The following is a 502,215-nucleotide window of genomic DNA, read 5'->3' as shown; positions in this document are numbered from 1 at the left end:
CTGGAGCTCTGCAGCGGCCGTCGCTTCCCGGGCCCGGGGGAGGTGTTTCCCCCTGTCCTCCCAGGCTCTTCTGCGGCTGGCTTGAACTATCCCTGAGCGTCTGGCCCAGGGAGCTGCAGCAAGGTAATTACCCCAGGCAACCCCTAGCACCCTGGTATAGTACGGCATGCACCCATGCACTGTAGACAGGGAAGAGGAGAGCCGCAGCGGTCGGCATTTCTGTGGGGAGAGGTGTCTCTGCGTGGTAGCTAGAGGCTAGTGCAAACATTCCCAGAATTATAGAAACAGGCCTGGGCTCTAAATACTCTGATGCCCTGTTTACCTCCTCCCAGAGCTCTGAGACCTGTTTGCATCTTGATTTCACAAATGCTGTAGCAGAGTAGCAGCAGTCAGCTGTCCCCAGGTTACCCATGAGAGTGATTTTTTTTAAAGAGAGTTTTATTATATTGCTTACTAGTTTAACCAATATAACTTCCTGGACTTTGGATATACCCATTTTTATGCATTTGGGAGAAATTACAAAAGAGATGGAGATCATTGCCGAGATAAAGGAAGAAGGAACCATGTGTCAGGACCCTAATTGGGCCCCAGATGATTGCTACTTCCCACCATCCAACACAGATGTAATGAGATTGAGTAGTGCCCATATAAGAAAAATTAAAATTACTGATTATTCCTCAAGAAAGGTTTTTAATGACTTATGGCTATAAATGCAGCACAGACAGAATAGGAAAAGAAAAATTAAAGACCAGCATTGAATAAGGATTTATGTAAATGGCAAGTTATACTGACGACAAGCACAAGAACAGGTAATATTATGCATTAGTTACATTGGCCTAGAGCAGTGAACCATGGCCAGTGGGAGCCGCGATCAACTGAACCTGCGGACGTGGAGTAAACAAACCAGCCCGGCCTGCCAGGGGCTTCCCTGAACAAGCGGTGGACCAGCTTTGAGAACCACTGATCTAGGGGACATTAATCAAAGCCCTCAAATAAGTAACAGATTGAAAAGCTGCATTTCTTTAAAACTGGAAACAAAGTTCCATCCAACCCTATTATGTTGGTATTACACAGAGATTAACATAACTAAACCTAGCAAAATAATCTGAGACAAATCTATCTGCCCACATTTCAAATGATGAAAAAACTAACAGGCAAGTGAGGAAAAAGTAGAATTTTGCAAGGCTCATAACTGTTATGCTGTCACACGTTGCATGCTAAATAATTGGTCCTAGATGAGACCATTTCAGGAATGGAAGACTCTGCTGAGGAAACTGAATTAGGCCAGTTCTATGCTACAGACATATAGCAGTATAACTATGTTGCTCAGGGGTGTGAGAAGTCCATACCTCTAAGCAATATAGTTATACTGACCTTAACCCCTGTGTAGACAGCGCTATGTTGGGGGAAAGCTTCTCCCACCAACATAGCTACCACCTCTTGGGAAGGTGAATTAACTACACAGATAGGAGAGCTTTCCTGTCAACATAGGATTGTCTTCACTTAAGCGCTGCATCAGTGTAGCTGCGCTGATGGAGCATTTTAAGTGCAGACCTGCCCTTAGTTTAACATCTAACTAAACTATCGAGCCAAATGATCAGAGGAGGAGGATGTCTACTTTTTATGTTCTGGCTGAAGTATATGTGAAAGTATACTAAATATGTTTATAAATTTGCACAGTGGAGTCTGTACATGCTTATGGGTTAAATATTGCTCACATTAGTTAATGGGAGTCGTATTGTCTTAAATGGAAGCAAGAGTTAGGCCAGGGGTTCTCAAATGGGGGGTCAGGACCCTCAGGGGGTCACAAGGTCATTACATAGGGGGTCGCGAGCTGTCAACCTCCACCGCAAACTCTGCTTGCTTCCAGCATTTATAAGGGTGTTAAATATATTAAACGGTGTGTTCAATTTATTGGGGGTGGGTCACACTCAGAGGCTTGCGATGTGAAAGGGGTCACCAGTAAAAAAAAAAAAAAAGTTTGAGACCCACTGAGTTAGGCCCTACAGGTCACGGGCAATAAACAAAAATTCATGGAAGCCTGTGACCTGTCCCTAACTTTTACTAAAAATATCCATGACAAAAATATAGCCTTACTTAGAAGGTGTGCTTAAGCTACTGAAAAGTCTAAAAATATCCATGACAAAAGGGGGAGGCGAGTTCAGCACCCACAGCTGCTGGGGGTTCCAGGTCCCCCCACTGCTGCAAGGAGTGGAAGCTCTGGGGTCCCCCTGTCCAGGAGGGCTGGGCTGCTGCAGGGTCCCCTCATCCACTGAGGCAGCTGGGTGCTCAGGGGGGTCCCCTGCCACCCATTGCGGCTGGGCAGCTGCAGGGTCACCCCACCAAGGCGGGGGCTGGGAGCTGCAGAGAGGTGGGCTGGGAGCTTCAGCCCCATGGCAGAAAATGTCACGGAGTCTATGGATGTTATGGATTCTGTGACTTCCGTGACGTAATCATAGCTTTATTTCTAAAACAACTCCAACTCTTGGTTTACAGTTTAGCTGTTCAGAGACAAAAGCAAAGTCGCCAAAGCGAGTCTACATTTGTTCCCTCTGTCAACAGATCGTGCCCACATTCGGGGCACCATTGTCAATATTGTGAGCAATGCACTATGGGTATGTATCCCACAGTGCCTGGCAACACCATCTGTCACTAGGTGTTGTGGGAATGTGGAAACGGAGCGCGGCACATTCTGGGACATGCAAAATGTCCCGTCATGCACTGCTTTCTGTCCCAGCCCTCCAATGGTTTCTGGCTTCCTTTCGCGCTGTTCTGGCTTTCCTTTCATACCATTATTTCCAACTGTCAGTCTTTGTAGTGCAAGCCAGAATCTGCAGTGAAGGAGGATGGATTCCACATTTCTCTCCTATGCACTGTTAACTATCATGAGGACATCACACATGGCAGCAGAGTTACTTGTGAAGTTACTGACAGAGGATGAATCGCAGGCACCCGAGTGTGACATGGACAGCAGCAACTTATCAGAACTTTTGGCATTCACAGAGCAGCTGCATATGGTAGACTGTCGCTTTTGGGCTAGGGAAACAAGTACTGATTGGTGGGATCGCACTGTCATGCAGGTGTGGGATGAAGACCAGTGGGTACAGAATTTTAGGATGCGTAAAGCAACCTTCCTGGAGCAAGGACACCAGAATGAGAGCTGCCCTTTTGGTAGAGAAGCATGTTGCAATTGCTGTGTGAAAGCTGGCGAATCCAGACTGCTGCTGGTCAGTTGCAAATCAGTTTGGAGTGGGGAAGTCCACTGTTGGGGCTGTATTACTCCAAGTGTGCAGGGCAATAAATCGCATCCTGCTGCGGAGGACCGTGGCTCTGGGAAATGTGCATGAAATAGTGAATGGCTTTGCAGAGATGGGTTCCCTAACTCTGGCGGGGCAACTGATGGCACACATATTCCAATTTTAGCGCCAGACCACCTTGCCTCAGAATACATCAATAGAAAGGAATACTTCTCCATGGTGTTGCAGGCACTTGTGGATCACTGGGGGAATTTCACAGACATCAGTGCAGGCTGGTCTGGAAAGGTGCATGATGCATGCATCTTTAGGAACAGTGACCTGTACAGAAAGCTGCAGGTGGGGACTTTCTTTCCAGACCACAAGATCACAATGGGGGAATGTGGAAATGCCCATAGTAATCCTGGGAGACCCATCTTACCCCTTGCAGCCCTGGCTCATGAAATCTTATACAGGGCACCTGGACAGCAGCAAGGAGCATTTTAACAACAGGCTGAGCAGGTGCCACGTGGTAGTCGAATGTGCCTTTGTCTGTTTGAAAGCTCGCTGGAGGCAGGGCCAGTTTCAGGACGTGTGCGGCCCGATTTGAAAGAGATGCTGCCAAAATGCCGCCGAAGACAGCGGCAGCGATTGAGCTGCCGCCGAAGATAGCAACGGCAATTCGGCAGCAGCTCAATCAGTTGCTGCTGTTTCCGGTGGCACTTCGGCGGAGTATGCGGGGCCCCTCTTCCAGACGCTGCGGGGCCCTCTTAGGCACAGTACCTGATTCCCGGGAATCAGGGGAATTGCCCTAAAGCCGGCCCTGGCTGGAGGTGTCTCAATGGCAGGCTAGACCTTACCAAGAATAATATTCCTGTGGTCATAGCCGCATGCTGCACTTTGCATAATCTGTGTGAATCTAAGGGTGAATGTTTGCTCAGATGTGGAGCACTGAGGCAGAGTGCTTGGCTGCACAGTTTGAACAGCGAAATGCTAGGGCTGTCAGAGTTGCTCAGAGGGCTGCTATTAACATCAGAGAGGCTTTGAGGAACCACTTTGACAATGAGGGGAACTAACACATGGCTGCTTTGGAGTTGCTTCCCTGGTGCATCGATGAACAATTTTGACGCCCAAGATCCATGCAACAAAATGCTTTAGAAGCCTGTTCCAGAGAGTGAATTGATTGTGATATGCTTTTGTAGAACACAGAATAAAAACACTGTACCATTAAATACCTTAGCTTTTATTTATTGTTAAAAAGGGTAAAACCTCACAATGGTGTGTAGCTCCAGCTATCTCTGTCCAAGCTGTGAAAGGGGGTGGAGTGATGGGGAAACTCAGGAGTTCTGTGAAGTGAAAAGGAATGTCTGGGCATACAGGGAGGTGGGGTTGGCAAAGAACTGTGCATGTGCCGCAGTGGAGGTCAACCACTGATCTGCTCAGTCTGAAGCTCTATCAAAGACTTGAGCATCTCTGTCTGATCCTCCATAACTTTTATCATCCGCTCTGTCACTTGCCTAGCAAATGCTGCATTCTCTTTTCTGTCCTGACTTTTGGCTTCCCAGCACTCTTTGTGTTCCCTGGTCTGTCTCTCATCATGCTGCAGCACCTCCCTGAACATGTCTTCTTTGCTGCATCTCGGCTTCTTCCTTATCTGCCGAAGCCAGTCGTCAGGGGTGCATGGTGTGTTTCTCAAGGTCTCCGCTGCTGTGGACAATGCACAGAAGAGGGATTGTTACATTCCAGCAAACTATTGAAACATTTCAGTAACAAGGGCCTTTTGCAACTAGTAGCAATCACTTTCTCAGTGACTCTAGGCAGGCACACAGCTCCACGAGAACCCCAATCATGGTGAGTGTTGGAAGTGGGGGGGGGGGGAAGGTGGTTGTGCGTAGGACAGGGAACTCTTCTAAAATTATCACACACTTTTTTTCATAGGCGGCCAACCTGCTGGCTGACATAGCACTGCTGTGGGTAAGCAGGGAAACCAGGGCACAACTTGCAGCACATGCTTGCAGCTTTCACCCCGGTCTATATGCAGCTCAGCTATGTGCCACTTTGGTCCCAGCTCCAGTGATTGCTAGTTTCCTACAATGGGGGAACTAACAAGGCTGAGATCCCTTGGAATCTGTGGCAGGAAATTAACAAGTACCTCTTGGAAACTTTCCAGAGCCTCTCTGGAGGATTCCCTGCATGTCTCAATGTCCATCAACACCCTGCTTGGCCACACGGATTAGCTACACAGGGCAATGTCCAGCTCACAGAAGACACTACCTGCCTCCCACTTTTCGATTCCCTACACAAGCCCCAGCAACTTACCTGGCGTCTCATCTGCTTCCTGCTCCCCATAGAGCACTTCTGGAGTGGAGAAAAGTTCCTAGCTGCCTGCCCCAATGGACAATACTGCTGGGAGCTCCACATCCTTTTCTAGCTCCACTTCTTCATCCAGAATTTCAGCTTCCGGGTTACCCCCTCTTTCTGCTGCCTCTGATGTATCCACGGAGCTATTGGCAACGGAGGTGGGGTCACCACCGAGGATACCATTCAGCTCCTTATAGAAGTGGCAGGTCTTAAGTGCACCACTGGAGCGATGGTTTGCCTCCTGCGCCTTATGGTAAATCTGCCTCAGCTCCTTTATCTTCGCTGTGCACTGCTGTGTCCCGATCATAGCCCTTTTCGCACAATGATTGAGAAATTTGCCCATATGTGTCCCGATTCCTACGGGTCAATTGCAGCTGCAACTGAATAGACTCCTTTCCCCATATACTGATCAGATCCAACAGTGGTCCCAGTGGGAGCGCATTTGGTGCGACAGCCAGCCATCCTCACCTAGGAAGCCAGCAAGCAGGAAATTAGATTTAAAATTCCCGGGGCTTGCAAGGGGGAGGGGCAAGTTCAAACTGCTGACCAGAGCGGTAGCATGGGAATTGTGGGACACTTTCTGGAGGCCAATAAAATCGGGGAAAAAAAGGCGTGGTGTCTACACTGGCTGTTTGTCGACAATAAAGGGAGAGGAAAAGACAAGTCTCTCACGGGGTGGAAGTTTTTTGTCACCAAAACTGTGTGTTTTGGGTTTTTTGGGTTTTTTTTTACAAAAGTCCCATTGCAGTGTGTACGCTATCGCTGTTTTGTCGCCAAAAGGCAGTTTTTGATGAAAAAACTTGCCAGTGTAGACAAGCCCTGAAAGAGGTTGGCTGCTCTCTATTGGGACTGACTGAGGAGTCAGAGAGACAGAATCTGAAATGGAATCCACTACAGCTTGGCCAGTGAATTGTTCTGGTTTGACCAGAATTGACTATGCTTTAACATTTATGTCTTTATGCGAACCTAAGGACTTCCAGTGCTTTGTTAGTGGAGGCTAACAGAGGGAGTTTGCCTGGGATCTGTCCGAGAGGAGGTACGCTAAGTGCTGCATTAGGGGGGCTGTGTTGGTGAGTATCTGAGTGTCTGTTGCGGGGACAGTTTGTCAGTTTGACTATGTGCTTGATTATTTGTTTGAAAAGTGTAAATTGGGAGTGCTTTGTTCCAGGTGGGCCTTGAGTAGGCCTGACTGTTATAAAAAGGCAGTCAGCAGTGAACCAGCTGAGCGGCGAACAGCAGAGGCTAACAGAGGGAGTTTGCCTGGGGAGAGTGCACTGAGGCTTTCATCTTGCGGGCTTTTCTGTGTAGTTACTGCAACATCTGAGGAAGCTCTTAGAAGGAAGGTAATATGGAAGGTGAGCATTCAGCTGTTGTAACTTGCACAGGTTGTGTCATGTTTCTCTTTCTTCCACAGGACAGAAGCAACTTTGTCTGCACAAAGTGCAAGCTGGTCTCCATATTGGAAGAGAAGTTTCGAGGTCTGGAGAAACAAGTGTTGACCCTGCGTTGCATAAGAGAAAATGAAGATTTCCTGGACAGACGCCTGGATATGCTTCTACGGGCACAACATTTGCTTTGACTAGCATTGTTTCATTCTCTGTTCTTGCGAACTTTGAAACCCTATAAAATAGATGGCGCCCTGTGATCACTGCAAATGGCCTATGCCCGTCAGCGATCCACATACCAGCTGCCTAAGGTGCTTAGGCGAAGGGCACATAAATGACAAGTGCCATATCTGCAAGTCCTTCAAACCTACGACAAAGGAAGAGCGTGATATCCATCTAAGAGCACTCCTAATGGAGTCAGCATTCACTGCGGCAGCGGTCCGACTCCGCACCGAGCACCGTGGCCTCCATGCGCAGTGCTTCCCTGGTGCTGTCCACGAGCTGGCACTGGTCTCCCTCCACAGCTCCGGTCAAGAAGCTGAAAAAGACTGTGAGAAGAACATCTCCTCAAGGGAAGGGAAAGGAAAGGACAGGGGAGAGCCAAGATCCGTGTCGGGCAGCTCAGCATCCCCCTTAGGAAGTTGGGCCTCAGCTCAAGTCAAGTGGTGCAGCCCATCCCATGCTTTGCCTGCGACTCCAGATAGCAATGCAGGCCCCAGCCAGCTTCAGGTGCCGTCAGTGCCCAAAGCCCTTCAAGCAGCTCAGGAGATCCTGATGTTCCCGGTGCCACTCTCACTAGCTCCTGCGGTACCCCAGTCTCAGGGAAAACCCACATTGGGACCTATGCATGTGTCCCCACCTCAACGGTACCATTCCCCATCATGAGGGACGTCCTGCCAATGTTCACCCCCCACAGCCACCACACCTCAGGACTGGAAAGGCAGACTCAGCAGAGCCCTCTTCAGTCCCTGCACCGGGGGCACCGATTGAAGGACTCGAGGCATACTTCACCGGTAGATTGGGGCAGACCCTCTGAGGCATGCGCCACCTGGCAAGAACTCCAGGATCTGCCCCGACCATCTCCGAGGGCCTGGCACTGATCCTGAGCCCACTCGGACACCAGAGACTGCTGATCGCCAGGCCGTCATCGTCCATCTCTGAAAGATGATACTCCCAGCAACTGGCCCATAGTAGCTCCCGGTCGTGTTCAGCATCCTGCTACCAGTTGAGTAGCATGAGGCGTGGATTGCTGGGTATCTGACGCAGATCCACTGAATGCCATCAGTCCCCAAGAGCCCTACCAACACAGTCTCGCTTGGACAGGTCAACTTCGGGATGCAGCAACCAGCACCAGTCAGACAAGAGCCACCACTCAGCCCAATCCTGGTCGCCTGATACTTACCGCTCTGCTGGTAGCTCCGGCTCGGAGCGAGGTTCCTTGACTGTGGGACAAGTCCCATTACTGGCAGTGCCAACTATATTATCAGCACCGAAACCTGTCCCATGGCCCCAAGTGCAGTGGCCAGCACCATGGTGCCTGTGGAACCCTTGGGAGTTCATCCAACCTTCCCAGGCTGCCCAATCGGTATCAGGAGCCTCGGAGAGGCCAGCGGCCTCAGTATTCCATCCCCCTCAGGTGCTTGAGACTTTTGCGGGGGTAAGACCTGCACAATGGCTTCCATTATCTCTTCAACCCTAATATTCTGTGATTCTGTTATTCTATCTCCATGCGGTGAGGCCCTTTGCTGGGCCTCAGTGGACAACCCAGAGAGGAGCAGCCATCTATGCAAGACCTGCCCTTCGATGGCCGGCCCCTATTTGCGGAGCAAACAGACAGCAAATTGCATTGCCTCAAGGACTCCTGTACCACCCTGAAGACCCTGGTTCTCTATGTCCCAGCCCTGGCGCATAAGCAGTTCAAACCACAGCAGCCGCAGGGCCAGGGGAGCCAGCATAGGGAGGACCAGCCCCATAAACGAGCCAAGGGCTACGAGCGCCGTCTGAGCCACCCGCCTCCACCCTCTTCCTCGTCGGGCTTGACCTAGAATAAGCAGGGGACCAAATGGTCATTTTGAGGGTGCGCCTAAGGGTGACCTACCAGACTATTTCCCGGATCCATCTTTCCCAGTGTTCTCCAACCACCATTCCCTCTTCCTCCCTTCCTGGTCGACTATAACCTTGGACCAATGAGTCCTCAGCACAGTGGAACAGGGTTATACCCTCCAGTTCCTTTCTACCCCCCATTCCCACCCACCTTCCCCATCCCTCTCACAAGAGTCTCCTTGTGCAGGAAGTAAAGGGGTTGCTACAGCTGGATTCGGTGGAAGAAGTTCTTCTCGAGTACAGGAACAAGGGGTTCTATTCCCAGTACTTTTTAATCCCAGAGGCCAAGGACGGTCTACGGCCCATCCTGGACCTGCAAGACCTCAACAAGTACCTAAAGAAGCTAAAGTTCTGCATGGTTTCCCTGGCTTCTGTTATCCCCTCCCTGGATCTGAGAGACTGGTATGCTGCCCTCAACTTGAAGGATGCATACTTCCACATAGCGATCTTTCAAGGACACAGACGCTTCCTCAGGTTTATGATGGGGCCCCACTACTACCAGTTTGCGGTCCTCCTGTTCGGCCCAGCAACAGCACCAAAAGTGTTTAGTAAGTGCATGTCGGTGGTAGTGGCTTACCTCAGGTGCCGGGGTATCCAGATCTACCTGTACCTCGATGACTGGCTCATCAAGGGCAGCTCCAGATCTCAAGTCCAAAAGGATGTTTTGGTGCTTCAGGGAACATGCCGTGTTCCGGTCCTACTGGTAAATGACAAAAAGTCAATGTTAGTGCCAGTGCAGAGGATAGAGTTCATCGGAGCAGTTCTCGACTTGACCTGCTTCAGGGCATTCCTGGCGCTGGAAAGGTTCCACATATTGATAGAACCGCAATGCCATTGATGAACCTCATCGCGGAAGTCTCCATGTTCCTTCTGACTACAGCCAGGGTCTATCTGCACCTGCTGGGCCACATGGCAGCATGCACTTATGTGGTCTGCCATACCAGGCTCTGGGTGCGGCTCCTGCAACAATGGTTGCTGATGGTCTATTCACTGTCCCAAGACCCCCTGGAAGAGATTGTTACCATTCCCCAGGCGATACTTACCTCGCTGCGGTGGTGGGCCGACTGCAGAACTGTCCTGGAAGGGGTTCCGTTCGATAGCCCTCCCCACTCCATCAAGTTGTTTGTTGGATGCCTCGGACTTTGGCTGAGTGGCACATATCAGCGTCTTCCAGACTAGGGATATGGTCCTCATACAAAGCGCGGCTGCACATAAACGTCAAAAAGCTCTGAGCAGTGCAGCTGGCATGTGGAGTCTTCTTGCCCCACCGGTCAGGCAAGGTGGTACGAGTCCTGACCGACAACACGGCATCGATTTTCTACATCAACAGGCAAGGGGAGCACGCTCATCGGCTCTCTGTCAGGAGGCGCTCTGTCTATGAGACTTCTGCATCAGCCGCAAGATCCACCTGGAAGCTTGTCACCTTCCCAGCATCAGGAATATGCTGCTGGACCAGCTCAGCAGGGACTTCTCCTCTCACCACGAGTGGTCACTCCATCCAGAGGTAGCCTGCATGATCTTCCAAAGGTGGACAACTCCCCAAGTGGACCTGTTTGCTACCAGACAGAACAGGAAATGCCACCAATTTTGTTCTCGGCAAGGTCTGAGCAAGGGCTCCCTCTCTGATGCCTTCCTCCTGTAATGGTCAAGGAGCCTGATGTATGCATTCCCTCTTATTCTGCTCATCAGCAGGGCCCTGGCAAAGATCAAGAGAGACAAGGAGCAGTTTGTCATGATTGCCCTGACGTGGCCTTGCCAGCACTGGTTCAGCACGCTCATGAGCCTGTCAGCGGCTCCCACGGCCCCTGGCCTCCTGACAGACCTCCTGTCACAGGACCACAGTTGACTGCTACACCCCAACCTCGGGTCCCTCCACCTCTCAGCATGGATGCTGCATGGCTGAATCTGGAGGAGCAGACCTGTTCAGAAGGAGTCCAACAGGTCCTCCTGGAAAGTAGGAAGTCCTCAACTAGACTGACTTACCTGGTCAAGTGAATGAGGTTTTCCCACTGGGTGTCCGAACGGGGCATCTCTCCCACACATTCCTCCATACAGGCTGTCCTGGACTACCTGCTCCATTTGAGGAACCAGGGCCTGGCACACTCTTCCATTAGAGTGCATCTCACGGCCATCTCCGCTTTTCCCCCACCGATCCAAGGACAGACAGTGTTTTCCCATGACATGAAGGTCAGATTCCTGAGGGGGCTTGAGAGACTTTTCCTGCAGGTACAGGCTCCTATCCTCCAATGGGATCTTAACTTGGTCCTCACTAGGCTCACCGGCCCGCCCTTTGAGCCGCAGGGTTCCTGCTTCTTTTCCCATCTGTCGTGGAAGGTTGTTTCTCCTGGTGGCAGTGACATTGGCGAGACGGGTCTCTGAAATTAAAGCCTTGACCTCAGAACTTGTGCACACAATCTTCTACAAAGATAAGGTGGTGTCCTGCCACCTTCCATATGAACCAGGGCATCTTCCTCACGGTGTTCTGTCCCAAACCGCACAAGACCAGTGAAGAGAGGCATCTTCACGCCCTGGACATCCGGAGGGCCTTGGCTTTCTACTTAGAATGTACCAAGCCTTTCCATAAATCGACTCAACTCTTCATCGCTACAGTGGATAGGCTGAAGGGTCACCCAGTGTCCTCACAGAGGATTTCCAATTGGATTATCTTGTGCATAAGGACCTGTTACAACCTGTCAGGTGTTCCGTCGCCGCCGATTGTCAGAGCCCACTTGATGAGAGTGCAGGCATCTTTGGCAGCCTTCCCAGTGCACATTCCTATCCAGGACATCTGTAGAGCCGCAATGTGGTCCTCTGTTCACAAGTTTACTGCTCAATGTGCTGTCACTCAGCAGGCCAGGGACGATGCTGGGTTCAGCAGAGCTGTGCTGCAGTGTATGCGTCCGTGAACTCCTACCCACCTCCAGGGGTACTGCTTGGGAGTCATCTAATATGGAATGGACATGAGCAAGCCCTCGAAGAAGAAAAGACAGTTACATTTTCCATAACTGGTGTTCTTCGAGATGTGTTGCTCATGTCCATTCCGTGACCCGCCCTCCTTCCCCAGTGTCTGAGTTTTCCTGCAAGAAGGAACTGAGGGTGGGGGGATCCGGTTGTTCCCTTTTACCGTGACATCCAGGCCCCACTCCAGCGGGCGCCAGAGCCGGTCCCCTACGGATACTGCTGTGGGAAAAACTTCCGGCACTGGTGCATGTGGTGAGCACACACACCTAATATGGAATGGACATGAGCAACAAATCTCGAAGAACACCAGTTACGGAAAAGGTAACTGTCTTATTTTTATAACGTGAGGACAAAATGAAACATAAGAGAAAAAATTAGAGTCTGATGCACTGAAAATGAGAATAAAAGTAAAATATCATGACTCAGTTAGTCCCAAGCAGAATCCACAGAAATGTCTTTAAAGAACCACAACAGCCCCTATATTGCAATTCATTTGAGAGATTGGGACTATACCCTGAAAACATAGTCAAGAATGTTTTCTTGTCAGGCAATTACATTTTAAGTGACCAGAATTATTTTCTCCCAGTTTGGTAAGAATACAAAAATACCATTAGAATAATTTAAGAACATTCTAACAAATTATAGTATATATTGTTAACTAAGTTCTTCTGTCTATTTTTCGCCTATATAACAATAAAGGGGCGGAGGATGTTCTTGTGTGATAGATAAATTATTACTTGCCGAGTTCCGTGCTTTGCGCCATGCTGAATGCCCTTTCAGCACTTAGCAAGTAAATAAGAAGAAGAAGAATACTCAAACATTATTATTATTATTTATTATTATTAACTAGATGTTGTAGCATATATGACACTGAGTTTCTTGATTTGTAATATATTAAATGCTTTCTGATTTTTCAAGCCTTAATGAGAACACGGGGACCTAAGCTCATTTATCACCTACTAATTTTGTAGTACATGTTAAACTATGAAAAATTTAGAAAAATAACTTGTCAAAATGTATTTGTTTACATTAAAATTTATTTCCTTGGGCACACACTCTTAGAGTAGATGTTTGTGGATTTATTGTTTTTCTGCTGAAAAACAAAGTAATTTCAGTAATTTCCCTCACTTACTTCAATGCGGAAAGTAGTATTTTTAATGTTTATATTCATTCCCTTCAAATAATCTTGATTATAAGACCGTTTGTTTTACTTGTGTGTACTTAATAGAAAAATCCAATTATTATTTAAAATGTATTTACACATTATTTTTAATTGATTATTTTGGCTCTTATAGAAGTGAGGAACCAGCAGTTCAGGTACAGCTATTCTATTTAACTAAGGGGCTGATGCTACTGCCCTTACTCAAGCCATTCTCCTGCTGATAGTGAGATTTTTGCCTGATGAAAGGGTATAGTATCAGGCATAAAAAAATGATTCCAGTTAATTTAAATCCCTCTCAAACATTTTAAAGTTATTTTCGTCAGCATTCCCTCCGGGTTGGGGATGATCTCTTTCACAGGTTTCATTTTTCATCGGTCCCTTGATGACTGCAGAATCTGATCCTTGAGCCACAGGCTCAGTGGAAGACATTGCAGATAGTGTTGGAAGACGTGGTTGAGCTGCAATTGCTGTGTTACAGTTGTCTTTCCTTTCTTTTCTGGCATTTTTCTGTGACCAGGGCAAGGCGAATTTCCTCAAAAGTGGACGTTCCCTCTCTGACAATTCTTCACAAAGTTATCCCTCTCCTGGGCTGCTGTCTCCCAGTGTGTGGTGTTGATGCCACATCTCTTGATGTTTATCTTGAGGGTGTCTTTAAAGCACTTCTTTTGGCCTCCCCATTTCCTTTCTCCTTTGGTGAGTTGGGCATACAGCAGTTGTTTTAGTAAGCATACATCAGGCATGTGCACACAGTGCCCTCCCCACCTCACCTCAGGCACCTCAGGGCCTGAAGATGTTGGCCTCTGTAAGGACACTGACATTAATGTGACGATCCTCCCATTTTATGTTGAGGATCTTCTGAAGAAAGTGCTGGTGCTGGTGTTCCAGGTTTTTCAGGGGTTTTCTATAGGTCAGCCAAGTCTCACAGCTGTAGAGGAGAGTTGGGATTACCACCACTTTATAAACTAAAAGGCAAGGCTGGCACAGTGAATTCTGTGCTGTATCTTGATGTCTATGGCTGTGGCTACACTTAGCACTTCAAAGCGCTGCCGCGGTAGCGCTGCTGCGGTAGCGCTGCCGCAGCAGCGCTTTGAAGCGCTAAGTGTAGTCAAAGTGCCAGCGCTGGGAGAGAGCTCTCCCAGCGCTGTCCGTACTCCACCTCCCTGTGGGGAATAACGGACAGCGCTGGGAGCCGTGCTCCCAGCGCTGGGGCTTTGACCACACTGGCGCTTTGCAGCGCCGCAATTTGCAGCATTGGAGAGGGTGTGTTTTCACACCCTGCTGCAGCGCTGCAAATTTGTAAGTGTAGCCAAGCCCTATGTCAACCCTCTGTGAGAGATGGCTGCCAAGATAGGCAAAGTATTCTACATTTTCCAGTTCTTCTTTGTCAATGTAGATCTTCCTCGCTGGGTCTGATGATTGACTGGTGGAGAACTTTTGTTTGTTTTTGTTTGCCGATGTTCAGAGTTAGTCCTAGGCTTTAGTAAGTTTCAGAGAAGCAATTAAGGGCTGTTTGTAGATCCTCTTTGAGTGTGCAACTACAACACAATTATCTGGGTACTGGAGTTCAGTTATTGTTGCTGATATTACTTTAGTTCTGGCACGGAGACAAGAAATGTTGATGACATTGCCATCAATCCGATATTGGTTGCCAGTGTCCTGTGGTAGATGGTCTTGGATGGATTATTTGTTAAGCCACTACTGCTTGTTGCCCTCATCAGAGGGGATCTGCTTTTGAAGAGCATAATTGATAACTTCCATTTTAAAACTTCTAGCAGTAATGTCCTATTGTGATGGTTTGAATATTTCTCATCATTCAAATCTGTCAATGTGTGACAAATGACTGAAATGTGGATTACAGTGTTGTTGTAGCCATGTTTGTCCCAGGATATAGAGAGACAAGGTGGGTGGGGTAATATTTTTTATTGGACCAACTATATGGAAGACCTGTATTTTGTTACGTCACACCATACTTGATAGAATAGAGATTTTTTTAACTATAAAATTTGTTTTAAAGGATGTTTAATCACTATATTAAATAAACATTTTTTCAGATAACCCCTACAAGAGAACAAATTATCCCCTGAAGCATGAAATTTAATTACTATAATCTTAGCTCTGCTCCAACTCTCTTTTAAAACTTGTCACAGTATTTAGCTCAGTGACCTTTTCTTGCAGTGAATTCTGGAGGTTGAGTATACTCTGAATAAAGCAGCATTTCATTTTATGGAGAAGAAAATAGAACAGTGAAGTTTCCTGTTCACTCTGATTTATAGAGGTTTGTGGAACTCTCAGACAGGTAAACATTTTGAGGGGATTAGACAAAGGATATGAAATCTGTTTCTTTCTGTTTGTTCTTCCTTTGATTGGAAGTTGCTTGAGGGCTGGGCTTTTGTCTTATTTTTCCCCTTCAGGGCTAAGTTAGATGATAAGCAGCAGCAGGATTTAAGAGTAGAGCTGGACGAATTTTTTTTGCAAATAGACATTTTGCGAAAACCTGCATTTTTCAGGGCTTCAAAACTATTTTGCTAATTTGGGTTGAATTCAACACATCATTTCAGCCAGGAAAAATGATTTTTTTTAAGTCAAAACATTTAATTTCAATTCTCTCAAAAGGTTTTGTTTCAACTTTTTGTTTCAAAAAGAGCATTTTATTCTCAAATTTGGCCAGTTTGAAAGAATAACCCCAAAACCAGCCAAGCCAAATTAAAAACTTGAAAAGAATTTCATTTGTAGTCAACCCAAAATGTTTTGGTTGATTTCAAGCATATTTTTCAATCAAACAAAAAAAATTTTGTATTTGTTTTCGATTTGAATCAACACAGATTTTTTTAATGTTGTTTAGGATTCTAAGTCATGATTGGTTTAATGACCCAGCTTCAAAATTTTCACTAAGAAAAAAATGAGAGCATGTGAGCCTGCCTATGGCAGGAGAGGATAGCCATCCCAAAAGAATCAATATATGGAAGCAACACATCAAAAAGAGAGACTTCCAGACACTGTCTTCTCAGATGTATTATGATATGCTGTGCAGACATTATAGTCAAGTTAGATAAAGAACCTTGCCCTATTTATCATATATTTTTAAACTTGACTGGAATTCCAAGATACTGCCTGCCAGTTCCTTGCACACATTACTCCTGAGGGAATTCTGTGCCACCGCGCATGCACAGAATTCATCTCTGGAGCAGAATTTTTTTTCTGCAGAAAATATATTCTGCCCAAGAAGTGCTTCAGTTCTACCTTTTGCCCATCAGTGGCTGCTGTGAATCATAGAATCATGGAATATCAGGGTTGGAAGGGACCTCACGAGAACATCTAGTCTAACCTCCTGCTCAAAGCAGGACCAATTCCCAACTAAATCATCCCAGCCAGGGCTTTGTCAAGCCTGACCTTAAAAACCTCTAAGGAAGGAGATTCCACCACCTCCCTAGGTAACCCATTCCAGTGCTTCACCACTCTCCAAGTGAAAAAGTTTTTCCTAATATCCAACCTAAACCTCCCCCACTGCAACTTGAGACCATTACTCCTTGTTCTGTCATCAGGTACCACTGAGAACAGTCTAGATCCATCCTCTTTGGAACCCCCTTTCAGGTAGTTGAAAGCAGCTATCAAATCCCCCCTCATTCTTCTCTTCTGCAGACTAAACAATCCCAGTTCCCTCAGCCTCTTCTCATAAGTCATGTGCTCCAGCCCCCTAATCATTTTTGTTGCCCTCGGCTGGACTCTTTCCAATTTTTCCACATCCTCCTTGTAGTGTGGGGCCCAAAACTGGACACAGTACTCCAGATGAGGCCTCACCAATGTCGAATAGAGGGGAATGATCACGTCTCTCCATCTGCTGGCAGTGCCCCTACTTATACAGCCCAAAATGCCGTTAGCCTTCTTGGCAACAAGGGCACACTGTTGACGTCCTTTTCTGCAGAACTGCTTCCTAGCCATTCGGTCCCTAGTCTGTAACAGTGAATGGGATTCTTCCGTCCTAAGTGCAGGACTCTGCACTTGTCCCTGTTGAACCCCATCAGGTTTCTCTTGGCCCAGTCCTCTCACTTGTCCAGGTCCCTCTGTATCCTATCCCTGCCCTCCAGTGTATCTACCACTCCTCCAAGATTAGTGTCATCTGCAAACTTGCTGAGGGTGCAGTCCACGCCATCCTCCAGATCATGAATGAAGATATTGAACAAAACTGGCCCCAGGACCAACCCCTGGGGCACTCCGCTTGAAACCGGCTGCCAACTAGACATGGAGCCATTGATCACCACCCGTTGAGCCCAACGATCTAGCCAGCTTTCTATCCACCTTGTAGTCCATTCATCCAGCCCACACTTCTTTAACTTGCTGGCCAGAATACTGTGGGAGACCGTATCAAAAGCCTTGCTAAAGTCAAGGAATAACATATCCACTGCTTTCCCCTCATCCACAGACCCAGTGATCTCCTCATAGAAGGCAATTAGGTTAGTCAGGCATAACTTGCCCTTGGTGAATCCATGCTGACTGTTCCTGATCACTTTCCTCTCCTCTAAGTGCTTCAGAATTGATTCCTTGAGGACCTGCTCCATGATTTTTCCAGGGACTGAGGTGAGGCTGACTGGCCTGTAGTTCCCCGGATCCTCCTCCTTCCCTTTTTTAAAGATGGGCACTACATTAGCCTTTTTCCAGTCATCCAAGACCTCCCCCGTTCGCCATGAGTTTTCAAAGATAATGGCCAATGGCTCTGCAATCACATCCGCCAACTCCTTTAGCACCCTCGGATGCAGCGCATCTGGCCCCATGGACTTGTGCTTGTCCAGTTTTTCTAAATAGTCCCGAACCACTTCTTTCTCCACAGAGGGCTGGTCACCTTCTCCCCATACTGTGCTGCCCAGTGCAGCAGTCTAGGAGCTGACCTTGTTTGTGAAGACAGAGGCAAAAGAAGCATTGAGTACATTAGCTTTTTCCACATCCTCTGTCACTAGGTTGCCTCCCCCATTCACTAAGGGGCCCATCCTTGACTTTCTTCTTGTTGCTAACATACCCGAAGAAACCCTTCTTGTTACTCTTAACATCTCTTGCTAGCTGCAACTCCAAGTGTGATTTGGCCTTCCTGATTTCACTCCTGCATGCCTGAGCAATATTTTTAGACTCCTCCCTGGTCATTTGTCCAATCTTCCACTTCTTGTAAGCTGCTTTTTTGCGTTTAAGATCAGCAAGGATTTCACTGTTTAAGCCAAGCTCGTCGCCTGCCATATTTACTATTCTTTCTACACATCAGGATGTTTTTTTCCTGCAACCTCAATAAGGATTCTTTAAAATACAACCAGCTCTCCTGTACTCCTTTCCCCCTCATGTTGTTTTCCCAGGGGATCCTGCCCATCAGTTCCCTGAGGGAGTCAAAGTCTGCTTTTCTGAAGTCCAGGGTCCGTATTCTGCTGCTCTCCTTTCTTTCTTGTGTCAGGATCCTGAACTCGACCATCTCATGGTCACTGCCTCCCAGGTTCCCATCCACTTTTGCTTCCCCTACTAACTCTTCTCCGTTTGTGAGCAGCAGGTCAAGAAGAGCTCTGTCCGTAGTTGGTTCCTCCAGCACTTGCACCAGGAAATTGTCCCCTACACTTTCCAAAAACTTCCTGGATTGTCGGTGCACCGCTGTATTGCTCTCCCAGCAGATATCAGGGTGAGTAAAGTCTCCCATGAGAACCAGGGCCTGTGATCTAATAACTTCTGCTAGTTGCCTGAAGAAAGCCTCGTCCACCTCATCCCCTTGGTCTGGTGGTCTATAGCGGACTCCCACCACGATATCACCCTTGTTGCTCACACTTCTAAACTTAATCCAGAGACTCTCAGGTTTTTCTGCAGTTTCATACCGGAGCTCTGAGCAGTCATACTGCTCTCCTACATACAGTGCAACTCCCCCACCTTTTCTGCCCTGCCTGTCTTTCCTGAACAGTTTATATCCATCCATGACAGTACTCCAATCACATGACTGATCCCACCAAGTCTCTGTTATTCCAATCACATCATAGTTCCTTGACTGTGCCAGGACTTCCAGTTCTCCCTGCTTATTTCCCATGCTTCTTGCATTTGTGCATAGGCACTTAAGATAACTCGCTGATTGTCCCGCTTTCTCAGTCTGAGACAGGAGTCCTCCCCTCTTCCACTCTCCTGCTCGTGCTTCCTCCCGGTATCCCATTTCCCCACTCACCTCAGGGCTTTGGTCTCCTTCCCCCGGTGAACCTAGTTTAAAGCCCTCCTCACTAGGTTAGCCAGTCTGCTTGCAAAGATGCTCTTCCCTCTCTTTGTTAGATGGAGCCCGTCTCTGCCTAGCACTCCTCCTTCTTGGAACACCATCCCATGGTCGAAGAATCCAAAGCCTTCTCTCTGACACTACCTGCTTAGCCATTCGTTGACTTCCACAATTTGACGATCCTTACCCAAGCCTTTTCCCTGCACAAGGAGCATGGACGAGAACACCACTTGCACCTCAAACTCCTTTATCCTTCTTCCCAGAGCCATGTTGTCTGCAGTGATCCGCTTAAGGTCATTCTTTGCAGTATCATTGGTGCCCACGTGGAGAAGCAGGAAGGGGTAGCGATCTGAGGGCTTGATGAGTCTCAGAAGTCCCTCCATCACATCGTGAATCCTAGCTCCTGGCAAGCAGCAGACCTCTCAGTTTTCTTGGTCAGGGCGGCAGATAGATGGCTCAGTCCCCCTGAGGAAGGAGTCCCCAACCACCACCACCCTCCTCCTTCTCTTGGGAGCGGTGGTCGTGGAACCCCCATCCCTAGGACAGTGCTTCTCATGCCTTCCAATCAGTGGAGTCTCCTTCTGCTCCCTTCTCTCAGATGTACCATCTAGTCCACTCTCCGCATTAGTACCTGTGGAAAGAACATGAAAACGGTTGCTCATCTGTATCTCCATTGCTGGTACATGGACGCTCCTCTTTCTTCTTCTGGAGATCACATGCTGCCAAATTTCTTCACCGTCCCTCTCTCCCCTCTGCACAGCCTGCTGCGATTCTTCAGGACATTGTGCCCGTAGAAGCATATCCTGACGTCTGTCCAGGAAATCTTCATTTTCTCTTATGCAACGCAGGGTCGATACTTGTTGCTCCAGACCACAAACCTTCTCTTCCAGTATGGAGACCAGCTTGCACTTCATACAGACAAAGTCGCTTCTGTCCTGTGGAAGGAAGACAAACATGGCACAACTTGTGCAGGTTACAACAGCTTAATGCTCACCTTCCATAATTTCCTCCTTCTAAGAGCTTCCTCAGCTCTTGCAGTGACTCACAGAAGCCCGTGAGATGAAAGCCTCAGTGGGCTCTCCCCAGGCAAACTCCCTCTGTTAGCCTCTGCTGTTTGCCGCTCAGCTGGTTCGCTGCTGACTGCCTTTTTATAACAGTCAGGCCCACTCAAGGCCCACCTGGAACAAAGCACTCCCAATTCACACTTTTCAAACAAACAATCAAACAGTCAAGCACACAGTCAAACTTACAAACTGTCCCCTGCAACAGACACTCAGACACTCACCAACACAGCCTCCCTAATGCAGCACTTAGCATACCTCCTCTCGGACAGATCCCAGGCAAACTCCCTCTGTTAGCCTCTGCTGTTTGCCGCTCAGCTGGTTCGCTGCTGACTGCCTTTTTATAACTCCATCAATTCTGGGGCAGAATGTATTTTCTGTGGGGAAAAAATTCTGTGTGCACAGTGGCACAGAATTTCACCAGAAGCAGAGGTTCATCACAGCACCCTGCCCTCAAAGTCAGGTTAGGACAGACAGAGTGGGGCACACAGGGCTGCTGGGGGGGCACAGACCGAGGTTCAGAATGGCTAGTGGGGGGGGGGGACAGACGGGTGTGGACTCAGGAGCTAGTAGGGTGACAGTGTTGAGCCAGGCACTGAATGCCACATGGGGATGGGGAGGGGGTTGCAGGGACACATGGGGATAGGGGAGAAGGCTGCAGAGACCAATGGGGATGGGGGGGTGTCAGGACAGGGGCAGCTGTGCCTGACTGAATGGGAAAGGCTTGGGGTCAGCCAGGGTCTGCATGGAGGAGGCCTCCAACTCCCTAAAAATATCACTACTCCCCGCCGCGATCTGTTCCATACCTGTCCCATCCACACCCAACAACCCTCCAGATTCACTCCAGGCTCCTTCGCTCTCTCTCAGCTCTTCTGTTACCCCTGACTCCCCCAAGCCTTTGCACTGCTTCTGACAGGAGTAAGAAATATAGTTCTGTATTGTAATTTAAATGAAGTACTCAAAGTTCTGTATTAATATGCCTAGTAATTAATCTATTTGTCAAAAAAAACAGAATTTTTTTTGATCCGTATTGTTACACACATACTTGCTGACAGGTATTTTGAAACAAATTACCAAAATAATTGAAACTGTCATGATTATATTGTGTTATTTTGTGACAAATAAAATATGCAGAATTTTGCAGAATTTTAAAATACTGTGCACAGAATTTTTAATTTTTTGGCTCAGAATTCCCCCAGGAGTAATGACATATACTTTATTCTCCTTTTATATAGAACTGTTCACTTGAACATGCAAAAATATTAATAGTTTTGGATTTAATAAATATCCATTCAGAATGTGAATCTGTTCTTTTCCTTGCTCAGTAGAGATTGAACATTCTATAGTAAACCGAGTCTAATTTTTTTCTTGTATATATTGCTTAGTATGTACTAAAGAATGCACTTGCACTCTGCAGTACTTATAAAGTGTTTAATTAAGCTGTTTTGCCAATATCAGTAAGTTTATATTACATTAGTAGGACAGTGTGGTCTGCCTTTGTTAGCTAATTTAACACATGAACATTCTAATTATTTCCGCTAATGATTCTGTATTCCCCAAGAGACACTGTATAATATAACTTTGGTAGAAAAGGCTGGAAGTTAAAATCCTGTTAATGTAAATTTTACTGAAAGCAGTCTTATTGACACATTTTCTTCTAGTTCAATATGAAGGACATATATTAGTGACTTGATTTTTTTTCATCAGTGCTAAAAAAGGATGTAATATCTGGTAAAAAACACAGACAAGTTAAAGATCCTAATTAAAAAAGATTAGTTATTAAAATTTCCATGTTAAATAAATGCTATTGGGAACTGTAGCAGGGTGGTTACCCGCTCCTGCCCTGAGGGGTTTAAAACAGCCCTGGAGGATGACTGTGGAAGGGCAAGACGCCTGGGCTGATTGGGAGGAAGCAGGCTCAGCTGGGAGGGGGAGACCAAGAACTGTGGGGGTACTGCCAGGGGACAGCACCCAGTTAAAGGGGCACTGAGGTCCTGGGAGGGACATGGGGGCCAGCAGTGGTGGCAAGACACCAGCCGGAAGAGGGCGCTCCGGAGGCTGGATGCTAATTCCTGAGGACAACCATCAGGTGGTGTCACCAGGTGAGTCTGCACTCGCCTACAACATCCATATACTCACACCATCCTTTGTAGAAATACCTGAAATTTTAGCCATCATCTTTCTCATTGCTATCACCTTCCCGCTCATCACCAGTGGCCATCACCCAAGGATGACATCTTTTCTTACTGCCCCTAGGCTCAAATGCAACTTTTATAATATGATACGCTGATACCACTATGTTTGATGCATATTTAGTAGGAGTATGTCCCCTTTTTCTTATTTGTATCGCCTCACCTTATTATTGTTGGAGTGTTCTCTCCTGTAGGCTAGTATATCAATGATTTCAACTTATTATCATGTACATCAGTTCATTACCATGGCCCTCTTGTGGTTAGATATCTGCAGATGTAGCTCATGTATCTAGTATGTATGTCAATTCATTGCCATGACACTTTTATGGTTGGACTCTTGGACATTCTTGTGGTTGGTTGTTCCTGGGGTCAGAAATTCCCCTTAAACACTCTGTTTTTCAGCTCTCCAATACTTGGGGTTTTACATTGGGCTGTATATCTGTTCAAAGTTTACCTGTTCAAAGTTTGTAGGCCTCAAGCCTTATGCAACTTTCTGAAGCTAATGTCTTACTGTGTCCTATCACTACAGGATACAGACCTGTAGGTTCTTTGCATTACTTCTGAATATATACTCCTGGGGGAATGCTGCACCAAAAAATTAAAAATTCTGTGCCAAAAATTAAAAATTCTGCAAATTTTATTTGTCAAAAAAACACTATATAATCATGCCAGTTTCAATTATTTTGGTAATTTATTTCAAAATACCTGTCACAAGTATGTCTGTAAAAATACAGACACACATAAAATTTTCCCCAGGAGTAGAGTGTTAAACCCCTATGAAAACCCAGTTCCTGCTTCTCTGCCTCCTCTCCGCCCCACCACCAGAGCCCAGCTGGAGGGCCAAACTATTGCACTCCCTTCCCCCCAGAGCCCAGCTGTGTCCCCCCCCACCCCGTCCCAGACACTCTCAGTCCCTACCATCCTAGAGCCCATGGGTCCAGAGGGGTAGGGTGACCAGATGTCCCGATTTTATAGGGACAGTCCCGATTTTGGGGTCTTTTTCTATATAGGCTCCTAATACCCCACCCCTCCCACCCTATCCCTCTGGTATGTGAAAAATTGGGAGAAACAGCCTGATGCTGGGTCCTGGGCTTGCATGGTGATTCCTGCTCACCACTGTCTCCTTCCATCTCCTCCCCCCGCCTTGTCTTCTGTTTGCAAGCTGGGCTCTTTTGGGTCCAGCAACCCCTTGTGGTAGCCAATATCTCTGCAGCCAATTTCTGTGGGGGTGGGGGGTTCGGAAGTTCTGTGTGCTCAACATTAGAAGGGCTGAGCTTTTGATACTTTGTGGTAAGGTTTTTTTCTTTTGATACTTCTTATTTAACCATCTCTTTAAATTACTATGTAATTTAGTTTCCTGAGTTGTTAATGCCCTACTTTGGTGGATTTTGGGCTTATACTTACAGCTGCCGTTAGACAGTCTTGTTCCTTTTCACTTCTCCATTCCTTCTCATTGCCCCCTCCTGACAAGCATTAGCTGTCTCTGATGCTTGTAAATACAGTATTCTGAACCCCCCCCAACTATACCATACCACATATTAAACATATGGTCGTATGATCAAACCCCACAGGTTAGAGCAGGGATGGGCAAACTATGGCCCGCGGGCTGGATCCGGCCCGCGGGATTACCCCTGGTGGTGCTGCGGGCCCGGCGCTGCTCTCAGAAGCAGCCCCCGGGCCGGGAGGCAAAGGGCTCCATGTGCGCACGCAGAGCCCTCTGCCCCCCCTCCCCAGGGGCCGCAGCACTTCCTGGAGTGGCGTGGGGACAGGGCAGGCATGCAGGGAGCCTGCCCTGGCCCTGGTGTGCGCCACTGCCACCCCGGAGCCACTTTAGGTAAGTGGCACCGGGCTGGAGCTCAAACCCCTCCTGCCCCCCGCCCCCCAACTTCCTGCCCTAAGCCCTCTGCCTGTACCTCGCACCCCTCCTGCACCCAACTCCCTGCCCTGAGCCCCTTTCTGCACTCCTGTGCATTCCAACCACCTGCCCTGAGCTCCCTGCTGCACCCTGCACCCCGTGCACCCCAACTCCCTGCCCTGAGCCCCATCCTGCACTCTGTACCCCTCCTGTACCCCAACCCCCTTCCCTGAGCCCCCTCTTACACTCTGCACCCCTTCTCTGCCCCAATCCCTTGTCCTGAGCCCCTTCCTCCACATCCTGCACTCCACCCCCCCTGCCCCGGCCCTGCATACAATTTCCTCACCCAGATGTGGCCCTCGCCCCAAAAAGTTTGCCCACCCCTGGGTTAGAGTGATGAAAATAGCCTGGCTATGTTGCATTCATACAAAACCTCCTCCATGATCTTTAATATATTTTCATGCTGTATTCTGGCTGACCACAACTGGGTTCCCAGAAATCTTCGCTAACTCTACTTCATGCATCTCCAACTCAATTAAATGAGCTCAATTAAATTCTACTAGCTATCCCAATATCTAATTTCTAACACTACACAATAAGCACTTAACACTACACATTTGAAGATGTGTCCTTCCATAAATAATTAACTCCTGTTTCAAGAATTACTTAAGTCCCAAAAAAAAAGCAGAGGCGGGGGAGGGTTGCTCCCTCCCTCTTCCCTTGATGGCTAATGTGCTCTTAGCTGATTGAGAGGTAACTACCCAGTTGGGACCTACCGAGCAGCAAGGGGAAAGCTGGCAATAGACAGATCTGAGCACAGCGTAGGAGAACCAAAAGGACTAAACTACTTTGGCCTTTGAGGTGGCGGGAGAGTTGTGTGTGTGTGTGGTTTTTTGGGGTTTTTTTGTGGGTTTTTTTTTAATTAAGCCGCCAAAAAGTATGGGTCACCAGGTCCTGATGCAACTGCAATTTCAACTTCAGGTGCCTCAATATTACAAAACAATTCTACTTACAAAGCCCCCTTAATATGTGTATAAAGATTCTAAACCCCAAAGACTAGTCAATAATACCCAGTGAAGATGCCCTTGGAGTGCAATGAGGGATCCTTACACAGTTACAATTTCTATCGAGACCTAATGGTGGGAGACGGGGTCACCCATGAGCCATATTAGTCTGGTCAAGACCACGAGCACTTCTTTGTGTGATGGGTGTGAGAGAGTTTGTGTCTGTCTACTATTTCCCCCTCTGGCATATCCCTCCCTCTGTTGCGAAGTTAACAGAAAAGAGGAACAGCTGAGGAAAAAGAGAGTCCCTGGTGAGTTGTATTGTTTCTGACAGGCATCAAATTCTGGCTGCAACATTAGTTGGATTTCAACTTAGGAACTAATTTTTTATAAAAATCTGTCCCAAGTAGGGAGGTTATCCCTGTGCACCTCTCAAGGTTCCATCTGGGGTGCCAATCTGTAGCCTGATCTATAGATTATATTATATTGATTACTTAAGAATCCCCAGTTATCACTTTGAGGGTTGACAGGTTCTTGTCTGAAGATCAAGCCCAATATTATTCAAATTATTATATAGTTGAAAACCCCAATGTGCACAGTTGCAACAGCCACACTATAGGAACTCTTCTATATTTACAAATAGTTTATTAATACATTTAGCACAGTCACAAACACCCCAACTCAGTAAGGTAGATAGAGATACTACAGAATGTACATCTGCACATCCATGTACTCACCCCATCCCATCCTCATCATCATCACCTTCCCCCTCATCACCAGTGGCCAACATTCTGGACATCTTCTACAGCCCATAGACTGGGATGCAATTTTTATAATATGTTTGATGCATATTCAGTAAGGGTATTTCCCCTTTTCCTTATTTGTATATCCTCACCTTACTAGTGTTGGAGTGTCCTTTTCCTACAGGCATGCCAGGTGAAAGTATGACCCTCTGATGGTATGTCTACACTATGAAATTAGGTCGAATTTATAGAAGTTGTTTTTTTTAGAGATCGTTTTTATACAGTCGGTTGTATGTGTCACCACACAAAATGCTCTAAGTGCATTAAGTCAGCGGACTGTGTCCACAGTACCAAGGTTAGCGTCAACTTCCGGAGCGTTGCGCTGTGGGTAGCTATCCCACAGTCTCCACTACCTATTGGAATTCTGGGTTGAGATCCCAATCCCTGATGGGGCAAAAACAGTGTTGCAGGTGGTTCTGGGTACATGTCGTCAGGCCCTGCTCTCCCTCCCTCCATGAAAGCAACAGCAGACAATCATTTCATGCCTTTTTTCCTGGGTTACCCGAGCAGACGCTATACCACGGCAAGCATGGGGCCTGCTCAGCTCACAATCACCGTACATCTCCTTGGTGCTGGCAGACATGGGACTGCATTGCAGCTCATTGCCTTTTGGCAGCAGACAGTTCATTACAGTTGGTAGCCATCGTCATCGTATTCCTGGGTGCTCTTTTAGCTGACTTCAGTGAGGTCGGTCGGGGTACCTGGGCAGACGTGGGAATGACTCAGCCAGGTCATTCCCATCTTCTGCCAAGCACCCAGGAGATGACAATGGCTAGCAGTCGTACTGCACCATCTGCTAGCAGCCTAAGATGTAAAAGACAGATGGATCAAAACAAGAGATTGACCTGATTTGTTTTGTGAAATCAATGGCCTACTAAACCCAGGGTTTGAGTTCAATCCTTGAGGGGGCCATTCTGTGTGACAGTTGTTTGTTTCTCCTTGATGCAAAGCCACCCCTTTTGTTGATTTTAATTCCCTGTAAGCCATGTCGTCAGTCGCCCCTCCCTCCTTCAGAGCAACGGCAGACAATTGTTTTGCGTAAAACCAGGCGAGGAGGCGACGGCAGCCTGGTGATGAGAAAGACATGGTCATAGACTTCTCACAAAGTACGGGCCAGGCAATGTGCCCCGGCAATGTGCACATCATGCTGATGAGCTCTGCATGAGCTCTGCAAACACGCTGGCCAAACAGGAAATTAAATTGAAAAGTTTGCGGGCCTTTTCCTCTCTACCTGGCCAGTGCATCTGAGCTGAGAGCGCTGTCCAGAGCAGTCACAATGGACCACTCCGGGATAGCTCCCGGAGGCCAATACCGTCGAATTGCATCCACACTATCCCAAATTCAACCCAGCAAGGCTGATTTCAGTGCTAATCCCCTCGTCAGAGGTGGAGTAAAGAAATCAATTTAAAGAGCCCTTTAAGTAGAGAAAAAAAGGGCTCCGTTGTGTGGATGGTTCCAGGGTTAAATTGAGGTAACGCTGCTAAATTCGACCTAAAGTCATAGTGTAGTCCAGGCCTGAGCAAATAAATGCAACCATGTCACCTTAAGTAACCTGGAAAAAAGTCTGTCTTCTAATCAATAACTCCAGAGTAGCTACATCTATACCAGAAGTAGCAATGGGTTCAGTATGGCATAAATCAGTTCTGCATACAGTATACACATATAGCACCACCCTCTTATTTATGTCAGTTCTTTGCTATGATACTCTTATGGTTGGAGTCTTGGACGTTCTTGTTGTTGGCTGTCCCTGGGGTCAGAAATTCCCTTTAAACACTATTTTCAGCTCCCCAATACTTGGGGTTTTCCACTGGGCTGTATATCTGTTCAAAGTTTACCTGTTCAAAGTTTGTAGGCCTCAAGCCTTATGCTAACTTGCTGAAGATAATGTCTTACAAGATACAGGCCTGTAGGTTCTTTGTATTACTACAGAATATAGTGCAAAGCAGTGCATATAATAAAGGCAAGCTAGCCCTGTGGGCTACATGGTATACATATGACCTTTTGCTTTTATGACTTGGCTATTCTGTACAAATTAAGGGTTGGTTCTATAAGATCCAGTCTGAGTAAGGGACCATACATAGTTCTGCTGCTCTAGGAGCAGGGCAGGAACCAGACCATGAATCTGAGTGTCACAATCTGAACTCTGGTTTCCCCTTGCTCCTGGGAGATGTAAACTGCACCAGCAAGAGAGCATTTTTGTTGATATAGCTTACTTCTCCCTCCATGCTGTCACATCCACATTGGCAAGCATTTTGGGGGGGAGGGGTTGGTTGGGTGTGTGCATGTGAAGGCACATCTGTACAAGTGCATGGGAGACTGAGTAGCCATGGGGTCCCTATAAGTATCTAAGGGCACATCTACACTGCAATGTAAGCCCAGGATTAGTGGGAATCAAATCAGCTGATTTGTGTCAGGGAAACCTTTGTATATTAACCCTATGTTAAGAGTTTTCTAACCCAGGCTCGATCCTGAGGCTCTGATGTCCACACTGCAGTGTGCAGACCTGAACCAAAGTAACCATATCCTAGAGTCCCTAGCTTCCCCCCTCTTCCCCCCCAGCTCCAAAATGTGACCACTCTAGCCCTAGGACCGTGGTGTACTATGAGAAAACTTTACTGCCCACCCTGCATGTTACAGAAAGTTTAAACAGCTTGCCAACACAGCCTGCCGAGCAGTCATTTTGGTCTGTGCTCTCTCAGCTACTGGAGTTAACAACACGGAGGAGGTGGTTTTAGATGAACTTCTATTGCCTGTGCCCTCACACCTGTGTCAGGAAACTGGAAGAGCATCCACGAGGTGGTGGAGGACATTTCTGACCCACCAAAGATACCTGACAGATATTCTGATGGAGCTGCAGGAGGAGGAGGAGCCAGCAGCAGCAGAGGAGGAGTACTCTGGCATCTCAGACTTGCACTGGCAGATGCTGCTTAGTATAATTGTCATAGTTGCTGATGCCCTCTATGTAGACTGCTGCTTCTAGCACAGAGCCACAAGCACAGACTGGTGGAACCACAGGTGCTGACTCCATGGCTTAGCACCCACTGGCAGCCAAGCTTCTCCCTTTCCCTCCAGTGCCTCTTGCCCACTGGCGGCCCTGCTGATCAACTCTTCCCCCTCCCTCCCAGCACCTCCCCCGTGCCATGGATCAGCTGTTCCGTGGCATGCAGGAGAAGCTGGGAGGGAGGGAAGAAGCAGGGATGGGGTGCACTCGGGGGAGGGGGTGGAACTGGACAGGAAGAGAGGAGGAAGGGTGAGGTGGGGGCAGGGTGGGGGTGGGATGAGGTGGGTCAGGGGTGAGGGAAGGGGTGGAGTGGGGGCGGGGCCTTGGACTGAGCAGGGGTTGAACACCCCTAGGGAAAATTGGAAGCCGGCATCTGTGGGTCAGCCACGCTGTCATGCATAGAATCATAGAATCTTAGGGTTGGAAGGGACCTCAGGAGGTCATCTAGTCCAACCCCCTGCTCAAAGCAGGACCAAACCCAACTAAATCATCCCAGCCAGGGCTTTGTCAAGCCTGACCTTAAAAACCTCTAAGGAAGGAGATTCCACCACCTCCCTAAGTAACCCATTCCAGTTCTTCACCACCCTACTAGTGAAAAAGTTTTTCCTAATGTCCAACCTAAACCTCCCCCTCTGCAACTTGAGACCATTACTCCTTGTTCTGTCATCTTCTACCACTGAGAACAGTCTAGATCCATCCTCTTTGGAACCCCCTTTCAGGTAGTTGAAAGCAGCTATCAAATCCCCCCTCATTCTTCTCTTTTGCAGGCTAAACAATCCCAGTTCCCTCAGCCTCTCCTCATAAGTCATGTGCTCCAGCCCCCTAATCATTTTTGTTGCCCTCCGCTGGACTCTCTCCAATTTATCCACATCCTTCTTGTAGTGTGGGGCCCAAAACTGGACACAGTACTCCAAATGAGGCCTCACCAGTGCTGAGTAGAGGGGAATGATCACATCCCTCAATCTGCTGGAAATGCCCCTACTTATACAACCCAAAATGCCATTAGCCTTCTTGGCAACAAGGGCACACTGTTGACTCATATTCAGCTTTTCGTCCACCGTAACCCCTAGGTCCTTTTCTGCAGAACTGCTGCCCAGCCATTCGGTCCCTACTCTGTAGCAGTGCATGGGATTCTTCCGTCCTAAGTGCAGGACTCTGCACTTGACTTGTTGAACCTCATCATATTTCTTTTGGCCCAATCCTCTAATTTGTCTAGGTCCCTCTGTATCCTATCCCTACCCTCCAGCGTATCAACCACTCCTCCCAGACCTGGGTTGACCAGCAGGGGGTCCACAACTTTCACCTCATGAAAGCCACATTGCTAGAGCTTTGTGAGCAGCTTGCCCCACCCTCCAGCATCAACAGCCACGTCTGAGGTTACCCTTGCCGGTCCAGAAGTGGGTTTCTATAACCATGTGGAAGCTGGCTATCCCAAACTGCTACAGGTTGTTGCCAAACAGTTTAGGGTTGGACAGTCTACTGTGGGTAAAGTGGTGGCAGAGGTTACTGAGGCAATCAAGTTTGTGGTTTACCCCAAGATGCACTAAATAGCACTAAAGCTATTCTGGAGGTAATTGCTGGCTTTGAGAGAATGGGGTTTCCTAACTGTGCCAGGGCCACTGATGGGACTCATGTACCTATAGTTTGCCCTTCTCAAAGAGTATATGAGTACATAAATCGCCAAGGGTACTACTCCATATTACGCAGGCACTAGTGGACCACAGAAGCAGATTTATGAATGTCAACTTGGACTGTGCTGGAAAAGTTCACAATGCCAGAGTGTTTTGCCCTCGAGAGTCGACATTCATGGAGAGGCTGGGATACTATTCCCACCTAATGACATTGACATAAATGGTGTTACGGTCCCAAATGTTATTCTGCCCCCCACCCGCATACTCAATTTTTTGCCTCGGTTTATGAAACCGAACCCTGATTTCACAGGCCCTGGCAAAAGAAGGTTTAATTACAATCTCGGCGGGTACAGAATGTGCTCTTGGCAGATTAAAACCATATTGGAGGTGTCATCAAACCTGTTTGGAGGCCAGTTTCACCAATACTGTCTGCATTACTGTGGCTTGCTGTGCTCTTCACCTTTGTGAAACCAGAGGTGAGCCATTTCCCTCTGAATGGACCTATGACCATGAGGGGACACTAGATTGGCACCCTCAGCCAGAAAGTGAAGCTACCAGTGCGGGAGCTGGTTGCACAGAAGTCGGGAGTGCTTGGTGTTTTCATATTATGGTCTGTAGCCTGATCTATGAATCATATATTGATTACTTAAGAATTCCCAGTTATCACTCTGTCTCAAGATCAGGCACAGTATTATTAAAATTACTGATTAGTTGGGAAACCCAGTGTGCACAGTTGCAACACTCACACTTTAGGAACCCTTCTGCATTTGTAATAATTTATTAATACATTTATCAAAGTCACAAACACTCTAACCCAGCAAGGTGGAGATAATACAGAATGTATATCTGAACATCCATATACTCGCTCAATCCCTTGCAAAACAGCTTGACATGTTAGCCATTATCTTCCTCATCATCACCAGTGGCCATCCTGGCATCTCCCAAAGGCTACATCTCTCTCTCCTCCTACCCACAGGCTGGGATACAACTTTTATATGTTACACTGATGCCACTATGTCTAATGCATATTCAGTAGGGGTTTCTCCGTTCTTCCTGATTTGCATTTCCTCACCCTTCTAATATTGGGATGCCCTTCTTCTATATGTTAGTATACCAAGGATCTCAACTTATCATATATGTCAATTCATTGCCATGGCACCCTTGTCAAACATCTGCAGCTGTTCCTATCCTAAAATATCCAAAAGCTGGAGTTAGCTCATATTCCTGTGGTTGGCTGGTGTTATGGACAAACTCCCCCTTAAACACTCTATTTCCCCAATACTTAGGGGTGACCATTGGGTTGTTTGTGCCTAAGTTCATGGGCCTAAAGCCTTATGCTAACTGCTTCAGGCTTCAGATAAGGCTCACAAGTGAAAAAACAGGCTCAAATATCACAGTGAAATGTAAGTACAATATTTATATTCCAGTCAGTTTATTTTATATGGTAAAAAATGAGAAAGTAAACAATTTTTCAATAATAGTGTGCTGTGACACTTTTGTATTTTTATATTTGATTTTGTAAGCAAGTAGTTTTTAAGTGAGATGAAACTTATTCCTGAAAGGGGTACAGTAGCCTGGAAACTTTGAAAACCACTGCAGGATACAGGTTTCTTACATTACTGCTGAATAAAATAAATGCTAAAGCTAATTCTATAGCTACAGATGTGCATGGCCCAATGGAAGAAGGGGAACATTACCTATAGGAATGTACTTATGGGAGAAAAGCGGCTTATTAATTTGGGGGGAGCAGTTGGGGAAGCAGTGCTTTAGAGGGTGTGGGCTTGATTACCATGCAATATATGTGCAAATGACATGATGAATAATGAATTTGGCAAGGGTTAGGGGCAGAATGGGTGTACAGATAGAATTTATTTAAATGTTACTTGCTGTACCTAGCTAAATAGGGGAATGCGGTTTGCTTACTAATGCTTAATTTCTCCTGAACATATTTTTTGCTTTATTATTTCAAATCATGGTATAATATGATGTAATGATGGCAATAAACTTTCTTGAAAACAACACTACTTTATTTATAAACATGTCTTAAAATAGTGAAAAACGCAGTGTTGGGCAGGCCAGCTGCCATTACAAAACCACACACACACGCAGAGGCAGGAAATAACTTATACCTGACACAATCCCTCTACTGCTACATGTCCTTGGCCCCATTGTTATACCAATATAATAAAAACCAGCAGGATCTTATTAAGAGGGATAAGGCAAAGATGCCACATTTATTGTAAATAAAATAGTAAAGCAAAAGACAAAAGCAAACAACGTTGTTTTACTACTTATTTCTATCACTACTTATTTCTTATACACACACACACACATATATATATATATTCATTCACATAATCATTCATTCAAGTTCTGTATAGGTGTTATAGTTACCAGCCTAGACGTTGCTCATGCCAAGTTACTGGCCAGGTATCTTGGTCATGAGGATGGAGCCGAGTCTGTGTCAGATGCACCTGATGCTCCTGGAGACTGGCAGCAGAACCATAGACTCAAAGTCCTTAGTCTTCAGAGTCCAGTTTTATAGGAATTTATTCCTATGTCAGTCCATGAGAGTTGCTTCATTCTGCTGTTGCTAAATCAATCAGCAGGTGGCTGGCTCCATGTTGTTAGATGTTTGTTTTTCCTTCCTTTGAGGTGGTGGGGTGGATTCCAGTTTGCCCTCCGGGGGTTATCTGGTTGATCCCACTTGACACCTTCTTCGGCAGACACTGAATTCTTCAGGCTGGTAACTCCCTAACCATTCATTCATTATTTAAACTAGGCACTTATCCACATATATTCTCTATCTTAATCACATCTATTTCACTGTCTGTTTACCTTTTGGGGTGTTACCAATTTATGTGAGACTCCCTGTCTTTTAACATTCAAAAATAAAGTGAGATGAAAACTTACAGAGGGTGGGGGTCTTTATCTATATACTATAACAGCTACTGTTTTGGCTTACTTAGAGTTAATTAATGTTTAACAAGTTTTATACAAAGTATTTCTTTGAGCAGGCTTCACATAGACACAGCTGGTGGCTTGCAGGTTAGAGGCTAAATGTTGGGAATCACATTTACTTCTAATATAAACCTTCAGTTATAAAGTATCATTTAACAATAAATCATTTTTCATATAAACCATGTCTAATATAAACCTTCTTTAATATCCCTACACCATGTTCTCTTTTCCCTTTTTACATGTTGGCAGCAGGGAGAGGGGGTGGAGTTTTCCATTGGAGTGGAGTTGAAGAAGGAAGGCTGCCTGGGTTTTAGTTGCCCTGCCAGCCATTCATGAGTCCTGAATCTGAATGCATGGTTTGTGCTGACATGAACTTATCTATGTCATGGAGTGAGGGTACATTGCAGGGTGATCGTGCCATGGTGTTGGGGAAGGCAGTAGGAGATAATACTCTTGCAGCCATATGGACAGGAGTCGCTGAAACAGTTCTCTCTGTTGATCTCTCTGTCCTCCTCCCTTAGCTGCCATTTCTGTTCCAGGAACTGCTTTGCAAGTGCCTGCTCCCTTGCTGAAACCCTGTCCTCTACCTGGGCAGTGAGCCTCAGTCTTTCCTCCTCCCTGTCAGCATACTATTGTTCCAGTCTTTTGTCCCTCTTTTTCTGATACTGGACCTACTGGTCTGCCCTCTCAAGAACATCAACCGTAACTACTTCATGGAAATGCTTCCTTCTGGAACTGTCCATGAAGGTATATTGGGCCAAGGATCAAGTTCCTGAAGATTATCAGGCAGTATAGATTGAGGATCCTGAAATAGGACAAGAAAGAGGGTTACCGTCTAAACTAGCTCAGTGAGCACAGAATTAATTTTTGTGGAATCTCAACATAAAATATTGAGAAGTGAACCAATAAGTATTGTGAAGGGGTGCTTCAGTCCTCATACTGTCTCTGGACACAGTCTTGTTAATTGCAGTTACAGAAGTGCAGAGACAATGGTAAGTTTAAAATTGTAACCATTTTCTTGTTTTACAAAAATTTCATAACTAATTGCCAGATGGGGGTGGGGGGAGGTAGGTGTGTATAGTGTCCTTGCTGCAGAAGGCTTTTTCTGTTTCAGGCCTTTTCATATTTTGGAAGACATAACTGTTATTCCAAGCTGCTGGAGGGAAACCTGCAATCTATGCAGTTGAAGTATTCAAACCTATAATGATCAACAGCACATTGGTGAGTGGAGTAGAATAGTCAGCTATACAGGGGGCCTGGAAAATATGCCCTTCCCCACTTTGTGACTATCTAGAGTTCCTGCTTCAGGAAAATTTTGCCACTATCAGCAGCCAGGATTGGGTCAGAATTAATACGATGATGTGTTAGCTCACAGGTGATTTCCCCTGTTAATGGTGTATTCAAATACCCTGAAATCTTAAGCTTTCCTCCACCCAGCACAGTTATGGGGAAAAACTGACACCCCACTCATACTTTGCAGAAATGATTTTTTGACCTACAGACTGCATGGATTAGCTCTAACTGAAATGACTAGATTTGAAAATAGAATATTGTTTCCCAAACATGCACACTCTTTTCACTGTTTACAGGTGGCTCCATAGACCCAGCAGGAGTGATTACAGAGTGGCAAATTTCTTATTAATGAAAGAAACATGAATGACCATAGTAAACATGTGACTTAACAGTTTAAATAACCTCTACAGCTGTTTATGAATGTTTGACATTCCAAGTTGCCATCTTGAACTCCATATGATACCTGGCATGGTGATACAATCCTTCTTTAGTGGCTACACTGGTGTCCCGCAGGGATCTGTATTGGGACCAGTCCTATTCAACATATTCATAAACAATCTGGAAAAAAGGGGTAAACAATGAGGTGGCAAAATTTGCAGAGGATACAAAACTTCACAAGATAGTTAAGTCCCAGGCAGACTGCGAAGAGCTACAAAAGGATCTCTCAGAATTGGGTGACTGGGTAACAAAATGGCAGATGAAATTCAATGTTGATAAATGCAAAGTAGTGCACACTGGAAAACATAATGCCAACTATACATATAAAATGATGGGGTCTAAATTAGCTGTTACCACTCAAGAAAGGGATCTTGGAGTCATTGTGGATAGTTCTCTGAAAACATCCATTTGATGTGCAGTGGCAGTCAAAAAAGCGCACAGAATGTTGGGAATCAGTAAGTAAAGGATAGATAAGACAGAAAATATCATATTGCCTCTCTATAAATCTATGGTATGCCCACATCTTGAGTAGTATGTGCAGATGTGGTTGCCCCATCTCAAAAAAGATATATTGGAAAAGGTTTAGAAAAGGGCAACAAAAATTATTAGGGGGCATGAAATAATTTCCCTATGAGGAGAAATTAATAAGACGGGGACTTTTCAGCTTGGAAAAGAGATGACTAAGGGGGATATGATTGGAGTCTATAAAATCATGAATGGTGTGGAGAAAGTAAATAAGGAAGTGTTATTTACTCCTTCTCATAACACAACAACTAGGGGTCACCAAATGAAATTAATAGGCAGCAGGTTTAAAACAAACAAAAGGAAGTATTTCTTCGCACAATCAACCTGTGGAATTCTTTGCCAGAGGATGTTGTGAAGGCCAAGACTAAAGAAGCATTCAAAAAAAGAACTAGATAACTTCATGGAAGATAGGTTCATCAATGGCTATTAACCAAGATGGGCAGGGATGGTGTCCCTAGCTGTCTGCCAGAAACTGGGAAGGGGCGACAAGGGATGGATCACTTCATGATTACATGTTCTATTCATTCCCTCTGGGGCACCTGGCATTGTCCACTGTTGGAAGATAGGATACTGGGCTAGATGGACATTTAGTCTGACCCAGTATGGCCATTCTTATCATCTTATGATTTTTGCATTACTTCTTACAGCAGAAATCTCTCCCATCATTGTAATAATAAACTGTAAATTTGAGTCATATACTTACTGGGCTCCGGGGCAGCTTCTGTCTCCACTGGGTTTTCTGCAGGCTCATCCACAACTGTTCCTTGTGCATGGTGGTATTGGGGGGCAAGGAGTGTTCAAACTGCCCTTCTGAGTAGGGACTGAGAATTTGCTGTTGATCCTGATCACAGCCTGTTCTGGGACTGGTTTCATTAAGAGTCACTTCATGCTCCTCACGGGGAGCCTGCTGCTGGTTCCCATCAGTTCCCATGCTTGATTCAGGTGCTAACAGCGCATCATGTCAGCTGAACAGATCAGTTGGCTCCATGCTAAGTGCAGTGCACAAAACCCAGTCAAAGTCGTCATAAAATGGGCATGTTATGAGTGAGTTGCCCCTGGTATGGTTCTTGTCCCTGGTCTTCAGGTACTTGCTCTTCAGCCTCTTAATATGCTCCCTGCACTGATCACCAGTCCAGAAAATCTGCAGAGTTGCCAGCTTTTTAGCTCTCTTCTGGTATGGATGGTCATTCCCGGTGCTTTTGCTGAAATACAGTTTTACCAGAGATCACCAAAATTTGCCTGTGCTCCTGTGACCATGAAGCATCTTGCTTTGTAAAAAGCTTGACCAGTTCGCTCTTCATTGCAAACCAAGGGGGCTCTCTGAAAGTGTGCTTGCAGATCAGTGATCAAAAGAGAATGGGTTAACGTTGACCTGAGCTGCTGCCATTCACGGGTGGGTGGGGAGGGGCGGGGGTTGGGTTCCATTTTCAATAGAGTGTATCGTTGGGATAGAGAGAAAAGACGGTCACTCACCTTTGTAACTGTTGTTCTTCGAGATGTGTTGCTCATATCCATTCCAGTTAGGTGTGCGCACGCCGTGTGCACAATCGTCGGAAGACTTTTACCCTAGCAACATTCGGTGGGTCGGCTGGGCGCCCCTGGAGTGGCACCACTATGGCACCGGATATATATCCCAGCCGACCCATCCACCCCTCAGTTCCTTCTTGCCGGCTACTCCGACAGTGGGGAAGGAGGGTGGGTTTGGAATGGATATGAGCAACACATCTCGAAGAACAACAGTTACAAAGGTGAGTAACCGTCTTTTCTTCTTCGAGTGATTGCGCATATCCATTCCAGTTAGGTGATTCCCAAGCCTTACCTAGGCGGTGGGGTCGGAGTGAGATGTGGCAGAGTACAGAACCGCTGAGCCAAAGGCTGCATCATCTCTAGATTGTTGGACCAGAGCATAGTGCGAAGCAAAGGTGTGGACCGATGACCAGGTAGCTGCGCAACATATCTCCTGGATTGGTACATGGGCCAGGAAGGCGGCTGATGAAGCCTGAGCTCTGGTAGAATGGGCGGTGAGATGGCCCGAGGGAACATGAGCCAAGGCATAGCACGTGCATATGCACGCCGTTACCCAAGAGGAGATCCTCTGTGCGGAGACGGGCAGGCCTTTCATCTGGTCAGCCACTGCAACGAAGAGTTGGGGGGATTTTCGGAAGGGCTTTGTCCGATCAATATAAAAAGCAAGCGCCCTACGGACATCTAAGGAGTGTAACTGCTGCTCCTGTGGGGATGAATGAGGCTTCGGGAAGAAGACGGGAAGGAAGATGTCCTGATTGGTATGGAAGGCCGATACCACCTTAGGGAGGAATGCCGGATGTGGTCGCAACTGTACCTTGTCCTTGTGAAAAACAGTATACGGTGGGTCTACCGTAAGCGCTCTAAGTTCGGAGACCCACCTGGCCGATGTAATGGCTACTAGGAAAACTGTCTTCCAGGACAGGTATAGCAGTGAGCACGTTGCCAACGGCTCAAAGGGTGGACTCATAAGCCTGTTTAGGACTAGGTTGAGGTCCCAGGTAGGGGTAGGGTGGCGTACTTGGGGGTAGAGGCATTCCAGGACTTTACGGAATCGAGTAACTAAGGGGTGGGAAAACACGGAGTGGTCACTCTCTCCTGGATGGAATGTGGAGATGGCCGCCAAGTGCACCCGCAGAGAAGATATCGCCAGGCCCTGCTGCTTGAGGGACCAGAGGTAGTCCAAGATAGTAGGGAGGGGGACCTCTGAGGGAGTAGCATTCTGCGTCTCACACCAGCAGGAGAAGCGCTTCCACTTGGCCAGGTATGTGGACCGTGTGGAAGGTTTTCTGCTACTCAGGAGAATATGCTGTACCAGAGCGGAGCAGCGTAACTCTGATTCGACTAGCCATGCAGGAGCCACGCCGTGAGGTGGAGGGCCCGCAGGTCCGGGTGGCAAAGATTGCCGTGATCCTGGGTTATAAGGTCCGGGTGGAGTGGCAGGGTAATTGGGCTGGCTATGGAGAGGTTGAGCAGTGTGGTGTACCAGTGCTGTCTGGGCCACGCTGGTGCGATCATGATTAGATGCGCTCTGTCCTGGCGGAGTTTTAACAGGACCCTGTGAACCAGCGGGAACGGTGGGAAGGCATAGAGTAGTCGGTGCTTCCACGACATGAGGAATGTGTCCGAGATCGACCCCGGTGAAAGACCCTGGAAGGAGCAGAACACTTGGCATTTCCTGTTCTCGCGAGACGCGAACAGGTCTATGTGGGGAAAGCCCCACTTCTGGAAGATTGAATGAATAATGTCTGGTCTTATTGACCATTCGTGACACAGGAAGGATCTGCTCAGCCGATCCGCCAGAGTGTTCCGAACCCCTGGGAGAAAAGACGCTACCAAGTCCATTGAGTGGGCTATGCAGAATTCCCAGAGTCGGATGGACTCCTGACAGAGGGGGGAAGATCAAGTCCCTCCTTGCTTGTTTATATAATACATGGCCGCTGTGTTGTCCATAAACACTGAGACACAACGGCTGTGCAGATGCTTCTGGAATGCCTGGCATGCCAGGCGGACCACTCTCAGCTCTCGGACGTTTATGTGAAGCGCCAGTTCCTCCAGTGACCAAAGGCCCTGGGTGTGAAGGTGTCCAAGGTGAGCCCCCCATCCGAGGGATGACGCATCTGTCGTCAGGGATAGTGAGGGTTGAGGCGGATGGAACGGTAACCCTGCACATACCAGGGAGGGGGTTAGCCACCAGTCAAGGGAGTGTAGGGTGCTCGGTGGAATGGTGACTAATGTGTCTATTGGATTCCTGCCCGGGCGATACACTGAATTGAGCCACGTTTGGAGGGTCGAAGGCGGAGCCTGGCATATTTGGTCACATAAGTGCAGGCAGCCATGTGACCTAGGAGGCTGAGACAGGTGCGAGCCGAGGTCGTGGGGAAGTTCTGCAGACCTCGGATGATTGCTGCCATTGCCTGGAATCGCGGCTGAGGTAGGTAGGCCTTGGCTAGAGTGGCGTCCAGGGTAGCTCCGATGAAGTCTAGCCGTTGAGTGGGGACCAGTGTGGATTTCTCCATATTGAGCATCAGGCCTAAACTTGTAAATAGGTCCCTGACGATGCCTACGTGCTGCACGATTTGCGCCTCGGAGGTCCCCCTGATGAGCCAGTCATCCAGATACGGGAACACATGAATCCCCCATCGGCGGAGGTGTGCGGCGACTACGGCCATACACTTTGTGAACACCCTTGGGGCTGTGGAGAGGCCAAAGGGAAGGACCGCAAACTGGAAATGTCGATGGTTGGCTACAAAACAAAGATACCTCCTGTGCGGAGGAAAAATGGCGATGTGAAAGTATGCGTCCTTTATATCGAGGGCAGCATACCAGTCTCCAGGATCCAAGGACGGGATAATGGTCCCCAGGGAGACAATGCAGAACTTCAACTTTTATCATGGACCTGTTGAGGCCTCGCAGGTCTAGGATAGGCCTGAGGCCTCCCTTCGACTTGGGGATCAGGAAGTAACGCGAGTAAAAACCTTTGCCCCTTTCCTCTTTTGGTACCTCCTCTATCACTCCGATGGTGAGGAGCGTCTGAACCTCTTATAAAAGGAATTGCTCGTGAGAGGGGTCCCTGAAGAGGGACTGGGATGGAGGGTGGAAAGGCAGGGTTGAAACAAATTGGAGATGGTATCCTTGTTCCATGGTGCGTAGGACCCAGATGTCTGAGGTCAGTTGGGACCATGCCGGGAGGAAGTAGGAGAGGCGGTTGGGGAAGGGAGGAAAAGGATCCTGTCCAGAAACTGGTACGCCATCCTCGGGCGAACCTTCAAAAGGCAGACTTAGGTCCCGCCGGTGGTTTGGAGGGACCGTGGTTTTGGCCTGCCTGGGGTCACGACTGACGTCTACGCCCACCTCGTCCGCGCCGCCTGCTGAAGTCTTGCCTGTGCCTGGGCACAAAGTACGGGCGGTAAGGTTGGGGACGGAAAGGTCTGCGTTGGGTCACGGGTGTATGTGTGCCCAAGGAATGTATGATGACTCTATTGTCCTTTAAGCTCTGTAGCCTGGGGTCAGTTTTCTTGGAGAACAGACCCTTACCATCAAAGGGTAAGTCTTGGATGGTATATTGTAACTCCGGCGGGAAGTTGGATACCTGCAGCCATGAGATGTGTCTCATGGTGATACCGGAGGCCAGAGTTCTGGCTGCCGAGTCGGCCGCATCTAGAGAGGCCTGAAGGGAGGTTCTAGCTACCTTCTTCCCTTCCTCCAGGAAAGCAGCGAATTCCTGGCGGGAGTCCGGGGGGAGCAGTTCTTGAAATCTACTCAGCTCCGCCCAGGTGTTGTGACTATATCAGCTCAGTAGAGCCCGCTGGTTTGCTACCCGGAGCTGTAGGGCGCCTGCCGAGTACACCTTGCGACCGAGTAGGTCCATCCGCCTAGCCTCCTTGGACTTCGGGGCTGGCGCTTGTTGGCCATGGCACTCCCTCTCATTGACCGACTGGACAACTAAGGAGGAGGGAGGACATACAGGTATTCGTACCCCCGAGAGGGTACCATGTATTTACGCTCGACCCCTTTTGCTGTAGGGGGGATGGAGGCCGGGAACTGCCATAAGGTGTCGGCATTGGCTTGGATTGTCCTGATGAAGGGCAAAGCCACCCTAGTGGGGGTATCCGCTGACAGGATGCTGATCACTGGGTCTTCGACCTCCGGGACCTCCTCTACCTGGAGGTTCATATTGAGCGCAACCCTCCTAAGGAGGTCCTGATGGGCTCTTAGGTCTATTGGTGGTGGCCCCGAGGAGGAGGTCCCTGCCACTGCCTCATCTGGCGAGGAAGAGGATGAGACTCTGGGGACGAGCGGGTCCTGTATGACCTCCTGCTCTCGCGCCGGTTCCTGCTCTAGCGGTACCGGGGAACCCGGTGGATGGACCAGCGGGTCATCTGTCCTGGTTGGAGGGGGACGGCTAACTGCGGCCTCTGGTGCTCAGTGTTCCGACGAAGCAGAACGTGCCGGAGGTAACAGAGCACCTTGGGTCTGGTGGTACGCCCAAGGTGTCCAAAAGGGCCACTGTTAAGGACCTTGGTCTTTAGGCCGGGCTTCTTGAAAAACTCCAGCGGGCACATCCGAATCGCGGTCTTGGGAATAGTAGCTGTCCGCGTGAGACGACACCGACGGATGTCTGGATGGCCATGGAGGAGCAGAGAAGCCTTGGGCAGATGTCCCGACAGACCTGGTTCCCCTACGCACCGGGGACCGGTGCCGTGAAGCATCCCAGTACCGAGAGTGAGATCGGGACCTGCGACCGGACCGGTGCCGGGAGGTCGACCGAGATCTCAAATCCCGGTGTCGTGAGTGGCTTCGGGAGGTATGGTGCCGGGAGCGGTGCCGGGAGCGGGAGCGGTGCCAAGAGTAGTGAGCCGGTGAACGGGATACTGACCGGTGCCGCGAGTCTGACCGGTATCGTGTAGCAGAACGATGCCGGGACTGCGAGCGGCGTCGAGAGCGGGAGTGCCGTCTGGACCTGGAGCGTCTGCGGGACCGCGATCGTGAGCAGTGCTGGTCCGCTGCACCAACAGAGGATGGTCGAATCAAGGCTGGCTTGCCAATCGATTGAATTACCCTCACCGGCGGTGCCGGGGGTGGAGGCAGTGCCGAGTCTATCAAGGCGATCAGGTCTCTCGCCACTGAGAACACCTCCGGCGTGGAAGGCATGGTGAGCTCTACGGTGGCAGGCGCCGGGGAGGTCACAGGCGCCAGACTCGACGGCCTTTGCGGGACCGGAATCGGCAGTGCCGGCTTAGTCGGTGCCATGGCGGGTGTCGGCGCTAGGCGGTCCAACCTAGGCACACTCTCTGGCCGCACAGTGGGCAGTGCCGAGGCGGCAGGAGTTTTGGCTTTCTTTACCCTTGGGGAGAGGGAGCGCCTCGGGGCTGACTTTGGTGCCGGTGATGTCCGGTGCCGAGAGGCCTTGGGCATACCGGTCCGGTCTGGTGCCGAGGAGGTGCTTCTGGTCTCTGACTGAGCAGCACTCGGTGCCGAAGATGGAGGGGTGAGAGCCGCCTCCATGAGGAGCTGTTTAAGTCTTATGATCTGCTCCTTTTTAGTGCATGGCTTGAAAGCTCTGCAAATGGGGCACTTAGCTGTTAAGTGCGATTCACCGAGGCACTTCAAACAGAAGTCGTGCAGATCTCCTGTCGGCATCGGCCTGTGGCAGGCCGAGCACGGCTTGAAACCCAGTGAGCCGGGCATGTGCTCCGGCACCAGGTGCAGGGAAGGGGCTAATCCCCGAACTCCTCTAACTATTACTACACTAACTATACTGTTAAACAAGTGAATATAACTATCTATCTATCTATCAATCTATATAAAGAATTATAACTATGTACACAATAACGAACGAGAAACTACGAGTAAGCTAGGGAAGTGGAGGTCTGCTAAGCCGCGCTCCACTGTTCCAACGACCGACACGGGCGGTAAGAAGGAACTGAGGGGCGGTTGGGTCAGCTGGGGTATATATCCGGTGCCATAGTGGCGCCACTCCAGGGGGCGCCCAGCCGACCCACCGAGTGTTGCTAGGGTAAAAGTCTTCCGACGAACGTGCACGCAGCGCGCGCACACCTAACTGGAATGGATATAAGCAATCACTCGAAGAAGAACTAAGGAAGTTGTCCCATGGAATTATGGGATACTTCTGGTGAACTACTGTGACAAGAGTCAAGCGGGGCTGCGTCTACACTGCAAAGTAATAGGGCTTGAACCCTGGGTCCCTGCTTGACTCATGCTTGGACTCTCCAGCACAGAAGGGTCCTGGGACCTTGGGTCCGAGCCTTGGGTTAACACAATTGTGGTGTAGACACAAGGGGGGCTAGGCTTGAGTCCAAGCTCAAGCATGGGGATACGTTATAGTGTAGTCAGACCCCTAAGAGATAACTCTGAGATAATATTAACTGTATTATCTCCCTGAGTCCCTTGTGCAGCTGTGTGGAGACCCGTCCAGTGGCAGCACAGCTCCTATTTTGGTGCAGAAAAAGGTTTCCTTCCTTTTGGATCCCCAAGTTCTTCAGCGATGAGGGGATGCAGCTACCAATATCTGCAACTCTCCAAACCCTTCATACCAATTTGTGCACTTCAAGGGAAAACTCAAGAGAACCTTGCAGAGTTTGTCCCCTAGGTTTCTACACACCTCGTGATTTGGCCCTAAAGTAATTGTGGTGACTAAAATCATATTATCTACCCTGGTTTCTACATAATAATGGATCCAGTTAGCGCATATGGATATATGTAGCATTTATATCTAATACTTTGACATTAAATTTTTGCCAATAATTACTTTTCACTTAAACTATACCTAATATTTCATAACTAAAACAAAATGAGAACTAAAATATCATTGCTTATATGTTTCAGCAAGCTACGTATTGAATTCACCTTTAAAGCTGTTAAAAGTTACTAAGAACAAATATATCTCTGAGCAACATATATTTCAAGATCAAAATCCATTCTGGGTTATATGAGCATATTGCCCACTTAATGGGTGCTGCACCCCTGTGACTGAGGGTATGTCTACACTACAAGACTATTTCGAATCAACTTAATTCGAATTTGTGGAATCGACCTTATGAAGTCGAAGTTGTGTATCCACACTAAATACACTAATTCGACTGTGTGAGTCCACAGTAACGGGGCCAGCGTCGACTTTGGAAGCGGTGCACTGTGGGAAGCTATCCCACAGTTCCCGCTCTCCCTGCTGCCCATTGGAATTCTGGGATTTCCCCCAATGCATGCTGGGGGAAAAAATGTGTCGAGGGTGGTTTTGGGTAACTGTCATCATTGAACCGTCAATCACGCCCTCCCTCCCTCCCCCCCCCCGAAAGCGCCTGCGGGCAATCTGTTCGTGTACTTTTCTGCTCAGTGACAGCGCGGGCGCCACAGCACTGCGAGCACGGAGCCCGCTGCAGTTATGGCCGTTGTCAACTCCTCGCACCTTATCATTCACCTCTTCCACAGTCAGCTGCTGAGAAATAGGGCTACTTTTCAATGGTGCTGCGAGCACTGGTGGACCATGGGGGACATTTTACCAACATCAACGTCGGGTGGCCAGGCAAAGTTCATGACGCGCGTGTTTTCAGGAACTCTGCTCTGTTTAGACGCCTGCAGGAAGGTAGTTTCTTCCCAGACCACAAAATAACTCTTGGGGATGTGCAGATGCCTACAGTGATCCTCGGGGACCCAGCCTACCCGCTAATGCCCTGGCTCGTGAAGCCCTATGCAGGCGCCTTGCACAGCGACAAGGAACTCTTCAAGTACCAGCGAGCAGCGTGACCTGTGACTGTTCAGTTTCTTTACAGAGAAGCTGAACCTGCCCCTGTTTCTTTACCAAGTTACTGTTGACTAGCATCTGCAGTTACATACCCCATCCACCCCGCTTCCCCCACTTCCAACACACGTTTAAAAATAAAATACATGTTCCACTGTAACTTTACAAAGGTTTCTTTATTGATGACTTTGCATTAAAGGGTTGAAACTGGGACGCAGACTGTGCTGGGTAGGGTGTGCGGTGATGTAAAGACCACCTCTAAACTTGAGGAATGACAGGCTCCTGCTCCCAGAGCGGTCTGCAGTGCCGGACTGGTTGTTTCAACGGAGCCTGCCATCCTTCCTTTTTGGGACTCTGTGTGTGGGGGCTATGTGGCCTTGTGGCGGGGGAGGACGGATACAGATTCCTCTGCTGCGTGGCTCTGTGGTCCAGGACAGGGACCGTTGCATGAGATCTGTAACCACCCTCCCCCGCTACAAAGTCACGTACCCCCCCACCCACACAGAACCTGCAAACCACCTCCCATACCGACCAGGGTGCCTACTGACTGCACTGTGTGTGTGACCTGCTGCTGATCCTGCCCCCGTCTCCGTACCCTGCTAAAGGTGACTGTCCTATGCAATACCCTACCCCCTTCCCCACCCACCCATCCCTTCAAACGCAGCATTGTGTAAAAAACCATGACGGAAACAGTAATTAACAGCAAAGTATTTTTAATAATTAACCAGACAGTCAGGGGATGAAACTGGGATTGGGGCTAGGGTGAGTCAGGAAGGGAAGGAATTCTCAAAAATTAGGGTATGAGAGCTTTTGGGTACTTGAGCGCTCTGCTGGGGTGCAGTGACAGTTTTCACGGCCCCTGGCGCCACTCCTTCTGGTTACTTTGGGTGACGGGAGGTATGGGACTTTGTGGCGGGGGAGGGCAGTTGCAGATACACTGCGGGAGGGGGGCTCTGTCCTCCTGGCTGCGGTCCTGCAGAACATCCACAAGGCGCCGGAGCATGTCCGTTTGCTCCCTCATTAGTCCAAGCAGCGTTTGAGTTGCCTGCTTGTCTTCCTCACGCCACCTCTCCTCCCGTTCGCTTTGTGAGCGCTGGTACAGAGAGAGGGTCTCCCTCCACTGGCTCTGCTGGTCCGCCTCGGCTCGGGAGCACCCCATAACTTCAGCAATCATCTCGTCCCGTGTCTTTCTCTTTCGCCACCTAATCTTTGCCAGCCTCTGTGAGGGGGATGATGTGGCAGGTCTGGAGACAGTCGAAGCTGTGTGATGGGAAAAAGGTAGAGAATTCCTTGCAAAGATACATTTTTCCGAACAATGAACACAGTCTAGTCTGTGTCTGTGAACAACACCATGCACAGCACCTATCTTGTCCGCACTCCTGCAGCAGGCAATCTTGAAAGCATAAACTCTGCCCCTGTTCCACCCCATCGCAGTGTCCCCTGACCCTTGCACTTCTGGGTTGAGATCCCAGTGCCTGATGGTGCAAATTTCATTGTCGCGGGTGGTTCTGGGTAAATGTAGTCAGTCATTCCTTCCTCTGGGAAAGCAACGCCAGACAATCATTTCGAGCCCGTTTTCCCTGGATTGCCCTGGCATACGCCATAGCGTGGCAACCATGGAGCCTGTTTTGCCTCTTGTCACTGTCACCGTATGTGTACTAGATGCCGCGGACAGAGGCGATTCAGCAGTGCTACACAGCAGCATTCATTTGCTTTTGCATGACAGCAGAGATGGTTATCAGCCATATTGCACCATCAACCACACCAATGTAAATTGGCAAAGTGATGACGGGTAGCTGTCCTATTGCACTACACCTTCTGCTGCTGTCATAGGTGCCCCTGGCCGAGATCAGCCGGGGGCGCAAAAGACAAAACTGGGAATGACTCCCCGAGTCAATCCCTTCTTTATGGTATCTAAAAATAGAAACAGTCCCGTCTAGAATATGGGGCAACTGTACTAGGGTTGCAGTGTATCAGAGAACTACAGAGCACAGCCGCTCTGTGTCAGATCCCGCAGGAATGACGAGCTGCGTGCCATTCACAGGGGCTGCCCCTGCAACAACCCTACCTGTTGCTTCCCTCCTCCTCCAGCCTTCCTGGGCTACCGTTGTAGTGTCCCCCCATTTGTATGCTGAAGTAATAAGGAATGCAGGAATAAGAAACAGTGACTTGTTAGGGAAATGAAATGGGGGTAAGGCAGCCTCCAGCTGCTATGATAGTCCAGGCAGTACAGAATCTTTTCTTTACACATGAAGGGCGGGGGCTGATGGAGCTCAGCCCCCTGTTGCTATGATGAAGACGGTTAGCAGGCCGTCTGCTTATGGGCTGATGACGAGGACAGGTAGCAGTCCTATTGCACTACACCATCTACCGCAAGGCTGATGATGAGGACGGGTACCAGTCATTTTGCACCATCAGTCACCCATGAGGATGCTACCGTAGCGTGCCGCAGCATCGCATCTACCAGCAGCATTCAGTACACATAGGGTGACATTTACAAGAGTCAAGAGACGATTTCTTTCCCTTTTCCTTCTGGGGGTGGGGGGTGGCTGTACATTGACGAGCTATGCCCTGAACCAACGCGGACACTGTGTTTGACCCTAGAAGCATTTGGAGCTCAGCCAAGAATGCAAATGATTTTCGGACACAGCGGGAACTGTGGGATAGCTTGCGTCCTCATTCCCCCCCCCCCCCTCCATGAGCGTCCATTTGATTCTTTGGCTTTCCGTTACGCTTGTCACGCAGCAGCGTGCCGACTCTCTGCTACGCCGTCTGTCCGGAGATTTTTTTTAAAATACTTTGGACCAGGTGTAACATTACGGTAATTTTCCTAATTAGATGCAGGAGTCGCCGAGCGAGATCGCCCTGAGGAGGGTCACTGAAGGAGATAGAGAGTGCATGCTGCGTGAAAGCCAGCACAAACCAGGGGCCTATGCAGCCGTGCTCGGGGAGGCAATGCTCCCTGAGTACCTCATGAAAGCCTGGCGCGGAAAGGTGTGCTACCACGGAGCACCCAATAAGGCAGCTTTCCCCAGGAACCTCCTGCGGAGGCTTTTCGATTACCTCCAGGAGAGCTTCGTGGAGATCTCCCAGGAGGATTTCTGTTCTATCCCCATATATATAGAGACCTCCTTTTCACATACTTCAGATTCCTGTTCCATTAATAATAAAAGTTTACATGTTTAAAGCACTTACCGACTGCTCCTTCCCCTGATTCAGGGTCCGGGTTAACGGCCGGGGAGGGTTGGTGGGGGATCTCCGTGAGGGTGCTGAAGAGATCCTGGCTGTCGGGGAAACCAGCGTTGTAAGTGCTGTCGCCTGCCTCATCTTCCACAAACCCTTCCTCATCTTCCCCGTCCGTGAACATCGCCAAGGAACTGGCCGTCAACACTGTCCCATCGTCAGAGTCCACGGTCACTGGTGGGGCAGTGGTGGCAGGCTCCGTAGCGTCCGTTTGCCGCTTTGATTTTTTGGTAGCCTTGTCTGGGGTCCTTGATTTTCACACGGCACTGCGTTGCATCCCGCCTGTATCTTCTGTCTCTCATGGCTTTGGAGACATTCCCGTAGTTCTTTGCATTCCATTTGTTGGAGCGCAGCTCCGAAAGCACAGACTCCTCGCCCCACACACTGATCAGATCCAAGACTTCCCAGTCAGTCTATGCTGGGTCCCTCTTTCTATTCAGAGATTACATGAACTCCTCTGCTGGAGAGCTCTGCATTGCTGCTGGTGCTGCTGAGCTCGCCCCGATGTCCAACCACGAAATGAGATTCTAACTGTCCAGACAGGAAAAGGAATTCAAATTTTCCCAGGACTTTTCCTGTGTGGCTGGTCAGAGCATCCAAGCTCGGACTGCTGTCCAGAGCGTCAACAGAGTGGTGCAGTGTGGGATAGCTCCCGGAGCTACTAAGTTCGATTTGCATCCACACCTAGCCTAATTCGACATAGCCATGTCGAATTTAGCGCTACTCCCCTTGTCGGGGAGGAGTACCGAATTCGAACTAAAGAGCCCTCTATGTCGAATTAAATGGCTTCCTGGTGCGGACGGGTGCGCGGTTAATTCGAATTAACGCTGCTAAATTTGAATTAAAGTCCTAGTGTAGACCAGGCCTGAGAAAAAAGTTTGATTCATCAGGCTCAGGCCAGATAAAAGAAGCCTCTACAATTGTCATGGGCTCAGCAGCTAGAGGGGAATATTCCTTTGCTAGCAGGCCAAGAGTATGCAGCCTCTCCATCATGTGGTAGTCATGGTACTGGGAACAATGTTGAAAGGCTGCCAGACCCCACCATCCTTTACAGTTTTGAGTTCTACCTTGGTTGACTGAAGGTCAGTCAACTGGAGAATTTTTTTTAAAAGGCTGCAGCCCAAAATTATCAGGCTTTCTCTGGATGACAGCAGCATTCTGGAGATCAGTTAAGGAAAAGAGAATATGGGTTACATATAGGGTGACCAGATGTCCTGTTTTTAAAGGGACAGTCCAGTATTTAAGCCCTCCTGCAAGTGTCCCAACTTTTTCTTAAAAATGGGCAAATTATTCCCTATTTTCTGTCTCCCCCCCCATCAGTACTGGGTAGGTGCTACTGCTGGCTGGATCCCTGCTTGCCAGCTGCCTTCCCACCAGTGGTGACTGTGGGGGGTCCAGTGGCTGACGATGGGGGGGGTGTGTGTAAGGCTGGTGGCGGGTTGAAGATACAGCACGTGGGGCTGGTCACTCCCCCTGATGGTCCAGCAGCACAGCCTCCGCTGCATGCCAGCTCTCGACTAGCAGGGCCCCACCCCGTGTCCCATTTCTGGTCAGTGCTGGCTGCACACTGTGAGCTGCAGTGGCTGGTGAGTGCAGGCAGGCGCCAAGCAGTTACGTGTTGCCTCTGCTACCCACCCATCGGCCCTCTATGTGCTCCTCCTCTCACTGTCCTCTCCCTGCTTGGCCTCTTTGCCCCCACCCCCAGCCCCACTGCTCCTCCATATCCCACCCCTGGTGGGACACGTCCCACTCCCAGCACTATGCGGAGAACCAGTCCCTGGTCAGAGCGCTCAGCCCACCAACAGCCTGGCTGTCAGGCTCCTTCCTTCTCCCACTGCCTCTAGCCCAGGGTGCTGGCCAGGAGAAGCTGAGCCCTGCATGTGCCAAAGCCCTGCACAGTTGTGGCTTGGGGAAGCTTCTCTGCCCCTCAAGTAAGCTCTGGAGTGGGAGAGGGAAGCCATTTCCAGCCTGTTTATGCCCCGAACCTGCAAGCTTCACAGCAGCCCCTAGGGCAGGCGTTTAGCAACCCTTTTCACTTCCCCCATCCCCCCGCCCGGGTCCTGCTCCCAGAGAGTGTGGGGCTGTTCCGTCCCCTAGACACCCTTCCCTGCTGAGTCACCTCTCTGGCTGGGTTTGCTGAATCCCCTGCAATCAGCTTTCCTGGGCCCTGATGCACAATGCATCCTTTGGGCTTAACCCCTTCCTTCCTGGTGGCCAGCAGCAGCCTGGAGATGTTAGCTGCCTTTTGACACTACGTGGGCAGGAAGGGACAAGCTGCTTCCAACCACACTGGGCCAGGCAGGGAAGAGATTAGCCCTGCAAAGACACGGGCCAGGTCATCCCTTCCCCTGCCCTCCTCCCCTGCAGCTGGAAGAAGCTCCCATCTCTTCCCTCCCGCACAGTGCCAAAAGGCTGCTGCTGGCCACATTCTGGTGTGAACTCTGGCAGAAATCTGGGGAGAGGGGGGGTATGTGACTCTGTGTGCCCTCCCCCTGAAGTGTTGCCTCGGGAAAACATGGCGCTAGGTACCAGGAGAGGTAGGTCCATTCCAGGGGCCCAGCCAGGAATGGAGGGCGGAGAGTGCTGGGCAGGGAGGGTCTGGTCGGTCGGTCACCCCTCCACCCCCTGTGTGAGAGAGGTGTATGTGAGTGTGTGTGTGTGACCTCTCCCAGTGTGAACCCTAAAGTCTTAGGCCCCATCTACACAGGCAAGTTTCTGCGCAGTAAAGCAGCTTTCTGCACTGTAACTCCCGAGGTGTACACACTGCCAAGCCACTTAGTGCACAGAAACTGCGCAGCTGCAGTGCTTTAAAAAACCACCCCAACAAGAGGCAGAGAGCTTTCTGCGGTGCCAGTTGTGGAAGTGGGGAAAAAAAGCGCAGACATCTTAGTCTTCTAGGAAGAGCAAGAGTCAGGCTAACTCTAACAGCTAATAATGCGAGACTCCCAGGCAGGGCCTGGGTGAGTGGAAAAGAACTGTAAGAGAGGTTGTTTAGACATTGTGTTAGATAAGAATGGAACGCAGACTATAGCAAGAACTGTTGAGAAAAGTAAGATATCAGGAAGGAATATGTATAAACAAAATGCAGTTGTTGATCATTACTATATGTAACAAAAGGTACAAATGCTTGCCTTAATTGTTTATCTTTTGGGAGACCTGCCATTGTGCACTCTCCCCCTTGCAATATTGCTTGAGCATAAACTGCCTCTGACATGTTGCAACTAACCTAAGAGCGAAGTCTATGTTATTCTTCCACAATTTGGTGCCATGACTCAGAGGCAAACGTGTGGCTGAGACAGCCACAAACTACTCCAGACTGTTCCCCTGCAAACCTCATAGTGCCATAATAGAGGTAAGAGACCTTTTGAAATCTCTATTGGGGTGTTGCAGGAGGACTTCCCATGGGCCGTCTGTCCCTTTTGGGCTCACGCCATGTGAACTTATTGAATCTGCAACAAGGTCAGATGCAAAGCGGTGCTGAGGAACTTTTTGCCGCCTTCGTATAAGCTTAGTCATATGCGGTGCTGAAGAATAGTTTTGCCACCCTCAAGTAAGGTTAGTTGATGTGGTGATAGGGACTTAGTTTGCCACCCCCAAGAAGGTTAAGGTTAATGCGCCGGTGCTGAGGGGTTTTCACCGCCTCAAAAATAAGGGAAATGTTGTATTGAGTCCGAACATAATGAATTAAGGTTATTGTTAAATGAGATGCATGGAGATATGGGGAATGAATGTGTGTGAGAGAATGAAAAAAGGGTGGGGGATATGAGCCGCTGACCAAGTCTAAGACTAAGCTGACTCCAGCTGCCCCAGGGCTGCCCCATGTGGGAGTTCTGAAAGCAAGGAGGGTCAGCTAAACCTTGTGACCCAGCAGATAGGAATTTGCACCTTACTTATGAGCAACTGACCCCAGTGGAACCTTTCCTGGGGAGGTGAGAAAGTGAGAATTTTCTTTAGCTCATGAGCTGCTGTGCAGTCAGGGCCTTTCCCAGAGTGCGTGGGAAGTCCTTTTTAACTTATGAGCTACTGACCTAGCAGACAGGGTGCTCGCTGCAGAGCGTGTGAGACCTTTCTTTACCTTATGAGCCGCTAGCAGACAGGATGCCCTCCCTGGCGTGTGTGATTGGAAAATGGGTGGGGGACAGTCTAAGACTTCCCCCACACTATCGAAGGGCACCCCTTATGTGCACTATGGCCCAAGAACCTGCAGGTATTTAGAGAATTGGAACTGTTAATCCATCTAAACAATTCCCAATAGAAGGTACCTTTGATTTAGCTAAACTCACATACCTCAGAGGAACACTTACATCACCAAAAGTCTCTGATACACAGTGGGAGCAATTTGTCTATTGGTGGGAGGAAGCTACAAAGAGACTCCATGAGTCTCGAATGTGGAATCTAAAGGACTCCCAGGACAAATTAAAGACAGAAGCGCGGGATTTAAAAATGAAATGTAAAGCATCCGGATGCCTCCCGACCCAAACCACTTCTTCAACCCCCTTGGCAACTTTATATCCCCAATTAGTTAAGGCTGAAAGCGAAGAGGGAAAGGAACAGGTTAATTTGAAAATTCAGCTTGGCCCAGAGATAAAGAGAAAGCTGCTCTGTGTTCAAGGTCAAGAATCAACATAGACCATGCCAAATACAAAGAAAAAACTGCTTTCAGCCCCAATTGGCTGTGGAAATATAGACAGAGGCAAATAAAGGCAACACAAGTTGCAGAACTGAGATTACATTTGCAAAGGTTGGCTGCCCAGTGCGACCCTGGAGCCGGTGTGGTTTGCAGACACTGAAGAAGCCACAGGCAGCCGGCCTGGATTGGAATACTGAGCAAAGGTCTCTGAAAGGGATGCCCCAAGAGACCCCAGGGTGGGAAAAACCCAAGAGCAGAAGCAAGTTGGAGATTTTTGCAGCGTACCTCTGGACCACCTGTGCACAGGATAACCTCCCGTCCACCTCTCTCTCTCTCTCTCTCTCCTACCTCTGGGCCTGGCCAGCCAGGCAGCATGTTTGTGAGTATGAAAGAAGAAGGTTGCAGGTGGGTCTACTCCCGGTCGTAGCAATAAGAGGAGCTGGGGAAAAGGGAAGAATTGTGTACCTGACAGAGAAAATGATAAACAATTAAAACACCAATTGGCTGTGCATTCTGTCCAGGTGGCAAGCCTCATGGGGGATGATTTGAGTGACCCTTGTGAGTTAAGGAAAGGGACCAGGAGGGGTGGGGGTTAGTCGAGAAGCCCACCCACCTTGCTAGATTGGTAGCGAAACAAAGCCTGTGCCCATGGAAAAGAATGATGCAGTGAGGGGAAAAAAGAATCGGGCCCAGACAAGCAAACAGGCAGGCAGAGAAGAAAAAAAATGAAAAACCGGTTGGAAGCCTGAGGGGCATGGTGGCAGGACTAAGGGAAAACAGTAAATATAGGCATGGGGAATTTAAACCCTTGGAACAATAATTTGAATGGTAAAATCTGAGTTGATCGGGGTGTTGTTTTGGGAAAATAAGCAGTGATTTAAGGAAAGAGAGTGAGAAGTTAACTCTGTAGTTACTGGAGGGAATTAAGCAGTGAAACTTTGTACAAATGTTAAAAGAAGGTGTTATGAAAAGAAATTTCTTGGTTTCTTTGCAGCCATTCTGAAGGAGAAATGGGCCCTTTTCCAAAGGAATTTCTGTAAATAATCCAAGCAAGAGGTTATTTAAGTGTAATCATTTGACTATGAATAAGTTAGTCGAATTTGCTAAAGAACACTTCTGGTGTGTACAATCTATGTTTTATAAGTTTGAGATAAATTGGTGTTGTTTTAAAGTTGCAAAACCGAGAATACTTTTGCCAGACACAGGCAAAGGAAACTAGGCAAAGGAAACTAGTGTTTAATTTTGGTATTTAGCATTTAACCCTTAAGGTAGCTTAATGCTTTACAAGATTTAAAATGTTTTTAAATAAGACCAAAGTTGTGGCTGCAGCAGGGCAGTCAAAGCCAGGAGAATGGGAAAAGATTTTAAATCTGTTTTTGGTAACAAATAGCAGATAAAAGCTGTAGTGAAAGAAAGAAAGAAAGAAAGAAAGAAAGAAAGAAAGAAAGAAAGAAAGAAAGAAAGAAAGGGACTATTTAGGAAAGCTGGACGAGCACAAGTCCATGGGGCCAGATGCGCTGCATCCGAGGGTGCTAAAGGAATTGGCCGATGAGATTGCAGAGCCATTAGCCATTATCTCTGAAAAATCATGGCGATCAGGGAAGGTCCCGGACGACTGGAAAAAAGCTAATGTAGTGCCCATCTTTAAAAAAGGGAAGAAGGAAGATCCAGGGAACTACAGGCCAGTCAGTCTCACCTCAGTCCCTGGAAAAATCATGGAACAGGTCCTCAAGGAATCAATCCTGAACCACTTAAAGGAGGGGAAAGTGATCAGGAACAGTCAGCATGGATTCACCAAGGGCAAGTCATGCCTGACTAACCTAATTGCCTTCTATGATGAGATAACCGGCTCTGTGGATGAGGGGAAAGCAGTGGATGTGCTATTTCTGGACTTTAGCAAAGCTTTTGATACAGTCTCCCACAGTATTCTTGCCAGCAAGTTAAAGAAGTATGGGCTGGATGAATGGACGGTAAGGTGGATAGAAAACTGGCTAGATGGTCGGGCTCAACGGGTAGTGATCAATGGTTCCATGTCTAGTTGGCAGCCGGTATCAAGTGGAGTGCCCCAAGGGTTGGTGCTGGGGCCGGTTTTATTCAATATCTTCATTAACGATCTGGAGGATGGTGTGGACTGCACCCTTAGCAAGTTTGCAGATGACACTAAACTGGGAGGAGTGGTTGATACGCTGGAGGGTAGGGATAGGATACAGAGGGACCTAGACAAATTAGAGGATTGGGCCAAAAGAAATATGATGAGGTTCAACAAGGACAAGTGCAGAGTCCTGCACTTAGGACGGAAGAATCCCATGCACTGCTACAGACTAGGGACCGAATGGCTGGGCAGCAGTTCTGCAGAAAAGGACCTAGGGGTTACGGTGGACGAAAAGCTGAATATGAGTCAACAGTGTGCCCTTGTTGCCAAGAAGGCTAATGGCATTTTGGGTTGTATAAGTAGGGGCATTTCCAGCAGATTGAGGGATGTGATCATTCCTCTCTACTCAGCACTGGTGAGGCCTCATTTGGAGTACTGTGTCCAGTTTTGGGTCCCACACTACAAGAAGGATGTGGATAAATTGGAGAGAGTCCAGCGGAGGGCAACAAAAATGATTAGGGGGCTGGAGCACATGACTTATGAGGGGAGGCTGAGGGAACTGGGATTGTTTAGTCTGCAGAAGAGAAGAATGAAGGGGGATTTGATAGCTGCTTTCAACTACCTGAAAGGGGGTTCCAAAGAGGATGGATCTAGACTGTTCTCAGTGGTAGAAGATGACAGAACAAGGAGTAATGGTCTCAAGTTGCAGAGGGGGAGGTTTAGGTTGGACATTAGGAAAAACTTTTTCACTAGTAGGGTGGTGAAGAACTGGAATGGGTTACCAAGAGAGGTAGTGGAATCTCCTTCCTTAGAGGTTTTTAAGGTCAGGCTTGACAAAGCCCTGGCTGGGATGATTTAGTTGGGTTTGGTCCTGCTTTGAGCAGGGGGTTGGACTAGATGACCTCCTGAGGTCCCTTCCAACCCTGAGATTCTATGATTCTATGATTCTATGAAAGAAAGAGACCATGCCCCACACTAAGCCTTAAGGTGGCTCTGTGTAATCAATGGTCACTTTGCCAAAGGGGAGCCAAAATGGGTTGTGTTTTCCTTTTCAAATCACTGTGTGTTTGAAAGCAGGAGTTAAAAGTTAATTGTGTTCTTTTGAGACAGAATCTCTAAGTGGCTGATAACTTTGAATCCAAAAGCAAGCTGAGAATGTCTGTGTTAATGCAAATCACCTAAATGGTAAAGATTGAAGCCATTGAAGCCTGATCTGTCTATAAAACAAATTCAGGAAGATATGGGGGGTAATTCCTTTGTTCTCCTGCAATCAGCAAGAGTATTTGTATAAGAAAGAAATATTTTAAACAATGACTGATCGCCCCAGAAGGGGTAGGAATATGTTTTTGTCTTTTAGAAAATTAGAGAAAGCTAATGCCAGCTAAAGAGCAATCCAACATACCATGCATTTACTGCCACAATAGAGATTGTGTTCTGTGTCCTATGTCCTTGTGGTGTTTTGTCTTGTGGCCAGGGGCGGCTCCAGGCCCCAGCACACCAAGCGTGTGCTTGGGGCGGCAAGCCGCGGGGGGCGCTCTGCCGGTTGCCGTGAGGGCGGTAGGCAGGCTGTCTTCACAGCTTGCCTGCAGAGGGTCTGCTGGTCCCGCGGCTTCGGTGGACCTCCTGCAGTCCGTCGAAGCCGCGGGACCAGCGGACCCTCCGCAGGCAAGCCGCCGAAGGCAGCCTGCCTGCCATGCTTGGGGCGGCAAAATGCCTAGAGCTGCCCCTGCTTGTGGCTAGAATTGTTATATTTAATTTTCTACAGGACAGCCTAATTCAAAACCAAATGGAAAGGTTAGAGCTAAATGCAGATACTTGTTTTATCCAACTTGGAATACAAAGTGGTTTGGATACTATCAGGAAATACTAAGATTTTAAGATATGTGACAGAGGCTGCACCAAGCTGAGAAATGTTCTTGGAGTGCTGCTGGGTTCACTTTACACCCTGATCACCTTTGGTGTTCCCCGGACGGCCGCCTGGTTGCGCCTCAGGTGCTCTTGCCCTATTTCGAGAAAAGGGGGGGATGATTGCTGCAGTTAACGAGATTGGTATGCACCTAATTTTAATTTGCCTGGTAGTTGGTGTTTTTCCATTTTTGTAGTCTTAGATCTGTTGTTTTCCTTTTCCAAAACATCCCGGCTCTGGAGACTGTTTTTTTTTCTGCCTTGGCCTTCACTGTTCTTGCTGTTATCTTTGCAGCCCTGTGTCTCACTAAGTTCTTTTTTCTCACAGCTGGTTGAGGGGGCATATCAATGAGGGCATAATTTGAAGATAATGAGGTCATGCAGGCATCATTGAGAGTTCAGCTTGAGTTAGGGGGCATATTACCTGGTAAAGAACTGCAGAATTTGGCCTTAATGGGGCAAAATAGCCTTATATATATGTGTGTATTTCACTCCGATACAGCCAACACAGATAGGCTGTAGACAATACTTGTTTGAAACAAAAAGGCTCATTCTTAAGAATATTATCTAACAAAATCTGTAGAAAGGTCCTAAATTTGAGCAGCCTGCTGATTTGAGTGACCCTACATATAGGTACTGTACAAGTAATAAACATACTTGGTTTAATTTGTGGTTGAAACAGTCATATTAATCTCTTTTTTAAAAAGCTGTCCTCATGGGGTCACTATTGATCTAAATATATTATATAATAAGTGTAATCTTTTCATCTAGATTTTTCTTTGTTGTGCATTGACATAAAAGTTTACCATAAGAGCTCTTAGAAATTGTCATAGTTCAAACCATTATATAGCCAAAGTACCTCAGTCAAAAGGTAAAAGAATCTTCATTTCCATAACTAAGCCTTGCACAAAGCTGTATTTATACTCAGACTATGATTTTTGCTACGGATCAAGCCTCGTTATATGATGACTGGAGTCAGGATTTTAGCTTGCAGTTAGGAATAGGAAAATAGTAGACAAGGAGTTTTATTGTAATATTCAGAAGTTTGGTATGTACTTTGATTTTCCAGTGTCATTTTACTGTTCTTTTTCTGTCCTGCTGCTATTAAATAAATGTATATTAGCAAAATAGTGATAGATTAGAATTTGATGCAGACAGAATCAGATGTCACTATATGCAATACTTTGATTTTCTTGCTGCTAGTGACTAGGATTCATAAGTTAGCCAGATCCACGATGACAATGAAAGGGGTGTCAAAGTCCTGAGAACAATTTATTTGGTAATTTGGAGAAAGCTTCCTGCTTGGAGTCTCAGTAACTGAACTCCATGATAATTAATTGAACTGCAGTTTACTAGTAAGATTCCATACCATTAGTGTGCTCCTGCTAATAGTTAAGGACTAGCTGGATTTCTTGATTTATTAATTATTACAATTACAATTATTATTAATAATAAGCACTTGGCTAATGATTTACATGTTCAAACTTTAAAATGTTAAATAATTAATCCTAATTATGTTGTGAGATAGTTATAATAATATTATTTGTTTGACAGATCAGGAAATTGAGAGTTTAAGTCTTCTCACTGAAGGCAAGAGAAGGAGTTGCTTTCAGACCTAGGGTTAAAACTCAGTAGTTTCTGGCTCCCAGTTTCAAAATCAGTCCACTAAACCATATTGCCTCTTTGCACATTTATTTATTTATACAGTGATTTACAGTACATGTATAAATATCTCCTGATGGGTATAAAAACTAAAACAGTAATTTAATAAGAATGTTAAAACAGTTTGTAAAGCCAAAATTCATATGTATTAGAATTATGTAGCTTTGCACTGATTCTTTGGGAAGAGAAGGTTACTCACCTGTGCAGTAACTGAGGTTCTTTGAGATGGCTGTCCCTGTGGATGCTCCACTTTTAGGTGTTTGAGAGCCCCTGCACTTCTAGTTGGAGATTTAAGGTAGCAGTGCCCTGGTTGGCCACACATGCGCTGCAGCCAGCTCATGCTGCTCTGAGTGGGTATTGCACATGCGTAGCCAACCATCCCCCAATTCCTTCTCTGCCACAGAGGATTGAAGAGGAACTCCAAAGCAGAGGCGAGGAGGGAGAGTGGTAGAGAACCCACAGGGACAACCATCTCGAAGAACCTCAGTTACTGCACAGGTGAGTAACCTTCTTTTCTTCTTCAAGGAGTGTCCCTGTGGGTGCTCCACTTTTAGGTGACTATGGAGCAAGTACCCTTCAGTGAAAGGAGGGGCTTCGGAAATGTTTACTGAGCGGTGGATAACACTGATTCTCCAAAATGAGCATCAGCAGCTGATTGCTTCTCTATGGCATAATGTCTGGTGAAGGTGTGGGGTGATGCCCAGGTAGCTGCTTTACATATATCAATGATGGATATATCTTTAAGAAAGCCTATTGATGTGAATATAGCCCTGGTGCGTGCGAAGACCAGAGAGGAGTTCTAGGTTGTGTTCGTGGTAGTATAATTGGATACACTCTGATATCCATTTTGAAAGTCGTTTGGAAATGGTTAGTCCTTGAGATTGTTCCATTGTGGAAACGAACAATCTGGTGGATTTTCTGAATGCCTTTGTTCTATCTATATAGAACGTGAGTGTTCTACAAACGTCCAATGTGTAAAGAGATGCTTCCCTGCTGTCAGTGTGCAGCTTTGGGAGGAATACAGGTAAGTAGATGGGCTGGTTGAGATGGAAGGATGAGGCCACTTTAGGTATGAATTTCGGATGTGGGCAAAGGATTACCTTGTCCTTGAGGAATATGGTGTAAGGTGAAGTTACCATCAGGGCACCAAGCTCTCCAACCCATCATGCTGACGTAATTGCGACTAAGAAGGCAACTTTCATGGACAAGTGTAATAGTGAGCAGGTAGCTGGAGGCTCAAAAGGTTTGCCCATGAGGGTACGGAGGACTAAGTTAAGGTCCCACATAGGGGCAGGATCTCTGACTGTAGGGTAAATATTCTGTATACTCTTGAGGAAGCGTTTAGTGAGAGGATGCACAAATATAGTGAAGCCATCTACTTTGGAATGGAAAGCTGTGATTGCAGATAAGTGTACCTGGAGTGAACTGATAGAAAGACACGATTTTTTTAGGGTCAGCATATATTCAAGTATTGCTGGTAATGGAGCCGTTCGAGGGCAGAGTTGTTTGTCTCCGCACCATATGGAGAAATGACGCCACTTTTGAGCATATGTTTTTCGTGTGGTTAATCGTCTGCTGTTCATCAAAATATCCCAGACTTCTGTGGAACAGCTTGCCTCCAGAGGTGTCAGCCACAGATTAGCCATGCCTTGAGATGGAGGATCAGGATGTTGGGGTGATGGAGATGACCTGAGTCCTGTGTGAGTGGGTGAGGTATGAGTGGGAGAGGCCATGGTGGTGTTGTGATCATCTGATTAAGGTAGGGAAACTAGTCTGGGCCACGTTGGTGCGATCAGGATCACTCAGGATCTTTCCTGTTTTATCTTGTAAAGGACATGAGATATCAGAGGAATCGGGGGAAAAGCTTACATTAGAGGTGCTTCCCATTTCATGAGGAAGGCGTCCCTGAGGGAGTTTTCCCTGAGTCCTTCTCGGGAGCAGTATTGAGGGCATTTGGTATTGTGGGACGTTGCAGAAAGGTCTATTGTGGGGAAAGCCCAGTGTTGGAAGATAGTGGTGAGGATTTTCAGGTCCACTTCCCATTCATGTGTCTGGGAGAAGTTTCTGCTTAGCTCATCTGCTGTGCTGTTTTCGGTTCCTGGTAGGTAGGTTGCTTTGAGGTCTATGTTGGTCAGGGCCGGTGCAAGGATATTTTGCGACCTAGGTGAAACTTCCACCTTGCTCCCCCCCGTAACATCAGTTCATTGAGGGGCAAATCCCAACGAGCCTTTATTGACCCCAGGGGCCAGCCTACCCAAGGGCTGCTCCCCAAACCAGATTCCCCGCTTCCTACCTCCTGAACTCCCCTGGAGGGTGCACAGCCTCCCCCCTATGTACTCTTAAGCCTTCATTAAGTAATCATGACACTAAACTTGGAGGAGTGGTAGATATGCTGGAGGGTAGGGATAGGATACAGAGGGACCTAGACAAATTAAAGGATTGGGCCAAAAGAAACCTGATGAGGTTCAACAAGGACAAGTGCAGAGTCCCATTCACTGTTACAGACTAGGGACCGAACGACTAGGAAGCAGTTCTGCAGAAAAGGACCTAGGGGTTACAGTGGACAAGAAGCTGGATATGAGTCAACAGTGTGCCCTTGTTGCCAAGAAGGCTAATGGCATTTTGGGCTGTATAAGTAGGGGCATTGCCAGCGGATCGAGGGATGTAATCATTCCTCTCTATTCGACATTGGTGAGGCCTCATCTGGAGTACTGTGTCCAGTTTTGGGCCCCCCACTACAAGAAGGATGTGGAAAAATTGGAAAGAGTCCAGCGGAGGGCAACAAAAATGATTAGGGGGCTGGAGCACATGACTTATGAGGAGAGGCTGAGGGAACTGGGATTGTTTAGTCTGCAGAAGAGAAGAATGGGGGGGGGATTTGATAGCTGCTTTCAACTACCTGAAAGGGGGTTCCAAAGAGGATGGATCTAGACTGTTCTCAGTGGTACCTGATGACAGAACAAGGCGTAATGGTCTCAAGTTGCAGTGGGGGACGTTTAGGTTGGATATTAGGAAAAACTTTTTCACTCAGAGAGTGGTGAAACACTGGAATGGGTTACCTAGGGAGGTGGTGGAATCTCCTTCCTTAGAGGTTTTTAAGGTCAGGCTTGACAAAGCCCTGGCTGGGATGATTTAGTTGGGTTTGGTCCTGCTTTGAGCAGGGGGTTGGACTAGATGACCTCCTGAGGTCCCTTCCAACCCTGATATGCTATGATTCATTCCAGATTACTACATCTTTAACTCACTGAAACAGACATTATTTTAAATTAATCAGTCACAGAGGTTTAGTGTGTTCACAACAATGTTCATTGCTTTTAGAAAAAGGGAACACTAATTTACCATGTGTGATCTCCATAACAATACACATGTTTATGAAATTTCACCAACTTTAAAAAAAATGTTTCCAAAGATTTTAGGCATAAGAAAGTAAGATATAAAAGCCTAAGGTACTGATTTTGCTTAAAACTAGTTCATCAGATAGTCAGAAGTAGAGAAAGGGAAACAGTTTGTCCAGCTATCGGGAAGCAAAGGGCTGTTGCTTCCTTCAATTGGGGAGGAGGGGACGGGAGGGGGGTGAAGGGAGAAATGGATGGAGAGAAAGGACAGGAGGACTTTGGACGAAAGTTATTTTACTATAGTAATTAAAATGTGTATTTTAGATAAGGGTGGTCTTTTGAAGAATTTATTTAAAAAAACATATGTCAGAAGATCCAAGCATTTAAGGCTAAAGATGATTGTGCATCAAAAATCTATGCAAGGATTTTTTAGAGATGTGATTTTATAATCTTCACCAACTCATTAATGAAATATTTTTAAAGCAAATTTTAAACTAAGGTCCTGTAGACTGACACAACTGTTTTTGTCAGTACATTCAGAAACTGACAGTACATACCTGGGGGTTGGCAAATGCCTGTTAAATATCTTCATTACCCCTTGAATGGCTCTTTAACAGTTTCAGTGTTGTGCTAATAGGTCTGGCAGGCTGGAGACTTTTTCTCTTTTAACTACTAGATCCCCTTCCCAGGAAGACTCGGAGCCTGCAGGAAGGGTCAGAACAGGGATAGGAAAACCAGTAGGGTGGACACTAAGACCCAGTGGTGCCCCAAATTTTCAGATGCCCTACCCAGCTGCCTGTGCCTGAGGACAGCCCTGGGCGCCCCCAACCACTTGCTGCCCTAGGCAACTGCCTAGTTCACCTAGTGGTTGCACCGGCCCTGATGTTGGCCTATGTAAAATCGAGCCCCACCTTGGCGATTGATATAAAACATGGTGGCCAAATTGTCCGTAAGGATCTGCATTGTCTTGTTGCAAATGAGGGGCAGAAAATGGTGGAATGCATTGCGGACCACCTGGAGCTCCAGTAGATTTATGTGGAGCATGGACTCCATGGATGAACATCTGCCCTGGATGGAATGTTCAGACAGGTGTGCCCCCAGCCCAGGAGAGACGCATCTGTGGTTATCAAGTATCAGAGGGGTAGCCGTGTTAGTCTGGATCTGTAAAAAGTGACAAAGAGTCCTGTGGCACCTTATAGACTAATAGACATATCTGTGGTTATCGTGACTGATGGGGTGTGTTGTTGGAACTGGACTCCCGTGCAGACATTGGAATAGTTTGTCCACCAGGATAACGAGTTCTTTATTGTGGTGGGCCTGGTCAGTCGCTTGTGAAAGGAATGTCTGTATACTGTACGGAACCATGCCTGAAGGTGCCTCATATGAAGTCGTGCGTGTTTCACGACAAACATGGTTGCTGACATGTGTCCTAGAAGTTGGAGGCATAACCTGACGGATGTCTGCGGGCTGTTTTTTATTGTTGTTATGAGGTTTGTTAATGTGAGGAAGTGTTGTTGGGGTAGACTTGGCAATGCCAGGGTGCAGTCCAGGTGGGCACCTATGAATTCCAGCTGTTGGGTCAGAATTAGGGTGGATTTTATGGCATTGATTTGTAGGCCTAGTTTTATGAACAGATTTGCAGTGAGTGACAAAGCGTCCACCGCCTGTTAGTATGTAGAAGCTTTCAAGAGGCAACCATCCAGGTAGGGGAATATAATTACGAAGATGGGCTGTGACCACAGTGAGGACTTCGGCAAAAACTCGTGTTGCTGTGGAAAAGTCCAAATGGGAGCACTTTCTACTGAAAATGTAGGTTGCCTACTGTGAAACGAAGGAAACTTCTGTGTACAAGATGTATGGTAACATGGAAATAAGCATCCTGGAGGTCGAGGGCCAAGAGACAATCTCCCTTCTCCAATGCCAGGATTATGGTTGCAAGGGTAACCATCTTGAAATGCTGAGTTCTGATAAACTTATTTAGCTTGTGCAAGTCCAATATGGGCCTCCAGCTGCTGGTTTTCTTTTGGATGAGGAACTAGTATGAATAAAACCTGGTCCTTCTGTGTTTGGGAGGTACAGGTTCTACAGCACCGAGTTGCATGAGGTGATTTATTTCCTGCTGTAGTAGGTGTTCGTGAGAAGGGTCCCTGAAGAGGGATGAGGGAGGGGTGTGGGTTGGTGGAATAGAGGTGAAGGGTATGGAATAGCCTTTGCATATAATTTCCAGAACCCATTTATCCAATGTAATGGTTGCCCAGACTGGATAGAAAGGTGTTAGGCGGTCTCCAAATGGACTGGAATCGGGAGATGGTTGTGGCAATGGAATTTGAGAGGCTCTCATGTCCTCAACCAACACTTCAAAATGCCTGTCTAGAAGTAGATGGTTGGGTCATGGTGGATTGCCCTGGTATCTGTTGTCTTGGCTGATGTTGTTTGCCACAGTGGTAGTACTGTCTCTGCAGCTGGATATACAGAGCAGTACGGAAGCGCTAGATGTAAAATGCGCCCTGTTTCTTTTTGTTATCAGGTACATGAATTCCCAAGGTTTTCAGCGTGGCACGGGAGTCCTTGAGTGTATGCAAGGCTGCATCTGTGGTGTCTGCAAAGAGTTTCTGTCCCTCAAAAGGTATGTCAACTCCACCAGAGCGGTCCTTTGGGGCCATCTGTCTGTCCCAAGTCAGGGTAAAGGAGGAGGGTTGGGCATGGGGCTAGCAACCCCACCCCGTAAAAATCAATTTGCTGAAGAAACGCCAACAATAGAGATAACAGAGACTTTTATCCTGGAAAAAGAAGGGTCTTCAACTCAAAGATGCATGACGCTGGGTGGTGAAAGCCACGAGGAAGCCACTAAGCCGATTACCCTTCTTGCAACCAGAAGGATTACCATCGGCACATGGAACGTGAGGACCATGTATGAGTCAGGAAAGACGGCGCAGGTTGCAGTAGAAATGAGGAGCAACAACCTGACCCTACTAGGTATTAGTGAGACAAGATGGGTACAAGCTGGACAGAGGCGACTGTTGACAGGAGAGCTGTTGCTGTATTCCGGACATGGAGAGAGTCCATGGACACAGGGAGTAGGCTTCATGTTGTCTAAGCAGGCACAGAGAGCACTGATTGGTTGGGAGGCACATGGCCCCAGGATCATCACAGCATCCTTCAGAACTAAAATGAAGAGGATTAAGATGAATGTTGTTCAGTGCTATGCCCCAACCAATGACAGCGAAGAGGAGGACAAAGACCACTTTTACAATAGACTTCAGAAAATATTAGAGACTCTCCCAGACAAAGATATCACCATTCTTATGGGAGACTTCAATGCCAAAATTGGACCTGACAATACAGGATACGAACAAGTCATGGGGATCCACGCTCTGGGAGAGATGAGTGAGAATGGAGAGAGATTTGTGGATCTGTGTGCATTTAACAACCTAGTCATAGGAGGCAGCATCTTTCCTCACAAGCGGATCCACAAGAGTACCTGGGTATCACCAACAGGCACGACAGAAAACCAGATCGAACATGTCTGCATTAGCAAGAAGTTCAGAAGATCTCTACAGGACGTTAGAGTTAGAAGAGGAGCAGATGCAGCGTCCGACCATCACTTAGGGTACGTCTATACTACCCGCCCGGGTCGGCGGGTAGCGTTCGACTTCTCGGAGTTCGATATATCGCGTCTCATCTAGACGCGATATATCGAACTCCGAACGCGCTCCCGTTGACTCCGGAACTCCACCACCGCGAACGGCGGTGGCGGAGTCAACGGGGGAGCCGCGGATTTCGATTCCGCAGCGTCTGGACGGGTGAGTAGTTCGAACTAAGGTAGTTCGAGTTCAGCTACGCTATTCGCGTAGCTGAACTTGCGTAACTTAGTTCGACCCCCCCCCCAGTGTAGACCAGGCCTTAGTGGTGGCCAGATTGAAGCTGAAGCTGAAGAAGAACTGAATAGATGCGTCAGATAGAAGAACGAAGTACAACGTCAGCCTTCTGAAGGACCACAAGATCAAGGAAGATTTTGGACTGACGCTAAAGAATAAGTTTTCAGTACTACAGGATCGTTCTGAGGAAGAGGAAGACAGTGTACTCAACAGATGGCAGAAAGTGAGAGAGACACTTAGGTTAGCATGCCAGGAAGTGCTTGGAATTAAGAAATACCAGCAGAAAGAGTGGATTACAACAGAGACCTTGACTAAGATAGAAGACAGAAAGAAGAAGGCAGCAGTTAACAACAGCAGGACTAGAGCAGCAAAAGCTAAAGCTCAAAAAGAGTATGCTGAAGCTCACAGAGTAGTGAAGAGGAGTATTAGGAAGGATAAGCGAGATTATGTGGATGGACTGGCAGCAGAAGCGGCGCAGGCAGCATACAGCAGCAATATGAAACAGCTGTATGATACCACCAAGCGACTGTCTGGAAAGCTCAGCAAGCCAGAATGTCCTGTTAAAGACAAGCAGGGAAAGTCTATAACAAGAATAGAACAACAAATGAATAGATGGGCAGAGCACTTTGAGGAACTCCTGAATAGACCAGCACCACCAAATCCACCAGACATTGACCCAGCCAACGAGGACCTTCCAATCAATTGCGACAAACCAACCAGAGACGAGATCAGAAAAGCCATCACCATGATGAAGAACAGGAAGGCGGTTGGACCTGACGATATTCCAGCAGAGGCCCTGAAAGTAGACCTGGATGCTTCAGTGGAAATGCTGTACCCCCTTTTTGAGAAGATATGGGAAGAAGAAGCGATTCCGGCAGACTGGAAAGAGGGATATCTCATCAAAATCCCTAAGAAAGGAGACCTTAGCAACTGTGCCAGCTATAGAGGAATCACACTTCTGTCGGTGCCTGGGAAGGTCTTCAATCGAGTCCTCTTAGAGAGAATGAAGGATGTAGTCGATCCACAGCTACGAGATGAGCAGGCAGGTTTCCGGCAGAATAGATCATGCACGGACCAGATAGCAACGCTCTGCATCATAGTCGAGCAGTCTATGGAGTGGAACTCCTCGTTGTATATCAACTTTGTTGACTATGAGAAAGCGTCCGATAGCGTGGATCGAGAGACCCTCTGGAAGCTCCTTCGGCACTATGGCATCCCAGCAAAGGTGGTTAACTTGATTAAGAACTCATACGATGGCATACACTGTAGAGTGATCCATGGAGGGCAGCTCACAAACAGCTTCCAGGTGCGAACCAGAGTCAGACAAGGATGCTTGTTGTCACCATTTCTCTTTCTTCTCGTCATTGATTGGATTATGAAGACATCCACTTACGAGCATAGGAACGGAATTCAGTGGACGTTGTGGACCCAGCTTGATGACCTGGACTTTGCCAATGATCTTGCACTTCTTTCACACAGCAAACAGCAGATGCAAGAGAAGATCAACGTAGTGGCAGCCATGTCATCACAGGTTGGCCTCAACATCCACAAGGACAAGACCAAGATCCTCAAGATTAATTCCATCAGCAACGACCCAGTCACACTGAATGGAACCCCCCTGGAAGAAGTGCAGTCCTTCACCTACCTAGGCAGCATCATCGACCAGCAGGGTGGTACAGATGCAGACATCAAAGCAAGGATTGGTAAGGCAAGAGCAGCCTTCCTACAGCTCAAGAACATCTGGAGCTCCAGAGAGCTATCTTTGGCAATAAAGATTTGACTGTTCAATTCCAATGTGAAACCAGTCCTACTGTATGGAGCTGATACCTGGAGGACAACTAAAACAACCACTAGGAAGATCCAGACCTTCATTAATAGCTGCCTTAGAAGGATTCTTCAGATCCGCTGGCCAGACATCATCGGTAACATCCACCTCTTGGAGAGGACTCGTCAACCTCCAGCAGAGGAAGAAATTAGAAGAAGGTGGGGCTGGATAGGACACGTAAGCAGCCAACCAACATCACCAGACAGGCATTGCGGTGGAACCCCCAAGGCAAGCGGAAAAGAGGCCATTCAAGAAACATCTGGCGACGCGACCTTCAGGCTGATTGCACAAAAATGGGCTATACCTGGAACCAGTTAGAGCAAATGGCCCAGGATAGAGGACTCTGGAGATCTGTGGTTGGCGGCCCATACCCCGACTGGGGTGATGGGCATGAGTGAGTGAAAAGGTATGTCCTCGATCGTGGCCTGGATTTCCTTGGGGAAGCTGGAAAGGTGGAGTCAAGAGGCCCTCTGCATGACCGATGTGGCAATGGAGTGAGCCACTATGTCTGCAGAATCCAGTGATGCCTGCAAGGCCGTCCTGGCAATCAGGGAACCTTCTGAGATGCTCACTTTGTATTGTTCTTTTTTTGTCTGTGGGGAGATGCTCAATAAACGTAGACATCTGTGCAAAAATGTTGTGAGTGTATTTGGCTAATAGCACGGAATAGTTAGCGATGCATAACTGAAGAGTCGCTGAGGCCTTTCTACCAAACAGGTCAAGGTGTTTCCAGTCTTTGTCGTAAGGAGTGCTAAGAGCCAGGTGTTGTTTTCCCTTTTGATTAACAGCTTCCACAACCAGTGAGTTTGGACAAGGGTGAGTGAAGAGGAACTCAGCCCTTTTGCTGGCACATAATACTTCTTATCTGAACGTTTACAAGAAGGTGGGGCCGTGGCCGGTGTCTGCCAGACCATTTTTGCCAGGTCTATAGTGGCAGAATTAATAGGCAATTCAATCTTGGCCATAGGAGAGGCATGGAGAATGTCAGTGAGCTTATGCTGTGTGTCTCTGGTAGCTCTTCTAAGCAGATACCTAGGGAATCAGCCACACGCTTCAATAGATCTTGGAAAGATTTAAAGTCATCCCCCTGTGTGTGGGGAGGCATGATTGTGTCTTCTTGGGACGATGAAGAAATATGGGTAGGATGTCACCCTCTATTAAGTCCTCATTGCCCTCTTGCTCCTCCATGGCGACTTCAGGGGAAGCTGGGGCAACCAGTGAAGTAGATCTAGCTGATCTTGGTGTTCTGGACCTGGATTGGTTAGAGGGCTGAATATTATGAGCCCTATACAGTGCCCATCAGTCCCAGTAGGGCCAGTTTGGTGGGAGGGCCACTGTTGAGGCATCCATTAAGGGGGTTGCCACACTATGGGTTGTAGCCCTGAGGTTCCAGATTTGGGTGATGAATGGCGTGGGGTGCCCATCCCCACGGCTAGTTCATCCTCCTCATTGCTTGAGAGAGGAGGGGCTGAGCCAGCAGGTGTAGCCATGAGACTCATGGCTGGTCTGGCTAGGGTGCCGTCTGTGACAGGGAGAGGCATGCCTGGGGTGGAGGCAATGAAAAGGTCTGCCTGGCTAATGAAATGCTGAGGCACCGGGAAGTTAGGTGCAGGCATGGCAGGCACACAGAGGTTAGTCAGTTTCTGTGCTGCCGGTGCTGTGGGCTTGCTGTAATCATAGAATAAGAGAATTTTAGGGTTGGAAGAGACCTCAGGAGGTCATCTAGTCCAATCACCTGCTCAAAGCAGGACTAACAATATATAGGAACAGCAGGTGGCGCCATAGCACTGCTCGGTCCCAAGGGCTTCAGCTCTCTAGCCTCTGAAGGAACAGGCTTAGTTTTCGCTCCTCGGGTTGCCTCTGCACTGGACGAACCCACTGCCACACGGTCTGAGGCTCTGCGTGCTGACAGTATCGGGGCGGATTTAGCGGTTGGAGATCGCTTTTTGCATGGCAATTCTCCCTGGGGGGAGGAGTGAGACTGCTTCTTTGTTTTCATGGGGGCTGGCTCCTTTGTGCTCATCTTAGAGGATCCCATGTCCGACACGCAGTTGATGAGTGAGTGAGCTGGTTGGGAGGAGTCCCCTGCTCAAGATCAGAGGCAGGACACAGGGATTTCTCCATAAGCATCAGTTTGAGCTGGAGTTCCCTAGCCTTTCTGGTCCTTGCCGTTAACTTTTTGCAGTAGTGGCACTTCTGCGGAACGTGAGTCTCCCCCAGGCAGTGAACATACTGGTGTAAGCGGGGGATGGTCCCGCTATTGTGGGGAACTCTCCTGGCTTCTGCACTACACCCTGGTGAGATGGGCTAGTGAAAGGATCTGAGTCCTCGTTCCCACTTCCTTTACCCAGAGGCCTCCCTGCCCTCGAGGACTCCCCTTCCACTCTCCTGTCTGGCAGAGTCCTCGTAACCCCAACAAGGCTCGACCCAGGATTCCTGGGGGCTCAACCCCCAACCCTGCTGTAGTCACATGGGACAGGGGCTAGGGTGTCCCCACTCCAGGGTACTCTCTCTGCACTGGGCACCTCCCTGACCCACTGCTCATTTCATACAATTTAAAGCAAATACAAGTTGTTTAATTAACAATTAATTTAAAAAAAGAATAAGGAAAAATGGGAAAGGTTAAAGAAAAACACATCACCCTGCTCTGTGGCAGGGAACATTACAAACAGTGTCTCTGGACATCAGGGCACTTCACAAGCTATTCCTTGTAGGTCCCAGGTCTTCTTCTCAGGCCCTGGCTGTTGGACAGGGATGTTGCGGGTTGGACACTTGCAATGGTGGTGGCCACACACCTCCGAGCTTTGGGTGGTGGGACCCTTCTTCCCAGCATCAGCCCCCCGTCGGGTTACGATCCCCCTCCCAGTCTGGCCTGAAAGGGCCTTTGGCTGGGGGTGTCTTTCTGCGCTGGGCCCTTTGCCCAAGGTCCCCCCTTGGCTGGCCCCAGTTGCTCACCACACCTGGCTCTGTGGCTGCAGCTCTGCTCCCAGCACAGGATCTGCTCTCTCCCTGGGCTGTCTCTCTGGCTCTGTGGCTGCAGCTCTGCTTCCAGCACAGGATCTGCTCTCTCCCTGGGCTGTCTCTCTGGCTCTGCTCCCAGCTCTGACCTGCTTCCTGAGCTGCTTCTCTGGCCACTCTGGCTGGCATGGCTCTGCTCCCCAGCTCAGCTTGACCCCCTGCTTTCTCCTTAGCTCGGCCCCACTCTGTCTGACCCAGGCAATTCCAGCTTACACGGAGGACGGGACCACCCTGGCCTCCTGACTCCCTGATTAGCCTGCCCGCCCTGTCAATCAGGCTCAGAGGCTGAGGCTGACCTGGAGCATTGGCCTCTCCCCTATCTTTTAGTGCTGGGAGTTAGCCAACCAAAACACCCCCACTGAATGTTAGTAAGGGCAAGAGTCCCCTTACACTGGGAATGACTACCAGAGACTGGTACTGACGGTCTACAGGTGAGGCATGGCCATTTGAAGAGAGTCTCTAGGTTTTTTGTTTGTTGTTGTTTTTAGATGGAAAGGGAAGAAACAGGAACCCCGCAGGGAACAGGAAGGGGTAATTTCAGGCTAAAAGGAAAGGAAAAAGTATTCTGAGGAAGATTATTCTGAGGTGCTGCTGTTGTTCCGACTGATGCCAACAGCAGCAAAGAAGGAACTGGGGGACGGTTGGCTACGTGCGCGCAATACCCACTCAGAGCAGCAAGAGCTGACTGCAGCTCATGCGTGGCCAACCAGCGCACTTCTACCTTAAATCTCTGAGTAGAAGTGCAGGGGCGCTCAAACACCTAAAAGTGGAGCACCCACAGGGACACTCCTTGAAGAAGAACTTACCATGCCTTGAATAGTCAGCCCTAAAAGTCTATCAAACAAATTATGGGAAAGCAGAAGCCATTTAAAATCTGTTTTTCTAAGGAAGAATTTAATAAAGAAGAGGTTGTTGTTGACCTGCATCTGGGTGTGTTCCCTTGTTTATTTAAGCCTAGTTATATTTAATATTTTCACTAGTTATAAGGACAATGACTCCACTATGACACCAGGCCCAGGAAAAAAGCAACAGGAAAATTTGCCCGGAATTAAAAAATTTGCATTGTTAAAACCCAATTTTTTTAGCAGCAAGAGCATTTAGTAGGCAAAACCAACCTACTTGTGGACTATGTATTTCCAAGGAATCAAAGACTGGTGTGTGGAAGAGAAATTTCCTTAATGAAACAAGTTTTGTGTTCTGCACAAGGAGGATTATCTGTTCCTAAATGCCTAACTAATTTCTTAAACATAGCTCATATGCCACTACAAAGGAGTCTCTAGAACTTCTAACATTTGGCTGGCAGCTGCTTGTTTCCACTTACTGCAATCATCCTTGACACAGGCTGCATAGAATAAGAGCTAGACAAAGGGGAGATATAAACCAAAAGCAGAATCATTATATGAGGACAAATCATTTCTAACTTTTTACTCTGCTAAAGAGGATATAAGAGTTCCTTCAGTAGTCAGTGCAGAAACAGGATCAGCATCTACTGTGGGGTACATAAAATTGTCTCACAAGATGGAGATATATCAATGATCATTTTGCAAGAACTATGACACCTTCAGTAGATGAATCAGCTGAAATGGCAAGTTTTTTTTTAGATCCAGAACACCTCTGAATCATAAATTCTATCCCAAGTTCTTTTTCCATGCTAGTCACTGACTCTGTCTCATTGTCTTTTTCATATACATCATGCTATGATAAAAGCTCGTATTCCAGTACACCACAATCCAGACATCATTTGACAAGAAAACCTCCCATTACCCTGAATTATTAATTATTAGTGGCAACATCTTTATTTTTGAACAGAATAATCACTAGGCTAAGCTAGAATTCAACATAACTACCCTCATTTTCTAATTGAGTTTGTTTATAGACTATTCCATTGAGGGATAGGGAAAAAATAGTTACTCACCTTTGTAACTGTTGTTCTTCGAGATATGTTGCTCATATCCATTCTAATAAGGTGTGTGCACACCACATGCATGGCTGTCAGAGAATTTTTACCCTAGCAACACCTGGTGGGTCAGCTGTGGGGCCCCCTAGAGTGGTGCCTTCATGGCGCTGGATATATACCCCGGCTGACCCAGCGCCCCCTCAGTTCCTTTTTGCTGGCTACTCCGACAGAGGGAAAGGGGGGCCCGGTTTGGAATGGCTATGAGCAACTCATCTCGAAGAACAACAGTTACAAAGCTGAGTAACCGTCTTTTCTTCTTCGAGTGCTTGCTCATATCGATTCCAATTAGGTGACTCCCAAGCCTTACCTAGGTGGTGGGGTCGGAGTGAAGTATCATGGATTGTACGCTCACCCTACCAAATGCTGCATCGTCTCTGGCCTGTCTAACGATGGCACAGTGTGAGGCAAACGTATGCACTGAAGACCAAGTAGCAGCTCTGTAGATTTCCTGGATTGGCATCTGGGCCAGGAAGGCTGCCGACGAGGCCTGAGGCCTCGTGGAGTGAGCAGTGAGATGAGGGGTTGAGACCCTGGCCAGATCGTAGCAAGCATGAATACATGACGTAATCCAAGAAGAGATCTGCTGGGAGGAGACCAGAAGACCCTTCATCCAGTCTGCTACTGTGATGAAGAGCTGTGTTGTTTTCCGGAATGGCTTTGTACATTTAAAGTAGAACTTAAGAGCCCTACGAACATCGAGGGACTGAAGCCGTTGTTCCTGACTATTGGTGTGAAGTTCTGGGTAGAAAACTGGGAGGAAGATGTCCTGGTTGATATGAAAAGTCGATACAACCTTGGGAAGAAAGGCACGGTGAGGTCGTAGCTGCACCTTATCTTCATGGAAGATTGTGTAAGGTGGTTCCGATGTAAGAGCCTTGAGCTCAGAGACACGCCTCGCCGAACTGATAGCCACAAGGAAAGCGGTTTTCCAAGAGAGGTACAAAAGAGAACATGTGGCCAAGGCTCAAACGGGGATCTCATTAGTCTGGAGAGGACCAGGATAAGGTCCCACATGGGTACAGGCTGTCGTACCTGCAGATATAGACAGTCCAGGCCCTTGAGGAACCTACCAACCATGGGGTTGGCAAAGACAGATGGGCCATTCACTCCTGGGTGGAAAGCTGAGACGGCCACCAGGTGAACTCTGATGGATGATATCACCAGGCCCTGCTGTTTCAGGTTCAGGAGATAGACCAGAATGAGAGGCACAGACGCTTGGAGGGGAAGCGCGTCGTGGTGAGAGCACCAGCATGAGAATCGTTTCCATTTAGCCATATACGTAGCCTGAGTGGAAGGTTTCCTGCTGCCCAACAGGACCTGTTGCACCAAACGAGAACAGAGGAGTTCAGAGTGGCTCAGCCATGCAGCATCCATGCCGTGAGGTGGAGGCACCACAGGTCAGGGTGACAGAGGCAGCCACGATCCTGAATGATCAGGTCCGGAAAGAGAGGCAGCGGAATTGGGGCATTCACCAAGATCTCCAACAGCGTGGTGTACCGATTCTATCTGGGCCACGCTGGGACCACCAGAATCAGTCGTGATTTGTCCCTGTACACCTTGAGCAGGACGGACCTTGTGTACAAGGGGAAATGGCAGGAAGGCATAGAACAATCGGCTTGTCCATGAGTGTAGGAAGGCATCTGTGAGAGAGCCTGGGGAGCGACCCTGGAGGGAGAAAAATGCCTGGCATTTCCAATTGGTGCATGAGGCAAACAGGTTGACCTGGGGAAACCCCCACTTTAGGAAGATGGAGTGGATAACCTCTGGATGGAGCGACCACTTGTGGGTGTGGAAGTATCCTCTGAGGCAGTCCGCCAACGTGTTCTGGACCCCTGGGAGAAAAAATCGCCACCAGGTGAATGGAGTCGGCTATGCAGAATTCCCACAGTCGAATGGCCTCTTGACAGAGAGGGGGAGGAATGAGCCCCCCCCCTTGCTTGTTGATGTAGAACATGGTGTTGTCTGTGAGGACCGTCACACAACAACCGTGCAGCCGCTCTTGAAAGGCTTGACAAGCTAGACGTACTGCCATCGGTTCCCGTACGTTGATGTGGAGAGAGAGTTCGGATGGGGCCCACAGACCCTGTGTCTGAGTGTCCCAGAGATGGGCGCCCCATCCCAGGGCTGATGCATCCGTAACAAGGGACAAGGAGGGCTGAGGGGTGTGGAAGGGAACTCCTTCGCATACCGCCCCTGGGTCTAGCCACCAGTGGAGTGTGGTCAGGACCCTCTCCAGGACGGTGACCACCAGGTTCAGGCTGTCTCGACCTGGGCAATAGACTGATGCCAGCCAGGCTTGAAGTGGAAAGAGCCTTAGTCTGGCATGCCTGGTGACATATGTGCAGGAAGCCATGTGTCCTAGAAGACTCAAGCACATTCTTGCCATCGAGCTTGGGAAGCTCTGAAGGGTCTGGATGAGGCCCGACAAAGCTTGGAAACGAGCCTCCGGCAGGAGGGCTTGAGCACGCATGGAGTCCAGGACCACCCCGATGAATTCTATCGTCTGGGTCAGTTCTAGCATCAACTTTGCCATGAGAAGGAGGCCTAATCGACCAAACGTGTCCGTGACCAACTGAAGGTGGGACTGCACCTGCTCTTTGGTGCGCCCTTGGATGAGCCAGTCATCAAGATATGGGTATACCTGAATTCGTCAACGACAGAGGAAGGCTGCCACTACTGCCATACATTTGATGAACACCCAGGGGGACGTAGAAAGGACCGTAAACTGCATGGATTGCTATGTGGAAATACGCATCATTCATGTCGAGGGCGGCATACCAGTCTCCAGGATCCAGGGAAGATATAATGGTGCCCAAGGAGACCATGCGGAACTTCAACTTTACCATGAATTTGTTGAGTCTACGCAGGTCCAGGATAGGCCAAAGCCCGCCTTTTGCCTTGGGGATTAGGAAGTAACAGGAATAAACCCCCCCTGCCCCTTAATTCCCTTGGAACCTCCTTGATCACCCCCATGGCAAGGAGCAACTGCACCTCCCGGATAAGGAGTTGCTCATGAGTGGGGTCCCTGAAGAGGGATGGGGAGGGAGGGTGGGAGGATGAAAATTAGAGAGAGTATCCCCTTTCCATCGTGCGAAGAACCCAACAGTCCGTGGTTATGAGGGACCAGGCACGGTGGAAATGGGATAAATGATTCAAGAATGGGATAGGATCCTGAGTGACCTCAGGCGACCCTTCAAAATTTTTGTTTGGGACTCGCCGAGGGCTTGAAAGGACCTTAGGCCTGGCTGGATCGGTGGTTGGAGGGTTTTCTCTTGCCACCGCACCCCCATCTCCTGTAGAAGTCCTGTCTCGGCTGAGGAGGAGGGTAGGAGCATTGAGGCTGCAGTCTAAATGGTTTCCACAGGGTAGATGGTGTGTGCATCTCCAGCGAACACATTATAGCCCTAGAGTCTTTGAGGCTTTGAAGCCTCGAGTCTGTCTTGTTTGAGAACAGGCCCACTCCATCAAAGGGGAGATCCTGCAAAGTTTGCTGAAGCTCTGGTAGTAGACTAGAAACTTGCAGCCAAGAAATGCACCTCATTGCTATCCCTGAGGAGAGGGTCCGAGCGGCAGAGTCCGCGGTGTCCAATGAGGCCTGCAAAGCAGTTCGTGCGACCATTTTGCCCTCTTCGACCAGAGCCCCAAACTCTACTCTGGACTCTGGAGGAACCAGTTCCTTGAACTTCATCATGGAGTTCCAAGAGTTAAAATTGTGTTGGCTCAGGAGAGCCTGCTGGTTCGCAATCCGGAGTTGGAGCTCCTCTGAGTAGACTTTGCGCCCAAATAAATCGAGGCACTTGGACTCTTTCAATTTGGGTGCCGGGACTTGCTGACCATGACGCTTCTTCTCATTCACTGAGACCACCACCAATGAACAGGGCTGTGGGTGAGTGTACAGATAGTCATATCCCTTGGACGGGACGAAATACTTCCGTTCCACCCCCTTAGCAGTTGGGGGAATGGAAGTGGGTGTTTGCCAGATTGTACTAGCCATGGTTTGAATGGTCCGGATAAGTGGTAAGGCCACCCTGGAAGGAGCCTCTGTGGACAAAATGTCAACCACAGGGTCCTCCACCTCGACTATCTCCTCTGCTTGCAGGTTCATATTCCGCGCCACTCTTCGCAAGAGTTCCTGGTGGGCGCGGAGGTTTACTGTGGGGGGGGATCCGATATAGCGGTCCCTGCCACAGCCTCATTGGACGAAGATGAGGAGGATGCCACAGGAGGTAAAGGATCATACAGGGCCTCTTGCTGAGCTGTGTCCTTCTGCTCTGGTCCTGTGACCTCAGTGTCCTGGCCAGGAGCTGGAGTTGGAGGAAGAGGAGCTGGCGCCTGTGAGGACAATGCCACCATCTCCATGCCTCTGGGAGCAGGAGAGGCCTCAGGCACTCGTGGCTCAGATGGGGCCGAGCAAGAAGTCCCAGAGGGAGCACCCTGGGCATGGAGGTACGCCCAGGGTGTCCAAAAGGGCCACTGGGTGGACCCTTGAGCGGGGCCTTGTTCCTGTGCCTGCCACTGATCCGCCCCTGAGCCCAGGTGGCCATGATCCAAGTGGTGGCGGTCTGAGGAGCATGACCCTGCCTCAGACCCTGAAGAGTGAGAGGCAGAACGTGATGGCCATGGTGGTGCCGAGTGGGTCTGTGCCGAGTCACATCGACGAGACAAGTTGATTGGTACCATGAAGCTGAAAATTGGTGCTGAGATGCAGAAGAACGGTCCCACGACACTGGGGAACGGTGTCTGGACCTAGATTGGTGTCAGGACCTGGACTGGCATCTGGATCTGGACCTGAGTCTCAAAGACAATGACCGGTGTCGGGACTGGGATCTACTCCTGGATGGCGACCGGCAGACAGAGCGGTGTCAAGACTGGTGCCAGGAGTCAGAGCAGTGCCATGAGTATGACTGGCGCCACAATGGAGAGCGGTGCCGGGACTGCGAACGGCATCAGGAGTGGGAACGGCGCCAAAAATGTGAATGGTGCCGAGAGCGGGAACGGTGCCGCAGCTCAACCGACAGTGCCGGCGGGTGAATAAGAGCTGGTTTGACCCTGGATGGTGCCACATGGATAGGTGGCAGTGCCTTGGTCTGTTGTGGGGATGACGATACAGTCATGGCAATCAGATTCCTTGTCGCCGCAAACGTATCTGGTGTAGATGGCAACTGGACCTCAACCACGCTGTGAGACAGGGAGACCAGTCTCACCGGACTCAACGGCTCCATCCTTGGTGCTGGAGTCAACGGCGCTGAGGCCATTACCTGTGTCCTCAGGCTTTCTGCTGGAGGACAAGTTTCTACAGGCGGATCCAGAAGGGGTGGAGGTGGGCCAGCCTTTTCCAGCTTCCAGTGCCGCTTCGGGCCAGGCGAGTGAGAGCGGTGCGAGACTGCAGAAATTGGTTGCGTTGCTAGGGAACGTCGGTGCCACAGCTCTCTATCAGAGTCTGAACACGGTACCGTTCCTGAAGCTGAAGCCAGGGTGCTGCATACCAAAGTGCTTGGCACCAGGTCTTGCCAGGCCGCTGGAGGCTGAGGACTAAGAGCCACCTCCATAAGGAGCTGTCTCAAACGTAGTCCGGGGGTGAAAGCTCTTGCAAATCCTGCACTTCTTTGCCTGGTGAGATTCCCCCAGGCAAGAGTTGTGGAGGCTGCTTGTTGGCATGGGTTTGGAACAGGATCCGCAGGACTTAAAGCCCGGAGTTTTGAGCATGAGCCCAATCAAATACAGGAAGGAGGGGAAAGCCCCTTCTCCCCCACTAATACAAACTACTATACTATAACTAGAACTACACTATTAATCTATAACAATACTATAACAACAAACTATTAATAAACTGTAGGGAAAATGTTAGGGAGAGTGGAGAGTAGCAAAGCCAAGCTCCACAGTTCCAACGACCATCACAGGCAGTAAGAAGGAACTGAGGGGCCGCTGGGTCAGCCAGGGTATATATCCAGAGCCATGAAAGTGCCACTCCAGGGGGCTCCACAGTCATCCACCTGGTGTTGCTAGGGTAAAAATTCTCCGACAGCATGCACACGGTGCCCGCACACCTAATTGGAATCGATATGAGCAAGCACTCGAAGAAGAATAACTGTTAAGGGTAACAAGAAGGGTTTCTACAGGTATGTTAGCAAGAAGGTCAGGGAAAGTGTGAGACCCTTACTGAATGGGGGCGGCAACCTAGTGTCACATGATGTGGGAAAAGCTGAGGTACTCAATGCTTTTTTTTGCCTCGGTCTTCACAGACAAAGTCAGCTCCCAGACTGCTGCACTGGACAACACAGTATGGGGAGGAGGTGAGCAGCCCTCAGTGGTGAAAGAACAAGTTAAGGACTATTTAGAAAAGCTAGACATGCACAAGTCCATGGGTACAGATCTAATGCATCCAAGGGTGCTGAGGGAGTTGTCTGATGTGATTGCAGAGCCATTGGCCATTATCTTTGAAAATTCGTGGTGATTGGGTAAGGTCCCGGATGACTGGAAAAAGGCAAATATAGTGCCCATATTTAAAAAAGGGAAGAAAGAAAACCTGGGAAACTACAGACTGGTCAACCTCACTTCAGTCCCTGGCAAAATCATGGAGCAGGTCCTCAAGGAATCCATTTTGAAGCACTTAGAGGAGAGGAAGGTGATCAGGAACAGTCAACATGGATTCACCAAGGACAAGTCATGCCTGACCAACCTGATTGCCTTCTATGATGAGATAACTGGCTCTGTGGATATGGGCAAAGCAGTGGATGTGATATATCTTGACTTTAGCAAAGCTTTTGATATGGTCTCCCACAGTATTCTTGTCAGAAAGTTAAAGTATGTATTGGATGAATGGACTATAAGGTAGATAGAAAGCTGGCTAAATTGTCGGGCTCAATAGGTAGTGATCAACAGCTTGATGTCTAGTTGGCAGCCGGTATCATTCAGAGTGCCCCAGGGGTCGGTCCTAGGGCCAGTTTTGTTCAACATCTTTATTAATGGTCTTAGAATTTCAGATTTTACATAGAGATATTTTCTACTAAGAAGTTTCATATTTAAAATGATGATTTAGTTGGTGTTGGTCGTGCTTTGAGCAGGGGATTGGACTGGATTACCTCCTGAGGTCTGTGACAGGGTCAGGCCAGATGGCTACAGGAGAGTGATCTGATTGGGATCAAGGAAGTGGGTGGGCAGAAGTCCGCTCACTGCTAAAGGACCTCCCCACAGCCTAAGGGGAGGATCCACAGGACCTGGAAGCCAAGTGATTCTGGGGGTACAGGAGAGTAGTAGAAGGCAGATATATTAGTCCCAGATTAAGCAGGTCCCTTTTCCCTGGGTAAGGTAACAGGGGCAGTTCCAGAACAAGCAGGAACTTGCTGGAACCAATTAAGGTAGGCAGGCTAATTAGGACATCTGGAGCAAATTAAGAAGCTCCTAGACTCAATTAGGACCGACTGGCTAATCAGGGCAACTGGGTTTAAAAAGGACCTCACCTCAGTCAGTGAGGTGTGCGTGTGAGGAGTTGGGAGCAAGAGGCACAAGAAGCTGAGAGTGATAAGGCGTACTGTTGGAGGACTATGAAGTACAAGCATTACAGACATCAGGAGGAAGGTCCTGTGGTGAGGATAAAGAAGGAGTTGGGAGGAGGCCATGGGGAAGTAGCCCAGGGAATTGTAACTGTCACACAGCTGTTACAAGAGACACTGTAGACAGTTGCAATCCACAGGGCCCTGGGCTGGAAGGAGTAGAGGGTGGGCCCAGGTTCCCCACATCTGCCTCAACTCCCTATTTGAGACCAGAGGAGGTGACCTGGACTGTGGGTCCCACCAGAGGGGAAGGTCCCTGGCCTATCCCCCGATCCACTAGGTGGGTCAGCAGAGACTACGGGGATTGTTCTCCTCCCTTTTCCCATGCTGGCTAGTGATGAGGTTAGCTGAGTGAACAGTAGATTTGAGCCACTAGCAAAAGTGGCCAAACTGAGGGCTGCCGTGAATCTCTGAGGCAAGCAAATCCGCCAATAAGCACAGGACCCACCAAGCCAGAGGAGGAACTTTGTCACAGGTCTCTTCCAACCCTAATATTCTATTATTCTATGTATGGGGATACCATGGATTTATATAATAGCATTATTATACTTTGTCTTATTATTTATCCCTTTCCTAATGTTTCCTAACATTGTTAGCTTTTTTGACTGCCACTGCACATTGAGTAGATGCTTTCAGAGAACTATTCATGATGACTCCAAGATCTCTTTCTTGAATAGTAACAGCTAATTTAATACTCATCATTTTGTATGTATACTTGGAATTGTTTCCAATGTGCATTACTTTGAACTTATCAACACTGAATTTCACCTGCCATTTTGTTACCCAGTCACCCAGTTTCGTGAGATCCCTTTGTAACTCTTTGTAGTCAGCTTTGGACTTAACTATCTTGATTAATTTAGTATTCTCTGCAAATGCTCACTGTTTACCCTGTTTTCCAGATCATTTATGAATATGTTGAACAGCACTGGTCCCAGTACAGATCCTTGGGGGACCCTGACGTCTACCTCTTTCCACTATGAAAACTGACCATTTACTCTTCCGTTTATTTCCTATCTTTTAACCAATTACTGATTCATGAGAGGACCTTCACTCTTATCCCATGACTGCCTAGTTTGGTTAAGAGTCTTTGCTGTCAAAGGCCTTCTGGAAGGCCAAGTACACTACTATCAACTGGCTCACCATTGTCCACATGCTTGTTGACACACTCAGAGAACTCTAATAGATTGGTTAGGCATTATTTCACTTTACAAAAACTATGTTGACTATTCCCCACATATTGTGTTTATCTATGTGTCTGATCATTCTGTTCTTTACTATAGTTGCAGCCAATTAGCCTGGTACTGAAGTTAGGCTTACCAGCCTGTAACTGCCAGGATCACCTCTGGAGCCTTTTTAAAAAATCAGGGTTATATTAGCTATCCTCCAGTCATCTATAGGGCCCTACCAAATCTATGGTCCATTTTGGTCAATTTTATGGTCATAGGATTTTAAAAATAGGCAATTTCACGATTTCAGATATTTACATCTGAAATTTCACAGTGTTGTAACTGTGAGAGTTTCAACCCAAAAGAGGGTCAGAAAGCTGTTGTAGGGGGGTTACGAGATTGCCACACTCATTTCTGTGTTGCCTTCAGAGCTGGGCTTAGAAGGTGGCACCTGGGGGGCTTCCTGAAGCCAGGGGAGGTACCCACAATTGGGTCTGATCTCCCCCCAAAAGCAGCTATGCAGGGGAAGTGGAAGTTCCGTCCCTCCCGAGCCCGGCTGGGACTAGCAGCTGGAGCCTGGTGCACAGTAGGACTCCCTGGCAGAGACACTCCCAGCCCTTCTCCTCCAATAGCTAGATTTCACAAGGGATGTCTGATTTCACAGTCCGTGACACGTTTTTCATGCCATGAATTTGGTAGGGCCCTTGTCATGTGATACAGAGGTTTATTTAAGTGATCTCTACAGAGATACAGACTTAAAATGGTTGAAGCCATCTCATTTTAAGGTAGACTGTTAAAGTTGACTGTTTTATATAAAGCTATGAAGAATATTAATACATTAAGAAATTGACTATGGTTAGTAGCTTCTGCAACCCACAGAATATTAAAATCTGAAGAGCTATTGTATTATTTGAATTGATCAATGTAACCTTTGCTAAAAAGCCCTGTGAAACAGGGTTTTCCCTTATTTATTTATTTTTTGGTTAATATTATTGTGCATTTACCACCAGCATGACCTTACTTACTTTCTTAAAATATAGTTTAAAATTTATAGTTATACAGTATTTAAAATTAATAAAATAAGTAAAAAATAAATAACCCCTTTCCCTGCCAAACATAAGAATTTAAGATTACCAGCCTGGAGTCAGAACCTAACTACATGGAGACAGGAAATCTAATCATGTTCAGAAAAATAATTAAAAAAAATAAAAATAAAACCTTTTACCTTTTTTTAGAGGATTGTTTGCAAGTTTTATAACATGAGACAGAAAATCAGTAGCATGTGAAATGGTGTAGAATAGATTCACGGTGCAGGCATCTAACTATAAATCCAAAACTGTGAAGAACCTTAAAATTCTTCCAAAGTCAGCCTTTTTACTCAGTCATTTCCATCCTCTTCTATTCCCTGAGGTCATGATGAATCTTTAAGACAAGTTTTGGAAGCACTGCAGAACACACACACACAAAAAAGTCTTCATTGTAGCATGATCTCCTTAGAAGAAAAAGTCATATTTTGTATTTTCTACACAAATAAGCGGTAAGGATTGCCACATGGACAAGATGGAAAAACATTTAGACGATGTGGAAAGGAACATACAGAAAAACAGCTGTTGAAATGACAGTGGTTAAGAAAACTCAGACAAAGTGAACAGTGATATATGACTGTAGGGTTGAAGCCTAAAAAAATCATCTGTGAGGGAAAAATAATTTAATATAGTGGAGGGAATGGAAAATCATGATTCAATAAGTTTTGCTAAATTAATTATCCTATCACTGCTGAATCTGAATAAAAAAGGTGAAAGAAGCATGAGCCTGAAAGCCTAAAAAATGAGATCTACAGGAATCGAGGACCCCTTCATTGCTGGGGAGAAAAATGATTTTTGACTATTTTTGAAATTCTTTTATTGTTGCATAAACAAAGTATCATTAATACAGCAAGAGAAAAATAAAATTGTGACTTGAACACAACGTTTACATAATATAATGTAGTCACACTATAGACCAGGGATTGGCAACCTTTGGCACGCTATCTGCCAGGGTAAGCACCCTGGCAGGTCAGGCCGGTGTGTTTACCTGCCACATCCGCAGGTTCAGCCGATTGCGGGTCCCTTTGGCCGCGGTTTGCCACTCCAGGCTAATGAGGGTCGTGGGAAGCAGGGCAGGCCGAGGGATGTGCTGGCCGCCGCTTCCTGCAGCCCCCATTGGCCTGGAGCAGCGAACTGCTTTCTATCCTTCTTTCTAATATCATAGGCTTAGCTTGCATTTTTGTTTATTTACTAGGTAATCTGCTTTGATCCATTTTCTATCATTTATAATAACTTAAAATCTATCTTTTGTAATTAATAAACCTGTTTTATGTTTTAAATTAAACCCAATGTGCCTTTAAGTGAAAGGTGAGGACAAATCTCAGCTTGGTTTAACACAGGTTCATTGTATTTCCTCTTCACATTGAGGGAGGGGCAAACTCTATGAGAGCTTATGCCATACTGTTCCCTGTGCACCGGAAGACGCTATAATTTTGGGTTTATGCTCCAGAGGAGGTCCATGCCTGGGGAGCTGAGAGTTACTTTGGCTGTAACCTTTTTACTGTTGGTTCATGCAGTGTCTGGTCAGAAAGCCTACATGTAACTGCAGCTGGGTGTGTCCCTACCTGTGGCTAGGTGTGGGGTAGAGAGATTATGGGTCTGGGTGCAGTGGGAGAGCTTTGAGCTGAGTGAGGAACAATATGCAGGGGGAAAAGCATGGGACTGGATGTGTGGCAGCAGAAGAGGGTGTGTGGGGCTGGGTGCAGGGCAGGGAAGGAAGAACTCTGAGCCCACTCCTTTGGAAAATTCTGGTGGCGTCTTGTCTGGGACAAACAATTGGACAAATGACTTTGTGATACAATTAGAAATGAAAACAAAATGGAAGATCCTGAGGCAGAGAAATCGAAGAACTAGGATGGTTTGAACAGTGTTTGAACTCTATTACTTATGTTCTTATAACTTTGTATATTTTTTTATTACTATTGTTGGTATAACCATGTCCATGTATAGGAATAATGCATCAAAGTAATCCAGAAACATATCCTTTCTGATTGTGCTGAGGGTTATTTAATGAACTTTGGTGGATACTAGAAGTCCATATGGAGAACGTCTATTGAAGACAAAAAATTTGTATGCAGAGAGACTACAGAATCAGTCTTAGGCTTATCATTATTACTGATATTTATTACTCTTCTGTGCTTTAGACAGTTGAAAACAATAAGCTTCATCTAAGCCCTCTGAAGTTGATGGGAGACTTTCTGTTGACTTTTGTGGACATTGGATCAGGGCTTAGGGCACAAATCTTTCTACTTTCTTCTCAGTTCCCCAAATAACTGGACAGAAAGATGTTATCTGCTCTGAATTGGTTTAGGAAACAAATAAAAAGCTTAACAATTACAAGCCACTCAAGATTAACATAAAGGGATACATCCTGCCCTGTGCGGTAGTGTAAGACAAGTATAATGGAAAGTACTCCCTTTAAAGGCAGGCCCAAGGTCCAGCTCAGCCCTGTTCCAAATTCCAACCAATAGCAATAAGACATTCTGAGAGTTATAGTTCCCAAAGGAATATGGGAACTGTAGGCTGGTAAAGCAGCAAGCTGGAAAGAGAGATAGTAAAAAAGTTGCTTGCTTTCCTCAGTATAGGAAGGAGCACTGAATACAAAAGAAGGGGGCGGGGATGACTGCTTCTGAGTATAAGGCCCAAGGCTGGAGCTCACAGCAGAGAGGAAAGGGGAAGAGATCTCTCCTACACCTCTGAGGGACCATCAGGAGGTAAGACTGACATAGACACGTGAAAGAGGATCTATAATCCAGAAACAAGACTGGGTAACCCTGCAGCCAACAGGAAAATGTTATATGGAGCCTGGGAAAGGACTGTGCCTGGGGAACATGAAGAACTGTGATGCTTTTTGTTGTGTATTTGGTTGTCATGGGTTTTGTTACTATGGCAACTGAGTTAGACTATTAAGGGATAGCTCAGCCGGTTTCAACCGGCTGAGTGAGCTCTCTGTTTCTGTAAATAAAATGGAGGTTTTGGTTAGCTGTCTGCTCTCTGGCCTCAAGTGATTGCTTCCTACACCGGCTGCCCCTAGGACATAACACTGGCGACGAGGGTGAGACTCCGGTGCTGCTCCAGTAACAGAAGGAAGTAGAAGTCAAGGTAAAGACCAAACAAAAAAAAAAGCTGCTTGTTTGCACTGACTGTGAAAGTGAAACTAAAAATCATGGCTACTCTGACCAGGCCCCTGGAGCCTTTTGATGAGAATACAGAGCAGTGGCATGTGTATACTGAGCGTTTTGAGCTTTTTGGTATTGCAAATGACATTACAGAAGCGAAGAAGGTGCCAATATTCTTAACTGTTGTAGGGGCTAAAACCTACTCTCTGCTACGCAGCTTACTACACCCTGTTAAGCCTGAGACTAAATCTTACAGTGACATTGTGGAAATCCTGGGGTCTCATTTCTCCCCAAAACCACTGGTAATTGTTGAAAGATATAGGTTCCACAAAAGAGACCAAAAGGAAGATGAAACAGTTGTACAATTTGTAGCCATTTAAAAAAAGCTAGCAGAACACTGTGAATTTAAAGAGATGTTAAATGATGCCCTGCGTGACAGGTTAGTGTGTGGCCTCTGCAGTGAAGCTATACGGAAGCGCCTACTGACAGAGGCTCAGCTTACATTACAGAAGGCTGTTGATATTGCTGTCTCCATGGAACTGGCTACAAGGGAGGCACAATACATCGGTGCATCCCCTAGGGTGCAAAAAGTGTCACAAGAACTGACCCACAAAATGGTGCAGAGTCAAGAATGTTACCGCTGTGGTAAGCTGGGTCACCAGGCATCAGAATGCTGGTGTAAGGACCTGGTGTGTCGACACTGTGGCAAAAAGGGACACATTGAGTATGCCTGTAAACAAAAGAAAAAGAGGCCTGTGGTCTGGCCGACAAAAAGAGGAACCTTGCATACCCTAGAGCAGACCCAGGATGATCAAGGTGACACCTCCTCACAAGAGGAAGTGCCACTGCATGTTTTGTCTTTGGCAGCGGGCTCACATGAATACTGGGTAACCCCCTTATTGGAGGGCAAACCTATACGCATGGAACTAGACACCGGTGCAGCTGTCTTGCTGGTTCCTGAGACTGTGTATAAGGAAAAGCTACAGCATCTTCCGCTTAAGGCAACAAAAACTGTTCTGAAGATGTATACAGGTGAAGCTGTACCCATGTTGGGCACTATTGATGTTAAGGTGGAGCTCAATGGACAGGCGGCTAAATTGCCACTGTTTGTGGTGAGAGGTGACTACCCAGCCTTAATGGGTAGGTCTTGGCTTGGGAAGATTCAGCTGAACTGGGCAGAAGTGCACCGGATGACTAAAGAAGAAACCAGTCTAACCCCTATACTAAGGAAACATGCTGCTGTTTTTGGAGATGATTTGGGAAGTATGAAGGGAATCACTGTGACATTGAACATTAAACCTGGCAGTCCACCAAAATATCTGAAAGCCCGAACTGTGCCATATGCCATCAGGCCAAAAGTTGAAGCAGACCTGGAGCGCCTGGTCACCAATGGAGTCCTAATACCAGTTACCCATAGCTCATGGGCCACTCCTATCGTTCCAATAGTGAAGAAAGATGGCTCTCTCCGGATTTGCGGTGATTTTAAAGTCACTGTCAACCCAGTGTTGTGTGCAGAGCAATACCCGCTTCCCCGCATCGATGACCTCTTCGCAGGCCTGGCTGGGGGACAAAAGTTCAGTAAGATTGATCTGAGTCAAGCATATTTACAGATGCACGTTGATGAGAAGTCCCAAGAGCTGTTGACTATTGTGACTCATAAGGGGCTTTATCGATACTGTCGCCTACCCTTTGGAATCACATCGACTCCCGCCCTGTTCCAGAGGGCTATGGTCCAGATCTTGTGTGGCTTGTCAGGAGTTCAGTGCTATCTGGATGATATCCTGGTCACTGGAAGAAATGAAGAGGATCACTTAAAGAATTTAGAGGCTACCCTACAAAGACTGGAAGAGTATGGCCTACGAGTTCGCAAAGACAAGTGTGAATTCTTCAAGCCCTCTGTTGAATATTTGGGACACATCATCGATTCTGCAGGTCTTCATAAGGCCCCTGCAAAAGTTAAAGCTATTGTGGAGGCTCCCCCACCTCGAAATGTAAGCCAGCTACGCTCATTTCTAGGACTACTGAACTATTATGGAAAGTTCATCTCACAGTTAGCCACACTGCTAAAACCACTTCATGAGCTCCTTGGGCAGAACAAGGCCTGGAAGTGGACTGAAGCCTGTGATGTTGCATTTAACAAAGCTAAGGATGCATTGTTAAATTCTGAAGTTCTAACGCACTTTGATCCATCCTTACCCCTGCAATTGGCCTGCGATGCTTCCCGTTATGGAGTGGGAGCGGTTGTGTCACACATTATGCCTTCGGGAGAAGAAAGACCTATTGCTTTTGCTTCACGCACTCTAAGCAAAGCAGAAACTAACTACGCCCAAATCGAACGTGAGGCATTAGGAATTGTTTTTGGAATTAGGAAGTTTCATCAGTACCTGTTTGGGTGAAAGTTTACTCTTCTTACAGACCATCGACCTCTGACATCAATTTTTGGACCCTACACAGGCATTCCCCCATTAGCTGCTAGTCGTATGCAACGTTGGGCATTGATACTTTCTGCACACACATATGAAATCAAATATCGGAAATCCACTCTGCACGGCAATGCAGATGGCCTCTCAAGGTTGCCTTTACCGGTCAAACATCAAGATAGTGCCCAAAAGGAAATCTTCTACTTTGAACAGGTAGAGAATACACCCATCACTGCTACTCAGATAAAGAAGGCAACCCGCGTTGACCCAGTATTATCCTAAGTTATGGACCTGGTGATGCATGGAAAATCTCGACAAACCTCTCTGGTCTCACCCGACCTTGTTCCCTACATGTCCAGGTGGACGGAGTTATCGGTCCAATCTGGTTGTTTGTTGTGGGGGAGGCGTGTCATTATTCCACCACCCCTGAGATCACAGATGTTAGAACAGCTACATTCCGGTCACTGTGGAATAGTGCGCATGAAGGAAATTGCACGAAGCTATTTTGGTGGCCTAGATTGGACAGTGCTATTGAAGAGAAGGCAAAAGCTTGTATGTCATGTCAGAGTGTAAGAAATGCACCCCAGTGGGCACCCCTACACCCATGGGACTGGCCTGAAAACCCGTGGCAACGTATTCACGTTGACTTTGCTGGCCCCCTTGAAGGAAGCATGTTCTTGGTGGCAGTAGATGCCCATTCTAAATGGCCAGAAGTCACTATAATGCAGTCCACTACTGCAGAGAGTACTATCAAAAAACTACGAGGACTCTTTAGTCGTTTTGGTCTGCCAGAACAACTTGTGAGCGACAACGGACCGCAGTTCGTCTCTCAGGAGTTTCAAAATTTTATGAAGGCAAATGGGATACACCACATCACGTCAGCACCATATCATCCGTCCACCAACGGATTAGCTGAAAGATTTGTGCAGACAATGAAAAACGCTATGAAATCAGCAAAGGGACAACACTCCATTCAAAAGCGTCTGGATACCTTCTTACTTTCCTATAGAAACACACCTCATGCTACGACCCAGGCTTCCCCAGCCTTTCTAATGATGGGACGACAGCTGCGCACTTGCTTTGATCTGCTGAAACCTTCTGAACCCAGACAAACTGTGCAACATCAGCAGCAATATCAAGTAATCAGACGGGCACCCAGAGCAAAAGACCGAACCTTTAGCCCAGGGCAGCCAGTTTTGGCTCGGAATTATACTTCCAGAGCTAAATGGGTTCCGGCCACAGTCATCACTCAAACAGGACCTGTTTCCTATACAGTCCGGACTGCAGAGAATCTTACCTGGCGGCGACATGTAGATCAGCTGTTGCCAGGTCATGCCAGTCTTCAGGACCCATCTGCAGTTGAGGGGTCTGACTTCACCCCTCCTGGTGAGACACCGAATCATGAGTCACCTGTTCCTGACTGTTCTCCTCCATTACTGCCGGCAGCTGAGATACCCCTTTGCCCAGCACGAGCTGATACCACCTCCTCACCTATTCGTGCTGCGGACCCTGAGCCCCTAGTACTTTTGGGTGCAACAACACCAGAAGTTCGCCGTAATCCACCTAGAGACAGAAGGCCTCCTCATCGACTGGATCTTTAGTTAGGGCGAACCCACGGTTATGGGGCAAAATAATCCCCAGGGTTTAGCCGGGAATGGAGGCAGTCTACCCTCCTTCTCTAGTTTAGTGTGTGTTTTATTTAGGGGATGTTCTTATTAGGGGGGGAGGAATATGTTGTGTATTTGGTTGTCATGGGTTTTGTTACTATGGCAACTGAGTTAGACTATTAAGGGATAGCTCAGCCGGTTTCAACCGGCTGAGTGAGCTCTCTGTTTCTGTAAATAAAATGGAGGTTTTGGTTAGCTGTCTGCTCTCTGGCCTCAAGTGATTGCTTCCTACACCGGCTGCCCCTAGGACATAACACTTTTTGTTTGGCTGATTAGTTGGTTTGGACTTTTCATTATCCTGCAAGGGTTGAACTTTTATTTTTGGCTGACAGAGAAGTTTGAATGCAGTAGAGATGAAAGCCAGCTCATACAACACCCTCTGTCTGTGTCATGTCTCCAGCTGATTGAGGTCTGTGGATCCAAGGATATAAGAACATTAAAATGGCCATACTGGGTCAGACCAATGGTCCATGTAGCTCAGTATCCTGTCTTCTGACAGTGGCTGATGTCAGATGCTTCAGAGAGAATGAACAGAACAGGGCAATTATTGAGTGATCCACCCCTTGTTGTTAGTGTTTCCAGTTTTGGTTGGATGTATTCCTGGAGGTTTTATCACATGACATAATCTTTAATTAAAGATTAATCTTTAATTCCTAAAGACTCCAGGACAATCCTGGAGGGTTGGCAACCATACAGAGTCCCAGGATCTAGCAGTCAGAAGCTTAGGGAAGTGGTTCTCAACCTATTTAGCATTGTGGGCCACATCCAATACTACCTGTATGGCCCTGAGTATGTCATATGGGCTGCAGCTGTGTGCTGACTGGGCCACAAGCAGCCCATGGGCCACAGGTTGAGAACCACTGGCTTAGTACACTTTAATTCATCTCCCTGACCCATTACAAGAAAAACTGCCCAAAAACTGGCAAGAATTCTTTGACAGAAGACGTACAAGGGAATGCCTCTTCTCTGCCTCACTCTGCTGGCCAGGGTAGGATTTAGTGCAAAAGCTGTTGTCCTAGAAAACTACTGTTATTAATGTATTGTTTTGATGGTTACAATTATTTTTCTATTTATGAGCAAATAATGAATAAAAGGATATTAAAAGAAATAAATATTAGCAGCCAGTCTTGTAGTTTAACTAGAATCATAAAAAGGACAGGACTAAAGCAATATTAGATAGTTTGAATTAAAAGACCAAAGTAGTAAGTTTAAGTAAAACTTATTTGTGAGGCATTATTTGTCTTCATAATAACATAGTTGACATTCTTAGTAATCTAAACCTATTTAAACACCTTTAAAAAATAATCTGTAGTTAAATTTAACTAGCAAGAGAGAAATCTCACTATTTACTCTTGGTCAGATCAGCAGACTTTCTACAATGACATCACATAGTTTCCTGCCAAGGAAAACCGAAACACTTGTGGCAACAGGCTGACTGAAAAGAAATGGAACAAATTTACTTATGTCTTTTCAGGTTAAATGCTAATTTAGATTTAAAACTTCCACAGACTGTTTTACAGGTTAGGTAGCACACACACAATTATTAAAGTTAGTATTAGTTAATACTTAGAATTTATGAAAAAAGTAGGTAAACATCATTATTCCCATTATTTAGAGACAGAAAAACTCAGAGGTAGACCAACTTGCCTAAGGTCACACAGCAACTCAGTAAGAAAGCCAGAACTTGAACCCTGGGGTCTCTTGCCCCAGTCCTGTGTCATATCCTCTAGAATACCCTGCTTCCCCTTGAATTAATTTTAAAATGTCAATTTACACCTTCTCAAAATTCACATGTTGTCATAGTTTATTGTAGACAGAGTTCACCATTACAAAATAAAAAATAATGAATTAGAGTCAATATTAGAGAATATTGGAGATGTGTGTTTCATTCTATTATACTTTAGTTCAGAAGCTAAAGGATTCGGTGTCCACATGGACTAAATCAGAGTCATATGGCTTGATGAGTACCAGTTAGCAAGCTATGTCTGGAAACAAAAAGTATAGTATGTTGTTGCAACTGATATTCTATCCTGTATCAAAGTTTAATGCATTTGTTTAGAGACAGTAGTGCAGAAAAGCAGTTTTGGAGCTGCAGATAGCAACATAGACATCTTTGTGTGTCCTGCCTCTTTCCCGTCTCCTCTCACTGTCTTCAGGTCTCCCTCTGCTCGTTACAGCTTGACATAGGCAGTCAGATGCCAGTAGTGATTAACAACATTTAGGGGTTGAAAGCTGCCCCTCTGTGCCCAACCCCTCTTGTCCACTAAAAATATTCTCCCCATGCCACTGTCTCATTCATCATTTTTTCCTGAAACTACTCTGATATTAGGATCAAACCCTACAGTTTCTACTCACGCAACACCCCCTTGAAGTCAGTGGACTTTTGCCAAGTTAGAACAGAGGGATATGCAGAGAAGAAATCTCTGAGAATATTTTGTGGAATTTTTCCTACATTATTCAGTTGTCATGGAGGTTTTGCCCCATCTACAGGAAGCCAGAGCATCCTCAATAACTCTGGACCCCCAGTATACTGCCTCTGGTTGTCCATAGGGCCCTACTGTGATGGGAAAATGTAACTTGGGTATCTATGCAGGGCCAGTGAGATGACAACAATGTGCATGTTTCCCTGTCCTCACCCCACCCAATGTGGACCAGCATAGTCTGTACAGGCCACTCTTCTTCCAAGAGTCAGGGCCAGATTAGGCATTCTTCTTTGAGTGCTTAGAATCATAGAATATCAGGGTTGGAAGGGACCTCAGGAGGTCATCTAGTCCAACCCTCTGCTCAAAGCAGGACCAATTCCCTACTAAATCATCCCAGCCAGGGCTTTGTCAAGCCTGACCTTAAAAACCTCTAAGCAAGGAGATTCCACCACCTCCCTAGGTAACCCATTCCAGTGCTTCACCACTCTCCGAGTGAAATTTTTTTTCCTGATATCCAACCTAAACCTCCCCCACTGCAACTTGAGACCATTACTCCTTGTTTTGTCATCAGGTACCACTGAGAACAGTCTAGATCCATGTTCACATTGATTCCAATCAGGTGTGCGCACGCTGCGTGCACAGTCGTCAGAACATTTTCCCTTAGCAGCTCCCGTCGGGTCGGCTATGGAGCCCCTTGGAGTGACACCTTCATGGCGCTCAATATATGACCCTGCTGACCTGACCCCCCTTCATTTTCTTCTTACTGTCCATGACAGCCATTGGAACAGCACTTGCTCAGCAAGGGCTTTCCTTAGCGTTTCTCCCTAGTTAGTCTAGTTTACGTAGTAGATAGTTTAGGTAGTAAGGTTTGGGAGCGGGATCTCTCCCCAATCCCTAACCCATCCTCGGGATCCGGGACATGCCGCAAGCCCAGGGTTTTAAGCCTTGCGTTGCTAGCAACAAGCCTGTGCCCATTAGTGACCCCCATGACTCCTGCTTGAAGTGTCTGGGGGAGACGTACCAGACTGAGAGGTACAAAATTTGCAGGGCTTTTCATCCAGGAACCAAAAAGGAGCGAGATTTCCGCCTCAAGCAACTTCTCATGGAATCTGCTCTGCATCCCCAGGCTACTGTGGACTGCCAGGACCTGGCACCAAGCACATATGTACAGAGTGCTCCGGCATCTGTACGTGACATGGTGCTGAGGAAGGATTCTAGTACAAGAGACCCTTAGTACCAGCGTTCCCCTGCACCACAGCCAGGAGCAGTGGCCCGGCCCCACTTGACTTTGCCGGTGCCACACAAGCGGCACAGGAAGACTGAAAGGGGGTGCTCACTGGCTCCAAAAGCCATGGGACTGTTAGGGTATGCACAGGCGCACCCCAGAATGGACTCGGCACCAAAACAGCATGAGTCGGTGCCGTTGACTTTGGTGCTCTAGGGGGGACTGTTGAGTCTGGCACACAGTGACGCTCCACAAAAGCAGTGCCAAGTGGAGGAGTTAGAACTACCCTCCATCCTGGACACTTTTGAAGCCATCAGAGACTTAATCGAAATGACAGCTTCACAGCCCCGGTTGTGAGGGACAAGCCTCTGGTACTGTCTAAAGGCAAGCTGGCTATGATGCGGCGCTTACCATCCCCAGCTTGGAACCACTCCCAGTCATGCTCGCCATGGCAGCACTCCCCGGCATTGAGCTCCATAAGAGCATCTCTGGCACTGGCATGATGCTCCCCCTTTCTGGCACCGAGGGCGGACTGGCACCGATCCCCGGCTCTGAGAGAGATAAAGCACCAATACATGGCACCGGGCCCTCGTCCTCGATTGCCAGCACCAGGCCCTCGTCCTTGATTGCCAGCACCGGATACTTTGCACCCGTCTCCAACGCTGGATTCCTGCACCAGTCTCCAGCAAGGTCGACTTGGCACCAGTTCCCCACCTCATTGGCTTGACATGGCCCTTTGGTGCTGCCTTGGCCATTGTGATCAGGATCCACTTCCTCGGACTCCAGCAGTGACATATTCTTTCTGGCACAGTTGGCACAGGTCTGAGAGGCAGCAAAGGGAAGTGCAGTTGACCTGGCAGCTGCAGTGGCAGCCCGCAGTGCAGTGGCTCTTTTGGATTCCCTGGACTTACCATCAGGCCCAGGGCTCCCTTTCACGGGGTTCACAGTCGGTTACCTCAGAACACCGACCACCTGATGCTACCAGGGTTAGGCCTACACCTCAGGAATCCGAGACCACCCTTACCCTGCCACCCCCTCAGGCTCAGGCCACTGCCGAGGTGACTCTGGCACAGGACCAGCTACAGGGGCAGGCTACAGCCACCTCAGCTATAGCTGCCACAGGGGCAGGCATTGACCAAAAGCAGGTCAGGAAGCCGGAGGGACAGGATGACCTGGTACCTCCTCTGACCACCTTGTATTCATCCCCTGATGAGGGTGTGGCAGGGGCTTCAGCTTTGGGCCCTCCTCCGGCTGACCACAGGGCGCATCAGGACCTTCTGAGGCGGATTGCCCACAACAGGGGGTTGCAACCGGAGGAAGTTGTTGAGACTAAGGACCCCATCGTGGACATTCTTACTCCTGAAGGTCCATCGCAGGTAGCTCTGCCATTAATCAAGACAATTCAGATCAACATCAAGACTCTGTGGCAGACTCCGGCCTCAATTCCGCCAACCACCAGGGGTGTGGAACACAAATACTTTGTCCCTTCCAAGGGCTACGAATATCTGTTCTTCTTCGAGTGGTTGTTCACATCAATTCCAATAGGTATGCGTGTGCCACGTGCACAGTTATCAGAAACTTTTTCCCTTAGCCCTTTCATCTAGGGAACCCCTTGGAGTGGCGCCCTCATGGCACTCAATATATGACCATGCCAACCCAACCCCCCATTCAGTTCCTTCTTACCATCCATGGTGACGTTGGAACTGCATTTTGCTTGCTTGCAAGTGTTCCCTTAGCCTATTACCTAGCCCTACCCAGTTTCTTGTTTAAGTAGTTAGTGTATTGCTGTTTATAGTTAGTATAGAAATTGGTGAGTGGAATCATTCCTATCCCCTTACCCTGCCTTGGACTTCGTGGCATGCCTCAAGCCCAAGGGTTTAAGTCTTGCGGTGTATGCTGAAAGCCTATGCCTAATAGAAATCCCATGACTCGTGCCTGAGGTGTCTAGGGGAGGTGCATCAGTCTGAGCGCTGCAAGATTTGTAAGACTTTCAAGCCTAGAACTAGAAAGGAGCATGACTTCTGTTTAAAACAATTACTGATGGAGGCCGCACTCTGTCCAGCAGCACCTGACTGCCAAGGCCCGGGCCTTGGTGCGGGGCGCCCTGGCATTGGTCTGCAAATTGATGCCAAGGAAGGACTCTGGTGTGAGATATCCTTGGCACCGAAAATCCCTGGCACTGCACTGTGTCTCCGGTGCACTACAAGTGCCATAAGAAGCTGAACAGAGGGCACTCCTCAGAGAGCTGTGAGACCATCAGTGGAGGCATTGCTGCTTCAGAGGAAAGACTCAGCTCCCAAGTAGCAAGAGCTTGTGCCGTTGACTCTGGCACCCCAGACAGCACCGTTGAGCCTGGCACTTAGTGACTCTCCAGCAGGGCAGTGCCTGGTGGAGGCGTTGGAGCCCCCCTAGACCCCAGACACTTTTGAGGCTGCTAAGGAGCTCATTGAAATAACTGCACCTCAGCCCCCAGCCATTAGAGAGAAGCCTCCGGCACCGCCTAGATGGGTACTGTCTAGAAGCAAGCCCACAATTATGAGGCTCTCCTTGTTGTTGGACTGGCACAATTCCCAGCACCATTCCAGGTCTCCATCGCCACAACACTCCCCGGCACCGGCCTCGGTACAAGATCGCACGGCACCAGGAGCACGACGATCTATGTCTCCTCCACTGAGGGGTTGGCACCGATCTAGAACACCCTTGCAGGGCCAGCACCAACACCGGGCACTGGAGCACAGCAGCCGTTCCCCAGCACCAGACACTGGTCTCAGTAAGGGAACAGCCGGCACCGATCCTTGACGTGATCATTGCAGCACCGATTCCCTGACCTCCTCTTCACAGCACTGACTGCCGGCGCAGGGGTCGTCAACATCACTGTGTTCATCGCCCTTGGGATCTTCAGACTCGGAGGCCAACTCATATTACTCAAGGTGCAGTAGACATAGGTCTGGTAAGCGCCGAAGAGAAGTACAAGCAGCCTGGCAGCCTCAGCGGCCACCCTTCTGGACCCCCCTGGGCTTACCATAAGGCCCAGAGTACCCGTTCAAGGGCTTCTAGGTCAGTAGCCTCGAGATGTCACCCTTCCCAGTCACCGATGGATAGACCTGTCCCTTGGGTTATGGAAGTGGCCCTCTCTAGATCGCCCCCTCATACTACAGAAGAGTCAGAGGAACTGGCTCCAGAATCATCCATAGCCCAGGGCACATCCGACCGGGACGGATCAATGGAGAAGTCCAGTGCAACCCAGGAGCAACTCATGGATAAATTCATGGTGGCTAAGTCCATAAATGGCTATTAGCCAGGATGGGTAAGAATGGTGTCCCTAGCCTCTGTTCGTCAGAGGATGGAGATGGATGGCAGGAGAGAGATCACTTGATCATTGCCTGTTAGGTTCACTCCCTCAGGGGCACCTGGCATTGGCCACTGTCGGTAGACAGATACTGGGCTAGATGGACCTTTGGTCTGACCCGGTACGGCCTTTCTTATGTTCTTATGTTCTTATGTAACTCAGGCATGAAGACCCTTGTACCCTCACTTGCTTTTTCATCATCCTCACCTGATGAGGTGGTGGCAGGAGTGTCAGCTTCAGGTCCTTTGCCCATTGACCACAGGGCACACCAGGACCTGCTCCGACACATTGCCCGTAACATGGGCCTACAGACGGAGGAAGTATCCGAGTCGGAGGACCCAATGGTGGACATTATCACCCTAGAAGGTCCTTCCAGAATGGTGTTTCCTATAATAAAGACTATTCAAAATAACAAACAACCCTGTGGCAGACTCCAGCCGCTATTCTACCCACCGCCAGAGGAGTGGAAAGGAAATACTTTGTTCCCTCCAAGGGATATGAGTTTTTATTCTACCACCCACACCGTTGCTCCTTGGTGGTCTCGGTGATCAATGAAAAGGAGAGCCAGGGGCAACAGGTGCCAGCACCCAAGGCTAAGGAGGCCAAACGTATGGACCTCTTTGGCAGGAAAGTATATGCCGCGGGGGGCCTATAGTTGAAGATAGACAACCAGCAGGCCAACAGACCAGTCAGCTTAACTTCTGTACCTGGAAAGATAATGGAGCAAATAATTAAGAAATCAATTTGCAAACACCTAAAAGATAATGAGGTGATAAGTAACAGTCAGCATGGATTTATCAAGGACAAATTGTGTCAAACCAACCTGATAGCTTTCTTTGACAGGATAACAAGCCTTGTAGATGCGGGGAAGTGGTAGATGTGGTATATTGAAGAGCCAAAATGCATTAATGTGCCTACAGTTTCTGTTAAGAACTTTTCATATACAGGGGCGGCTCTAGACATTTTGCCGCCCCAAGCACGGAGGGTCCGCTGAAGCCACCGGACCAGTGGACCCTCCGCAGGCACACCTGCGGGAGGTCCACTGAAGCCGCGGGACCAGTGGACCCTCCGTAGGCAAGCCGCCGAAGGCACCCTGCCTGCCGCCCTAGCGGCGACCGGCAGAGCGCCCCCCGCGGCTTGCCGCCCCAGGCACGCAGTTGGAGCTCTGGTGCCTGGAGCCGCCCCTGTTCATATAGGCCCGGAATCCACAGCTTGGTCTGGGGCATGAGGGCTAGCTAACAAAGAACAATACTTGGCTAAGAGAAAGCTGGGGTAGACAGACAACCTTGTGTGTTTCAAGTCAATGAGCAGAGTCAGCATAACTCCAGATGGTGAGCCGTAATTGGGTGTCCTTATTGTGAGTTACAGACACATGAAGTGCTGAGAAGGGCCTCAAAGTTAACTCCCTGGTGCAGGGAGAAGATACAATACCACTCAGATGCCAGACAGAGTTCAGAGAGAGGCCTAACATGATTGACATGAGTTATGACATCCTCCCCTCACAGATGTATGCCAATCCCAATTCACAAAAATGCCAGGGTAAAACTATAAACAATTGTTATTGTTAAATATGAATTACTGCTTCTTTGCTTTAAATCTCCAGGAATGTACCTGTTGGTCAACCAGGAGAGCAGCTACCTCATTCCCCTGGATCCCAAAATTGGGATTTAACCTATATACTTTAATAGGAATAGTTTGAGGGTAATTACCTGCATATTAGCAATATGTTAATCTGAGCCATGGGCAGAGCCATTATGTAATCTTTTAGACCACTGGCTTATTGTGCTTATCGTGTCTTGCTGCTAGAACCTATCCAGGGGCTTGGGACCTCCCATCCCGTCACTTCTCTCCGCCCAATAAGCACCCTATATAATCTATTGTAATCAATTGTTTTGCAGTGTCTCTGAGCCTAATAAGCAAAGTGACACTCCACCAGTGCTGTGCGTAATAAACCCTTGTGCTTGACTCTACACGGTGTCCATTTCTGTTCCTTCACATATCTTGACTTTAATAAGCCTTTTGATACTGTCTCACATGACCTTCTCATAAACAAACTAGGGAAATACAATCTAGCTACTAAAAAGATGGGTGCATAACTACTCTCTGGGAACGATTTTCCAATCAGTTATCAGTGGTTCACAGTCATGCTGGAAGGGCATAATGAGTGGGGTCCTGCAGGGATCAGTTCTGATTCTGTTCAATATCTTCATCAATGATTTAGATAATGGCATAGAGAGTACATTTATAAAGTTTACAGACGATACCAAGCTGGGAGGGGTTGCAAGTGCTTTGGAAGATAGGATTCAAAATGATCTGGAGAAATGGTATGAAGTAAATAGTATGAAAGTCAATAAGGACAAATGCAAAGTACACCACTTAGGAAGGAACAATCAGTTGCACACATACAAAATGGGAAATGACTGCTTAGGAAGGAGTACTGTGGAAAGGGATCTGGGGGTCATAGTGGATCATAAGGTAAATATGAGTCAACAGCGTAACGCTGTTACAAAAAAAGCAAACATCATTCTGGGATGTATTAGCAAGAGTATTGTAAGCAAGACACAAGAAGTCATTCTTCTGCTCCACTCTGCGCTGATTAGGCTTCAACTGGAGTATTGTGTCCACTTCTGGGCACCACATTTCAGGAAAGATGTGGACAAATTGGAGACAGTCCAGAGAAGAGCAACAAAAATGATTAAAGGTCTAGAAAACATGACCTATGAAGGAAGATTGAAAAAATTGAGTTTGTTTAGTCTGGAGAAGAGAAGACTGAAAGGGGACATGATAAAAGTTTTCAAGTACATAAAAGGTTGTTACAAGGAGGAGAGAGAAAAATTGTTCTTCTTAACCTCTGAGGATAGGACAAGAAGCAATGGGCTTAAATTGCAGCAAGAGAGGTTTAGGTTGGATATTAGGAAAAACTGTCAGAGTGGTTAAGCACTGGAATAAATTGCATAGGGAGGTTGTGTAACCTCCATCATTATGGATTTTTAAGAGCAGGTTGAACAAACACCTGTCAAGGAATTGTCTAGCTAATACTTAGTTCTGCCTTGAGTGCAGGGGACTGGACTAGATGACCTCTCAAGGTGCCTTCTAGTTCTCTGATTTTAACCCACCCTCAGGCCAAGGGTAGAGCCTGACCAAGCCATCATTGGGATCCAAACAAGGGTTTTGAAGTCACTATTCCGGATCCTTCCCCCTGTTTTCTGAACCATCTATCCCACTTCTACTCTGCGTGGTCCCATATAACATCAGACCACTGCGTTCTTCGCACGGTAGAAGTGGGATATTCACTCCAATTCTGCTCCTCCCCACCCCCCTTCCCCATCCCTCTTCAGGGACACTTCTCACGAGCAACTCCTTATCCAGGAGGTGCAATTGCTCCTCGCCATAGGGGCAGTGGAGGAAGTTCCTCAGGAGCTAAGGGGCAAGGGAGTCTATTCCTGTTATTTCCTAATCCTCAAGGCAAAGGGGGGGTCTCAGACCCATCTTAGACCTGCGAGGATTCAATCAGTTCATGGCAAAGTTGAAGTTCCGCATGGTCTCCTTGAGCACGATTATCCCTTCCCTGGATCCGGGAGACTAGTACACCGCCCTTGAAATGAAAGACGTGTACTTTCATATAGCCATTTGGCCAGCTCACAGACATTTCCTGAGGTTTGTTGTCAATCGCAAACACTATCAGTTCATGGTGCTCCCATTCGGTTTATCGATGGTCCCTGGTGTGTTCATCAAGTGCATGTCAGTGGTTGCGTTTTTTCTCCGTAAGAGCCAGGTACAGGTGTATCCTTCCCTCAACAACTGGCTGCTGTGGGGGTGCTCCAGGGAGCAGGTGGAGTCCCAAGTCTGGTTAGTCAGAGATACCTTCCAGAGTCTGGCTTCAGAGTAGCAGCCGTGTTAGTCTGTATCCGCAAAAAGAACAGGAGTACTTGTGGCACCTTAGAGACTAACAAATTTATTTCAGCATAAGCTTTCGTGGGCTACAGCTCACTTCTTCGGATGCATAGAATGGAACAGACAGACAGGAGATATTTATACATACAGAGAACATGAAAAGGTGGAAGTATGCATACCAACAAGAAGAGTCTAATCAATTGAAATGAGCTATCCTGTTGGTATGCATTCTTCTACCTTTTCATGTACTCTGTATGTATAAATATCTCCTGTCTGTCTGTTCCATTCTATGCATCCGAAGAAGTGAGCTGTAGCCCACGAAAGCTTATGCTGAAATAAATTTGTTAGTCTCTAAGGTGCCACAAGTACTCCTGTTCTTCTTCCAGAGACTAGCACTCCTCCTCCTCAATGTGGACAAGTCGACGCTGTCACCGACTCAACGAATGTAATTCATTGGGGTGGTGCTGGACTCGGTTCAGGCAAGCACGATACTACCAAAGTCCAGATTTCAAGCACTGACAGGCATCAATCAGACTCTCAGGCGATATCTCATCATAACCACAGGGATAGGCCTCAATCTCCTTGGACACATGGTGGCATGCACCTAAGTGGTCAGGCATGCCAGGCTAAGGCTCAAACCACTCCAGGCATGGCTTGCCTCAACTTATCACCCAGGTCAAGACACTTTTGACTCGGTAGTAACAGTGCCGGGGCGAGTCATAGATATCCTATATGCTGGTGGCTGAACCCTCGCATGGTTCACAAATAAGTCCCATCAGCACCCCTCAACCATCCATGACCTTAGTAACGGACGCATTAGACCTGAGTTGGGGATCCCACTTAGGAGACCTACAGACACAGGGCCAATGGTCGCAGTCTGAGATCCCACTCCACATCAATATGAAGGAGCTCAAAGCAGTGAGACTAGCCTTCCATCCTTCCAGACCAGAATACAAGCTCTATGCATGGCGGTGCTGACCGACAACACCACTGCCATGTTTTACATAAAGAAACAGGGCAGAGCCTGCTCCTCCCCTCTCTTTCGGGAAGCTCTCCGGCTGTGGGATTTTTGTATAGCCCACTCCATTCACCTGGAGGTGTCTTATCTCCCTGGAGTATGGAATGAGCTTGCAGAACACCTCAGCAGGTAGTTTTGCAATCATGAGTGGTCCATCCATCCGGACGTCATACATTCCATATTCCAAATGTGGGTGTTTCCCCGGGTAGACTTATTTGCCACCAGGAGCAACAGGAAGTGTCCAACATTTTGCTTCTTCCAAAAGCACAGTCTGGGCTCTATCTCGGATGTGTTCATGCTACCCTGGAGAGACTGTCTACTGTATGCCTTCCCTCAGATACCACTCGTCCAAAAGGTGCTGCTCAAGATCCGCAGGGACAAGGCGGAGGTAATTCTGCTGGCCCCTATGTGGCCATGTCAACATTGGGACACCATACTTCTAGAGCTGTCAGTGGACACCCCAATCCCACTGCCGCTCTACCCCGATCTGATCACACAGGACCATGGTCACCTCCTTCACCCGGACCTCCAGTCCCTCCATCTTATGTCTTGGAAGCTTCATGGTTAACCCCAACGGAGCTCAACCCCAACACAGAATCAGTGATGGACGTGCTGCTTGGTAGCAGGAAACCTTCCACCTGAGCCAATTACCTAGCTAAGTGGAAAAGGTTCTCATGCTGGTGTGAGCAGAGTCACGTACCTCCACTTCAGGCATCTATACTGTGAAGCCCGTAATACCTGACCCCATAAATCTGTCTAAGGATGTACGGGCAGAAAGGTTTGGCGGGATCTTCCATCAAAGTATACCTCGTGGCCATCTCGGTGTCCCACCTGGGAGAGTTGGGGCGCTTGGTATTCGCCAGCCCTATGGTGGGCCATTTCCTGAAAGGCATGGAAAGGCTATACCCACAGTCCTGACCGCCGGTACCTGCTTGGGAACTCAATCTGGTCCTCTCTAGGCTAATGGGGGCCCTGTTCAAACCTCTGGCTACATGCTCCCTTAGGTATTTCTCATGGAAGGTGGCATTCCTGGTTGCCATCACATCAGCCGGGTGTCAGAGTTAAAAGTGTTAACCTCTGACCCTGAAATTGCGAAGATCTCAAAGAGTTAAATTAAATAAATAAAGCCAAGAACAGTTCAATCAAAAAGAGATTGAATTCCAAACCTATGTCTCAGAACTTTCAAAATTCTAACTACCTGATCCTGTGCCAAGTGAAATCACTGGCAAAACTTCCATTTACTTCAAGAGTGCAGGGTGAAGCCCGTAATACCTGACCCCATAAATCTGTCTAACTTGTACATCCCATGAAGCTGGTACCAACACTTTTCACATAAGGTAAGATGGTGAAAATAAGGTATGTATGAAGAGGCAGGTTGTTAATTCTACTTTATGTGAATGGAGGGTCCCTGAACTGGTATATGGGGGAGGGGAAGGATTGCAGAAGAATGGTGGAAAAGTGTCAGCTCCACAACTCTACCCTTTCCCTAACCAGACAGAAGCCTCTCCCACTGCATGCTACCTGACACTGGGCTCCATGAATAAGTAGGTACCAAATGAAGAAGAACAGTAGATAAGCTAAAAAATAATTAAGAGATACAAGTAAGTGGGCTTATGTGCCTTATAATTATTTTTACCTTACCTAATATAACAGTGGATATACTCATCCGTAAAAACATACACTCCTGGTATGAATTCTGCTAACTCTTTGACCCACTGATATTGTGTGGCAACAAGTTCCAAAGGCCATGTTATGTTTTTTTTTTAAATTCCTTCTAGCAGTTTTAAATTTATTGCCTTTTAATTTCATTAAATGTCCTTTTTTTAACTTGTTTTGAGGGTAAATAGGAGCATCTAACTGAACTTGATACTATTTTATATACCCTTCACATGTTCCTTCTTCATCTTTTCTCTAAATTAAACAGTTCCTACTATTTTGTCCTCACATGAAAATATTGCCATATCTGAAATTATTTTAATCAGCTTTCTTTGCACCCTCTCTAATTCTGTTATATAGCTTTGAAATGGGGTGATCAGATTGGAGCACAAATTATTTATACAGAACCATAGGTATAAAACTACCAAGTAAATAAAGTTTTGACTCTTGTCCAAAAGGATGCCAGAGTATACTTAGGCAAACAGTGAGAAGAGCATCCCACGGATCCTGGACAGAGAAAGTACCTTCCATCATTCCTACATCATGTATAGAGGTGAACAGCAGTTCCAACCACATTACATCTGATGTAGCAAGATGTAGAGTAGAAAACAGTTCCTAAAGTAAATCATAGATTTCATGGCTTGAAATGCTAAGACTTAGAACTGCATTCACTCAATAGGCAGTGAACACAGATTGCCAAACTCCTCAGATATTACTGAAGCCTATTGGCAAAGGTCATGGAGCAATTCTACAGCTTATTTATACAATAACCAGTCATGTAGCCCCAAATAAAAAGCATTATTGAAATCCATCCTACAGGTTGCAAGACATGGATTTCAGTGATGTGGTTCTGTGCCATAAAAGAAAAGTCACAACTTCTAAATGTTTCAGAGGTGAACAAAACCCTCTTGAAACTGCTAAAAATTGGATTGCCATATTTCAGTATGTGGTCAAAAAACCTCCACATTTTGTATCTTTACAAACCCTGGGCAGGGCAAACCCTGTTAGTAGATAGATTTGCCATCACACACAATTCCCCATCCCACCACCAATACCTTTCCTATAGAGTGGTTTAGTTTCAACTAACTGTTTTATGTCACTCTTCAATCTTGATGAAGCAATGAAAGAGTGCCAAGACGGAGTGGCCATGATTGGCTGAGACAGAAGTACATATCTGGGTACCATCAGTGTATTTGTACCTAACACCATGCTGTCTTATCAGTTATTATATTCATACTGAGCAACACTGTCAATAAAACAACCCCTACTAGTCCCTATTTTTGCAGCCACTTCTGCAACGATAAATGACCAACCCATCAGTAATTAATTCTGAAGCTAATCTGAGGATGTATAACAGAAATCAAGGTAAATTTTCTTGAATTTGCAGTTTCACAACTACTGCAATTATAACAGCTTGGCAATTTTACTGTGTGGTTATTCTAAAAAAAGAATACATTACTATTTTCCCATTTTGTTTATGTGTTGGTTTTCCCTTGCCTACACCTCCAGCCTTTGTAATTAACTATGAATCATTTGTTGAGATGCACCAATTTGCAATGGACTTCTTAAATAAATTATAAAATGGATACCATAAATTCAGTGGCCTGACTGTTGGTATACTGAGAAACAATGTGGATGAGGTAATATCTTTTATTGGATCAACTTCTGTTGATGAAAGAGACAAACTTTCGAGCTTCATAGAGCTCTTCTTCATGTTTGTGTAGCTCAAAAGCTTGTCTCTTTCATTAACAGAAGTTGGTCCAATAAAAGATATTACCTCACTCTAATATCCTGGGACCAAAAGGGCTACAACAACACTGCAAACTATACTCATCATCTAGAAATGCCCAGAACATGCATAAAGTGAGTGCTCCTGCTGTCAGTGATGTCATACAACACACAGGCTGGAAAAAATCCAAACAAAACATACTTTTAAAACTGTTTCATCAAATGTTCATCTCATAATAACAACAACACAGAGGTCAGCACAAAGCATTTTCCAGGAATCGAAGACCAAGTGGTGTTACTAACCTGTAGCTGAGACTTGGATCAGCAATTCCTCCTAGCCAGCCTTTAATTCCCAGGAAATGCTTTATAGTTCACAGAGAGCTTACTGGTTAGCTATTCAGGCTTTTACAAAAATGCTTTTGTAGTTGTCTTTAAGGGCTAGTAGTTTATTGGCTGTTATTTCACTCATGTATCACCAGACCTTTACTCTGGTCCAAGACTTCACAACTTTTTTTTCATGGCAAAACTAATAATAAAACCTCCCTACTCATCTGGTTTTGGGAGGGAAGGAGAGAAGGAAGGAAGACCTTGCTTTGTATACATCCATGACTGATTTGCAGAGAGATGAAATCTCATCATTGCAAAGCAAAGCTACCCAAATCTACAACTTTTGTTGTGTGTTAATAATTTACCAGTAAATCTCTTTTATTTGAAATCTGATTTAAAGACTATTTTCCCCACAACCAATAATTTATTCTTCTATTCTTTTACAGAGTGATCCTCTCTAGTATAGAAGAGAAGAGGTCATTAAGGGAGATTTCCTTCCTAATCTTAGAGAATTAGGACAGATACAGCATCCAGACATTTGGGTTAAAAAAACACAATCTGTTTCCCTATTTGGAATTTTTTCAAACATTTAATTTCAACCGTATTAGGGAATTGATTTTTTTAAATGAAAGTGTACATACACACGTTGGAGTGCTGGAAAAACAAGATAAAGTTATCTGGAAAATATGCAGCTAAAATTTCTCTCCTGTCACAAGAGTGGTCGGATTTAGTCTGAGATTTTGCATACTGCTCTGTCAATACAATACAGTCTGAGTATATTAAGTACATAAAATCCCCTATATTAATATAATGCTTGAGGTGAGAATTGAATGCGCAAGAAAGAGGAGACAGCACAAGGACAATAGCGTTGGTGAACCAATTGCTTGTCATCATTAACAAGATCGTCCTCCTTCCCCTCTTTGTCCCAAGTTCAAGCGGACTGGTTTCGTCTATATCTCAATTTCACCTTTACATTAAATAAAAAAAAAAGAGGACCCCTCCCTCAAAAAAACCCCTATGATCCACGTTTATGAGCGTGGCTGAACCACCTCATCCACAAGGGGCAGAAATGGGAGAAATCAGCGCCTCTCTTTCGCCTCAAGGGGAGCTGGAGTTTCACCCCCCTCTTCCCTCGCACACCTTTTCCCCACAGAGAGTCAAATTGAATCAGTCTCCTTCTGCAGGGGGACAGGCAGAGCAGTCCACCCCCTGAGGAGCCGCAGGGCAAAGGTACCCTCCGCTCACTCTCAGTCTATTGAAGCTTCTCCGCGCTCCCGCGTCCCGTCCCGCCCCTCCGTGGACGCGCGCCTCCGCTGCCGCAGCTGCACTGCGCGAGCCGAAATCGTGTGCGCGGGCGCGAGCCATGCAGCGGTTTCCCCCATCCCCCTCCTCAATTCCACCGCCATCCAGAGGCAGAGGCGGAGGGAAGAACAGGCTGGCGGAGGGTTACTCTTCGCTTTTGCAGAGAGCAGCTAGCGATCCATGCGCTCTTGCTTTCCTTGGAGCAGTGCGTATAGGGAGTGTGATGCGGCTGTGCTGGGGCTGATTGGGGCTGGCTGGCCGTTACTTGGAGAAGGGAAGAGTGGCGGTTCCTGCAAAGGAAATTAGTTTTCAGGGACAGCGGGACGTTGAGGAGCCAAGGAAGCAGGGGGGATTGAGGAGTCTGTTGGGAGGTAGGGGGGCTCAGGAGCAGTAAGGCAGCAAGGAGGGGTGTGGGGCGCTGAGGAGCCACGGGAAGGGGGGAGACTGCGAGAGCAGCGGGCGTGGGGGAGGGCGAGATCACGGGGCGAGGCAGGGTGCGTGTGGGGAGGGGTCTTGTCCCTTCTCTGTCGCAGTTCAGTTGATGACAGCGGGGGCTAAAAAGGGGAACTGATTAGCAATAGCTTCCCTTCGCTGCTGAGGGGGCTGGTTCCCTATCCCTGGGCTGCCTGTGACACTGGTGGGGGTGGGAGCGCGGTCAGAGGCTGTACCTCTCGTCGGCCCAACCTTTAATCTGAGGTGGAGGCTGCTGAGTGGTATTTGCCCCTCACTTCCTCCTTTCCTTGCTCTGGGGGCCGATTAGCCTGGAGAGTTTAACTGGGGCTTCCCCTCCTCGCTGAATGAGGAGTTGCTGTGGTAGCCTGGAGGGGTTTTTTTGGGTCTGATGTAGACTCCAGCAGCCTTCCTCCTTTCTTTCCTTCCATCCTTCCTTCTTCCCCTTCACTATGTAGAGCGGGAGAGACCCGTCAATGGGAAGGCTGACATTAATTTAGATGGACTTTCGATTGCTTTTTTTTTTTTTTAAAAGAAGAGGATAAATCCCAGTTGCCAATGCACTGTTTTTTATATTGCTTTGGAGAAATGGGGGTCATTTGCTGCTGCTAAATCCTTGGAGCATTTTAGAGAGTTGCTACAAAGAAGGCAAATCTGTATTTTTTGAAGCAAAGGAGCCACATTGATTTTAGCCTTTTTTTATAAAATGGAGAATGAGATATTCACACCCCTGTTGGAGCAGTTTATGTCTAGCCCTCTTGTCACCTGGGTAAGCATTAATTTTCACAAATGGCATTTCTTTAAGGGTAAATATCTAGCTGCAGTGATTGAAGTGGAGTTAGTGTCATGGCGATGATTATATTTTAGGTTAAGACATTTGGACCCTTAGCTGGAGGAAATGGGAGCAACCTGGAGGAATATGTGGCTCTGGTGGATGGCATATTCTTGAACGAAGTCATGCTCCAAATGTAAGTGTCCATGTATGTGTTTTTTCTTGTCATTGTATATTTTATTTTTTGTCAAGTCCTTTGTTTCTTCAACATGTCATTTGACTTCTAGGCATCACTTTGTAAATATGTCTGATCATAAAATTGTGTTTTGGCTAAAAGTATTCACGTGGTCAGCTATGAGGAGTATCTAACTTATACTATATTTAGTTTAATTTATTTCCACTGGAATTTTTTTTCTAATATAGAAAACATATTTTTAAAATTTACTATTCAAAATCTGGAACTGTATTGTTAATTATATGATACTGCCACTAGAGTTTGCAAGTCTGAGACAGTATGGCAAAAATGACATAATTGCAAAGTATGTGGTGCAATACCCACAGGATCATGAAATGTAAGATTTAATAGAAATTGTATTTTTTATAAACATCTGTAAATACAGTTTCATTTTTACATAAGTGGTTTAAAATAAGATATAAATTAAATTAAAATTAAATTAAAGACCAGAATGACTAATAATTTGCCTGTTGATGAGGTTCTAATGTTTGTTTTAGTTCATGTGGTATAGGATTTTTTTGAAATTGTGTGATACACTGTTATATATTGCATGCATGCTAAGAGGGACAGACTTGTTTTTTACTTTGTTTTTACAGGATCAGAAACTTTAGTAAGCACTGGTTGTGCATTGTAGTATGGCTACATTTTTATTCATGCTATAGAAGCTAAAATGATCAGTGAAGTGTTTTGTTTATTGCCACAACCCATACACAGCACAGTTTTTTCTGTTTGGTATCAGAAACTAATTATTGAAAATTTTGATTGTTTGAAAGGCATATATAATTATATAAGAGCTACAGAAAGTGATATGAATGAATGAATTAGATTAATATATTAGTCACAATTTAGAAAATATGTATGTTGGAGAAAATAAGTCCTCCACTTATTGAAGTTTCAATAAAAACAGAACTGCAGTATACATCAGTTTATTAAGAAGTATTGTGATTTCTACCACAATTGTGACTATGGAACATTGCTTACTAGTATATTGCCCAGATATTGACATCTTTCTGTTAGTCCAGTGGTCCCCAACCTTTTCGTCTGGCGGGCGCCAGATGAAGGACCACTGCGGCGGTGGAGCACCCGCCGAAATGCTGCTGAATTTCGGCGGCATTTCGGCAGCGACGCCTCTCGATGACGCTACTTGCCGTCAACAAGCAACGTCATCGAGAGGCGTCCCTGCCGAAATGCCGCTGAAATTCGGCGGCATTTCGGCGGGTGCTCTCCCGGGGGCCAGGACGCGAGTGCATTGGGGACCACTGTGTTAGTCTTTAAGGTGCCACCGGACTCCCTGTTATCTGTCACATATACATTTCTGTAGTACTGTACTTCACTAATAAGAAGCAAGATGGTACTGGTGGAAAGAACTTCTCATTTAAAGCAGCCCCTTGATTTTTTTCTCCCCACAATATTTTAAAGTCTTCCTATATAAATTTAACCTATGCTTGGATATCTAGATAGGAATAACTGTACACATAAGTAGAGATATACCAGTGTGTAAGCAGCTTGCAATGACAGCTGTTCACCAAGAATACTGCCCAGTGATGGCCAGGCACATTCGTGTACTCTATTTATACTGTTTTCACTTGTGGTAAAAATATTGTAAAATTACTAATTTTATGTACAGTATTGTAAATATGTATACTGGATGTACTGAGCAACTTTAAAGCCAAGTTTTCGGCCTACTGAAGCCAAGCCTCACTTTTGCCATTAACTTCAGTAGAACCAATATTTAAAATGTATTTTTGTAATATAGATCCTGCAGAGAAATGTGAAAAGTATGGTGAAATCTTTTTAAAAATGTTTATCTTCTTGTAGAAAGCTTTTATTGTTGCATAAATGTGTAAGTGATTGAAAAGTACAGTGTCTTCTACTGATGAATGTATTGAAACACTGTTGTTACTGCATAATTGAATTTGACATAATCCAAATCAGAAAAGTTAAAGTAATTTGGCAGCTACGTGAATGTATATGCTGGCAACAGAACTTTTATTAATTATAAAAATGTTTAATTTTAAATTGGAGGCTGATCACTAACTTTGGTCAAAAACTTAATAGTTTAATCTTGAAAATATCAGGAATGAAATTCTGAGAACTTTCTCAAGTCTTTGGAATTTTTTCTGAGAAAATATACTGGTAGAAATATGCTGGTAGTCTTCCTCCGAATTATTAAAAATAATACAAACTCGACAGATACAGTTGTCATGAGGATCTCTGCCCAAGCTCCAGGCCCTGGTGTTTTTTTGTCTTGTCTTTGTGTATAAATCTTGGACCACATCCTGAAGAATGTCGTCCACTTAGAAAAGTGGTCATTGTGTGTATAGATAAAATTCAAAAATATACAATTTTTTTTTAAATTTTAAAATCCATTAAAGATAATTTTAAAAAAAAGAAGATGATTTGATAGTCTGGCCAATAAATTGTGCATCACATTAGAAATAGAGATGAGGGAGTTGGTGGTGTCCAATATTACTATATTTGTAAAAATAATTTCATTTATAACCTTCTGTTTTCATGTTTGTAACTTTTTTCCATAATATTAATCTTTTGGGTTGAAATTTGCTGTGCTTGCTCTCTGTCTAAACTTGAAGTTTTTTGGACGTTTGAGCAAAATCTTTCCAACAGCTCTTTTTAAAAATTTATATTTGGCAAGGGTGAAAAAAAATGTTTCCTGTTTGAGGCTTGACTGTATTCCAACTGAAAGGCTCATTTTTAGCCTTTGTGTTGACTTTTAGGGCCCAATCCAACTTCCACTGACAACCAGATAATCTTGTCTGTAAGTAGGTAAAGTATGGCAAAAATGTCAGTTTTGGAATTTTGCAGTTTTTCATCAAAGGCTTACTTTTCTTCGTTTGAAAAGGATATGCAAGTTTGAAAAACTGTATGCTGAGCATACATTGTAGATAATCCATACATGTTCTTTTCACTATAGCAAGAATTACACTCATAATGTTGAATCTCCACCCATCTTCCCAAACACCCACTGAAACAAACAACTCAAGAAACAAAGCTGTGCCTCCAGCAGAAATGTTACCTCAAAAATGGAGGAGAGCCAAAGGCTCCAAGAAGTCCACTGGGCACTTTGCTGTTGCTACTGATTTTACCTGGAAAGTGCTCAGATATTACAGCAACGGGCAGCAGTTTAAAACCCTTACAGAGCTATGCACTTACAGATAGATGCAGTTTTAAAATGAATCTTAACATTTATTGGTATTATTACCTATACTCTTCCTTTAAAACTTTGGTTACCATGTACAAGAGAAGTGTGACCGAAAAATTAGTACTAATGCATTTTGAGACACTCTAGCTTTTGAAAAGTTTTCTAAAAATCATAATGTGATAATTGTCTAGATCTCTCGTCATAGGGTTAGAAAGAAACATTATTTACACCTCCATACTTTTGTACTCCAGTGGAGAGCATGAACTGTTCCAGCGAGTATCATTAGGAGTGATAGTTGCGTTAGATGTGAGAAGTGCTACCAGAAGTAGGTGTCTAATACATTAAGTGCATCAGCTTCTTAACATTCTACACTAGTTTGCTTCAATTGTCAAATGCTATTAATGTTAGTATTTTAGTGCCAGAGTACAGCTAGCAATATGTATTGGCTGAAACCTTTTTATAGGATGACATTGTTTCTGCTGTCAGTATTGGAGGTGGGTGTGAGTGTGTGCGTGTGTTGGTTAATATGTGAGTAGAGAAACCATTACATGAACAATTGGACACTGTTTCAACTGTTGAAGCCCTGCTGCTTTTCTGCTTTGGTACATATTTCATTTTTGCCAAATGTTTTAAAACAAATGTTATATGAATTTATGAAGGGGAGTATTAATCTCAGATTAGAGATGGTTTATGTTAAAACAAGTCTAAGTTATGCAGTCTAAAAGGAGGTTTTGTTTGTTAGAGAAAACATTTGTGTGATTTAAAGTAGGGACATTGGTTCTGTCCTGGATTAGCCAGCCATCAGGAGTTTTAGTCTGGCATTTACTGTGCCCTACTCCTAGCTGGACAAACTTTACTTCCAAGACTTAAGATGTTTCATGACTATGGAAGCAGATGTCAGTCAGAATAATTTGTTCCCAAAAGGAATATAGTGGGTTCTGAGACTTTTATTTGTATCTAGATTGATTTCACCAGTTCAGTCGAAAAGAGAAATTTCTATGCTTTGTAATTTTGCATGTATCTTTGGTTCCTTTTGAATGCAGATGAAACTAAAACAGGTACTATATAGCAGGGGTTCCCAAATTGTGGGCCTGGGTGGTCTGCTGGTGCAATTTAAAATGAAAAGGAAACATGTACATTGTTTATTTACAGTATTATAGTTTATATGTATGTAAAAATTAAAATAATTTTCCTCAAGAAGTGTTAATAGTGGGCTGCAGTGCCTATCGCAGCTACACAGATGGGACTCAGGGAAAAAAGTTTGAGAGCCCCTGCCATATGGCAGAAATTCTCAAACTGGAGAGGAGGCGGGCTGCCCTGGGGGCCATGTAATGTATTCTCTGTGTGTGGTGTGTGTGTGTGTGTGTGACTGCACACATTTTACCCACAACAATGAATTAGCAAAGCTGATTATTTGAGACATATCAGGCCCTCAGATGGCACTATGCATTTGACTCTAGATGGCGCTGTGCATGTCGTTGGATTTCTGGTAAGATTACATATCATTATACAAAGTCATTGCCAACTGTAGGTTAATCTGTTTGCTTACAATTAATTGTGTACACCGTGTCATAGCATCGACCACAATTGCAGTTTTGCTTTTGCTCTTATTACAGTTCATCGTTGGTTCTGTTTTGAATCAATGCCTTACTGTTTTTAATATTTAGTGAGAGTTGCATTTTTTTTTTAATCTGTATATGTACCTGTGTGGTGGTGGGGATGTAAACTACTACAGACACATAGGGGGAGCGCAATTAAATAAGTTTGAGAACTACTGCCATATGGTACACAAACTTCAGAGGATCTCTTCCTTTACTGGGAACTTCAAAGACAGCTTCCAAACTAATACTCTTTAAGGGAGGAAGGATAGTCCAGTGATTAGAAAGGTAGCTAGGGACTTGGGAATGATGGATGTGATTTCCTGCTTCCACACAGACTTCCTGTATGACTCAAGTCAAGTCTTTCTCTGCCTCAGTTCCCCACCTGTAAAATAAAGTTAATAGTATTCTCTGTGAAGATAAATGGATTGAAGATTGTGAAGTGCTCAGATATTACTATGTGTCACCATATAAGTACCTAAAATAGATTAAATGGTATTTAAAACTGTATTTTAGTTAATTTTTTTCAATGTATATAGTGCTCCTATTGCACATATACATGCACTTACACAATAACACATTGTTAGCTCTTAGATATTTTCATCCATAGATCACAAAGGCCCTGACTATTAATCTTCTATTTTTTAATCTTAAAATATTTCTTGCTATATAAATGTGTTATGTTTATGATGCATAGAAGACTTGTAACTTAAATATTTACATATTTAAAGTACCATTTACTAAAAGAAATACAAAGTAAAGAGAGAAATTATATTTTGAATTGAAAAAAGTTGTCTAAAGTTACATTGATAAATTTCTCAGATATACTCAGATTAGTACTGTTTTATCAAAATAAACTAAACTATTTAAAAACTTGTACAAATGGAAAATTCCTTTATGACTCAGTAGTGACTACTACATTTTTTAATGTTATGAGTACTAACTCTTATGTGAGAATTCATAAATTTTCACATTTGTCTATATTTGAGAAAATAAATTTATCTTTTTGCAGTAGATAGGAATATATCACATAATACAATTTCAGCAGCACATTATATCATTCAAATATTTTATTGTATGCGGGAATGTCAAGACCGCAGGACTTTGTACAAAAGGAGAAACTCAAATGTTTGTTAATTCTCATGTGGAAACAGCTAACATCAAATGCTATTTACATAACACTATCAGTGGAATAACCTGCATACTCAGTAAATCCTTAAACCTGTTGATTAACAAAGATAATTGTAATCGGTGCATAAATTTACGTTTACATACTATTAAAGTATGAAAGCGACAAGACAGTCGTAACCAGTCTCTTATGGAAAGTTTGTTTTTGTTTTAGCTTTAATAGATGGCATTCTATATTATGTAGGCATCTTTTGTGTTTTATGGAAATCTAACAGTAGTATAGTTTGTGGCCTGGATCTTTCAAAGTTTAGTCCCATTAAATAAAGTTCAGCATGTAAATATTTGCAGGATTTGGGACTATCATTACATTTACACCATCCATGAGCTTTCAGCCATATAATAGTGTCCTGCAGCTATATTATGGTCTTATGGAAGAGTTCCTTTGATTGTGCTTTATGTCTATTATGGAAATAGTGCCACTATTGGGATATAAACCTCTTGGTAATGATGGGGGAAAAAGAGCATGCAGCACAGGCAAATTACAAGTATCACTTTCAAAGAGCTGAATTTAGGTCTTGAAAACTAATGGTAGCTAAATCAAGCATATTTAAAAATAAATTAGAAATTCACCATTTAGAGTTAAAATTTTCAGCTTTAGTAATACTAAGTATGAGCAGGTACCATTCTCATCCTGCTCTAAAACAGTCCATACACTGTGTGGAGTCAAAACTCTCTTCCTTCCTGGAGTTTGGTTTTTTTATTGGAGAAAATAAACAACAAATAACAATGTTCAGCTAAAGTTCAAGTTTGGCTTCTGCTCTTTGGGTTCCTTTTTCAGGACTGTACAATCAGTACCGTAGGTGGTCTTGCTCTTGATCAGCATGGAGTAACACAATGGTGCATCAGGAGGGGCTACTTAGCATCTCCCAGCAGGATCATCTCCACCTGTTAATGAAGTATTTTTACATGAGAACACTGGCTGTTCTGTTACATTAAGGAATCCAACTAATTCCCCATTGCTGTATAATCTTTATCAGTCACTAGCCCCATGTGTGACTTACATTCCCTTCAACTAAAGTTTGCAAAAATATATACAAAACTCAAATTAAAAAGTAACTAGATTATTATTGGGGTCTGGTGAACTCTGATGCACAAGACCAAATTCTGTAGCACCAGACCCTACATTATTTTATTGTATTGCATTCTCATTCCTGCTATCCATGCCCAAACTGTCTTTTGGTTGAAAATATGAATATTACATCAATTAGTAAGTTATAATTCTCAACAATATTTTTACAGTGATTATTTTAGAGGGTATTTATTTTCACTCTGCTTTTTCTATTGGCTGACTGCACTCAGGGGTCTCTCAACTCCCATGATATTGTGCAGGCGGCCTACTCAACAGCCTCCTCCCAATTTCCGTGCCATGTGTGTAGAACATGCACTGTAATCCAACTAACTCCTCCTTGTGAAGAAAGCTGGAGGCAAGAGGCAGCTGCAGGCAAGTCCTGCCAGGGTAGGGAGATGGAAAACAAAATGTTAGGTGAATTTAGAAGCAGAATGCTGAATTCTGTAGCACCTTGGAAAAATGTCAAATTTTGCAGCTGCAGAGTCCATGCCCTCTTCCCTCAATTAAGATGAATGGGGCAGGTTCACACCTCTCAGACCTATTGTTACAGACACAAGCGTCACTGTTTGTTTTATAGCATTTTTAACTCTTTGCTATCAGAAGTGCTAGAATTTTTTAAAATGAAATTTAAGATTGTGGAGCGCAATTGTGCAACGAGGAGGAAGTTCCACAACAAATTCCATTGCTGCCATGTACACAGGGCCCTAAATATTATTTTTGGAGAAGGATCCTGTCAATAAGAAATGGGATTTTATAAATGCCTAATGATTTATTTTATCTAAAGTAGGGCTTCCGTCTTGCATGTTAGCAAGTCCATAGGAGGTGTATGGTGGTAGGATCTGTACTTGCGTGATATATTGGGGTAATGGATGGATGAAAGGAATAGAGGACATGGAGAGACATATCCGCATGGAAATTTTCCAACAGTTGGTCTTTCCCTGTCCTTCTTTTCTCCCCTATATCCCCTTCGCATGCATACGCACACACCCCTATATGTCCTCCCCCAGTTCCATGCCCCCTTTCCTTTGTCCTTACTCCATGTCCTCTCTGTGGCACCCCATCACCTCTCTATATTGGCGGTTAAGTAAACTGTCCTTCATTCCCCCTCATACTTCCTTAATATCCTGGTCCTATCCTGCCTACGACCTCTGCTCTAAGATATTTCTGAGATTGGGGAGCACAACTCCATGACACCTGTGCATATGTATCTTCATTTTCCTGCCTCCATCTCCAGGCATTCACCTTCATATCTTTCCTGGGACTCCTGCTCCACCAAATTTCCTTTTGGCCTCCTACTTCCCCAACTCTGGTTCAGTCTAGCAGCTGGAGCCAGAAGGTCTGTGTTTGTTTATAACATTTATACTATAAATGTTTTATAAGTGTTGCCCCTTATACATTTTTTTTATAGAGGCCCTCTTTATATATTAAATGCCCTATTGAAAAATACTAAAAGGCACTTCTCAGCAAAGCCAACAAAACTAAACAAATCTGGAGTTTCTAGGCCAATCCATTTTGGAGATATGTTGAAGCAAAAAAGTACACCTCTACCTTGATATAACGCTGTCCTTGGGAGCCAAAAAATCTTACCGTGTTGTAGGTGAAACCGCGTTATATCGAACTTGATTTGATCCGCCGGAGCGCGCAGCCCTGCCCTCCCGGAGCGCTGCTTTACCGCGTTATATCTGAATTCATGTTATATCAGGTGGCGTTATATCGGGGTACAGGTGTATAAGAATAAGTTTAAAAAAGGTAAACTTCAGTTAAAATTTCAAAATACGGTAATTTAGAACGTTGACAATTTTCCAGTAAAAAATTGGCTTCAGATGAGATGTGTGCAAAACTTAAGGAAGACTGAGGAATTTTGTGTGGTAGTTGAGGAAAGTTTTAAAAATTGGATTTAAAATAGGGTGCTATCTTAATTCCTAATCTGAAAAGCAACTACTGCCATAACACAGTTGATGTCTGGCAATGAAATTATCAGTTTGTTCATAAACAGTAGTTACAACTGGCTCTTAAATACTTCATCATGCATAAAACCCACATATTTAATGTTCTAATAACTCCCTTTGGCGTACCCAGTGTTGAGCGAAAAGTCGAGTGGAAGTGAAACACTCCTTTGATTCAGAAGGGTTACTTAAGGGGGAGAACTGACTTTTATTGATATAAATAAGGCCAGATCTACATTGTGAAATTTTGCTGCTATGTCTGTCAGGGGTGTGAATAATTACGAGATTGGACTGACATAGCTGTGCAGGCAAAAATTTGTAGTGTAGGTGGAGTTTTACTGCCAAAACTGTGCTTTTGCCAGTGTAGTTTATTTTGCTCCAGAGGTACGGGTGGGGACTGTAATGGAATAAGGTATACTTGCAAAATGGCAGTTTTACAGACAAACGCTACACTAAGGGTACGTCTACACTACGGGATTATTCCGAATGTACATAAACTGGTTTAGCAAAACAGATTGTATAAAATCGAGTGTGCGCGGCCACACTAAACACATTAAATCGGTGGTGTGCGTCCACGGTCCGAGGCTAGTGTCGATTTCTGGAGCATTGCACTGTGGGTAGCTATTCCGTAGCTATCCCATAGTTCCCGCAGCCTCCCCCGCCCCTTGGAATTTCCGGGTTGAGATCCCAGTGCCTGATGGGGCAAAAATCATTGTCGCGGGTGGTTCTGGGTAAATGTCGTCAGTCACTCCTTCCTCTGGGAAAGCAACGGCAGACAAGCATTTCGTGCCTTTTTTCCCTGGATTGCCCTGGCAGACGCCATTAGCATGGCAACCACGGAGCCTGTTTTGCCTTTTGTCACTGTCACCGTATGTGTGCTAGATGCCGCTCACAGAGGCGATTCAGCAGCGCTACACAGCAGCATGCTTTTGCTTTTGCATGACAGCAGAGATGGTTACCAGCCATATTGCACCATCTACCATACCATAAATTGGTAATAAGATGATCGTGGCTACCAGTCCTTTGCACTGCACCATCTGTTGCTGTCATAAGTGCCCCTGGCTGCTCTTAGCCAGGGGCGCAAAAGCCAAAATTGGGAATGACTCCCTGAGTCAATCCCTCCTTTTTGGTATCTAAAAATAGAATCAGTCCTGCCTAGAATATGGGCAAGTGTACTAGAGAACCACTGTATATCATAACCAGAGAGCACAGCTGCTCTGTGTCAGATCCTGCAGAAATTATGAGCTGTATGCTATTCACAGGGGGTGCTCCTGCAACAACCCCACCTGTTCATTCTGTTCTTCCCCCAGCCTTCCTGGGCTATCATAGCATTGTCCCCCCACTTGTGTGATGACACAGTGACTTGTTAGTTAGAAATGAGTGGAAGGCAGCCTCCAGCTGCTATGATAGTCCAGACAGGACATTAAGCAGTGTGTAGGAGAGGAGCCCAGCATCCCACTGCTAGTCCAGGGGCAACTGAATCTTTTCTTTACACATGAAGGGTGGGGGCTGATGGAGCTCAGCCCCCTGTTGCTATGATGAAGACAGTTACCAGCCATATTGCACCATCTACCAGGAAAAATTAGGGGCAGGCACCCTTGATCGACCTAACTGATGCTAGTCAGCATGGTTACCAGTCCTTTTGCACTGCCCCATGTGCCAATAGTCTGATGATGACGATGGGTATCAGTCTTATTGTACCATCAGCCACCCATGGCAGGGGGGGAGCAAGGATGTTGGCGTTGAGTGCTGCAGCATCGTGTCTATCTGCAGCATTCAGTAAAGATAGGGTGACATGTAAAAGAGTCAAGAGAGGATTGTTTTCCCTTTCACTTCTGGGGGTGGGTGGGGGGGTGCGTAAATTGCCGAGCTATGCCCTGACCCACCGCGGACACTGTGTTTGACCCTAGAAGCATTTGGAGCTCAGCCAAGAATGCAAATACTTTTCGGAGACTGCAAGAACTGTGGGATAGCTTGAGTCCTCCAGGCCATGAGTGTCCATTTGATTCTTTGGCTTTCCGTTACGCTTGTCACGCAGCAGTGAACTGAGTCCTTGCTATGGTGTCTGTCTGGAGATTTTTTAAAAATGATTTTGAATTTTGTCTTCTGTAACGGAGCGCTGATAGAACAGATTTGCCTGCCCTTACAGCAATCACATCCGCATGGTCCATGATGGAGCTCTTTCTTTATTTTGATTTTTAACTGCCTCGCCACACGTGCTGATCGGAGCTCCACGCTGGGCAAACAGGAAATATTCAAAAGTTCGCGGGGCTTTTCCTGTCTACCTGGCCACTGCATCCGAGTTCAGATTGCTGTCCAGAGCGGTCAGTGGTGCACTGTGGGATACCACCCGGAGGCCAATACCGTCGATCTGCGGCCACACTAACCCTAATCCGATATGGTAATACCGATACTAGCGCTACTCCTCTCGTTAGGGAGGAGTACAGAAACCAGTTTAAAGAGCCCTTTATATCGATATAAAGGGCCTCTTAGTGTGGACTGGTGTGGCGTTAAATCGGTTTTACGCTCCTAAAACCGCTTTAAACGCCTAGTGTAGACCAGGCCATAGATCGCTTAGCTGGGCTAGTGTACTGGTCTAGTTGTATCGGCTAAGTGCTCCTATTGTAGATCTAGCATAAGTGTCAGAAGTCAATTTCCCATCTTGCTAGCTTTGTCCTTATCACCAATTTATACCACAGATGGGAGGGGATTTTAGTTACCAAAACTTGATTGAAAATTAGTTTAAAAAAAAAAAAAAGACTTGCCATCTTAATATGTGTCTGTATGCACACTTAGTTTGTGGCAAGCTGGAGTGTAAATCTGTGGTGTACTAAGTCTTCCTCTTCACTCTAGAGCTGAGGGTGTGAGTCCAAGCTTGAGCAGATGTATTCACACTGTCTCTCATGGAGCTAAAAATAGTAGTGTAACTGCAGTAGCATGGACTGTGGTGAACAGTGGCATGGAATAGCCACCCTAAGTATGTTTCCGTGGGTTCTAAGCAGGTTTGTACTTGAGGCGGCTAGCCTGTGCCATGGCAGCCACACCGCTGTTTTTAATGCGCTAGGTTGATGAGAGCTAGTGTGAGTGTGGGTACTCAAGCTGGTCATCACACCCCAAGTTCCAAGTATAGATGTAGCCATAGTGTCAGTGTCGCCTGTATATGTATATATATCTCCTCAATATATGTTCCATTCTATGCATCCGAAGAAGTGAGCTGTAGCCCACAAAAGCTTATGCTCAAATAAATTTGTTAGTCTCTAAGGTGCCACAAGTACTCTTGTTCTTTTTGCGGATACAGACAAACTCGGCTGCTACTCTGAAAAGTGTAGCCATAGGATACTACTGCTGCACTAGAAGTTTCCTAGTGTGCTTTAATCATCTTGTGTGTTAAAGTAGAGTAGATTGCAACAGCCTGTGAAGTGTGTATTTTATCTCAGTTTTACTGCTAGAAAGAAAAACTGAGTAAGAGTGCAGTAATATATTGTCCCAGGTCACGCAGCTTGTGCTTTAGTTGGGGTGGGGATGCTTTGTTTTTATTTTTTTCTGCTAGAATCCAGTTAATTGATAGTTAATTGGGTTGGTAGCCAAATAACAGATATAATCCCCCATTTTGAAAGTAAAAGATTTGTTTCTATATTTTTCCTGTTTCTCACTCCCAATTTGGGATTATGTTCTCTGTATGTGTATATGTATCTCCTTACTATATGTTCCATTCTATGCATCTGATGAAGTGGGCTGTAGCCCACGACGGCTTATTCTCAAATAAATTTGTTAGTCTCTAAGGTGCTATAAGTACTCCTGTTCCTCTTTGAGTGGAGGCAGTGTCAAAGGCTACTGCTTAGCCAGACCCTACTGATCCAGTTTCCCTCATTAGATTTTCCCCCTTTCATGTAAATGCTAGACTTTAGGGGGAGAATTTGGAAAGGGGAGGGGGTCTTTTAAAAGCTGTATGATGATTCAGTAAATTTAAAACTGTAAATATGCTATATTTTTGGGATGGGGGAGCGGCAGAAACAAGTTGATAAATAATTCATATTTATTGAATTTATACTGTTGAATATGCACAAAAATATATCTTAGGGAACCTAGTTATTAGGACTCTGTTTACAATTAAATTTTTATTACTGTTTCTTTGGTGTAAGACACTTTGGGCTATGACCTTTCTAAAATTTGGTTCCATGTTTCTTATCATTCTTATCACTATTTACATTATGTGTAAAAATTCTAAAATAAATCCCACTGGCAGCTATAGGGAGACATTTGCTGCTCGAGGTTTTTTTTTGTTTGTTTTTTTCCTTTTAAACAAGGCCTGTAGCGGGGTGGTCACCCGCTCCTGCCTTAAAAGGCTTAAAACAGCCCTGGGAGTGGGCTGTGGCAGGGGAAAGGGTAGGCTGATTGGACAGCAGCCACATCTGTGCTGGCTTAATGGGGGCCCAGCTGGCCCTTAGGAGAGGGCTGGGGCCAGAAGCCAGACACAGACTCTCTCTAGCTTTGAGAAGGAGGGACCTGGCTGCAGGGAGCTGAGAGAAGGTACCTGGAATGGAGCAGGGCTGGGGGAAGGCCAAGGGAGCTGGGGGAGCTCCGGCCTGGAAACCCCCCAGGCTGCGGCCTAGTGGAAGGCCAGTTAGGTACCTGAGTTGCAGGGGGCAGCCCACGGGTAGGCGGAGGCAGCAGGTCCAAACCCCCCTTGCTTATGATGAGTGGCTTTTACACTGCAGTCTGCCCCAGTGATTGGGGGCTAGATGGTGACTGGCAGTAGATCATGACTGAGGCAACGTGAGGATAGAGCAGTGATCCTCAACCTTTTCCGTGGGGTAGGCGCTGGACGACTAGCCGCCGAGGACTCTGGCCGCCAGATAAGCAGCCGTCAAAATGCCACGTGAAGCAGCAACGTCGAGGCATCGCTGCTGTGAAGGAGCGTCATCAAGAGGCGTCGCGGCGGGATTTTGGCAGTAGCGCTTCTTGACCTTGCCACTTCTTGGCGGCATTTCAGCGGCTGCTTGTCCGGCAGCTAGTAGATGGGTGCCTGTGGATGCCTTGGCGGGCGCCATGGCACCCGCAGGCACCGTGTCGGGGACCCCTGGGATAGAGGGTTAGGGGTTCCCCTGGGTGGGGAGACCCTGAGACTGCAGGGGTATTGCCAGGGGACAGCACCCCAAAGACAAGGGGCACTGGGTCCTGGGAGGGACATGGGAGCCAGTGGCAGTGGGACACTGGCCTGCAGAGGGCACTCTGGAGGCTGGAAACACTAATTCCCTGAGATGACCAGCAGGAGACGCCACAGTGGCGAGTCACGCACCGCGACAAGGCCCTTCAGGAAAAAAATATGAAGTAATTTTGTGGTGGCTTTGGAAGATTGTGGCTGTATATTTATAATACTTTGTGTACCAAAACAGTACAGAAATGTTTAACCTAGGCTAAAACATGACCAGTTAACATGGCTTAATATGTTAGTCTGTGTATTAACAAGCATTAAGAAGGCTTTTCGTTCATTATTCAGGTAACTTTATTGAGCTACCAAGTGAAAAAACACACCTTTTTTGCATGTCAAGACAGGGCCTTCAGTATGTGCTTAATTCTATCCATGTGAGTAGTTCCATTTTACCAGGATCAGGCCCTTAATGTTCTGCTCTACATATGTCTAAATTGTAGGGCTGTCGATTAATTGCAGTTAACTCATGTGATTAACTCAAAAAAATTAATCACACTGTTAAACAATAGAATACCAATTGAAATGTATTAAATATTTTTGGATGTTTTTCTTCATTTTCAAATATATTGATTTCATTTACAACACAGAATACAAATTGTACAGTACGCTCTTTATATTATTTTTGGTTACAAATATTTGCATTGTAAAAATGATAAAAGAAATAGTATTTTTAATTCACCTTGTACAAGTACTGTAGTGCAGTCTCTTTATGATTAAAGTGTAACTTACAATGTAGATTTTTTTTGTTGTTTTTGCATAACTGCACTCAAAAACAAAACAGTGTAAAACTTTAGAGCCTACAAGTCCACTCAGTCATACTGCTGCCCGCTTCTTGTTTACAATGTTACCTGAAAGTGAGAACAGGCATTCACATGGCACTTTTGTAGCCGATGGTGCAAGGTGTTTACATGCCAGATATGCTAAACATTTGTATGCCCCTTCATACGTCCCTTCGTGCTTTAATCACCATTCCAGAGGACATGCTTCCATGCTGCTGATGCTCGTTAAAAAAGTGATGTGTTAATTACAATTCTCTCAGTCACAAATTTGTCTCCTGCTCTGTTTTACCTGCATTCTGCCATATATTTCATGTTATAGCAGTCTCGAATGATGACCCAGCACATGTTCATTTTAAGAATACTTTCACTGAAGATTTGATAAAATGCAAAGAAGGTACCATTGTGAGATTTCTAAAAATATCTACAGCACTCAACCCCAGGTTTAAGAATCTGAAGTGCCATCCAAAATCAGAGGGACAAGGTGTGGAGCATGCTTTCAGAAGTCTTAAAAGAGCAACACTCTGATGCGGAAACTACAGAACCTGAACCACCAAAAAATAATAATAAAAAAAATCAACCTGCTGGTGGCATGTGACTCAGATGATGTAAATGAACATGTGTCGGTCCACATTGCTTTGGATCGTTATCAAGCAGAACCCATCATCATCTTGGACGCATGTCCTCTGGAATGGTGATTAAAGCACGAAGGGACGTATGAATCTTTAGTGCATTTGGCATGTAAATACCTTGTGATGGTGGCTACAACAGTGCCATGCGAATGCCTGTTCTCACTTTCAGGTAAAATTGTATATAAGAAGCAGGCAGCATTATCTCCTGCAAATTGTAACCAAACTTCTTTGTCTGAGTGATTGGCTGAAGTAGGACATAGTGAAGTTGTACATTTTTATTTTTGAATGCAGTTTCTTTTGTACATAATTCTACATTTGTCAGTTCAACTTTTATGATTGAGATTGCACTACAGTACTTATATTAGGTGAATTGAAAAATACTATTTCTTTTGTTTTTTACAGAGCAAATATTTGTGATAAAAAATAAATATAAAGTGAGCACTGTACACTTTGTATTCTGTGTTGTAACTGAAATCAATATATTTGAAAATGTGGAAAACATCCAAAAATATTTAAATAAATGGCATTCTATTGTTTAACAGAGCAATTAATTTTTTTAATTGCTTGACAGCCATTCTAAATTGGTTGGGAATTTACCTCTTAAGCATATGTTGTAAGCATTTGCAGGTTTAGATCTTAACTTTATGCTTGTGAGTAGTCCCATTCACTTATATTGAACTATTCAAGTATGTAAAGTTAAACACGCAAAATACATGTTGATTTCCATTGACCCTCTTTGCCAATAACATTTTTTCCCTAAAACCCCCTGTAGAGGAGTGGACTCACCCCTGCAGCGCCTCCTGCTAGTCTCTCAGGGAATTAGCTCGATTTCCAGCCTGGAGCACCCCCTGCAGGCCGGTGATCCACTAATGCTTGGCTCCCATGTCCTGCTCTGGACTCTGGTGCCCTGTTAGCTGGGGTGCTGCCCCCTGGCAGTAGCCCTTTCTTTCAGGGTCTCCCCTCCCCAGGAAACCCCCACCCACTATCCCCACCTCACCTCAGTATAAGGCTACTGCCAGTCATCATCTAGCCCCCATGTCCTGGGGCATACTGCAGTATCAGCCTACTCATCACTGGCAAGGTGGGTTTGGACCTGCTGCTTTTGCCTACCCCTGGGCTGCCCTCTGCAACCCGCAGTACCTGTTGGCCTTGTGCTAGGCTGCAGCCTGGGGCTTTCGAGGCAGGAGCTCCCCAGCTCCTCTGCCTTTCCCCAGCCCTGCTCCACTCAGCTCCCTGCAGCCAGGCCCTTCTCCTGCTACAGGCAGAGGGAGACTCTTTGGGCTCCTGGCTCACAGCCTTTTTATACAGGCCAGCTGTGGCCTGACTGGGGTGTGGCCCAGCTGTGGCTACTTCCCCAGTCAGCCCAGCTTTTAGAGCTGCAGCCCTCTTTGGGGCTGCTTTTTAAACCCCTCAGGGCAGGAGCGGGTAACCACCCCGCTACACTCCCTATTTCTGATTTTCAGTGGAAATTCTCTGTAATGTGAATCAAAGTGAAAAGTTCTCATGTTGGTCTTTAGAACAAGTTTTATGAAAGGTTCTGATCCTGTCAACTTGGAGTTAAAAAAAAGAATTGATCTGGAGGAAGATAGTGTAGTTGGGAAAGTACTGTACTCTGCAAATCTCTGCAGACTTTTTTTTTTTTGACTGGAGGAATTGAAATTCCAAATTCTGATTTGTGTGGTAGAATATAGTAGAACAAAATACTTTTGCTCTTTTTGATAGGTTATAAATTTAAAAAGTGATTAATTTAATACAGGATGCATATATCTGGTTAATCTTTTCCCATGTAAAGCTAAAGGTAGTTTTGTCATTGACTTCAGGGGAGCCAGGATTTCGATCATGGTAATTTTATCTGGACCCAGTATTAGAAAGTTAATTGATCTGAGACCTACCTCCCTTACAACTTATATTTTCTAGTTTTAAAAATCTATTTACAAAAGATGCATTACATTTTTGCACAGCATAGTCATTGGAGGGTGCTACGGAATATTCACATCCCGTCCCTCTGTTGCGGCAGGGCAGGGTTGTGATACCGCCACCGTTATCGTCTCCCCGACAGTCTTTAGGCTGAAAGCAGTGTGGCCCAGAGGCCAGAGACGGTATAACGTCCCTTGGGGTCAGGACAGCGCAGCTTAGTGGCGAGTCAATCACAGTGGCCCTTGCGCTCAGGGCAGCGCTGCCTAGCAGCCAGAGCCAGTATAACTGCCCTCAGTTGCAAGGCAATATGGCGTAGTGGCCAGTGTCCATATAACGGCCTCTGGGTACAGGGCAGTGCAACCCAATGGCTAGAGTCAATAGTGCAGCCCCTAAATGCAGGGCAGTGTGGCCCAATGGCCGGTACCCAGGGGCGAGAGGAAGGAGCTGCCACCAGGGAGATGGAGGCCCGGGCCCATCCGACTCCACTGGGCCTCGACCCAGGGCCCTGAGAGTAGTGGAGTGGTCCGCCACTGGGTCAGCGTGGAATCCCACTGAAACACGTTGACCTCACTTGGGTGGGAGAGACCACTTGCTCACTCTACCTGGGTCACTTCCTACTGCGCTTCCAGAAGCTGCAATCCATTGAGCATTGGCATTTCTGGGCTCCCCAGCGCGGGTGATTCCCTGTGGCTCTGTTGGCTGCAGACCTCTCGTCCGGCTTTCAGAGTCCCTGGTTCCTGCAGGCAAAGGCTGGGATGGGTCTTCAGCTGGAACCTCCGCCAAAGGTCCTTCCCCTCTAGTGTTCAGCCTAGAATGAGCTGGGCTGCTCCCTTTTATGGTGAGGTAGTAGTTGGAGCATGTCTAGCATAGTCTGAGTGGTGGGACTTCCGCCGCCCATAGTGTGGGATTAATCCTCTCTTGTCTAGTGCGGGATATGCACACCCCATCACATGCACCCTTCCCTTAAGAGGGACCTCAGCGAGTGGTCCATCTCCCTTTCCTCCCCTCCCAGCCTGGAGAAGAAGTCCGCATTGGCTTTCCTGCGTGAGCCTTACCTGGCCAATGACAGACGCGGAAATCATATGGTTGGAGGGAGAGGTACCAACGCATAATCCTGGGATTGGTGTCCTTCATGCTGTGCAGCTATTGGAGGGGTGCATGATTGGTAATTAGTGTGAAGGAGCTGCTGAGCAGATAGTAGCGTCGGGCATTGATAGCCCACTTTACTTCCAAGGCCTCCTTTTTTATTGTCAAATAATGTGTTTCCCTGGGGAACAGCTTACGGCTTAGATATAAAATGAGGCGTTCTTCTCCATTGATTTCCTGTGATAGGACGGCTCCTAATCCCACTTCCGAGGCATCTGTTTGCAATATGAAGTCCTTTGAGAAGTCTGGGTGTATGAGGACTGGTTCCTGTGCTAGCTGTTTCTTCAGGGTCTGGAATGCTTCCTCACGCCACTTGACCACCACATCTGCCAGGGGTGGGAACTTTTGGTTAGGTCAGAGAGGGGAGCTGGTATTGTTGCAAAGCCCAGTACAAAACGCCGATAGTATCCGGCCAATCCCAGGAATTGGCATACTTGCTTTTTCATTATCAGCATATCGGCTAAAGCTTGCACTTTATGAATCAGATGCCGTAACTTGCCTCCTCCCACTATATACCCCAGGTATAGTCACCTCTTCCTGCCTGAGACAGCATTTCACAGGGTTGGCTGTGATAGCTCTGATTCCCACAGACTCTGAGATGGAAACCACAGCTTAAAATAGATAAAAAATCTATTCAAATAGATTCAAATCCCTACTCCTCTGTATTTAGTACCAGTTACTGTTGCAGTCTGAGGGTTCTGTGCACTGATCCTCCTCTTCTTCCAACTTCCTCGTATATGTGTTTGTGCAGCATGATCTATTCTGTTTTTTTCTCACTTCTTCCACTGGCTTCTCCTCAGTGAGTCAGCAGAGTGGTGTCAGGAAGTCTTCTGTTCTGCATGCTCCCTCAAGCTTGGTCTAAACCAGTGTTCTATTCTACCACTGCCTTGTCTGTTCTCTTTTTTTGCAGGATGCAGCAGACTAAACTAGCCCATACTGCTATCAGTACCAGTAAACCCTCTCTTTGGCCTGCCTTTGGTCAGCGTGGTCTAACACAGACTGCCTTTTTGCCACACCTACTGGTTGTTTTATTACAAGTGCAACAGACCAGCCTAGTCCATATTTCTAGCCTGCATGTTTCAATAGGCCATTGAAATAGCTGGAAACTGCAGGTAAAGGTGCAGTTAAGCGTTTGTTTTCAGGTGCCCTTCATGTATGTCAGTTGGCCTACCTGGTCATTTTATTGAGTTTGACAGCCGGTCACTTTCATTCAAGTGACATTCCTGAGAGCTTCTATTTGCTAGTTCCAATGGATAATCTGAACAGCTGTGATGCTACACTGAAAGTCAGCATTAAGTAGATGAATACACCATTTTGTTGCATAAGTGTAAAACCAGTTCAACCAGGTTTTAAAGACTCAAAGAGCATTACTGCATAAACCAGGGGCTTTAAGCATGAGTGCTTGTGCCAAGTTTTTCTCTCTTTCCTCCCCCATTCCTTATCATCCTCTGCTCCTAAAATATGTTTAAAAATAAAAAATAAAATATAATAAAATAAAAAATTAAAAAGGCATTATCATGCCCATTCAAGGGGCAGGCTGTAGACTGGGGCATCAGCAAAGTGCTAGTTGCAAAAGGAGCAGTCTTTATACCTGTGAGACTGGGTAGCCCAATAGATTGGGAGTTGCTCTACTCTTCTGACATGGTTACTTCAAGCCTTCAGTAAGATGCTTTTCTGTACCATGACCAAAAAAAGGCGGGGGAAGAGAGAATTAGACATTAATTGTTCATAGACCATCCTCCTCCTTCAGTGGGAACTCACTCTATTAGGCATATGACCATTTTCTGTGCAGAGAAGTTCAGTGTTTTGGCATATGACTACTTGGTCTTAATATATTGTTTTATCCATCATTGTAAAATAGATGGGTTGTCTTTGTCTGATATGGCTCTTAGATGAAAGGTTATGCAGTCTCTTGGTTTTCCTTCATTAAAACCCTTTTATGGTGGAGGAAGGCAGAAGAAGAAATGCAAAAAAAATAGACAAAAAAGGGCTGTTTTTCCTCTTGGTTCAGTTTTCTTGATGTTTTAAGTTTCCAGTTTGTGGACATTAGTTTTACTGTTGGCTATTTCCCAGTTGTATTGGTTAATGGTGCAGCAAGTATCTGTGAGGGGGAGAGGTAAAATTTACATATCCATGTGTAATTTGTCTTTCTCTGAAGTGGTGCTTGGTGATCCATGAGCCCCCCTCCCCCTCTACAATTTCACCACATTTTACATTACATTTCAGTTGGAGATGAAATATCTCAGTTCTTCCTTTGTCTCTTATGGAGCTTTTCTGTAGAGAGAGGGAGAAATTTTAGGATTACCTTATAGTGAGATCTTGCTTTGCCATACGTTTTCATTTCCATTTCCATTTTTTTGTATAATAAATGAATAAGTAGATAGAGTATCCTACCTGGATGTCCTTTGTAATGTTTATTAATCAGAAATTATAGTTTGTCTTCTCAGCTTTGGGAGTTGGGAGTTAAAGAGGCACGAAGTTCTCTGAACAACTCCACCTGCTGGCAGTACATTTTTGGTGTGGGGGGAGAGAGAGAGAGGGGTTTATATAAGAGCAGCCTCCGTGTTTGGAAGATGAGGAGGAATAACTTAGTCACAATGGATCATGGAGAACTAGGTATCCATTTCAGCAGAGGAAAAGTTATGGGTGCTTAAGTATATTTTATCTTTCTAGTGGCAAGTACTGTTAAAAACTATTATCCAGTACAATGACCCTTTTAAAGTTTTATATTTTATCTTATAGACTTATAGACTTTAAGGTCAGAAGGGACCATTATGGTCATCTAGTCCGACTCCCTGCACAACGCAGGCCACAGAATCTCACCCACCCACTCCTGGAACAAATCCCTAACCTATGTCTGAGTTATTGAAGCCCTCAAATTGTGGTTTGAAGACCTCAAGCTGCAGAGAATCCCCCAGCAAATGACCCATGCCCCATGCTGCAGAGGAAGGCGAAAAACCTCCAGGGCCTCTGCCAATCTCCCGTGGAGGAAAATTCCTTCCCGACCCCAAATATGGCGATCAGTTAAACCCTGAGCATGTGGGCAACACTCATCAGCCAGCACCCAGGAAAGAATTTTCTGTAGTAACTCAGATTCCACCCCATCTAACATCCCATTACAGACCACTGGGCATACTTACCGGCTGCTAGCTATTATGGAATCACTGCAGTGGTTCCATAATGAAGTTTGAAGAGTTATTTTATTTTGACATCTTTTCTTCACTACTTTCCAACTCCCCCCATTCATCCTATTCCCTTTTTTGCTTACACTGTTCAATTTTAGTCTTATCCTACAAGTGAACACTCAGACAAATTATGGGGCTGTGAAAAGTTACCTTTTTTAAAAATTGCCGCCTTCTATTTCTTGTATTGCACAGCTAATATGAATTAGACATTAATTGGTTTTACTATGTTCTGGAATTCACAGTTAACTGTAAGAGAACATATTTCTTTTTAAGAAAGTAGCTGGTTTTGGGAGGAGAATTTATTTGATTTTTGGAGCTTTTATAATAAGACATTGCAGTTACATTGTCTTTACACATATAGGTACATATCTTAAAACAGAATTAACAATTTTAAGCTACATATTGTTTTACACTTCCAGTTTTTCAGAAGTATTTAAACACAGGCTTAACATGGTGTGTGTAATTAATGATTCATATTAACTTTTTTGGGGGGGGGGGAGCATATCAAAGTCTCTCCGTAACAGCTGTTGAAAGTCCAAATGCTATCAGTAATACTTCTGCTGACAGCTAATGGAGAATTTTCAGTAGCCAGAGCTACCAATTTGTAGCCCAAAGTTTCCTTGTACAAAGGTTCCAGTGTTGGAATATTCCTCCTATATGAAGGAGTTAAAAAGTAGGAGTTTTAAAAAGTAAAATAGGAGATAATGGACAAATAATAGCTATGGAGACAGCTTCAAGAACCATGTTAACTTCAGTTACGGAAAACAGCAAAAAATCAGTGCTTGTTAAATGTAAATATTGGAAAGGAAAATGCAGTTTTCACTCTAAGGATATGCAGGGTAGAAAAGTAGTAGTAATAGCTAATCACACTATCCTTTTATGTAAGAGAACAAAGAAAGTCAGTGTTAGTTTTTCGGTTCATTCAAGGAGGATATGATCTTGAACAGGATTATCTAAAAATTCTAGTGGTATTAACTGTTTTAAATGTTTACCATTTTTTTTGAAGTATGTAGATCTCCTAAATGTGTGTTTTAATGAGCCATCCCTTCTTGGTGAGTAAAATATATACTTTCTTAAATTGTATTAGTAAAAAAGGAGGTAAAGTACACTACATCATCATTTCAGTGAATAATTAGTCTTTACTGAACTCTTTGTTGCTATTTATCTACTCTCCTTGCATTGGATAAATTGTAGGCAAGTAGAGATAATAGGCAGAAGAAGACAAGAGTTTGGAAAGAGAAGGTAAAGATACTCTCATTAGCTTGACAGTCTAGTTCATTTTATAAACTACTTTTAAAGTTATTTTATAAAAAGCTGAATGAAACAAAATTATATTTTATTCTGCACATTTCTTTTGACCTCTGGTTTTCTCCGTCACCCTTGATTCTCTGATTTCACTGTATTTCCTTTTGTTTTGGATTTATGTGCAGTTTAGTTTTTCTTGGTTATCCAGACAGTTCCAGCTAGTAAACACATTATATCCATTCTGGAGATTCTACCATTCTTTCCCTACTATGTGTAATCAGAACACTTTTCCGGGTGAGAGGAGATTCTTCTCTTAACTGTGTAGCTGTGAACCTTCACATTTAAAATATGGGCTCCAACACTCAAAACATGCTCAAAGATTGCAGTTGTCACATTGAGGACAAAGGAAAAGATAGCCTCAGAAAAAGCAGCATTCTAGTCCATTTAGTACATTGAAGATGCAGAACAGTACCTTGAATGTGACCTGGAACTGTACTGAGAATTAAATGACACCCCATCACACTAGTGATTTGCAATTAGTTCACTAAATTAAGAAAGAAAGCTGTTGCATGCTATACTATATGTAGTTTCTCGGTGACTTTCAGTGTTGTCACCGGGTTGTACATATTGAAATAGTCTAGTCTGAGCCCAAATGTCTACACCACAGCTAAACAGCCCCTTAGCCAGAGCCCTGTAACCCCAGGTCATTTGACATGGGTCAGCCCTGGGTGTTTAATTGCAGCGTAGATATACCCTAATAGGCTTCAGCTGTTTCCTGGCAATGATGACTAACCCCTGCCTGCTTGGACTGGAAATCTATAGCTTTCTGTTCAAGTTGCTTTCCTGCCTTCCTTGGGACCCAGATGAATAATACACCCTGTCACAAGGTCACCCTTTTATCCTTCTTTATTATTTAAAAGAAAAGTTTGATTTTATTTCTGAATAAAGACTGGGAGTGGTTGGGTCATTACAAAACCTAAACTTAATTTCCCCAATACTAATTTCTCCCAAGTTTAGGTTTTGTAATGACCCAATCACTCCCATTCTTTATTCAGGCCTAATCTGATGGCCCCTCTGCCATATACATTGGCCAAACCGGTCAGTCTCTACGCAAAAGAATAAACAGACACAAATCTGACATCAGGAATCATAACGTTCAGGAACCAGTAGGAGAACACTTCAGTCTCTCTGCTCACTCAATAACAGACCTCAAAGTGGCAATCCTTCAAAAAAACAACAACAAAAAAATAAACTTCAAAAACAAACTCCAACGTGAAGCTGCAGAACCTGGAATTAATTTGCAAACTAGATACCATCAGATTAGGCCTGAATAAAGACTGGGAGTGGTTGGTCATTACAAAACCTAAACTTAATTTCCCCGTTACTAAGTTCTCCCTACTGTTACTCACACCTTTTTGTCAACTGTCTGTAATGGGCCACTCTCTTACCACTTCAGAAGTTATTTTTCCTCCCTTGGTATCCTGCTGTTAATTGATTTATCTCATTAGACTGACCTAACACTTGGTAAAGCACTCCCATCCTTTCATGTACACCTCTACCCCAATATAATGTGACCCAATATAACACAAATTTGGATATAACGAGGCAAAGCAGAGCTCCGGGGGGGGCAAGTACAATATGACACGGTTTCACCTATAACGCGGTAAGATTTTTTGGCTCCCGAGGACAGCATTATATCGGGGTAGAGGTGTAGTTATATCTGCTCCTGTATTTTTTACTTTATACATCTGATGAAGTGGGTTCTAGCCCACAAAAACTTATGCCCAAATAAATTCATTAGTCTCTAAGGTGCCACAAGGACTCCTTGTTTTTTTTTAGCTTATAGTTGGTTGATGTTGCCTGAAAATATGTTGTGTGAGAGCTTATTGTGGAGAATTGATAGTGATTATCTAGTATCATTGACAGAACATGTTTGTTTTGTTTTAACATAGTTAATAATACATGTTTGTGTATTACAGAAAGCAGCACATGTGGCAGTCAGATTGAAAAAGAGCAATAGGAAAGTTGTTTTCATGTTCTATGCTGGTCATAGCTGGGAGACAGCTGTTTAAGTTGATATGAAATTAAATTCCTGCAAGCAATTTTTTTGTCTCTCTCTCAAAGAAGGACTTTCAAATAGAAGAGAATTCCAAAATGGTAAAAGGAGGTTTTATTTTGTATTTTGAGATTTTGGTTTCTAGTTTATCCTTCAATTGTATTTGAGTTTCTTTTGAATACCACTAAAATTAAGAAATTATTTTATTCCCCTCCTTCCTCTTTTTACTTTTTTTCTCTCACTTTTAGATTTTATGGATTTCTCCTTCCCCACTATCTTCATTTCTGTCAGTCTCCCTACATTTATTTTCTTTCCTTACTCTTCTAAGTTTGTCTGTTCCCCTTCCTTGGTTGGAGAAGGGGATTTGCAGGATACCTGTTTTACCTTACCATTTTTGTGTAGATATTTTTCTCTTTACAAAGGATCATATATTTGTTGTTTTTGGATATATTACTGCAAATGCTATTAAGAAAGTAACAGAATGGAAATATATAAGGAAGATACTAGATTCACTCTGCTCCTTCTGAGTGTTATGTACAATAATAGCAGCACCATAAGAACATTCCTCTGTGGTTCGTCAGGAGGTGTATTGGTTATGGGGAAATAAATTCCTTTGTTATTGGATTAAATTTTAAACTCCTATGGCCAGATTGTGGTCTGTTATGATAGTATTACTGTAACTATCAATAGTTATTTGTACAAAGAATAGGTGAATAAATGCATGGAAAATTTGAATATGTAGTATACAAATGAGCATGTCTGAATGATAGTCATCCTGGAATATTAAGCAAATTAGCCAACAAACTTACTGTAGTAGGACAGTTATTTTTGAAAAATCATGGATAACTGGGGAAAGAATCAGAAAATTGAAGAAAAGCAATTGTAATATTTATAGTAAGTTTTCAAAAAACAGAGTGAGTGGTTTTGGCAGCTAATTTCTATCACTCGTAAATCGGTCAGTGTTTGAAAAAATCTGCTTGACATTTGTTAACTCCACAGACTGTACTAGCCAGGTTAAAGTATACTGATCCAGTCATATTCTCCTGTAATTTTAAGGCATGAAACTGTTGTATGCAGCTGCTGTAACTGTAACATTGTCAGTATTTTACCAATTTCATGTATATAATTTACTATTTTTTTTGTTATTTTTCTTATACAAGCTCCCTGAGTTCACTCCACTTTTTCTTCCATATCAAAGATCATTGTATATCTTTTCCTATGCTATTTTCTGTGTCTGTTGTTTCCTTTTCCCCTCTCTCCTTTTCTGCCTTCCTCTTTACTTTCCCCACCAAAATTTCTCTCCTTTTTTTCATTAACACTTGCTAACCTACACACATGCTCCTTATTTGTTCCTTTCTCTTCCCTTTAGGAAAAAAGAGCATTAATTTAGACTGCATTGTTCATTGTCCTAGTCTCTCTGCACACTTAGAAGGAGCTGCTCCACAGGTGGTCAGCAGACATATCAATTTAACTTTTCCACTCTCCGTGGATGAGTGGGATTTTCAAGTGCTGAAAACAGTGGAACACGTATTAAAAGGGTAATGGAATCATGGTCAATAAGCAATACGGGTTTATGTAATAAAAATATTTCCAGACATGCTTGACTTCTTTTATCATAGAATTAGAAAGTGAGTAGATGAGGGGGGAACATGTTAAGTTTACTAAAATATTTGGTAATGTCTCATGAATTCTTATTGGAAAATTAATTCAAATTGTCTTGAACAGGAATATTGTCATGTAGATTGAAAACAGCTGAAGAACTGTAAATCAAGAAAATTTACTGTACTTAGTTGTGGTGTGTGTTGGGTCCTGCTTTATTTAACATCTTCATTAATGATCTGGAAATAGGTTACTGAGCATATTATGAAAGTGCGTATTGCAGCACCACAGTTAAAATTTGAGATGAGGTTTTTACTTTTAAAGCAGAGGTTCTCTCTTTCTTGTGTATTAATTATACAGCATATCATCCTCAGAATTGCAGGTTGAACTTTGAAGGGAACCAAACATATAAGGTATAGAAAAGCATAGTTGAGGCACCCAGACAACATTAACTCTGCCTTGAAGTGATACCATGGGGGGTGGGGGGAACCCTAATATTTCTTTAAAAATCAGTTTAATCAAATGTGGTACCATAAACACTGAAATGCATTAGTTATAACTTTTATGGTTATTACATCGTGACACTGGAGTTGGGTTCTCTAACCTTTTACTTCATCAATCTCAGGCCCCAATCCAGAAGTATTATATGCATAAGTAGACCCCTTTACCTGAGTGAAGCTACATTGATGTGGTGAAGTGGTCCTCATTAAGCATGTATCAGAGGGGTAGCCGTGTTAGTCTGGTTCTGTAGAAGCAGCAAAGAGTCCTGTGGCACCTTATAGACTAACAGATGTTTTGCAGCATGAGCTTTCGTGGGTGAATACAAGACATCTGAAGAAGTGGGTATTCACCCACGAAAGCTCATGCTGCAAAACATCTGTTAGTCTATAAGGTGCCACAGGACTCTTAGCTGCCTCATTAAGCATCACATTGCAGGTTCACGCCTAAGATTTTTTTAAAAAGTAGTTACAAATTTGCAGTTGGAATTGTGACACTGTCACTTTGATTAAACTTAGGGGTGATACTGTATTTGGAGAGTTTGCAAATTTCCCAAAGAAAATTGAAAAATATTACAGTAATTCCTACGGAGGTTAGAAAAAATAATCAAATGATTTTCATTTAGATAAGTGCGAAGTGGGTCTTCGCAACCAACCACCACCAAACAACAGTTTTGAAGTTTTGGTTGAGGGCCTGAATGACCTCCCCTGGAATACGGCACTATCAGCAACTTCCAGCCACCTTTTTGGCCACCGGCTGTGCCCATTCTAAGATGCCTGGACAGCAATAACAATGGACTGATGGGTACTGGAGATCATAAGATCAGGCTACACCATTCCCTTTCTCTCCCACCCTTCTACCATACCCCTTTCCCTGTCCCTCTTCAGGGACCCTTCTCACTAACACTTCTTACAACAAGAAGTGAACTATCTTCTACAATTGGGTGCCATGGAGCAAGTTCCTATTCAATACAGAGGGAAGGGTTTTTACTTCCATTATTTTCTCACCAAAACGAAAAGTGGTAGATGGAGACCCGTCTTGCACCTTTGGAAGCTCAACAAATTTGTGAGAAACCACAGATTCAGAATGGTCACACTGGCCACAATTATCCAACATTAGACAGCGGGGACTGGTTTTCAGCCCTCGACCTCCAAGATGCTTATTTTCATATTACTATATACTCTGTGCACAGATGATTTCTATGGTTCACTGTGGGGACCAGTCATTATCAGTACAGAGTACTACTCTTTGGCGTCTCCACTGCCCCACAAGTTTTTTCTAAAACCCTCACAGTAGTGGCAGCCCACTTGCGAAACCAGGGGGTAATGATCTTCCTGTACCTAGACGACTATCTACTGAAAGGTATGACTCAGGAAGAAATGACAAACGTGGTGCAGAACACCACTGCTTTGTTCCAGACCCTGGGGTTGCATATAAAAGTATAAAAATCAACCCTGATCCCAGTGCAACAACTGGAATTCACTGGGGCCTACCTTGATTCCACACAGGCCAGAGCATCGTTACCCAGACACAGATTCATAACACTGAACAGTCTCATTTCAACAGTCACCAGCAACCCTCAAACATCTGCCAGAACCTGCTTACAACTATTAGGTCACATGGCGACCACAACATTTGTGGTAACACACACAAGACTGCATATGTGTTACCTACAGTGTTGGCTGAGCTCAGTATACATCCCCATCAAACACAGTCTAAACGAAAGAGTAGCGGTACCATCAAAGATTGTATCCCTAAAGTGGTGGACAAAACCAGAAAATGTCTGCACAGAGATCCCTTTCCCACAGGATCTGCCATCACTAATAATTACGAAGGATGTGTCATTGGTAGGCTGGGGCGCTCACTTGGACCAGCATATGGTACAAGGTAGGTGGTCAGTGATGGAAACCCAACTTCACATCAGTCTCCTAGAGCTCCAGACGGTATACAGTGTGTGTGCAGACACTTCCTTCCCATCATACGGAATGAGTCAGTCTGGATACTGACTGAAAAGATAGCATGCTTGTTCTATATCAGTCGCCAAGGAGGAGCTTGCTCCCATTCACTATGCACTGAAGCCATGAAACTATGGAATTGGTGCATACACCATAACATAATCATCTCAGCATCTTAACTCCTGGGTTGCCAAAACACAGTGGCGGATGCACAAAGAAGACATTTCTCCCAGGAACCCAAATAGAAAATACACAACTGTGTCCTCCAATCGATATTCCAGAAATGGGGCTTTCCATCTGTAGACTTGTTTCAGCAACGAACCACAAATGCCCAGTTTTCTGCTCGAGGATTGGACTAGCACCCCAGTCAATAGGGGATGCCTTCCTCATCAAATGGGACTCAGCACTCATGTACGTATTCCCATCGATACCTTTTATACCGCGAGTCATTTGGAAGATATGGACCGACAGGGCCCATGTCATATTGATTGTTCCAACATGGCCCAGACAGACCTGGTTCCCTTACTGCGCTTGGCAGTGTGCGCTCCATGAACTCTTCCATTGTGGGCGGATCTCCTCTCATAGAACAAAGGCCGGACTTTCCCCCTAAAACCGGAGAAACTTCACCTCAGAGCATGGCTCCTACATGGTTCCAATACGACAGATTAGCCTGCACGGAAAGAGTAAAATGTGTTATTAAATAGTAGGAGATCCACCATTCACACTACTTTGCTCCAGAAATGGAAAAGATTCTCTCTATGGTGCCAACAAAAACACTTAACTGCAGACATAGCGCCTCTCCCAATCGTACTAGACTACATATTGGAACTGAAAGAATCAGGTTTATCCTTAAGCTCAATCAGAGTATACCTAGCGGCTGTCACAGCATTTCACCATAAGTTGGATGGAACTTCAGTCTTTGTACACCCAATCATTAAACGCTTCCTCAGTGGTATACAGAACATTTACCTGGAAGTCTGACAACCTACACCCCCATGGGAATTGAACCTTGTACTTAAATGCCTCACCAGGGCCCCTTTTGAATCTTTAGTTACCTGCTCACTTCATCTGTCTATGCAAGTTGTGTTTTTAGTCGCGATCATTTCAGCCAGATGAGTCGGCAAGATCGGGGCACTGATGGCTGAGCCCCCTTACACAGTGTTTGCTAAAGACAAGGTCACGTTGTGATCACGTCCACATTTTTTGCCTAAAATATTGACATCCTTTCATATAAACCAACCCATATACCTTCTCACATTTTAAGGCCACCCTACATATGCTCGATGTCAGGCGAGCCATAGTGTTTTACTTAGAACCAAACCCTTCTGGAAATCTCCAAGATTGTTTATTTCCACAACAGAATGCTCCAGAGGATGCACAATATCAACCCAGAGCCTATCTAAATGGATCTCTATGTGTGTCCAACTTTGCTATTGACAGCGTAACAAGAAACTCCCACAAGGGATCTGATCCCACTCCACACATTCCATAGCTATGTCTATTGCCTTCCTGAATAACATTCCTCTGATAGAAATATGCAGGGCTGCCACTTGAGCCTCTGAGCATATCTTTGCAAAACACTATGACATCATTCAGTGTTCTATGTCAGACACTATATTAGGCCTTATTGTGCTCTCTACAACAACAAATGTGAATCCAAAGCTCCTTCCATCCGCAGTGGGACATTTCTCTACATTCACCTGAAGTGGAACGCCCATCTGAAGAAGAAGTTCTTCGAGTGATTGTTCGCGTTGATTCTGATCAGGTGTGTACGTGCTATGTGTGCGGTTGTGGGAAACTTTTTCCTTTAGCAGCTCCCGTTGGTTCGGCCAGGGAGTCCCCTGGAGTGGCACCCTAGTGGCGCTCAATATATGACCCTGCTCACCCGACCTCCCTTCAGTTCATTCTTACTGTCCGTGGCGGGGTTGGAACTGTGTTTCGCTTGCTTGCAAGTGTTCCCTTAGCTATTACTTAGTTCTACAGAGTTTTTTTGTTTTGTAGTTAGTTTATTGTTCAATAGTTAGGATAGTCTTGGTGAGTGGGTTGTTCGCCTCTCATCCCACTTGGGCTCTGGGGCATGCCTCAAGCCTAAGGATTTAAGTTTTGCGGTGTATGCAAGAAGTCTATGCCCAATAGCGACCCTCAGATAATATGGGAGACCCAAGCTCAATTACCCCTCTGCCTGAAGAGGAGGAAGGAATTTGAACAGGAGTCTCCCTCACCTCTCAGGAGAGGGCTCTAACAACAGGGCTGCGAGATAGTTGGATGTGGGTCTCTCTCACTCTCTCCTGTTGAAGCTGTTCCATTATGTATAAATAATTATTCATTGGAGCAGGGAGATTGGACCCTGGATCTCCCACCTCCCAGGTGGCTACCCTAATCAATGGACTATAGAGTCATTCTCAGTCTCTGTGGCCCAATGACTCTCTAAGAATTTATCCATAGTGAAACAGCTTCAACAGGAGATAGCAAGACCTACATCAAAAGAATATCTGTTAGCCCAGTGGTTAGAGCATTCTACTGAGAGGTGTAAAAGACCCCTGTTCAAATCCTTTTACCCCCTCAGGCAGAAGTGGAAATTGAACCTGGATTTCCCACATCCTGGATGAGTGTTCTAACCACTGGCTAAAAGCTATAAGATGGGCACCATCTCAGTCCGTTCTGTGTGGAGTGTGACAGGTATCTAACTCATTCTCATCAGAAATGACTTAGGTGCTTAAACTGCTAGGGCTGGTCTACACTATGGGGGGAAATCGATTTAAGATACGCATTCACGTAGCTGAAGTCGAAGTATCTTAGATCGAATTACCTACCGTCCTCATGGCGCGGGATTGACGTCCGCGGCTCCCCATGTCGACTCCGCTACCGCTGTTCGGGTTGGTGGAGTTCCGGAGTCGACAGGAGCTCATTCGGGCATCGATATATCGCGTCTAGATGAGACGCGATATATCGATCCTCGAGAAATCGATTGCTACCCGCCGATACGGCGGGTAGTGAAGACGTACCCCTAGACTCCAAGAGAGGTGTTCCCGTCTGTTGATTGCTAGCAGAGCTAGGTGCTTCCAGAAGCTGGGAATGGGTGACGAGGGATAGATCGCTTGATGATTACCTGTTCTGTTCTTCCCTCTGAGGCACCTGGCATTGGCCACTGTCAGAAGGCAGGATACTGAGCTAGATGGACCATTGGTCTGACACAGTTTGGCCGTTCTTATGTTATGTGCGGCCTGGACTTAAGTGCCTCACTCTATGATAAATCTTTCTTGTCAGCATCTCCCATTAGGCAGTGAGTCGTCTGAACTAGCCAAAGTCCTGGCTTTTGTGGATCCCATTCTTAGGTACCTATTTCACCATTCATTGTATAGCAGTGGTAGGCAACCTGCGGCCCATCAGGGTAATCTGATTGCGAGCTGCGAGACAGACGTGCTGGCCGCTGCTTCCCACAGCTTCCATTGGCCGGGAATGGCAAACCGTGGCCACTGGGAGCTGTGGGGGGCCGTGCCTGCAGAGGGTCAACGTCAGCAAAATGTCTTGCGGCCCGCAATCAGATTACCCTGATGGGCCACAGGTTGCCCACCACTGTTGTATAGGGAGATTAGGCACCTAAACCAGATGTTGTGGTTCTCTATATTGTTTCAGTGATTTTCTAGGTGCCAAAAAGTTAGGCATTGCAATGCCTAAGTCCCCTTGGGTCTTGGATCGTTACATGATTGCATAATTGATCATGCTTTCCAAGGCACTAAAGTGCACAAGCTTGAGGTTACCTGGCTTTTATGGAGACTTATTGTATATTTCTTTATTGTATTTTTCACTATTCTAGGAAGGGGATCTAGTTTCCTGCTGCCAGTGAAGATGTTCATAAACTGTTCATGGTCTATGCCAATGAAACACTAAGGATTTGCAGACTTTACCTGTATAAGATCTTCTAAGTCAGGCACTCACAAACACAGTTTTTGATGGCCTTAGAGTGTGGCCACCAACTCTTGCCGCTCTGACACTTTTTCCTAAAATACTTAATTCTTAAATAACGTTTAGAAATAAATAAATATGCACATATACACGTCCAAATCAAAGTAATTTATTTATGTAGGGTGTTTTTTTTTTTTTTTTTTGCTGCAGAGTCAAGAATAAAAATATACAGTTGTCTCTATTCTTTACTGGACCTAAACAAAATAGAAGCACAAATAAGGTGCTTTGCACGTTCTTCTCTTTGTTGTTGTTTCTTTTGCTTTTTTGGTGGCTTTTTTTAATACTTGCTAGCTAGTTAGGCTGCTGCTGTGAAAAGTGATTCTTGTATGTTAATATGACTTTTTCATAGCCTCCCAGCTAGCTACTAAGTCTGTTGTGAAAAGTGATATTAACAATCATACAAATATAATTTTTCACAGTAGACTTGCTCAGCCCTGCATGGCAAGGTGGATAAGCAGGCAACGGGGGTCAGGGGCAATGGGGGGAATGGATAGGGGTTGGGGGATGCAGCGTGGGTCAGAGTGAGGGGTTGAGGGAGGCACTTGCCGATGCATGGCCAAGGGTGGGGGCCAGGGCCAGGGCCCGAGCCTGAAGCCCCGTGGCCAGATCTTGGGGCCCAAGCCCAAAGCCCCGCAGCCAGGGGATGGAGCCTGCTTTTGGCATGGCTCCATCCCCTGTTAGGGCTGGAGAAAACATCGGGGGTTGGGTGGGGTGAGCCTGGGGTTGGAGCCGAAGCCTGCCATCACATTGCTGAAGCCCAGGAGCAGAAGAGGCGGGGGTGGGTCAGGGATGATGGGGAGGGTGGTGAGCCTGCTGCTACACCGCTAGGGGATGGAGCCCGAAGTCCCAGGCCCAGGGGACAGGGTCTGGAGACAGAGCCCGAAGCCTCGCAGTCACAGAGCCCGAAGCCTAGCAGTCACAGAGCCCGCTGGCATGTGCCCAGAGCCTGAAGCCCCACAGCTGGAGACTGCCACCCACCACCCCAGGGCTAAAGCCTGACCCTACCACCTCCAGGAAGGTGAGGAACTCACTGGCTGCCTGCTCCTCCAGGGTTTGTGTCTCCAGAGGGGGACAGGGCCCAACCCGTGCTGGTGGCCCTGTGGGAGGGACTACTGCTTTGTGTCCCTCCCCCTTGCCCCCAGTCACTGCCCAGGAGGCTGTGGCCACAAGAAAAGCCCCTGGTGGCTGTATGCGGCCATGGTGGCCGCATTTGGGAAACTGTTCCAAGTAATTTGTATGGGTACAAGTTGGCAAAGAAGTGTCGTTGAATCCACCTCCAAATAAGCCCCATTTTGCAGGCTCGGATCATTAATATTTAGTGCAGATAAGGACTGGCCAAACAGTTATTATACCATAGTTCCTTATGCAGAGATGCTTCCAGTAACTCATTTTAATGCTTCAACAATGCTTCATTTTCTATACTGTTACTTGAGGTGCTTAAGCACTTGCAGAATAAAGTAGGGAAGGAGATGATTGGTATTGCTGTACTCCAGTGAAGGCACCCGTCTTACTGTGAATGTTACAATAAATTGGAGGGTGTATTACTTTACTTGCTTAGTTTGTAAACCATGTTTAGTATTTTTTGTCATTTATAAACAGTAGAAATATTGAAGCAGTATGCGAAATCTATCCTTTTATATCAGAAGTTTTAAAAGTATTTGATGCATAGACAATAGTCTCTTTAGTGGGTTTTGACTTAATATATTTAGCCAACAGCATTTCTCTGTAAAAGTAAATGTTGAGATATTTAATTCTAAAATTCAAATACAGGAACAACCAGTTTTTGCTTTGAAGAGCTTAGAAGACTTGTGCAGATTGTTTATATCTTAATTTTGTTTGAATTTATTTGTTACAATAAATTGAATGTAGAAACCAGTGTTTGTAATCATGTCTTTAAAATTAGGGTGCAATGCAGTACAGGATTTAGTCATAAAGCACCATCAAATAACAGATGGCAAGAGAGGATACAACTGGTTTGTAGTCTGTTTAGATTTAAGTATGAAGCCATTAAGCTATCAGATTCCTATTTCTGATAGATTTTGGTCAGTGAATAAGTAAAGATATATAATCCCTGATTAAATGAGGTCTCAAACTGTAGTTCATTGTACTGATAGAATTTTAAAATAACCGAGTTCACCCCGTTTTGTATGGTTTTTAAACTAACGTATTACAGTTGTAGATAATCTTGTCTGTACTTATCTCAGTTGAAATTAATGTAACTTGTCATAAGTAGGTTGCTCCTAAATGTAAAATTGCTCAAGGCTATCGTTTACTACTGTGGTGCCTATTGACTTCTACACAGATTTGCCCTATTTTGCTAGGCTATTTGCCAGTGAAGCATTTTAATATTCCATTTTATAAAAGGAGCTATTCAGAGTTGTAGTGTGACTAGTGAGGTTGCCTCTAGCATCTTTTGTTTATTCATGCAGAATTCTTTTTTAATAATTCATCATCTATTGTTGACAAACCAAAATCGGTTTTTAGAACTGAAAAAATACATTTTTCAGAAGTTATTTCTCTGCATCTTCGGTTTTGAGAAAGGTATTTATTTCTAATTTTCAGTAATGTAGTAGTTAGATATTATAGTGACTTCAGACCAAATACATTCTAGTAAGTAGAATTTTCTATTTTGAGTAGAAACGTAAAATTGTTAAAATTCAGATTTGTCTACCATACACACACTGTTTGAAAGGAAATAAGTAAAAAATTAGCTACAATTAAAAGAAAATAGTAAACATCCCGGCATAAACAAACATTCAAAGAACATTTTACGTTTTCCAAATCTTTTGTATTGGAACTGTTATAAAATCAAGCTCATAAACATGTCAAATAAATGTTTATCTTTTTGTATAGAAACCTATTTCTTTACAGTTTCAAAAGTACTTTGTTGCACTTTTTCCTGATTTAGCTGTTTAAAACTTAATTTATAATTTATAAATTATAAAAGATTTTCATGTTTGCTTATTGTCATTAAACATGTACAACTATGCCTATTCCAGGTTCTAGACACCCTGGCAAACTGTTAAACATGAAGTCATAACAGTAAGGGAAAACAAAACCAGCACGATGCTTCAAAGCTTAACTCTTCTGCAAAAAAACCCAACACCCCCAATCCCAGAAACACCCAAAATTCCATATCCTAGAAATCTCAGTCCTTCCCAACTGTCTAAAAAGATAGACCTTGTGGAGTGCCTGAAGTTCTCCAGATTCATGCAATTTCAGATCCGTGTGTGTGTAATGGGGGGGGGGGGGGAAGTGAGTTTTGAAGTCAGAAGGCTCTCATTGAAAATGTCCTGCCAGCAGCTCCTTTTCATAAACTAGGGACGTTCAAGCTCTAGCATCTCCAGTGATTACCATTGTGGCAGCATCATGTGGGGAGGTAGGTGGTCTGTGTCTCTAGCAGATTTCAAGGTATTTAATAAGGTTTTATAGTTCAAACCCAACAGTTTAAACACCATCTAGAGTTCAGAAGGCAGCCAATGCAGATTTTGAGGCACTGGTGTCATGTACTCACAAAAAGATTCTTCACTTACTAAATTATGTTCCTCTTATTCTTGAGGTACATAAGAACATAAGAATGGCTGTACTGGGTCAGACCAAAGGTCCATCCAGCCCAGTATCCTGTCTGCTGATGGGTGGCCCAGAAGGAGTGAACCTAACAGGTAATGATCAAGTGATCTCTCTCCTGCCATCCATCTCCACCCTCTGACAAACAGAAGCTAGGGACATCATTCCTTTCCCATCCTGGCTAATTTAGTTGGGGATTGCTCCTACTTTGAGTATGGGGTTGGACTAGATGACCTCCTGAGGTCCCTTCCAACCCTGATATTCTATGATTCTATGATAATAGCCATTAATGGACTTAACCTCCACAAATGTATCTAGTTCTCTTTTAAATCCTGTTATAGTCCTAGCCTTCACAACCTCCTCAGGCAAGGAGTTCCACAGATTGACTGTGTGCTGTGTGAAGAAGAACTTCCTTTTATTTGTTTTAAACCTGCTGCCCATTAATTTCATTTGGTGGCCGCTAGTTCTTATATATGGGAACAAGTAAATAACACTTCCTTATTCACTTTCTCCACACCACTCATGATTTTATATACTTCTATCATATCCCCCCTTAGTCTCCTCTTTTCCAAGCTGAAAAGTCCGAGCCTCCTTAATCTCTCCTCATATGGGACCCGTTCCAAACCCTAATCATTTTAGTTGCCCTTCTCTGAACCTTTTCTAATGCCAGGATATCTTTTTTGAGATGAGGAGACCACGTCTGTATGCAGTATTCAAGATGTGAGCGTACCATCGATTTATATAAGGGCAATAAAGTATTCTCGGTCTTATTCTCTATCCCTTTTTAATGATTCCTAACATCTTATTTGCTTTTTTGACTGCTGCTGCACACTGCGTGGACGTCTTCAGAGAACTATCCATGATGACTCCAAGATCTCTCTCCTGATTAGTTGTAGCTAAATTAGGGTACGTCTACACTACGGGATTATTCCGAATTTGCATAAACTGGTTTTGTAAAACAGAATTTATAAAATCGGGTGGAGCGCGGTCATACTAAGCACATTAAATCGGTGGTGTGCGTCCATGGTCCGTGGCTAGCGTCGATTTCTGGAGCGTTGCACTGTGGGTAGCTATTCCCTAGCTATCCCATAGTTCCCGCAGCCTCCCCCGCCCCTTGGAACTTCCGGGTTGAGATCCCAGTGCCTGATGGGGCAAAAATCATTGTCGCGGGTGGTTCTGGGTAAATGTCGTCAGTCACTCCTTCGTCTGGGAAAGCAACGGCAGACAAGCATTTCGCGCCTTTTTCCCCTGGATTGCCCTGGCAGATGCCATAGCATGGCAATCATGGAGCTTTTTTTGCCGTTTGTGACTCTCACCGTATGTGTACTAGATGCCGCTCACAGAGGCGATTCAGCAGCGCTACACAGAAGCATGCTTTTGCTTTTGCATGACAGCAGAGATGGTTACTAGCCATATTGCACCATCCAAACCCTTCCATAAATTGGAACTGAGGATGATCATGGCTACCAGTCCTTTTGTACCATTTGCTGCTAGTGCCCCTGGTCAATCAGCCAGGGGCGCAAAAGCCAAGAGTGGTTACTAGCCATATTGCACCTTCCATCGTTTTGTACCATTGGCTGCTGTCATAAGTGCCCCTGGCCGATCAGCCAGGGGCGCAAAAGCAAAAATTGGGAATGACTCCCTGAGTCAATCCCTCCTTTTTTGGTATCTAAAAATAGAATCAGTGCTGCCTAATATAGGCAAGTGTGCTAGAGAACCACCTGCTCTGTGTCAGAGCCCGCAGAAACTATTATCTGTATGCTGTTCACAGGGGGCGCTCCTGTAACAACCCCACCTGTTGATTCCGTTCTTCCCCCAGCCTTTCTTGGCTACCGTAGCATTGTCCCCCCACTTGTGTGATGAATTAATAAAGAATGCAGGAATAAGACACACTGACTTGTTAGTGAGAAATGAGTGGAAGGCAGCCTCCAGCTGCTATGATAGTCCAGACAGGACATTAAGCAGTGTGTAGGAGAGAAGCCCAGCATCCCACTGCTAGTCCAGGGGCAACTGAATCTTTTCTTTACACATGAAGGGTGGGGGCTGATGGAGCTCAGCCCCCTGTTGCTATGATGAGGATGGTTACCAGCCATATTGCACCATCCATCCACCAGAAAAAATTTGGGCCAATAGGCTGATGACGAGGACGGTTACCAGTCCTTTTGTACCATCAGCTGAGGCTGATGATGAGGATGGATTTCCATCTTTTTGTACGATCAGCTTATGCTGATGATGAGGATGGATTTCCATCCTTTTGTACCATCAGCCGCCCATGGCGGGGGGGGGGAGCAAGGATGTTGGTGTTGAGTGCTGCACTATCGCGTCTATCTGCAGCATTCAGTAAAGATAGGGTGACATGTAAAAGAGTCAGAGGATTGTTTTACCTTTCGCTTCTGGGGGTGGGTGGGGGGTGGGTGAGTAGATTGCCAAGCTATGCCCTGACCCGCGGACACTGTGTTTGACCCTAGAAGCATTTGGAGCTCAGCCAAGAATGCAAATAATTTTAGGAGGCTGCAGGAACTGTGGGATAGCTTCAGTCCTCCAGTCCATGCGCATCCATTTGATTCTTTGGCTTTCCGTTACGCTTGTCACGCTGCAGTGCGCTGAGTCCCTGCTATGGTGTCTGTCTGGAGATTTTTAAAAAAGGATTCTGAATTTCATCTTCTGTAACGGACCGCTGATAGAACGGATAGAACGGATTTGCCTGCCCTTACAGCGATCACATCCGCATGGTCCATGCGGGAGCTCTTTTTTTTATTTTGATTTCGGACTGCATCGCCACCCGTGCTGATCGGAGCTCCACGCTGGGCAAACAGGAAATATTCAAAAGTTCGCGGGGCTTTTCCTGTTTACCTGACCACTGCATCCGAGTTCAGATTGCGGTCCAGAGCGGTCACTGGTGCACTGTGGGATAGCTCCCGGAGGCCAATACCGTCGATCAGCGTCCACACTAACCCTAATCCGATATGTTAATACCGATACTAGCGTTACTCCTCTCGTTAGGGAGGAGTACAGAAACCGGTTTAAAGAGCCATTAAAATCGATATAAGGTGCCTCCTAGTGTGGACGGTTTTGGCGTTAAATCGGTTTTACGCTCCTAAAACCGATTTAAACGCCTAGTGTAGACCAGGCCTTAGTCCCCATCATATTGTATGTATAGTTAGGATTTTTTTTCCCAATGTAAATTTCTTTACATTCTTCCATATTAAATTTCATTTGCCATTTTGTTGCCCAGTCACTTAGTTTTGTGAGATCTTTTTGAAGTTCTTCACAGTCTGCTTTGGTCTTAACTATTTTGAGCAGTTTAGTATCATCTGCAAACTTTGCCACCTCACTTTTTACCCCTTTCTCCAGATCATTTATGAATAAGTTGAATAGGATTGGTCCTAGGACTGACCCTTGTGGAACACCCAAGTTACCCCTTTCCATTCTGAAAATTTACCTTTTATTCCTACCCTTTGTTCCCTGTCTTTTAACCAGTTCTCAATCCATGAAAGGACCTTCCCTCTTATCCCATGACAACTTAATTTACTTAAGAGCTTTTGGTGAGGGACCTTATCAAAGGCTTTCTGGAAATCTAAGTACACTATCTCCACTGAATCCCCCTTGTCCACATGTTTGTTGTCCCCTTCAAAGAACTCTAATAGATTAGTAAGACATGATTTCCCTTTACAGAAACCATGTTGACTTTTGCCCAACAATTTAGGTTCTTCTGTGGGTCTGACAATTATAGTTTTTACTATTGTTTCAACTAATTTGCCCAGTACTGACGTTAGACTTACCAGTCTGTATTTGCCGGGATGGCCTCTAGAGCCCTTTTTAAATATTGGTGTTGCATTAGCTATCTTCCAATCATTGGGTACAGAAGCTGATTTAAAGGACAGGTTACATAAACATAGACTACAGCGATATGTTCCACACCAGAGGTAAACTGCTATCCCCACTGAAGTTAAGGAGGGTAGGATTTCATCCCATGAAAGACTTCTCAAACTTCTGTCCAGATGCAGATTGTAAAAACCATTCATTCAAAGCCACTGGATGTCTAACCAGACCCCAAGTGATGAACAGATATCCTCTATCAAAGGAAGCAATATCATGTTTGCTATATCCTACAGTTCTTCTTTGAGTGATTGCTTATATTGATTCCAATTAGGCGTGTGCGCACCATGTGCACAGTTGTTGGAAAGTTTTTCCTCTAACAGCACCCGTCAGGTCGTCTGTGGAGCTCCCTGCAGTGGCGCCTTTATGGTGCTCAGTATATGACCCTGCCAACCTGGCTCCTCCTCGGTTCCTTCTTACAGCCAGTAATGGTTGTTGGAACTGTGGTGTCTTGCTTCGCAAGCTCTCTACGTTTCCCTAGTATTTTGACTGTACTTTGTAGTTCTTAGTTATTATAGTTATCAGTTAGTTAGCTGTTGAGCTGGGGGATTTATTCTCCGCCCCGACTGCATTGTCCTTGGGAGGCTTACATGCCCAAGTCCTACAACAAGCCCATGCCAATGGGAGACTCCCATGATGCTTGTTTAAAGTATCTGAGGGAAGCACACCAAACAGACAAGTGCAGGATTTGTAAGGGTTTTGCCCCAGAACAGAAAAGGAGTGAGACTTTGGCCTCAAGCAGCTTCTTATGGAGGCGGCACTCAGACCACAACCTACATTGGCATGGCAAGACATGACACAGAGCTCATCGGTGCGCAGTGCCCTGGCGGCAGTGGTAGAAGCAGCACAGCAGAAAGACTGGGAGAGACCCACAGCACCACCAGTCGCTGGTGCTGAAACCAGCGGGATTGAGCCGACACCGGTCTGACTTCCTGGCGCAGAAGCGGCACCAGAAGCAAGGGAGGAGTGGATCTCTGGCTCAGAGACCCATCCCTTTGGAGCTGGCCAATGGGGTGGATCCCAGAGAGGAGCACCCAGTGCCGAAGTCTTTGGAGATGGCACCGTCGACTTCAGCCCCCCACCACTCCTCAGTCATAGAATCATAGAATCTCAAGGTTGGAAGGGACCTCAGGAGGTCATCTAGTCCAATCCCCTGCTCAAAGCAGGACCAAACCCAACTAAATCATCCCAGCCAGGGCTTTGTCAAGCCTGACCTTAAAAACCTCTAAGGAAGGAGATTCCACCACCTCCCTAGGTAACCCATTCCAGTTCTTCACCACCCTACTAATGAAAAAGTTTTTCCTAATGTCCAACCTAAACCTCCCCCTTTGCAACTTGAGACCATTACTCCTTGTTCTGTCATTTTCTACCACTGAGAACAGTCTAGATCCATCCTCTTTGGAACCCCCTTTCAGGTAGTTGAAAGCAGCTATCAAATCCCCCCTCATTCTTCTCTTCTGCAGACTAAACAATCTCAGTTCCCTCCTCATAAGTCATGTGTTCCAGCCCCCTAATCATTTTTGTTGCCCTCCGCTGGACTCTCTCCAATTTATTCACATCCTTCTTGTAGTGTGGGGCCCAAAACTGGACACACTACTCCAAATGAGGCCTCACCAATGTCGAATAGAGGGGAATGATCACATCCCTCGATCTGCTGGAAATGCCCCTACTTATACAACCCAAAATGCCATTAGCCTTCTTGGCAACAAGGGCACACTGTTGACTCATATTCAGCTTTTCGTCCACCATAACCTCTAGGTCCTTTTCTGCAGAACTGCTGCCCAGCCATTCGGTCCCTAGTCTGTAGCAGTGCATGGGATTCTTCCATCCTAAGTATAGGACTCTGCACTTGTCCTTGTTGAACCTCATCATATTTCTTTTGGCCCAATCCTCTAATGTGTCTAGGTCCCTCTGTATCCTATCCCTATCCTCAAGCGTATCAACCACTTCTCCCAGTTTAGTGTCATCTGCAAACTTGCTAAGGGTGCAGTCCACACCATCCTCCAGATCGTTAATGAAGATATTGAATAAAACCGGCCCCAGCACCGACCCTTGGGGCACTCCACTTGATACCGGCTGCCAACTAGACATGGAACCATTGATCACTACCCGTTGAGCCCGACCATCTAGCCAGTTTTCTATCCACCTTACCGTCCATTCATCCAGCCCATACTTCTTCAACTTGCTGGCAAGAATACTGTGGGAGACTGTATCAAAAGGTTTGCTAAAGTCCAGAAATAGCACATCCACTGCTTTCCCCTCATCCACAGAGTCGGTTATCTCATCATAGAAGGCAATTAGGTTAGTCAGGCATGACTTGCCCTTGGTGAATCCATGCTAACTGTTCCTGATCACTTTCTCCTCCTTTAAGTGGTTCAGAATTGATTCCTTGAGGACCTGTTCCATGATTTTTCCAGGGACTGAGGTGAGACTGACTGGCCTGTAGTTCCCTGGATCTTCCTTCTTCCCTTTTTTAAAGATGGGCACTACATTAGCATTTTTCCACTCATCCGGGACCTCCCCCGATCGCCATGATGTTTCAAAGATAATGGCCAATGGCTCTGCAATCTCATCGGCCAACTCCTTTAGCACCCTCGGATGCAGTGCATCCGGCCCCATGGACTTGTGCTCGTCCAGCTTTTCTAAATAGTCCCGAACTACTTCTTTCTCCACAGAGAGCTGGTCACCTCCTCCCCATACCGTGCTGCAGAGTGCAGCTGTCTGGGAGCTGACCTTGTCTGTGAAGACAGAGGCAAAAAAAGCATTGAGTACACTAGCTTTCTCCACATCCTCTGTCACTAGGTTCCCTCCCTCATTCAGCAAGGGGCCCACACTTTCCTTGACTTTCTTCCTGTTGCTAACATATGTGAAGAAACCCTTCTTGTTACTCCTAACATCTCCGGCTAGCTGCAACTCCAAGTGTGATTTGGCCTTCCTAATTTCACTCCTGCATGCCTGAGCAATACTTTTATACTCCTCTCTGGTTATTTGTCCAATCTTCCACTTCTTATAAGCTTCTTTTTTGTGTTTAAGACGAGCAAGGATTTCACTGTTAAGCCAAACTGGTCGCCTGCCATATTTACTTTTCTTCCTACACATCGGGATGGTTTGTTCCTGCAACCTCAATAAGGATTCTTTAAAATACAGCCAGCTTTCCTCGACTTCTTTCCCCGTCATGTTATTCTCCCAGGGGACCTTGCCCATCAGTTCCCTGAGGGAGTCGAAGTCTGCTTTTCTGAAGTCCAGGGTTTCTGTTCTACTGCTCTCCTTTCTTCCTTGTGTCAGGATCCTGAACTCGACCATCTCGTGGTCACTGCCTCCCAGGTTCCCATCCACTATTGCTTCCTCTACTATTTCTTCCCTGTTTGTGAGCAGCAGGTCAAGAAGAGCTTTTCCCCTAGTTGGTTCCTCCAGCATTTGCACCAGGAAATTGTCCCCTACACTTTCCAGAAACTTCCTGGATTGTCTGTGCACTGCTGTATTGCTCTCCCAGCAGATATTGGGGTGAGTAAAGTCACCCATGAGAACCAGGGCCTGTGATCTAGCAACTTCTGTTAGTTGCTGGAAGAAAGCCTCGTCCACCTCATCCCCCTGGTCTGGTGGTCTGTAGCAGACTCCCACCACGACATTACCCTTGTTGTTCATACTTCTAAATTTAATCCAGAGACTCTCAGGTTTTTCTGCAGTTTCATACTGGAGCTCTGAGCAGTCATACTGCTCTCTTACGTACAACGCAACTCCCCCACCTTTTCTGCCCTGCCTATCCTTCCTGAACAGTTTATATCCATCCATGACAGTACTCCAATCATGTGAGTTATCCCACCAAGTCTCTGTTATTCCAATTACATCATAATTCCTTGACTGTGCCAGGACTTCTAGTTCTCCCTGCTTGTTCCCCAGGCTTTTTGCATTTGTGTATAGGCATGTAAGATAACTCACTGGTCATCCTGGTGTCCCAGTATGGGGCTGGAGCCCTCCCCTCTTGCACTCACCTACTTGTGCTTTCTCCCGATATCCCACTTCCCCACTTACCTCAGGGCTTTGGTCTCCTTCCCCCGGTGAACCTAGTTTAAAGCCCTCCTCACTAGGTTAGGCAGCCTGCTTGCAAAGATGCTCTTCCCTCTCTTCTTGAGGTGGAGCCCGTCTCTGCCTAGCAATCCTTCTTGGAAGACCATCCCATGGTCAAAGAATCCAAACCCTTCTCTCCGACACCATTTGCGTAGCCATTCATTGATTTCCACGATTCGACGGTCTCTACCCTGGCCTTTTCCTGCCACAGGGAGGATAGACGAGAACACCACTTGCGCCTCAAACTCCTTTATCCTTCTTCCCAGAGCCACGTAGTCTGCAGTGATACGCTCAAGGTCATTTTTGGCAGTATCATTGGTGCCCACGTGGAGAAGCAGGAAGGGGTAGCGATCTGAGGGCTTGATGAGTCTCGGCAGTCTCTCCGTCACATCATGAATCCTAGCCCCTGGCAAGCAGCACACCTCTCGGTTTTCCCGGTCAGGGCAGCAGCTAAATGACTCAGTCCCCCTGAGGAGAGAGTCCCCGACCACCACCACCCTCCTCCTCCTCCTCTTGGGAGTGGTGGTCGTGGAACCCCCATCCCTAGGACGGTGCATCTCATGCCTTCCAATCAGTGGAGTCTCCTTCTGCTCTGTTCCCTCAGATGTATCATCCACTCCACTCTCTGTACTAGTACCTGCGGAGAGAACATGAAAATGGTTGCTCACCTGCATCTGTGTTTCTGGTACATGGATGTTTCTGGTACTCTTTCCTCTTCTGGAAGTCACATGCCGCCAGTTATCCTCGCTGGCCTTCTGTCCCCGCTGCGTAGCCTGCTCTGAATCTTCAGAACATTGTGCCCGCTGAAGCTGATCCTGACGTCTATCCAGGAAATCCTCATTTTCTTTTATGGAACGTGGGGTTGATATTCGTTCCTCCAGACCTTGAATCTTCTCTTCCAATATGGAGATCAGCTTGCAGTTTGTGGCACAGCTCCCCAGTGTGGTGCCGCTCACTGATCCAGCTCTGCTCGGCACTGCCCTGGCCATCACAGTCCTGGTCACCGTCTTCAGACTTGGAGATGGGGATCTAGAACTCGGAGCTGGGCCGGCACCGGTCAGGCTGTGGAAGGCCTGAGGTGGGGGCAGGGTCCAGCGCAGTGCCCATTTTGGACCCCGTGGGCATACCACCAGGCCCAGGACACCCAATCTAAAAGTTCCCGGTCGGCGATTTCTGAACCGTGGGTGCCTGAGGCTTCCGCCAGTCCTCCCACTCCAGGGGTGCCGAAACAGCTAACTAACTTTCCTTGCCCTCCCCTGGAACCAATGCTTGAGCCTGATCCAGGTGTGGCTGGCCCAGTCAATGTGGCAAGACAGGAGGCCCCTGGAGACCAAGAGGGTCAGGAGGACCTGGTTTCCCCCATTAGCCTCCTCATCTTCCTCCCCGGACGAGGTGGTTGCAGGCACCTCCGTCTTGGGACCGCCCCTCATAGATAGCTGCACCCACCAGGACCTCCTTCGCAGGGTGGTGCAAAATATGGACTTGCAGGCTGAGGAGGTGGTGGAGTTGGAGGACCCGATGGTCGACATCCTGGCTCTGGAAGGTCCATCAAGGGTGGTTCTAACTCTCATCAAGACCATACAGGCCAATGCTAAGACCATTTGGCAGACTCCATCCCTTCCACTGTCAAGGACGTAGAGAGGAAGTATTTCATCCCATCTACGGGGTACAAATACCTCTTCACACAACCGCAGTCTTGCTTGTTGGTGGTGGCTGCAGTAAACGAGGAGGAGAGGCAGGGACAAAAAGCAGTGCCTAAGTCCAGGGACGCCAAGCACCTGGTTTTATTTGAATGCAAAGTATATTCTCCAGGGGAGGAGGGGTTGCAACTCAGGATTCCCAACCAGCAACTCCTGGAACTTGATGCTCAAGTTTAAGGAGCTGGTTGCAACTGAGTCCAGGGAAGAGTTAGGAGCTATAGTGGAGGATGGCAAAGTGGTGGTATGGACCTCTTTTAAGGCCTCACTGAACGTTTTGGACTCGGCGCTGCACACCTTGTTCTCTGGTATTGCCATGAGGCGTAGCTCATGGCTGCAGTCCTTGGGACTCTCGCCCAAGGTTCAACAGACCATGGAGGACCTGCCTTTGGATGGGGCAGGCCTGTTTGCAGGGCAGACTGACTCTAAGGCCTTGTCTACACTACAAGACTATTTCGAATCTACTTAAGTCAAATTTGTGGATTCGACCTTATGAAGTCGAATTTGTGTATCCACAGTAAATACACTAATTCGAATTTCTGAGTCCACAGTAACGGGGCTGGCGTCGACTTTGGAAGCGGTGCACTGTGGGAAGCTATCCCACAGTTCCTGCAGTCCCCGCTGCCCATTGGAATGCTGGGTAGCGCTCCCAATGCCTCCTGGGGGAAAAATGTGTTGAGGGTGCTTTTGGGTAACTGTTGTCATTGAACCGTCAATCACACCCTCCCTCCCTGAAAGCTCCGGCGGGAAATCTGTTCGCGCCCTTCTCTTGTCAGTTACAGCGCGTACGCCACAGCACTGCGAGCATGGAGCCCGCTGCGATCATCGCTGCACTTATGGCCGTTGTCAACTCCTCGCACCTTATCGTCCACCTCTTCCACAGTCAGCTGCTGAGAAATCGGGCGAGGAGGCTCCGGCAGCGCGGTGAGGAGAGTGGCGCAGACCTCTCACAAAGCAGGTTACGCCGCGCCGTGGAGATCATGGTGGCAATGGGTCAAGTTCATGGTGTGGAACGGCGATTCTGGGCCCGGGAAACAAGCACGGACTGGTGGGACCGCATAGTGCTGCAGGTCTGGGATGAATCACAGTGGCTGCGAAACTTCAGGATGCGTAAGGGCACTTTCCTTGAACTCTGTGACTTGCTGTCCCCTGCCCTGAAGCGCCAGGACACCCGGATGCGAGCAGCCCTGACTGTGCAGAAGCGAGTGGCCATAGCCGTCTGGAAACTTGCAACGCCAGACAGCTACCGGTCAGTAGCGAACCACTTTGGCATGGGCAAATCTACTGTGGGGGTTGCTGTGATTGAAGTAGCCCACGCAATCGTTGAGCAACTGCTCTCAAAGGTAGTGACTCTCGGAAACGTCCAGGACATCATAGATGGCTTCGCCGCGATGGGATTCCCAAACTGCGGTGGGGCTATAGATGGGACTCACATCCCTATCCTGGCACCAGCCCACCAGGCCAGCGAGTACATTAACCGAAAGGGCTACTTTTCAATGGTGCTGCAAGCACTGGTAGACCATAGGGGACGGTTTACCAACATCTTCGTTGGGTGGGCGGGCAAGGTTCATGACGCGCGTGTGTTCAGGAACTCTAGTCTGTTTAAACGTCTCCAGGCAGGTACTTTCTTCCCAGAACACAAACTAACGTTTGGGGATGTGCAGATGCCTACAGTGATCCTCGGGGACCCAGCCTACCCGCTAATGCCCTGGCTCATGAAGCCCTATACAGGCGCCTTGGACAGAGAGAAGGAACTCTTCAACTACCGGCTGAGCAAGTGCAGAATGGTGGTGGAGTGTGCTTTCGGACGTCTCAAGGGGAGATGGCGGAGCTTACTGACTCGCTCGGACATCAGCGAAAAGAATATCCCCGTAGTTATTGCTGCTTGCTGTGTGCTCCACAATGTCTGTGAGAGCAAGGGCGAGACCTTTTTGTCCGGATGGGAGGTTGAGGCAAATCGCCTGGCTGCAGTTTACGCTCAGCCAGACACCCGTGCCGAGAGAATATCCCAGCGGGAAGCGCTGTGTATCCGGGAGGCTTTGAAAGCAAGTTTCCTCGGAGAGCAGGGTAACCTATGACTCTCCACTTGCTTTCAAGAGAAACTGACCCTGGGCCTGTGTCTCTATGTGTTGAGTGAGATCTGCGGTTACATACCCCGTTCTCCAAGTTTCCCCCACTTCCAAAGCACGTTTTAAAGCAAATTAATTGTAACACTCATTATTAATAAATGTTTGTTCTACTTTGCATTTCTGTTCAGGTGTTGAAACATGGACGCATACTGTGCTGGGCACGGTGTGCACTGATGTACAGACCGCTTGTTCCATAGAGGAATGACATCCTCCTGCTCCTACATAGGTCTCTGGGGTGGGGGACGGTTGCAAGTGGTTGTGCATGGAGGGGAGGGATTGCAGGAAGGGGTGGGTTTGCAGGAAGGGGCGAGTGGTGCCTTCTTTGGATAGGGGTTTGGATGACGGCAGTGGGCTGCGGGTTTGGGCGTAGGAAGGGGTGAGGGGTGTGGGGGAAGGGTGAGTATCTGTCCATGGATGAGGGCTCTTGTTGGGGCTCAGGGCAGCGGAGAGGCTCGTTGCTACGGTGGAAGTGCATGGTAAGGGCAGCGTGCCTTAACATTAAGGGGGTGGCAGGCGCTAGGACCCTGGACAAGCATACACATCACAGAATGACCCGGGACAGCATACACCACACAGAGTGACCCTGGTGCCTACTGACTGCAGTGTGTGTGTGCCCTGCAGTTGATCATGCCCCCAAGTCTGTACCCTGGTAATGTAGGCTATACCGTGCAATTATAAATCCCCTCCCCCCCCCCCATACACAAAAAAATCCTCTGACACGAAAGACGTGACCGAAACAGTGAATAACAGCAAACAGCTTTTAATAATCTAATACACAGTGGGGGGATGAAACTTGGATTTGGGACTGGGTGAGCCTGTAAGGGAAGCACTTCTACAAATGTATAGCGTGAGAGGTGTGTGGTACATTAGCGCTATGCAGTGGTGCAGTGACAGTTCTCACGGCCCCTACCGTCCCTCCGTCTTGTACTTTTGGGTGAGGGGGGGCAGGACTTCTTGGCGGGGGAGGGCGGTTGCAGATACACTGCAAGGGGGCTCTGTCCTCCTGCCTGCGGTCCTGCAGAACATCAACAAGGCGCCGGAGCGTGTCCGTTTGCTCCCTCATTAGCCCAAGCAGCGTTTGAGTCGCCTGCTGGTCTTCCTGCCGCCACCTGTCCTCCCGTTCGCTGTGTGTGCGATGCTGTTGACATAGGGTCTCCCTCCACTGTCTCTGCTCTGCCGCCTCGGCTCTGGAGCAGGCCATCAGTTCCGCGAACATCTCGTCCCTAGTCTTTTTTTCTTTCGCCGCCTAATCTGCGCCAGCCTCTGCGAGGGGGATGCCGGGGCAGTCCGGGAAAGAGCCGAAGCTGTGTGATGGGAAAAGTAACTGATTTCCTTGAACAGATACATGTTTGCGAACAGTGAACACAGTCTAGTCAGTTTCTCTGAACAAGACCATACAGGGCAACAAGTCTCACGAGATCTCAGGCCAAGTTCGAGATTTCGGAATACGCTCTCATTGGCTGCGGCATTGCACAGGAGAGCGGACAAGTGGGGAGAGACAGCTGAATCCGTCTAGCAGACAGTCCTGGTAAGCCTTACAGTACATTCTGCTTATCAGTTAATGGATAGCTGTGCCCTCCCGCTAAAGGCAATCTGGAAATCATATACTCTGAGCCTTTTCCAGCCACTCCCGCCAGTGCACGGGAAAGATCAATGTATGCTTTTCCTATGTGGCCTACAACACGTGGCTGTTAAGCGAGGGTCATTGTTATGCAAAGTAAAAGTCAACCATTCACAACAGTAACAATACACTAATTGCCCTAATTAGCTGCAGCATTTCATGAACGAGATCACCCTGATGCGGGTCCCTCGGAGTCACAAAGAGCGGATGCTAAGGGAAGCCCTGCAGAGACCAGGACCATATGCGGCCATGCTTGTGGAGGCGATGATTCCCATCTACATAAGGATGTCCTGGCGCGGAAGAGTGTGCTTCCATGGAGCACCCAACAAGGCACCTCTCCCCAGGAACCTCCTGCGGAGGCTTTTTGAGGACCTAAATTAGATCTTTCTTGAATTGTCCCTGGAGGATTATTGTTCAATCCCTATATGTGTGGACCTACTTTTCATATAGTTTTTCATTGAAAATTTTATATATAGTATTTCTATTTTTTTATACCTGTTTTATAAAAAATAAATGTTTACATGTTTAGAGCACTTACCGCCTGATCCTTCCCCTGATTCAGAGTCCGGGTTAACGGCCGGGGAGGGTTGGTAGGGGATCTCTGTGAGGGTGATGAAGAGATCCTGGCTGTCAGGGAAAGCGGTTTTGTGTTCGCTGTCGCCTGCGCCGTCCTCCACAGACCCTTCCTCATCTTCCCCATCGGCGAACATCGAGGAGGAACTGTCCAGGTTCACTATGCCATCCACTGAGTCCACGGTCACTGGTGGGGCAGTGGTGGCAGACCCACCTAGAATGGCATGCAGTGCCTCGTAGAAGCGGCATGTCTGGGGCTGGGCTCCGGAGCGTCCATTTGCCGCTCTGACTTTTTGGTAGCCTTGTCTCAGGTCCTTGATTTTCACGCGGCACTGCATTGCATCCCGGCTGTATCCTTTCTCTATCATTGCTTTGGAGACCTTCTCGAAGGTCTTTGCATTCCGCTTGCTGGAGCGCAGCTCCGACAGCACAGACTCCTCACCCCACACAGCGATCAGATCCAGGACTTCCCGGTCTGTCCATGCTGGGGACCTCTTTCTATTCTTGGATTGGCCGGACTCCTCTGCTGGAGAGCTCTGCATCGTTGCAGGTGCTGCGGAGCTCGCCCCGATGTCCAGCCAGGACGTCAGATTCAAAGTGCCCAGACAGGAAAATGAATTCAAATTTTCCCGGGTCATTTCCTGTGTGGCTGGTCAGAGAATCCAAGCTCGGACTGCTGTCCAGAGCGTCAACAGAGTGGTGCACTGTGGGATAGCTCCCGGAGCTACTAAGTTCGATTTGCATCCACACCTAGCCTAATTCGAGCTAGCCATGTCGAATTTAGCGTTACTCCACCTGTCGGGGTGGAGTACCAAATTCGAACTAAAGAGCCCTCTAGTTCTAATTAAATGGCTTCCTGGTGTGGACGGTTGAGCGGTTAGTTCGAATTAACGCTGCTAAATTCGAATTAAAGTCCTAGTGTAGACCAGGCCTAAGTTGCATATCCTAAAGGATTCAAGGGCTACCATGAAATCCTTGGGTATGCACACCCCAGCAACCCAATGTAAACATTTGAAGCCTCAGCAGCAGCACTCCTGTCTTCCTTGGCTGAGGCAGGATTTTTATAGGAGAAGGGGCAGGAATGGCAGACGAACGCCTTCCAACCCCCCTGTCCGACTAAACCATCGTCTGGTTCTAAGCAGGCCTTTTGAAGGGGCACTCGAGGACGGTGTACCAGCGTCATTCCTGGATCCTTCCCTGTCTTTTTTGAATGGTCTGTCCCACTTCAAAAAATAACAAGAAATAACTTCGGACTGCTGGGTCCTCCGTATGGCAGAAGTGGGATATTCTCTCCAGTTCTGCTCCTGCCCTACCTCCCTTCCCCGTCCTTATTTAGGGATCCTTCTCATGAGCATGACCCTTCTTATCCAGGAGGTGTAGGTGCTTCTTGCCTTGGAAGTGGTGGAGTAGGTTCCTCAGGAACTCAGGCAAAGGATTCTACTCCCGATACTTCCTAATGCCCAAGGCCAAGAGGGGCCTCAGACCCATTCTAGATCTGTGAGGACTCTCAAGTTCATGGTAAAGTTGAAGTTTCACATGATCTCCGTGGGCACCATTATTCTCTCACTGGATCTGGGAGACTGGTACGCCGCCCTCAATATGAAAGACACATACTTCCATATATCGATTCAATCTGAACACCAGTGATTCCTATGCTTTGTGGTCAACCATTATCAAGCATTATCAATTCATAGTCCTTCCACTGAGCCTCTCAAACAGCGCCCTGAGTGCTCACTAAGTGCATGTTGGTCGTGGTTGTTTTCCTCCGTTGGCACTGCAGGTATACCCCTACCTCAATGACTGGCTGCGCAGGGGCCGCACTGGGGGGCAGGTAGGGTCTCAAATCTGATTAATCATATTCACATTCAAGTGACTGAGTCTCCTCCTCAACTTGAGGAAATCAACCTTGGAACCGACCTAAAGAATAGAATTCATTGGAGCAGTTTTAGACTCTGTTCAGGCAGGAGCACTTTTGCCAGTGCCCTGCTTCCAAGCCATCACGGACATCATTCAAGGCCTCCGGCAATACTCAATCACTACAGCAAGGGGATGCATGAGACTGCTCGGCCACATGGCTGCCTGCACTTATGTAACCCAGTACACCAGACTGAGGCTCAGGCCTCTACAGGCACGGCTTGCTTCGGCCTACCGCCCGTGCTGCAACAGCTTGAATTCAGTGGTCATGGTGCCGGGGCAGGTGCTCGAGTCCTTTCAGTGGTGGCTTGACCCTCAGGCAATCTGTGAAGGAATCCCCTTCAACAGCCCTCAGTCTTCCGTGTCACTAGTTATGAACGCATCAGCTCTGGGATGGGGGGCACATTTGGGAGACCAAACGTAGGGCCTGTCGTCACAGGACGAGCTCTCCCTCTATATCAACATCAGGGAGCTGAGGGCCATGCAACTAGCATGCCACACCTTTCAGACCTGACTACGTGGTCAGTGCGTAGTAGTTCTAAAGGACAACACCACTGCCATGTTTTATATCAACAAGCAAGGTAGAGCCCGTTCCTCTCCCCTATGTCAGGAAGCCCTCTGGCTGTGCGGGTTCTGCATAGCCCACTCCATTCACCTGGAAGTATTCTTTCTACCAGGAGTTCTGAATGCACTGGCGGACCACCTCAGCAGGTCCTTCCACATGCACAAGTGGTCCATCTGGCTGGATGTCATACACCTCGTCTTCCAAAAGTGAGGGTTTCCCCAGGTCAACCTGTTTGCCATCTGGAGCAATGGGAAGTGCCCAATGTTCTGCTCCTTCCAGAGAGACAGCCCATGATCAAACATGGACGCATTCCTGCTACCCCCACTACAAAAAAAGGATGTGGACAAATTGGAGAGAGTCCAGCGGAGGGCAATGAAAATGATCAGGGGGCTGGGGCACATGTCTTACAAGGAGAGGCTGAGGAAACTGGGCTTGTTTAGTCTGCAGAAGAGAAGAGTAAGGGGGGGATTGGATAGCAGCCTTCAACTACCTGAAGCAGGGTTCCAAAGAGGATGGAGCTCGGCTGTTCTCAGTGGTGGCAGATGACAGAACAAGGAGTAATGGGGGGAGGGATAGCTCAGTGGTTTGAGCATTGGCCTGCTAAACCCAGGATTGTGAGTTCAGTCCTTGAGTGGGGGCCATTTAGGGATCTTGGGCAAAAATCTGTCTGGGGATTGGTCCTGCTTTGAGAAGGGGGTTGGACTAGATGACCCCTGAGGTCCCTTCTGACCCTGATATTCTATGGTCCAAGTTGCACTGGGGGAGGTGTAAGTTGGATATTAGGAAACACTATTTCACTAGGAGGTTGGTGAAGCACTGGAATGGGTTACCTAGGGAGGTGGTGGAATCTCCATCCTTAGAGGTTTTTAAGGCCTGGGTTGACAAAGCCCTGGCTGGGATGATTTAGTTAGCGTGGGTCCTGCCTTGAGCAGGGGGTTGGACTCTTCCAACCCTAATCTTCTATGATTCTATGAGTCTACCCCGAGGGGGCTGCCTGCTCTACGCCTTTCCCCTGTTCCCTCTCATGCACACGGTCCTACTCAAGGTCTGTAGGGACAGGGCAGAAATAATTCTGGTAGCACCAGCGTGGCCTGGACAACATTGGTACACCACTCTCCTAGAACTGTCTGTGGATACCCCAGTCACGTTGCCTCTCCCCCTCAACCTAATCACTCAGGACCACAGTCGCCTTCATCACCCTGACCTGCAGTCCCTCCACCTCACGGCTTGACAGCTTCATGGCTGAACCCCCTGGAGCTTCTGTGCTCAGAACAAGTAAGAGAGGTCCTCATTGGCAGCAGGAAGCCCTCCACTAGAGCTACATATTTGGCAAAGTGGAAGAGATTTACTTATCGGTTTGACCAACGTCTTACACCCCTTCTCCAGGCACATGTACCTCTCATCTTAGAGTATCTTCTGCACCTGAAACAACAGGGCTTGGCCGCATCCTCCATAAGGGTACACCTTGATGCTGTCTCGGCCTTCTGCCCAGGAGCGTCTGGTCGCTCCATTTTCGCCAACCTTATGGTTGGTCGCTTCCTCAAGGGTCTGGAGTGTCTACATCCCCAGATCAGACAGCCTGTCCCAGCGTGGGACTCTCCAGGATAATGGAGCCCCCTTTTAAACTGCTGGTGACTTGTTCACTTCTGTATCTGTTGTGGAGGGTAGCCTTTCTGGTCGCCATGACATCTGCAAGGAGGATGCCGGAGTTAAAGGCCCTTACCTCACACCCCCTGATACAGTTTTCCACAGGGATAAGGTGCAACTCAGACCTCACCCGACCTTTATTCCCAAGGTGGTGTCACACTTCCACCCTAGTCAGGAGATTTTCCTGCCTGTTTCTTACCCTAAGCCTCATGCCAGTAGCTGTGAGCAGAGGCTGCACTTCCTTGATGTTCAGCGAGCACTAGATTTCTACATTGAGTGCACTAAGCCATTCAGGAAGTCAAACTAGTTGTTCATAAAAAGAACAGGAGTACTTGTGGCACCTTAGAGACTAACAAATTTATTTGACCATAAGCTTTCGTGGGCTATAGCCCACTTCTTCGGATGCACAGAATGGAACATATATTGAGGAGATATATATACACATACAGAGAGCATGAAAAGGTGGGAGTTGTCTTACCAACTCTGAGAGGCCAATTAAGAAAGAGAAAAAAACTTTTGAAGTGATGATCAAGATAGCCCAGTACAGACAGTTTGATAAGAAGTGTGAGAATACTTACAAGATAGTCAATGTTCATAGAATCATAGAAATCAAGATCAGAAGGGACCATTATGATCATCTAGTCTGACCTCCTGCAAGATGCAGGCCACATAAGCCGATTCACCCACTCCTGAACTAATTCTCTCCCTTGACTCTGCTGTTGAATGCTCCAAATCATGATTTAAAGACTTCAAGTAGCAGATAATCCACCAGCAAGCGACCCCTGCCCCATGCTTCGGAGGAAGGCGAAAAACCTAGCTAATTCGTTTCAAAATAAATGGAAGGATAAACAAAATTGCATCTGAGACTAAGGTTTACGATTTCAAAAGGGCTAACTTTACTAAATTAAGGCGACTAGTTAGGGAAGTGGATTGGACTAACATATTTAGGGATCTAAAGGCGGAAGACGCCTGGGGTTACTTCAGGTTGAAGTTGCAGGAGCTGTCAGAGGCCTGTATCCCGAGAAAGGGAAAACAGTTCGTAGGTAGCAGTTTTAGACCGAGCTGGATGAGCAAGTGTCTCAGAGGGGTGATTAAGAAAAAACAGAAAGCGTACAAGGACTGGAAAATGGGAGGGATCAGCAAAGAAACCTACCTTATTGAGGGTCAGAGGGTGTAGGGAAGCAGTGAGAAAGGCAAAGAGCAAAAGGCAAAGAGCCGGGTGGAGATGGACCTAGCGAAGGGGATTAGAACCAATAGCAAAAGGTTTTTTAGCCATATAAATAGGAAGAAAACCAAGAAGGAAGAAGTGGGACCGCTTAAAACTTTAAACGGAGTGGAGATTAGGGATAATCTTGGCATGGCACAATATCTAAACGAATATTTTGCCTCGGTCTTTAATGAGGCTAACGAAGGGCTAAGGAATAGTGGTAGAGGGACTGACGGGAATGAAGATATGGGGGTAGACATTACGGTATCTGAGGTAGAAGCCAAACTTGAACAGCTTAACGGAAATAAATCAGGGGGCCCGGATAATCTTCATCCTAGAATATTAAGGGAATTGGCGAGTGAAATTGCAAGCCCGTTAGCGATGATTTTTAATAAATCTCTAAACTCGGGGGTTGTACCGTTTGACTGGAGATTAGCTAATATAGTTCCTATATTCAAGAAGGGGAAAAAAAGTGACCCAGGTAACTACAGGCCTGTTAGTTTAACATCTGTAGTATGCAAAGTCATGGACAAAATTTTAAAGGAGAGAGTGGTTACGGACCTTGAGGCCGATGGCAAGTGGGACGAATTACAGCATGGTTTTACGAAAGGTAGATCGTGCCAAACCAACCTGATCTCCTTCTTTGAGAAAGTAAGAGATTTTTTAGACAAGGGAAATGCGGGGGATCTAATATATCTTTATTTCAGTAAGGCGTTTGATACGGTACCGCATGAAGAATTACTGGTTAAATTGGAAAAGATGGGGATCGAAATGAAAATCCAGAGGTGGATAAGGAGCTGGTTTAAGGGGAGACTGCAGAGGGTCGTATTGAAGGGTGATCTGTCGGGTTGGAGGGGGGTTACCAGTGGAGTTCCTCAAGGTTCGGTTTTGGGTCCGATTTTATTTAATCTATTTATCGCTGACCTCGGAACCAAGAGTAGGAGTGGGCTGATAAAGTTTGCGAATGACACCAAGTTGGGAGGTATTGCCAATTCGGAAAAGGATCGGGATATCCTCCAGGGAGACTTGGATGACCTTGTAAACTGGAGTATTAGTAACAGGATGAAATTCAATAATGAGAAGTGTAAGGTTATGCATTTAGGGATGACTAACAAGAATTTTAGTTATAAGCTGGGGATGCACCAGTTGGAAGTAACGGAGGAGGAGAAGGACCTAGGAGTCCTGGTTGATCGTAGGATGACTATGAGTAGGCAATGTGATGTGGCCGTTAAAAAAGCTAATGCGGTCTTGGGATGCATTAGGCGAGGTATTTCTAGTAGAGATAAGGAGGTGCTAGTCCCGTTATATAAGGCGTTGGTGAGACCTCATTTGGAGTATTGAGTGCAGTTTTGGTCTCCCATGTTTAAGAAGGATGAATTGAAACTGGAACGGGTACAAAGAAGGGCCACTAGAATGATCCGAGGAATGGAAAGCCTGTCGTATGAAAGGAGACTTGAGGAGCTCGGTTTGTTTTCCTTAACCAAAAGAAGGATAAGAGGAGATATGATTGCACTCTTTAAATATATCAGAGGGATAAATACCAGGGAAGGAGAGGAATTATTTCAGCTCAGTGCTAATGTGGACACGAGGACAAATGGATATAAATTGTCAGTCAGGAAATTTAGGCTTGAAATTAGACGAAGGTTTCTAACCATCAGAGGAGTGCAATTCTGGAACAGCCTACCGAGGGAAACAGTGGGGGCGAAGGACCTCCATGACTTTAAGATTAAGCTGGATAAGTTTATGGAGGGGATGGTATGATAGGATAACGGGTTTAGTCAATAGGTCAATAACGTGCCACATTGGTAATTAGTACAAAGGGTCAATGTTGGGATATTGTTAGCCTTTTCCAGAGGGTCTGGCTGGAGAGTCTTGCCCACATGCTCGGGGTTCAGCTGATCTCCATATTTGGGGTCGGGAAGGAATTTTCCTCCAGAGTAGATTGGCAGTGGCTCAGCCATTCCCAGTCCCTATTCAAGCCTAAATTGATTGCATCTAGTTTGCATATCAATTCCAGCTCAGCAGTTTCTCGTTGGAGTCTGTTTTTGAAGCTTTTCTGTTGCAAAATTGCCACCCGCAGGTCTGTCATTGAATGACCAGACAGGTTAAAGTGTTCTCCTACTGGTTTTTGAGTGTTATGATTCCTGATGTCAAATTTGTGTCTATTAATTCTTTTGCATAGAGACTGTCCGGTTTGGCAGAGGGGCATTGCTGGCACATGATGGCATATATCACATTGGTAGATGTGCAGGTGAATGAGCCCCTGATGGTATGTCTGATGTGATTAAGTCCTATGATGATGTCACTTGAATAGATATGTGGACAGAGTTGGCATCGGGCTTTGTTGCAAGTATAGGTTCCTGGGTTAGTGTTTTCGTTCAGTGATGTGTGGTTGCTGGTGAGTATTTGCTTCAGGTTGGGGGGGTTGTCTGTAAGCCAGGACAGGTCTGTCTCCCAAGATCTGTGAGAGTGAGGGATCATCTCGCTTACAGACAACCCTGATACAAGTATCAGAGGGGTAGCCGTGTTAGTCTGGTTCTGTAGAAGCAGCAAAGAATCCTGTGGCACCTTATAGACTAACAGACGTTTTGCAGCATGAGCTTTCGTGGGTGAATACCCACTTCTTCTGATACAAGAAACCTGCAGGGCAGCAACTTGGTCCTCGGTACATACGTTCACCTCTCATTACGCCATTGTCCGGCATGCCAGGGATGATGCAGGTTTCGGCAGAGTGGTGCTCCTTATCAGCGATTCCATAACTCCGACCCCACCACCTAGGTAAGGCTAGGGAGTCACCTAATTGGAATCAATATGATCAATCACTCAAAGAAGAAAAAACGGTTACTCACCTTCTTGTAATTGTTCTTTGAGATGCGTTGCTCATATCCATTCCAAACCTGCCCGCCTTTCCCTCTGTTGGAGTAACCGGCAAGAAGGAACTGAGGAGGCACCGGGTTGGCAGGGTCATATATTGAGCATCATGAAGGCGCCACTCCAGGGGGCTCCATAGCCAACCCAAAGGGTGCTGCTAGGGGAAAAAGTTTCTTACAACTGTGCACGCGACGTACACACACCTAATTGGAATAGATATGAGCAACATCTCCAAGAATAACAGTTATGAGAAGGTGAGTAATCGTTTTTTCCTTCCTCTAACCTGTCATCAGAACCTTGCTCTTATTTTGATTGAGCTTCAATGAGCTTGCTCTCATCCTTGCCCTAAACTCAGATTTACTAGGAGAGATAAAACCATGCTGTTAGGGCTGGATGAAATGGAGATCTAGAACTAAGTGTTATAATCATACTGCAAACACTTCAGCCCATATCTTTTCATAACTGTACTAAAGGCCCGATGTACACATCAAATAGAAGAGATAAGTGGAATTCTCCACCACCCTTGGTAGGGGCTTGTGGGGCTGAAAAGGAATTATCCAATATCATATTCTGGATTCTCTCTGAAAGAAAGGAGTAGTGCCACCAAAGAAGAACTCTGTTGATTCCTGCTAGGGCCACTGTTGAATTATTGACACCACATGATCAATGATATCAAAGGCAGCTGATAGATGGATTAATTCACAATCTATGATATTTGTACTGGGATTAGACAATGAATGGGAGAAAGAAAGTGTAAAATCAAATGAAGTAAAAATCTTAAATGACCCAAACTGTACTATAAAAAGAACAGGAGTACTTGTGGCACCTTAGAGACTAACAAATTTATTTCAGCATAAGCTTTTGTGAGCTACAGCTCACTTCTTCGGATGCATAGAAGAAGTGAGCTGTAGCTCACGAAAGCTTATGATAGTAATTCCATGCTCTAATAACAAGACTATAGCAGCAGGGATATATTACCAACCACCTGACTAAGATGGTGATAGTCACTATGAAATGCTCAGGGAGATCAGAGAGGCTATAAAAATAAAAAAAAACCTCAGTAATAATGGAAATTTCAACTATCCCCATATTGACTGGGTACATGCCACCTCAAGACAGGAGTGCAAAGATCACGTTTCTTGACACCTTAAATGACTGCTTTGTGGAGCAGCTAATCCTGGAACCCATTAGAGGAGAGGTAAATCCTGTTTTAGTCCTAATGGAGCAGAGGATCTGATCCAAGTGGTGAATATAGCTGGACCACTTGGTAATAGTGACCATAATATAATTAAATTTAACATCCCTGTGGCGGGGAAAAGACCACAGCGCCCAACACTGTAGCATTTATTTTCAGAAAGGGGGACTACACAAAATGAGGAGGTTAGTTAAACAGAAATTAAAAGGTACAGCGCAAAAAGTGAAATTCCTGCAAGCTGCATGGAAACTTTTTAAAGACATCATAATAGAGGCTCAACTTTAGTGTATACCCCAAATTAAAGAACATAGTAAGAGAACCAAAAAAGTGCCACTGTGGCTAAACAACTATGTAAAAGAAGCCGTGAGAGACAAAAAGGCATCCTTTAAAAAGTGGAAGTTAAATCCTAGTGAGAAATATAGAAAGAAGCATAAACTCTAGAAAATGAAGTGTAAAAATACAATTAGGAAGGCCAAAAAAGAAATTGAAGAACAGCTAGCCAAAGACTTAAAAAGTAATAGCAAATTCTTTTTTAAGTACATCAGAAGCAGGAAGCCTTCTCAAGAACTAGCTGGGCCACTGGATGATCGAGATGCTGAAGGAGCATTCAAGGATGATAAGGCCATTGCAGAGAAACTAAATGAATCACAGCTGAGGATGTTGGGGAGATTCCCTAACCGAAGCCATTCTTTTTAGTTGACAGATATGAGGAACTGTCCCAGATCGAGTTGCCATTAGAGGAGGTTTTGGAACAAATTGATAAACTAAACAGTAATAAGTCACCAGGACCAGATGATATTCACCCAAGAGTTCTGAGGGAACTCAAATGTGAAATTGCAGAATTACTAACTGTAGTTTGTAACCTATCATTTAAATCAGCTTCTGTACCAAATGATTGGAGGATAGCTAATGTGATGGCAATTTTTAAAAAGGGTCATCCCCCCACAATTACACGTTGGTAAACCTGACTTCAGACATAGATTAACATATTTTGTTGGGGAAGAGTCAAGATGGTTTTAGTAAAGGGAAATCATGCCTCGCCAATCTACTAGAATTCTTTGAGTGGTTCAACAAGTATGTGGACAAGGGAGATCCAGTAGGTACAAGTATCAGAGGGGTAGCCGTGTTAGTCTGGATCTGTAAAAGCAGCAAAGAGTCCTGTGGCACCTTATAGACTAACAGACGTATTGGAGCATGAGCTTTCGTGGGTGAATACCCACTTCGTCGGATGCATGTAGTGGAAACCACTACATGCATCCGACGAAATGGGTATTCACCCACGAAAGCTCATGCTCCAATACGTCTGGAAACCACTACATGCATCTGACGAAGTGGGTATTCACCCACGAAAGCTCATGATCCAATACATCTGTTAGTCTATAAGGTGCCACAGGATCCAGTAGATACAGTGTTCTTAGATTTTAAGAAAGCCTTTGACAAGGTCCCTCACCAAGGGCTCGTAAGCAAAGTAAGCTGTCATGGGATAAGAGGGAAGGTCCTCTCAAGGACTTGTAACTGGTTAAAAGATAGGAAACAAAGAGTGGGAATAAATTTTCAGTTTTCAGAATGGAGAGAGGTAAATAGTGGTGTCCCCCCATAGTCTGTACTGGGCCCAGTCCTATTCAACATTTTCCAGATCATTTATGAATAAGGAGTAAACAGTGAGGTGGCAACATTTGCAGATGATACAAAACTACTCAAGACAGTTAAGTCCCAGGCAGACTGTGAAGAGCTACAAAATAATCTCACAAAACTGGGTGACTGGGCAACAAAATGGCAGATGAAATTCAATGTTGATAAATGCAAAGTAATGTAGATTGGAAAACATAGTCCCAATTGTACATATACAATGATGGGGTCTAAATTAGCTGTTACTACTCAAGAAAGAGATCTTGGAGTCATTGTGGATAGTTCTCTGAAAATATCCACTTAATGTGCAGCGACTGTCAAAAAAGCGAACAGAATGTTGGTAATCATTAAGAAAGGGATAGCTAATAAGACAGAAAATATCATATTGCCTCTATATAAATCTGTGGTATGCCCACATCTTGAGAACTGTGTGCAGATGTGGTCACCCCATCACAAAAAAGATATCTTGGAATTGGAAAAGGTTTAAAAAAGGGCAACAAAAATGATTTGGAGTATGGAATGGATGCCATATGAAGAGAGATTAAGACTAGGACTTTCAGCTTGGAAAAGAGAAGACTAAAGTGCATATGATAGAGGTCTACAATGTCATGACTTGTGTGGAGAAGGTAAGTATTATTTACTGCTCATAACACAAGAATTAGGGGTCACCATATGAAATTAATAGGCAGCAGGTTTAAAACAAATGGAAGTATTTTTTCACACTATGCACAGTCAACCTGTGGAACTCCTTTCCAGAGGATGTTGTGAAGGTCAAGACTATAACAGGGTTAAAAAAAAGAACTGGGTAAGTTCATGGAGGATAGGTCCATGAATGACTATTAGCCAGGATGGGCAGGGCTGGTATCCCTAGCCTCTCTTTGTCAGAAGCTGGGAATGGGCGACTGGATGGATCACTTGATGATTACCTGTTCTGTTCATTCCCCTGGTGCACCTGTCATTGGCCACTGTCGGAAGACAGGATACTGGGCTCGATGAACCTTTGGTCTGACCCACTATGGCTGTTCTTATGTTTTTATTAAGGAATGATCACTAGTTCCTGCAATTTGAGTTACAATTTCTCCTGTGAGGGCAAGGAACCTGTTTTGATGGTGTATTCTCAGAGATTAATGGAACCTGAGCATTTCCAGAGGACTCTGAGTACACTGTTTTCTTAATAGACCGCTTTGTTATAGTCCTACTAAGTTACTGAATCTTTCATCCTCAGCTATCAATAGTGTGGCCCCAAGCATAATCTTCCCCAGCTTCATCCTTACCAGTCATACTGGTTTACAGAGACTGGTTAAAGATTAGGTACAAGGTTGGAGTGTTTGTAGCGCAAGTCTCATGTTTGACTGCATCAAAAGTAATGGGTTTTTTGTCTGTTTAAATTCTTACACTGTTGCATTGTGGAAGAAAAGGAGTGGTTTTTTCCTCCATCACAGCACCCACAAAGTCTCAATCAGCAGATTTATTTTGGGTGGTGGGAGGCTTGATTCATCCAGGCCATCTCAGTATTTGATGAAAGCTTTACATTTTAAAACTTACAATTTGTGATAGACAAGAAGACATTGTGCAACAGTTCAGGGATAGAAGGCTGTGGAGAAATTATGGGTGAGGAGAACAAGATATATTAGAAAGAACTTCCTTAAGAAGTGGGTTTTAAGGAGAAATATTGAGGAAGCACACACAGCATGGATTTGATTTAAATCAAATATATTTAAATCATGATTTAAATCACTAGTCAGGAAGTCTCAATTTCTACATAAGAGAGCATTCTTGTTGGTTGTTATAACCTTAATACATATTCTTCACAACTCAGAGATAGATGCAAGTTTCACTTTTAGAAGGTACACACCATACATCTTTAAAGTGATTTATTTTTGAAACTTTTCAGATTAGTTTTACAGCTACATCAGAAAATGGTTATTTTGGTTATTTCATTTCCAAAGGTAATTAAAGCAGATATTTATGAAGTCATTGGGAGGTGAACTATCTCCAATTCAACAGGTTAATCATTTATATTTTGAGGATTTTCTTGCCATGCTGTATTAGGAGGGGAGAATATCAGCAGTCACACATTTAAATTGTTTTATTTAACTAAAACAACATTATGTATTCTGGATTTTTTTCTTGAACAGCAAACATATAATTTTTTAACAAAACAAGCATATGAATTTTTGAATTTAAACATTCAAGTTTTTTTTAAATCAGGTTTGTTTTTGTTAAAATTGTTTTTAACTAAAATGGTTAACTGAAATATTTTTTAAAAAAAATTTAAATCGACTATGATAGCCAGGTCAACATGAGAAATTTAAAATATTGGCTTCTGCTGCTAGCTCAGTCATCTTCACGTTCATTTTCCTGTTTGTTCATAATCTGGAAAAGAAAAACCAAGTTTTCCTGCTTTTTCAGGTCCCAAACGATTTCTCAATTTGGAATGAATTAGTCCAAAGGAAGAAAATATTCTTTCTACACCGGCAGAAGAAGCTACTGCTGTTCAAAGTGAGATTATCACTTCAGCAGTCTCTGAATCCAAGTGCTTAAGTGACTTCCACCAGTTCACTGTTGTGACTTTCTTTAAAACATCATCAGGAAACATATATTTCTTGAATAGTTCACCCTTTGAGCTGAAATTTATTATAGTGGGCATTATGGAGGGATGATTGCTGGATGTCCATATCATAGCCAACTCCTCCTCTTCAGCTGTTAAGGTCTGACCCTGATACCAAGTATTGACCATCTTTGCAAGAAAATGAGCTATAGATAGTGCTTGTCCCATTCTTTTTTTAATGGTTGTGTTGGTGTCCCTAGACCTAAGTAAACCAAAGTTGTGACTTTGGGCCTGAGTGAACCAAAGTTCTTCCATGCTGTGAACTTTAACCAGCCTAAGATGCTAATAAACAGCAAGCAAAATGTGTAACTGTCAGCTTTCTTAGCTTGCAGCTGTAGGACAGCTTAAAACAGCAAAAAGCGGCAGTAAGACGGGGGGGGGGAGAAGGGGGAGGAAAATCTGCATGCGTCTGTGCTGTGAAGGCCATAGATAAATATGCAAATGAGAACAGTTCTAACAAGCTACATTATAGTGTTAAGTGTAACTGTTGCAAGGGGGAGGGAAAAAGGGGGAAAAACAAGGGGGGTATAAATGCTGGGACCCCGCCTGCGTGCGGATGTGCAGGATTTGAGAATGCTTTTTCTCCCTGGCACCTTTTTTTGAGCTCAAATAAACTTGGTTTGCTTCTCCACCCTGGTGTGTTAATTAGTGCAACGCACACTGGGCAACGAACCCCCACTGTTGCTCCTCCTCGGGCCCTTTGGGCCGGCAACAGTTGTAATTTAACTCTGTCATTGCCTCTTTTTAAGATCTTTTAAAGATCTCACTCAGTACCTTCCGAATTTCAACAGCGTCAGCAATAAAATAGCCATTTCCCTGCATTTTGTTCAAGGCTACAGAAATAGGCTGCAGGGTACTCCGCATGTGTTCAACATTTCTCTTTAGCACAATGTTGAGAATTTTGGCTGAGACAGTGCCATCTATTTTTTCATGATTTTGTTCACAAACTGTCATCAGATTAGGCCAGTTCTTGATGTAGTGCTCAAAACAGTCCACTACTGAGTTCCATCACACATCTTGTGAGAGAGTTAGCTTGGTTCCTTTCACTTTTTTCAGAGCAGCTGCTGCAAAGTGTTTGTTACGGAAGTATTTTGCAATTTCAACAACATTCGCCTTTATTTCTGGAATGCTGAAGTCTTTGGCTAAGAGGTGAATCAAATGAGTACTGCAATCATATATTATTAGCTTGGGGACTCTCTTCTAATTAATTTCTTCTCATTTTGGATACATTTGCAGCATTGTCTGTGACCAAGCTGCATACTAGACATTTGATTTTTTTTTCACAGTTTGTTATAGCTTTTACTGCTGCTTCTTGTAAGTATTCTGCTGTGTGTGCATTTCCTGATATATCAGTTGTTTCTGTAAGACAGATATTCCTTTCTTCTGTTGTCACACAAGCACATAGAATGGGATCATTGTGGACATTGCTCCACCATCAAGACTCAGGTTAACAATTTTACCCTCCAGACCTTTTGCACACTGCTCAATTTCTCTTTCATACACTTTATCCAGCAGTTTACCTGTGACATCTGCTCTGTTGGGTGGATTGTATCCTGGTTTTAATGACTCAACCATGTTAATGAAGTGTGGGTTCTCAATCATACGGAAAGGAGAGTTTGTTGCATAAACAAACAGGGCAATTTTTTCATCACTTACCTCTTTCTGTAATCTGCTGGTTCTTTTCACAAACTTATCTGTGGTTGTTTCTGGATGATGGAATTTTTTTTTCTTTTTGCTACAGGTGATATACTGTGGCTATGTGACATACATGGTGTGACTGAAACACTATTATTGGCAGATCACTCTGAAACTATCGAAAACAATGGTGATCTTGAAGGTGGATAGTCTTCAGAATCGTGTATGTTGAGTATGGATTCTCCTAAACAGAATAAGTCAATGCAGTTATTTAATTATTACCACCATACTGCTCATTTAGTGTTACTCATTGCATTCACTGACACTCAGTACTACTCTAAAGGTGAAATTGTAAAAGGAAGATCTGCCTATTTCAGCTATTTATTTTTTATCACAACTGCATCTAAAATGATAGTACCAGAGAGTAATGACTATATTTCTTGCTCAAACATGAGAATTGAAGAATAGTCCCGAGGGAAGACAGGGAGTCCTTAAGAAATAAGTATGAAATAAAAAAGTTTACCAACCTGAAGATCCTGGATGTTCTGACATATTCCTTTTATCATCTTCAACGCAACTTCCTCCTGAGAAGGAACACTTCTCATTATGTTGTTTCGTTCAGGCAACCAAGGCTTGCATTTCTTTGTCGCACTGTTTGCGTTTTTCACACATGCCTGTCTTACCCATAGGTAGAGGAACTTCATTAAAATATCCCCAAACTGGGTCTCTTTTATGGCCTGCTGCCATTATAGGTTTTCCCTTCTAGTGAGAGAATGGTATGGTAGATCTCAAATCAATGAAGGTTACACTCAGAAAGACTTCTGCAATACGCTGCTCAAACAGTTTCACTTTTGTTTCTGCTGCCTGTCCCTCCCTTCTCCATTTATCTCCAGACTTCTTGTCCAGATCTATTCCGCCCCCAACAACCTTCTATTTGAACTTTTTGAAACTTTGTACTTTTAGAGAGAGGTAAGGGATTGACTATGTGCATACAAATTTGCAGAGGGACAATAGGTTGAGGTCTGTTATTTCTCACCTCTATCATTTATTTATTTAAAAACATTTTTGCTGTTAACAAGCATGTTATCTGTAGAGACACAAATCCACAGTTTGAGAATTGCAAAACTAGGCATCTCTGATGGTATCGTCTAGACTGAGCATTGAGTCCTGTTGGGTAGATAGAAAGATTAACCTAAATAATCTATACAGAAACCCATGGAACCCCATAAGATTGGGTCCCTATTCCATGAACTACTGGAACTCATTTACAAAAGTTTTCTTAAGCATTACATGAATATATTGTCCCATACTATAGAATTAGAATTTATAATCCCTATTCCATGATGAGATATCTTTGAGCTATAATGTATCTTAATTAAAACTGTCTTTAGATAGTTTTTTTCTTTGAAAGCATTTAATCAAAAATATTCGATTTCAATTAAAAAATCATTGATTTTTATCCTCCCTGAATATACAGATATCATATTCCAGATAAGTAGAAGGAATGCTGTTCCAAGCATATGGTGTAAAGCAGAGTGAACGAAACTGCGTGAGAGCAATTAGCAGACCTACCTGAGAGGGAAGAAGGTATAAAAAAAGACAGGGAGAAAAGGTGTTGCATAGTGGTGTGTGTTTGTGTATTTGTTTTTTTTTTGTTTTGTTTTTTTTTAAATGTCAAGATCCTGAGCAAAACAAGATGTGGAGAAGGGGTGGGTGGAAAAGGATTATTGAGAGTTGAAGGTAGGAGAGTTCACTCAGGAAATGGCAGCATGACAAGTAAATGAGGTAGGAGAAGCTTGGAAGAGAAGAAACTAAAGTTGAGAAAAGAGAATAGATTTAAAGAGGAAGATGTCTGTATAGACTGGATTTCAGTGAGCAGCAGGAGAGGCAAAGTTGTAGATTAGAGATACAGTCACAGCAGTGTGAGCAAGGAGGAAAGGAGTGGGCTAGTTAGTTTAGGGTAAAATGTAAAGACCATAGTATTGACAAAAGCATCAAGAACAAGAAGGGAAGGAGGTAGCTAAGATTAGCAGAGAGTGTCTGATGGATTGGAGATCAGTCTCTACGCAAAAAAATAAATGGACATAAATCAGACATCAAGAATTATAACATTCAAACCCAGTCAGAGAACACTTCAACCTCCCTGGACACTCAATAACAGTGGCAATTCTTCAACAGAAGAACTTCAAAAACAGACCCCAGTGAGAAACTGCAGAACTGGAATTAATTTGCAAACTGGACACCATCAAATTAGGTCTGAATAAAGACTGGGAGTGGATGGGTTCACTACAAGAACTAAAAATACCTAATTTCCCCATGCTAATTTCCTCTACTGATACTCACACCTACGCACTGGGATTAAAGTAAGAGGAATAAAGAGAACTATGTGTCAACGTCTAAGGAAGATAAAGAGTTGTGGAAGTAAGTTATGGATATTTGTGTGAAGAGTTGAAAGAAGAGCTGGATGATACCTTGAAGAAGGCAAAGGGGTCGGAAGACTTGGGAGCTCCTGACACACTCATTAAATTTGTTGATGGAGAATGGGGGGAGCAGAAGAGCAGAAGGCAGATGACAGGCTACTATGAGGGGGAAAGGAGTCCAGGAGAACTGGCTGTATTTTAAAGAAGCCTTATTGAGGGCGCAGGAACAAACCATCCCGATGTGCAGAAAGAATAGTAAATATGGAAGGCAACCAGCTTGGCTTAATAGTGAAATCTTTGGTGAGCTTAAACTGAAACAGGAAACTTACAAGAAGTGGAAATTTGGACAGATTACTAGGGAGGAGTATAAAAATATTGCTCGAGCATGCAGGAAGGCCAAGGTATAATTGGGAGTGCAGCTAGCAAGGGATGTGAAGGGTAACAAGAAGGGTTTCTACAGGTATGTTAGCAAGAAGGAGGTCAGGGAAAGTGTGGGATCCTTACTGAATGGGGGTGGTAACCTAGTGTCACATGATGTGGAAAAAGCTGAGGTACTCAATGCTTTTTTTTGCCTCGGTCTTCACAGACAAGGTGAGCTCCCAGACTGCTGCACTGGACAACACAGTATGGAGAGGAGGTGAGCAGCCCTCAAGTGGTGAAACAACAGGTTAAGGACTATTTAGAAAAGCTGGACATGCACAAGTCCATGGGTCCAGATCTAATACATCCAAGGGTGCTGAGGGAGTTGTCTGATGTGATTGCAGAGCCATTGGCCATTATCTTTGAAAATTCTTGGTGATTGGGTGAGGTCCTGGATGATCGGAAAAAGGCAAATATAGTGCCCATATTTAAAAAAGGGAAGAAAGAGAACCTGGGGCACTACAGACCGGTCAGCCTCACTTCAGTCTCTGGCAAAATCATGGAGCAGGTCCTCAAGGAATCCATTTTGAAGCACTTAGAGGAGAGGAAGGTGATCAGGAACAGTCAACATGGATTCACCAAGGACAAGTCATACCTGACCAACCTGATTGCCTTCTGTGATGAGATAACTGGCTCTGTGGATATGTGGAAAGCAGTGGATGTGATATATCTTGACTTTAGCAAAGCTTTTGATATGGTCTCCCACAGTATTCTTGTCAGAAAGTTAAAGTAGTATGGATTGGATGAATGGACTAAAAGGTAGGTAGAAAGCTGGCTAGATTGTCCGGGTCAACGGGTAGTGATCAACAGACGGCTTGATGTCTAGTTGGCAGCCGGTATCATTCGGAGTGCCCCAGAGGTCAGTCCTGGGGACGGTTTTGTTCAACATCTTTATTAATGGCCTGGATGATGGGATGACTTGCACCTTCAGCAAGTTTGTGGATGACACTGAGCTGTGGGGAGAGGTAGATATGCTGGAGGGTAGGGATAGAGTCCAGAGTGACCTAGAGAACTTGGAGGATTGGGCCAAAAGAAATCTGATGAGGTTCAACAAGGACAAGTGCAGAGTCCTGCACGTAGGAAGGAAGAATCCCATGCACTGCTACAGGCTGAGGACCGACTGGCTAAGCAGCAGTTCTGCAGAAAGGACATGGGGATTACAGTGGTTGAGAAGCTGGATATGAGTCAACAGTGTGCCCTTGTTGCCAAGAAGGCTAGCGGCATATTGGGCTGCATTAATAGAAGCATTGCCAGCAATTGAGTGCCTGTATTCGACACTGGGGAGGCCACACCTGGAGTATTGCGTCCAGTTTTGGTCCCCCCCACTTCAGAAAGGATGTGGACAAATTGGAGAGAGTCCAGCGGAGGGCAACAAAAATGATTAGAGGGCTTGTGCACATGACTTACGAGGAGAGGGTGAGGGAACTGGGCTTATTTAGTCTGCAGGAGAGAAGAGTGTGGGAGGATTTGATAGCAGCCTTAAATTACTTGAAGGGGGGTTCCAAAGAGGATGGAGCTCAGCTGTTCTCAGTGATGGCAGATGACAGAAGAAGCAGCAATGGTCTCAAGTTGCAGTGGGGGAGGTCTAGGTTGGATATTAGGAAACACTATTTCACAAGGAGGGTGATGAAGCACTGGAATGGGTTACCTAGGGAGGTGGTGGAATCTCCATCCTTAGAGGTTTTTAAGGCTCGGGTTGACAAAGCCCTGACTGGGATGATTTAGTTGGTGTTGGTCCTGCTTTGAGCAGAGGATTGGACTAGATGACCTCTTGAGATCTCTTCCAACCCTAATATTCTATAATTCTATGACAGAAGAGAGATGTCATTTTTCATAGAGCATGTTGGCAGGTTTCACAGGATAGTATTACATTTCATGAACATATTATAATGGTGTGTATCAACCAAACAATGAGCTTAAAATGTTTCAGTAGAAACCTGAAGGAAAAAAACAGAATTTTCACTCTTTATCTTGTAAAATCAAGGGTAACTTGCAATTTAAAATCTACTTTTTTTTGGCTGCTCTATGTAGGGCCTTTGTTTCTGTGTGGTATAACATCAAGCATAGTTTGTACTTAACTTCAATATTTATTAGTATTATTTTTTTGGACAGGTAACATAACTCAGTGGTTTGAGCATTGGCCTGCTAAACCCAGGGTTGTGAGTTCAATCCTTGAGGGGACCACTTAGGGATCTGGGGCAAAAATTGGTCCTGCTAGTGAAGGCAGGGGGCTGGACTTGATGACCTTTCAAGGTCCCTTCCAGTTCTAGGAGATTGTTGTATTGTTGTATTTATATCCCAAAATACATACGTGGGCAGTACAACAGATTTAATGGTGCTTTTGGAGCTGCATCTTTTCCCTGACTTCTTACATTTTTTTAAACTTCATGTTCTTATTTTATATAGGTGGTTTTTTTTGCATTTAATTTTTTAGGTATTGTCTTAAAGGGAAAAGAGTGGTCAGGGAGAAACATAAATTTTATCAGTGTGCACTTCCTGGTTGCAGGGTATGTTTCTTGTAAGTACTGCACTAGTGCCTGCTTTAATTGTGCAGTTACATGAGCATTACTCCTGAGGAAATTCTGCACCAAAAAATAAAAACTTCTGTGCACAATATTTTAAAATTCTGCATATTTTATTTGTTAAAATAACACAATATAATCACACTGGTTTCCATTATTTTGATAATATATTCAGCCATATACTCAGTGTTACATCATAGGCAACTGAAGAGCAAGTGAGGGCTGGGGACTCAAACTCACAATTTATATTGGCTACTGACCATCTCCAGAAAGGTCAGTAACAAACAGTTCATAGAGCACATTTTGATAGGAAAATGTTTTTTCACTCCAAGAATTTAGAAAACTTCTAATCACTAAAGCACCATAAGCCCATACTGTACATTCTGCTCTGCCTGAGGGGACAGAGCCTGCGCCACCCTTACCTCCTCAAAACCACCCCAAAGTCCTGCCCCTCTACACCAAATGTGCTGCAATAGTGAGCGAGAGGGACAGAGTGTGTCTCCCTCACACCCATGATTGCCCAGCCCCCCTGCCTTGGTGGTGATTTACATCTCTAGTGGTTGGTCCAGGCGCCCAAAATGAGCTGCCTGCACTGCTGAGGAGGGGTGCGTGACTGCTCTTGCAGCTTCCCTTTGCTTCCCCGTCAGAAGTCATTTTTCTGCGGGGAAGCAAAGAAATCTGCGGGGGCCATGAATTCTGCGCATGCGCAGTGATACATAATTTTCCCAGGAGAAGAGCATGCATGTAATATAGCATTGATTAGTGGATATGGCATGGGACCAAGAGCTTGTGTTCCAAGAACTCCTGGGTTCTAATTCCATCTCTGGCACTGACTATGCAGCTTTAGTGCAGATATTCAGTACTTAACCTCTCTGAATCTGTTTCCCCATCTGCAAGATTGGAATAATAATACTTTGTTTTAGAAGTGTTGTGAAGATTCAGGTTTGTGGAACACTATGAGGATGTTAAGTGTTATATAAAAGCTAAATATTATTTTGTTTGTTCATTATTTGCAGGTATTCTTGTAGAGTTTGCACTAACTTTCAAGTTAAAGAAACTTGGAGCAGAAGTCTAATTTCAAGAGTCTGAGCTGTTATAATATCTGTATTTAAAATTGTTGCAGTTTGTACATTTTTATTATGTTTTGGCTGATGGCATTAAATAAGAGTGCAATTTTAGGTTTAGATCCAGGAAGCCGTAGTACACTTTGATGGAATGATAGGAACAGGAGACTCACAGCAAAAACTTATGGCTGCAAAAATTCTGCTAAAGATCATGAATAAGCCTAGAAATAATCAGATAGTAATAAAGATTAAAGGTGAATAGTAATGGCCCAAAGCTCCATTTTTGGAGATATGCATGCCGAAGTAGAAAACTTTAGATGACATGCAGAGATCTGTTAATCAGAAGAATTTATCCTGCATTCTGCCCTTCAAGTTTCAAAAATCTCTGTATGAATTTGGCTCTGTAAGGGGTTATCAAATCTTAATATTTGCCAAAATTTGTTGAGATGTAACCCATACATTGGTCTGTACTTAGTCACTTTTGTGATTACTATATCCACCTTGTGAATGACTAATCCAAAATGGTCACCCTAGTTATTTTTACAGAATATAATAACCATCACAGTACTGCAGTTATGATCAGTAAGAATCGGTTTATATTCCAATTTTGCCAGATACAATTGTTCTTGCTTAGATTTATAAGATTATATATGCATATTGGATTCTTAAAATAACTGAGTCTGAGTGGGTGGATAGGCCTGATTCTGTGTTGCCCTGCACCTTGTATAATGATTTTACACTATAGCAGAGTGAGTACAAAACATTCCAATTTTGATTTGAAAGTGTTTTTTGCTCTTAAATGGCTACAAAACATGATTTAAACATAGTTTTAAAATTTAAATTGCTTTTTAAAATTCATATATATTGCTGATTCTTTACTTTCTTCCCATTTTATAGTCTTAAATTGATAAATTTGTTGATTTTTTTCCTTGTGTCTTTTGTTTCCTAATCGGTCTTAGAATTTCAGATTTTGCATAGAGATATTTTCTACGGAGAAGTTTCATATTTAAAATGCTCAGCTATGCTGAACAAGATAAATCCAGGGCCTCATTAATATCCTTACTGTGAAGGAAACACAAACTCAAAATACGAAATTGATAGCCTGTGCTCTATTTACAACCACTTATCTTTCTTGACTCGTGGAAGCCCAACGTACAGGAAGCTGGAATGCTTCAGCCAAGCTATACCCTGACACCAAAGTTTGGAGTTTGAAATCAGTTGGACTTGTGCCTCTGATCAGTTAGATCAGGGGTAGGCAACCTATGGCATGGGTGCCGAAAGCGGCACGCGAGCTGATTTTCAGTGGCACTCACGCTGCCTGGATCCTGGCCACTGGTCCAGGGGGCTCTGTATTTTAATTTAGTTTTAAATGAAGCTTCTTAAACACTTTAAAAACCTTATTTACTTTACATACAACAATAGTTTAGTTATATATTATAGACTTACAGAAAGAGACCTAAAAATGTTAAAATGTATTACTGGCACGCAAAACCTTAAATCAGAGTGAATAAATGAAGACTCGGCACACCACTTCTGAAAGGTTGGCGACCCCTGCGTTAGATGCTTTTTAAAATGCCACTGTGAAATGGCTAAGTATAAGCTTTAGGAGCCTAATTTTAGGCTGATATTTTGTGTGTGTGTGTGTGTGTGTGGCTGCAGAGTTAACATGAATGTAGATAACTTGAGTTAACTCCTTTTGAGGTAATCTTGTTTGAATGAGAATGGCCACACTGCAAAATAACACTGGAACATCACACAGTGATTGGATTACTGCAGGAGTAATTGTGTTAGCACAACTTGTCAGCTACTAACTTAAGCTGTAGCCTCTACTCTCTGACAGGTCAGCCAATGCAAGCTAACAGCACCACCAGGGCTGTCCTTAGGCATACCAGGCTGTTTAGGGCACCTGAAAATTTGGGGCACCACTAAGGTGGTCTTAGTGTCCACCTTCCCGGTTCTTCCTGTTCCTGTTCTGACCCTTCCTGCAAGCTCCCACAGCTGGCTGCTGCAGCCTGGTGACTCTTACTCCGGAGGGGATCTAGTAACTTAAAAGTGGAAAAGCCTTACAGCCTGCTAGACCTATTAGCACAACATTGAAACTGTTAAAGAGCCTTTCAAGTGGTAATGAAGCCATTTAACAGGCATTTGCCAACCCCCAGGTATATACTGCCAGTTTCTGAATTTACTGACAAAAACAGTTGTGCATTACCATACTATTTACTCAGAACATCTTAGTCTACAGGACCTTAGTTTAAAAATTGCTTTAAAAATATTTCATTAGTGAGTTGGTGAAGATTATAAAATCACATCTCTAAAAAAATCCTTGCATAGATTTTTAGATGCACAATCATCTTTAGCCTTAAATGTTTGGATCTTCAGATGTATAGTTTTTAAAATAAATCCTTCAAAAGACCACCCTTATCTAAAATACACATTTTAATTTTAATTACTATAATTAAAAGAAAACTTGCTTCCAAAGTCTGCCTGCCCTTTCTGTCCATCCCTTTCTACCTTCAGCCACCCGCCATCCCCTGTTGAAGCGAGCCCTTAAAGGAACAACACCCCTTTCCTTCCAGTTAGCTGGACAAAGAGTTTCCCTTTCTTTACTTCTGACTATCTGAACTAGTTTTAAGAGAATCCTCCAGCAAAATCAGTACCTAGTAAGATATAAAATCCTTTGTTGTGCCTGAAATCTTTGGAAACATTTTTTTAAAGTTGGTGAAATTTCATAGACATGTCTATTGTTATGGAGATCACACAAAGTAAATTAGTGTTCCCATTTTTTAAAAGCAATGAACATTGTTATGAATACACTAAACACAGAACATCAGGGTTGGAAGGGACCTCAGGAGGTCATTTAGTACAACCCTCTGCTCAAAGCAGGACCAATCCCCAACTATTTTTTTTTTTTTTTGGCTGCAGATCCCTAAATGGTCCCTTCAAGGATTGAACTCAGAACTTTGGGTTTAGCAGGCCAATAATCAAACCACTGAGCTATCTCTCCTTCCTTCTGTGACTGATTAATTTAAAATAATGTTTAAGTGAGTTAACTATGTAGTAATCTGGAATGATTCCTTTATGAACATTTTAAGAATACATTTAAAATATAAAATCAGCTTAGAAATACTGATTAAGAAAATGTAAAACAGAGAAGAGCTGCATCATGTATTCCATAATATTTAATGTTTTATTAAGCAAGACAGCTGACTCACCCTTACTACAAAGTTTTTGCAAATAAATGTCTGACAAACTTCAGGCCATATTAAAAGACCTGTGACTGACATTTTTTATTCCCAAGTTTAATTAGGCTTTTAATTAGGTACCTTCTGCATGTCGGGTCTTCACCATCTGGTATACAGTGGAAAACATGCTTCATTTTCTTTAGAAAGAAATTGCAGAAGGGTGTTTTTCAAATGTCGTTTACTTCATTTGGGTTCAGGGGTTTGGCTGGAAGGGGGTTTGCAGGGGGGAGAGGGAAGAGAGGAGGGAGACAGTGGGGAGACTACCTGAAAGGGGGTTCCAAAGAGGATGGATCTAGACTGTTCTCAGTGGTAGAAGATGACAGAACAAGGAGTAATGGTCTCAAGTTGCAGAGGGGGAGGTTTAGGTTGGACATTAGGAAAAACTTTTTCACTAGTAGGGTGGTGAAGCACTGGAATGGGTTACCTAGGGAGGTGGTGGAATCTCCTTCCTTAGAGGTTTTTAAGGTCAGGCTTGACAAAGCCCTGGCTGGGATGATTTAGTTGGGAATTGGTCCTGCTTTGAGCAGGGGGTTGGACTAGATGACCTCCTGAGGTCCCTTCCAACCCTGATATTCTATGAGAGGGCAGGACCTGGGCAGAGTGGGGCGGGGCCTGGGGCGGAACAGAAATGGAGTATGGGTGGGGCCACAGGGAGAAGAGGTGGGCTGGAGAGCTTCACCAACAGCAGTAAGAGTGGGTTGGCTCCTGCACATCTAGCGCATACTGCAGTCTCCTTAGGCAGGGGCCATATTCACAGAGCCGAATGCACCAGTGTCGTGCATTCTGCGTGAGGGAGAGGGTATGGGGGTCTCTGCGGGGAACTGTGACTCTGCTGCTGTGAGGTGGGCTGGGCATCTCAGTATCCTTTGCTGCCTCATCCCTCCCCTCCTTGGGCTGCGAGCCTGGGCTGCTGTCGGGCATAGGGGCACCAGTTTAATAATACTGCGTAGGGAGCCACAAATCCTAAGGAAGGTCCTGAGCACCACTGTGCTTGAGTTAAAGATTTTTGTGTGTGGACAGGAATGAAATTAGGGGTAACACTTGAGTAAATTATGCTGTGAAGACAAACCCTAAAAATAATTCATAGCAATTTTGTTAATGTTTTGAAAGACTAAACTTTTAGTTGTTGACCCTGAAGCAGTTGGGTTTTCAAGTGACAAAAGTTTTATGCCACTGACAGGAAAAGTTTTTATTAAAAATTCAATTTTAGCACATTCTTAGCTTTAACCATAGGAATAATCTTGGTGAACTCAATAAAATCAATGGTGAACTCATGTGAGCAAAGTTGTATTCCCACTTAAGTGTTTACAAAATTAGGTCCTTAATTTTCAATATTTTGTTTTTTGGCATAGCAGTCTTGTAAAATTCAAAGATATCCTACCAGTAGTGACATTAAAATATATCATATTTTAGCTTATTATAAATTCTGACTAGAGGATCATACGCTTTGTTGCTTCATGGCACACACCAAGGGCTTCTTGCATCCCTCAGTTCCTCCCCACATGCTCCCTCTTCCCCGTCCTCCTTTCACCACATATCAGGGGCTCTGTGTTTCTCTGTGATGGCCCCATACCATTATCTTCTGTTCTCCCCTTCCCCCCATGGTAAGGGCTCTGTGTGCTCCACATTACCTCCATATCAGGGGCACTGTGTGCTTCCCATTTCCACCCTTCCAGCATGCCAGGGGATCAGTGTGGCCTCCATTCCTCACTTCCCCCCAGTGTCAGGCTCTGTGCCTCCCCATTTTCCCCTCCCCCATGTCAGGAACTCTGTGTGCCTTCTCATTTATCTCCATCACATGCCAGTGCTCTTTGTCCACCCCATTTGCCCTTGTGACTGCTCCTGTCAAGATGTATGCAATGTTATTGTAGCCCTGTTGGTCTCATGATATTAGAGAGACAAGGTGGGTGAGATCGTATCTTTTATTGGGCCAAATTCTGTTGGTGAGAGAGACGAGCTCTTCTTTAGGTTTGGGAAATATACTCAGAGCATGACTACACTTGCAGATGTAGAGCGCTGTGTGTTAAATCCACCTTCGGAGAGCGCAATAGGGAAAGCGCTGCAGTCTGTCCACACTGACAGCTGCTTGCCCACTGGCATGGCCACATTTGTGGCACTTGCAGCGGCATTGGGAGTGGTGCATTATGGACAGCTATCCCAGCATGCAAGTGACTGCAGTGTGCTTTTCAAATGGGGGAGGTGGGGTGGAGTGTGACAGGGAGTGTGTTGTGTGTATGTGGGGGGGAGAGAGAGTGGGTTTTTGGGGGATGAGAGCATGTCAGCATGCTGTCTTGTAAGTTCAGACAGCAGCAGACCCCCTTTTCCTCCCCCGCCCCCAACATTCCACACTAATCTGTCTCGGAGCACACTTATCTGTCTCAGAGCAGAAAAGCAGCCGGCTGTCAGAAACGGAGCTTTCAAACGGCATATCCGCATTCCTACAGCAAGCTCAAAACAATGAGAAGAGTGGCCACTTGACTTAAGGGGATTATGGGACGTTTCCGGAGGCTGATCAGAGCGCAGTAATGCAACACCTCGTCCACACTGGCGCTGTGGTGCGCCAGCGGGGCGCAGCAAACGTTATTCCACTCGCCAAGGTGGAGTACCAGCAGCGCTGTAGCCGCGGAGTCAGAGTACTGTATGTGCCTTGCCAGTGTGGACGGGGAGTGAGCTAGTGCACCTGGGGCTGTTTTAATGCGCTGTTACTTGCAAGTGTAGCCAAGCCCTCAGTGTCAAAACTAAATGCAAAGTGGAACAGATTGTTTAGATACTTTAGAAAGTAGTTAACACATATTTCACGGGACCATTCAAAGTGAAGTGACCTGTTAACACCTCCACAATCATCGGAGGGAAGAAGAAAAAAAAAAAGGCTTAGTGGTGGGGGCTTCAGTGGATTACAGATAATTGTAATAAACCATAAATCATTGGTTTTGAGGTGCGTTTGTCCAGTAATTCTTCCTCAGGGTGGCCTATGAAGAGATTGGGATGTTGGGGCGCCATCCTAGTACCCCTGGCTGTTCTCATGGTTTGGACAAAGTGTTTGTTTTGTTGCTGAATGTAATATTGTTAGAGGTGAGGATGAAATGGATGAGTTCAGCAGTGTCTTTGGGATGGATTTCTGAGTGTTGTCCATTATCTTGTGGATGTTTAAGGCAGGCAACGATGATGTCATTGTGAGGGATATTGGTGTACAGAGAGGTGACGTACAAGGTGGCAAGCTTTGTGTTCTGAGGGAGGTTGTTAATATTGTGGAGTTTCTGAAGGAAGTCGTTTGTATTCTGGAGAAAGCCGGCCCTTTGTGTGGTGAGTGGTTTGAGGATGGTTTCGTTGGGGCCTGATATTCCTTCAGTAAGAGTGCATTGGCCAGATATGATGGGTCTGCCTGGGTTCCCTTGTTTGTGTATCTTGGGAAACGTCTGTAGAGAGTTACACACTTTGTTACTTTTGTAGGCTGAGTTCATTGCACATGCTAGGGGCTCCTTGTGTCCCTTCATTTCCATCCCACAATTTGTAATTTATTAAATTCTTTCTTTTCTTTCTGTCTGGGAGATAAGTAATTCAGGATGTCAACATTTTAAACTCTATTTGGACAATGGGCAAAACTGAGAGGGGAAGGGGGTGTTATCAATGGTTCTTTGATTTGTAGATAATCACAGGCCTAATTAAAGCTAATGGGTGTGTAACCAGATGCCTGGGTCTCTATATCTCCTATTTTCCCCCTTCCAGTTCTCACCAAAAAATAAAGATAAATAAGTCTAAAAGCATTTGTGTGCTTCAGAATACACTGTTAATATTTTCCAGTTGGAATATTTTATCAGCTTAGATAACACAAGATCCTTAGTTTTTGTAAATTGACTTCAGTGGAGTTATGACAATTTATATCAGCTGAGGATCTGTTCTTATAATCTTTAGCAGCAGAGTACTGTAAATTAATATACAGTAGAACCCCATTTATTTGAGCCTCCATTATCCGGCTCTCTGTATTAACCAGATCGTGGCTTGGGGTCAGCCCCAGTAGTCACAGTAATTAGTAATTGTACTGGATGTTTCAGATGATTGGATTTGTCAGTCATTTTCTATTTCTACTTGTATAGAGAAAGATCTAAAAAATATGAATCTTTCAGTGTAATACTTGTTGGTAATTAATTTTATTTTTCTTTTTTCTTGCAGCAACCCTAAATCCACTAGTCAGAGAGTAAATAAGAAAGTCAACAATGATGCGTCACTTAGGATTCAAAATTTGTCTATTTTGGTGAGACAAATAAAATCTTATTATCAGGTAATTTTTCCTCTTTGCTGCCTTTTATGTTCTTACTACATTTTCAGAGATGAGTCCAACAAAAGCAAGATGAACAATTAAAACCACAACTGTATGAGTTTATTTTTTTCAATGTATCTTTTGGTCAACATTTACCACTCTTCAGTGTACACCTGGTTCTGGTGATCATATTCCAAAGTAGGAAGGGGATATGAAAACAACTAACATTTGAATGATTGATCTGTCCATATAGCTACTCACTGTTCAGAGTTGCTCTCGTATTAAATCATTTAATGTCAGTTAGCAGCCTCTGAATCCACATACCTTTTGTGGAAATAAGGGATAAGTATATCACATATGAAATCAATGTCTGCCAATTGCCCCTCCCCCCGGTTTATAACGACTTTCATTAAATTTTTATTACTGTTGTAGGAGCTACTTAATTTTTTTGTTTGATTTTTGTTTGTTTTTATCATCTGGTTGTGTTTCCCTTGTTTATCAAGTACTTGATAAACCCAGTGATGAGCTACTTCCTACAGCTATAGCTTAGCTATTTTATTTTAATGTGATAGAAGGCATAGTATTGTGTGGGCAGACTGTGTCCCCCCACATAGCCCTGCTGAAGTCATTGTGGTTCTGTAGGATATGGGAGTCTGCCTATAATCTATACAATGCACAATACAGGATTGGGGATTTAGTGAGGCACTATTTTACTGTTCATTGATTTTAATAATAACATTTTGTTCCTGGATCGTTTGTATCATCTTGGGCTACCATGTTAAATAATCTGTCAGTCGAATGTTGAAATCAATTGAATATTAAGCTGTGTCATGTATGATTTTTGTAAGTATGTGCCTGCCTGATGATGCTGACATGTTTGGCAACTGTAAAATGATCATTATAGTGAAGGTAAAGTTCTTTGAGTCCTCGCACTTGTCCATTACATTGTAGGTGTGTGCATATCTCATGCGTGAACATTGGAGGGTTTTCCTTACTGATATCTGTAGGGAAGCTGCCCCTCCTTCAATTCCTTCTTACCCTCTGTGGTCCGTAGTTGGAGCCTCTGGGTTCACAGTTTGTTCCTTGAGAGATAAGTTGTGGGTACTTTATCTTACCTTTCCTAGTGGTTTGCTGGCTGAGATAACCATGGTATTCCAAGCTCTGTTGGTTTCCCACCAGGTAGTCTCTGCTTCTGTCAGTAATCAAGAACCACCATGCATGTGCTGCATCTGAATCTTCAAGAGCTCCACTTCAGAGTGTGGTTCATCAGTGGTTAGATGCAGAGGAGGTGCATTACTCAGTGGTAGTTCAGGATGTTCTTAATAGCAGGAAGCCTTCTACAAGGGCTACTTACCTGAGTAAATGGAATGTTTGTCTTTCTGGGCAGCTTCCTGGAAACTGTCAACTTCGCACACACGTAGCCTCAACTGTATCCATTAATCCCATCATAACCACATTCTTTAAGATTATATAGATTATTCCCTCTTGTTTGTGACCCGGTGCCGACTTGGGACTTAAATTTAGTATTGTCTGCTCTTATGAGTCCCCCATTCAAGCCCTTAGCATCTTGTTCATTTCTGCATCTCTCAGCCATCACCTCAGCCAGCAGAGTGGGAGAACTGCAGACACTTGTCACAGATCTGCAGTACTGTTTTTTATAAGGACAAAGTCCAACGCAGACCTCATCTGAAGTTTCTGTGTAAAGTGGTTTCCCATTTCCATCTTAATCAACCTATATTCTCATTTGTTTTTTCCCCAAAAGTTCTGTGTTCACAAGGCTGAACAGAAGCTGCACATCCTAGATGTGCATTGAGTTTTGGCTTTTGACCTGAATAGAAGAAAATCTTTCAGGATCTCTACCCAGTTATTAGTTTTCTACATGGAACACACAAAGAGTCACCGGATTTCGACTCACTTGCAAAATGGATTACCAGTTGCATCTTTATCTTATGCTGCAATGGGCAGGAAACTACCTGAAAAGTTGACAGCACACTCTACCAGAGCTCAGGTAGCCTTGTAGCACACATCACTATTGTATGTTTGTAGAGTAGCGACATAGTCTTCTGTCCATGTTTACTATGTTTTCACCACTGTGTTAAGAGATGAAGAGGCGATGCAAAGTTAGAGAAACCTGTCTTGCGGTCCCTCTTCCGCTCAGCCTCTGACCCCCAACACCTTTGATAACAACTTGGAAGTCACCTACTAGTGTAATGGACTACAAAAACAGGTGTGACACACTTATCTCAAAATAGCACCCTGTAATCCCCATATTCATCATTCATATTCAGTTGTGATATTTCTTACAAACTTGCCATGTAAGATACAATATGAAAGTTTCCTACAATGCGGGAAGGAACAAAGCAGTTCTGCCAAGGAACCTTCAGCAAAGTTTCCTAGAGATCTCTCTGGAGGATTCCCGTGAGATCTTGGCATGCATTAACCCCCTGTTCTGCCATACTAATTAGGTGCACAGGGAAATGTCTGGCACACAAAAACAGAGCCACCCGTGTACATTTCTATACCCTGAACCTACCTCTGCACTACACAAACCACAGCCACTTACCAGGCGTCTCCTCTCCTGCTTCTTGCTCGCCGGAGAGCAACTGCTGAGACTGGCTAGACACCTCCGGAGTGATGAACAGTTCCCGCCGAGCGACCCTGTTGGGGACTCCGCATAGTCATCTGACTCCACCTCTTCATCAATGACTTCGTCCTCCGGTTTAAGTCCTCTTTCCACCACCTCCAGGCGTGCCAAAGTATCCACGGGGCTCTTGGTGGTGGTGGTGACCGCATCTCCACCACCAAGGATAGTGTCCAGTTCCTTATAGAACCAGCAGGTCTTGGGTGAAGCACCAGAGTGACGGTTTGGCTCCCTTGCCTTATGGTATGCCTGCCTCAGCTCCTTTTTCTTCGCTCTTCACTGCATTGTGTCCCAGTCATTCACCTTTTTGCACAAGCCTTGAGAAGTTTGCCTGTAGGTATCAAAATTCCTATGGCTGAAGTGCAGCTGGGACTGCATAGCCTCCTCTCCCCAAATACTTAGCAGATCCACAGTGATCCAAGCGGGAGAGTGTTTGCTTCATGGAGCCGCCATAGTGACCTGGAGAGAAGTGATGAAACCTCTCTACGCAGAGCAAACAGGAATGGAATTTCAAAAATTCCTGGGGCTTTAAAGGGGCAGGGACGGATGGTAGTTTACCTGTCTGCAGGGCAGTGGAGTTCAAACTGCTGACCAGAGCGGTCAGGATTGGCATTGTGGGACACCATCTGGAAGCCAATTAAAGCAGAAAAATCAAGTGTGGTGTCTACACTGGTGCTTTGTCGACAAAACTTTTGTGCAAAAAGCCTTATGTCTCTTGTCGGGGTGGTTTTATTTTGTCACCACAACAGGGCATTTTTGCCACCAAAAGTCGCATCATAGTTTGTATGCATCCACTGTTTTGTCGACAAAAGCTGCCTTTTGTCGGCAAAACTCTGTAGTGTAGACAAGGCACATGGACTCAGGATATAAACTAGGGGACAGTGACACCATGCTTTGGAACTTTCTCCTCCCCCACCTATGGAAGCAACAAGAACTCTGGAAAGACAAAGAGTTCATCTGAGGAGACTTGTCCCAGGCTTGAGAGAGAGGCTTATGTATTATGAACTGTAACATCCAGTTTGCACAGTTGGCACACATTACCATGAGGATTCCTTTCCCTATGAGCTTTTCTAAGCAGCAATTCACCCCTCACAGAAATTCTGCCCTTCCCCGCTTCACTTAGGGCTTGCTCTAAAGGAACACTTCCCTGAGCAACCACAGACTCCTTCTGGGTCTCACTTACATTCAGAATCACCTCTGGACCATCAGGCAGATCTCTACACAATCCCCTTTTAGGCAAACTTATAGACTTTCTAGATAACCGATTAGAAGCAATCTCCTTTCCCTGGCCTGGAACAAGTTTAGGAATCTTTTCCTTCTTGCTACAAGTTGTCAAACTGTCAGTAGGTAACACAATTAAATCACCTTCATGCTCTCCTTGTGCCCTGGCTAGGGTATCACCCTGATCAGACAGAGTTGCTACACTCTTTTCCAACCACACATTAGCAACTGGCAAACTACAAGCACCAGAATTGTCTGGGATTTTGCTAAGACACTAACTGGATGCAACCTAGTTACAGTGCCATTCTCCCCAGCAGACACAAACTTAGGACCATTCCCTTCCTGGGCTTTAGCTGTATTTACAACCAACTCCGAGACAACTGAATCACCCTCAACCATCACAGGCTGAAAGGCACCTTCTGTCTGCTCCACAGACAAAGAAAAGCCGGAGACACATTCTCCTTCACCAGACACACAGCTTGGGATCTCATTTCCCTTGTCCCAGCACACAGGGCTGTTCACAGACAACTGCTTGGAGACTGAGGTAGCTTCCTCCATAGGCAAGTCACTACCCCTGACCGACACAGGCACGTTCCCTTCACTGTCACATTTCTCCACACAGGAAACAGGTAAGGGATAGGGACACGCATTTTCCACTATTTCTGCCTTCCCAAACTGATTAGACAAAGCCATCAGCTCACAAGGCTGCCTAGGCTCCTCCAAACTTTCCCTACCAGGCACATTGCCACTCCCAACAGATAAGCTGCAGCTTTTTTCGCTACACTGAGCTACTTCCAGCAAAGCACAGTTACCCATTTCAGGTTCACTTTTACAAGCTGTACTAGCCAACAATCCATCACCCATTACAGATCTACCCTTTCCTTCCTCAGTTAGGGCTTTAACCTGACCATCTACTTTAATCTGCTCCTGAGAAACATTTTCCTCACCAATGAGATCTTTCTGCACTTGATCTAACTCCAGATTTCCTTCTGAGACATCAGACGGACATTCAGAAAGTCCATTCACAGACACACTGCTTTCTTGCACAGACACACAGCTATTACCCACCAGGTTAGAATCCCCTTCTCCATGGTCATAGCAAAACTGGTTAAACACAGAAAACTGCCCAGAGTAATACCACATATCAACATAGTTATAAACTGGATTTTCAAGAGGATATAGTTTCTGCTGTTCTTCCATTGCTTTTTTGACTTGGAGCTGGAGTTATCTTAAGTGCCTATACACAAATGCAAGAAGCCTGGGGAACAAGCAGGGAGAACTAGAAGTCCTGGCACAGTCAAGGAATTATGATGTAATTGGAATAACAGAGACTTGGTAGGATGACTCACATGATTGGAGTACTGTCATGGATGGATATAAACTGTTCAGGAAGGATAGGCAGGGCAGAAAAGGTGGGGGAGTTGCGTTGTATGTAAGAGAGCACTATGACTGCTCAGAGCTCCAGAATGAAACTGCAGAAAAACCTGAGTCTCTGGATTAAATTTAGAAGTATGAACAACAAGGGTAATGTCGTGGTGGGAGTCTGCTACAGACCACCAGACCAGGGGGATGAGGTGGACGAGGCTTTCTTCCAGCAACTAACAGAAGTTGCTAGATCACAGGCCCTGGTTCTCATGGGTGACTTTAATCACCCCAATATCTGCTGGGAGAGCAATACAGTAGTGCACAGACAATCCAGGAAGTTTCTGGAAAGTGTAGGGGACAATTTCCTGGTGCAAGTGCTGGAGGAACCAACTAGGGGAAAAGCTCTTCTTGACCTGCTGCTCACAAACAGGGAAGAAATAGTAGAGGAAGCAATAGTGGATGGGAACCTGGGAGGCAGTGACCATGAGATGGTCGAGTTCAGGATCCTGACACAAGGAAGAAAGGAGAGCAGTAGAACAGAGACCCTGGACTTCAGAAAAGCAGACTTCGACTCCCTCAGGGAACTGATGGGCAAGGTCCCCTGGGAGAATAACATGACGGGGAAAGAAGTCGAGGAAAGCTGGCTGTATTTTAAAGAATCCTTATTGAGGTTGCAGGAACAAACCATCCCGATGTGTAGGAAGAAAAGTAAATATGGCAGGCGACCAGCTTGGCTTAACAGTGAACTCTTTGCTCGTCTTAAACACAAAAAAACAGCTTACAAGAAGTGGAAGATTGGACAAATAACCAGGGAGGAGTATAAAAGTATTGCTCAGGCATGCAGGAGTGAAATTAGGAAGGCCAAATCACACTTGGAGTTGCAGCTAGCCGGAGATGTTAGGAGTAACAAGAAGGGTTTCTTCAGGTATGTTAGCAACAAGAAGAAAGTCAAGGAAAGTGTGGGCCCCTTGCTGAATGAGGGAGGGAACCTAGTGAGAGAGGATGTGGAGAAAGCTAGTGTACTCAATGCGTTTTTTGCCTCTGTCTTCACAGACAAGGTCAGCTCCCAGACAGCTGCACTCTGCAGCACGGTATGGGGAGGAGGTGACCAGCTCTCTGTGGAGAAAGAAGTAGTTCGGGACTATTTAGAAAAGCTGGACGAGCACAAGTCCATGGGGCCAGATGCGCTGCATCCGAGGGTGCTAAAGGAGTTGGCCGATGAGATTGCAGAGCCATTAGCAATTATCTTTGAAAAATCATGGCGATCGGGGGAGGTCCTGGATGACTGGCAAAAAGCTAATGTAGTGCCCATCTTTAAAAAAGGGAAGAAGGAAGATCCAGGGAATTACAGGCCAGTCAGTCTCACCTCAGTCCCTGGAAAAATCATGGAACAGGTCCTCAAGGAATCAATTCTGAACCACTTAAAGGAGGGGAAAGTGATCAGGAACAGTCAGCATGGATTCACCAAGGGCAAGTCATGCCTGACTAACCTAATTGCCTTCTATGATGAGATAACCGGCTCTGTGGATGAGGGGAAAGCAGTGGATGTGCTATTTCTGGACTTTAGCAAAGCCTTTGATACAGTCTCCCACAGTATTCTTGCCAGCAAGTTAAAGAAGTATGGGCTGGATGAATGGACGGTAAGGTGGATAGAAAACTGGCTAGATGGTCGGGCTCAACGGGTAGTGATCAATGGTTCCATGTCTAGTTGGCAGCCAGTATCAAGTGGAGTGCCCCAAGGGTCGGTGCTGGGGCCGGTTTTGTTCAATATCTTCATTAACAATCTGGAGGATGGTGTGGACTGCACCCTTAGCAAGTTTGCAGATGACACTAAACTGGGAGGAGTGGTTGATACGCTGGAGGGTAGGGATAGGATACAGAGGGACCTAGACAAATTAGAGGATTGGGCCAAAAGAAATATGATGAGGTTCAACAAGGACAAGTGCAGAGTCCTGCACTTAGGATGGAAGAATCCCATGCACTGCTACAGACTAGGGACCGAATGGCTGGGCAGCAGTTCTGCAGAAAAAGACCTAGGGGTTACGGTGGACGAAAAGCTGAATATGAGTCAACAGTGTGCCCTTGTTGCCAAGAAGGCTAATGGCATTTTGGGTTGTATAAGTAGGGGCATTTCCAGCAGATCGAGGGATGTGATCATTCCCCTCTATTCAGCACTCATTTGGAGTACTGTGTCCAGTTTTGGGCCCCACACTACAAAAAGGATGTGGATAAATTGGAGAGAGTCCAGCGGAGGGCAACAAAAATGATTAGGGGGCTGGAGCACATGACTTATGAGGAGAGGCTGAGGGAACTGAGATTGTTTAGCCTGCAGAAGAGAAGAATGAGGGGGGATTTGATAGCTGCTTTCAACTACCTGAAAGGGGGTTCCAAAGAGGATGGATCTAGACTGTTCTCAGTGGTAGAAGATGACAGAACAAGGAGTAATGGTCTCAAGTTGCAGAGGGGGAGGTTTAGGTTGGACATTAGGAAAAACTTTTTCACTAGTAGGGTGGTGAAGAACTGGAATGGGTTACCTAGGGAGGTGGTGGAATCTCCTTCCTTAGAGGTTTTTAAGGTCAGGCTTGACAAAGCCCTGGCTGGGATGATTTAGTTGGGTTTGGTCCTGCTTTGAGCAGGGGTTTGGACTAGATGACTTCCTGAGGTCCCTTCCAACCCTGAGATTCTATGATTCTATGAGTCTAGCCCTCTCCTGTTGCATCTGTCGAGTTTTCTGTTGCATCTGTTGAGTTTTCTCCTCAGCAGCCAGCGGCTCCAGACGCCCCTTACGAGCTTTTTCTTCCAGCTGGGCCAAGGCTTGCTCCTCTTCCATTCGAATTTCTGCCAGTTTTTGCTCATGTTCAAACTGCAGGCTGTCCATCAGGGCTTGCAGTTTCATTGCTTTTGCTGATGCTTTCTGTCTCATGGTCACTGATCTTTAACCAACCAAACTCTTAATCCCAAATTTCAAATTTGGATAGCGTGGGGTTCTGACCCAAAGCTTAATTGACCTGGTTCTGTGGATCCAAGCACGACTACACCACTGTGACGATGCTGTTCTGGCGGGACCCAACTGAGAGTGCCAATTCAGGACAAATCAGGGCAGTCACAGCTCTAGGCTGGGGTTTTTCCACCTCTAAGGCAAACCAAGCCAGCCAGACAAAAAGGACTTTGGTTTCACCCTACTGGCTAACCACAAGTCACACAAGCAATTTCCTTAGACACTCCAGTCTCCCAGTATCCCCACCAGTGCCACTCGTCCTGGGGATGTATGGTTATGAAAACCAACACCCCAATAAAAGAAAAAGGTTCTCTCGATCCCAAAGAATCAAGCCCCAGACCCAGGTCAATATACAGATCAGATCTTACCCACAAATCACGCTGTTGCCAATCCTTTAGAATCTAAAATCTAAAGGTTTATTCATAAAGGGAAAAAGATAGAGATGAGAGCTAGAATTGATTAAATGGAATCAATTACATACAGTAATGGCAAAGTTCTTAGTTCAGGCTTGTAGCAGTGATGGAGTAAACTGCAGGTTCAAATCAAGTCTCTGGAGTACATCCCTAGCTGGGATGGGTCATCAGTCCCTTGTATAAAGCTTCAGCTTGTAGCAAAGTCCCTCCAGAGGTAAGAAGCAGGATTGAAGACAAGATGGAGATGAGGCATTAGCCTTATATAGGCTTTTCCAGGTGTAAGAACCTCTTTTTCCTTACTGTGGAAAATTACAGCAAAATGGAGTCTGGAGTCACATGGGCAAGTCCCTGCATACTTTTCTGAGTTACAAGGCGTATCTGCCTTCTCTCCATGGGTCAATTGTGTAGCTGATGGTCCTTAATTGGCCATCAAGCAGGCTTGGCAGAGCTAACACCAACTTGTCTGGGATGTCACCCAGAAGCAGAGCACAAATACAAAATACAGACAGTATAGAGCCAATACTTATAACTTCAAGCATAATCATAACCAGCAACCCATAACCTGGTCTTAGACACCTTATATGACCCCCTTTACCTAAGATTTGGTGCCACTACAGGACCTTGGTTGCAAACCATGTTCTATATGGTCCCAGTTTATATCTATTGATATAACGTTATTACGTCACAGCAGGTCCTTCCCTCTGAGAGGGACTGAGGGACTTGCCGCCGAAGACCCGGATGTGCCACCCCTTCCCCTTGGCCGCCCCAAGCACCTGCTTGCTGTGCTGATGCCTGGAGCTGGTCCTACCTAGTGTAATAAAGTTTAAGACTTAGATTGTGCACTTATCTTTTATTTTCTTTGGTAACTATTTCTGATCTTTTATGCCTACCACTTATAATCACTTAAAATCTATCTTTGTTTCTGTGTGTTTTGCCTTCCCACATCCACACACAATATGCTCAGCAAAACCCCTCTGTCCCTCAGTCCAGACTCCTGGGTGGTTTTCACAACCACTTTAGTCTTAAGTGGGAATGGGTTGGGGAGCTTCTGGTTAACTCATCCTGAAAGTTATATTAATTGAAGGGTATGTTCAAATGCATTCTCAAAAAGGTTTGTGATTCAAGCAGTCATCAGTATCTCTCAGCATAACAACAGTAAAACTTTCCATTTGGTTTCGGTGGCAACAATTTCACAAAGACTGCACAATTCAAGTTGGTTTTATATTTCCGGTTTTCCTATTAAAGAACTACTTGCAATTATTACAAGATAATAGGGGTTGTACCTAGTCAGTTTTTTAATTGGAATGAAGTGGTACTGATAACTCTGTATATAGCACTTTTCACTTTGAGTTAGCACAGTGCTGTGGAAATAACTTGGGTACTATCTTTTGGGTGAAAAGTGAACTTAGCTCTTTCCCACTTGTTGTTGCAGATTCCCTGGCACTTTTTACAAGAACAGGGTTAATCATGATATCCTGGCAAAATTCCAGTTTGGGAAATTCTCTCTATCCGTATCTGGATCTCCGTGTACATGAATTACCATTTCCAACTGAAACTGTTTGGAATTCTTGCTTCCTATCCTAAATTGCTTAGTGTTTCACTCCAGCATTCAGGGCCTTGGTTCTATGTGTCAGAAATTCTTTTCCAGTGCATTCAGCATGGACAATGCTGGCAAAAGTTCTGGACCTGGTCCCAGGCAGGGACATGTTCATGCTGTCACACCAACCTGCAACTGAGCATGGTAGGGGAGCATCAGAGTCAGATGACTCTCCTCACCTAGGAAAAGTGAGGGAAGTAGGGATTCCCAGAGAAAGACATACTAAAACACATACACACACACAAGAGTGCAAATAGAAAACCACTGTTCAATGTAGCTAGGTAATCTAGAAATATTATAGTTATTTCAAGAAAAAAGGTATGCTTGGTATCAACACTATCTGAAACTGTTTTACATCATAAAGAACTGTCAACATTAATTGAACCTATTGAGAATTTGTTTTTGTTCAGTTGGAAGAATAACTACCCTTACAAACATGAAATTGTTGATAATTAGAATATTTGCATATTCATTTGATCCTGTTTTTAGGATGTTATGTCATTGACATAGAAATTCACTCATCTAATTCTGCTTAGCACCCTCGCCACTGAAAAAAAGAAAAAAACAACTGTGTAACATCTGTTAAATAATTTTAGATGGTTTTACCAGCTCAAGATCAAACTGCATTGTTGCAATCATTAAAAAGTAATTTTCCTTTACATTATTCACTCTTAAAAAATGCTCTCTTGTCCTCTGAATTTTTCTGGTTTCTAATTTCCTTAATTCATGAAAAGGAAAATTTTCTATATTCTTACCTCCATGCAAAAGTTTAACTTCTATTGATGTTAATGACAGCTAAGCATTGAAAGGAGAATGAAGAAATCTATTAAAGCATTGGAGAGACCAGGTGGGTGAGGTAATATCTTTTATTGGATCAGCTTCTGTTGGTGAGAGAGACAAGCTTACACAGAGCTCTTCATCAGATCTGTGAAACTTACTCAGGCCTGGTCTGCACTACAGAGTTAGGTCGTTGCCATATAGCTTACGTCGACCTAACTGTTTAAGCATCTAAACTAAAAAGTCATCCTACCAATGTAACTTGCCAACTATACCGACTTCACTCCACTTCTGTGAGCAGCGTAGTGCGTAGGTCAATGCAGTGTCAGTATAGACACTGCATTAGTTGTGTTAACTTTAGTGGCCTCCAGAAGGTGTCCCACAATGCCTCATCATGACAGCTCTGGTCATCTTTTTGAACTCCGCTGCTTGGCAGCCAGGTAAATGGCCCTCCCCTTTTAAAGCCCGGCAAATTTTTGAAATTCCATTTCCTATTTGGTCAGTGTAGCGGGGTGGTCGCTTGCTCCAGCCCTGAAGGGGTTAAAACAGCCCTGGGAAAGAGCTGCCCCAGGGAGCCAGAAGATGAGCCTGATTGGGGAAGCTACCACAGCTGGGGCCGCACCCCAATCAGGCCACAGCTGGCCCTATAAAAGGATGTGGGACAGGAGCTCAGGCAGTCTCTCTCTAGCTGTGGAGAGAGATGGGCCTTGCTGCTTGGGAGCTCGACAGGGTATCTAGAGTGGAGCAGGGCTGGTGAAAGGCCAGAGGAGCTGGGGAACTCCAGGCTGGAAAACCCCCAGGCTGCAGGCCTTGGTAAAGGCCGGGAAGGGTACTAGGGTTGCAGAGGTACAGCCCAGGGTAGTCAAAGGCAGCAGGTTGAACCCCGCTCTTGCCAATGATCAGTGGTGTAGACTGCAGTCTGCCCCAGTGAGCGGGGGCTACATGGTGACTGGCAGTAGCCACTGAGGCAAGGTGGGGGTAGAGGGTTGGAGGTTCCCCTGGGTGGGGAGACCCAGAGAGTGGGGGTACTGCCAGGGGGCAGCACCCAAGGTAAAGGGGCACTTGGGTCCGGGAGGGACACGGGGCCAGCGGCAGGCGAGACACCAGCCTGCAGAGGGCGCTCCGGGCTGGAAGAGCTAATTCTCAGGACAACCAGCAGGAGGCGTTGCGTCACTACAGTCAGCACGGAGAGCTCACATAGCAAGTGCCCAGATGACCATGTTGGCTCCATGCTGCAGACACACTTCTGCCTGGAGTACACAGGAGATGGTGGATCTCCTGGGTCTGTGGGGAGAAGAGGCTGTTGGCACAACTCCGAACCAGCCATAGAAATGTCGACATATATGAGCATATTGCTCAGGGAATGGGGAAGAAGGGCTACAACAGGGACACGCAGCAATGCTAGATGAAAATTAAGTTGCTGCAGCAGGCGTACCAGAAGGCAGGGGAGGCAAATCGTTAGTGCTGCTTCTACAAGAAGCTGCATGCCATCTTTGGGGGAGACCCTACCACAACTGCCAAAAGCCCAGTGGATACTTTGGGGAAGTACTTCAGGGGAGCTGGAGTCACAGGCCTCCACAGTGCACAATGAGGAGGTGGTGTTGGATGAAGAAGAAGAGGAGGAGGAGTTTGGGGGACAGGCAACCAGGGGATACAGTGGCGTGGTGAGCCAGGACCTCTTTCTGACGCCAGAGCAGTTGTACCACGCCCAGCAGTCCAACACCGGCGAGCCTAATGCAGGGGAAGGAACCTCTGGTAAGTATGCAGTTTGCTTTGATATTTCAGGGACAAATCTGTTCATTTACTATTTTTTAATTGGGTTAACAATAAGCATTAAAGGTAGAGTTACTCTCTGCTTCTCATTCTCCTGTACAGACAGGCAGAGAGGGCCCTGTGGAACAGGTTTTTTTTATGTGCACTGGGATGTCCCGTTAATCCTCAGTAGAGATGGTGAGGAAACTTTCCTGGAGGTAGTCTGTAATCCTCTGCTGAAGGTTTTTTGGGAGGGCTCCCTTATTTCTTCCACTATGGTAGGACACTTCCCCATGTCAGTCAGCAATTATTTCAGCAGGCACCATTGCAGCTCACAGCCTAGCAGCATATGTACTTACTCTGCAGCCAGACTCATGCAGGAGCTCTTCCCTTTCAGCCTCCATTACCCACAGGAGTGAGATATCAGCTAAAATCATCATCATCTGTGGAAAATGGTGCTAGTATTCAGCTGAGTTGCCCTAACCGCATATACTTGTGCTCGTTTGCTTCCCCTCCCTCCCTTTATTGTCCCAAATCACCCCCTTGTCCCCAGGCCATACTCACTGAGGCTGGATTGCTGCTATGCTATATGAGACCGAGGGGAATGAAAATGTAACTTGCATTGATCAAGGGGACACCAGCAGAGCAGTTCAGCCAGATGAGGAGAAGAGAGAGGATGCAACACAACATATTCCAAGAGATCCTGCAAGCCTCTGGTGCTGTGGATACCGACCAGAGGGCTCGGAGGAGTACCCTTTCAGACAGAATGGAAAGGGAGAGTGTGGAGAGGAGAAACACGCAACAAAAGGACAGAGACGTGCAGCAGGACATGATACCATTTCTCAAGCACTGGATGGACATGCTGGAGACTCTTACATACCTTCGGGTCCAAGTCACCCGTGCTTGCTTCCCATTGCAGCCTATCAAGAACTGCATTCCGGGACCCCCCCACACATTCCACATATGTTCCCAGGCCGCTGCAGTACCCCTACCACTCCACCCTGTGGGAGAGTACATACAATCACAACGGCACATACACTCATCTAATATCTGGAAGTTTGTTCTTAGCCAGATCCCCTCAATTGAGAATGCTTTGTCTCCAGTTCTCACATGCTTTGTTCTGGGTTTTGTGATCTTCATTGTTCCAGAGAAACATGTCTTTCTCCGCAGTTTATGTAGATATGAAGTTTTCAGAAACACCTCATTCCCATTTTCAAATGTGACTCAGGGCTTATCTACATGTTCCGTGCTGCAGTGGCTCAGCTGCATGTAGTGCTTTAGTAAAGATGCTACTATTCTGATGGGAGAACTTTTCCTGTCAGTGTAGTTAATCCACCTCTGGGAGAGGTGGTAGCTATGTCAACTGTGGGTTAGGTCGGTATAACGGTGTTGCTCAAGGTTGTGGATTTTTCACACCCCTGAGCAACAAAGTTATGCCGATTATAAGTTTGTAGGTAGACCTGACTTTAGACACTTAGGAGGAACCTGTGTCTCTGTCAAGGTTTCCTCCTCACTCTGAACTTTAGAGTACAAATGTAGGGACCTGTATGGACCCTTCTAAGCTTAATTTCCAGCTTAGATCTGATAGCGCTGCCACCAACCAAAAATATAGTGTTTTGGTACACTTTCCATTCCCCCCAAACCTTCCCTGGGGAACCCAAGACCCAAACCCCTTGGGTCTTAACACAAGGAGAAATTAACCATTCTCCCCTCCTTTTCCCCCCAGACTTTCCCCTCCCTGGGTTGCCTTGAGAGGCTTTACACAGATCCAAACTCCTTGGATCTTAAAACAAAGAGGAATTAACCATCCCCCCTCCTTTTTCCCCCCACCAACTCCTGGTGAGTCCAGACCCAACTCCTTGGATCTTAAAACAAAGAAAATCAATCAGGTTCTTAAAAAGAAAGCTTTTAATTAAAGAAAGAAAAAGTAAAATTTATCTCTGTAAAATCAGGATGGAAAAATGTATTACAGGGCACTTAAATTTATATAGCCAGAGAAATCCCCTCTAGCCTCAGGTTCAAAGTTACAGCAAACAGAGGTAAAAATCCTTCCAGCAAAAGAAACATTTACAGGTTGAGAAAACAAACAGAAGACTAACACGCCTTCCTGACTAGGTACTTACAAATTTGAAACATGAGACTGATTCAGAAAGATTTGGAGAGCCTGGATGGACGTCTGGTCCCTCTCATGTCCCGAGAGCGAACAACCCCCAAAACAAAGAACACAAACAAAGACTTCCCTGCACCAAGATTTGAAAGTATCTTGTTCCCTTATTGGTTCTCTGGTCAGGAGTCAGCCAGGTTTACTGAGCTTCTTAACCCTTTACAGGTAAAAGAGACATTAACCCTTAACTATCTGTTTATGACAGTCTCACTGAAAGTCATTCATATTTATGCACCTAAATACTTAAGTCACTTTTGAAAATGGGACTTAAGCTTCTTAGTCATTAGGAATTTTTGAAAATATTACCCATTTTTCCAATGTAGCTGTGACTTGATCTGTTAAGCGCCTTGAAGATTTAAATTAGCAGCAGAACTGTATAGGGATCCATTGAAGGGATTGGAGCACAGACATGATGAATTTAGCCTAAACTGTGGAAGAAGGGGGCAGCTCTATTTTTCATTAGCTGGTGCCTTTGCATTATTTGCACATTCAGCTTTAGATACAGTGAATTACAGTAGTTAAGTCTAGAGGTGAAAAATGCCTGTACCACTGTGACCAGGTCCTAATCCATGTGCCGGGGTGGAGTTTCCTAGCAAGAAAATGAAAAAGATACTTTGTTTTTGATTCTGTGTGATCATCCAAGTTCAGTGATAAGTCACACAAGACCCTTAGGCTTTGCATCACTTTGATTAGTGGGAACAGGTTGATTTCACTGGAAAAATGGAGGAGGATGGTGTCCAAACTAGTTTCCCTCTGTCCAGCCATCATCACTTTGGTCTTGCCTGAGTTGAGTTTGAGCCAGCTCTTTTCCATCCAGGAGCTAGCTTGTGGAAAATGTTAGCTATAGTTGTATCAGTGGGAAATGAAATATAATTGTCATCAGCATATAGTTGACAACAAAGCCTCATTATCTTTCCAAGTGTTCTCATATTAAAGAGAACAGAGAAGAGTATGGAACCCCAAGGGACTCAACAGGTGACAGTTTTTGAGAAACAGGAGCAGTTACCCATTACCATTCTGGAGAGTAATGATGGAGTCACTGCAGTGCTGATCCAGCTTCTCAAGTTTTGTCCTGTAGGCTAGTCCCAGAACTAGTAGCTCCTTGCTCCTCTTTTAAAGAAAAAAAAAAAAGAAAAGAAAATCCTTCCAGCAACCTGCTCAAGCAGCTCTGTGCAACCAACATTGCTCAGCTTACAAGTAAAAGGGTGATTTTTAAAAAAATAGACAATATATCTAATTGAACTGAGCTGCTGAAAATCAATGTTTTTTTCTGCCTTTTACATTACCATGAATAAAAATTCTGAAATTAGAATTTAACTGACAATTTTATTGATGAGCGAGGCACAATAGAACCCAGCTTTCTTCCATAGCTGTATTGGTTGTGCAGTGTTAACAGTAGTACAGTTTTGTTAATAAAGTAAGCCATTATGGCCCAAGACACAACACAAGCAGATAGGTTGTGTGAGAAAACACATTTTTATGTATGCATATCTCTGGCCAAAACAACACCTTAAGTAAGGCCACAGCAAAACTGGATAATAAAATGCTAAATCTGTCCTTGAGACAGAAGATGGTGCATAACTTAGGTTACATTTAATGAGTTTCAGGCCTTAGGTGGTGATGACTACTTACTATTCTTGAAAGAAAAGATTCCTATCATGTATTTTTCTTTCTTTTTTTAAATTCATACAGTATCTGTAGTCTAATAAAAACATTTAATTGGATACCTTGTTTTTGTGCAAGCATGTGTAATTTTGTGGTGAAATATTTTAAATTCCATTCTTACCATTAATGCTGTGATGCGTCGTATAACTTTTATACTTCATAATTTTATAGTCCAAACCAGTAGACATCTTTCAGATAATTAAAATTATCCCATGTAACATTTATTTCCAAATTGTCTTAGTTTTGTCTGTGAGTAGCTGAGTAGTTCCATAGATCCAGATAATTCCACAGAAAAGATTGTGTAAGTATATTCTCTATATTTAAAAGAATATTAGTGCTAGTAATTCATCTCTCGTGACTTCAGCAAGTAGGAAATAACAAAATTAGTGTCTATGTACAATAAAGGAAAATAATCAGGAAATTGATTTTAATGTCAAGGTTCAAAGGGATTTTAAACATAGTTTTAAAAAGTTAACAGTTCTGTAAAATATCTTTCTGGGGTTATTTTGGTTGATTTTAATTTCTAATTTTTAAAGCCAGGAGCTGTTCTCTAATATAGTGTCTTTTCTATAACAATAGCATAGTCAACGTCTTTTTTTTATTTGGCCTTTTCTGCTCAAAGTTACCGTGTGTGTGTGTGTGTGTGTGTGTGTGTGTGTGTTGGATGGGGAGGGTTAAGAGGATATATATATTTGACAACAGGTAGTGTTTCCTCCTGTTGTTGATCTTCTTGTTACCACTTCAGAGTATTTGTAGGAAAGAAGTAGCAACAAAGTCAACCTCTGGTCAAGCTTTGATTGCAGTTCAAAGTTGAGGTGATTAGGCCCCCATGATTCATTGAACACTACTTAGTAGGACTTGGAATGGCATTCATATTGTCAGATTTTAGAGGGGCAGAAATAGACAGCTTTAGCAGTAGCTTAGTAGTAGTATAACAAAAGTTTTGGCCAAAAAAATCGAAGGATCTTTAAGGAGTCACATTACCCTTGTCCTACAACTGTACAGAGAGTTGATGTATAGTAGTTACTTATAGTTGTATTACAGCCACTTTGTAGTTCTCTGTGCAACAGAGTTGCAGACTAGTTAAAACCTGTTTAGTTGACTGTATAATCAAGAAAGAAAAGTTATGCAAATGGTTGGCAACGTTTCCAAAAATGGTAGTTAATTTATCACTTCAGGCTGCTCTAATTCATGCCAAGGGGTCTAGCCAAGCATGACAGACAACGCAGTATTGTAAGAGTACAAAGATGAGCATTACACCATCTTTACATCTGTCTGCACTAATGTAAACTGAGTGCTCCTCAGCTGTGGCCAAAAGATCCAGCCCGGTATTTTTAAAATGCTTTCTGATTGACTAATTTAAGATGTTAGCAATATAAAAAAGAAATGTTGTTTTTTAAAATACATAGTTTTAGCCTGGTAGTTTCTCTTCAACAGTTAATAGTAGTAACATGTATCATTATCTTTGTCATCTTTTGTCCTTGTTTCATTTAATTAAATCTTCTGCGTTTCTTTTAGTTTTTTAGCCTTTTTTAATGGGAAAAGAGCAAAATTGTTGAATTTAGTCTTTTTGTCAGGATCGCAGATATATAGAAAGCATGATTATTTATCAGAAATTTTTTATATTTAACTAGGCCAAAACTACCACCTAAATATTTTCTGTAACATTTATTGGGCCATGTAGTTCAGGGTCTTTAAAAGCTTAAACAGCTGTTAAAACTCTGCATCAAGTGGTTGGTCCTTTACTGAGGGAACTTAAGAGGTTTACACCTTGCTTTTTCTGCTGTCTGCTGTATAACTCACTTAAGGAATATGCAACACAGGTCTAATTTAGTTTTACTCTAATCTTAATCAGCTATAAATTTGCTCATCCCTATACCATGTGTTGAAAGCTGTGTTACCCATAAGTGTTTAGCTATAGCTAAGAATATTTGCAAGAAATCCCACTTTCAGGTGTAAAACTCTCCTACAATACTTAACTGTAAAACAAGGCCCATCCCCAGAAACATCATTTTTAGATTTGCTGCATCAAGTGAATTAGCATTTCTGATTTTAATTCTTAAATTTGCTCTCTTGCATGCAGTTAATCACTAAAGTAGAGGTTCTCAGACTGTGGTCCGTGAGCTCCATTCGAGAAAATGAAGGGCCACCCACCTAATTAGTGGAGCCACGCATGCGTGGCTCCACTAATTAGGTGCCTGGACCCTGGAGAAGATGCACATGTAAGGTGAGGTGGTGGCCTTGGGCGGAATAGGGGGTAGGTGGGAGGGGGCAGTGGGGTCAGAAGAGGGGGTGGAGGGAATTTGGGATGTGCAGGGCTGCGGCAGCCAGAGAAAGAAGCGATTGTCCCCAGCTCCAGGGCTGCGGCTGCCGGGGAGAGATGGCCCTCCTTCCCAGCCTCAGCTCTGTGGCTGCTGTGGGGGGGAGAGACCCCCCTCCTTTCCAGCCCCAGCTCAGGGGCTGCTGTAGTGGGGGAGAGAGAGAGAGACCCCCTCCTTCCCCGCCACAGCTCGGGGGCTGCTGCGGCGGGGAAGAGAGGGCACATCCATCGCATTAGAAAGGTAAGACTACTGATATTAAAATATGAGTTGTGTGCTTTTATTTGTAGAACAAAAAACATTAATAATTAAAGTTTTTTAATAATAGTTTTATAATAGTTAGCTAATGGTACAAACAACATTTGGTAAGATCATTAAGTGATCCGCAAAGACCCTCAGCAATTTTCAAGTGGTCCGCAAAAAAAAAACAACTTTGAGAACCACTGCGCTAGAGTGTACTTGCATATTGTGTGTATGTTGTATTATTTTTTGTGTTGGGTATTGGTATTGTACATGTTGTTGAATCTGTGCCATAATGAGAAATAAAAAAATGTTACTTCAAAGCTTCAAATGGGGTGGCGTCTGCTGTGGTATGTACATCTGGGCTCTGAAAGGAAACTACTCTGCCTCAAAAGAATTAGGTTCTGTTTAGACTGGGGATTTGCCTTGATTACAGCTTTCAGTTACCAACTGTCTCTGTAGTTCTGCCATAGCACTCCCTAGTGTAGACAGTCTTACCCCTGCTTGAAACCAGGCTAAAATCTCCTGGTGCAAATAGTGACTTCGCCTCTCTGCACTCAGAATCATACCAGCACAGCTACACAGATGGCTGGCTGTTAATAGTGTTAATTGTCTCAAATACACGTCCAGGTAAGCCTCCAAAAGTATGTACTTGGAAATGAAGGAAAGTGAATCTTTCATGGTAGTTGGCTTCACTTACAGTTTTAAGCATTTTAAGAATACCTGTGTATTTTGTTTTAGATTCACTTAATACCTACATAACTCTCTGTTAAAACATATAAGCGAAAGAACAGCTAGTAGAAAGTGGAATGACTAATATTTGTAATTTTCATTTTCTTACAGTATAAAGTATAAAATAAATACATTTATCAGTAGTCTATTAATAGGACTGTAAATATCAGCTAATTTTAAAAGGCTTTTTTTTTTTACTGCATTCTTCCTTTGATTCAGGATCTGTAGTTGGCCTAGGATCTGTATGCTGGCTCTGTGCCACTAGGGGATTTCACTATACTGGGATGATCCTTCAGTGCCCAGTTACACCAGTTCTGCAGCCACCAGAAAGAGAACAAAGCTTTTGTAGAATTGATGCAAAGCTTTAAGGTTTTTACAAAGTCCAAACAGTTAAATCTAGAATATGTGTGAATGAGTTTGAATTAAGATGTATATTATTTTGAAGCTACTCCTATTTCACTGACTTCAGTTTCAGTGTAATTAGCATTTGATGTTTGACTTGGTTCAGTACACATGAATTAAAAATATTAATTTTCTCAATTTCCACAGGAGACTTTGCAGCAGTTGATCATGATGTCTTTGCCAAATGTCTTAATAATTGGCAAAAATCCTTTTTCTGGTAAGTTTTTTAATTTCATTGTTTAAAATTTGTAGTTAGCTTATTGAAAATGTAGCTCAGGTAGGAACGAGCCACACCAGATGGCTTGATGAAAATTTTAGCAAACACTTGACTACAGAATGATTAATTTGATTGCTTCTGCTCAGATCTGACGGTCAACCATGAACAAACACAAAATATTAAACAACTAAAACCTCGAGATAGACATGCTCCCATTGGGATTTATATTAAAGTATAACTGTCTTTTTAATTTTTTCCATGCCATGCTTCAGTGCATGGAAGGAGGAATCATTTCTCTTGGGCAAGAGGAACCATCTCAAACAAAACTACCTATCTGTTATCTTCCTTGTCAAATTCATTGTTTATAACCTTGACATTATCCTTGACCCTGAACTTTCCTTTCTCCTCCCATATCTGTAAATCTGTCTCTAACTGGGTACTGTGCCTCCACTCATTTGTGACTTTCTTTTCTAATCTTGACTGTTGCTGCTATCTTCTCCTAGGCCTCTCAGGGTATGTCCACATAACCCATGGAAGCAAGTCTCTCAGCCATGGCTGACAGACTTGAGGTAGAGGGGCTCTCACTAACATTCTGAAAATAGCTGTGTAGGTAGTGCTTTGAAGTTGCAGCACAGGCTCTAAAGCCAAGGGGTGGGGCAGGTTTTAGAACCTGAGCTCCAGCTGCAACTTCAAGCTGTTGTCTATGCAGCTATTTTTAGAGCACTTACACAAGCATGCTAGCACATATCTGTTGACCCAGCTGAGAGGCTCACTTCTGGGAGCTGTGTACACATACAGCCAGGGTCTCAGCTCCCTAGGTTCTAGTATATGTAGAATACTTCTGCCTCCTTTCTCATGTGTAGTAAGAAGTCTGAACATGTTCCCGTCATTCTCAAACACCACAGACTGTACAGTTATTGCATGTGATAGTTCAAAACATTCCATGGATTTGCTTTGACTTGCTTCATAGACCTCATCTCTTTGTATTAGTTTTTTCTTTTGTTGCCAGTGATCATTTAACACCTGCTTCTGACTTGTTTGACTGAATCCTTCATTTTTTTTAATGTTAGTAAAATTAGATGTGAGAGGCCTGTCATGTATCTGTCATGTATCAAAAACTGCCTAAGAGAAAACAAAGATAGGAGTAAATGGTTAATATTTGTAATAGGAAAAGGCTAACAGTATGGTATCACAAAGTTAAATACCAGGTTCATTGTACTTTAGTATATTTATTATCTGGAAAAGGGATGAGCAGTGAGGTAGCAAAATTTGAAGATGACAAAAAATTATTTAGGTTACTCAAGATGGGAGAAAACTGGGAGGAAATTCAGACACACCTAATTAGGCTAAGTGTATGGACAACCTGATGGGAGATGAAATTCAATGTTCACAAATACCGTGTGAAATGTACATTAGAGTGAGTAATTTGAGCTACTCATATACCTTACGTGGTCCTAATTTAACTATCAACTCAGGTAAAAGGCTTGGCCATCGCTGGGAAAATTCCATGAAGAGCTCTTCTCTGTGTGCAGCAGTGATTTAAAAAAAAGCAAATACAATGTTAGGATACATAAGAAAAAGGCTGGAAAATAATTTGCAAAGTAGTACAATGCCATAATATAAATCAGTGGTATGCCCTCACTTGGAGGCCTGTGTTCAGTTCTCAAAAATTATATAGCAGAAATAGAGGTGGTTCAGAGACAGGCAGTGAGAATAAGAGGCATGGAAAAATTCTCATGAACAGTGATTGAAAAGACTGAGATTGTTTACCTCAGTGAGGAAAGGAATAAGATGAGCATTGTAAAATAATGGATGATATAGAAGAGGTAAAGCAGGGTCTTCTGTTCACCCTATTTCAGAATGAAAGAACAAGGGGACATTCAATGAAATTTGAAAGTGACAAAATCAGAATTGATAAATAGAAATTTTTTTTCACCTAATTCACTGCCTGTGTAACTTGTTGTCACCATCACTGATGCCAGGAACTTATCAGATGTCAAAAAAGAACTGGGTGCTTATTTGGATTCAAAGATTAAACAAGAGTTTTGGAAAGAGTATTGACCCTCACGCTTCAGGCCATACTAGTCCCTAACTTTTGCATTTTAAGAGGAAACTTTCCCTGGGGGAGAAGTTCTCCAATAACAGTGTATTGAATTGTTTTATACACCTTTCTTTGAAGCATCTTGTACAGACTGCTGTTGGAAGATAGGATATTAGACTAGATGGATCGCATGATCCAGCATGGCAATATTGTGTTCCTCTGTTATTTCCTTATTATAATGGCATATTTCTAATGGTAGAACACTAAAATCCTGTCTTGAGTTGGATCCATTGAAAATTATGTGCACTCAGTGGAGTATTTTAGGGAAAACCTGAAATCTCTTCCTGCAAGATATGCATGAGGGAATAATAGCCAGCATTCATATTAAACATATTGTAAAAAAACATGTTTGCACATGACAGCCTAGCATTTCAAAATACAAAGTATGAAAGCTAAAGCATCCCAATATACCCATGAAAATGTTGCCTTAATATAGATGGGGAAAATGTAATAGAATGAGATTGCTGTATGATTATTTGCAGATTGACTGTCCTCCTGGCAGGATTAATTAAATAGAAAAAAGGTGGAGTAGCACACTTCAAAATGAGATCACTTATTTAAGTGTGTAAATAGAGACTTAAGGTGTTTAGATTTAGACACCCAAATTTGAAAACTTTGGCTAGAATGCTTACAAGTAGTAACTGTAAATGTAAATAGGATGGGAGTGCATATGTTGCCCTTGTCTGGACAATTTGAGGATTGAGGACAGCAGCCAGGAATAGATCCAAGTGTCCGTCTGTGCCACCAGTGTACATAATTTTCCCTTTAATGGAAAAGTACCTCTTCTGAACACAGCAGGGAGGTATCTTTCACCCTTTCACCTCACTCCACCCTTATAGGGCTTACTATCTGAGAGGGACTCCAGGAGTTGCATTTACGTATGCTGGCTCCCCCTGGTTCCATGGATGCCTTAGGCTTAAATCTCTGGCAAATGAACCTCTCCTACTCCTCCCTGAGCAGTGCCCTGCACTGTCTCGCTTTGCACCAACAGCACAGCCAGTACCGATGGCCCTGCTTCTGCTGGACCCGTCCTCAGAGTCTGAAAGGATTTCTGAGCCAGACCCCTCATTCTCACCTGCTCACCTACAGCCTGGATCCTTGGCAACAGCCCCCCTTTCTGTTCACATACGGATCTTCTGCCAATGTGTTTTTCTGCTATCCCTGAGGGCCACTGATGCCCAGCAACACATATGCTTGAGCCTATTGACCTGCTTCAGCCTCTAACGGGACTGCGGGGTGCTACTGCTACCACCACACTGCACCCTCCTCCATTTATGAAGAATTGCAGGAGTTTCCCATTCCACTGGCACTGACAGTCCATTGGGGCCTCATTGTCCCCAAACGATGCGCTTATTTCATAGAATCATAGAATCTCAGGGTTGGAAGGGACCTCAGGAGGTCATCTAGTCCAACCCCCTGCTCAAAGCAGGACCAAACCCAACTAAATCATCCCAGCCAGGGCTTTGTCAAGCCTGACCTTAAAAACCTCTAAGGAAGGAGATTCCACCACCTCCCTAGGTAACCCATTCCAGTTCTTCACCACCCTACTAGTGAAAAAGTTTTTCCTAATGTCCAACCTAAACCTCCCCCTCTGCAACTTGAGACCATTACTCCTTGTTCTGTCATCTTCTACCACTGAGAACAGTCTAGATCCATCCTCTTTGGCACCCCCTTTCAGGTAGTTGAAAGCAGCTATCAAATCCCCCCTCATTCTTCTCTTCTGCAGGCTAAACAATCTCAGTTCCCTCAGCCTCTCCTCATAAGTCATGTGCTCCAGCCCCCTAATCATTTTTGTTGCCCTCCGCTGGACTCTCTCCAATTTATCCACATCCTTTTTGTAGTGTGGGGCCCAAAACTGGACACAGTACTCCAAATGAGTGCTGAATAGAGGGGAATGATCACATCCCTCGATCTGCTGGAAATGCCCCTACTTATACAACCCAAAATGCCATTAGCCTTCTTGGCAACAAGGGCACACTGTTGACTCATATTCAGCTTTTCGTCCACCGTAACCCCTAGGTCCTTTTCTGCAGAACTGCTGCCCAGCCATTCGGTCCCTAGTCTGTAGCAGTGCATGGGATTCTTCCGTCCTAAGTGCAGGACTCTGCACTTGTCCTTGTTGAACCTCCTCATATTTCTTTTGGCCCAATCCTCTAATTTGTCTAGGTCCCTCTGTATCCTATCCCTACCCTCCAGCGTATCAACCACTCCTCCCAGTTTAGTGTCATCTGCAAACTTGCTAAGGGTGCAGTCCACACCATCCTCCAGATTGTTAATGAAGATATTGAACAAAACCGGCCCTAGCACCGACCCTTGGGGCACTCCACTTGATACCGGCTGCCAACTAGACATGGAACCATTGATCACTACCCGTTGAGCCCGACCATCTAGCCAGTTTTCTATCCACCTTACCGTCCATTCATCCAGCCCATACTACTTTAACTTGCTGGCAAGAATACTGTGGGAGACTGTATCAAAGGCTTTGCTAAAGTCCAGAAATAGCACATCCACTGCTTTCCCCTTTCTCCTTCCCTCTACCCTTCAGACAACCATAGCCAATACCAGGACCTGCTTTGGTGAGTGGTTGTGGCTCTCAACCTCCTGGTGGAGGTCCAGGATGCACAAAACCAGTTCCAGGAAGTTCTGCAACTGCTGGGACCCTCCCAGACTGTCCTCCCTATCCACAAGGCCATCCTCCAACTGGCCCAAGCAGTCTGGCACACCCCAGCTTCCAGTGCCCCTACTACGAAGTGTGCTGAACGCTGCTACTTCATCTGATTTAAGGGTACAGACTTCCTGTTTACCCCATCCACCACCCAATTCACTTGTGATCCATGCAGCGACTGAATGCTCCCGCCAGCAACACCTCAAGCTCACCCCCCCTCAGGGGCGCCGGAACGGGGGGGCCAAAGCCGGCAGCTGGAGCCCAGGCAGCTGTGGGGAGCCGCGGACCCTCCATCTGCCCAGAGTGGGGGGGGCCAAGAGCAGCACCCAGATTGTGTCCCCTCCCTCAGGACCCCCACCCAGGGCAGGTGGCAGGTCTGTGGCTCCCCATTGCTGCCTGGGCTGCTCTTACCATAGCCCGGCTTCAAAGCCTCGCCCCCCCTCCCAGCCGGAGCTGGGTCGGCATAAGAGACGCACTGGCAGCTATGGGGAGCCATGGACCCTTCACCTGTCCTGGGTGGGGAATGGGTCAGGGGCTGCTCTCGGGGCCCCCCTATCCCAGGCAGGTGGAGGAACCCGAGCTCCCTGGTCCCACTCCGGCTTCCGGCTTGGCCAGGAGCAGGCTTTCAGGGGAATGGGGAGGGGCAGGGTGGCGAAGAAATTGGACCTTCTGCGGTGCAAAGTTTATTCCTCTGTGGGCCTCCAGTTCTGCATTGCCACTTACTAGGCCTTTTGGCAAAATACAATTTCCTTTCCTACCTGAAGCTGGTGGAGTTTCAGGCTTTCCTCCTGGCGGAGAAACAGCAAGATTTCCAGATGCGGCTGGATGAGGGCAAGCTGGTTGCCAAGGTGGCTCTCTAAGCTGCAGTCGACGCCACTGACACTGCATCCCACATTCTAGTGACCGGTGTCATGCTCTGCCAGGATTCCTAGCTCCAATTCTCTAGCTTCCCTACGTAGGTCCAGACCACTCTTGAGGGTCTTCCCTCTTTAGTGACAAGACAGACAAATTCCTCCACTCTTTCAAGGATTCCCATGCCACTTTGCAGTTGCTTGGTATTTACCCCGGCCACGACCGGCAGGCAACAAAGATTGTTTCCATGCCACCTACCAGCCCTACTTTCAATGTCCCCGGGAGCCATCTCACCGTGGTCTGCACATCCAACAACCCTGCTATTTCGCCTCTGCCACTTCTGCTGCCTTGGCTCCCTCATACCGTCTGTTCAAACAGCTGTTTTGACTCTTCCCTTGAGACCTGCGAACCTCTTCCTACCTCTCCCACAGTGACTCAGATCATCTTTGTGGGCCATCTTGCCTGGCTCGCCCACAATTGGGGCAAGATTACCACCTATTGATGGGTGATGGACATCATCCACCGGGGTACTTGATAGAGTTCCTCTGGTTTTCCCTCGTCCACCCCTTGGTGGCCATGGGAATCCTTCCCACCACAACTTCCTCTGAGATGAAGCAGACACCTCCTCCAGAAGGGCACCATAGAATTAATTCCTCGCCATTACTGTGGCTGTGGGTTCTATTCCCCTTATTTCCTTGTGCTGAAGAAGGGGGGTAGCCGTTGTCCACTTCTGGACCTCTGGTTGCTGAACATGGTCACGCTTCCTCTCATTCGCCCATCCCTCTCTTCTCAAGCCTGGTTCATGACTCTCAATATGAAGGATGCCTATTTCCATGTTGACATCCACCCAGCTCATCAGAAGTTCCTTCGTTTCACAGTGACACATTCTTATGACCAGTTTCGGGTCCTTCCCTTTGGTATTACCCCTGCTCCCTGGGTGTTTGAAAAGGTCTTTGCTGTCATCGCAGCACATGCGTTGTCTTGGCCACTCCGTGTTTCCTGGACGATTGGCTCCTTGTTGTGCTGTCGTGCATCCATTTCCTCTCCTCTATCCAGACCCTCTGTGCTCTCCTTGCCGGCCTGGGCAGCTGTATCAGCAAGGACAAGTCAGTTTTCATCCCTACCCGTATGCTCATCATGTTTATCAGGGCATATCTGTATTTTCTTGAGGGCCGAGCCTTTTTGGGGGGAGGGATAGCTCAGTGGTTTGAGCATTGGCCTGCTAAACACAGGGTTGTGTGTTCAATCCTTGAGGGGGCCATTTAGGGATTTGGGGATTGGTCCTCCTTTGATCAGGGGGTTGGACTAGATGATCTCCTGAGGTCCCTGCCAACCCTAATAATCTATGATTCCTCCTGACAGACCATTTTGCTACCCTCACCTTTTTCACTGCGCAGCAACGCCACAAACGGCATATACATATCTGCCAGTGCCTTTCCCTCCTGGGCCACATGGCGGCCTGCATCTCCATAACACCTGCATATGCGCTGCCTACAACTGTGGCTCCAGTCAATCTGCAGGCTGCAGCTGGACCACTTGGGCAAGCTGGCTTCCCTCACATGAGGGACCACTTGGCCAGCACTCTGTTCGCTCCTCCCACTGCCCACACCAATCTTACCATGGATGCCTCCCTCGCTGGGTGAGATGTCATCCGGAGAGTTATATGGCACAGGGCCACTGGATTCTGCAAGAGGTGTGGGTGTACATCAACATGCTGGAATTGTGGGCTGCCCGGCTTTCCTGCTGGGTGTTCCTGCCCCTCATCAGATCCCGGCACATTCAGCTGCTGTCCGACAACATGACAGCAGTTGTGTATATCAACAAGCAGGGCAGTGCCTGGTCCTCCTCCCTCTGTGCAGAGGCCATTCTCCTCTAGAACTGGTGCCTCAGGCATGGGTTCACCCTCCACGCTATGCATCTCCACGCTATGTTGTCCACCAACAACTCCCTGGTGGACACACTCAGCAGGTCCTTCTGTGTGAATCACTTGTGGGAGCTCCATGACCTCACACTTTGCTCAGTCTCTTTCCAGTGGGGCATGCTGCACTGGGACGTCTTTGTGACTGCTGCAAACCAAAAACTTCCCCTCTTCTGCTCCAGAGGAAGCCTTGGGCTGGGCTCTCAAGGCGATGCCTTTCTCCTGCCCTGAACCACCAAACTACGCTATGCCTTCCCGCCCATTCTCCTGCTCCTGCAAGTCCTGAGCACGGTGTGGCAGGACCGCATGATGGTCATTCTGATAGCCCCATCCTGGCCTCGTCAGTATTGTTTCACTGATCTCTTCCACCTTTCTGCTCACACCCCGATCTGCCTTCCCCTCCTCCTGGATCTCTTCACATAGGTGTAAAGTTGCCTGTTGCACTCCAACCCAAAGCTGCTCCTTCTTATGGCTTTGTATTTGCATGGGGTTTGTGTGTAGGCAGAGCATGTTCCATACCCATGCACAACATCCTCACACACAGCAGACAGCAGTCTACCAGAGCCTGCTACCAAGCAAAATGGCGACATTTCACTGCCTGGGTGCACCGCCACCACTACCCTCTGAACTACATCTCCATTTCCATCCTCCTGGAGTACCTTCTCCACCTTAAGATGTCGGGCCTTGCCCCCTCTGCCGTGTGTGTCCACCTGGTGGTGCTGAGTGCCTCCCTCCCCCACCCCATTGATGGTTCCTTGGTCTTCACTCACCTGACCATTGCCCTCCTCCTGCATGGCATACTCAATGCCTTCCCATCGGTGTGGAATCCTACCCACTCTTTGGACCTGAATCTCATCCTATCTGCCCTCCCTAAGCTGCCCTTTGAACCTCTCGCAACTTGCTCTTTTGCTCACCTCTCCATGAAGGTGATCTTCTTAGTGGCCATCACCTCGGCAGACAGTTTAGCAAGCTGGAGGCCATGATGGCCGACCCACCCTTTACTGTCTTCCACAAAGACAAAGTCTCCCTGTGCCTACACCCCAAATTTCTCTGCAAAGTGGCCTCTCCGTTCTACCTCAAGCAGTGCATCCACCTTCTGATCTTCTACCCCAAACCGCACATCTCCCCCAGAGCGAAAATGCTGCATTCTCTCAATGTCCGCCAGGCACTGGCCTTTTATCTCCAGTGGACCCACGTCTTCCGTGTCTCACCCAGGCTCTTCCTCACCGAACACTGCCGGGGCCATGCCCTCTCCTCCAAGTACCCTCTCTCACGTTTCTCCGCCTCCAGGTGTCAATGGTCCACTCCACGTGGGCACATTCTGCCACGTCTGCCTTCCTCGTGGACATTTCATGGCAGGAAATTTGTAAAGCGGACACGTGGGCCTCTGTCCACGCCTTTACCACTTGCTATGCCATCACTGCAGCAGTGGCGGTGGATGTAGCAGTTGCCTGTGCCATTCTACAGACTAACTTCTTGTGAGTCCTTCCACCCATCTCCATGCTGAACACTGTTCGCTACTCACCCATGTCTGGAATCCATATAGGGACCATCACTCAAAGAAGAAGAAGAGGTTATTTATTGTAATTGAAGGTTCTTCAAGATGTGTGAGCTGTTCCTATTTGGATTCCAATATCTGCCTTCCATCCCCTCTGCTGTGGGCTCCATTGCATGCTGGTAAGAGGGACCTGTAATAGTGTTGACCTGGACAGCCTTTTAAAGCCTTGGACACAGCACACATCCGATGCATGTGCGGATCAACGGACACTACTACAAACAGCTTTGGCGCGTGGTGCGTGTTTGCAGACATGTCTGGAATCCAAATAGGGACCACACATCTCAAAAGACCTCACATCTGAAAGGACCTCCAGTTACAGTAAGTAACCTCCTCTTATATTTTTAAACTACTTGTGAGTAATAAAGTATGTGTGTGTGCTGAAAGTTACTTTTTTAAAAGACAAAGGAACCAAGGAGCTGAAAACTTTGACATACATTCCCTCATCATTATTATTCTGAACTAAGCCAAAATGTTCAATTGTATAAAAATAATGGTGATAAATAAAATGTGCAATTCAGTAAAAGAGCTTTTCATAAAGAAAAATCAGATTTGAAATCATATCTGAACAGTTACTTGCACCCACAATAATTTATTTTATTTTAGAGCCGGGAACTGAAGAAATTAAAAAACTACTTTTACTCTTACTTGGCTGCGCAGTTCAGGTAAGTATATTACACAATTTGTTTTTTAATACAGCAGTAACTGAAATCAGGAAATTCCAACAGTTTTAATGTTGCTTTAACAATATTAAGGTGGTAACATTGCAAATTCTGTATATTTTATGGTATAAATAAATAACAAAGTATCTTTGTCTTAATGTATTATGGTTTACATTTAGTAAGACAAATTGGAATGCTTAATATGACACAGAAACAGCATGAATGAATTAATATTGTTGGACTAACCTTAATTTTTAGCATTTCTCGTTGTTTTATTAACATTAATTAGTTTTATTTAGTTTTCTTGGTGTTCTAAAGTAAAAAGTGCATTATATGTCCCTCTTTTATAAAATTGGTTTAACTACCAACCAATAATTTTACTTTAGAAGAAAGTGTTATAAAATATTCTTTTAAAAGAAAATATTTGCATCTAAGATGCCTATTTGTGTGCTTGATTTTAGTTCAGTTCAAACTAAATAACTGAACTCCCTTATGCATTCCCTATAATCAAAATTTCTAATGCAAATTATAGAAAGTGTGTATCTTTAACAATTTTAGGGCCAAATTATGAACCCTTTAATCCTATTGATAAATATTTACTTACACAAGTAATCCCATTAGAACGACCATACTGCGTCAGACCAAAGGTCCATCTGCTTCAGAGGGAATGAACAGAACAGGTAATCATCAGTCCCAGCTTCTGGCAAACCGAGGCTAGGGACACCATCCCTTCCCATCCTGGCTAATAACCACTGATAGACCGATTCTTCCTGAATTTATCTAATTGACTTCAATGGGATTACTTACTTGAGTAATTGTTCACGAATGGGACTAAAGCGTTCAGAGTGGTGGCCTTAAATAAATAATGGAAATGAAACTGACCTTTAATGTGCACATTAGAATTACATGCAAGGTCTGGGTTTACTCAACTGGTGTGAATATGACAGGACATTGACTAGCAAAGTATAAAATAATGAGCAAAATAAGATGTAGGTGAAATTCTGTTGTACATTTAAGATATAATAGTAATGGAATAACACATTTTCATAGGATAACAGTCACTTGATGTTTGTTTTGATATCTGTGAAATAAGGCCCAGCTTTTCACCCTGGCTCTAACCAGGCCTCCATTTTGGCATTGTAACCCACAAATCAGGATTAGGGCCTTAAAATTGTCAATTATCTTTGCTGCACGTGCTAAATTGTGCTCACACAGTAACTCCTTGCTTAATGTTGTAGTTATGTTCCTGAAAAATTCTACTTTAAGTGAAACGATGTTAAGCGAATCCAATTTCCCCATAAGAATTAATGTAAATGGAGGGTTATGTTCCAGGGAAAGTTTTTTCGCCAGACAAAAGACAATTTTTCTATATAAATAGATAGATACCCATACACGTACACACACACACACACACACTATAAGTTTTAAACAAACAATTTAATACTGTACACAGCAATGATGATTGTGAAGCTTGATTGAGGTGGTGAAGTCAGAGGGTGGAATATTTCCCAGGGAATGCCTTACTACTAAATGATGAACTAGCACTCGGCTGAGCCCTCAAGAGTTAACACGTTGTTATCGTAGCCTCACACTCTATAAAGCAGCAGGAATGGAGGGAGGGGAGACAGCATGGCAGAGAGAGACAGACACACAGTGTGTGAGAGAGCGAGAGAGACGCGCATTGCCCCTTTAAGTACACTGCCTTTCTAAGTAGATCAGAAAGTTGAGACAGCAGCTGCTGCCTGCAAGGTCCCTCCATTCTGAGCCCTGTCCTGTCCCCTTCCCCCCACTCCCATGGAGATGGGGAAGCGGGGTGAGGGAGACATTCTGACATTAGCCTTCCTCCCCCCCCCCCCAGCAAGCAGAAGGTTCTCTGGAGCAGCACATGGCAGGGGGTGGAGGGACAGCTGAACTGCCCGGCAATTGATAGCCTGCTGGGCAGCTGCCGCACAGGGAACTCAGGGGAGCCAGGGAGCTGATGCGGGGGCTGTTGGTCCACCCTGGTTCCAAGCCCCCCACTAGCTAGCTCCAACGGGCTGCTCTTTCTGTAAGCAGTGGACAAAGCAGGCGGTTGCCAAACAGCATTATAAGGGAGCCCTGCACAACTTTAAACAAGCATGCTCTCTAATTGATCAGCAACATAACAACGAAACAACATTATGTGACTTTAAGTGAGGAGTTACTGTAATTATTTGTACCTGCATAAATAAAGGCTAGGGTTGGAAAGTCTGACATGAACTGTAAAGGTAAAGCTGAACTAAATTAGTATCAGTTAATTATCTGGTACAAATATCGTAGTATCAAGGTGAATATGAGATAGTCATTTTCAGATTAGGAGACATGGATCATATGATGATGATGATGATCTGTAACACATTTTTATTAGGGATATCAATTAAAAAATTAATTGTGATTAATGGTGCGATTGATCCTGTTGTGAAACAGTAATAGAATACCATTTATTTAAATATTTTTGAATGTTTTCTACATTTTCAAATATATTTTTTTCAATTACAACACAGAATACAAAATGGACAGTGCTCACTTCATATTTATTTTTTATTACAAATATTTAAACTTTAAAAAAACAAAAGAAGTAGTACTTTTCAATTCCCCCTTTACAAGTACTGTAATGCAAGTTATCATGAAAGTTGAACTTACAATGTAGAATTATGTACAAAAAAACCTGCATTCAAAAATAAAAAAATATAAATCTTTAAAGCCTACAAATCCACTCAGTCCTACTTCTTTTTCAGCCAATCGCTCAGAGAAACAAGTTTGTTTACATTTGCAGGCGATAATGCCACGTGCTTCTTGTTTACAGTGTCATTTGAAAGTGAGAACAGGCATTCGCATGGCACTATTGTAGCCGGCATTGCAAGATATTTACGTGACAGATACTAAAGATTCATATGTCCCTTCATGCTTCAACCACCATTCCAGAGGACATGTGTCTATGCTGATGACAGGTTCTGCTCCATAATGATTCAAAGCAGTGCAGACCAATGCATGTTCATTTTCATCATCTAAGTCAGATGCCACCAGCAGAAGATTGATTTTCTTTTTTGGTGGTTCGGGTTCTGTAATTTCTGCATTGGATTGTTGCACTTTTAAAACTTCTGAAAACATGCTCCACACCTCATCCCTCTCAGATTTTGGAAGGCACTTCAGATTCTTAAACCTTGAGTTGAGAGCTGTATCTATCCTTAGAAATCTCACGTTGGTATCTTTGCAATTTGTCATATCTGCAGTGAAAGCGTTCTTAAAATGAACAACATACAATCATAGAAGATTAGGGTTGGAAAAGACCTAAAGGAGGTCATCTAGTCCAACCCCCTGCTCAAAGCAGGAACAACTCCAACTAAATCATCCCAGCCAGGGCTTTGTCAACCTGGGCCTTAAAAACCTCTCCCTAGGTAACCCATTCCAGTGCTTCACCACCCTCCTATTGAAATAGTTTTTCCTAATATCCAACCTAGACCTCCCCCACTGCATCTTGAGACCATTGCTCCTTGTTCTGTCATCTGCCACCACTGAGAACAGCCTAGCTTCATCCTCTTTGGAACTCCCCTTCAAATAGTTGAAGGCTACTATCAAATCCCCTCTCACTCTTCTCTTTTGCAGCCTGAATAAGCCCAGGTCCCTCAGCCTCTCCTCAAAAGTCATGTGCCCCAGTCCCCTAATGTTTTTGTTGCTTTCCGCTGGACTCTCTCCAATTTGTCCACATCCTTTCTATAGTGGGGGGCCCAAAACTGGATGCAGTACTCCAGATGTGGACTCACCAGTGCCTAATAGAGGGGAATCATCACTTCCCTCAATCTGCTGGCAACGCTCCTACTAAAGGAGCCCAATATGCCATTAGCCTTCTTGGCAACAAGGGCACACTGTGTTGACTCATATCCTGCTTTTCGTCCACTATAATCCCCAGGTCCTTTTCTGCAGACACAACATGAGTTGAGTCATCATCCGAGACTGCTATAACATGAAATATATGGCAGAATGTGGGTAAAACAGAGCAGAAGACATACAGTTCTCCCCCAAGGAATTCAGTCATGAATTTAATTAACACATTTATTTTAAAGAGCATCATCAGCATGGAAGCATGTCCTCTGGAGTGGTGGCTGAAGCATGAAGGAGCATACAAATGTTTAGTGTATCTGGTATGTAAATACCTTTCAATGCTTGCTACAAAAGTGCCATGCGAACCCCTGTTCTCACTTTCAGGTGACATTGTAACTAAGAAGCGGGCAGCGTTATCTGCCATAAATGTAAAGAAACTTGTTTGTCTTAACGGTTGGCTGAACAAGAAGTAGGACCGAGTGGACTTGTAGGCTCTAAAGTTTTACACTGTATTGTTTTTGAGTGCAGTTATGTAACAAAAAAATTCTACATTTGTAAGGTGTACTTTCATGATAAAGAGATTGCAGTACAGTACTTGTTTGAGGTTAATTGAAAAATACTATGTTAGAGGACTTATTCCTTCACCTTCCCACTTCCCTGGTCCTTCTCGCATGAACAGAGAGCAACAATACCCGAAGCGAAGGTGCAAACAATTCGATGTTTATTGGGCTGAACTTGCAGCAAGCTTAAATCCAAGTTCTTTTTTCCTTATTTTCAAATCCCAACTTACTTCCTGTTTGCCCCTAATTTATATAGTAATATTCTCAGCTATACCTTAACCAATCATTTTACTGAAATTTACCTAACCAATCCTAACATACTGTAACATGATTCGCTAACTAATTATATCCCACCACCTTACTTAGTTTACACCCAGCTAAAAGAATTATACAGCAGACGGAAACAATCACAGAACCAGATAGAACAGGGCAAGATTAGAAAGGCAAAGGCACAAAATGAGCTCAAATTAGCTATGGGAATAAAGGGGAAACAAGAAGACTTTTTATCAATACATTAGAAGCAAGAGGAAGACCAAGGACTAGGTAGGCCCACTGCTCAGTGAGGAGGGAGAAACAGTAACAGGAAACTTGGAAATGTCAGAGATGCTCAATGACTTCTTTGTTTCGGTCTTCACTGAGAAGTCTGAAGGAATGCCTAACATAGTGAATGCTAATGGGAAGGAGGTAGGTTTAGAAGATAAAATAAAAAAAGAACCAGTTAAAAATCACTTAGAAAAGTTAGATGCCTGCAAGTCACCAAGGCCTAATGAAAGGCATCCTAGAATACTCAAGGAGCTAATAGTAATAGTGGAGGTATCTGAGCCTCTACCTGTTATCTTTGGAAAATCATGGGAGACAGGAGGTATTCCAGAAGACTGGAAAAGGGCAAATATAGTGCCCATCTATAAAAAGGGAAATAAAAACAACCCAGGAAACTACAGACCAGTTAGTTTAACTTCTGTGCCAGGGAAGATAATGGAGCAAGTAATTAAGGAAATCATCTGCAAACACTTGGAATGTGGTAAGCCACTTGGAATCTGCAAACACTTGGAATAGCCAGCATGGATTTGTAAAGAACAAATCGTGTCAAACCAGTCTGATAGCTTTCTTTGATAGGATAACGAGTCTTGTGGATAAGGGAGAAGCGGTGGATGTGGTATACCTAGACTTTAGTAAGGCATTTGATATGGTCTCGCATGATATTCTTATCGATAAACTAGGCAAATATAATTTATATGGGGCTACTATAAGATGAGTGCATAACTGGCCGGATAACCGTACTCAGAGAGTAGTTTTTAATGGTTCCCAATCCTGCTGGAAAGGTATAACAAGTGGTGTTCCGCAGGGGTCTGTTTTGGGACCGGCTCTGTTCAATATCTTCATCAATGACTTAGATATTGGCATAGAAAGTACGCTTATTAAGTTTGCAGATGAGACCAAACTGAGAGGGATTGCAACTGCGTTGGAGGACAGGGTCATAATTCAAAATGATCTGGACAAATTGGAGAAATGGTCTGAGGTAAACAGGATGAAGTTTAACAAAGACAAATGCAAAGTGCTCCACTTAGGAAGGAACAATCAGTTTCACATATAAAAAATGGGAAGAGACTGTCTAGGAAGGAGTACGGCAGAAAGGGATCTAGGGGTTATAGTGGACCACAAGCTAAATATGACTCAACAGTGTGATGCTGTTGCAAAAAAAAGCAAACGTGATTCTGGGATGCATTAACAAGTGTGTTGTGAGCAAGACACGAGAAGTCATTCTTCCGCTCTACTCTGCGCTGGTTAGGCCTCAACTGGAGTATTGTGTCCAGTTCTGGGCACCACATTTCAAGAAAGATGTGAAGAAATTGGAGAGGGTCCGGAGAAGAGCAACAAGAATGATTAAAGGTCTTGAGAACATGACCTATGAAGGAAGGCTGAAAGAATTGGGTTTGTTTAGTTTGGAAAAGAGAAGACTGAGAGGGGACATGATAGCAGTTTTCAGGTATCTAAAAGGGTGTCATAAGGAGGAGGGAGAAAACTTGTTCACCTTAGCCTCTAAGGATAGAACAAGAAGCAATGGGCTTAAACTGCAGCAAGGGAGGTTTAGGTTGGACATTAGGAAATACTTCCTAACTGTCAGGGTGGTTAAACACTGGAATAAATTGCCTAGGGAGGTTGTGGAATCTCCATCTCTGGAGATATTTAAGAGTAGGTTAGATAAATGTCTAGACAGTATTTGGTCCTGCCATGAGGGCAGGGTACTGGACTCGATGACCTCTCGAGGTCCCTTCCAGTCCTAGAATCTATGAATCTATGTAGTAGGGGGCCTAGTTGCAAGTCTCAGGGTTGCCCTACGAGGTCCAACAAACAATTCAGGACCTCCCGTTTGAAGGTGAGACTCTGTTTTCAGAGAAGATGGACAAACGGGTCCACAGCGTAAAAGATTCCCGAGCTACCCTCACATCCTTGGGCTTTCATACTCCCACCACACAGCGTAGACAGTTCCGCCCACAACCTCCTCAAAGGTTTCAGCAGCAGAACTGCCAGGACAATTCTCGGAGGAGGAACCGGAGCGGCAGGCGAAGGCAACACCTCTCCGTTAATCAAGGCCAGCCCAAACTGCTCTCTGGCCCTAAACCAGCCTTTTGAAGGTGCAATTGAGGATGGCGCACCAGATCAGATCAGATCCCTAGTCATCAGTCAAAATTTCCACTTCTTGTAAGCTTCTTTTTTGAGTTTAAGCTCACCAAAGATTTCACTGTTAAGCGAAGCTGGTTGCCTGCCATATTCTTTCTGCACTTCGAGATGGTTTGTTCCTGCACCCTCAATAAGGCTTCTTTAAAATACAGCCAACTCTCCTGGACTCCTTACCTCCTCGGATTAGCCTCCCAGGGGATCCTGCCCATCAGTTCCCTAAAGGAGTCAAAGTCTGCTTTTCTGAAGTTCAAGGTTCGTATTTTACTACTCTCCTTTCTTCCTTTTGTCAGGATCCTGAACTCAACCATCTCATGGTCACTGCTGCCTGGGTTGTCACCCACTTCTACTTCCCCTACCAATTCTTCCCTGTTTGTAATCAGCAGGTCAAGAGGAGCACGGCTCCTAGTCGGTTCCTCCAGCACTTGTACCAGGAAGTTGTCTCCAACACTCTCCAAAAACTTCCTGGATTGTCTGCATTGCTTTATTGCTCTCCCAGCAGATGTCAAGTTGATTGAAGTTCCTCATTAGAACCAGGGCCTGCGATCTGGAAACTTCAGTTAGTTGTCCAAAGAAAGCCTCATCTACCTCATCCTTCTGATCCGGTGGTCTGTAGCACACGCCCACCACACCATCACCCTTGTTGCTCTTGCCTCTACATTTAACCCAAAGACTCTTAACAAACTTTTCTCCAGTTTCAAACTGAAGCTCTGAGCAATCATATCGCTCTCTTACATACAATGCAACTCCTCCACCTTTCTTCCCTTACCTGTCCTTCCTGAACAGTTCCTTGATTGTGCCAGGACTTCCAATTCTTCCTGCTTGTTTCCCAAGCTTCTTGCATTTGTGTACATGCACCTAGGATAACTAGCTGATTGCCCTACTTTCTCAATATGAATCAGGAGGCTTCCCATCTTGTACTCTCCTCCTTGTATTTCCTCTGGGTATCCCACTCCCCCAATTACCTCTGGGCTTAGTCACTATTCCAATTAGTGTTACAGGCTTCCCATTATAGTGGGCCCAAAAAGGTTGGGTCTGGTTTGTCTAGTACATTGTGGGGAGGGCTTACTACATTACTTATGGGTTATAATTAGTGGCTGTTCTCTAGGGGGTTGTTCCCCCCCTTGATCGTTTCCGTATGCAACGTAACAGAAATACAGTTAACAATACACCAGCTGCTATGATAATCCATAGCAACACCGAGAATCTTCACTACTGCATTATGGTCCAATATCCTGGTCACCACCAAAAACACTGCTTCGCCTCCTTTGATAGGGTTAAAATTTGACAGCGCCATCCTGGTGTGTGTTGTAAGTGTGTCCAACTGTTGGCGCTTGCATGGCTCTTGTCCATATTGTGTGTCCATTGAATATCCACAGTGAAATTTGGTATTGTCCAAACCAATTCAACTACTTGGTACGGCATAGGGTTGTAGGTGTTGGTTCGATTGTCTACAGCGATTAAGTCCACTGATCCATTGGTGCACCATAGTCCAGGTGACAGTGTATAGAAGTTCATAATTTGGTCATATACTGGAAGGATTTTGCCTCTTAGTGTTATATTGCAGGATTGCATACATTCCCCAACAGAATACACTGTACCCCATATACATTACCCCTAAATGCCCCCCCTTTGCAATAGGCCATTGATCCTACTCTTCCATAGTCATAGGAGAGGGGCACATCCATATTCCTCCTCTGGATATACAACTTCTTAATGTGATGACAGTCCAAATTACCCCATCCCACCCCCCCCATTTCCTAGTGGCTCCCAACACACTCCTCCTTCCCTAGTTACTCCCATAGGGTTCAAGGGGACCACCTTATTTGCATTTCCTTCCCATGGTATCATAGTAACAATTACACAAGAACTCTCCCCACAGGTCGGGGATGTTATTTTACAGGTAGAAGGGTGTTTTTTTTCAATTGTGGATAAATATGGGCTAGCCTCCCAATTTAATACTGATGGCCATTGTTCTTACCAAGCATCTTTCATAATATCCATTAACACTATTAACTGAGCATTTTGAATACCTACACACAGTTCTCCCCATGTTAATCTTCTGAAGCCATCCCCCACCCCATGTCACCAGGTCTCCTGCCCAATGAGTTAACCGCAAGTTTACTGCTGTCCTCCACCTCTGGCAACCGCTGATAGTTGCTGTGCCATTAATTTGTTGTTGAAATTTCACATTTTGGCTTACTAATTGTTTGGTTACCCACTCGTCCTCCAGATTCCATGTACCCAGCATAGTGTTCCCTGCTGCCCACAAACCTCTTTTCTGTCAACGATTCCAGGTGTGTCCCCTCACCCACCATTTGAATTGTTGTTTCAATCCTTTTATATACATACTACAATTAGGATGAATTTGGTCCACCCACCATTCCTTGGGGCGTACTACCCATGTAATAGAGTTGCACATTAAGAACTGCTGGCTGCATCCGCTCCCACAATGGCTCCCATACATTTGCTCGTCGGGGAATATTCTTGGCTCCAGGCTGTGGCCACTTTAAATTTGGATTCTTCAACTTGGCGTCCATATCACCTGTAGGGTTACATTCTGTAAAATGGTTAACTCATCATACACCCAGCGTCCAAAGGGATTTTACACCTAATGTAATATGTACATAACAATCACGCCTTTGGGGATTATCTTCCATGGAAGTACCATTGTGGTTACATATGGTAACATCACACCCTAAATGTGGCACCCTATTTTCCCAAGACGGTTCATTTGCTCCAGGAGACCAGAGGGTTATATTCTTTGGACCCTCTGTAACAAACTACATAGCTGGGTAACTGTTTTCCACCAGTGATTTCCCCAGGAATTGAAATTAGGGGGGGTGTTCGAATTTACAGGGGGGGTGTCAGGACCAATGAGATATATAAAAGAGATGAATAAAGTAAATGTTTTGTTAGGATGATGCAAATTTAACATAAGAATAATGGAAGTTACACCAAAACACATAACAGGTCTAGATTTCTAAAAAAATATAAATTAAAAAAAAAAGTATTTAATTTAAATTGACTTTTGAAAAGTAAGCCATCATGGGATAAGAGGGAAGTCCTGTCATGGATCGGTAACTGGTTAAAAGATGGGAAACAAAGGGTAGGAATAAATTATCAGTTTTCAGAATGGAGAGAGGTAAATAGTGGTATCCCTGAGGAGTTGGTACTGGGACCATTACTGTTCAACATACTCATAAATGATCTGGAAAAAAGTGAGGTGGCAAAATTTGCAGATGATACAAAACTATTCAAGATAGTTAAGCCCCAGGCAGACTGCAAAGAGTTACAAAGGGATCTCACAAAACTGGGTGACTGGGCAACAAAAATGGCAGATGAAATTCAGTGTTGATAAATGCAAAGTAATGCACACTGGAAAACAATCTCAACTATACATACAAAATGAAGGAGTCTGAATTAGCTGTTAACACTCAAGAAAGAGATCTTGGAGTCATTGTGGATAGTTCTCTGAAAACATCTACTCAGTGTGCAGTCAATGATTCCCAACATTCTGTTTGCTTTTTAAAAAAGAACAGGAGTACTTGTGGCACCTTAGAGACTAACAAATTTATTTGAGCATAAGCTTTCGTGGGCTACAGTCCACTTCATCGGATGTAGCCCACGAAAGCTTATGCTCAAATACATTTGTTTAGTCTTTAAGGTGCTACAAGTACTCCTGTTCTTTTTGCGGATACAGACTAACACGGCTGCTACTCTGAAAACTTTGCTTTTTTAAGAAAGGGATAGATAATAAGACAGAAAATACCATATTGCCTCTATATAAATCTGTGGTACGTGTACACCTTGAATACTGTGTGCAGATCTGGTCACCCCATCCCAAAAAAGATATACTGGAAATGGAAAAGGTACAGAGATGGGCAACTAAAATGATTAGGAGTATGAAACAGGAGGAGAAATTAAAATGACTTTTAGCTTAGAAAAGAAACGACTAAGGGGGGATATGATAGAGGTCTATAAAATCTTGACTGGTGTGAAGAAAGTGAAAAAGGAAGTGTTATTTAATCCTTCACATAACACAAGAACTAGCAGTCACCCAATGAATTTAATAGGCAGCAGGTTTTTGGTTTTTTTTTTTAAAAAAAGGAAGTACTTCTTCATACAACATAAAGTCAACCCGTGGAACTCTTTGCCAGGGGATGCTGTGAAGACCAAAACTATAACAGGATTAAAAAAAGAACTAGATAAATTCCTGGAGAATAGGTCCATCAGTGGCTATTAGCCAGGATAGAGAGGGATGCAACACCAAGCTCTGAGTGTCCCTAGCCTGTTTGCCAGAAGCTGGGAATGGGCGACAGGGGATGGATCACTTGATGATTACCTGTTCTGTTCATTCCCTCTGGGGCACCTGGCCTTGACCACTGTCGGAAGAGAGGATACTGGGCTATATGCACCATTGGTCTGACCCAGTATGACCATTCTTATGTAAAAATTAATTATAATAATAAAAATGTTTAGTACAGAAACTTCCCAACATAATGACCTCTAAAGATAGCAACAATGTGAGATAACAACCTTGGCAAATAATGCATTTTAAAAATCTTGGCCTACTAGGAAACATATTTATGTAAGTTTCCATTCCTAGTCACAAATTGAGCATTCTGGAGCAAAGTCACTAAAATATAGTCCAAGAAACTAATGTTTCTTTAACGGGCCCCTCACTTTTCACTCCACCACACCTGACTCACCGTGTTGTCTTTGGTCAGTGGAGACTCAGAGTTCAGAGGTGCTTTCATGTGAGTACACCTCCCAGGTGGGGGGCAAGAAAGCACCTTGCTCATTCCTCCAGCTGCTCACTGTTCACTCTGGCCACGGCTGTTCATTGTGCCACCGTTCACTCCACCACTCTGTTGCCAATGGCCCTGTGCAGTCACCTTCTGCTGCCACCTGCCACTGTGACCTCTGCGAGTTGGTCTCTTGAGGTTCCACCAGCTCTCAGTGATTTCAGCTGAGCTCTTAGTGGGGGAACCTTGCTGTGAGTGCAGTCTGGGCCATCTCTTCCACAGAAACACTGTACCCACAGGAACACTGCTCCCACAGCAGGATTAAGCACTTAGACCTGATTATCAGTGATTTTAGCTGCAGTGGTCACTTAACAGAACAAAAGACTATCTATGGAGCCTAATCAGCTCTGTCTTTAAACAGTGAAGAGGGACAGGTCCCCAGCCTCTCTCTTGATGCCCTCAATCAGCACAGGCTAAGTACAGTTCTGCTGCCCTTTACCCATACAATAAGAACAACATTTTATTCCCCCACCCCCACCCCCGCATTCAAATGATTTGTAACCCAACCCCAGCCAAAATCTATCACTTGGTCAACACAGCTCTGTTTGCTGGATACCTAGGTAGATTAGGTGTGAATGTAAATATAATCTAGTCCTGAAGCCTTTCCCCCCAGCTCATCACTAGCTGTCAGGGAGAGCTCATTTAGACTTTGCTTACAAATCATCATTTGAAATCATTAGGTTGGCCAACATCACCGAAATGAATGCACTGACATTGTCATAAAAAACAACAGCTGTATAAGAAAGCTAGTTCATACTTTTCAAATCTATTATACTTTCAGATATACGTATTTTATCATACACTGTATATGCTTTTAAAGTGTGTATTAATGTTTCAATTTCAATTCAGATTTCCAAACAGTCACTATATTGGCATGTTTCAGAGTAGCAGCCATGTTAGTGTGTATCCACAAAAAGAACAGGAGTACTTATGGCACCTTAGAAACTAACAAATGTATTTGAGCATAAGCTTTTGTGGGCTACAGCCCACTTCTTCAGATGAATAGAATGGAACATACAGCAAGAAGATATTTATACATACAGAGAACATGAAAAGGTGGGGGTTGCCCAACCAACTCTTAAGAGGCTAATTAATTAAGATGTGCTATTGTCAGCAGGAGAAAAAAAACTTTTATAGTGATAATCAAGACAGCCCATTTAAGACAGTTTGACAAGAAGGTGTGAGGACACTTAACATGGGGAAATAGATTCAATGTGTGTAATGGCTCAGCCATTCCCAGTCTCTATTTAAGCCTAAGTTGATTGTATCTAGTTTGCATATTAATTCAAGTTCAGCAGTTTCTCCTTGGAGTCTGTTTTTGAAGCATTTCTGTTGCAAAATTGCCACCTTTAAATCTGTTACTGAATGGCCAGAGAGGTTGAAGTGTTCTCCTACTGGTTTTTGAATGTTATGATTCCTGATGTCAGATTTGTGTCCATTTATTCTTTTGCATAGAGACTGTCCGGTTTGGCCAATGTACATGGCAGAGGGGCATTCCTGGCACATGATGGCATATATCACGTTGGTAGATGTGCAGGTGAACGAGCCCCTTATGGTGTGGCTGATGTGATTGCGTCCTATTATGGTGTCACTTGAATAGATATGTGGACAGAGTTGGCATCGGGCTTTGTTGCAAGGATAAGTTCCTGGGTCAGTGTTTTTGTTCTGTGGTGTGTGTCTGCTGGTGAGTATTTGCTTCAGATTGGGGGGCTGTCTGTAAGAGAGGACAGGCCTGTCTCCCAAGATCTGGGAGAGTGAGGGATCGTCTTTCAGGATAGGTTGTAGATCTTTGATGATGCGCTGGAGAGGTTTCAGTTGGGGGATGAAGGTAACGGCTAGTGGTGTTCTGTTATTTTCTGTGTTGGGCCTGTCCTGTAGTAGGTGACTTCTGGGTACTCTTCTGGCTCTGTCAATCTGTTTTTTCACTGCAGCAGGTTGGTATTGTAGATTTAAGAATGCTTGATAAAGATCTTGTAGGTGTTTGTCTCTGTCTGAGGGATTGGAGCAAATGCAGTTGTATCTTAGAGCTTGGCTGTAGACAATGGATCGTGTGGTGTGTCCTGGATGGAAGCTGGAGGCATGTAGGTAAGTATAGCAGTCAATAGGTTTCTGGTATAGGGTGGTGTTTATGTGACCATCGCTTATTAGCACAGTAGTGTCAAGGAAACGGACCGCTTGTGTGGATTGGTCTAGCTGAAGCTGATGGTGGGATGGAAATTGTTGAAATAATGGTGGAATTCCTCAAGGGCTTCTTTTCCATGGGTCCAGATGATGAAGATGTCATCAGTGTAGCGCAAGTAGAGTAGGGGCGTTAGGAGATGAGAGCTAAGGAAGCGTTGTTTTAAGTCAGCCATAAAAATGTTGGCATACTGTGGGGCCATGCGGGTACCCATAGCAGTGCCACTGACTTGAAGGTATATATTGTCCCCAAATGTGAAATAGTTGTGGGTGAGGACAAAGTCGCAAAGTTCAGCCACCAGGTTTATGTAACTAGTTCACAAAACTGGGGGGGGGTGTTGGGGAAATTCAAGGGGGGGGTGTAGGGAAATCACTGTTTTCCACTATCATTAATCATGGCAGCACCCAGGGAGTACCATGCAATATTTCCTGATAAATTTGATATTCTCCACCAGGTTGGGATTCCCCCATCTAATCCATAAACCATATACTGACACTGCCAAATTCCTGTTGAAGTATTAGTGGTACATCTTTCTATGGTGAGATTCTCATAGTCTTCATTAGCTTTATTACCACAGGCTGCATGCGTTGCCTCCTTTTGACACTTCACATTGTGGGATCTGAATAGAATTTGTAAATGTGACAATTGTGATTAGCAGTAGTAATTGTTCCATCCAGGGCCTGGGTATTTTCATCCTTTTCTCCTTTTGAATTACCCTTTGATACACACACAACAAAATTTACACGTCCCCTTTCCCAGTCCCCTGTTTGTACCTTTTTATTTTTGTGCAGTGAACCCACTCCTGTCCTCCATTCTCTGTACCCAGTAATAGCAGACTGGACCCTAATTGGTCAAGGACAAGATAGGGGCCCTTCCATTTAGGAGCTGGGAATGGATGGTGTTGACCTGAAATCTTGTACATCACTAGATCTCCTACCATGGGTAGATCACGATCCCTAGGTAGGTCATACCATGCTTTGACTCTTGCTTCTCATTGCTTGTCTCACCAGGCCACCACCTGTTGTACCTGTTTTACATGGTCGATTAGAGTTAAAATCCATTCTTGTGTTAAGCCATGTGTACTGACTTCCCCAGGTACTTCCCATGAGAGCCTCATATGGAGAAAATCCTGTGCACTTTGATTCTCAGGCCCTTATTCTCATTTAGGCCTGGTCTACACTACACGTTTAAACCGGTTTTAGGAGCATTAAACCGATTTAATGCCAAACCTGTCCACACTAAGAGGCCCTTTATATCGGTATAAAGGGCTCTTTAAACCGGTTTCTGTACTCCTCCCTAACGAGAGGAGTAGCGCTAATATCGGTATTACCATATCGGATTAGGGTTAGGGTGGCTGCAAATCGACGGTATTGGCCTCCGAGCGGTATCCCACAGTGCACCACTGACCGCTCTGGACAGCAATCTGAACTCGGATGCAGTGGCCAGGTAGACAGGAAAAGCCCCGCGAACTTTTGAATATTTCCTGTTTGCCTAGTGTGGAGCTCAGATCAGCACGTGTGGCAATGCAGTTAAAAATCAAAATAAAGAAAGAGCTCCCGCATGGACCATGCGGATGTGATCGATGTAAGGGCAGGCAAATCTGTTCTATCAGCGCTCCGTTACAGAAGATGAAATTCAAAATCATTTTTAAAAAATCTCCAGACAGACGCCATCGCAGGGGCTCAACGCACTGCTGCGTGACAAGCTTAACGGAAAGCCAAAGAATCAAATGGACGCTCATGGACTGGAGGACTCAAGCTATCCCACAGTTCCTGCAGTCTCCGAAAGTATTTGCATTCTTGGCTGAGCTCCAAATGCTTCTAGGGTCAAACACAGTGTCAGCGGTGGGTCAGGGCATAGCTCGGCAATTTACGCACCCCCCACCCCCAGAAGTGAAAGGGAAAACAATCCTCTCTTGACTCTTTTACATGTCACCCTATCTTTACTGAATGCTGCAGATAGACATGATGCTGCAGCACTCAACGCCAATATCCTTGCTCCCCCGCCCCGCTATGGGTGGCTGATGGTACAATAAGACTGATACCCATCGTCATCATCAGCCTTATTGGCATATGGGGTAGTGCAAAAGGACTGGTAACCATGCGTACTAGCATCAGTGAGGTCAATGAAGGGTGCCTGGTCCTAATTTTTCCTGGTAGATGGTACAGTATGGCTGATAACCATCGTCATCATAGCAACAGGGGGCTGAGCTCCATCAGCCCCCACCCTTCATGTGTAAAGAAAAGATTCAATTGCCCCTGGACTAGCAGAGGGATGCTGGGCTCCTCTCCTCCACACTCCTTACTGTCCTGTCTGGACTCTCACATAGCAGCTGGAGGCTGCCTTCCACTCATTTCTCACTAACAAGTCACTGTGTCTTCTTCCTGCATTCTTTATTACTTCATCACACAAGTGGGGGGACAATGCTACGGTAGCCCAGGAAGGCTGGGGGAAGAACGGAATCAACAGGTGGTGTTGTTGCAGGAGCACCCCCTGTGAATAGCATACAGCTCATTATTTCTGCTGGATCTGACACAGAGCAGCTGTGCTCTCTGGTTCTATGATACAGTGGTTCTCTAATACACTTGTCCAAATTCTAGACAGGACTGATTCTATTTTTAGATACCAAAAAGGAGGGATTGACTCTGGGAGTCATTCCCAATTTTGGCTTTTGCGCCCCTGGCTAAGAGCAGCCAGGGGCACTTATGACAGCAGCAAATGGTGCAAAACGACTGGTAACCATGCTCATCTTTTTACCAATTTATGGATTGGTAGATGGTACAGTATGGCTGATAACCATCTCTGCTGTCATGCAAAAGCAAAAGCATGCTGCTGTGTAGCGTTGCTGAATCGCCTCTGTCAGCGGCATCTAATACACATACGGTGACAGTGACAAAAGGCAAAACAGGCTCCATGATTGCCATGCTATGGCATCTGCCAGGGCAATCCAGGGAAAAAAGCCGCGAAATGCTTGTCTGCCGTTGCTTTCCCAGAGGAAGGAGTGACTGACGACATTTACCCAGAACCACCCGCGACAATGATTTTTGCCCCATCAGGCACTGGGATCTCAACCCGGAAATTCCAAGGGGCGGGGGAGGCTGCGGGAACTATGGGATAGCTACGGAATAGCTACCCACAGTGCAATGCTCCAGAAATCGACGCTAGCCTCGGACCGTGGACGCACACCACCGATTTAATGTGTTTAGTGTGGCCGCGCGCACTCGATTTTATACAATCTGTTTTACAAAACCGGTTTATGCAAATTCGGAATAGTCCCGTAGTGTAGACGTACCCTAAGACAAAGGAGAATAACTGTGACCAGTTTTTTCCTCCCATTTCCACTCCCTTTCTTAGCTCACTTTTAATGGTACGGTTCATGTGTTCCACCTGCCCCGCAGCCTGTGGGTCATAAGCAGTATGGAAAATGATTCCAGTGAGAGCTGATAGCTCCCCTAACGGATCTGACCAGAAAGCAGCTCCTTGGTCTGAGTCAATCACTTTTGGGACCCCCCCCCAGCGAGTGAATACCTTGTTTACCAGTATTTCAGCAATTATCTGGGCAGTTTGATACTTTGTGGGGAAAGCTTCCACACACCTGCTGAAAGCATCCGCTACCACCAACATGAATCAGTTTTTTCTGTGATCTGATGGTAGGGGTCCTGTGTAGTCAATTTGTATTCTTTCCCAAGGTCCCCTGGGGGTTTGTCTCATTAATTTTCCTCTTAGCACTTTGTGAGGTGGGTTGTGCCTGGCACAGTCCAAACAACGTTCCAGATGTGATTTAAAATCAGCTGCCATTCTTGGCCACCAGCACAATCTTTTTAAAGTTCTCAGTGCCTCCTCAAACCCAGGGTGTCCCCCTGCCAAACTTCCATGCACCCAGCTTAAGAAAGCCATCCGGCTTCCCTGAGGGCACAGCATTACTGGTCCCTCAGCTGTTAAGAGACACCAAATCCCTTCCATTAATTCCACCTTTGGCACATGCCTGACCTCAATTTTCATGATGCCTTCCAGTCCTGGCTCAGATTCTTGCAACTCTCAAATTCACCTTCCCCAATCTGTATCCACCCCACTTTTTGCTTTTTGTTATTACTGCTACAGGCACACTCTCTTCTGGCTCCCAGGGCCATGGGGGTGTCTGTGTTGCAGCCTGCTTGGCTTCTGCATTGGCCAAATTATTCCCTTTGCTTAGGGGTCCTGTTTTTTTGTGTGCCTTTACCTTTACCACATTGATCCATGTAAAACAGTGACTGAGCTCCTTCACTCGCTTCCACCAGTTAGCATGCTTGATTGTGGAGCCGTCTGTTGCCCTGAAATGATTATCCACCCACCAACTCAGCATTAATGTGACCCCACGAAATACATAATCTGAATCTACCACCACCCAACATTCTGGCTCAAATTTGGGATCCACTTCATTTAAAGATGTTAGCAAGGCTGCCAGTTCTGCCTCCTGAGCTGACCTTGCTTCTAGTGAGAAACCAATGGTGCTGACTGTCACATTTCCTGATTCTCACAACAGCTAAGCCTGCAGTTTTTCATCCCCCCAATACCTACAACTTCTATCCAAAAACCATACCAGTGTCCCCTCCTTTACCTGATTGGGGTTAGCTGCCCGAAACACCTGATGTTGGGTTTTACCTGGGCTGGCTTCACATTGCTGTGGAGTGCCATCCAGGTGTAATCCGGCTACCCAGACTATGTGTTCCTTGTAGAGCCAGCAACCATTTGGCAATACGCTACCCACTCACTTGTCCCTGTAAGATAGTATGCATGTTTAACAGCCGCAGGGGGTCATGATGAGATTGGACTATTACTTTCTGCATTCCTGTGAGGTATTTGAATTTCCCTACCCGTCAGTAGGTGCACAGCAACACCTTTTCATCCATACTTCAGTTCCACAGCACTCAAAAGTCAAGAGGCAAAGGCCACAGGTCAGTACTTTGCTCCATACTCCTGTGTTAATGCACAACCAATGGTAGTATCAGATACCAAAGGGTACAGATAAGAGTTATCCCCATCCAGGGAGACCAGCATTGGTCAAGTTTTCCTTTAGTACTCTCACTGCCTCAGTACACTCTTCTGACCACTCCCAAGTTGAGGCTTTGGTTCGGTCAGATATTTCTGGATAATTGGCCACAAAATTCCTGCAAAATCCAGTTAGACCAAGAAAACTTTGCAAACTTTTAACATCCGTAGGCAGTGGCAGGGACTGAATCAATTGCAGTGGTCCCTTATCGATTTCCCTTCCCATCTGGGACACTTCCACTCCTAAGTAGGTCACACTTGTCTGTCCCATCTGAGCCTTTTTCCCATTGACCTTCAACCCTGCTCTTGCCAAAGCTTGCAGGACCTGCTCGGTTAGTTTCCTGTTTTCTTCCTCTGTCTCTGACATTAGCAAAAAGATCTCACAAAACCAAGTGGTTAGGCAACAAAATGGCAAATGAAATGTAATGTGGATAAATGTAAAGTAATGTACATTGGAAAAAAATAACCCCAACTATACATACAATATGATGGGGGGTAATTTAGCTACAACTAATCAGGAAGGAGATCTTGGAGTCATCATGGATAGTTCTCTGAAGACTTCCATGCAGTATGCAGTGGCAGTCAAAAAAGCAAACAGGATGTTAGGAATCATTAAAAAAGGGATAGAGAATAAGAATATTGCCCTTATATAAATCCATGGTATGCCCACATCTTGAATACTGTGTACAGATGTGGTCTCCTCATCTCAAAAAAGATATACTGGCATTAGAAAAGGTTCAGAGAAGGGCAGCTAAAATGATTAGGGGTTTGGAGAGGGTCCCATATGAGGAGAGATTAAAGAGGCTAGGACTTTTCATCTTGGAAAAGAGGAGACTAAGGGGGGATATGATAGAGGTATATAAAATCATGAGTGGTGTGGCACAAGGAAGTGAATAAGGGAAAGTTATTTACTTGTTCCCATAATATAAGAATGAGGGACCAATAAATGAAATTAATGGGCAGCAGGTTTAAAACAAATAAAAGGAAGTTCTTCACACAGCGCACAGTCAACCTGTGGAACTCCTTACCTGAGGAGGTTGTGAAGGCTAGGACTATAACAGGGTTTAAAAGAGGACTAGATAAATTCATGGAGGTTAAGTCCATTAATGACTATTAGCCAGGATGGGTAAGGAATGGTGTCCCTAGCCTCTGTTTGTCAGAGGGTGGAGATGGATGGCAGGAGAGAGATCACTTGATCATTATTTGTTAGGTTCACTCCCTCTGGAACAGCTGGCATTGGTCACTGTCGGTAGACAGGATACTGGGCTGGATGGACCTTTGGTCTGACCCAGAATGGCCATTCTTACGTTCTTAACAGATCTCCATATTGTATGCACCTTGCTGAATCCACCCCCTCCAGAGCTTGTCTCATGTATCTGTGAAAAATTGCAGGGGAATCCTTATATCCATGGGCTAGGACTGTTCAGCAGAATTGTCTGCCCTCCTATGTGAATGCAGTTTTATACTGAAACGAGGTAGCTAGTGGCAGAGACCAAAACCCATTAGCTATGTCCAAAACAGTGAAAATTCAGAACTGGGGTCCAATACGGGCTAGCATTTCAGGATACATTGCCACTACTGAGGCTGGTGAGTTGGCCAGAGCATTTAGTGCCCTGTAATTCACAGTGGGGCATCAGGTACCGTTTGGCTTTGTCACTGGCCACACAGCAACATTACAAGGGGATGCAACCGCTCTAATCAATCCCCTCTGTTCCAATTCCCCAATAGTTGCCCCCACCTCTGCCAGTGCCTCCCGAGGAATAGGATATTTTTTCTGTAGAGGAGGGTCCCCTCCCTCTAGCAGTACTTCCATGCTGCCCCTACCACAATCCAGGTTATCCTTAACCCACACAGGAATGTGTTCCCCACCCTTTCAGGGGTGGTGTGAGGGCATGTGCCCATTTAAAGAGGCTATCCCCATAGGAATGGTATAGCTCTGTCAGTCCTGCATCTGCTCCACTAAACACACCCAATTGGCTAAGCCCAGTACAAATCCCAGTTTGTGTAAATCTCCTGCCCCCAACAGATTAAACATATAATTACAACCCCACAGAATCTCCCGTCCCCCCAGATTTCTTTGATCTGTCCCCACCTCAGGGTTAACTGTGTCTCCCCTCCCGTTGCCCCTACAATTGTCTCAGTTCCTTCTGAGGCCCTCCCTTGCCCCCATGTGGCTGCCCAGAGTCTTATTAAAAAATCCCTCATGGGACTCCCTTCGATAGCCCCCTGGAGCATGGGGCGACCAGATGTGTCCCGTCCTAAACTGAAAACATTGATAGGACGCCTCCCAGGGTGCCCTTAAGTCGCAGCACCCACCTCAGTCCCTCCCACTGGTTCGCAGAGGGGCCGGGTGTCTTGGCACCGAACACATTCCTGCCTCTAAGCAAAATTGTGTGCCTGACATTTCAGGCACTCCCAGTCCCCTGTCCTCCGGGGTCACTTTCCCTCTGATCTGGTAAGATCCTGGGTAGTCAGTTTAGCCTGCAGTCTCTGGATCTGTTGCTCTATAGCTGCCCACTTGTCCCTGACTACCCCCCCAAAGCCACAACCTCTCCCTCTACATCCTCCCCTCCGGGCTGACCCACCCCTTTCCACCTTGTACTGATCCCCTGAAGTAATAACATGGACTGGCTCTCCCCACGATGCATCTCCCTCCACACATCTTCATGTCCCTGAAACTGGAGTAGCTGATTGGGAGCAAGTTCAGGGTGCTGGAACCTTAAATGCCCCACAAACTGTGGATCGCTCAGCTCCAACCATTTCTCCAGCAAATCCACTCTCCCACCAGGTCCTGATGCCCCTGTCTGGGGTATCACCCATGGACCCTCCAAGGGATGCACCCAGCACCGTGCCTATGCCTGTATTCAATTAAGTGTATCCTGTCCTGTTTCCCCAGGGATTCACTTCATCTTATTCATCCCCGCAGTATGAGAGTACACCCCAAACAATTGTTTTGCCGCCTGTCTGGGGATTAGAAATGGGTGTGCCAGTCCTGCCTCATCGATTCCCAAGGTGCCCCGTCCCAAAAGACTACGCCATATGATCACCTGGTCCTCATGAGTTAGACCCTTCATCTCCCTGCCCACCTCCACTAGCCACAGCACAAACTGATCCCAATCATCAAAGGGAGGTACCTTTCCCAAATGGCCCCGTACTGCCTCCTGGTTCTTCAGGTAAAAGGGGCGGATTTCTGCCTGTTCTACTACTTGTGGGGCATGGTTCCCCCACCCCGCAACTGGGGCCATTATACCTGCCTCCTGCATTTCTTCTAGGGTAGCCTCTCTCGCAGGGGCTGTAACTGTGGTTCGCCGGCTTACAATGTCAACTGGCAGTGGTGGGTACAGTGTATTTTCAGGGTAGGGTGGTGGAGGTGTCTCCTTCAGTTCCATTAGTGGGGTGGATGGTTTGGGGTCTCCAAGTTCATTGCCCCCATGTTTACATTGATACAATTCCTCCTTTAAATCTCAGACTCTCCCCAGCGTTCATCCCTCTCTTGCCAGATTGCCTCACAGGACTCCTCTGTCCATACAGCATCCCATGCCTTCAAATCCACTACCTCTACTGCTAACGTGGATTTTTCTGTTAAATTCCGTTGCTGATCCACAGTCCCCTCCGAATCCTTAATGTGTTGGAGGAGATCGGCTTCTCTTCTTACCCAGTATGCCATCCCAGTGCACAAACCTTGTAATACCATTCCCTTTTTCCTACACTCCTTTCCCTTGGGGTCTCCCAAAACCTCCCCCATCTCCTTCTCTGTCTCATCCCAGGTGGACCCCTGCACCTGGTATGGGCCCTGATTCTTCCTTATCCGTTTGTTCAAAAAATCAGTTACCCCAGCTTGCCAGAACCCGCAACTACCATCACGATTTTTCGTCATACCCACTCCAATCAGCTGCGTGGACTGTTGGGGAGGGGGACTTACATGCTGCCACTCACCTATCTGATGCGATGTATCTGAGTCACAGCACCAAGATGTTAGAGGGCTTATTCCTTCACTCTCCCACTTCCCTGGTCCTTCTCGTGTGAACAGAGAGCAACAATACCCGAAGTCCGAAGGTGCAAACAATTCAATATTTATTGGGGTGAACTTGCAGCAAGCTTTCGTATGCTTTCCAGCTTATGGCTGCTCCCACTGCTTAGCCAAAGGCCTTAGCGTAGGAACAGGGCCTCAGACTGTCACAGTGAGAGATGGCCCTTACACAGGCAGACAGTGATTTTGATCCTTTCTTTTATACCTCTATAACTAGCGAAATGCTAAACATATACCTAAATTCCTAAAGTATAGGCCTTTACAGACAGGCCTGAATATCTATATCCTAACATACTATTTCTTTTGTTTATCATTTTTATGGTGCAAATATTTGTGATAAAAAGAATATCAAGTGAGCACTGTACACTTTGTATTCTGTGTTGTAATTGAAGTCAATATATTTGAAAATGTAGAAAAACATCAAAAATATTTAATACATTTCAGTTGGGATTCTATTGTTTAACAATGCGATTAAAAGTGCGATTAATTGTGATTAATTTTTTATATTAATTGTATGAGTTAACTGCGATTAATCGACAGCCCTAAATTTTATGTTTATTATACCAAAAGGCTAGTGTAGATTGAATTTAGTCTGAGAGGGCTCAGTTGAGTAACATTTATTCACTGTGGCCCCGATCCAGCAATGACTTGTGCACCTGCTCATCTGTATGTATATGGCTAGTTGCACTATTCATGTGCATATAAATCTTTCTTCAACTTTGCTGATCCCCCTCAATCAGATTAAATTAAATCTACGCTAACCTAGTGAAAATAAAATTATTAGAAAACATCATCACATGATCCATGCCTCCTGATCTGAAAATAACTTAACTTCAATGGGACTGCTTGTCTATGTAAAGCTAAAATGGTATCTACGTATTTTTGCAGGATCAGGGCCAATAACATGATTAGCTTGCAACAGTCTTATTTGATTAAAGATCAGACCTACGATAGCTCATTACATTAGTGACCAGTTTATCCACGAAAGTTGTGGGTTGTTTTTTTTTAAAGTATGCTATACTTTTCTAAATACACTATTTTTGATTGGGTGAAAGTTAGGTAGAAAAGTAGAGTATATTGTACAGCTGGTTTCAACTGAATAGTGTAAAAAGCAGTTCAGGGAAATTTGCTCAGTATATGATTGGCTGTTTGAATACTAAAAAATGGTATTTAGGAAATATTTATGAAGTAAACATCATCACAGAATCTGAGCAAGAAATACGCAAATTTTAAGAAGCCCCCTTCATCAACTTTTTTCAAAGTGAATATTGTCTCAGTTCACTCATATTAAAAATCAAGCACAAACTACAGTGTTTTGCTATAATTACATTCAATCTGTACTAGCCAGTTAGGGGATTGGACAACTGATAATTATTTTATCATCAGCTTTCAGAATATACTAAGGAGGTATGATAAATAATTGTGGTTAATGTATTTCTTTTAGTGTCAGAAAAAAGAAGAATTAATTGAAAGAATCCAAGGTTTAGATTTTGATACAAGAGCAGCTGTTGCTGCCCACATTCAAGAGGTATTTGTTACTTTTGTACTACCTAATGTCCAAGTGATTTTCATTTTTGCTGTTCTGGAATATTAAGGAAAGAAGAAGAATTTTATTTAGTCAAAAACAAGGGAAATCTATTTGACACGCACATTAATGGATTGCATTAGAGAACGTTAGTTGAGAAGGCTTTATTTTATACAAATGAGAGCAAATCACATTTCTTATTAAAGGTAGTACTTTAATCAAAACATTTTTTTCATACTGAATAGTTTTTTCCATCACAGAATCATAGTAGTGTAGATCTTGATGGGATCTTGATAGATCATATACTCCAGTCCCCTGCACTGAGGCAGGAGTAATTATTAGCTAGACCATTCCTGAGAGGTATTTTTTTAACCCAGGTGTGGCCAAACTGCAGCAAACTCTTTTACAGTTAAAGTATGGCTCAGAGCCCCGCACGCCTTCCCCATTCTCTGTCTACCAGACTGGGGGGAGGAGGGAGCTTTGGGCTTCTGCCAGAGATGACTGGTGCCTGCTGAGAGTGAGGGGGCATAATTTAAAGGTTTGACACCCCCAACAGCTTGAATTACGCCCCACCTCTTATCGTCAGTGGCCTCTCCCTGCAGCTCCCGGGTGTTAGCTTTGTGTGGAGAGGCAGCAGCAAACACCTGGGAGCTGCAGAGAGGAGCTGCTGCTTTAGCTTTGTGGGGAGAAGCAGCAGCTCTTCCTGCAGCTCCCAGCTGTTTGCTGCTGCCTCTCCCCACGTCCGGCGCAGCTCCCAACTTGCCGGATCCAGCAGCTGCTGTGCAGGGATGGGGCTGGCAGCACCATGTGACCTAGCCAGAAAACCCTGGCAAAAATCTGGGGGGAGGGGCATGTGATAGCACATGCCTCCCCCCATGCATTGCCTCTGGCAGAATGAAGTGTGTGTATGTGGGTGTCTTGGGACTTCAGCCCCAGCTCTCGAACTTCTGAAGATTGTGATATGTTGCTCAGAGGGTTGGTACGTTTGGCCATTCCTGCTGTTCTTAAAAACCTCCAATGGCTGAGATACCATAAGTAATTTGTTCCAGTATTTAACTATCCTTACAGTTAGGAAGCTTTTCCTGATGTCTAACCTTTAATGGGCTTAAATTGCAGCAAAGGAGATTACTTTTTGTGCTGTCCTCAGTGGATATGGAGAATAATTTATCACCCCCCTCTTTATGACAACCTTTTATGTAGTAGAAGACTGTTATCATGTACCCCCAAGACTTCTTTTCCCAAACTAAACAAACCCAATTTTTAATTCAAGTAGTGTCCCTATGGGTGCTCCATGGTAGGTGTGTTTGCGTCCCTGCACTGCTGATCATAGAACTTCAATAGTAGTGTCCATTAAGCCCACGCATGTGCTGTCTGTCTCCCCTCGTGCTGAGCCACGAGGCTAGCCAGCACACTCGGGTTACGCCTCCTCAGTTACTTCTTAACTGTCCCTTGCTAGAGATTGATTTTGCTTTATTCACTTTTATATAAGCATTTATATTGCATCCAACGAAGTGGGTATTCACCCATGAAAGCTCATGCTCCAAAATGTCTGTTAGTCTATAAGGTGCCACAGGACTCTTTGCAAAAAAAAAATGCTTTTACAGATCCAGACTAACACGGCTACCCCTCTGATACTTGACACTTTTATATAGTTATTTTGTTAATATACTATAGTTTATTGTTCTTTACCCTCTTATTTTATCCCCCCCAAAATAAAAACAAAACAAAACTCTCCCCAAAACTTCATTTTCCTGCTTTTTTTCCCCTTCGAGGGATCCTCACCGCCCCACCGCATGCCTCCAGTGGGTATACCCAATTCACCAGGTTTCAAGAAGTGCCTCACTTGCAAGGAGGCAATTACGATTGCAGACAAGCACTCTTAAGTGCATTTGTTGCCTTGGGGAGGGCCACATCCAGAAAAAGTGTAGTCTCTGCCAGCAACTCTGGCCACATTCCCATAAGGACAGACTGCTCAGGCAGAAGATTATTTTAATGGAGGCGGCTCTCAGACCCGTGCAGAACTTGTGCTGCAAGTCCCTGGATAGACATGAATCTTCTCCACAGCCATCTAAGGGCTATGGATCGAAGAAACAGACTGCTGACCCCTCTCAGAAGTCATCTTAGAGGACAGCGGGAAGTCCCCAAAAGTGCGCCCTGAGATCTCCATAGGCAATCTCCATCTCACTCGGTATCTTCGGCACCAAGAGCATCTCAGTCCAGCACTCCTGGCTCAAAGAGACCAACAGCAGTCGGTACTGTTGACATGCCCACGGACCTGATGGGCACAGGCTCTGAGTCATTGGCACTGAGAGACAGGAGTAAGCACTCGACTAAAAAGGCACCCTCAATACGTGAATCATCATTGGTACTATTATCGATGCCTCACCCACCCCAGAGCGAGTGGTATGGATAAGACCCCCATCCGCCTCTGACACTGGGGCAGTCAGTACCAATGGAATTCTGCTAGTCCAGCAACCTCCGTATATCTGATGTACCGGGATCCCCACATCTTGGTACTACGACCTTTGCACTGAGCCTCCACTTGGCATGGGAATCGTCACCGCTGCCAGGCCTCACGCCCCCACTCTCTAACGAAAGTTCAAACAGCAAGCTGGAGGAAAGAACATCCCAGTACTCTTCTCAGGCTCCATATGGTGCTCAGTACCAGCAATGTCCATACCCGCAGATGTCCCCACCACTGACATCATGGCACTGCCACCATGCTCTATGCCACCATCACCCCCATGGTCTTATTGGGACTCAGGGGAAGCATACCGCCAACATGTCTCTCAAGCGCCAAGCCTTGCCTGGGAACCCTCAAGGCATACCCCTTCAGCCACGGCTTCCAGAGCTTTGGAACCTCCACAAGACATCATGGAGAAACAGGAGGGTGATGCCAAGGAAGAGGTGACCCTGAGGTCGCCTGAGGTCTTCCTCCTTTCCAGACCATTAGGCCTTCACCATCATATCTGGCAGATGACTTTCAGCTCTTTCAGCATCTGGCAAAGAGGGCGGTGGACACCCTCAAGATACCATTGAAGGAAGTCAAGGACACCCACCATCAGCTCTTTGACATCCCCCACTCCTAGTCCTCCTCCAAGATTGCCCTTCTGATTAATGAGACTATCTTAGACCCAGCAAGAACTATATGGCATATCCCAGTGACAGTATGTGCAACCTGCAAGTGGACAAAAAGTACTATGTCCTCACAAAGGAATCTTAATTCCTTTTCTCCCACCTACCCCCCAACTCCATTGTGGTGGATGCCGTCAAATCATACGGCTGACATGAGTTGAGGGCTACTCCGCAAAACTGGGATTGAAAGCGCCTGGACCTTTTTTGTAGGAAGGTGTACTCCTTGGCTATATTCCAATTCCGTATCACCAACTATCGGGTCCTCATGATGAAATACGATTATATTAACTATTCAAAGTTGAATGACTTTATTGAGTCAATCCCAATCCCAGCATAGACCATATACATCCCAATATCAACCTCAATGACAATATGAACTGCCAAGGAAGAAAGCAAAATTCCCAAGCAGAAACCATCTGTCTTGCAATCTTCGTTGTCCCAGCCTTCTATGTCCAAACACCAGTTTTGACAGGTGAGTCGAGGCACCGTTGGACCACTCCCACCAACTGATACAGCCGACCAATGCTTCACATCCATTTGACCACCGAGTGGCAGTATTCCGCAGTGCCTGGAAACCCACAACATTGGACTGATCAGTCCCTGAGATAGTTTGAACTGAGTACTCCATCCATTTCACCTCCCTACCCCCTCCACAACACCCTTCCCTGTCTCTATTCAGGGACTCTTCACGTGAGTTTAGAATGACAAGTCAATAATTTCCTCCAGTTAGGAGCCATAGAACCAGTACCTCAACATCTACAAGGAAGTGGATTGTACTCTCTTTATTTCCTAATACTGAAGAGGAAGGGAGTTTAGAGACCCATACCAGACCTCAGAGCTCTCAACAAGTTTGTCCAGGCTCAAAAATTCAGAATAGTCACTTTATTGACAATCATTCCAGCATTTGAACAGGGAGACTGGTTTTCCGTCCTCGACCTTCAGGGCACATACTTTCACATCTCCATCCTACCGGCTCACAGATGATTTCTCAGATTTATCCTGGAACAAGACCACTATGGATACAGAGTGCTCCCCTTCGGGCTATTGTCGGCCTTGAGAGTATTGACTAAGGTTCTCCGGGTGATAGCCACTCACTCTCTGAAGAGATAAAGATTTACCTTTACCCTGATGATTGCCTCCTCAGAGCCCAATCTCTCCATGAGTCTCACCGAGTCACCAAAGCACTTATTTACAGAGGTGAGCCCTACAGATCAAAATCCAGAACTCCGCTCTCACTCTGATGCAATGTCTGAATTCATAGGGACTGACTTTGACTCATTACAGGCCAGAGCACTTTTTTTTTCTCAGCACAGATTTCTTTCATTAGCCACACTTTTAGACGCTGTTCAAAGCAGCCTGCAAATATCAGCCAGACTCTTCCTCCAACTCCTGGAGCACAGGGCAATGAGCACAGCAGTGATACCACATGCCAGGTTTCACATGCAGTGCCTCTAAATGTGGTTCAGCTTGGTCTACAAACAGGGACAGGCTGGACAAATCTCTGTCACCACCCACCAGGGTCAAAAACTCCCTAGACTGGTGGAAGAGCCCAACCAACATTTGCAAAGGGATCCCCTTCTCCAAAACCTCACCGTCATTGCTTCTCACCATCAATACATCACTGATCTGGTGGGTTGCAAATCTAAATGGCCTCACAACACAAGTGGTCACCCATGGAGATGTTCCTTCACATCAATCTCCTCAAGCTAAGAACAGTAAGGAACGCCTGGACTCATTTCCTCTAGCTGATCACAGGATCACACATGAAGATCCTAACAGACAACATAGCCTAGGTACAATAGTCAGGGGGGAGCCAAATCACCCTTCATATGCAGTGAGGTGATCAGGCTATGGAACTGGTGCATCTCCCACAACGTTACATTGTCTGCACACAAAACTTGATAGTGGACAATCTCAGTTGCAAATTCCCACACATCATAGAATCTGAGTTGGAAGGGACCTCAGGAGGTCATCTAGTCCAACCCCTTGCTCAAAGCAGGACCAATTCCCAACTAAATCATCCCAGCCAGGGCTTTGTCAAGCCTGACCTTAAAAACCTCTAAGGAAGGAGATTCCAGCACCTCCCTAGGTAACCCATTCCAGTGCTTCACCACTCTCTGAGTGAAAAAGTTTTTCCTAATATCCAACCTAAACCTCCCCCACTGCAACTTGAGACCATTACTCCTTGTTCTGTCATCAGGTACCACTGAGAACAGTCTAGATCCATCCTCTTTGGAACCCCCTTTCAGGTAGTTGAAAGCAGCTATCAAATCCCCCCTCATTCTTCTCTTCTGCAGACTAAACAATCCCAGTTCCCTCAGCCTCTCCTCATAAGTCATGTGCTCCAGCCCCCTAATCATTTTTGTTGCCCTCCGCTGGACTCTCTCCAATTTTTCCACATCCTTCTTGTAGTGTGGAGCCCAAAACTGGACACAGTACTCCAGATGAGGCCTCACCAATGTCGAATAGAGGGGAATGATCACATCCCTCGATCGCTGGCAATGTCCCTACTTATACAGCCCAAAATGCCGTTAGCCTTCTTGGCAACAAGGGCACACTGTTGATTCATATCCAGCTTCTCGTCCACTGTAACCACTAGGTCCTTTTCTGCAGAACTGCTTCCTAGCCATTCGGTCCCTAGTCTGTAACAGTGAATGGGATTCTTCCGTCCCTCTTGTTATACTTCTTTTGCATTCTTATAATTAAATAGCGCATAAAGGTTGTTTTCACAATTATTTCTTTCTCTTATAGGTAACTCATAATCAGGAAAATGTGTTTGATCTGCAGTGGATGGATGTCAGCATTCTGTCACAAGAATATATCGAGCCTCTCTTGAAAAATATGGCATTACATTTAAAAAGACTTATAGATGAAAGAGATGAACATTCTGAGGTATGTATGTGCTTAATTATTTAAAAATAAAAAGTATAAGAAGGCACCTTTTAAAAATTAAACAGTTTGGAATTTTTGAAAATAGATAATATATGTTCTTTGAACTTTATCAGTTGGCAGCATGGCTTGAAATAAGACTTCTTCATATTGTTCCTTATGTCGATTCCATGTTAGGTATGTGTGTGTGCCCATGTGCATGGTCAATGGAAATTTTTCCTCTAGTGATATCTGTAAGGCCAGCTCTGGAGCCCCAGGCTGATGTGCCAATATGTTGGGCGCCATTGGCCCTGCGCCATCTCAGCTCCTTCTTTCTGTTAGTGATGGTGTTGGAATGCTCCTTGCTTTCACAAGCCCCATAGTGATTTCTTTCGCTTGGACTCTTTTGAGTTTTTCTTGTACATAGTTATTGTAGTTTTAGTATTATAATTAGTAATCATTAGTAGTGGAGTCCCGTTGGGGACATAGCCCCAGGGATGGAGGGCTATGCCAAGCCACTTAGGGCGCAGAAATTGCGCAGATGCAGCACTCTTAAAAAAAAAAAAAAAAAAAAAAACCCACCTCGATGACAGGCGTACGCTGCGCCGTGGCTACAGTGCTGCGGTGCCAGTGTAGACACCGTGGTGATTACAGTGCTGCGATTGGCCTCTGGGAAGTATTCTACAATACCTGTTCTCCCCTCTCTGGCCATTGGTTTGAACTCTACTGCCCTGCCCTCAGGTGACCGTCAGCCCCACCCCATACATTCCTTTGCAAATTTGAAAGTCCCCTTCCTGTTTGCTCGGTGATTTGCGCAGTGGTCTCAGCGCATCTTTCCAGGTGGCCATGTCTGCTCTACGCACCAGGCAATCCTCCGCTTGGAGCAATGCCGAGCTGCTGGACCTCGTCGGGATTTGGGGAGAGGAGGCAGTGCAGTCACAGCTGCACTCCAGCCATTGGAATTTTAATACCTACAGACAGATTTCTAGATGCATGATAGAAAGGGGCCATGACGGGACACATTACAGTGCAGGGTCAAAGTGAAGGAGCTGCGGAACGCCTACCACAAGGCACGGGAGGCAAACCACCACTCTGGTGCTGCGCCCACGAGCTGCCGGTTCTACAAAGAGCTGGACACGATACTCAGTGGTGACCCGACATCCACTGGAAAGTCCCCTGTGGATACTTCGTTGCCAGTCGAGAGTGGACCAAGCCAGGAGGAAACAATCTTGGATGAAGAGCGGGAGGGGGACCCACAGGCAGAGTATAACTTGGAGGCCAGAGATGCATGCAGTCAGGAGCTCTTTTCTACCCCGGAGGAGTCTAGCCAGTCACAGCAGTCGGATATTGGCGAAGCGCAAACAGAAGATGAGGCCCCTGGTAAGTGGATCTGATTTTGGGAATTGCTGAAGCGAGTTGTTGGGGGCAGGAAGGTTGCAGAAAGCAGGCTTATCTCCCACCTCATGCCTAGTTTGAGCGGCGGAACAGGCTGTTGATAGACTCCCTCACTTCGTGGGAATCTCCCTCAGAGATCTCCAGGAAACTCTCATGGAGATACTGGGCAATCCACTGACACAGGTTCCTTGGCAGAGCTGCTTTGTTTCTTCCCCATTAACAGTAACTTTCCCGCGCCACTGTGCCATCACCATAGCTGCACACAAGCTAGCCGCATAGGGGCCAGGGCAGAAACCGCAGTCTTGGAGAAGACACTCCCTTGATGTCCTGCTCACCCTCAGCAGCGAGATATCTTCCATAATGATCATCTGCTGTGGAAAGTATGGGGACAGGAATGATTATCAGGCCCCCCCTACAGTGCTGGTTCTCCCCAGATGCCCAAGAGCCAAGTGCCCAGTGTACAGCAGGGTCTGGGAACAGTGATTTACCCTGCCCCTGCAGCTACTCACCATTTTGGGGGTCTTGTGGCTTATGTGTGCTTGCCTGGGGTCAGCCAGTTAGTGTCAGGTATGTGAGTACTGGCTATGTTTCAAACCACTGAAACAGTGTTGTCTGTGTTGCAAACGATACTGTAAAATGTTGCATTTAAACTTCACAGAGATGACCTTGGGAGGACAGCCTCCCTTATTGGCAGCAGAACGGTTGCGAAGAATTCGAAAGCGGTCAAGAAGAACTAAGGAGGACTTTATGTGTGAGGTTATGATGCATTCTGCTGCCGAGAAAAAGGAATTGAAGGAGTGGTGGGACAGTGAGAAGAAGGACCGAAAGGAAATCACGGCACACCGGAAAGAAGCCATGGAGCGGCTCTTAACAGTTATGGAATACCAAGCGGACATGCTCCAGGTGATACTAGCTCTTCAAACCAAGCTGCTCCGTGCCTGCTCTCCCCTGCAGCCACTGTCGCAAAACTCTTTCCCATGCACACCCTCCACACCGCCAACACACTCTTAACCTCCTGGCTCCACTCTCTACCCTCAGAATTCCACACCTCCCTCCTCACAGTCCAGCAGTGTGAACTCCCAATACCCACTGCACTCAACACCCATCCATCTGCAGTTTGGCCCTGCTGAAGTACAGCACCCGCTGCATCGTACTCTAAAAGAGAAGGTTGGTTATGATCCCTGGACATGCACAAATCTGTAGCCGTGCCAGGACCTCTCCTCCTCTTGACACCTTCCATTCCCACATTCCTTCTATTCCTCCATCCCTGCCGATGAATTTTTTTATTTGACTCTCTCCTCTGGTTGTTGTCTTTCAATAAAAGAATTGTGTTTGTTTGAAAGCAATCTTTATTCTATTAAGCGAAAGCAAAAAGAGCACTGCAAAGCAACATACATAGAGCTATGTTAAGGCCCCTTCTTGCCTCATGTGCACCAATCATGTCCTAGCATTACAAGCACTGCAATCCCGATCATAGCAACAAATATTAGTGGCTTTCAGCTTCAAATTGCTGCCTCAAAGCATCCCTGATCCTTATGGCCCCACACTGTGCCCCTCTAATAGCCCTGGTCTCTGGCTGTTCAAACTCAGCCTCCAGGTGCTGAGCCTCTGTGGTCCAGCCCTGAGTGAAGCTTTCACCCTTCCCTTCACAAATATTATGGAGCGTACAGCATGCAGCTATAAGCATAGGAATATTATTATCAGCCATGTCCAGCTTCCCAAACAGGCATCGCCAGCGGGCTTTTAAACAGCTGAATGCACACTCTACAGTCATTCTGCACTTGCTCAGCCTGTTGTTGAACTGTTACTTGCTGCTCTCAAGTTGTCCCATGGATGGCTTCATGAGCCACAGCATTAAGAGGTAGGCGGGGTCTCCCAGGATCACAATGGGCATTTCTACTTCTCCCACGGTCATCTTCTGGTCTGGGAAGAAAGTCCCTGCCTGCAGCTTCTTGAACAGGCCAGTGTTCCAAAAGATGCATACATCATGCACCTTTCTGGCCAGCCAGAGTTAATGTCTGTGAAACGCCCACTGTGATCCAAAAGCGCCTGGAGAACCATTGAGAAATACCCCTTGTGATTAATGTATTCGGTGGCTAGGTGGTCTGTTGCCGGAATTGGAATGTGCGTACCATCGATCGCCCCTCCGCAGTTAGGGAAGCCCATTTGTGCAAAGCCATCCACAATGTCACGCACATTGCCCAGAGTCACGGTCTTTCGGAGCAGGATGCGATTAATGGGCCTGCACACTTGTATCAACACAAGTCCAGTGGTCGACTTTCCCACTCCGAACTGGTTAGCAGCTGATCAGTAGCAGTCTGAAGTAGCCAGCTTCTACAGTGCAATCACCATGTGCTTCTCCAATGGCAGGGCAGCTCTCATTCTTGAGTCCTTGCGCCTCAGGGGTGGTGGGAGCTCATCACACAGTCCCATGAACGTGGCTTTCCTTTCAGTGGGATTGATCACTGTGCATTCAGTGAAGCACATGTGTAGGGCTTTGCAGGTTTGGAACTCTAGATAGTAAACTCTTTAAGGTAGGGGCCACATCTTATTTTGATACAGAGCCTAGAGTAATGGGGCTCCAATCTTGTTTGGGAACCTCAGGCACTAGCACAATACTATTAACAAAAACAACAAAAAATAAAGCTTTTGCAATCATAGCACCTTTCATCTGAAGATCTTAAATTGTTTTACAATATTAATTAATTTTGCTCCAAATATCCTGGAGAGATAGGTAAGTATTAATACCCCATTTTACAGTTGAGGAAGAAAACAAAAGAGAGATTAGGCTCCTTCTTACAAAAATCTTGCATTTAAAGTTAGGTGGTTTTTCAACTGCTTGTGTACATATATTTTCCACTTTAATTCCTTCACCTTAGGTGTGTGCGTGCCCCATGCACTTGAGCTGGGGACTTGATTAGCCGTACCTCTGGAGGTGACGCATGCACCCTGTGTCCTGATGCCTCCCTCAGAGGGCTAAAAGGGCATGGCTGCCTCAGCCCTCTCTCAGTTCCTTCTTATTGCCTGTGACTACAGAGTCAAGCCTCACAGCTCACTGTTGTCAGCACTTATCAGCACTTCTTTTGTACATATTTACACAGAGAGTTAATGCATGACAAGACAGGATGTAATTCTACAGTGCAGTAGCCTGCCACACACTAAGGACATGTCTACACTACAAAGTTAAGTCAACTTAATTTCATAGAATCATAGAAGATTAGGGTTGGAAGAGACATCCGGAGGTCATCTAGTCCAAACCCCTGCTCAAGGCAGGACCAACATGAACTAAATCATCCCAGCCAGGGCTTTGTCAAGCTGGGCCTTAAAAACCTCTAAGGATGGAGATTGGAATGGGTTACCTAGGGAGGTGGTGCAGTGCTCCACCAGCCTCCTAGTAAAATAGTGTTTCCTAATATCCAAACTAGACCTTCACCACTGCAACTTGAGACCATTGCTGCTTGTTCTGTCATCTGCCACCATTGAGAACAGCCGAGCTCCATCCTTTTTGGAACCCCCCTTCAGGTAGTTGAAGGCTGCTATCAAATCCCCCCTCACTCTTCTCTTCTGCAGACTAAACAAGTTCAGTTCCCTCAGCCTCTCCTCGTAAGTCATGTGCCCCAGCCCCCTTATCATTTTTGTTGCCCTCCGCTGGATGTGGATTTGTCCACATCCTTTCTGTAGTGGGGGGCCCAAAACTGGATGCAGTACTCCAGATGTGGCCTCACCAGTGCCGAATAGAGGGGAATAATCACTTCCCTCAATCTGCTGGCAATGCTCCTACTGATGCAGCCCAATATGCCGTTAGCCTTCTTGGCAACAAGGACACACTGCTGACTCATATCCAGCTTCTCATCCACTGTAATCCCCAGGTTCTTTTCTGCAGAACTGCTCCGTAGCCAGTCGGTCCCCAGCCTGTAGCGGTGCATGAGATTCTTCCTTCCTAAGTGCAGGACTCTGTACTTGTCGATGTTGAACCTCATCAGATTTCTTTTAGCTCAATCCTCCAATTTGTCTAGGTCACTCTGGACCCTATCCCTACCCTCCAGTATATCTACCTCTTACCCCAGCTTAATTTAAGTCAACATGTAACCGCTGGAGTAATTAAGTTGATTGGGCTTGCCCAAACCATGCTCATTGTCTTGGTGGAGTGCATCCTCACTAGCAGCACTTGCATCGATGCAGAGAGCAGTGCACCATGGATAGCTATCTCACAGTGCAACTAGCCTTAGGGTTTTTTTGGGAAGGGCTTTCAATGCCTCGTGGGACCAAAACATTGTCTCAGGTTAGAATGGGAACATGGCTTTGACCTCCCATGAATCAGTGTCCTCCCTCCCTGTCTCCCTACCCTGATATCAGTGGCAAACAACCCATACTTTTTCATGCCTGTTTTCGAAAGCCTGGCTTAGCCACGTGTACATCATAGCCCAAGAAGTATAGACCCTGCTCAGCTGTGCTCTCTTGTTGTGAGCATTGCAAACGCCTCACACCTTATCCTGCAGTATTTCCAGAGCTGAGACATGAGCTGCTGCATGGAACGTTGCGATGTCCTTCAAGCAGCCCTGTTGCAAGCCATAGAATGAAACAATTCCCAGTTGCCGCTAGCGGTCGCACAGCAGCTGAACATGGTGGAACTCCATTTCTGGTCCCGGGAAAAAAGCACTGACTGGTGGGATTGCATCATTATGTAGTTATAGGATGATGAACAATGGCTGCAGAACTTTCAAATGTGGAAGGCCACTTTGCAGGAACTTTGTGCAGAGCTTTCTCCAGCCCTGAAGCGCAGCAATACTAAAGCTGCTCTGAGAGCGGAGAAGTGAGTGATGATTGCTTTGTGGAAGCTAGCAATGCCGGACTGCTACTGGTCAGTGTGGAATCCATTTGGAGTTGGTAAATCCACTGTGGAATTTGTTGTGATCCAAGTTTGCAGGGCCATTAATTGACTTCTGCTAAGTAGGGTAGCGACTCTGGGAAATGTGCAGGATATAGTGGATGGTTTTGCTGCAATGGGGTTCCCTAACTGTGGTGGGCAATATATGACATGCATATCCCTATCTTGGCACCAGACTACCTAGCCAAAGAGTACATAAACTGAAAGGGATACCTCTCAATGGTGTTGCAAGCGCTGGTGATCACAGGGAGCATTTCATGTACATCAACGTGGGATGGCCAGGAAAGGTGCATGACGTGTGCATCTTTAGGATCACAGGTCTGATCATAAAGCTGCAATCAGAGACTTTCTTTCTAGATTGCAAAATAACCATTGATGATGTAGAAATGCCAATGTGATCCTTGGAGACTCAGCATCATCCTTGCTCCCGTGGCTCATGAAGCCATACACTGACCACCTGGAGTAGTTCAACAGTAGGCTGAGCAAGTGCAGAATGGTGGTGGAATGTGCCTTTGGACATTTAAAGAGTCACTGGCGCAGTTGGCTTACTAGGTTAGACCTCAGTGAAAGCAATATTCCCATTGTTATCGCTGCCTGCTGTGGGCTCCATAATATCTGTGCGGTGAAGGGAGAGAAGTTCCCACAGGGATGGGGTGTGAAGACGATAGGCTGGCAGCTAATTTTGAGCAGCCAGATACCAGGGCAATAAGAAGAGCCCAGCAAAGAGCTCTGCCTTTCCAGGAGACTTTGAAAACCTGTTTCAGTAATGAGCCACAGTAATGTGTGCCACTTCCCTCTGCTGTGCCTTCCCATACCATCCCCTCCATTGCATCAGTTTCCCTGTACCTCCCCTTTCACCCACCAAATCCCCATGCTTAGAATAAATAGAGTATTTCATTATTGAAACATTGACTTTAATTGCACAAACAAAGGAACTGAAAGACCTGGAAAATAGTTTAACCTTGAGCAAACTGTTTGATAAAATTGGGAGGGGAGAAACCAAGTCAGCTTGTCTGTGTAAGCACAGAAGTCTTGCCTATCAAAGGTCTTCGAATGACTGCCATTTGCTCTTAGTACCCTCCCCAGGTATTGAATGGAAGGGATACTGCACCTCCCCCCACACACTTCCTGAAAGTTTCGGGGAAGGGGATTTTGGAATAGGGTGATGTTTGCAGGCCGTTCTGCAGGGGCTGCAGAGGGAGTCTAGCCTCAAGCTGTTTTTCTTAAAGCTCAATCAGATGCCTCAACATATCTGATCCTTCATAATCCTCAGCATCTCATCTTTTATGGAACGTTCATGCTCCTAGGATACTCTTGCTCTCCATGTCCGTGTTCAGTTTTTCAGACAATGAAATCCTCCAGGCTCTTAACTCTGAATCAGCTGTCCCAGAGGTATTCATTATCCCGTTGAACATGTCATCACCAGTGTTCCCTCTAATTTTTTACGTCTATGTGTGGAATAAATTTTGTTATGTGCACCAATATTGAGGTGATGTGTGACGCATCACCTTCATCTTGGTGCACATAACAAAATTAATGTGGTGGGGTGGGGCCGAGAGGTTCAGAGTGTGGGAGGGGACTTGGCTATGGCAAAGGTTAGGATGTGGGAGGATGAGGGCTCTGGCTGAGGATGTGGGCTCTGGGGTGGGGCTGGGGATGAGGGGTTTAGCGTGCGGGAGGTGGCTCAGGGTTGGGGCAGAGGGTAGTGGTGCAGGGGCTGCAGTCTCTGGGGGTGGGGCCAAGGATGAGAGGTTTGGGGTGCGGAATGGGGCTCAGGGCTGGGGCAGAGGGTTGGGGTGCAGTGAGGGGGTGGGCTCTGGGGTGGGGTCAGGGATGAGGGGTTTGAGATGCAGGCTGCTCCAGGGCTGCTGTGGGGAGAGATGACTCATCCCAGCCCTCTCTCATCACAGCAGCTTGGGGCTGGGGGAGAGGCGGCTCTCCCAAACTGTGGCAACTCTGGCAGGGCTGGGTTTGGCCAAGGGAGGAGCTCTTCTCCCCGGTAGCTCCAGCAGGGCTGGGCCGGGCCGAGGAAAGGGCTTTTCTCCTCTGGCCAAGGCAGGTCCGCGCTGGAGCCGGCGGGGAGGGACTCCTCTCCCCCAGCTGTGGCAGGTCGTGCAAGGTTTAATAGGCAGCTGCGCAGTCGCGCAGCTTAGAGGGAATTTAGGTCATCACACATTCTTTTTCTGTCTTCTAATCTGTGAAAGTCTCTCTGACAGTGTGGAGGAAATGCTAAAGGCCAAGCTTTCTACTGTAAGGCATGCAAAGCACAAGGCAACCATTGTCAGTGCATACCCTAGTACAAAGTTGCTGTTTTAAAATCACACTCCTTATTACACTGAAGTGGAAGCCAGAACATAATCAGTATCCCTAGCTATTCAATAAACTAGTTTGCTGTTCCAGCTAAGATGAGTATGGCCCAGCGGTATGGGTAACGGGCCTTGTGCTGCAACTTGTGGGCAACCCGTGTCGGGCGCACAAGTGGGCAGATGAGGAATACCCCCCTCCCCTTCACAGTGTGGATGGTGCTTGGAGACTGGGGACCAGTGTTAATCTTCCCGAACTGTGGTCTTTGTCCATGGTGGCTCCATGGGGGGAGGGGGTTGTAGCCACGAGAGAACCTAGGAACCCTCCCCCCCTTTTAACACTGCTGATAGCAGTTGACCTGGGCTTGCAGATTCCAAGGTCAAGCAGATCCCTGCCATCCAAATCACAGGCATGTTAGGGAAAACGGGGTTGAGGTACCTGGAAATCACTATGGGTGGGGGAATCACATGCTCTGTTTGCAGTACAGGCACTTAGAATCATAGAATATCAGGGTTGGAAGGGACCTCAGGAGGTCATCTAGTCCAACCCCCTGCTCAAAGCAGGACCAATCCCCAACTAAATCAAAATGTAATTAAATGTAATGAAAACTTCCACCATCTCCCCTAGGTGACCCTATAGGTTATCAGTCTCCTGAGGGTAACAGAGGTAGCAAGGGAGCAGATGCTGCAAGCATCTGGGTAAATACCTGGTTCTTATGCTGCTATGCTGTGTACTGGAATGATGCCAGCAGAATAAATACTGGAGTGGCATGGGAAAGTGTCCTACTGAGGTGGAAGAAATAAGACAATCCTCCCCAGAAACTTTCTGCAAATGATAGCAGAGTATCTCCATGAACGTTTCCTGGAGATCTCCATGGAAGACATAGACAGTCTTTTCCGGGGGCACCCTGTGTGTAGTTGGAGCGGACACTGGGAAGCAGATACCCACTGCATCTCACTTTTTTTTCACATTAAACATAAAATATAAGAGTGTATAACCCCTAGAGTTTGATTGGAATTGCATTCTCACCGGATGTGCCTTCCCCGGCATCACACTCAGCCATTATGCTATCTTGCGACGAGCTGGACTGCTCTGGGGTTAAAAATAGCTCCTGACTCTCAGGGAGAATGGATCTTTGGCTTGCCTGTCTCCCATTCTCCTCCTCCTCAGCCTCATCCACAATGCACTCCTTGTTGTTGCCTGAGGAGGCCCAGGACTTGGACTCCTGTGAGGTATCCACGCTGCATTGGGGTAGTGGTGGGGTCGCCACTGAGAATTGCATGCAGCTCATTGTAGACGTGGCATGTCTGTGGTGCAGAACCAGAATGAATGTTTGTGTCCCTTGTTTTCTGGTACACTTGCCGAAGTTCTTTGATTTTCACACAGCACTGCTGTATGTCCCTGGAGTAGCTCTTTTCCACCATGCCCCGCACAATCTTTTTGTAGATGTCGACGTTTCTATGGCTGGATTGGAGCTGTGCCTGCACAAACTATTCTCTCCACAGACCAATAAGGTCCACCACCTCCTGTGTACTCCAGACTGGAGCGCATTTTGGGCGTTGAGTCGCCATGATCAGCTGGGCTTCCGAGCTTTCCATGTTGATCAAACAGGAAATGGGAATTCAAAAATTCCGAGGGCTTTGAAGGGGAGGGGCTGTTTCCTGTGTACCCGACTGCTGTGCAGTGGAGTTGAAAATTATCACCAGAGTGGTCACAGCGGAGCATTGTGGGACACCTGCTGGTGGCTGATACATTCGATTTACATAGTGCTGCGTCTATACTGCCTCTCTGTCGACCCATCAACATCGAATTAAGCGCTATGCCTCTTGCGCAGGTGGAGTAATTAAGTTGACATAACAGTCGAGTTAGGTTGGCAGAAGGGACCTGGTAGTGTAGACACATACATTATTAGGTTGACATAAGGCGGCTTCCGTCGACCTACGTTTGTAGTGTAGACCAGGTCTAAGTCAGTGGCTCTCAACCTTTCCAGGCTATTGTACCCTTTCAGGAGTCTGATTTGTCTCGCGTAGCCTCAAGTTACATGTCACTTAAAAACTACTTGTTTACAAAATCAGACATAAAAATTCAAAATGTCCCAGCACAGTATTATTGAAAAACTGCGTACTTTCTCATACCATAAAATTATAAAATAGATCAATTGGAATATAAATTATATTTAGAGCAGTATAAACAAGTCATGTCTATCTGAAATTTTAGTTTATACTGACTTCGCTAGTGTTTTTTATGTAGCCTGCTGTAAAACTAGGCATATATCTAGATGAGTTGATGTACCCCCTGGAAGACCTCTGTGTACCACCAAGGGTACCCTTACCTCTGGTTCAGAACCATTGGTCCAAGTCACCATGTGGGCCCTGCTACCTCACTAAAATTTTTGTAGTGCACTTTGACATACTGCTGCTTAGTGCCCATACAGCAACATAAAATTTGTGTTTACGAACAATTAGACCATGGCAAACTGGGGTGTGAATCTACCCTTCAGTAACCTGCTGCAGTCTCACTGTCCATATGCACCCTGCTGACACATGTTAACAGACCATTAATGCGCTCTGAACTAGTCCTATTTCAAAGAGGACTGTTAACACACATCAACAGGATGCACACAGACTGTTATACCATGGCAGACTACTGCAGTTTAGTTTCACACTCTATCTTGCCATGGTCTAATTGTTCCTCAAAGGACCCAGTACCATTATCTTCTGCACCGTCTCTAGCGGTTCAGTTTCCATTAGTACTAATGACTCTGGTACTGGTAATTTTGGTCAACAAGATCATCCCCATTGACTTTCTTTGCAAGACCAGCACTAACAGAGTCATTACTGATGAAACCTCCCACCTCACAGTCAGTACCATCCTTCCCAGTACCATATTGGTATTGTCTACACCTCCTATATAATAGCTAGAGACTTGCTGGTTTTGTCCCTCCCTGACTCTCTATTGTTCTCTCATCTGAGTCAGGGAGCATCAGGGAAGATCTTACCCATATACACACTTACAGACAATTCTTATTAACTAAACTAAAATTTATTAAAAAAGAAAAGAGAGAGAGAGAGTATTGGTTAAAAGATCATTATACATACAGACTTGAATAAATTGTCAGTTTCATAGTAGAGATGGTGAGCTTTATAGTTGCAAAGAGTTCTTTCAGACTTAGTCCATAAGTTCAGTCCAATTTAACTTGGGTGTAATAGTGTCATTGTCTATATTTCTCTTTGAAGGTTGCAACTATTCTTCACCCAGCAGATCAACCTGATATTATATATATCAACAGGTTGATCTGTTGGGTGAAGAATAGTTGCTTTGAAGTAGAATTACCTATTTCCTATGTATACACAGGTAACTGGTTGCATTAATTAGCGTAAGGTAATTATCCCTTAAGCAGGTCATAAACAGTTTACTGCAACCTTCAAAGAGAAATATAGACAATGACACTATTACAGCCAAGTTTAATCTAAATGTTAATATTCCCTTTTGACCGCTGAATCAATAGCTATAGTAATAGACAGGAACTATCTGTTTACATCAATGGTGGGCAACCCGTGGGCCACAGGTTGCCCACCATTGATTTACATGGTTAAAAACTAACAAGACATGAAAACACATACCATTAGTATTACCTCTAATTCTCTAACAATACAGGTTTGCATTTCAAAACTCTAGTCTATTTAACATAGCTATGATACCTATTTGTAAGGAATAGCCTTAATTAGCATTTACATACTTCTCTAACATGACTTTAACGGTTGAATTTGTGTCATTTAGCCTGCAAGTTGCTTAAGCCTTTTTGGCCCAGTGTCACAGCTCCCAAATGAATAAACTGATTTTCAAAAGTGCTGAGAACCTTGCTGTTCTCAGTAAAGTCAATAGAAACTGTTGGGTAGTGAACATTTTTGAGAATCGGGCCTCTTACTTGGTACTTAAATATGAGACTAGAAGTCTAAATTTAAGCTTCTGTTTTTGAAAATCTTATTATGTGACTTGCCAGAAGTCACAAAGGAGGTCTGGGGCAGAACCAGGAATTGAACCCAGTGTTCCTGATTCCAACTTGTTCGTTTACAAGACCATATTTAGTTTAGTTCTTGTATCATTTCAGTTTTTGACTTACTGTACCTATAAAAGTTAATTGTTACTTTTTGACATATAAACAGCCATCTGAAGTGCTTATATGCTTGTTGTGTTTTATTTCTTAGACTATCGTAGAGCTTTCTGAAGAACGGGACTGTCTTCATTTTCTACCTCATGCATCAGCAGCACAATCACCTTGTGGATCTCCAGGCATTAAACGCACTGAAAGCAGACAGCACTTGTCAGTGGAGCTGGCAGATGCTAAAGCAAAGATAAGAAGACTTAGGCAGGAGCTGTAAGTACATATTGATTGGAAATTAATCTCAATATGAGAATTGGGTTCTTGGGTCTTACAATATTGCTGACCTCACACAATACAGTACTCTCTAGGCCAATTGTCCAGGTTTCAATATGAAACTGTAGTTTTAAATGCATTTTGGAGCTATTACTATTACAAAGAGAAGAACATTTCTAGAGTGTGAGAACTTTACTCTCACAGCCATAGGCGCCAACTCTTTGGGTGCTCCAGGGCTGGAGCACCCACGGGGAAAAATTGGGTGCAGAACACCCATTGGCAGCTCTCCGACCCGCCCCCCCCCGCTCCAGCTCACCTCTGTCTCTGCTCCACCTCGGCCTCCTCCCCGAGCGGCTGCTGCGTCCTGCTTCTTCCCGCTCTCTCCCAGCATTTGCGCCGTGAAACAGCTGTTTCGCGCGGCAAGCCTCGGAGGGAGGGGGGAGGAGGAGGAACACAGCATGCTTGGGGAAGAGGTGGGGCCGGGGCGGGGATTTGGGGTGGGGTCCAATAGGGGTAAGGAGCGGGGTGGAATTGGGCTGGGGCTGGGGAGGCCCGCTGTAGTTTCAGATGTGTATTAGTGTGTATGCTCTTTCTCTTACTGTATATTGATAATTCCTTTGATGTTTTAGCTATGAACATATCAACAGAACAATGGATTGAACTTTTGAGTATGTTGTGGTTAGTTTGTGTCATTGTGATGATGTAAAATGAGTGTGAAGTGCTCATAAAAGTATACTGTGGAACTTCCTCAGGGTTCGCGTACTTGGGAACTCCTTGCGGGTTTGGGATATACTTGACCAATCCTGAGTTGCCATGCAGTTCAGTGACTTATGTTGAACCTGTGGTGCCTAGTTGGTGTAATTGAGCCATTTCACACTCACAATCTTCAGATAATGTAAATGCTTGTCTGTATGAGAAGTTAGTGTACAGCAAGCTAGGATGTGAATTTACAGCACAGTAGCTGCAACCTCACTAACTCCCTATGTGTACATTCTTACAGCATCTTTGTGTGCTTTGCCTTAGGCTTGGTAAGCCAGTCAATTGACCAGTCAAATAATGTTATTCGCCTGTTATTTGACCCCTCCCTTGTATCCTCAGCCAACAACTTGCTGATAATATAAAAAGTTCTGTGCGATTGACAGTGTTGTGACATTACATCTCTATAGAAGTCCCTCTCTCCCTGCTCTGTTTCTGCTCCTTTTGCTGCTTATGAGTTGATGGTTTTTGCTGCAGGGAGGAATGGCCACCTGCCCCCCTTTATGTGATCTGGGAGTCTATAAGGGTCCTGGGGAGAAGAGGGCAGCATGTCCAAAAGCATTTTGATTGACTGGAATCATCTGGAATAGCAGCAGTTAGAAATAGAACTGAATGGCTACTGAAATACAAGAAATACTTCATAATCTAGAGAGCATTCCAGAAGTAATGAGACATTAATAACAGTACACAGAGCTCTGTGTGGCTTGAAAGCTTCTCTCTTTCACCAACAGAAGCTGGTCCAATAAAAGATTCTACCTCACCCACCAGTGACATAATAAATTATGCAGAGTTGGAGAAAGCCAAAATCATTTGCATGGAAATTTTTTACTAGACAGGAAAGTGGAAAAACTATTCCAACTACGTGGAAGTTCTTTTTTCTGAGTTTGATTCAGCCTATAACTTCATAGTGGCTGTTGCAAATTTTAAAAGATATACAAATGAACAAACAATTCTGACCGAGGCAGCAAATTATAAAGCAAGAATCAGCTCATTCAGTCATAAAAACAATATGGAGTGCAATCCTAGCAGCTGAATTGAAATATTTTGCTCTTCCATCATGGTGGAAAGGGTTGTGTCCTCATTGCATTCTAGCTACAAAGTGGTAAAAATTCTTTTAACAATTCTGTGCACTACTGCTTGTGCAGAACGAAATTGGTCGGTTTGTGGAATCATTCGTTCAAAAGCCAGAAATAGAATGAAGACCTCCACTACTGGGAATCTAGTGACCATGCATCATAATTTAAGATTGGAGAAGAAATGACAGATGACTCAGTAGTCATCAGACAAAGAGCAAGAAGGAGATACTGATAACTGATGAGGATGACAAAGATATAGATGAAGCAGTTGAAGCTGATAAAGAAAAAGAAGATAATGAAAAGCAAGCTGCATGAAGAGTTGGCTTGCTGCCTACCTAGTAATTTAAAAATTACTTTTCTTTTTTTCTTTTGTTTTGTAACTGTTCAGTCTTGAATGTTTGCATTTAAATGCTTACCTGACATGTCTAAAAACGGTAGTAATAATTCTTTCATTTTTTAGAACCTTCATTTCATTGTGTTTAATATTTTTTACACTTTTAAGTAACTTGATTTTTGTAACTAGGCTAAGCCTATTGAAGACCATAAAAATTTACTCTTTTTTGTTACTGTTGTTACTGTTCTAATAATAGTGCTTTAAAATATTTGACCATTTTTGTCATTATTTGACCATATTTGACCAGTGTTCGATTAGTCAATTAACCAATTATTTTGGACTGGTCAAATGCCCAACCGTACTTTAGCTTAGTATGCTTATAAGTATACTTAACTAAAGTGCCCCAAGGCACTTTTAGTGCACAGTAAACATGTCCACATAAGGAGTTAGTGTGGAGTAGCTAATGTGCTGTAAATTCGCACTCTAGCTTGCTGAGCACTAACTTCTCTGTGAAGACAAGCCCTAATTCAGCACTACCTTTCAGTTTACACAGCGCACAGGGAGGGGAGGGATAGCTTAATGGTTTGAGCATTGGCCTGATAAACCCATGGCTGTAAGTTCAATCCTTGAGGGGGCCATTTAGGGATCTAGGGCAAAAATCTGTTTGGGGGTTGTTCCTGCTTTGAGCAGGGAGTTGGACTAGATGACCTCCTGAGATCCCTTCCAACCCTGATATTCTATGATTATTTCAGGTGCAAACACCAGTGTAATTCCCCATCTGTCTTGTTCTCCATTACTACTCTATCAATGGTATGTGCCTTACTCTGCTTTAAATGTGTCTTTTTATAGATGTAATCTTGTGTGGGAATATATTTGCCTCAATAATTGAGGCAGTAGGGAAAAGGCAGGGTGAAGCAGAGAGCTGTGGGCTGTGAGCAGGTCAGGACTTTAAAAAAGATTATGTTCTTCTTCGAGTGATTGCTTATGTGCATTCCAATAGGTGTGTATGATCGTCAGAAGGTTTTTCCTCTAGCGGTACCCGTCAGGTCAGCTGTGGAGACCACTGGAGTGACGCCTTCATGGCAGTGTATATAGGTCCCTGCCAACATGTTGCCTGCTCAGTTCCTTCTTACTGTCAGTGATGGTCTTTGGAGCAGCTCAGTCTCTTGCATTTGCAAGTGGCTACCTAGTGGTTCCCTTTTCTTATTTGTAAATAGTTTAATTGAGTTGTAGTTGTATAGTAGTTTATAGTTAGTTAAGCTTACTTTTGGGGGGGGCGGGCTAGTTTTCCCCAGGCACCGGGGCATGCCTCGGGGTTTAAGGCATGTGAGAGGTGTGCGAAACCTATGCCTAGAGGCGATCCCTATGCTCCTTGTCTTAAGTGCCTAGAAGGTCATCGGACAGACAAGTGCCCAATTTTCAGGAACTTTAGACCCAGGACTAAAAGAGAGCAGGACTATCGTTTAAAACTCCTCCTGCTGGAGTCAGCCCTCCGCTCTCAGCTGGTACCGGAAACAGCACCGGCATCATGGGTGCGCAACACCCAGGCCTCGGTGCGGAATGCCCTGGCACCGAGGAAGGACTCCTCCAAGAAGCACCAGCTCTGCTTCCTGGCTCATAAGGCCAACTCTAGCAGGCAGTACCACTCACAGTCCCCAGTGCCACATAAGAAAAAGAAGGCGGACGGGGTCATTCCCCCCCGTTAAGAAACTGCGAGGGAATTCCAGTGGGATGCATCCTGCAGCAGGACACCCACGGCCTGGCTCTCAAGACCTGACTCCATTGACTCCTGCCCCAACCGGAGGTCTGTCGAGTCCAGTATTGGTGGACTCCCTGACTTGGGAGGATTTGGAGGATGAGCTTGATCCTGCCTCCATGCCGGGTAACTACAAGGCAGCATGAGACCTTATTGCCATAATGGCACAGTCCTCAGTCCTGGAGATGTGACCTCCAGCACCGATGTAGATGCAGGCTCAAGTTCAAGCATTGTCAGCGGTACTTACAACAGCATCTATGATGACGACGCATGTGGCACCATTTCCAGCACCCTTCATGGCACCGATGGCAGCACTGCCCCCCATTCATTATCAGGGCAAGCCCATGATGTTACGGCACCACTCCCCATCACCCCAGTACAGCTCCCCGGCACTGTCGGGCTCCGCCTTCCCCGTGGTTGAGCTCAGAGTACTCTTCCGAGTCAGAGGCTGAGTCTTTTGTCTCCCGACGCAGCCAGTACCACTCACAGTCCCGGCACAGCAGTCGTGGACTCGTCGGCACCAGCGGTATCCTGGCCACACCAGTGGCAGGACCCAGTACAATGGCCCTTTTGGATTCCTTGGGCCTATCATCAGGGTCAGGGCTTCAGGGCCATATCGGTGGCATTCACACCCTGTGCTCCCCCCTCGGTAATGTCAGTGTGACGTCACACCTCCCAGGGCTCCAGAGGATCCGGCTCAGGACGAGGATTCTGGGCCTCCACACTCAGGCGCAGCACCCGAATCAGCGCCACAAGTTGCACTGGAGCCACCTTCAGTCACGGGGGGGACCGACGCACCTGACCCAGGCTCTAGGGAGCCAGAAGGGCAGGAAGACCCAGTCCCATGGGCCTCCTCGGGAACAAAGGGTAGGAATTAATGCTAAATTTTCAGAATGGAGAGGGGTAACAAGTGGTGTCCCTCAAGGGTCAGTCCTAGGATCAATCCTATTCTACTTATTCATAAATGATCTGGAGGAAGGGGTAAACAGTGAGGTGGCAAAGTTTGCAGATGATACTAAACTGCTCAAGATAGTTAAGACCAAAGCAGACTGTGAAGAACTTCAAAAAGGTATCGCAAAACTAAGTGATTGGGCAACAAAATGGCAAATGAAATTTAATGCAGATAAATGTAAAGTAAAAAATAACCCCAACTATACATACAATATGATGGGGGCTAATTTAGCTACAACGAGTCAGGAAAAAGATCTTGGCATCATCGTGGACAGTTCTCTGAAGATGTTCACGCAGTGTGCAGAGGTGGTCAAAAAAGCAAACAGGATGTTAGGAATCATTAAAAAGGGGATAGACAATAAGACTGAGAATATATTATTGCTCTTATATAAATCGATGGTATGCCCACATCTCGAATACTGGGTACAGATGTGGTCTCCTCACCTCAAAAAAGATATACTGGCACTCGAAAAGGTTCAGAAAAGGGCAACTAAAATGATTAGGGGTTTGGAGAGGGTCCCATATGAGGAAAGATTAAAGAGGCTAGGACTCTTCAGCTTGGAAAAGAAGAGACTAAGGGGGGATATGATAGAGGTATATAAAATCATGAGTGATGTGGAGAAAGTGGATAAGGAAAAGTTTACTTATTCCCATAATACAAGAACTAGGGGTCATCAAATGAAATTAATAGGCAGCAAGTTTGAAACAAATAAAAGGAAGTTCTTCATGCAGCGCACAGTCAACTTATGGAACTATTTACCTGAGGAGGTTGTGAAGGCTAGGACTATAACAGGGTTTAAAAGAGAACTGGATAAATTCATGGTGGTGAAGTCCATAAATGGCTATTAGCCAGGATGTGTAAGGAATGGTGTCCCTAGCCTCTGTTTGTCAGAGGATGGAGATGGATGGCAGGAGAGTGATCACTTGATCATTGCCTGTAAGGTTCACTCCCTCTGGGGCACCTGGCATTGGCCACTGTCGGTAGACTGATACTGGGCTAGATGGACCTTTGGTCTGACCCGGTACGGCCGTTCTTATGTTCCTCCTTGCTGGATGAGGCAGTGGCGGGCACCACCACCACCCTACCGATAATGGACACCAGGGAACACCCAGACCTTCTTACCAATGTGGTCCTAAACCTCCAGGCGGAGGAGGTCACAGACGAGTCAGACCCGATGGTGGACATCCTTGCCCCAGAGGGTCCATCTAGGATGGCCTTGCCCCTGATGAGCGTGATCCAGTACACTACTGGGGTGTTCTGGCAGACTCCAGCCTCGGTAACACCCACCGCTAAAATGGTGGAGAGATGTTACTTTGTGCCGCAGAAAGGGTATGAACACCTTTTCACCCACACACAACTGGGAACTCAGCTGGGTCGATGCGGCAAATCATAAGGAGTGGCAGGGGCAGCCAGGTCCCGCTCCAAAGTTACAGGACGCTAAGAAGCTGGATCTTTTCGGCTGAAAGGTCTACTTGACCAGTGGGCTCCAGCTTCGAGTGGACACAAGAACAAATGGATATAAACTGGACACTAAGAAGTTTAGACTTGAAATTAGGCGAAGGTTTCTAACCATTAGAGGAGTGAAGTTCTGGAACAGCCTTCCAAGGAGGGGCAAAAGACATATCTGGTTTTAAGACTAAGCTTGATAAGTTTATGGAGGGGATGGTATGATGGGATAGCCTAATTTTGGCAATTAATTTGGCAATTGATCTTTGATTATCAGCAGGTAAGTATGCCCAGTGGTCTGTGATGGGATGTTAGATGGGGTGGGATCTGAGTTACTACAGAGAATTCTTTCCTGGGTGCTGGCTGGTGAGTCTTGCCCACATGCTCAGGGTTTAACTGATCGCCATATTTGGGGTTGGGAAGGAATTTTCCTCCAGGGCAGATTGGCAGAGGCCCTGGAGGTTTTTCGCCTTCCTCTGCAGCATGGGGCACGGGTCACTTGCTGGAGGATTCTCTGCAGCTTGAGGTCTTCAAACCACAATTTGAGGATTTCAGTAACTCAGACATAGGTTAGGGGTTTGTTACAGGAGTGGGTGGGTGAGATTCTGTGGCCTGCATTGTGCAGGAGGTCAGATTAGATGATCATAATGGTCCCTTCTGACCTTAAAGTCTATGATTCTGTGAGTCGCTAACCAGCAACCAACTAGCAGTACTCAGCCACTATGCTTTCCATTCCTGGAGCACATTAGCAAAGTTTCAGGAATTGCTCCCAACTGACTTGTGCAAGGAGTTTAATGTGCTTCTAGAGGAGGGCAGGGTGGTCTCAAGAACCTCCCTCCAGGCTGTGTTAGACTTGGCAGCTTGGACTATGGCCACTACCCTTACATGAGATGCAATGCGTGGCTGCAAGTGTCGGGTATACCGCTGGAGGTCCAGAACACTATCCAGGACCTGCCCTTTGACAGAGCGGGCTTGTTTGCCCAAAATACGGACTCTCGCTTGCACAGTCTTAAGGACTCGTGGGCGACTCTAAAGTCTTTGGGGATCCACACACCTGCACCCCAAAGAAAACCATTTAAGCCTCAGGTCCTATCCCACTTCTATTCTGGGCCCCCGAGGTGAGACTCGTCCAGGAGATGGGGCAGGAATAATAAGAGACGCCTGTCGTAGTCCTCCTCAAGCCAAGGCCAGGGTTCTTCAAAACAGCCCCTGGCCCAAAGCCAAGCTTTTGAAGATGCAACCAAGGATGGAGCACCTGTACCAAGCTTGAATCCTTACCCACTCTTTGTGAATTGACTGTCCCACTTCTACCGTGCTTGGTCCCAGATCACGTCAGATTGCTGGGTCCTCAGCATAGTGGACGTGGGATATTCTATCCAGTTCTGTTCCCTCCTACCCTCCTTCCCCATCCCTCTTCAGGGACCGTTCTCATGAACAACTCCTTCTGCAGGAGGTGCAATTGCTTCTCATTATAGGGGCAATAGAGGAGGTTCCTCAGGAGTTCAGAGACAAGGGGTTATACTCCCGCTATTTCCTCATCCCCAAAGCCAAGGGTGGGCTCTGGCCTATCCTGGATCTGCGAGACTTCAACACATTCATAAGGAAAGTGAAGTGGTCTCCCTGGCCTCCATCATTCTTTCCCTGGATCTGGGAGACTGGTACGCTGCCCTCGACTTGAAAGATGCGTACTTTCATATCTCCATTATCCCGGCCCATAAACGATTTCTTCACTTTGTGGTCAATGGCCAGCACTACCAGTTCAGGGTGCTCCCATTTGGGCTTTCGGCGGCCCCCCGGGTATTCACGAAGTGTATGGAGGTCGTGGCAGCTTTCTTGCACAAATGTCAGGGCAAGTTTTCCCGTACCTGGATGACTGGCTCATCAAGGCCAAGTTGCGAGCACAGGCTGTGGAGCATGTGTCACTGGCTCGGGCCACCTTCCTCAGGCTGGGCCTCATATTGAACATGCCCAAATCTACACTAGCCCCGACGCAGAGAATAGAATTCATAGGAGCTCTTTGGACTCCATGCAAGCCAGGGTGTTCCCGAGCCGCGCTTCCAAGCACTCAGGGACATTATCAAGAACCTTCGTCGATTCCCCACAATGACGGCCAGAAATTGCATGAAACTGTTGGGGGATATGGCAGCCTGGGCATATGATGGCCTGCACATACATGGTCCAGCACACCAGATTGTGCCTTCAGCCTCTCCAGGCGTGGTTGGGGCAGGTGCACAGGCCAAGCAGGGACCCAATGGACAGATTAATCACCCTCCCTCCCTTGCATTCGTGAGTCTCTCCGCTGGTGGCTGCAGCCACAAGTGGTCTGTACCCTTTCCTAATCCCCAACTTACACTATCGCTGGTTACAGACGCTTTGGCGCCCAGTTGGGGAGCACACCTGGGAAATATCAGAACCCAAGGCCTATGGTCCTACGCAGAACTATTGCTGCACATCAGTGTAAGGGAGATGAGGGTGGTTTGTCTGGCATGCCAAGTGTTCCAAGCCCGTCTTCAGGGCACATGTGTGTTGGTGCTGATGGACAACACCCCAGCGATGTTATATATAAACAAACAGGGTGGTGCTCGTGCCTTTCCCCTGTGCCAGGAAGCCCTCGGGCTGTGGGACTTTTGCATCGCCCACTCAATACACCTAGAGGCGACGTACCTTCCAGGAGAGCAAAACGAGCTAGCCGACCGCCTCCACTGCTTATTTCATGGTCATGAATGGTTCCTCATGGTGGACATCCCACTCTCGATTTTCCAGAGGTGGGGCTTTCCCCACATAGACCTGTTTGTGATACGGAACAACAGGAAATACCAGTGGTTCTGCTCGTTTCTGAGCCAGAGCCCAGACTCCATTGTGGACACCTTTCACGGATGAGTCACCTGCTTTACGTTCCCGCCCTTCCCTCTCAGACACAAGTCCTCCTTAAGGCTCACTGGGACAGGGCTTCCTTGATCCTCATAGCACCAGCGTGGCCCCGCCAGCACTGGTTCACCACGCTGTTGAACCTCTCAGTGGACCGACTAGTAGCCCTTCTCATGTGCCCGTCCTTCATCACACAGGACTATGGCCGTCTACAACTCTCCAACCTGGAGTCCCCCCCCATCTCATGGCATTGAAACTCCATGATTGAACCCGCTCAAGCTTTAATGTTCAGACTCAGTTAGGGAAGTTTTGCTGGGAAGTAAGAAACCCTCCACTCGTGCCACGTACTTGGCAAAGTGGAAGCGGTTTTCCATCTGGTCTCTGCAGATGGGCAGCCCTCTGCAGCAAATGTCAATTCTCCTGGTTTTGGACTACCTACTGTACCACAAGCAGCAGGGGTTGGCAATATCATCTATCAAAGTATACCTGGCTGCCATTTCGGCCTACCACCCAGGAGCAGCAGGTAGATCAGTCTTCGGAAATCCCATGGTGGGCCGGTTTCTCAAGGGTTTGGACAGGCTTTATCCCCAGGTGCGACAGCCCATTCCCCAGTGGGACCTCAACCTGGTCCTATCCATGCTCATCAGGCCCCCTTTTGAGCCCATGGCAACCTGCCCCCTCTGTCCTACCTTTCCTCAAAGGTGGCCTTTCTGGTGGCCATAACCTTGGCCAGAAGGGTCTCTGAGCTCAGAGCACTGACTTCTGAGCCTCCCTATATGGTCTTTTATAAAGACAAGATGCAGCTATACCCTCACCCCACATTTCTACCAAAGATAGTCTCATGTGAACCAGGACATATTTTTACCTGTGTTCTTTCCTAAGCCACATGACAGTAACAGAGAGTGAATGCTCCATTCCAAATTGTGTGCATAAAGCCATTTCGTAAGTCACCACAGCTCTTTATTGCAATCGTAGAGAACATGAAGGGGCTTCCCATCTCGTCCCAGCGCATTTCATCATGGATCACGTCCTGCATCAGAACATGCTACTACCTAGCTAAGACTCCAGCCCCTCCGCTGACGGTGTACTACACAAGAGCGCAGGCTTTGTCCACAACATTCCTTGCACAGGTCCCTATCCAGGATATGTGCAAGGCAGCAACGTGGTCTTCCATCCACACCTTCACGTCACACTACACCATCACCCAACAGGCAAGGGACGATGCAACCTTTGTCAGGGCAGTGTTGCATTCAGCAACCAGGTGAACGCCAACCCCTCCTCCAGGGAAATTGCTTGGGAGTCACCTGAGCAATCACTTGAAGAAGGAATGCACATGAGCAATCACTTGAAGAAGAAAAAACAGTTACCTACCTACCTCTTGTAACTGTTGTTCTTCGAGATGTGTTGCTCATGTCCATTCAAAGTAGGTGTGCGCGCGCCGCATGCACGCCAGCCGGAAGATTTTCCCCAGCAGCGTCCATAGGGTCGGCCCTGGCGCCCCCTGGACTGGCACCACTATGGCGCCCTATAAAGGGGCCCGCCGAACCTCCACCCCCTCAGTTCCTTCTTACTGCCAGTGACGGCTAGCTGGAACTTCGCTTGCTGATAGCAAGTTTAGCAGTGTCCCATCCTCGTGTATATAGTCTGTGTATATAGTTAGTCTATCTAGATCAGTTGTACATAGTTCTTAACTGTTGGGGGGTCTCCCTCCACCTTCTTGTCGCCCCACCGGGGCATGCCCGGGTCTCCCGGGTTTAAACTCTGCAGGGACTGCGGAAAGTTCATGCCAAAGAGTGACCCGCACTCTGCTTGTTTGAGGTGCCTCGGGGAGAGCCACCAAAGGGACCGGTGCACTATTTGCAGGGGCTTCCGTACCAGAACTCTTAAAGACAGAGCTCAAAGACTTAGAGTTCTTCTGATGGAGGCTGCCTTGCGTCCACCTTCGGACCCGGAACCAGCCGATGCGGTGCCGAGCACATCATCGTTGGTGCGGAACGCCCCGGCATCAGGACTTAGGGCCCAGCCCAAATCCTCCAAAACCCGGCACCGGAGGGAGTCGGGTCATAGGAAGTCGGCCTTAGTGCGACACCGCTCGCCTTCCCCGGTGCCTGCTAAGAAGAAGAGGCCGGTGAGGGAGCGATCACCCCGCCAGGACCTCCACAGGCCGACGCCGTCCGCCGGTACAAGCGGACAAGCTGGGCCACAGCCCCCGGCTGCTCCGTCGACTCCCGCACCGGAGAGAGGGCGGTCGAGTCTGGAGCGACCAATATCCCCGGACCTTAGCGGAGATGTGCGTCCCCCCCTCGACGCTGGAGGCATTCGAGGCGGCCTCAGACTTGCTGAGACTCCCGGTACCGGCTTCCCCGCATTGTGGCAGGGAGTTGCTGACCATAGCCTGTCCCCCAGAACAGTCAAGGGGCAAGCTGGCCATGATGTCGCCTCCCTCTCCGCCCCGCGCCACCCAGGTGGCACCGGACCTGAGAGACAGCTCCCCGCTGCCTCAGTGCCGCTCTCCAGCAACGACGGGTGCCGCTCCCCCCAGGTCCTCTTATTCAGAGACCTCAGACTCAGAGGCGGACTCCTACCGCTCCAGCTGGTCGCGGAGCAGGAGGTTGGCTTCGGGGGTGAGCCACTAGCGGTACCCACCACACTGGCAGCAGCAATGGCAACCACTCTCCCAGTGGCCGTTTTGGACCCCCTGGGCCTACCACCAGTTGGTGGGCCAGGCGTTTGGTCCTCGCTCCAGGTCGGCCTCGGTCTCCTTGGCATCGATGGCCCCGGTGCAGTTACCTCCTCCACCGGCACCATCGCCAGGCAGGGGTGTACTGCATCTAAGTTCAGCACCCCCTAGCTGGGCATTGGCGGTGACCACGGTTCGGGCTCAGCAGGTGCCACCAGACACACCAAGCTGTTCATTGGCGACCCCGGTACCAGTCGCGGTGCCGCATTTGGAACCGGCACCAGCCCCGCAATCTCGGTACCGTGTGCCGCCGGACCTCGAAGGGCTGAAAGCGCCGGAGGATGGGCCAATTCAAGTGATTTCCTCCTCTTCTTCCCCGGACGAGGTGGTCGCGGGCACGGCCACGGCACCGGCCCTGGAGGACACTAGGATCCTTCAGCAGCTGCTCAGGCGAGTGGCACAGAGCCTCGTAATCCAGGCAGAGGAAATTAAGGTGGACGTTGATCCGGTAGTGGACATCCTGGCTCCCTCGGGACCAACCAGAGTGGCCCTACCATTGATCAAGACCATAGAGGACACGTCCCGCACCTTATGGCAAACGCCAGCCTCTTTGGCCCCTACTGCCAAGAAAACAGAGAGGCGTTATTTTTTACCCTCTAAGGGGCATGAACATTTGTACACCCACCCTTCCCCGGACTCCCTGGTGGAGGACGCTGCCAACCAAAGGGAGCGTCGGGTTTCAAGGGTCGATGCCAAAGAACAGGGACGCCAAAAGGCTCGACCTCATTGGTAGAAAGGTGTACTCCACGGTAAGCCTTCAACTACAAATAGCCAACCCACAGGCTGTCGTAAGCCAATATGGTCATAACACATGTTCAGCCATGTTGAAGTTTACCGAGCTCCTTCCCCGGGACTCGAGGGCAGAGTTTTCGGCCTTGGTGGAAGACGGAAAGCTGATCTCCCGAGCCTCCCTTCAGGCTGCCCTGGATGTAGTGGACTCGGCCTCACTCACCATGGCAACAGGCCTGGTCATGAGGCGGGGAGCCTGGCTCCAGGTCTCGGGCCTTCCCAATGAGGTCCAGCAGACTATCCAAGACCTCCCCTTCGAAGAGCAGATGCTGTTCTTGGACAAAACGGACAAGCATCTGCATAGCCTAAAGGACTCAAGAGCTACGCTTCGCTCGCTGGGCCTGCATACCCCGGCAACCCAACGTAGGCAGCTTAGGCCGCAAGCGGCCCCGCGCCCGTACCAGCCTCAGAATCGTCTAGAGGTTGGGCGCAGACGGGGCAGGAACGGCAGGAGGCGCCTCCAATGCCACCCCTCCGGTCAGGCATCCGGCCAACCGCGACCGTCATCGGGGCCTAGGCCCCCTATTTGATGGTACGATCGAGGATGGCCTACCGATCAGGACTCCGGATCCCTACCTTTGGGTCACGTCTGTCCCCCTTCTACCATGCCTGGTCCCGAATCACGTCGGACAGTTGCGTGCTTCGCACGGTAGAGAGGGGATATTCTATTCAGTTCTCCTCCCTCCCGCCCTACCAACCCCCCTCCCCGTCCCTCTTCAGGGACCCCTCTCACGAGCAACTTCTAATTCAGGAAGTGCGGTCCCTCCTCACAGCACCGGCGGTGGAGGAAGTTCCTCAGGAGTCAGGGGCAGAGGCTTCTATTCCCGGTATTTTCTAATACCGAAGGCAAAAGGGGGCCTCAGACCCATCCTGGACTTGCAGCGGCTGAACAAGTTTGTGGAAAAGCTCAAGTTCCGCATGGTCTCCCTGTCTTTGATCATTCCCTCCTTGGATCCAGGAGATTGGTATGCCACCCTCGACTTAAAGGACGCATATTTCCGTATTGCCATAATCCTCCGACACCGTCGGTACCTCAGGTTTGTCGTGGCCAACGCCCATCTGCAGTTCACAGTACTCCTGTTTGGCCTGTCAGCGGCACCAAGGGTCTTCACAAAGTGCATGGCAGTCGTGGCAGCCTTTCTGCGCAGGCGGGGTATTCAGGTATTCCCCTACTTGGACGATTGGCTTATAAAGGGCCGCACCAAGGAGCAGGTGGAAGCTCAGGTGCTTTTCATCAGGCGGACCTTCCTCGAGCTCGGCCTCCTCCTAAACAAGGCCAAGTCCACCCTGTCTCCTACCCAAAGGATAGAATTTATAGGGGCGGTTCTGGACTTGACCCACGCCAGAGCATATCTTCCGGAGTCCAGGTTTCGATCAATGTCCGAGCTCATCCTCGGTCTGCACCGCGCCCCAACTACCATGGCACGGAACTGTCTCAAGCTGTTGGGCCACATGGTGGCGTGCACCTATGTGGTGAGCCATGCCAGATTCCGGCTTCGCCCACTACAGTCCTGGTTGGCGACGGTATACCGCCCGGCCAGGGATCCCCTGGACTCAGTGGTGACTCTTCCCCAGGTGGTGCTGAGCTCTCTACGATGGTGGCTCGACCCACAGAAGGTGTGCATGGGTGTTCCCTTCGCCACCCCTCAACCCTCCCTCTCCCTGGTGACGGATGCCTCGGATCGGGGATGGGGAGCGCACATGGGGGATCTTAGGACGCAGGGCTTGTGGTCGCAGGAGGACCTCAGGCTACATATCAACGTCAGGGAGCTGAGAGCTGTACGCCTGGCTTGTCTTACCTTCCAATCCCACCTGGCCGGCAGATGTGTCTCAGTCCTCACAGACAACGCATCAGCGGTCTTCTATATCAACAAACAGGGGGGTGCACGCTCCTCTTCCCTGTGCAGGGAAGCCCTCGTGCTGTGGGACTTTTGCGTTCAGAATGCTACCCACCTGACGGTGTTCTACCTTCCGGGGGAACAGAACGGCCTGGCGGATGCCCTCAGCCGCTCTTTCTGGGGTCACGAGTGGTCCCTTCGTCGGGACGTAGTGCGCTCAATCTTCCAGCTCTGGGGTCGTCCCCAGATAGACCTGTTTGCTTCAAAGGAAAACAGGAAGTGTCGGCGGTTCTGCTCCCTCCGGGGCCACAGTCCGGGGTCTCTGTCGGACGCCTTCCTCCTGTCCTGGAGGGAAGGGCTGCTCTACGCCTTTCCTCCAATTCCCTTGATACACAGGGTAATTCTCAAGATCTGCAGGGATCACACCCATGTAATCCTGATAGCACCGGCGTGGCCGCACCAACATTGGTACACGTTGCTCCTGCACATGTCCACCCGGGCGCCCCTGACGCTGCCCCTGCTGCCGGACCTGATCACGCAGGACCTGCCTCCGCCACCCAAACTTACAATCACTCCACCTCACAGCCTGGATGCTCCATGGTTGAACCCGGTGGAGATGCAGTGCTCCCAACAGGTCAGACGGGTGCTGCTTGGTAGTAGAAAACCTTCTACCAGGGCCACCTACCTGGCCAAATGGAAACGCTTCTCCATCTGGTCCGGTCAGCGAGGGCAGGAGCCGTTGCGGGCCCCGATTCCTGTTATCTTAGACTATTTGCTCCACCTGAGACAGCTGGGCCTTTCCCTCTCCTCGGTTTGAGTTCACTTAGCGGCCATCTCGGCTTTCCACCCGGGGGAGAGAGGCACCTCGGTGTTCACAAACCCGCTGGTTGGTCGTTTCCTCAAGGACATGGACAGGCTGTTTCCTCATGTCCGTCAACCAGCTCCTACCTGGGACCTCAACCTGGTCCTCTCTGCCCTCACAGGGCCTCCCTTCGAACCCCTGGCTTCATGGTCTCTGCTGTACCTGTCATACAAGGTCACTTTCCTCGTAGCGATCACCTCGGCCAGGAGGGTATCGGAGCTCAGGGCGCTGACATCCGAACCCCCGTACACTGTCTTCTAGAAGGACAAGGTCCGACTTAGACCTCACCTGGCTTTCCTCCCCAAGGTCATCTCCCAATTCCACATGGGACAAGATATCTTCCTACCGATGTTTTATCCAAAGCCACACTCTTCCGGTAAGGAGCGGAGGCTGCGTTCCCTGGATGTCCGCAGGGCCCTAGCCTTTTATATTGAACGGACAAAGCCGTTTAGACGGTCGACCCAGCTCTTCATTGCGGTGGCGGATAGAATGAAGGGGCTCCCGGGCTCGTCTCAGCGGATCTCTTCGTGGATCGCGGCCTGCATATGGGAATGCTATCGTATAGCAAAAACCCCTATTCCTCTGGTTATGGCCCACTCCACCAGGGCACAGGCCTCCTCCGCGGCGTTCCTGGCTCAGATCCCGACTCAGGAGATTTGTAGAGCTGCCACGTGGTCCTCCATCCAAATGTTCACGTCGCACTATGCCATCATGCATCAGACTAGGGATGATGCCGCCTTCAGTCATGCAGTACTCCAGTCGGCAGTGACCTCCGACTCCACCACCTAAGGTTAGGCTTGTGAGTCACCTACTTTGAATGGACATGGACAACCACTCGAAGAAGAAAAAACGATTACCCACCTTTTAGTAACTGTTGTTCTTTGAGATGTGTTGTTCATGTCCATTCCAATACCCACCCTCCTGCACCTCTGTCGGAGTGCCGGCAAGAAGGAACTGAGGGAGTGGAGGGTCGGCGGGCCCCTTTATAGGGCGCCGTAGTGGCACCACTCCAGGGGGCGCCAGGACTGACCCTATGGATGCTGCTAGGGGAAAATCTTCCAGCTGGCGTGCACGCAGCATGCACACACCTACTTTGAATGGACATGAACAACACATCTCGAAGAACAACAGTTACTAAAAGGTGAGTAATCGTTTTTTCTTCGAGATATGTTGCTCCTGTCCATTCCAAATCCCACCCGCCTCGCCTCTGTCAGCGTATTCTGGCAAGAAGGAACTGAGCAGGCGATGGGTCGGTAGGGATCTATATACACCACCATGAAGGCACCACTCCTGGGGTCTCTGCAGCCGACCCAACAGGTACCGCTAGGGGAAAAACCTTCCGACAATCATGCACGTGGCATGTGCACACCTATTGGAATGGACATGAGCAACACATCTCGAAGAACAACACTTATGAGAGGTAGGTAACCGTTTTTTTCCTTTTTGCTAGTAGACAATGCTGTCGCCAGAGGTCCTCATTTCCAGCACACTCCAACTCCAGTGGTTAAAAGAACAACTTTCTATTGGTTGTGGTGAGACATAAAGTGGGACAGCAATCCAGGTGGGACATAATAGTCCACAGTATTTTTATTTATCTTTTATTCAGGTATACAGTGGGCAGGTGGGTGGAAAAGCTTGCCAGTGTGACCCCTAACCACCACCCCACTATCTCCCTGTTTTCCTTACAGGTTGAGAACGTAAGAACATAAGGCCATACTGGGTCAGACCAAAGGCCAGTGCCAGGTGCCCTTCTTTGTCCCAATGCTCATCCTCTTTTTAGCTATCTCCTCCTATCCCAGCTCACAGAGAGCAGTTTTGCCCCAAACGCCACTAAAACACCCCTCCTGCTGTAAGCACAAGCAGGAGCCTAGATGTAAGGAATCTGATCTAAGTGGCAGGTGCACTAATTTAGAAGAAGGCTGTTAGGGATTAGTTGGCATGTTTTGGGTATAGATTGGGTGGGCATGTAGGGAGAGCGGTGAGGGAGGTTTACATTGACCAGCTATCTCCCCACACCAGTGAATGATTGCCAAATTTTGCTCCCCCTTCCCCAGTGATGGCCCCATAAGTAAAGGGAAGCTCTTCCCTTCCTTTGCCTAGTCCTAGTACATAGAAAAATCAATCTCCATGACAAACACACGATTTTTCTATGAAAATATTTCTGTCCCTTCCAAATTTCTAAACATAAATGGAGATGGTGAAGCTCTGGCCAGTGGGTGGCTCTGACCTCCACCTGGCATAATGTTTTTATGCCAGAGTAAAATGTGTGCAGATAAAACCCAGGATTAGGGATGTGTAATTTAGAGGAATACAGCAACTCCATGCACACCAAGCAACTTGCATATAGCATAGAAACAGTGCACCCAAGGATTTAGCCCAACGTGCTTAGTGGAGAGAGGAGACAGGTAAATTTAATTAAGAGTTGACGGTAGTGTAAATCACATTTATGAGATCACTGATCAGCTTTTACAGGCCTCTCTTGACCAGATTATCTAAACTGGCTGAACTATCTGGCTGATTCATTCAGAAACCTCCTCTCCCACTACATTTTAGTCTTTATGAAGACCGTAGAACAAAAGATGTGGCTCTCATTTTCTGATGTCTGTATTATTATGTGTCTATTGAAATGTGCCCGCCCAGGATATTCTATAAACAGCTGCACCAAGAAAATTAGTGAAAAAATTACTGTTATTAGTTTGATTGGCAGGTAATAGATAGCCTAAACAGTGAACACCAGTATGTTCCATATAATTTAGTACAATTCTCTCTAGTCTTTAGTTGAAGCATACAATTAGAACGACAGTGAAGGCTCTGAACATTTAACATTTTGCACTGTATTTGAATTTAATGTGTAAACACATTTCCTCTAGGCATAGGAGTATATTGAAAATCTTAGACTTCTTTAAATTATCAAACTGTCAGAAACATGTGGTACTATATATTATATGTTGGGTTGCATTTAAAATTGTGAAAATACAAATAGATTCATATCTTGAGTCAAAAAATAAGTAGTCCTAGATGACAGACAGTATAATCTGTTTATTTTAGACTAACTTCATAGTTTGTTTTAAAATATACCATATACAGTACAATTCCTTAAAAAAGTGTATGGAGATTGTTTTGAGGTATATTTTTAGCATGCTGCACATGGAATTAGCTACAAAATATGATTCAAGAATTCGGTGTGATGAAGACACTGCAAGAAACTGTATTCATGCATGCTTAATTCAATAAGAACATAAGAATGGCCATTCTGGGTCAGACCAAAGGTCCATCCAGCCCAGTATCCTGTCTACCAACAGTGACCAATGCCAGGTGTCCCAGAGGGAGTGAACCTAACAGGTAATGATCAAGTGATCTCGCTCCTGCCATCCATCTCCATCCTCTGACAAACAGAGGCTAGGGACACCATTCCTTACCCATCCTGGCTAATAGCCATTAATGGACTTAACTTCCATGAATTTATCTAGTTCTCTTTTAAACCCTGATGTAGTCCTAGCCTCAGGCAAGGAGTTCCACCATTTGACTGTGTGAAGAAGAACTTCCTTTTATTTGTTTTAAACCTGCTGCCCATTAATTTCATTTGTTGGTCCCTCATTCTTATATTATGGGAACAAGTAAATAACTTTCCCTTATTCACTTCCTTGTGCCACACCACTCATGATTTTATGCACCTCTATCATATCCCCCTTTAGTCTCCTCTTTTCCAAGCTGAAAAGTCTTAGCCTCTTTAATCTCTCCTCATATGGGACCCGTTCCAAACCCCTAATCATTTTAGTTGCCCTTCTCTGAACCTTTTCTAATGCCAGTATATCTTTTTTGAGATGAAGAGACCACATCTGTACACAGTATTCAAGATGTGGGCGTCCCATGGATTTTGTAACAGGGTACCCCATAAAGCCCTCCCCCTGAACTTACTGCCAGAGACTTGGACACTGTCCATGGCAGAGGCAGTACCTGTAAAATTTCTGTTTGTTTTTGGTCACACTTCTTTTCAGTACCTTGAAACCATATGATGTCATTCCTAGGGGTTCTAGCCCATTTTGGGGTTTTTGGTCCCCAGATGCCTGAAAAAAGGTTGGGGTGTAGTATTGCTAACAAAATGCAGACAGCAATATCTGTTAAAAAGGAGATGTCTCGGCATTTAGCCACCAATGCCATGAGGTGGTGTGCCTCAGTTTCCCCTTCTACACAGCAGCATGGGCCTTTTGCTGCTTTTTACAGGTATGGGCTGAAAAGTAACATGCTGGTGGGGCTGTCTTGTGACCAACCCTAGCATGTACAACAGCTTTTTCCACAAATCAGGTATGTCCCACATCTTTAAAGAGTTTACCACTAGTATGAACTCCTTTGTTTTATCCCAAAGGTGAATTAGCAAAAGACGCAAGGTTAACAGCAAGTCTATGGTGGACAGGCTTCGTTCACTCAATTTGACTTGTTTAGCATGTATTGCATTTTCCCAGTTCTTTGTGCCCTTTGGTAGACACTCTGATGCAGATTCTTCTGCCTCTTTGGGGAAGACTTCTAGTTCAGGCATGTGTTTGGGTCTTTGGCCAGGAAAGGGTGTACTACAACCATGCCTTTCCTTGGCCCCTCCCTCTGGAATTTCTCTGGGCTGGACCCCACTCCCTTGTGAAGTTCCACCCATGCAAAGATTTCCCCTCCGCCCCTGTCTTGGAGAGAGAGTTTTATCTCTTACAAGCATAGCAAGAACAACATCTTTCAATGGGGTGCTCTGGACCCCTTTGGGCACCCCACTTTCTGTTCCCAGGTCAGCTGGATGGACACCCCCCCTCCAGGAGACCTGACCCACAGGTTTCCCTTAAAATCTGATCCACAGGAGAGGGGGCTGGCATTTGAAATGCAGACTTTTCACCCTCCTCTTGGGAAAGTCCCTTCCTACAAAAGGTGGGTAGACTCTCTGTGCCCCCCCGCCCACCTTCCCTCTGGGCTTCCCTCTCTGGGCTCCCCTCTGGGTCAGACACTCTTGTGTCCCCTGAAAGGGAAGGTGACCCTGTTCCAGCTGTGGGCTCACAGCTACCAGCTTGGCAGACTCTTCACTGGCCAGCAAAATTCCCCCCTTTTCACTCAGGTTGAGTTTGCTTTCAGCTACAGAGATCTTGGGGTCTGTTTCCACCACAGTGGTCACCAGGACCCCAACTTCCACCTTTGGGACACACGCCTCTGTGCACCCCACGGCTGGCCCTGCCCCCTGCTGATCTGCAACTTCCTGGCAGTCAGCAGCCCGGGTGGCCCACCTGCTACAAGGTGCTACATCCCCCTCCCCCCGGGGAGATGATTACGGGACAGGAGCTGGCTTTGTCCAGCCCCTCTCTCTGGAACTTCCCTTGAGCCCTGGGGCTACAGGAACTGGCTACAACCAGCCCTGCCCCTGAAGGTTCATCCTTTACTGCTGCAGAGGAGACTAAGAGACACCCTCCCATTCCCCCAGCAGTCCATGTGACTTCACCCCCCCCCGGGGGGCTTTTAGCACAAGATTCCTTCTCATTGCTAACCAACCCTGGGACAGATTCTGCCACATTAAAGAAATCATTCCCCGGTAGAAACGGTGCAAAATTGTGTGCCACCGTTGCAACAGTAAAGTTCAGTCTGCAAATCCAGAGTTTGCATGTGTACTTTAGCTAAAGGTGCAAGGACTTTGAAACCCTCTACCAGCTCTAATTCTGCCATTTTACCTGGCAACAAATCCTTCTCCTGGATCAGGTCCCTCCTGATCACAGAAATCTCAGCACCCGTGTCCCTTAATCCCAGAAGCACTTCACCATTAATTTTAACAGCATGCATATGCTCATTGCTTGGTTGTGTGGAAGCAAGCTTTACAAATCCTGTGTGGAAAGAGGCAACAGCCTGGCTCTGAGAAGCCGCAGCTTCATGTGTTACTTGTTGCCTGTTTCCACTCAGCAAGGGACATTTATTCCTCAGGTGCTCAGTGGACTTACAATGATAGCACCTTTTGGGCTTCTCTGCGTGCACAGGAAATTTGGGACGAGTACCAGGTGAATGGGGAGGTGACCGCCCAGCCTCTTTTTTTTTCCAGGGGTAAAACGGTGATTCTGCTTTCCCCCAACCGTATGCCCCTCTGCCAGTGGTTTATGTTTGATTGCAGCTTGTGCTTGCTCATAAGAGTCTGCATACTCAGCTAATTCACCCACTGTATTTACCTTTTTGTCCTACACATACTGTTTTACATCATCACTCTACATATTCAGGAATTGTTCCTGAGTAACCAGATCACACATCCCTTCAAAGCTTGTAATGCCTTTCCCCTGCACCCATTTATCTACCAAATCTCTCATTTCATTGGCATAAACCACATTACTTAATCCAGATCCCCTCTTAAGACTCCTGAATTTAACCCTGTAGGTTTCAGGTGTAACCTGAAATTGTTTCAAAACCAGTTCCTTAAATTTACCATAGTTTGAAGCATCATCAATAGGCATCTTATTGAATATGTCCAGAGCTTTGCCAGTCAATTTTGCTATCAACGTGGTCATCTTCTGATCTTCAGGGATGGCATGGAGGGTGCACAGTCTCTCAAAGGTGATGAAATACTCGGCAGTATCGCTGGACTCATCATACTGTGGACACAGTAGCTCCCATTTGTGGATTTTTGGGGAAGTGAAGCCAGCAGGTGGAGGATTTTGTCTCTTGAACTCCATAACAGCCAGTTCATATTTCTGGGCCTCCATAGCCCTCTTGTGGGCAGTTTCCTCCTTGGCTTTTTCTGCATTAATTTCTAATTGTTTTAGTTCTATCCGTCTCTTATGTTCGTTTTCTTTCTCTGTTGCTTCCAGTCTAGCCAGCTCTAGTTTGTTAGCTGCTTCACTGGTAGTCATTTTCCTGCTTTCTTCTGCTGGGCCACCCCCCCCGCCCACTGAAGTTCACTGAAATTAGGATGCACTCAGCTCAGGGGATTCTTAGTTAACAGAGACTTTCATAGTGCCCAGTGTTCAGCTTTTCTGGGCAATTTGTACCCTGTGCAGTTTTAGCTTCTTCTGATCTTCCTTCTTACTTATTTTGCTTCCTTTTCTGTCCCTACTTCCCTTACCCAAAATAAGCAAACAGAAAATAACAAACCAATAATCACTTGATCTGTTCTTCAGCCACCACACTTAAAACTCACTTAAAATCACTACCAGAATCTTAAAGCAATCAGCTGTGCACAGATCCTGCTGACTACCCCACTGTGACGGGTTGGATCACAGAAACCCCACTGGGAGCTGCTGCCTAATGTGCCAAGACTACCCCTGTTCCTATTTTCCCTGCCAGCTCAGGACTCCAGCACCCTATCTTGCTGAGCCAGACACTCCCGTCTCCTCCAACACAGACCCAGGGTCTGAATTACTTGCCCCAAAGCTGGAGGTTTACCTGAAAACAGTTCACAGAAGTGTGCTTGTCTTTAGCACTCAGATGCCCAACTCCCAATGGGGTCTAAACCCAAATAAATCTGTTTTACCTTGTATAAAGTTTATGCAGGGTAAACTCATAAATTGTTCGCCCTCTGTAACACTGATAGAGAGATATGCACAGTTGTTTGCTCCCCCAGGTATTAATACATACTCTGAGTTAATTAATAAGTAAAAAGTGATTTTATTAAATACAGAAAGTAGGATTTAAGTGGTTCCAAGTAGTAACAGGCAGAACAAAGTAAGTTACCAAGCAAAATAAAATAAAATGCGCAAATCTATGTCTAATCAAACTAAATACAGATAAGATCCTCACCAGTTCCAGAATGCTCCCTTTTACAGGCTAATCTCCTTTTAGCCTGGGTCCATCAATCACTCACACCCCCTGTAGTTACTATCCTTTATTCCAGCTTCCTTCAAGTATCCTTGTGGGGGTGGAGAGGCTCTTTCATTAGCCAGCTGAAGACAAAATGGAGGGGTCTCCCACAGGTTTAAATAGATTTTCACTTGTGGGTGGAGACCCCCCTCCTCACTCCTATCCAAAGTCCAGCTCCAAGATGGAGTTCTGGAGTCACCTGGGCAAGTCACATGTCTATGCATGACTCAGTCTTTACAGTGTGACAAAGTTCCTCCTCTACCTTGGTGGGTCCTGCACTTATTTGGCAGATTTGCTCACCTCAGTGATCTTCCCCACAGTCTGGTCTCCTGTGTCTGATCAGGAGTTGGCAGGTTTGGGGGAAACCCAGGCCCGCCCTCTACTCCGGGTTCCAGCCCAGGGCCCTGTGGATTGCAGCTGTCTATAGTCCCTCCTGTAACAGCTGCATGACAGCTACAACTCCCTGGGCTACTTCTCCATGGCCTCCTCCAAACACCTTCTTTATCCTCACCACAGGACCTTCCTCCTGGTGTCTGATAACGCTTGTACTCCTTAGTCCTCCAGCAGCACACCCTCTCACTCTCAGCTCCTTACGCCTCTTGCTCCCAGCTCCTCACACACACACACTTCCTCTCCTCTGGCTCCCCCCTCCCTGACTGGAGTGAGCGCCTTTTTAAACCCAGGTGCCCTGATTAGCCTGCCTTGATTGGCTGCAGGTGTTCTAATCAGCCTGTCTGCCTTAATTGGTTCTAGCAGGTTCCTGATTACTCTAGTGCAGCCCCTGCTGTGGTCACTCAGGGAACAGAAAACTACTCATCCAGTGACCAGTATATTTGCCCTCTACCAGACTCCTGTACCCCACTGGTTTGGGTCTGTCACAACAGGCAGAAGCCATTGTCCACATGGTATCTTGTATGTCTCCAGGAAGACTTCTTATGTGGATTGGAGCATTCCAAGATGCATTGTTCCCCAAATGCTTCCTGATCGGGTACTTAATCTTGCGAATTCCTTCCTAAAGAAGCTGATCAGATGCCTCACAAAGCTTACTTAGAAATCAAGCAAGTATACATAATTTTGAACACACGAATGGTGCCTGCATACAACTAGGATGAACATAACCTTTACTTAGATATGTTTACATGGCATATGTAGCAAAACCCTATTCCAGTTGTATCATACAGACATTTATAAGCACCTCCCCCATAAAGCCTTATGGGGTACACTGTCACAGATTTATATAAGGGCAATAAGATATTCTCCATCTTATTCTCTATCCCTTTTTGAATGATTCCTACCATCCTGTTTGCTTTTTTGACTGCCACTGCACACTGCATGGACTTCTTCAGCGAACTAGCCACGATGACTCCAAGATCTCTTTCCTGATTAGTTGTAGCTAAATTAGCCCCCATCGTATTGTGTATATATGGTTGGGGTTATTTTTTCCAACGTGCATTACTTTACATTTATCTGCATTAAATTTCATTTGCCATTTTGTTGCCCAATCACTTAGTTTTGTGATATCTTTTTGAAGTTCTTCACAGTCTGCTTTGGTCTTAACTATCTTGAGCAGTTTAGTATCATCTGCAAACTTTGCCACCTCACTGTTTATCCCTTTCTCAGATCATTTATGAATAAGTTGAATAAGATTGGTCCTAGGACTGACCCTTGAGGGACACCACTTGTTACCCCTCTCCATTCTGAAAATTTAGCATTTATTCCTATCCTTTGTTCCCTGTCTTTTAACCAGTTCTCAGTCCATGAAAGGATCTTCCCTCTTATCCCATAACAACTTAATTTACGTAAAAACCTTTGGTGAGGGAACTTGTCAAAGGCTTTCTGGAAATCTAAGTACACTATCTCCACTGGATTTTCCTTGTCCATGTGTTTGTTGTCCCCTTCAAAGAACTCTAATAGATTAGTAAGACATGATTTCCCTTTACAGAAACCATGCTGACTTTTGCCCAACAATTTATGCTCTTCTATGTGTCTGACAATTTTATTCTTTACTATTGTTTCAACTGTTTTGCTCGGTACCGACATTAGACTTACTGGTCTGTAATTGCCAGGATCACCTCTAGAGCCCTTTTTAAATATTGGCATTACATTAGCTATCTTCTAATCAGTGGGTACAGAAGCCGATTTAAAGTATAGGTTACAAACCATAGTTAATAGTTCCGCAATTTCACGTTTGAGTTCTTTCAGAACTCTTGGGTGAATGCTATCTGGTCCCGATGACTTGTTACGGTTAAGTTTATCAATTAATTCCAAAACTTCCTCTAGTGACACTTCAATCTGTGACAATTCCTCAGATTTGTCACCTACAAAGGACAGCTCAGGTTTGGGAATCTCCCTAACATCCTCAGCCAGGAAGACTGAAGCAAAGAATTCATTTAGTTTCTCCGCAATGACTGTATCGTCTTTAAGTGCTCCTTTTGTATCTCGATTGTTTATTGTATTGAAATCAAACTGCTTGTAGATTTCTATTTAAAAATATGAGTGAGATGTAAGCCAGGAACATAAATGTTAATAGAAAAGTCATAGTGCCCTAATCTAATAATGTGCAATATTATGCAGAATTTGCCTATATCAAAAATATGTGATTTCTGGATATCAGTATAGGGAAGTGTCTTTGATTTTTACTGTGGGCCATGGTCTTGCAATGAGCTTGACATGAGTAGGCCCCTGAATGCATGTGGAGACCCATTTACTTAATTGAGACTCTGCCTATGTTCAGGGGTCCATCCACCTGGCACTCATTTAAACAAATATTTCTTTTTATGTTTGTTACATTTTCATTCAAATGTTGAATATCTCACTACAGGTATAGATAGTTCTCTTAGTCCCTCTTATTATGTTTCTTTTCTGTTTCATTACTCAAGTAAAGTCAAAGATCGCTCTGTAATGTAATAATATATCTGAATGTGTGATATTTCAAACTGAAACCTTTTTTAACCTTGAAAGGTATTTAATTATAGAGGCACTGGTATAATTAATTGGGTTTGCATTGAGATTGAATTGAGTTTTGCTTGTAAATCAAGGATTCAACCTTTGTAACATATGCACAATAAAGCATATCTTCACCAAAATTATTGCACTTATTTTTTGAGTACGGAATGAATTTTCTGAGAATTCACAAGTAAATGTGTTAATTTGAATTAGAATACTTTTTAAAACAGACATCTTTAAGAAATTTAGCACTTTTCTGTTTTCTGTCCTGAATTATCTTGATGGAATAACGCCAACACTTCAGATTTTCCATAAAGTTTAGACTTACTGAAATTTGTGCGTAGGTTATATTTGAAGAAATTATGTAGCTAAACTGTATCTTATTATTATCAGTAAAGGTACTGAAACAACCTTAATTTACCCCTGCATCGAAGCAATGAGGAAAAAAATGAAAAAAATCAGGGTGGATTTGATTTAAATCAAATTGATTTAAATGACTAATCAGGAAGACTCGATTGAATAATGGATTTCTACATAAAAGTGCATTCTTGTTGGTTGTTATAACCTTAATACATATTCTTCACAACTCAGAGATAGATGTAGGTTTCATTTTTAGAAGGTACAACACTATACATTTTTAAGTGATTTATTTTGAAAACTTTTCAGATTAGTTTTAAAGCTATATCAGAAAATGAATGATTGGTTATTTCGTATATCAAAGGTAATTGAAGCAGATATTTATGAAGTCATTGGGAAGTGAACTATCTCCAATTCAACAGGTTAATCATTAATATTTGGAGGATTTTCTTGCCATGCTATATTAGGAGGAGAACATCACCAGACAGATATGTAAATTGTTTTATTGAATTAAAACAACGATGTCATGTATTCTGAATTTTTTTCTTCAACAGCAAACATGTAATATTTTAACAAAACAAGCATATGAATTTTTGAACTTAGTTAAACATTCAAGTTTTCTAAAATCAGATTTGTTTTTGTTAAAATTGTTTAAAATAGTTAAATGAAATATTTAAAAAAAAATTAAATCGGCTATGTCAGCCAGGTGAACATGAGAAATTTAAAATATTGGCTTCTACAGATAACTCATTCGTCTTCACCTTCATTTTCCTGTTTGGAAAAGAAAAACAAGCTTTCCTGCTTTTTCAGGTCCCAAACATTTCTCAATTTTGAATGAATTAGTCCAAAGGAAGAAGATATTCTTTCTACACTGGCAGAAGAAGCTACTGCTGTTCAAAGTGAGATTATCACTTCAGCAGTCTCAGAATCCAAGTGCTTAAATGACTTCCACCAGTTCACTGGTGTGACTTTCTTTAAAACATCATCAGCAAACATATATTTCTTGAATGGTTCGCCCTTAGCTCTGAAGTTTATTATAGTTGGCATTATGGAGGGATGATTGCTGGATAGCCATGTCCATAGACATCTCCTCCTCTTCAGCAGTTAAGGTCTAACCCTGGTACCGAGTATTGAGAATATTTGCAAGAAAATGAGCTGGAGATAGTGCTTGTCCCATTCGTTTTTTTATAATGCTTGTACTTTAACTCTGTTATTGCATGTTTCTCTTTTTAAGATCTCACTCAGATCCTTCCAAATTTCAACAGAGTTAGCAATAGAACAGGTATTTCCCTGCATTTTGTTCAAGGCTACAGAAATAGGCTTCAGGGTACTCAGCATGTGTTCAACATTTCTCTTAAGTCTATGTTGAGAACTTCGGCTGTGACAGTGCCATCTGTTTTTTCATGATTTTGTTCACAAACTGTGATCAGATTAGGCCAGTTCTTGATATGGTGCTCAAAACAGTCCACTACTGAGTTCCATCACACGTCTTGTGGGAGAGTTAGCTTTGTTCCTTCCAGTTTTTTTCAGAGCAGCTGCTGCAAAGTGTTTGTTACGGAAGTATTTTGCAATTTCAACATTAGCCTTTATTTCTGGAAGACTGAAGTCTTTGGCTAAGAAGTGCAACCGTATGTTGTTAGCTTGGGACTCTCTTCTAAATAATTTCTTCTCATTTTGGATACATTTGCAGCATTGTCTGTGACCAGGCTGCATACTAGACATCTAAATTTTTTTTCATAGCTTTTACTGCTGCTTCTTGTAAGTATTCTGCTGTGTGTGCATGTCCTGATGTATCAATTGTTTCTGTAAGGAAGACATTCCCTTCTTCTGTTGTCACACGAGCACATAGAACGGGATCATTCTGGACATTGCTCCACCCATCAAGACTCAGGTTAACAATTTTACCCTCTAGACCTTTTGCACACTGCTCAATTTCTCTTTCATACACTTTATCCAACAATTTGCCTGCAACATCTGCTCTTTTGGGTGGACTGTATCCTGGTCTTAATGACTGAACCATGTTAGAAGTGTGGGTTTTCAATTATTCAGCAAGAAGAGTTTGTTGCATAAAAAAAAGGGACAGTTTTTTCATCAATTACCTCTTTTTGTAATCTGCGGGTTCTTTTCACCTGGGGGGAGGGATAGCTCAGTGGTTTGAGCATTGGCCTGCTAAACCCAGGGTTGTGAGTTCAATCCTTGAGCGGGCCACTTAGGGATCTGGGGCAAAAATTGGTCCTGCTAGTGAAGGCAGGGGGCTGGACTCAATGACCTTTCAAGGTCCCTTCCAGTTCTAGGAGATTGGTATATCTCCAATTACATTATTATTATTATTATTATTACAAACTTATCTGTGATTGTTTCTGGATGATGGAGGTTTTTTTTTTCTTTTTGCTACAGGTGATATACTGTGGCTATGTGACATACATGGTGTGACTGAAACACTATCATTGGCAGATAACTCTGAAATTATAGAAAATGATGGTGATCTTAAAGGTGGATAGTCTTCAGAATCGTGTATGTTGAGGATGGATTCTCCTAAACAAAATAGGCCAATGCAGTTATTTAATTATTATTGCCATACTGCTCATTTAGTATTACTTATTGCATTCACTGACACTCAGTACTGCTTTAAAGATGAAATTGTAAAAGGAAGATCTGCCTATTTCAGCTATTTATTTTTTATCACAACTGCATCTAAAATGATAGTACCAGAGAGTAACAACTATATTTTTTGCTCAAACAAGAAAATTGAAGAATAGTCCAGAAGGAAGACAGGCAGTCCTTAAGAAAGAAGTATGAAATAAAAAAGTTTACCAACCTGAAGATCCTGCATGTTCAGACATGTTCCTTTTATCATCTTCAATGCAGCTTCCTCCTGAGAAGGAACACTTCTCATGATGTTGTTTCATTCTGGCAATGAGAGCTTGCATTTCTTTGTTGCACTGTTTGTGTTTTGCACACATGCCTGTCTTACCCACAGGTAGAGGAACTTCATTAAAATATTCCCAAACTGGGTCTCTTTTACAGCCTGCTGCCATTATAGGTTTTCCCTTCTAGTGAGAGAATGGTATGGTAGATCTCAAATCAATGAAGGCTACACTCAGAAAGAACTCGGAAAGACTTCTGGAATATGCTGCTCAAACAGTTTCATTTTTGTTTCTACTGCCTGACCCTCCCTTTTCACATTTATCCCCAGACTTCTTCTCCTTGTCCAGATCTATTCCGCCCCAACAATCATCTATTGATTGAACTTTTTGAAACTTTTCACTTTTAGATAGAGGTAAGGGATTGACTCTGTGTACGCAAATTTGCAGAGGGACAATAGGGTTGAGGTCTGTTATTTCTCATCTCTATCTATTTATTTAAAAACATTTTTTGCTGTTAACAAGCATGTTATCTCTGGAGAGACAAATCCACAGTTTGAGAACTGCAAAACTAAGCATCTCTGATGGTATCATCTAGACTGAGCACTGAGTCCCATTGGGTAGATAGAAAGATTAACCTAAATAATCTATACAGAAGCCCCTGGAACTCCATAAAATTGGGTCCCTAATCCACGAACTATTGGAACTAATTTACCTAACTTTTCATAAACATTACATGAATATATTGTCTCATATTATAGAATTAGAATTTATAATCCCTATTCCATGATGAGATACACTATATCACAAAGATATCTTAATTAAAATTACCTTTAGATAGGTTTTTTTTACTCAAAAAGCAGTTTATTTAAATCATTGATTTTTATCGACCCGGAAAAAAATCAAGTGGTTTTAAAAATTATTTCCATCTGATTCAGAACCACAAGCAGTTATCTGCATCAATCATCGTTGTCCAGTTATTTCATGGTAATATTACAGTGCAGAGTTCAAGTTGTTTGAGTGTCTTAATTGTGCATTTCCATATCTTACTACGTTTGGATTTTTTTGTAAGTTTAACTCTGAATTTCCTGAGCATGTAATGCTTGTTTTTGGGACTGTCACAATGTACCTGGAATATTTTCTACTTCTTTCATTACTGATAGGTACTCTCAGCCTTAACTATATTGTAATGTAGGTTCTTCTTTGAGTGATTGCACATGTCCATTCCACGTCAGGTCTGTGCACAGCCATTGCAGTGTTGTTGGAAAATTTTCCCTCAGTGTTACCTGGGGGATGGCGTATGCACCCTCTGCTGCCTTGCATTGCTGAGTGATTATGTAAAGGGCAGAGCCACTCCCAATCCCGCTCATTTCGTCTTTACCATCCATGACAGTTGTTGGAACGTTTTATCTTGCTACTACAAATTTCCTCGTTTTACATCTTGATATAGTTGGTACTTATTAAGAGTTAAGTTTAGTAGTGGCTTTCCTTTATTGGCGTACTTCTTTTGTATTTTTTGGTTCCCACCATTTGGGTAGCAGTAGATGGTGTCGGGCATACCTCAGTCCCCCGGCTTTAAGTCCTGCAGCGCCTACAAGAAGCCAGTGCCAATTAGTGACCCGCACTACAGGTGTCTGAAGTACCTAGGAGAGGCTCAGGTGCCAAATCTGCAGGGACTTTAAGCCCAGAACTAAAAAATGGACAGAGAGTTCAGACTAAAATACCTGATGGAGGCAGCCCTGTTCCCACCCTCAGAGCCCGCTGCTTTGGAATGTATACTGAGCATATTTGATTTGGTTAGGAACACTCCTCCTGTTTTGCCAGACTCTCAACACCAGATTCCTTCTCTGGTATGGAGGAAAAGGCATCGGAAGATGGCATCAAAGGACTCAGTATCCAGAAGATAGAGGTCCCTGTCACTGAAGTCCGTCAGACATGCTGGCAAGCAAGGTAGAGTGCACTTGAGGCTGAGGTACCTCCCCAGTGCAGATAACTGCTCAGGCAGGGTCATTGATTGCAGGCCAGGTACTGGCCCAGTTGAGACCAATCCCTAAGGTGGCACCATCTGGCTCAGCAGTGCAGTCTTCATTGGCTTAGCAGCAGCAAGAATCTGTTCTGGTGCCATCAACACCTGACGTATATACAGTGGCACGCAATCTATAGAGTCTCTTGGTACCGGTTTAGCTGGGCATTCAAGAATCATCCCATTTAGAACTAACAGTTGCTTTTAGGATTTGCCATCTGCTGCAGTTCAGCATCCAGTACAGTGGGAAGTGGTGGACACTCTAGTACTTCCTCGTATGATGTCATATCAGAGGCAAACTGGTGATGATCTCACCCAGTGCCACCTTCTCCAGACTTCCGGCATTGATCCCCAGTTCCTCCTTGGTCAGATGAATCTGGTTCATCCTCTGAGTTGGAAGTCAGCTTGTACATATTGCGACTGCATCATATTTGTTACCATTCCCTTCCATTTGGTTACCCAGCAGAAGTTCCGTCTTGGCCAACTGGTAGAGACCTGTGGTCTGGAAGGAATTGGGCTCTGAGACCATACCAATAGCCATTTTAGAACCCATGGCCTTTCTGTTCTATTTCTTCTAGTAGTCATAAAAATCCTCCCCATCAAGAGCAACAGGAAGCTATTCCTGGTGCTGGGATCGGTACCAAACATGAACAGTGTGCTCTGGTGAACCCTCCCCCTCCTTGCAAGAATTGAGAGAAACTCCAGCTCCCCCGGTCCAGGGGTGGTCCTCCAGTGAGGAGGCAGTTGGCCAGTGAGGCAGGTTCTTCAAGTGCTTACTCATGTCGATTCCATTTTAGGTGTGTGCACGCCCACATGCGTGGCCGTCAGAGATTTTTGCCTTAGCAGTATCTGTAGGGTCGGCTGTGACACCCTCTTAAGTGCCACGCTCATGTGTCATTATATTAGGTGCTGACAGCCCTATGCCCTCTCAGTTCCTTCTTACCGCCTGTGGTGGTTAGTCAGAGTGCCTTTCCCTTGCCTTGCAAGGGTTAGCAGTTCTTCTACTTCAGTCTTCGAGCCTTAAGGCCTTGTAAATAGTTTGTTTACAGTAGTTAGTAAGTAGTTGTTAAGTAGAGTAGTTAGACATAGAGACCCAGCGAGGACTTTGCCCCAGGTAGGGCATGCCCTGGTCTCTGGTTTTTAAGCCCTGCTCTAACTGCAACAGGCCCATGCCTGTTAATAACCCCCATGTCTCAAGTGCTTGGGGGAATCACGTGTGAAGGACAGTGTAGCATCTGTAAGAACTTTCATCCCAGAACTCAGAAAGAGCGAGACATCTGTTTGAGCGCCCTCCTCATGGAGGCTGTTCTCTGCCCAGGATCCAAGCCTTCCCGGCCAGAATCTGCCTGTAGCACCTTGGCCTCAGTGTGTAGCGCATCCCCGGCACCACGCTCTGCCCAGCACTGCTCCCCATCACCGGTGCCTAAGACGAGGTCGAAGAACGACTCCCTGGTACCAAGCAAGAAGGGCAACTGATCCAGTTTGGCTCACCAGCCCACACTGGAACCACATGGAGATGCCCTCCAGGGGGCCCACTAGCCCCACAAGGGATCCCCACCGACTCCAGGTAGCGGTAGGAGATCCAGCCTGGTGGCAGGGCCGACGCCTTCCCAAACAGCAGAGGCCTCTACCAACACTGCCGGCACTGCGTGTGGCGCAGGACACGGCAAAGGCTTCTGGTGAGGGCAAGCCAGCCGTAAAGACTCCCCCAAAGGGTGGGCTAATGATGCCAGTCTCTGGAGACGAGATAGAGATAGCTCAATGGTTTGAGCATTGGCCTGCTAAACCCAGGGTTGTTAGTTCAATCCTTGAGGGGGCCATTTAGGGATTGGGGCAAAAATCCATCTGGAGATTGGTCCTGCTTTGAGCAGGGGGTTGGACTAGATCAGGGGTCCCCAACCCCCGGTCCGTGGCCCGGTACCGGACCGTGGCCTCTTACAAACCGGGCCGCGAACCGACCCAGTGGACCTCCCGCAGGCGTGCCTGCGGGAGGTCTACCCGAGCCGCGGGACGAGCGCTCCCTCCGCAGGCATGACCAGTCCCTGGTCCTGAAAAGGTTGGGGACCCCTGGACTAGATGACCTCCTGAGGTCCCTTCCAACTCTGATATTCTATGATTCTATGATCTTCACGCCCCATGTCTCTGTCTTCTGCGGGATGTCCTAGATCACCAGCACTGTACTCGCAGTCTCTGCCTTCTCGATATGGGTCACCTAGAGAAAGGCATCGGTCACTGTATTGCTGGCACCGATCATCCTCCCACTGGCTGTCTCTTCAGTGCAGATCCCTGTCTTCCAGACAGTGGGAGGCGGTCTCCGTCACGGCACTGATCCTCCTACTTGAGGCACCGGTCTCTCGCAGCAACAGTTAGCCGTCAGATGCAAGCTTCGACAGTCCCTTTGTGGTCACCAGAAGGTGATTCCTCTGGTACAGAGAGGGAATTCAGCCCTTCACCGCGACAGTACCGGTGCGATTGGGCACCCGAGGCTGCGTCAACCTCCGCAATGCCGTCATGGCAGCAAGGCTAGTGGCCGGTGCAATGGCCCTACTGGAGCGCATGGGGTATGCCTATGATGGTGATACCTCCGTCAGTCCATTCCTTGGCTGTTGCCTCCAAGCAGCAACTAGTAGCACTCAGTTCGGTGCATGAGGCACACTCGGCGGCCAGGGTAAAGGAGTAAGTGCCCACCCTGAAACCCTATTCCCTCCTGGGGGATGATGCCTCAGGGCCTCTCCCGGTGACCCAGTCATTGTCCTCATCCCCATATGAGGCGGTTGCGGGCTCCTCTCGTGCCAGTCTGCTGGACCATTTTAAAGAACATAAGGTCCTGCTTTGTAGGGTGACTACAAACTTGGCCTTGGAAGTGGAGGAGATGGCCGAACAGGCAGACACTCTGTTTAATGTGCTCTCGGCCTCTACCCCCACCTGTGTTGTGCTACCAGTATATGATGGGGTCCTTAAAATAGCATAAGCCCTTTGGCAAATTCCTTCATCCAACCCTCTCACCTCCAAGAGGGCCGAGAAAAAATATTTAGTTCTGACCACTGGTTTTGAATATTTGTATAGCCATCCTCCTCTGGGCTCGCTTGTCGTCTCAATGGCTAATGAGAAGGACAGACAGGGCAAACCAGTTCGACCCCCAAAAATAAGGAGGCCAAGAGAATGGACTTTTTTGGAAGAAAGATTTATTCAAGGGCCAGCCTTCAGTTCCTTGTGGCTAACCACCAGGCTCTCTTGGGGAGGTACAACTTCAACTTATGGGACTCCTTCCATAAGTTCAAGGACTCCCTGCCCCAGGACTTGGCCCAGGAATTTGGGGTCCTGGTGGATAAAGGTATGATGGCCCAAATGGCATGGGATGCAGCCGATTCAGCAGCTAGGGTGGTTGCGTCGGCGGTGGTCATGGGGCGCAGCTCCTGGCTTCAGACCACTGGCCTGTCCCAGGAAATGACCTCAATCCAGGATCTTCCCTTTGATGGGAATGGTCTCTTTGCCAAGCAGACTGACACAAGGCTGCACGGACTGAAGGACACTCGGGCCACTCTTCGCTCGCTGGGTCTGCATACACCGCAGTCTGTGAGGAAGTAGTTCTAGTTGCCCCCGCCACCAAGGTCTTGGAAGCCGTGACAGGGGCCTTCACGGAGAAGGGAGAGAGACACGAGTGTTAGTCATTGCTGCCCTTCCTTCTCCTACTCCCCTGCGCAACCCAGCCCACTGAAGGGTCACGGGGGCCAGAAGCGTTTCTTTTGAGGGTGCGTTCGAGAGCGACACCCCAGTCAGCTCCCAACTCACCTCGTTCTTTCCTCAACCATTTTCATCCCTACCGTTTAGCCTGATCACAGGTCACCTCAGAGTGTTGGGTGCTAGAGCTTGTATCTTGGGTCTACACTATGCAATTCTACCCGCACGTCAGGGTGCTAGAGATTGTATCTCAGGGCTACACCAACATGTCAGGGATCCTGCCCCTTCCTGGGACCTGAACCTCATGCTGTCATGGCTTTTGGGTCCTCCCTTCGAGCCTCTAGCTTCCTGCTCCCCTCTCCTCCTGTCCTGGAAAGTTTCTTTCCTGATTGCAATGATGTCCGCCCATTGGGTCTCTGAGATCAGGGCGCTTACTTCGGAGAGGCCCTATACGGTGTTCTACAAGAACAAGGTCCAGTTGTGGCTGCACCCAGCATTCCTGCCCAAGGTAGTTTCACAGTTTCATATCAGCCAAGAAATATACTTACTGGTTTTCTTTCTGAAGCCTCAAAAATCAGAAGAGGAGCGCAAATTGAATGCCCCGGATGTCAGGAGGGCGCTAGCCTTCTACATGGACAGGACTAAGCCGTTTCACAAGTCAGCGCAGTTGTTCGTTGCGGTCGCAGACAAAATGAAAGGTCACCCAGTGTCTGCTCAGAGGATTTCATCCTGGATCATGGCCTGCATCTATTACTGCTATGACCTGGTGAAGGTACCTCCACTGGCAACCATGTCTACCCACTCGACTAGGGAGTGGGGTTTGTTAGCAGCCTTCCTGGCCCAAGTGCTGATTCAGGATATCAGTAGGGCCGCTACATGGTCATCGATCCACACGTTTGTCTCATTATGAGCTTACCCAGCAAGCCCAAGACAATACTGCCTTTGGCAGAGCAGTGTTGCAAGCCGCACGACCATGAACTCCGAGCCTGCCTCCAGGGGTACTGCTTGTGAGTCACCTAGAATGGAATCGACATGAGCAAGCACTCAAAGAAGAAAAAATGGTTACCTACCTTTTGTGACTGTTGTTCTTCAAGATGTGTTGCTCGTGTCCATTCCGTTAACTGCCTTCCTGCCCCTCTGTCAGAGTTGCTGGCAAGAAGGAACTGAGAAGGCATAGGGCTGGAAGCACCTAATATACTGATGCATAAGCACAGCACTCAAGCTGACCCTCCGGATACCGCTAAGGCAAAAATCTCTGATGACGGCGCTCCTGGGCACGCGCACACCTAGAATGGAATCAACATGAGCAACACATCTTGAAGAACAACAGTTACGAAAGGTAGGTAACTCTTTTTTCCTCACCTCCCCCAGACAATTACAGGGCCACCAGCACCTAAATAGAATGTCTTTCACCTTAGATATTCAGGTGCAGTGGTTCAAGAAAGGTCTCACAGATTGGTCGATATCTTGACATCTGTGGGGCCTTTTCGATTGGCACTTACATTAACAAGGCTATTATGGAGCTTGCTAAAATGCTGTGGCATGCTCCATCTTCCCTACCTCCCACAGCTAAAAGAACTGTCTCTGTGACAGCTGAGACCACCAAAGACCCAGTAGGGGGTTGGGTATAAAAAATGTTCAACCCCCAGTGAGTTCTTGGTGTCTCAGCCTTCAAAGAGAGACTGTGCCAGGGTCAGCAAGCATCTAACCCAAAAAGATGCAAAGAAGCTCGATCTCTTTATCAGGAAACTTTATTCAACAGCTGGGCTATAGCTCAAGATTGCTTATCAGCAGGCATTGCTGGCTCTATGATTTAAATCTCGGGGACAATTAAAAATTATGGACAAGTTGCCAGAGGAAGCAAGACAGGAATTTCTTGCTATGATGGAAGAGGGAAAGTTAGTAGCTAGGACTTCACTTCAGGCTGGATCTGCTTTGGATGCTGCGGATTCTGCAGCAAGAGCGATGGCATCAGCCATTACAATGCATGGATGTTCATGGCTCCAGTCATTGGATCTTTCTCAGAAGGTCCAATAGACTGTCCAGGATCTTCTTTTGAGGGTCCAATACTTTTCTCAGAACAGACCGATGAAAAGCTGCGTAGTCTTAAATCAGAGGGGTAGCCATCTTAGTCTGTATCCACAAAAATGAGGAGTCTGGTGACACTTTGAAGACTAACATATTTATTTGGGCATAAGCTTTCATGGGTAAAAAACCCACTTCTTCAGATGCATAGCCTTAAAGGCTCTAGTGGTAAACTCAAGTCTTTGGTCATTTATACACCTGTCCTAAACAAGAAACAGTTCCATCCCCAGAAGCCACATCAGTGTGCTTCGTTTACTCCTTGCCACCAAGACCAATCCAGAAAGAAAAGCAAGAGTTATAGGAGGAGTCCACCCTCACCTACTTCTTTAGCAGCAGCCAGCTCGTCCAGACAGCCTGGAAACTCCAAGGAGCCATTTTGATGTGTTTGTTAAGGACACTGCTAGCTTCTCCTACCCCAGTGTTTTCCAGCAGGCTGTCTCACTTCCTAAGTATTTAGATCCACATCACTATAGACTAGTGGGTCTTACATAATGGTGGAATTGCGATACACCCTTCAGTTTATTTCCACACACATCCCTTTCCCACTCTTCTTCCCTATCGCTTTTTCCAAGGGAGCACTCTCACGAGGAAGTTCTCCTTAAGACTTTCATTCTGTCCCCTGGTTGGAAGCCATAGAGGAGGTTCCCTCACTTCACAGAGGGAAGGAGTTTTATTCTTGTTACTTCCTCATACCACAAGCAAAAGGAGGTCTGACACCTATACTAGATTTTCAACAGCTCAACAAATATTTAAAGGAAGTAAAGATTTGCTTGGTCACACTTGCTTCCATTATTCCCTCCCTTGATCCTGACGACTGGTATGCTGCCCTTGACTTAAAGGACACACATTTCCATGTGGCAAAACATCAAAGCCACAGGAAATACCTTAGGTTTTTGGTCAACCACTCCTATTACCAGTTTACAGTCCTCCCTTTTGGCTTGTCTGGAGCCTCTCACGTGTTCATAAAGTGCATAGGAGTAGTGGAAGCGTTCCTGGGAAAATCAGGAGTTCAAGTGTTTCCCTAACTGAACGACGGGGCCAAGGGGCAAGTGCTGTGTAGTGTGCCGAAGGTTGCTCATGGCCACACTGGGATTGCTCATCAACAAGGAAAAGTCAACTCTGTCACCTGTACAAAGGATAGAGTTCATAGGAGAAGTCTTGTGTTCTATGGAAGTCAAGGATTTCCTTTTATAGACCACGTTTCAGATGATGCTGACCATTTCTTTAGATCTGAAGGCCCATCCTACCACAACAGTACAAAATTGCCTCAGACTTCTGGGGCATGCCTCAGACTTCCATGGTTTGGTGTGCCAGGCTTCATCTCAGGAGGCTGTGAGGATGGATGAATTTAGGGTACTCCATGAGTCATCATCATCTGGACATGGTAGTTTGGGTGCTTACATGAATTTTAGCCTCTCTGGACTGGGGTACTGTCCCAGCCATTTGCCCCTTCTCAACCTACTTTGACCTTAGTTACAAACACTTCTGCTCAAGGTTGGGGGACCACTTGGGATTCCTGCAGACTCAAGGTCTGTGGTCTGCCCAGGATTTAACTCTCCCCATAAATGTAACAGAATTGAGAACTATTTGACTAGCTTGTCCTGATTTCCTTCCCCATATAAACAGGGAAAGAAATTGTTAGTGCTTACAGATAATACAGCTGTCACATTTTGAGTGAACAGGTATGGAGGGGCCCTGTTGACTCTGCTATGCTGAGAGGCAGTTCTAGTGTGGGACTTTGCATCAACAACTTAATCCACCTCAAGGCCTCCCACTTTCTGAGTGTACAAAACTGTCTGACAGACCAGTTGAGCAGGTGTTTCAGCAGCCAGTGTGAGTGGTCTCTTTGCCCAGATGTAACCAGGTTTGTTTTCCAACTGTGGGAGATCCCCACATAACCTATTTGCAATCAAAATCAACAGGAAGTCTCATCAGTTTTGTTCACAAGCAGGTCACAGTTCAGGATCTCCCTCAAATACTTCCCTTTTACCCTGGATGGACAAGCTTCACCTCCAGGCTGAGACCCACTCCACCCCACCCCCAAGGCCCTGCCCTTGCTCCTCCTCTTCCCATCTCCGCTCTGCCCCTCCCCACAAGGTCCCACTCTCGCTCTACTCCCTCCTTGAGACTCCCACCCACTGCTCTTCACCACAACCCCCAAGCCACTCCCCAGCCACCAAACAGCTGTGGCTGGTTGGTGCTGAGCACCCGATATTTTTTTTCCTTGGGTGCTCCAGCCCCAGAGCACTCACAGAATTGGCACCTATGCTCATAGCACTAGCATGGCCTCTCCAATACTGGTTTTCCACTCTGTTGAGCCTCTCAGATACGGTTCTTTGACACTACCACAGGATCTCATGGGACCATGGTATCTTCCTCCATTGCAACCTAGAGCTCCTTCACCTGACAGCGTGGATGCTCTGTGGTTGACACCTCAGAAGGATATCTGTTCAAAGGGGGTGCAAGATGTGCTGTTGAATAGTAGAAAACCCTCTAGGCATACTCACTTGACCCAGTGGAAGAGATTCTCTGTCTGGCCCCAACAGAAAGAAGTTTCCCTGGTCTACAGCAATACACGTGCTGTGCTGGTTGTTATAGCAGAAGCAGCAGTGTCTGGCCATTAGTTCCATCAGGGTCCATCTAGCAGCTATCTCAACAGGGATAGCTCAGTGGTTTGAGCATTGGCCTGCTAAACCCAGGGTTGTGAGTTCAATCCTTGAGGGGGTCACTTAGGGATCTGGGGCAAAATCGGTAGTTGGTCCTGCTAGTGAAGGCAGGGGGCTGGCCTCAATGACCTTTCAGGGTCCCCTTCTAGTTCTATGAGATAGGTATATCTCCATATATTAACTTTCTACCTTCCAGTTGGTATTCAATCCCTTGTCAGTCAGGTTTTTGAAGGATCTGAACTGGATTCTATTCCCCCTTGGGGGACTTAAATCTGGTATTAGCAAAGCTAATAGATCCTCCCTGTTAGCTGCCTGTTCATGACTCCATATCTCAATGAAGGTAGCCTTTTGGTGGTAATCAGGTTGGCCAGGAGAGTTGGTGAATTACATGCTCTAGTGTCTGGACCTTCAAATACAGTCTTCTGCAAGGACAAAGTAAACCTACCCCCTCATCCAAAGTTTCTCACCAAAGTGGTGTCTCACTTTCACATCAGTCAGGCAGTATATTTACCAACGTTCTTCCCGAAACCTCTTGCTCATAAGGATGAGGAAAGACTGTATACATTAGATGTTAAGAGAGCATTAGCGTTTTACTTGGTTAGGACTAACGTGTTTAGATAATTTTCACAGTTATACATGGTATTTGCAGCCAGGATGAAGGGACTTCTGGTCTCTTCTCAGAGAATCTCATTGTGGATCTCTTCTTGTATACATTTGTGCTACAGCATGGCCAATGTAACTCCTCCAAACAGGATACTAATGCATTCAACCAGATGTTACACAACTCTTGCAGGCTTAATAGCCCAGAAACTTATTCTCGACATTTGTACAGCTGCAACTTGATTTCCAGTGCATACCTTCCTTATGCCATCTCTCAGCAATCTAGAAATTATGCCAGATTTGGATGAGCAGTCCTTCAATCATTCAGGCAGACTCCAATCCCACCTCCAGATCATATAGCTTGTGAGTTCACCTGAAGTGGAATGAACATGTGCGGTCATTTGAAAGAAACTGTTACTAACTTGTACCTGTTGTTGTTTGAGTGCTTGCTTATGTCGATTCCATGCTATGTGTGTGTGCGCCTATATGCACAATTGCCGGAGATTTTCCCTTAGTGGTATCCGTAGGGCCAGCTCTAACACCCTTGGAGTCCCGCGCTCATGTGCCAGTATAAGGGGTGCCACCAGTCCCACACCCTCTCAGTTCCTTCTTACCACTCATGATGGTTGTCTTTCTTACCACAGTGGTTCGGACTTTCTCAGTTGTATATAGTTTTCTCTTGTTAGCTAGTTGAAATAGTGTTTTAGTGTAGGTAAAAAGCAACAGAGAGTCCTGTGGCACATTATAGACCAACAGACGTATTGGAGCATAAGCTTTCGTGAGTGAATACCCACTTCATCAGACGCTCATCTGTTAGTCTATAAGGTGCCACAGGACTCTTTGTTGCTTTTTACAGATCCAAACTAACATGGCTACCCCTCTGATTAGTGTAGGTAGTTGTCCCAGCCTTTGTGGGACTTCGTTCCAGGGACTAGGCATGCCCCAGTCTCCAACTTTCCAGTCTCCAGTGCTCCAGCTCCGGCAAACCCATGCCAGTGAGTGATCCGCATTCAGCTTGTCTGAAGTGCCTTGCGGAAGCTCACATCAAAGATAAGTACAGGATCTGTAGGGGCTTCAGGCCAAGGATTTAAAAAGACAGAGACATTAACTGAAGGCTCTACTAATGGAGGTGGCTCTTAGACCATCTTCAGAGCCATCCCTCTCCAAATCAGTGCCAAGTACTTCAGCTTCAGTGTGAAGTGTGCCTCCAGCATCGTGTACTGCCTGGCACCACTTGCCTTCTCCGGTGCCGAGGAGGAGGCACAAGAAACATGAAAGGGTCTAATCATAGCCTAGTGGACATTTTGGCCACTGCAACTTCCTCCAGGAAGGCCCTTCCCAGTCAAAAAAGCAATGTTGGGTCCAGTTAAAACCTTTAGGCTGACCCCATCCTCCCTTGTCAAAAACAGTGGAGAAAAAGCATGTCTGGGCGTCAGGGTTTGAGTTCTTATATTCCCACCCATATCCTGGCTCCCTGGTGGTGTCGGCTGCAAATGAGAGGGACAGGCAAGGCCAACCCAGTGCCATCACAAAAAATAAGGAGGCTAAACAACTGGACATATTCTTGAGGAAAGTTTATTCAAGAGGCAGCCTCCATCTCTGCATATTAAACCAGTAGGCCTTGTTCAGGAAATATGATTTTAATTTGTGGGACTCTGGCCAAATTTAAGACTCCCTGCCGCAAGAGTCAAGGCAGGAGTTCTGGGCCATCCTGGAGGAGGGTAAAACTGGGTCCAGAGCCTCCCTCCAGGCAGCCCTAGATGTGGCTGATTCAGCTGCCAGACCAGTGGCGACAGTGGCAATGAAGTGTTGTTTGTGGTTGCAATCGTTTGGCCTCTCCCAAGAGGTTCAACAGTCTGTCCATGACCACCTCTTTGAGGGAAATGTGTTGTTATCTGAACAAACAGACGCCAGGCTGCATGGCCTCAAGGATTTGAGGGCCACTTCACACTCCTTGGGCCTGTATACATCCCTGGCTTCCAGGAAGCATTTCTGGCTTCAACCACCTCCTAGATTCTACTTCGAGTGCTTGCTCATATCGATTCCATGTTTGGTATGTGCACGCCATGTGCACTGTTGCTGGAGATTTTTCCCTTAGCGGTATCTGTAGGGGGGCCGGTCCTAGCACCTCGTGGAGTCCCACGCTTATGTGCTGGTATAAAGGGTGCCGCCGGCCCTGTGTCCTCTCAGTTCTTTCTTACCGCTCATGACGGTTGTTGGAATATCTCTTGGATTGCAAGCGTCCTTGTTCTTTGTATATAGTTCAGTGTTAGTAGTTACCTATAGTTACTTAGATAGATATGTGTCCCATTTCAGGATGTTGCCCTAGGGACAGGGCATTCCCCAGTCCCTGGATTTCAAACAGTGCGCTGCCTGCCATGCCAGCGAGTGATCCGCATATGAGCTGCTTAAAGTGCCTTAGGGAAGCTCACATCAGGGACAGGTGCAAGATCTGAAAGGGCTTCAGGTCACACACTTAAGAACAGGACATTGGTTTGAAGGCTCTGTTAATGGAAGTGACACTTAGATCGGCCTTGAAACTGTGCCACTCCAATTTGATGCCGAGAATATCAGCCTCAGTGCGGAGGGCTCCCCTGGCACTGTCCTTCCTGACACTGCTCTCCATCCCCTGTGCCAAGGAAGAGGCACAAAAAACAGTGTGCCAAAAAGGGCACTCCCCAGTGCCACAGAGGGATAGGCAGGGGACGGTTGATGAGGTGAGAACCATGCTGAGCCACTCGTCTTCTCCAGAGCCATGGTTGGCAGCGGCAACACCACCTAGGGTACTGAGCTCAGTCTGGGACCCACCACCAAATTCTGGGAGTGATCAGGGCATCCTCCACCTACAAGCCCCATCAACACCAGAGACTTTCCAGGCGGCAAGGGACTTAATGTCTCTTCCAATGATGCATATGCCCCAAGAACCTTAATGACTCCCTCGGAATCATCGAAGATGGCCCCCTCCAGAGGGAAACCCTCCATGGGCCCACCTCAGTGGTCTCCAACCTGACGCAAGTCTCCGGCTTTGCAACATTGATCTCCACCTTCACGGCACCGATCACCAGCTTCCCAGTCACTGACTTCACGGTACTGATCTCCGACCCACTGTTGTTCCCCGGCTCCCCATCACAGCTGATAGGGGGACATGGCAATGGCTCCATCATGATCTCCAATAGAGGAATCCTTGTCAGAGTCTGGGGACGAATCCATCCCTCCCCTGAGTAGGCACTGACATCAGCATTACATGCTGGATTTTGATGCAGGACAATCTGTGGGTGCTTGGCCACGGAAGCAGTGGCCAGCGCACTGGCAATTTTGGAACCCGTGATGCCGGGACCTTACTCCTCGCTGTCGTTCTCGGTGGTCTCCAAGAGGTGAACCCCGACCCCAATTTGGACTCCGATCCCAGTACCGAGACCCCAGCAGTACCAGAGGAGGCAGCCTTGGCATTGGAGGAGGAACCAGCCCTTCCTACAGTGTTGGCCTCTTCCTTATCATCCCCAGATGAGGCAGTCACGGGGCCTGCCAACCTGCTGCCACTGGATGTCTTAAGGGCTAACCAGGAGCTCCTCAAGCGGGTCACTGCAAACTTGAAGCTAGAGGTAGAGGAGCTCAAGGAACCCACAGACAGCCTGTTTGACATTTTGACTGCAGTCGCCCCCTACAAGTGGCCCTACCAGTAAACAAAGGGGTGCTGAAACTGGTTAGGGCACTGTGGCAGATCCAATCTTCCCTGCTCCCAACCTTGAAAAGGACAGAGAAGAAATATTATGTCCTGGCCAAGGTGTTTGAATACATGTATTCTCACCCTCCACTGGGTCCCTGATGGTTTTGGCTGCAAATGAGCGGGATAGACAGGGACAAGTGAGTGTGACCCCTAAAAATAAGGATGCAGAGAGGCTCGATTTGTTTAGTAGAAAGGTGTATTCAACAGCTAGCCTACAACTTCGTTTCTCCAACCAGCAGGCATTGCAGGGGAGATATGTTTTTAATATTTGGGACTCGATGGCCAAGTTTAAAGACTCCCTGCCTCGGGAGTCAAGTCAGGAATTCTTGGCCATCCTGGAGGAAGGCAAGTCAGTGGCCAGAGCCTCACTTCAGGCTGCCTTAGATGCGGCTGATTCGGCAGCTGGCGTCAATGGCGTGGGCGGTGTCTTATGTGTCACAATTTGTGGCTGTAATCATCGGGTCTTTCACGAGGTGCAGCAGTCGGTCCAAGACCTCCCCTTGTTCTTGAAGCAGACGTACACTAAGCTGCATAGCCTGAAGGACTTTAAGGCCACTCCACACTTTTTGGGCCTGTACATGGCTCTGGCCTCCAGAAGACACTCCGGCTGCAGCTGCCTCCCTGGTTCTCAGGTCATCCTAGGCACAAACCCTATAAGAAAAAAAGGGAGAGGTTATAAGCACTGATATCCCACTTGGTCGTCCTTGGTTCCCCAATTGGGCTCAGGAAGATACCCCAGTCGCTCAAGGCAGGCCTTTTGAGAGTGTGCCCGAGGACGGCATATCGGACTTGACCCAGGATCCATGCCCTCTTTTGGTTTTGGACCACTTGTTTCCTTTCCGTACTGCATGGTCATTGTAGGGAGCCGGGGTGGCCCCCTACCGAGCCGGACCGGGACGCGCCGCGTTCTCCGCCGGAGGGGGCGGGGTCAGGGCGCGTTCGCCCCGTCCCCAGCTATGGGAGGGGCAGAGCGGGGAGTACAAAGGGCAGGGCCCTTTGCTCCGGGGGGGCGGCATCACGGACGGAGGCAAACGCTGACGCCGAGCCGCTTCCGCCCGACCTAGCTGCTGACTCCGGGGAGGTGGAGGACCCGGCAACCCCCGCGGAGCCGGAGCTGCCTGCCGCGGTCTATCCGACCGAGCCGGAGGTTCGTGGATCTGGACATTTAGCAGCGTTCCCCTGCTAGAGGGGCACGCTAGGGACTTCTACCAGCGTTCCCCTGCCCGAGGGGCGCGCTAGAGACTGCTACCGGCGTCCCCCTGCCTGAGGGGCGCGCCGTGGACACTTGCCAGCGTCCCCCTGCCTGAGGGGCGCGCTGTGGACATTTGCCAGCGTTCCCCTGCCTGAGGGGCGCGCTGTGGACACTTGCCAGCGTCCCCCAGCCTGAGGGGTGCGCCGTGGACACTTGCCAGCGTCCCCCTGCCTGAGGGGCACGCTGTGGACATTTGCCAGCGTCCCCCTGCCTGAGGGGCACGCTAGAGACTGCTACCGGCGTCCCCCTGCCTGAGGGGCGCACTGTGGGCATTTGCCAGTGTTCCCCTGCCTGAGGAGCGCGTCGTGGACACTTGCCAGCGTTCCCCTACGAGAGGGGCCCACGGGAGGCTCCTGCCGACGCCCCTGCCTGAGGGGCGTGCCACGGACACCCCCCCCGCCGCCGCCGCCGGCGGTAGCGGAGGACGCCCCGGCTTACAGTCATAAATAACCTTGGACCATTCGGTGCTCAACACTGTGGCAGTTTTCATCCATCCTCCCCGTCACACCTCCCAACCCCATCCCTCTTCAGGGACCCTTCTCACAAGCAGCTCCTTGTCCAGGAGGTGGAAGCCCTCCGGCTTGTGGGGGCCATAGAGGAAGTTCCTCGAGGTCTGAGAAGGAAGGGGTTTTTACTCCTGATATTTCCTAATCCCAAAGGGGGCATCAGGCCCATCCTAGACCTGCGTCGACTCAATAAATATCTCAAAAAGTTGAAGGTCTGCATGGTCTCTGTGGCCTCCATCATTCCCGCCCTGGATCTGGGAGACTGGTATGCCACCCTCAATTTAAAAGATGCTTATTTCCACATCTCAATCTTTTGTGGGCACAGGGGATTCCTCCGGTTCGTGGTGATACTGCGCCACTATCAATTCACCACACTCCCCTTCGGTCTCTTGTCAGCCCCAATGGTTTTCACAAAGTGCATAGCAGTGGTGGCAGCTTACCTGAGACGTCGAGGCATGCAGATCTATCCATGTCTAGTCAAAGCCAGTTCACAAGCTCATGTGTATTACAGCGTCAGCATAGTACAGGCCACCCATCGAGAGCTGGGTCTGCTTATGAACGAGTAGAAATCAACTCTGATCCCAGTTCAGAAAATAGTTTATAGGAGCAGCGGTCGACTCTACTCAGGCCAGAGCCTACTTGCTGGAGACCTGGTTCCAAGCAATGTCAGAACTCATCGCCCACATCAAGGCCCATCTGCTCACAACAGCCTGAGTATGCCTCAAGCTGCTGGGCCACATGGCAGCATGTACTTATGTGGTGCAGTATGCATGGCTGCATCTCAGACCTCTGAAGATGTGGCTGGTGTCAGTTTACTCCCCCAGCAGACACCACTTGGACTTGGTTCTCACAATTTCATCAAATGTTCTGACATCACTGACTTGCTGGACAGAACTGCGGATGATGATGAACGGAGTCCCCTTCACTGCCCCATACCTGTTGGTGACATTTGTCTCAGACGTTTCAGACCTGAGGTGGGAAGCCCACCTTGGCAGTCTCTGTACTCGGGGCCTCTGGTCCCAGGAGGATCTCTCCCTTCACATAAATGTCAGGGAACTCAGGATGATATGCTTGGCCTGCTAGATGTTCCTTCCCTACCTATCAGGCAGAGTGGTACAGATCTTGACAAACAGTATGGCCACGATGTTCTACATCAATAAACAAAGATGAGCTCGCTCCTCAGCCCTGTGTCAGGAGGCTCTTTGATTGTGAGACTTCTGTATGGAATATGCCATTCACCTCAAGGCGTCACACCTCCCGGGGGCCCGGAATGCACTGGTGGATCTCCTCAGCATGTCCTTCTCCTCTCACCATGAGTGGTCCCTGCACCCGTTTGGTTGTCAGCTCCATCTTCCAGAGGTGGGGGACTGCCCTGGTGGACCTGTTCGCTTCCAGACAGAACAGGAGATGCCTGCAGTTTTTCTCGATGCCAGGGCTCCCTATCTAACGCCTTCCTGCCCTTGTGGACAGGGGGACTGCTGTATGCCTGCCCACCCAGCACCCTTGGTCCATAGGGTCCTCTTAAAGATCACAAAAAGGACAAGGCAAGGGTTATCTTGATTGGTTCACCATGCTTCTGGACCTTTTGGTAGCAGCCCTACTAGAGCTCCCACTTGATCTCGCAGAACCAAGGTTGGTTGCTTCACCCAAACCTTGCGTCCCTGCATCTGATGGCTTGGCTGCTGCATGGCTGAACCCTTGGGAGCAGGCCTGCTTGGAGTGGGTCCAGCAAGTTTTACTGGGTAGGGGAAAACCCTCTACCAGGGCAACCTATTGTGCCAAGTGGAAGCACTTCACTTGTTGGACCTCTGATAGGGTCTTTCCCCATCTTGGTCGGCTAGTCCATCTTGGACTATTCACTCCACCTGAAGTACCAGGGTCTGACCCTATCGTCAATCCAGGTCCACCTGGTTGCCATCTCGGCCTTCCACCCTCTGGTCCACGGTAAATCAGTCTTCTTGCACGAGATAACAGTCAGGTTCCTTAATGCCTTGGAAAGACTGTACCCTCAGTTTTGCGACTCAATTCCCCCATGGGACTTGAATCTGGTACTGTCAAGGCTCACAGGACCCCCGCTTTGAGCTGTTGGCATCTTGTTTGCTGCTGCTCTTCTTATGGAAGGTAGCCTTCCTAGTGACAATTACCTTGGCCAGAAGGGTCTCCAAAATTAGAGCCCAAACTTCAGAACCCCCTTACATGGTGTTCTTCAAGGACAAGGTCCTAGAGTTCCCCCCCACCCCCAGTTCTTCCTGCCAATGGTGGTGTCACAGTTCCATAACAACCAGGACATTTTTCTTCCTGCCTTTATTTCTGTAGCCTCACAGATCAGACGAGGAACGTTGGCTGCATATCTTAGATGTTAGGCGGGCACTAGCCTTCTATATCGATTGGACTAAACCCTTCCGCAAGACGACATGGCTCTTTATAGCAGTGGTGGACAGGATAAAAGATTTGCTGGTATCATCCCAGAGGATCTCAGCCTGCATCAGGACGTGCTACGAGAAGACGAAAGTTCTGCCTTTGGCCATTGTTACAGCCCATTCTACAAAGGCCCAGGCTTTGTCAGCAGCATTCCTTGTGCAGATTCCAATTCAAGACATCTGCAGGGCCACGACATGGTCATGAATTCATATCTTCACATCCCATTATGCCATCACCCAGCAGGCCCATGACGATGCCACCTTTGAGAGAGCAGTGTTCCAGTCGACAGGTCCATGAACACTGAGTCCACCACCAGGGATACTGCTTGGAAGTCACCTAGCATGGAATCAATATGAGCAAGCACTTGAAGAAGAAAAAACGGTTACTAATGTTCTGTAACTGTTGTTCTTCAAAATGTGTTGCTTATGTCCATTCCATGACCCGCCCTCCTTCCCCTCTGTCAGAGTTACCAGCAAGAAGGAACTGAGAGGGTGCGGGGCCAGCGGCGCCCCTTATACTGGTGCATAAGTGCAGGGTTCCAGGGGCACTAGGACCGGCCCCTATGGGTACCACTAAGGGAATAATCTGCAGCAACGGTGCACATGGCACGCACACACCTAACATGGAATGGACATTAGCAACACATTTTGAAGAACAACAGTTATGGAAGGTTAGTAATAGTTTTTTCTTTTGGAGGTGTTCCATATCTCCATTCCAAGATCCACCCTCCTTTTCCTGGTGGTAAGAAAGAACTGTGGAGGATTGAGGGCATTTCTCCCCTTTATACCATCGCACAGCAGTCCGAGGCAGCAGTGGGCACATGTAGTGCCCTGACGGGTGCCACTGATGGAAAAATCTCCAACAGTGCACTGGGTACGCATACACCTGAAGTGGAATGGACATATGCAACACATCTCGAAGAACAGCCATTATGAAAAAAGTTAGTAACACTTTATTCCTCAAAAATTGTGTTCTCTATAACATACATTAATTTGCTGTAGCTTTTGATTTGCAATGCACAGCTCACACTCCCATGAAATTATGGATTAAATAAAGAAAAGTTTGAGTAATATCAAGAAGTAGTTATTGTTGCCCAGCTATTGTTAGTAATTTAAATATTGGCAAATAAGACAATGATTCACTGGTAATGGTATAGTACTATATTATTTTAATTACATTTTTTGTTTTTTTTTCAAGGGAGGAAAAAACTGAGCAGCTGCTAGATTGTAAACAAGAACTTGAACAGATGGAAGCTGAACTAAAGAGACTGCAGCAGGAGGTGTGTATCTTGGACATCTATTTTACAAAGTCAACTTAACTTAAGAATTTGACCATCTCAATTACAGTATTATTTTCATTTTTTAGGTTACACAGTGTTTTTGTTTTGTTGCATTAATATCGCACCTGTATATGTGAACTTTTATAACTTATTAATTAATTGATTTTATCCAATTTGTCTTAATTGCAAAAATGATCACTTATTTTATATTAATGGGTCTTCTATGAGTGGCCTGTGCAAAAAGTCTCACATCTATCTATGAATACCCCACAAATATGAACGTACAGAGCGTATCTTGAAAAGCTCCAGTAACCTTCGTTTTTAATTCTCTATTTTGTATGCCTGTTGATAGACAATGGGTGAAAAGGCATTTTTCAATTGTTCTTCAGTATGCCTATATATAAAACCATATTTCAGGTGATTCATAGATGTCATCGTAAGTGGAAGAGCTTTGGTCCTCCTACTGTGATCAGTAGAGAGATGAAGAAATGTACAAAGAGAGATTCTTCTTTGAGTAAATGCAGACATGTATTCCAAGTAGGTGTGTGCACGCCTCATGTGCTGGAGCCAGAGACTTTGCCTAGTACCCACAGAGGGACAATGTTCATGCCTCATGGCTGTTTCCCCTCCCTGGCTGTATAAGGCGGTGCTTCCCTGACCGCCCCTCAATTCCTTCTTACAGCCCATCAGCTGGAGTTGGAGCTCTGTGTGGTTATTGCTCCACAACCTCGTGAACTTATATTTTCTAGCCTACTTGTTGTGAATATAGTTGATCATTAGTAGTTAGTTAGTTTAGAGTTAGTACAGTGTTATTTTTAGTGGTAGTACCCCCCGGCCCGGTGATGCCCTCAGCAAGGTTCAAGCACTGCCCTTTGTGTGTGGCGATGCCCAACACTGACCCCCACATGCAGTGCCTGCTTTGACTTGGTGAAGCCCACTTGAAGGAATGCTGCTTGATCTGTCATTTGTTCAAGAAGAGGACTCAGGTGGCGCGGGACCTTTGCCTGAAGCAGCACCTGCTTGAGCAACCCATGATTCCTGACCTGGTACAGAGGCCTTCCTCAGATTCCGAGTCCTTCCCCAGGCTGCATATCACCCTTGGGCTTGGAGAGAAAGCGGCTTCCCTCAGTTCTGGGGCTGGGTCACCTCCAGAGAGGCACAGAAGTAATTCTCTGTTGTCAGTACCAAGAAGGAGGTTGCATAAAAGCAACTGGGGATGTTTCGGGTCCTGAAGTGACTCTTCTGCCTCCCCTAAGAGCGCAGACCAGCTCAGTACCAACTCTGGCATGCAGGATGGTGTGGGGACTTCTGATCCTCCCTTGATAAGGGGTAGGTAGGGCAGAACTACAGGCCAGTCAGTCTCACCTCAGTCCCTGGAAAAATCATGGAACAGGTCCTCAAGGAATCAATCCTGAACCACTTAAAGGAGGGGAAAGTGATCAGGAACAGTCAGCATGGATTCACCAAGGGCAAGTCATGCCTGACTAACCTAATTGCCTTCTATGAGGAGATAACCGACTCTGTGGATGAGGGGAAAGCAGTGGATGTGCTATTTCTGGACTTTAGCAAAGCTTTTGATACAGTCTCCCACAGTATTCTTGCCAGCAAGTTAAAGAAGTATGGGCTGGATGAATGGACGGTAAGGTGGATAGAAAACTGGCTAGATGGTCGGGTTCAAGGGGTAGTGATCAATGGTTCCATGTCTAGTTGGCAGCCGGTATCAAGTGGAGTGCCCCAAGGGTCGGTGCTGGGGCCGGTTTTATTCAATATCTTCATTAACGATCTGGAGGATGGTGTGGACTGCACCCTTAGCAAGTTTGCAGATGACACTAAACTGGGAGGAGTGGTTGATACGCTGGAGGGTAGGGATAGGGGGACCTAGACAAATTAGAGGATTGGGCCAAAAGAAATATGATTAGGTTCAACAAGGACAAGTGCAGAGTCCTGCACTTAGGACGGAAGAATCCCATGCACTGTTACAGACTAGGGACCGAATGGCTGGGCAGCAGTTCTGCAGAAAAGGACCTAGGGGTTACGGTGGACGAAAAGCTGAATATGAGTCAACAGTGTGCCCTTGTTGCCAAGAAGGCTAATGGCATTTTGGGTTGTATAAATAGGGGCATTTCCAGCAGATCGAGGGATGTGATCATTCCCCTCTACTCAGCACTGGTGAGGTCTCATTTGGAGTACTGTGTCCAGTTTTGGGCCCCACACTACAAAAAGGATGTGGATAAATTGGAGAGAGTCCAGCGGAGGGCAACAAAAATGATTAGGGGGCTGGAGCACATGACTTATGAGGAGAGGCTGAGGGAACTGGGATTGTTTAGTCTGCAGAAGAGAAGAATGAGGGGGGATTTGATAGCTGCTTTCAACTACCTGAAAGGGGGTTCCAAAGAGGATGGATCTAGACTGTTCTCAGTGGTAGAAGATGACAGAACAAGGAGTAATGGCCTCAAGTTGCAGAGGGGGAGGTTTAGGTTGGACATTAGGAAAAACTTTTTCACTAGTAGGGTGGTGAAGCACTGGAATGGGTTACCTAGGGAGGTAGTGGAATCTCCTTCCTTAGAGGTTTTTAAGGTCAGGCTTGACAAAGCCCTGGCTGGGATGATTTAGTTGGGTTTGGTCCTGCTTTGAGCAGGGGGTTGGACTAGATGACCTCCTGAGGTCCCTTCCAACCCTGAGATTCTATGATTCTATGAGATCTACACCCAGTAATCTCTTCAGCTGAGGGTTACAAATCAGCAAGCCTTGCTGTTCAAATATGACTTTCTTAATTGATTAGTTATGGCTAAGTTTGAGGAGCAGTTGCCTGAGACCTCCCAGGATGAATTTCAGGAGTTTGTTGCTGAGGGCTCCTTAGTGGCAAAGATGGCCAAACAATCTTACCTCAATATGGCGGTCACTTTGGCCAGGGGGATGGTCTAAGCTATTTCTATGAGAAGGGTTTCTTGGCTCTAGAACTCAGGGATTGCGCTGGATGTTCAGCAAACAATTGAGGACTTGCCGTTTTGATGGCTGAACCCTATTCTTGGACAAAACAGATTAAACACATTCCAGTGCTTCACCACCCTCCTAGTGAAATTTTTTTCCTTAATATCCAATCTAAACCTCCCCCACTGCAACTTGAGACTATTACTCCTTGTTCTATCATCTTCTACCACTGAGAACAGTCTAGATCCATCCTCTTTGGAACCCCCTTTCAGGTAGTTGAAAGCAGCTATCAAATCCCCCCTCATTCTTCTCTTCTGCAGACTAAATAATCCCAGTTCCCTCAGCCTCTCCTCATAAGTCATGTGCTCCAGCCCCCTAATCATTTTTGTTGCCCTCCGCTGGACTCTCTCCAATTTATCCACATCCTTCTTGTAGTGTGGGGCCCAAAACTGGACACAGTACTCCAGATGAGGCCTCACCAATGCCAAATAGAGGGGAATGATCATGTCCGTCGATCTGCTGGAAATGCCCGTATTTATACAACCCAAAATGCCATTAGTCTTCTTGGCAACAAGGGCACACTGTTGACTCATATCCAGCTTCTTGTCCACCAAAACCCCTAGGTCCTTTTTTGCAGAACTGCTGCCTAGCGACTCGGACCCTAGTCAGTAGCAGTGCATGGGATTCTTCCTTCCTAAGTGCAGGACTCTGCACTTGTCCTTGTTGAACCTCATCAGATTTCTTTTGGCCCAATCCTCTAATTTGTCTAGGTCCCTCTGTATCCTTTCCCTACCCTCCAACGTATCTACCACTCCTCTCAGTTTAGTGTCATCTGCAAACTTACTGAGGGTGTAATCCACACCATCCTCCAGACCATTAATGAAGATGTTGAACAATACCAGCTCCAGGACCAACCCTTGGGGCACTCTGCTTGATACCAGCTGCCAACTAGATATGGAGCCATTGATCACTACCCACTGAGCCCGATGATATAGCCAGCTTTCTATCCACTTATAGTCCATTCATCCAGCCCATATTTCTTTAACTTACTGGGAAGAATACTGTGGGAGACCGTATCTGAAGTCAAGGAATAACATGTCCACTGCTTTCCCCTCATCCACAGAGCCAGTTATCTCATCATAGAAGGCAATTAGGTTAGTCAGGCATGACTTGCCCTAGGTGAATCCATGTTGACTGTTCCTGATCACTTTCCTCTTCTCTATGTGCTTCAAAATTGATTCCTTGAGGACCTGCTCCATGATTTTTCCAGGGACTGAGGTGAGGCTGATTGGCCTGTAGTTCTCCGGATCCTTCTGTTGTGGAAAAATTCACCCACATATCATTTTTAGTTCAGAGACTCAGCCTGAGGCCTGTTTATTGATAACACATCAGCGCGTTGGGGGCAGCAGCTATTGGAACTGCTCCCCCGAAGCAAAGCATACAGGAGCTTATAAAGCTTAAAACCACAAACAAATTACACACAGTTAAGTAATGATTATCCATATTAGGAATTAAGTTGCACATACTTAAGTAATTGTGACCTTATTAGGAATTAGAGAATTAGGGTCTCTTGGTACTTTCCAGCATTCTTTCGCAACCTTCACCCCGTATGGATGCAATTTGAGTTATGGTCTTTTTCGGTACTTTCCACCATGGTTATACCCTTGCCTTTTATAGGGTGTTTCTTACACAATTGTCCTTTACAGGGCACAATTACACAATTGGAATACGGGAGGACATCTAAAAATTCATTTCAGACAGTTGCTTCACACAAGCGGTTATTATATTTCATAAGCAGTAGATACTGTGGCAAGCCCAGGCAAAATGGCTACAAAGGGAGGGGTAGGAATTAGTCCCAGGGCGGGTTAAAAGGCTTCTCCCTATCCATTGAGGAGAGACAGCCATGAGAAATTAGGTTCAGCTGGAACAGGGGTTACCAGGGAACTAATTTGGTTCAGCTGGCCCCAATTGCTGGTGACCTTTTTAAACCCTCCCTGGCAGGGAAACGGGGGGAGTGAGAGAAGCAGAGAAGCTGCCAGTGAATAGGTGCAGCAAGGCTCTGCCCTCTTCCAGCTAGGAAGACTGCACTCTGTCCCCAGAAGGGGAGAAAAACAGCAAGAGACTGACTGAGAGGAGGATCAGCCAGACCCTGCGTGACTGGGAAAGATTTTACTTTGCCCAAGCCTGTGTCTCCAAGGCAAAAAGGGACTGAGTCAGCTGAGGAGAAGCAGGTACTTTGCCACACGTGGTGTCAGGAGTGGGATAAGCTAGTGAGTGTGGCTCTGTGGCAAGCCATCTCAGGGCAAGGTAAATCACACACAAAAAAAAAATGGAGGACGTAGTGAAGGCGTTGTTACAGGCCACTGCGGCCCAGCAAGAGGCTACCAGAGTACAGGTGGCGGCCCAGCAAGAGTCAGTACGTGTCCAACAGGAGACAGACCAGCTGCTGATAAACCAGGCGGCCCAAGATCGAGCCACCTTGAATGAAGTAGTGAACCAGCTGAAAGCCCTGGCCACGCTGACCCACGGTGCCCATGGGACCCGACTGCTACGGGCAAGCAACTATTTACAGAAGATGACTACAGATGACGATATAGAGGCATATCTCCTCGCATTCGAGAGGACGGCACTGCGGGAGGCCTGGCCCCAAGACCAGTGGGCAGGCCTCCTGGCCCCATTCCTGTGTGGGGAGGCCCAGAAGGCCTACTTTGACTTGACCACAGAAGCAGCTATGGATTACCCCCAGTTGAAGGCGGAAATCCTGGCGAGGACAAGCGTGACGCCGGCAATAAGGGCCCAGCGCTTCCAAGAGTGGAAATACCGGGATGACAAAGCACCAAGGTCCCAGCTATTTGATTTGATACACCTCGCCCGGAAGTGGCTCCGCCCCGAGACCCATGGGCCGGAGAAGGTAGTGGAAATCCTGGTATTGGACAGGTACATGAGGGGGTTGCCGCCAGACATACGAGGGTGGGTCTGCCAAAATGATCCCTCCTCTTGTGATGAACTAGTTGCTCTCGTAGAGAGACACTTAGCAGCCCAAGAACTTTCTTGGACCACCGAGGAAGGGAGGCGCCAGAATCGGAGACCAGTCTCTGCGCCGAGGCCCCGGTTTGCCCTAGCGCCAGGCTGGACAGTGGAGGGGAAGAAGGAGGCGGGAGAGCAGCCGGCAGTCCCGGAGAAGCTGGAGGACTGAGGGAGAAAGACTCGGGGGATAAATCCCAGCAGCCCAAAAAATAGGGGGCTGCCCCAAGCGGGGTACCGATGCTATGCCTGTGGCGAATTGGGGCATATTGCTGCCCAATGCCCAAATCTAGGAGAGCCTATGCAATGTGAACTGGGAGATATAGGGGGACTATGTGATCTAATAAGTCTGGTTGGGGTTGCAATGGTCCCGCATAGATACACTAGGCCCGTTAAGATGAACAGTATAGCGACCACAGCATTAATTGACTCGGGAAGTGCAATCACATTAGTCTCGGGGAAGCTGGTCAGGCAGGACCAACTATCCCGGGCCAAACGCTCGGGAATATCCTGTGTGCATGGGGATGTCAACTATTATCCAGCCATCCCCGTAAGCATAGAAGTTCTCGGAAACCCCACTAAGTTGACAGTGGGAGTAGTTCCGAAACTCCCTTACCCTGTCCTTATCGGACGAGATTTCCTGGGGTTTGATGGCCTACTCCCCGGGGATGAGATAGAAGAAAATAATGACCCTGGGACCCAAGGTATGGTCCAGATAGATGACCCTTCCCCAGCCTTCCATGAGTTTAGCCACAATTTGTTCTCCCCGCCGGGGAAGCCCAGGAAGACTCGGAGGGAACGGAGGGCGGATAAAAGGAGGGGGGACGAGGATCCTGACCCAGTATCAGAAGTCTACGCTGGCAGGGGAAAGAAGGGGCTCGGCTGACAGCGGGACTGGGTCGGCCATCAACAACCCTATCGTCGGGCCTGGTTCCCCAGGGGCTCTCCCCGAGGGGGAGACAGAGGTAGACCCCCCAGAATTTGGTCAAATGGGGACCGCACGCGGGAATTTTGGTCAGGATCAGGCCAATGATCCCATATACCACAATATTCATAAGGAAGTAGTCGAGGTAAATGGGGTCCCAGTGGAGGGGAGAGTTAAGGGCCCAGGGCCATATTACATGATTAAGAAAGATCTACTATATAGAGTAGTCCGGGTCCAAGAGCAAGTTATAGAACAACTCTTGGTCCCCCGGAAGCATCAGAGGGCGGTAATGGATCTGGCCCACAGTCATCTGTTTGGGGCCCATCTAGGGGTAGATAAGACCCTTGATCGGATCCTACCGAGGTTTTTTTGGCCTGGCATTTATGCGGCAGTCCCGCGATATTGTACCTCCTGTCCGGAATGCCAAATACATGGGCCCCAACCATACTTAAGGGCCCCTCTGGTACCTCTGCCAGTTATTGAGGTTCCATTTGAGCGAATGGCTATGGACATAGTAGGGCCATTAGAGAAGTCAGCCCGGGGCCATCAGTACATTTTGGTAATGCTAAATTATGCCACTCGATACCCCGAGGCCATACCCCTACGGAATACCATGTCCAAGACCATAGCCAAAGAATTAGTCAAAATTTTTTCCAGAGTAGGAATACCTAAGGAGATCCTGACGGACCAAGGGACCCCCTTTGTGTCTAAACTGATGAAGGACCTATGTACCATGCTCCACATACGGACCCTTAGAACATCGGACTACCATCCCCAGACCGACGGCCTTGTTGAACGTTTTAATAGGACATTGAAAAACATGTTGCGGAAAGTGATTAGTCGTGACGGGAAAGACTGGGACGCTCTGCTGCCTTATGTACTGTTTGCTGTACGGGAGGTCCCTCAGGCTTCCACTGGATTCTCCCCCTTCGAGCTGTTATATGGTCGCCACCCCAGGAGCATACTGGACCTGGCTAAAGAAGACTGGGAAGAACAGCCGAACCTGGGGAGAAATGTTGTGGAACATGTGCTGGGGATGAAGGACAGAATAGCCCGAGTCGCTCCCCTTGTGCGCGAACACATGGAGAAGGCCCAAGGGGCACAACGGACGTACTACAATCGTCAAGCAAGGACCCGGAAGTTCCAGGTAGGGGATCGGGTGATGGTGCTCATACCCACAGCAGAGAGCAAGCTCCTGGCCAGGTGGCAGGAGCCATATGAGGTAATAGAAGCTATAGGAGAAGTCGACTATAAGGTCCGACAGCCAGGTCGCCGGAAGCTGGAGCAGATCTACCATATAAATCTGCTGAAACCTTGGCAGGATAGAGAAGCTCTAGTGGTTGCGCTGAGGGCACCATCCCCTACAAGCAACCAGCCCGACCTGGTGGGAATATCCTCGGAGTTGACTCCGGAACAACGGTCAGAAGTGATCAACCTGATCGAACGCAACCAGGATGTGTTCTCGGAAAAACCAGGCAGGACGACTGAGGTTCACCATCACATCTTCACAGAGCCCGGAGTGAAGGTGAACATCAAGCCATACCGGATCCCGGAGGCCAAGAGAGAAGAGATTAGGAGAGAGGTCAGGAAGATGCTGGCATTAGGAGTCATCGAAGAATCTCATAGTCAATGGTCCAGTCCCGTGGTTTTAGTGCCTAAGCCGGACGGCAGTATGAGGTTCTGCAATGACTTCCGCAAGCTGAACGAGGTGTCCCAATTCGATGCATACCCTATACCCAGGATAGATGAGCTGATTGACCGATTGGGAAAGGCACGGTTTATGTCTACCCTTGACCTTACCAAGGGCTATTGGCAGATCCCCCTGGCCAAGGCCGACAAGGAGAAGACGGCCTTTGCAACTCCAGAAGGACTATATCAGTACACTGTTCTCCCCTTTGGGTTGCATGGGGCTCCCGCTACCTTCCAACGGCTAATGGACAAACTGTTACGACCCCATGGAAAGTACGCGGCAGCCTATCTCGACGACGTCATTATCTATAGCCCCGACTGGGAGACACACCTGGAGAAGGTAGAAGCAGTCCTGGACACTCTGAGGAAGGCAGGACTGACTGCAAATCCCTCCAAATGTTCAATCGGGTTAGCTGAGGCCAAGTACCTTGGGTATATAGTGGGGAGGGGCGTGGTGAAGCCCCAACTCAATAAGTTAGAAGCGATACAGAAGTGGCCCCGACCACTCCGGAAAAAACAGGTCAGAGCATTCCTGGGACTAGTGGGGTACTATAGACGGTTCATTCCCCACTTCGCCACCAGGGCATGCCCATTAACAGACCTAACCAAAGCTCGGGGCCCAGACATAGTAAAATGGTCTGCTGCAGCCGAAGCCGCTTTTGCCGATCTGAGGACGGCCCTTTGCACAGACCCCATACTAGTAGCTCCGGACTGGGGGAAGGAGTTTATCTTACAAACGGACGCCTCTGAAGTAGGGCTGGGGGCGGTGCTTTCACAAATGGTTGGAGATGACGAACACCCTGTCCTCTTCCTCAGTAGGAAGCTCCTACCTAGGGAACGGAAATACACCATAGTGGAGAAGGAATGCCTGGCAGTAAAATGGGCCATAGAAAGCCTCCGCTACTATCTACTTGGGCGGAGGTTTACCCTGATCACGGACCATGCCCCTTTGCAGTGGATGCACCAAAACAAGGACAAAAATGCGAGAGTAACAAGATGGTTTCTGTCGCTTCAACCCTTCCACTTCCAAGTACGACATAGGTCTGGAACCCAACATGGCAATGCAGATGGCCTGTCGCGGATGCACTGTTTTCCGACCCAAGTAGCCCAACCCCGTAGTGTTGAGCGGGGGGGGGGTGATATGTGGCAAACCCAGGCAAAATGGCTACAAAGGGAGGGGTAGGAATTAGTCCCAGGGGGGGTTAAAAGGCTTCTCCCTATCCATTGAGGAGAGACAGCCATGAGAAATTAGGTTCAGCTGGAACAGGGGTTACCAGGGAACTAATATGGTTCAGCTGGCCCCAATTGCTGGTGACCTTTTTAAACCCTCCCTGGCAGGGAAACGGGGGGAGTGAGAGAAGCAGAGAAGCTGCCAGTGAATAGGTGCAGCAAGGCTCTGCCCTCTTCCAGCTAGGAAGACTGCACTCTGTCCCCAGAAGGGGAGAAAAACAGCAAGAGACTGACTGAGAGGAGGATCAGCCAGACCCTGCGTGACTGGGAAGGATTTTACTTTGCCCAAGCCTGTCTCTCCAAGGCAAAAAGGGACTGAGTCAGCTGAGGAGAAGCAGGTACTTTGCCACAATACATATTGCAAATTATTCTTGTTTCTGGAGCTTTTCACCCCCCTCCTTCCACCTTTGAGCGCCGCTGTCAGAGAGCACAACACTTAGCTTAGCTCAGGTTTTGGGCCTGCTATCTGCAAGGCAGGCCCAGACCCAGTAAGCAAAAGCCTAGATACATCAGGGCTAGCTTAATTTTCCACCACACTCCTCCTTCCCTTTTTTAAAGATGGGCACTACATTAGCCTTTTTCCAGTCATCCGGGACCTCGCCCGATCGCCATGTCTTTCTCTATCTTGATGACTGGTTGTTGAAGGGCAGGTCCAGAGAGGAAGTTTGTGCCTACGTCAATACCACCATGCACTTGCTTGAACATCTGGGGCTCATTCTAAACACCGTGAAGTCGACTTTTGTCCCCACTCAGCAAATAGAGTTAATTGGGGCCATTTTAGCTTCACTAAGTCAAGAGCATTTCTGCCAGCCGATTGCTTCCAGGTGATCTGACAGCTGTACTTCAGCTTACAATCGTAAACATCCACAGTGGTTTGTGTGTGCCTGAACCTGTTGGGCCACATGTCCGCATGTACCCAGGTGGTTTATGCTTTTGTCCTCTTCACAGATGTGGCTCAGGATGGTTTATTGCCCTGCCCTGTACTTTCTTGACAGATTGGTTCAGCTTCCTCGGCCAGTTCTGGTGTCCTTGCATTGGTGGGAGTCCCATCGCAATGTGTGCCAATGGGTCCCCTTCGCTTGGCCCTTTCCCACCAAGTCAGTGGTTATTGACACATCCCTTCTGGGTTGGGGGGTGCATCTAGACTCGTCGTGGGTGCAGGGCCTGTAGTCAGAGCAGGACCCCTTGTTCCGTATCAATGTGTTGGAGGTTTGAGCCATCCACAGTGCCTTTTGGGACTGTATCAGACATTCAGTGATTCACATACTCATGGACAATACTACCACGATGTACTACGTGAATAAACAAGGGGGAACTCACTCCAGAGCGCTCTGCCTGGAGGCGATCAACCTGTTGCAGTTCTATATTGAGGAGGACATTACCCCAATAGTTTTCCATTTGCCGGGGGTCCAAATCACATCTCAAAGAAACACAGTTACAGTAAGTAACTGCTTCTTTTTCCTGGTAAGGGGCAACTCTTTCTTGGGATTTTGTTGGGAAAATTCTAGCTTAGTTCAGTCTCAAGAAGTAACCAAAAATGAGTAACACTGCATAAATCATGAGGGGGGAAAAGGAAGTGCTTCTGAAAGCCTTCTATTTGTGGGTTTATGTTGCCCAGTTTGTTGGCACCTACTTATTCAATAAACAATATGAAAGGAACTATTGCGTTTCCCAAGCTCGCTCACCCTGAGCTCTGTTCAGGATGGGGAAACACAACAGTTCTCATGAGAAATCTGCTTTAGGAAACAAAACGCTAAAGTAAGTACCTTGACTTTTGAATTATTAGGCTCTTCCAGTGATCTGTCTGCATCCTTGAATTGTTTTCTCTTTTAAATAAGGCTTTTTGCCAAGGCAACAATGGTCAGGACAGCTAGGTTGTCCCTTCATGCTCTCTATAATAAGCAGATTGTCTAGTAGTATTGTACAACCCTGGCTTTTTTTTTCTGCACCCTTACCAGTCTCGCTCTGTACTTAGCTACTCCAGTTTCCTTTCAGCCTCAGGTAAATAGCCATTTGTCTCCAGGTATGAACCATTCTTCTCACAAAATGCTTTCCCCTAAAATGTTACTGGCTAATGAAATAAGGGCACTGCACTCTTTTTTCTTTTTCTACGTGTTTCATTCTATTGTGACTTTATTTTGTGCTCCTTGTGACAAAGATAGAGCCAAAGTAATAGCAGGATCATAAATGTCTTATCGACCAGACTGGAGTGAAAACTCAGTAAGGCCTTCACAGACCAAACTCTTCTTCCATTCATAGATTAAGCATAAAAACCCATTCTAAAACATCAAATAACACATTATCACTTCTTATCCTTTTCCTCCTCTAATTAAAAAAAAAATCATGCTGGAAAAAGTTCAGAGGACTTTTCTAAGAAAAGAGAGGAGTGAGTCACTCCTCAGATGACTCACAGCATTCATAGGAGGTTGTTTTTTGACTCTGTAGATATTAAATACCTATCCAGACTACTGGCCTTAGACCTGTCTAATTTGTAATATTGTATTAACATACCAAAAATATGTTCCATAAGGGCTCGCCTTAAAGCATTCAGGCCTCTCCTTCAATTCTGCAAGAGTGCACCTGGTGGCTATATCTTCCTGGTGGAAGGCTATACCCTTTTTTCTCTTCTGATAGTGATTGGATTTCTCAAAAGACTCATTCATGTCTACCCTCCAGTCAGAGAGACTCCAACCTCCTACCAGCTTCTTAGTCACCATAAGCTCAGCCAGAAGGATAGGAGAGAGTCAAGCCCTCATGGTGGGGCCACCTTATGCAGTATTAGACAAAAATAAAGTGATTTTAAGGCCTCACTGAAGTTCTTACCTAAAGTGGTTCTGACCTTCATATTAATCAGATGATCAACCTACCCATCTTCTTTCCCAAGCCTTATACCATGCAGGGAAAAGCTAAACTTCACTTTGGACATTGTCAGGTTTCTTTCTTACTATCGGGAGAAGACAAAGCTATTCAGGAATTCTCCTAGATTGATCCTAGTATTTGCTGGCAGAATGAACGGTCAACCAGTCTTCACTCAAAGACTGTCAAAATAAGTCTCTGACTCTATTAAGACATGCAACACAGTGGTCCACTTAGACTCATCTGGGCAAGTTAGGACCCATTCCACCAGAGCTCAAGCAAGGTGATCTCAGAGATTTGCAAAGCAGCTGCCTGGAGTTTAGTTCACACTTACTCTCGACACTGCTGCTTGGTAGAAGGCTCCAGTTCATACACCTGTTTCAGGAAACATGAGTTGAGATCCCTCAGCTGAGCCTGGGACTTAGCCAGTTCAGTCTTCAGGCAGGCTAATAAGCCCAGTTGGGCTGCAGCAGAATCACCTGATTGGGTGGCCTGCCTAACTGCCTGGTAGAAGCCAACAGGTCTGCATTTATGTTCAGCAGCAGGTCGCTGACTGCTTAATGCTTATGCCCATAGTTGCAGTTGCTCCTCTCCCTGCCATGTTCCAGTCTTGTTCCTGTCCTGCTTCAGTCCATCCCAACCCTGCTTCTTTGCTCCAGCTTCTGACTCTGACACTGACCACCTGGCTCTAGCTCTGACTCTGGGCTTGGTTCCTTACTCAGGGTTTGACTTCTGGCTCCCGGCTCCTGTGCCTGGTTCTAACCACTAGGCAGGGCCCTGGCTCTAATACTAGCCTGGGCCTTGACTCTAACTCTTACCCAGGGTTTTCAGAACCCAAAGCAGTGAGGTTTTGTACTCACGAAAGCTTATGCCCAAATAAATGTTAGTCTTTAACAGTCCATGCCACCATGATTTAACAGCCCATGCCACCGGACTCCTTGTAGTAACTTTACTTTGCGCGCGCGCACACACACACACACGCAGTAGCAGTAGCAGTAGGGTTAGAGCATTCCAAAAAGTTTATATATCCAAAGTGGTTGTGAGGAATCAGCAACCAGCTTTCGAAGGATCCTCCTTCCGCCCAGTTGCTGGGGAGTTTAGGTACCAGATTCTTGCCCAAAGAAAAGCTTCCTCGAACTGCTCCAAAGTATATTCTTTCACCTAATCTTTTATAGCTAACTTAAACAAAGCACATAACTCATAGTGACTCCTAGTGAGTCACCATAAGTAACCCCTGGTGGGTCACCAGTTCTAGTTTCAGCAAACTACTCATTATCTCTTATTATTAAAGCATTTCTAGTCATAACAACAATAAAACTTACATGTCAGAGGCTCCTAACCAAGGTTGACTATCCAAACATTCCTTCCATTTTCATGGTACATTAACTCCCTCCCATTTTGATTAGACAAACGGCAAACATGCAGCTATCTGGCCTTGCCTCTCAGGATCTACAGTTGTTCCTAGCTATGTGTTGTTTGTTGTTTAGCTAGCAGTGGCTGGACACACAAGATGGCTGACTGAGTACTGTCAAGTTCTGGGTTACATGCAGAAATGACAAATTTGGGGGTTACCCTAACCACTAGGTCAGACCACCCATATCCTGATCCTGACTCCTGTTTTGGCAGAGCTGTCCTGCAGTCATTGTTTCAGTAGATTCCAAGTAGCCATCTCCAGATCTTTATTTACGGCTCATGGGTTACCATAATACCCGTGGACAATCACTCAAAGAAGAAAGAACAGTTTACTTTCCAGTAACTAGTGATTCTTTGACATCTGTTATACACATGTATTCCACAACCTACCCTTCTTCCCTGCTACTGTGGGGTATTTGGCAATCTGCATTCTGTTTTGGTGACGGAACAAGAGAGTGGTTGCAGCCGCTCCACCCTTTGTGCTCTCTAAGCTATTGGTCACTGGAGAGCATGCAGGGCACAGACGCAGCCCCAACAGATGCTGCTATTCAAAAGCTTCCAATCTTGTGTGCGTGGCACACATGAGCATGAGAAGTGGAATACTTGTGGACGACGCATCTCGAAAAATGACAGTTCTAGTAAGGTAAATAAATGTTCTGTGTTGTCTTTACTATATGTTACTATAAAAGTGACAAGAAATTATTTTTTCTTCTGAAGGCAATTGTATTGTACTGTTCTCATTCCTCAGTGACTCCATTTTTTAAAATACTAATTCAATACTAGTATTGCTAGGCATTGTCAGGGTTGTAACAAGAGTCCTTGGTTCCTCCCTCAGGGGGTGGCAGAACCTGACCACACCCAGTTGTCTACACTGGGTAGTTGGAACACTGGCCCCACTTCCCTGCTAATTGCTTTTTGTGGGCCTCCTTAAGTCCAGGGGGGGCATTTAGGGGAGGCGGAGAGGGCTCCTCCATGCCCCCCCCAAGGTTTCTACCACTGGCTGGGAGTGACATTGCTCACTCCTCTCCCCCCCTTCCCTCACTGGCCTACTCATTGCTCAGCAAATAAGAATTCAGAGGTGTATCTGGCAGGGCTGGGAGCTTCTGCAGCACTTTTTCATTCCTGAAACAAACATGCTCAGGTAATGGTGGGAGGCAGGAAGCTCTCAAGCTCTGTGCTTAGGCAGGAAGATGCTTGCTGTAGATTTCAGCATGATCTGCCCCTCCTCACCTTCACATGTCAACATGTTAAAAGGCCTTTTGCTTGTAAGGCAAGCCCTTTGTGACACCAGTAGATAAGAGGCTGCTCAGGTGGGGGAGGGGCTGCTGCCTCAGGCACATTCAGGGGATAATTATCCTCACAGACATCCCAGCTTTGGAAGTTTCAGGCTGCAAGAATAGTACTGCAGAATAGACCACCTGTAATCTTTCCCTGCTGTGAAGAAACAAGTGTGTGCTGCCACCACCACAAATATTGTTTTAATTACACTTAAAATTTTCCCAATTTTTTCCAACTCTCTAATTTTTAGTGAATGGCACCAATGTGGCCATTTATTCTACCATTTAGTCCCACTTGTCTGTGGGAGTCTTTCCTTTGCCTACAGTGGGCTTTAGGTCAGGTCCATAGGCTGTGACACAGGGCTTGGCTACACTTGCAAGTTGCAGCGCTGGTAGAGGCTTTCCAGCGCTGCAATTAGTAACCGTCCACACCTGCAAGGCACATCCAGCGCTGCAACTCCCTGGCTGCAGCGCTGGCTGTACACCTGGCCGGGTTGGGGTGTAGCGATTGCAGCGCTGGTGATCCAGCGCTGCTCATCAAGTGTGGACACACACCAGCGCTTTTATTGGCCTCCAGGGAATAAGGAGATATCCCAGAATGCTTTTAACTAAATTACTCCCTTTGTTTTGTTATGCAGCCTCTCTTTGTTTTGTTGTGAACCTCCGGAGCTCCGTTTCTACCGGAGCTGTTTATCAGCTCCTGTTTGCTGTGATCAATCTGTGAACAATCAAATGAGATCCTCCTCCCTGTTGTGAACGAGCTCTGTGGAGCTCCTCCGTTGCCGCTGCTGCTATCTAAAAAACAAACAAAGCTCCTGTTTGCTGTGATCATCTGTACCTGGCTGTAAACAATCAAATAGAGGCAGGCAGGGAAACAGTGGGGAGTCCTGTTGCCTGCAGGCTGTTTGCAATTAAGAGTTAAGACTAAGGGGTCGGAAAAATGTTCTGATTTTTCAAGTCAGGAAGCTAACACACAGTGTTGGCTCCAAAAATCCACTCTCTCTCTCCCCCCGCTCCCTGTCACACTAGACCCCACTCCACCCCCCTCTTTTGAAAAGCACGTTGCGGCCACTTGAATGCTGGGATAGCTGCCCATAATGCATCACTCCCAACAGCGCTGGAAATGCTGCAAATGTGGCCACACACCAGCGCTGGTAGCTGTGAGTGTGGCCACACACCAGCGCTGCTCCTACACAGCTGGATGACCAGCGCTGCAAACTACCAGCGCTGCAAACCGTAAGTGTAGCCAAGCCCACAGAAACGCTGCTTCCTCTGTGAATGTCTGGATTTTACCAAATCTCCCCAGAGTGTGGTTGCACTTTTCTAGGAACTTTCCCCAGAATACCTTTTGAGGAGCTGCTGCCCCTCAACTGCTGCTCTCAAGCAGCTATTTTGCAGCTGTCTGCTGTATCTCCTTTTTTCCCCGGTTGGTAAGTATTCTTATCTCCTGTTGTACTTACTCTAACATTTCTGAGGGTATGGCAGAGTCTCATAAACTTCAGTACCATCTGTGAATTTCATTGTGGTGATGTTTACTCTCACTAATCCTTACAGCAACACACTAGAAACATCCTTCTAACTTAATCCTTTGTATTTATCATAACTATTTGTATAAACCCTTCAGTTAACATAAACCCAAACCAATCTGAACAATTTGTAAAATTTAGCTGCCAAAATTTGTTCGTTATAGATCCATGCTGCTAACATCCAAACATATGTCATATCTGATATTTGTGCCAAGGCTTCAAAACTGATACCTTGAGGTTTGGGACTGTCAATGTCTTGCTGTATTATCTTCTGGTTGTTCTGATCTTTCATATACACTTAAAATATGGCTTTCTTTATATAGGAAGTCGATACAGGGCTTCTGTCAGCTAATTTCTAAGTTATTATCTGCAAAAAATTAGAGTTTTCAGTTGCCTAAGTAGTCCCTTGAATCACAGTTAAAGTTGCGCCCTTCCATCCCCCCAACACACACACACACCCCAAAATCTGAAATGGCACCCCTGCTTAAGTCTCTCCAGCTGGGGGATCAAAATAAAAGTCACAAATACTCACCCTTCAGAGATACTCCCTCCCTGAGGTCCCAGCAAAAGGGGGTGGGGTGGTGCCAAAAATCCAACCTTAATTTAACAGGTTTGGGGAAATTGCTCTGGCTGGATCTCTGTGGCAGGCTCCGCCTGTCTGTCTTACCCTGGTAGTCCACTGTACTCTCCTCAGGGTTGTGGTGAAGATCTCCTGCTTAGAAGTTCCCTCTGCAGCATCAGAAGTCGCTCCTGCTGTCTGCCATTTAGGGCAATCTTGCTCCTCCCTCCCCTCCCCCCCCCCATTGACTGCAGGGTCCTTCCTTTTAAAGGTCACCTCCCTATCATGCATGATAGACATGGCCAGATGTGGGGAGGGCCCATCCTCTATACCCAATCACAGTTTTGGTTTGAATTTAGAATTAAGACACATGAAGATTCAAGGTTTCCGTACTTGCTTTAAAGCATTTTCAAGTTGCTCATGTAAGAAATGACAAATAATATGAATCTTTTGGGTAGGAATTTAATCACACTGAAGTATTTTTTCTTTGTTCTGCTTGAAAGAACAATGTGTTGAAACTCACTGAACTCCCTTTCAAGAGCTTTAGTGTTAGATAGGAAACAAAATCTGGACATTTAATTTGTGTAAATATATTATGTCTATATATTCTACCTAGGCAATCCATCTAGGTTTGTGAAAAAATAGAAAAAGAGAACAACAATAGGTAATATATGATACATCATCTCACAGAACTTAATTTTTTATTTTCTAGAATATGAATTTGCTTTCGGATGCTCGCTCTGCCAGAGTGTACCGTGATGAGTTAGACGTACTCCGTGAGAAGGCAATCCGAGTTGACAAGCTTGAAAGTGAAGTCAGCCGATACAAAGAGAGGCTGCATGATATTGTATTCTACAAGGCTAGAGTTGAGGTATATTAAAACAATTCTTAATCACATACAATTTGTTGGTTTTTAGTAAAAAAACAAAAAACAAAAAAACCTGTTGCCTGTTGATATTGCTTTCTCTCTTTTTTTTAATTTGGCAACATGAAAAAAATGAAGACTTGAAAGCAGTTTGATAGATTCTTGCACTGCAATATATTATTCTATCTTGTCTGATAAATTGTCGTTTTCAAGATGAGTATTCAAACATCCACCCACATGGAGTTTCATTTGAAGTCAGCAAGACTCTCTGTTAGTGCCTGGGTCCATCTATGCAGACCCACTTGCGGGATCAGGGTCTACAAGCAGACATAAAGAAGACATGGGAAACACGGAGGAGGGAGTTAGCTTGAAATTTATTTTAAGTTAAATTTTTCATTCACTTCTTCTGGGCATCATGAGGGAAGGAAGTTTTCAGGAATGATATGAATGAGGAAAAGAAGTTGGCCTGGTGAACCAGGATTAGGAGGGTATTTCATGCATAAAACATGGGGAAAGACACAGAGATAGAATTGAAGAGACATTTCAAATTCTATCATGGATTAGAAATTGGTAAGAGACAAAAAAGAAACCACACTAAGAATAAATTACCAATTTTTACATGGCAAACAGTGGGATGCCCAATTACCTTTACTAAGGCCAGGACCTTTGTCTGGAAACAGCAGGTGAATGGGGATGTCACAAAATTTGCACAGGATGCAAAATTATTAAGGGTAGTCAAAATCAGAAAAGTCTGTTAGGAACTTGAAAGGAACCTAACAAAACTAGACAAATTGGCAGATCACATTAAATAAATGCAAGGTAATATTTATTGGAAGGAATAATTTGAACTATGTTGCTAAGTTGAAAACTAACTCTGGAAAAAGATTTAGGTGTCATTTTGATATTTCACTAATGTCCTATCTTCATTATGAAGCAACAGTCAAAAAACAAAGTGTTATTCTGTATAACGTACAATATAAAATACTGTAACTTTCCTAATGGCATTATATAACCTGATGGGACATCCTTACTTTGAAAACTGTGTTAAGTCTAGTCACTCAACTTGAAAAATGATATAACAGAAAATAGAAGGGGTTTTACAGATAAATGATAAAGATTATTAGAAACATGAAAATACTTCCATATAAAGAGAAATTGAAAAAAATAGGAATACTTAGTTTAGAAAGGGATCAAATAAAAAGTCACATGACAGAAATATGTAAAATAATGTATGATATAGAGAAAGTCAGTCTGATACTACTCTTTACTCTTTCCTTTCATAGAGAAATGAGGGAATCAATGAAATTGCAAGGCAACAAATTTGAAACTGATGAAAGAAAATACATTTGTATGCAGTTCATAATTAAGCTATGGAACACATAGTCAGATATCCTTGAAGCCAAGACCTTAGAAGGATTCAGAAAAGGACTAGACACTCATATAGACTGGAACATTCACAGTTACATTAAATAGGATAAAACATTTTTTAAGAATATAAAAACCGTATTTAAAAGCATGAATTGATGAGGGTAGAAAAAAAGTCCCAATAAGCAGATTATTATATAAAAGATTTCTATGGGGAATTGTTGCTTTTTCTTCTGAAGCATCTGGCTGGCTACTGTCAAAAACAGGACAAAACTGTTCTGATAAGGTATGGCAATTCCTGTGTTCTACTGTTTTCAGCTGGCTAGGAGACTTAATATTTGTAGATGATGATTTCACCTTGTTAGTACATGCCTTTTTCACTTCACCTTTTGATTACAGCAACACTGTTTATCTGGATATAAAAGCATTAGCCTGGGAAAAAGCAGCATTTGTGCAGAACACAGCAGCTAGCTTCCTCAGCAACACCAGTTACTAAGAGCGTATCATCCCATATTTCCCTACCTGCAGAAGACCACATCAAGTTTAAGGTCTCTCACCTTGGTTTCAAGATATTAAATATGCAAGGCCTGGAACATTAAAGAACCACCTTGCTCTCTGTGAACTCAGCTGCCCTGAATAACTCCATTCCTCAGGCACAGTGGGATTGTGCACAGCAAAAAATAATATTTTTTAAAACATGCTCTGTACAGGCAATCTTTCCTCCTGAGGAGAGCAGAGTGGAGAAGAACTCAGCATTGCAGGTGATAGTCACATTGTTTATTTGTAGCTCTGGAAGGCATTCAGATTCCACATTGGTAGAATGGTCTTTGGTAAGCACAAGGTTCAGTATTTTGACCTGTTCACAGGAGAGAAGTCTGATCCGTGTGTGATAAACTCAGGACCGGCAGCTGCAAGTGGGGGGAGGGGGTAGAAAACAGTCCCAGAAGGTTAAAAGGTCCTCCTCCCTATCAACTGAGATGGGGTAACTACAGGTCAATCAGGTTCAGCTGAGAAGGGGTTACCAGAGAATCAGTTAGGATCAGCTGACAGGGAGTTACCTGAGGTCAATTAGGATTAGCTGATTCCAACTAAGGACTGCCTGAGACCTTTTTAAACCCTCCCCTGTTGGGAGAAGAGGAGGAGAGAGAGAAGAAGTCATACTGCCAGTACGTTAGGAGCTGCGAGACAGCGAGCCTCACCAGGAGGGGAGGCTGCATTCCCTCCCATAAGGAAGAAAAACAAGCACAAAAGACTGGTGGATTGAGGGAACAGACTTCCCCTTGCAACCAAGAGGGACTGTTTTACCCAAGCCTGTCTCACCAAGGCTAAAAGCAGCTGAGGCTGGTGAAACCGAGAAGGTGCCTTGCCACATGTGGTGTCAGGAGTGGGATTTGTGAGCGGAGATCCTGGCGAGGTCTGATGTGACGACAGCTATCAGGGCACAGCGGTTCCATGAGTGGAAATACCGGGGCAGCAAAGCACCGAGGTCCCAGCTGTTTGACCTGATCCACCTAGCCTGGAATTGGTTGCGCCCCGAGACCCACAGCCCAGAGAAAATTGTGGAGATCATAGTTTTGGACAGGTACATGAGAGGGCTGCCACCGGACATATGAGGATGGGTCAGTCAAAAGGATCCCTCCTCCTGTGATGAGCTAGTTGCCCTCGTAGAGACACACCTAGCAGCCCATGAACTTTCTTGGCCCACTGGGGAAGGAAGGCGCCAGAATAGGAGGCAAGTCTCTGTGTCGAGGGCCTGAGCTGTTGTTGCCCTGGGCAGAACTACAGAGGGGAGGAAGGAGGCTGAAGAGTGGCCGGAGATCACGGAGGGACTTGGGGACTGGGGGAGAAAGACTCAGAAGGGTAAGGCCTAACAGCCCAACAAATAGGGGGCTGCCCTGAGCAGGATACCAATGTTATGCATGTGGGGAAATAGGGCATATAGCTGCCCAATGTCCTAACCTAGAAGAACCCATGCAATGCGACCTGGGAGATTTAGAAGGACCATGTGACCTAATAAATCTAGTAGGGGTTGTGATGGCCCCTCATAGATATACTAGTTAAAATAAGTGGCATAGAGACCATCACGTTAGTGGACTCAGGAAGTGCGGTTATGCTGGTCTCGGGAATGTTGATTGGGCAAGACCAACTATTGCAGGCCAAGTGCACAGGAATATCCTGTGTACATGGGGATTTCAATCACTACCCAACCATCCCGGTAGAAATAGAAGTCCTGGGAAACCCCACTAAGGTGACGGTGGGGGTGGTCCCGAAACTCTCCTATCCAGTCCTTATAGGATGAGACTTCCCAGGGTTTGGCGGCCTACTTCCCAGAGAGGAGTCAGAAGAAGGTAATAACCCCAAGAGTAATGGGATGACCCCGATATTCCCCCACCCCCCGGTCTTCCATGAATTTGCCTAGGATTTGTTCTTCCCTGGGAAGCTCAGGAAGACTCGGTGAGAAAGGAGGGCAGATAAGAGGAGGGGAACAAGAATCTTGGCCCAGAAACAGAAGCCTATACTTGTAGGGGAAAGAGTTGGCCCAACTGACAAGGGGACTATGCAGGGGGTCGACGAACCAGCAGCTGGACCCAGTTCCCCGGGGACCTCCCTTGAGAGGGAGATGGAACTAGAACCTCCTGATTTAGGGCAAATTGGACCTTCACTGGAGAATTTTGGGCAGAATCAGGCCAATGATCCGATATATAACAATAGTCGCAAAGAAGTAGTTGAGGTGAATGGGGTCCCTGTGGAAGGGAGAGCCAAGGGCCATATTATATGATAAAGAGGGATCTGCTATACAGAGTAGTCCGGGTCCAAGAGCAAGTCATGGAACAGCTCTTAGTACCATAGAAGCATCAGAGGGCATGATGGATCTAACCCACAGCCATCTGTTTGGGGGGCATCTAGGGGTAAATAAAACCCTCGACTGAATTCCGCAGAGGTTTTTTTTGGCCTAGAATTTATGCGGTCTGATGATATTGTGCCTCCTGTCCGGAATGCCAATTACATGACCCCCGACCACATTTAAGGGCCCCTTTGGTACTTCTGCCAATAATTGAAGTCCCATTTGAGCAAATATCTATGGACCTAGTAGGGCCACTGGAGGAATCAGCCCGAGGCCATCAGCACATACTGGTTGTGCTAGATTATACCACCCGATACTCCGAGGACGTTCCCCTACGAACACTGTGTCCAAGGCCATAGCTAAGGAATTGAGCCAAATTTTTTCTAGAGTGGGGATACCCAAAGAGATCCTGACCGATCCCTTTGTGTCTAAATTAATGAAGGATTTATGTGTAGTGCTCCACATACGGACCATAAGTTAGTTTATCATCCGCAGACCAATGGCCTCGTCAAATGTTTTAATAGAACTTTAAAGAACATGACAAATAAGAGGACTGGGCCAAAAGAAACCTGATGAGGTTCAACAAGGACAAGTGCAGAGTCCTGCACTTAGGACAGACGAATCCCATTCACTGTTACAGACTAGGGACCGAATGGCTAGGAAGCAGTTCTGCAGAAAAGGACCTAGGGGTTACAGTGGACAAGAAGCTGGATATGAGTCAACAGTGTGCCCTTGTTGCCAAGAAGGCTAACGGCATTTTGGGCTGTATAAGTAGGGGCATTGCCAGCAGATCGAGGGATGTGATCATTCCCCTCTATTCGACATTGGCGAGGCCTCATCTGGAGTACTGTGTCCAGTTTTGGGCCCCACACTACAAGGAGGATGTGGAAAAATTGGAAAGAGTCCAGCGGAGGGCAACAAAAATGATTAGCGGGCTGGAGCACATGACTTATGAGGAGAGGCTGAGGAAACTGGGATTTTTAAGGTCCGGCTTGAGAAAGCCCTGGCTGGGATGATTTAGTTGGGAATTGGTCCTGCTTTGAGCAGAGGGTTGGACTAGATGACCTCCTGAGATCCCCCTTCCAACCCTGATATTCTATGATTCTATGATACGAAAGGTGGTGAGCCGGGACAGGAAGAACTGGGATGCCCTGCTGCCGTACCTAATGTTTGCTATAAGGGAGGTTCCTCAGACTTCAACTGGGTTTTCCCCATTTGAGCTGTTCTATGATCGCCACCCCCGTGGCATACTGGACATTGCCAAAGAGGGTTGGGAAGAAAAGCCGAACCCAGGGAGAAACATCATCGAGCATGTTTTGTAGGTGAAAGGGATAGCCGAAGTCGCCCCCATAGTGCGTGAACACATGGAGAGGGCGCAAGGGGCCCAACAGACATACTACAATCGCCAAGCGACGATCTGAAAATTCCATGTGGGAGATTGGGTAATGGTGCTCGTACCCACAGCGGAGAGCAAGCTCCTGGCCAGGTGGCAGGGGCCATACGAGATAATAGAAGCCATTGGAGAGGTCGACTATAAGGTCTGACAGCCTGGTCACCAGAAGGTGAAACAGATCTATCATATAAACCTGTTGAAACCTTGGCAAGACAGAGAAGCTCATGTGGTCACTCTAGAGTCGCCACCCCCTGAAAGCATCCAGCCCAGCCAAGTGGGAATATCCCCAGAATAGACCCCTGACCAACGAACTGAAGTGATCAACATGATCAAATGCAACCAGGACGTATTCTCAGAAAAAGCCAGGCAGGACTACTGAGGTTCATCATCACATCCTCACAGAACCTGGAGTGAAGGTGAATGTCAAGCCATACTGGATCCCGGAGGCAAAAAGAGAAGAGATCAAGACAGAAGTCAGAAAAATGCTGAAGGTAGGAGTCATTGAAGAGTCTCATGGCCAATGGTCAAGTCCAATTGTCCCAATTCCTAAGCCTGATGGAAGTATGAGGTTCTGCAACAACTCCTGGAAATTGAATGAAGTGTCCCAATTTGATGTCTATCCTATACCCTGGATAGATGAGCTTATTGGCTGATTAGGAAAAATACGATTTTTGTCCATCCTTGACCTGACCAAGGGTTATGGGCAAATCCCCCTGGCCAATACTGACAGAGAAGATGGCCTTTTCAACACCAGAGAGACTGTATCAGTACACTGTCCTCCCTTTTGGTTTACATGGGGCTCCCGCAACTTTCCAATGACTCATGGACAAACTGTTGCATCCACATGGCAAGTATGCGGCCGCCTGTCTCGACGACGTCATTATACATAGCCCAGACTGGGAGACGCACTTGGAGAAGGTGGAAGCAGTCCTGGACACACTGAGGAAGGCAGGGCTGACTGCAGATCCCTCCAAATGCGCAATTGGGCTAGCAAATGCCAGATATCTCAGGTATATAGTGGGGAGGGGCATGGTGAAGCCCCAACTCAACAAGTTAGAGGCAATACAGAATTGACCCCAACCAGTCCAGAAGAAACAGGTCAGAGCATTCCCGGGACTAGTTGGATACTACAGGCGGTTCATCCCCCACTTTTCCACCAGACCATGCCCATTAACAGACCTAGCAAAAGCCCATGCCCCAGACAGTAAGATAGACCAGTGCGGCTGAGGAGGCTTTTGCAGATCTGCAGACCACCCTCTGCACCAACCCAGTGCTGGTAGCTCCAGACTGGGAGAAAGAGTTTATCTTGCAAACTGATGCCTCTGAGGTTGGGTTGGGAGCAGTTCTTTCACAAATGGTCGGAGAAGAACACCACCCAGTCCTGTTCCTCAGTAGGAAACTCCTGCCCAGGGAACATAAATATGCCGTAGTAGAGAAGGAATGCTTGGTGGTAAAGTGTGCTGTAGAAAGCCTTTGCTACTAGCTACTCGGATGGAGGTTTACCCTCATCACAGACCATGCCCCTCTGAAGTGGATGCAGCAAAACAAAGAAAGAAATGCAAGAGTAACAAGGTGGTTCCTGTCGCTACAGTCCTTCCACTTCAGATTACAACATAGGTCCGGAATCAAGCATGGCAATGCGGATGGCCTGTTGAGGGTGCACTGTTTGCCAATCCAAGTAGCCCAACCCTGTAGTGTTGGGCAGGGGATATGTGATAAACTCAGGACAGACAGCTGAGGGGGTAGGGGGGTGGAGGTAGAAAACAGTCCCAGAAGGTTAAAAGGCCCTCCTCCCTATCAACTGAGGAAGGATAACTACAGGTCAATCAGGTTCAGCTGAGAAGGGGTTACCAGAGACTCAATTAGGATCAGCTGACAGGGAGTTACCTGAGGTTAATTAGGATCAGCTGATTCCAACTAAGGACTGCCTGAGACCTTTTTAAACCCTCCCCTGTTGGGAGAAGAGGAAGAGAGAGAGAGAGAAGAAGACATGCTGCCAGTAGGTTAGGAGCTGTGAGACAGCGAGCCTCACCAGGAGGGGAGGCTGCATTCCTTCCCATAAGGGAGAAAAACAAGCACAAAAGACTGGTGAAGAGAAGGAACGGACTTCCCCTCTGCAACCAAGAGGGAGGACTGTTTTACCCAAGCCTGTCTCACCAAGGCTAAAAGCAGCTGAGGCTTGTGAGACCAAGAAGGTGCCTTGCCATACATGGTTGAACATGAAACAAAGAGGTGTGAATAAGGAGGTAGAAGGATTTGATGTGGTGTTGATGTGAAACTTGAAATCCTTGGGGAAAGAAATGCATTTATTCATTTAATTGAAAAGTATAAATTAGTTTTAATCCTTTATAATGCTTTATAGTATATTTGCAAATCTTCTATAATATAATTTGTAAATGTAGAGAAATCTTAGTAATACGAGACGTCACTGTTGTACTCTGCTATTAAATCTTTGCTGAAAAGTTGGAATAGACTTCTTGATTCTGTGTGTATGAATTATAGAGTGTACCAAAGTGAAATATAGTTAGGTTAAAATGTAAGAGAACAGTGAAGTATTGTTGTAGTCATGTTGATCCCAGCATATTATGGAGAAAAGGTGGGTGAGTTAATATCTTTTATTGAACCAACTTCTATTGGTGAGAGAGACAAGCTTTTGAGCTTACGAAGAACTCTTCTTCAGGTCTGGGAAACTAACTCAAAGGTCTGGACTACACTACAGACCTATATTGGTATAGCTATGTAATTCAGAGGTGTGGATTTTTCACACCCCTGAGCAACATAGTTGTATCGACCTAGCCACCCCGCCCCCGCCCCAGTGTATACAGTGCTGTGTCAGTGAGGGAGCTTCTCTTAACAACGTAGCTATTGCCTGTCAAGGAAGTGGATGAATTATGCTAATGGGAGAACTCTCTTCTGTTGGCATAGAGGGTCTTCATTAAAGCACTACGAATGCAGCGCCAATGCAGTATTTTAACTGGAGGCGTGAGCAAAGTGTCACTGCTAAATACAAGATTTGAACAGATTGTTTGACATAAATAGCAAACACACATTTCAAATAACCATTCAAAGTGAAGTGGCCTGTTAACATCCCTCCAGTTATAGGGAAGAAAGGAAGGGAGGAGTGGAGAAAAAATCAGTTGGGGAGGGTCGTTAGTGGGTTACAGATTGTTGTAATAAGCCATAATCCTGTGTCTCTATTCAGTCTTTGATTTTTAATGTCTAGCAAAGTTGTGAATTTAAGCTCCCAGGCTTGCTTTCACCAAACAAGGTCACTCCACCAGAGAAGTAGATGGCATCATGGAATGGGCTGCCCAAATACCTTGAGAGAACCTACTTCAATACAGAAATAACGCCCCCTCCGACTGCACATCCGTAGTTGTCACCTACCACCCTACACTGAAACCCATATAGGGTATCATTCAAAAACTACAACCCATACTCAATGGGTACCCCATTCTGAAAGAAATCTTTGCTGAACCCTCCCTTCTGGCCTTCAAACAACCACCCAACTTCTCCAAGTTCATCATCAGAAGCAGGCTCCCCATAGACCAGGACACACCAACTCAAAGCAGCAGCACCATACCCTGCCAAAACAACAGATGCAAAACCTGCAGACATATCTCCACTGCTACAATGATCATAACCCCCAACAACACACCTTTCAAGATCCATGGGTCCTACACATGCCTATCACAATATGTGGTGTACTCCATCCAGTGCACTATATGCCCCTATAACAATTATGTGGGTGAAACTAGACAATCACTAGGCTCTTGAAAGAACTCACACAGGAAAATGATCAAACACAAAAACACCCTATCACCTGTGGGTGAACACTTTTCCCAGAGAGATCACTCTATATCTGACCTCTCAGACCTCATCCTGAAAGGAAACCTGCACAACACTTTCAAATGACGATCCTGGGAGCTTAAATTCATAACTTTGCTAGACACTAAAAATCATGGACTGACTAGAGACATTGGATTTATGGCTTATTACAACAATATGTAACCCACTAACAACCCCTCTAACTTTTTTTTTCTCCCCTTCCCTTCCTTTCTTTATGACTGAAGGGGTATTAACAGGCCACTTACCTTTGAATGGTCCTTGAAATATGTGTTAACTACTTATGTTAAACATTCTGTTCAACCCGTGTTTAGTAGTGATACTTTAAGTTAGGCTTGTTCTACACTACATGTGTACTTTGATATAGCTACATACTCAGTAGTGTGAAAAATCCACAACCCTGAGCTATGTATTTATACTGACATTAATCCCCTGTGTAGACAGCAATATGTCCGCAGGAGAGCCTCTCCTGCCAACATAGCTACTGCCTCTCATGGAGGTGAAGTTGTTAAGCCAATGGGCGAGCTCTCTCCCAGAAGCTTGAGTGTCTTCACCAGATGTGCAACAGCAGCGTGTAGACCTGCCCTTATTTTCCCAGACTTGAAGAAGAGCACTATGTAAGCTCAAAAGCTTGTCTCCCTCACTAACAGAAGTTGGTCCAATAAAAGATATTACCTCACCCTCCTTGTCTCTCTAGAAAAAAATGAAAGCATTTAAAATATAGAGAAACTGATTTGGAGAGCCATAGAAATAAGTGTTGCAGAAGCACATAAATTAAGGGCAAAATAAAATTTAACATTAGATTGCAGAAAATATTTTAAATTAGCAAGAAGGTATTTTCCCCCAAATATGTTCAAATTACACAAAAAGCATAGAAACTAAAAATTTCCATTAAAAATGAGAGCATAAAGTTTAAATCATGCAGATAACAATGAAACAAAATTTTGAAGAAAATTAATCTCAAGGTGAGCATTTCAAAGTCAGATGCTAGAGCACATAGTACATTTTCCATGGGGTGCCTGTAAAGCAGAGGACTCTCATATGTGGGCCATCTGAAAGGGATGAATTTCACCCATAGTATATAAATGATTTTAAGAACCTTATGATGAAAGACTTGATGAAGGCAGAACTGAAAATAACGAAGTGGCCAAGTAGCTAAACAGATAGAATTTTCATGTTCCTAAAATGCTGGTTTCAAACAAACAAACGCCGCCGCCCCCACCACCTTTTTGTTTCTCTTTTTATAACTTTTATTTATAGGCTGCAAACTCTGAAACCATTCCAAGTGTCTATGTATGCCCGAATAGAGACAGTAGTTAATAAACTAGTCATTTATGCACCTAAAATAATAATCAATTTTTTTTAACATTTGTGAAGTAAGGAATATGAAGAGTCAAGATTTTTTTGTTCCGTGATCAGTTTAATAGAAAGCAGCTGGTTTGTGCTGACACTTGAAAGAGATATTCTTGGTTTGCATGAGTAAAACTGAGTTCTTGTACATTCCTTAATATTTTTGTCAGATGCCATTAAAGGATATGAAAACTGCTAGTACATATGCATCAGTTGACGCTGTTGGGACCTCATAAGCATGCTATTGCATTTTCAACGGTATTAGACATGTAATTATGGGTCTAGGCAAAATGGATATATTTGCGTATACAAGTAATTGTGCTTTATTAGAAAGGACTCTTTAATGCTTTGATCTCTAATTCCTTCAACTCAAATACTTGAGGGATCTATTTGATATTAAAATAATTTATTAAATGGAGGCACAAAGAAGAGGGAGAGGTGTTTTATTGAGCAAAGAGGTGGTTTGCAGTTGAAGTACTTTTTGCCTAATATTTTGAAATATTGGTGGTATTTTGAATGTGCAACTCAGTTAACAGGAACAATTATTGCTTAGGCTAGAGTGGCTTAATTTCCAAGGTTCTAAGAGGAAAATCCAGCCTCCGCCACACTGGCAACAGTGGTCCTCCAAGTAGTGCAAAACTAGTATTGTTCCTCTGTGCAAGGGAAGCCAACATTGTTTAAAAAAACAAACAACCCTACAACACCTGTTTGTTGCAGCCAGGACACTGACTGGGATTGTGCCTTTACAGATCAAATTTCAAAATCCAGGTATAATTGAGGCCAAATATGATTATTGGCAATGCATTTATCCATATAATTTTACTGAAGATTTCTTTTTCCTAAACTAATAATGGTTGTATAGTAAATGTTTACAGTAGAGTTACTTAAAATTTCATATAGACATCAGTCTGCTTGAATAATAATGGAGGTCTGATTTTAATATTTCAGATGTTATTTTTAGCACTCGTACATTTTGTTGTGTAACATGCAGTTGTAAATGTATTTTTTATGAAAATAGTAGGGCTCTTAAGTGATTAAAAAAATTAATCGCGATTAATCACACGATTAGAAAACATAATCACGATTAATTGTGCTGTTAAACAATACCATTTATTTAAATATTTTTTGTTTTCTTAATTTTCAAATATATTGATTTCAATTACAACACAGAATACAAAGTATACAATGCTCACTTTTATTTTTTATTACAAATATTTACACTGTAAAAAACAAAAATAAATAATATGTTTTCAATTCACCTAATACAAGTACTACAGTGCAAACTCTTTATCATGAAAGTTGAACTTACAAATGTAGAATTATATACCAAAAAACTGCATTCAAAAATAAAATAGTGTACAACTTTAGAGCCTACAAGTCATAGACTCATAGACTTTAAGGTCAGAAGGGACCATTATGATCTTCTAGTCTGACCTCCTGCAAAATGCAGGCCACAGAATCTCACCCACCCACTCCTGTAACAAACCCCTGACCTATGTCTGAACTATTGAAGTCCTCAACTTGTGGTTGAAAGACTTCAAGGTGCAGAGAATCCTCCAGCAAATGACCCGTGCCCCACGTTGCAGAGGAAGGCGAAAACCCCCCGGGGCCTCTGCCAATCTTCCCTGGAGGAAAATTCCTTCCTGACCTCAAATATGGCGATCAGCTAAACCCTGAGCATGTGGGCAAGACTCACCAGCCAGACACCCAGGAAAGAAGTATCTGTAGTAACTCAGATCCCACCCTGTCTAGTGTCCCATCTCAGGCCATTGTGCATATTTACCGCTAATAGTCAAAGATCAATTAATTGCCAAAATTAAGCTATCCCATCATACCATCCCTTCCATAAATGTATCAAGCTTAGTCTTGAAGCCAGATATGTCTTTTTGCCTCCACTGCTCCCCTTGGAGGGCTATTCCAGAACTTCACTCCTCTAATGGTTAGAAACCTTCGTCTAATTTCAAGTCTAAACTTCCTGATGGCCAGTTTGTATCCATTTGTTCTTGTGTCCACATTGGTACTGAGTTTAAATAATTCTTCTCCCTCCCTGGTATTTATCCCTCTGATATATTTATAAAGAGCAATCATATCTCCCCTCAGCCTTCTTTTGGTTAGGCTAAACAAGCCAAGCTCTTTGAGTCTCCTTTTATAAGACAGGTTTTCCATTCCTCGGATCATCCTAGTAGCCCATCTCTGAACCTGTTCCAGTTTGAATTCATCCTTCTTAAACATGGGAGATCAGAACTGCACACAGTATTCCAGATGAGATCTCACCAGTGACTTGTATAATGGTACTAACATCTCATCTCTGCTGGAAATACCTCGCCTGAGGCATCCCAAGACCGCATTAGCTTTTTTAACAGCCATATCACATTGGTGGCTCATAGTCATCCTGTGATCAACCAATACTCCGAGGTTCTTCTCCTCCTCTGTTACTTCCAGCTGATGTGTCCCCAGTTTATAACCAAAATTCTTGTTATTAATCCCTAAATGCATGACCTTGCACTTTTCACTATTAAATTTCATCCTATTACTATTACTCCAGTTTACAAGGTCATCCAAATCTTCCTCCCAGCTTTGTGTCATCTGCAAACTTTATTAGCACATTCCCACTTTTTGTGGGAAGGTCAGTAATAAAAAGATTGGTCCCAAAACCGATCCCTGAGGAACTCCACTAGTAACCTCCTTCAAGCCTGACAGTTCACCCTTCAGTATGATCCATTGTAGCCTCCCCTTTAACCAGTTCTTTATCCACCTTTCAATTTTCATATTGATCCCCATCTTTTCCAATTTAGCTAATAATTCACCATGTGGAACTGTATCAAATGCCTTACTGAAATCGAGGTAAATTAGATCCACTGCGTTTCCTTTGTCTAAAAAATCTGTTACCTTCTCAAAGAAGGAGATCAGGTTGGTTTGGCACAATCTACCTTTTGTAAAACAATGTTGTATTTTGTCCCAATTACCATTGACCTCAGTGTCCATAATTACTTTCTCCTTAAATTTTTTTTCCAAGACCTTGCATACTACGGACATCAAACTAACAGGCCTGTGGTTACCCAGATCATGTTTTTTCCCTTTCTTAAAAATAGGAACTACGTTAGCAATTCTCCAGTCATACGGTACAACCCCTGAGTTTACAGATTCATTAAAAATTCTTGCTAATGGGCTTGCAATTTCATGTGCCAATTCCTTTAATATTCTTGGATAAAGATTATCTGGCCCCCCCTGCTTTAGTCCCATTAAGCTGTTCGAGTTTGGCTTCTACCTCGGATGTGGTAATATCTACCTCCATATCCTCATTCCCATTTGTCATCCTACCATTATCCCTAAGCTCCTCATTAAAGACTGAGGCAAAGTATTTGTTTAGATATTGGGCTGTGCCTAAATTATCCTTACCCTCCACTCCATCCTCAGTGTTTAGCGGTCCCACGTCTTATTTATATGGCTATAGAATCTTTTACTATTGGTTTTAATTCCCTATGCAAGGTCCAACTCTACATGGCTTTCTCGCTTTATCCCTTCATGTTCTGACCTCAATAAGGTAGCTCTCCTTGCTGATCACTCCCATCTTCCACTCCTTATAGGCTTTCTGCTTTTTCTTAATCACCTCTCTGAGGTGCTTGCTCATCCATCTTGGTCTACAACTCCTGCCTACGAGTTTTTTCCCCTTTCTTGGGATGCAGGCTTCTGACTGTTTCTGCAACCTTGACTTGAGGTAAATCCAGGCCTCCTCCGCCTTTAGATCCACAAGTTCTTCAGTCCAATCCACTTCCCTAACTAATTTCCTTAATTTTTTAAAGTTAGTCCTTTTGAAATCAAAAACCCTAGTCACAGATCTATTTTTATTTATCCTTCCATTTAGTTTGAACTGAATTAGCTCATGATCACTCAAACCATTACTTCAACCATTTCTTCTATGAAGTCCTCACTACTCACCAAAACCAAATCTAAAATGGCATCCCCTCTTGTTGGTTCAGCGATTAATTTTTTTGAGGTAATTGCATGAGTTAACTGCTATTAATCGACAGTCCTAGAAAATAGTATAAACAAGTTTGTTTTTGTCATTAAAATCCATTTTGTATTCTTTCATTGATATTTTAAAAACCTAGATATGCTGAAATAGGTTTGGTATGAATGAGAAAATTTATTTCTGTTTAATTCTTGAAGGAATTAAAAGAAGACAATCAAGTATTGTTGGAAACAAAGACGATGTTGGAAGATCAACTAGAGGGGACCCGAGCCCGTTCTGATAAATTACACGAACTGGAAAAGGAAAATCTGCAATTAAAAGCCAAACTACATGATATGGAGATGGTAAGTATTTAAATAGAAGATGACACTCATACCTGTGTTTTTAAGAAAAAACTGTTGTGCTTTGAATTTGCATTTGAAAGTTTTAATAATGGAAGGACTTCAAGTCTCAGTGGAAGAAAAAAGTAGGGCCTGAGTAGCTTACAGTTTTCAGACACACAGACATGATGTTATTTTCTTCAGTAGCTTCAGTTCTGCATAAAGAGACATCTAATCCAAAGGGGAAGAACCTACCTAAAAGTTACACAGTATTTAATTAAGTGGACAGAGTCTGTTGAGCAGGAATATAAAACCAGTGATACCATTCTTATCTCAAAGAAGGTTTTACTTGTTATCTGGTTGAATAGTCATCCAAAATTGAATTGGTTAACATTTGGAAAGTTAAAAACCAGCAAAGTTTTCACAAAAATAGTTTGTGTTTTGACTAGCTCTAATCCAGACAATGCAATATTAAGTTTAAAAAAAAACAAATAATGTTTGTATAACTATTATTATTTTTGGGTTTTTTTAATCTGTGATTTATCTTATTTATCTTACCAAAATACTAGTATGCCTTACCAAAATAATAAACACCCTCCTTCCCTTTACTTTGGAGCTGGGGGTGGAGGACTGGCACGGGAGTGAGTAGAGCCATTTCCACAAGCTTAATGCTGACAGAGAGTTCCTGTGTGCAGGGGAAATTTTCCATCATTTGTTTCCAGGCACTTTCAGGCCATTGTAATCAGTCCAGAAGTGGCCTTAGTAGACCAGAGAATCCACGTCATTATTTTGTAAAATAATGGTGTGATGGGTTCGGTCACAGAGACCCTCTTGGGACTGTCACCTGATGTGCTGGAATGACCTCTGAGCTTGTTTTCCACTGCCAGCTTGGGACTCCAGAACCCTGCCTTGTTACGCCAACCAGGCTAGTCTGCTGCAACACGGACCCAGGTCTTGTCCATTCCCCCAAAGCTTCAGACTTTAACCAAAAACTGCTCAGCAAGTCACCTATCTCCAGCACCAAGACACCCAGTTCCCAATGGGATCCAAACCCCAAATAAATCTGTTTTACTCTGTATAAAGCTTATATAGGGTAAACTCAAATTGTCTGCCCTCTATAGTACTGATAGAAATGCACAGCTGTTTGCTCCCCCAGGTATTAATCACTTACTCGGGGTTAATTAATAAACAAAAGTGATTGTATTAAGTATAAAAAGTAGGATTTAAGTGGTTTCAAGTAATAACAGACAGAACAAAGTAAGTTACCAAGCAAAAGAAAATAAAACATGCAAGTCCAAGCCTAATACATTTAAGCAGCTGAATAGAGGTCAATCTCACCCTCAGAAATGTTCCAATAAGCTTCTTTCACAGACTAGACTCCTTTGTAGTCTAGGCCCAATCCTTTCCCCTGGTACAGTTCTTGTTAGTTCAAGCTCAGGTGATAACTAGGGGATTTCTCATGACTGGCAGCCCCCTTTGTTCTGTTCCACCCCCTTTTATATCTTTGGTACAAGGTGGGACTCCTTTGTCTCTCTCTGGGTTCCCACCCTTCCTTCTAAATGGAAAAGCACCAAGTTTAAGATGGATTACAGTATCATGTGACATGTTCACATGTACTATAAGACTTCATTACCCACTGGCTGACACACACATACAGGAAGGCTTATAAGTAAACAGAGCCATTTATAACCAATTGTCCTAGTTAATGGGAGCCATCAAGATTTCAAGCCACCATTAATGGCCCACACTTTGCATAGTTACAATAGGACTTCAGAGTAATACTTTGTTTTTCTAGCTTCAGATACAAGAATGATACATTTATACAAATAGGATGAACACATTTATTAGATTATAAGCTTTGTAATGATACCTTACAAGAGACCTTTTGCATAAAGCATATTCCAGTTACATTATATTCACATTCCAAGCATATTTACATAAAGCATATGGAGTGCAATGTCACAAATGGCTACTGAATTTTATATTTTTATGCATTTTGAGGCAGACTATTTTAAAGGTTCATGTTAATAATTTTTAAGGAGCGTGACATGGACAGAAAAAAAATCGAGGAACTCATGGAGGAAAATATGGCTCTAGAAATGGCTCAGAAACAAAGCATGGATGAATCGTTACATCTTGGGTGGGAACTTGAACAGATGAACAGAACTACTGAGCTTTCTGAAGGTAAATGAATACTTGCCGCTAGTTTAAATAGAAGTTTGGAATAGTATAGCTAAACAGGGTATCAGAGTAATACTACGAAATAATTTTGAAAATAATGATGCTTGAAGTGGCCTATTTGCATGCATAGTTATTTCTACACTCATAAGGTAAAATCATCTTCACTAGAGCTATACAGGTTTACACCAGCTGACAATGTGACCCAATTTGTTTAATTTAGAAAACGGCATGAAAATAACTAAAAGACCTTATTTATGTAATGATTTTTGTGACATGCTGAAGAAAAATATGCCATTTTTCCATCTTCTTTGGAATCAGCTGGCTAAAATGGACATCTGTTAATGATGATAGTTCCACTTTGAATGGCCTCTGCAGGTTCCCACTTTTAAAATTAAAGCCCCTTTGCAGTGTGCCTCTTGAATCTCCCTCATCTAGTGCAGGATTCTGAGGCTGTAAAGGGGAATGGCCCAAAGATGGGCATAGTTTGACTTCTGTATTTGGGGGGTCAGCTCCAATCAGGCCAGTGGGGTTGCACATGGGAGGGCAATTTTTGTGCCTGTCCAAGGCTTGCAGTTTGGGAGGCAATGCCCTCCCCCCCAAACTACACCCAGGGGCCCAAACCATCCTTCAGTTCTTTGTGAACCTCTGAAGGTGCAATGAACTCTGTGTGTGTGTGTGAAGGGTCCTAGATGCTTCTCTTGTCATTTTTTCTTTTGCTCTGTTAGGGTTATTTTTATTTTAGTTACATTGTAGTTAGTCAACTTTTCTTTATTTAAGAAAGAAGAAAGTGTGCCTGTCAAGCACAGGCATCATCTAGTCCCATACAGAACTGGAGGGTTGGCATAAACCTGTTGATGGTTCTGGACAGATGTGAGGTCTGCTGATCTGACTCACCGAGAGCGTGCAAGGATCATCTGAAGCTCTAGAACAGGGGTTGGCAACTTTTGGCACGCGGCCTATCAGGGTAATTCACAAACCCCTGTTCTAGAATGTCCTATTGTGGGACTCTCTGCAGGTAAAATATTCAGAAATGCCCAAATTTCCAGGCTGGGATTCCAAGAAGGCTCCAAAATCCTCCAACTCTGGTTTCCCTAAGCTACCTTCAATATCATTGGCAGTGCTGCTAATTGGACTCATTGAGAAGGGGTCAGATCTGATGGCAGAGGAAGTTAAGTCCCAGCCAGATTGGCATCAGCATTATCCAGCCTCCTTGATGGCCTATCAAAGGCAATCAGCTATACAATTAACCCACTAAAAAATGCAGGGGCTACACCTTATGAATTAGCAAGACATGTAGGGGCATGCTTGTGGACAGAGAACTCTAAGGCTTTTCTATGCCATGTGCTGTAAGTTTGTGTTTGGGACAAAGGGAGTATGAGCCACATGGCAAAAAAATATAAAAGGCAGCTGCATCTTCCCCAGTTTGGTCTTCAATCCTGCTTCCAACCTCTGGAAACTGAGGTTCTCTACAAACAGTTCTCTACAAACTGAAGCATTAAACAAAGGACTGAATGACCCATCCAAGCTGTGGATGTGCTCCAGAGGGACTTTCAAGCCAGAAAACTCACCACTACTGCTAAGAACCTGAATTTGGACTTTGAAGTGTTAAGTATGTATCTGACTCCTTTAACAACTCTTTTTGTTCTCTCTTTTATTCTATAATAAACCTTTAGTTTTAGATACTAAAGGATTGGCTGGCAGTGTGATATTCTGGGTAAGATCCAAACTGATTTTGATCTGGTAAAGTGGCTGGCCCTTTGTGGATCAGAAGACCATTTTGTATAGTGAGCAGAGTTTTTAAATAACTTCTCACTGTACTGGACCTATGTGCTGATTGAGAACCAGAGAACTGGAATGCAATGAAGGGGGCTGTGTTATTTCCTTTTTAGCTTCTTGATAACCAATGTGGGGGATCAGGAGCACAATTTCTGACAGGTTGGTGAGTCTAACTTCAGTGTTAACCACCAGTGTTAGGAGAATCTGCTCTCCTTTTTGCAACCTGCCATGACCTTGGCATTTTCAGTGAAGGCTACCTAGGCACCACGAGTCACAGTGGACACAGCCCCGCAACATCTGTACTGGAGTTCCTCTCCTACAACCATCACTGACTATGATCCTAACCACCGATGTCTCCCTAATCAGTTGGAGGGCACATCTACACAAACACACAGGGCAGGGGAGATGGTCATCCACCAAATCCACCTTACACATCAACCTCCTAGAACTACGAGTGGTCCGCAATCCCTGCTGACATTTCCTGCTTCTCAAACATCATACCATAAGAGTGATGATGAACAATCTCACTGTATTACATCAACAGGCAGTGCGGACTGAGGTCCCATCCTTTATGCTCAGAGGTGATCAAATGGTGGAACTGGTATATCCAGAACAACATCTGCATTTCAGTCACGTACCTCCTGGGACACCAGAACACCAGTATGGATGCACTCAGTAGGACATTCTCACACAATCACGAGTGGGAGCTGGATACATGAGCACTTAGCCCATATTCAACCGATGGGGCCATCCCACCATAGATCTCTTTGCCACTCAACACGGTGCCCGTTGCCCTCAATTCTGTTCCAGAGCAGGACTGGGGTACGGATCTCTGGAAGACGTGTTCTTCATAACCTGTAATGCACCACTCCTTTATGCCTTCCCTCCTATTCTGAGTACTTCACAAAATACAGAAGGACCGAGTTCATGTCATACTAATAGCTCCGACATGGCCACGACAGATCTGATCTACTTACCTTCTACGTTGATGGTATGCTGACCAATCTCTCTCCACCTAATGCAGGGGCTCCTCTCACAGGACACAGGACGCAGTCTCCTTCCCAATCCACAGATGCTCCACCTCAAAGCCTGACTCTTCCATGGTTCCGGGGTCTGGAAATCACCTGCTCAGACACGGTCAAACACATACTTTTGAATAGCAGACATGACACGACCAGAGCATTTACATTCATAAGGGGACAAGATTTCACTGCTGATGTATCTCATACCAGGCTGACGCAGCACACACTTCATTATTCTTGACTACATTCTACACCTTAAACAGTCAGGATTAGCCAATAGCTGGATTAAGGTACACTTAGCGGCAATCACTACTTTTCACTTCCCCATTGACGGCCACTCCATCTTTACACATCAGCTAACACATTGCTTCTTGAGGAGTATTCAAAATCTCTATTCCCATATATGAGACCTGATCCCAACCTGGGAACCCAGCCTAGTCCTACGTTCTCTGACTAAGCCCCTGTTTGAAGCAATGGCAACCTGTTCTTATGTACATCTATCAATGAAAACGGCCTTTCTTGTCGCCATCACCTCTGCTAGACAGGTGGGCAAAATCTCGGCCCTCCTGGCATATCCACCATACACATAGTTTTATAAAGACAAAGTTACACTACACCCACACCCAAGATTCTTACCTAAGTTCCCAACATCTTTTCATCTCAGTCAATCGATACACCTCCCTTGCTTCTTCCCAAAGCCTCACAGTAATCAACAGGAGGCAGCTCCACACACCTTACATGTGAGGAGCACAATTAGCGTTCTACTTGGATAGGACTAAATCCTTCTGGAAATTGTCATGATTATTACTCCCCACCACCAAATAATCCAGAGGCACTGTTATATTTAAACAACGCCTCTGTAAATGGAGCTCACAGTGTATACATTTATCTTACGAACTCCATGAGACAACCTCCTACCTCAAACACATTCCACATGATCATTATCTTCCATGATTGCTTTCTTAATAATGTCTCCATTTATGACATTTGTAAGACTGTCACATGGACATTGACAGACACTTTAGCCCAGCACAATGCCATAGCAGATACTCTCCTTGGACATGCTGGCCTATCCTCAGGAGTACACGTCACCCTGAAACTCCAGCCTTCCAACTAGGGGCACTGCTTTATTGTCATCTACACAGGAGCACCCAAAGGGACATCACTCAAAGAATAGAGGGTTACTCTCCCTGTGCAGTAATTGAGGTTCTTTGAGATGTGTGTCCCTATGGGTGCTCCACTACCTGCCCTCCTCCCCTGTGCTTCGGAGCCAAAAATATAAGCTCTGCAGCAGAGAAGGAACTGGGGGTGGTCGGACTGTACAGCACTTTACATTCCACACACAGCGCAAGAGAGGGGCGGTGTGCCTGTGCGGTCAGACAGGCCCTGCTGGTGAAGATCTCTGAGCCCAGGTGCAGGTGGCGTTGCCGCACCTACAGTGGAGCACCCATAGGGGGACACATCTTGAAGAACCTCAGTTATTGCAGAGGGTGACTAACCCTCTCTTTTCAATCTTTTTGGTACTGACTTCCTTCCTTCCTAAACTGTGCCAGAGAGATCTCAGGGACTGGTGCCTGTCCACAGACCTGTTGTTGAGAACACTGTATCAAAGCATACCCAGCTAGATTGAAGGCAGCATCTATAGGATGTCTTTGCACAATGTTCCTCATACAGTTTTGCAGAGCCGCTACTTGAAGTTCTCTGCATGTGCTTCACGCAAATGTTTTCCAAATCAGAGCTCAGCTAGGGAAAGTGAAATTGCAATAATTTGTAATGCTTTCTTGAGCTGGCATCCAAAGCTGATATTTATTTTGATAGTTCTTCGAGTGCTTGCTCATGTCCATTCCATGTTAGGTCCATGTTCACAATCATTGATTTTTCCCTCATAAGAACGGTCATACTAGGTCAGACCAAAGGTCCATCAAGCCCAGTATCCTGTCCTCTGACAGTGGACAATGGCAGGTGCCTCAAAGGGAATGAACGGACAGGTTTTCATCAAGTGATCTGTGCCCTGTCACCCAATCCCAGCTTCTGGCAAACAGAGGCTAGGGACACCATTCCTGCCCATCCTGGCTAATGTACATCATGGCCTGAAAGATTCTAGAGTCACTCTTAGTCACTGGGTATGTATGCACCAGCACCTTCAAGGAAACACTTCAGGCCTCAACTGGTCTGCTTCTTGGCTCCAGCATTGCACCAGGACCTTTTTGAGAAGCAAAATGGATTATAAATGAAGACATCTGTCCCCACCCACTTCAGCCTCGCTCCCAGTCTCTCACAGATACTTGGGAGGCTGTAGATGGGCCAGACTCACCCCTGCAGCGCCGCCTGCTGGTGTCTTCCAGGAATTAGCTCGATTCAGCTCTGGAGCGCCTTCTGCAGGCTGGTGATCCACGTGTTCTCTGGCCCCCGTGTCCCTCCCTAGACCCGGTGCCCTTTTACATGGGGTGCTTCCCCCTGGCAGTAACCCCTTTCTCTCAGGGTCTCCCCCACCCTCTATCCCCACCTTGCCTCAGTATATGGCTACTGCCAGTCATTGTCTAGCCTCACGCCCTGGGGCAGACTGTAGTATCAGCCTACTCATCGCTGTCAAGGAGGGTTTGGACCTGCTGCCTTGGCCTACCCCAGGGCTGCCCTCTGCAAACCCCAGTACCTATTAGCCCAATGCTAGGCCGCAGCCTGGGGCTTTCCAGGCTAGAGCTCCCCAGCTCCTCTGCCATTCCCGAGCCCTGCTTCACTCAGGTATCTTATGTCCAGCTCCCTGCAGCCAGGCCCATCTCACTCTACAGCTAGAGAGAGACTGCTGAGCTTCTGGCTCACAGCCTTTTTATACAGGCCAGCTGTGGCCTGATTGGGGCGTGGCCCAGCTGCAGCCACTTCTCAATCAGCTCAGCTTAGTAGCTCCCTGCCACAACCTTCCCCCAGGGCTGTTTTAAGCCCTTCAGGGCAGGAGCAGGGGACCACCCTGCTACAGAGGCCCCAAGCAGAACTTTTGAGGGGTTGCCTGAAGACATTATACCAGTTTCTGTACTGTATCCTGCCCCCATTTTGTTTTCAAACTCTCTCTCCTGCTTCAGCCTGGACCGCTGGATACTGAGTACAGTGGAGGAAGGTTACACTTTCCTGCTTATTTCTCTCTCTCCCTCCAATCCCACTTCTTCATCCTTCTTCAGGGACCTTTCTCATCAGCAGCTTTTACCCCAGGAGGTGCAAGCCCTCCTCTGGGTAGGGGCTGTGGAGAAGGTACCTCAGAGCTTGAGAGGGAAAGGGTTTTATTCCCATTATTTCCTAATCCTGAAGGCCAAATGAGGGTCTCAGACCCATCCTTGACCTGCATTTCCTCAACAGTTATCTCAAGAAATTCTGGAGTGGCGTGCATATGTGCTGGTATAAGGGGTGTTGCTGGCTCCCCCCTCACTCAGTTCCTTCTTACTGCCAGTGACGGTGTTGGAACGTCTCCTTGCTTCGCAAGCTTTTCTTTCTGTCTCTACTGTGCCTAGTAGTGAATTTGTTGTATATAGTAGTTTAAAGTTGTATAGTTAATAGTTCCCTTAGTGTTAAGTTAGAAATACTTAGTCGCGGGCAGGACTCATGTCCCAGGCCCCAGACTTCAAACCTTGTGACTGTTGCAAAAAACCCACGCCAATCAGTGATCCCCATAGAAGCTGCCTAAACTGTTTAGGGGAAACCCACGTGAGTGACAGGAGTCACATTTGGAAGAGCTTCAGGCCATGGACCAAAAAGGACCGGGACGTTCATCTCCGAGTGCTCCTTATGGAGCTGGCCCTCACACCAGCCTTGGAGCTGATGAGATCGGACTCTACTCCAACCACTGTGGCCTCAGGGCGAAGCGCGCCACCAGCACTGACCTCCGACTGGCACTGATCCCCATCCTTGGTACAGGCTAAAAAGCAAAGGAAGGCTGGGAGGGGGCATTCTCCTATGTGCCATAAAGGAAAGGAGAGAGTAGGAAGAGAACAAAGACCCGAACAGTGCAGCCCTTCCCCTCCAGACGGTGGCCAGGCTTCTGCCAGCCCAGGAAGCGGCAGAGGCACTCGGCAGCTGGCTGCGGCGTCCATGCCGGAGGCCTTTCAGGCTGCTAAGGACATACAGTCCCTTCCGGTGCCACCCATGTTGGCTGCTGAGGTGCTCTGTTTGATAGGTAAATCTCAATCAGTGCGACACTGCTCCTCGCCGCAGGGGGTGCCCCGTCAGCGCTCAACTGAACAGCGCCACCAGCTCTCGGACATGAGTCGGCTTGCCTGCCAAAGTTCCCGGCCTCTAGGCAGCATTCCTCAGGCTCTATGCATTGATCGCCAGTGGTCTGGCCTGAGATGCTCTCCCAGCTCACGGCACTGTTCTGAAGGGTTGAGACGCCGGTCCCCAGAGCCGCATCACCAGTCGCGGGATCACCATTATGGTTCACCGTGGGCACGTCGACAGTCTCCCACACATTAGTCTTCTCATTCCCGCTCCCAAACTACAGAGCGGAACCACTCTCTAAGTGTGAGGCATCAATCTCCAGGATACCATCGCTGATGGGCCGAATGATGCCGCCGATCACCGCGGTCGCAGCAACCAGCACATCGCCCCCATACAAGTCCTCAATGGAGGTTTGCAGCCATAGCCAATGAGATTGGGGTAGACAGGCGGCCTTGGTCTTGTCCTGGTCTTCTAGACATGTCTCTCTCTCCTCGGGCTCAGACAGTGAGGAGGAGACCCTTCCCGCAGGTCAAGGCCACCCACTTGGGGCACTGATATTCCCCTCTGGGCCACCAGTGGCACTATGGCCCCAGGGCCAGTGTCCGGCTCCCTGGCAACTATGGAACCCCTGGGGATTTCCCCACCCATTGCAGGAGCATAGGTTGGCCTCGTGGGCTTCTGAAATACGTTCAGCAACAGTCTCCCACCCGCCCCCTGACTCTGACGTGGAGTCAGAGCAAGCTCCCCAGGATCTGCCAGCCTTGACTGAGGCTCCTGTGGCAGAAGTGGTGGAGTTGGTAGACCCACCTGTACCTGACTCATCATTTTTCCCAATGAGGTGATAGCAGGGTCCTCTCACTCGGTTCCCCAGGATGATGCAAGGGTCCACCATGAGCTTTTGAAGAGGGTCGCCTCAAACCTGGGGCTGGAAGCCAAGGAACTGGCAGAGCCCTCAGACTCCCTGTTCGATGTGCTAAGTGAAGCACCTCCTCCAAGGTGGCATTGCCGGTGCCCAAGGAGGTGGTGAAAATTAGTAAGGCCTTGTGCCAGACATGCTCCTCCCTGCCCCTCATCTCCAAGCAGGCGGAAAGAAAATACTGTGTCCCTGGGAAGGGGTATTGAGTATCTTCTTCTTCGAGTGATTGCTCATATGCATTCCAGTTAGGTGTGCGCGCGCCGCGTGCACGCTCGTCGGAAGATTTTTACCCTAGCAACACTCGGCAGGTCGGCTGGGTGCCCCCTGGAGTGGCGTCGCTATAGCGGTAGATATATACCCCTGCCGACCTGTCCGCTCCTCAGTTCCTTTTTACCGCCTGTGACGGTCATTGGAACAGTGGAGTGCGGCACTGCTGTCCTCCACAGCCCTAGCTTCTCGCTTGTTTTCTCTACATAGTTGTTGTATATAGTTCAAAAGTTTAGTATAGTTAGATTTAGTTTACTAGTTTTAGTTGTAGTTAGTATATAGTTACATAGGGAAATTGGGGGGCTAACCCCTTCTTTTTCCCCAACCCGGTGCGGGCCCATGCCCAAGGCACCGGGCTTAAAGCCGTGCTCGGCCTGCCAGAAGCCGATGCCGGTTGGAGACCCTCACGATTCGTGCCTGCGGTGCTTAGGAGAGTCTCACCTTCCAGATAAGTGCTGCATTTGTAAGTCTTTCAAGCCAAGGACTAAAAAGGAGCAGGACTTTTGCTTGAAGCCACCCGGCACCGTTCCCTTTCTCCTTCGGGGAAACGCAAGGCGGCACCGGCCTCGTCCAAGAAGGTCTCTGCGCCTAGGCCTGCAGTCCGACCTCCGGCGCCTCCGCCTCCGGCACCGACAGCGCACCAACCTAGCGCTGTACCGTTGACTCCGGCACCACAAGAGCCGTCGAGTCTGGTTCCACCTGGCTCCCCGGTGCACACCGCGGTTGAGCTAGCTCTCCCGTCAACGCCTGAGTCCTTTTCGACGGCGAGAGAGCTTATTGCGTTGATGGCACCAACGCATCCTCAACCCCCGGCGCCGCCGGTGCGGGTTATTAAATCAACGGGCAAGCCGGCCATAATGGGGCCTCCTTCCCCTGACCGGCACGACAGACGTGACTCCAGGTCTCGCTCCCAAAGACGTTCCCGTTCAGGCCGGTCTCGATCTCGGCACCGCTCACAGTCCCGGTACCACTCTCCTTCGCGGTACCGGTTGTAGTCGTGGAGACGCTCTCGGTCCCGATCACCGGACAGGCGATATCGGCACCGGATCGGCTCTCGGTACCGCTCATCCCGCAGCCGTTCTCACCGTCGGGACTCGAGATCCCGGTCGACCTCCCGGCACCGGCATGGTAGATGGTCCCGGTCTCGCTCCAGGCACTGTGATGAGCAGCACCGCTCCCCGGCACCGTCCAGGGTCAGAACGGCAGCGTCAGCGGCTCCGTCGCACAGCCTCTCGGCACCACCTTGGCCTTCGAGACAACCATCCGTCTCCTCCCACGCCGACAGTGCTGCTGACCAGCGCACTGAGCCTCAAGGCCAGGACCAAGGTCCTCCTCAATGGGCCTTCTGGACTCCGTGGGCATACCACGAGGCACAAGGAGCCCCTTTTGCGACTCAGTGCTCCAGGCCCTCCGACCACCGAGCGCCTGAGGCCACGGTCAGCAGGCCTCCTCCCACTGCCGTGGAAGAGGTGCCACTGTCGTCCGAGGATGCTGAGCCTCCTCCTGTTGCAGAGGCTCCACAGCAGCTCTCTGAGCCCCTACAGGACCCTCTGGTGCCGGGCCTGTCCTCCTCTTCCTCTCCGGATGAAGCGGTGGCAGGAACATCCACCTCGGGCCCTCCTCCAATTGACCTTCGAGCCCATCAGGACTTGTTGAGGCAGGTGGCCCAGAATATGAACCTGCCTGTTGAGGAGGTGGCGGAAGACAACGACCCGGTCGTGAATATAATATCAGCAGATGCGCCTCTTCGGGTGGCCCTGCCCTTTATCCGCACTATTCAGCGGAATGCGGATACCATATGGCAGTCACCGGCCTCCATCCCTCCGACCGCCCGTGGAGTGGAAAGGAAGTACATGGTCCCGTCCAAGGGCTATGAGTACCTCTACACTCACCCTGCTCCCTGCTCGTTGGTGGTCCAATCAGTCAACGAGCGTGACCGCCATGGCCAGCGGGCACCAGCGCCTAAGTCTAAGGAGGCGCGGCGCATGGACCTTTTAGGCCGCAAGGTCTACTCAGCCGGTGGCCTTCAGTTACGGGTCACCAATCAGCTGGCCCTTCTGAGCAGATACACCTTTAATACCTTGGTGTCTCTGACTAAGTTCTCCGAGCCTGTGCCACAGGAATCCCGTCCGGAGTTCATGGCCCTCTTGGAGGAGGGTAAGAAAGCGTCCCGGTCGGCCCTCCAGGCCTCTCTGGACTCAGTGGATTCGGGAGCCAGGACCTTGGCCTCAGGAATTACCATGAGGCGCATTTCCTGGCTTCAAGCCTCGACGCTCCCGCCTGAATTACAGCAGACAATTCAGGACTTGCCTTTTGACGGTCAAGGTCTCTTCTCGCAGCAGACTGACCCACGGTTGCAGAGCCTTAAGGATGGTCGCATCACGATACGTTCTCTGGGCATGCACACCCCGGTGACCCAGAGGAGGTCCTTCTGGCCCCAGCCATACCGCCCTTACAACCAGCCCAGGCCGCAACCAGACAACAGGCGTCGTGGCAGGGTGAATCGGCGTAGGCAGTCGGGCAACCAGGGGAACCAACCCCAGCCACCCCCGAAACCTGCTTCGGGGTAGAAGCAGAACTTTTGATGGGACGCCCGAGGACAGCCCACCAGTTTCGTTACCGGATCCTTCCCCATTATTTTCCAGCCGTCTTTCCCAATTCCTGCCGGCTTGGTCCCAGATAACATCCGACAGCTGGGGTTACCGCCTCCAATTTGTTTCGCCCCCTCCCTCCAACCCACCCTACCCGTCCCTCTTCAGGAACCCCTCTCACGAGCAATTCCTCTTGCAAGAGGTCGAGACTCTGTTGAGCTTGGGTGCCATAGAGGAGGTGCCAGAAGGCATGAGGGGCAGGGGTTTTTACTCCCGCTATTTCCTAATCCCCAAGGCGAAGGGAGGTCTGCGTCCAATCCTAGACCTCTGAGAGCTCAACAGGTTTCTGGTGAAGCTCAAGTTCCGCATGGTGACCCTGGGGACCATTATCCCCTCCCTGGATCCGGGAGACTGGTTTGCCGCCCTCGATATGAAGGACGCGTACTTCCATATCGCTATTTATCCTCCTCATCAACGATACCTTCGTTTTGTCGTCAACCACCAGCACTACCAATTCACGGTGCTCCCCTTCGGCCTCTCCACGGCTCCGAGGGTCTTCACCAAGTGTATGGCGGTGGTCGCCGCAGCCCTCCGCCGTCGTCGAATACATGTCTACCCGTATCTCAACGACTGGCTGGTCCGCGGAACGTCCCAGCAGCTCGTAACGCAGCACATGTCCATGGTCACAGGCCTTTTTCACAAGCTAGGCCTCCTGATCAACACTGAGAAGTCTACCTTGACTCCAACACAGAGGATAGAATTCATCGGCGCGGTCCTGGACTCCAATCTGGCCAGAGCCTGCCTCCCTCTGCTTCGGTTCTAGTCCATGGCTTCCATCATTCGAAGCCTGCAGTCCTTTCCGATAACGACGGTGCGCACCTGCCTCAGCCTCCTAGGCCACATGGCATCGTGCACTTTCGTGACCCTGTATGCGAAGCTCCGGCTTCGCACCTTTCAGACTTGGCTCGTGTCCGTATACCGCCCGCACAGGGACTCTATAGACACGGTGGTCACGATCCCGCGGTCAGCCCTCGACTCTCTCAACTGGTGGTTGGACCCAGGGGTGGTGTGTGCCGGAGTCCCATTCCGCCCTCCCCACCCCTTCATCACGGTGACCACAGACGCCTCGGCCATGGGGTGGGGTGCGCACCTCAACAGCCTGCACATCCAGGGCCGCTGGTCACCCCACGAGCTGACCCTGCATATCAACGTCAGGGAACTGAGAGCGGTTCGCTTGGCGTGCCAGACTTTTCGCTCCCACCTCCAGGGCCGCTGCGTGTCTGTCTTCACAGACAACACGACAGCGATGTTCTACATCAACAAGCAGGGCGGGGCACGTTCCTCCCTGCTTTGCACAGAAGCGATGCAACTGTGGGACTTTTGTATAGCCCACTCCATACATTTAGTAGCATCGTTTCTCCCGGGAGCACAGAACACGCTGGCAGACCGTCTCAGCAGATCATTCCTCTCCCACGAGTGGTTGATTCGTCCCGATGTTGTACACACAGTTTTCCAGAGGTGGGGCTTTCCCCAAATAGACCTATTTGCCTCCAGAGAACAGGAAATGCCACCGGTTCTGCTCTTACTAGGGACGCTCCCTCATCTCCCTCTCGGACGCTTTTCTCCTCCCGTGGACGGATCCCCCTGTATGCCTTCCCTCCGTTCCCCCTCATACACAGAGTGCTGCTCAAGCTCCGGAGGGACAGGGCCCGCCTCATTCTCATTGCTCCGGCGTGGCCGAGACAGCACTGGTACACCCTGCTGTTCGACCTCTCAGTGGCGAATCCCATTCCCCTTCCGTTATGGCCGGACCTCATAACGCAGGACTTCGGCAGGCTTCGCCACCCGGACCTGCAGTCCCTCCACCTTACAGCTTGGCTCCTGCGTGGCTCACCCGAGCGGAGCGTGACTGTTCTACTGCAGTGCAGCAGGTGCTGCTGGAAAGCAGGAAACCTTCGACTCGGTCGACTTACCTCGCCAAGTGGAAACGTTTCGCACACTGGTGCGGTCAGCAAGATCTCAATCCTCTCCTGGTGCCTATTCCCAAGATATTGGATTATCTCTGGTCCCTCAAGGAGCAAGGCCTCGCGGTCTCCTCCTTGAAGGTGCTCCTGGCGGCTATTTCCGCCTTTAGGCCCAGCATAGGGGAACGTTCCATTTTCTCGAATCAAATGGTTTCCCGCTTCCTTAAGGGGCTCGAACGCTTGTACCCACAGGTGCGGCGCCCATCACCTACCTGGGATTTGAACTTGGTCTTAGCAAAGCTTATGGGAGCCCCCTTTGAGCCCTTGGCCACGTGTTCACTTCTCTATTTGTCCTGGAAAACAGCCTTCCTCGTCGCTATTACTTCAGCGAGACGAGTCTCTGAGCTTCGTGCCCTAATGGCTGACCCGCCGTATACTATCTTCCACAAGGACAAAGTGCAGCTTCGGCCACACCCCGCCTTCCTTCCTAAGGTGGTGTCTGCCTTTCATGTGAACCAGGACATCTTCCTCCCGGTTTTCTTCCCTAAACCGCACGCATCACGCCGGGAACAACAGCTTCATAGCCTGGACATTCGTAGGGCCCTCGCTTTCTATATAAAGCGAATGAAGCCCTTCCGGCGTTCGCCCCAGCTCTTCGTGGCGGTAGCAGATCGCATGAAGGGCATGCCAGTCTCTTCTCAGCGAATCTCATCCTGGGTGACATCATGTATCAGGACATGCTACGAGCTTGCTCACGTTCCGGCTAGCCATCTCACCGCTCACTCTACAAGAGCACAAGCCTCTTCTGCTGCCTTCCTGGCTCATGTCCCCATTCAGGACATCTGTCAGGCGGCGACCTGGTCTTCCGTTCACACCTTTGCTTCCCACTACGCATTGGTGCAACAATCCAGAGACGATGCAGCCTTTGGCTCAGCAGTCTTGCATTCTGCCACGTCTCACTCCGACCCCACCGCCTAGGGTAAGGCTTGGGAATCACCTAACTGGAATGCATATGAGCAATCACTCAAAGAAGAAAAGACGGTTACTCACCGTTGTAACTGTTGTTCTTCGAGATGTGTTGCTCATATCCATTCCAGACCCGCCCTCCTTCCCCACTGTCGGAGTAGCCAGCAAGAAGGAACTGAGGAGCGGACGGGTCGGCAGGGGTATATATCTAGCGCTATAGCGACGCCACTCCAGGGGGCGCCCAGCCGACCCGCCGAGTGTTGCTAGGGTAAAAATCTTCCGACGAGCATGCACGCAGCACGTGCACACCTAACTGGAATGGATATGAGCAACACATCTCGAAGAACAACAGTTACAACGGTGAGTAACCGTCTTTTTTTACCCAACCTGCCCCAAGCTCACTAGTTATGTTGGCAGCCAGTGAGCGCAATAGACAACGCCAACCGGGATCAGCACTTAAGAACAAGGAGGCAAAGAAGTTTACAGATTCACTGCCAAAGGAGCCCAAGAAGGAATTCCTGGCTATCCTCGATGAGGGCAGAGTTGTGGGCCAGGGCAGCCCTCCAAGCGGCCTCAGATGCATCAAGACTGTGTGGCCTGGGCCATGGCTTCAGCCTTTTTCTTTGAGGCAGATGTCCTGGTTGCAGTCATCGGGCCTATTGATGGAGGTTCAACAATCCATCCAGAACCTCCCATTTGATGGCCTGGCACTGTTTTGGGAGCAAACAGGCTACCTTGCACTCCCTGGGCCTTTACACGCCAGGGCCAACGAAGAAGCGGTATAAACCACAACAGCCCCACTGGTTTGGGAGCCAACCTCGGTCAGACCCCTTCCACAAGAAGGGCAAGGACTATAAGCACCGACAAGGCCATCAGCCAGCACACTCAGTTCACTCGAGCTCCACCTGTAACTAATTGGGTAACAAGCAGGCATTTTGAGGGTGCGCTCAAGAGTGACCTTCTATTCTGTGTCCTGGATCCTGCTCCCATGTTGTTTTCCAAACATTTGTCCCCCTTCCTCCCTGCCTGGGCCTCTATAACATTGGTCCAATGGGTCCTCAGCACAGTAGCAGGGGGATATACCCTCCAGTTTATTTCTAGCTACCCCTCCCACCCTCCCTTCCTGTCCCTCTTCAGGGACCCTTCTCATGAGCATCTGCTCGCTCAGGAGGTGCAGGGCGTTCTGTGGGTGGCAGCCATGGAGGCAGTCCCTCTGCACTTGAGGGGGAAAGCGTTTTATTCATGCTATTTTTTTTTCCCCAAAAACCAAGGGGGGTCTATTACCCATCCTCGACCTGCAAAACATCAACAAGTATCTCAAGAAGTTGAAGGTCCTTCCCTGGATCCGGGAGACTGGTATGCTGCCCTCGATCTGAAAGACACTTACTTTCACATATCAATATTTCACGGACATAGACTGTTCCTACATTTCGTAGTTGAGACTACACGCTGCCAATTCGCAGTGCTCCCTTTTGGCCTCGCAACGACACCACGGCTGTTTACGAAATACATGTCAGTGGTGGTGGCGGTCTACCTCAGAGGTTGGGTATCCAGATTTACCTGTACCTTGATGACTGGCTCATCAAGGGCCGCTCCAGGGTCCAGGTCCAGCGCAGCATCGAGATGTTGCAAGCCATTTGTTAAGCTCTGGGCCTGTTGATGAACAAAAATCAGTGTTAATCCTGGTCCAACTGATAGTTTATCAGAGCAGTACTTGACTCTCTCCAAGCCAGAGCATTCCTGCCAGAGGCCAGGTTCAGGGCAAAATCAGATCTGATTGCTAGCATCACTGCTCATCTGCTCACCACTATCTGGGTCTGTCTCAGACTATTGGTGCACATGGCAGCATGCACATATGTACTATGACATGTGAGAGTCAGGCTGCATCCCCTCCAGATGTGGCTGGTGTTGGTCTACTCCCTGGCCAGACATCACCCAGACAAGGTCACTATGATCTCTCTGCAAGTGCTTACCTCTACAGTGGTGGTCTGACCCAATTCTGATGTTGGAAGGTGTGCTGTTTGCGAGCCCGCAACCCACGATCTCCCTGATTTCAAATGCGTCCAACCTCAATTGGGGAGCACATCTCAGTATGCTGCGGACTGAAGGGTTATGGTCTCAAAAGGAACTCACATTGCATATAAACATCAGGGAGCTCAGAGCCATCCACCTGGGTTGTGGTGTCTTCCTTCTCCAATTCTCAGGCCAGGTAGTGAAAGACGAACAACACGGCCTCCATGTTCTATGTCAACAGGCAGGGGGGAGCTCGATCATCAGCTCTGTGCTGGGAGTTCTGCATCCAGCATGCAATCCACCTGGAAGCCTCACACCTCCCCGGTGTCCAGAACACGCTGACGGATCACCTTAGCAAGTCCTTCTTCTCTCACCACAAGTGGTCTCTTCTCTCGGAGGTTGTCAGAATGCTCTTCCAGAAGTTGGGTGCTCCCCAAGTGGACCTGTTCGCCACCAGACAGAACAGAAACTGTCATCAGTTTTGTACTCTCCAAAGCCTCGGTAGAGGCTCATTATCCGATGCCTTTCTCCTGTCTTGCTCGGGCACCTGATGTACGCCTTCCCACCAATTCTGCTCATCAGCAAAGTGCTCTCAAAAATCAAGAGGGACAAGGCACAGGTCATTATGATCGCCCTATCATGGCCTCGCCAGCATTGGTTCGGCATGCTCATGGACCTGGCTGTTGCAGCTCCATGGCCACTTCCCAGCCACCCGGACCTACTCTCACAGGATCACGGTCAACTCCTGTACCCGAACCTCGCCTCTCTCCATCTCACAGCTTGGATGCTGCGTGGCTGAATCCAGAGGAACAATCCTGCTCTAGTCACGTAAAGCAGGTTCTCTTGGAGAGCAGAAAGCCCTCCACCAGAGCAACATACCTGGCGAAGTGGAAGCGTTTCTTCTTCTGGGCGTCAGAGTGGAATATCTCCCCGACCCAGTTGTCTCTGCCGTTCATTCTGGATTACTTGCTTCACTTAAAGCACCAGGGTCTCACCTTCTCTTCGATCAAGGTGCACCTGGCTGCCATATCGGCCTTCCATCCTTGTATCCAGGGTAGATTGGTGTTCTTGCATGAGATGTCAATCAGGTTCCTGAAGGACCTTAAAAGACTCTTTCAACTGGTCTGGGACCCAGTTCCCCAGTGGAACCTCAGCCTGGTCCTCTCCAGGCTCACATATCCTCCCTTTGAGCCTATGGCTTCTTGTTCCCTTTCCCACTTGTTGTGGAGGGTCGCATTCCTTGTACCTATTACCTCAGCGAGATGTTCCTCTGAAATTAAAGCCCTCACTTTGGAGCCCCCATACACAGTATTTTACAAGGACAACTGTGACCCCATCCGGCCTTCCTGCCAAAGGTGGTGTCACATTTCCATGTCAACCAGGATATCTTATATATGGCAGATAAAGTGCCCATCTTTAAAAAAGGGAAGAAGAATCATCCATGGAACTACAGACCAGTCAGCCTCACCTCAGTCCCTGTGTCCTCAAGAAATCCATTTTGAAACACTTGGAGGAGAGGAAAGTGATCAGGAACAGTCATCATGGATTCACCCAGGGCGAGTCATGCCTGACCATCCTGATTGTCTTCTATGATGAGATAACTGGCTCTGTGGATACCTGGAAAGCGGTGGACGTGATATACCTTGACTTTAGCAACGCTTTTGATACAGCCTTCCACAGTATTCCTGCCAGCAAGGTGAAGAAATATGGATTGGATGAATGAACTATCAGGTGGATAGAAAGCTGGCTGGATGGTCGGGCTCAATGGGTAATGATCAACTGCTCGATTTGTGGTTGGCAGCTGGTATCAAGCAGAATGTCCCGGGGTCAGTCCTGGGGCCGGTTTTGGTCAACATCTTCATTAATGATCTGGATGATGGGATGGATTGCACCCTCAGCAAGTTCGCAGGTGACAGTAAGCTGGAGGGAGAGGTAGATATGCTGGAGGGTAGGGATAAGGTTCAGAGTGACCTAGACAAATTGGAGGATTGGGCCAAAAGAAATCTGATGAGGTTCTACAAGGACAAGTGCAGAGTCCTGCTCTTAGGATGGAAGAATCCCATGCACTGCTACAGGCTGGGGACCGACTGGCTAAGCAACAGTTCTGCAGAAAAGGACCTGGGGATTACAGTAGACGAGAAGCAGGATATGAGTCAACAGTGTGCCCTTGTTGCCAAGAAGGTTAACAGCATATTGGGCTGCATTAGTAGGAGCATTGCCAGCAGATCGAGGGAAATGATTATTCCCCTCGTTGGCACTGGTGAGGCCATATGAAGTATTGCGTCCAATTTTGGGCCCCTCCACTACAGAAAGGATGTGGACAAATTGGAGAGAGACCAGCGAAGGACAATGAAAATGATTAGGGGGCTGGGGCACATGACTTACGAGGAGAGGCTGAGGGAACTGGGCTTATTTAGTCTGCAAAAAAGATAAGTTACGGGGGATTTGATAGCAGCCTTCAACTACCTGAGGGGGGTTCCAAAGAGGATGGAGCTTAGCTGTTCTCAGTGGTGGCAGATGACAGAACAAGGGGAAATGGTCTCATGTTGCAGTGGGGGAGGTCTAGGTTGGATATTAGGAAACACTTTCACTGGGAGGGTGGTGAAGCACTGGAATGGGTTACATAGGGAGGTGGTGGAATCTCCATCCCTTAGAGGTTTTTAAGGCCTGGCTTGACAAAGCCCTAGCTGGTATGTTTTAGTTGGTGTTGGTCCTGCTTTGAGCAGGGGGTTGGACTAGATGAACTCCTGAGGTCTCTTCCAACCCTAATCTTCTGTGATTCTATATCTTCCTCCCGGTGTTCTGTCCAAAGCCTCACATGACCAATGAGGAGAGCTTGCTGCACACTCTATATGTCAGGCGCACCCTGGCATTCTACCTGGAGCGCACCAAGCCCTTCCGCATATCGACCAAGATCTTTATTGGGATAGCTGACAGGATGAAGGGCCTTCTGGTGTCCTCAGAGGATTTCAAATTGGATCGCAAGCAGCATCCATACTTGTTATGAGTTGGCGCAGGCTGTGGCTCCATCAATAGTGAAGGCTCAGTCGACTAGACTCATTCATCTTTGGCTGCCTTACTGGTGCACGTCCCTATCCAGGACATCTGCAGGGCTGCAACATAGTCTTCGGTACACATGTTCACAGCGCATTATGCCAACACCCAGCAAGCCAGATATGACACTGGATTTGGCAGAGCTGTGTTGCAGTCAATATGTCCATGAACTCCTACTCGCCTCCGATGGTACTGCTTGGGAGTCACCTACAATGGAATGGACATGAGAAAGCACTCGAAGAAGAAAAGTTGGTTACCTTTCATAGCTATTGTTCTTCGAGATATGTTGCTCATGTCCATTCCAGGACCCACTCTCCTTCCCCTATGTTGGAGTTCCAGCAAGAAGGAACTGAGGGAGGGGAGAGCCAGCAGTGCCCATTATGCTGGTGCATACGTGCGGCATTCTAGAGGGCACCAGAGTTGGTCCCCTATGGCTACCCACTGAGGGAAAAACTTCCAGAATCGGTGCATGTGGCAAGCACACACATCTACAGTGGAATGGACATGAGCAACACATCTCAAAGAACAACACTTACGAAAGGTAACCATCTTTTATTCTTATAGTCCCAGCACTGGTTTGGCACGTTATTGGACCTGTAGTGACCCCGATGCCGCTCCCTCCTCTCTCATACCTGATCTCGCAAAATCATCGCTGATTCTCCACCAAAACCTCAAGGCCCTCCACCTGACTGCGTGGAAGCTCCATGGTTAAATGCTGGCCTGTTCGGAGCAAGTCCACCAGGTATTGCTATGTAGTAGGAAATGATCTACTAGAGCAATTTACCTTGCCAAGTAGAAGCGTTTCTCCATGTAGCCTCTCACCCAGTAGGTCACCTCTCCAGTCTGTGCTGGAGTATCTGCTTCATCTGAAACAGGAGGGCCTAGACATTTAGTTGTTTAAGGTACTCCTAGTGGCCATTTCCACCTTCCATCCTTTGGTGGATGGTAGGTCATTTTTTTCTGACTAAATATCCATTCACTTCCTCAAGGGCTTAGAGGGACTATACCCTCGGATTCGTGAATCCATTCCACAATGGGACCTAAACCTGGTCCTGTCAAGACTCACAGGCCCTCCCTTTGAGCCACTGGCATCGTGCCCCTTGTTGTACCTCTTCTGGAAGGTTGCCTTCCTGGTAGCAATTACCTTGGCCAGGAGGGTGTCAGAGATCAGGGTCCTTACGTCAGAACCCCCTTATACAGTGTTATTTAAGGACAAGGTACAACTTCACCCCCACCCTGCATTTCTCCCAAAGGTGGTTTCGCAGTTTCATAGCCTGATTACTATTTTCTTGCAAGTATTCTTCCCCAAATTGCTCATAAATAGAGAGGAGCAGCATTTCCACATGCCAGATGTTAGGTGTGCCCTGGTTTTCTATATAGAAAGGACCAAACCATTCTGCAAGTCTATGCAACTCTTTGTGGCAGTAGCAGACAGGATGAAAAACCTGCCAATTTTGGTCCAAAGAATTTCATCTTGGATCACTTCCTACATTTGCACATTCTGTGAGCAGGCGGGTGCCCCGCCTCCTGCCCTCTTGATCACCCACTCAACAAGAGCTCAAGTTTCCTCAGCAGCATTTCTGGCCCAGGTCCCAATCTAGGATATTTGTAGAGCAGTGACTTGTTCATGGGTGCATACTTTTTCATACCACTACACCGTCACCCAAAAGGCTAGAGATGATGTCAGGTTTGATAGAGCAGTGTTGTAATGTAATGTCTATGAACTCCGAGCCCATTTCCTAAGGTACCGCTTGGGTGTCACCTAACATGGAATGGACATGAGTAAACACTCAAAGAAAAAACGGTTACTAATCTTTCTGTAACTGTTGTTCTTTGAGATGTGTTGTTCATGTTCATTCCACAACTCACCCTTCTGCCCCTTGGTCAGAGTTAAGCCAGCAAGAAAGAACTGAGAGGGTGCAGAGCTGGCCGGGGTCCTTATACCGACACATGAGCACGTGGCATCAGGGGGGCACTAGATCCGGCCTGACAGATACCACTGAGAGAAAAATCTTCAGCAACTGTGCATGTGGGACATGCACACCTAAAGTGGAATGGACATGAGGAACACATCTTGAAAATAACAGTTACAGAGAGGTTAGTAATCTTTTTTTTTTCAGTCCTCCTTCATCCACAATTTCATATTTGTTCTTAGGTGGGAGAGAGAGGTGTGTGAGTGGCCCCAACAAACAATGCTGTCTAAAAGATTTTGGAGGATCATGGTGCAGGCCTTTTTATCCCACAAGTCTGAAAATGCACAGACTCACCTCAAAGATCTTCAGTTAATGATAAGTAACCTCTGTTTCTTTTAAATCTTACAGTGCCACGAAAGTCACTTGGCCATGAAGTGAATGAATTGACATCAAGTAGATTGCTGAAGCTGGAAATGGAAAACCAAAGTTTGCTGAAGATGGTGGAAGAGCTACAAAATGTAGTGGGTTCTGTAGAAGGCAGTAATTCAAAGATTCTGAAAATGGAAAAGGAAAACCAAAGACTTAGCAAAAAGGTAGCCATCAATATGTGCATGTATAATATGATCAAATATAAAAAGTGTGGTATGTCAGGTTTTATCAGTATGAGCTTGGGATGGATGCATTACTCACATGTGCTAAAGTGTTTTGTGTGTGAGAGAGAGAGAGAGAGAGATTAGTCTTTTCATAATTAAGACAAAAGCAGGCTTTCCATTCTGAATCTGATTTTGCCCCCTCTGCTACAATCTCTCTCTCTCAAAAAAGTTGTTTATATTTAAGATTTTGCATCTGTGGTCTTTAGCCAAAGTGGAATTTTGATGAGACTGTTGCAGTGAATCTGACAAGTGTGGAACTTAAAATAGATGTTACAATAATTTTCAAAAAGTTAATGACATATCTTTGTAACATTATATTTTAAGAATAGGTTGACCTAGAAACCTGTTTGACTTAAGAGCCCTTGATGTGATCTAGTGCATAGAACTAATTTAGAGAGAACTGGGTGGTTTAGTTTTGGACTTGTTCACTAGTGACTAACTGAAGTCTGGAATAACCATCATGGCTGTTTCTGCACAACTCAGGAACTGTAAAAGTTTCAGCCAGCTCTATTTTCAGCATTGTACAAACATTTTTGCTGAATAATGGTTGAACTAAGTGTGGACTGTGTTGAACTAGGTCAGGGGTAGGCAACCTATGGCACACGTACCAAAGGCGGCATGTGAGCTGATTTTCAGTGGCACCCTGTAGTGGGGTGGTTACCCGCTCCTGCCTTGAAAGGCTTAAAACAGCCCAGGGAGAGGGCTGTGGCTGAGAGAGAAAACCATAGGCTGATTGGGGAAACAGCTGCAGCTGGGCCATGCCCCAATCAGACCGCAGCTGGCCCTATGAAGGGGCTGCTAGGCTGAAGCTTAGGCAGTCTCTCTCTAGCTGTAGAGGGAGACGGACCTGGCTGCAGGGAACTGAGCAGAGTACCTGAGTGGAGCAGGGAAAGGCAGAGGAGCTGGGGAGGCTCCAGCCTGGAGAGCCCCAGGTTGCAGCCTAGCAGAAGGCCAATGGGTACTGGGGGTTGCAGGAGGCAGCCCGAGGTAGGCAAATGCAGCAGGTCCAAACCCAAACTTGCCGGTGATGAGTAGGCTGATACTGCAGTCTGCCCCAGGGCATGGGGGCTAGACAATGACTGGCAGTAGCCTTATACTGAGGCAAGGTGGGGCTAGTGGGCGGGGGCTCCCCGGGGAAGGGAGACCCTGAGACAAAAGGGTTACTGCCAAGGGGCAGCACAGATAACGGGGCAGTGGGTCTGGGAGGGACACAGGGGCCAAGTGGCAGGGGACATTGGCCTGCAGAGGGTGCTCCAGAGGCTGGACGAGCTAATTCCCAGAGACAACCAGCAGGAGGTGCCGCAGGGCTGAGTCACTGCACCTTTACACACCCACACTGCCCTGGTCCTGGCCATCGGTCCAGGGGGCTCTTCATTTTAATTTAATTTAATTTTAAATGAAGCTCCTTAAATATTTTAAAAAACTTATTTACTTTACATACAATAATAGTTCAGTTATATATTATAGACTTATAGAAAGAGACCTTCTAAAAATGTTAAAATGTATTACTGGCACGTGAAACCTTAAATTAGAGTGAATAATGAAGACTCGGCACACCACTTCTGAAAGGTTGCCGACCTCTGAGCTAGGTGGTTGAACTGTGTAAGTATGTTTGTGTAGGGGAGCAAGGGGCAACATTAAGGTTATTCATAATACTTTAACTAGGAATTTCTATACTTCACAACATTGGATTTGTTGAAGGTTATTTTGTTTTATATTTAACCTTGACCTAGAATTTCTTGGATTTCTGATGTCTGTGTTTGTAAAACTATAATGTTTTCTTTTTTTTCTTTGTTGTACTGTTAATTTTTCAACATTAACTTCAGTTTCCAGTCTCAGAAAAGATACATAAAACACAGCATATCTCCTGATATTTAGAGATGTTAAGATATTTATCCTGAAGAACTTAACAATAAATATGAAACAATATAAAGAATCTAGTTTTAAAAAGCTCCCAGTTTCATAGATACTGAAGAAGTCACCAAATATATTCTTAAACTGAATTTTGTTGAGCATCTCACTTTTCTCCCCTCTTGCTGGAAGAACAGAACAGCTGGTGTTAGAGCACCAACTACCAGGAAGTATGGAGACAAAGCATAAATGAAAGTGCAAGTGCCTGACTCAAAAGACTTAATAGACTGAGTCCACCCTGAACCCTTCAGGCTTTTTCTGTGCCTCTTTCCTGGAAGCATGGAGTGTAGCTCTTGACTAGGGCTGCCAACTGATTAAAAACAAAAATCATGATTAAAAAAATTAATCGTGATTAATCGCACTGTTAAACAATAATAGAATACCATTTATTTAAATATTTTTGGATGTTTTCCACATTTTCAGATTGATTTCAATTTCAACACAGAATTCAAAGTACAGTGTTCACTTTATATTTTTTATTATAAATATTTGCACTGTAAAAATAAAAGAAATAGTATTTTTCAATTAACTTAATACAAATACTGGAGTACAATCTCTTTATCATGAAAGTTGAACTTACAAATGTAGAATTATGCACAAAAAATACTTGCATTCGAAAATAAAACAATGTCAAACTTTAGAGCCTACAAGTCCACTCAGTCCTACTTCTTGTTCAGCCAATCGCTCAAAGAAACCAGTTTGTTTACATGTACAGGAGATAATGCTGCCCAGTTCTTGTGTACAATGTCACCTGAAAGTGAGAACAGGCGTTCACATGGCACTGTTGTAGCCAGTGTTGCAAGATATTTACATGCTAGATGCACTAAAGATTCATATGTCCCTTCATGCTTTGATCACCATTCCAGAGGACATGCGTCCATGCTGATGGGTTCTACTTGATAACAATCCAAAGCAGTGCAGACCGACCCATGTTCATTTTCATCATCTAAGTCAGATGCCTCCAGCAGAAGGTTGATTTTCTTTTTTTGGTGGTTCGGGTTCTGTAGTTTCCGCATCGGAGTGTTGCTCTTTTAAGACTTCTGAAAGCATGCTCCACGCCTCGTCCCTCTCAGATTTTGGAAGGCACTTCACATTCTTAAACCTTGGGTCGAGTGCTGTGGCTATTTTTAGAAATCTCACATTCTTTGCATTTTGTCAAATATGCAGTGAAAGTGTTCTTAAAACAAACGTGCTGGGTCATCATCCGAGACTGCTGTAACATGAAATATATGACAGAATGTGGGTAAAACAGAGCAGGAGACATACAATTCTCCCTCAAGGAATTCAGTTACAAGTTTAATTAACACACTCTTTTAATAATGAACATCATCAGCATGGAAGCATGTCCCCTGGAATGGTGGCTGAAGCATGAAGGGGCATACAAATGTTTAGCATATCTGGCACATAAATACCTTGCAATGCCAGCTACAAAAGTGCCATGCGAATGGCTTTTCTCTCTTTCAGGTGACTTTGTAAATAAGAAACAGGCAGCATTATCTTCCATAAATGTAAACAAACTTGTTTGTCTTAGCGATTGGCTGAACAAGAAGTAGGACTGAGTGGACTTGTAGGCTCTAAAGTTTGACATTGTTTTGTTTTTAATGCAATTATTTTTTGTTCATAATTTTACATTTGTAAGTTCAACTTTCATGATAAAGAGATTGTACTCCAGTATTAAACTTAAACCTCCCCTTCCCTGTGGACCCTGCACAAGTTCTTCAGGCTCCAGGTCCTAAGAGGGATAATGGCTCTACAAGTTCAGATTCCTTTTACTCTCTTCTCCCATTGGCTGGTTTCTCTGAACACTGTCTGTCTGGTGCACCTATGGTGGTTCCCTCCCCCCATTTCTGTCTCTTGCATCTGCTTTTTAGCCTTTATAGCCTGCTCCTTCACAGGATGCTCTTGCAGCTTCCTTCATTCCTTCCTTGCTTTTAAACAGTAAGTAATTTGGGAGTTTGAGACTTGGGACTCTCCTTTTTAATTCCTTCACACCCAGGTAGCTGGGGAGTGGGCTTTTCAAACTCTCCCCTTCCCTCACTCTTCATTTACCATCAATTGCTCTTCCCTCCAGCATCCTGTTGAAGTTGGTTGCATTCTCTCTGCAGCCATTGGAAAGTGTTCATATGCGATCTCAAAACACTACAGCAGGCTCAAATTACTGCATTCTGGGGCACTGTGAAGTCCTCCTGTACTTTGTGATGGTCATTGCCATCTCTGGTCTGGTCCATCAGTCCAACTCATTCAGTTTCTCAACTAGTAAAAGAAAATAGTACATAGTGTCTTTTTATATATATATATATATTTCCTCGTTACATATTTATGAACCTTTCTTCAATCAGCATTGAGTACATTTAGCATTTGTCTTAGGTAACGTGCAATATGTATGTCCAAGCTACAATTTACACATTTGCTGTTTGTTATTCTGTTTCTGTCTCACCCTGCTTCTGGGTTTTTCCAGTAGAGGGGGCTTCTTATCATTACAAGTTTGTGTATGTTTTACCTAACATCTTCCAGCACAACATATTACTTTTGTCCTGTCAGCAATAGCATTATTTTAAGCAAATCTCTACAAGTGGAGAAAAACTGGCAAAACCACACTTACGCCAGCATAAGTGTTATCTCATCTAAACTCATTCATTACCCATAACTGTAAATTATTATTGTACAACTAACAAGGATCTTAATCTTACCATTTAGCAGTTCCTCATGTTTATGTTTCATTATCGTAATCCACTATGTTGTGTATATTATTCTACCCCTTAAATCTATTGGGGTTTAAAAAGTGCCAAAACCTCAAAATGTCAGTATTTTCTTTATCTTCTTTAAACATGGGTTTTCAAAGGCCTTTCACTTGAAGCCCAACATTGTTTGTGAATCATTACCAAAAAAATAAAAATAAAAAGATTTGTAATAATTTTCCCTGTGTTGCATTTTGAGGTATACCTCTATTTTAGGGCCTTTTAATCACTGTTCCCCAACAAACTTCTCTTATGATGTTCTAAGGTACCCACCACCCAAGCCTCATAACAGAAAATTATCAGATTGGAATTTTGAACAGATTGAATAGAATATTGGGTATCAGTGAGAAAGTTATCTGGATGCCAGAGACAGTTGAAATAATTTTCGCAGTTGAGACTTGAGTAAGTTTGGGGAATTCACCTTTCCAGATTTTTCCCCTGTAGCAGATTTTCAAGAGATTTACCTTTTCAATTTGCAACACTTATGCAACTAAACACTAGTACTTGTTTATCTCATTACTTGTTACAAAAATTGTGGTCAGATGTAATCTTTAAATGACAAGATCTCATAGAGACTTGCTCTCATCAATAATACATTCACAGAATCATAGAATATTAGCGTTGGAAGAGACCTCAGGAGGTCATCTAGTCCAAGCCCCTGCTCAAAGCAGGACCAACACCAACTAAATCATCCCAGCCAGGGCTTTGTCAAACTGGGATTTAAAAACCTCTAAGAATGGAGATTCCACCACCTCCTTAGGTAACCCATTCCAGTGCTTCACCACCCTCCTAGTGAAATAGTGTTTCCTAATAGCCAACCTATACCGCCGCCACTGCAGCTTGAAACCACTAGTCTTTGTTCTGTCATCTACTACCACTGAACACAGTCTAGATCCATCCTCTTTGGAACCCCCTTTCAGGTAATTGAAAGCAACTATCAGATCCCCCTCACTCTTCTCTTCTGCAGACTAAATAAGCCCAATTCCCTCAGCCTTTCCTCAAAAGTCATGTGCTACAACCCCCTAATCATTTTCATTGCCCTCCGATAGACTCTCTCCAATTTGTTCACATCCCTTCTGTAGTGCAGGGACCAAAACTGGACGCAGTACTCCAGATGTGGCCTCACCAGTACGAAATAGAGGGGAATAATCACTTCCCTCAATCTGCTGGCAGTGCTCCTACTAATACAGCCCAATATGCCATTGGCCTTCTTGGCAATAAGGGCACACTGCTGACTCATATCCAGCTTCTTGTCCACTGTAATCCCCAGGTCCTTTTCTGCAGAACTGCTGCTTAGCCAGTCCGTCCCCAGCCTGTAGCAGTGCATGGGATTCTTCCTTCTTAAGTGCAGGACTCTGCACTTGTCCTTGTAGAACCTCATCAGATTTCTTTTGGCCCAATCCTCCAATTTGTCTAGGTCACTCTGAACCTTATCCCTACCCTCCAGCATATCTACCTCTCCCCGCAACTTAGTGTCATCTGTGAACTTGCTGATGGTGAAATTCATCCCATCATCCAGATAATTAATAGATGTTGAACAAAACTGGCTCCAGGTTCGAACCGTGGGGCACTTCACTTGATACCGGCTGCCAACTTCTTGATACTGGCAGCCTGCAGAGGGCACTCTGGGCTGTAAGAGCTAATTCCCGAGACGACAGGCAGGAGGTGCTGTGCCGGTGAGTCGTCACCCCGTGACACTCCCCTATTCTCTCTCCTCATTGGGCTGGTGACATCCAACCTTCAAATGAAGTTTTAAGATTCATCTTTACCTCACTTAACCTATGGACTCTGACCACAAATCCCATAGTATTCTTGGGCTAAGAGAGGTCTTTACTTCTGCCCTTCCTAGAGGGAAGACAGCATGTGCAGTAGCTGAGAGGGATGAGGTGTGGAACATGCTTTCAGAAGTCTTAAAACACTCCAATATGGAAACTACAGAATCTGAAACATCAAAAAAGAAAATCAACCTTCTGCTGGTGGCATCTGACTTAGATGATGAAAATGAACATGCACTGACTGGTCTGCACTGTTTTGGATCACTATTGGGCAGAACCTGTCATCAGCATGGACGCATGTCCTCTAGAATGGTGGTCAAAGCATGAAGGGACATATGAATCTTTAGCGCATCTGGCATGTAAATATCTTGCAACACTGGCTATAACAATGCCATGTGAACGCCTGTTCTCACTTTCAGGTGACGTAAATAAAAAGTGGGTAGCATGAACTCTGCAAATGTAAACAATTTTTTTTGTCTTACCGACTGCCTGAACAAGAAGTAGGACTGAGTGGACTTGTAGGCTCTAAAGTTTTACATTGTTTTGTTTTTGAGTGCTGTTTTTTTTTGTACATAATTCTACATTTGTAAATTCAACTTTCATATAAAGAGATTGCACTACAGTACTTGTATTAGGTGAACTGAAATACTATTTCTTTTATCATTTTTACAGTGCATATATTTGTAATAAAAAATAAATATAAAGTGAGCACTGTACACTTAGTATTCTGTGTTGTAATTGAAATCAATATATTTGAAAATGTAGAAAAATCCATAAATGGCATTCTATTATTGTTTAACAGCACGATTAATCATGATGAATTTTTTTAATCGCTTGACGGCCCTAGCTAGTAACGTAATTTTATATGGCAATATAAAAGCTTAACTCTATTTTGACATTTGTTGTCTGGTAATGTGGATTCACCCAGGGCAAGTCATGCCTGACCAATCTGATTGCCTTCTATGATGAGATAACTGGCTCTGTGGATATCCGGAAAGCAGTGGATGTGATATATCTTGATTTTAGCAAAATTTTTGATATGGTCTCCCACAGTATTCTTGCCAGCAAGTTAAAGAAGTAGGGATTAGATGAATGGATTATAAGGTGGATAGAAAGCTGACTGGATTGTCAGGCTCAATGGGTAGTGATCAATGGCTCAATGTCCATAAAGCTGAAGAAAGCAACTTGTAGCAGCAGGCCACCTCAGTACAGCTTTAGGGACTTCATTAAGCCAATTTATAATTGTTTATTTTGTGTATACTGAGTTTATCTCTATTTAAGTTGTAAAACAAGTTTTGTAAGATTTCATAGACTCATAGCACTATAGGGATGGAAGGGACCTTGAGAAGTCATCGAGTCCAGACTTCTGTGCTGAGGCAGAATAAAGTATAATTATAATTATATTAGGGGAGGGATAGCTCAGTGATTTGAGCATTGGCCTGCTAAACCCAGGGTTGTAAATTCAATCCTTGAGGGGGAAGCATATTCTAGAGCTTAACTATCTTATAATTAGAAAGTTTTTCCTAATAACTAACCTGAATCTCCCTTACTGCAGATTAAGCCCATTACTTCTTGTCCTACCTCCAGTGGACATAGAGAACATTTGATCACAGTCCTCTTTAGCCATAAATATTTGAAGACTGTTATCAGGTCCCCCTTCAGTCTTCTTTTCTCAAGACTAAACATGTCTACTTTTCTTAACCTTTCCTCATAAGTCAGGTTTTCTAAACCTTTTATCATTTTGTTGTTTTCCTCTTGACTGTCTCCAATTTGTCCATTTTCTGTTATAAAAGAATAGATCTGTTAATAAATAAAATAATTGTAAAATAGGATAAAGAAACTCTCTGTGCTTCAGATGAACTAGTGTTGTGAAGATTCCAAATGCCTGGAATAATCATGGAAGGTAGGACCTTGGTCATGTAGCAATTGAAAACACAGGTCAAGTGTGCAGTGATTGTGATGTTTCAAAAAATCATCATGAATAATGCATGATTTTCCATATTGAAGGCTATCTTTACAACAAAGGGGGCTAGATTTTTTTATTTTTAGATTAAAGCTTATTTTAGGTGGGATAAAGTTTGTAATATTTGCCAAATCTTAAATACAAATTTATAGACTTGATCCAGCTCCATTGAAGTCAATGATAATCTTTCCATTGACTTTAACGGGTGTTAGATCAGGGCATATATAACATATGGAAAACAAAAATAATAATATTTTCACTTCACCTCAGTAGGAATAGTCATTTATGTTCATAGTCATCTCTGGATGAATTTTAAATATGTTTCCCCCCCACCCCAGTTGGAAGGACTTGAGAATGAAATTAAGCAAGAGAAACAAAGTCTTCAGAATAGTCAAAATCTGAGCAAAGATCTGATGAAAGAAAAAGCACAACTTGAAAAGACCATTGAGACACTTCGAGAAAACTCAGAGAGACAGGCAAGTAACATAATCTTTGCAAGAAAAGGGACTAGTCGCTTTTTTAATGAAAGGTTAAAATATCCTTGGCATAAACAGTCACAAAAATCAGTGGAGCTGCAATAATGGACTCTGCACATCTCAAAGATGAACTTTCTATATTTTCAAATAAAATGATGCGGTATATTTTTCTTAAACTGCGTTTAGAATCTTTCAAAAAGCCTTTTGCCATAGTTTGACTGGATGTTTGGATTTTTGCTGATATGCCTATTTCTAATATATTATATCTCTCAAGATGTTGTTTTGGGAAAATAATCCATTCTCAGGTTAAATGGCAACCAGAAAGAGAGTGAAGTTAGTAATGTATGTTGGTTTTGACTGTTTGTATAATCTTAAAATAGACAGACTAATGTACTTGCAAAATTATCTGTATTTACAGTTTATTGCATAACCATCACCTCTACACACACGATGTGTGTTATGTTGCATGGTATATAATATAGTAGAATAAACCACAACAGAACTTTAATTTTACCTTATATTAAAGAGGAAGTGATGTATAATGTAATCCATCTCCATCTGTTCTACCTTAGTAGGCTGCTGTTTATATATAGAAATAAATTATTTTTGGCATGGTACTGACCTAAATTTATATTTTTTTTCAAATAATTAGATTAAAATATTGGAACAGGAGAATGAGCATTTGAATCAAACAGTAGGTGCTCTAAGGCAACGGTCTCAAATCAGTGCTGAAGCAAGAGTGAAAGACATTGAAAAAGAAAATAAAATCCTCCATGAATCTATCAAAGAGGCCAGCAGTAAGCTAAATAAGATTGAATTTGAGAAAAAGCAAGTGAGGAAAGAACTGGAACATTATAAAGAGAAAGGAGAAAGAGCAGAAGAGCTTGAGAATGAGTTGCATCATCTTGAAAAGGAGAATGAGTTATTACAGAAAAAGATTACCAATTTAAAAATTACTTGTGAGAAGATAGAAGCCTTAGAGCAAGAAAACTCAGACCTGGAAGTGGAAAACAGAAAGTTGAAAAAAACTTTAGATAGCTTTAAAAACCTTACTTTTCAGTTAGAATCATTGGAGAAAGAGAATTCACAACTTGATGAAGAAAATTTAGAACTAAGAAGAACAGTTGAATCTTTGAAGTGTACAAGCATCAAGATGGCCCAATTACAGTTAGAAAATAAGGAATTGGAAAGTGAAAAGGAGCAACTTAAAAAAGGGTTGGAGCTTATGAAAGCTTCATGTAAGAAAACAGAACGTTTAGAAGTCAGCTACCAAGGTTTAGATACAGAAAACCAAAGGCTACAGAAAGCATTAGAAAATAGTACCAAAAAGATTCAACAATTGGAAAGTGAACTACAAGATTTAGAGTCTGAAAACCAAACTCTGCAAAAGAATCTGGAAGAATTAAAAATCTCTAGTAAACGCCTAGAGCAATTAGAGAAGGAGAATAAGCTGTTGGAACAAGAGACTTCTCAGCTGGAAAAGGATAAAAAACAACTAGAAAAAGAGAATAAGAGACTCCGACAACAAGCAGAAATTAAAGACAGTACTTTAGAAGAGAACAATATAAAAATTAGTAATCTGGAAAAGGAAAACAAATCTCTATGTAAAGAAATAGGTATATTTAAAGAATCTTGTGTACGTCTAAAAGAGCTAGAAAAAGAAAATAAAGAACTTGTGAAAAGAGCTACCATTGATAAGAAAACACTTGTCACATTACGAGAGGTAATTTGAAACTAATTTCCGTTCTTCTATTATCTATTGGACATAAATCTAATACAGCTAAGTGCTGTATGTCTATAATATCATAATAGCTTTTTTAACAGTTGTAACGTACAGAAATTGTCTACTAGTAATTTCTGAAAAAATCATGTTCCTATCTTGTTTGTGTGCTTCAATTAATAGTATTTATATATTAAATATTGTAGTTTAAACTTTAATAATTATCATGCATATGTTTTACTCTGATACTGCTAAACTAGTTTGGTATTTTTTTATCCTCATGTTCAAATCAAGTTTAGAAGGGAAGTCATGCAAAAAAAAAAATCTAAGATGAAATCAGACTTGTATTTAGGATATAAATTCTGATTTAACCAGATGTTAATACATCTCTACCTCAATATAACGTGACCCGATACACCACGAATTCAGATATAACGCGGTAAAGCAGTGCTCTGGGTGGGGGAGGGCTGCGCACTCCAGGGTATCAAAGCAAGTTCGATATAACATGGTTTCACCTATAATGCGGTAAGATTTTTTGGCTCCCGAGGACAGCGTTATATCAAGGTAGAGGTATTTTTGGGAGGAAGGAAGAAGTTATTTTAACAGGTTATACAAGCTACATGTAATCATAGAAATTTAGTGCATAGACAGTTTCCAGAAATTAAGTCTGCATTACTAATTTAACATTTTAGATTGATTTTTTGTTTGTTTGTTTATTTTACATAAGGATTTGGTGAATGAAAAACTGAAGACCCAACAAATGAATAATGAACTTGAAAAACTTACTCATGAACTTGAAAAGATAGGTTTAAATAAAGAGCGCCTCTTGCATGATGAACAGAGCACAGATGACAGGTGAGAGTGCCTAGACCAGTTTGGGATAGTTTGGCAAACGTTTGCTTTTCATTTGCAATAATAAAATGGTTTTCCTTCCTACGGTTTTCTCCATATATCATTATTTTTAAAAAGACATTAAATAGAGTTAGGCCCAAAATGAGAGTGTCATTGAAAGTATTATAATATGGTAATACATTTCTTCTTCAAGTAGTGTCCCTGTGGGTGCGCCGCTGTAGATGTATTTGCATCCCTGCACTGCTGATCAGAGACTTTTGGTAGCAGTGTCTGTTTGGCCTGCACATGTGCTGTCCCCCACCTGAGCTCTGCCATGAAGCTAACCAGCATTGCGCAGGCAAACCCTCTTTAGTTCCTTTTTAACCTCCCCAGCTAGAGACGGAGTTTAGCTGTCCATTATCAAATCATTAACTTCTAAAGACTTACTACTTGTAAAAAAGGGGAAACTATTTCTTAGAGTTTCCTTTACATTTCTTTATTCTTTTATTTTTTTAAAAAATCTTTAAACTTCATTTTTTCTTCAACCCTAACCGCCCCGTCCCATCTGGAGACTCGGTACCAGAGTGTATGCCTAAGGACCCACTGGCAGAGGCAAGGAAACATCGGTACTGATAGGGTAAGAGAAAGATAGAGAATCTGCCTTGGGGAAGGCTCCTTTGGTATGGACATCAATGTCAGTACTGTATTTGGCACACCGGACACCGGCAGATCGTTCAGCCTGGACTGCATCTCCAACACCATCAATGTAGTCATCCCAGCGCTGCCAACCACTATTGGTACCGATGCCTATGACACTGCCAGACTTCTAATACTCAAGAGACCTTTCTGTGTCTGATGCACCGGACTCACCTCTATTCAGGGCTGGAGCTTTGTACCAAGTCCACTTCAACTTCCAGATTTACCTTCGACATCATGCTATGCACCACCATTCTTGAGTGGGGAGTCACACAGTGAGCAGGAGGATGTAGTCTCCCATTGCTCCTCTCAGGCACCCTGTGGTACCCATTACCAATACGGACCTCAACCATACTGTCCCTCTGACCCTCAATCTCCCTGGTTTGGGCAGCCATGGTACCAACAACCGGGACTCTTCCCACCATCCCAGTGGCATAACAGGGACCCTTGGCAGGCATATAGCTTCTCAAGGCTCTAGCATGGCCTATCAGGAGCCAATGAGATGCTCTCCTTCGGCCACTACATCTAGGGTGTTCAAGGCCCCTGAACAGGTAAGGGAGAAACAAGAGGTCGATATTGAGGAAGAGGCTACACCCCAGACTAACTTCTCATCTTCATCGCCAGATGAGACAGTAATGCCCCGTCCACCGTTGTTGGAAGACAACTTCAAACTTTTTCACGAGCTAGCTCAAAGAGTGGCAGAGGCATTACAGTTAACACTGCAGGAGGTGACCGTGTCACACCATAAACTGTTGGACATTTTACACTCGTTTGCCTCATCCACAATAGCCCTCCCTGTCAATGAGGCTCTCTTGGATCCTGCTAACTTATATGGCAGTCCCCTGTGTTGGTCCCGCCAACATGTAAGTGGGCCAATAAGAAATATTATGTATCGCGAAAGACACAGAATTTCTCTCCTCCCATGTGCTCCCTAACTTGATCATTATGGACATGGTCAACATCACATGAAATCCACCCCCTACAATAGAGATTGGAAGTGCCTATCTCTTTAGGAGAAAGATTTATTCATCAGCCACTTTACAAATTATCGAGCCTTAATGGAAAAATACAATTATATCAACTATTAGAAACTCAATTCCTTTATTGAGCAGCTCCCACATTCTCACAGGGACCAGTTCAAACCCATCATTAACGAGGCAATTGGTGGCTAAGATGGCTCTCCAGTTGGCATTCAATGCAGCTGACACAGCGGCATGTTCCTTCTCCACTTCCATCATGAAGAGATGAGCCTCTTGGCTGCACTTATCGGGCTTCCCCAAAGAGGTACAAACTAACATGGAAGACTTTCCCTTTGAAGGTACAAAATTGTTTGCAGACAAGATGGACACTTCCCTCCACATACTGAAAGACTCCAGAGACTACTCTTTAATCGCTTGGAATTTACATACCTGGGCAGAAGAGAAAATATAGTCCTCAGCCCTCATTCAGACCCTGCTCATCACAAAAATCCAACACTTACGAGCCCCAAAGAAAAAAGTGTAGGTTCTCCAAATGGAAAACCTTTGGGCCCTCAATCTACTTCTTCTCAGCCATGCACCTCAAAACAACAGTCAAGGTGCCATCTGATCACTCCCTCCAATACCATCTAACACTGGACAACCTTTCTCAGCCCCATGTATGCCATCTTGTCCTTTTCCGCAATGTCTGGGAACAGATAACTTTTGACAAATGGGTGCTGGAGATGATTCGAGATGGGTACTCCATTCATTTCATCTCCCTTCCCCCCCTCAACACCCTTCCCCATCTCTCTTCAGGGACCCCTCTCATGAGAGCCTATTACAACAAGAGATAGAACACTTCCTCAGTGTAGAAGCCATTGAAACCAGTACCTCAATATCAAAGAGGGAAAGGCTTTTATTCTTGTTACTTCCTGATACCTAATAAAAAGGGAGATTGGAGACCCATATTAGGCTCACAGCACTCAACGAATTTGTCAAGGTTCAGAAGTTCAAGATGGTCACTTTATCAATAATTATTCTAGTGTTGGAACAGGGAGACTGTTCTCAGCCCTCAACATGCTTACTTCTACTTTGAGTGCTTGCTCGTGTCCATTCCATTGTAGGTGTGTGTGCTCGCCACATGCACCAGAGCCGGAAGTTTTTCCCTCAGCAGTATCTGTAGGGGACCAGCTCTGGCAGCCTCTGGAGTGATGCCTGTATGGCATGGTATAAGGGGCATCGCCGGCTCCCACCACTCTCAGTTCCTTCTTACCACCAATGCGGTGCTGGAACATCTCTTGCTTTGGCAAGCCTTTTCGTTCTTAATCCGTTGAGACAAACTTTTTTTCTGTAAATAGTTAAAAGTTGTTAGTAATTTCCCTTAGTGTAGTTGGTTAGTCCCAGACGGGACTCAGCCTAGGGACTGGGCATGCCCCGATCCCCAGGCTTCAAACCCTGTAATCTCTGCAAAAAACAATGCCCATCAGTGATCCTCATAGTAGATGTCTGAGGTGCCTGGGCGAGACCCATATCAGTGACAAGTGTCGGCTCTGCAAGGGATTCAAACCTCGGACAAAGAAAGGAGTGAGACATATGTCTCTGGGTGCTCCTTCTGGAATCAGCACTGGCACCAGAGCCATCCGGGTCTGTCATAAACAGATAATTAAGGGTTAAAGTCTCTTTTACCTGTAAAGGGTTAACGAGCTCAGTAACCTGATGAACACCTGACCAGCGGACCAATCAAGGGACAAGATAATTTCAAATCTCTGTGGAGGGAAGCCTTTGTCTGTGTTCTTTGTTTTGAGTTCGTTCTCTCTTGGATTTAAGAGAGGCCAGACATATTCTTCAAGTTCTCCAAAGTTTCCTGAAGTATTTTCTTCTATTCAGTATAGTGAGTATTAGAAAGGCGAATTAGTCTTATAATTTAATTCTGTTGCTGTTACTTTGATTATTCTGAGGAGGAGGGAGGGGAAGTCTCTCCAGTTTTTATAAGTTAGACCCTGTAAATTTTTCCATCCTGGTATTACAGAGATAATGTACTTTCTTTCTTTCTTTTAATAAAATCTTTTCTTTTTAGAACTTGATTAATTTCTTCCCTTGTTTGGATTTTCAGGGGAAGGGGAGGGGGAAAAGTGAATCCCTCTTTGTTTGATTCATGGAATTTGAATCCAGGTATCTCTCCTAAGGACTTGGAAAGGGGAGGGGGGAATGGATTATTTCCCTTTGTGTTAAGATTCAAGGAGCTTGGATCTGTGTTCCCAGGGAAGGTTTGGGAGGAATGAAAAGTGTACCAAAACACTATATTTTTGGTTGGTGGCAGCTTTACCAGATCTAAACTAGGATTTTAGTTTAGAGGAGTCCATGCAGGTCCCCATCTTGTGAACGCTAAAGTTCAAAGTGGGGAATAAACCTATGACATGGTAGGCAGTGGTTGGGATTTTTTTTAAGAACCAAAGCAGAGAGCCATTGAGAGCTATTCTCTCCTTCTAGAGCAGGGAGGCAGCCTGAGAAGAGGCCGGGGGGGTAGAGGTATTCAGTTTCTAACAAGGTATTGTTAGAAGGAGATTTCCAGCTGGGCTACGTTGGAAGGTACTTAGCAAATTGCTAGAAACAAGTTACAAAACCAGATTTTCTAGTTTCTTGTGAGCCAGCAAACAATCAGCAAAACACCTTTTGCAAATGAAAAGTTTTGTTTCTTTTTAGTCAGTCGGTGATAGAAAGGGTTAGGAACTTGTAACCCAAGCAATTGAACCAAGCAACACCCTTCACTGACTGCAGAGGGTGTGGCCAGCACCAGAAAGCACAGAAACATGAGTACCAGTGAAACAGTTGACAAACTCCAACTGGCCAGGCTGCAAGCACAAGAAAAGGAGAAAGAACATCAAAGGCAGATGGAGCTACTTAAGGCAGAAACGGCCAGGGCAGAGGCTGACCACAAGAGAGAGATGGAGAAGCAAGAGGCTGACCACAAAAGAGAGATGGAGAAGCAAGAGGCCGAACACAGGAGAAAAATAGAGATAAAAGACAAAGACCTGGAATTAGAGAAGGCTAAGCAGAATGTTCCTGCCAACCCCAACAACCCTTCTCCAGGCACTGTTCCCCACCCCAAGATATTTCCCACCTACAGGGCAGGTGATGACACTGAGGCCTTCTTGGAAAATTTTGAAAGAACCTGCCATGGGTACTGCATCCCTGAAGACCAGTACATGATAGAGCTGAGGCCACGGCTCAGTGGACCCTTAGCAGAAGTGGCAGCTGAAATGTCTAAGGAAAACATGAACAATTATAACCTGTTTCAAACAAAGGCCAGAATCAGGATGGGGCTAACACCTGAACATGCCCGTCGGCGGTTCAGAGCCCTAAAATGGAAACCAGATGGGTCATTCCCCAGACACGCCTACTACATTGACAAAAACTGGAGAGACTTCCCCTCCCTCCTCCTCAGAATAATCAAAGTAACAGCAACAGAAATAAAGATATTTCTCCAGCAAACACACAATTGCAAATGCAGAAATTAAATTATAAGACTAATTCGCCTTTCTAATACTCACTATACTGAATAGAAGAAAATACTTCAGGAAACTTTGGAGAACTTGAAGAATATGTCTGGCCTCCCTTAAATCCAAGAGAGAACGAACTCAAAACAAAGAACACAGACAAAGGCTTCCCTCCACAGAGATTTGAAATTATCTTGTCCCTTGATTGGTCCTCTGGTCAGGTGTTCATCAGGTTACTGAGCTCGTTAACCCTTTACAGGTAAAAGAGACTTTAACCCTTAACTATCTGTTTATGACAGGGTCTGACTCTGCTCCTAGTACTGCAGTATCAGTACAGAGCGCTCCACCAGTGCCACCTTTGGACCGATGTCGATTTCTCTCCCCCTCCCCCGCACCGGTCAGGAGGCAAAGAAAGGCCAGGAGGGGACGATCTCTGACATCCCGTAAAGGAAAGAAGAGGGCCTGAGGGGATCAAGGACCTGTGCAGGGCAGCTTCTTACCTCCATTCGGGAGTTAGGCCCCGGCTCAAGTCAAGCGGGTTAGCCCATCCCGTGATGCACCTACCACCCCAGACAGTGACATGGGCCTCCAGCACCTGAACATGTCATTGACGCCCGAGGCCTTGCAGGCGGTGCAGGACATCTTACTGTTACTGGTGCCGCCCACACCAGCCACAGTGGTGCCCCATTCTAAGGGCAAACTTGTCATGGCACCTTTCCAGCAGTCCTCATCTGTGCGGCACCGCTCTCCTCCTCAAGGAGTGTCCCATCAGTGCTTGCCCATGTGGAATTGCCACGCCTTGGACATAGGGAGGCCAGCTCGAAGGACTCAGGGCACCACTCTCCAGGCTCGAGGCACAAATTGCCAGTGACTTGGCGCAGGCCCATGGACGTGTGCCTATTCCTGCAGTCCTGATATCGGGACTGACCTAGCTGCTCCCCAAGTGTGCGACGCCCCTCCAGGGGCACAAGCCAATGGTCCCTAGAGTCTCACTACTGGTCGCCAGAGCACCGGTACGGGTCACTGCAATCAGGTTGACGTTCCCCACCTCGACAGCCAACTCGGTCCCACTGAATGGACTGGCACCACTAAAGAAGCATGAAGAGTCAATTGCCAGGCCACCATCGCAGATCTGCCAAATGCCAATAGTCTCCGGGAGCTCGGCGCGGGGACTCATCACCCTCTGACAGATCCCCGTTGCAGGGCTGGGATCGGCACCGTCGCAACTAGGACAAACAGTCGGCACGGTCCTGGTCCCTCAGACGTGATCCCTTCTCTTCAGACTCTGGTACCAAACAGGGGTCCATACCAGCAGGCCAGGGCCCCGCACCAAGGGTACCCACTCTACAGGTTGCACCGCCTATTGCATCATTGCCCCAGAGCCAGTGGCCTGCCCCTTGGAATCCTTGGGGGTTCCTGCAGCCCTCGCAAGGGCTCAGGTCAGCCTTGGGTGCCTCGGGTAAACCATCAGCCATGGCCTCCCGACTGCCCCCTAATGCAGAGGGCTCTGTGGAAAAGACCCCTCAGCTCCACCCAGCTCCCATGGAGGAACCAGCCGAGCAGCCTTCAAAGGCGGCAGATCCTCCGGTACTGGCTTCCTCCTTGTCACCTGATGAGGCAATTACAGGGCCCCTCATCCAGTCCCGCAGGATGATACTAAGACCCATCAGGAGCTGCTAAGAAGGGTCACCTCGAACTTGGGACTTCATGCTGAGGAGCTGGAGGAACCCTCGAACTCCCTATTTGGTGTCCTTAGCTCAGCGCTCCCAGCCAGGGTGGTGTTGCCCTTGCATGAGAGGGTGGCAAAGCTCAACAAGTCTCTGTGGCAGACCCCCTCATCACTGCCCCCTATTTAAAAAAAGGCACAACACAAGTACTATGTGCCTGCTAAAGCTCATGAGGACCTTTACATGCACCCTGCCCCAAGCTCCCTAGTTGTCTCCATTCTTAATGAGCAGGAAAGGCAAGGCCAGCCAGGCTCCACCCCAAAAAATAAAGACTCCAAGGGGCTCGATTTATTTGGAAGAAAGATTTATTCATCCTCGAGTGTCCAGCTGTTATACTTATAAGTAGCACATGGGATCTTTTTCAGGGAAAAAGGCAATACGCCGCGTTTATTGAAGATACAACAATTACCATATGCATTCAATCACACCACACACACACACACACACACACACACACACACACAGTCCCGCCAGTCAATGTTATAGTTATCAGTCCAGAGTCCGGATCAACCTAATGGCCAGCTAGGTTGATCACTGATAGAGAGGAGCTGGCTTCCATTGGGTTGCGACACAATGCTCCGGGGAAGTCCTGGCAGGACGAACCCAAAGTTTCATGGCTAGGCACCCTGTTTATATAGTGATTTTCCTTCATTGGGACCAATGAGTTTTGCACCATCATGGTGTAATCAATTGTTGTTTGATAAGTGCTTGTTTTCTTAAGTTGTCCTTCTCATTCTTTACATCAAGTTCCTCAGGGAGTTATCTCATGCTTGTTTTGATCACAGCAATCTTGTCCCCATTGATAGGTGTCTGTCTCATCTTTAGAGTCATCAATCTGCCCTCCTCTGACATTTCAATGGGGCGTGTTGCAGCCTCCTAGCGCCTTTGTGTCTGTCTCTGGTTTCTCCCTAGAACATCTGGTTCAGCGATGGCCTTCACACTTGTCTCTTAACACACACATTCTTCATTCACACAAAACGGAATTAATTTACACAGAACATTTTGAACAGGAACATCAAATTACAATGCAAAAGAAAAACAATCACGGCATTCTTTTACTTATTTTAAAATGCTAAACCTACAACAAATTGGTGACCCTAAAAAGGTCTATTACTGCCTTGAAATCAGCCCAGACACAGAATCTGGCTGATGCATCTTTACCCAAATGGCCCATTAGGCCATTCCTTTCTGCTCTTCAAAAAGGGTGGCTGGCAGCATATGGTGAAATCATACACCAATACATTTAATACATGCTACGTTATTATTCTTTATCCTTCATTCTAAATTATATAAAATACAAACATAAAATCCTACTACTACAGAGCTGTAGGTGGCCAACCACCAGGTTCTGCTTGGCTGCTATGATTTTAATATGTGGCAGTCCATGGCCACATTCGAGGATTCGCTGCCTGAGGACCTCAAGAAGGAGTTCCACGCAATCCTCGAAGAGGGAAAATCAGTGGCCAGAGCGGCCCTCCAGGCGGCCTCAGACGTGGCAGATTCTTTGCAGCTAGAACCATGGCCTCGGCCATCTCAGTGAGGAGGGCATTCTGGCTGCAGTTGTCGGGCCTGTCAATGGAAGTACAACATTCAATGGACAAGCTCTGTTTGCTGAACAAACAGAAACAAAACTGCACAGGCTCAAGGACTCGCGTGATGCTGAAGACTCTGGGCCTCTAGATCCCGGGCCCGGCCAGAAAGCGGTTCAAGCTGCAACAGGCCTAGGGCTCTGGGAAACAACCCAGGTTGGAACCTGCCCGTAAAAAGGGCAGGGGTTACAAACCTCGGCCAGGTGACCAGCCACCGTCCTCTCCCCAGTCAAGCTCTACCCGCAAACAACAGGGTGGCAAGAAGGCATTTTGAGGGTGCACCTGAGGGTGACCTACCAGCCTGTATCCCTGATCCTGCTTCGCTGCACTTTTCCAACCACCTGTCTCCTTTCCTCCCTGCATGGGCCTCCATAACTTTGGACTGTTGTGTCCTCAACACCATGGTGCATGGTTATACCCTCCAGTTTCTTTCTGTCCCTGCCCTCACCAATCTTTCCTGTCCTCCTTCAGAGACCCTTGTCACGAGCAACTGCTCATTCAGGAGGTTCAGAGCCTTCAGCAATTGGGGGCCATGGAGGAAGTCCCTCGGGAGTACAGGGGTAAGGGATTCTACTCCTGGTACTTTCTAATCCCCAAAGTCAAGGGAGGTGTAAGACAGCAAGAAATATCTCAAGAAGTTGAAGTTCTTCATGGTCTCCCTGGCCTCCATCATTCCCTCCCTGGATCCAGGAGATTGGTACGCTGCCCTCGATTTGAAAGACACGTACTTCAATGTATCAGTATTCCAGGAACACAGACGATTTCTGTGCTTCACAGTGGGTCCCGCTCACTACCAGTTCGCAGTGCTCCCATTCAGCCTGGCTACAGCTCCAAGGGTGTTTACCAAATGCATGGCGGCGGTGGTGGCCTTCCTCAGGTGGCAAGGTATCCAGGTTTACCCGTACCTTGACGACTGGCTCATCAAGGGTCTCATCTAGGTCTCAGGTCCAACATAACATCTCAGTGCTGCAGCTCATGTGCTGTGCTCTGGGCCTGTTGCTAAATGAGGAAAAATCAATGTTAGTCCTGGTGCACAGGCATAGAATTCATCGGAACAGTCCTCGACTCCACCCGTGCCAGAGCATTTGAGACAATGGCAGGTCTCATTGCCAGCATCTCTACGTATCCCCTCACCATGGCCCGGGTCTGCACAATCTACACCCCGCCCAGAGAACATCTGGACAAGATCGTCATGATTCCACCAAAGGTACTTGCCTCCCTGTAGTGGTGGACCGATCCAAAGGTGATCCTGGAAGGAGTTCCGTTTCAGAGTCCCAACCCTTGATATCTCTGATATTGGATGCCTCCGACCTCGGCTGGGGAGAGCATCTCAGCACATTGCAGACCCAAGGGACGTGATCCCCAGAGGAGCTGCGGACTCTTCCTGCCACACCTTTCCAGTCAAAGTGCACATATACTCACAGACAACACAGCCTCCATGTTTTACATCAACAGGCAAGGGGGGCGCTCGCTCGTTGGCCATCTGTAAGGAAGTGCTTCATTTGTGGGACATTTGCATCCAGCACGACATCCATCTGGAGGCATCGCACCTCCGTGGCATAGAATCATAGAATATCAGGGTTGGAAGGGACCTCAGGAGGTCATCTAGTCCAACCCCCTGCTCAAAGCAGGACCAAACCCAACTAAATCATCCCAGCCAGGGCTTTGTCAAGCCTGACCTTAAAAACCTCTAAGGAGGGAGATTCCACCACCTCTCTAGGTAACCCATTCCAGTGCTTCTCCACCCTCCTAGTGAAAAAGTTTTTCCTAATATCCAACCTAAACCTCCCTCACTGCAAGTTGAGACCATTACTCCTTGTTCTGATGTCAGGTACCACTGAGAACAGTCTAGATCCATCCTCCTTGGAACCCCCTTTCAGGTAGTTGAAAGCAACTATCAAATCCCCCCTCATTCTTCTCTTCTGCAGACTAAACAATCCCAGTTCTCTCAGCTTCTCCTCATAAGTCATGTGCTCCAGCCCCCTAATCATTTTTGTTGCCCTCTGCTGGACTCTCTCAAATTTTTCCACATCCTTCTTGTAGTGTGGGGCCCAAAACTGGACACAGTACTCCGGATGAGACCTCACCAATGTTGAATAGAGGGGAATGATCATGTCCCTCGATCTGTTGGCAATGCCCCTACTTATACAGCCCAAAATGCCGTTAGCCTTCTTGGCAACAAGGGCACACTGTTGACTCATATCCAGCTTCTCGTCCGCTGTAACCCCTAGGTCCTTTTCTGCAGAACTGCTTCCTAGCCATTCGGCCCCTAGTCTGTAACAGTGAATAGGATTTTTCCATCCTAAGTGCAGGACTCTGCACTTGTCCTTGTTAAACCTCATCAGGTTTCTTTTGGCCCAATTCTCTAATTTGTCTAGCTCCCTCTGTATCCTATCCCTACCCTCTAGCATATCTACCACTCCTCCCAGTTTAGTGTCATCTGCAAACTTGCTGAGAGTGCAGTTCACTCCATCCTCCAGATCATTAATGAAGATATTGAACAAAACCGGCCCCAGGACCGACCCTTGCGGCACTCCCGCTTGAAACCGGCTGCCAACTAGACATGGAGCCGTTGATCACTACCCGTTGAGTCCGACGATCTAGCCAGCTTTCTATCCACCTTATAGTCCATTCATCCAGCCCATACTTTTTTAACTTGCTGGCAAGAATACTGTGGGAGACTGTATCAAAAGCTTTGCTAACATCAAGGAATAACACATCCACTGCTTTCCCCTCATCCACAGAGCCAGTTATCTCCTCATAGAAGGCAATTATGTTAGTCAGGCATGACTTGCCCTTGGTAAATCCATGCTGACTGTTCCTGATCACTTTCCTCTCCTCTAAGTGCTTCAGAATTGATTCCTTGAGGACCTGCTCCATGATTTTTCCAGTGACTGAAGTGAGGCTGACTGGCCTATAGTTCCCTGGATCCTCCTCCTTCCCTTTTTTAAAGATGGGCACTATGTTAGCCTTTTTCCAGTCATCCGGGACCTCCCCCATTGCCATGAGTTTTCAAAGATAATGGCCAATGGCTCTGCAATCACATCCACCAACTCCTTTAGCACTCTCGGATGCAGCGCATCCGGCCCCATGGACTTGTGCTCATCCAGTTTTTCTAAATAGTCCCAAACCACTTCTTTTTCCACAGAGGGCTGGTCACCTTCTCCCCAAACTGTGCTGCCCAGTGCAGCAGTCTGGGAGCTGACCTTGTTTGTGAAGACAGAGGCAAAAAAATCATTGAGTACATTAGCTTTTTCCACATCCTCTGTGACTAGGTTCCCTCCCTCATTCAGCAAGGGGCCCACACTTTCCTTGACTTTCTTCTTGTTGCTAACACACCTGAAGAAACCCTTCTTGTTACTCTTAACATCTCTTGCTAGCTGCAACTCCAAGTGTGATTTGGCCTTCCTGATTTCACTCCTGCATGCCTGAGCAATATTTTTATATTCCCTGGTCATTTGTCCAATCTTCCACTTCTTGTAAGCTTCTTTTTTGCTTGTAAGCAAGGATTTCACTGTTAAGCCAAGCTGGTCGCCTGCCATATTTACTGTTCTTTCTACACATCAGGATAGTTTTTTCCTGCAACCTCAATAAGGATTCTTTAAAATACAGCCAGCTCTCCTGGACTCCTTTTCCCCTCATGTTATTTTCCCAGGGGATCCTGCCCATCAGTTCCCTGAGGGAGTCAAAGTCTGCTTTTCTGAAGTCCAGGGTCTGTATTCTGCTGCTCTCCTTTCTTCCTTGTGTCAGGATCCTGAACTCGACCATCTCATGGTCACAGCCTCCCAGGTCCCTATCCATTTTTGCTTCCCCTACTAACTCTTCTCTGTTTGTGAGCAGCAGGTCAAGAAGAGCTCTGTCCGTAGTTGGTTCCTCCAGCACTTGCACCAGGAAATTGTCCCCTACACTTTCCAAAAACTTCCTGGATTGTCTATGCACCGCTGTATTGTTCTCCCAGCAGATATCAGGGTGATTAAAGTCTCCTATGAGAACCAGGGCCTGCGATCTAGTAACTTCTGCTAGTTGCCTGAACAAAGCCTTGTCTACCTCATCCCCCCGGTCTGGTGGTCTATAGCAGACTCCCACTACGACATCACCCTTGTTGATCACACTTCTAAACTTAATCCAGAGATTCTCAGGTTTTTCTGCAGTTTCATACCAGAGCTCTGAGCAGTCATACTGCTCTCTTACATACAATGCAACTCCCCCCCCGCCTTTTTCTGCCCTGCCTGTCCTTCCTGAACAGTTTATATCCATCCATGACAGTATTCCAGTCATGTGAGTTATCCTACCAAGTCTCTGTTATTCCAATCACATCCGGAATGCGCTGGTGGATCGCCTCAGCAGGTCCTTCTTCTCTCCCCACGAGTGGTCCTTCCACCCGGAGGTTGTCCAGGTGCTCTTCCAAAGGTGAGAGGGGCTCCCCGAGTGGACCTGTTTGCCACGAGGCAGAACAGGAAGTGCCAGCACTTCTGCTTTCTCCAGGGCCTAGGCAGGGACTCCCTTTCCGATGCTTTCTTTCTGTCATGGGAGAGGCATAAAGATGGAGACAGATTCTGGGCCCTCAGTAGGTAGCCAGATACTTTATCTTCAGACCCTTATTACTGCTAGTGTTCAGTTGCCAGTACCACTTAGGGAAAGTCTGCTATTTACTTTTGTTTTCTAATGGTATCTGGCCTTTGCTCCTCTTTCCCCAGTTGGTGATGAGTTGCAACTCAGAAACAATTTCTAGGTCCAGCACTCATTTGTTGCTCAGCACTCAGAGTTTTGAGAGACACTACATCATCTAACTCAGCAGTAAGCTAAAACAAAGTAGTTCTTTGTTCCCCTCCACTGGCTATACCACATAAAGAGGTTTATGCTGCCACCTTCAAGCTAATCAACCTGGTCCTTTAGCTCCACCAGTAGAGGCTCATGCCTTTAGATGTGGAAGTTCTGGTTTCAATCCCCACAGATAACTCTTCCACTGACATTGTTACAAGTAATGCCCTGTGTTGACTTCTGAAACTTAGAATGAGCGTCCCCAACTAAATGGGAGTGTGGTGTCCATACTAACACATTTTGGCTCTTTGTTCCCTTTTAAGGTGTGTATGGACGAGTCTGCTTCTGTGCTTAGCTCAAGCATTAAATGTTTATGCTTTTAGATCCAGGTATAATAGGTTCAGTCCCAGCAGGTGACCTGGCCAAGGGTATCACTACATAAGAATTTCTCCCTTCTGCCTGGATCATCTAGTTTAGATGTCAAGTATTGGAGGGGTAGCCATGTTAGTCTGGATCTGTAAAAAGCGACAAAGAGTCCTGTGGTACCTTATAGACTAACAGAAGTATTGGAGCATAAGCTTTTGTGGGCGTCTGACGAAGTGGGTATTCACCCACGAAAGCTTATGCTCCAATACTTCTGTTAGTCTATAAGGTGTCACAGGACTCTTTGTTGCTAGTTTAGATGATTTCCCTCCCATTTTAAGAGATTTTATCGGAGCTATAGACATGAGCCCAGGAGGAAAATGAGAAATTACTTGTGTCCTTAGGGAGTAACTAATAGCTTTTTTTCCATGTTTTGTCAATTCCTGGGTCCACAATCCATTGATGACCCTGAGTATATCTAGCCTGTCTCCTTTCTTGGGATGGAGGGTGGGATTGGCATTTTTTGTACTGAGCATTGTTAGCAATATCTTAAAATCTTTCCTCTGTCTGGGCCTAATGTCACATAGCCTGATAATGATGACATTAAAGATTTTTCAGTTTGTTTCTTTGCACCTTCAAGAACTTAGGGTTGGCTTTTTATCTTTAGACAAAGTGGGTTCATGGTTCTTCCACCCCAATCTGGCATCGAAGTCTCAAATCAGGTTAGAAGGTGTCTTCGCATTTGCAGCCTCCTAATCCATGGAGGTTGTATGTGAGGTCTCTGCTAGTCTTTTTCCTTTTCACTTCTCTGTATAGACTAGTCTAGTTCTCAGTTACAGATGCAAGATTTTTTTATTTGCAATTTGATGTTTACATGGGTTCTCAAATAGGTAAATTCTGGGGTCTTTCCCCTCTCATATGATGGTGACTCTTTAAGGCCACTGCATCCTCTTTTTAATCCTTTTACTCTTGGTGCTCGGCTTCAATTCCTGTCAGGGTGTAGCTGTTGTGGCTTCAAGAATCACAGACTGCGTGTTCCATTTAATAAGCCCAATGTGTTTTTTTTTAAAATCAAGTGGCTAACGTGTTCAATTTTGCCTTACTCTTGGAGAAAGTGTAAATGGCTAACATTAAAAAAAATGTTGCTTTCTAAGTTCTGAGAGCATATACAAATGAGGGAATAAGTAAAATGATTAAGCTATTTTTTTAAAAAATTAATGACTGTGATTTTTAAGTTTTTCTGAAAGAGACAACAGTTAAGATTGTCCATCACTGACAATCCCAAGAGATATTGTTCCAAACCTAAATATTTTAAATATGACCACTTACCCCTAAATATATGGGGGGGGGGTGTTTTGTTTTCACACTGCATAATATAGTAAAATCCTCCCAAACCAGGGCTCTAATTACCAGGAGCTGAGCTGGGTGAGCAATTCACACGTGAGCATGTACATGAAATAAGCATGCACTTGCACAATATTCTATTCCTTCTCCTCCTTTGTGCCCCTGGTTTGTGAGCAAGCAGGAAATAGAAACTGATGAGAATCTTGTTTTCCAAATACTTCAGAGCACAGGAGTCTAATCAAGTTCAGTTCCATGCTTGGCTGATTGAAATGGAGCCAAAAGAAAGAGTGCCAAACAAAACCAGCATCTTAGTTTGTTGCTGTTGATTTTGTAGATATGGTAGCTTTTTCTGCATCAAGGAAGATATTTTAAAAGGGAGATGGAGTGTAAAATTTTACAAGATGTGACAACTTTGACGACTATCTCTTTAAAAATATCTAGAGAGAGTATTGGAGGACTCGAGTCTTGGTAATATGATAATGAGACTTTCATCATTAATGTTGGGTAAATCCAATCCATGCCAAATGGTACTGAACTTTTCTCTGCAATTTCATCAAAGATTCCTAGGATTGAATGGGCATGGATACTGAACTACATTCATTCCTACATGTGGTCCCTCCAAGACACCAATGAAGCATGTTGGCAGGGAGTCAGGGAAGCTTACGTTGCCCCTACTAGCAATCAGTCCAACACCTTCTTCAAGTGCTTGCACATGTTTATTCCAATGACTCTGGTGCCTATGCAGGCCCTGCTGACTCTGGCTCCAGAGATTCCATCTTCAGACAGGCGGTACCAGTATGTTTACGGTGCTGTCAACCCTGGAGGCATTCACAGCAGCCAGGGACCTGCTTTTGTTGCCAGTGCCTATATCTCTGGCAGTGCAGGAATTGGCACCACTGGTACAGTCAGACAGGGAGCCATCTTCTCTCAGCCTCTGCCCAGTATCAGGACCCATGGTACCATCCAAGAGAAAACCCTCCATGCTAGCCTCAGCGCAGACTTCACCATCACAGCACTCATCTCCAGCATCAATGGGGTCCGCAACCTCCCTGGTTGCCTTGCCCAGACTTTTTGTCTTCAGAGTCAGAAGTGGGGTCACACTCCTCTTACCCTCACAGCCACCTGCACTACTCCCCGAGGCACTTCTACCCCACCATACCAAACACAGTGGTACCACCGAGTGCTTGGCCCTCTCATCCTTTGGGGCCAGTGCCAATGCAATGGCCATTTTTGACCCCATGCAGGTTCCCCCCATCCCAGGGTCCTTTCTCAAGGCACTCCTATTTGGTGGCTTCCGAGAGTAGAGCACTACCAGTGCCTCAATGGGAGACTCCCAATCCGGACTCCAGTACCGAGCTTCTAGAAGAGGGCCCGTGGGTCCTGGCCAAAATGGAAGGAGGGGTGGAGGGCCCTCAACCAATGCTGGCTTCCGCCTCCTCGTCCCCGAATGAGACAGCTGACATGTCTTCTTCCCAAGATGACCACAAGGCTCTCCAGGATTTGTTAAAGTGGTGGCCTTGAATTTGGACATCCAGGCAGAGGTTGTCACAGAGTCCTCTCTTAGCCTGCTGGACATCTTGACAGCGGAGGGCCCCTCAAGGGTGGCTCTGCCACTCAGTGAGGGTATCATGGACCTTGTTAAGGTTCTGTGGCAGATCCACTGCTTCCCTTCCCCCGTGTCAAAACATACGGAGCAGAAGTATTATTTGCCAGTTCAAGGTTATGAGTTCTTATACTTGTATCCCCCTCGGGGCTCCCCAGTAGTATCGCCCACCAATTAAAGAAATCACCCGGGGCAATGGGGGACACTATCTAAGGCAAAAGACTCCAAAAAGTTGGACTTATTTGTCAGAAAGAGCTACTTTACTGGAGGGATGCAACTTAAAATAGCAAACCAGCGGGCACTGCTGGGTCACTATGACTTTAATAGTTGGGATGTCATACACAAGTTTAAAGATCTGCTCCCTTAGGAAGCTAGCCAGGTGTTCTTCTTGCTGGTTGACAAAGGGAAAACCATAGTGAGGGCCTCCTTGCAGGCAGCCCTGAACACAACTGATTCTGCGGCCAGATCCATGGTCTCAATGGTAAACATGCACAGGAGCTCTTGGTTACAGTTTTCTGGTCTTCCTCAAGAGGCCCAGCAAGCCCTCCAGGATCTCCCCTTTGAAAGATCCTCACTCTTCTCTGAGCAGGCCAATGCTTTGCCCCACCGGCCTGCCAAGACCCACAGAGGAGAAGGAGCAGGAGGTTTGAGCGTAGGCCACCTCCACCAGCTTCCACCTTGGGGCCGACACATGCTGCTCCCAGGCACTCAGGGAGCTTGAAGCTCTCCTTTTGATGGGATGCTCGAAGTTGCCATCCCAATCCCTGTTATATTGGATCCAGTTGCCCCTCTTGTTTTTGGACCACCTGTCCCAATTTATCAGTGCCTGGACCCATATCAGCTCAGACCTCTGAGCATGAGCTGAGCATGGTGGAAGTAGAATACACTCTCCAGTTTCTTTCTACTCATTCTTCCCATTCCCCTCCCCATCCCTCTTCAGGGACCCTTCTCACAAGCAACTCTTGGTCCAAGAAGTTCAATCCTTCCTTCAGATGGGAACTGTGGAAGAGGTTCAACAAAACATGAGAGGAAAGAGGTTCTACTCCCATTATTTCCTAATTCTGAAAGCCAAGGGTGATCTCAGACCTATTATAAACCTGCGCCGCCTCAACAGCTACCTCAAGAATCTAAAGTTCTGTGTGATCTCTCTGGCCTCCATCATTCCCTCTCTGGATCTTAGGGATTGGTGTGCTGTCCTCAGTTTAAAGGATGCATATTTCCACATATTGATTTTCCAAGGCCACAGAGGGTTACTCAGATTTGTCATGAACCAAGCACACTGTCAGTTTGTGGTGCTTCCATTCGGCCTGTCAGCTGCTCCACATGTCTTCACCAAAGTCATGGTGATGGTAGCGACCTTCCTGAGGAGACAGGGTGTGCACAGGGCTCAGGTGGAATCCAGAATCCAGCTCATCAAGTCAACCTTCCAGGCCTTAAGACCTGCAAATAAACATGCAAAAGTTTACCCTTGTCCTAGAGCAGAAGATAGAGTTCATTGGAGCGGTACTCAGTTCCACGCAGGCCAGAGCTTTCCTCCCAGGAGATTCATTTCAGGCGATCACAGTCCTGATAAGGTCCTTCAAGGCCCAACCAGTTACCACAGTGTGGAGCTGTCTGAGACTCCTGGGCCACATGCAACGTGTGAGGCTATGCCTCAGACCTCTTCAGGCATGGCTGGCCACAGTGTTCTCACCTGTCACCATCCGGACTCGGTTCTCACCATACCTCCTCAGGTCCTCATTTCCCAGGATTGGTGGCTGGACCATCATGTGATTTGTGTGAGAGTATCCTTTTTGCAGTCCTAATCTTCGATGTCTCTGGTTTCAGACACGTTGGTGCTGGGTTGGGGAGCCCACTTGGGCCCCTCAGGACTCAAGGCCTTTAGTCTCCAGAAGAACTCTCTCTCATTATCCTTCTGTCTCACATTGTGAACAAAGACATATTGGCTGTCCGGGACAATATGACGGCCATGTTTTACATCAAGAGGCAGGGTGGGGCACGTTCTTTCCCGCTGTCCCAGGAAGCAATTCATCTGTGGGAATTCTGCATAACACATTCAATCCACCTCAAGGCTTCTCCCTCCTGGGAGTGCAGAACCAACTGGCAGATCGCCTTAGCAGGTCTTTCTCCATTCACCACAAGTAGTCACTTTGGCCGGACATCACAAGGGACATTTTCCAATAGTGGGGGACTCCCCAGATAGATCTGTTTGCTACCCAAATCAACAGGAAATGCCACCAGTTCTGTTCCCTGCGAGGCCACAGCCCGGAGTCTCTCATGGATGCTTTCCTGCTGCTGTGAACAGATCACCTGTATTAGGCCTTTCCTTCTATCCCACTAGTGCACAAGGTTCTGATGAAGATCAAGCAGGACTAGGTCATTCTCATACCCCAGCATGGCCCAGGCAACATTGGTTTGCCACCCTGTTAGGCCTCTCAGTGGAGGGCCCTGCTCCCATTTCCTTTATATCCAGACCTGATCTCCCAGGACCGTGGTCAGCTGCTCCATTCAAACCTCAGCTCTCTTCATCTGATGGCCTTGGAAGCTCCCTGACTGAATCCTGAAGAGCAGGTCTGCTTGGAGCAGGTTCATCACGTCCTGCTAGGTAGTAGGAAGCCCTCTACCAGGGCTACTTACTTGGCAAAATGGAAGCAGTTCTCCATCTGGTCTTCCCAGCATGTAATTCCACCCTTGAGTTCTTCATTGCAAGTTATATTGGAGTACCTGTTGCATCTGAAACAGCAAGGCTTGGCTATTTTTTCTGTCAAGGTCCACCTTGCAGGGATATCAGCCTTCCATCCCCCAGTCAACAGGCAGTCTGTCTTCTCTCATGTGGTAGTTATCCATTTCCTTAAAGATGTAGAGAAGTTATACCCTCAGGTTAGAGATCCCATTCCTCCCTGAGACCTCAATCATCTTATCAAAGCTTATGGGTCTTGGGTCACCTGCTGGCAACATGCTCATTAACTCACCTCTACCGGAAGGTGGCCTTTTTAGTGGCCATCACTTCAGCCAGAAAGGTTTCAGAGATGTGTGGCTCACGTCAGAGCCCTTGTACACGGTTTTCTTCAAGAATAAGGTACAGTTGTGTTCACTCCCTGCTTTTCTCCCAAAAGTGTTTTTGCACTTCCATTGCAGTCAAGCAATGTTCCTTCCAGTTTTCTTCCCCAAACCACCTGAGAATAGGGAGGAGCAACGGCTACACTCTCTAGATGTTAGAAGGGTCCTAATGTTCTATATAGAATGGACTAAGCCGTTTCATAGATCTACCCAGCTGTTCATAGCAGTAGCAGAGAGGATCAAGGGATTCCCTATCTCCACTCAGAGAATCTCGTCCTGGATCACATCATGCATTCGCATGTGTTATAAGTAGGCAAGCGTTCCGTCTCCAGCTAACCTGACTGCTCATTCCACAAGATCACAGGCCTCCTGAGCCCCTTTCCTAGTGCAAATCCCTATTCAGGACATCTGCAGGGTGGCAACCTGGTTATCAGGGCACACGTTCTCAACACACCATGCCATCACTAAGATTAAGATTTTGCCACAGGTATTTTCAGTAAAAGTCATGAACTGCAAAACCAGCAATAAACACAAATGAATGTAAGCCCACGACCTGTCCATGACTTTTACTAAAAATAGTCGGGGACGGAGACTAATAGACTACCCCATTGGGGGCTGACCACCAGCCGTTGCTCTGGCCTTGCCACTGCTCCTGCGGTGGGGCTGACCGAGCCCGGGTCATGTTTCCAGCCCCAGGGGCCGCTGCTCTTGTAGCAAGGGCTGGACCCCAGACCCCGGGGGCCGCTGCTGTGGCCCCAGGGGCTGACCCGGCCCCAGCCGCTGCTCCTGCGGCAAGGGCTGACCGCCAGCCCTGGGAGCTGCTGCTCCTGCTTCATCCCTGGCAGCCGCTGTTCCAGCCTGGGGGCTGACCCAGTTCTGGCTGCTGCTCCAGCAGCCCCAGGACACAGTTCTGGCAGCCCTGGAGACTGACCTGGCCCTGGCCAGTGCTCCTGCTGTGGGGGCTGATCACCAGCTACTACTCTGGCCCCACCACTGCTCTTCAGTGGGGGCTGACAGCTGCTCTAGTCCCACCGCTGTGGCAGGCTGAGTCAGCCGAAGAAGTCATGGAGGTCCATTAAAGTCAAGTAATCTGTGATCTCTGTGACAGAATCAGATCCTTAGCTATCACCCAACAGGCTTTCAGCATGTCCATGAATTCCAAGCCTATCTCCTATACAACTGCTTGCGAGTCACTTACATTGGAATGGACTAGGGTGACCAGATGTACCAATTTTATAGGGACAGTCCTGATTTTTGGGTCTTTTTCTTATATAGGCTCCTATTACCCCCCACCCACTGTCCTGATTTTTCACACTTGCTATCTGGTCACCCTAGAATGGACATGTGCAAGCACTAACCTTCCGTAACTGTTGTTCTTCAAGATGTGTTTCACATGTCCATTCCAAGAACCACCCTCCTTCCTCTCTTAATGGAGTTAGCTGGAAAGAAGGAACTTAGGGGGTGCAGGGTTGGCAATCCCTTTATACTGATTCTATAAGTGTGTGACACTAGAGGGTGCCAGGCCAACCTGGCAGTTACCACTAGGGGAAAAATTTCCAATGACTGGGCTTGGGGCACACACACACCTACATTGGAATGGACATGTGCAACCCATCTCAAAGAACAAGTTACAGAAGGTTAGTAACCATTTTTTCAAGAGTACTGTATTCACCTAGAATTTTAAAATATGTATGTCATTTAAAAAAAAGTCTTAAAGAATTTTTTATCTTTCTTGAAATAATAAAAATATATATATTTTTTAATTTCATTGAGTAATAGGTACAAGCTTTTGGAGTCAAAATTAGAGTCTACACTAAAGAAGTCTCTAGAAATAAAAGAAGAAAAAATTGCGGCTTTGGAAGCTCGTTTAGAAGAGTCAACAAATTTAAACCAGCAGCTGCGCCAGGAACTTAAAACAGTAAGGAAAAAATGACATGACCATTTTTTCCCTCCAGTTATAACATTCTTGAATACCATTCTTATTTTCCAATTTTATTTGCAGTTTGTAATGATATTCTTACAACATTAAGTACACTTGACAAAATAATTCACTTATCTCTCAAAATACTTAAGCTTCAGAAGTAGTGCATTCTATATTACAAGACACAGGAAAGCTTGTCTGTAGTTTTCTGAGCACTAAATTTTCAAAAACTCACATTACATAAGAATTCAGATCTTTGTTCAGTAAAAATATTAGAGTGGTGATTCATGATCGAGGTCTTGAATTTTTCTACAAGATTTGGTGTGTGTGAGGAACAGTGGTTTCAAATAAATTATTTACTGAATTTAGACCTTAAGACAAGAGTGTTGTGTCTTCAGCATTGCTAATTCTTGTGAATTTATCTCAAGAGCTACAGTTTTTGCAGTATTTGCTGTTCATTGTAATGTACAGTGGTTTTTAGTTGAATTATGGGTGAACAATTGTTGTAATTGAAACTAGAGGCTTCATTTCCTTGACTTACTGATCATTCCAGTGTCTCAGCTGCATGCTCTGCACTGCTGTGCATGTACAGAATCCTAGTGTAGAGACACCAGCCAGTGGCAACTCCAAGACCCTACCAATTCCCACAGGAAAGGTGGTGATTAAAGAGGGTCACTTTGAGGAGGGGTATCCCTCTTCCCACCCATCTTCAGCTTGCATTTTTCTCCACACTGCTGCTGAAATAGTGTATGTAGGTGATAGTGGGGAAGAGGACAGGAAGCAGTGTTCATTAAGGTAGGAGAAAATGCCAGAGAAGGGAGCCAAAAACAATACAGTGCCCAGTGGAGAGGCAGAGGATCATGTTTGGGGAAGGCCAGGAGTACTCAGTGGAGAGGTGGTGGGAAACGGAGCATGGTCCCGACAGTAGTACTCAGAAACTGTCTGAAAGGGAAAGAGCATGTATTGAGGAGAGTTCAGAGAACCTTTGCCTTCCATCAGTCAGGGAAAAGAAGAGGGGAGGACCCCCTCAATTTCTGTAGGTGCATTTTGTCTGTGTTTTCATCAAAAAATCCACACATAAGGGAGAGCAAAGGGTGATCTCTAAGACTTTTTATAAAAGAAATTCCAAAAGCAAACCAAAAAGGAATATTGATACTTTTACAGAATGTACGATTTTCAAGCCAATCTCCTGACTTCTTTTGGCCTGGATCATAATTTTTGAACTCAGAGTTGGCAGGACTGTGTCTTGCAGATAAGAGTTACATTATGGGCCAAGTCACAGAGCTTTGATGGTGGGTAAAAGAGAAAAATGCTGTTGAACTCAGGGCTTGATTTGGGGTACAAAGGATTCTCACTTCCCAAGAAAACTAGAATTTAGTGATACAACTTTAAACATCTGGAATGGGATGGTCATCTATGAAATTTACCCATCTAGATTTTTACACTTGTATAATTAATTTGAGGTACAATTGAATGCACAAAAGATACATATATCCAACACATAGTAGATAGGGGTGTAGTTGTTCTGCTGGCAGTTTCATGTTTTATATTTATATAATATGTGTAAACTCCCGCAGTTAAATTGACAATTATAAGTATTAAAAATATTCATTGAGTTTCTTGTCCTGTGCAAATTACATTCACACACAGTTAAAAAAGAGTTTTGGGGTTATATTTTCAATTTTTGTAATTGTCTTAATTGATTTTAGGTGAAAAAAAACTATGAAGCTCTCAAGCAAAGACAAGAGGAGGAAAGGATGGTACAGAATTCTCCTCCAAGAACTGGTGAAGAAACCCAGTCTGTCAATAAATGGGAAAAGGAAAATCAGGAAACTACTAGAGAACTGTTGAAGGTTAAAGATAGATTAATAGAAGTAGAAAGGAATGTAAGTTGTTTCAATTTTACTTGTTTAATGTGACGTGAGAGTGAGGTGGCCAGAGTAAAAATGTGAGTTAACAAACATGGGTTTTCTAGCTCAGCCAGTAGAGGCTCATGCTTTTACTCCCAGGAGTGTCACATTACAAGTGATGGCCCCTGTGGGGATTTAATCAGGATAGACCCCTGACACTTAGGGCATGTCTAGATTTACCTCCGGAGCAATCGATCCAGCAGGGGTCGATTTATCACGTCTAGTGAAGACGTGATAAGTTGACCGCCGAGCGCTCTCCCATCGACTCCGGTACTCCACTGGAGTGAGAAGCGCAGGCGGAGTTGACGGGGCAGCGTCAGCAACCGACCTACCGCAGTGAAGACACTGGGGTAAGTATTTCTAAGTACATTGACTTCAGCTACGCTATTTTCATAGCTGAAGTTGCGTAACTTAGACTGATTTAGCTTGCCATCCTCTCCCCCTTAGTGTAGACCAGGCCTCAGGATGAACTTCCATTCCCAGGAGGAATGTGTAATCCACACTTACACAGAATGACTCTGTCCTTCTCTAGGGGCTGAACCACATAGTGCTTTATGGGTCTCCTACAGTCTTTGCACTGTCAGACCTGGGTCTTTTAGCTCAAATAGTAGAGGCTTATAGTTTTTGAACCAGAGGTCCCAGCTTCAATCTCTGCTGCCAATGACACATCCATGGATGTCACATACAAACAGGGATCTGAGTGTAAGACAGTAATTGTATTAGTGCCATTTGAATGTCTAGTTTGGGGCCAGTTTTGAAAATGTGTCCTCCCTCCATTCCTGTATGAATATCTCAGGTTAGTGTGGCCACTACATTCCTAACCGAAAAACAGATAAATTAATAACAGTGTGGAAGCTTTATCTCACAATTGCTTCTCTCTTGTGATTTTAATGGAAACCCATAACTTCATCTTATTTGTATTTAAAATAAATAATTTTCTTTGTAGTTAAAGTAACCTAAAATATAAACAATGTCCTGTTGATATGCATGATTCTTCTATCTTTAACCTTTTTTTTTTAAAGAATGCTACCCTGCAGGCAGAGAAACAAGCACTGAAAACTCAACTAAAGCAACTTGAGACCCAGAACAATAATCTACAAGCTCAGATTCTGTCACTTCAGAGACAGACTGTTTCTTTACAGGAGCAAAATACAACCTTACAAACTCAAAATGCCAAGCTTCAGGTTATATTTTTATATTTTGCTTTTATCATTCGATTCAAAATAAATGTAGATTTTTTTCAAGTCAGAACTTTGCTATTAACTGTTTTGCACTAGCAATCACAATTTCAGTTGATATGGAAATCAAAGCACCTCGCACCATTTGTAGTTTGCACTAATAACAGTCAGTAATAAATTGTTACAACAAGGTATTAACATCATACATTTATCAAGTTTAAAACCCTTGGAATTTATGCACAGGAACTAAGTGTACTTTTTCAGCCTCCTTCCACACTCTTTTTTTACCTTCTTGACTTCTGGTGATGTAAGCAGTTAAAGCACCCTAAGCACTAATATTAGGTGAGATACTCTTTAATATTTTCTTAAATGAGTTAGAAGTAATGAAGCGTAAATTGACACATAATACTAAAAGAAGAAAGATTGTGAGCACACTGAATGGCCATGAAAATGTAGAGAAGTGGGCCAAAATTAATAGGAGATTTAATTCAGATAAATGCAATGTAATTTGCTCAGAAAAAAATAAAGCCAGAAAAAAATAAAGCCATATACTTTGATCCTAGGAACTCTGAAAACAAAATTAACATTCACAAAGATACGTTAAGGAAATCAAAGCTAAATTGCCGTCCCTCCCAGGCTATCTGTATTTTCAAATACAGTTTCTGCAATAAATGAATTCCTCTAGCAAATGGATCTTGTGTTTTTTAGGGCTCCAAGAATCAAACAGCTTTAGAGAGTACATACAAAGCTCTCAATTAACAAGATATTGTGAACAAATTGCTACCATTCTTAGAAAGGCCACTCTAGTTCTAATATCCCTCCAGACCCCCAGAAAGAAAAGGAATCTGAACAGGAGGGAAAAGGAATTGAAATAACTAGGAAGTAGTTCCTATTTGGTTTCAAATTGGAACCATGTATCCTTTTCCATATGGTCTTGCAGGATATCATAAGAGATGACTGGGAGTTCACAGCTACATTGAAGAGTCTAGGAAAATAGGCCAGAAAGGACTATAACATACATCGTTGAAATCTGATGTAGTTTCATTGCAATGGCAGATTTGGCTTTATCCTCCTTGGTGAAGGACACTCCCAGTGAATTAGATTTCTTTCATAAAGTCACCTGGACATAAGAATTAGACTTCTCCCTTCACAGGAATTATTAAGCTACATCAGCCACCTTGAAAGCCTCAGCAGTTTCTGTTTGTTTTGCCTGGCCATTGCTGGTATAGATAGATTCTCTTGTAGACATTATACTCAGAACTAAGAAAGGATACAGCCTAAGGGCCTCTCTCTGGAAAATTTCCTGTGTGGCTGCCTTTGTTTTAGATCATCACTTGAAACCTTCATCCCTTGTTCTTAGTTAGAGCAGTGGGATACAATGCAGTCTCTTACAGGCACATGAAGTTCCATGGATCTCAACTAAACAACTAATAGAGGCTTCAAAATACTAAGTACCCAGAAGCAAGCTCTTTAGAGAATCTATGGGAAAATAGGTGAATCATCAGAAATGACCAAAAGAGCCTTGACCCCTGCTATTATACATTACAGAAAGTAGAAGCCTTATTTTAAGTCTAACCAATCATTTCTGGTATTTCACGCTAACAAACAGCACAGAGAGACAGCAGTTACACAAGAAGATATAATTAAACCAGAAAAGTCTGAAACAGAGATGAATTCTCAGATCAGCTCTCAGCCTCCTCAAAACACAATGAATGACTCCCTTCCTAGCCCTAGTCCAAAGTGAACACCAAATTGGTATCAGACGCCTTTAATTTGTGAACTGATGACTGCTGATGACTTTGAACAAATAAATTCTGGGTGTAGTCCAGAGAAGATATACAATAGTAGTATTAGAAGCAGCATTACCCCTTCTTGGATGACCTGATCAAGGTTCTAGCCAGAGAGAAAGCAGAATCAAATCACCTGAAATCCATGCAGCTTCTGGAACGTTATAGTTTTGTGATAAAGAGAAGAAAAAATGTGCTATCCCCAGTACATTTTCATCATTCTTTTGGTTATGAAGATAGACCCAATGAGGCACAAGGAGATCATCTCCAGAGAATACCAGGAAAAGATGAAGCAGTCTATAAAGGAAGTAAAAGTTGCTGAAGAAACATCATTTCCTGCCCTACTAAACATGTTGGGATTGTTAGTATCTTCCAGAGACAATCTGCAGTGGGCCAGGATACATAAGAGAGCTCTTCAGCTCTGTTATTTTTTCCACATCCCATCCTACTCCAGCCTGTCGTGAAAATCAAAGTCTTATGGATTATATCTATCTCCTTCAGTTGGTTGATGAAAAAAGATTTCACCTCAAAGAGGCAGTCAGCAAGTGAGATGGAACAATAATCACAACAGACATCAGTCTAAGACAGAGATCGGCAACCTTTGGCACGTGGCTCGCCAGGGTAAGCATCCTGGCAGGCCAGTTTGTTTACCTGCTATGTCAGCAGATTTGGCTGATCGCAGCTCCCACTGGCCGCGATTCGCCCCTCCAGCGCAATGGGGGCAGTGGGAAGTGGCAGCCAGCACATCCCTCAGCCCGGGCCCTTCCCGCAGACCCCATTGCCCTGGAGTGGCACACCACGGCCAGTGGGAGCCACGATAGGCCAAACCTGCGGACGCAGCAGGTAAACAAACCAGCCTGCTGCGGTGCTTACCCTGGCGAGCCGCGTGCCAAAGGTTGCCGATCCCTGGTCTAGGAGGTTGAAACTAGGAGGGTGCTTTGAGACACTGTGACAATTCAGGGATCATATCCGCAGAAGAAAGAAAGCATAGCATTGACTGGCAAGAGCTCATAGTAGTCAGTTCTGGCTTCAAAGCACTGACCCTCTCTTTAGGCGGTAGACATATATTGGTTGTGAAGGACCACACAACTGACATGGCTTCACTAAACAAACATAATCCTTACCATTTAAGAAAAAAGCTCTGCTCGTGTTGGCTTGAGAAGAACAACACTTCTTGTTGCTATGCATCCTGCACCTCAAGGGAAATTGAAAAAGATAAATTGGCTCTTCAAACAAACATTAACTCAAGTGGAATAGAGTCCACACTCAGAAATATTCTCATCCCTCGTCCGTTTATGTGACCGACCAGTGATGGACCTGTTTTCTTCCAGAAACAAGAAGGCATCTTGCTATTTCTGTAGGTGACTGAATCCAGAGGCTGAAACAACATAAACATTCAAAACTGGCCAAGATCTCATCTGTATGCCTTATCCTTTTCTGCAGCTCAGCGTCTTCCATAATTCTGATATAGGCTCTTGCCCTCCTGTGTGCAGTTTCTGGTTCAAAGCTGCAGCACAGCCTATGCTAGCCATGCCTCCTTCTCATGTTTGCTGCCAGATCTTCTGTCTCCACAGCAGCAGTCAAATGGTGGTTTGCTTCACTCTCGTGCTTTTAAAAAAAATAGCCATTTTTCAGGCAGTTAAAGCCTTTTTATTTGCTTTCAAACCTTCTCACCACTTCCTGGTTCAGGTTCTGAGCACCACGGTGGCAACAGCCGTATAAAATCTCCGCTGCAGTGCCTCCCTGCCAAGCTGCTGTGCCCCCTTTCAGGCCTGGCAGAACAACTGTGCAAGCACTGGGCAAAATCCAAAAGGTGCTCTGTATATGAGATAAGTTTCTCAGGCTCAGCAGAAGGTAAAAAATGCCCAGCCTGCATGCAGCTGACTGTATAACTGTTAGGAACAGGTCTCTGAGTCAGACAAGTTGAGGCATCTCTATGCCACCCCCCGAAGTAGCTGCAACTACACAGAAAAACCCAATCATGAGATATAGAGTAGGCTCTGAGGGCTAGGAGAACTTCATCCAAATGAAATGACTCAGGGTAGGTCCAGGACAACAAAGGACCATAAAGATTAGAGCCTTTCTGGGCTACTGGTTCCCCCCACAAGTCCTAAAGTGGGCCTTAGAATCCCTGTGGAGAGAAGCAGGACAACTACACAATTCTCCTTCCTCGCACTGTGAATCAGGCAATTTCATGATACTCAGGGGTAAATCCTCCCAAAACAGCAAAAGCAAATGTGTCCTTTGCAAGGCAGGGATTATTATTGTTAATGAACGAGTGGGGTGAAAATCAGGGGTTAAACCTCTTCTCATTTGCCTTCTCCCCCTTAAGGAGTGTTTGCTGGGGTTTATCTTCACAGAGTCTCTCTCTCAGTGCTCTGTACCACCCCTTCCCCAACTTACAGCATGTCTGGGCATGATGAGAAGCCTGTGCCTCCTGTGTAGCCCTGTCTCAGGCTGCAACCTAATGGAAATTGTGCCCATGTTGATTTCAGCCCAAAGACTGTTGATGTGCCAAGGAAAGGGGCTAAGATTTGAGACAGCAGCTGAGGGTCTGTCTCTCTATCGCTCCCCTGCTCCACAGGCTGGCTCCACATTAAAGCCTAGAGTACTTCAGGCAGTCTGTGACCAGAACAGAGGCTCTTGAGAAATCCACTCCCCATGAAGTTGCACCTTCGTGGGATTACAGAGGGGTAAGTGAGAAATCCTTTCCCATGTTCAATCCTGAGTAAAGCTCCAAATGGTTCTAAGTTCCTTGTACAGCACTTACTTGGGTGCTCACCATCCAAGGGGAGCAGGCAGGGCACCTTTCAGGCTCCTGAGGACAGTTAAGAAGCTATTTGCACATTTGAAGTATGTGTATCCCTCCTCTGTTGCCTGGATCCCCAGACCAAGATGAATAGTATACTACCCTCTCCCCCATCATAAACATCCATGAAAGAAGTACTACACCTACCAGACAAACAAACAAACCCCACACCAACAATTTACATAGCTTTTTAAGACAGGATGTCAGTGAATGGGCAGTAAGAAATGTATAAATATTAATAACACATATTTCCTTCCAAACATAATTATGATACATTTTCCCATTGATGCCTCCTTTGAGGGCATTACATCCAAATAAGGTCACCTGATTAAACCAAATGTTAAACTAAAATGTTTATATCTATTTAATCTATCTAATCTATCTATAAAACAAAGAAAATTCATAAATTTTAGGAGCCTAAGGTTGGTGCAGCCAGAGTTCTATCAGTGAAAGTTAGTCACACCTTCAGAAGGGGACTTAGTTCTAAGACCCCATAGACCATAAGAGTGATGATACACTACTCAGTAATTTCAAAGCCTCATCTATATCTGTTTAGACCAAAAGGTTTTTATGTCTTTAGTAGGAAAGCCTACTTTTTTGTAAACAAATGGTTCATCTTCTAGGGGTATGATCCCTGCTTCAAATGAGATGTCTTGGGTCCTGTCTTGGTAAAGCCCTTGATGTGATTTGTGCTGAGCAATGGATTCTAACTTGGTGGCTACAAGGATGTCATGTTACATCCATGAATAGTCATTATTCATCCTAAACTGATATTTTATGCATCCAAACTTACAGATGAAGAGTTAGTGGGAGAAACATTACAGAAATGAGTAACTGAGACTGCAGAGAGGCCTCAGCCCTTACTGTCAAAGCCTACAGCAATCCAGGTTGCTATCAATACAGGATATCCAAGAAAGGACCCTGACAAGGGGAAAAAATCTGGAGCAGAAGCTTCCAAGGAAACTTAGATTCATTTTGCTCCAAACCAACAAAATTCTGAGCATAACAAAGACTCTTCCTTTTGATCCATCTTCTGCACCTACAGTCTTAGGTGGTTGGTAGTGGTCACAGTAAGGCACAGCTCACAGGCTGCAGCACGCAGTGGACTTTGGATTGCTTCCAAGTGCCTGACTTCGCAATAACACCAAGAAAAGCTCCTTGATTCCCTCAACAAACATCATTCACTGGGAGTGGAGACAGACATTTCAGTGACGTAGATCTGCCCACTGCTAGACAGATTCCAGAAGATCGAGGATCTGATATCCATGCTGAACAAATGCTTGAGGCAGGGTGTCTAGCCACTGTGCCTTTTCATCTCGCGCATATGCGTCTCCCCATAGGTGAAGTCACATATCAGGTGTCTCCAGGTCTTTCTTCTAAGAGAATGGGACAATTGCCTGGAGCGAATGCAAGACTAGATACTGGTTCCCAGTCAGGTACTAGCTCTCCTAAGATGATGGCTGGCCATAGAGAATGTCAGTAGGGGTCTTCCCATATGCCTTTCCGGCTTGCAGATTCTCACAACAGACACTTTTCTGAGGGATGGGCAGCACTTCTGGGACCCAGAATGACACAGGGAATCTGGAGTTGTGGGGAAAGGAGCCACAGCATCAAGCTCTTGAAGCTCACAGCTCTCAAATTAGCTCTACTGAGATTCCAGAGCTACCTAGAGGGCAAGAACGTCTTGGTCCAACCAGACCACATGACCACATGCATACATAAACAAGGGGGAACAAGGAGTGTAGTGCTACATGCAGAAGTGATGGAGAGACTGTGGAATGGGCAGACAAAACTCTCCGTTCTCTAAAGACAATACATGTCAAAGGAGAGCTGAACCAAAAGGCAGACTGAGAGCACTAAAGACTTATATCAGGTTTACAGAATCCACAAGGAGATTGGGCTTCCTGTTCATTTCCTTTATTCCTGAGCTGTTTAGGGCTTAGAGTATCCAAACTATCTCTTACTAGATGGATTAGACTTACATCATTGAGGCATACAAGCCATCTGGCCCACCTTTTCCAGAAGGAATCAAGGCACATTTACAAGACCCATTGCAATCCCATGGGCCCAAAAAGCATGCACTCCACGGCAGATATCTCTAGGGCAGCCACATCGCCATTGGCCGACACCTCTATCAAATAGTATAAAGTGGACTTTCTGTCTCTACAGAGCACTCCTTGGACAAGAAGGTGCTGCAGGTGGTGGTCCAGACATAACCTTGCCATTTGAGCAGTTCAAAAAAGCATGTCTTTCCTATTTTTAGTGTTCACTTTGTATCTCTCCCTTCTCCTGTTCACTGCTCACTACTTCCCATATGAATCAGAATTGTGGGAGATGCTGGGCTGCAGAATGGACAATTTCTAATCTGATAATTTCCTTTCTGATAGCAGCGTCTCCCACAGTTCTACCCAACCTGTATGGCTTCACCACTACAGGTCAGCATTTTATTTGGATAGTTGCGTCTTATGTAGTAGCCTACTGTACAGAGTTAATTGGTTGGCGCTGAAATTATTGTTACTAATCATGGTCTGAGAGTTTTTTTCACAGCTTGGAATGAATCATCTGGCAGCAAGCAGGCGAAGGGGGTGTGACTAGCACAGATTGTGCTGCAGCTTTAAACGACCTCCAGAAACTGCACACAGGAGGGGAATAGCCCATACATATCAGAATTGTGGGGATGCTGCTAGTAGAATGAAAATTATTGCGTACGAAATTTTCCATCCTGCTAATCCCAAGGACTGTACAGAAAAAGGGGAGGCAGGGAACAATAGTAATATTGATAGCCCCTTATAGGTGGAGGAGTACATGATGGTTCTCTGACCTATTCAATCTAGCATGTGAGCCGCTAATATACTTACTCTGCAGACAAGTTATTGTCTCTGGGACCAATCCTGTATCCAGATCCGGACAGACAGAACCTAGCTGCTTGGATTTTGAAGGAAAGTTTCTAGGAAAAAGGGAAACACAGGCAACAAATAAGACATACTCCAAAACTTGGCTAAGATTCAGGTATTGCTGCAGATGTCAAGTTGTGTCTCTGCATCAGCAGAAGTTAAACATATCTTATTGCATTTTAGAGATCCATTACAATGGGATTTCAATCAACAGTGTCCATCTAGAATGGGGAAATGGAAATAATGTTAAACTTAAGTGAAACTGTGTTCATTCTCTTCTACTGAGGAACCACACTGCAGAGCGCCTTTCTACCCAAAATAATGGCAGCTGATGAATGGATGCCCAATTTAGAAAATTTGGAGACAGGGTGCACTGATAAACAAGTGGCTGCCTTGAAGATCTTCCCATGGAGGCATAAATTTTCTATCCATAAAGTCAACATTGCATCATTGCCCTTAAGGCATGGGCCCTGAGGTTGACAGAGATGTAAGAGTCTTTATTTTGTATGCCTCTGAAATACTCAGTTTAATCCCTGGACTTCATAAGGGGTTTAGTACACTTGGTATATATCCTGAAGTAATGGCAAACATCAAGTATGAATTAGAACTTCTCCCATGGGTGGGAAGGCTTGGGGTAGAAGCACAGAAGGACTATTTCTTGATATGTATTGAAGATGGAAATTAATTTGAGGAAGACGCAACCTAACATTCAAAGGCCCGCTCTGTCCAAAAGGAACACACAGTACTGAGACCCTTTTGAGAGGACTTCTGTGGTAGATGTATCAGCCACCCATGTTTTAAATGGAATTTAACAATTCCTTCCTAGGTTCCAAAGGGTGCAGTTAGTACAGCAAGGGCTAGATGGTGACAGTGTGAAGAATGTATCAGAAAGGCATTCCAATAAAAGCATCTAATGTCCAAGATATACCGACATTTTTCTTCTTTCAAATATTGAACACTTGCTAATATGGATATTTGGCCTTAAAGGGTGATGGCTTTGAAGCCCATATTGAGGCTTTCTTGGAGAAATTCTAGTAATAGTCACAGTTCTGGCTCACCTGTTCTAGTGATCAGATAGCGATAAACATTGGTATCCAGAACATTTTTAATACACCCGTCAACCTCACTGCTTCAAAATAGGAAAGAATCTCTCTTCAGGAAAGCATTTAAGAGGAGGCGTGAAGTTAAGCACATGGTTAAATGCTTTCCTGAATTGTGGCCATAATGACTTACCTAAGGATGTACCGACTGAAACTAAAATATACCATTTAAATTAAGTATCAGGAAAAATTATTACCATTATGGTGCGTTAGATAATAGGATAACTTGGCTAATGAAGTTGTTGAAGTCACTGAAGTATTTATAAGTATATTAAATTTTAAAAAAATAATTAAATTTGAGGCCAGTCCTTCACTAGGGTGATTTAGACTAGCTTAAAGGACCTGAAAGTCCTTTGTAACCTTACTAACTATGATAGTATGCTAATCCCCAATTTCATTGGTGATAATATTAAATTAAATGGACTTTCCTTTATTTCTGATAACACTGTTTACAACTGCAGGTTGAAAATTCTACCCTTAATTCTCAAAGTACATCTCTTATGAATCAGAATGCACAACTGCTGATCCAACAGTCTGCCTTGGAAAATGAAAATGAATCTATACTCAAGGAACGAGAGGATCTGAAGTCATTGTATGATTCACTGGTCAAAGATCATGAAAAACTGGAACATCTTCATGAACGTCAAGCTTCCGAATATGAATCTCTAATTGCCAAACATGGAAGCCTCAAGTCTGCACACAAAAATCTTGAGGTGGAACATAAGGACTTAGAAGATAGGTAATCATTAATATACAAGATGGATCTTGAGTAAAATTAAAAATCTGCATTTCATAATAATACAAGAACATTGTTGTATAAATTAGGTTGAATAAAATGAATGTTTCTTTAATATGTCATTTAGATCTTAATTCCTTGAATAAATTTCTCCTTGTTCAAAATTGAAATTACATCCTATTTTTATTAGTTCTAGAGGATATAACCAAAGTTTTTATATTAATCTTGTTTACAGGTACAATCAGTTGCTGAAACAAAAAGTGCAATTAGAGGAGTTGGAAAAAGTGCTCAAAGTAGAACAAGAGAAAATGTTGCTGCAAAGCAAAAAACACGAAACTGTAGCAGCAGAATACAAAAAACTTTGTGATGAAAATGATAGGTAAAGAAAAAATCTGATACTTTATTTAGATTTAACTATATTATTAAATGAAAAAGCCTTTTGTACAGTATTAAGGCTGAGGTTTTAAACTTGATAATAAAAGTCAAGAAATTCAAACTTGCATTTCCCACAGCAGCCATAACTAAGTTAATTTGCTCATGTGTAATATTTTGTATCATTGCATATAGGATATGCCTTTGTATATAAAGTATATTATTGCATATGGTATGTCTCCTCTGCATGGGCATGTAGTCCAAGTCACAATCTAACCCTGTGAAATGAGAGGATTTGTAATGATTTCCTCCCCAACTTGCAAAATGTAGTTGTCGTACAACCCTGGTAGAGCTCCCCCTAGCTGGATACACATCAGGCTACTGTGTTTTGAGCTGTACAAACTGAGTCTGTGTACCCTGAAGTTTCCCTTGATCTGAGTAGGTTTTAGGGCTACACCTCCTGTGCACAGACTGACTTCTATTTCTTCATGGAAATGAGGCCCCACTATCCAGTTGTCATAGGCTCCCTGGACCAGTACTGACCCACTCAGCCTCCCCAGTAACTTAAGCACACTCCTTCCAGAACTACAACTTTATAGGTGCTCTGAATTTACAATTCACCTCTTTTGAGGATATGTGATAGTTAAAAGCAAATAGACAGACAGAATTTATAGGGTTCCTAAACACAATTGTTCTTTACTTTAGCTAGTACAAGAAATCTACAGATCTGTCCAAAACAATAAAAATACATACACATTTCCCTGCCTCATTTTCTTGCCACTCTTGAACCTTCTTTGGGCTTAGGTCAGACTCCTCTAAAGAGTGAAGGATCCCACCTACTACACATGGCTTCTACTCCAAAAAATGGAATGTCTCGCTCTCCTGTGCAGCCAGTTTCCTTCTTTTTTGGTCTGGTTCCACAGTTAAACAGGATCTAGTGTACTACTGTAAACCTCTGCTTTGCTTTTATTGTCCTTTACTTGAGTAACTATGGTTACTTTGTCTAAAAAAAAGTTTCACTTAAATCTTTTCCTTTTTTAAATGTATGGAAACTTTCAGCAGTCTTGTGTTTTTCTCAAGTATTGAGTTAAAATATAAAAGGTATTTCATTTTTAGAAGAAAATGATTTGCCCATAATTTGAATTCTATAATAAATATTATTTCCCAGAAGTCAATCACTCTTCCTATCTCTTAATGAGAATAGAATTTTCACAGAGTAGAATATCTCGATCTAAACAAACTGGTGACTAGAGGCTATTAATTAGTATATATATCCTTCCAAAGCATGCGTGTCACCCATGTTACAAACACCATGGAATTATGGAAGTTACATGCTTGAAACAAAATTCTGGTTAAAATACATATTATCTTTTTATCTATAATATTCTTATATGACATCTTTTAATTACAGGTTAAATCATACATACAATCAACTTTTAAGAGAGAATGAAGTTCTTCAAACTGACCATAAGAATTTGAAAAGCTTATTGAACAATTGTAAACTAGAACAAACACGATTAGAAGCTGAATTTTCTAAACTGAAAGAACAGTACCAACAACTGGATATTACATCTACAAAACTGAATAATCAATGTGAAGTAAGTTAGTTTTTTAATCTCTTATGAAAATACTTCAATTACTATAGCATTGTAAATGCAGATAATATTATGCAATGTGCTAGACTTTTTATTAATGTATCTGCTTTTGTAGGTAATCGGACAGTTCTGATATAACTGTCAAGAAGAAAAATGAACCTCTCAATTTTTTGAGTGCTTGCTCATGTCCATTCCACGTTAGGTGTGTGTACTCTGCGTGCACCGTTGCTGGAGTTTTTTTCCCTTAGTGGTATCCATCAGGCAAGCTCTAGTGCCCTCCGTTGCCGTGTGCTTATGCCACCAGCCCTGCACGTTCTCAGTTCCTTCTTACCACCAGTGAAGTGTGCTGGAAGAACTCCTCTTGCTTCAGCAAGGCACTTCTCAGTGTTTTTTTTCTCTGTACCTTAGTTTATTAGTCTTACTGTAGTTGTAGTGTAAGGCTTGTGTCTTTTGCCATCTCCTTAAAGATCTGCCCAAATTTGACCCAAGCCATAAGCTTCTGAAAAATCATTGCTGTTGTAGGTCTCACCCCCACTCTGAACTTTAGGGTACAGATGTGGGGACCTGCATGAACACCTCTAAGCTTAACTACCAGCTTAGATCTGGTCTCGCTGCCACCATCCAGATTTTTGAGTTATCTGGAGAACTCTGTTTCCCCCCCCAAAACCTTCCCCTCGCTGGGTAGCCTTGAGAGATGTTGCAGCGCAGGCGTGCGTGGACAGAGCTCGACCATCAATATGATTTAAAGCAGAGTCATTTTATTTCTCTCCAGCATACATCTTTATACACTTAAAGCAAGCAATCAAGCAATTGCTAATTGGTTAATAAGGTACAAACAAGCACAGCTGTAACTTCATTGGCTATTTAACATCCTGGCCAACCCTTTAATTTATTATTCTGTTATTGCCTCCCAGCAGATAAGAACGAGCCTCATCCTTGAGACTTGCATGTCAGTTTCCCACACTCTTATGCAAAACAATCCGACACTTCCCCCCTTTTCTCATAATAAAAAAAAGGAAGGCACAGCAAAACATTTTCAACTTATAGCATCACATTACTACAATCTATTACACAGCAAAACTAAAAGCAAATCTAAACACCAGCTGCCTAACTAAACCGTAACAATATCTTCCGCAGTGCCCTACTTTTACCTAAACATCCCTCCTCCAGGTAACGCAAGTGGCCCAAGGGGCCAGGAGGGTTCTGCCAATGCGCAAACACCCACAAAGCAGGTTTCCAATAAGGGCTTCCACTGCAGCAACATGGGGCAGCAAGCAGAAGGCCATTGTATTTATGGCACTCTGCGCCAAAATCAGCCAAGGCCGGACCCACTTCGCCGGAATCCATCTGGGACCTTGAAAACAATCTCAGCTAGGCCACCTGGCATTTGCCTCGCCCTGGCATAACAACTTTATCTCATCCCTCTGTTCTTGTAACCACGCTGCTGTAATTTTCCACCAAGGCAGCATAGGGAAGATGCAACCGGACATCTCCCCCCTATTCTTAAACACAAAAAAATTAAAAACATCCAATAAACTACACCAAACTTATAACAAAAGGCATACAAACAAAACAAAAAAATTAATATACCTTATGCTACAAAACTCACCTATAACCATGCAATTCATAACATACAACACCAACAACATCAAACAAAACAAACATAAATACACAAAATCAAACACTTAAATGGTATAAATTCTGCAGGGTTCCCCCAATCTCTATTGCACACCAAATCATGACAAATTTCTATTACCAATCCATCCCCCATGTGTCAGGTGATCAAACTGACACTGAGGGGGGGGGGTCCTAGCAGAAAAAACACAACATAAACCACATAAACATTTTAACAAAATCACAATTCTTTCTGTCCAGAAACACATATCACAAACAAACATAAAACATGAAACATAAATTTAAACTCTATAAATAATTACATGGTACATTAAATGCTATGCAGCGAACACCAATTTTCTTTAATATCTAAAAAAACAAAAACAAAACTACCCCTACTGGGCAAGTAATCATTACTTAAAATATACCAAAACCCTATATAACTAGCCAGCAAAACAAAACAAAAAAAATTACTTCATCAAATAAATCATTTACATTAATACAATTGCTTCCTAGCTTACTCCTAAAATTCAAAGCTAATCACAGCTTAAAATTTCTTACTATTAGCTTCTAATTTTAAACACTAAAAAAAAACCATCACCACTTATATGCCCTTAGCCTAATACAATTACAATTACATAGCACAATATACAATCTTCAACTAATGCAACAAAATATTCATGGCCAAACAATTGCAAACTAATTTCTTGCCTAAATTTATTTACAAACATTTCAAAACACCAAAAACTTTTCTCTAAGCATTTTTACAAAATTCAACCTTTATTCCCTCTGGCAACCATAGAGTTAAACTTTTAGTCTCGCTACGCCCTCAAGAGTTTTTCAGCCAGCTTTCCAAGCCTTATCTGTTGCCTGTCCGCTTGGGCCCGATCCTGTTTTTCTTTCCAAATACGCTGTCTATTATAATATAGGCCACATTTAATATCAAGCAATCTACAACGGCCAATAATCAGCACATAACACAAAATTAACAAAAAGTCTAAATAGACTAACAAAGGCACTTTACATAAAAATTCTTAGGGTCACATAAATTCAAAGCCATTCTCCCAAATTACCTAAATTTATGCCTAAATAACACACAACTCCCCCCTTGAGAATACTCAACAAACCCTTTGGCTGAGTTTTCTCAAACTTGAAAAACAAAAAACAATTAAACTCTAAAAAGCTGGGGCAATTAATTCCACAATCATCCTCCCCATGAACCCGGCAGGGTTCGGTATGTAAAAGCCCTCACCCCCCAACTCAACCGGTTTACATGCTGGGGAGGGGCACTGCAAATATTTACACTTTTACTTAAACAGTGTCTAAATATATTTTTACAACTCCAGATCAGATGGTACTCCTAATATATTTATAAGGGCAGTGGGCTATCCTGGTGCTCAAAATCACTCCGAATGGCCATCAGCTGGCCATTCAAAAATTCAAACATACTAGCTCCCACGGCAATGCTTTCTCAGCCTCAATAAAATAAGGACATATCATTTACAATCCAATTAGGGTGGGCTATACATACTGAAGGATTTATCCAAAACACAGGGCGCAGCCTGTAGAATAAACCCAAAATCCAATTAATATCACATTTCTCAGCAGGAGTCCCAAATTTCTTCCTGCCAGTGTACAATTCTTTGTCTCTTCACCAGGATCAGTTCTCAATGTCTTTTTAGTCAGAAATTTCTGGACTTTGGCAATGTCAATACTGTGAGTGTTTTTTCTCCTTTTTCACCACCGTTGTGGTTCAGCTTTTACGGGGGAAATAGTCAGAACGTGGGGGCTGCAGCGGACAAGGGAAAGATTAGCCAGCACGTTACCTTGTCCTTTTACCATGCTGTTCAGAAGCACAATAAGACTAAAAAATTACATAGGCCAATCATCAGTAAAAAAATTCTTCTGATGTGGAGGGGTCTTTCTGCAGTAAAAATCATGGGTCCAAGCAGTCAGTCTTTTTGTAGCGTTTCTTTACCCATAAAAAAAAATCTAACACATTCCGGTAATGCCAGGCCGAGTTTTACAGCTATTCCAGCGGCCTGAGCACAGTCAAGCCCCCCCCTTTCTCTTGGCCGTTCGCCAAGTCTTAGTTGCAAGCAATGTCCTTGGCTGGGCCAAAAAAAAGGAATGAGCTTTCTTGCCTTGTTAACTCATGCTGTTCCTTTTCCTTCCCTGCTTGGCTTCTTTTAATCTGTAAATCCTGTGTCAGCTATTGCTGCTCATACCGGAGAAGCATAATGATTTTCCCAGCACTGTCCCAGGCTCAAACCAGCCAGCGTGGGATGCCTTCTCCGGGCTTCTGTAGGTCCAAATGACCTCCGGGGCCCCGGCACAAGCCTCTACCTGCGCCGTGCACTCCAACGTCTTCCCGTCCAGGGCTCGCTTCCAGCGGAGCACCTCCTCGTCCTGTGCCCGAAGGCCGGTCAGGAGGAGCCTCCACAACTCCCCCTCTCTTCTTAATAAGTGAATCAGTGCAGCAGGGAAGATCTTTTCCCTTTGTCGGTTCATAATGTGCAAATAAAACTTCTATGTTATCTTTTCTTCAGCCGATACAGCGGTACTCATATCTGAGCTTGGGTGCGCCTCTCTTTTCGGACGCTCGCCCCTGAGCTCAGGCGCGCGTCTCTGTTGGACGCCCGAGGGCTTCTCCGGCACTCTCCCCTGCGGCTCCCAGCCGCTCACCGCGTCTCTGTTGGACGCCCGGGGGCGTCTCCGGCACTCTCCCCTGCGGCTCCCAGCCGCTCACCGCGTCTCTGTTGGACGCCCGGGGGCTTCTCCGGCACTCTCCCCTGCGGCTCCCAGCCGCCCGCCTCTGGGCTCAGGCTCCTGGCCGTTCGCCTCTGGGCTCAAGCTCCCGACACTATCATCACTCGATACGAGTCACGTCGGATAAGCACTCCCCGCCTCTGGGCTCAGGCTCCTGGCCGTTCGCCTCTGGGCTTCTCCGCCTGGGTCAGGCCACCGACACTTTCATTCGATACGAATCACGTCGGGGTCACCATTTGTTGCAGCGCAGGCGTGCGTGGACAGAGCTCGACCATCAATATGATTTAAAGCAGAGTCATTTTATTTCTCTCCAGCATACATCTTTATACACTTAAAGCAAGCAATCAAGCAATTGCTAATTGGTTAATAAGGTACAAACAAGCACAGCTCTAACTTCATTGGCTATTTAACATCCTGGCCAACCCTTTAATTTATTATTCTGTTATTGCCTCCCAGCAGATAAGAACGAGCCTCATCCTTGAGACTTGCATGTCAGTTTCCCACACTCTTATGCAAAACAATCCGACAGAGAGACTCCTCCACCAAGTCCCTGGTGAACACTGATCCAAATCCCTTGGATCTTAAAACAAGGAGAATTTAACCATCTCCCCTTTCCCCCACCAATTCCTGGTGAGTCCAGATCCAATCCTCTTGGATCTTTAAAAACAGGGAAAAATCAATCAGGTTCTTAAAAAGAAGGCTTTTAATTAAAGAAAAGAAAGGTAAAAGAAAAAACCTCTGGGAGACAGCATACAAGCTGATCTCACAGACAACAGATTTAAAACACAGGATGTTGCCCTGGGCAAAAACCTTAATACACACAAGAATACCCAATTTGATAATTCCCCTAATTGCACAAAGACAAGTTACAAAAGAAAATAAACATAAACCTATTTATTCCTTTCTAAAACTTACTACTCTGATAAGAGGCTGGTTCCTTGATCTTTTTCACTCTGGCTGAAACTGAAACTGAGTCTAAACAAAGGAAACTTCCCTCCTTTCTTTTGAAACATCTTGTTCCCCCATTGGTTCCTCTGGTCAGGTGTCAGCTAGGCTAGGTGAACTTCTTAACCCTTTACAGGTAAAAGAGGCATTAACCCTTAACTATCTGTTTATGACAATTGCTATGAAGAATTTACAATCTAATGCAATTAGTATAATAAAAACTGATTCATGAACCATAAAGCAGTGAACAAGAACTTTCTCAAGTGGGATGCGAAGATCTTTATCACAAATTTTACAGAAAGCTATCTGTGATCTTTCTTAGAAGGAAAACAAAATGTATTTGTTTATCTAACACCAAAGGCGTGCGTGCCCTCCTCAGCTTCTAATTTAAATGCCTGAAAGCAATCCGTGTAAGTGGACAGGTTCTTGTTTCAACAGAAATAAAATAACCATACATTTGCAGCCTTCTACTGTTATAGAAACTTCTGGGTAAATTAGGAAGGACAAAGTTAGGCTTTGTCTACAGTACAGAGTTTTGTCGACTCAAGTTACACTGACAATCAAAAACCAGTATAATTACATCGCTTGTCCATCTTCACACAACATTCCTTCTGTTGGCAGAGCACATCCACACTTGGTGCTCTAGCATTGACAGAGAGAGCAGTGCACTGTGGGTAGCTATCACACTGTGCTACTCTCCACCTTCTGCAGCTAGGAGTTTTGGGAAGGCGGCATGGATTGCAGTGCATCATGGGTGCGGGCTCAACATCCCATGATGCCGTTTTTTCCACCCCATCATTCCCTGGGCTTTCAACTGAGTTTCGTGCCATTTTTCAATGGCCCCTGCTTATTGTACACCCGCCATCTCTATCTGAAAGGATGGATCCTGCACTGCTGCCTACTGTTAAAAGGTGCCTGACTTCCTTTGTACCATGGAAAGAATCAACACCAGATTACTTTTGGCATTCATGGAGCAGCTGTACATGGTGGACCATCGCTTTTGGGCTCAGGAAACAAGCACTGAATGGTGGGATTGCATCATTATGCAGATCTGGGATGATGAGCAGTGGCTCCAAAACTTTTGGGTGCAGAAACCCACCATCCTGGAACTGTGTGTGGAGCTCACCCTAGCACTGCAGCACAAGGTCCTCAAAATGAGAGCTACTCTCTCGGTGGAGAAGTACGTGGTGATCACTGTGTGGAAACTGGCAATTCCAGACTGCTACTGGTCAGTCACAATCACAAATCAGTTTGGAGTCGGGAAGTCCACCGTTGTGGCTGCATTAATGCAAGCTTGCAGAGCCATTAATGGTATCCAGCTGTGAAGGGCTGTGAATCCTGGCAATGTGTATGAAATAGTGGATGGCTTTGCACATCCCAATTTTGACCCCGGACCATCTTGCGACAGAGTACGTCAATGGAAAGGGATATTTCTCTATGGTATTTCAGGCGCTTGTGGATCACCGTGGGAATTTCACTGACATGAACACACACATCTTCAGGAGCACTGGCCTGTACAGAAAGCTGCAAGCAGTGACTTTCTTTCCAGACCAGAAGATTCAAATGGGGAATGTTGAAATATGCATAGTGATCCTGGAGAGACCCAGCGTACCCCTTACTCTCATGTCTCATGTAGCCTTACACAGGAAACCTGGATGTCAGCAAGGAGCGCTTCAATAATAGGCGGAGCAGATGCAGAATAACCATTGAATGTGCCTTTGACAGATTAAAAGTACGCTGGGACTGCCTATATGGCATGTTAGATCTAAATAAGGAAAATATTCCCATGGTCATAGCATGGAGCTGTGCACTCCAAAATATTTGTGAGGCTAAGGGTGAAACGTTTCCCTTAGGATGGTGTCAAGAGATTGTTGTAGTATGTTCTTGTACTGCTGTGACTTTTCTTGGTCCGCTATGGCACTGAGGTTAATACAAGGGCATCTTTTTACTTTAGATCTATGTATTTTCTTTAGTTTAAGTCTGACCTTGCTATATACCAGAGAGTGATCTGTGTCGCAATCAACACTTTGATAACTCTGGGTAATGAGGACGATGTTCAGGTTGGCAAGCCTTGTGATGATAAGATCCAGTTGGTGCCAATGGCCAGATCTGGGATGTTTCCAAGACACTTTGTTGCAACTTTGTCTGGAAGAATAGAGTTTTTTACACAGAGGTCATAATAGGAACAAAATTCTAGCAGTCTCTGACTGTTTCCATTCATCGTACCAGTTCCGTGTTGACCAAGACAGTTGGTCCATGCTTCATGATCTGCTACCACCTTTGCATTAAACTCCCCTAGCAGGAAATCATACCCGTGTTTTGGAATATTGCTGATGGTGGTTTTCAACTAGTTGTAGAACTGGTCCTTGATGTCAGAAGACAAGGAGAGTGTTGGGGCATACACACTCAAAAGGTTGACTGGGCCCTCAGATGTGAACAAGCGTAGTGCCAAAATTCCCTCTGATCCATTTGTAGGTGGCTCACGTACCCCCAGAAGTGAGTTCTTGATGGCAAATCCCACTCTGTGGTCTCGTGTTTCTTCTGAGTTTTTCCCCTGCCAGAAAAATGTGTAGTTATTTTCTCTGAGAGATCTGCTTGATGCTAGGCTTGTTTCTTGGAGGAATGCGATTTACACATTGAGTCATTTCAGCTTGTCATTGATCACGGCAATTTTACATGCATTGTTGATCTGTTGAAGGTCCTCAGATAGTCCATTTGTCATGGTGTGAATGTTCCAGCACCCTATCTTTTTACTTGACTTGCCTGGTGCATTGGTTACAGTCCAACTTGTCAAGTTATAAAACTCTAAGCTCCAAGCACCCATTGAAGCAGGCAGACTGTGGTGAGCCAACACCCTATTGTCTGGGGGCTGCCCAGTTTTATGGTGCGCGGTGGTTGTCTAGTGAGATACAATGATCTCTCCCACCATCAGAGACAGCCCCTGGCACTCAATTCTATGCCAATCAAGTAAGATCTTAGAACTGGTGACTGCTGCCTCCCACGTTGTGTCAACGCTCGAAGCGAAGCTGGAGTACCTCTCCAGGGCACAAGCATGGGCGAATGATATGGAGGCCCTGAGTTTCCCATGCATTAGGACCTCCCTCTCAGCGTCACCAGTAAAATACAGAGGAGAGGAAGAACCAAAATATCTGGTACCCGATCCACTGCAGGAGTTGCCGAAAAGATACTAAAATATTAGTACCTGATCACCTTTTAGGGCTCTACTCCAGATTTTCTGTCCGAGTTTATTATCATAGCCTTACATACTCCTGAATTCACCCACAAGGCAGTGGAGCTTTTCTGTCAGGGGTTGCTCCCTTAGAGTCATAGAATCATAGAATCTCAGGGTTGGAAGGGACCTCAGGAGGTCATCTAGTCCAATCCCCTGCTCAAAGCAGGACCAAACCCAACTAAATCATCCCAGCCAGGGCTTTGTCAAGACTGACCTTAAAAACCTCTAAGGAAGGAGATTCCACTACCTCCCTAGGTAACCCATTCCAGTTCTTCACCACCCTACTAGTGAAAAAGTTTTTCCTAATATCCAACCTAAACCTCCCCCTCTGCAACTTGAGACCATTACTCCTTGTTCTGTCATCTTCTACCACTGAGAACAGTCTAGATCCATCCTCTTTGGAACCCCCTTTCAGGTAGTTGAAAGCAGCTATCAAATCCCCCCTCATTCTTCTCTTCTGCAGACTAAACAATCCCAGTTCCCTCAGCCTCTCCTCATAAGTCATGTGCTCCAGCCCCCTGTGGGTAGCCTTACATCCACCCAGGCTACCCACAAGGCAGTGGGTTTGATTCGCAGGTAGTACCGTCTACTTTCATTACAGTATCAGGTATAGCCTGACCTGACTCCTTAAACCACAGAGTACAAATTGAAATGTATTAAATATTTTTGGATGTTTTTCTACATTTTCAAATATATTGATTTCAATTACAACACAGAATACAAAGTGTACAGTGCTCACTTCATATTATTATTTTTATTACAAATATTTGCACTGTAAAAATGATAAAAGAAATAGTATTTTTCAATTCACCTCAGACAAGTACTGTACTACAATCTCTATTGTGAAAGTGCAAATTACAAACAAAAAAATGTAAAACTTTAGCGCCTACAGGTCCACTCAGTCTTAACTTCTTGTTCAGCCAATCGCTAAGACAAACAAGTTTGTTTACATTTACGGTGGATAATGGTGCCCGCTTCTTATGTACAATGTCACCAGAAAGTGAGAACAGGCGTTCGCATGGCACTTTTGTAACCAGCATTGCAAGGTATTTATGTGCCAGATATGCTAAACATTCATATGCCCCTTCATGCTTTGGCCATCATTCCAGAGGACATGCTTCCCTGCTGATGACAATCTTTAAAAAAAATAATGCCTTAATTAAATTTGTGACTGAACTCCTTGGGGGAGAATTGTATGTCTTCTGCTCTGTTTTATCCGGATTCTGCCATATATTTCATGTTATAGCAGTCTCAGATGATGACCCAGCACATGTTGTTCATTTTAAGAACAGTTTCTCTACAGATTTGACAAAACACAAAGATACCAATGTGAGATTTCTAAAGATAGCTATACCACTTGACCCAAAGTTTAAGAATCTGAAGTGCCTTCCAAAATTTGAGAGGGACATGCTTTCAGAAGTCTTAAAAGAGCAACACTCCGATGTGGAAACTACAAAACCCAAACCACCATAAAAGAAAATCAACCTTCTGCTGGTGGCATCTGATTCAGATGATGAAAATGAACATGCTTGTATTGAACTGCTTTGTATTATTATTGAGCAGAACCCATCACCAGCATGAATGCATGTCCTCTGGAATGGTGCTTGAAGCACAAAGGTACATATGAATCTTTAGCGCATCTGGCACGTAATTATCTTGCAACGCTGGCTACAACCGTGCCATATGAATGCCTGTTCTCACTTTCACGTGACATTGTAAATAAGAAGCGGTCAGCATTATCTCCTGCAAATGTAAACAGACTTGTTTGTCTTCACAATTGCCTGAACAAGAATTAGGACTAAGTGGACTTGTAGACTCTAAAGTTTGACATTGTTTTATTTTTGAATCCAGTTTTTTTTTGTACTTAATGCAGGTTTTTTCTGCACATAATTCTAAACCTGCAAGTTCATCTTTCATGATAAGGAGATTGCAGTACAGTACTTGTATTAGGTGAATTGAAAAATGCCATTTCTTTTGTTTTTTACAGTGCAAATATTTGTAATAAAAATAAATATAAAGTGAGCACTGTACACTTTGTAATCTGTGTTGTAATTGAAATCAACATATTTGAAAATGTAAAAAATATCCAAAAATATGTAAATAAATGGTCTTTTATTATTGTTTAACATTGCAGTTAATTTTTTTAATTGCTTGACAGCCCTAATAATAATCCCTGGTTTTTTTTGTGAGGAAAAGAATGAAAGTTAGTTGAGCTGGACTGGAGGAGCTAAAGGTAATAAAAAAAAAAGGTAATAATTGGAGATATACCAATCTCCTAGAACTGGAAGGGACCTTGAAAGGTCATCGAGTCCAGCCCCCTGCCTTCACTAGCAGGACCAATTTTTTGCCCCAGATCCCTAAGTGGCCTACTCAAGGATTGAACTCATTGTTGAGCTGTCATTGTTGCTGTTGTAAAATTCTGAACCTGTTTCCGAACAAAACAAAACAAAATGAGACAAACACACAAAAAGGGAGAGAAAAGAACAGCAACTAGAGAAAATGCAACTTCTGTCTTTCATGTTGAGTCACTTGTAACCTCACTGCTGGAAAACACAGGCCTGGCATTTGGTCTTAATAGCCACTCCGAGACCTGGCAAACTTGTACCAGCATAGGGCTGTTTAGGGCACAGGTGGGCAAACTTTTTGGACTGAGGGTCACATTGGGGTATGGAAATTGTATGGTCGGGCCATGAATGCTCACGAAATTGGGGAGTAGGGGTGGGAGAGGGGGTGAGGGTTCCAGCTGGGGTTGGGGCCAGAAATGAGGAGCTCAGGGTGTGGGAGGGGGCTCTGGGCTGGGGTGCAGGGGGGAGGGTTGGGGGGCTGGGGATGAGCAGTTTGGGGTGCAGGAGGGGGCTCCAGGCTGGGACCGAGGGGTTGAGAGGGAGGGAGGGGGATCAGGGCTGGAGCAGAGGGTTGTGGTATGGGGGAGGGGTGTGAGGGCTCCGCCTGGGGATGCTTGGGGGTGCAGGTTCTGGGGTGGGGCTGCGGATGAGGGGTTTGTGGTGTAGGAGGGGGCTCCAGACTTGTATGGAAGGGTTCGGAGGGCAGGAGTGGGATCAGGGATGGGGCAGGCTGTTGGGGCACTGGGGGTGGTGAGGGCTCTGGCTCGGGGTTCAGGCTCTGGGGTGGGGCTGGGGATGAGGGGCTTGGGGTACAAGAGGGGGATCTGGGTTGGGATCGAGGGATTCAGAGGGTGGGAGTGGGATCAGGGCTGGGGCGCAACCCCTGCAGCTCCCATTGGCTGGGAACCACGGCCAATGGGAGCTGCGAGGGCAGCACCTGTGGACAGGGCAGCATGCAGAGGCACCTGGCCACGCCTCCGCATACTACATAGGAGCTGGAGAGGAGTCATGCCAGCTGCTTCCTGTGAGCCGCAGAGAGCTGAGGGCCGGATTAAATGGTCTGACAGGCCAGATGTGGCCCGCCGGCCATAGTTTGCCCACCCCTGGTTTAAGGCATTGCTTTTTGTTGCCTCTCTTGTCACAGGAATACATCAGTGTTGTGGCCAGATAAAACGGGTTGTTATTAGACAGAAGGCAAAAGGTGAGGGGTAGGAAAGAGAAGAAATAAAGTGGAGGAGAAAAAGGACATACTGGGGGAGACAGGGGATAAGACATGTCACATCCCAGGTAGTGATTGGGATTTAGCCGGAGCCAATAAAGGTGGAGATGACAATGTCATCTGGATCCCTCTTTCTCTCTGACCCACTCTGGTCAGGACATCACTTGGGTTTAGGATGACAAAGGCCTAACAATGACACAATGGATCCTGGGGTCCCAGGCGACGGTAGGGTGGCAGCCATGATGGTGAAGATTGCTCCTTTCCTGTCCATTCATCTCCCAGCCAGCAGTTATCTTCTGTTAATTTTTTCCCCCCAAGTCTTTTCTTTTTAAAAACCTCAAAAGGGAGTGATGAGTGGAATAAACCCATCCCCTTGTTATTTTGTTCATCAATTAAGCTAATTTCTGACACATCAGTTTTGGTCCATTGATTTCTGGTTCCACATTTCTCTTGTTTACCGTGATTTTAACCCGGTCTTGAAAGTATGCCTTTTTTGTTTGGACTAATTTAGGCTTTCTGTCTCCCTTTTTACCTTTTCCCATCAACATTTCTAATTAAAGTTTATTGTGATATTTTATAAACTTTAATTCACTTCTCACAGTTGAGCTCATCATAATTAAGGTAAATTTGGAGGCCCAAATATTACAACACCCTGTTACTCCCTTGTACTGGCACACAGGATAGGCCACAGTTTAGCTTTTTATTACTAAAAGCAAGATGTGACTGGACAGAAATAAACTATCATTGGCTATAGTTCCTCCTCAGTATCATTACATCATATTCATTATGGAGACAAAATTCCACTTCATCTTAGCAGGTATTCTGGAATTATTTTAAATGGTTTATTGGTGATAGCGTGGGATGTATAAAGAAATAAATAGATAGTAATTCAGTTTAATGCTTAATAGAAATTAAGAAATCACCAGGAGATCAGAACACTAAAAACTGCAGGTTTCTGAGAGTCACTATAAATGTTTGTACTGCAAACTTTTAAATGTAGCTACCTGAACTTTTTTAGCTGTGTTAACATTGCAAGGTGCTAGACAGTTTTCCTGACTAAATATAGGTGGTATGTTAGAAAAATGAAACTGTAGTACAAATTTTAAGATTATAAAATACTTTTTGAATATTTTTTTCCTGGATTTTGAATTCTCTTTCAGTCCAAGATATTTGAGTTTGTCTTTCTTTTCCTGCAAATATCAGAGGCCATTCAGAGTTATCCCTGGGCTCTGAAGATGGGTCCCATCCCCTTCTAGGCATGCAGCTAGATTCTCTGTGTGCGTAGTATAAATAGAGTGGCAGTTCAGTGTTTTTACCTTGTTTATTAGCATCCTGGCTTTTAAAGCTTATTTAGAGACATCAGTGAGCAAAATCTTTTCCTACCCTATCCTAGTGTCTTGGGAATCAAAATTTCCTGAGGCTTTGTTTCCTGGCGCTGTCAGGAGCTACAGAAGAGCTATGCCATAGCTGTTCAAAATCTGTGGACCCTTTCTTACCAGGAGAAGGGGGCTCAAAAGTCTAGATGGCCATGTTGGGGCCTTTCACTCCCTATGCACAGGCCAAGATTCCTCCAAAGAAACCTCAGCAAAGAAAGGTCAGTCTTCTTCAATACCATGGATTGAGCACACTGGACCCTCCTCACCAGAGATTCTTCAATGCTGAATCCAAATTCCCCCAACCTCCAGCCCAATCCATTTTTTAAAAAAAGAAGCTCCCTGCATAAGTAGGCAATTGAATCACTAGGCAAGGAGTCTGGCCTGCTTATCTGAATCTCCTTCACAAAAGGAGGATTTGCACTCTTAACATTACCTCTTCAATTACATATTGGAGGATAATGAGTACGGGGGCAACAAGCTGCCTTCTCCCCTCATCTGCTCCATTTCCCCCATCGCCCTATGAACCTTAAGTCACAGGGGAGGTGTGGGGAGACAGGTCTGTAAGAAAAGGAACAGATCCTCTGATGATGAAAATCCATCTTCTAAAAGCAAAAATAAAGTAAAAGACAAAAAAGCCATGAGTTTTCATAGTAGGGGAATTCTCAGCTTCATAGCATAATTTCTAACTAGAGAATTCGGAAAGGTTCTCAGTGGCCTGGTCTACACTTGGGGGGGGATCTGAGTTACAAAGTGTCAACTATGTGAATAACGTCGCTGAAATCAATGTACTTAGATCTACTTACCGCAGTGTCTTCACTGTGGTAAGTCAATGGCTGACACTCCCCCGTCGACTCTGCCTGCGCCACTCGCCCTGGTGGAGTACTGGAGTCGACAGGAGAGCTCTTGGCGGTCAATTTATCATGTCGAGACTAGACGTGATAAATCGACCCCTGCTGGATCAATCACTGCCTGTCAAAGCCGGTAATGTAGACAAGCCCATAGATATGTTTGACACTATGAGGAGGAAAGAAGTGGCTACCAGAGAAAGAAGACAAGCAAGTGTCAGAGAGGTAGCCGTGTTAGTCTGGTTCTGTAAAAGCAGCAAAGAATCCTGTGGCACCTTATAGACTAACAGACATTTTGCAGCATGAGCTTTCGTGGGTGAATGCCCACTTCGTCGGATGCCGACGAAGTGGGCATTCACCCACGAAAGCTCATGCTGCAAAACGTCTGTAAGACAAGCAAGCTAAATCTTCTGTCCAAAATCAAGTTGTCTCCCTGCAATTCCTCATTCAAGGACATCATTAGGGAAGAATGGGAAACACTCAGCAATAGGAAAGGCTTACTCAGCAAGTCCAGAAATTCTGCATTATAGTACAACCCAGAGATTTCTTCTTCATTTTCTCTATAGTTAATGCAAAAGTGGCATCCCTGGAAAAGACATCATTTCCTACTGTGAGTGGGTTTTTTCCCAAAAAAGATCCTTCAGAAAGGATAATTGAAACTATCCACTGAAGGAACTTCAAAGCTTCTTCAGCTTCTCTTAGTGTCTGCTTGGCAATAAGCTATTTCAGGGCCACAGTGTTCTGCTGCAACAACTTAACAATACCCTTAAAACTCATCTCAAAAACAAAGGAAATGTTTTTATTTTTATTTTTGTAATGTATGTCCTGGTATTCACTGTCAAGAGTTTAGGTCAAAAATAATTTCTTGACTCCTATATTAATAAGATACTTTTCTATTACAATTATGTGCTAGGTAAAGTGAATCCAGCCAATTAACAAAATATTAAAATGTTAAAAGAAACATTTCTGAGTTTATTTATTTGATATTGCTATGTCTCTTGCCTGATTTACCGAAGCCTTTGTGTGCCCTGCTTATATTTTCTAGATAAGCCTGTAAATCAGACAGGGTGCTCAGTTTTATATTAAGTCCTGTTTTGTACATTTTTAACAGTTGCTTAGCCAGCTTAAAGGAAATCTGGAGGAAGAAAACAGACATCTACTTGATCAAATTCAGACATTAATGCTACAGAATAGAACATTACTGGAGCAGAATATGGAAAGCAAGGATCTTTTCCACGTTGAACAAAGACAGTACATGTAGGTATACCAAAAATTATGAAACCGCTGTTCAGAAATATGACAAGACAAGCTTACAAATGTAAAAAAACACCTTCTACTGGCTGATACATTACATAATACTCTCATACCCTATTCTCTTGTATTTTTTCTTCAAACATAACTAAAGTAATTGCATTATATATGAATTGCTGATAATCACAACCAGAAATGTTGATTTTTAAAACTAAATAATTAAAAATACATGTTTTTTATGGTATGTGGGTCTAATGAAAAAAATAATTTATTCCTCCTTCCACTTCAAACAAGCATCCCAGAATTCTTTGAAAATTCTGTTGCTTTTTCCAGTAGAGAACTTTTGCTTCTTTTAGCAGTAAAAAGAAAGTGTTTTTAAATACTACTTTATTGTATCCTATATGTGCATGCTGTGTTCATAAAGTTCAGCATTACGTCATATTAAAGACCATAAATGGCCCATGAAAGTCTTTAAAATGTCTTCATTTAGATATATCTTTACATCATATTTTCTGTATTTCTCTCTCTTCTTTATTACTTAGAGACCTCTGTTTCTTGGCAATATTTATGCGGCTCCTGTTTATTCTTAGGTGAAAAAGTCTGCTCTCAAATACCTAAAAATGCAAAGAAACATGTAATATCATATAAATATATATACATAACTGCCAAAATAGCAATTTTGATTAATTTCTGTTTACAGTGACAAGTTAAATGAATTGAGACGACAAAAGGAGAAATTAGAGGAGAAGATTATGGATCAGTATAAATTTTATGAGCCATCCCCCCCCAGAAGGTACTGCTTGAATATATTTTGTGGAAATGAGTATAACCAGAAATTTAAACAAGCTAAGGACCCAGTTGTGCCCCTATTGAAGTTGATCGTAAGATTCCCATTGACTTCCATGGGAGCAGAGTATGCCCACATATAGTAGTTAAACATGCATACTAATTATTTTTTAAATTATGCATTTTATAAAAGTAATGAATTATAAATGCAATAATGGATTTAATTTTATTATAACAGAAGGGGCAATTGGATTACTCTAAAAATGAGGAAATTGATAAAATCTAAGAAAGATGTTAACCGTGAACGTCTGAAGTCTCTGACTCTTACACCTACCCGTTCGGAGTCCAGTGAAGGATTTCTTCAGCTACCCCATCAGGACAGTCAAGATAGTTCCTCTGTGGGCTCAAACTCTCTTGAAGATGGCCAGACACTAGGAACCAAAAAGAGCAGTAGTGAGTAGTTACAAAACGATTTTAGTTTGAAATACTGGTTAGTTAAATATATTTCCAATATGTGGCAAAAACTTCAAAAGTACTTAAAAAAGAACAAGTCAGTTGGAAATCTTTAAGTAATGTTAAGAGCTCCCAAGGCCTGTAATCTTTAGGTCAATGGCAAAGCTCCCATTGACTTCAGTGGTGCAAGTTCAGACCCCACCTAGAGTGTATGGATAGATGCCCTATTTTAGCATTTCAGTAAATGTAATTAAATACATTAAAATAAATCTATAGTATATCAGGGATGCAGAATTAGGTAGGCTTACTGGATCAGAATAACGGCATTTAGCCTGTCAGAACTTCAAATGGAAGGTCAGATGGCACTGCTCCTCTCTGCCTAATGCACCTCCTTCTGCTTTGTTTGTTTTCTCTCATTCCCATGAGACTCCCACCCTCCTCAAGTAGGCCTCTCCATATCGTGTCCATACTAACAGCCATTAGCTGCTAAAAAGATCATGTGTCTCTTAAAACTCATGGTGATGGGTTTTGGCAACAATATAATAGAGCAAGGGTCAGCAACCTTTCAGAAGTGGTGTGCCGAGTCTTCATTTATTCACTCTAATTTAAGGTTTCATGTGCCAGTAATACATTTTAACATTTTTAGAAGGTCTCTTTCTATAAGTCTATAATATATAACTAAACTATTGTTGTATGTTAAGTAAATAAGGTTTTTAAAATGTTTAAAGCTTCATTTAAAATTAAATTAAAATGCAGAGCCCCCCCGGACTGATGGCTAGGACCCGGGCAGTGTGAGTGCCACTGAAAATCAACTCGTGTGCCGCCTTCGGCACACGTCCCATAGGTTGCCTACCCCTGTAATAGAGAATAGAGTGATATAAACAGTTAGAAGGACACAGATCACTGCTGATTCTAGAGATAGGCAGAGCTACAGAGAAAAATAACTGATAAGTTCCTGATGTAGGGGGAATTGATGTTTGCCAGACACGAACTATTAACCCTGAATGAGCCACATTGTCATAGCTGTTAGGCTGCACATAGCCTAGAGTATTTTATGCAACCTTTACTTGTTTCTTTTGTTGTTCATCAATAATTTAAGTCATGAATTATCGTGGCAGGTAATTAGTTTTTTGCCATTACATTCCATGTTAAACAAGTTGTATTATTGATTAGTTAATAAATTTATTACAAGTGAGCTATTGATGTTACATATAAAGCATCAATGTACCTTCATATTATAATTCATACCTTTTAAAGTTTAATATCTAAGTGAATTGGTATTCCAATTTTCATCCCAGGTGAGAATTTTCTTTATTTAAAAAAAAAAAATCTCACATGGTGGTTTTTGATTTTGGCTCTTCTTGTGCAAACTTAATAAAAATAAAAAATAAAAAAAATCTGTATTTTTCACATACTTTTATGGAAATTAAAAGTAGAGAACTTTGGATAGGATGCCAATGCATGTAGGGACAATCCTGCTGAAAAGAAGTGCTTGAAATTCCTAGTTTCTTAAAAGGAGTTGGCTATAAAAGGTTATGTGACCCTTTAAAAAGAAGCAATTTGAAACCTGATGCAGATTAAAATAATTACAACCCTTCCTTTGCCTATATAAATAGTGGATTTTTTTTTTATTTTCAGAGGGCGGGAAAGGGATCAGGCTGTGGCAGAGGATTGGGGCGCGGGGGGAGGTGCGCTCAGGGATGCAGGCTTCAGGCAGCACTTCCTGAAAGCAGCTCCTGGAAGCATGTCCCCCCTCCAGCTCCAAGGCGCGGCCAAGCGGCTCTGCGCACTGCCCTGTCCGCAGGTGCCACCCCTGCAGCTCCCATTGGCCAGGGTGAGCGCCTGTGGACGGGGCAGTGTGCAGAGCCACCTGGCCACGCCTCCGCGTACTGCCTAGGATCTGGAGGGGGGTCATGCCAGCTGCCTCCTGGGAACCATGCATAGCAGGGCAAGCCCCCAACCCCACTCCCCGGCTGGAGCTGAGGGCCAGATTAAATGGTCTGATGGGCCAGATGTGGCCTGCAGGCAGTAGTTTGCCAACCCCAGTCTATTGGATTCTAGTGAATAGGAGAAACTCAGCTTGTAGGCAAGTCAAGCTTTGTCATCTTTTTCTTTTGTAGCTCTGGGCAAGGAATTTTCTTTTGCAATATAATCAATCCCTTTTCATGTTTCATCAGTACAGTATCCTGGAAAAGTAGGTTCTATGGCTGAGGGTCAGCCTCAATGTCATAATGTATGGAGCCTCAGGTTCACCTAGGGTCCCTCGCCTTCTGGGGCTTTCCACTCCTCTTAGATTGTTTTATTCTGTAAACATACAAATCTGTAGGTTATTCTGTAAACCTATCCTCAAATCCACGTTTATCCCTATGAAGTGAGGATCCTGGCTTTATTGAGTGATGTTGGCTCAACTAACTTTCTGGTGTCCAAAAGATTCATAAGTCTTTTCCCTGAAAAAGAGCTAAAGAGAGACTATCTCCTGTCAGATCTCCATCTCCAAAATAAATATCTGTCCTCTCAGCTGCTGTCTTTTCCAAGGCCCTTGTTGGCTTCAGAAGATTGTGAAGATGAAGAGGCTTCAGGTAGATAACCCTTCTCAAGAGGGAGAATCACCATCTTCCTAATTTCTGGATTATTCTTAAGCTTTAATGTCAGTCTCTCCACCTCTCCTGGTGAGACTTGCTGAAGCCCTGAATCTAGAGATAGAGAACTCTCCTAATGTTTATTATGGAGGCACTGGTCATGGTTTCATGGCTAAGGTTGAGTTCTGTTTTGCGCTTAAAGCAGTGATTCATCCATTTTGTTATATATGAAAAATAGAGAATATCTTGACAGAACAAAGAGTAATGGTCTCAAGTTGCATTATGGGAGTTTTAGGTTGGATATTAGGAAAAACTTTTTCACTAGGAGGGTGGTGAAAGACTGGAATGGATTACCTAGGGAGGTGGTGGAATCTCCTTCCTTAGAGGTTTTTAAGATCAGGCTTGACAAAGCCCTGGCTGGGATGATTAAATTGAGGATTGGTCCTGCTTTGAGCAGGAGGTTGGACTAGATGACCTCCTGAGGTCCCTTCCAACACTGATATTCTATGATCTTCCACAAACTTTTGGCACTTACTCTTTAAATATAGATTTTTTTAATTTTTTTTTTTTAGAATTTACAAGTAAATCTGTTGTTTTATGAGTTAAAATTAATTTTAAATTGGGTCCTTTAAGAAAGTTAGCATTGGTGTCAATCTTTTCTTTGTCCAAAATTATCTTAATAATGGAATAACACAGATTCTTCAACATTTCCTCTATTTACAGTAGTTAAAATTAATTGAAATCTTGTGCATAGGCTATATTTGGAAAAAAAAGATGTTGTAATTAAGCTAAATTATTAACAACGGTTGTATTTAATTGGTATGATTATATAAGCTAAAGACATGGCCAGGTCAACAGCTCAAGTAGCTCTTAACGTGGCTGTTTTGATTTCAGAGATAATTCAGTTAGGGTGACCAGGTATCCTGGCAGCTCCAGTCAGGACCGCTGACCAGACCATTAAAAATCCGGTCAGCGGTGCTGCAGCACTAAGGCAGGCTAGTCCCTACCTGTCCTGGGGCACCAAGCTGCGCCCCGGAAGTGGCCAGCAGGCCGGCTCCTAGGCAGGGGGGCCATGGGGCTCCGCGTGCTGCCCCCGCCCTGAGCACCAGCTTTGCGCTCGACCAATGGGAGCTGGGGGCGGCGCAGTGCCTGCGGGCGAGAGCTGTGCCTCCTGCCCCCCTCCTAGCCCCGGACCTGCTGGCTGCTTCCAGCATGCGTGTAACATTAAGTCAAGACAGGCAGGCAGGCAGCCTGCCTTAGCCCCTACCTGCCCCCGCGCTGCTGCCCGGGAGTCGTGCGAGGTAAGCCTGCACCCCAACCCCCTGCCTCAACCCACAGCCCCCTCCCTCACTCCAAATCCTTCGGCCCCACCCCAGCCTGGAGCCCCCTCCTACACTCCAAATCCCTCATTCCTGACCCCACCCCAGAGCCCTTACCCCCCTGCACCCCAACCCCCGCCCCAGCCCAGAGCCCCTTCCCACACCCTGAACTTCTCATCCCCAGCCCCAGCCCAGAGCTCTCACCGCCTCCCACACCCCAACCCCTTGCCTCAACCTGCAGTCCCGCCCCCCCCCACTCCGAATCCCTCAGCTCCACCCACTAGCCTGGAGCTCTGTCCTGCACCCCAAACTCCTCATCCCTGGCCCCAGCTCAGAGCCCGCACCCCCTCCCGCACCCCAAGTACTTGCCCTAGCCCAGTGAATATGAGTGAGGGTGGGGGAGAGCGAGCCACTGAGGGAGGGGGAATATAGTGACCGGGACAGGGCCTCAGGGAAGGGGCAGGGCTAGGGTGTTCTATTTTGTGTGATTAGAAAGTTGGCAACACTAAATTCAATCAATGACCATCCTTCCTCTACAACTAATTTGCTTACACCACTTCTGTTCTTTGTAATGACTCAGTGGCATGAGCAAGACCAGACGTGTCGGGAGTTCTCATTGGAAGATTACCTTGTCCAGGTGTTCCCTGGCTGCCTGCTAGCCTTGGTAATCAGTTCCTGAAAGATTTCCTGTGGTTCTGCTTCATTGGCTCCACTGTACACTAAGGCAGCCTTGCCAGGGAAACTCAGACTGGAACATAGGGGAAGCTCTTGAAGTGCAGACATCAGGACTCAGTGTCTAGACCAGGGGTCAGCAACCTTTCAGAATTGGTGTTCTGAGTCTTCATTAATTCACTTTAATTTACGGTTTCGCATGCCAGTAATACATTTTAACATTTTTTAGACGGTCTCTCTCTATAAGTCTATATATTATATAACTAAACTGTTGTCGTATGTAAAGTAAAGCTTCATTTAAAATTAAATTAAAATGCTGATCTTATGCCTCTGGCCCACTCAGCCTGCTGCCGGCCTGGGGTTCCATTCACCTAGGCCGGCAGCAGGCTGAGCGGGGCCTGCGGCCAGGACCCCGGCTGGCAAGGGGCCAGCAGCCAGAACCCCAGACCGGCAGCGGTCTGAGTGAGACCAGTGGCCGGGACCCCAGACTGGCAGTGGGCTGAGCGGTTCAGCCCACTGCCACTCAGCCTGCTGCCAGTCTGGGATTCCGTCCGCCAGCTCCTGCCAGCCAGGGTCCCGGCTGCTGGTCCTGCTCAGCCTGCTGCCGGTCTGGGGTCCCAGCCCTGCCCACATAGAGTGGGTACCTACCTTCTCCCTGGTTTTAGCCCAGTCTCTTCCTCTCTCTCTGCACTGAGCTGAGGGTGGGGGTGCACTGAGCACAGGGCTGGGGGTGAAGGAGCAGGCTGGGGGCTGGGGTGTAGGGTCTGGCCAGGAGCTAGAATGAGGGTGGGGTCTTAGGGTTGGGGCAGGAGGTTTGGGTGTGGAGCGCTTACCTGGGCAGCTCCCATTTGGTGTGAGGGGTGCAGGTGGGAATGTGGGTGGGAGGGGTGCAGGAGCTTCTGTTTGGTGCTCAGGGTGGGGGGGGGATGTGGGGGGAGGGTGTAAGAGTCAGGGCTTGGGGTGTGTGGGTGTGTGAGGAGGGTGCAGGAGTCAGGGCAGAGGATTGGGGAGCATGTGCGGGGGGTGCAGGAGTCAGGACATGGAGTGTGGGGGAGCGGGGTATGTGGGGGGGGTGCCAGATTCAGGGCTGGGGTCGTGGGGGGGTGCAGAGGTCAGGGCAGGGGGCTGGGTGTGTGTGAGGGGGATACAGGGGTCAGGGCAGAGGGCTAGGGGTGTGGGGGGGGTCAGGAGTCTGGGCTGGGGGTGTGGGCTAGAGTCATGGGGATGTTCCCAGCCCCCTGCCCTGAGCGGCTCACAGCAGGAGGCTGGAGGGGATATGCCCTGATTCCACCCTCCTTCCCCAAAGTCCCGTCCCCACCTCTTCTCTGGAGCAGCGAGCATGCTGCGGCTGCAGTTCTGGCTCCGCTTCTCCCCCTCCCTCTCCAGGGACCAGGGCCATCAGCTGTTCGGTCGCAGGGAGGGAGAGGATGAGGGGCAGGAACCCAGGATGCTGGGGGAAGAGGCGGGGGAGGAGGGAGCTTGGCTGCCGGTGGAGGCTGCCCTGCAGCAGCAGCTGGCAGGACCAAGCTTCTGCCCCCTGCCCCCGCAGGAGAGAGTGGTGGGCGGGGGGCAGAGAAGAGCAGGCTGGGCAGGATTTTTAATAGCATGCTGCTGCCTGCCAGGGTCCCGGCCACTGGCCCCGCCCAGCCTGTTGCCGGCCTGGGTTCAGCAGCGGGCTGAGCTGGGCCGGTGGCCAGGACCCGGCAGGCAACAGCATGCCATTAAAAATCGACTCGCATGCTGTCTGGCACATGTGCCATAGGTTGCCAACCCCTGGTCTAGACCTATCCCTCCTTTCACTCCTAATTTTACCAATGATGAGCATGCCTCCTTGGCTAGAGAATAATGTATCGTGGCTGTTGCAAACTTCTCAGAAGTATTTGCCTCTACTAAACAGCATGACTTCCGTCTTTCTCAGGTTCAGCATCAACTTCAAGGTGTTCTTCATCCATGAGTTCCTCACCCAAGCACTGGACTAGCTTGGTGACTGTGTTATCTTAAATTGTGAAAAATAGATATAGTTCATCGTCTTTTTGACAATTTTCTAATGGAACAGCCTGGAAAAGTAGTTCTTTGAGTGCTGTCCCTGTGGGTGCTCCACTCCCAGGTGATGGTGCATCACGGCACTATTGATTGGAGATCTTCGGTAGCAGTGCCTGGTCGGGACGCACACACTCAGTTGCTGTCTTGCAGTCTCGTTAGAGTCTGCCTGAGCACGCACGTCCCGTGCCCCCCCTTAGTTCCTTCTCAACTGTCCTCAGCTGAAGACGGGACTCAGGGCAGTGCTAACACTCTTCCCTAGTCTCTGAAGAAAACAATCACAAAAATATAGAAATAGTTAGCAGCAAAGAATCCTGTGGCACCTTATAGACTAACAGACGTTTTTCAGCATGAGCTTTCGTGGGTGAATACCCACTTCTTTGGATGCAAGCAGAAATAGTTACTAACTAACTAGAAATAGTTAGTTAGTAACATCCTTTAGAATAGTTATTTAGTTAAAAAAAAACAAAACTTTTTTTCCTCAAGCTCGTCTCCTGCAGAGACACTCTCCCCCGGCACTCCAAGTTCAATAATGCCAGGAGCTTCAGGATTTAAGAAATGTCTCTCCCGTCAGACTCTATGCCAGAGTCCAATGGACATTCATGCTGCGTGAAATGCCTAGGCAAGACCACACATCCCTGCTAAGTGCCTCCATTGCACAAGCCTCAGAACCAGGGCTCGTCGTGACAGGGAACTGCAACTGAAAATTATTCTTATGCAGAAATCCCTGCAGCTGCCTCCAGAGAAGGGCACTGTTAAACCCTCTCCCTCACACTCCCTGGCCAAGTCCGAACCTATTGGGAGCACACCTTCACCCTCTCAGCTAGAGAGGCAAGAAGCCCAACTGTCTCCAAGCGGAGACTTTCATAAGGATAAAGGGTTTCCTGCGAGATCCTTACCCTCAATGCTGTTAGTGCCGAAGGCAGGAGCCTCCAACCATGCCAGCACTTCAGCAGCTTTTGCAGAGGCAGGGACCCAACTTCCTGTGCAGGGAAGATCTCCTTGGCACCGGTCCCTTCGGCACCAAAAATAGACCCAGTACCAACAGCGCGCTCTACCCCGGTGTCGACAAGAACGTCGGCACCAAGCCTTACCGCCACTCATGCAGCAGCAGCAGACCTCCTGCAGGGCGCACATAAAAGACCTATGACACCGGGGAAAGCTAAACAAAAGTCTGTGCATGCCTCTGAGCACAGACCATGCGCAGCACACTCAGACCCTAGGGAACAACAACGGTTCCTGAGTCAAGACGACCTTTCACTGGCACCTGAGCCTAACTCCGCTCCTGGACACACAGTACTCACTCTTTGACCAGCCGCTCTCCACACCTGACCTGACCACCTTTACTGACAGCGAGCTGGATATGCAACAACAACAGGAGTTCTTCCCACCTGCCTCTCCTCCTGCACCAGAACCTTTTACGCCTCAGACCACGGCGAACAACCACCAGCCTCAGTTTCCCTACTTTGCCCCTCTGTGGGCTGCACCTAACTTCTCTAATCCAATGCCTTGGCCTCATTGGTACCCTTGGCCAGCTCCTACTGCCACTCGCCCTCATGCTTCTTCCACCAGACCACAAGCTCCTTCTGCACCTCCATCTCTAGCTCCATCTACTTCTAGAGTGCCTGAACCCCCCTCTGAAGACGTGGGCCAGGGACCATACCCTGATTTGCCAAACCCCAACTCTCCATCAGCTCCAGACAGAGCCGTCGTGCCTCCACCTCCACAGAATGTGGACAACCTGAAATTGTTCCAGGAACTTTTCAAGAGGGTGGCACTCAGCAAAGACATCCCTTTAGAAGATGTCCAGGAGACACAACACAAAATCCTTCAACCCTCTGCGCCCTCAAAGATCGCGCTTCTCATAAATGATGCACTCGTAGAACCAGCTGACACTGTCTGGCAGACTCCAGCCTCTGTCTTACCAACTTGCAAAAAGGCTGAACGCAAATATTATGTTCCTGCTAAGGACGGAGACTTTTTATTCTCTCACCCACAACCAAATTCTCTTATAGTAGATGCAGCGAGTCACAGGACAAAACAGCCACACTACTGGCCTACCCAGCAAGACACCTTGGGCAACAAGGTTTATACCTCCTCCCCTCTTCAATTCAGAATTGCAAACTACTACGCCCTACTTGCAAGCTATCACTTTGATAACTACGATAAACTCTTTGACTTTACCTCCCATATTCCGGAGGACCGGAGAGCAGACTTTAAGTCAGTCCTTGTCCAAAGCCAATTTGTTTCCAGAATGGCCCTATAGGCATCTCTAGACATGGTGGATACAGCTGCCTGTAATACCACAACTGCTGTGGTTATGCACAGAGCTTCCTGGCTCTCTGCGTCAGGTATCCCCAAAGACCTGCAGACCAAAATGGAGGACCTCCCCTTTGATAAAGATGGACGAGGTCCTTCACACCGTGAAAGACTCTGGAACAACCCTACTCACCCTGGGCATCTACCAGTCAATTCCCAGGAGACAACAGTATCAATCTTACCAGAGGCCATGTACATACCAGTATCACCGGTCTCAGAACAGACCCTATGACGTGCCTAGGAATCACCCTAGACCGCCTAGGCTCAGACAAAATGAAGCGCAAACAGCTACTTAGGGAGGTAGTGGAATCTCCTTCCTTAGAGGTTTTTAAGGTCAGGCTTGACAAAGCCCTGGCTGGGATGATTTAGTTGGGTTTGGTCCTGCTTTGAGCAGGGGGTTGGACTAGATGACCTCCTGAGGTCCCTTCCAACCCTGAGATTCTATGATTCTATGATACTTGCCACCCACTGGGAAATAAACAACAAATTTGAAGTGTTGGTCGAGGGTCTGCAGAACCACTCTTTGACTCCACCGCCTACTTGCCCATTTGGCCACTGCCTCCAGGCTTTCCACCATGCGTTGGGTCCTAGAAATAGTTCAGTTCGGCTACTCCATCCCTTTTATATCCCATCCTCCTACCCTTCCCTGTCCCTCTTCAGGGACCCCTCTCACGAGCACCTACTTCGTGTAGAAGTGGATCGTCTTCTACAGATAGAATCATAGAATATCAGGGTTGAAAGGGACCTCAGGAGGTCATCTAGTCCAACCCCCTGCTCAAAGCAGGACCAATTCCCAACTAAATCATCCCAGCCAGGGCTTTGTCAAGCCTGACCTTAAAAACCTCTAAGGAAGGAGATTCCACCACCAACCTAGGTAACCCATTCCAGTCCTTCACCACCCTCCTAGTGAAAAAGTTTTTCCTAATATCCAACCTAAACCTCCCTCACTGCAACTTGAGACCATTACTTCTTGTTCTGTCATCGGGTACCACTGAGAACAGTCAAGATCCATCCTCTTTGGAACCCCCTTTCAGGTAGTTGAAAGCAGCTATCAAATCCCCCCTCATTCTTCTCTTCTGCAGACTAAACAATCCCAGTTCCCTCAGCCTCTCCTCATAAGTCATGTGCTTCAGCCCCCTAATCATTTTTGTTGCCCTCCACTGGACTCTTTCCAATTTTTCCACATCCTTCTTGTAGTGTGGGGCCCAAAACTGGACACAGTACTCCAGATGAGGCCTCACCAATGTTGAATAGAGGGGAATGATCATGTCCCTTGATCTGCTGGCAATGCCCCTACTTATACAACCCAAAATGCCGTTAGCCTTCTTGGCAACAAGGGCACACTGGTGACTCATATCCAGCTTCTTGTCCACTGTAACCCCTAGGTCCTTTTCTGCAGAACTGCTTCCTAGCCATTCAGTCCCTGTAACAGTGCATGGGATTCTTCCATCCTAAGTGCAGGACTCTGCACTTGTCCTTGTTGAATCTCATCAGGTTTCTTTTGGCCCAGTCCTCTAATTTGTCTAGGTCCCTCTGTATCCTATCCCTACCCTCCAGCGTATCTACCACTCCTCCCAGTTTAGTGTCATCTGCAAACTTGCTGAGGGTGAAATCCATGCTATCCTCCAGATCATTAATGAAGATATTGAACAAAACCGGCTCCAGGACCGACCCTTGGGGCACTCCACTTGAAACCGGCTGCCAACTAGACATGGAGCTGTTGATCACTACCAATTGAGCCCAATAATCTAGCCAGCTTTCTATCCACCTTATAGTCCGTTCATCCAGCCCATACTTCTTTAACTTGCTGGCAAGAATACTGTGGGAGACCGTATCAAAAGCTTTGCTAAAGTCAAGGAATAACACATCCACTGCTTTCCCCTCATTCACAGACCCAGTTATCTCCTCATAGAAGGCAATTAGGTTAGTCAGGCATGACTTGCCCTTGGTGAAGTGGAACCCGTGCCGACACAACATCAAGGAAAAGGGTTCTACTCCCACTACTTTCTGACCCAGAAAAAGACAGGGGGATGGAGGCCTATACTAGACCTACGCCAACTGAACAAATTCGTAAGAGTACAAAAATTCAAGATGGTCACACTGGGCGCAATAATACTTGCGCTGGAACAAGGAGACTGGTTCACAGCCCTCGATCTACAGGATGCCTATTTTCACATATCCATTCATCCGGCCCACGGATACGTAGGGAAAAGGATAAATGGACACACATCAGATATTAGGAATGGTAATATACAAAAACCTGTAGGAGAACACTTCAATCTCCCTGGACACACAATAGCAGATTTAAAGGTAGCCATCCTGCAGCTAAAAAGCTTCAGGACCAGACTTCAAAGAGAAACTGCTGAGCTTCAGTTCATCTGCAAATTTGACACCATCGGCTCAGGATTAAACAAACTGTAAATGGCTAGCCAACTACAAAAGCAGTTTCTCCTCCCTTGGTTTTCACACCTCAACTGCTAGAAGAGGGCCTCATCCTCCCTGACTGAACTAACCTCGTTATCTCTAGCCTGATTCTTGCTTGCATATATATACCTGCCTCTGGAAATTTCCACTACATGCATCCGACGAAGTGGGTATTCACCCACGAAAGCTCATGCTCCAATACGTCTGTTAGTCTGTAAGGTGCCACAGGACTCTTTGCTGCTTTTACAGATCCAGACTAACACGGCTACCCCTCTGATACTTAACCACTGTAATGTTGTTCTTGTCTTTGTAGCTAAAATCCTCTGCCTTACTAATGGGGGGTACAAAAGGCAATAGAAGATGATCTCTGAGGACCCCGAATTGTTCAGTGTCAAAACAGTTACACTACATTAAAGATGCCAGGGCATGTTTAAAACCTTTTGGCCATTACTTTGTGTCTGCCAAGAAAAGCACTTCCACATGCACATACCAGTCACAAGGATTTTTCAGGCAATGTTTCAGCCTTAGGCCACACATATGTGATTCCAACACAGATTTGATATCTGCTTTAGTGAGATAGGCACCATCAGTATCTGCAGCTCCATCTCACATTTTGTAGGTATGCTGAGGGCCACAAGCCAACCCTTTTTGTGGATCTGTTTTTTAGAGACCAAGAATCACTATGAAGTACTGATAATTGTTGTCTTAACTGTAATTATTTACTTTACTTTTTGTAGTATGAGCACAGGTTGTATAAAACACATAATCAAAGGTATTTTCTTGTCAGTTTGGATGAAAAATAAAATGCAGTTAGAAACAACCCTCCACAATAAAATTAACTCCTCAATAAGAAAAAAGAGGGAGTGTGTGTTTTGGCATTCAGGTGGCAGTCCAGACCAGTAAAGGATTTTGTCACCATTTGCCCTGTAACCCTGGGTGTCTCACAGCAATTTGGTGCTGTAACTCCCAACCTGGGCTGCTCACAAGCAGCCTGCCACTATGAGTATCTGTATATAGCAGCAGTCCTGGTTCCAGCAGTCTGATGCCAGCAGCCTGCCAGCAACACACCAGTCACACTCTGTGTTCAGCCTGGGTTACAACCATCAAGATGACCACAACACACTCCCCATCTCAAATTTCCCCAAAACTGTGTTCCCTGATATGTTCAGCCCTTTCCTGTACAGCTCAGAGAAATAATAATGTACATTACTCCATAACGTAAAGAAACAAAACTACATCATGGCTTACTAACTAGCTGGAGTAAATGCACCCTTCCTTTTAAACACAGCATTGAATTGGTTTATAGCGGGGGTTGGCAACCTACGGCACGCGTGCCAAACACGGCACACGAGCCTATTTTGAGTGGCACGCTGCCGCGGTCCCAGCCCCCAGCTCCACTCAGCCCCCACCACTCTCCCCTGCGGGGGCAGGAGGCAGAAGCTTGGTTCTGCGGCAGCCAAGCTTCCCCATCCCCCACTTCTTCCCCCAGTGTGGTGCTTTCCTGCCCCGTCCCCTCTCCATCCCTACGCCAAACAGCTGATTTCCCCCTCCCCCTCACAAGGGCCGAGTGGCAGCATGCACACAGCTCCGTAGAGGAGGCAGAGAGAGGTAGGAATAGGGCCTTGGGGAAGGGGGTGGAATCAGGGCATATCCCTTCCAGCCCCCTGCCATGAACCACTCAGGGCAGGGGGCTGGGAGCATCCCCACAAGCTGAGCACCCCAGCCTTCTGCCCTGCACCCCCCACGCTGCCCAGCCCTCTGCCCTGACCCTTGAACCCCCCCCACACCCCGCCTTCTGCCCTACATCCCCGCACACACCCATCCCTCTGCCCTGACCCTTGAACCCCCCCCCACACACAGCCTTCTGCCCTGAACCCCACACACACCCCCAGCCCTCTTCCCTGATCCTTGAACCCCCACACACACCCAGCCTTCTGTCCTGCACCCCCCCACACCCCCAGCCCTCTGACCTGACCCTTGAACCCCCACACACACACAGCCTTCTGCCCTACACCCCCCATACACCCCAGCCCTCTGCCCTGATCCCTGAACCCCCCCACACACTCCAGCCCTCTGCCCTGACCCCTGAACTCTTCCCCCAGGTCTGGGGTCCCGGCCGCAGGCCCTGCTCAGCCCGCTGCCAGCCTAGGTGAACAGAACCCCAGGCTGGCAGCGAGTTGAGCAGGCTGGCAACATAAGATTTAATTTTAAATGATGCTTCTTAAACATTTTGAAAACGTTGTTTACTTTACATACAATAGTTTAGTTATATAATATAGACTTATAGAAAGAGACCTTCTAAAAACATTAAAATGTATTACTGGCACGCGAAACCTTAAATTAGAGTGAATAAATGAAGACTCGGCACACCACTTCTGAAAGGTTGCCGACCTCTGGTTTATAGTAAAATAAAACAGATTTATTAACAATAGGACATAGATTAAGTGATGCTAAGTAAAAGCAATAAAATTAGAAAGGGCTACAAGCAAATAAAAGTGAAAATGCATCTGAAAGTCTATAAACCTAATCTAGCAAGATACAGTCTTTGTTCAAGCTGGTTTCTCTACCTAGCCATTCTTTTTCCCTTGTCATCTTAGGTGAAAGATCTTTGCCTAAACAGATTTCTAACCTATATTCTGTTCCAGAGACTTCAACCCCCCTTGAATCATAGAATCATAGAATCTCAGGGTTGGAAGGGACCTCAGGAGGTCATCTAGTCCAACCCCCTGCTCAAAGCAGGACCAATCCCCAACTAAATCATCCCAGCCAGGGCTTTGTCAAGCCTGACCTTAAAAACCTCTAAGGAAGGAGATTCCACTACCTCCCTAGGTAACCCATTCCAGTTCTTCACCACCCTAACTAGTGAAAAAGTTTTTCCTAATGTCCAACCTAAACCTCCCCCTCTGCAACTTGAGACCATTACTCCTTGTTCTGTCATCTTCTACCACTGAGAACAGTCTAGATCCATCCTCTTTGGAACCCCCTTTCAGGTAGTTGAAAGCAGCTATCAAATCCCCCCTCATTCTTCTCTTCTGCAGACTAAACAATCCCAGTTCCCTCAGCCTCTCCTCATAAGTCATGTGCTCCAGCGCCCTAATCATTTTTGTTGCCCTCCGCTGGACTTTCTCCAATTTATCCACATCTTTCTTGTAGTGTGGGGCCCAAAACTGGACACAGTACTCCAAATGAGGCCTCACCAGTGCTGAGTAGAGGGGAATGATCACATCCCTCGATCTGCTGGAAATGCCCCTACTTATACAACCCAAAATGCCATTAGCCTTCTTGGCAACAAGGGCACACTGTTGACTCATGTTCAGCTTTTCGTCCACTGTAACCCCTAGGTCCTTTTCTGCAGAACTGCTGCCCAGCCATTCGGTCCCTAGTCTGTAGCAGTGCTTGGGCTTCTTCCGTCCTAAGTGCAGGACTCTTCACTTGTCCTTGTTGAACCTCATCATATTTCTTTTGGCCCAATCCTCTAATTTGTCTAGGTCCCTCTGTATCCTATCCCTACCCTCCAGCGTATCAACCACTCCTCCCAGTTTAGTGTCATCTGCAAACTTGCTAAGGGTGCAGTCCACACCATCCTCCAGATCGTTAATGAAGATATTGAATAAAACCGGCCCCAGCACCGACCCTTGGGGCACTCCACTTGATACCGGCTGCCAACTAGACATGGAACCATTGATCACTACCCGTTGAGCCCGACCATCTAGCCAGTTTTCTATCCACCTTACCGTCCATTCATCCAGCCCATACTTCTTTAACTTGCTGGCAAGAATACTGTGGGAGACTGTATCAAAAGCTTTGCTAAAGTCCAGAAATAGCACATCCACTGCTTTCCCCTCATCCACAGAGCCGGTTATCTCCTCATAGAAGATTGGTTGAAGGACATATTTTTCTCAGCTTGGGGGCCCCCTGAGATTTTTTCGGGGCCCTGGAGCAGGGTCCTTCACTCGCTCCGGGGGCCCCGGAAAACTCTCGTGGGGCCCGGGGCCCCGGAGCTTCTTCCACTCCGGGTCTTCGGCGGCAATTTGGTGGCGGGGGGTCCTTCCGCTCCAGGACCTGCCGCTGAAGTGCCCCGAAGACCCGTGGCGGGGGGTCCTTCCGCCCTGGGACCCGACACCGAAGTGCTGGGTCTTTGGCGGCAATTCTGACCCCAGGCCCCCTGAATCCTCTGGGCGGCCCTGCTTGTATCTGTCTAGTGATCGATGCCCAAGATGGCGTCTCTCCTTGCTTATGTCTTCCAAGATTAAAGTAACAGAATGATCTCATGGCGTCTTTCTCTTCCTGTGAGCTTTTCATCCCCCTGTATGATTTCTAAGTAAATTGGGTTTCCATTGTTTCTGATTCCACCCTGCTTAACTTATATAGGAAATGAGTAGATAGCTGTGGCATTCCCTCCTGTCTGGAGAGACTGTACAGCCCAATATCAATGAGTATCCATAATTCCTTATATAGTGATAATGCATACAATTCACAATGATATCCATCACCAGTGTGCCATAGGCTTTTAGAAAAGACCTCACTCTGTACCAGTGATACTCAGACCTCAGTGGTTTAGGAGCCAAATTAGCAATCAACATTACCCAAAAGAGCCACAGTAGTATAAATTCATTGTTTCATTTACTGTGTGTGTGTGTGTGTGTGTGTGTGTGTGTGTCTGTATATATATATATATAAAATTCACAGCAAAACAACTGACCAAGTATTCTACAATTGGTTAATAACATAGTAGAAGCATCCTAATTGGTTAATAACTTAGATTGGTTAATAATTAAATCACACCATGTTTTAATATGTGCTGCAAAGAGCCGCAAGGAGACACATTAAAGAGCCACTTGTGGCTGCCAAGCCTCAGTCTGAGTGTCACTGCTCTATACACTTTTCTAATACAGTACAGTAATATTTTATACAATCAGTTGATTCAGTTGCTTATCACTTGAGATTCAGCTGCTCTGTCTTATAGACCTGTAAACCTTTGCCATGTATTCTTTGAAAAGTAAAACCCAGACCAAGCTTCTCTCTCCCAACAGCATGGTGTAGATACCATGCTGTCTTCTGCCCCACTTGTTAATGTGAGATTTGCCTCCACTCTTGTTAGCTAGAGGAATCTGTTTACATGATATGTAAATACATTGTATGCAGTGGTGTTGTAGCCCTGTCAGTCTCAGGATATGAGAGACACAAGGTGGGTACAGCAATATCTTTTATTGGACCAACATATGTTATATATCTCTCAGCAACAGAAGTTGATCCAGTAAAAGATTAATGTTTCCCACCTTGTCTCTCTAATGTAAATACATTCTCATTGTCTTTCAAAGTACTTTGAAAGTAACTCCCAGGTGGAGAAAACATATTCCTTTTTTTAGTGCAGTCCTGTTTACCAACTCTCCATGACATACCTGGTTTATACACACTTTAGTCATAATTTCAGCATATATTAATCACTCTTAATACCCACTCTGTACATACATCACACAAGAATATCAATGATCAGTGAGTTACTAGATTTCAAATGACACTTCACAAAGCATATTTTGTTCAAAGATTATTACAATAGTGTGTATGATGTGAATGCAGGGGGTGCGTATTGTCACAGGGTGTTCCTCACTTCGCTGTCACTAATGCTAAAACTAGTTATTTATACTTTATTTGTAATAAAAGCAAGAAATAAGCTTCACACTGGTGCATGCATTCTTTTGGCAGACAGTGAAATAAAACTGTATCCTTTTACAGAGCTAGATAGACAACATATCTTCTTTATGAAGACTTTAATGATCACTCAACTTACTGTGGCCAATCAGTTTCCATTTTCACATTGCTTTCAGCTCATTCCCTCCTGATTATTGAAAGTAGCTGTGTTTATTGAGCTGAAAGAAGGTCAGAAAAGCTTATTTTATGTTTGAGTACCTACCAGTATATCTATGCGATCAGCAAGCTAAAGGTTAACATGCATTAAATGTACTTTTCTCCTATATGAGAAACACGTATATTGACTGGTGTGTGTTCCCTTTATGTCTCCCTACTCTTCCCCACCCAAAGACATGAACAGTTGACATATATTAGGGATTAGCAGCTTCTCTCTGATCTAGATACCATTGTAATTTAGAACTGTGAATATTCTCTGTATGTTCATCATTTTGCAGTGTTTCTCAACCTTTTTGATAGCAAGGACCGGCTTGCTGCCTTCCTAAACTGTGTCAGGGAGATCTCAGGGACCGGCGCCAGTCCACGAACTGGTCATTGAGAAACAGTGGGTTAAAGCATACAAGACTATACCAGTTTTAATCAGTAATGGAAGTTGTAGAATATATAGCTTTTGATTTTACTGTAACATTTTAGTGCTAAATTGATGGAGCCACGTTGCAGCAGGACTTTCTGAGGCAATCTAGTTGAATCAAACATACATCCTCCTAGGTCTCCTGGGGCGTGCATGCTGCAGCAGGAACTCCACCACATTTCAAAGTGGTGCACTGTACACGTCCCCCCTGTGCTGAGTGCAAAAGGTGAAGGGGACGCAGTGTGATAACCCACTTTCAGTCAGGTACTCCTCCTTTTGGAAAGGATACCACCAGCTCTTGCAATCCTCCACAGTATTATGGCTGGCTGTTGTACGTGAGTGCAAGGGGATCCTTACATTTTCTCCCAACTTGCACTCTTGTGCGAGGCCAAAAACAATCTGGCCTTTATTTACAAAAGGTAATAAAAGGAATGTTTTAATAGATAAAAATTTACTTATCAATGTCCATTTAAGTAGCTGAAGTTATACTATTTCTAACATTTGTTAATCCAGCTGTGCAATATTCTATTTGCCTGTTCACTTGCAGCCAGTGAATTTTTTTTTTGACAGGCTAGTAATTATTTTTATTTTTACACCATAATTATGGCTAAGTAGCATTTATTTGGTCTGGTACCATTTCATGGTGATTTTGCATGGCTGTATTAATTCTAACATGAAATGGTTCTTATAATAGAGCGATATTAGAAATACTGCATAATGGCGATACTAGAAATTGGACATGTTGACTTTTTCTGTTGAACCAAACTAAAAAGAAATATAACAAAATATAGGGTATATGTCCCCTTTTTTGCAGAGAAATACAGAAGGTGCAGAAGTGTCTAAAAATATAGAAAAATCCATGTGCATGCATATTAAATTACTACGTAACATGCCATTGGTTCAACAAATTGAAACAAATGACAAGGCATGTGTAAAACCTGTAGATTGTGATGTCAGGTAGCATGCAAATGAAGCAGCGGCCTGGGCATTTGTAAGAAATCTATGATTTCTGAGCACTTTTCTCTCAAAGATGAAGCCCTTGCATCTCCATTGTTTGCATGTGGCTCCTGCATGCTTGGCAGTCTGCTGACACATATATATGATGCTACATGTAGACACAGATGTCCACTACAAACAAGTTGCTGCTGCACTGCACTCCAAGAGTAAAGTGTGACTTTTTTCTAATTGTAATAATTAATATAATTTTAATGTTCTTTTTGCAGATGTTACATGTATTATTTTAACTTTTCTGACTCCACAAAGTGTCCTAACCACACCCTCATTTTTGTTTGTTTTTTGTTTGCTTTTTGGGGGTGGTCAAGAGGAGGTGGTAATCTTCTGTTTGGTACTTTTTTCCAGTAGCAATTTGGCAGGGTACCATGTCAACCAGGAAATCTGAGCAACCACTGCAGCTTTATAACAAACTTGTACTTTATTATTTCAATTTTCTGCACTCCGTTCACATAGTCCCTTGAACAGATGGTCCATAGAAAGAAAATGTACAGAAACAAAGAGTGAAAGAGAGTTATTTAATTATTGATATGCAGAATACATAATAAATCAAAACTTTTAAAAATGTAAATCATGAGTGAAAAGTACAAGAGAAAAGCAAATTAGAAAAGACAAATTATAGCAAATAATTAAGATTCAAACTCTTTTTTTAAAGAGGAAAAGCGGATGTTTTAAAGTCACAAAGTAATCAAATTTTAGGTCTTTTGAATAAATCTATTTTCCACTTTCTTAGAAAAACTCTTTATCTGTTTATATAAATCTCTGCAAAGAAGTTACTTTTGTTTTTTCAAGAATTTGGCAGTTCTGAACTTTCAAAATATATTACGTTTCTCACCATTGTCTTCAGTGCTTTTCTGAGTATATTGAAGGTTTCATAGCGTAGTTTTCATATTTCATTATCACTCAGCAGCATGAGAATAATAGTTTTTAGCATAGCATACATAGCTGAAACTCAAACATTCATTTCTATCCTTAGTTTCAACATTAACTTCCATCTGTTCTTCTCCCTTTTTTCTTTCATTTCCCTGTTTCCGTTTTTCCTCATGCTATGACATAAAAGTGATTGCACTGAAAAGACTGCCCTTTTTGAGGAACAGACCGAAGGAAAAAGACAAAATGAAGGCAATCTACCGTCGCTCCATGTGTAAGACTTTGACAGTTCAGCTTCTTTTAAATGGCTACACTGGCTTCCATTACTAATTTTTCACTAACCTTTCCCCTGGACTGTGCTGTTTTTTACTATTTTGCAATGTGCAAGTCCTGCTATAATACAAGAAGCTGAAAGAATTTTTTTAAAACTTTGGCACTGAATAATATATGTATATATACATATGCAATTTATTGTGATTACATTTTATATATTTGTATACATATTTATTATATATACACATTGTGCATGCATGTGTATATAAATTTACAGTGCACTCCAGACATTTGAATAGTTTTTAATTCCACTTTTAGTAAGCATTTTTATAAACAACAAATATCTTACATTTTTGGTTTAAAGAATCTATAGAGAAAATAGTGCAAGGATATAAAGTGGTCTGTTACTCTTTTCAAATGTGTGTCATTTCTTCTTTACTAAAATGTTCTGTTTTTTAAAAAGGGGGTGGATACTTCTACAGTGTTATAAAGCAAAGAAGTATATCATAGGATGCCATCTCTTTCAGATCCTTTTAACTACTATAATGCAAGATACAGTATTCCTGCAGTAACCTGCACTGAACAAGGACCCCAATCATTGCCAAAGTTCATGTTGTGTTAGCACCTCTACCTATCTTACCCTTATTCATTCCATTTGTCTTTGCAAAACAACATATCAAAGCTTCTAACATATATATTGCATATCATTGCAGCACAAGCATGGCACTAGTATCTAATAACATTTATTAAAAATCATATCTGAACTGAAAGTATGGCCTGTAATACTTTTCATTCATTGAGCTGATTGCATGTCATAACATGGATGATCTTGTGTTTGTAGCTTTCAATATTCAGTATGCATTGATGCTTAGACAAATGTCAAACTTTTTACAATACAAAATAGGAATTAAAAAAATAAATTGAACCGTGCTGATTCGTTTGCTTTCATTTGCATCCCAGCCATGAATGACCTGGTGCAGTCCATGGTCCTAGCAGGAGGACAATGGACAGGTAGTTCTGAGCATCTGGAGGGCCCTGATGATATATCTACGGGTAAAAGGAAAAAAGAATTGGGAGCTATGGCCTTCTCTACTACAGCTATCAACTTTGCAACAGTCAACTCTTCTTCAGGCTTCAGATCCAAGCAATTGCTAAATAATAAAGGTATAGGTAGAAGCTTTTTGCTCTGTCATGATTATATTGATAACAATTTTATATAAATCTGTTTTTACTCCTTCATATTTCATATTCTTCTGTAGCAAACAACCTGAATAATTGAATTACAGTACTAAGAAGTAATTGAACGGGTTTAATAGCTTTAATTGTAAAATACCTTAGAGTTTTTTCCTACAGAAAGGCTACATAATAAGCAAAGATGGATTGTATTTCAAATAATTATTTCATTGCATTTTACAGATGACAAATATTTAAATTACAGTTTTGCTGTGAAATTTAATTTACATACTGTTTTATGTCTTTATGTATAGATACTACATCCTTTGAAGATGTAAGTCCACAAGGCATTAGTGATGATTCTAGTACAGGATCAAGAATTCATGGTAAGATGTGAACTTTAATTAAATAATAAATTAAGAATATATGATGTGAATGCTAACGATGTTTGCCCACACAGTGAATTGCAGCATTGAAAGTGAGCATGTTTTCTATAATTTCCGCACAACTTGACTATATGGTGCCATTTCTTCAAACCTAATACTTTTTCTTTTTTCCTAGAATAATCTTTCCACTAACTGTTGTGTATATTTAGTAGAAGATATCTATGAAATGCACCTAAACAGAATACAAATTCTTTTTGCCCATTTTCAAATATATTTGGGTTAAATTGTGAAAGAAGGGAAATTTTGACTTGCATTAAAAAAAATTGGATTTCAGTGATTCATTTCTTGATTTTAAAGTTTTATATATTTCATAGTACAAAATAAGTCTTTTCATCAAGTAAAAATACAGAGTGAAAAAGCTAAAATAGAAGCACTTACAAGAAATAAAATAAACTATTTTTCTTTACTAAAACATTTTAAAATGAATATAAACAAAATTGAAATAAAATATTGTTATTTAGTATTTTGGAAAAGATTAACAGTGCAATTATTTCCCTTGTATTAATAGGTGCTAGAACAAGGGTTGTGAGGGGTGCTGCAGCACCCTCTGGCTTGAAGTAGATTCCATTATATACAGCGTTTAGTTTTAGTTCAATGGCTCTCAGCACCCCCATTATACAAATTGTTCTAGCACCCCTGCTTATATTGGGGAGGAGCACAGGACATTAACTATGCAGATGCTCTTGCTTTTCCTGTTTGTGGCATTTCTACAGTGTGCAGGGTTACTTATCAAATCTGTTGTAAGTGACCAAATCACAAGCAGCTTTCTGCACGCCAGTGTGTTCTTCTATAAAATCCTGGTTTCCCACTAACAAATCTGTTTCAGTTCTAAACATGCATTCTGTTTTCTATTTTTCTTCCCCTTGTATCTTACTGTTCCTGTAGCATCCTTTACTAAAGTGTCCTCTTGGACTGCCTGGTAATCCCTTCGCTTTCTGATCTGTAAGAAACAACACTTTGTTGACAATGGGCATACTCAGCCTGTGAAATAGTGCATGATTCCTACCTCAGAGCATTCTGTGATCAAAATAGTGTCATAGTGTCATCTGCTAAAATTTTGTTTATCATTCTGTCTCCTTACTTTTCATTTAGCTTCCAGACCAGCCAGCCTTGATAGTGGCAGAACATCCACTAGTAATAGCAATAACAATGCTTCACTTCATGAAGTCAAAGGTACGGTGCAGGTGAATTGCCATCTGTGCTTCTTTTCCATGACTGTGTTTGTAAGATGGTCTGGTAAAAAAAATAAAATACAAAATTCATGGCATGTTTTTCTTTTAACACTTTATGCCAGTGGTGGGCAACCTGTGGCCCACGGGCGGCATGTAGCCCATCAGGGTAATCCGCTGGCGAGCCGCCAGACAGTTGGTTGACATTTCCATGGCCATCTGCAGCTCCGAGTGGCAGCAGTTTGCCGTTCCCGGCCAATGGGAGCTGCGGAAAGCGGCAGCCAGCACGTCCCTGTGGCCCACACCACTTTCCACAGCTCCAACGGGCCGGGAAACCGCGGCCACTAGAAGCTGCGGGAAGCCATGCAAATGTAAACAAACTGTCTGGCAGCCTGCCAGTGGATTACCCTGACAGGCTGTGCGCAGCCCACAGGTTGCCCACCACTGCTTTACGCCCTTCATTTTCCAAATTAGGGAAGAATATTAATAAAATAGACCTTCAAATGCATTTAGTAAATATTAAGATAGGAACAATTACAATATATGAAGTTGAAACTATTTTAAAATAAATGTAAGATAGAACATACATAAGAACGGCCATACTGGGTCAAATCAGTGGTCCATCTAGCCCAGTATCCTTTCATCCAACAGTGGCCAACGCCAGGTGCTTCAGAGGGAATGAACAAAAGAGGTAATAATCAAGTGATCCATCCCCTGTTGCCCATTCCCAGCTTCTGGCAGACAGAGGCTAGGGACACCATCCCTGCCTATCCTGGCTAATAGCCATTTATGGACCTATCGTCCATGAATTTATCTAGTTCTTTTTTGAACCCAGTTATTGTCTTGACCTTCACAACATTCTCTGCCAAAGAGTTCTACAGGTTGACTGTGTGTTGTGTGAAGAAATACTTCCTTTTGTTTGTTTTAAATCTGATGCCTATTCATTTCATTTGGTGACACCTAGTTCTTGCGTTATGAGAAGGAATAAATAACACTTCCTTATTTACTTTCTCCACACCAGTCATGAAAAGTCCCAGTCTTATTAATCTCTCCTCATATGGAAGCTGCTCCATACCTCTAATCATTTTTATTGCCCTTTTCTGTATCTTTTCCAATTCCAATATATCTTGTTTGAGATAGAGTGACCAGATCTGCACGTAGTATTCAAGATGTGGGCATACCATGGATTTATATAGAGGCAATATAATATTTTCTATCTTATTATCTATTAATTTCCTAATGATTCCCAACATTCTGTTAGGTTTTTTTGACTACCGCTGTACATTGAGTGGATGTTTTCAGAGAACTATCCATAATTGCTCCAAGATCTCTTTCTTGAATGATAACAGCTGATTTATACCCCATCATTTATATCATAGACTCATAGACTTTAAGGTCAGAAGGGACCATTATGATCATCTAGTCTGACCTCCTGCACAACGCAGGCCACAGAATCTCACCCACTCACTCCTGTAACAAACCCCTAACCTATATCTGAGCCATTGAAGTCCTCAAATCATGGTTTAAAGACTTCAGGGTGCAGAGTATCTTCCAGCAAGTGACCCGTGCCCCACGCTGCAGAGGAATCTTCCCTGGAGGAAAATTCCTTCCCAACCCCAAATATGGTGATCAGCTAAACCCTGAGCATGTGGGCAAGACTCACCAGCCAGAAACCCAGGAAATAATTCTCTGTAGTAACTCAGATCCCACCCCATCTAACATCCCATCACAGGCCATTGGGCATATTTACCACTAATAGTCAAAGACCAATTAATTGCCAGAATTAGGCTATCCCATTATACCATCCTCTCCATAAACTTATCAAGCTTAGTCTTGAAGCCAGATATGTCTTTTGCCCCCACTGCTCCCTTTGGAAGGCTGTTCCAGAACTTCACTCCTCCAATGGTTAGAAACCTTCATCTAATTTCAAGGCTAAACTTCCTGATGGCCAGTTTATATCCATTTGTTCTTGTGTCCACATTAGTACTGAACTTAAATAATTCCTCTCCCTCCCTGGTATTTATCCCTCTGATATATTTATAAAGAGCAATCATATCTCCCCTCAGCCTTCTTTTGGTTAGGCTAAACAAGCCAAGCTCTTTGAGTCTCCTTTCATAAAACAGGTTTTTCATTCCTTGGTTCATCCTAGTAGCCCTTCTCTGTACCTGTTCCAGTTTGAATTCATCCTTCTTAAACGTGGGAGACCAGAACTGCACACAGTATTCCAGATGAGGTCTCAGAAGTGCCTTGTATAACGGTACTAACACCTTCTTATCTTTGCTGGAAATACCTCGCCTGATGCATCCCAAGACCACATTAGCTTTTTTCACTTCTGTATCACATTGGCGGCTCATAGTCATCCTGTGATCAACCAATACTCCAAGGTCTTCTCCTCCTCTGTTACTTCCAACTGATGCATGCCCCCAGCTTATAACAATAATTCTTATTAATCTCTAAATGCATGACCTTGCACTTTTCACTATTAAATTTCATCCTATTACTATTACTCCAGTTTACAAGGTCATCCAGATCTTCCTGTATGAGATCCCGGTCCTTCTCTGTATTGGCAATACCTCCCAGCTTTGTGTCATTCGCAAAATTTATTAGCACATTCCCACTTTTTGTGCCAAGGTCAGTAATAAAAAGATTAAATAAAATTGATCCAAAACTGATCCCTGAGGAAATCCACTAGTAACCTCCTTCCAGCCTGACAGTTTACCTTTCAGTACAACCCATTGTAGTCTCCCCTTTAAGCTTATCCACCTTTCAATTTTCATATTGATCCTCATCTTTTCCAATTTAACTAATAATTCCCTTTGAGGAACTGTATCAAATGCCTTTCTGAAATCAAGGTAAACTAGATACACTGCATTTCCTTTGTCTAAAAAATCTGTTACCTTCTCAAAGAAGGAGATCAGGTTGGTTTGGCACGATCTACCTTTTGTAAAACCATGTTGTATTTTGTCCCAATTACCATTGACCTCAGTGTCCTTAACTACTTTCTCCTTCAAAAATTTTTCCAAGACCTTGCATACCACAGATGTCAAACTAATAGGCCTTTAGTTGCCTGGATCACTTTTTTTCATTTCTTAAAGATAGGAACTATGTTAGCAATTCTCCAGTCATACGGTACAACCCCTGAGTTTACAGATTCATTAAAAATTCTTGCTAATGGGCTTGCAATTTCATGTGCCAGTTCCTTTAATATTCTTGGATGAAGATTATCTGGGTCCCCCAATTTAGTCCCATTAAGCTGGTCAAGTGTGGCTTCTGCCTCGGATGTGGCAATATCTACCTCCATATCCTCATTCCCATTTGTCATTCTAACCATTTTCCCTAAGCTCCTCATTAGCCTCATTAAAGACTGAGGCAAAGTATTTGTTTAGATATGGGGCCATGCCCAGATTATCCTTAACCTCCACTCCATCCTCAGTGTTTAGCGGTCCCACTTCTTCTTTCTTTGTTTTCTTCTTATTTATATGGCTATCGAACCTTTTACTACCGGTTTTAATTCCCTTTGCAAGGTCCAACTCTACATGGCTTTTGGCCTTCCTCACTTTATCCCTACATGATCTGACCTCAATAAGGTAGCTTTCCTTGCTGATCACTCCCATCTTCCATTCTTTGTAGACTTTCTGCTTTTTCTTAATCACCTCTCTGAAATGCTTGCTCATCCAGCTTGGTCTACAACTCCTGCCTATGAATTTTTTCCCCTTTCTTGGGATGCAGGCTTCTGATAGTTTCTGCAACTTTGACTTGAAATAATTCCAGGCCTCCTCCACCGTTAGATTCACAAGTTCTTCACTCCAATCCACTTCCCTAACTAATTTCCTTAATTTTTTTAAGTTAGCCCTTTTGAAATAAAAAACCCTAGTCACTGATCTATTTTTGTTTATCCTTCCATTTAGTTTAAACTGAATTAGCTCATGATCGCTCGAACCAAGGTTGTCCCCTACAACCATTTCTTCTATGAGGTCCTCACTACTCACCAAAACCAAATCTAAAATGGCATCCCCTCTTGTTGGTTCAGCAACCACTTGGTGAAGGAATCCATCAGCTATCGCATCTAGGAAAATCTGAGCCCTATTATTATTACTAGCACTTGTCCTCCAGTCTATATCTGGGAAGTTAAAGTCTCCCATGATCACACAATTCCCATTAGTATTTTCTTCATTAAAAACATGTATAGTCAGGATTTTTATGTTGTCCAATGTGCATTAGTTTGCATTTATCAACACTGAATTTCATCTACCATTTTGTTGCCCAGTCACTCAGTATTATGAGATCCCTTTGTAACTCTTTGCTATCTCCTTTGGACTTAACTATAGAAAAAGAAATATTCTAAAAAAAAAAATATAGCCACAAAATTAATTTCAATTCAATTACATTTTTAAACAGGGAAATAATACTCCTTAATTTTTTATATCATATCTGTGTGTTTCTGGCATCTTATCTCTGAAATAAAATCTGTAAAAATTTACAACACAAACTAACCAAAATAATATAAGGTATATAGACGTGTATATAATAAAATGCAGTCACCTTTATAATCTTTTAAATTTTGCCTTTGATAACTAGATGATGTTACCACACTATTAGCAGTATTCCCTATATTTCATGTATTAATATAGATTTTTTTAAACCATTTTAATCCTGTTTGTGATGGGCATTCCACAAGATTTTTTATTTACTGCTGGCTTAAGAATGCTGAACGTAGAATCATAGAATCATAGAATCTCAGGGTTGGAAGGGACCTCAGGAGGTCATCTAGTCCAACCCCCTAATCAAAGCAGGACCAAACCCAACTAAATCATCCCAGCCAGGGCTTTGTCAAGCCTGACCTTAAAAACCTCTAAGGAAGGAGATTCCACCACCTCCCTAGGTAACCCATTCCAATTCTTCACCACTCTACTAGTGAAAAAGTTTTTCCTAATATCCAACCTAAACCTCCCCCTCTGCAACTTGAGACCATTACTCCTTGTTCTGTCATCTTCTACCACTGAGAACAGTCTAGATCCATCCTCTTTGGAACCCCCTTTCAGGTAGTTGAAAGCAGCTATCAAATCCCCCCTCATTCTTCTCTTCTGCAGACTAAACAATCCCAGTTCCCTCAGCCTCTCCTCATAAGTCATGTGCTCCAGCGCCCTAATCATTTTTGTTGCCCTCCGCTGGACTTTCTCCAATTTATCCACATCCTTCTTGTAGTGTGGGGCCCAAAACTGGACACAGTACTCCAAATGAGGCCTCACCAGTGCTGAGTAGAGGGGAATGATCACATCCCTCGATCTGCTGGAAATGCCCCTACTTATACAACCCAAAATGCCATTAGCCTTCTTGGCAACAGGGGCACACTGTTGACTCATATTCAGCTTTCCATCCACCGTAACCCCTAGGTCCTTTTCTGCAGAACTGCTGCCCAGCCATTCGGTCCCTAGTCTGTAGCAGTGCATGGGATTCTTCCATCCTAAGTGCAGGACTCTGCACTTGTCCTTGTTGAACCTCATCATATTTCTTTTGGCCCAGTCCTCTAATTTGTCTAGGTCCCTCTGTATCCTAGCCCTACCCTCCAGCATATCAACCACTCCTCCTAGTTTAGTGTCATCTGCAAACTTGCTAAGGGTGCAGTCCACACCATCCTCCAGATCGTTAATGAAGATATTGAATAAAACCGGCCCCAGCACCGACCCTTGGGGCTCTCCACTTGATACCGGCTGCCAACTAGACATGGAACCATTGATCACTACCCGTTGAGCCCGACTGTCTAGCCAGTTTTCTATCCACCTTACCGTCCATTCATCCAGCCCATACTTATTTAACTTGCTGGCAAGAATACTGTGAGAAACTATATCAAAAGCTTTGCTAAAGTCCAGAAATAGCACATCCACTGCTTTCCCCTCATCCACAGAGCCGGTTATCTCATCATAGAAGGCAATTAGATTAGTCAGGCATGACTTGCCCTTGGTGAATCCATGCTGACTGTTCCTGATCACTTTCCCCTCCTTTAAGTGGTTCAGAATTGATTCCTTGAGAACCTGTTCCATGATTTTTCCAGGGACTGAGGTGAGACTGACTGGCCTGTAGTTCCCTGGATCTTCCTTCTTCCCTTTTTTAAAGATGGGCACTACATTAGCCTTTTTCCAGTCACTTCCCCCGATCGCCATGATTTTTCAAAGATAATGGCCAATGGCTCTGCAATCTCATCGGCCAACTCCTTTAGCACCCTTGGATGCAGCGCATCCGACCCCATGGACTTGTGCTCATCCAGCTTTTCTAAATAGTCCCGAACTACTTCTTTCCCCACAGAGAGCTGGTCACCTCCTCCCCATACCGTGCTGCAGAGTGCAGCTGTCTGGGAGCTGACCTTGTCTGTGAAGACAAAGTCAAAAAAAGCATTGAGTACACTAGCTTTCTCCACATCCTCTGTCACTAGGTTCCCTCCCTCATTCAGCAAGGGGCCCACACTTTCCTTGACTTTCTTCTTGTTGCTAACATACCTGAAGAAACCCTTCTTGTTACTCCTAACATCTCTTGCTAGCTGCAACTCCAAGTGTGATTTGGCCTTCCTAATTTCACTCCTGCATGCCTGAGCAATACTTTTATACTCCTCCCTGGTTATTTGTCCAATCTTCCACTTCTTATAAGCTGTTTTTTTGTGTTTAAGGCGAGCAAGGATTTCACTGTTGAGCCAAGCTGGTCGCCTGCCATATTTACTTTTCTTCCTACACATCGGGATGGTTTGTTCCTGCACCTCAATAAGGTTTCTTTAAAATACAGCCAGCTTTCCTCGACTCCTTTCCCCGTCATGTTAGAGTAGCATCCATTCATAAGACTTCATAGAATGTATTTGACTAATACAGTAACTCCTTGCTTAACGTTGTAGTTATGTTCCTGAAAAATGCTTCTTTAAGCGAAATGATTTTAAGTGAATCCAATTGCCCCATAAGAATTAATGTAAATGTGGGGGTTAGGTTCCAGGGAATTTTTTTCGCCAGACAAAAGACTATATTTTTTACACACACACACACACACACACTCTCTCTCTCTCTCTCTCTCTCTCTCTCTCTCTCTGTATAAATTTTAAACAAGGAAAGACAGCTGAACTTCCTGGCAATTGATAGCCTGCTGGGCAGCTGCCGCACAGGGAGCTGATAGGGGGACTGCCGGTCCACCCTGGTTCTAAGCCCCCACCAGCTAGCTCTACCGGGCTGCTCTTTCTGCAAGCAGTGGACAAAGCAGGCAGCTGCCAAACAACATTATACGGGAGCACCGCACAACTTTGAACGAGCGTGTTCTCTAATTGATCAGCAACATAACAACGAAACAACCCTAACTGGGACAACTTTAAGTTAGGAATTACTGTACTTTCTTGATAATACCTGTTTATTGGTAATTGAGAATTAAATACTAGAACAGCGGGTTTTTGCCTTGTTCATTTTGTTACTCTCTACTGTGAAAGATTCCCTGAGGTAACTTGTGCCCCAGATTGTATATAGTACATCAACAGTTTCTACTGTAGACAATTTTCCTTTCTTCAAATATAATTACATTATTCAGAAATAACAAAAAGGGTAGAGAGCAGTTTACTATTCACCAGTATCTTTTACTCTGATCCTCTAAGAAAGATTGAAAATCAAATAAAATTGTTATAGCAGCGATTTTTTTTGCACTTACTGCTGTGTTCCTCCTTCAGGTCACAATTGTAATAAACTAACATTTACAATATAAGGAAAACCTTTCTACAGGAGCCTTTCTAGAAAATTCTCTTGAAGAAGTGGCAGTCATTTTCTTCAAGTTTGTGAACAATACCAAGCTGGGAGGGATCACAAATGTTTTGGAGGATAGGATTAAAATTCAAAATGATGTGGGCAAACCAGAGAAATGGACTGATGAAAACAGGATGAAATTCAATAAGAACAAATGCAAAGTACTCCACTTAGGAAGGAACAATCAGTTGCACACATATAAAATGGGAAATGACTACCTAGGAAGGAGTCCTGCAGAAAGGGATCTGAGGGTCATAGTGGATCACAAGTTAAATATGAGTCAACATTGCAAAAAAAAAAAAAAAGCAAACATCATTCTGGGGTTATTAACTGCAGTGTTGTAAGCAAGACATGAGAAGTAATTCTTCCGCTCTACTCCGTGCTGATTAGGCCTCAGCTGGAATATTGTGTCCAGTTCTGGGTACCACATTTCAGGGAAGATGTGGACAAATTGGAGATAGTCCAGAGAAGAGCAACAAGGATGATTAAAAGATGACCTGTGAGGGAAGATTGAAAAAACTGGGTTTGTTTAATCTTGAGAAGAGAAGACTGAAGAGGGGACATGATAGCAGTTTTCAAGTACATAAAAGGTTGTTAGAAGGAGGAAGGAGAAAAAAATTTCTCCGTAACCTCTCAGGTTAGGACAAGATGCAGTGGGCTGAAATTGCAGCAAAGGTGGTTTGGTTGGACATTAGGAAAAAATTCCTAACTATCAGGGTGATTAAGCACTGGAATAAATTGCCAAGAGAGGTTATGGAATCTCCATCATTGGAGATTTTTAAGAGCAGGTTAGACAAACACCTGTCAGGGGTGGTCTACATAATACTTAGTTTTGCCATGAGTGCAGGGGACTAGACTTGATGACCTCTCAAGGTCCCTTCCAGTCCTATGATTCTATGATATCATTCATGTTCTACCTTTTCTGTCTCATTTATGTAAGATATCACATGAGTAGCAGATGACAATATCTGCTTTACAGAGTTGCTGAACATGAACTGAATCATAAAGTCTTCTGTATACATTTAACCTCTTAGAATTAAATTTCAAGTGAAGGGTGCTTTTTTTTTTCATTGAAAAACTGAAAAAATCAGGTTGAAAAGTTGTAACAGATAAGCCAAGGGAATGAAATTGCATTTATAACATGATTTCAGAATAGGATATTTGATCTGAGTAATACAGGACAATTAGAGTCTTCAACATTTTAAAAAAATTATATAAACAGGCATTATTAAATGCAGGGCCAGCTCTAGACTTTTGGCTGCCCCAAGCAAAAAAAAAAAAACAAAAAACCTCCGGGAGCACAAGTGCTGAAGTGCAAAAAAAAAAAAATTGTGTTGCCCAAAGCATGTGCTTGGTTTGCTGGTGCCTAGATCCAGCCCTGATTAAATGACATCTAATAATCCTCCAGATATTGTTCAGAATGTGCTGTTCAACAATTATTTTCATGTAATTATTATTATAGAACATTTAATACTGTTTACTCCAAAAGCAGGTGGAATTAACAACCAAAGTAGGCCACAAAGTCACAGCAGTGGAGAATTTAGTCTGCTTCATGAACATGAGGCTTGGTCTAGCAGCAGCAGCAGTCCCATCCAGTATTTGAAAAGTCATACCAAGTCGAGTCCCATGATCCAGGAAAAAATGCCTGAAACAGTGGATAATCAAGGAAAGCAGAAGATCAAAACTGGTTCTCCTGGAAGTGAGGTGGTTACTCTGCAGCAGTTTTTAGAAGAAAGCAACAAGGTTACTTCTACAGAGGTTAGTTAAAAAATTTTTTTTAATTTTAGGGCTATACAATACCCTATATTTATGCACAGATTTAATATGGTACTTATAGTGTATGCCATTGCAGGACCCCCTTAAATTCTTTTAAAGAGACACTGTCAAATAGTAGTTTGTCTACACAAACAATTAGTTCGTGGCAAGCTGGGTGTGTGACTATATCCTGTACTAGCCTGTGTCTATCCATGTGAACCCTGCTGACATGCATTAATAGTTTGTTTATACACTTTGATATAGTCTTTTTTTAATCAGGACTATATCGAAGTGCATTACTGAACTGATAATGAGTGTCAGAAGTGTTGATACAGACAGTCAGTGGCATACTAGTGTGGGGTAGATTCACTACAGCTTGCTGCAAACTAAAGGTTCCTATAGAAAAGCCTTTCATTTTCAGGTCCAAAATTTAGTTTTTGTTAAGGAAAATAGGAAAAGGAGGGTGATGGCTACAGAATGTAATATGAGATGGTATGCTAAGTAGGAGCAAAGTGGCATTCTGGTTCAGTGTGCAGTGGGGAAAAACAGCTGCTGCCCACCTGGGATTAGTAGAGCTGGTCAGATGGCAGGGAGTGTATTTAACTCTGGCTGTGCATCCCCAGTAAAAGGAGATCAATCCACTCCTGGTGTAATTTTAAAAGAAATAAATACAAAGCGTAACAATTTATAAGTGGTTGCTGCTTCCCTGATGACCACATTAGGAAAGAAAAGTTGAGGGCTCCTGTCCTAAGTGCTGCAGGTGGGCATACTCATCAGTAGTGGCTGGGTGGGCAGCCATTTGCCCCAGAGTGGTTTCCTTTCCTCTTACTGCCTCTTAATTGTCTTCAGTGAGAACTGCTGTCACAGCCCTCCTCATGAAAGTGGAGAAAGTGGTGGGATTATCTTCAGAGGTTTCCCTCCTCTAACTCATCATCTAAGGAGGCCATCTTGCCTATTTCAACATCTCCAATTGATGCTAGGATCTGTCTAGTTTGGGTGGGATGAATGTCTGTAACTCCTGATATTGTTTCCCAGGGTTCTTTCAGTCCAAAGTTCTAGGTAACTTTATTCTGTGCAAGGTGGTGTCAGGAAATAAATCAATGGAGATACGGCCATCAGACCAATAGATGGTTGGTACAAACAGGACAATACGAGTGCTTTCACTTAAAGCTACACTTTACTTAGTTTCAAGCACTTCCACATGTCCAAAACAGATTAGCAAAACACCCCAAGGTCTTGGGGTCTTGGGGAGGTCTCAAGTGGATAACTGCAAGCGTCCAGTGGACGGCTGCAAGGGAACTTGAAAGGTGTCCAAATGTTCAAGTGTCCACTGAGTTCAGATTTCTTTCTGATTTTATATCCAACTTGTTAGAATTACATAGCTTGTTCATTAACAAAATTGCTGAGAAGTTAAATTAAGGGTGGAGATTTCCAGCCTGTCAGGTGGGCAATTTTCCATCAGTCGGGTAGGGGAACTTTCCACCAGTTAACCAGCTGTATAGCAATAGTTAACTATTGCCAGACTTTCCATCTTGCAAAACCGCATGCTGTGGAAATACAGCTCATGTCAGGAGGACAGAGGGTCATGTTTTCTTCTTGAAGTCACTCACTTCACCCTCCCCTCCTGATCTGTTAGCTGTGCTGAGGTGTCAGAAAGGCCTCCCTTTAGCTGCTTTCAGCAATAAGCATAACAATAGGTACTCCAGCTGCTGGCAGTGGTTTAAACATGTTACTGGGCTCTGGGCTATCGAAAATCTGTTCCTACAATATCCTTTTAGTACTTTTCGCCAGGAAGCCACCACTTAAACTTTTGGACTTCCTGGAAGTCCAAGAGAAAGGAAGAATAGCCCTCTCAGTCAATGAAGGTTTGTTGAAGCTAGCTAAAGAGGTGTCGAACCACTCCTGCCTATGGTATTTCTGTCTCAAGGAAACCTGAATCCTTCATACCAAATTCTCAAGGAGGGGTTTGATGTATTTTACCAGTGTCCTATAATATACTCACTTGTGATCTCTGTTGCAAGTGAGAAAACTAGAAATGGGAAGATGTCATTGAGTCCAAATGATTGGACATATTTGGAATAAAAGTTTATTCTTCAGCTTCCCTGACATTATGAATGGTGGCAGTTATAGCCAGATATAATTTTTTTTCTGGTCCAGAGCCACCTTTTGGGACCAGTACATTCCTGAGTTAAGAAACAGGAATTTCCGGAGTTGTTTAAAAAAGGCCAGACTGTTTCCAATAGTTTCTGTGATATCTCAGACAAAACTGGTGGGACTTTGGTTAGGACTCCCTTCCTTAGGAAACCCTACTGGCTCAGGAATTCTGGTCTCTAAGTTGAGGCCCAGGCAAAAGTTGTGGACTTCACTTTTAAAGACACAGATGACTTGAGCTTTGATTTAGCAAGGTATGTAAGCACATGCTTAGGTGCATCCCTATTCCCCATGATTGTCTCATTTCACATGCTTAATGTTAAACCTTTTCTTAAGTGCTTTGCTGAATATGGATGGATTTATGTGTGTTTAAGTGCTTTGCCGAATTTTGGAAAAAAAAGAAAAGCACAAAGTCAATGGCTAGGACTCTAGGCTTGAATTAGCCTGTTTTCCAGAGGACATCTTCAGTTAGATTGCATAACAGGCACTTTCAGAAGTCCTCTTCAAGAGCTTGCAGCCAGCAAAGACCCACACAATTGGAGAAGTCATTCTGTCCCTGCCACAGGAGACAACACTCTTCCTTCTAGACCTTTGTAGACTGACCTGCTGGTGGGGGCCATATTTAGTGAATTTGAGGATGCTCCAGAGAACACTGAACTAGTCCTAGAGTATCCAAATCCTTGTCTTTCTTCCCCTTTTACTCCATCCTTCGAGGACTTTTTGTCCTTTTTTATTTCAAGAATGGCGAGCATTGCTTCAGACCACTGGGTCCTAGAGATCATTGAACTGGTGAATTCCCTGATGCTTAAGAGCTATCACCAAGCCACCTCTTTACTTTTTCATGAGAAAATGAGGTCATGATTTAATTTAAAATTCCTCCTGGTCAAGATTTTGAGTACTATTAGACATAGCCTATGAATTCCAGATGGATGGAGCTGGTTGAACAGAAAAGGAAACTTTTTTCCAACTTTGCATATTGGATTTCTTCCAGCTGCTTGAACCTGGTTTGAAATCCGGAACTCCACACACTAGTCTTAGGTTCAAAACATTGGTACATATTGTTCAAATTGTTAAGGAAATTATCAATTAGTTAGTGAAAAGGAGGGCAGGAGAGAAGATGTGAGTTTGAAGTTCTAATCCATTGATTGGTTGAGCTACTTGATATCAGAGGAGAAGTAATATCTCATGAACTCTAGATAGTTGCAGCCTTTCACAGACATCTAGTTTCCAATGTAGGAATGTTTCCTTATAGCCAATCTATATGATAGCTCAAAATTATATACAATTCAAATTTAAGAGGTAAAATATCACTTGCACTTTTGCCACTAATAAATAGTCTTAAGCAATTCAAATAAATGTAGTATTTAAATAAAATAATAATCTAGTTGTTTTTCACTTTCATGCAATAAAGATGACTAAAATATCTTGTAAATTTAAAAATTAAATCAATAAGCTGTTTGGATATGTTTTGACAGATAAAGTGTGCAAGCCAAGAGAATCTTTTAGATGAAGTAATGAAAAGTTTGTCTGAGTCTGCTGAGTTGGCAGGAAAAGAAAAGCTAAGGAAACAGTCGTCTGTCAGCAGTGGTATCGTCAGGTCATTAAGTGTGAAAAACACAGTTGACTTCTCAGATGGAAGGTCAGCTAAACCTGAACAGCTTGTAAGGCCCAGCCCTCGTAAAACTGAAGATACCTACTTTACCAGCTCTCCAATAAAATTGATGTCAGGTACTCAAGGAAAGGTCAAGTCAATCAAAGAAAAAGTACAGACAAATCCATCACAACGACAATCAAAAGATTGCAGCCCTTATGCTACCTTACCTCGTGCAAGCAGTGTGATTTCTACAGCAGAAGGAACTACTCGAAGGACAAGCATTCATGATTTTTTATCTAAGGACAGTAGGCAGCCTGTATCAATTGATCCAGCACCATCTACAGCTGATAGAAGCATTCCATCAGCATCTAGTGAGTACCGTCCACACCAGCAGTCCTCTAGTTTTTTTCATTATACATCTTACAATGTAGATTCTGTTCCACAAAATGATTTAGATAATACAATTAAACCAGATCACTCGGGATATAAATCTGAGAAGCCTAGGAATTCAAGGATGGGAAAATCAAATGTTGTTGACAAAACTTCGAGCACTAATGTGTTCAGTGATAAAGTTGGTATATCAACTAATGATAGCACAGGGACATTTACTTTGGCCCATGTGTCACAGCCATTTTTATCCCTTAACACTGAATTAGTTAGTAATATAAGTGGATTACCTCAAAGGTCTACAGCTAAGGTAACTGATCAGACATTTGTCTCATCAGTTAAATCTTTACAAAAAGATCATGAACAGTCTTCTGATGACCGTAAGTCTGATACCAGTAACCCACAGTCAGTTCTAAATAGTGAATTTACTGCTTCTTCTGCATGTGTAAATACTAGCAAGATTGAATCCCCTTTACTGGTTTCTGAAGATAACCAAACTGTTTGGTATGAGTATGGTTGTGTATGATACGAGAGATGTCATATTAAATACAAATGACACAGATGTTCTTCTCAATGTCCACTGATTTAGGGAATGTTCCACTAAAAATAAAAAATAGTTTCTGGCAGGTTTATGGGGGGTGTTTTCCTCTGAATGGTGATATAAAAATCAGCTGTGTATTACAGCATGTGTATAAATGTAAAATTGTAATCACACCAAAGCTTGCACAAAACATTAATTGCACTGTATATTTTCTGCATGCCTCTAAAAGCCTTAATAATACAAACTAATGTTCTGTATTTTTATTTGTCACGTTAGAAATATTTTGTTTTTCTACATTATTGAATGCATGTTAAAGCAGTTGCATGCTGCATTGCCAAAAATTGCACAAAGAACCAGGTAATTTTTTACCAACAGGAAGGTACTTTCCTCACTTGTACTTTTGTTTTCAGATGCATCACCCATACAAAAATGCCTATTTTTTCCTCTTGCACGTATACAATACTAGCAAAAAAACCCCAACCTGTTAGAGAGATTTTAGTATCTTTTGCTTTTTATTTATGCTATGTTTTGTGTGTCGTTTTGCTCAAGGAATAAGTTGTAGCCCAAATAATTCAGTGCCTGCAGTTTGCTGCACAATAAATATGAACTGCAGTTCGTATTTATTAAAATATTTGAACTTTAATAAATAAAACAATTGTTAATATTCATAAATGGTAACTTTTTAAAATATAACAATCAAATTAAGTGTAGCAGTTGCATAGAAAAAATGATCCTCCTCTACCTCTTTTTCCTTTTCCTGTGGTTTATCTTCTCATGTCTGACATACAGAGGTGGTCCAATGTGCTGTTTTATTTGGAGTCAAGTAACACTATAGTTTTATGAGAATTTTTACAATGTATAATAATAAAAATCTTTACTAATTATGGTGGCAATTCTTTTTTTTCCTATGCAGATAGAACATTGCTTAGTTAGAAAATGAGGCATATGAGATTTGACAATAAGACTATATTAAATATGAATGCAGCTGAAATAATATATTTTAAATATTTGATATATAAAATGTTTAAAAAACGCTATTTAAAATTCTAGCATCTCTGCAACTGCTTGAAATTGCACTTTAAGTCTGGTAACAATTTAAACTTAAAACGATTTAAACCAAACTTTAAAATTATACCATACTTCAGCTATAAATTGCATTTGCTTGTAGAGCTAGACCCTTACATAGACATCAGCATTTTTTTAATAAATTGAAACACAATTAAATATTTAGGTTTGAGAAATCAAAAGTAGCTGTGCTATATAAAAACCTGCATGAGAGAAGAAAATATATCTTGTTGAAAATAATGAATTTCATATTCTAACTTTTACAATTGTGCTTCTTTGGCCAGAAATTGCGTGGCAGTGCACAGCGCTGCTACATGGGGACCCAAATTTGATACCTTTGGTCCCAGGTCAGCAAGGACTAGAAGTGCTGCAAGAATAGTTCACTTAACTCTTCATGAAGGAAGCAGTAATTCCTTTGTGTCACACTCTAGAAATATCTTCAGCTGATACAGGAGCATCATTGATGAACTTTGGAGAATCCATTGCTAGGTCTCCTCTGCATGAAGGTGTGAGGAGGAAGTAAGTGGAGAACATAAAGTGTCTTAGAGAGACTCCATGAAGGAACAAATTATGCTTCTTCCAAAACATAAAATAGCTTTCCTTTACCATGTTTGCACACCTACACAGTTTATGGGCTGATAACCAAAGGATAAGTGAGAGATTTATGTCCAGCCTTGTGCTTCTTAATGTCATTGCTGTATCTCCTTTAAAGATAGTTTCTAGCCTATATACAATAAAAGAAATGCTGTCAACATAATTCTTCTTATTCTCACACACACAGAGTACATCAGTCTTGGGTCATTTCATTCTGATTCATTGTTGTTCCATATTTGTTTAACTCATTTTTTAACATATACGGTGCTGCCAGTTTAACAGAAATATGCACAATAAATTTTAAAAGTTATCTATGGAATTCTATAGGAAATCTATAAAATCTTGAAGTATCCTACAGGAACTCAGAAAGCACACTACAAGCATCGGTACTTTGGGGGGGGGGTTGGGTAACTGACAGCAAACCTATTTCTTGGAAAAACTGATAGCTTATCACAAGGTACATTGAGTTTATTAAGAATAAACCAACAGCACCATTGCGACCTATGTTGGTGCTCAGCAGTGAGGCCAACGATTGAAGGGAAACAGAATTTCAACCTACCTTTTCAACCCTAGATGTGATCCTTATAGATTGATGTTGAGAAAGTAAAGGAAACTTTTCCAGCCAATGTGTACTTCCATCTTTGAATCATTTTCGTTCCTTTCACAAACACTAAATTCTCACACACCAATCTTCTTCTTCCATATGGCTCTGGTGTAGAGCAGCAACTACAATTTCACCTGAAGTTGATCGAGCCAAATGGCTACATCAGGAGTAGCAGAATTTATTGCAGTAATGCCTCCTTCATATTTATAAATTGGGCAGTAAGTAATGATACGTTTGATGGTCTGTCATGAGCAGCCACACTCGCCAGTTACATTTGATAACTAATAAAATGATAAATCTGGCAAAAGAAAGAGGCCTTAATGTGGATGCGATTTTTATTTTATATCCATTTTCACTACCAGCATCTTACACTACTAGAGTGAAATTAAGAGGCTTTGTATAAATGAAAATCAGCCCTTTTAAATTTCATATCTTCACATTGGGGTTCTGGAGTGAACTTTTTCAGTTTGGGCCACTATAACTATTTCCCCTTATTTTTCCAATTTCTGATGTGCTGTTGATCATAAGACTTTTAAAAGTAACCCTGTGTTCCTGGTTTTCTGTTGGGCCTGATCCTGCCCCATCAATTCCAATGGGAGTGGGAGCAGACCCATTATTAGGGAATATTTGATGGCCTTGAAAAATAAACCATGTTCAACTGCTGCTCGTCAGCTCTAATATTTGGGGGGAAAAACAGATGTGCTCATGCATAGAGAGTTTTTCTCCTCTGTACTCCTCTGTACTGTACTCCCTAACAAATACTCACACATCATGGCTGAATCTTTTCATTCTTGTTTCAGCTGTGGAGGCTTTGTGGGATTCCCTTCAGATCCCATCAGTGTTGCTCCTAGATCAATCAGAGGGCTTCCTATGAAGCAATTTAGTGCACTCATTTCTTGATCCATGTCTCTGCGATTCCTGGTCCCTGCTGGCCTTAGAAATGGAAATCCAGACCTAAAAATCAAATTTTGCATAATAATTCAGAGTATTTGATCATCAGCCAAAAATGGACATTAGACATTTAATTAATTGTTCTGCCATGAACAGGAATAATTTTTTGCTTGCAATGAAAAGTTTGCCCGAAGCTTTGCTTTTCTAAGTGAACACTTAGTTAAGATACTGTATTGTGCATGTTATATCTGTTGCATGCAAAGGTTATTTTCCACTTTACAGACTTGAATTTAGCCATTTTAGTAAATAGTTATATATGTGTTACTGGCAGTTAGGTTTAAACAAAAAAAAAAAAGTTGAGCCAATTTCTCTGCTGGTGTACGTGGGCACAGTTCCATTGATTTCAGTGGTGTTTTACCCTTTCATACTGGCACAGATTTAGGGCTATTAAATTTAAATGTTGAATTTATCCTCTTGTGGATTTGAAAAGTAATATTTGATTATTTTATATTTTATTATTGTTAAAATGCAGATATGAACTTTTATAACAGGTTTACCTTTAATATATGTCTGTAGATTATTCTAGTGAATTCCTTCCTTCCCTCTCCCTCAACAACCCTGTCCCTCAAAAAAGTCGTCTTATACCTTTGAGCAGCTATATCCTACTATTAAGTAACTGCGTATTGTTAAGTGAGGGCTTTTTCTTGTCCTGCTAAACAAATTGAATAACATGAAATGCTTTTCTCCTGCAGATGTGGAAGCTATACCAGAAAGCAGAAATTCAAAAAGCAGGTCTAGGGAGCAACAAAGCTCCTAATGCTATTACCCACTACATGAGATGTGGGCCAAGTGGTGAGTTTCCTGCCCAAAATGTAAATGAGATTAATTTCATTTACAACAAACTAACAGCATTACCTCTAAGAATAAGTGCACATTGCATTAACAGATGTAAATATTGCTTGCTTAACTGGCTTTCTATCTTGCTTATTAGTAAAGCCAGAACAGACAGCTGTAGTTAGGGTTTTTTGCCTGTCTGGGCAGGCAACGAGAAATCTTTAAACACTTTTTTCCCTTGTAAAATGACATTTTTTTTATATATATAAGATTTCCAAGATGTCTTTTAAAAACTGTTAAAACTTTATAAGAGGAAGCTTCAAGAAAATGATCTTATGAAACAGTATTGAAGTCACTTATTTAGAAAGGGACAGATAAATTCAAAAGAATAGTTTTAGAAAGCAAAAAATGTTAATTTTATAAACTATTCTATATTGCAGGGAAACTGCCTTTATGTAAAGTTTATCTTTGGCATTCTGTCCCTTTCTTGTTCTCACTAAATCTCTGATGCATGCTGTTAAGTTCTTTTAGTAACTTTACTCTGAATTTTGTGTCTCTTCTACACTTTAAGCTTTTCTTATGTTCTCTTTCTTCTTTTTTCTACCTTTCAATTGAACACAGAGAGAAAAGTGTCCTTCAGAGTCTCAGTATGAAGCCTTTATTTCTGAAGTAACAAGACAGTCAACTATAGGAATCAATAATAATAATTTTTAAAAACGTTAAGGGAACTTTTTACAATTCTTCGTGAATAGAGCAGGCAAGAAATACAAACCTTCCTTCCTTGAATCAAGGAGCTCTACTGGAGTCTACTGATGAAACTTTTTAGACCGTTTTAGGAATTGTTGCACATTGCACTGTTAAGATCTACTGAATAAAGGACAGTTCTCATCTCCTTAAGGATCAACCATTTAAGATCTCAAGAATTACTCCAGGAATAAAATGCTACTTCTTTCATCTTTTGTTTATGAATTTAGCCACTGATTGCTTACAGCTTCTGCTAATAATTAGCAAAAATCTAGCAGTTTATATTTAGTTCTGTAAATCTGAAATAAATGCAATAGTATTTTGTGGAAATTTACTGTATATACAGATACAAAAAACCCACAATCTTACTGGCACTTCACTGGCTTATTTGATTAACATAATCTGCATGATGTTGCTCTTTCAAAGAAAAATCTGTGCTGATTATTATTTTGGTGCATACTGCAAAAGAAAATTCTGTTTACATACATGAAAACATTTGAACAACTCCATAATAAAGATGGAGTGATGGAATATTCACACTATGTAGAAATTCTTGTGTTTTCCAGATGCACAAGTTATGCTGCACAGATACGTTCAGAAGTTCTTGACAGGAGATTGACAAGAATAATTTTACTAGGACTTTTTTTTTCCCTAATGTAGTTTTTCAACAAATGGCATTCCCAGGATAAAACTGTCTTATACTAAATGTTTGTGTTTTAACTATTTTTTTTTTCAATTTGTGTTTTGATGTGTGCTGACTGTGGCTTAGGAGGTTTCCTTATGGGAAAAAACAATGTAAATAATGTCATCTGCATTTTACAATCAATGCACTCATTAAGATTCTCCTTTATTAATAAGACATTCTCTTTTGTTAATTATAATTCTGCATTAAAATCGATAAATGTTATTAGTACTTTTAAAATATTTGTATGCATTTGTTGTCTTGAAGACATTTGCAAGAGGATAAAAACAGATTTAGTTAACCTAGGGAAAAGTACATGGACTTATCACTCGATCCCAGTTTATATTAAATATTAACATTTTATTGTACATGAATAAGTGCATTAATATGTCTATGAAAAAATCAAATTAACTGTGTAACCTCATAGGGTTTAATCCAGCAAAGGCTTATGCACATGAGTAATTTTACATGATTAGTCCCACTGATATTAATGGAACTATTCCCATAAGTAAAGTTAAGCACGACCATAAGTGTTTGCAGAATCAGGACCATGGACTACATTTACACCAAGTTCACAACATTCCTTAGCTTGTTTGGCAGAGCAACTATATATAGTTTTAAGTAGTAATAATTTATTTTTTAGGCTTTCACTATCATCTATAACGACTAAAGCTGGTTGGAAAATCTTTGACAGAAACATTTTCCATCCGAGAATGCAGTTCTGTCAAAATTGAAACACTTTGTAAATCATATTGATTTTGCCAAAACTTGGGGGGTGTTGGCAGGGGGGTGATTCTGACAATGTCGAAACATCCTGTTTCAATACAATCAGAATGAAACATTTTTTATTTTTTTCCTTTCTAAACAACTTCATTTTGAAATTTGCGGCGTATCATATATAATATAAAATTAAAAAATCAAAATCTAAGCAAGTTTTAGTTTTGTCAAAATAAAACATTTTGATCTGAAACAATTTTTAATTTTCTTTTGGAGAGAATTTTGAAATTGTCAGATGTCATTCTAACTGGAATTAAAACAAATTTCTTAATCCTCCACAGAACAGAATTTCCATTCTCCACAAAATAACATTCTGGTAGCTTGTCAGAATGATAGATTATTTTATCACTGACTTAATGCTCTCATATAGAGGGCCCAATCCTGCTACCATTATTTTCAGAGTCATATTCTCATTGATTTTAATGGAGGCAGGATTGGGCTCATAGGGCTTGAACAACAAAGGAGTTTAGGCACCTAAGACCAAAATCTAGATCCTCAAAATCCCTGTTCAGCTGTCCCATTACCTGTAAATGCCTAAAGTCCATAGGTACCTAAGTTTCCACCAGTAAAGTCCTCTATGTGCCTACATTTCTGCTGGTGACGAAATGCTCAGCACCTAAACCCTGGGAGATACTTATGCTAGCTGTTACCCTGCCTACCTCACCTGCAGGGCCTGATCCTGTAGGCATTTTCATAAGCAACCTAAGAGCATGCCTACCAGATCAGGTTCTGACCAAAATACAGTGGAGATGGTTATGGTGTTCTGCACTAATGAATATTTAAGTAGATTATACAAAGTGGAATAACTTGGACATTTGACACTGTGAGAGCCCCAGCCCAAAATACCCTATAGCTCAATAGTTCGAGCACTTCCTCAGAAGGCCCAAGTTCAAATCCCCACTCTGCCTGATTCAAAGCAGGGACTTGAACTCAAGTTTCCCACCTCCCAAGTGAGTGCCCTAATGACCAGGCTGTAGGATATTCTGCAATGAGTCTCTGTCTTTCCCTAGGTGTCAAACTCCAGAAGAGGGTTCACAGCTGTGAATCACAACTAGAGGGAGGCACCTCCCTCCAGCCTCAACATAGTTGTTGAATTCCCTTTGTGTAGTGAGGTTTAAGGCACACCTCTCTCCCTAGGATTTCCTACTAGATAGTTTAGCTACACAGCATGCTGGCTTCTCTGAATCCCATTCTTAGATGCCTAACTCGGGGCTGTGAATTTACTGGACAGCAGGGTGCCTAGACATTAGGCATTGCAGTGCCTGAGCCTAAGTCCCCATTGTGGATCTAGCCCATAGAGACAACAGTTCCCTTTACATTGTTTGGCAGACAGAAAGTACAGTGCTGGTGTGCTAAATACATTCATAAGGACTTGAAGGTACCTATAGTGGGAAACACCGGAAACAGAAAATATTTTAAAAGCATCTCTTTGTTCGTTCTGATCACACTTCTGAATTTTTGTTAAGGGTCTGCCCCTATGAGTGGCATGGCCTCAACACCCATAGATTAGAGTGGGGATAGACAGCACCTCATGCCATTAGGTTCTGAATTATTAGCAACATCAGTAGTATAAGTAAGCATTCCTATCTTGATTTAACAAGCATACATGCTAATTGCTAAATCCTAGTTATATGCTACAAAGGCTAGGCAACAGTATGTACCTAGGGATACCAGAAAATGTATCCACCCAGGAAAAATCCTGCCATTGTAGGTCAGGGTGGTATATTGGCATGACCAACATACTTCATGGTGCTTGTGTTATTGCTTTTCCATGAAGCATGTTGTGCACAGCTATTGTGGCCATCTTGTGCTTCTGATGTATAAGCTGTATATGGGCTTTCCAGGTTTCTGATTGGCCATGTCTTTTTTCTCAGATTTGCATCTTTCTTGGCTTTACATTTATTTAGCTCTTTTATACACTCATAAGTTTGGCTAATATTACATTTTAGATCCTCCTACACATGCTGCCTTTTGCATCCCATTATGTCTTTCTTTACATCTTTGTGTCTCCTAATGCACTTTTATGGCACCAGGCAGGCTTTAGCCTGAAATGTACAATTATTATATATAATTTAAATTATAAAAATTAATGTGTTAAAGGTGAAATTCACTCTTCCCCTTCCCAATGCCTAGGCAGTCAGTCTTTGTATGGAAAAAATAAGGCGGGAGTTGGGAGCAATTCATCCTTCAAACTGCAGCAGGCCATGGGGCTGCGCCACAGCTCCTACTAAGGTGCTGTTCCTGACTTGTGGGTTGAAATGCTAACTACTGCCCTACCCTACCATATCCCTCTGAGCAGGTTTGGAGCCACTTGATCTACCTAAGCAAAGATCCAGAAGCTGCTCCTTAGTCTGGCCTAGACATGCAGTAGATTATCAGCAAATAGTGCTCAATTCTCAGAGGTGCTGAGGGTCCTCAAGTACCATGGAGTTTATTGAGAGTTGAGAGCAACTCAACACAGGCACTTGACAGCTCCCAAGATTGTCTCCTCTTCAGAGGTTCTCAACTTTTCCTTTCTGAGTTCATACCCATGCTATAAAAACTCCACGGCCCACCTGTGCCACAACAACTGTTTTTCTGCATATCAAGAAGATTAAAAGCCCAGGCTGGCATTAGGGAGTAGCAAGGAGGGCAACTGCTAGGGTCCCACGCTGCAGGGGGCCCCATGAAGCTAAGTTGCTTGGGCTTTGGCTTCAGCCCCAGGCAGTAGGGCTCAGGCTTCAGCTTCCTGTGGCACCTGGCATTGGCCACTGTCAGAAGACAGGATACTGACCCAGTATGGCCGTTCTTATGTTCTTAATAGTCCAGAAAGAGTGCAGAAGTTCCCTTTTGTCACTGCTTTCCCAGTACTTCCCTCTTGCAGATCGCATCCCAGGGCAGAGGGACATGAGCAGATCTTCTATTGCTCCTATGATTTTTACCCTCTGAATAAGTAAAAAAAAAAAAAAAAAAAAAATTATATAACTGCTTTCACTACAAACGTCCCTTGCAATCTCTATATCCTTTAAACCAGTGGTTCTCAACCAGGGGTATGCATAACCCTGAGGGTACGCAGAGGTCTTCCGGGGTACATCAACTCATCTAGATATTCACCTAGTTTTGTAACAGGCTACATAAAAAGCACTAGAGAAGTGAGTACAAACTAAAATTTCATACAATGATTTGTTTATACTGCTCTATTATACACTGAAATGTAAGTACAATACCTATATTCCAATTGATTTATTTTATAATTATATGATAAAAATGAGAAAGTAAGCAATTTTTCAGTAATAGTGTGCTATGACATTTTTATATGTTTGTCTGATTTTGTAAGCAAGTAGTTTTTTAGAGAGGTGAAACTTGGGGTACCCAAGACAAATCAGACTCCTGAAAGGGGTACGGTAGTCTAGAAAGGTTGAGAGCCACTGCTTTAAACAGTCTATGTATATGTAATATGAGAGCTCCTTCACCCCTACTGAAATTCAGGCACCTCTGGAGTGGAACACAACTGCTGTTCAACAGAATGCAACAACACTACATCAGTTTAGAACATGAAGTGGAAAATCTGTTGCTCCTAATTTTAAGATTATAGTAAATGATATAATATCATGTGATGTATAATTTCCACTTAATTTTCTTCAGAGTTCTCATCTGCAGAGGCTACTATAACATTCCCTCAATGTATTATTTCTTTGAAGCTTTTTCTCTGTCTGAGATAGCATGCAACTCCAACAAAAGAACTCATGTATAATTTTTAGTATTGACTATGCTGCTATGTGTGTAATATTACATTGGTAAGAGAATTGTCTTAAAGGAATGTGTCTGGGTGTAACACAGAATTTAAACACCATTTTACAAAAATGCGTATTTAAAACGGTGTTTTCCTTTACATACCTGTTAAGGACTTTTTAAAAAATGTTTGCCATTGTATACACTTAAGAACATTATTAAAATGCCAAACCAAATAACTTTTATTCACATTGTATATATACACACTTTTTTTTTCTGTCAACTGGTGTTGGAGGGAACTGGTGTTAAGTGATGACAGATTCATCTCTTATTTAATTTCCATAACCTCTTAATATGATCAGTAGATCTTTGTTCAGAAAGGGAGTCATACTAATGTAGCAGAGCTCCTCTGGTTTGCTTTGTTTTATTATTTCACATTGCTGTTTATTTGTGAAGAAATAGCTCTTAACTATAGTTTGCTACAGTATTATAAAACACTACTAACACATTTTACTGAAATTCATAAGTACAAAAATTGTCACAAACTTTCAAAAAGTTGTAGCTATGCAGTATTTGAAATTGATTAATCTTGGCTGTTACTGTTGTTGAGAACAAGTGTCAGATGCTGGACTTTTTGAGGAGAAGGTGAGAATATGCTTAACTTGAAAATTTAGGCTGCTTTGTGAACATCAAGAGCTGTAGAATTACCAAATTAGTTTCACAAATGCAGCTCTGCACCTCAGAGACACCTAGACAGTAACTAGACCCTTATTTGCAGTGATTTTAAGTAATTTCTGTTTATTAACTTCATTAGCTTCAAAACACTTAACATGTCAAATTAAAACGCTGGCCTACATTTTCAAAAGTGATCAATGATTTTGGGTGCCCAACTGAGAGTACTTTAAAGGGTAGTTTTCAGAGAAGGGTGATTTCACTTTTGCACATTTGTTATCTTGTATTTTAACATCTTACTGTATTTATTTGTGGCTCCAGAGTTCTCTAAGTGCACTGAACCCATCCACCATTACTAAGTGTAAGATGTTGCATTTGAATCTTTTCTTTAACTGAAATGTGTAAACTCATGTATAGTTGGACAACTTCCTATTGACTCGTCCATGTAGTTTTTTGTTAATTCAGTCTGGTCAAACTATATCCCTTTTGAGACATCTGCCAGTTTACATATGGAAAACATGGTGACTATGCACCTTTATGTGGTGGACAAAAACCCAGGAGTTGCTCAGGTCACCAGTCCCACCTTGTCCAATATCCTGTCTCTGAAAGTAGCAATTGCCAGATGCTTCAGAGGTAGGTGCAAAAAAATGTGTAAAGCACAAATATGAAAAACCTGTCCCAGCGAAGTTTTGCTTATAGCCTAAAGAATGATGGTTTATAGTCCTTATAAAAATATACAAAGTTCCTGTGAATGTTTTCATTATCCATACAAATGTCTCCTTTTTGGAATCCTACTAACTTCTTGGCTTCATTGATGTACTGTAATAGTGAGTCCCACAGATTGATTCTGCATTGTGTTTTTAAAGTTTCTTTTTATAACTTTTAAACATTTTGCCTATCAGTATAATGCAACATTCCATTGTCATATTATATAAAAATAAATAGGGGTAAATAGAAATTCAGGATTTAGCATTCAATAATTTCTATACTTCTATCAGATCCTCTCTTTTTTTGTCTTCTTTCTAAATTAAACAATCTCAGTCTTTTTTATTTCTATCCAGAAGTCTCTCCATTCCTTTGATCATTTTCAGTATCTGTTTCTGGACCTCTTCTTTCTCTTTTTCTGAGAAAGCATGACCAGAATTGAACACAGTACTCCCTGTGCAGATGTACCATTGATGTATATAATGGCAAAAAACATTAATTATTATTTCTATTCCATTCTGTGTATATCATTTTTTAGCTTTTATTGTACTTGGCTGTACACTGAGTAAAAGTTTCCACTGAACTGCCTTCAGTGATGCTCAGGTCTTTTTTCTAACTGGTTATAGATAATTTAAAACCCAGCCATAGGCATGAATAGTTTGGATTATTCTTTTCAGTGTGGATTACTTTGCATTTGTTAATCATTAATTTCATGTATTTATCATTCTGCCCATTCACCTAACTTTATTTGGTTTCTCTAGAATTCCTCTTAGTTTTCTTTAATACTGAGATTATCTGCAAATTGTATCACCTCACTATTCAATACTCAACTTCTATTTAGCTTAGGGTTTTATATTGTCTCTCATAGTAGCTGAGCCCCTTCCATGTAAAAGAGATTGGTGGACTTCCTGGAATCTCTGGCTCCTCTCTCTTTGGTGGGAACAGGAAATCTGATTGCAATAGAGGTGGGTTTTTTGAGAGGAAGGGAGGGAGGGGGAGCGATGGGTAGAGCAGGGGTCATTCTTGTTGGTGGATAATAGTAAAATAATAAATAAATACTAAGGCCTAGATCAACTAGGGTTTAAAAAATAGCAACCGTGTAACCTATTAAAATTCTGTTGGTTAACTGGTTAACTATTAAGGCGGAGAACTTGGGGTCCAGGGGGTACTGCCACCCGTGCCTGGGATCCCCACTGCTGGCCCAGCGCCCAGGATCCTGGCTGCTGACCCCGGGCCCGAGGCAGCAGCAGAGTCCTGGGTGGGGCCGGCAGAAGAGTTTAATCATTAACCGAAACTGATAAGACTGATGCGTATCGGTTAACTGGTTAAACTTTTACATCCCTAAAATCAACCCCCACCTCTTCCTCTGAGATCCACACATGGAGGGTTTCTCCACATGCAGCTCCCACCTCCTCAGTGGAGAAATGAGAGATTCAGGTGCCTTTGCTTCTGCACTGTTCTCCCCAAGCCTGCAGTGGTCCCTCCCAGGGTGGTTGGGTGGGGGTAGGAAATATGCACGTTGTCCCCACAGCTTAGTAGAAGTTAGAAACAAAAGTTAATACAGCCCCAGGCTACATTAGACTTTCTGACTGGTGCTGCAGATGGGAGGAGTCTCTAGTAGCACCGCTCCGCTGGAGCCATGTTGCCAAAGAGTAGGATTCTTCCAGTTGTCAGAGCCTCCTTGCAGATGGGTCTGGCCTCAATGAAACACCACTCCTTCAGGATCTGCCAAGTTTGGAGTGGTGTTTCTTTAGATGGATGGAACAAATACTGCTTCTCTGATGGGGCAATCTGGAGTAATCTCAGCAAGGAATTACTTTCAGGAATTTCCTTGTAAAAAGACCTCTCTGGCATTTCACAAGGGAGGAGATAATCTGACCCTGAAATTTTAATGTAGTTTCTCTCTCTCTCTCTCTTTCTCTCTCATATTACCCAATTTATCATCTATCCAAAGAAGTTGTCATAAACATACAGCTAAGGTAGCATAAAATCCCTCTTTACCCTGTAAAGGGTTAATTCCTCTTTTACCTGCAAAGGGTTAAGAAGCTCAGATAACCTGGGGGTACCTGACCAAAAGGACCAATAAGGGGAGAAGATACTTTCAAATCTGTGGGGGAAGGTTTTTTGCCTGTGTGTCTCGGAGCCAACCAGGAAACAGGGCAGGGGAAAATGCATCTCCCTAGCTATATCGGAACTAAACATCTACACTTGCAGAAATAGTAAGTAATAGCAAAAAAGAAATGCATTAGATTACCTTTTGTTTTAGCTTGTGAATTTTCTCTGTGCTAAGAGGGAGGTTTATCCCTGTTTTTGTAACTTTAAAGTTTTGCCTAGAGGGGAAATCCTCTGTGTTTTTGAGTCTTTTGTTATTCTGTAAAGTACTTACCATCCTGATTTTACAGAGGTGATTCTTTTACCTTTTCTTTAATTAAAATTCTTCTTTTAAAAACCTGATTGATTTTTCATTGTTCATAAGAGCCAAGGGTTTGGGTCTGTGTTCACCTGTACCAATTGGTGAGGGGATTATTCTCAAGCCTCCCCACGAAAGGAGGTGTAAGGGCTTGGGGAGATATTTGGGGAAGGTAGGGCTCCAAGTGGCCCTCCCTGAATGTTTAGTTAAATCACTTGGTGGTGGCAGCGATACTAAGGCAAAGAAGGAATTTGTGCCTTGGGGAATTTTTAACTTAAGCTGGTAAAAATAAGCTTAGGGGGTCTTTAATGCAGGTCCCCACATCTGTACCCCAGAGTTCAGAGTGGGGAAGAAATCCTGACAGAAGTTGTTACAAAAAACTTAGTGGCTTCAATACAGGACTGACGCCCAGCAAGGACCATGTTTCCACTGAGACTGTAAAATGATACTAATTGTGGGGGAGAGGAGAGAGAAAAAATATAGCAAAGATAATAGACAATCAAATATGTTTCATTTTAATGTAGCCAAGTTTGTTTTCTAGGTAAAAAACACTAAAGTGGAAACAATGGTGGGGGGTGGACACGGGGAGATGCACTATAGGAGAAATAGACAATTCTTCTCATGAAGTTAGTTACTCTATTATTTTAGAACAGTCTCAAATGTACTGCAAATACTAGAACTTGGTTGATTCAGTTTTTCCCAACAGTGACAGTATTTCAAGTCTCAACATTCAAGCACAGTATGAATTATTAGAAATTTCCGTTGTAGCCAATTTTTTAAGAAAAAAGAGTCTGTAAAGTTATTTCAGAGAGATTATTCCTCTACACCAGTGATACACCTCAGTGGTTCAGGAGCCAAATTAGTGATCAGCATTACCCAAAAGAGCTACCGTAGTGTAAATTCATTTTCATTTACTATTTTTTATATTTTCTCACAGCAAAATGGCAGACCTTGTATTATCATTTTATCAACTACAGTTGGTTAATAACATAGTAAAAACATCCTGATTGGTTAATAACTTAGATTGGTTAATTAAATCACACAGTGTTTTAATATCATGCTGCAAAGGCCACTTGTGGCTCGCGAACCTCAGTCTGAGTATCATGGCTCTACACACTGAGTATATACAGGTAGGCTGCAAAAGAATCTTAAATCTTATCTTTATCATAAGCTGAAATTAATATTTTATTAAGCCTTGAGTAATTTAAAGACAATGTATTTTTCACCAAATAATAAAATACAAATTTAGCTAATGGGAAAAAATAGTCAAATGTATGCCTGTAACTTCAAAAATTTGTATTTCTAATTAAACTTTCATCAATTTTTCTTTATAACAAGTGATGCCCAATGTGAAATAATTAATTTTTTGTGAGATTCAACTACTTAATATTTTCATCAAAATGCATGATGATGAGGATCATGTCCTATTGATTTCACAAACTTTAGAAAGTCTTCAGGGTTTAAGCCCATGGTTGCTGAGTTTGTCATTGAACAATACAAATTTCACATCTCTGTGGTCACAGAACAGGGCCATTTTTGTTGCAGAGCCTTGGCCTACTTTTAGTTTTGCCTGTCATACAGAACTGTTACCAGCCAGAACCCTTTCTTCTTTTTGTCTTAAAAAAAAAAAAAAAAAGTTTTTACTGTGACCTCCTTTCATATGTTGAACATGAGGCATCATTTCTTCAACAGTGAACACCTGGAAAATATAACTAATACAGTATTAATCAATATGCCCTGTTATTTTTTGGTTGCTTAGTGGCAGGTATCTTTTATTAGACTGTACTAAACTTTACACTCAGTCTAAAAAATGTTCTTTTTCATAAAGAAATTTTAAGAGGAGAAAAATAAAATCTGTCTATAGTTACAGTATTCTTATAGCCACTTCTGTAATTCTATTTGATGAGTACATCATTTTTTTCCAACAGTGGTGGCACCAATTTTTATTTTTACTGAAGGCTAAACACCAATAATTCTTAATATAATGGTGCATTATTACACTTAAGAGGGTAGTCTGCACATTTTTAAGTTGGACAGGGGAAAGGGGGCTGAGTAGGGGAAGAGTTTGGAAAGGGTCACAACCCTATTGCATTTTCCAGGCTCAGGTCTTGCACTGAGGTAACTTGCCATCAGTGATACTTGGATGTCAACAGTGCCCTCCCATAAAGAACTGTGCCAGTTCCCACGGTATCTCCTTGAAGCAACATGGGAACAGGACAAAGGCTTCCAGGGGAGTATGATGGGACATGCCCCATTCCACTGACAGGCAAACGGGCATTGCTGCATGCAAGCAGTGCCAGGTGTACCTGCAGAATATGCCCTACCTGGAGAAGGGGAGCTTAAAAAAGTGAATCTTATTACTGTGGGAGAGATGGGGGTTTGCCTGGGAGGTGAGGCTGCTGGAGACTGCCAGTGAGCTCTAGTAGCAAAGGGAGCCCAGCCTGAGGTAGCAGTTGGCCGTTCCTGCCTTCCCTCCACCTTTGTTTAGGAGTAGACTGACACTGCTGCAAACCTAGTACAGGTAAAGAGTAGAGGCAGGGGGGACCTGAGGAACACCACAAAGTCATAAAGGTAACTGGATTCAAAGCAGACCCTTGGGAGTGAACTGAACTCCTGCTGGGAACAGTGAGATTATCCAGGGGCAAGAAACTATGGCTGAGGGTTGGCGATCTACAGGGAGGTCAGGTTCTAAGTCATGGTAGGTCAGAGGGAGAACCCGATAAACCCAACAGATGTTCTCAAAGCCTTTATACGAAACTTCCTGCTGGGCTTTGTCTTCATATCCTGATTTAAAATAGAATGTTTAAAACCAAAATGATTAACCCTCTGAAAAGCACCATACTCAATCATGTTATATCACAAGGTTTGAAACTTCCAATTTTCCTTTTATAACATAGCTCCAAATATCAAACCATACATACACTACCTAACTCCGTCCTGCACTCTCAATTTTACACTGTTCTTGAGGCAGAAGAATTTTGTTTCTATTTTTTATATATAAAAACTAGGTCTGTCATGCGATTAAAAAAATTAATCGCGATTAATCGTGTTGTTAAACAATAATGGAATACCATAAATATTTTTGGATGTCTTCTACATTTTCAAATATATTGATTTCAATTACAACACAGAATACAAAGTATATAATTTTTTATTAAAAATACTTGCACTGTAAAAAACAAAAAAAATAGTATTTTTTCAGTTCACTTCATACAAGTACTGTAGTGCAATCTCTATCATGAAAGTTGAACTTACAAATGTAGAATTAAGTACAAAAAATAATTGCATTGAAAAATAAATGTAAAACTTTAGAGCCTACAAGTTCACTTTGTCTGAGCGATTGGCTGAAGTAAGACTAACAAACTTGGTTACAATTTGCAGGAGAATCTGCCCGCTTCTTGTTTACAATGTCACCTGAAAGTGAGAACAGGCGTTTGCATGGCACTGTTGTAGCCGGCATCGCAAGATATTTACGTGCCAGATGCTCTAAAGATTCATATGTCCCTTCATCTTCAATCACCATTCCATAGGGAAGGGGGGGAGGGCTAGCTCAGTGGTTTGAGCATTGGCCTGCTAAACCCAGGGTTGTGAGTTCAATCCTTGAGGTGGGCCATTTGGGGATTTAGTTGGGGATTGGTCTTGCTTTGAGCAGGGGGTTGGACTAGATGACCTCCTGAGGTCCCTTCCAACCCTAATAATCTATGATTCTATAGGACATGTCCATGCTGATAATGGGTTCTTCTGCTTGATAACAATCTAAAGGAGAGCAGACTGATTGTAACAGGGTCGGACTCACCCCTTACGGCGCCTCCTGCTGGTGACTCTGGGAATTAGCTCTTTCCAGCCCAGAGCGCTCTCTGCAGGCCGGTGATCCACCTGTTTACTATTGGCCCCGTGTCCCTCCCAGGACCCCGGTGCTCCTTTGACTGAGTCTCCCCATCCCAGGGGAACCCCCACCCCACTATCCCCACTTTGCCTCAGTAGTGGCTACTGCCAGTCATTATCTAGCCCCACTCTCTGGGGCAGACTGCAGTATCAGCCTACTCATCACAGGCAAAGGGGTTTGGACCTGCTGCCTTAGCCTACCCCTGGGCTGCCCTCTGCAACCCCCAGTACCTGTTGGCCCACTGCTGGGCCGCAGCCTGGGGCTTTCTAGGCTGGAGCTCCCCAGCTCCTCAGCCTTTCCCCAGCCCTGCTTCACTCAGGTATCCAGTCTAGCTCCCTGCAGCCAGGCCCTTCTCTCTCTGAGGGCAGAGAGAGACTGTCTGTGCTTCTGGCTTCCCTGGCCTTTTATAAGGCCCTGGGCTCAGTTTGGGGCATGGCCCCCAGCTGCAGCCACTTCCCCAATCAGCCCAGCCAAAAGCCCCTTCCCAGGGCTGTTTTAAAGCCCCAAAGGGCAGGAGTGGGTAGCCACCCTGCTACACACCTCCCCCCTTAAAACCCCCACCCCGGGGAATCAAGGGGCCTTCTGGCCTGTGCGACTCGGAGGTGTCCTGCCAGCCGCGTCCGCTTCTCCTCACTGTCCTTCAGTTTGAAGGCCAGGGCTTCCTTCTCCTGGCGGGCTTTTTGGAGCTCTGCTTGGGCTGTCTGCTGAGCCCACTCCGCAGCCTCTAGCTGCACCCGCAGATCCTGGTCCCCCAGGCAGTCTTCCCGACCCTTTGCACTCAGGGTCTGGGTTCCCACAATCATCTTGTCCACCCCCACCTGGGTCCCGGCCTCCTGCTGGGCCCAGTCCATTTGGGTCTCCTTCTCAACAACCTCCCTGGCGATGGACTGGGTCTGACCCTCTCGCAGGGTCCCCACCATCCCAGTTGCGGTCTTCACCACCTCCCCTGGGTGGCCCACTGGCCAGTCAGCCACTCTCTCGGCTGCCTCCAGCTGCGTTGCCCTCCCCACTAGGGGGCAGTCTTTCTTTAGGTGACCCCGCTCCCGGCAATGCCAACAGGCTCCCCACCTCGGTGTTGCCCGGGCCTCCTGCTTCTTCCCATTGTCCCTCCCTGGGCCACCCCGTCCTGGGTTGCCCTGGGTCGTGTTCCTTGGGGCCAGGCAGTCCTGCCAAAGGTGGCCCGCCTCCCACAGGCCCAACACGCCCGGAGCCGCCTGGGTTCCCTTATCCAGCGTGCCGTCTGAGGGACTGGGTGCTGTCCCAATCTGGGGTGAGGCACCCTGCCCCCAACCCCATAGGGACAGTCTCGTTTTATGTGCCCGCTCCTGGCACAGACATAACAAGTCCTTCGTTCTGCTCTAGGCCTCCTGGCCCTAGAGCCAGGCTCCTCCCTTGGCCCTTGGCGGTTCCTCCCGAACACCTGCCGCAGGAGCTTCCGCAAGGCCCGCTGTTCCTCCACCAGCTGGGCCATCTGTCCTTGGAGGGCCCATTGCGCCTCCCGCAGTCCCTGTGGGTCATCAGTCCCCTTCCAATGGGGTGCTGACTCCAAACCCCACCCATGGACAATGCCTGGAGTCTCCGCAAAGAAGCCCCCGGTGTAACAGGGATCCATCACCCCCTGCCTCAGTTTCTACACTGTCTCTCAAGTCTCTGCTTCTGGGCAACTGTCCCACAGTCCTTGCCCTGGCCCCTTGTATCAGGGGCGGACTGCTATGCCCGCATTCTCCACCACATGTAACGGGTCGGACTCACCCCCTGCGGCGCCTCCTGCTGGTGACTCTGGGAATTAGCTCTTTCCAGCCCTGGAGCACCCTCTGCAGGCCGGTGATCCGCCTGTCTTTTGGCCCCGAGTCCCTCCCTGGACCCCGGTGCCCCTTTGACTGAGTCTCCCCCTCCCAGGGGAACCCCCACCCCATTATCCCCACTTTGCCTCAGTAGTGGCTACTGCCAGTCATTATCTAGCCCCACACTCTGGGGCAGACTGCAGTATCAGCCTACTCATCACAGGCAAAGGGGTTTGGACCTGCTGCCTTAGCCTACCCCTGGGCTGCCCTCTGCAACCCCCAGTACCTGTTGGCCCACTGCTGGGCCGCAGCCTGGGGCTTTCTAGGCTGGAGCTCCCCAGCTCCTCAGCCTTTCCCCAGCCATGCTTCACTCAGGTATCCAGTCTAGCTCCCTGCAGCCAGGCCCTTCTCTCTCTGAGGGCAAAGAGAGACTGTCTGTGCTTCTGGCTTCCCTGGCCTTTTATAAGCCCTGGGCTCAGTTTGGGGCGTGGCCCCCAGCTGCAGCCACTTCCCCAATCAGCCCAGCCAAAAGCCCCTTCCCAGGGCTGTTTTAAAGCCCCAAAGGGCAGGAGAGGGTAGCCACCCCGCTAAACTGATGCATGTTCATTTTCATCATCTGAGTCAGATGCCACCAGCAGAAGGTTGATTTTCTTTTTTGGTGGTTCAAGTTCTGTAGTTTTCGCATTTGAGTGTTGCTCTTTTAAGACTTCTGAAAGACACCTCATCCCTCTCAGATTTTGGACAGCACTTCAGATTCTTTAACCTTGGGTAAAGTGTTGTAGCTATTTTTAGAAATCTCACATTGGTATCTTCTTTGCATTTTGTCAAATCTGCTGTGAAAGTGTTCTTAAAACAAATGTGCTGGGTCATCATCCGAGACGGCTATAACATGAAATATATGACAGAGTGCGGGTAAAACAGAGCCGAAGACACAGTTCTCCCCCAAGGAGTTCAGTGACAAATTTAATTAACACATTTTTTTAACAAGCATCATCAGCATGGTAGCATATCCTCTGGAATGGTGGCCGAAGCATGAAGGGGCATATGAATGTTTAGCATATCCGGCACATAAATGCCTTGCAGTGCTGGCTACAAAAGTGCCATGCAAATGCCTGTTCTCACTTTCAGGTGACACAAATAAGAAGCAGGCAGCAGCATCTCCTGTAAATATAAACAAACTTGTTTATCTGAACAAGAAGTAGGACTGAGTGGACTTGTAGGCTCTAAAGTTTTACATTGTTTCCTTTTGAGTGCAGTTATGTAAGAAAAAAATCTACATTTGTAAATTGCACTTTTATGATAGAGATTGCACTACAGTACTTGTATGAGGTGAACTGAAAAATACTATTTCTTCTGTTTATCATTTATACAGTGCAAATATTTGTAATAAAAATAGTAATATAAATTGAGCAGTGTACACTTTGTAAACTTGTGTTGTAATAGAAATCAATATATTTTAAAAGGTAGAAAAACATCCAAAAATATTTAATACATTTCAATTGGTATTCTATTGCTTAACAGTGCGATTAATTTTTTTTTAGTTAATCACTTGAGTTAACTGTGATTAATTGACAGCCCTACTATAAACTCCAGAGTGTGATGGGGACGCTCCCAAGAACAATGCAGGGCAGATACCAACACTGTTTTCATTTTCAAAATTATGCTCCTACTCAGAAACAACTTCAGGCAGAGCAACTAATTAAGCACAAACTATTTGTGTCAAACCCTTCACCCCCAAGAATTTTACAAACTATATACATTAATGGCACCTAATGACGTCAGCATGTTTCCTCCGTTCCCAACTCTGCTCACCCAGTATGGGGCAGAGCTAATAATAACAGACCTAGCCTAAATCCTCGTCTGGACATAGTTGCTCTTACCCCATGCATGCTACAGGAAACAGAAGAGAACCATGGGTGTGGTTAGGATCCCCATAGGTGATGAGGGCAAAACAGATTATGTTATTGAGCAGGTACAATGAAAACAAATCAGCAGTTTTACCTCTACGATCTATCTTTTTGCCCCTGGCTTTTCACCTTACTCTTTTAGTACACTGAGGTAAAGGGATAACCTCAACCTGTACATATTTCTAGTAGTGAATTTTGGAAATGTTGTAGAAGTAAAACCAGTAGGATCATGACCATACTTGCTCAGTAAAAGCCACATAAGGTATGTCTACACTGCCAAACACCCCTCCACCCCCACCCACATAAAGTGCCTTCTTAAATCTGGTTAGCTAATTTGGATTAAAATAACAATGAAGATATAACAACTCTGCTTTTAACTCACATTAACAGCTCAAGTAAAGCCTATAAAGAGAGGCTGAGATTTAATTGGAGTTATTAATCTGAATTAAAATCTGGAATGTCCAGTTTCCATTGCTACTTTAACCTGAGTTAGTTAACATGGGTTAGCCAACCCAAGTTAAGAACAGACCTTTTTTTTCCCAGTGTAGACATAACCATAGTGAATTGGCAACACAAAAAGAAATAAAACCCATGAGTCCTAACTTCCAGACCCCGCCTCCAATCACAAGATAGCCCAGCTTCCCTTGGTTATTGTATTTCTTGTTCTAAAAATTCATAATGAATCAATGTGCAGTGATATTCAACATGGAGCTGGCTGGGCAGATTATGGAGCAACTGGGATTCTCCTGTCCATATTTTACCTCATCAAAGGAGATGGAACAATATTGTGGTATCACCAGCACACAGGCATCTGCTGCCTAGCAACCCCATAAATATTTTGATTTCAGAGAGCAGAGGCACTAGGTAAGCTGGGAAAAATTGGAGTAAATTCATACAAGCACTGGAAAGAGATCTGCATAGGAAGTGATGGAGTTGTTCTTTGTTCCTCAGCCCTGGGAGTTACCTTGGAGTGGTAGCTGATGGTCTCTGCTGTTTTGCAAAACAAGCAGCAATAAAGACTCCCACATGTATCACAATGCCATATGCAACATGGGGAGGGGAGGGTCACATGTGTGATCAGATTCTGAATGTCATCGTAAATCCATACTTGGGGGCAGGATCTGAGACAGGATCTAAAATCAGCACATATCTTTGTGCCTGGGAGGCATCTGGAACATGTAGGATCTCAGTACACCAGCTATCATGCCCAATACTGACACTGACTTATTACAGGTGCAAGAAACTCTGTTGCCCTCCGACCAAAACTATTGTCATAGATGCCTCCTTAACAGGTTGGGGAGCACATCTGAGGTTACTGAAAGTTCAAACCTATGGTCAAAACAGGAAGCTTCTCTGCACATTGATATTCTGGAGCTTCGGGCCATCTGATGCTTGTCAGATTTTTCAAAATCACATCAGGGATCAGTAGTTCTCATAATCACCAACACCACTGTGATGCATTATGTAAATGGACAGGGAGAAGCACACTCCAACGTGCTGTGTCAGGAGGTGATCGGGGTCTGGTAGTTTTGCATCAGGGAAAACATTACACCGATGGTCAATCATTTACCTGAAGTCCAGAATCACCTGGCAGATCACCTCAGCAGAAATCTCTCTGATTAACGAGTGGCTCTGAAGCCCAGCATCCTGTGGTCCATTTTTGTAGTTTGGGGCATCCCCATGATCCACCTCTTCACCATGAGACAAAACAAGAAATGCTGACTACTGTACTCCCGAGGGGGTCTCTGGTTCCTTGATTGATGCTTTTCACCTGAGCTGAGAATAAACACTCCTATATGCTGTTCCACTAATTTGAATAATCTCACAGGTCATTTTCAAGATGAAATTGGACCATGCCATTCTCACTGGCATTGCTTCACCATGGCTGAGACAATATTGGTTCTCCAACCTCCTTGCTTTATTGGTTTGGTCTCCCATATCCCTTCCTCTTCATCCCAACCTCCTGACCCAGCAATATGGTCAGGTTTTGAATCCAGTGTTCAGCTGCCTACATCTCACAAGGTGGATGCTGCATGGTTAGACAAGGAGGAGGAATGATGTCCAGAAACAGTCTGGTAAGTCTTGTTCAATAATAGGAAGCCCTCCACCAGAGCATCCTATTTGGACAAGTGGAAGTGGTTCTTGTTGTGGTCATTAGTCCAAGGAGGTCAACAAAGCTGCTGGCTTGTTTTCAGTTACTGCTTGGCATAGGTCAGCCCTGAAGGACATATAGAGCTGTTTATTATAGAAGTTTATATTACCCTTTTAAATCTAAGATTGCAACTGATTTGTGTGTGTGTGTGTGTGTTTCCTGTTTTAACCTTTTAAATAACCTTTTATTTTTCCTAGTTAATAAACCTTCAGTTAGTTTATTACAGGATTGGCTATAAATGTTGTCTTTGGTTTGAGATCTGAATACAACACAACAAATAAGTGACTGGTCCTTTGGGACTGGGAGTAACCTGAATACTGTTGTGCACTTTGGTGTAAGGGACCATCTATCACTACGTCTAGCTTGCCTGAATGGCAAGATAGACTCAAATGCCGAAGTATAGTATTGAAAGACATAGTATTGAAAGACTTTTTAAAATCCATTGTCCATCTTTTTAAACAAAATTCTCCAGGGGACAGAATGCTGCTTAAAAAACTGTGGCACAATATGTCCCCAAATATATTACATCTACTGCCCTCCTACCATCTGCAATTTTTTTAATTCTATCAAATGTAGGAATTGCCAACAGGAATTCAAAAAGGTACAACCCTTCCTGCTCCCTAACAGACACATGGCATCTCCCTCCCTGCTGCACTGACCCAGCATCGTAGGTGGCTGCATAGCTACTCCTGACACTCACTTCAGGATGCTCCACGCTGACCACTGGGATGTTCAGGGCTCGCAGATGCTCCTCTAACACCTCCCGAAGCCCACATGACGACAGTGGCTGTTGCTGCTGGACGGCCACGGCTGACAGCTCAGTCTCAGACTTGTCAGCTGACTAGCCGGTGCTGGGAGGTGCCTGGGGTTCCACAGCAGCTGGCATCACACAAATCAAAACTGCAAAGACAGGCAGGTTTACAGGAGAGGAGATCTGAATCTCTCCCCTACCCTGAGATCTATTGGGCTCAGGGCCGGCTCCAGGTTTTTTTAAAAGGGCTGCCCCAAGCACATGCTTGGAACGCTGGTGCCTAGAGCCGGCCCTGATTGGGAGGATTAACTGCCGTGAGAGTTCAGAATGGGAATGAGGGTTAATCTCAAATTTTATGATCTGTATGGCTGCGAATAAGGGTCACAGATCACAGGTTCCCTTTAATTTATGGGTGGAGGGCAGTATTTTCTACTATATCTAAACCAGCTTTGCCAAATCTGCAGGAATGTTTGGTTTGGTTTACAAGTGAATGGAAAAAGACTGGTAGCTGATTTACATGATGATTTCCCAAGGCTGAAGTACACTCAACAGTGGTAGTTCCCAATGTGGAACAGAATTCCCTAAAAATCTAACTAAAAATAATTTTTTCATCAATTAATTACAAAATATTTTGATTTTTAAAAAACAGTTTGGTCTTGCAACACCCACCCCACCTACAAATTGCTTTGCATTCCTTTGCCTGGCTTTTACCTGAATTAAAAGAAGAAGGAATACTGCCATCTTTTTTTTAATATAATCAAGGATCTCTATATTTTTGGCACACTGAACCTAAATACCATGCTGCAGCTCCTTTATTTCTGGGAATTTAGCCTTTGTCTCCCTCGGGGTGTGATGCAGAGTTATTACCACTAGGCCACTTGAGAGAACTGATTTTACATGTTAAAAAGTCTCAATTTTTATATCTTTTATAATAAGTAACTTGTGCAGGGCTTTTCTTATAAGCAGGCTAGAACCAAATCTGTGTGACATATTTCTCTTTGTGTCTTATCATTTCAGAATGATTTGTCAGTCTGGATTAAGTATTTACAAGCTATTTTGGAATTCTGTGATATGTTCTTTATCAGTATGTAGGCTGTATATGCTTATATAAAAGGCTTGTGAACAATTTACGAGCAGGAAGCTAGCTGCAAATGGAATAAATTTGCATTAATTCTAATAATTGATGCTTCAGACATTAAGTCAATATTAACCCTGGGTTCACTCTGATTTGGTAGTAGCTGTTTTGCAAAAAAAAAATTGATTTGAATAAATGTGTTAACATACTGTATGAAATATGTCATATTTTAACTGTAAGGTAAGAGTTGTTGCCATTAATGGACAAAACATTTTATTCCACATAATCTTCCTTTAAGAAGAATTAAAAATAGACATAACACTAATCCCACTAACCATTAAACATGTCTGTATGTGCATTCATATAGGTGTGGGGGGATGTCTTAATTAGATTGTAGTTATATAATCTGACACATTACTTCAGAACTTTGCTCTGTAACTAACCTTTAAACAAATACTTAATTAAACTCATTTTTGGTATTTCTTTTTTTCACAAAAATCAATTTGAGATTATATATGTTAATATAATTCCAACACTAGATTGGCAATTGTGATGATTATGTCTTACGGTAGCACTCAGAGGCCGTAATGAGGATTGGACTTCTATTATGATGGTTTCTGTACAAACATATAATAAAAGACAAACCCCTGTTCAAGGAGTTTATAATCTACATAGAGCCAAAGTATAACAGGTGGGTGCAGCACACATAGAAAGGGCTAGAGAAAAGGCAGAAGATGAGGATAACAGTAATAACAGCACCAATGGAAACTTTTTTCACTTAACTATTTAGGTCAAGATTTTAAAATTAAGTGCCTAATATTACACTCCTAAAACCGTATATAGATGCCTAAATAAGTGCCCTGCTATTTAAAACTGTTGAGTACTGAGAAGTTCCAGCAAAGAAGCCCTTTTGTGAACCTCTGGATATATGGGTTGCATCATGATGTCCCTTTAACAATAAATTGGAAAGGCTTTAAAATAGCTTGTAGGAGTTTATGCTAACTGATGTTCCAAACATCTTTAAACTAATAGATTAAAAGAGGCAAGTCCCAGAAGCGGTTAACAGCAGCATGAACTGGCTCTTCTTATTTAAAGACAGAGACAAGCATGACAAGAAAAACAGTTTTATCTGTTCAGGATGTGCTCGATAATGCAAACAGTTTTGTTAGTAAAACTGGATGCACAGCAGATTTGACCAGAAGAATGTAAGAGATCTGGGTTGGTTTAAATGTTTAGGCCACATCAGAGAAGCCAGGACAACATTTACAAGATACACGTGAGGATGGGCAGGTCACTAGGCACTGCTGTAAGTGGGGAAGCTAATAAGGATGGGATCGTGCCACCCACTCAGAGTAAGATTGGGGGCAAGAGGGAGATGTTGGAAGCCTATTCCTGCCACCTGTAAAGCAGTTCCCTGCTTCACTTGGAGACATCAAAACTTCCTTGTTTGAGACTTGTAGCACTCCTCCTACCCACTTTCAAATACCATGGCCCATGCCAGCACTAAGAGCAGCTGGCCCTTACCTGTGCCCCACACTCCATTACTCATCCACCTCCCTCCTATTCTAATTTAGGTGGTAAAGAACCAAGGAGCTCTTGTTGGGATCTTCCTCTGTAAGACAGACTTTTCCCCCTCTCTACTAGAAGGTGCAGCCTCCTTTGGAAATGTAATAATTTGTTTAAGAAAAAATGTATATAGTGTTATTAAGAAAAAGATTTTGCCTCAGTTTCCTGATTACAACACTTAGGCAAAAATAAGGTAATGCAGTACCTTAGCATGTATTAATTTTTTTTAAAGACAGACTACTTTTCTTGAGCAGATACCACATTTGAAAGAACTATGCAGATTCATAATATATAAATAGCTGTTACCAAAAGCATAAAGACTACTGCGCTCCTTCTATCACAGCACACAGCTAGTAATTATGGACTACTTTCTAGCTAAAGCAGGGACGTTGTGCAACGTCCTGCAAAATGGACTTACAAATGCAGTAAAGGTCATTGTGCACTGTATTCTGCCTAAAATCAGTTAAATACACAGCCTTTCACGGATTCTTTTTCTCAAATAGCAGGAATAATTCATACAGGGAGGTTAATGCTTAAGCTCCACTGTTTGGTCAGAGAGGACATGTATGTAAAAGCATAAACATGAGACTACACCCATTTTTCCTATGGCCACATCCTTTTACAGTTCTTTGCTTTGACAGTTGTGGGAAAACTCGAGCAATCTCTCTGAGTCTTCATGGAGGATATAGAAATAGGCCAGACAACTTTTGCTGTATGCAGCTTCCCCTAGGTTTCCTGTCATCAGTGTGTGAGCAATGCCAGATAGAATTAGACAAAACTCAATGAAAGCTTAATTTAAAAAATATTATTTTACATATATTCTTGATTAAATATGAATTTGTATACAATTAACAAAACCAGATTTTTAAAAAGAAACCTAATTATATGACCAATTACCACAACTGTGTATATATTGTAAATGGATAGCTAAACATATGTGCAGCTACTGTAATTTCACATGCTAATATGGGCACACAATTGTACACACAATTCTGTTCAGTGCTTTGACCCACTGAAAATGTGGTCATTAGCTAATGAAGAATTAAGAGAAATTCAAAGCAAAAAATAATTAGAACAAGTAAAATAGCATGCAATTAGATTGTGTACCTGCCTAATAAACAATAATAAGAAATACCTTATATAAATGTATTACTAAAGATGCAACCAATAATAATTAGAACTTTTGATTAAATAACAAAACAATTAACTAGCATGTAATTGAAGGGAAAGGGTTTATAAATGTCAATCCATTATACAGACTTACAACATCTGAAATAATTCACCAGCTTTTCCCACTTTGTTCTAGAATAGGGAAACTATAATAAAGCCTTAATTTGAAACAGTATGTATCTGTGGTTACAAGACATGGACAAAGTATGATCCAATGCTAATTAGAAGAACATTATGACAGTACATGGAACTGTTTCCAGAAATCATCAAAAGGAAGCTTAGTCAGATTTGTAGGAAACTCTAGTGTCTGTTTGATATTTTAATTTTAAAAGTCCTTCAAAAAGAACATTATTCTGGTCAATCCAAAATTCACTGAATTAATTATATCACAGACACCATCTCCACACCCTGTGCATCTAACATGGCAGTCAAGTGATCTGATTTTGTATCCTGCAGTTGCAACATACATTGTAATTGTACATGTCCCTTTCTATTATAGGAACACACATGAAAGTGACACTCAAGTTATCTTTTTGTAATACTTTGCATTTATAGAGTGCCTTTTTATAAGGTTTTGTTCACAATTGCTTAAGTGTCACAACAATTATGTGAGATAGATAAGTATTATTATTTCCCCATTTTACAGATGGAGAAACTAGGGATGTAAAAGTTTAACTGGTTAACGGATAAGCATCAGTCTTATTAGTTTTGGTTAATGATTAAACTCTGCTGCTGGCCCCACCCAGGGTCCCAGCTAACAGTCCTGCGCCTGGGCTGCTGGCCACCGGCCCGGGGTCCTGGCTGCTGACCTCATCCACGGATCCACTGCCGGCCCAGGTACTGGGCCAGCCGCAGGGATCCCAGTGCTGGCAGTAGCTGGGATGTTGGGCATGGGTGGAAGTGGGGATCCTGGTGTAGGTGGCAGCCAGGATGCTGGGAACAGGTGGCAGTGGAGCCCCATGTAACACGTGAGGGTGCTGAAGCACCCCCCACACTCCTAGTTCATCGCCTTAATGGTTAACTGTTTAACCGATAGAATTTTAATAGGTTACATGGTTACTATTTTTAAACCCTATTTACATCCCTAGAAGAAACTGGGGCACAAAGAAGTTAAATACTTGATGCACAGCAGTTCCAGTGTTACAAACTATTTTCAACTGGACTAAGGGGCAAACTCTCAGATGGCATAAATTATCATAGCTCTATTGACTTCAATTCAGTGCTTAATTTGTAATGAAAGAGGTGTGGGGGCTCAAGCAATTATTTTACATTCATAGCTGATGCAGCAAGCCTAGAGGTGCCGGGGGTAACCCCTGGCACAAATTAAACACTACTTCAATTAAATCATTGACTTCAATGGCGCTATGACAATTTAAGCCATCTGAGGATCTGCCTGAATGTAGAGAATTATGATCTGACTTATTTTAAATTCCCTTTGAGAGTCTTCAGAGACACATGTGCCAAAAAGGGCATTATGCATTATAAATGTTCAAAAGGCACCTAGGAAATTGATCAGCAGATGGTGACTGCTAACATGTGAATGTGTTTCTAGTCATTACATAATGCAATGAAGGATGGCTGTACCATGTAATCAAAACAGGCAGTTGCTTATAGCACAAAGGTATTAGGGACAGCAAAACATGCAGTACAGCTATTTTACTTTCCACATCACAACTACAATTTGAATCACTCTCCCAAGAAATTGCAAATTGCAATAACCTGCTGCAGGTCATTGTGAGTCAAGTATTCTCCCAAGAACAGCCCAAGGCTAAAGGATGCGTTACATTATGTCATTTGGGATTATTGCTGGGTTTTTAGTCAGTATTAATGGAAAAAAAGATTAAGGATTTTTCAAAGGCTATTAAAAGGTGGTAGCTTCCTCCTACAATTTCTTCTAATCTATTATACTGATGTCATGTGTGTCCCAAATTTAGAAAGCATTTGATTTTAAAAAATCTGTCCAACCATTTTAAGGCTTTGGTTTATGGCTTAAGTATTTTTGCTTAAAAAAATACTAAAATCAAAAATAGAATAAACTATTTCCTGATATGCAAGAGAGACCAACATTTAAGTATTTAAATTACAGACATGAAGTTAAGGCTGCTGAGAAATTAAGCAACTTGTACTTTTGACAAATATCCTGATACTTATCTATTTTAAGCAAAAAGCTCTCTACAAGTATATCATATGTAGTTTCGGACTGATTTGGATCTCTTCTTGAAAAAAGCAAGGTGGCTGTGTTGAAATTTCCTACCCCTCTTTAAATGGAAGAGAGACTGCACTTACGTGGCAGATAACTAAGGAGCGTATTGAAATGATCTTCCCTTTAGAGATAACTGATCCATCAGTATTGGCTCAATTTTGGCAGTATGGACATATTATTAGAATGGAAGAACAACAAATTCCGAGTGTATTTACCAAGAAATGCTGCTACATGGACAGTGATCACATGGACACCAAAAGCTTCTGTGGCAGGGGGGATCTTCATTGGGAGCAGCAAGATTTGGTACTTTGCATATTCCCCAGGGATCAGACTGGTTATACACTGCTGATATTTGCAGAGCTGCCAGCCCTATGTGTCATGAGATTGCCTTAAAATACTGAGATTTAAAAATAAGAAGTGTAAGGTTCTTTGTATTTGACTTCCAGTTTTGTCGCCTTTCTTAGGGTCTCTCTGCGAGCAGGAGTCCAGATATCTACTGATTGTAAAAGCCCAGCGGAGAGTCTCACCAGTCTCTGAGCTCCAGGCGCTAAGAACAATACCAAGCCCCAGGAGACTCTCAACAAAACAACCAGAGCGGTTGGCTCAGGCCCTGCGCGGTGCCCGGTGTGATGACACATTTAGCAACCCTCCCATTTTGAAACTAGGTGCAGTTTCCGCCACGCAATGTGACCGTCTGGGCTACTGCTCAGGACTTGCTGCCGCCTGGTCCAGGGATGGTTGCGAATCGGGAGGGATGGGGTTTGTGGTCAAAAACACTCACAATCTGCTTCCTCCTGGCTAATGTGCCAAATTAATCTATTGGATGATTGAGGCGCGCTCTTTCAATTTTTTGTGTGTGAATACGTGAAAAGGGAGGTAAGGTTTGGGGGTACGGAGCATGCCCCTGAACCCAAGGTGATACCAGAGTGGCCTCTTTGATCAATCTGCTTCCTCCTGGCTAATGTGCCAAATTGATCTATTGAATGATTGAGGTGTGCTCTTTCACTTTTTTGTGTGTGAATACGTGAAAAGGGAGGTAAGGTTTGGGGTACGGAGCACGCCCCTGAACCCAAGGTGATACCAGAGTGGCCCCTTTCATTTTTTCCACTGGAATCCTCCTTGCTTATTTCCAATGACTTGGCTGCCTATGCACCTGTCACTGGTCCAGGGATGGTTGTGCACCTGTCACTGGTCCAGGGATGCTTGCAAATCGGGAGGGATGGGGTTTGTGGTTGAAAACACTCACGATCTGCTTCCTTCTGGCTAATGTGCCAAATTGATCTATTGGATGATTGAGGCGCGCTCTTTCACTTTTTTGTGTGTAAATACGTGTGTGGGTACAGAAGGGTTTCATTGCATCGTCTCTCTTGGCCCCAGCTACTGTTCTCCCTTTTTGTTGCATTGATAGTGGGTGGGTGTGTCTCGCCTTTTTTTTAAATCATATATGCTAGGGACAGTCTTGTCTTCTTCTCTTCTCCTGATGTCAGTATAGATGCAGACAGTGCAAAATGTACTACAGTCATATAGTATCTCAAATGCACAGCTGCATTTCAATGATCTGAGGTTTGAAGAACAATGTGGAACTAGCTATTCTTCTTTGAATGATTGCTCCTGTGTATTCCACAGTAGGTGTGCGTGCTCGCCACGTGCACCAGTGCTGGAAGTTTTTCCCTTAGCAGTACCCGTAGTGGGGAAGCACCGCTGCGACCCCTGGAGTGGCGCCTCTATAGCACGCTATAAGGGGAGCTGCGCACTCCCCCCACCCTCAGTTCCTTCTTGCCACCAGAGAAGGTAGTCAGAACTTTGTGCTCCAGCCTTGCTGTAGCCCTTCTTGTAGCCATAGTAGTACTCATCTTCTCCTTAGCTGGATAACTTCTTTAGTTTGTTGCCTGGTGTGGGGCATGCCCCGTACCCCAGGCTTCATGTCGTGCAACTCCTGTCGCAGTTCTATGCCAAGAAGCAACCCGCACACTCAGTGTCTTCGCTGCTTGGGTGAGACTCATGTAACTGATCGCTGTAAGATCTGTCAGTCGTTCAAGCCTCGAAGGAAATGTGAGAGAGATATCCGGCTCCGGGCCCTGCTGATGGAATCTGCGTTGGCCCCGGCACCGGCGCGCCGATCGGACTCAGCACCGGGTGCCTCATCCTTAGTGCGTAGCAAGGCACCCTCCACCAGTCGGCACTGCTCACCTGCTAAGAAGCAAGGGAAGACTCAGCGGCGCTGACAAAAGGACAGGGGTGAGGCCGGACCCGAGTTGGGCAGCCCACGATCCCCCCCCAGGACCCAGACCTCCGACTCGCACCGAGCAGAGTAGTCCGGTTCTGTCCGCGCGTGCCTCTCCGTGGTGAGAATGCCGTCAACGCCGGAGGCTGCGCGTGACATCCTTTCCCTCCCAGTGCTGGGTGCGCCGCCGGAGATGGGC

General features: G+C 45.2%; 1 protein-coding gene and 1 long non-coding RNA gene across 7 annotated transcripts; one reads left to right on the top strand and one right to left on the bottom strand.

The window, feature by feature from the left end:
• Positions 1–106,767: 106,767 nt before the first annotated feature.
• CCDC88A (coiled-coil domain containing 88A) lies at positions 106,768–475,254 on the top strand. Of its 6 annotated transcripts, XM_045009682.1 has the most exons (33): positions 107,460–108,168; positions 108,267–108,367; positions 188,201–188,309; positions 208,721–208,790; positions 218,488–218,546; positions 243,112–243,195; positions 249,079–249,219; positions 261,991–262,160; positions 311,706–311,787; positions 329,930–330,088; positions 345,052–345,198; positions 347,214–347,358; positions 368,449–368,633; positions 377,419–377,556; positions 378,209–379,279; positions 380,004–380,131; positions 401,486–401,624; positions 403,337–403,513; positions 404,560–404,721; positions 413,767–414,044; positions 414,277–414,420; positions 415,825–416,011; positions 431,465–431,610; positions 432,305–432,397; positions 432,629–432,843; positions 452,548–452,631; positions 453,591–453,794; positions 454,118–454,189; positions 455,342–455,422; positions 464,671–464,939; positions 468,563–469,052; positions 473,516–473,615; positions 474,219–475,254. In XM_045009682.1, exons 1-32 carry the CDS (start codon positions 108,106–108,108, stop codon positions 473,578–473,580), a joined length of 5,658 nt encoding a protein of 1,885 aa, XP_044865617.1. In that variant the 5' UTR covers positions 107,460–108,105; the 3' UTR covers positions 473,581–473,615; positions 474,219–475,254. The 6 variants fall into 6 exon arrangements, with proteins under 6 accessions (XP_044865612.1, XP_044865618.1, XP_044865613.1 ...); XM_045009677.1 differs by lacking the exons at positions 473,516–473,615; positions 474,219–475,254 and adding an exon at positions 106,768–106,877 and having other exon boundaries at positions 107,986–108,168; positions 468,563–470,485; XM_045009683.1 differs by lacking the exon at positions 452,548–452,631 and having other exon boundaries at positions 107,459–108,168.
• LOC123366337 lies at positions 431,860–437,627 on the bottom strand. The gene is made up of 3 exons (XR_006578041.1): positions 437,370–437,627; positions 432,725–432,821; positions 431,860–432,218 (listed from the first exon to the last, which is right to left on the bottom strand). It is a non-coding gene; the product is annotated as an uncharacterized LOC123366337 (long non-coding RNA).
• Positions 475,255–502,215: the final 26,961 nt, after the last annotated feature.

Source organism: Mauremys mutica, chromosome 3, assembly GCF_020497125.1.
Source record: "Mauremys mutica isolate MM-2020 ecotype Southern chromosome 3, ASM2049712v1, whole genome shotgun sequence".
Taxonomy (NCBI): Eukaryota; Metazoa; Chordata; order Testudines; family Geoemydidae; genus Mauremys; species Mauremys mutica.
The sequence above is the reverse complement of the archived record's forward strand: the minus strand, read 5'-3'. Positions and strand labels throughout refer to the sequence as shown.

Coding starts and splice junctions, on each gene's coding strand:
- CCDC88A (XM_045009677.1), top strand. CDS start 108,106: ATGGAGAATGAGATATTCACACCCCTGTTGGAGCAGTTTATGTCTAGC. Junction 379,280..380,003: donor CACTTGTCACATTACGAGAG/GTAATTTGAAAC, acceptor ATTTTACATAAG/GATTTGGTGAATGAAAAACT. Junction 414,421..415,824: donor CTTTGTGATGAAAATGATAG/GTAAAGAAAAAA, acceptor TTTTAATTACAG/GTTAAATCATACATACAATC.